Genomic DNA, 576,716 nt, shown 5'->3' on the forward strand with positions numbered 1-576,716 from the left:
GCATGATTCTCACTTAATGTGATGTAGCTGGGGAGACAAACATCAGGGGATTCAGTTTAACGAACTCTGTGAGGATCAGTTCCCCCCTGCAAAGATTAATTCACACACAGAAAAAGAAGTTCAAGAGTATTTTATTCTACCACATTAACTCAACTGTTTTCCTGAGGAACTACATTAAAGAGTCAAACAGAGTTTAAGAGAATGCAGCTGACAGTCTGACCAACTGTACCCACTAGCACAGTTGTGACAATGAGTATACAACCACTGTTGATAGTTTAGTGTATGAAACTTCCATTAACAAGAACAATGGTAACCTAACCCAGTGGACAGTACTGGCAACTGTCCGTCTTCTTTCCAGAAACCAGTATTCCTCACAGTTTTGTGGACTCTTTCCCACGGTCTTTTCAGTAATTTAGGACACGGCCTGCAGTTCTTACACTGAACTTCTGATGAACTTCATCAGAGTTTCACCTGAGCAAGGACATTATGTTGGATCATATTAAAGACGTTCTGTATTAAAATCACAAATGAGTTTGGTTCCCCATAGTTTAAATTCCAGGTTATTACTAATTAAGAGGTCTCTTGGTTTTTGGTACTGTTTCTCTCGCTCTCTGTGTGAAACTTGCAAGCTGCTAATTGTGTTAGTACATTCTAAGACAGAGTCTGTTCTCAAAGCAATTCTTTCTAACAACAACTACTCACACAGAGAGAGAGACTCAAAGCAATACTCTGTAACAACAGAAACAGCACCTAGAGACTCTCCGCCCTTTTGTTGTATTCATCTCGCTTTGTTAACAATTGTGATTAAAATAGAGATAGAGGATGTATGTGGATGGATGCTTGGTGTGGATAATAACTGAACGATCAGGGAGGTGCCAGCCTAAGAATCCAGTGTCCATTGGCTGAAGAAGGCGTCAAGTGGAAACAACCAGAGGACCCCCGGAGGGCAGACTGGAATCCACCCAACAGCCTCAAGGATGGGAGAACCAAAGAACAAGAGAACATCTGGCAGCACGGAGCCGTCAGGAATGTGCCATCTGCTGATTGATTCAGCAACAGCATGATGAAGCAATTCCCATAGGCTGGCATAGGAAGAAATTCCTATAAAAATGGACTCTAGAAAGTGAGAACTTCGGATCTGATTCTGCAAACCAAATTCCAGGAGCATCAGATGAGCATCTGACAAGGCCCTGCTCCCTCCTCATGTCCAGGCCACCTGGCCAGTGGCTTGGCATGAGCAACTCTAAAGCTGGTAACTATAACAACCACCTTGCAGAACCTGTGTGTGTGTGTGTATGAATGAATGTGTGAATAAATATGAAATTGAATGGAATGTTATAGCTACAACTAACTGCTTACTATGATTCTTTCTGTATTCACAATAAATGTGACATTTTGCCTTTTCCCCTTTAATAAGATCCTGCTGGTTTTTATTTTTTTGGTATAACATCCAGGGTCAGGCACTTAGGGGAAGTCTATACTACAGTGCTACATTGGTTCAGCTGCACCAAAGCAGCTGCACTGCCCTAGCACATCTGATGAAGACGTACTATGCTGACGGGAGAGTGCTCTCCCATCGGCATAACTACTCCACTTCAGTGAGAAGCGTAAGTTATGTCGGCGGGAAAGCATCACCTGCCAACATAGCGCTGGTATGGACAGCGCAAAACTTGTGACGCTGAGGTGGGGGAGGCTTTTTCACACTCCGAGCAACATAAATTAGATCGACTTAAGCAGTAGTGTAGACCTGCCCTTAGATTAAACAAATATAGGGGCCCATTCTGCAACCACTTACTCATTTAAATATTCCTTATGTTAATTCATTTTATGTGCTAAAGACTGCTTGAGTAAGGATTTGCAGAATAAGGCTTTCAAACTATGGGCCAGATTCTGATCTCAGTTATATTGGTGCAATAAGGAGGAACTCCATTGACTTCAGTGGAATTATTCCCAATTTACACTGTTGTTACTCAGAGCAGAATGTGGTCCTAGATCATGAACATTTCCATGACACGGTTATTAGGAACATCTCGGAAACTTTGCTTGTCTAGAAAGCAGAAATTCCAGCTGTTCTGGTGTCTGTAATTTACATTCTTTGCTTAGTTTGCCAGACACTAGCAACTAACAGCTCAGAAACTTTTCCTTCCCATGAAAATAAGGTGTTGAAACTATTGTGATTTTCTGGGTGCATTGGTTAGCTGAACACTATGTGTGTTAAAAGGCTTGAGGGAAAGTAAGGGGTTGGTGATCGGCACAACACTATATTGTGAAAGCATTGAAAATGATGACAGAGGGAAAGAGACATAAATAGATTTATCAGGCTACATGTAAAAGGGGTAGAAAGGATCAGAGTTTGAGGTAATGTCTGAGGATGCAAAGCATGTGATGTGAATTATTGGACAAAACTGAATGAAGTGCTTGCTCAACATCTTGATTCCAAACAAAGAAAGAATAATTTTCTGTCATTAAAAAATTTAAAAGTTTAAAACGGGTACAATTCCTTTTCACTATTATTTTTAATGCTTTATTTTAAATGTCAATCATCGAAAGCTAAATCTTTATGAAAGGTGATGCTTCTGAAAGTATACTGAAAATATATGAGTAACAAAAGGGTTTATTCTGACAGAAATATCAAAATGAATGTCAAGTTAATATATAATAATACATTCAGGTGGTTACAGTTTTTTTCATTCTACAAGCATTTCTGTGACATGATGTGGCAATTCTAGGGGGACAGGAAATGCTAATTTAGCCAAAAATTCCCTCTAAATTTTCCCTTTTGGGAATTTTCAAGTGAAACTTTTTTCACATAGAGTGATATTGTCTACACAATTTATCCAATGGTACATATTTTAAATGATATCCTCATCCTCCTGGGTGAAGATAAGCATTATGGAAAAATCCATAAATATACTCTTCTTTTTATTGTATAACTCTAGAGAACTGATTTGAGGTTTGCTAACTTCTTTGTTACTTATATATATTAAAATCTTATTTTTTATCCTGTTCGAGAACTAGAGCTGCCGCTCTATTCATTTTTTTAATATTTAGTAACCCCATCCCCCTAAACAGTACATTTTCCCAATATTTCATAAGGTACAAAATCTGGAGCCGCATGAAGAGCCTGAGTAAACTGACCTTGCATAAGTGATCCCAGTGGGGACAGGGAGCTAGAAGAATCTTTCCCTCAAGGCAGGGAGAATGAGAGCAGCTATTCTGTAGCTGCTGCCATGAAAAACATCTAACTTTGGAAGCCATGACTGACTAGATTTTGATGACCTAGGTCATCATATACTTTTGGCGTTATTAATAATATTAGAAATTATTAATATGGGAGATCACCAGATACTAATTTAATCATAATTTTCTTTATTAAATCCAAAGTTCAAATATGTAGGATTGTGTATAAACTTTTACCAACACAAATCCAGTTGGCTTTTTTAATCTTTCTTCATAGTTCATGTTTTCTAAACCTTTAATTATTTTTGTTGCTCTCCTCAGGACACTCTCCAATTTATGCATATCTTTCCTGAAGTGTGGTGCCCAGAACTGGACACAATACTCCAGCTGAGGCCTCATCATTGATGACTAGAGTGGAACAGTTATCTCCCATCTCTTTAATATGACAACCTATGAATACACCTCAGAATGATATTAGCCTTTTTTGCAAGTGCATCACATTGTTGACATATTCAATTTGTGAGTCACTATAACTTCCCCATCCTTTTCAGCAGTACTACCACCTAGCCAATTATTCCCCATTTTAGTAGTTGTGCAATTGATTTTTCTTTCCTCAATGTAGTATTTTGTACTTGTCTTTACAGAACTTCACCGTGTCGATTTCAGATCAATTCTCTAATTTTTCAAGGTTGTTTTGAATTCTAATCCTGTCCTCCAAAATGCTTGTAACCCCTCCCAGCTCAGTGTCATCCACACATTTTATAAGCATACTCTCCCCTCTATTATCCAAGTCATTAATGAAAATATTGCAGAGTATCAGACCCTGGACTGATCCCTGTGGTACCCTCCTAGATATACGCTCCCATTAGCATAGGCAACTATTGATAACTACTATCTGAGTATGGTCTTTCAACCAGTTGTGCACACTACCTTATAGTAATTTCATTCAGACCACATTTCCCTGAGAATGTCACTTGGGACTGTGTCAAAAGCCTTACTAAAATGAAGATACACTGTATTTTCAGCGTCTCCGGTCCACTAGCTCAATAATTCTGTCAAAGAAGGAAATTAGGTTGGTTTAGCATTATTTGTTCTTGACAGATCCATGCTGGCTATTCCTTTTAATGCTATTATCCTCTTGGTGCTTATAAACTGATCATTCAATAATGTATTTCAGTATCTTTGCAGGTATCACAGTTAGGCTGACAGGTCTATAATTCCCTGGTTCCTCTTTGTTCCCCTTTATAAAGACAGATATTTAGTTTGCCCTTCTCCAGTCCTCTGGCACCTCTGGGACCACCTGAGCTCCATGAATTCTCAAATATAATTGCTAACAGTTCTGAGGTTGCTTCAGCTAATAATTCCTTAAGTACCCTAGGATGAATTTCATCAGACCCTGCTGACTTGAATATAACTAATTTATCTAAATATTCTTTATGCCGTTCTTTCCCTATTTTGGCTTGCATTCCTTCTCCCTTGTCGTTAGTATTGTGTTAAGTATCTTGTCACAATTAATCTTTTTAGTGAAGACTGAAGTGAAAGAGGCATTAAACACCTCAGCCTTTTTGATGTCATCAGTTATTAGCTCTCCTTCCCCATTATATAGAGGACCTGTACTTTCCTTCATCTTTTTCTTGCTCTCAAAGTATTTAAAGTATTTTCTTATTGCGCTTTATGTCCCTTGGTAGGTGTAACTCATTTTGTGCCTTAGCCTTTCTTATTTTGTCCCTACATGTTTGTGCTGTTCCTTAACAATTCATCCACGTTTCCACTTTTTGTAGGACTCCTTTTTGATTTTCAGGTAAGTAAAGAATTCCTGATGGAGCCATACTGGCTTCTTACTATTCTTCCTATCTCTGGGATAGTTTGCAGTTGTGTTTTTAATATGCCAGCTCTCCTGAACTCCTTTATCTCTTAGATTTTCTTCCCATGGGACCTTAGCTACTATTCTCTGAGTTTGTTAAAGTCTGCTTTTTTTGAAGTCCCTTGTCCTTATTCTGCTTCTCTCACTGCTTCCTTTCCTTAGCACAGTGAAATTGATCATGTCATGATCACTTTCACCCAAATTGCCTTCCACCTTAAGATTTGCAACAAATTCCTCCCTGTTGGTCAGAATTAAGTCTAAAGCGGCTGTCCTCTAGTTACTTCCTCCACTTACGGAAACAAAAAGTTGTCCCCAGTATATGCCAAGAACTTACTGTAAATTTTGCATTTTTCCATATTACTTTTCCAACAGATGTCTGGGTAGCTAAAGTCTCCCATTAGTACTAGGTCTTGTGTTTTTGATATTTCTGTTATTCTAGAAATGCCTCATCCACCTCCTCTTCCTGATTCGGTGGTGTATAGTAGACCCCTACCATGACATCACTGCTATTTTTCCCCTTTTATTTTTACCAAGGACTTTTAACTGCTCTGCCTCTCACCTTCCTTTGTACCTCAGAACAAGTGTATATGTTCTTGATGTACAATGCAACACATCCTCCCTTTTTTCTTGCCCACTATACCTCTCTATACTGATATTCCAGACATGAGATTTACCAGATCTCTGTGATGCCAAGTAAGTCATAATTCAGTTTATGTATGACTATGTTCAGGTCTTCTGGTTTATTTCCTATACTCCTTGCATTTGTGTATAGACATCTAAGATGTTGAGCAAGTTCCCCTCACTGATTTCCCTCTTGTTGCTCCTATGCCCCTATTTTAATTTTCCATGCCCCCACCTGGAACATCTAGCCCTCTATTAAGGTTGCCTTTTTTATGCTCGCTTGTGGGTTTTTGTAACCTGTCCTTTTTGAAGCTAGGTTAAAGCCCTTCACTAGGTTAGCGAGTTGGTGTGTAAAGATACTTTTCTCCTTCTTGGTCAGACGGACCCCATCTCTTCCTAGCAGTCCTCCTTCCCAGAACAGCCTCCCATGGTTGAGGAAGCTGAAGCCTTCCCAGCAATACCATCTGCTCAGCCATGCATTCATATCCAGGATGGGTGTCCCCCTGCCTGGACTCTGACCCTCAACCACGAGAATGAATGGAGAACACCACCTGTGCCCCCCACTCCTTTACCCTCACTCCCAGAGCCATATATTCAGTGCTGATCTGCTCCGGGTCATACTTGGCAGTACTATTAGTGGCCACATGGATGAGCAGCATAGGGCAGTTGCCAGAAGTACAGATGAGCTTTGCCATCTTTTCAGTTATGTCTCAGATGCAGGTCCAGACAGGCAGCATACCTTTCTTGGACATCAGGTCAGCAGGTGGATGTCTCAGCCCCCCTTAGAAGGGAGTCCCTGATCACCAACACCCTATGTATCATCCTCTTGGGTACAATGCCTGTGAGCCGCCCAGCCTTGGGGGTAGATGGTACCTCCTCCTCAGCCATTAGGATCTGCTCTTCACTCCCTGTTGCCAGTGCAACATACTGGTTCTCGACCATGAAGGATGGGGGACCTGGGTGTAGAGTGCAGCACTGTCTACCACTAGTTTTGTTGTTGTTGTAAATGATAAGAGTTAGACACAGTCTAGGAAGGCAGTATGCAAGCTCCTCAACACATCTCTACCACTGTACTGTAACCGTGACTTGACGTCACGTGAGGCCATCACTTATGCCAGTATAAATAAGGAGTAGGCTCACTGCAGTTGTGCAGTTACAATGATGTATAACCAGCGTGACATCCTCTTCAAGTTCAGTGAGCCCAGCCGCCAAAGGGAGGACTTCACTGGTTGCTTAAATGTGATCTAGTTACCAGTTGTTGGGCACAACAACTGAGAAATTCTTTATAATGTCTCATTCTTGAATGTAACAGGTTGACATCTCTTTAAGGTCTAATAATATTTTTGGTTCAAAGAAGTTATTTAATCTTTGTGGATGAGGGTGATGCTAATATGCTGATACTTTCCAGCCTTATACCTAGTATATGCAACACTCACCTCCTGCCACTGATCCAGCTGTTAGAAATAAGGTGACATTCCAGGCGATTACAAAGAGTACATTCTATGTGTGCCATCTAAAAGCTATAATAGAGGAGCAGAAACCATAATAAAGGGTAGGTTTCTTTTGTAATGTAAAGCAAGGGTTTCAATAGTAACTAAAATGACAGGGTGTGCTAATGTACTGCAACCTATTTTTTTTTCTTCTGCAATAGGAATAGCTAAAATGTCACAAATGATCCCAGTAGTTAAGGGTAAACGGTTGCTGTGTCAATCCACATGGCTGGGAGGATAGCGCAAAGCATCTGGAGGGAGGGTAAGAAATGAAAAAAAAAACCCAACCATTTATATTCAGTAGAATTTTTAAATGAACTCCCTTTGGCCGTGTTCATGCCTCTTTTGTCTTAAACTTGCTGCAATTAAGGCCCTGCCTTGATGGGCAAAAGGTGTAGTTTTCAGTTGTGTTAACTCAATTACATTAGTTTAATACCATTCAAAAGCCCTGTTAATGCATGTTAAAATGCAGACTACCAAATCTGAAGGCAAATTAGCAACACGTTTCTGCTCCTCTGGCCGTGGTCCCTGGACTATGCAGCATTTTGTTAAAAAAAAGCTTTGAAAGCAGGAGTTTTGTTCCTCTTTGCATTGAAAACATCCATTAATGCAAACCTCTCCAACTCCCTCAGCCCTCAGCGTAATTATCCAGACACAAAGGCCTTGCCTTTGCATTAGAAATGTGTTAGCACATGGTGCTTAAACATGTGGTAGAGTCCTAGGGTGGACCAGGCAATTGTAGTTTTCACGTGTTAGCTGGTCAGGAAGCTCAGGGCCTCTTGGGTTGTGCTGAGTGCTCTCAGCTGCCATGGACTTCAAAGGGAGTTTTTGCCTAAGTAAAGGCGAATGAAAAAAAACTGAGTAAGGAGCTCATGATTTGGTTTAAAAAAGTAAAGAGTTATGTTTTAATAGTCCTGACAACATTTCATTTTACAGATTGGAGGAGTAGTAGTTCTGGAACTAGTGAACATGCTAGATAGCTTCCTACTTACATGCATAGAATTGTGATAGCTTTATTCCTGTAGTCTATTGTGTGCACTAATTCAACCTGCTGGGACTTCAGTGAACGGATGCACATTTGTCAGAACAAACAAATGTTGCTGTATGGCTGATTTTAGTTATTTCCATTACATACGATGCCTGTTGGCTAACTGTCAACATAAACACTACATTCTGTATGAACAATCAGGTTTGAATATATCAAGTAGAAAGGGGGGGTTTGATGGGACACAGTTTGCTTCACTGGATAAGGCAGATAATTAGTAGTCAGAAAATCTGGGTTCTAGCCCTGCCCTCGAAACTTGCTTGCTGTGACTGTAGAAAACTTTTCTGCACCTCATTTTCCCCATCACAGAGTGGGGATAATGATGCTTACCATCCTTAGCGCATTTTGAAATCTCTGCACAAAAAAGCACTTTAGAAGTGATTATTATTATTAATATTCATTATTATATTTTCCCATCTATATCCTATTTTGGGATAGAAGAAGGCTCAAATCCTCATATGGGTCAAATCCTGAGGTCTTTATTCAATTTTTGCTCAGCTTTTAATGCAGCTTTTTAAATTCAATGGTGGTTTGCTTGAATAAAGTTTAAGTGGCAATTGAAAAAGGACCTTAGTGTTGGGCCCATACAGTACATTCAGGCTGCTTCTAATGACAACCTGCCATATGGTTCGTTGCCTTCTTACTATTTTTCTCCAGTGTTGACCTTTAGGTAGTGCTTCAACTTTGCTTGTTGAGTTGACTAGAGGATGATCTCTTTACCCACAACCACTAACCTCAATGCTGTTTGAGTTTGATGCCTGGATATTGCTCCCTTCATGAACTTCTGCAGATGCTTCTGCCTTCACAGTCCATAGGAGATATTGTTTATCTAATTCCCATACCATCAGATATGATGCTTCTCACGAAATAGCCTGGTCTAATGACTGTCTGCTTTCCAACATTGAATCCCCTTTGACTTCATGTTCAATTGCAGATCAATTGCACTGACACCAGATTAATAGTAAAATTTTCTGTACTTATTGTTTATTAGCATCATCAAGTCCATGCCTATCAAATGCTCTGTGGGATGCAACCAGTATAATCAGTTTGCGTATGCTGCTGCATTGGCCCACAGCTCCTTTTTGGATTCTAGAAACTCTTCTGAAGTCAGTGGAAATTTCACACATAGAACAACGGGCACAAAAGAAGGAGCTGCTGCACTTTGTTGGCAGGGGGCAGGAGAAGGCCAGGACATAAAGGTCTCCTACGCCTTGTGCATGGGCTAGGAGATACTTTGAAACACTTGGGACTGCTAAGAGTAATCACTAGGTTTGATTATTTAATACACACCAAAATCTTCTTTCTTTGTGTGCACAGTGTCACACAGAGGGCAGGGTAGGTAAATTGGAGGAGCACTAAGAGGGGTGGAGCAAGGCTTCTCTGGGGCCAGGAGAGAAAGGGAGGGTTGTTTATTGAAAATAAAAGAAAAGCAGAAAAAAACTTACTAATCTGTACTACCAAGATCTATGTGCTTTATGCATTAAGTAGCCTTGAGGTTAAAAACAACACAAAAAGGCTCTTCAGTACAAGAAAGTGTTTACATATGTGTTTGCACAGTATATAACACAATGGGACCCTGATCCTGAATGGGGCTTCTACAGTGATATAAACAATAATAGTAGGAGTTACACATGCACATTAAAGGGCAGAATTTGGCCCTAAATCTTTATTTCATTGTTTTACAGATCAGACATAGAAATTCAAAACAGCTTTCATTTTGGAGAGAAAAATGTTGTATGCATTAGTTTCTAAATGATATAGACTCCCTACTACCTCTGCATATTGAAAAAAAATGAAAAAATACTTTTTCATATACAAAATATGTTTGGTTATATCAAAAACTGTTATTAAAAGGAAACACGATCCCCAGAGCAAGTTATTCCTAATGCTGTTTTCACTTGAGTAGTTTCCAGATTATCTTTCTTTCAGAGTTGTGGGGGGTGTAGGAAGCTGGGTTCACTGCCCATTCAGAGGATGCCAGGGTTCCAAGCATTAAGGCTAATATTGTCAGAAGTGTGGAATAATTTTGGATGCTCTGGCTTCCTAATATTTATTTGTCAGAGGTGTCAAACACCTAAATCTCTCGTTAAGTTGAACTGGAATCCTGGGTGCTCAACACCTCGGAAAATCAGCCTATAGGCATCTCAGTTTGGGTGTCCAAAAAGTGAAGCACCCAAGATTAATGGACACTGTTGAAAATTGAAGACACTGCTAAACCTCTCTAGGCTTCCCTTTCCCCATTTGTAAGATGGGGATAATAATATTTATCCATTTGTACAGTGCTGAGGTCCTTGATCTATAAAAATGCAAGGTTATTATCATTAGTAGTAATGTTATAGAGAGAGAACAAACAGCTTAGAAGCCCTGTATTTACTTTCTTGGAAAAATAATGGATTCTGACTTTATTTGCATAGTTGTTTAATTTCTTTCCTTACACATTTTCTACCAGAGCTCCCTGTATGATATTGTAAAATAATGAAATCTAAAGACACTATGGATTATTGTATTGGTATGTATGCAATGTTTAATGTAAAGTGGCTTCATGCAGAGAACTGAAATGAGACACAGATGATTCATTTACACATTTATTTACTAGCCTGCTTATTCTGTCAGACTGAAATGGAGAACAATGCCATTCATTTTACAGACATTTGACATAAATCAAACAGGTATTTTGATGTTGAACAATTGTACAGACTACCACATGCATATTAATATGTTGATTGGTGCAGAAATATTTAGTTGATTAGCAAAATCTAGTATAGCAACAAAAAAAAAATCACATTTCCTTTTTTATGAGGTTAAAATGCAGCTGATATGGAGACATTGATACGAATACCATTAAATGTGAGAAGTTATTATGCTAATGGTGTAAGGTGGGGAGCTGAAAAAAAGTAAACTATTATTAAATGGTATTATCTGCAGAAAGAAATAAAATAAAAAAATTTCTAGTAAATATAATAATAATGAAACAAAGCATGTTTGATGCAATTACCATTGCAAAATGCCCTATGTTATAATTCCCAACTGCACCCCAAGACAAGCAACATGTGAAGCAAAAGCAGCAAATTCTCCCACAACTCTGGGGCATTTTGTAAAGGCAGATGATTGAGGTTAGACAAGACTTATCACATTATGCCTTTATTGTCGAGCGACAGTTTTTTGTAAAGAAAGAGATATGTTGTTAACAGAGCGTTTTACAATGAAATGCTGCTAATCCTGTAAAATGGAACAAGGTGAGGACACTACTATTGTGCCGAGAGAACTTGAAAAAATACTTTTGTGCTTTTTTTTTCTGCAGCATTCAGAGCATTCACAAAAGAATACAAAGTAAAATTCATTAAACTCAGTAAAACTAATTATTGTACATATTACTGTACCTAATACAATAAATAACTTATAAAGATGAAATAATACATATTTTAGTTGATATTTACAATGATCTTAAAATAATAGGTTATGTAGTCAACTCTCAACTTCTTTGTACACTAATCCCTAAATGTTTCATTTTATGTGCATGACTCCCCTTAATGTTAACAGGAGTTAGATGGCTAAAACTCTGCATAACTCTTTGAAAATACGAAGGTATAAATCCAAAACTCTGCCCCTACCAAATGTGCCCTTGATTGTCCCACAACAATGGTTTTTATTTTTCCAGTTTGCAACAAGTGATAGAAACTGTTTGGTTTGCCTCAAGTCACAATAAGTTGCCCAATTCTTCAGTTCTACACAGGCAAAACTCCCATTGGCTTCCTTCCTAGAGCCTGCAGGAACAGGAATAATGACCCAGATCCTCAAAAGGTATTTAGGCACCTAACTCCCATTGGGCCTAAATACTTTTGAGGATCTGGGGCCAACATATTTTGTTTTCTGAACTTCTAGCTCAAGTACCAGTATAAAATATATGTGCTTCCCCTTGTAATTGTACAAAAGTAAACGTCATTTTTTGCTACATTTCAGATGGGCACAAATATACTGTCCAAGGGCCTGATTCTCCACCACTTTGTGTAGCTGTTTAAACTTGTGAAAAGTAGGTGTAATGCACCTCAGGCCTGAGTCTGCTCTCATTCACACCAGTGTAAACGAAGAGTAAGTCTACTGAAGACAAGGAGGTTACATGCTAAATGTATGGCCACCACAGGATGCAGTCACCTGCCCACTCCATTAGCTCCACCATTGCCTACCATACCAACTCGGGAACATTTCGCACCCAGTTTGCATGGGTAAATGATTACCGAAGGTCCAAAGTACTGGAGAATCAGGCCTGAAGTACCAATATCTACTGTCACATGATCAAACCGTTAGCTAATGTCATACATGGGCTTCCTCACTTCACTTGGAATAACTAGGAATACAGGTGGTGAGAATTTCACTTTCGCAAATGGTCAAATCCAACTTTTCTTACCCGCAAGTAGTCCCACTGATTTCAAATGGTGCAATTTGCATGAGTAAGAGGTGCAGGACCGGTCAAGGACTGCAGGATTGGCTATATCCCTGAAAAGTGATGGTTGGTATTCAGATATCTTTCCAGTTAGAGCGATAAGACTGTCTTCAGTGTCTATACTGCAATTAAACACCTGTGGCTGGCTTGTGTCAGTTGATTTGGGCTGGCAGGGCTTGGGCTGCTGGGCTGTAAAATTGCAGAAGAAGTTTGGGCTTGAGCTGGAGTCCAGAAAGAGAAGTGTGAGGGAGAATTTGATACCAGCCTTCAACTACCTGAAGGGGGGTTCCAAAGAGGATGGAGCTAGGCTGTTCTCATTGGTGGCAGATGACAGAACAAGGAGCAATTGTCTCAAGTTGCAGTGAGGGAGGTAGGTTGGATATTAGGAAAAGCTATTTCACTAGAAGGGTGGTGAAGCACTGGAATGGATTACCTAGGAAGGTGGTGGAATCTCCATCCTTAGAGATTTTTAAGGCCAGGCTTGACAGAGGCATGACTGGGATGATTTAGTTGGGGGTTGGTCCTGCTTTGAGCAGTGGGTTGGACTAGATGACCTCCTGAGGTCTCTTCCAATCCTAATCTTCTATGATTCTGTGACCCTATGAGGGGGCAGGGTCCCAGAGCCCAGGCTCCAGCCTGAGCCCAGATGTCTACACCACAGTTTTACAGCCCCACCGCCTGAGCCCCATGAGCTCAAGTCAGCTGACATGGGCCAGCTTCAGGTGTTTAATTGCAGTGTAGGTATACAAGTGTCCTTTGATGACACTGTAATTTAGGATACTCATTTTGTTTTAGTGTTCATGCTGAGCCTTGTTCTTCCTTCTGATCACTGTTTGTGACTTCTATTGAAGTCAATGGAGGATCTAAGTGTTACCTGAGGGTAAAATTTAGCCCAATGAAATTAATAGCCCAGACCACTCTTTTGTTCATCAGAGACTTTATGAGTGTTTACATTAACCGTAAGAGTACAGACAATGCATAGAGTGATGAAACATCACTATGAAATTTAATTAGCAGGTTTGGGCAGCATAATGTTTTATTTTGAATTAGGTGAATTAATTTATTAATTAATTTATTAATTAATTAATTCTCTGGAAAATTTTAATTAAGAAGATCAGTATTCATTGGTGTGTTAGTCCCCATCTCTACAAAGGGATCAGCATGGTCCTCTATTAGCCCTCATAAAGGAAATTAAATACCAAAATAATCATTAAAGCAATAATACAGGGCCATATGGTACCACTGATGTTTTAGAAGAAATCCTCATTGAAGCTAATGGGTAATTCTGCTTAAATCAGTGGGACATTTCCCAAAGGTATTCTTTACACTCCCAGCAGAGGAAACACACAGACATGTCTGTTACTCCACCCTTGACTCACCCCTTTGTACTAGTATTACATCTCATATGGTATAACCATGTTCTTTGGGCTGAGATCAGTGTTCAAGAAGGCAGCATGCGATGCAACCAGTATTACCAACTTCGCCTAATCTCTGTTCCCTAAGCAAAGTGATGGAGAAGCTGGAAAGAGTCACCTCCAGGAACATTTGACCTGCATTAGAATCCTAGATCTTTTTCAACTAGGGTTTAGACCACACACTGGACTGAGATGGCTTAGGTTGATGATTTCCTCTAGTCCATGGACAAGGGACAAACATCCATACTTATGCTGCATGATTTCTCAATAGCTTTCAACAGTCAACTAAAAATTGCTTCTAGTATGCCAGAAAGACCTGTGAGGGATGAGCAAATCCACTGAGCTTCTTAGAATGATCATAGAGGGTGGTGATGGGAAATTGCACCTTTGCTGCCACAGGCCTCGCTTGGGCAGTGTTGCGAGAGTAGCCTATCTTATTAAAAATATATGTAAAACTGTTTGGGGAGAGCGTGTGACATATAGCCTCAAATACCAACAGCTAGAGATGGCATCTAGCACTGCTTGTCCCTCAGATCAAATGCTAACAATGCCACCTCCTATTTACCCTGCACCTAAAAGAGATTAATGCTGGGATTAAAAGCTGCTATCTGAAGCTAACCTCTGAGGAAATGGAATCATAGAATCATAGAACTGGAAGGGACCTCGAGAGGTCATCTAGTCCAGTCCCAGGCACTCAAGGCAGGACTAAGTATTATCTAGACCATTCCTGACAGCTGTTTGTCCAACCTGCTCTTAAAAATCCCCAATGATGGAGATTCCACAACCTCCCTAGGCAATTTATTCCAGTGCTTAACCACCTGACACTTAGGAAGTTTTTCCTAATGTCCAACCTAAATCGTCCTTGCTGCAATTTAAGCCCGTTGCTTCAGTGGGAAAGTGACAGTGGGAAAGTGAAAGTGGGAAAGTGAGTCTCTCTGAAAATCTATCCAAAACCTGCACATCAGCCTCAGGTGAGTGGATCTACCAGCATCAATCATATAAACAATCAATAGCCTTGGAATCATCCTGGCATTTTTACTGCTCCGATATGCACATATAGCAATTAAAGACTTTCAGAAACACCAGCTTCTATTTATGCCTTTGCCCCAGCCTATTGTATGCTGACTTTGCCAGGGTTATACTGCTCGACTGCTACAATGCATGTGTTAACAGGAAATGAGGGCAACAGCTTTGAAAGAGCTCTGTCCGGTTCAAAGCGTGGCAAGTATCCCAGTGTTCTGGACACTATAGGGGTTCATCCCTGAATAGAGGATGAAATTTAACTCCCTTCTTCTATTATACTGAGCATGAACCTCCCTGTTTGCAAGACAAAATGCAAGACTTCTCCCTTCATGATAAATTTCTTTAATAAATAAATAATAATTAATTTCTCTATATATTTGCACAGCCGTATCTGCCATTTGGGGGTAATGGGAGGAGAACCAAAGTTCAACAAAGAGACTTTACTGTGAGTTTATTTTTCAAGAAAGTGTTCAAATATTATAATAAGCATGGTGTAAATGTCCAGGTAGACAGACTAGGTAGATGGAGACATAATTCACTGTTTTGAGACTCTCAATGAAGAACCATAGGAACTGCTGTACAAGCACTGTAGGAGAGTTAGGGTCAGAATTAGAGCCTTAATGCTATATTTCATATCCATATTTTCTCATTATCTATGTATAAGACCAACAGATTTTTTTTTTAATTGACAACATGCCTTGTTGACTTACAGTTTCTTTGCCTTTCTTCCCCCTTTATTGCATTTTCACTTCAATAAAGTGGTGGACCTGGGCTGGCTACTGTGAGACAGCCTCTTTCTGCCATTGTTTCATTTACAATGAAATTAAATCTTTTCATTGCCATCAAAGCCAAGATTGTGCATTCGTGAAAATAAACATGTAATCAATTAGGGTGGGAGCCTCTATCAGGCCAACCTGCAACTTTCCTCATTGACTTTGCTTGCAGTTTGGCCTGATAATGACAACAGAATTGAGCCCTTGTGGCAAAGCTATTTTAAAAAGGCAGTAGCATAAGCAGTTAATGAACTACTATGCAAGCACAAGAACTTCAAAGTTCAAACTATTTTAAATGCAATATTCCATGAAATTCTTAAAGAGTCTAAACATGGTATTCAGAATTCTCTCATTTCTAACTCATTTTGCTTGTAAACATAACTAATTTCTATTCTATTTTCACTTATCTATTTGGGATTTAGTTTCAGGATAAACATCATTCCCAATAGACATAAAGAACCTTAAACAAGCTTCTGATCCATATTTATAAAAAAACAACCATTAAAACATGCCAATGTTTTTAATCTACAGATGATATCTATTGTTAATAGGAACTAAGAAACCAATTACTGCTTTGATTTAAAGATTTGAAACAAAAATACAAGGTTTTAGAGACATATTTTTGCTTATGTAGTACGGCAGTAGAAATAAACAGCTGTTCAGCTCAGTGGCTTTGGTATTGTGTCTGATGGCAAACCACCGCTTTAACTTGAGCAATGTTTGACTTCTAAGCCCAGTTGTGAAATGAGAATGCAGTGCATTATATTGCCGCATCAGCATAAGGGTTCACACCTTCTATGAAATGAAGTTTAAAAGGCTTTTGGTGTTTATTAAAAAGGTGTAGTTGCTTTACACAAATTGTGTAGTGCAATAACTTTATTCTCCATATTATATTCTTAAGCCCATATGTTTCCCATATAACCATAGTTTGCCGTATGTATTTACTTTGCACTTTGTGCAATATATCACTTTCTGCCTCTCCTCTGGAACAGTGTCATTTAGACAATCAGAAAACGTAAATCTCTTTTAAACATGTAAGTTTGGCTCAAACGTGGAAAATTAATTACAACTTTGATTCAGAATTTTGAAATCAGTGTAAAAATTTAAAAAATACTCTTTGCCTATGTTTCAAAATCATCTTAATGAATGATCTTCATGTTCCAGGGATGCCAAGAGCCAGACTCCAGTTTCAGTTGCCCGGGTGTGCGTGTAAATCTGGAGTAACCAGAGTACCAGAGTCGCTCTGTTTCTACTAGTATAGAATCTGGCCCCAAAACTCTAAAAGGTCTCCTTCTATTGTAATATATGGCAAATGGGAGCAGACTTGGGTCTGAAATGGCTCAGAAGTCTCAGCAAAGCAGAAAAAAATGTAGGTCAAGTAGTTTTGCATAATTTTAAAGGGATTAATTTTACTGAATCAAATCACCCAGGACCATGCTTCTGATGTATTCTCTGTTGGAGGAAGAGACAGGCCCAGTCCTGCAGCCTTTACTCTGGTCAATATTTTAATTTGGAGTTTTGTATGAGTTAGGTGTTCAGGATTGGGCCCCTTGTTTCTAGGCTAGGCTGGAAATGCCCACTGTGCAAGCCTGTGTTCCTGGAAATATAATTCAGCATGATCAACACTGTGCTACATGAACTAGACTATCATAGAAAACATTTCTAAAGCCTGATCCTTCTTCCCTCAGAAGTTCTAAAATTACTATGACTGTTATTAATGAGAACTACATTGGCTTTGCCTGTTCAATTGCAAGCTTCTGTGCTTCTCTGAACATGTTTCAAATATGATGGCCAATAAGGGCCTGGTCTTGTGATCTTTACTCAGTCAAAGCTCTCACTGATTTTACTCGGGGCCAAATCTCAAAGTCCTTACTTTGGTTTTATTCAGCCCTTATTTGGCCAAACTCCCATTGGTTTCAATGGGAATTTGCCTGCACAAGGCATGAGGGCTTGATTCTACACCCCCTGAGTTCTCAATGACTTTACTAGGAGCAGAATTAGGCCTTGACAAAGGACTGATTTAACTCAGGGGAGTTTTAAGGATTAAAACTCCAATGAGCGCCATATGGTCAGACTCCTGCTCCTGTACAGAAAGCCACTGACTTCAAACGGGCTCTGACCATGTTCAGAGGTCCACCTGTGTGGAGAACGTTGTGGCATCAGAACCGTAGACCTGGGGGGGTTTGCCTGAACAGAGTCATTAACTTGAATGGGAGTTTTCCCTAGGTTAAAACTAAAGGACTGGGCTCCATTTGGACAAAACCTGGTTTTCATTTTGTTGGCTAGAACCTAAAGGCAGATCAAATAGGATTGTGTGATTTCATAAAACTGTACGTAGAAAATACGGACCGACCAACATTTTAGGCATATAAAATGGACTGGCATTTAGTCTTAGTCATTGAAAATATCTACCAGTAAACAATACAAATAAATATAGAAGATTTAACGACTAGAAAACATTCAAGAGATAATTTTTAGAACAGTGAAACAAATGGTTGAAAAGTATTCAGCAGAGTGCCATAGAAATAGGTAAAATTATATGTAGCAATAGAGTTACCTGGACTGCAACTAAGGACAGAAAGTGCATTTTTATTTTGAGAAGTAATGACCAGACACTGATTGGGAGAAATGATATCGTATGCCAGGGTTTCAAATCACACAAGAAATCACACAAGAAACACTTGGACTCATTTCGGTAAAAAAAAAAAAAATGTCTTTAAAAGACCAACAATTAAAGATTTTTCTATTTTAAACCAAGGAACTATGCTGTGCTTATTATTTGTTCCAGCCAATTGAACAGGTATTTGGGGTTCTATCTTGCAGCCCTTACATGGGTGAGACCTGAGTAAGCTCTGCATGATCAGCTCTGTAGTCTTTTGGGGAAGGCAGCTTTGTAACAAAAATGTCCTCTCTTCTAAGAGAAGTACACCATGGACTGGATTGTCCCACTCACTTAAGAGAGGGGCAACTCTGTTTAAGTGAATGAAAGCACACGGCTGGATCCTCAGCCTCCGTATATTGGCCAAGCTCCACTGAGATAAAGAGAGCTATGCTGATTTACACCAGCTCTCTACCTCAAGCACTTTTATGGCTCCCATTACCACAGCATGTCAGAGCCTCACAAGCTTTAATATATTTTTTATTACAATACCCCTGTGAGAATTGTTCTTCCCATTTTACAGATGGGGAACTGAGATACAGAGGGGCTAAGTGACTTGCCTAAAGTCACACAGGAAGTTTGTAGTAGAACAAGGTATTGAACCTGGGTCTCTCAAGTACAAGGCTACCTTCCTAACCACTGGAAAATCCTTCATCTCAGGTAAGGAGCTGGCCCACACCATAGCAAGACCACTGTCAGTAAGAAGGGAATCAGGCTCTATATTTCTGAAGTAATCAGAGGAAAATATCAAAATAAAATTATTTGTTTTTCACAAGGAAAAATATTGGCTAGTTTACATTATTGTGAATCTGCTTATTCATCAGACATATGGGGATTTATGAACTGAAAAAATCTACTAGATGAAGCATGTATTTACAAAGATTTATTGGCTCTTTAGTACGTGTAATATTGGTACTTGATAAGAAAAAATGAATAGCTTCATTCATGCAGGAGCTTCATGGGTGCATTATAAGCTAGGTTTGGGTTCAGCATCTTTTTTTTCCAAGGCTGAGACAGAGCTCAAGTACACCCTAAAAATAAAGATGCTTTGGCATTGGGGGGAATGGAGTGGCTGATATTTTTCCTTTAATTAAATGCTTTTTTTCTGTTGATCCATGGAGTGGCAATGGCAACAGCCTTCAAGATAACTGCTCCTCTGACCTCCAGCTGGAACATGGGCACCATAGTTAAAGAGAAAAGAGAATTGTAAGTTAAAGGGGGAAAATGCTAAAAAAGGGCCCTCAGGAGATCATCAAATAAAACAAAAGAAATACAAAAATTCTTCAGCAAAAATAAGAATTGAAAAGAATTGTTTTGAGAGTGAGAAATCCTTGGATATAAACTGTTTCATTCTTGATGGCCATTTAGCCCTATTTATTGCAACGGCAATAATTGTATGGTTTGTATTCTTATTTGATGATGGGGCATTGTTATAAATTAGGAAATTCTGGCAGTGCTTATATAAAATATCAAATGCTTCAATTCTGGTCATTAAATCTTTACTTTTTCTCAAGAATCCTTCATTTAAATTACAAATGCAACAACAAAGTTTGTGCAAATAAAAAATGATTTACAGCACAGATCAACTAAAAATACTGTAGTCCCTTAAATAAACAGATATACTCATGAGCTTTTTAACAGAAAGCAAGATATGTGAGATGCTTTAAGCAGAAGTTGCAATTTTGCAACATAAGTCTGTACAAATCCTCCAGGCAATGTGCTGTGAAGGAAGTACCTGTGTCCCAGGAAACTTGATGTCCACAGATCCTTGAAAACAGTAGCTCTCCCCCCGACCCCAAACTATTTACAAATATATTAATTTGCAAGCTCAAAGCACCTTGTTTCACATCATTATGAATGCATGCATTGACTTTTAATCCTTTCATGTGCAAATTCTAAAACTCCTTGTAACCAAGAGAAAAAAAAAGTTCAGAGTTTAAAATCTGTCTACAATCATAAAGTGAAAGGATCAAAATGTCAGACTTTGCAGAACACTGGCTCCTAATAGAGGTCTCTTTATTTTACTCACTGTTCTTGAGTCATTTTTTTCTCCCCTTTTGTTTGTTTGTTACAAAAAGCAGTCTTGGAACTCTTTACTTAAACAATACGTAAACTAAACAACTCTTCATGCCATGCAAAAATAACAATTTTATGCACTTTTTTTTGTTTTTGTTTTGAGGCTTCCATGTTTTAGTTCACAGGCATTGCTAACTGTGGTTTTAAGAAGAGTTTTTTTTATTGCTTTTGTGACTAGTCACATGCTGGTTTCACGTGTGGGACAATAACCAGGTTCTCCTGGATTTGAATGAATTTCTGGGGCAAATAAATGGTTTTCCATTTTGTAACTTTCTTGGTTACTGCCCTTCTTTACTTCACTCCCAGCATGGTAAATGTCTTGAGTACAGTTGTGGCCCATGCTTTTGGGTGAAGAAGAGCTGACTCTTGGCTCGTCTGTTAAATGGGTGCCATCACTGTGTTTGTCCCCAAAGCAATTTGTTTTGATATCCTGCTGCTTTTCGTGTTTTACACCAGTGATCTCCATGAAGTCTTCTTCTTCTTCAGTGTCTATTTCAGTAAAGCTTCTCTTCTCCTTCGAAGGGAAAGTGAAAAGCTTTTGTTTGGGAAACAGAGGGGATGATCTTTTAGGAGGTCCCTGGCAAAGCATCGAGGCATCAGCACCCAGCATGACGGGTCTTTCACCTTGGGGTGAATTCTCTTCTAAAAGAATGGTGCTAATATGCTGAGATGTAGACTGTGTAAAGTCCGCTCCTGCTGTTACTGGCAATGGCCTCACAGTGCTTGGTGGAGTTTGTGGAGCACTGCCTCTGTTTTCCTTGAAGTTAACTTTAAGGGATCTAGGTTTTAATGGATTGTTACCTTTTAGAGAACTTTTGGGGCTTTCCATGGCACTGTCAAAACGCAAGTGACCATACAGGACAGTTTGGGAGCCACAACCATCGTTGTTTGCAGCAGTGTCAATTGGCTTATAGTCAAAAGTGACATCTCTAGGGGCAAACGTTTTCTCTCTTGTGAGTGATACAAATGGAGAACTCTTTGTTCGTTGGTTGTCCTCTAGATTAACAGAGTCACTCGGGAATCTCATTTGCAGGTGAGAGCCAAGGTAAGGAGGAAGGGGTGACCTTTCTGTTTCTGTGAAGTCAGTTGCACAACTGGTGAAGCTATCAATACTAGATGTGCTTCTCATGTCTGTTATTACATCTGTATGTCCAGCTGGCAGCTGATCTCTCTGCCCAGTGACCTCTTCCATTTCTATTTCTTCCTCATACTCAGGTGGTTTTGCTGGCTGATCTTGGTAGCCAGCATTAAGATTAAGCTGAGACTGAGTTTTAGTAATTTCATTATATAACATCTCTAGTTTTTGAGCACTCAGGTGTTGTGGGCTGGACGCAGCAGCAGCAGCATTATTCAATTGCTCATGGGAGCCCTGCTGACTAACTTCCTGATATTTGTTCTCAAAAGACTTATTTGAACTTGTTTCAGACATTGTCCTTCTGGCCCACTTCCACCTGCTCGGAGATAGGTGGTTATCATCAGGTGTATCCTTTGAACTGGCTGGATTGCCAGGCTTTCCTGTGTCCACTGCTACGTCAATGAGTTCCATACTGCGTGCAAAAGCATCTTTCAGGTTCATGGAGACAATGCTTCCATTTCTTTTAGCTCGCTCAAGGGCCTCTCTTCTTTTAATGGCCTTTTCCTGCCGTTTTTGCTCCTTGTAAAACTCAGAGAAGTTATTCACAATGATTGGTATGGGCAGGGCGATTACCAGCACTCCAGCAATGCAACACAGTCCTCCAACTATTTTTCCGAGTAGAGTCTTAGGATAAATGTCACCATATCCTACAGTGGTCATAGTGATGGTAGCCCACCAAAAGGATGCAGGGATACTGGTAAACTTCGTAGCATCTTCATCCTTTTCAGCAAAAAACACAAGGCTGGAAAAGATCATTATTCCCATTGCTAAAAATAATATCAACAAACCCAATTCATTGTAACTCCGCCTGAGAGTGAAACCTAAAGACTGAAGGCCTGTTGAATGCCTGGCAAGTTTAAGGATCCTTAGTATCCTCATAATACGAAATATCTGAACCACACGCCTGACGTTTTGGAACTGCAGCACACTTTTGTTGGACTCTGTGAGGAAAATGGTGACATAATATGGCAAAATGGCCAGTAAATCAATCACATTTAATGGACCTTTGAAGAACTTCCACTTATTTGGTGAGGACAGGAAACGCAGAAGGTACTCCATAGTAAACCAAGCAATACACACAGCTTCAACATGTGCTAACTGGGGGTTGTCATTTGGTTGTCCAAATTCATCTGTTTCTTGAAGCTCAGGTAGTGTGTTGAGAGACAAAGCAATGGTTGACAGAACGATGAACAGAATGGATACAATGGCCAAAATCTGTAAAACAAAATAAACAAGACTCTGGTTAGCAAACCATCCTGGATGCTAAAAGTAAAGGTATTTGTTAGTGGTTGTTTGTATTCTTTTAAAAATGTGTTAAGTGCTCCAAATAAAGTCAAAATTATCTAAAATTTTTCTTTTCTTTTTTTCCCCTTTCTTTTATTTGATTTTCACAAAGAAAAACTCTAGATTTACCCACACCAAGTCAAATACTGCTTCTCTTACTGACTCCAGAGGGTCTACTTATGAGTAAGGTAAGCATGATTTGGCCTACAATTTTAAAATAAAAGGGTTGGTGATATTCATTAATTCAAATGAACTCTACAGGCAAAGAATACAAAATGCCACAGTTTCTGTAATTACATTAAACATTCATCTTTTAGCATTCAGCATTAAATGTAATTATTTTAAACCTTACTCATTGGTGAGAAACTGAATGGCTGATTGTGATGGGGTGTATGACCCCACACTGGGCTTGAAGGTGTTAAAGGGCTGTACTGGGCCCAGATAGCCCCACCTCTCCAGACCTGCAGCGCATGCTCCAACTGAAGAAAGAGTTGAAAAGGGAGCAACCCAGCTCAGAAGGAGGGAGACTGGGGAGGAGGACAGACTTTCCATGGAGGTTCTTGACAAGGATGCCAGAGAAGCCTTCCAGAGGGAGAAAGACTATGTGTTGAGCCTGGTTGTGGCTGATGGTTTTGGTTGCCTTTTCTTTTTGCCTCATATCAGACTGGAGGAGAAAGGCAGACGGGAGGAAGTGACCCACGGAGGGTAACTCAGAAGACACCTTCAGGGGTCAGACACAGTTGACCCTCCTAGGGTCATGGGTCAGAGCCTGGTTGAATGGGTGGGTCCAAGCTCCGCTGCCAATGACCCCTGTTACAGGAGGGACATAGACCTCCTGCCACCTCAGTGCACCTCTGATTAAGAGAAGGACTGGACTGCAAATCCTACTCACAGAGAGGATGGCACTAAGGATGGCAAACACTAGGCCTCCTCACCCCACAAAGCACTCTATTAAACTGATTAACATGTTCTGAAATTAATCATTCAGTTTAGTTAATTTAATAAGTCATAGTGCACACATCTCTCATTTCATCACATATACAATCAAACATCAAGTTTTAAACTAGAAAAGTCTAAACAAGGAAAGAAAAAGAAATGCCTTAAGAGCCTGATCCTGCACCACTGTGAGGCCTATGACAGTTTGGGTGCACTTAAAGAATGAAGGAAATGGCCCTTTGATTAGGCAAAAGCTTGGTTGAGAAGTAAAACCTTATACAGTAGTCTGAAGGCAAACAAAATCAGGTTCTCACAGATCACTGTATAGAACAAGTTCCACGGATTGTCATCTTTTACAAAAAATGCCTTGACCTCAGTCTAAGGAGAAACATTTTGCCATTAATTTTAACGGGAAACAGGCATTTCAATGTCTTGTAGCATTCATTTTGTCAGGAATATCTGGTCATTTCCCTTCAGATAGCTAGCATTATGATAAAAGAACAGAATATATTACAGAATTTAATGGTTCTAGCATTTAGTTCAATTATTTGTAAGATAAAGGAATATGGGCAGCCTTGAAATTATTTATGAACGTTTAACAGTTATGAGAAACAAATCTATAGAAGTATTTTATTTGGAAAAGCATATTTTTTTTAAAAAAGCCGTAAGTAACTCAAGGTTTCCATTAGAAGTACTAATGTTAATTATTTTCTACTTTACTCTTTAATTGATGCTCAGTCAAAGAGCATTTGTTCTCATTTCTCAGAAATGGTTCATTTAAAACCATCTTTTGATGTTTGGTGTTCTTCCAAAGACTCAATAAGGCAGCCAGAAGTGCTCTAATATACAAAAAAATGTGGAGTGCAATATAGCAATATACAAATCTGTCCTACATATGACAGCTAACTCACTGACCCCAATAGAAATAAGAGGTAGGGGGCCATTGGCTTGGGCTAGCTCATACTTTGAGAGGTACATCACTCTTTTCAAGTTGGGCTCTAACTTATAGCAGACTCAGCTCTCTAAACACAAACAAAAAAGGTCACAGAGGTCTGAGAGTCATTCCCAGACATAATCCCCATTTTTTTTCAACTCAGAATAATGTAGAATAAACATACAAAGTAGAACCCATCACACATGCTTTGGAGTAACCCAGACAGGTATGCTTCTCTCCAAAGTCTTTCCTGTCAACCCTCTTCCTTCTGAGGAGAACCATTTATATTAGGGCAATAAGAGCCATCTACTTGTGCTCAATGAATCCTGAACCATCTCTTTTCATCTTCCTTCGACCCACAGTCCAAGCAGAGGGAGGAAAGAAGCTATGCTCTAATTAATCTGGGCTGTATGTGTCATTACACCTCTATTTAGGGCATTGCTAAGGGCCTTTTCTCAATAGAAAGTCATCCCACTACCGACTCAGGGAAAAAAAGTGAACATTAGCAAACTGCTACAGGATGGCAAGAGAACGTGGAAGGGATAACATTGCATAGCCAGGTACCAATAAGTGATCCTGGAACTGAAATCCTTCATGGCCTGAGGTCAGTTATCAAAGGAATGGATTCCCAAGCAAATCATATTGCAGTGCAAGCACTCCTCACTCAACTGTGAGACATGCTCCAGCTATGTTAGAATATCAGGTTTCACTGTGTAAAGGTTTGAAGCCTACATAAAGCCTGGGGTATTGCACATACCTCAGCATCCTAGAATAACATTGTTGTAGCTTGCACATCCTTGGGTTCTATAAAATATTTAATAACACTATAATTTTATTTAAAAAATGTGAAGGAAAAATAAATACATAATCAGACTTCATATTGCAATACAGAATGTAATGTAATACAGAATATAAAGAGTAATATATGAAATAGCCAGTAGTACAGGGCAGAGTTCTATTGAGGTAATACAATCATGAAAGCAGCATTTGTCTAATTTGTCATCAGACTTGGCTTTAGTTAGGGGATGCTGGCCAGGATACAGGGGTTATTTCATGCACTTTTCAAAACGTGCAGTAGGACTAGAGAGGGGAAGATCTCATCTGAGGAATGGGTGACTCTGAAGTACAGGGGTATAGGGGTAAAAATCAGGACAGGGAGTTGGGGTTAATAGGAGCCTATATAAGAAAAAGCCCCAAATATCGTGACTGTCCCTATAAAATAGGGACATCTGGTCACCCCACTTATAACACTGCACTGCAGTGTTAGCATTACATACAAGAAAAAACCCTTTTCTAGGACCTGGACACATGACCTTCTTGTCCAGAGAAGAGAGTGCAACTTAGTGAATCAAGGTGATGCTCCCTGTTATCTCTGAGTCATTTATTTTTGGTGCCCGTTGCTGGTAACATGCAAATCCTGTGTTCACCAGGTGTCTCAGTAAGAGTTGAAAATGCACATGGAAAGGCAGATTTGCAATATGGTAGAATTATAGTTGTCAGCTATATACCTGTTCATATTTTTGAAGGATGTTTAGTGCAAAGGAAATAATTTTGGTTTTCTATAATCATAAAATCATAGAATTGTAGGACTGGAAGGGACCTTGTGAGGTCATCTACTCCAGCCCCCTGCACTCATGGCAGGACTAAGTACTATCTAGAATGTCCGTGACAGGTGTTTGTCTAACCTACTCTTAATAATCTACAATGACGGAGATTCCACAACTTCCCTAGGCAATTTATTTGAGTGCTTAGCCACCCTGCCAGTTAGGAATTTTTTCCTAACGTCCAACCTAAACCGCCCTAGCTACAATTTAAGCCCATTGCTTCTTGTCTTATCCTCAGGGGTTAACAAGAACAATTTACCTCTCTCCTCCTTGTAACAACCTTTTATGTACTTGAAAACAGTTATCATGTCCCCTCTCAGTCTCCTCTTCTCCAGACTAAACAAACCCAATTTTTTCAATCTTCCCTCATCAATCATGTTTTCTAGACCTTTAATCATTTTTGTTGCTCTTCTCTGGACTTTCTCCAATTTCCCTACATCTTTCCTGAAATGTGGTGCCCAGAACGGGCCACAATACTCCATTTGAGGCCTAATGAGCTTGGAGTAGAGCGAAGAATTACTTCTTGCTTACAAGAATCCTGATAATACATCCCAGAATGATGTTTGCTTTTTTTGCAACAGCGTTATACTGTTGACTCATATTTAGCTTGCAATACACTATGACCCCCAGATCCCTTTCCGCAGTACTCCTTCCTAGGCAGTCATTTCCCATTTTGTATCCCAATTGATTGTTCCTTCCTAAGTGGAGTACTTTGCATGCAAGAATTTAAAGTTTTTATTTCATTGGGACTTTGCAGTGTAATTAAAACTGTGCATCATTCCACATGGTATGTTTTAATTACAGGGTGTCCTCGGACTTATGACACCCGACTTACATTGGACGCCACTTATGACGCTTTTCAATTGACTGCCCATTTTGCCCTTACGATGCTTGTTTTGCTCTTATGATGCTAGATTTGTATAAAGTTCCTGTGAAATCACTTCCTGGTTGTGTTATACTGGTATGGAGCTGGAAGTGGTCACTTCTGATTGGCTTTGAGGCAGCAGGATAGCTTGTTGAGTTTTTATGTTTCTTTGAATGCTGTTTACAAAATACAGTGTCCAGTAAATACATTGATGTTGCAGCATTAGTCATCTATAATTCATTTAGTACAAATATCTGGGTTATTGTGAAAATAGTCTACCAAGTCTTGGTGCAGGAATCAATCCCCCCTTCATACCATTGATTCCTTTGGGAAAAGCGGTTTGGGCTTACAACGTTTCAACTTATGATGCAATTCTAAGGAACGAATTGTGTCGTAAGTCCGAGGACTCCCTGTATTGCAATTAATTAGATTTTACAAGTCATTAGGCAAAGCCTGGCAGGGGAGCAATAGTAACAGCAGCAACTGTCTACACAAGAAAGGGTTTGCCAGTATAGCTATACCCTCCCAGTGGAGATACAGCTTATACCAGCAGCAGTTCTTTTGCCGATATACCTTATACCAACAGCCTGAATAAAATATGCTTTACCGGCAAAATGTATTTTTTGCTGGCATAACTGCACCTATACTAGAGCTTCTGCTATGTTGGGTAGGGGTGTGATTTTTTTATACCCTTATCCAACATACTATGAGGCAAAACTTTTAAGTGTAGACCAGGCCTGATGGAGACGAGTGAAAGTGAGAGGGGGAACAGCCGAGCCCTTTGAGAAACAATGCCCTAGAGGTTCAGAGCCAAGCTGCAGCTAAGCTTACGTGTCTCCTCCTCCAGGCTCCTTGCCTCATACTATTTAGTGTTGGAGTGGCTGCACAGAATTTAGGATTACTGAGGGAAATATCTGAGATACGGCCGGGCCACTTGGCCAGAATTTTGTGATTAATTAGGAGATCAAGTAACCAACCTACATAATAAGGTGTCATGTTTAGCATTAAATGAGTAGGTGCCATAAAAAACAGAGGAACCTATGAATAGAGACATACATTTACCGTACATTTTATCCTTTTAAAAGGCTTATTCATTTAACATACCCACACGCATTACAGGCACATATGCAAGTTTTCACACACAAACCTCATTATTCTTGAAATTTGCTTTGGTTCTTTCTTACGCCACATTTCACTCTTGGAAAACCTACTCTCTCGCTGAGTAGTTTAGAACAGCAGCACAAAAGACATTTGAAACAGCATGGCAGTTGAACTATAATTCAAGACAAGAAATAGTTTACTTAATTTTTTCTTTCTGTGTTAAAAATGAATATCATCCATCGATAAAGTGTTAATGGCAACTGATACTATTTAGCTACGGCTACAAAAATAAAATCTCATTCTGTGTTTTAAATATTTTCTGCTAGCCTAATGTTTCTGAAGTAATGTGTGCACAGAAATTTTTTCTCTGTAGACCAATACTTAAACCCTGATCGTGCTTCTATTGAAGTAAATAGTAAAACTCCCACTGATGTCAAAAGTGCAGTATCAGACCCTTAGTGGGATTCTGTAGATACTGAAGCTTCAATATTCTTATGGCAAGAATTAGCAGCAATCTGTAGGAAATTTGATAGATCTCCAATATTAAACTGCCATTAAAAACTGGCTTTGTTCCTAAGCATCTAATTTACTCGAACTCATTGACCATTATTACAGTGACATAGAAAAACGTTGTTTTTTTATTATACAAAATCTGAAGATCATTACATAGGGGGTACAAAAAGAAAGGAGGAACATAAAGGCATAATGTAATAGGCATTCTTGCATTCCTCTCACTCTGCAACAACCCTTTTTATAAAATTACTTCTGAGGTCACTCTCATTAAAACCAAATTATTGCATGAAGTGGTGGAAAGGACACACTAGATCCAAACTGAAATGCAGCCTCTGTGTCAAGAGAAAATCCAGAGCTGAACTGAATCAGTCAGTATAGGAAATCAGCTTAAATTAGTTTAAATTTGCAATTAGATAAAACGAGATTAGCTGTATTATCCCCTTTGATTTGAGTTCCAGTTACACATTTTTTGTCTGCATCACACATACAACCATCACATTTGGCATCTTTTTGGGCACAGAGAGAAAGGACCGAATGGGCACAGAAACCAAATCTACCCTTTTATCCTCTGGGAGGGAGTTGATGCACCCCTGGGGGAGGGTTTGGCAAATCTGTACTTCACTGCCCTCCCTGTACTCCTCTGTGGACAGAACTTCAGTTGCCAGCGCTGTCAGCCTGGCTTTCACAAGCATTAAAGCTATATACAATTATATTTGTACCAAGTATAATAATTTACAGCCTACAATGTTTGCTTGCAGCTAATGTGAATGCAGGTACAAGTGTGGACCTATGGGCTCCTAAATGTTTTCGTCAGGAAAAGAAGAAAAGCAAACACCAGTATCCCATTATGCTTTGGAAGCATTATTAAAAACTTCTATATTATGAGCAAATGTCTTGTGAAGGTGTATTAGGGTGCAGGGAGTCTCTCTCCCTAAGGCATCTGCCCAACGGTAGGGAAGATATATGCATCCTGGGCTTGATCCAAAGCCCACTGAAATCAATGGAAAACATTGATGTCAACAGGTTTTGGATCAAGCCATTAGGGCCCCACTGAATATTGGGTGGAATGCTCAGATATGCTCCATGGGAGCATGATCAGCTGGTTTATACGCATGGCCCAGCTCTTGGCACAGCATGTACAGATGCTGCTGTTGGCACCTGGTGCTGACAGAAAGGAGCATTCCCAATTGTTTTGTCTCTCAACCCTATGAATCATCCTGTGGGATGGTTCAAGGATGCTCCCCCACACCAGTGTACAACAAAACAGTCAGAGCAGAATTTGACCCCATATGAAATACAGAGATGACCCGAGTTGATTTCATCCGTGCCATGAGCTCTCACAATATGTATGCCATGCTGCTGCGGTGTTACTGTGCCTACAAACCATTATTTGTGATGGGACTTTGACAACACAGTTGTAGCAGCACATCCTTTCCTAAAGTTTCCCTTTTGAAAGTTCACCTCTCTAACATGATCGCTGACTTCAGACTCCTGGGGCAGTCTAAACACAGTGAAGGGGAGGAAAATAATTTAACAGAACAACATAAATTTGATCAAACCCACATTACAATTACAATTAGCACATCTGATGAGACTTTGACAGTGTGTGCAATTACTGAATAGCTTCTCTCTGCTACTCATGATCTCTTTCCTTGATGATATTATTTAAATTCCTGACCTTTCAAGTTCCACTTTTCCCAAAATCATTGTTGTTTTTTTTAAAGGACTCAGCTTGAAATTTCTCCATTGACCTTGAAGAGATATGCATTCAGAATACCATGAACTCCCAATGCAGAAGGCCTGCTCAAGGGCCGAACCACTTAATGCAGCACTTGTTTGGCACAAAAGTGGTACATAGGGTCTTTTTACTGACTTTCTGCGCTAGGTGAATGTCAGGGTAAAGGTTCAGTCTGGAAGTCCTTATTGAGTCCAAACTCAATGAGAGTTTTGATTGAGGATTTGAAGACTGAATCCATAGACACTCGTTCTTTATAACATCCTTAAAGAACATTGTGCATAGTTGCCAGATGTGTGGGAAAAGACCCCTTTCTCTTTTCTACCATTCTGTTTCACAACTTCTGACATATAGCCTCCTCTGCTTGGGACAGTTTCTCATTTCCTGTGTAATAAGAACCATGACCTCTATTCCTTCGGATCCCTGTTTAGCCTCCAGTTTGTTCACAAAGACTTTCTACACTGATCTCCCCACACATATAATGCTGCATCCTTCTTGTTCATCTTCTTGCCCAATACACCGTATTTGGCTGGAGTAGATTTTAAGGGCCAGTTTGCCCCAGGGTAGATTTAAGCATCAGGATTTAACAGGAATATGGGCTGGATAGCCCACTTGTGGCTGAATACAAAGGAGGTTTGGTCTGAGATGCTTGCAAGGCAGGTGTGACAGGGAGCATTATGGATTATGGAGTGGATTATGCCTGGAAGATGGTAAACCAGGAAGTTGCCAGAATCCTTCTGGCCACTGGGGATACTGTGGTCATACACAAGAAAATCAGGTACAGCGTTCCTGAACTTTACAGGGAAGATGTACACATTTATCAGTCACAGGGGCCAATATGTGGTGTAGACAAATTGGAGACTGAATTGGTCAGAGGCAGCTATCAGGCAATGAGGTGAATGGGGAGGGGTGGCCAAACTATTCACTGGCACCTCCAGTGGCTAATACAGGGGCTATGCGCCAGAGGTAAACATGAGTGAGAGACCTGGGAGATAATTGCTGGGAGATATCTTATTAGCCTGGACAAAGAAGGGAATATCTTATGTTTTCACAGAATTAAGCACTTTTCATGCATACCTTTGTTCCCCCCTCACAGGGGGAGGGTGAGAGGATTCAGAGGTGGGCTGAATCCTAGCAGTTAGGCGGAAGGGGGTCCAACCCTGAATATTGGTTATTGGGGAGCGGGTTAACCCCCACATTAAAATAAAGAGTGAATGCAGGTGCAGCCTTCTCCTTTACAATTCATCACTGTCTCTGTTTCATTCTCCTTCATGTCCTGATCAACACATATACTGTGTTAAATAGGAAAAATTCCCATTGAAGTCTTAGTATTGCAGTAAATACTTGAAGAATCTATTATAATTATGCCTCACCCTATTAGGATAAAAATAGCTATCAAATCAGCTATGGTAATTTTGTTGTTGAATAGTGAACGGCCATCTCAGATGGAGACATGAAATCAATAGAAAACTGACAGGCAGTATTTAATACAGAAGACATGTTAGTTCATTCTAATAACTGAGGACATGGTCCAAAATGCACTGAGGTCAATAGGAATCTTTCCATTGATATCAGCGGGGTTTGGATGAAGCGCTGAACTTGAATATCACATTATTGACAGATGTTGTATTGATACTAGTTTATAAATATAACACAAATTGTTTAATGAATACAATGATTCAGTGTAATACGGATTAAAAGAAAAATAAAATATATTTCTAGCTAAAGTTTATGGGTAATATAAGGGACAAATATAGTTAAAATATAATTTGTCATGTTGCTCCAAAATATATGTAAAAGCAAAAGAGATAAGTTTTAGGAGTGGCATGAAAACCAGCAGTTTCCATTTACAAAGTGTTCGCCAGTTCAAGGGTCTTTTTGTTTGTCTTTCATTTGGATTCCATCACTTTCACTTTGGAGTTCAAAAAAAACCGTCAAGGACTCGGAGAAAAATCAGCCAATGTCACAGACTTATGCCTGATGTTGAATGAAAGAATAAAACTCTCCCTGAAACCTATGGGGGAAAAGTGCGGGTTCACTCAAATTTTTGCCCACATTCACTCAAAAGGTCCACAAATCTTGAAGCCTTTTGATGATCATAGGCTGAGTCATACTGGTGTTTGGATTTTGTGATGAAAGCTTTTCTCAGTTCTACTAATTTGCCAGACTGGACAAAGCTTAGCATTATCATTGCCAACAATGTGCTAGACTTTTTGGAACTTCCACATAAATGATGCTGTATGAATGACCATTCCACACTATTGGCACTATTCTGCATTCCTTGCACACCGCAAAAGTCTACTGGCCTTAAGGGTGTTTTAGGTGACCAAGGAGTGCTGACTATCCCATGGTGATAATAATGTATCTAGACAAACACATAGAATCAGACTATAACAGAAACATTAAATAGCAATGCTCTATGGAGCTGTCCATGAAGGTGGTGCTGAATAACTTACCATGGCAAATTACCAGATATAACACTGAAATTGCACAGTTCCATTCCCATGCCTTGTATAAACATAGGTTTTTTGCTATCATCTCTTTATATAAATGAAGATATGAAAATATACTAGCAGTTTATAAGGGTTATATTGGAGTGAGATTTATTTCTGAGACAGAATATCACTGAACTAGGCTGGAAAATGTCTCTAGAGGTGAAATGTTTCTATTTACTGATTGCTGTTAAACAGGTTGTTAGAAATGGCAGGGAAAACAAGGCAGAACCAAACAAGTAGCAGCAAGGAAAAATCAGATAAGAATGATCATTTAGCTGTAATTAATTGTAATATGGTTTGTTGACTAGATAGTATGGGAATCATCTTATTTGATGTACAGATTTATTTTGACATTCCTCATTTTGATACAGGAAACTTGTAGTTTTTTAGCTTTTACTTGAAGCAGAAAATTGGATGTATTTGACTTTATATTTATAAATGCTGCGAACACAGATATTCTGTTACTTGGTTCACCTTCAAGTGAATGTTATTCACATTTGTTGATATTTAAATGGAGTTTATTTAAAGCTGAAATCTCTTAGGCACTTGAATTTACATTTGACTTGAGATTCACATTTAAGTTCGCTGTTAAACCATTCTCATTTAATCAACTTTGCCTATCACTGGCCTTGATTTTCTTGAGGTAACATAATACATGGAATACAGCTGATCTTCCAAACTGATGACTGCCATTATCTATCAGACCAATTTTTTTGTTCAGCTACATCAGTGGTTCCCAAACTTGTGAAATCTGAGTCCCCCTTCAGGAAAGTGAAACCAGCCATCCCCCTGGTAACCTGATTATGTATGGTTAAAGGCCTGCCCATCTTAATTCATACATTTTCTGCACACACCTCATCAGATAGTCCTTTGCACGCTTTGAGAGGGGCATGCACCCCCACTTTGGGAAACACTGGTGTAGATAGTCAAATATGATATTTCCTCTTCTTTAATACATGAACTGTCAGACAGTTAATGATACTGACATTTAAAATATCTTTGGCATCTGAGATAACAACACACCTCAGAGCTGTTGTTACAGGCTCTCTACAAACAGTGGCAGATATTGCCGTATCCGTTACACTCACTTGAGATTTTGATTTTTTCCTCCATCGCCATAGCAGCTAGAGACTTAGTTTTTTAAGAAATTGAGGCTGATAATAGAGAGGTCTCTTTGCACCCTGTCCAGCTAACCCTTTGCCTTCTCAGTGGAGAGGTGGGAGCACGCCCAGACATAGGTACACTGCCTTATATGAAAACTCCAGTCACAATCTGAGGGACTTGCTTTCATCACAGCATCCATGGTCCCACAAGGCTATAAAATTTCTTCTAAATAAACACTTTTGTTTTTGGAACCAAAACAATCACAGCAAATTAAGTTTAAAGTTAACCCCTGATATTTATTATTTTTGTTTTACAGCTGTCTTGCTTGTGCTAAATACACCGAGCAAAATTCACTTCTGTATTATTCATGTGTTTTATGAGGCTTAATAATTCTATTAATGGCATGATAATCCTACCAAAAATGAGAACATACTGAAAACATATGAATGCTGATTGTATACGAACTGCAGCCACATTTTCTAAAAGAGGGAGATCATCTGACAATCCCAATTTCATCACTTCTCTATTGATAAATAAATTGTTTGTCATTACTTAACTCCCACAGACAGTTAAAAAATTAGAAAGAAAAGGAGTACTTGTGGCACCTTAGAGACCAACCAATTTATTTGAGCATGAGCTTTCGTGAGCTACAGCTCACTTCATCGGATGCATACTGTGGAAAGTGTAGAAGATCTTTTTATATACACACAAAGCATGAAAAAATGCCTCCTCCCACCCCACTCTCCTGCTGGTAATAGCTTATCTAAAGTGACCACTCTCCTTACAATGTGTATGATAATCAAGGTGGGCCATTTCCAGCACAAATCCAGGATTTAACAAGAACGTCTGAGGAGGGGGGAGGGTAGGAAAAAACAAGGGGAAATAGGTTACCTTGCATAATGACTTAGCCACTCCCAGTCTCTATTCAAGCCTAAGTTAATTGTATCAAATTTGCAAATGAATTCCAATTCAACAGTTTCTCGCTGTAGTCTGTATTTGAAGTTTTTTTGTTGTAATATAGCAACTTTCATGTCTGTAATCGCGTGACCAGAGAGATTGAAATGTTCTCCGACTGGTTTATGAATGTTATAATTCTTGACATCTGTCATAAATATAAAGGGAAGGGTAAACCCCTTTGAAATCCCTCCTGGCCAGGGGAAAGCTCCTCTCACCTGTAAAGGGTTAAGAAGCTAAAGGTAACCTCGCTGGCACCTGACCAAAATGACCAATGAGGAGACAAGATACTTTCAAAAGCTGGGAGGAGGGAGAGAAACAAAGGGTCTGTGTCTGTCTGTAGTCGTCTTGGCCGGGGATAGAACAGGAATGGAGTCTTAGAACTTTTAGTAAGTAATCTAGCTAGGTATGTGTTAGATTATGATTTCTTTAAATGGCTGAGAAAAGAATTGTGCTGAATAGAATAACTATTTCTGTCTGTGTATCTTTTTTGTAACTTAAGGTTTTGCCTAGAGGGGTTCTCTATGTTTTTGAATCTAATTACCCTGTAAGATATCTACCATCCTGATTTTACAGGGGGGATTTCTTTATTTCTATTTACTTCTATTTTTTATTAAAAGTCTTCTTGTAAAACACTGAATGCTTTTTCATTGTTCTCAGATCCAAGGGTTTGGGTCTGTGGTCACCTATGCAAATTGGTGAGGCTTTTTATCCAACATTTCCCAGGAAAGGGGGGGTGCAAGTGTTGGGAGGATTGTTCATTGTTCTTAAGATCCAAGGGTCTGGGTCTGTAGTCACCTAGGCAAATTGGTGAGGCTTTTTACCAAACCTTGTCCAGGAAGTGGGGTGCAAGGTTTTGGGAAGTATTTTGGGGGGAAGGACGCGTCCAAACAGCTCTTCCCCAGTAACCAGTATTAGTTTGGTGGTGGTAGCGGCCAGTCCAAGGATAACGGATGTAATATTTTGTACCTTGGGGAAGTTTTGACCTAAGCTGGTAAAGATAAGCTTAGGAGGTTTTTCATGCAGGTCCCCACATCTGTACCCTAGAGTTCAGAGTGGGGGAGGAACCTTGACAACATCTGATTTGTGTCCATTTATTCTTTTAAAAAAAGTAGTTTTTCCTATGTTTCATTGCACAACAGCCTTGATTAGGATCTAAATTTCATACTCTTTGTCTTAAATAACACATATTAACTTAAAGCCAGTTTTATACAGTATTAATGCTAAAGGACAAAACAAAGGTGCTGGTGCTTAACTAGACTCCATTTCTAAATTCCAGGAAAAAGATACCAAATTGGTTTTGGCAGCTGTACAGTAAGATTCATCCATGAGACTCCATTAACATACAGACATTTTATTCAAAGGCAAAAATAACAGTCAGTCAGGAATGGGAGGAGCTGCTATTGAATAATTAATAAAACCAAAATACTCTGCAAATGTAAATTAAAAGGCAGCATCCTTAGATATTATTTTTTAGCTTGTTGAGAGTAAATTGCAAGAAGATTTTAAAATGGAATATTTAGATAAACTAAATGTGATCATTATGAGAAGTTAGGTTGAAAAGCAAAGTGAGATTTCTACATAGAATCCTAGAATATCAGGGTGGGAAGGGACCTCAGGAGGTCATCTAGTCCAACCCCCTGCTCAAAGCAGGACCAATCCCCAATTTTTGCCCCAGATTCCTAAATGGCCCCCCCCTCAAGATTTGAACTCACAACCCTGGGTTTAACAGGACCAATGCTCAAACTACTGAGCTATCCCTCCCACAATCAATGATGCCATAAAAGAACACAATGTGCCTGATATAAACTGGAGTAACCCCATAGAAGTTGAGGTCCCTAATTCTCCCCATTTGGCTGCTTTATACCAGTGAAATGGCTAGATTGGTTATATGAGAATTTCCTTGGTGTAAGATGATTTCCTTTGCGTAAGCTGGAGTAGCAGCTCTACATCACTACTGGCCCAGCCTCAGGTATAGGGCACATGGCTGATAAATAGTGTGTTTTGTGAGGCCATCCCTGGTTGGCCAAAATGGCCCTTTGGCGCTACAGACCACTTGGTGTAAATAAAAGCAGCCTTGAGTCTACTCTAAATTGTGCCAGGCACCAGCCCTAAGATCAGGGAGCTTCAAAAAGTGGCATAAAGCCCTTTTATGTCCTGCGGCAAGCACAATCTGGTCAAATCAGTGAATTTGAGCCAATGTAAGCAGGCCGAATATTTATAGCAGTGAATTTCATGTTAATCTTTTCTGTATCTTACAACCTCAATAGTTTTTTTTATTCTAAATATTAAGGAAAGTATGGGGTCAGATCCTTTCTGGGGGTGGGCAGAGACACAAGCAAGCCAACCTGTAGTCAGGAGTAAGCGCCTGGGATAAAAACTGAATGCCTCTGTTGTGGACTTTTTGAAACTGTGTGGATATGCTGCTTTGTAGACCTTCCATGACAGCAGCTGCAGTGTACATTGGGGCATGGTCAAGTGTTCGTGTACACAGTCCATATGTTAATGAATGCATATTCCATAACCCAGGAATGGTGTCTATACATAGCCCTTTTCAACCCAGATTACCTCTAGTCTTAGTAGTAATAATCTGGGAAAGGGAAGGGCTGTGCACAGAAATGTGTTCCTACTATTGGTATGAAGACTGCACTGAATTGAAGCTGTAAATTCACAGCCAGGCTACAGGTGAACGGTTCTCTTGCAGAATGTATGGAAAGTGATATTGGGTGATCACCCCACAGTCCCTGCTCTTGCTAAAAGTGTGCCCAGGGTCATTGTGTAGTTCTTTTTCAGATGGATCATCCAGAGTCACATACTAGCAAGCTAATGTTTTGCAAGCACATAGTGAATGTTTCTCTGCTAAAGAAGTTCATATCTTGTCCCAAATTTCCCCAATGTTTGGGGTAGTTCAGACCCAGGGCTTGGGCTCAAGCCCATCTCTAGTCTATACATAACTCCAGAATGTTATTTAACCCCTCCCATTGCATAATTGTGGATGAAGTTATTTGTTACATACGATAATTAGCTACCTTTACCATGACATGATGCAGTCTGTGAAGCAGTCACTGACTTAGTTTAATTATTAAAACAAATATTTAAATGTCATCATATCATGTTTTGAAAGATCAGATTGTACCAACTAAAGATTTGATATACAAAACGTATTATCCACCCATCATTTATCAGTTTATCTTACTATGAACTCAAACTAATGGCTTGCGTTATTAAACAGGAAAGCAGGTTTTCAGTTAGGTGAACTCTCCTAATTTAGGCCCATATTTCAGACTAAGCATCTGCCCTGAGTAGCCAGGTCAGGTTCTGAACAGATGGGCAAAGAAAGAATTCTTCCTCCCAAATGGTGGAGAGGCCTAGAGCAGTGCTACACACTTCCTGCATTGTGGAGGGGGCTGATTTGTCTGGAATATCTACTTGCCTGTAAATATCTATTACGCTCCATATCATTACATCCTTCTCACGCTGCAGGGCTTGATTCTGCTCTTGTTGAAATCATTGGGAGTTTTGCTATTGATTTCTATTGGAGCAGTATTGGATCCCCAGATGGTGCTTGAATGTATTGGTAATGTTTATTTCAAGAGTGACTAACAGCAACATGAGATCTTTTCTGCCTAAAGAAACTAAGACTTTGGAAGTTAATAGTGGTATGGAGACATCAGTTAAAGGAGATCTCACAAGGCCTAAGCTAGAGCTTCACAGTCATTCAAGAAAATTTCCCTATTTTAACCAGTAGATGTCTCTGTTTTATCATTCAGATGTTGACAAGGACACCAAGATTTCTGCTAAAAGTGGCTAAGAGTCCTGTGGCACCTTATAGACTAATAACCCACGAAATAATCTGTTCTATGGTAATATATGTATGTATATATATATATTAAAATCTAGAAATGCCTTAATTCTATTAATCAATCCCGGCTGGATCTTCAGATTTGCTGACCATCTGGAGCTCCTGGAGGCTTCAGTGGGAGCTGTGGTTGCTCAGCACCTCTGAAAATCACCCATCTGGAAAAGTCCTATAGAAATTAATAGGGATGAAAGATAATTTAATATAGTTCTATTGAAATTAATAAAAAAATCTATAGTTTGTAATAGAGAATGATAAAACTCTTGAATAGGTTTTTTTGAACCACATCTATAGAATTCTGTAACATGGATATTCAATTTTTATTGAATTCCATGGAAGAATTTCAAGATCCTGTAGAAAAATTATTTTCTACTAGATTTTGCTCCACCTCCCTATGCATAAGAAAAGGCATTAATGTATATAGTAGCATTATTTCCATATCAGTACCTAGAGACATACATAATTATGCTTTTATTTTTAAAAAAATAATGATTCAGGACTCAAAATATTGAAACCTAATTCGAAAAAAAATCAAAACCGGACACAGTGATTTTTAATATATATATGTGGATGTTCCCCATCAGTTTCTCCAAAGAAATAAGACAAAATGTCAGTATTCTAAAATCTTTGTAAAATTGACCTTTTCTTGAATTATAGAAATGTTTTAAAATTGTATCAGGTTTTTACCATATTTCTAGGAATCATGCAGGAGAAGACCATTTTGTAGTCTTTGCCCTTGTTTGTTTTACAGGTAAGAGCCACAAGATTAGTATCTGGATCTGGAGTTTTGGTTCTGCTATGTGGGAGGGTCTTCACATTTGGGATGTTGGATTCAGCCCACTATAAAGAGAAGGCCCAAGTGCAAAATCTGGATCAGGATCTGGGTTCAAACTCTGAACTTTGTGGGGGCTTCAATCCAGATTCTGTGCTCACTGGATTGAAATCTCCTCAGACATTGGTAAAGTTTGAAATTGTCTCTCATAGTAGTTAAGGTATATTACAAAATTTTATGGGCCTAATGGAGCCAAGGGCAGTTTTGCCTAGCTTGCAGTGTAGCTCACATGAACAAAATCCTATTCAGTGATTTAGTGCTTGATTGTGCCTGTTAGGCACAGCCTTGTGTTAGGGGCAGGACTTCTTCAGAAGGAGCACTTCCCCAAGAGAGAACAACGCATGTGCACACTACTAAAGTCCCTCATAAGGTGCACACGGTAGCCTGCTCTGCTCCTGGCAAGTGGGGCTAATAGAGCCATGATTCTACTTACTTTTTGCCCTATACTGCCCCTTTTAGAATGCTGTGTGCCCTTGGGTGAATAAGGAGGCAGCACTCTCCAGGCCCAGAGGAGTGCAATTCTTCATGGCTCCTGTGCCAGTCATGCAAGGGTAGGGAAGTCTCCTTAGTCCCTTGTTCACACTGCACAACTATGTAAGGGTCAGGCACAATAAGGGATATAAGCAGGAAATCTAAAGCTCAATCCTGAAAAGACTTATTACCAGGCACTGTTCCCCAAAAGCACCAACAATGAGGAGTTGACTGCAAAGGGGGAAATCAGTGTTATGTGGCTGCAAGAAAGGGACCAAAATATCTGCTGAATCTTCCTGACTGTACAGTTGACTGCCAGGCCATAGAGACCAAAGATGTTTCCATGACTGTGGCTCTGAATCAGTAGGTCTACAATTCAACAGAGCCTTCATAAAAGAAACAAATCTGAAAATAAATTCTTCAGGTGAACACAGTCATAATGTGGCTATTTCCCTTAACACTGTATACATGAAATTTCTCTTCAAAGAATGGTATAAATATGTTATACTCAGATTGTGCCTTCAGGAAATCTGTTCTGTATATGATGACTATAAAATCTATCTATTTCTTTTAACTGCCTGCATCTGGCAACTTATGACAAAGACTCAGAGTTGTTCCTTCAAATGGAGACCTTGAGGGTGTTTATGTTGCTTACCTCTATCCAGAGATTACACAAAGCTTATGTCTACACTAAAAATGCTGTATTTTAAATAAACCACACTCAGATAAAATGAGGACAGTAAGGATGATAGAGTCCTCTGTTGGCCAATATCTTTACAAGGGGGTTGAGCACTGGACAAGACAGCCTTTAAAGTCAGAATCTGTCATTAAGAAATATTAACCAAAGTTACAAAAATCTTTATGAAAATTAACATTTACTGTAGGACGAAAGATGATAAATCCATGTGTCTTTTCATAGATCTCTCTCTCTCTCTCTCTCTCTCTCTCTCTCACACACACACACAGGCATGTACACAACACGTACCTTTAGGGGGAGTCTTGGCATAGTTCAAGTACCATTGAGTTACAGCCAGAATAAATTTGGCCTATAATGTGAGAGTGAATAGATCACTACTATATACTCTTCTATATGATTTCTCTGAGATGCACAAAGTTACATTATTTCGGAAGACAAGTTATTTATAATTGCTTCTGCAGGCTGAAACTTTGCTGCTGTATTAATGGTCCTCCATGCCTGATATAGTCTCTGTACATAAAAGTAATGAGGAACACATATTTATCAGAGAATATTTGTTTTTACTGTACTTGCAAACCAACAGACATTGATTTATTTCATTGCTATTAAAAGAAACGTGGTGATTGTACTGTGGCTGGATTCTGGATGTGAAATGATTTATCTTTATAATAATTGAAGTGCATGCTTCTATAATTGTCCCATGCACATTTGAAGGATAAAAGGTGGGAGGTAAGTGATTTGTTGCCCCTGGTGCCATAAATGTGGCATTAGTAATAGGAGAGTTAACGTTAATCTGAAAGCAACTCAATAGCAATGCTGCCTTTTCTGTCATATCAAGGTGCAAAAATTCATGCAACATGGAGTTTAAGGAGTCAGATTATCAGAGTAACTCTGAAGTACCCTTCTCAGTTTTGGTTCTGTCCAGCTGATATGTGAACTGATATTTACAGGAGGAGAGAAAATGCTTTTCACCTTCAAGGTCTTTCAACAATTGCTGGTCAAGGTCTATCTTTGCTTCTACAAGACCCAGTACAGTAGTATCTGAACTTTTGTCTCAATTGTAAATTTTAAAGGGGACTCTAATGTGACACAGGCCATCAAAAGGTTAGGATTATTTAGAGACACTGCATTACATTCACCCAACTGACTCAGGGAAATGTAATTACACCACCTGTAACTAGTCTGCTCCTCCCACACTTGGTAGATGAGTTGACCCTCACTCAGGGACTGTGCTGGGGATTGAGGAAGTAGTTCTAAATGGTGGTGGGGCTCATTGTATATCCTGACTATGCCCTCCTCTCACTGCAGACTGCACTGGCCCCAGGAGAGTCTCCTAGGAAAGGGGAGGTTGCATCATTTTCCGTCACAGCATCTTTCTCTTTTTGTGTATGAAAGCATAAACTGTGCCCCTTGGGCTTTTGGCTTTCCCTGGAATGCCCCTCTGACATTCCTATCACAGAAGGCCTGAGGAGTGGCTTCTCTGCGTGCTTTGGTAAAGCCAGACAAGAGCAGAAATCTTCTGCCCTTCCAGACACAGATTTCTTCGTGGACACGTTGTGGCTGGAATTTGACAGTGAGTCTGACTCATGAGAGGTAGGCACACACATAGCACCAGTGAGCTATTGCTGTGCATCTATAATGGATCAGTTGGGGAAGCATACCATACATAATTCAACAAGACCAAAAGCAACTTCTATGGGTTTTTATCAGCAGGAGGCTTGTTTCAGAGCAGTGTGATTTGGGTAAAATATTCCCCTACAGGCCAGAGAAACCATAGCAAATTTGAACACAGTTTCCAAATCTTTCTCAGTGGAAAGCAAAGTTCCAAAGAGGAAAATGGTGCCAGTGTACTGTATTTCCATTTTTATACTGCTTCCTTTCACACTTGGTCCTTAAATACAGTGAATGGTGCTGATAAAGCAAGGGATGCAAATAAAAGTTCACCTATAGTGTTAAACATAAGTAAAACTAGTAGTACAGGTGTTGACGAACTGTATAACAAATAAGAAACCTGAAATGTAAGTGGCTAGTTTTCCTTCTTCACAGAAATGGAAAAGAAGGGCCCAGTTGATACAGTTACAAAAATATCTCACAAAACTGGGTGACTGGGCAACAAAATGGCAGATGGAATTCAAATGGAATTCACTGTTGATAAATCAAAGTAATGCACACTGGAAAACATAATCCCAACTATACATATAAAATGATGGGGTCTAAATTAGCTGTTACCACTCAAGAAAGAGATCTTGGAGACACCGTGGATAGTTCTCTGAAAACATCCACTCAATGTGCAGCACCAGCAGTCAAAAAAGCTAACAGCATGTTAGGAACCATTAGGAAAGGAATAGCTAATAAGACAGAAAATATCATAATGCCACTATATAAATCCATGGTATGCTCACATCTTGAATACCGCGTGCAGTTCTGGTCCCCCCACCTCAACGAAGATATATTAGAATTGGAAAGGGTACATAGAAGATCAACAAAAATGATTAAGGGTATAGAACAGTTTCCATACAAGGAGAGATTAAAAAGACTGTGGCTTTTCAACTTGGAAAAGAGATGACTAAGGGGGGATATGATAGAGGTCTATAAAATGATGAATGGTGTGGAAAAAGTGAATATGGAAGTGTTATTTACTCCTTCACATAACACAAGAACCAAGGGTCACCCAATTAAATTAATAGGCAGCAGGTTTAAAACAAACACAAGGAAGTACTACTTTACACAATGCACAGTCAACCTGTGGAATTTGTTGCCAGGGGATGTTGTGAAGGCCAAAACTATAACAGGGTTCATAAAAGAACTAGATAACTTCATGGAGCATAGGTCCATCACTGGCTATTAACCAAGATGGTCAGGGATGTATCCACATGCTGTGGGTGTCCCAAGAGCCTGACTGCCAGAAGCTGAGAGTGAATGACAGGAGATGGATCAGGTTTCAGAGTAACAGCCGTGTTAGTCTGTATTCGCAAAAAGAAAAGGAGTACTTGTGGCACCTTAGAGACTAACCAATTTATTTGAGCATAAGCTTTCGTGAGCTACAGCTCACTTCATCGAATGCATACTGTGGAAAGTTTAGAAGATCTTATTATATATACACAAAGCATGAAAAAATACGTCCTCCCACCCCACTCTCCTGCTGGTAATAACTTATCTAAAGTGATCACTCTCCTTACAATGTGTATGATAATCAAGAACAACGCTTCCTCAGCTCTTGTCCCCTAATGCCCCTACTCTACTTGCGCTATATTGATGACATCTTCATCATCTGGACCCATGGAAAAGAAGCCCGTGAGGAATTCCACCATGATTTCAACAATTTCCATCCCACCATCAACCTCAGCCTGGTCCAGTCCACACAAGAGATCCACTTCCTGGACACTACAGTGCTAATAAACTATGGTCACATAAACACCACCCTATACCGGAAACCTACTGACCGCTGTTCCTACCTACACGCCTCCAGCTTTCACCCTGACCACACCACATGATCCATCGTCTACAGCCAAGCTCTGCGATACAACCGCATTTGCTCCAACCCCTCAGACAGAGACAGACACCTACAAGATCTCTATCAAGCATTCTTACAACTACAATACCAACCTGCGGAAGTGAAGAAACAGATTGATAGAGCCAGAAGAGTTCCCAGAAGTCACCTACTACAGGACAGGCCTAACAAAGAAAATAACAGAACGCCACTAGCCGTCACCTTCAGCCCCCAACTAAAACCCCTCCAATGCATTATCAAGGATCTACAGCCTATCCTGAAGGATGACCCAACACTCTCACAAATCTTGGGAGACAGGCCAGTCCTTGCCTACAGACAGCCCCCCAACCTGAAGCGAATACTCACCAGCAACCACATACCACACAACAGAACCACTAACCCAGGAACCTATCCTTGCAACAAAGCCCGTTGCCAACTGTGCCCACATATCTATTCAGGGGACACCATCATAGGGCCTAATAACATCAGCCACACTATCAGAGGCTTGTTCACCTGCACATCCACCAATGTGATATGTGCCATCATGTGCCAGCAATGCCCCTCTGCCATGTACATTGGTCAAACTGGACAGTCTCTACGTAAAAGAGTAAATGGACACAAATCAGATGTCAAGAATTATAACATTCATAAACCAGTCGGAGAACACTTCAATCTCTCTGGTCACGCGATTACAGACATGAAAGTCGCTATTTTACAACAAAAAAACTTCAAATCCAGACTCCAGTGAGAAACTGCTGAATAGGAATTCATTTGCAAATTGGATACAATTAACTTAGGCTTGAATAGAGACTGGGAGTGGCTTAGTCATTATGCAAGGTAACCTATTTCCCCTTGTTTTTTCCTACCCCCCCAGACGTTCTTGTTAAATCCTGGATTTGTGCTGGAAATGGCCCACCTTGATTATCATACACAATGTAAGGAGAGTGGTCACTTTGGATAAGCTATTACCAGCAGGAGAGTGAGTTTGTGTGTGTGGGGGAGGGGGGGGAGTGAGAAAACCTGGATTTGTGTTTGAAATGGCCCACCTTGATTATCATACACATTGTAAGGAGAGTGGTCACTTTAGATAAGCTATTACCAGCAGGAGAGTGGGGTGGAAGGAGGTATTTTTTCATGCTTTGTGTGTATATAATAAGATCTTCTAAACTTTCCACAGTATGCATCCAATGAAGTGAGCTGTAGCTCACGAAAGCTTATGCTCAAATAAATTGGTTAGTCTCTAAGGTGCCACAAGTACTCCTTTTCTTTTTAGGAGATGGATCACTCAATGATTGCCTGATCTGTTCATTCCCTCTGAAACACCTGGCATTTGCCACTGTTAGAAGACAGAATACTGGGCTAGAAGGACCATTGGTCTGACACAGTATGGTTGTTCTTATATATTTTCTCAAACCAGGCAAAAGCTATTTTTCCCTTCATATAAAAATATATTGCTTCATTTTTAAAAATTCATTTACTTTCTAACTCGCTGGTCAGTGTGTGTAAAAATTGCCTCTTGGTTTAATATTTCTCACGGTTTTAGAAACTGATATATGACTTACATTATTTGCTTATCAGATTTGGTTTAAGAATGAGTTGTATATTTTTTTCCAGCAGGCCTTCCATTTGCTAAATGGATCCATCAATTCTGGGGTAACATGTGAGTCAGTCTTATCAAAAATAACTGAAGGAGTGGCATTATATTAACCTCTTGGTACTGAGAGTTGGATTAGGGTATTAGGACGACGAGCTTTGATCTACCAGAACTAAGGGATTAAACTGTGGAATGTTTGTAACTCTGCCTGTGTGAATGCATTTACAGTACATCTTTACATACACATTCTACGCACACAGCCCCTGATTCAGTACTCACTGAAGTCAATAAGAAGATTCTCATTAACATGAGCATGTTTTGGATTGGGTCCATAAAGCACAAGTTAAGGATAGTAGAGGAAATCCAAATCCTACACCAAATTGGTGTGTTCTAAATGAAATCTAAAAACTGGGCCTGAAGTCGTTCCTTCTGTTTCGTCTCTGTACATTACCTATTGTTATTGATTCCTGCTACACATGGTCAATTTCAAGTTATTTAGAATCACTGGAGCATAGAAATTAGAGGTGGAAAAGACCTATTAAATCACGTATGACAACACAGCAGGAATCAGTGTGCCTTGTACCGGCAAACAATATTGTAACTGGCTATCTGTGAAACAAAGATATATTTCACAGCTGTAATGTCACCTCAGTTAAATATGCATTTTTAACCTAATAAGACTACAGTATACAAATGGATTAATGTATCAAGCTATACATCAAATTCCGATTAGCTGAGTCACCTTTGCTGTCAAATTCCCATCACTTTGCATTCAGCTGTTCCAAAAGACCTTTTGAAATTGAATTGGCAGAGTTGCTGGGTTGGATCCTGAGCTGTTTTAAATCAGTATGACTCTACTGAAGTCAATGGGACTATACCAATTTATAACAGCTAAGCACCTGTCCCCTAATAGCCATAATTTGTTTTTCTTGTAAAAGTGAATCTTTAGCACTAGAAATTTCAGCGGGGAAAGAGGGAACACAGACATCTCATATATGAATATACAGAGATAAGTTTTTCTTGTCCACATTTTTTTTGTCATTTATTAAATATATCAGAAACTTTACAGAAACCTTGTGAATAAAGCTACAAAAACATCTCACAGTTGTGAAGATATCACAAGTCACTCAAGCGTCAATAATCCATGAGTTATCAAAACTTGCAGCTAGGCCAACATTTTCAAAACCAGATGCCTTAAATTAGGCATCCAAGTGCATATTTGGCCACCCAAATAAAAGTGGACTGAGTTTCAGAGGAGCCAAAAACCTGTAGCTCCCACTGAAGCCAGTAAATCCATAGTTACCTGGGGAATATCCCTTTAGTGTCTCAGCTTCCTCACCTGTAAAACTGGGATAATAATAGTTGCCAAATACACAGGTGATGTTGTTGGGCTAAATTAAGTTTGGTAATGTGCTTTAAGAGCCATGAACAAAAGGCATGAACATAAGAATGTCCATACTGGGTCAGACCAAAGGTCCATCTAGCCCAGTATCCTGTCATCTGACAGTAGCCAGTGCCAGGTGCCCCAGAGGGAATGAACAGAGCAGGTAATCATCAAGTGATCCATCCCCTGTGGCCCATTCCCAGGTTCTGGCAAACAGAGGCTAGGGACACCATCCCTGCCCATTGTGGGTAATAACCATCGATGGACCTATCCTCTATGAACTTTAGTTCTTACTGGAACCCTGTTATAATCTTGGCGCCTTCACAACATCCTGTAGCAAAGAGGTCCACAGGCTGACTGTACATTGTGTGGAGAAATTTTTCCTTTTGTTTGTTTTAAACCTGCTGCCTATTAATTTCATTTGGTGACCCCTAGTTCTTGTGTTATGAGAAGGAATAAATAACATGTTCTTATTTACTTTCTCCACACCAGTCATGATTTTATAGACCGCTATATCATATCCCCCTTAGTCATCTCTTTTCCAAGCTGAAAAGTCCGTGTCCTATTAATCTCTCCTCATACAAAAGCCGTTCCCCTAATAATTTTTGTTGCCCTTTTCTGAACCTTTTCCAATTCCAGTATACCTTTTTTGACATGACTGAAGCATTGTTATTATCCTGAGCAGTAGGCACTCAGAACTGTGCTGGGGGCAATCCAAATACCTAGATAGATACTGTTACTAATAATTTATAGAAGGTACTGGAAATGATGTCTCTTGGGCCAGTTAGTATTCACCTTGGCTGTGATATCATTCTTAAAAAGTCCTCCTTTGTATGACGTTACTCTACGGCATTACACAATACATTTGTCTTACCAGTTCAACTATTTGTTATTATTTACACTGCATCATTTATAGACAAATAAAATGACAGACTTCTGCCCTGAGGATTTAAGAATCCAGATTAGACATGACACAGAATGGGATGTAAATAAACATAGTAGTGAAGAGAATGGGAAAAGGAGGATTACCAAGTTTAGTTACCTAGCTAGTGGTCAAACTTAACTGCTCTATACAGTGTTTGTTGAGTACCCTTTGTAGGAATGTTTCTACAGTTCAGAATTTCATGACTTCTAGGCAGCTCAAAGATTAACTGCCTGATTTTCAGTTACACTAAGTCCACTTTACACTGTTGTAATGTTGGGTCGCCCTCAAAGTTACACAAGTATGATAAAATTATAATTATATAGTAGTAGAAACAAAGATAGACAAAAGAGTATATAGGTATTGTAAAAAGGTATGAACATCAGTTCCATGCTGTTGAATTTCACTCTGTAACAAATGCAAGGCCAAAGTGCTAATTATTTCAGGCTGGTACAGGACAAAGAGTCTGTGCTAGAAGATGATAACTTTGAGGAAACAATGCTGTTCTTTAAAACAACACCCTGATGCTCTTCCCCCGCGGGGGCCCCTTGTCATGCCTATGTAAATCTTGGTATCCAAAGAGGGAAAAATAGATAGTGGGATAAAACTTGTTAAATGAATCAAGAGTCATAGATTGTGTTGTTAAGTAAAAGAATGAATGATGAGTGAATGGAATTGAGAGGTTGAAGCAGGGAAATAATTGGTTAGTAAATGGTGCCAGCCTATTCCTAAGAATTTCAACCTTGATATTGATGGGCCGAAGAATATGCGAAGTGGAGATAACCGGATGACCCCCGGAGGGCGAACCGGAATCCACCCAAAACGCATCAAGGAAGAACAAGAAGATAACACCTAGCCATCATGGAGCCGTCATGGATGTACCACCTGCTGATTGAGCTCATTGATGGTCATCTCTATTGTAAATTCAGCATGATGAAGCAACTTCCATAGACTTGTATTGAACCAGAGACCTACAAAAATTGGGTCCAGGGACTGTGTTCTTTGAGTCTGGTTCTACGACCACCCTCCAGGAGCATCAGATGTGCATCTGACAATGACTCGGCTCCACTCTCGTGTCCAGGCCACCTGGCCAGTGACTTGGCACGAGCAACATCTAGACTGGTAACTATAACAACCTTTATGTAGAACCTGTGTGTGAATGTCTGTGTGTGCGAATGGATCTATACAGAAATTGCATATAGGAATATTTTGTGGTATTTACAATAAACGTGGCAATTTGCCTTGTCCCTCTTACAAGATCCTATTGGTATCATTTTTATTAGTGTAACAGTGGCACCTGATTTACCACTTTCAGTGGTAATTTAGGCTTTATAAATTATACTTACACCTACTTTAAGCCCCTTTGCAATTACCAGCATGGTGTAGAGGGACCTTAATTTAAATTAGAATCAGGCTCAAAACCAACTGTGATAGCCATTCCTCCTCCTCTCCCTCCCACAAAATGAAATAAAGATCTTTTCCAAGGACAAAAGAAATACTTGAGGTGGGCTAAACACCAAAGCACAATGTGTTTGGATCTGGTCATCACTGTTATCATTTGTGATGATGTGGTTTAGAGTAATTTGTCAGGTTTTGGCACATCTCTAGATTCTTGTCCTCTGCCCTGACAATATCTCTGTTTGGAGCAGCTATGGCAAAACTGAATTGTTTTTGCAGCTATTTTATGCAAATTCCATGGAAAAAAGAGTCTCTATGTGGTCCACTTGCAGAAAAGAAAATTAACAACAGAAAATTATCTTTTTCCTCTCCCGCTAACACCCACATCAGCCAGCTCAGAAGACTGACATTATTAGTTGTTCTCAGTGGACCATATCTTGACTTCATGTCTGGGCTTTTTAGTTCCCACTGATGTCTTTATAGCTATTGAGAAATCTGTATTAAGACACAGTGTATAACAAGAAACACACACACGCATCCACCCATACCCACACCCATACCCGTCTTTTTAGTGATCAGAATGCAATCAGGACATAAATTTAAGAATTCTTTCAATATAAATGCCTTATTGATGGTACTTACAGCTGATCTGCAGAATGCTGTGTTCAAAACGTGTGAGAGCAGCTGATGATGTGTTGAACCAGTTCGTTAAATCTGTACCGGAAAGCCTACATTACCATTGAAAATGTTACCTATTGCTTTGCATGCACGGTTATTTATAGTGCTGTGTAGTGAACAAGAATACCGGGTATTGATCTATATCACACTTTAAATAAAGCCAATCAAATGCCAAACGGAGAGGACAACAAATGCAAATAAAACTTGCCTGGTTCATATGTCATTAGAATACAGTTTATTAAACGTTAATGGGCACTTAAGAGGGATTTCCTCTGCTAGGTTTCTCTCTGGAATATTTCCAAAACTAAAGAAGCTACATTATACTCCATCAAATACACTGCTCCTTCATGATCTATGGTAGGTCATACTTAGTTTCTTATTGAAATGATAAGAAACCATCTTATTTGTATAATACCACCACAACTATTAAAACTAACTATACCTGGAAGCAGGAATGGGAATACAAGTAGCTGTGCAGTAGGAAAAACTGGTGGGACGAACAGATATTGTATAGGAAGAGCAAAGCCAACTCCATGCTCTCAGAGATACTAATCTGATGGAAAGTTTGACCTCAAAAGTAATACACATAAGGAGGGGCTCCTCTTTCTCATGTTAATTATTTCACTTTAAAAAAAGGGGCTTTTAAAAGAACTTTAGAAGCAAGATCCTGTTTCTAAACCAAATTCTGCTGAGGTCATGAGTGAAAGTGAGTTTAGTGGTCTTCCTTAGTGTTTTGTGCACCTCATAAAACCACTATGCAGTTCAGACCAATTGGCAAGCATGCAGCATTATGTGCCTAGTGTCTGCCCAAGAGAGATTCATGAGTCTAGTGTTACTTTGAGCTTCCACAAGTGGAGGGTAGTATAACCCAGTCAATTTGGTCAGGGAGGGTGTGGAAAGGGGAAGTACCAGCTCCATGCATGCTTCCTGTGCTTTCCCTGGGTCCTCATGGATAGATTGCTGGTCTGTATTTGAAACCAGGACGGCTAAATCCTTTCTGCAGCTTTGTTCCATGATCATACCCAAAGACCAAGTAGATGCAAGTTAATGCTGACCCTGTTTTTTTTAAACTTGTGATAGCTCCCCTTCTATATTGTGAAACACCTTTTGAGAAGGGGTTATGGAAGCAGTGGCTGGTAAGGAAGTCCCTGAAACTTTGGTTCTATCCAAACTGTGCAGCCCTGGAGCCACCAGGACACTAATGGGGCCTGGTAGCAATGTAGAGGCATGGGGCTTCAATACAGATGGCCATTTCTCTCAGCAGATCTGGGGGTAACCACAAAATATCACTCATCACAACAGACGAATGAAGAAACTCTGGAAGTAATTTGCTGCAGGCATCTTAAAGATGCAGCTTAATTTTAGGTGTCATCTGCTTGTAACTGCATGCTTACACTGTGCTGTGGCGATGGTTCAGTACTGAGTCACACCAAGTATCTGCTAAATTAACTGTAGCTGCCTCAGGTCACCTATGCCATTTGTATTGACTTCCCCTATTATATGCTTTTGGCCAAATTCTGCTCTCTGTTACTTAGGTATTACTCCATGTGTATATCATGGTACATGAGAGCAGAATTTGGCCATTTTACTATTTATGGTTGTGCACAGTAAAAATGAGGAGGGCAAATTAACCACTCAGACAATTCACCCCACATGGTCCATAGAAGACACTTCACTTAATCTAGGATGTCTGATATGGAGGTCTAAAATATCAGAACATTGCCCTGAGGTTACAGATTTTGCAGCAGAGTCACCAAATCTCAGATTTAGTTTTCTACAAAACTACAATTTGTAAATCCCCAGATTTCATGAAAGTAGCAGATGGTTAAAATACATGTCTAACTCATTTCAGTTCTACTCAGTGGAGTTCTTTCTGCATTCTTCATTCTTATTCTTCCTATATGAAATTACTTCTAAACTCACAAAACTGGAAATGGCTTTTTTTCTTCTTCTTTTGGAGGAGGTGGGAAGGGAGGGCCAAGGGAGGCTTATCTTCACTTATCCTCCAAATACACCAGCTGCCAATATGTAATTATATATATAGTCCTATTAAAGATCCATAGTACAGGTCTCTAGTACTGAGAGACCAGGGTCTTAATTTAGTAGCATTTAGAGTTTTGGGCTGCATTGCTGGCATGTGCTAAATAAATTTACTAAATCCTTTATGGAATGTTTTATTATACAAAAATTTGCAGATGTGCCAAATGTAACAAAGTGGATTGGTCTGGAAGATTTAATTAATTTATGTCAGCTCTGGGAGTCTGAGACAACATTACATTCCCGGAGCTTAATTTGGATTGCTAGTGCTTTTTAAAGTAATTAAAAATATAGAGTTAATAGTCAAATAGGGTTGGTCTGGGATGAAATTACTCTACTGGAAAATAAAGTTTCTTTATATGTTCCCTGTGCAATCAGTCACCCAGAACAGTCTTTTCTCAAGCCTCCCTTTCATACAATGGTTAAGAGAATATGCTGTTAGGACTTGATCTTGTTATCCTGCCGTGTACTCAGTCCCCACTGACTTCAAAAAAAGAGTCCCAGGTGCCAAAGAACTGCAAGAAAAAGTAAGTAACATCTCAACATAGTAAGAATTAAAAGACATCTATCGCATGTTGAATACCCACTGATGCTGAAGATTTAAAATTAGAGCTTATAGAATAAATACATATAGACTATATCTTAGGGTTGTTAAACTTCAATAAATTTCAATCTAATTTTATTAACATACCAGGTTTCTTATATCCAATGAAATGTGCATTTGGGATCCATCTTTTTCCCGGTTCATTCACTGTATTTCTCATAACCTCAGGATCCCCTCATTTTGTTCACCGCTTTCCAAGCTGGTCTTACTCCATCTTTATGGGTAACGAAGACTAGGTGAAACTGCTTCCAGAACTGTTGGTACAGCTCTTATTTAGGTCATGCAGAATGGCTTTAGAATAAGACTTGTACTGGGAATCAAACTCAGGTCTCTCATTTAGTAAACTGAAGCACCATAACTAGCTGGCTGCATGAGAAGAGAATAAATCTACTGTTGCATGCCACCATCATATTCACAAAAGGAAAAAAAAGATCCACTATGCTACACCAGTTTCATATTGGTGCAACTCTGTCAGTTTCCAACATAAAACTGATGTAGCAGAATGGAGAATCAGACCCATGTGTCTTTCCAAATTCCTCATCATTCACTATGTATCAGAAATATTGAAAATTAGAGCTGATTGGAAAATGGTAAGCATTTTCTAAGACAATTTTTGAATGCTATAATAAAATTGCTCCCTCCATTTTTTTGGTTGGCTGTTTTTTTTAAATGAAAAAAGAGAAAAATTTGGTAAAGGAAATTCAGTTTTCAGACCAAAGATTGACAGCCAGCCTGGGGCTAGGACCACGCTTCTGGTGATGAACACCAGAATGACAGATTCCGATGCTGAAAAATTCTCCAAGAACATAGCTAAGATAGGTCACCTAACTTGTGACTCTCGAACAGAGTATTTTCCTTGATGCACACATATTTTCTTTTCTAATCTGAGAAACAGAGGAGAGAACCAACAACTTTAAATTCTGAGATAAATGAATCCTCCTTGGGTGGGGTTATACTGTTGGACAGGGAGGGTATTAGAAAAAGAATTCACAGGTAAGAAGGAAATATTCCTTTCTCACAGTCTTCCATGCCTGACAGTCTGTGCAGTGGGAAGTGCAAAGCAGTACTCACAAAACACATTCAGAAATACTCTTCTCCCAAAGACTGCATCTGAGGAACAAAGGACATCAACTTTGTAGTGCTTTGTATAGGTGCACGGATGACCACGCAGAGGCCTTGCACATCTCTTCTTATGGTGTGCAAGACCTCTTAACCAAAGAGGTTGCTGAGTCCCTCAGAGAGTGGGATGTAATGATATCTGGTTGATTTTCTCCAGATGCTCTATACCTTTCAGAAATACATTCTTTAATTCACGCAATGGAGGTTTTGGAGGCATTCTTTCCTTTTATGAGAGTGATACAACACAAAAAGTATCATGGACCTCTGATAAGGCTCGGTGCACTTTCGACAGATTGTAAGTACCAGTTTATGCTATTCGGTCTCCTTGGGATGTTTTAGGATTAGGACAGAGAGAAGGCAACACCACTTCTTGTGAACTGGGGAAAACTATTTCTTTATTAAATAAGCAATGGATACATCTGAATAATCATTTTATTTTTATGAAAAAAACACAGATGCTCCAAGTTCTGATACCCTCCTAGCTGAGGTGATTGCTACTAACAAAGCCACTTTGAGAGATAGAAAGTAGACTAAAAAAAGCATGTAGTGGCTTCAGTGGTTATTTTGTTAAGGCTTCTAGTATCAAATTTGAGCTCCAGGAAGGGAATCTATATTCCACAGAAGGATTAATAAGCACTGTTGCTCTATGGATCCTTTTAATGTGGGGATAACTAGAGATCTTTGGTTTGTCCCAGTTCAAAATGGTTGTTATTGCAGTGATCAGTCTCTGCAAAGTTTTGGCCTTAATTATGTCATTACTTCAGGTGGAAAGCACATTTTGGCTTGTTGGTTACTTTTGATTAATTTCTACAGCTGCAAATTGATCTCCATAGTCTAATTCACAGATATGTATTATGGATTACATTGCTACACATTGTAAGTCATTGACAGTCTTAAGGATTAATTCATCTTACTGCTTATTATATTTCCTGACATTTTATGCATTTATTTAGTTTCATATGGTATGTAAAGAAAATAAAGATGCATTAAACAACAAACGTGGTAACTTCAGCTTGCTTTTACAGTTATGTTCCCTTTGGTTTTGGATGATATATACAAGATAATAATGCATCTTCCAAATGAATGAATGCTCATACTAAACTCGGGGAGGATGTGTGGGACATATATTGCACTTTCTTCTCTAGAGATAGGTGTCATTTATTCTATTCTCACATCCTTCTCAGATAAAAACAGAAAACAAAGTTGGCCATTGTATTTTGAAACTAGGATTTTAGAATTTTTTTCTTTTTGCCACAGCATCAATTTTGCAATACAGTGTTTGAGCAAGAAGTGTGCCTACTTTTTATACGTGTTAGCACAGTAGAGCCAGTGTGGAAAAGTGACCTGGATTCTGTGCGGCTTCAAACATCATCAACATTTTTGTCAATGGAGTTCCAATTACAGAATCTTTACTATTGGTGATGGAAGGACCAGAAACAATAGAGCATGCCATCCAAGTCTCAGGTTAAGTCCTCGGGGCTGATAGTTACAAAAGCCATCTTTTTACTTGCAAGCAGAGAAATATTGGATATGGAGTCGCTGAGAAACAAATGTGGAGTCCCAAATGCTATTTTATTTTTTTGTTTTACAGATTTACACTTCTGGGTACAACAGCACTTTAAGGACATAAGTCTGCTACTCGTGCATATGCTGAATAATACCTTTCAAATCTCCTGGAGTAAACGTGGGTAAAGATAGCAGAATTGGATCCTAAACACATATGATAGCACAATGAAAGCACCTACCAAGATTTTTATATTCTTATTACAGAGTCGCATTATACCCATTTTGGAAAGTAGTTTTATGTTCCTTGTAGCAGAACATCTTGTTATCATAACATACCAAATAAAATACACATGCTGACTTGCCAGATGCGGCAGGAATTGATTTTAGTACAGGAAGCGAAAAGGCACAGCTAAAATACCATAATAAGAAATTGCATCTAAAGAACAATATTCTGTCTTTGTCAAAGTGGTAATATAGATTGCACATTCAAACTGCAATATGGTAGGAAAGGGTTTACTAGAACAGATTAAAAAATGCTGAGAAGATATCCTTGAATTGAGAGAGGCCAAAATGAAAATCAGAATGAATTTCTCAGTGATTGTTGAGAGAAACCTATTCAGAAAGTATTCAATGTCCAGAATTTTCATAAACTATTACATTGTTTTTCTTGGTCTACTATTATGCTCATCAGTAACAATATTAATACTTATGGTTGACATTTTAGCCCACTGTAGATATTGTAAAGCTGAGAGATGCAAGTGTATATTACAGCAAGCAACTTAAAAAAAAACCCTGTGGCCATTACATATATCACAGACTTTTCTTCTCAGATCATGTGTATCTGAGCAAGAGAGAGTTCCTCTAATTTCAAAAATTCAACTAGCTGTGTGACTTTGGCATAAAGTCATGCCTGGTTATATTTCAATAGTTCTTCTTGATACATTTGGAAGGAAATACTTTAAATTTATGATAGGCAAACTTCAGAAGATTTGGAGGCCCCATTGAGAGGGCTACCCAGAAGTTTGGGGAGCTATTGGAAAATCATTTCAATTGTCCAAACCTGTCAAGTCTGCAAAACTGCATCAGCAGGGAACTTTGGGAATTGTGCTCATTTGGCTGGTCCAGAGAGTTTACTGTGGAGAAGGAAGGTACGTAACAGGGTGGCAGGCTGTGGAAATGCAATGCTCCTCTGAATTATTCCTCATGCCAAGTACTAGAATCCTATATAACGATGCAGAGTAATTACTGATGAGTCATAGTGGCAGACACAACTTAACTCCAAGCAGAATATTAGAGGAGATGGATTGCCTCTTGCTGGAGGGTAGAGGAAAGTATGGTCTGGGACACAGGAGGTCCTGCAAGAAAAGAACACTAGGAACAGCCATACTAGAGGAGAAAGTAGAGGCTGAAGTTCATGTTTTGCAATTGCTATTTGAGTTATGTGCAAAGCCAACCCCCAGGAAAGGTTTGGATTGTATACAGTATATGTATACTCTGTTTGTTTCACTGTAATCATGTGGCATTTCAGCCCTGCTCAAACAGAACCTTTTTAATCAACTTTAGTTTAGAAAAAAATTAATAAACAACAACTTTGAAGTGGTGGACAATGCCATTTTCTAAACACAACTTTACATGTACTTACAAGTGAGCTTGTTTGCGATTTGACTGAAGCATATAATGTTTTGAGCCATTAAGAAGGTAGTTTTTGCACATATTTACATTTTGCAGCTGTCATTCTTCTGCAGAGCTATTCATTAACCAGAAGAAGAAAATCAATGTGATTAATCACTTGATATGGTAGATGTAGGGTTATTGGAATAGAACATTATTCATGAGATGAATTATGGAACTTTTTTGACCTTGTGTCTTAAATAATTATTATTGATGCAAGTAGATTTGTGTGACTATTCTTTCTGAGAACACACACACACACACACACACACACAAAGCTGCAATACAGGGCAGCTTGCCAATGCTATACCTGTTGTGTGGATAAATAGAGAACTCTAGGGGCCATCAATCCAGCACCTTTCTAAAGCACTAAATTTTCTTTAAAAACTAAAAAGAAAACCCCTTTCTCCATCTTACATTTGTGGATTTACTTTGCCATCACAGTAGGAAAATGTATGGGCCAAATATTGTTTTAAAAATAAAGACGCTTGCTCAATAAAATCTCAGTGAAACAATCTGGGATTAATATACAAATAAATTTACCTTTGTGAAATGTGAATCTATTTGTCAGTTTATATATCCATCTCTTTAAGATTGCAAGCCATACTTTACAAGCAAACAAATCTGAGAAATCCCCTCATACCAACCATATCTATTCTGAATATATGTCTGACTCTGATTCTCAGTCCATCCTGACTCTGACTCATTGGACTTTCTCAACCAAATTGTGCAGTCAACCAGTTACACTAACATCTCCCAGTAGGCCCAAATCCCCTTGCACACCAGTTTGAGGTGTAACTGTATTGACTTCAAGGGAGTTACCTCTCATCTGCATTAATGTGAGATCAGAATCAGGCCCTTGGCAGAACTGATATCATATTGGGGATAAAAGCACAGGAAGCCAGACAGTAAATAGATATTTATGGACTTGTAGGAGAGTAGTGTTGTTCTAGTCACCCAAACACATGAACACACACTTCTTTACACATTAACAGCAGAGCCTGTTTTTGTGGTATTCTGCTGGCTGCCAGAAAAGTTCATCTGAAAGCTTATTTTTCCCTTGAGAGTTCCATCAAATTTCAAGCTCAAACAAGTTAAGAGAATTTTTGAAAAATATACAAACTTTACCTATCTGGCCAAGGTCCTGAGTTGGGTGGGACAGTCCTCATCTGAAACCTCACTGTGTGGAGATGATGTCCCAGCCAGTGTCCCCTGACTGTTGGCAGGTATGCTGTGTGTATATGCATAACAGCATAAAGTCACTGGTGAAGCAGCTGGTTTGGGTAACTGGGAGCTGCAGAAGAGCCTTTTAGCTATCCCGATATGCCAGGTAAAGTGGCAAGGCAAAACAAGCGAGAGAGAGAGGAGAGGAGAGCAAAAAGAGGGTCCCTGCTGGAATGAGGAGGCGCAGCAGTGGAACTGCGGGAGAAGAGACAGTGCGTTCCAGCGGATCATAGAGGAAGAGGCAAGAGAACTTGGGGGAGGGGACGGAAGGGCAGCACGTTTCCAGTGGAATGGGAGAGAAAGCAGCAGGTCCTGGTTGGGGGAAGGCACTGTGTCCCAGATATAATTGGGACTGGAGAAAGAAAGAAGGGGGAGCAAGACAAGTTACCATGAGCAATTGGGCATGGTGATGTGCTCCCTGCACTGGCTCTCAGCTGAACAGAGATCAGTTTCAGGTCTGTTCAAAATTCAAAGCCCTCCACAGGATTGGCTCAGAAATGCTGGAACAATTTTTATTGTGGGGGGTGCTGAAAGCCATTGAAATGTAAACTCTGGATATGATGGAAGCCATGCATTAGGCTGCTGTTATTACTACAAGGCAGGGGGTGCTGCCTTACCCCAGCTCCCCTAGTTCCTGAGCCCTTGGATTGGCCTGAACTACCAAATTCTCTTTCTGCAACTTCAGCTGCATCCCACTGGAACCGTGAGTGTGGAAACTGGGCCTAGATGGCACTCAATCCTGCAAGAAGTAAGAGTGGCCACTGGCCTCACCACTTTCAGAACTACACACAAAACTCATTACTCTGCCATGGAGCTCCCTCAGGAAGTTCTTTATACAAGCAACCACATTAAACCTATAAACTAATCAAGCTGCTTCTCATTCAGGCTGGGAAGGAGGAAAGAACTTGTTACTGCTAAACACTTGGGACATGCTCAGGAACTAAAGTGATGAGGGCTAAAAAGGCTAAGTAGATAGGAGAGTTTCGCAGCACTAGTTGCACCAGAGAAAGCAGTAGTTATGCTTTCCTGGATACTTAGAAGACCCTATCCCAGTCCCTGGTGGCTGCCTTTCTCAACGGCAATAAGCTGCCTGACAACTCCATCCCCTAACGCTGCCTCTCAGTTGTTTCAAGATAACTATGTCATGAGGCTAAAAGTCGTACAGCTCAGTCCTTGAGGGAAGAGGGCAGAGGTGGTAAAGTTGGATAAGGAATAGTGTATTTTTTCAAGGGATGATTTTTAAGGAATCCAGGGCTCTGGGAGCTGCTGGAGGGATATACAGATATAGATGCTCTGGTGAATTTTATATTATTTTCCTCTTTTCTGAGAAAAGTGGAAAACAATCTAAAATTAATCAGAATGTATTCTCAGTACTCTGGAGCACATTTGGATATTTATCTGAGGCACAGAGTTAAAATTAATCCAAGGAAGATGTATTTAGAAATAACCTTCTTTCTGAAACTTAATATCAAACTCTTGAACACAATTCTGTAAGAACATTAAAATAGACACCCAGAACCAGACTCTTCTGGTTACACCAGGGACTTCGGTGCTGTGGCTCTAGGTGTAACTGAATGTAGCATTTAGTTCCTAATAGCTAATTCGTTTGTAAGATGAAATGAGAAGCTTATGGTGGGCTGATGAAAATGTAAAGCCAGAGTAATATGTTGTAATGAACAGTAAACAAATAAGGCTTGCTCTTCAGAAGTGCTGGGCATTGAGAATTCCAGCTGAGCTCAATGGGAGCAGCAGGTGCTCAACACCTCTGAAAAACAGGACCATTAACATATTATCTCAACCCCTCATGAAATGAGAAATACATAAATGTCCATTTCTGTAGTTAATATGGTCCAGATCCACAGTGGGTATCAATCCACACAGCTCCTTAGAAGTCAGTAAAGCTATGGTGATTTACACAAGCTGAGTATTCGGCCTCATTTAAAAAATTAAACTGAACAGCAAAAAGTTTATGTTTAAGATGACAGGGTCCACCATCAGAGCTCTGGTTTTCTGTGTAATGCCTTTCCATTTCCATTAACGAGCTTTGAAAATAATTAGAACTATTAAATAAAATAAATGAAAACTTTTCCTTTTCCTTTTTATACAGCTCATCAAATAGCTCTTCTTTGTTCCAATAAGCACATAGGTCTTTCAGTGTCTTACAAACAATGCGTAACTATTACGGTTATCTTTAAGGTCTGACAGCGATGTCCCTTCCTTTTGCTTACAGAAATGTTATTTGGCATTTGGTTTTATGCTATTCAGTTATTTGCCTAATGATAGCTCTCTGGATATGGGTACAGTTCATGCACTGCACACATTCCTCTCACAGTGGCAGCTTTGGGCAAAGAGAACTGTGTATGTGGCTACATTTAATATAAAACCCACTTTCACATGCAAGTCTGTGTAAACTCAAGTTAACTAGCCACAGAGATGTCAACAGAGGAGATGAAAAACTGTGGTAGCATATTAGCACTCACTCCAGAAGCAGCATTTTGTCTGACACACTTGCTGTATAGCGACCGACAAAACCACATTCATTTATGACACTCAAAGTGTACTGAATGTATCTACCATGTAACATAAGGTTTATGAGTTAAAAGTACAGGTGAAGAATGCTGAAAGATACTATACTGAGTATCAAAAAAAGGTAGACAAGCACAACCTGTACAATCCTTGTGAGTTAAAAGCAGGTATTAGTTAGATGGATTCAGATTTATTTTCCTCCAGACCTGCTATGTGCACAGTTGGGGAATAAATTTATCTGCTAGCCTGCTCAGTTACTTTAACTTTACACAGAAGCAGTGTACAATCCAATTCCCCTTGAAGTCAATGTGTGAAATCCTGACTCCACTGAAAAATTTCCCATTGACTAGTGGGACCAGGATTTTACTCTCTAGGAATCCAAATTAATGGAATCTTTCCACTGACTTCAAGGCGAGTTGGATCACTCCCTTAGATGCCAAGGGAGAGAGGCCTTACTAATACCTGAAACAGAGAGGCTTTGGTTGCTCACTTGCAGTGTGGACTATACTCTGTAAACAATCTATTAACTATACGCTACTGGGGTAATGATACTAATTCAGACAACCAGATACTAATTCAAGGCATTCTCATTGTTTGGGAAACACATTCCTTGATAAAGTGTGCCATGAAACTTCACACTCCTCCTTCAAAACGCTTCTGAAGACTCATCTTTTACCGGTGAGCCCTATCCACAAATCCTAGCATATTAACATTATTTTGTGCTAAACACACATGGTTTTTTGTTTTGTGAAATGAATAGCCAGTCAGAGGTATATACCATGCCTTGCCCCTGTTTTAACTCTTCTCCTCCTACATTTTCCCTCCTCTCTTTCCTTATTGTTATCCTTTGATGTGCTTTGTCTACTTACAACTGCAGTCTCCTCAGGTCAGGGGATTGTTATTTTAGTCAAATACACCTACAATACTGTACAAATGACAAAAATCTCCTGAACCCTAGCCATTGCACAGCAGAAGTATCACAGACCAAGCTGCCTCAGATCATAATCTATCCAAGGCATTCATTATTACTAATAGCCAGTCATCTGGGCATGACCTAGATAAGCTTTGTGGAAGGACACATTTTATATATCTAAAAATAAATACATAAATAAGCCTATTTTCAGTTTCTGTGTAATTGAAAAATAATCTATACAGTGAACGGCTTTGCCTATCCACTTTAAAGGCTCCAATTATCAAACTCTTTTTTATTGACAATCATATCTGTGTTTATTTTAATGGACTAGGATATAATGTACGACATTCGCTTAAGTGACAATGTTATAAAGCTGAAAATGGTTCAGTTCCAAAATGCTCTTAAAGAAACATCAGATGGTTTGTCAACCTCTGCAAGGAAAGAATGAGTAAGTGCTAAGAGTGGCTTCACATCCTTCCTATATTATAGAAATCCTATTACAATTACCCTTAACTGTCCTTTGCCTTCCTACAGTATTTTCCTCTCTGTGTCCTCCATATCTCCACTGGTAAATAATGTTCCAGAAGGTGTCTATGTACAGAGAAAACATAAAAATCCCCACCCAGACCTAACTTCGTAGCTCTTTTCCAAGCAAACATACATTATCCACATTCACTATCTCCTGTTATATATTTATATGTGTGGTAGGGCTTCTTTATACTGCACCTATTCTTATTTTTGTGTCAACTGAACTATTGCATTGAGCCAGAGTGGGCCATTCACACAACTCATATATGGAATAGAAAATCTTCAGACAAGGGTCAGGCACCAATTAAGCTTCCAGAAAGCAAATTTCTGAAGGTATAAAAGTTGTTTTTAGTGATGGACTGATTGCATGTTCCATAGATGGTTAATAATTATAATAACCATCAATGTATTTAATCACATTTTTAACAGTTCTTTAAAATTCTTCATTGATGCCAAAATTCCTTTTTCCTGACTGCAAGTGGAGAGCACGGCTATTTTTTCCAGATTAATGGTCATTTAACTGTTCATACTTTTGTAAGGCTCACTCTAGCAATATTCTCTAATCATCCACGACACTGCCAGTCTTTCCATGTTCAAAGCATATAACTTTGTGGAAACAGGATCAGAGATTAATTGAGTCAATTACCAGCTAGATTTGCAGACACTTCAGAGCACCAAAATTCCTCACTTACTGTACCTATTTGTGTGCAAAATGGCATCTAATTCATCACACTGCTAGCACTGGCAGGCTTCCAGCAAGTTCTTATGCTATCCTAAAGGCCAAATGGAAAGTCATGTGACTTTTGCCAATGAAAATACATTTTTGTTTAATATATTCTTCCGCAATTAACATCTGTTTCTAATATATATATTGTGACAGGGTCAGGCCAGATGGCTGCAGGAGAGTTATCCTATTGGGATCCAGGAAGTGGGCAGGTGAAAGCTCGCCCACTGCTAAAGGCCCCCCTCCCAGCCGAAGGGGAGGATCCACAGGACCTGGAAACCAAATGATTCTGGGGGACAACTAATGAAATAACAGGGACAGAAGTGAGGTCAAAGGGTCAAACGAAGGGAAACTGATGGGGACACCGAGCAGAGAACCCCAGACAGTGCCCACTGCTCCTCGAAGGCATCAAGGGAGCCAGTGGACGCCAACCAGAGGAACTCTGCCTGGATGTGTGAGCGGACGGAGGATCGGAAATAGGCCCCACAGTCACAGGAGGCCCACTCGGCCAACCTCCTCTCCCTGGGTTTATAGATGGCCATTTTAGCCAGGGCCAGAAGGAGGTTGACCAGGAGGTCCCGTGACTTTGTGGGGCCATGGACAGGGAGTGCATAGATAAGGAGGGGAAAAGTGCAGCCAAAAATGTAACAGGATATCGGAGAGGAGCCAGAATAGGGGCTGCAACCTGGTGCACTCCAGGTAAATGTGCACCAGGGTCTCCCTCATGCCACAGAAGGGGCAGGTGTCTGGGACGGGGGTGAACCACGCCAAGTACACACTCGTGCTCACAGCTCCATGAAGGAACCACCAACTGATATCTCTGGCAGGCCTCGGGACTAAGGTGGAATATAGGCTGGCCCACTGGGACTCCTCACCCTCCAGAGGTGGCAGAAGGTCCCGCGACTTTGTGTCGGGGCGGGATGCAAGGGTGAGAATGTGAAGGGTGTGGAGCACAAGCATGTATAGATGTTTCCTTGGCGCGGTCTGCAAACGAACCGGCTGCAAATTGTGCAGCCGGCTCATGGTGAAGTGGTGTGGGGGAGCTGGTCGGGTACATGGGGAAGGGGCCCAATGAAAAGGTCCAGAGGGCCTGGGGTGGAGGGTGGGCGGGATATGCCCTCTTGTAGGACTTGGTCGAGATAGGCTGAGTAGTGGGCGGTAAAGCAGCCCTCACCTCCTGAGGTACGTGCCGGGGTTTATGAAGCCTGGAGAGCCCCATGCGCCGAGCGAGTGTCAGGGGATCCAGCCAGTCTCCCCGGTCGTAGTCCAGGAGGTCTCCGACTCTGGTGACTTCTGCCAGGACCAACCTCTCGCGCACCGAGGGGGACTCCACCACCTGCACACGGAGCTTGGGGTTGTGCAGAAGGGGCTCCATGAGGAGATCTGCCCCCTCCGTGGCCACCATGGACCTGGTCGCTGAGAACAGATTCCAGATCTGGAGGAGGTCCTGGTAGAAGACTGGCAGCCCAGAGAGGTCTCGCGGAAGACCCCTCGGATGGGGATAAAGGAGCTGCTGGTCGTATCGGAGCCCTCGGAAGTGGAGCAGGAAGGTGTGCGCCAGTACTCTCCACGCCGGACTACCTGCACTATAAAGGAGCCTCTGCAGGGCCTGGAGGGGGAAGACATGGACTTGAGTGCATAGGCACTTCAGGCCCCACCCTCCCTCCTCCAGGAGCAGATGGAGGACCCCTGTAGAGACCCAGTGCACTCCTGGCCAAAAGAACTCCAGAACTGCCAGCCGGGGGTTGGCCAGGAAGCCCGGGGCTGGGATCAGGGTGTTGAGCTGGTACCAGAGCATGGACAGGACTAGTTGACTGAGCACCAGTGCCCTCCCTAGAAGGGAGAGACACTGGAGTAGTCCTGTCCATTTCTGGAACTGCTCTGTCACCCTGCCCTCTGAACAGTGCCAGTACTCTGGCGGAGAGGGATGCATGGCAGAAAGATAAATGCCAAGATAGAGCAGCGGACCTGCGCTCCACCAGATGGCCTGAAGCACAGGTGGGAGGGAGCTCGCCTGCCACCTGTCCCCGACCACCAGGCCAGAGCTCTTGAACCAGTTGACCCAGGCAGAGGAGGCTGCTGAGTAGATGGCCTGGCAAGCCTCCACCCACACCAAGTTGCCCAGGTCCTAGACCACGAGGAGCATGTCATTGGAGTACGCCGACAGGACCAGCCACAGCTCCGGCTCTCGCAGCACCAACCCAGTCAACCTCCAGTAGAGGAGCCAGAGGAAGGGCTCGATTGCCAGAGCGTACAGCTGGCCTGAGAGGGGGCACCCCTGCCGTACTCCTCACCTGAAGCTGACCGGTTCGGTCAGGGTCCAGTTGAGCCCGACCAGACACTCTGCGGAGGCGTACAGCACCTGGAAAAAGCCCATAAACTGGGGTCCAAAACCTATCGCTGTCAGAGTGCCCAGGAGATACCCATGGTCCACCCTGTTGAACGCCTTCTTCCGATTCAGGGACAGGAGGGCGAACGATAGACCACCCCTACACCCAAGCTCTAGGAGATCGCAGACCAGATACAGGTTATCAAAGATGGTACAGCCCAGGATGGCATAGGTCTGGTCTGGTCGGACCACATCCGCCAGCACGGATCCCAGCCGCAGCGAGATGGCCTTTGCTATGACTTTGTAGTCTGTGCTGAGGAGCGAGATGGGATGCCAATTCTGTAAGTCGCGGAGGTCCCCCTTCTTCGGCAACAAGGCGAGCACGGCTCACCTGCATGAGAGGGAGGACCTCGCTCTCCAAAGACTCGGCCCAGATGGTGATTAGGTCCGGGCTGAGGACATCCTAGAACAAGCGGTAGAACTCCACGGTCAGCCCATCCATGCCTGGAGATTTACTGGTGGAGGGCTTCCGAGAACTCAGCTAGAGTGAGAGGCAGCTCTAGGCGGTCTCGGTCACCCACGCTGACCATTGGGAGTTCATCCCAGAGCACTCTGCAAATGTTAGGATCGGTCGTATCCGGGGAGAAAAGGCCCAATTAGAAGGCCCCGGCCCTCCCGCACATCTCCACCGGATCTGTGAGGGAGGTGCTGTCCTCTGCCAGAAGGCAGCTGACCTGCTTCTTGGCCCCCCTACTTTTCTCCAGGGTGTAGAAGAAGCGGGAGCCACGATCCATCTCCCGAAGGAGGCAGATGAGAGATCGAACAAAGGCACCCTGGGCCCGATGGTCTTTAAGGGCCCAGAGCTCCTCCCGGCATGCTCTGCAGAGGGATGGATCCTTGGGACTGGCGGCCAGACACCTCTCCAGCTCTAAGACCTCCCATTCCAACTGTCCTATCCCTGCATCCCTTCGTTGGCTGGTGCCCCGGGTGTAGTCCCGGCAGAAGAGCTGGGCACGCACCTTCCCAACATCCCACCACCGCCGCGCCAAGGGAAAGGTGCGCCTCTGCCCTTGCCAGGCCAGCCAGAACTCCTGGAAGGATGCCACAAAGCCCACATCCTCCAATAAGCTGTTATTAAAATGCCAATAGGCCGGCCCTGGCCTCTCTGCGCAGAGAGAGGCCGTCACGGTGGCTAGATGGTGATCCGAAAATGCGGCTGGCTGGATGCTGGAGTGCTCCCATGAAAGGTGGAAGCCTGACAGGTAGATGCGGTCCAACTGGGAGTGGCACAACTGATGAGCCTGCACCCGGACAAAGGTGAACGTTGAGACATTGTCTGGGTGGTGGTCATGACAGACGTCCACCAGGGAGTGATGGTTGACAATCTTCTGGAGGACGTCCACAGCGGCTGGGCACTGCTCAGTCCTCGAGTGGTCCTGCTTCTCGAGGGTGGTATTAAAGTCCTCGCCCAGGACCAGGCACTCGTGAGGATCCAAGGAGCCGAGGAAGGTGGATGCCTGCTGATAGAAATGCAGCCGCTCAGGGCCTGATGTCGGGGCAGAAACATTGACGAGGTTGACCATGAGCCCCTCCATGCAGACCCGGAGGTGCAGCAGGTGGCCCGTCACAGCCTTGGTGACTCCCAGCACTTCGGGCTGCAGGTCGGGGAGAACAGGGTAGCCACTCCAGCTGTATGAACTGTGAGATGGCTAAAGTAGACCCTGTCCCCACACTCTAGCTGTCAGCTATCTTCGGCGGCCGGATCCATATGGGTCTCCTGCAGGAAAACTACAGAATACCCCCCTTCCCGAAGGAAGGAGTGCACCTGGCACCTGCGGAGACCCATCCTACAGCCCTGGGTGTTCAACGTTGCAAAGATGATGGGTTACATGGAGAGAGCTGGGGCGGGATTCTTGCCAGCAGGGACGCTCACGGCTCCCATTGGGCCGCGCAGCAAACCATGACCTACCCCGTAGGTAAGCAAGGAGTCATGGAAGCCACGGACCCGCTGGTAGGCTGCGGCGGTCTGCTTCCCAGTCCTTTTACCCTCCCCCATGAGGGCCTTCACGGCCCAGAGGATTTGATGAAAGTCCCCCCATCGCTGGAAAGAAAGGTGCACCTTGTTGCGGGAGCCACGGACATCTTTGAGAAACTCCCGCAGCTCTTCTCACAGTGTATGGGGGGGTGGGGTCACTGGCCCCCAGCCGTTCTCTGGCGGGGCCCCTGGCACAGCCCCGTGGCCCACTGAGAGGGCAGGCAAGGGGTGGACCCCCGACGTGGTGCCCGATGTGCCAGTGCCACATGGCCCGCCTCAGACCCCGGTTCAATGGGGGGCAGCAGAGGGAAGACAGCAGCCCCTGGTGGGTCAGGACAGGGAAACATGAAGGCTGGGGATCATCCTCTGGAAAAGGAAAGGAGATGGCCCCAAGGACAGCAATAGCATCGTGGGAGGTGGAGAGGATAGGGATGGAGTCAGCATCAGGGGCAGGGCAGGGGGTCAGGAATAGGGGCAGGGAGAGGGGCAGGGACGGGATCCTGGGCCCCAGTAGCTGGGTCGCTGGGAGGTGGCCCCTCTTGGTCTGGCTCAGGGATCTGGGGGGGTGGGAAGGGGACTCTCAGCCGCAGCACTGGGGGCAGCCCCTGCCCATGGAGGGCCTAGTCTTTTTGGTGGGGCCCTTCCCCTTCTTTCTGCCCTGTCCTTTCCCGCCAGCTGGGGAGGCTCCCCCAGAATCGGAGGAGGCGAGGGACGTGGCAGCAGCGGAGGTCACCCCGTTGCCCGCCGCTGCCCGTGCCCCAGCGGGGGTGATAGCAGGTGGTTCAGTAGCGGCGGTGGAGGTTGAGTCTAGAGGGAGTGATGAGGGGAGCAGGTGAGGGAGAGGCATCAGGGTCTGCCCGTGGAGTCCCACCTGCCATGTCCTCTGCCATAATGAGTGGGGAGGGAGGGGGAAACACCAGAGAGAGGAGGGGAAAGGGGAAGCAGGTTGACCACTCCTCCCTGCTAGGCTGCAGGCAGGGGAGGAGGGTGCCAAAAGAGGAGGGCTGGATTCAGGGGCTATTAAGGATTTGCGAGGGGGCGGGGAAGCAACTCAGGATGGGATTCTGGCTCCTCTAGCTGCACTAGGGGAGTGGGGGATATAACAGCATGGGGGGGCAGTGAAACAGGGACAAACTCAAACAGGGGAGGGGTACAAGTGCACGGGAGGGGGCATGGGTGCACGAGGGGAGGGGCTAATCAGGGCAAGGGGAACAACCAGGCTGGGAGTGGGGCAGAGGAACCAAGGGGCTAGCTTCAGGGCTGGGGCGGGCCAAACAAACAAAAACTGAAGAGGGAAAAGGACAGGGCAGGCAAACAAACTGGAGCTAACAAGGGGTCGGGACAAAAAGGGGGGCAGAAAAAGCAAGGGCTGCAAGGGGAGAGGGGGAGACTGCTGTAGCAGTGAGGGGGAACAGTACTAGGAGGGGGGCATGTGCGCCCACGTGCACTTGCAAAAAAGGAGTCAGTTTGGGCTGGCTGCTGCTTCAGGCCTAAATGGTGGTAACAGGGCGTGGCCATCCAGGCAAGCCACTAACTCCTCGAGGCAGGAGCTGAGGCAGATGGTAAGTAGCCAGTGGTCCTTTTCGTCCTCCTCTGTGAGGCTCCAGCAGCTCCCGGGCAGTAAACACCACAGCAGCAGCTCCAGTGACTCCAGGTGGCAGTCTGGCAGCCAGGCAGGCAGGACCCCACAGGTGGTGGTGGTGGTGTCCACGGCAGCAGCTGGGGCTGAAACAGGGGTCCTTCACTCCCCTCCTCTGGGGAGCAGGCCAGCAGTCCCCCCACCAAGGGGCTGCAGCAGGAGCAGCAGCAACGAAGGGTTGGGGAGGGTCCACCAGCCAGCCAGCAAGGTAGCAGAGAAGGCGGGGTGGGGGTGGTGTCTGGCCCAGCCAGGGGAGTAGCGAGAGCAGCAGCCCCATACTTCCTTCCTCCCCCCAGGCCAGAAGGCTATAGGAGAGCAAATAAAGGGAGAGATATTGATTCCAGGTTAAGCAGCTCCCTTTTCCCTGGGTAAGATAACAGGGGCAGTTTCAGAACAATCAGGATGTTGCTGGAATCAATTAAAGCAGGCTAATCAGGACACCTGGAGCCAATTTAGAAGCTACCAGAATCAATTAGGACAGGCAGGCTAATCAGGGCACCTGGTTTTAAAAAGGACCTCACCTCAGTTAGTGAGGTGTGTGAGAGGATGTGCTGCTGGAGGACCACAAATGCTATCTGGCATAAGAGGAAGGTCCTGTGTTGAGGATACAGAAGGTGTTAGGAGGAGGCCATGGGGAAGTAGCCCAGGGAGTTGTAGCGGTTACAGTGTTACATGAAACACTGTAGACAGCTTTCAGAGTAGCAGCTGTGTTAGTCTGTATCTGTGAAAAGAAAAGGAGTACTTGTGGCACCTTAGAGACTAACAAATTTATTTGAGCCCAGCTGTGATCCACAGGAGCCTGGGCTGGAACCTGGACTGGAGGGCGGTCCTGGGTTCTCCCAACTCCCTATTGGATACAAGAGGTGTTGACTTGGACTGTGGGTCCCCACCAGAGCGGAAGGTCCCTGGCCTGTCCCCTCACCCACTAGGTAGACCAGCAGAGACTGCAGGGATTGTTCTCCTTCCCTTTCCCCATGCTAGCCAGTGATGAGGTTTAGCTGAGTGAATGGCAGGTTTGAGCCACTAGCAAAAGTGGACAAACTGAGGGCTGCCGTGAATCTCTGAGGCAAGCAAATCTGCCAATAAGTGCAGGACCCACCAAGGCAGAGGAGGAACTTTGTCACAATATATATATATAGCCATTACTGCTCTCAGTAAAATTAGTGGTTGATCAGCCCATTGTATTAATTTTGGAGTTGACAGTGGACCAGCTTTTGCACTGACTGGAATCTGATGCAGTTCTATTGGTTTCTGTGGAGTTTCAGATGATATAAATGAGGGCAGAATTTGATTCCATGAGTTTTACAGAGGCATAAATGTTTCTATTCCAAAAAGAGAATGAATGGATCAAATTCATTGCCCAGATTAATTTAGTCCAATTTGTTTGTAGTAGGTCTTTGGCTTGGCAAATATTATCATTGATATGGTGTTTTGTTAGGATTGTATTGCCAAAGAGATGTGCTGTTCAGTTGCAGAGTCTGCCCTAAAAGGGAGTCTAGAGGGCAAATGGCCAAAACTCTGGACTTTGGGCACTTGCGCTATTTTTTGAGTGCATGTAGGAAACTGTGATCAGATACCAATGAACCATAAATGGTAATGAGCAAAAGCTGGCTATCCAAGTGTTAGAAGCTCAACGCAGTGTGCACACAAATGAAGGCTGGGTTGAGGCCCCGTTTTGGCCCACTATCTAAAATGGATAAACTTTATTATGGTAACTGCATACAAAGGTTTACTCTGATCCTTCAAGGGTCTTTTTTTTTTTAAATAGCCTCCCAAATAGACAAGCCAGAAATCCCACTAAGCTATATAGTAATTAATACAAAAAGGAACCTATTCAGGATAGGAAATGTTCAAACATCTGTTTACTAAGGAATGAGAGAACCAAACTTAGGGCCTGATGCAAAGCACATTAAAGTCAATGAGAATCTTTTTATTGATTTTAATGGGTTTTGGATTAGACCCTTAGTGTCCAGCAATTCTGTCTAGAAGCTTTTTGCAGTTCAGCTGGCTGGCGCCCAAATACATTTCAGTGTTTTAATCTGTTAGTTTAATAAAGGTCCTTAGTAGTCTGATGATCCACCTCTCAGTCTCCCCTTGGCAGGTATTACTGTGCACCGGAGAGAGAACAGAACTAATGGTTTGAAAGAGAGAAAATACAAATAAAGCAAGATTATGCAAGCTACTTCATTAATGAGTTCCCTCTTCACCACCAAAATGCAATTCAAGGCTCTGAGTTGGCTACAAACAAGTTAATCACTCTTGAATGTTATTCAGTGAAGGTGGTAAGAAATGTGCTATTGTAAGAAAGCACAGCTTACCTTTGCTTAGTGGTCTAACAGATTCTCAGCTACTTTGCATAATCAGATTTGCTTCTTTAGCTAAATCATGGCATCGTGTTAGCTTTAATAGTATATGAAACCCTGTTTCTAGCCTTAGCAGTTTTCTGGTCCCATAATTAGTTATTCCATTCAGTATGAACTATTGTCCACCAGGAAGGCTTCTTATTTGCTAGAAAATGTTACAGATTACTTAGCACTTTTAGTTCAGAACTGAGGTATGAAAACATGGACTGTCCCCCTTTTTTTGAGAGAGGCATTGGCACCATCCCCTCTCTTTCACATCCAGTGTTGTCCCTGTTTCCTTCACCTCATTCTCATTACAACACAGAGAGCATGTCTGCCATCCTCCAAAGGTGATGGCAGTGTTGTTGTATGGGGGACACCATGGAGCAGATGGAAAATACTTTGAGTTGCATGACCAAACCTTGGTTTGGTACAGAAAATTTGGGAAAAAGAAAAGGAGTACTTGTGGCACCTTAGAAACTAACACATTTATTTGAGTGTAAGCTTTCGTGAGATACAGCTCACTTCATGAAAGCTTACGCTCAAATAAATGTGTTTGTGGCACCTTAGAAACTAACACATTTATTTGAGCGTAAGCTTTCGTGAAGTGAGCTGTATCTCACGAAAGCTTACGCTCAAATAAATGTGTTAGTTTCTAAGGTGCCACAAGTACTCCTTTTCTTTTTGCAAATACAGACTAACACGGCTGTTACTCTAAAACCAGCAAATTTGGGGTTATTCAGTTATCCACAGCTGCACCAAATCTGCAGTTTTACACGACAGTGAGTTGAGTAGTCACTCGCCAAACATGGGTGCCAGCCATTAAATAGAATACATTTAAAAATCCTAGATCGCAAAAGGAGATCTTTCAAAATATGTATGAACTAGCTGAAGTATTGATATCATTTGAAGTACATCAGAGCAATTTTCTCCAGTAATAAGTCACATCTTGAAGGAGGCACTCCTCCTACTGTTTGTAAACACAAGGGACCACGACAGATTTATCAATACACAAACAAGATTAAAAGTTAGCTTCTTTAGCAAAGGCTCACTAATAATGTACATAAGATTAAGGGTTCTGAAGAGTGAGGTAATTAACTTCTATTTTGAGGGTAACAGTAGAAATGCAATAGCAAGTCATAAATATGAAGAGTATACACATTCAGTAGAGAAAATCAAACGTGTGGGTGAAAGTTCACCGTGTAACCACAGTCTAGGTGTCTCATAACATTACTAAACCTACCCTCCTAGCAGTCCCTTCAGACTACTAACACTATCTACTGTTGTTTCAAACTTCATGAGTCTCAGTGGTTTATTGCTGCGCTTGAAACTTCCGGGGCCTTTTAGCTCCCTGTTAGATCTTTCACTGTTATGCCTCATCGTTAAAAAGGCCCCAATTCAGTAACATTAGACCTATGCTTAAACCTCATTGAAGTCAGTTGGCTAAAAGCATTTTTCCAAAGTTAAACACATGCTTAAATGCTTTGCTTAGTAGGGGTAGACTGCTGAATTGGGGCCTACAGAATGCCACAGTGAATGCAACAAGCCACCAGTACAGCACATTCATAAAGTCAGATGGATTTATTCTCCCACGTAGATCTGCATGAAACTGTAACGTTTTAATTCTTACTGTTTCAGCCTCTTATTCATATTAGAAAACAGTGATTTAACAAATTTCTAGCTAACAGGCTCATAACAAAGTCTAAATTAAGAACTTTAAGTCAGATGTTCATCTTTATTTTAACGTGTGTAGCTTTCTTTGGTTCACTTTTTATTTAATGTTAACCAAACAAATGAAATGAACAAAATCTAAACATCTCCACTAGATGTTTAGCTTTTTTAAAAAAATATTTCACTTATACCTTTGATCCACAAAAGCTTATTGGTCTTGTTTTAGTAAATTTTATATTACATTTCATTTTAAATCCATATCATTACCAAACTATGCGTGGATTAAGACTGGAAGAATGGGAGGTCACAGAGACTCTCACTTCCAAAGGGCTTGTCCATAGGAACAGCTGATGATGGGAAGCTGGGCTGTAAATCTACCTTGTTCTCACCTGCCGTGCATTAACTGTCTCCGGATTGACCCCGCTGCTGCACACAATAAATTCCCTACTATGTTTTGATCTACTCCCATTTCAAAAGCGGGGGGTAGAAAAACATGTACTAGGGAACTTTCGGTGTGCAGCCAGCAGGGGCCATGCAGACAATTAATGTGTGGCAGGCTACTGTGGGATAGAGTTAGAGCCCAGCATGTAAATCTGGGCAGTAACTGTTCGTATAGGCAAGCCCTAAGTTACTGTTTCAAATCCAGGCCAATTTAGAGTCAAAAAGTCAATGACAACTGCAGTTCTTGGCAGACAACTGTTTACAACACAAAAACTAATCATGATTTTCACTAACTGGCCTCTTCCTTGGCATTCTCAGCCAGGGGTGAATAAGCCTGGAGAATGAGCTACCCTTTCACCACTAGAGACAGTACCACCAGAGCAAGGTGGAAGCACGTATAGGAAGAGAGATTAAATTTTAATCTCATGTATGTAGTTTAGAATCATACCACAAGGTTGTAGGGCTAATATTTAGTATGTAGAATTTAAAATTGGTCATATCTGTGAAACTGAGCAGGGCTGGGCTAGGTCAATATTTGGCTGGCAGACCTCCACGGAGACCACCACACATAAAGTGGTCTCTTACAATACTGAGCCAATGACTCAGCATGGAGATATGGGTCATTGTGTGTTGAAGGTCTTTCACATAAGAGAGAAAACAGAGGTTCTGACCAGTTGTGGTGATTAAAGATCCAGTGACAGTTTTTGCAAAAATGAGTGTTTTAATCTTAGTGTTTTTGTCAAATTTCAGCATGGATATTTATATTGTATACGAAAATCAGCTCTACAATAATCATTTGGATATGATAGTTGTCTTTAGTTCCTGTCCTAACCTGTTGGGTAGCCGTGATGGTGTTTGGTAGAGACTTCTCATTTTCCACTTTTCAGTAGCAGGAAACCCAGTCTCTACACAGTGGTGGATTAATGCCTGTGCCCCTGGGTCCTGGCCAATTTGGGGGCCTCCGGCTCTGGCCGTGGGGCTTCAGGCTTTGGCCCTGAGATCTGGTCATAGGGATTCAGGCTGTGTTCCCCAGCAGTGCAGTGCTGTGCTCTGGCCCTGGGCTCACCCCCATTGCCCTTGGTACCCACTGCCTCCTCCGGCCCTGCGCTTCATCCACATAGTGGCAGGTTCTGTCCCCTGGCTGCAGGGCCCCAGGCTCATCACCCCTCTTCTATCACCTCTGCCCCTGCTGCTTTCTCCAGTGCGAACCTCAAGCTCACGACGCCCCCATCACTCCTGGCTCCCCGCTACCTCCTCCAGTCCCTCTTCCCCCACCCCCTTTGCCCCTGCTGCCTTTTCTAGCCCTGGGTTTTGGTTGCATGGCAGCAGGCTCCATCCCCCAGCTGCAGAGCTTCGGGCTTGGGCCCTGGGATCTGGCCATGGGACTTTGAGCTCTTGGGCTACAGCCCCAGGTTACGCAGCAGGAGGTGCCGGCCCTGGGCTCACTCCCCCATATCCCCTGGCCCTTGCTGCTGCCCCCAACCCCTTATCCGGTCTGCCCATCACCCCTGGCCCCCACTGCCTCCATAACCAACTCCCCATCCAGGGCTTAATTTACCAGGCATGCCAGGGCTCAGTAAGTCTGTTGTGAAAAGTGACATTTACATGCTAGTTAATAGAAAAGGAGTACTTGTGGCACCTTAGAGACTAACCAATTTATTTGAGCATGAGCTTTCGTGAGCTACAGCTCACTTCATCGGCTGTAGCTCACGAACGCTCATGCTCAAATAAATTGGTTCGTCTCTAAGGTGCCACAAGTACTCCTTTTCTTTTTGCAAAGACAGACTAACACGGCTGTTACTCTGAAACATGCTAGTTAATGTCACTTTTCACAGCAGATTGCTTAGCTAGCTGGGAGACTGTGAAAAGTGATATTAACATACAAGTATCACTTTTCACAGCAGCAGACTTACTAGCTAGCAAGTCTCCAAAAACAAACAAAAAAACAACAAAAAAGCAAAAGAAACAACAAAGAAAAAAATGTGCAAAGCACCTTATTTGTGTTTCTATTCTGTATAGGTTCAGTAAAGAATAGAGACAACTGTATATTATGTTTGTTATTGAGTCTGCAAAAAACCCTCTACATAAATAAATTACAATGATTTGGACATGTGTATGTGCATAAGTTTGTTTTTTTCCTAAACTTAATTAAAGTATCAGAATGGCCACCAGTAAGAGTCGCCACTGCAGGTAAGGGGCTCCCCCTCGGTAATGGTCAGGGTTAAGAAAATTGGGGGAGGAGAACAAACCACATGCTGACCTGTGAACGAGTGATTCTTGTAACAGCAGTGTTGTACAGATTAGCAGTGAACACCTTTGTGTAATGGTATAGATAATATCTAGCCATATACAGTTTCTATGTGGAAAAATCGAGCAGTTAATTTAGGTATAACAAACTGGGATATGATTTGCTTCATTATTAATGCAGTGTATAAAAGTTAAAGGAAGTCTTTGTATAAATGCATTTAGATACATTCATGTTTTTAATGGTCTGGGGTGGGGGGCACAAATATTCTTTATGCCCAGGGCCCCAATAAACCTTAATCTGCCTCTGTCCCTACAGTATAATTTGTAAAAGCAAAATACATCCATTTTTCAAGTTTGTATAAAGAATTGTCGGACTCTTCAGAATGAAAAGTGGCTATGTACATTTAATTGATTCTTAATAGTAATAATGAAAATGCCACTCTTCCCTTTTCACAGCATTTCCACCATCCCTTTGCCTGTGCTGACTGTGGATCTCTTTAGTATAAAGGCTCCCTTGACTTTCAGGAAGTAACAGGACAGCCTGAGATACATGATTAAGATTTGGCTTTAATGGGTGGCTTGAAACACTGTGAGCACACAGTAGTGGTAAGAAATACTATCGGTGTTCTCCTCAAAATAGATTAATATGGTTGATATTACCAATAGCATTCAAAAGCTTCCATTGCAACCCCCGCAAAACACTATCACCAACACGAAACCTTCAGAGAATAAAATTTATCATTGGGAGCCTTACTGGTGTTAGCACATCTTACTGTTGTTCTTCCCCTCTAGATGGCTAATTCTATTATACATTCCCTTTTCTCCTGGTTTATCTTTTTTTCTCCACCTAAGATTTTCTTTCTTTCTTTCTTCACGTGTTCCTCCCAGCAAAATAAAAATGTCAAGAAGTTTTTCCAAAGATTTGTTGTGAAACAAAGTACCGAGATGTTCTGCAACGGTAAGAGATTAAATTATGTTCTTCAAGCTAATGCAGGAAAGCACTTTAAGCACATGCTTGAGTACATCCCTATTCAGGAAAGTATTTACAGACCTGCTTATCTTGACGCATATGCTTAAGCCCCCTTCCTGAGTAGTGATGCTTTCCTGAATCAGAATATCCTGTTCTCAATGAGGCTGTCATAGGTTTCAACATCTGTAATTATGCTCCTTCAATATTGTATATCAAGGCAAAGTCTCAAGTAGCAAAATAAATACCCATGTGCAGATTTGACATCTGTGATTTCGTTCAGATGTGTTAGCTTTTCTTTAGTCTAACAGTGGTTACCTCCTCTGTGATATGAGTGATGTACAGAAGAAATGCAAATTGTCTGTGATAGCTCCTTACAGAAAGTCCTTCTGTTTACCTATTGGTAAAATTATTCTGGATGGTTTGTGACATCTTGGGTTATTAATTAGTTGGCTAAATTTAAAATCAGAAGTTCAAATTCACCCATCTTAAAATGTACAATAATAAACACACAGTTATATAAATAGAGCTAATTAGCATATTCTGGCATAGACAGACATTCTCCAAAGAGTGACATGTTTAGATACAAATGATCACACTGGAATAAAACAGCAATAATGGTGGTGGGCTTATTTCTTGAGTACTAATTATGTGGGCTCCAAAAAGGTATGAACTGTGTTCTCTGAAAAGACAATTACTGTAGTGAGAGGGCATCACTTTCTGCATTACAAATGACTTAGTCCCCAGAGCAATAACTGAACTGAAGTAAATGCAACAATGCTCTTCCACAGGGATAAGCATGTGGTCTAGAACTGTTAATCTCCTAAGTACTGGGAAAACTCATTGTACCTTTCTGAAAATAAACGTTAACAAATATTTCAGATTTTAGGGGTTAAAAAAATTACCTATTAGTTATTGCAGTTTTCCCATGTAATTCTTTACAATGTTAGTCATTCAATCCCCTTCAATTTTCTAAAAATCTTGCTGTCCATTTTCTACCTCAAGAGATATTAACTCATAATCTTTAAAGCCCTTTTATAAAAAATGAATGTTTGACTTCATCTTTAGATGAGAACATGTGATAAAACCAGAGTGCTGGACTCAGAGAGTCGTTCTTAATAAAACAGAGTGTAATGCAGCAATAAGAAGTGATCTAATGTAGATTGCTATATTATGGCCTAATGCCTGCAAGTAGAGAATATGATTACAGAAAGCTTCAAGGCTCCCAAAACGCTGAGATGGAATTCTTCATCACATAATGACTCTCTGTACACATGGAAATTTGGCAGATCTTTTCCAAGCTCTCTCTTTGGAGTTAGATTGTGAAGGATTGGCAAATTGATAACACAGCCACCCTTTCTGTTGTTTCTAAAATGAAGCTGAGCCACGCAGACAGACATTCTTATGAGAGGTATTAGTAAACTAAAATCTAGAGAGACTTAAACATCTACCGTTTGGCCCCAGATTGCTTCACTCTTGATTACAGGCATAATAGTACATTTTATTTATAAAGGCCCCCTCGCTCCCCCCAACTCACGCATCTTACCAGGGTACTTGAGGGACTGAAAACACCATTATAGAAATAGCCTGAATATCTTGGTACCAAGGAGTAAAGAATAGCCAAAGAGCCTCTAAAGGGTGAGATCATTTATATCTCACTAATATGTCTGAATTCTTTATAGAGATGGCAGGGCAGGAAGCAGAATTCAATGGCACAGAAAGAGACATTAGCTAATGGTCTGAGCATAGCATGTCTATCATGCTATATCTAGGTTCTTTCAGAGCACCTGTCACCAAAGTGTCTAAGTACTCCCAGATACTAATCCCAGCCCTGTCACTAACTCTCTCTGTGGTCTAAGTAAGTCACTTTCTCTCTTTCAGTTTCCTCCCCTGTAAAAGGGAGGGGAATAAAACATTTTCTTATCTACCTCACAGGGATGCTGAGAGGATTAACTGAACACTATTTGTAAACCTCTTAGAACATGGAGAGCACAATGGGTCCAGTCTGCCAGCCTGACCCACACTGAGGTACTACCCTGCTCTGCAAACAGTCCCATTTTGGTATCCACTGCAGAGTGTGAATAAGGGTGGCAGAACCAGGACTTATGTAAGGGCTATGCATTATCATCATTTGCCGAGATGCTAGATTTCCACATGGGAGGTTAATATTTAACAACAAGGACAGTGAAACAGTGGGAGAAACTGGCACTCTGAATACAGGGTTAATCACAGAATGGTAATGAAGTAAACAATGAGTTAGAAGTAATGCATTTGCGGGGTTAATGGAGTGAGGACCTGAACAGCAGGGTTGAATATCCAGTTCTGTAGTGGCAGAACCCAATGGGGATCATTATACCACAGGATAGTTTCTATCCGTAGAAGGCTAATGTCCTCAGAGAGGTCTCTCTCATGGAGTGTTTTAAAACAAACAAAATGGCTCCTACCTGGGGTTTCTTTCTCCCAGGTGTACTACCTGGGGATCCATTTTCATCCCAGAGACTGGCAGCAATACAACTGAGTGAATGGTGGAAGAGAGGAAAGTTCTCCCTAGCTTTGGGAGAGATTGCCATTGCCTCCAATTCCCTTCAGAGTCTCCCATCCTATGAGGGAAGGAAGTGGTTTATATCCTCCCTTCCTTCCAAACATATCTCAGCGAAGAGGCTAGCAAATCCCAGGATTCTTCCTGACTCTCTGAACGAGAGAGGGGGAAACCATGCCTCAAAGCCATACTTTAAAACTCCAGTCCTAGGCTCTGAACAGACTTATCAGTCCAGGTTTCTTCTCAAGCTGCAAAATGCAACTCCAGGAGTACTTCCTCTCTGTCAGTAGTTGTTTCCTTTGTCCCCTGGCTCTGTGTTTGGAAAAAACAACTCTAAATGGAATAGCACCATCCTTTGTCTTATGGACAGTATATCTCATTACATCATTAGCTGAATATAGTGTCTGGCAAATGCAATTTAACACAAATCAGTCTGGACAATGAAAAGCAGGAGCTATAAAAACATTCTTACATTTAGCAGATATTATGACAAGAAAATATGGTATGAAAGTTCATGTAAAAAAAAATCCCTTAACACTAATGTGCTGTTCCAGTGAAAGTGACAAACAAGATGTTAAAGAACAGATTCCTGTGGCAACAGAGAGCCATTGTAGTACTAGTTACCCATCCAAAAACAAACCATAATCAATTTTAAGGGGGTAAATTGCAGTGCAAGCAGAATGGTAACTTGCATTAAATATCGAAGTTTCAGTTGACAGATTGAGGAAGATGGTTTATATTCACTGAAAGAGATGCTTTTATAGTGATCTAATTTAAATTCCTAACAGTATAGAGAGGATTGATAGAACTAATCCAAACTTTTCAAAAAATCAAGGAACATGAAAATGTTAGGACACATAATTTATAAAACTATGAATAAGACGACAGCTTTATGCCTAGGGTAATACGTATAAGATATTCTTAATGAGTCTTTAAAACAAGACTGAAGAAAGAACCAGATTAATTTCAAACAAAAAGGACTGAGGGGTATGATGGACATATAATAGATTTTTTTTTTAAAAAAGTGGGACTCCACAACTTCTCTTGGAAGCCTATTCCAGAGTGTAACTACCCTGATAGATGTTAGGAAAAGCTTTCTAACCTAAATCTGCATTGGTGCAGATCAAGCCCCTTACACTGTGTCCTATCTGCAGTGCACATGAAGAACAGTTGATCACCATCTTAGTTATAACATGCCTTAACATATTTGAAGGCAAGCAGGTCCTCACGCAGTCTTTTCTCAAGACTAAATGTAACTCTCACCACTTCTGGGTGTGGTGTTCTGTGCCATCTAGTGGCACCAAGACCACTTAAAGAGAGAGATAAAATGAGTCTACTCTACAGCCTTAGGTAACAGCCAGTGTGCTTAGCTCATGCTGTAGTATTTCACGCACTAAACTCCAGCGGTCGCTGGTTCAATCCTGCCCGCCAATGACCAGGGATCTGTTGGCATTACAGAAACATGCCCTGTTTTTTTAACCTTTTGTCATAGGTTTGGTTTTCTAAACCATTTATCACTTTTGGTGCTTTCCTCTAGACTCTCTTGAATTTATCCACATCTTTCTTTAAAGTGTGGCACCCAACTGGACACACTATTCCAGCTGGGGTCTCACTGGGGCCAAGTAAAGTGGGACAGTTACCTTCTGTGTCTTATACAATACTCCTGTTAGTATACCACCAGAATATGATCCTTCTTCATAAGTGCATTACATTGTTGACTCATTTTCAATTTATGATCCATTATTACCCTGAGATCCTTTTAAGCAGTATTACCACTTAGCCAATTATTCCCCATTTTGTAGTACTTTGCACTAGTCTTCAGACAGATTTCATCTTGTTGAAATCAGAACAATTCTCTGATTTGTCAAGGTCATTTTGAATTCTATACCTTGTCCTCCAAAATGCTTCTAACCCCTCCCAGCTCAGTGTCATCTACACATTTTGTAAGCATACTCTCTACTCCAATAATGAAAATATTGGATAGTTCCAGACTCAGAACTGACCCCTACGGGATCCCATTAGATATCCCAGTTTGATAGTAACCCCTTTATAACTACTATTTGAGAATGGCCTTTCAACCAGTTATGCACCCACCTTACAGTAATTTCATCTAGACCACTTTTCTCAAATTTGCTTATAGAAATGTCACATGGGACTGTGTCAAAAAACTTACTTAAATCAAGATATATCACATATATATGCACAAGTATTTGATTTGCATGTGAAAACAGGCCTTTTGGGAGTGTCAACCAACCAAAAGATTTTGAAAATTTGGCCCTTTCATGATTAACTGAAAGAGCTGAAAGAAACTGCAGCAGACAGTAGAATGAAAAGCTAATCCAAACTCAGACATTTCATTCCTTTCTAAAAAAACAAAAACAAAAACACAATGGCAAAAATCTCTTTGGGTTTACAAAACATTTGAGTGTGAAGCCTTTGTTCTTGGTCAGAAGGACATTGTGATGACAATGGCAATGAGGGTGGTCAGATTTTTGCCTCCAATTTCTCACTACAAGCCTTTGATATCTGAATGGTCTAATTATGCCCTCAGATGACTTCAGTAGAAGTCATCTGTGTGTCCAAGGGTAGAACTTGGTCCTAAAAACAAAAGAAAGATGTGCAAAGAGGGCTTATTCCCTTCTGTTTCCATTCCACCTGCCCCCCACTTACAAAGCAGGATCCTCCAATTAAGCTTATATGTGGGGGGGAAGGGAAGTTCCTCCCTTCCTATTGTATTTTAAAAGTTCAGATTTAACTCATAGTTAGGTTAAATATTGAGATGCCCCAAGGTATCCGTATTAAGATAGCGGGGAGCCTACAGGCAGCATGGTTATTTCATGACTTTCCCTAACATTCATGCTGAAGGAAGAAACCTCATTCTCCACCATCTCTCCTCGAAGTATATATTCCCTTTGGTGCCACCAGCTTTGCCTTTGCATTGTTAGAACTTGCATCATTGTTGCTTCTTTTCAAACATAAAAATGTAAATAAATTTGCTTTTGCACTGATTAGGATTTGCCTTCTCATTTGCAGCATCTAACTGAGCTGCCTGCAGATTGGGAGGAACGAGGGGAACTGCATGTGAGACAAGTTCACAACAATGGATGGCAAATCACCCTTGACCCCATGTCAGACTTCTGTTTTCCAGTAAGAGTTACCAAGAATATTTCCAGGCATGTTTCCCAGAGTTTGGTAGTTTCCCTCCCTTCCACCCACCCACCCGTTGGTTAGAAAAAATGGCTTATGGTCATCTCTTAATGCATTATCCACCTTCCATGTGAAAGGGGAGACGCTATGCACACTGAGCTATCCCATATTATTCCTGACATTTTATTATTACATCTCAGGCATACTGTTAGCCAGAGTGGTAAACTCCTGCATACCAGCCCAGCAAAGCTCACAGGGCCAGTGAGGGTCAGTTCACCCAACAGTTGAATGAGCCCAGCAGCTTCATGGTGAAGAATGAAGGAGCACAGATCAACAAAAGAAGAAAGGGAGAAACCACATAGCGCTGGAAAGCAAATCAACTGGTTCTTCAAGCTGCTTTCCTGCAGTAAGGGCCAGTTTGTGACTGACACTGCATGGACATCCAGGGTAGGTGAGGAGATGAGAGGGCACAGTAATGCTACCCCACTCTTTTCTGTGCACCTACAAAGAGGTCAGCCTCGGCCATCATGGAGAGTGCACACACACACACACCTTGCACTAGGCTGGTGCCGCTAGCAGTGCCAGCCTACTCCACAGGTGGCAGGGAAGGGCTTCCTTTCCACACCAGCTAGAGGAGCCAATTCAGCCAGAATTCTTCTCTCTTCTAAAATTACTCCCAGGGCTCTGGGAAGTGCATGCTGGAGAGGGAGCCTTGACATCCCAAGAGTGCAATGTGTGCCCCTCAAAGCTATTGGGGGAATTCTGGGGAAGTCAGGCAGAATTCCTCCAGAGATTCAAGCTTCTGTATGGCCCTTCTTCCCCTCCCATAATATGGCCAGTGGCTGAGTGCCACAAATCTGTCTCTAAGTTAGCATTCAGAAGGAAGTCATGACAGCAAACCAGTCACATTTGGAACATGATTTGTTATGGGGAACCTCAGGTTAGTCTACAGTTAGAGCAGTGACATTTTAGAAAGCACTTTCACTCTTTTGTGCATACAATGCCCAATGTGTAAACTCAAGTGGGGAATTTGTGTTCACGCAAATCAACTTGTTCACATGCATTAAGGCCTAATTCTCCTCTGTGCTATACCAGTTTTACCCCTAGACTGTAATGAAGTTGCACTAGGGTAACATGGCAGAGAATTAAGCCCTGGGTGATTTGCACACAAAACCGGCAAGGTAAAATGCAAGGTTGCATGCACATTTTTTGTAATTGCACTTTTAAAAATTTGGGCCTTTGCCACTTAAAGAACAGACATGATCTTGCCTCCAGTATATAGTCTCACAATATTACTGGTGCACTGGCAAAGAACATGTGCAGACGCTATGGGCCTTCTGGAGTTCGTGAGCACACTCAGCTTCCATTCATGTCACTGGATACTGAGGGTACTCATTACTTTATGGGAAGTGTTCAGTACCTCATGCTTTACTTTGGCACTGTGCACCTGCATTGCTGAGGACCAGACAAACTGACACCGAAGAACTGCCCAAAAGGTACCTGGCAGCTATAGGATCAGTGCCTAATATAGGAAGTGAGGAAAAGGGAGGAAAATAGACTGAGCACCAAAGCTCCATGAACAATGGGTGAACCTCTGAGGTTTGGATCAGTCACAGGCTTGGGAGCTTATGTAACCCTTTTTCAAACCAGGTGGACCTGCAAAATTGTGCAGGATCTTGAGTGAGAACAAGCTTTCTTGCAAGAATCCTGGCCCCTCTTTCTTCTGGTTGGGATGGCAGTAATGCAAGAACAGCCTCGCTCATGGTGTTTTAGGATTCCATCCCCAGCTACTGCTAGAAAGTACAGAAATACATGAGTGAAAACATAATTTTCAAAAAGTTAAGTGAACTTTTGTTGAACCTAAAAAACAAAGATTGGGCTGGCTTAGGGTCCAGTTGTGGACATTCATCTCAGTTCCTGCTTTAACTCTAATTTTCAGCTCCATGCTTTTAAAAAATGTCAGCAGAATTGAGAGGGAGGTAGTGAGTGTAAAGACTAAGCCACAAATGCCACTTTTAAGTGTTCTGGTTTCTTTCTCAAAAGCAACAGAATGGCTGAGAGACAAGAAAACCAGTATTGGAAGAGGAAGGCATGATTTAGGCAATACAGTGGTCATGGCTGAATATAATTACCTATGACTATTAGATACATCTTTTCTCCCAGTGTATATTCAGAATATAAATACTTTCTGGTGTACTTCTTATGACCTGGTTCTTTGGATTCAATGATTCTGAGCCACATTCAGCAAAGCAGGTCCAGGGAACTACCAAGTACTCCCGATGGGACAGCTAAACTCATTTCAGAGGAGGATTTAGCCTACTTTTTCTCCCTCCACTGTGGTTCTGTAGCAGAAAGAGGACAGTGCTCCCTAGAAATTTCACTGGCAGGGCCTTCAGAGAACAGCTGCAGCAGTGAACTGTCTAGCCCCATTGACCATTTACTACTGCTCTCATCATCAGTGTAAAATGCCTGTGAAGTCAGCCTGTTACAGCAAAGCCCTAGCTGGGATGTTTAATTGGGGATCGGTCCTGCTTTGAGCAGGGGGTTGGACTAGATGACCTCCTGAGGTCCCTCCCAACTCTGATATTCTATGAAGTGTACACTAGTTAAGAATTCATTTTAGAATTGAGCGAGTTCAGAATTCATTTTAAAAGGAGCTGAGGGTCAGAGCAAAGTGCTACTATATTACAAAAGCACAGGTTACATGGATTAAAAGATGTTTAACTGATACATTTTGAGACCTAATTGTGAAAAAGATTTGGGGATCATGGTGGATAATCAGGTGAACACAAGCTCCCAGTGTGCCACTGTGGCCAAAAGAGCTAATGCAATTCTTGGGTGAATCTTGAGTAGGAGTAGAAAGGTTATTTTAAACTCTGTATTTGGCACTGGTGCGACTGCTGCTGGAATAGTGTGTCCTGTTCTGGTGGCCACAATTCAAGAAGGATGTTGATAAATTGGAGAGCGTCAAAGAAGAACAACAAGAATGATTACAGGATTAGAAAACATGCCTTACAGTGATAAGCTAAATAGATTGACCTCCTTGAGTCTAACAAAGAGAAGATTAAGGAGCAACTGCGTTACAGTCTATAAGTACCTACATGGGGAACAAATATTTGATCATGGACTCTTCAGTCTAGCAGAGAGCATGATCCAATGGCTGGAAGCTGAAGCTAGACAAATTCAGACTGGAAATAAGGGATATATTTTTAATTAGCCATTGGAACAATTTGCCAAGGGTCATAGTGGATTCTCCATCATTGGCAATTTTTAAATCAAGACTGGATGTTTTTCTAAAAGATCTGCTCTGGGAATTAGTTTGGGGAATTTCTATGGCCTGTTATACAGGAGGTTAGACTTCATGATCACAACAATCCCTTCTGGCCTTAGAATCTATGAATTAGAATAAAAAAATCATCTTCAGAGGGAACACTAGTAAAAGGGATACATTTCCTTCTAGCATTTTTCAGTTACTCAGTATCAAGACACTTCTAGAAATATGTGATCCATTCTAGGCTCAAACTTATATTTGTTGTCACTTGTTATTTACAGAGAATTATCATGGCTTGGCATTAGTTCTATAGTCATCATCATGTTCCTATTATGCCTCTGACGTTTAGGGCAGTGAAGACGCTCCTCCACTCCTGTCTGTTTCTGGCAAATCTTTCAATGGTTCCCCAGCTGTGCCCCAGGCTTTTCAACTTGGCTTCCACAGCTCTTTGCCATGTTGTTTTCAGGCAGTCTCATTTTTGCTTGCCTTCAGCTGTCCATCTGATTGCTACTCTGGTGATAGAATCAGTTTCCATCCGAAGCACATGACCGATCCATCTCCAACACCTCCTGGCAATGATGGTGCTCAGATCCTCTTGGCTGCACTGTGTCAATATATCTTGGTTTGAGATTTTTCTGGGCCAAAAGATACGGAGGATTTTTCTGAGGAAGGCTGTATGGAATGAAAACAGTTTGGACATGTCATATTTTCTCATTCCCCAGCATTCTGCACTATAAAGTAGTATTGAAAGTACACAGCTCTGATAAATCTTGAGTTTGGTTTGGGTGTTGTATTTTGATTTCCAGACTATTGAAGCTCCCGAAGGTGTTTCTGGCTTTATCGATTTTATTCCGGATGTCCTGGCTTGTTCCACCGTCCTGGCTGATGGTGCTGCCCAAGTTTGTGAATATTTCTACATTGGTGAGAACATAATCCTCTATCTGTACTGGTGATGGTGAGGCAATATTAAAGGTCATGATATCTGTCTTATTGGGGCTGATTTTCAGTCCAATTTGCTGACTGAATGCGTTGAGTCGAGTTTGGTCTGGTTTCTATGGCACTCCATGTGCTGGGTGTAATCCACTCCTTTCTTCTCTTCTGCCTGTAGCGTAGACAGGCTTCACTGCTCTGTTTATAAATTCTATAGTAAATACATTTATACGTTCTATAGTATCCTTCCCAATTTTTAATGTAATAAATCTTTAAGTTCCTCTTAGAAAATAGATTCATAAAAAGGGCAGACAGATGGAAGTCCATGTATTGTTTTGTAATATGTCCAGCATTACTTAAACTAGATAAAAACTGAAACCCTGAAGCCTTAAATCTGCCCTTTCTCTCACAAAATCCTGTGAGATTTGGAGAGCTCCATTAATCAAATGACAACATTTAAAAACCAGCACCCAATGCAAAACATGCCGCTAGGACCATGGGATAGATGAATTAATTACCAAGAAGTCTGCAAGAGTAAACTTTAACTCTTTCACACTGACTAAAATGAATTCTGAAATCCCAAATTCCAGGTATTTTTCTGCACATCTGTTACTATTCCACAAGTGCCTATTATATTAGTTATATGCAGTGTTGTTATAGCTGTGTCAGTCCCAGGACATCAGAGAGACAAGGAGATGAGGTAATACTTTTATTTGACCAACTTCTGTTGGTGAGAGAGACAAGCTTTCAAGTTTATACAGAGCTCACCCGCCTTGTCTCCACTGTATTAATGAACATGAAGGAATGAGGTAGAAGATTCCATCCCACTCTCATATAGTCCATTTGATCTTTCTGTGTCCAAGGGTTTTACTTTCCAATGAGAGAACACATCCCAAAAACAAGCATTCGTTTGAGGTTCTTTTAAACATCTTTCTTATATTATGGGCCAGGTTGTGACCAGCTGCATAAAGAGGTAGAGGATGGAACAAGGAATCTCCCACCCCCACCACCATAGTACCTTCGTGCACGAGGCAGACACATCTGCAGCACTGTTGTTGTAGCGTGTACTGCGGGCTGCAGCCCTACAGCACCTCATGCCATGCAAGTCACCTCAAAGGAAGTGTGGAAGAGGCATGGCCCCATTACCTGTCACAGTGGCTATTAGAGCTGATTGGCTACAGCAGCCAGCACATACAATCTTGTGGGTGTGCTTCCCCTGCATGATGGAAGCATTGTGTATTGCTGAGGTAAAGTGCCTCACTTTTCTCCAATGAGGCAGAGCAAGTAGCACTTCCATAGTCTTGCCCTGCATATAGTTCTGCGTAAGAGGGGAAGGTCAGTCTTGTGGGAGTGCTGGATTCTACTACTCACTGTGCCACATACACTCTTTTGTGTATGATCATGTCCAAGTCATTGAGGGTAGAATTTTCAAAGGTGGCTAAGGGCCAGAGTTTCAAAGGTACTTAGGCACCCAAAGACGCAGCTAGATGGCCACTGGGATTTTCACAAGCACTTACATGAGTTAAATGCTTAGCTCCGATTGATTTCAATAGGCATTAAGTGCCTAACCTGCTTAGGCATTTTTGTAAATACTACTAGGCATGTACCTGCACCTTTAGGCAACTAAATACCTTTGCAATTCTGGTCCTAAGCATCTTAAGAACCTAAGTGCCATTGACTTTGGAGCTTGAATCCCACAGACTTTCAATTAGACTTAGGTTCCTAAGTCACTTAGGTGCTTCTGAAAATTTTACCCTTAACGTCTGTCACAGCTTCTCCAGCTGTAAAATGGGGATGTACTGACAGAAGTGTTTTAAGACTTAATTCGTTCATGTTTTAAATTCAGTTGAAATCCTGGGACTGAAGGTACTATTAAAAATGCATAGTGTAGGGGTCACCCTTAAAAACTTGCCAGTTTTGCCCTAAATAGATAGTAAGATTCTTTGTTAATTCCTTTAGGGAATAATGCATATACTGAGCCAATCTTGTCTTTCTATCTGAGGCAAAATTTGAAAGTGTTTAAAATGAGCGCAATATTACTACACTGAGTTTTGTGTGTTTTACAATCATCAGCTACATGGAGAGTAGAACTAGAAGGAATTATATCAGTTACTTGAGAAGGAATACTATAATAATTAATAAGGATTCCTCTCCTATGAGCCTGCACTGCATTGATGTAATTAAAGTTTCCATCCTTGAATCTTGCCAGCCAGATATTGGCTGGCTGACTGGCTGGAATTTGGGAAACTATTTGGAATACTTATACCTATCATAATGGACACATCCCTGCCTACAATGAAGTCAATTACAGTTGTCATAGGCTTCAGTGAGAGCAAGATCCAGGAGGCTGAATAAAAGGGCTTGAGCAAAGACTCTAGTCACATCACACTAATTAACTCAATTTGGATTTCACCATGGCAACATAAAGTCACATTCAAAGCCTTACACAAATCACTACGAAAAAGAAGTGGATCAGAGACAGTCGCCTACAGGACATTCATTTACTTTTTATTTAAGCATGGACTCGATCTGGATATAAATGTCAGAAGAAGTTATCAAAAATGGAAAATCTAGAGGACAAAAGCAAAATGAATATCTGACATTTAAAAACAAGGGTCCTCAGCAACTCTCAACAAGTTTCAAGACTGGTAATCAACTGTATGCAACCACCGTAAGGCAAAAAGTATGTTTTTGTGTGTGTGAGTTATCACTGAGTTAGACTGGAGAAATAATCTCTTACACTGCCATTAATATCATGAAAAATTAAATTTCAGTGCAATGCCAAAGGGTATTGCATGGACAGATGCAATACTGAGAGGAGAATGAGTTTGGAAGCCTATTCTGTCAGGATTGAGTTTTCTTCTATCTTTTGTAAAGACTGGAAAATACAAAATGTAAAACTCCTGCAGCCTGTAAATGTAAATGGTAACCTGTGAGGAAATGCAAAACAAGAGTGCTTGGTACATGGGAGGCTGGATGTATCTGATGTGCAATAACTACTCAGATAAGGAAGCATGGAGGCAGGCTAGCAGGGGATTAGAAATTAGAAGACCTGTGCACTATTCCCAACTCTGCCACTGATTAAATGTATGAACTTGGGCAAATCACTTAACTTCTCCATACTTAAGTCCCCTTCTGAAAAAGGGAATACTGGTAATTATACTTTGCTTTCTTTGTCAAGATCTTTGAAATCCTTGAATATTCTTGATGCTCAGAATTTTCAATTTGGGCACATAAAGTTAGTGCCTTAATCCATATTTAGACACCTAAACAAGGGAGGTGATTCAAGTTGAGAGTCCTCATCACCCCTGAAATTCAGGTGCAGGGGGATTTGTGTTCAGCATGCAAAAATGGAGGCATGCCAAATTAGTGAACGCTTAATCTGGTACACGTTACGAGGTCACAGAGGAAGTCTGTAACAGAGCTGGTTGTGAATCCAGTTTTCCAAAGTCCTGTCTCTTCTCTAATTTTCTGCTATACCAAGGACTTAACGACCAACACATCACTGATACCTAATAAGAACAATATGGGACAAATGTGTGGGTAGGTTGACTTTTGGGCCTAATAAACTTGAAAATATCCCTTCAAGTGGCAATGTTGCCAACTCTTATGATATTTGGTATCTTTCTTAAAGCTCCAGCTCCTGGAGCCATGACAATATATATGAATCCCAGAATTCATTTAAAAAATAAAGGATGTTTCTAGCATTTATGGTTGTGGAGAAAAGCTTGAAACAAACTGAATGGACCCTAAAGTTTCACAACCAGAATGTAAATAAAACGAATTCAAAGTGTATTAAAAAACAATCTCATGATTGAAGCCAAACTCATGATTTTGTAATTCTTGGAGATGGCTATACTGGAGTGGGTAAAGTAAACGAATCAGATTTAGACAATGAGGGGCTGAAGTGTTTAGCAATCTCTTCTCCAGTTTCAGAGGACAGAACAGTGTTTGGATGCAATTCTTCCGCTGCCAGGCTACTTGGGAAACTAGTATTTTTTGAAGATTTTGGAATGACTGCTTCAGAACCTTTACAATATGTTTCATTTGCATAAATTAGTCAAAACATATTTTGTTTTGTTCAGTATGCTCTGAACTTTCACAGTTACATGATTATCTGCTCAGATGGTCTCGCAATCTTATTTTGACTGAAAGGAAAATAGTAAACATTGATAAAATAAACCCAGACTGGTAGCTTGGCAACTGTACCATTTGTTAGTGCAAAAGAGACCCGGCTTCAGGACCTCTTTTTATACAGGAAGACTTTATAAAGCCTTTACTGACAAGGTGAGAGACAGTTACCCAAAACTTTAAAGAGGCAGTCAGACCACACTCTTCAGCACACCTTTGGTAGAATGTGGGGATAGGTTTTACTTAGAGCAGGCCAAAAAACACCTGAATTTCTGTCCTGTGGGATTTTTTGAGATTTTGAAATTTCACTTAGTCCCAAATTGACATGAAAAGTTGAAATCTCTGAATTTTTTGTGAGAAAAATATTCCAAAATATTTTTGACCTTATCAAAAAGTTTTATTCCAATAAAGTCAAAATGTTTTGTTTTGACTTTATCATTTTGACTACTATACTCTATTCAAAATTACAGTCAAAACAAAACAATATAATCAAAGATGGAGTGTTTTGACCTTGTGAAAACAAAATGTTTTGATATTTTTCCATCAAAAAGTTTGATGAAATCAATACATCACCATGAAGTTTTGAATTTGTCCAGTCAGCATTTTCCAAACACAGAATTGTTCTGTTGGAAAATTTTCAACTATTCATAAGCACCTTCTTGCTTCCTACAAGTCAATATTAATACCAACAACATGCTATTTAGAAGATGAAGGTTTTTCTATCCAGCTCTTTTGTATTAAGATTGGGTTACCCTGGACGTATCGAAACATATATGGCCTGTCAACTGCCTTGCATCTTATGTAGTCATTTACCTCTCCGCAAAGTGAATGCAAACTGGGTGTAAAATACCTTCATTCTCATTTAGCAGCATCTTCCATGCATTCAGTAACATCTTACATGCTTTCTGCAAGGCAGTGGAGAACCAGGACTATGAATTCTCCATGTGATCCCCTGGACATCTGGTCTTGGGGCTTACAATGTCCTTGATGGCCTTCTTGCCAGATATATCATTCACACACAAAAAGTGTGCTAAAGCTGCAGCATATGGGCAGGCTGAGGCTGAATGTGGAGGTGGATGCAAACATCACACTTTTCCTTGTAGATATATATCCTGGTACAGTTTCTTCCATATTAACTGCAGCTTACTTAAATTCTATTTACCAGAGACCTGTTAACCTCTAGTACTTCGGAAGCAAATTGTTTTCTTTGATCAGCTTGAAGCCTGTGCACCCTGGAACCATAAACTTTCACAGTGATTACTCTTTTGCATGCACACCAAATGGTGCTTGTAACAAAGTGCTATGTTTTCATTTGGACAGGTTTCTCAGGCTTCTTAAGATTAGAAAGTATCTGAACTGTTATTACTGACTGGTTCCATAATAAAGCACTGAATATTTTTTCCAGTCTGTAGGCTCCTTGAGAACTCTGGATTCTGCACATCGTGTAACAGTAGCCATTAGAGTCAGTGGATAGTGACTTTTGTCATGTGACAGGGATATTAACCTATTATAACTATGGATCTAGTGTGACTTCTATATTTGGGGTGGGGGGCGGCTCCAGTCAGGCCAATGGAACCATACCTGGGGGCGGGGGAAAAGCAAATTCTGTACCTTCCCAAGGCTTGCAGTTTGGGGGAGCAAAGCCCACCCCAAATTACACCCATGATCATAGAATCATAGGGTTGGAAGGGACCTCAGGAGGTCATCTAGTCCAACCCCCTGCTCGAAGCAGGACCGATCCCCAGTTAAATCATCCCAGCCAGGGCTTTGTCAAGCCTGACCTTAAAAACTTCTAAGGAAGGAGATTCCACCACCTCCCTAGGTAACACGTTCCAGTGTTTCACCACCCTCCTAGTGAAAAAGTTTTTCCTAATATCCAACGTAAATCTCCCCCACTGCAACTTGAGACTATTACTCCTTGTCCTGTCATCTGCTACCACTGAGAACAGCTGAGCTCCATCCTCTTTGGAACCCCCTTTCAGGTAGTTGAAAGCAGCTATCAAATCCCCCCCTCATTCTTCTCTTCTGCAGACTAAACATCCCCAGTTCCCTCAGCCTCTCCTCACAAGTCATCTGTTCTAGTCCCCTAATCATTTGTGTTGCCCTCCGCTGGACTCTTTCCAATTTTTCCACAAAAAAATTTCCATGATTTGTAAGACTGACTTATGTCTGAAGACTGAGGCCAGGAAATAAAGTTCAGTCTCCCATCAGCACTCATGTGCCTCATACCTTTATTAAGCGGTCCCAAGAGGAGACAAAATCTTACACAAAAATGGAAGATATTAAATTACCTGAAACCTTCCCTCTGTAAGGGTACCTGGCAGAGAATCGGAAAAGGTGGTTGTTCACTTCCAAAAATTTCCCTGGGTGCTTATTTCACAGGGGAGGCACAAAACAAACCCATGTGACAGCACCGTGACTGGTACATCCCTATCAAGCCGGACACTATTCAATGAAGTTTGAAACAGTGGAATGGGAAGTCTTGTGTGCCTGGGTTGAAAGGAAGTCTGCAAATGCAGATCAACCAGATGAATAACTTGTCTATTGAAAGGATGCACAAGGCATTCTAAAGAATTTGATGAAAAGGTTGATGTCATTCATTAAACACATATATAGATAGAGACCCTAGTGTGCTGCAGAAAGAAAAAGAAAAAGAAAAAATGAAAATCATGATGTGGTAAATTCCCAATACATTATTTGTTTTCAGCAGGCTAACCTGAGTTTTAATTACATACAGAAGGGTTACAATTGAAAGCCTCATAGGGCTCAATTTGCTCCCATTTAAGACAAACCAAGAATCCCGTTAACTTCAGTGGGAGCAATATTAGGTCCTAGTACAGTAATCTACAGTTTTTAATGTGGACTTTTTTTAAGCATCTGAACTTTTTCCCCACCTCACTGACCCTCCATCTTTCTCAAATCCCAGTTTAAGACACATTTTCCTTACTTGTAGTAAAAGCTTTTTGACAAACACAGAATATTTTCCAGGGTGTTTATGTGAAACACCACCAGGATTATTGTAATTACCCTAAATCAAACCTTTCTATTAAAGTATTAAAGATAATTGAATAAGAAGTATTCTGAGTTCAGCAGAGCATTAACAAATCCACAGTGTTCTATAGCTGTATTTGTTCTCTAGTACTGCAAATTGTAACAGCCTGCCCATGTTTATGACTCAAGGTAAAATAATTTTGGTGGACCCAGGAGGCTAAGGAAGTCTTTCACCCTCCTAGCTTAATCTGAAAGCTGACTTTCTTGGGGCATAGTTTTTGGAATGGCGAGTTGTGGACGGTTGGTCCCTATGTCTGCACTGAAAGTCCATCTCCTAATGCACCAGCATTGCTGGAGGAGTGCACCTTTTCCTAGGTGTAGCAAGTCTCACCTCAGGCAGTGCTCTCACAGACGCATTACTTCTTACAAAAAGCATAATGCCTCCAGGAATCTCTGTTTGGCCAGTGCATCTCCTCCTCCCCTCCCCCCCGCAACCCCCACAGCAAGGCTTATACTCTTAGGAGACATAATTAATCCTAAGAATGAAGCCTTGCCTCCTTTGTGACATCACATCGTATTCTTCCTATGCAGTGTGACAGACACTGGGAGTGCTGAAACGCACACAGGACAACATTAAAAAAAGCCACTGCTTTACCCTCAGGAACAGGAGAAAGTTAACTTCAAAATAAAAAAGTCTGAATTTTATACGGCAGAATGCTCTAGACGAAACCTGAATATCCTCAAGATGTTTCAGAGCCCTAGGTAGCCTCCTGGCCCTCAGCTCATAAGTCTTCCTTAAATGAAAAGCCCTTTCTAGGGATGCTCCTGGCAATTCAATACCGAAGTGGACAAATCTCTGGCAGGGTTAGTCCAGACCCTACAGATTTTCAAACGTATGTCTAACAAAGTTTAAATAAAATCACTTAGTTCAGCCCAGAGCCCTAAGTTCCTGTTACAATAAAGCTCACTTCCTTGCAACTTTTCAATAACATTGAGAAAGTTGTTGCCTGAGGGCATGTCTACAGTACAAAATTATGTTAACCTAACTTACATCGGCATACAGCCACTACAGTTATTAAATCACTTGTGTGTGCACACTTGGCTTCTTGTGTTAGCAGTGTGTGACCTCATCAGGAGCACTTGTATCACTTGTATTGTCAGTGTGGAACATTGTGGGATGGCTCCTGAAAGCCAGTAACAATCAACTTAAGCAATGTTGACCTAATTACATTGACTGTGGTGCTACTATATCAGCGTAGAGCGTCGGTGGGAGCCAAATTTAAATGAAGACGCTTCCATGGCTAGGTTGACGGAAGACAGCTTACGTCGACCTAACTATGTAGTGTACACCAGTCCTGAGTTTGGAGAGGGAATGAGAAGCACACACAGAGAAACACACCATGTTCATGAACTGAGGTAGTAAATGGACACATGGAGGCTCTCTAGATGCACAGGCTGGGTATCAATCATAACTTATTATTATTTGTACTGTGATAGTGCCCAAAGACCGCTCATAGGGTTGCCACCCCTCCAGGATTGGCCTGGAGTCTCCCAGAATTGATCTCCTGGTGACTACTGAAAGCAATCCAGGAGATTTTAATAGGATATTTTAAGAAAATGCCATTGTTATATTGGAAAAAAAAATCTCCCAGAATAGCTTCAATCAGAGTTGGCAACCCTAGCCGCTCAAAGACCAGGGCCCCATGGTAGACACTGTGAACAAAATATGAGAGACACTCCCTACCGCAAGTAGTTTGTAATCTAAGGGCCCAAATTCAAGGAGACGCTTAAGCACATGCTTAACTTTAAGTTGAAATGAATGGGACTACTCATCTGCATAAAGTTAGGCATGTGTTTGAATAAATTTGGGGCCTAAGTAATCACTGAGTTGGAGGTGGATAGGAATAACCAATTTCCCTCATACGCTGCAAGGGAGAGATTCTAGTGTTAGAGCTGTTTCCTAAATGCCATGCCTTGGCAGATGATGTTATGTATGGAACTTCACTAGCTTACTCCAGGTTGTAGCCAGTGAGAGATGTCTCTCCTTGATGAATAAACCAAATTCTTCAGCATTATCTTTTAATATTATGCAACAGCCACATTCTATAATTTGAGAACTCAAATTTAACAATTTCCTGATGCTTTGACAGTGGAGAGCATGCTGTCTTTCCCTGAACGGTGTGCTGAATGGATTATGCCTTTCTTCTGAGGGCAGTCTGAATCACTGGTTTAATGTATGCAGCTTATTTCACATAAAATATTTCTATAGTTTACAACCTGGCTGCTTAGTTGCACGAGCAGCATTTTGTTTGCTTCTAATTAGGAGTTACACAATAGGTTTATGATGTGTCATGGTGTCACACGGTCTGGGTCATTAGTTACACTTTCCTCCTTGTAAGATGGCAGTGCTGGCAATGAGAAGGGACATCATCTTTCCAAATCTATACATCATTTCAAACTGCTGACCCACAAAGCTTTCTAGTACAGTGAGGAGCAAGCATCCCATAACACAGCACGTAACAAACAACTTACCCATCCATTTTTTTTTTCAAATTTTAAAACAATTTCTTATTCAAAAGATCTGACCTATCCGAAACCACACGGCTTGTGCTCTACTGAACGGCTTAAAAGCCCTGGCTGTCAAAAATTATTTATAGCTTTCGAGGACACACACGTACTGGAAAGCTACACATGCTGCGCTGTGCAGTGGCGGGATCTAATCAGAGGCAAAGAGGGCTGATGGAGCCTCCAGTCTCCCTGAACGGCAACTCTCTAGCCTAGGCAACAGCAGGCGGTGCGCGTTTCTGTAGTTCTGTTAGCTCCCCGAGGCTGATCCATAACACGGGAGAGGAATACAACTGCTTAATAAAAGAAACAAAATCTCACATAAGGGTTGGCAGGACTGTGACTTTCCCATTTTGATTGCAGCTTGGGACACCCTCAGCCACGTAGTTTGATGGTTGGGTAGGAGGTGAGCAGAAGAGGTTGATGGCCCAGGAGATGCTTTTCCCCAACCTGCTCCCTAACACAGCCCACACTTAACTCGTTCCTGGAGTCTGGTTTCAGAAACACAGAAATTAACAATACAACAAAGTTCAGCTCAAACCTCCTTCCCAGCCTTCATTGCTCTTAGGTTTCTTATCTCGGGACTGCTCAGCTCACACCACTCTTTTCCCTGGAAAGCCATTTGTATTTCCCTTATAGCAATGTGGTGGAGAATGACCAACATGCCTCAGTGAGTCAGCAGCAACCACTCAACCTTGCTGGGAAAGTATTAACACCTGTCAACAGAGGGGCTGTAATTCAAGGGTGATTTGATGGAGGTTACTGCCAACTTGTCACAAAGTTTAGAAAGAGGGATGTCAGCCTTGGAACACATAACCCTTTACAATGTCTTCCAGGGAGAGGAGAACCTATCCAATTCTCCCCCTTACTCTTCTTTCAAAAAATTGACCCATTCACACAAGATATAGCGATAGAAGCAATGATGGCAAACAGGACCACCCCTGTCACTCTGACCACTGCCCTTTCTGGATGGTAAACAAGTAGAAAACATGCAGGACCCCCACTGATGGACTGTCAGTACCTCCTTTGAGAAGGAGAGTCTACCCTATAACCTTAAGGAATGCAATAGTCCAAATAATACTAGAGAAACCATCACTGAAAGATAGTGGCACAGCAAACTACTGCTTGGTGTCTAACTTTTCTTTTTAAGCAAGCTAATGGGGAACCTCACAAAAGAGTCTCCAGGGACACCCGTCTGCTCCCAGTATCCTAGAATCTACTCATTGAGTCTTCAGCTCACCAGGTCACCTGAGCCACCAGCGGGCAGCAGAGTAAGCTCAACTAGTTTTCAATAGTCCGACCAGTGTATGACTCAGGTCAGCCCATCGGACCTTACACTTGCACAGAGTAAATCAAAAAGGTCTCTCAATGACAAATGCAAAGTGTGGTCAGCCAGAACTGGTTTATAGTAGAGATAAGATCTTTCCTCCCTCCCCTTCACCAGGAACTTCCATTTGATAGGAGCAGCCAGCCCCTTTTTTATGTTGCCTGCTAAGCCCTGATGTGCTGCTGTCTGCTCCCAGCCCTTCTAACTGCTGGAGTACCCAGACTCCCCGATTCCATCAGCGACACACCTAGGGAAGGCTCTCTAGGCAACCCTGAAGGTCCAAAATTTGCAGCCACTCTTTTCTTAAAGGGGTGCACCAAGGCAGCAGGATCTTCAGCAGGGGGGAGTGAATGCCTGGGACACCGTTCACAAGGACATAAGGCACGTATGTAACAAGTACAGAGACAGAACTTGTTGCTGTGTTGGATGATCTCCTCCTGCCCACAATTAAAGGAAGGAATCTATAATTATCCTGTTGGATCTCTCTATGACATTTAAGATCATTGATCACCAAATATTTCTGAGGCTACAGGCATGAATGGAAGTGTCCTGAAGTGGCTCAGGTCCTTCTCAAACCAACTGTAGGATGATCATTACAGGCAGTTGTTCCTTTGCCTCTAAGGTGCTCCCCTTGTGGAGTCCGAGACCTGTTAGGATGTTGGGGGATGATATTTATTTTTATTACAGTATACTGAAAACTGCCTCACTGTTAATAACCATGTCTCCTGGTGATGAACAGTGTTGTTTTTCTGTGTTGTGCGCTTTTAGTGTTATTAGAAATCTAACGTTGCCTGACAAAGTCAGTTTAGGAAATTTTATTAGCACCCTTCCCAGCTTCTTAAGGCTGTGACTTCTCCAGCTTCTCTCTATCACCTGCAATCAATTACTGGTGTCAGGGAGGTGCTGTCATCCTGGCTGATGAACAGAGCTTGGAGGATACTGAAAAAAAAAGTCTGCCATGAATATTCACTCTGATTTTTAGATTACTTTGCTTTAGCAGTACCTGTGCCCCTTTTGTGCTGCTTTCTCTGAATTTCCAAGTGTTTGAGATTTTTTTGGCATCAGTGTTTGTGGAAACTGAATGCTAAATTTGTAGGTACTAGTATTTGCACTGCTAATGCTTCCATGCTTGTTTAATGAGGCAACAGAAACTTCTGACCCATTATGACTAACCAAAACAGCTCCAATTTTGAACAGTGAATACTCACAGCTAACGGTTCACAATCAATCAGCAGAACTGACTGTGAACTAGAAATACTAGCTGAATAAATGTTAACAGATAAATTCATGGAAATTATGATCTACTTGCGTGGATATTCCAAAAGCAGAACAAAAGGCTAAATTAGTTGGATTAATTATTCATTGCAAATTTATTTATTTAACCAGCTCTACTGATGAACAACTTCCCTTCTCCTTTTGAGTGCTGCCTGACAAGTAAAAGGAGCATTATCTATTTCTGCCCATATTTAAAATTATGTCATGTACTAATGTAAACGAGATGGCAGCCTCTCATTTGTCTTGCTGAGCAGCATGATGGGGAGGCAATAATTAGTGTCAAGAATACATTTATTATTCTTCTCATGGTACATACTGCTGCATCCTTGTTTCACTGCTAGGGTCATCCCTGTACCTATATATATATATATATATATTACACACACAAGACTCAGTGGTCAATGGCGGATTATGTTTTTTGCTATGTATAGACAGAGCTGTGTGAACCTATTAACAATCCCCTAAATCATCCAGATTCATACTTAATTTTAATATGTATATAAGATAAATTTTTACCTTAAAGTAATACTTAATTGAACTTTTACAACTAGAGCATAAGGGAATAAAAAAAATCACTATTCACTACTTCATCAGCAAAACTTGATTTTTCTACTATCGACTTTTCCATCCTCAAAGATTTAATCTGTTAATTATTCTTATTTTCACAAATTCTGCACCACAGATCATGGAGAAGGGGCATTTTAATTATCAGCAAAACTCAACCCAAATCTGTCTTTAATCTATGTAATACAGCTTTGTATATACACATTTGATACTTAGTACAAGTCCACATTGCAGTGATTCTGGAGAAGTCGAACTACAGTACAAACAATACCAAGTACTTCAGTAGTACAACTAAAATACTCTAAGCAATTACATTCAAAACCACTATTCTTTTACTTCTAGGGACAGATGGGCCCAAAGCAAAGGCCAGGTCCAAACAAAGATCCCATTTTGGAGTGGTCAAAATAGGAACCCAGATCTATCTTTATAATGGAATCGACCAAATGCCTGAATCTGAACATATGCGGACTGTGAACTACCAAAAATCCTGATCTGGCTCTGAACTTTGAGGCTTGAGCCCATTTCTATCAATACACCAGAAGACTTTCCCCTCCCCAGTAAATAAACTGGTAGTTTCCATTTCCTTTGAATTTATTTATTGAGAGATTAGAAGCAATGTCCCCAAATACATTTCTGTATCTTCTGCTGAATCCCCTCAGAGATGTTACAGCAAATAGTTCAAATGGCACTTATATTAGCTCAACATTTTTGTATCATAATCATTATCCCTGCCATAAGAGATAGTGCTTTATATCCTTATAAATCATACAATGTGAAATTTCCAGGACATAATAATGTCACATCTGTCATGATCCCAATAAAAATCTGGTCTAGGAATTTAGCCTGTGGCATTTTGACTGAGTTAGATGGGTAAAACATGAATGTTATGATTTGATAACAAACCATGTTTTTCCTCTTTTCTTTGCCACTGATGCACTGACATGCACAACAGAATAGAAAGCACTCTTCAGGGTACCTTTAAAATGGGCTTTGGCAGATACATACATTTGAATGAAGGACTAAGGATTTTACACAACCATAAGAATTCTGGCTTCCAATGAAAATCACTCTTTTAAGGAAATGAAGTCTAATATCCCTCTGGAGATGGGTCAGGAAGCTCTGTTTGTAGGTGTATATTGTGGGAGAGGATTGCTTAATAGAGCATGTCTTGGAGACATATGAGGAGGGCTGGAGAGAAGGAGGGGACAAAGGACAAATTAATTTAGAAACAGAGCTGAATGTAAAGATTTTCAGCTTGAAGTTGGATTGAAGTAAGGATCTGTCTATGAAATGAGATGTTACCACATTTCCTCAACTAAATCATTGATTTCTCCTATGTCAATTCCCATCAAAATTTTCTGAGTAGATGTGGGAACCTAAAACGCCTTCTCAATGTTCAAAATGGGCACTACTTCTCAGAGTGTCTAACCATAAAGAAACATAGATTCCGTGTCCCATTAAAAATATACTTGCACCTATACTTTGCACTCTGATAAATCTCTGGGAGTTAGCTCCATTCTCCAACTTTTCAGCCTATGCTAGTTATAAAATTCCTATCAATGCCACCTTTACTACTTCTCTTTGTATCAAAATGAATTGGTTGTTTTTCCCTCTTCCCTTGTAAAAATTAACTATTCTAATATTACTATAATGAATAAACTAATGTGTCTGTATACCACTGTCTTCTACTGGAGAAGATCAGAACTGCTCAGCTGTTTCATTAGACCTATAGTGCTAAACAATGGAGAAGATCTGTGCTGCTGAAAGTGGAGGGTCAAGTTCTGTCTCCATTGTTGCTGTGAAGTTTGAGCATCCACAGTATGCACTATAGTGAAATCTGTAATGTCCTGAGTGGCTATGGATACATTATTGTTCTATGAAAGTCTTAAGAGGTAGAAATCTTCAGAGGTAGACCCTGCCTCTCCAAATATCATGACAAGCAGCTTGGGAATGACTAAAACACTGCAATAAGTCTGTAACACACCCAACCAGAAAAAACACCCCTTATTCTTACAGGAGCACCACATTTATGGAAATTAATATGATTTTTGCCTGAGTAAGGAGCATTATCAGGGCTTAAGAGGTTTCTCTCTGTTCCCCCATAGGCCAACATCCTAGCTTCAGCCTGCAGTCCAAGTACCAGGTGGATGCAGGGCAGATATGCTGTCTGCTTGGGAGGGAGGACTCTCCTTGTCTCCTACCTGGCCACAGACTGAATACAGGGACACTATGCAAAAAGATAATTTCACTGGCTGCAATAACCCTCCACATGCTTTATACATCCCCACTGAAGAGGGGACAAAACAAAAGATCTACACAGTGGTATATCATCTGGTCTCTTCCTCAGACTGTTCCTGCCTCTTCCCCCTCCAAATGTGCCCTTCCATGCCCCCCGCCCCAGTGCTGCCCCATGCACCATCTGTACCACAGACCCTCAATGAGTATCCTAAACAAAGATTACAAAATTACTGCATTGCAAAAGAAAATCTGGGAAAGCAGAGTGCAGTTCAGCAGTGCCCCAGTGCGCCACATGAGTCTTCCAGAGTCCATACTTGGTTTGAAAGAGTTTTTTGTGCTTTAATCACAGGCTTACAATTTGCTGCCCATGGAAGATCACTTGGGCTTTTCATAGTTTCATCAACTCCTTGTTTTAAACTCTTTGGTTTTGGGAATAGTAACGTTCTTGCATCTCCTATTCTGTCTAAATTTTAGTTTCAATTAACAAACTCTGGAAGTAAGAAGTAATATCTGAGGAGCAGAGTTGTTCCTGAGAAGAGCGGAATTGCTAGCCATTAACCCCACGTGGTCCTCTGTCTCCAGTAAACGTTCTGTGGCTTGCTCAGTATTGTCTGGGTATACTGCAAGAAGGACAGGACACTTGTTATGGGTTTTAATCAGGCTGCAACTTTATGTAACCAAGGTAATCTCCTTGGGAGTTACATTTATTATATAGATCAGTGGTCTCCAAACTGGGGTGCGCACACCCCAGGGCGTGTGCGAGATGATCCCAGGGGGTGCGCAGCCGAACGGCACTCCGCCATTTTTTTTCTTCGGCGGCAGCTCTGCACGTCCACGGCTGGTGTTCCCCTCCAGCGGCGCATCTGTGGCAGGACTTCCGGTCTTCACCCTGCGGGTGCGCGAGCCAAAAAGTTTGGAGACCACTGATATAGATGTCTGGGACTACCCAGCAGGTAAACTGTACAGTGCAAGCAAATCCATGCTTATTCAAATCAATTCTCTGGGGCTTCCACCGGCCCCCCTTTGTTTCCATCTAGGTCCCCCAGCCAACCCAGGGCTTGGACCTTACCATCCACCACCCTTGTAAAAGGGTTAAGGAGGACTATAAGAACTGGGTGGGGGTTCGGTGGCGGCATAGGACTTTGGCTCCCTGCCATACCAATCATAGCAGTCCCCAACCCTCTCCCCCGTTCTGTTCCATTGTCCAGTACCTCCTTTTAAATTCTTTACCAGGCCATTTATCTGGTCACTGGCTGCTCTCCCAATGGAGTACCTGCACTGGACATCTGCCCAACCTTACAAAATAAGTTGTGACATATGGCCTACCACCTTTTCTTCTCACCAGAAAAGGTCCTCCCTTACACCCACTGTGGGGAAGGTGAAAAAACCTCACTCCACCAAAGCCAATTGTGGAGGTGTGGGAAAAATTCCTTCTCAGCCCCCTTTTAAAAGGGACGTCTAGCATAATGCCCACAGCTGGTCCTAACCCAGCCTGCCATTCGCCTCCACTAGGTGAGGGAGGGTGGGTGCTGGCTTTCTTGCTTCGTGGAACAAAGAGACTTGCCCCATCCAGGTGTAATACCTTTATTCACACTCCTGGGGGTGGGGGAGAGTCATTGCTGCAAAGCTGACCACTGAACACCTTTTGTTACAGCAGTTTCTGACCTCCTTCCTCCCTCCCTCACAAAGCAGAGCTGCCCTTCCTGTGTAAGTCCCAGACAAACTCTGCCCCGCTTTAGTTGTGGTGCAGTCATTGCTATTATAAGTTGCATACAAAGAAAAAATACATCGATTTTGATAAATTTTCTTATTTTTGGGGGGAGGGAATTACTTTGGGACATCAATAATGACTAAACATCACACAATCTTTCAACATCGTTTAAGAGTTGCACATTTTAGAAGTATTTGCATAAAGATGGCACCTGCTACCATATCTTTGTACTTGGACTGTTCTTTACCAGTTGGTGGCCCCACAATCGTTATGTCTACAGTGCCATTGGTGTGCACAGTGTTTTACAGACATTAAAAACAGGCCTTTACCCAAAACAACTTACAATAGAAGGCCTTGATTGGGCAAACACTCATGCAATTTAGAAATGTTGCTCACATAAGTAAGTCCATTTAAACTAGAGGTGCTGGCTTCAATGGCAATGGAGCCCACCTCTCAGGACGTGTTCTGCTTCTCACAGAATAAGATCTTAAGATCCGATAAAGGAATGAAGGAAGGAATACAAGATAAAAAAACAGAGAGAAAGCCTAATCCTACTGCAGTCAACGGGAGCTTTGCCTTTGTCTTTGCTATTAAGACCAGGATTTCACTCAAAGTTACTAAGCAGGTATATTTGTCATTGCTCTAATTAGTTCCAAGGTTTTTTTTTGTTTACTATGTATTATTCGTATTGTTAGTGATAGTGGTATAACACTAACTAAATTAAGACTATGAAGAGAGTAAAAAGAACAGGTATGGGCAGTTATTAATGGAATGTAATCCTTTTGCCCAAGGATCTATTATTTGTTTAGGTCAACTCTCCCAGCTGAACAGTGACATGTATAGTTGACTTAGCAACACTGCAAATAGAAGATGTCCCACTGTGGTCCAAAGTACGGTATTCTGTGTAGACAATTAGTTTCATAGCTAAGTCCAGTCAGTGCAGGCTTTTTGAGATGTTACAGTCAATGTCCTGAGATGTGCACATTAAGTACAGTATGGCTTGCCATTCTGCACTCACTTGTGGTAAATCTGACCAGGGTGCTTACTGGAACTCCATAAGAGAAGAAGCTTGAAGACGTTCAGAAAATGGTTGTAATTACCTCACATAAAAGAGAAAATTTACATCAGAGAGTTTAAAAGTGACATTTATGTAATCATGTGAAATAAAAGGAGACTGTCAGGGTATTTAATATTTTGTTTGTCACTTTGAGCGTAACGTGCCACATTCTAATCTGACTTATATAAGGTTAAATCTGGAGTACAGCTACGTAAATGCAATCAAAATATGACCTATTGGTTAGTTATTGTAGGGCTGCTTATAATTGCTGAAACTGTACTTTGTTAGGGGAAATAAAGAGAACAACTACATGGATTTTGGCAAAAGATAAATAGAAGTGTTCAGCATTTAAGTCATATTTTGAATTTACACAATTTGATATTTCCCTTTAATTAGTAATTGCTTAACTATGTTATGCTGTATTTATTATATGAGATTGGCTTCAGAACATGGGGTTTGATCCCGCTTCCTCTAATGTCAATGGAATTTTACGATTGACTTCAGTTGAAATTAGGATTGGACCTTGCATCCTGTAAAAGAATATATCTGGTGAAAAAATCCCTACATTATGTATATCAGTGGTTCTCAACCAGGATGTACACCTGGGAGTCCGCAGAAGTCTTCCAGCGGGTACATCAAATTATATAAACAGGCAAAGTTAGATTAGCTTTATTCTTTTTATGTTCATTGTTCAACCCTATTACTGATTTTCCATACTCATCTCACAAAATTATTTTGCTGAGTCACAAAAGTATAGTCTAGTAGGCTGCAGTTTATTTACTGTATGCAGCAGATCAAAGTTTAGTACTTTTCTGATTAATACTGTAGGAGTTTAGTGTGGTATTATGGTTTTACAATTTCCAGTAACGTGAAGTAAATCAGATCAAACATATTAATCCTAACTATACTTACCAATAAATTATCTGCAAATTTAAAAATTTCTCTGTGCTGCTGGGTGATGTGAAAACCATTACTTTCCTTTTAACAGCACTGGAATCAAACTGCTTGTTCATTTTATATGGACATTGTAAGTTATATGGGTTAGGAGATAAAACCTTCACATTGATTTTCTACACCTCTAAAAGGCACCCAAATCACTTGCTGTACAATCAGCATTTGCCACGTACCTTCTCTAAGCTAAAGACATATTTGTCTTTATAGCCTTTCCCCATTCAGACAGAGAGCAAAGCCGTTTGGCTCAACTCCTGTATGTTTAAGAAAACAACATAAGAAGCTGTAACCTATCTGTGATTAGAATTCTAATGAATAAATCTAACACAGATGTGACATGTACACAAACCCAAGGTGCCAAGTTGCCAAACAGTGGTTCTGTAAAGAAAGACTCAACAAGCATTTTCTGAAGTCATCTTCTTTTAGAGGGAAATGAAATATCAGGAAGAGTGTGGCTAGAGTGAATGCTTAATGGATATATACATTAACTGTATCTTTAAAATGTTATCCATGGTACTCTATCAGTTCGTGAAAGGAACTGTACTATAAATGAAAACAGATCCTTCTCAGCCCTTACTCTTCTGCCTACATTCACTAGAGTATACAATTCATTTATGTATCTTTGTGTTCTTCCTGAAGCAGAAGTTTATTTTCCTTACCACTCTTTTGAATGACAATAATCATTAGCATTTTTACACATGTATCTTTGCCAAAATACTGCTGACTTTTATAAAGCATAATAACTTATTGGATAGTTCCCAGTGTCTCCTGGTGTGCAATCCAAGGGCATGCTCATGAATATTATTTTTCTCCCTGATAAAGCAGAATACTGTGATCAATACTAGAAATAAAAATGCCATCCAGTTTGATTCATCAAGTGGAATAAAGACCTCTTGCTGAGAAAGCCATTTGAACGTGGGTTAACTGTGACCTGTGCTCCTCTACAGTCCTTGGAACATCTGGCCATATGGGCTGTAAGCAGATTAATCCAGTGCTTTGTACTCTCCTCCTTTAAACAGCTTAAAGGTTGCTGTTTAAATAGCACGACATGCAACTCTTTTTAAAAAAAAACAAAACAGCAAATATCCAAAATAACTGATATCAAATGAACAACACATTCCAAGGGATATTTTTGGAGCATCTGGGGAGACTAAGTTTATGAAAATTACTATGTTTGGAGGATGGGGTGAAGTTTTACTTTATATATCTAAATGTAATCTTTCCCAAAGTTGTCAAATCCTATCTAGTGTACATGATTGAATTAGACATACAACTTCCACTATTCCTGCTTCCTAGAAATGTAACTTACACAACTATAACCTGGGTAACCAGTGGAGCAGTGGTAAAGGTGGTGGGGTGTGATCAGGTACCAACACTTAGTATGGAGAGAGGCATCATGTCTGTATGAGGGGTGCTGGTAGGAATGTGGTGAACAGTGACTTCAGCACTGCCTGACCAGCGGATACCTTCTAATGTGCAGAGCCTTAAACATACCTCCTCTGGGATGGTGGCCTTTGGCACTGACTGCACCTCCTAGCACTCCCCAATGCTTGCAGCCAAGACATGGCTGACTCTTGTACAGGATCACTGTGCAGAAGAATGGGGCTCCAGGAACGCTCTCTACTCTATAACTCATTGTCATAAATATAAAGGGAAGGGTAACCACCTTTCTGTTTACAGTGCTATAAAATCCCTCCTGGCCAGAGGCAAAATCCTTTCATCTGTAAAGGGTTAAGAAGCTAAGGTAACCTCGCTGGCACCTGACCCAAAATGACCAAATGATGGGACAAGATACTTTCAAATCTGGAGGGGGGGGTGGGGGGAAAGGCTTTCATCTGTCTGTCTGTGTGATACCTTTGCTGGGAACAGATCAAGGATGCAAGCCTCAAACTCCTATAAAGTTAGTAAGTAATCTAGCTAGAAAATGTGTTAGGTTTTTTTTGTTTTGGCTTGTAAATTTGCTGTACTGGAGGGAATGTGTATTCCTGTTTTTGTGTCTTTTTGTAACTTAAGGTTTTGCCTAGAGGGATTCTCTCTGTTTTGAGTCTGACTGCCTGTAAGATTATCTTCCATTTTGATCTTACAGAGTTGTTCTCTTATCTTTTTTTTGTTCTTCTAATAAAGTTCTGATTTTTAAGAATCTGATTGGGTTTTTTGGGTCTTAAAAATCCAAGGCTGGTTTGTGCTCATCTTGTTTATTCTCAAGCCTCCCCAGGAAAGGGGGTGTAAGGGCTTGGGGGGATATTTTGGGGAAATAGGAACTCCAAGTGGTCCTTTCCCTGTTCTTTGTCTAAAACACTTGGTGGTGGCAGCGTTTTACCTTATCCAAGGGCAAGGATTTTGTGCCTTGGGGAAGTTTTAACCTAAACTGGTAGAAATAAGCTGGTAGAAAGGGGTCTTTCATGAGGGTCCCCACATCTGTACCCTAGAGTTCAGAGTGGGGAAGGAACCTTGACACTCATCTATTCAGGGCCAACCATAACTGGCTGTCTAGATCCTATTGTAATTTTAGAGGTGGAGTGGATTGACAGATGTTGTGGTGAACTCTTCACCACTGTTTTAGTACGGTTTGATAAATATTAGAGGTGCTCACAAAATGGTATTTTCCATAAACATTGTTTTTGAAAGAAATGAAAAAAATATTTTTTTCAATGAAAAACCAAAACCCCAAAATGGAAGAAATGTTTGTTATTTTAGAAGATAGAAAACGTTTCCATTTTTCACTGAAAAAAAAGTTTCAAAGAAATGTAAGTTTTTCGACAAAAATCTTTAAGAAAAAGGCCAATTTTGACAAGTTCTAATAAATATGAAGTCAGGACCAGGCATTTATTTCTTCGCCTTTATCGCTATGGTTTAATTTGTCACAGGACAAAACAAAAACCCACTTTTGAGTTGCTGATCTTGTGCTCCTCAATTAGTTCATGTTTGCTTCTGTCACATTCCTGTCAATTTTCCCCCATGATCATGTTATCCATTAACTACAAGGAAAATGACTTTATTGTTATGTTGGTCTAGTTATTAAACCAGTGTAATTAACGGAGTCTTTCCCTTCTGGATCTGCATACCAGATCAGGCAATTGGTCCGCCTGGTTCATACTCCTTCCAGCAGTGGCTTATACTCTGTACTTCAGAGAAGGATATAATAAAGATCCACAAAACACCTAGCTGATTATGTTGGGGTGGGGTGGGAGGTTCTTCTTGACCCCTGCTGGTGATCACTTGTGCCCTGGAGGATGAAAAAAATCTTATTGCCATTTGCATAGCTAGAGATGTTAGTGGTGGTCATAAAAGATGAGGTTTTAGTTTTTGACAAGAAAGGAAAATAGAAAGGATAGCTTTAAGTACAGAGGTGCTTGAGCTGCACTGGGAGCTTTACTTGATTAAAGATGGCAGAATTTGGCCTCTCCCCATTCCTCTGAATTACAGGTATTTCTACCGCCTCGTGACTTCCCGACCTGCCTCCTTTCAGTTATCAAATTGTGGGTATTTGAGAGTCTCTCTTTTCTACTTTTAGTAGAACATCCTGGGAGAAATGAAGATGTTGTCAGATAACCATGGTGACATGCTTTGTAAGAGTACTGGAAAACAGCTTCAGGGAGCTAGCTAAAGGTTCATTATCATGCAGAGCAATGCTGCATCTATTTCTCTGCATTCCCAATTAATGGGGAAATTATTAGCAGTCAGCACTAAATTAAGAAAAGGAATGATACTTTGATTTAGTTATTGAACTGGTTCCATTAAAAAAGACTCTGTCACTGAGGTGACAATCCCTTTTCCTCATTCTTCTCTGCATTCCCTAATAAGGGACCTGAATGAGAGAACAGTGTGCCAAAGTACTCATCTAAAGCTGATTCAAAGAGCATTACTACAGGTAAGGTACTGTTTCAGGGACTAGTTCTCATCTCTGGCTGGTACAGTACATATTGTCTGCTTATAAAGAACTGTGTGCGCCAATGTGCCACCTTCAGGCTCAAAACTGGCACAAAACATTTTATTTGGCTGAAATTCAGTAGCTAAAGACTATGTACCTCAAACTGCCACCAAGACAGTGAGCGTGTGAGATCCATTCTGTATCAGGATCCTTTGTTAGACAGTTTAGAGTGAAAAGCATGAAAATGCTACAGAAGTGAGCATGCAATTTTTTTAAAATTAAGCATATACAGTATTTAATTTACACACAAAAATCTCTATTTTCTTATTACTGTTTCTTATTACTTATTTCTCTCATATGGCACCCATGACAAGAGCACCTACAGCTCTGAACAATAGTGCACAAATCTTAAAGACAAAAGAATGCATTCTACCCTTTCAACTACTACTCCTGGTCTTTTCATACTTGACACAGCAAGAGCATCCTCTCACCTCAGTAACATGATGGACTAACTGAGGGCACTATGTAAGATATGGAGGGTTAATAGCAGCTATTTTGTCTAAGAGCAGAAATCTTTTTGAAACGTTGAGGTATTAAAATAAACTACAGTGCTGCCATAGGCAGTCTCTTTTGTGTGGCAAGAGAAATTTATGCCCAGTGATGCAAGCAGAGAAAGGCTATTCTCTCAGACGATTGACACCTGGGGTGCATCACATGTCCATAAAAACAAAGAGTCTTACTAGGGGTTACAGTGGATGAGAACCTGTATATGAGTCAACAGTGTGCCCTTGTTTCCAAGAAGGCTAATGGCATTTTGGGCTGTATAAGTAGGGGCATTGCCAGCAGATCGAGGGATGTGATCATTCCCCTTGTCATAAATATAAAGGGAAGGGTAACCACCTTTCTGTATACAGAACTATACAATCTCTCCTGGCCAGAGGCAAAACCCTTTCACCTGTAAAGGGTTAAGAAGCTAAATTAACCTCACTGGCACCGGATCAAAATGACCAAAGAGGAGGCAACATACTTTCAAAGCTGGAAGGGGGGGAGGGCGGGGACAAAGGGTCTGTCTGTCTGTGTGATGCTTTTACCGGGAACAGAACAGGAACAGAGTATTAGAACTTGTTAGTAAGTAATCTAGCTAGAAATGCATTAGATTTCCTTTTGTTTAAATGGCTGGTAAATAAGCTGTACTGAATGGAATGTATATTCCTGTTTTTGTGTCTTTTTGTAACTTAAGGTTTTGCCTAGAGGGATTCTCTGTGTTTTGAATCTGATTAGCCTGTAAGGTATTAACATCCTGATTTTACAGAGGTGACTCTTTTACTTTTTCTTCTATTAAAATTCTTCTTGTAAGAAACTGAATGTTTTTTCATTGTTCTTAAGATTGAAGGGTTTGGGTCTGTATTCACCTATGCAAATTGGTGAGGATTTTTATCAAGCCTTCCCCAGGAAAGGGGGTGTAGGGTTTGGGGGGAAGACGTCTCCAAGTGGGCTCTTTCCCTGTTCTTTGTTTAACACGCTTGGTGGTGGCAGCATAGGGTTCAAGGACAAGATAAAGTTTGTACCTTGAGGAAGTTTTTAACCTAAGCTGGTAGGAATAAGTTTAGGAGGTCTTTCATGCATCCCATATCTGTGCCCTAAGTTCAGAGTAGGAAAGGAACCTTGACACCCCTCTATTCAACATTGGTGAGGCCTCATCTGGAGTACTGTGTCCAGTTTTGGGCCCCACACTAAAAGAAGGATGTGGAAAAATTGGAAAGAGTCCAGCGGAGGGCAACAAAAATGATTAGGGGGCTGGAGCACATGACTTATGAGGAGAGGCTGATGGAACTGTGATTGTTGAGTCTGCAGAAGAGAAGAATGAGGGGGGATTTGATATCTGTTTTCAACTACCTGAAGGGGGGTTCCAAAGAGGATGGATCTAGACTGTTCTCAGTGGTACCATATGACAGGAACAAGGAGTAATGGTCTCAAGTTGCAGTGGGCTAGGTTTAGGTTGGATGTTAGGAAAAACTTTTTCACTAAGAGGGTGGTGAAGCACTGGAATGGGTTACCTAGTGAGGTGGTGGAATCTCCTTCCTTAGAGGTTTTCAAGGTCAGGCTTGACAAAGCCCTGGCTGGGATGATTTAGTTGGGGATTGGTCCTGCTTTGAGCAGGGGGTTGGACTAGATGACCTCCTGAGATCCCTTCCAACCCTGATATTCTATGATTCTATGAAAGGACAGAGCGTCTGATCCTCAGCTAATGTAAAACTGGCAAAGGTCTACTGAAGTCAATGGAGTCATGATGATTTACAGCTGCTAATTCTCCGGCCCAGTCTTTTGGAAATTAAGATCAAAATCCCAGAAGTTTTCCTGTAGTCTGAGTGGCCAGCACTAAATAGATCTTTGGGATCATCATGTGGTTGAGGGGCAGAAATTCTCCCCTAGGCCCTGGAGTGGCAGTTATTACAGCCATGAGGTTGTTGTGGGACAAATTCTCTGCGCCCATAACTCCACAGAACTGGACAGACTTAAACCAGCATTGATATTAGCCCAATAGCTAAAGCTCTGTGGCTCAATTGTTCCCTCAGAAAGGGGGTTGGTGGAATGACTGGCAGATCAATATAGAAACAGATACAATGTCCCTTTTCCCACAACAAATGTGACTGCAAAGGAGGCCACCACTGCATTCAAAAATTATGGACCATCCGTGCAACCAATTCACCTGGCAGCTGGCACAATGGAACCGCACCAGTTCTACTGCATCTGGGGACCTCTAAACCTGTGTGTGTTTAGCAGAGATGGGGGATGGCACACTCATGATTATCCTTTAAGAGAAGCAGTGATGAACTATAGTTAGTCAGGGCTATTTCTTTTTGGAATTCAGTAGTTTTGTATGAGCTGCAGTTGAATTAAGAATGCTTCTGCTGTTATTTAAGATTCATCTTTACTAATAGTCATATCCTGCAATAATTATAGATCAGTCTTGTGTCTATGCCTATTTATTCCTCACAAAAACCAGGGAAACAAAAGTTAACTCATTCCTTGGGCCTGATTCTTCTCCAAACACTGAATAACATCTCAACTGGGTTACACTGTTTCCCCCCCACCCCCCCGCACACTACTGTAAGTGAGAGGCAAATCAGACCACCCGAGCACAAAGCTTCCTAGCCAATCAGAAATCATGACATTTACATTCCTCTGAACCCCATTTCTTTTTCTGGTTATAACCACCATCCACTTCTTTTCATTGGATTCACTGACTACTCACCAGGACATAGCAATGAAACCCACTTGGGTTAAAAACTCAGTTATTTCCCTATCTTTCTTCTCATTGTTGTCATTAATATAATCAGGATCAAATTTTGCCCTTGAGATATATGGACAGTTCTCACTAATTAGAATGGTGTCCAAAGAGAAAAATAAATAAAGAAAAGAACCTTCAAGCGGGAAAGAGACCTGCCACAGCAAATATTTAACTAGAATGTCTATCCTTCTTGTGGTTCAGTGGGTCCTATGACTTACTGCACCATATAATTGCAGTTATACATAAACAACTAAATCCTATGCTCAAATGTGCAATAGTTAGCTTTACAAGATACTGTACTGCTATTCAGAGAGTCAAGTTTTGACAAAAGTCACCACACAGAATGGGAGCCGAGATGCGGCCTTGTCCCACTATAGGCAAAATAACTGTGGTTTCTCAGATACCACTATGTGGTACTGCTGGCCAATGCTGACTAACAGTAGTCACTGTTAATGCATGCTGATATTTAAAAGAGCAGTATCAAAGCACAAAACGTTCCCAGCTCTTCTTGAGTACACCAACTGCTGGAGATGAAATAGATGTCAATAAGTTAACTACACATATGCTACTCTGAATAGCCTGAGAAGGTGTATCAGAAATTACTCATGTTACCTTGGTTAACAAAACTTCATTTAAAGATACATCGCATGTCATGAGGTTTAGCAACCTCATATTATGAAGGCTAGGGCTAAAATTTTCATTTGCTGTTATGGTAGGAGCGTATGCCACACAAGATACAAGTATTTTTCATCCACTACATGATAAAATTTTGAATACGTGGAGGAAGATAAATCAGCCTCCTATGGGAAATCAGAGCTCTCAAGAAACATTGGACTGGTAATGCATCTTCTTTATTTGTGTTTACAGGAGCTGGTAAGCCCGTTGTTCTTGAGAGAAGGGAATCAAGATTTCCAGGGTGAGCATGAAGGGAAAGGGAAATGTTTGCACCTGAAAGGTAAAACCAACAGAATCTGCAGATAAGACCCATGCAAACTGAAGATGAGAGTTAAAGTGAATTCGGGCTATTCAAAACTGTGTTAAAAAGGCACCAATAGTATTTTCTACTTTAATATGATTTTTTCTTCATGATGTTTTACACAATTTAGATAACAAGTCTTACAATAGCCTAAATTTAGAAGTAGGCCATATTATGCCCATTTCATAGACAGAGAAACTAAACCTGAGGGATTAAGGAACTTGTCCCAACATCCCAAAAGAGCCAGAGCTAATACCCAGAATTAATGAAGTTCCTGACTCTTGATTTTATATTCAGATCACTAGCTCATAGCTGTCAGAGACCAATTCCACTGTGCTCATTAAGACTTTTTCAGCTGATACTTAGTAAATCATCATACACAGAAATTGGTTTTGCTTTACAATTTGTGTCTATAGCAAATTGGATTGGTTTAATGGTTGAGGCTTTGCATTACAGCATTTAAGAAAAAAAATCATACTGGTGTTTAATTAGATTTTGGGTAAAAATAAGTTATTTTCTCTCTGAATGGACAGATCACTCTATTGTATCTAACACTAAAAACAGCTATCAGTGAGTTAAGCAAGAAAGCAAAGAAGATGTTTTTTTTTAAATGAGTCCCCAAAATGTCTCAGTAAGAATACCAGAATATTGCAAAACAGATTGCAAATAAGATTTTTACAAATGGGTTATTTTTTGATTGCAAATTACTTAGATCTTGTCTTTTGCAATTTTATTTTTACAGCCTCAACTTTCCCCCTAGTGAAAATTCAAAGCAGGTCTTTTATTAAGATATAAGGAAGTCAAATAAATCAAGGCTTATATGAGGTGGTATCTTCTGATTCTTCTACAAATGACAGGATACCTTTAATCCTCAACTGTTGGGGCACATTCTATATATAAAAGTACGTGGACGAAAAGAAATTGATCCTGAGCAACAAAAAACAAATCATTTAGCTGGTCAACATCTCTCAGAAGTAGGCCCACAGAGAGCAAAGAGTGAAAGTCTTCCTCACAGAGCCAATGACCTTGATGCTAGCTTTGTAATAGTTCAATTTAACTATGCTTGTAAAGGAGAGAGCAAAAAGCCGGACATAAAAGTGTAGCTCTGTGTGTTAAGCAGTTAGGGACTGTCGTAGCCTTATGCACTGTTCTTAATTAAAATTAGTGTGCAACTTGTGAGACATATCTTGGATACTGAGAGATAGTAGAACAATATATTGTTCATTGGAATGTACTTTTTACTGTTAGGTTTCTACCAAAGAAGTGATGTAACTCTTTGATGTGACGGAAGAATACAGCAGACCACTAAGCGACATGTACTTGTGCCTCTTGTTTAATTGGCAGCAGTCAGTCTCAAAAGTTGATAGTGTAAGCACCAAAGCAGTTCAGTTACTATTAGGGCTGTCGATTAATTGCAGTTAACTCACACGATTAACTAAAAAAAATGAATTGCCATAAAAAAAAAAGAATCACGATTAATTGCATTTTTAATCACACTGGTAAACAATAGAATACCAATGGGAATTTATTAAATATTTTTGGATGATTTTCTAAATTTTCAAATATATTGATTTCAATTACAACACGGAATACAAGTGTACAGTGCTCACGTTGTTATTTTTGTTTACAAATATTTGCACTGTAAAAATGATAAACAAGTATTTTTCAGCTCACCTCGTACAATACAATACCATAATGCAATCTCCTTATTGGGAAAGTGCAACTTACAAATGTAGATTTTTTTGGTTACATAACCGCACTCAAAAACAAAACAATGTACAACTTTAGAGCCTACAAGTCTACTCAGTCCTACTTCTTGTTCAGCCAATCATTAAGACAAACAAGTTTGTTTACATTTACGGGAGATAATGCTGCCTGCTTCTTATTTACAACGTCACCTGAAAGTGAAAACAGGCATTCACATGGCACTTTTGTAGCTGGCATTGCAAAGTATTTATGTGCCAAATATGCTAAACATTCATCTGCCCCTTCGGCCACTATTCCAGAGGACATGCTTCCGTGATGATGACACTCGTTAAAAAAATAATGCATTAATTAAATTTGTGACTGAACTCCTTGGGGGAGAATTGTATGTCTCCTGCTGTGTTTTACCCACATTCTGCCATACATTTCATGTTAGAGCAGTCTCAGATGATGACCCAGCACATGTTCATTTTAAGAACACTTTCACTGCAGGGTTGACAAAATGCAAAGAAGGTAGCAATGTGAGATTTCTAAAGATTGCTACAGCACTTGATGCAAGGTTTAAGAATCTGAAGTGCCTTCCAAAATCTGAGAGGAATGAGGTGTGGAGCATGCTTTCAGAAGTCTTAAAAGAGCAACACTCTGCTGTGGAAACTACCGGCATTTGACTCAGATGATGAAAATGAACATGCATCGGTTTGCACGGCTTTGGATCATTATCGAGCAGAACCCCTCATTAGCATGGATGCACGTCATCCGGAATGGTGGTTGAAGTATGAAGAGACATATGAATTTTTAACGCATCTGGCACGAAAATATCTTGCAACACCGGCTATAACAGTGCCATGTGAACACCTGTTCTCACTTTCAGGTGACATTGTAAACAAGAAGCGGGCAGCATTATCTCCTGCAAACAAACCAACAAACTTGTTTGTTTGAGTGAGTGACTAAATAAGAAGTAAGACTGAGTGGACTTGTAGGCTCTAAAGCTTTACATTGTTTTGTTTTTGAATTTTTGAATGCAGTTATTTTTTGTACACAATTCTACATTTGTAAGTTCAACTATCATGATAAAGAGATAACAGTACTTGTATGAGGTGAATTGGAACATAGAATTTCTTTTGTTTTTTATAGCACAAATATTTTAATAAAAGATATAAAGTGAGCACTATACACTTTGTGTTCTGTGTAATCAATATATTTGAAATCAGTATATTCAAAAATGTAGAAAACATCCACAAATATTTAAAGAAATGGTATTCTATTATTGTTTAACAGTGCTGTCATAAATATAAAGGGAAGGGTAAACCCCTTTGAAATCCCTCCTGGCCAGGGGAAAGCTCCTCTCACCTGTAAAGGGTTAAGAAGCTAAAGGTAATCTCACTGGCACCTGACCAAAATGACCAATGAGGAGACAAGATACTTTCAAAAGCTGGGAGGAGGGAGAGAAACAAAGGGTTTCCGTCTGTCTATATGCTGTCTTTGCCGGGGATAGACCAGGAATGGAGTCTTAGAACTTTTAGTAAGTAATCTAGCTAGGTATGCGTTAGTTTATAATTTCTTTAAATGGCTGAGAAAAGAATTGTGCTGAATAGAATAACTATTTCTGTCTGTGTATCTTTTTTGTAACTTAAGGTTTTGCCTAGAGGGGTTCTCTATGTTTTGAATCTAATTACCCTGTAAGGTATCTACTATCCTGATTTTACAGAGGGGATTTCTTTACTTCTATTTACTTCTATTTCTATTAAAAGTCTTCTTGTAAGAAAACTGAATGCTTTTTTCATTGTTCTTAAGATCCAAGGGTCTGGGTCTGTAGTCACCTAGGCAAATTGGTGAGGCTTTTTACCAAACCTTGTCCAGGAAGTGGGGTGCAAGGTTTTGGGAAGTATTCTGGGGAGGGGGGAAAGACGTTTCCAAACAGCTCTTCCCCAGTAACCAGTATTTGTTTGGTGGTGGTAGTGGCCAATCCAAGGACAAAGGGTGGAATATTTTGTACCTTGGGGAAGTTTTGACCTAAGCTGGTAAAGATAAGCTTAGGAGGTTTTTCATGCAGGTCCCCACATCTGTACCCTAGCGTTCAGAGTGGGGAAGGAACCTTGACAAGTGCGATTAATCGTGATTAATTGTTTTAATCACTTGACAACCCTAGTTACTGTCTGTCATGCTGCAGCATCGAGTGGCTAAAAGCCTCAAATTCTAGAGCAAAAATCCTCGCAATAGATATTGAACTATCTGTGCTCTATGTAGGGCCAGTGGATGAAGCTGGTGCACTGCTATCACTTGAGGCCTGCTGCATGTTAGTCTTCACATTCCTCGCTCTCAAAACACTCTCTTCAGCCTCTTTGACTCCGTGGTGCAGTGCTGCTCTCCAGTGTGGGCTGTTGATAGCAGCATATTCCCAGCTTGCAATGTTGATGCTGAAAGCTTTATAGTCCCTCTTGCAAATGTCCTTGAACCTGAGCCTAGGTCAGCCCAGTGCCTGCAGAAGGTGGTCCAAGGCTCACCACCATACAGCAGTATGCTCAGAATGCATGTCTAGTAGGCGCATATCTTGGGTGTTCAATGTTAGTTTCCTGTTATCCCACACAATCTTGGTGAGTTGCCTGAAGTGGCAGTTGATTTTCCAATGAGAGAATTAGGCCTGTCATCTAGAGATAAGTTCTCTGATACAGTTGATCTTAGATAGAAGAACTTGTGCACAACTTCTAGAGTGGTGTTAGCTACTGAAGCTTTTGGTGCAGTCAACATACCTTGTGCCATAATTGTCTCCTTTAGGCTGATGGTTTGTCCTAATGCATCACAATCTAGCCCAAAGCTATTGCAAAGTTTCTGAATCTCCTCTTCACTATGTGTAATGAGCACTGCGTCGGTGGCGGAAAGTTGTTGTTTGGCTTTGCTTTTTGCTCTTAGATGTGCAACGTTGAAGAATTTCCTATCTGGTCTTTTATGGAGATGTACACCCTCAGTGCCAGATGAGAAAGCATCAGAGAGAAGAATATACCAAAGAGTGCTGTTGCCACAACACGCCCCTGTTTGACATCACTGTGGATTTCAAAGCTATCAGATTTATCACCATCATACTGGACTGTAGCCTTCACCCCATCATGGAGGGCCTAAATCAAACTGATAAGAAGTGGGGGGCAACCAATTCTCTCTAACTACTGGAAAAGACCCTTTCTTCTGACCAGGTCAAAAGACCTTGTAAGATCTATAAAGGCCATGCAGAGAAGTCTTTCTTGTTCTTGACATTTTTCTTGTAGTTGCCTTAGTATGAAGACTGTATTGATAACTGATCTACTGGCACGGAACCTGCACTGATTCTCTGGATATACATGTTTAGCAAGAACTTTCTGACTTTTGAGAATGACCCATGGGAATTCCTTGCCAGCAACACTAAGTAGAGAGATTCCTTTGTAATTGTTGCAATCATTCCAATCTCCTTTGTTTTTATACAGCTTTATGATGTTGGCTATTGCCTGACACATTCCCAACAGTGGATTTGGTTCAGTGGGTTTTCTGCCATAACCTTTGTTCAACCAAGAACTAGCTACAAGGCAGCAGTGCCAGGAGTTACTCCTTTATGGATGTTATTTTCCATTCCAGCAAAAACCCCACCACTCAGTGAGTAGTTGCCTTAATGTGATCTGAGTGGTGGGGTTCCTGGTTTAGATGCCGAGCACCCAATCTGCAGCAGATTGTATTGTGTTATATGGTACCAGTAGCAGGCCTCACACGCTTGACCTGACCCAGGCCTTTTGTTTATAGACCAGATTATAATATAAAAATTAAGCATTATTTTGAAAAAATCTATAACCTATTAAATTGATATTTGCAAAAGTAATTACAAATCCATGATATTAGCATAAAGTGAATGATTATACTGCTTGCTGTCTTACTACATTTTAAAGGGCTAACAGCTGTCCTGTTATAAGTTATTTTGTTCTTACATACAAATTTCTGGACTATTTGGTCCCTTACAGCCAGCAACTGAACCATGAGTGGGTGTGGAACCACTTTGACCTACATCAATCCCCAGCGGTATCCTGGCTGAATCAACCAAAATGCCTCTGGGAGTGTTAGGAAAACAAGTCAGAGAAGGAGCCAAGAAGCCCTTTAAAATACGGCAATCCATGTGTCCCCTTAATCAACCCTGCTCTATAGCCTCATATGGCTGGAGTGGGGAACGTTATCATCTTGGGAATATGGACACCACCAGAGAGCTTCAGTCCTTCCAAGCCAAAAGCACTGGGACTAGGACTGTGAATCCCCTTTACAGAAGAAATGTCCAGTGGGGGAAAGGGTCTGTGTAAATGTAGCTGGAATCTATTGTTCTGGCAGGAAATGGATAAACCTTTGTACTAGTAAATCATGTTTCTATAAAGAGTAATGTCCACATAATTTTATACACACAACAAGAGAATTGGAAAGAGGCTGAGGGTAAAATACAAATGGACAAATGTTCTGTAAATAAAAAGAACTAAGCTAGTATCACACTAGTGCATTAGCCAGCAGTGTAGTGAGAACCTATTCTCACTGTCTCCTCCTCCTCCTCCTTTCGCATACTGTTGGGCACACCTACTTGTTGCATCTTAAAGTGAGTCTGTAAACTCTGTGGGGCAGGGACTGCGTATTGTGTGTTTGCATGGCACATAGCACACTGGGCCACTGATCAGGATGGGGGCCTTTGGGCAATATTGTAACACTAATAATAATAAAGTAAATTTTATAAAAATGCATCCATCTGCTGCTTTGGGTGTCGGTAAAATTTTGTAAACAATTACAACCAATGTTTCAAAAGAAATGAAATGGAGTGGGAGGAGATTCGGGTGCACTCTAACAGACCTCTCTAACCTCTGCACCCACCCCATATTTTGACTGGTATGTCCCTTTCCATACTCCTACAACAAGAAAGAGTCTCCAATAAAGTCCATCAGAAAAAAAATATCCCATATACTACTGTCCACTGTATAAGCAGATTTTAAAAAAGTGAGGTTTTAAGACAGGCAAAGATATCTGCATTACTTAAGCTCTATCAAAAAGAAAAGGAGGACTTGTGGCACCTTAGAAACTAACACATTTATTTGCGCGTAAGCTTTCGTGAGCTACAGCTCACTTCATCGGATGTTCCGATGAAGTGAGCTGTAGCTCACGAAAGCTTACGCGCAAATAAATGTGTTAGTCTCTAAGGTGCCACAAGTCCTCCTTTTCTTTTTGCGGATACAGACTAACACGGCTGCTACTCTGAAACCTGTCATTAAGCTCTATCAGAAAACTTTCCAAATTTCTTGGAAACCTAAGTACAAAACAGCAGATTTTTTATTCATGACATGAATCTCCATAAAACCCTGGTCTCGTAAAATGAAATGTCAGGGAAAACCTGATGAAATGGCACGATCCTCCCTTAGGGAAAACCTATGTCAGTTAGACGGAATTGTGTGACAGTGTGCATTTCCTGCACACTGTCATTGTACATCTCATTTCAATAGCCTTCTTTATGATAGGCTGGAAAGTATGCAAAAAAAATAGTTGGTGGTGGGGAAACCATTTTCCTTTCCAATAGATTTATTTATTGCATTTATTCCTTTAGAATGCATTTTGATCCTTTGCTCTGGTTTCAAGGCAGAGATCTAGACAAACTGATGAAACTTACATGATTTTTTTTTGGTCCAGACAAAGGGTAAAATTCACCTCTGGTGTAAGTGGGTCCAACGCCATTGACTTTGAGAACTGAATTTGGCCCTTTGGGACCTAATTTGTCCCTGGGCTGGTGCAGCGTCTGTGTCTCCCCAATCTTGAGGACTATCTTAGCATCTGGGGAATAGCTAAAACATAGGACTGCCTGCCCCAGCCACACCTCTGAACCCAGAATGCTCCTATTCCAAGGGCCTTAAGACAGGCTTGGGGAGGTACAGAGCCAGCTCTCGGTCACTATCTAGCTTACTGTGATGGGGATTTTCCTTAGGGAAAAAGCAGCTAAAGAATGAGTATTGACTGGGGTTAGAACTGGTTGAAACCCCCACAGTTTTTAGGGGTTTTTTGTTATTTGTGAAAATTGAATTTTCACTGAAGATGTTTGTTAAAAAAGTTCAATTCAGAAAATTCTGACCCTCTCTAATTGGGCTTTTTAACTGAGTCCACTCATTGCTAGAGCACCTGCTCCGAGCTAGGCCAGGTATAGCAGCTCTCTCGCTTTGGAATGCCCCCTTGCAGACAGTTGCTCCAGCATTGCGAGGGCATCTCTTCCAGTGACTTGGCCCTCTGGTCAAGGTCACCATCTTAAGTCTGCCCCTCCCAGAGTCACAACTGTCCAAACTAAAACCCCCAAAATATCTTTAACACAAACAAAATCCTTCCTCCCTCTCTAGGACTATTCCTCAACCTATCCCCAGGGCTTAGTTGCAGCCCCCGAATGGGCTTAAAAAACCCTTCCAATGGGCTTGTATACATCCTTCCTAGGGGCCACTAGGGGAACCCATTCCCACCCTCTATTCTAGATTCTGGCCCAGGGCCATGTACGAGCAGCTAGGTCTACTCTTATCCCGTGCTATGGCTTTCCCTGGGCCAAATCCTACTACACATTTTCTACCTCTGCCGCTCACTCCATTCCCTCCTCGCCCCCCCGTCACTCACTCTCCCCACCCTCATTCCCTTGCTCATTTTCACTGGGCTGGCTCAGGGGTGCAGGAGAGGGTGAGGGCTCCAACTGGGGGTGTGGGCTCCGGGGTGGACCCAGAAATTAGGAGTTCAGGGTGCAGGAGGGAGCCCCACGTTGAGGCAGTGAATTGGGATGCAAGAGGGGGTGAGGGCTCTGGCTGGGGGTGCGGGCTCTTGTGTGGAGCCAGGGATGAGGAGCTTGGGGTACAGAAGGGGGCTCTGGACTGGGGCAGAAGGGGGGGACACTGCATGGGATCCCAGGAAGCAGCCAGCATGTCCCCACTCCAGTTCCTAGGCATAGGGCAGGGGTGGGGAACCTAGGGCCCACGGGCCAGATCCGGCTCCGTGGTTAATTTCTTCTGGCCTCGGGGGCCCTAGGTTCCCCACCCCTGCCCTACGTCTAGGAGTTGGGGAAGGGTCATGCTGGCTGCTTCCCAGGAGCCGTGTAGAGTGGAGGCTAGTGGGAGCCTGCCAGCCCAGCTGTGCCACCAACCAGAAAGTGAATGGTGTGGTCAACAGTGCTGACTGGAGCCACCAGGATCCCTTTTTGACCAGGTGTTCTGGTTGAAAACCGGACACCAGGTCTCCTTACATCCTAACCAGTCTATCAAGTTCTCCTGTGGGTCTCCAAATCTCTTCCCTGCTTAATCAGGGTTTCTCCCAGGCCTTCCTGCTTGAAGAGCTTTCTTTACTGCTCTGAGGTGCCTGCCTGCCTGCCTTTCCCACCAGTTCTTTCCCCAGCTTTACCGCCACTCAGGCCTGCCTTTCCCTCTCTACTGCAGCCACCTTCTGCTCTTTATGGGGAAATTGCCTGATTTCCCCCAGGTGGGGCTCATTCTGTAATCAGGTTGACTTAGCACTGGGCATTCCAGCCCATAGGGCAAGCCACCCTGCTAGAGGCCCTGTCCATGTATCATATGTTTTCTGATACTCTTTCATGTCACATTAATTTCAACACTACATTAGAGTTCTTATGAATCTAAGATGTGTCACCCTACCTGCAGAGCAGGGGTTCTCAACCTTTTCCTTCGCAGGTCCCCCCAGCATGATATAAAAACTCCATGGCCCACCTGTACCACAACAACTGGTTTTCTACACATAAAAGCCAGGGCTGGCATTAGGGGGTAGCAAAAAGGGCAATTGCCTGGGGCCCCATGCCACAGGGCCCCAGCAAATCTAAGTTGCTTTGGCTTCAGCCCCAGGTGGTGGGGCTCGGGCCCTGGGCTTGTATACATCCTTCCTATGGAGCTTTGGCCTTCTGCCCTGGGTACCAGCAAGTCTAATGCTGGCCCTGCTTGGAGGACCCCCTGAAACCTGCTTGTGGCCCCCCCCCAGGGGGCCCCGGACTCCTGGTTGAGAACCATTGCTGTAGAGCACAGAACTATCACACACACACACACACAAAAAAACCACATGAAAATTTCATCAACTTTTTTCCTGTGTTGTTTTGTCAAAATATGAGAATTTGAAAAATGTTGCCCAGATGTAATAGATAGTCATAGCAAGTGTCTGACAATAATGTCCTACATGTGTTAGAACAGCCTTTCACTAAAGGTAAGACAACAGGAGATGGGTGAAGGGTTCATGTAGCGTTCATGCACCTGGAAACAGTCAGGGCACACCCTGACTGTTGTGTAGGAGCAATGCACACATTGCTCTGTTCTGTCCAAGGACATGGACCATGAAAACATGGACCATCTGGGAAGTCAAAATAAGGACATCAGCCGTGGGAAGCTTCCTCGGCCAAAGCTCAAGGCCTGAGAATAAAGATTGTAGTAGATAGAGGCTAGTAAATAGGAATATTAATCAAAGTCATATTATTTCCTTTGTTGATACCTTTTGCGGTCGGTTGGGGTATATGATGCGCAGGGGGGAGAGAAATAAAAGAGGTGGAAAAGCTGACAGGGGCAATCCCATCAGCAGACCAGCCTGCTTGCTTGCCTAAAGCCGTGTCCTGTCTTGTATTGAACCGCCACAGATGGGTGCTGGCAGCCCCAGACAGTTGCTGGGCTGTGAAGAGGTGCCTCCCAAGATTTATAATGGTTTCTTTTAATTTTTATTTTTTAAACTAAACAAATAGAAATTTGTAAAACAAAAGAGCAAAAAGCTTCTCTACTTACAGCCAAGTGAATGAACAAATGTCCTATTCATGTTCAGTTGGAGTTAGGCCATAATGACCTCAGTATTGGGAGAGGAAAGTGTGGCTTAAATCTGCCTTTAGACCCTCACCAGTACTGAGCAGGGTTGTAGGACAGCTGAGGATCTGGCCACTTATTTACAAGAACCTTGGTAACTCCTCAGGCTAATTGGCATCACTACTCTTTTCACTTTGACGTAATGAGACAGTTGCTGTGTTTTGAAGGATTAGATGACTGAGAACATATTTGAGGATGAACAGCACTAATAGATATTTTGGCTTTTGCTGCATGTCTATGGCACAGCTGTGAATCTTCAATAAATATGTTCTTATTCATCTAAGTGAGAATCACTGATACTGTGTTTAGTCAACACACAGTAATGGTTTAATTAGATCCATATCTGGAACCACTAATTTATAACAGCATCGATATTTAGAAACGATATGCAGGATTGTACGAATATTTCATTTAGTTAGTTGGTAAAATGCTGTAGTTCACTGCATGTTTTACACTGCATGTGTTACATTGCCTGGGAGTATGTTGCACTGCAAAGGGTGCATGACATCTGCTGTGATTCACAGCTGTCAATCAGCCTGGATGTCTGTTCTAATTTTATTCATTGGTTTCATTGCACATTCAGGCCCAGACTGCCTTGTCTGGCCATGCTGTGCTTAGAATAAGGGATGCCAAGGTGGCTTTAGGCTACTTATAAGTTTCTCAAATTCTGAAAGCAGTTTGGCGTGTAAGTTAGAGCAGCCCAATGAAGAACTGGCTTCCGATGGCATAAGACAGATGCCAAGCATTATAGCAGTGCTTTTTGACAATTTCTTCCACTGAATTAAATAGTGTTCTCTTGTTCAACTCCCTTCAGATTTCACTGATGTAATTTTTAAGTAACTTTCTCCAAACACATTGAGTCAAACATATCCATGTGTAGAGAGGGACAGCACAAGGCCCAAGCACTAGTTAGGTCCTACTTAAGGTCTGTTTGGGGCTTAAGAGGTGCTCAGTCCTCACACTGGCCAGCTGAACAGCAATGAGTTAGTCTTTATAAATATTCCTTCATTTGTTGAAGTTCTAACCAATTTTCAATTTCTTTTATTACCTTCTTGCAGTTCTGTTTATAAGGGAGCTTAAGTAATAGAATGAAGTGCTGGTTTATCAAACACCTGTCTTTCCAGTCGATTTGTGCAATAAATAGAATAAAATAAATATGGGGCTTATACAGTAGGCTACATTTTTCTATCCACAGATAGATAAGGAACGGAGAGTAAAACAGAGAAGGACAAGAGTTTTATCCTCCCTCACTTTAGAGCTTCAAGTAGATTAATATGCAGTGTCCACCCATACATAAATGCCACTTGTGGCTGTTTAACAGGGAACACTGGATACCACAAGGCAACAGGCAAATATAATCCTTATACTTTCAGTAAAACTGTTTGCTTAAGCTCTGGTGAACTCGAGTTTTAATGAGAGCTCGTCACAGATGTTGCATGCTGTGGATGAAACTTAACATAGACAAGCTTTAAGGTCTAAAAAACCTAAGCCCTCTGTTTTGAGACCGATTTGATCTTGAGCTTAAAGTAACCATTAAGCTTTTGCAAGATCTTATGGAACCTACCATATCCACAGAACTAGATAAGTATCCAAAACCATATCTAATGGCAATCCCATGGGCTGCCTACTTTATTCCATTCAATCATGCTTTTTCCAGTCAGTGGATCTGAAAAATTAGAGGAAAAAACTGACAGTGCTCTGTTCAATTGTGAGGAAGCAGCACAAAACACATGGATTAAAAAATGAACCCATTTTCAAGGGTCAAGCTAAGCGCTAATAGGTACGTCACTGAACTGTAAGTGATCGAACAGCTTCGCATGGGCAGGCTTGCAGCTGAGAACCCTTATGTCCTCTTGGAACTCAGCAGGGTTTCTGAAGAGCAGACAGCTTACCTTCATTTGATCAAAACATTTATGCAGACTTGCAAAGCTAGGAAGAAGTTGCTTCAGCTGCTGATTCAATAGCTCTGCAGTACCTCAACTGAAAACAAATACTGCACAGAAATGCTTCATTTAAAACAAATTCCCCCAAAGACAGATTTAAGCTACTTTTTGAGCATTACTTCCTGTTCTGATACGTAGGCTGCATCTCATCCACATGGGTCAGAGCAAGACTGCCCTTTGACTTAAAGGTGATTATGATTTACAATAGAATCAAAAACCTGGGGAGTGCAGAGAAGAGTGGAGTTACACCATAGTGTTTCTGTGCTAAAGTTCTCCGGCAGGTTAATGGTTGTTTGGCAATTGTATAAGGTTTCAGTTAGCACCTCCCCAAATGACAGGCAGTATAATAAACTGGGAAACCTATCAGGTGGCATGACTTGTTCCAAATCCTAAAATAATCTAGATGAAGGGGAGAGGGAGTGTCATTTTGTACAGAAGGATAGCTACAAAAAAAAAATTATGGCAGCCCCAGGAAAGGTTTACACCATTAGAAAGGCATGATAGAGGAAAAAAGGCAGGAAGCTGACAGACTCTCAGAGCTTAAAAATTAACTCTTTGGCATATCGTCTCCTTGGCTACCTGGGGAACTCCCTCATCTGAGTTCACAAACCAGGCAGTTGTAGAGCTGTTTAGAAACATTTTAAACAAGAATGGAATTTCAACAAAGAAAAACAATTTTTAGAACTTTTCCACAATTATCCTCTTGACACATTTTCTGACCAGCTCTAAAAGGCGCTCAGGTACCAGTTTTGGCACATGCACAGAACTTCTGCATAAACAAAACAAGTTCAAGAGACTTTTGCAGCCACAATCAGCAAATGGAGGCATGCAAAAGTGGACATACATGAAAAAAGGCCAGGACTGAACATTTGTAATATAAATATTTTCTGTCAGAATGGAAACTCAAATAAAGCTCAGGTCTATTCAGGAGAAACTCAAGACTCCAAGGTAAAATTCTCCCGAACTGAGGGATTCTATGTATACCATTATCACAATCACTACGGTATTCTCATGAGCATTTGGACACTTTCCTAACTCTGTCCTGAGTTACTGCAATAATATAAGAATGAAAAAGCATAAACCAGAGGAGAGGAACACACCTCTGTTTATGTTGCTGATCCTAAAGGATTCACCTGTACTAAATAGCTCTTTGCTTGGAGTGCTTCTGAAACCTGGCTTAGAATTAACACCTAACTCCCCAGACTGTTCTCTGTTTTGCCTCTTCTTAAAGGTCTGACTGTGAAGGGCTCTGGCAAGGCTTCAAGGCACCAAAAGACCTGTATATCTCATCAGAGATTTCAAAAGCACTATACAGAGGAGCAGAAGTGTTATTTTTCAGGTGGCGAACTGAAGCACACAGCAGTCTAAGATCACAAAGTAAGTCAGTGACAGAACCAGAAACAGAACTGAAGTTCTTTGACTCCTTCTCTGCTGTCCTAGTCACTGGACTATTCTGCAGAAATCACTATGGCCTGTGATGAGACTGTATGCACAGGTCCTAATTTTAAACTGTACCTTTCAGGAGAAGCAGTTCTGGAGGCAGGGAGATGGCTTGGAGAGGAAGGCTTTAAGCTATTTTGTGCTTCCTGGTTCTGTCTCTCCAGTGCAATTTAGACCAGCCCCTAAGTTAAGGGGGCTTCCCAGAGCCACCTGTGAGCATTTTGTTGGTTCTACAGTGGACCCAGGCCTCTCCCCTTTCTACCTCAAAATGCTTCCTCCTCCTCTTCTGGACCTCAGGCTTACCTAATACTCCAGGGCTGTGAGGAGTGGTATTGGGTGGGGCAGCTTTGCCAGTTCTTTGCCACCAGGAAAGCCCCTTACCAAGGAGTATCTTCAAGAAGATGTTCTGCTCCCTTCTGTGCTACAAAGGAGCCACAGCAGGGGAGAGAACTGAGGCTCCTATAACTACAGACTAAATTCTAAGTCTTTAGCCTTATAAAAGAGCTGCTTCTCTAACTGCTTCTGCTGTATTTGATTTGAGCTGCCAATACTCTTCTCTTTCAATTAGAAAAATTAACAACATTATTATTGTTACGAAGCAAGAGTTAATTTTTACATTGATCAGATACATGCTTTCATCCTGTCGATTATGTCACATTTACTCCTGTTATTTTTACACTTATTAATCTGGCATATTTTCCTTCAGCTATCTGTAACTTCATGTTGTGACTATTGCCAAGTTATTTCAGAGCAGTGGTTTTCAACCTGTGGTCTGTGGACCCCGGTGGGGTCCGCAGACTATGTCTAAAATTTCCAAAGGGGTTCTCCCCTCCATTCAAAATGTGTAGGGGTCCACAAATGAAAAAAGGTTGAAAACACTGTTTAGAGAAATTTACAAAGACAGCCCATAACATCTTCAGATGTTAAACTAGTTATTTCAATAGCAAATAAAAACAAAAAAGTATCTTGAAAATTGTATTCTGGAAGGGCTAAGCGATATGGACATGATGAGAATCTGACAGCAAGCTCAGCAATATATAACACAAACATATATTTTCCATTTAGCTCTTAAAGGTGGTGGTCACATAGGTCATACATGGCAAATTGTCAGGAAAATTGAATTTGATTTTGAATCAGTATGAAATAAGGTTTCCAGAGTCTCAGTTTTGCAAGCCAGGATGGACCTTCAATACTGGGAGTGTAATTCCTCCCTGAAAATGTTTCATTTCTGTAACAGAGGGCCTGATTCCTTATTCACTCTACACCATTTTGACACATCTAATTCAAGTGACTTCAATGGCGTTACCCTTGATTTAAATGACAGGAGAATCAGCCCCTGAATTTTGATCCCTGGCTGGTGTCTCTTAAACAGAATATAATCACTAGGATAGCAAGAGATAGGAAAACTAGAGAATAGAAGCGGCTGCCCTATCATAATCTGGATGACTGCCATCTCTGAATTGGTGAAGTTGTAGGGGAGAAATGATTATTTAGACAAAGCTCTTACTCTGTGAGGCCTTGATGTGTCTGAGTCTATCTTGCTCAGTGTTTCAGATCAGTCTCTAAAGGCAGCTGACTACCCTGTACATGAATATCCTATGCCAGCTGCTCAACTACCCTTCCCCGATGGAAATGTGTGAGGTAATGGCCAGAAACAACTAGTAAGGAAGCTGGTAGAGAATTGGGTTGGATTAATTCCAGAGGCATTCATATGTAGAGAAAAGCTTTAAAAAACGCCTTCACACAGAGATGACCACTCTCTGTATGAATGACAATTGCACAGCCACTAGTCCTGTATACATCCTCCCTTATGAAACAGCGGCTTCAATGTCATTTTAGAGGATGTTAGCCGGATCCCTCCATATCTTCCTTTCCAGGAAACACACATGGAAATTAAAAGGCTTGAGCACTATTTCTGCACAGATGAAACTTATGTGGCGATATAATGATCAAATCAGATGGTTTCTAACTATAGATGCTCTTCACTACCGAGAGTAATTTTGGTGAGTGCTACTAAATAATATATATCTGCTTGCTGGTTGGTGGTAGAGTGATGAGTTTGCTACTTAAAGCAAGAAGATGTGTTTTACATCCATGCCATACCAAAATTAGGTCCCATTCCTTTTCTTTAAGTAAGAAGAAATAAGACCAATGGTCTGGATGCAATATGATGCCTGTTTAAAAGGACAGATTCCTTTTAATGTTTTCCATACTCACAGAGCAACCATACATTTTAGATTCAGAGAACAAACCAACATGAAAAAACAAAAATAAAGTCTTCATGAAAGACGCACATTATATTTGTCTCCATATAACAGTCCACAACAAACTGAACACAACGTGGTTGCAAATTTAGTATCTATATTTAAGAAAAAAAGTGATCCATGAAACTACAGGCCTGTTAGTTTGACCTAAATTGTATGCAAAATTTTAGAACAAAATTTGAAAGAGTAACTAAGGACAGAGGTAAATAGTCATTGGGATAAACTACTATACAGATGTACAAAAGGTAGATCATGCCACACCAATCAGTTGATCAATTTCAATAAAGCATTTGATACAATTCCACATGGGAAATTATAAACTAAACTGGTGAAGATGGGGATTAACATGAGAATTGAAAGGTGAGTAAGGAACTGGTTAAAGGGACGCTACAGTGGTTCATGCTGAAAGGTGAACTGTCAGGCTGGAGGTAGGTTATTAGTGGAGTTCCTCAAGGATCAGTCTTGGTATCAATCTTATTTATTGGCCTTTGCACAAAAAGTTGGAGTGTGCCATTAGAATTTGTGGATGACACAAAGTTGGATGGTATGGACCAGTATGGAGGAGGACTGTAATATCATACAAGGAGATTTGGATGACCTTGAAAATGTGAGTAATAGAAAAGGGATGAAATTTAATCATGCAAAGTGCAAGATCATGCACCTAGGGACTAACAACAATAATTTTTGCTATAAGCAGGGGGACTTTCCAGCTGGAAGTGACAGTGGAGGAGAAAGACCTGAATATATCAGTTGATCACAGGATGACTATGAGCCGTCAGTGTGATGTGACTGTGAAAAAGGCTCATGCAATCTTAGGATGAATCAGGGGAGGTATTTCCAGTAGAGATGGGGAGGTGTTAGTACCACTGTCCAAGGCACTAGTGAGAGCTCATCTGGAATACTGTGTGCAATTTTGGTCTCCCATGTTTAAGAAAGATGAATTCAAACTGGAACAGGTGCAGAGAAGGGCTACTAGGATGACCAGTGCAATGGAGAACCTGCCTTATGAGAGAAGACTTAAGGAGCTTGGCTTGTTTAGCCTAACAAAACAATGGCTGAGTGGAGCTATGATTTCTCTCTATAAATACATCAGAGGGATAAGCATCAGGGAGGGAGAGGAGTTATTTAGGTTAAGGGCCAATGTTGGCACAAGAACCAATGGATATAAACTGGCCATCAATAAGTTTAGGCTTGAAATTAAATGGTTTCTAACCACCAGAGCAGTGAAGTTCTGAAACAAGGGGAGTAGTGAGGTCAAAAAACCTAACTTCTTTGAAGACTGACCTTGGTAAGTTTATGGAGGGGATGGTATGATGAGGTCACCTACAATGTCATAGGACCCAGCCATGTCAGCTATCAGCAGATATCTCCAACAGTTGGAGATGAGAGACTATTTGGGGCGGGCTCTGAGTTACAACAGAGAATTCTGGCTGGTGAGCCTCACCCATTTACTGAGGGTCTAAAGGATCACCATATTTGAAGTTGGGAAGGAATTTTCCTTCCCATGTCAGATTGGCAGAGACCCTGGGGTTTTCGCCTTCCTCTGCAGCATGGGTCATGAGCCATTGACTGATTTGAACTAGAGTAAAATGATTCTCTGTAATGTGAAGTCTTTAAATCAAGATTTGAGGACTTTAGTAATTCAGCCAGAGGTTATGGGCCTATTATAGGAGTGGGTGGATGATGTCCTGTAGCCTGTGATGTGCAGAGGTCAGACCAGATGATCATGGTGGTCCCTGCTGGCCTTAAAGTCTATGAGTCTTATCCCTCTCTACTGCTGCTCCCAAAAGAGGATGACACTGTACTACTGCTATCAGTTACTCCATTAGCTCAAGTGGCAGATAGCTGTGTGGTATAGCTAAAGGCTGATGAACCATGTGGGTGTCAATATGATGCCACATGATGGAATATGTTTTTTTTTCTTTGCTTTTTTAAAAACCTAGCAAATATATAGAGATATAGTCACACAAAAATATATATATAAATATTTTCAAACTAAGGTTGCAAAGTCAAAAGCTAGAAAATGCCAAAATTAAGGTTGCCCATTGCCTGATTTTTCAGAGCAGGTAGCATTATAATAGTACTTAACATATTCAAAGCACAGTCCCGATTGAATTCAGTTGCACCTGTGAGTGCTCAGCACTTCCGAAAATCAGACCCCAGGATCCGAAGTCAGGCACCCAGAAAATGAGGAAAGACAGTTAGAAACCACCTCTGAAAAGTTGTGTGTAAGCAACCTGCATAACATCACACAGGAACTCTGTAGGAATGGCAGGGATAGAATTTCATCCTCTAGGATAGAGTTAAACTGTCATCCATGAGACCTCCTTTTCTCTTCCTGTAACCTCTTGCCTCGTTCACTACACACTTCTAACTTCTGCAACATGTAAAGCAGCAGTCTATAGACAAGAATTTCCTTCATCACACATTTCTGAACCATCTCCTGAGCATCTGCATCCTGTGCACTGAATGAAGCAGGGGTCCTATGAAAAAAGAGTATATGTTTATGTAATGAAAGTATATCATAATGCAAATGCACAAGGAGGCTGAGTTAAGGTTGTGTAACTAAATTGGGAGAGTGTGTTATAGGTTCTACACTGTGCCAGTCTGCAGAGGATGATAAGAGTTGTTACGATCCACAGCTACAAAGACATGATTCCCTTCAACTCACCCTGTAGCAGCTCTGAAGAGGCCTGGTTCAATCCCTGGAATATTAACCAAGGTGCCAGGCCATCACAGTTATAAGGCAACCTTTTCTGGATTTTCTGCTTTTTGAGAGATTGACTTTGCAACCTTAATTATGTTATTTTAACATAGTCTCTCTGTGTGTGATTTTATCTATATTTGCTTGGTATTGCTATGCTGTCGGCATACATCCTCACCTAATAGGCACCTCCTTGTCTCTCATCACTGCATTGCATGGCGTCCTCAACTCTACCACCCCCTGCTGGATTCTCTCTCAGACCTGCAATGCCCGTGCTCTGCCTGCATCATCTCCCAATTCTCTCTAAGGGTATTCTGTGGCTTAACCCTCCAATTGAGCCACATAAAAGTCTAACCCCCTTACGAAGTAGCACAAACAAGACTTCAAATTAATTGACCTTCCACCCCTCTCAGGCTTCACTATAGTTCCCTTGTTGTATCCTGCCTGGTAAACCCTAGACCAGGGCTTCTCTCCATCACAGAGACCTGTCTCCTCTGTAGTCTCTCCCTCCAACTGAACTCCCTCAGTCTACCTATATTTAGCTCTACTTCCTCTGCTCAGGAGGCATTTATGCCCCCCCCCACCCTGTCCCCCACCAAGTGAAGACTATGACTAACTGGGGTCCTTTCTTTGTCTTGAAGGTAATGGAGGTTGAGCCCCATCACATAGTCCCAATTAGTTAGCTGACACTAGTTAACTTAAATGACTAGAGCACAAATGAAGCATTAATTTAGTATTCGTTGACTGACGAAGTGTGTCATTCTACACTGTTTTAGAGTTATGTAAATGATAAATTTGAAGCAGGTGTTTGTAGCATTTACTTGTTAATTATAAGCAAGGGCCCATGAGCATAAAGTTCTATGCTGCAAAAATAAATATTTGCCAAAAAAATGGACAACATCCCCTTGCAATCCAAATGCTTAGTATGAGGTGGAGTTAAATAATTATCATGGGAAATCAAAGGTACTGTGTTCATGAATATGAAGCATAGCCAGAGGGTTTTATTAAAAGAAGACTAGTATGCTCAAATTATTACCTACCTTTGCAGTGGTCCCATTGAGATGTTGTACTTTCAGAACTATATTTTTCACTACTGATTCTTATCGCCACTTAAAATGTTCTTTAAAATATAGCAGTGGTTACTGCTGTGACACTCACAGTTCACGTGTAGTTTTTTTTAAATAAAAGTCTTAAAATATGTTGTGTATGTTTCTTAGAAAACTCTTTTGATGATCAGTTAAAATAAATATGCAACATGATTTCGGCAGATAACATCTATCTCTTGAGACCACTCAAGGTAAGTCAGTCTTTATGTATAAGCCGCAAATGTAAGACTTTATAGGGTTCGCTTATAACTCTGATGTAAGTTACCCCTTCTTAGCTCCTCCATACATAATTTTCCCTTTTAATAATTCTAGATATAAATTAACACTTGTTTATAGCACTCAAAGAAGATGCCTTCCAAAAATCATGTTGATACGAGATTAGAAGTTATTAGTAAACGCTGAAACACTTTAGTGTCAAATAATTTGGTTTTGAGAAAAATATTCTGGACACAATAAAACTTGTAACATACACTATTGGTAAAGGACCTGATCTTCCCACCTACTTCACAGCTCACAGTGGTGGGAATGATCTAATTTATGTGACTCCTTTCCAAAGTAGTAATAATCTGCACTGAACAAGTGCTGCTGCTCTGTGATGTGGTTCACTTACTGTGACACAATACAATCCTAGGGTGATCTCCCATTATATGCAAGTGACACACAGCCTGATGCCTGGGCATGTCTCGCTCCATTAGTTCAGAGAGCTAAGGGTTTGACTACTCTGAAGTCTATGGCTATACGGTGATTTACACCAGCTGCGGATCTGTATCTATAACTTCTGTTTTAGTAAATAAAATCTTTTGAACTGAACAACTTAAAATGAATCCAGACTGTAATATAAAATTAGTTTTACCTTCCAAATGACTTGGATCAGCAGAAATCTATTGCTACACAGGATATTTCCTGGCAGCAACATGTTTCCCATTTCCCACAAAACACTAGTAAAAATATGCCATGAGCCAGATCCTACACTACTTACTAAGGGAAAATTTGCCACTGTAATTAATGGAATAAGGACGAGAGTAGGACTGAGCCCAATGGAGGCACAATCTTATATTGCCGCTTTGTTCGTATGTTATCGGCTTTCTTTCAGAGAATTCCATATTGTTTTATTTAAATGTACTGGCAGCTTGATAGAACTATCAAGATGGTGACTAAAGCTAGCTAGACAAGATATTTTTACTCTATGAAACCAATATGCTCTGGAAGTAAGTCAGTGCTAAGCCTTATACAGTATGCTAAGAAGGATACTAGAATATTAGTGAGGATACACAAATATTATTCCTTTTCTGCAGCAGCTTTTTATTTAAATAAATAAATAAATAAAAATCAATGCAACAGCTTTCATAGCTAATGGATTTTGCTGATAAGCATCCTGCTGCTGCAGTAAAAATCTGTACTTAAATCAAGTCGCTTCAAATTGGGCTGACTAAAGCAGGTAAGATGTATGCTTGTCAAAGCCAACTCCTATTCCAATTGAATTATAGTATTCTGGTGCTGACAGCTGAAGGCTAGAGTTCTGGTTTATCCATTTTTCTTTGATGATAAACACCTTCTCATTTCCCTGAAGGTTCAAGTGAGCACTCAGAAAAACTGAAGAGCCTTGACAATATGCTGCTTATTCTTACATGGTCACTGTCATAAATATAAAGGGAAGAGTAACCACCTTTCTGTATACAGTGCTATAAAATCCCTCCTGGCCAGAGGCAACATCCTGTTACCTGTAAAGGGTTAAGAAGCTCAGCTAACCTGGCTGGCACCTGACCCAAAATGACCAATGAGCGGACAAGATACTTTCAAATCTGTAGGGGGGGAAAAGGCTTTTGTCTGTCTGTGTGATACCATTGCCAGGAACAGATCAAGGATGCAAGCCCTCCAACTCCTGTAAAGTTAGTAAGTAATCTAGCTAGAAAATGCGTTAGGTTTTCTTTGTTTTGGCTTGTAAATTCGCTATGCTGGAGGAAATGTGTATTCCTGTTTTTGTGTCTTTTTGTAACTTAAGGTTTTGCCTAGAGGGATTCTCTCTGTTTTGAATCTGACTGCCTGTAAGATTATCTTCCATTATGATCTTACAGAGTTATTCTCTTATCTTTTTTTTGTTCTTCTAATAAAGTTCTGTTTTTTTAATGACAGGTTTCAGAGTAGCAGCCATGTTAGTCTGTATTCGCAAAAAGAAAAGGAGGACTTGTGGCACCTTAGAGACTAACACATTTATTTGAGCATAAGCTTTCGTGAGCTACAGTTCACTTCATCTGAATGCATCCGATGAAGTGAGCTGTAGCTCACAAAAGCTTATGCTCAAATAAATTTGTTAGTCTCTAAGGTGCCACAAGTCCTCCTTTTCTGGTTTTTTAAGAATGTGATTGGGTTTTTTGGGTCTTAAAAATCGAAGGCTAGTTTGTGCTCATCTTGTTTATTCTCAAGCCTCCCCAGGAAAGGGGGTGTAAGAGCTTGGGGGGAGATTTGGGGGAAATAGGAACTCCAAGTGGTCCTTTCCCTGATTTGTCAAAATCACTTGGTGGTAGCAGCATACTGTTCAAAGACAAGGCGAAATTTGTGCTTTGGGAAAGTTTTTAACCTAAGCTGATAAAAATAAGCTTAGGGTTTTTTTTCATGCAGGTCCCCACATCTGTACCCTAGAGTTCAGAATGGGGAGGGAACCCTGACAATCACTAATTGTGCAAGAGGGCTTAAGTTTGCATTTTCAACCTGAATTTCCAGACCTGCCTGTGCTTTGTTAAGGATGGAGAAAAGTGTGTGGTTCCCTCCATGCAATAACTGTCATATTTACAGTGCTGGGCAACTCCATTCAGTGGGTCTTAAGTCTCTGCAAAGGCATGGAAATAACTTCAGTGGGAGTTTTGCAGGTGTAACAACTTCAGGGCTTGGCTACACTTGCGAGTTACAGCGCATTAAAGGAGCTCTGGGTGCACTAGCTCACTACTCATCCACACTGGCAAGACACGTAGAGCGCTCTGACTCCGTGGCTACAGCGCTGCTGGTACTCCACCTTGGCGAGTGGAATAACATTTTGTGTGCCCCCGCTGGAGCGCTGCCAGGGTCTGTTAGTGCCCTGGTCTGTTAGTGCGCTCTAATCAGCCTCCAGAAGTGTCCCACAATGCCTGTTCTAGCCACTCTGGTCATCAGTTTGAACTCTACTGCCCTGCCCTCAGGTGACTAGCCATCAGACCTGCCCTTTAAATTCTCTGGGAATTTTGAAAATCCCCTTCCTGTTTGTTCAGCCAGGCGTGGAGTGCTCTCAGCGAATCTTTCCAGGTGACCATGCCTCCACGCGCCAGGCGAGCCCCAGTATGGAGCAATGGCGAGGTGCTGGACCTCATCAGTGTGTGGGGGGAAGGAAGCTGTCCAGTCCCAGCTGCACTCCAGCTGTAGAAATTATGATACCTTCGGGCAGATATCAAGGGACATGATGGAAAGGGGCCATGACCAGAATGCACTGCAGTGCAGGGTTAAAGTGAAGGAGCTGCAGAATGCCTACCGCAAAGCCCGCGAGGCAAACAGCTGCTCCGGTGCTGCCCCTGCGACCTGCCGTTTCTAAGAAGAGCTGGATGCAATACTTGGAGGTGATCCCACTCCACTCCGAGTACCACCATGGACACTTCAGAGCCCAGTTCAACAAGACAGGAGGAAGAGGAGGAGGAGCAAAGCAGGAGCGAGGTTGCTGAGGCAGAGGAAGACACCCCGGAATCCCTAGATGCATGCAGCCAGGAGCTGTTCCCAAGCCAGGAGGAAGGGAGCCAGTCATGGCGGCCGGTGCTTGGGGAAGGACAAACACCAGAGGAGGTTCCCGGTAAGTGGCTTTTATTTTGGAAAGGAAGTTATTCAGTGCAGGCTCTTGGGGCAAGGAGGGTTAGGGCTGCATGCATGCCTAGATGCAGAATAGGGTGTTGATGTGCTCTCTCACATCACGGTAATCGGCTTCAGTGATCTCTTCAAAGGTCTCATCCAGAACTTGGGCAATGTGCTTGCACAGGTTTCTTGGGAGAGCCACTATGGTTCTTGTCCCAGTAAGGCTAACTTGTCCACGCCACTGTGCCGTGAGGGGCGGGGGGACCATTGCTGCACACAGGCAAGCTGCATATGGGCCAGGGCAGAAGCCGCATTGCAGTAGAAGACCCTCCCTTGCTTTCCTGGTCACCCTCAGCAGCGAGATATCTTCTAGGATGAACTCCTGTGGAAAATGTGGGTACAGTGTTCAGTATAGGGGCCCCCTGCTGCTGTTGCCTCTCTCCAAGGCACAGAAAGGACAGTACAGCCGTGAAACAATCAGTCACGCTCGACCCTTTGCTTACTCACCATTTTGGGGCTCCCGTGGGTTATGTGTGCTTGCTTTGGGATGGGCAAATTATGCTACTCTGTAGACTGTGCTTGCCCTTAAGTATGGGGGAATCATTGGTCTGTCTGGTGTGAACAATGCAACACTTAACAGAGGCAGCATTTTGCCTTTACAGATGCAATCTTGAGATCTCAGCCGTCCATGTTTTCACCAGCTGAAAGACTCCAAAAATCAGAAAGAGGCCACGTAGACGCAAGGAAGACACGTTGCATGAAATAATGCAGCATTCAAGTAACGAAAATCAAAAAGTGCAGGAGTGTCGGGACAGTGCAAGGAGGATCCGCCAGCAGAATGAGGAGCGCTGGCACAAAAGCCCGGTGCTCCAGCAGCAAAGCACGGATCGGCTGATAAGCATAATGGAGCGCCAAGCGGACTCTATCCAGTAGCCATGCAGGAGGAGCACTACCGGGCCTGCCCCCCCGCAGCCCTTGAACCAAAACTCTTTCCCTTGTGCCCCCATGTCACCTCCAACCCACTTTCCCCAACATCTGGGTTCTTACCGCCACCAGCGGCCTCCAACACCTGTAGCTTCACCACCCAGCCCTGAAAACTACAACCCTTACCCACTGCACTCAACCCATGTCACCACGCAGTATAGCCATCCTGAAGTGCAGCACTCATTGCACAGCATTCCAGACAGGAAGGCTGAGTATGATAACTGGACATATGCAAATCTGTGATTGTACCGTTCCCCACCCCACACCCTTGCCCTTTCTGTTTCCCAAGCAGTTGTGTCTCTTTTCAATAAATGGATTTTTTGGCTTTGAAAACATTCTTTATTATTGCATAAAGTAAAAGATACCTTAGCCCAGGAAGAAACAGGCACTGCAAGTCAGTGTAGAAAACACAGATTCCTACTAACATTGGAACCACTGCACTTCACAATGCACTTAGACATTATTGGTGGCTTTCAGCCTCATATTGCTCCTTCAAGGCATCCCTAATCCTTGCAGCCCTGCGCTGGGCCCCTCTAATAGCCCTGCTCTCTGGCTGTTCAAATTCAGCCTCCAGGTGTTGAACCTCCGAGTTCCATGCCTGAGTGAATCATTCACCCTTCCCTTCACAAACGTTATGGAGGGAACAGCAAGCGGATATAACCGCAGGGATGCTGTCATCGGCCAGGTCCAGATTCCCATACAGAGAGCACCAGCAGTCCTTTAAATGGCCAAAAGCACACTCCACAGTCATTCTGCACCAGCTTAGACTGTTGTTGAACTGCTCCTTGCTGCTGTCAAGGCTCCCTGTGTAGGGTTTCATGAGCCACAGCATTAAAGGGTAAGTGGGGTCTCCAAGGATCACAATGGGCATTTCAACTTCCCCTACAGTGATCTTCCGGTCTGGGAAAAGAGTCCCAGCTTGCAGCTTCCTGAACAGGCCAGTGTTCTAAAAGATGTGTGCGTCATGCACCTTTCTGGTCCAGCCTGCGTTAATGTCCATGAAATGCCCACGGTGATCCACAAGCACCTGGAGAACCATAGAGAAATAGCCCTTCAGATTAACATTCTCGGAGGCTAGGTGGGCTGGTGCCAGAATTGGAATATGTGTGCCATCTATTGCCCCTCCACAGTTAGGGAAACCCATTTGTGCAAAGCCAACCACAATGTCATGCATGTTACCCAGCGTCACGGTACTTCTGAGCAGGATGCGATTAATACCCCTGCAAACTTGCATCAACACGATTCCAACGGTCGACTTTCCCACTCCAAACAGGTTAGCGACCAATCAGTGGCTGTCTGGAGTTGCCAGCTTCCAGATTGCAATAGCCACCCACCTCTCCACCGTCAGGGCAGCTCTCAATCTCGTGGCCTTGCGCCACAGGGTGGGGGCGAGCTCCTCACACAGTCCCATGAAAGTGGCTTTTCTCATCCGAAAGTTCTGCAGTCACTGCTTGTCATCCCAGACTTGCATGACGATGTGATCCCACCACTCAGTGCTTGTTTCCCGAGCCCCAAAGCAGCATTCCACGGTAGTAATCATGTCCGTGAATGCCACAAGCAAACTTGTGTCATATGCGTTACTCGAGTCGATATCGTTGGAGCCCTCACTGTCACTTTGGATCTTAAGGAATAACTCGACTGCCAAACGTGACGTGCTGGCGAGACTTGTCAGTGTACTCCTTAGGAGTTCGGGCTCCATTCCCGCAGACCGAAAGGGAAGACAGAGCACACAGTACAAAAAATGTTGAAAAATGGTGCCAAATGTGGACGGAAGCACAGGGATTGCTGGGATGTGAACCGATGCATCACGGGGTGTTGGGAGAGGACCCAGCATGCTCCGCACCCCCTCCCACTTCCCACAAGCCACAGCGCCAGAGTGGGAAGAGGTTCTCTATGGGATAGCTGACCATAATGCACTGCTCCCAATGCCGCTGCAAGTGCCGCAAATGTGGCCACGCCAGTGCGCTTGCAGCTGTCAGTGTGGACAGACTGCAGCGCTTTCCCTACTGCGCTCACCGAAGGTGGGTTTAACTCAAAGTGCTCTACATTTGCAAGTGTAGCCATGCCCTTAGAAAGGGTGCAAAATAAGAGTAATAGGATGTGTGGGTAAGAGCAGATGAAACTGAGCAACAGAATTTGGCTCTGGATCCAAGTTTCAAAGCACAAGTAGTTTGGTACTATTCAAATCTGGGGTTGTCCCACTACAGAGAAAATGGCCATCCATAAAGTTTGCATGTAGGTTCTGATATAAAGCCCCCACCAACCCCTACAAGATTCAGAAGTGTTCAGGCCCATCTCTAGATGAAAGTAAACAACATGAACATTACGTAGCAATGACATCACATTGGCAAGCAATTTCCCAAGCTGGAAGTGGTAAATGGTGCAGAAATGATAAAGAAAAAGCTCCAGATGTGCTGCTAACTCCTCTCTGAAGCTTAACAATAAATCATGTTACTTAGAAATGCCTGAGTATTGTTTAATTTATTTCCTTGTGGGTGGGTGTTTGTTTTCTTTTGTTTGCTAGTGCAAACATATTGTAAAATGGGTTATTGATACTGAAATCTGTCACTACTGAGACTAATTCAAATGAGACAAAAAATGTTGTTTAAAATGGGAAAAAATCAATAGTGATACATATTGGGTCTGGTGCAGCACAAATTAATCTCAGCTGCAACTCTGCTGAAGTGAAGTGATGTGTAATCTAGTCAATGCAAAACAAAATCATGTAATCAAAATATATATTATAAATCCATTTATTAAATATAATATATTATGAAAACATGATCATACGTGTTTTCAAGCACTTTCCCTTCATTCTGCCGCAAAGTAGCATTTTCAGCTTGATCACTTTTCTACTGAAGTCAATGGGAGACCTTCCTTGACTTCAATGGGAGCTGGATCTGACTCATAGGGCCAAACTGATATCCTTATTTACAATGAGTAATACAGTATTTCATAAGTAGCCTTGTAGACTTCAATAAGGACTTCACACACTGACCCTTAATGAGGTGACCACTCTACACAAAAACAAAGTTTGATACATTTGAGACAAGGTACTTTGCGTGGAGACCATACAATTCTGTCTCTGTACATAATAAAATGTTAAAGTGTAATAATACATATTACCATACCCATTACTTGTTATATTGCATTTTGCAAATACTATGCTGTTCTATATTGACTATACTAAATCTGATGTGTTTTGAGATATGTAACATAATTTGTTCAAATATAACAGAGCAAGTTTTATACAGGTCTTGAGGACATCTGAAACCATGGTAAAACTATGTATTTTTACAAAACCCTATCAATTTCAATATGTATTTTGGAAGCATGACCACATGTAAACTTTGAGTAACAGATCTGAATATTTAGGTGCTGGAAATTTGGGGGTTCCCTGCCATAATGGAAATTCCAATTAAAAATTTTCAGTTGGTTCTCTTTGGCCTACCAGGCATGGAACAGTATATTGAGTCTGTTTGGTCTTCTGATTCTTGCAGTTATGGCCCCTCCAGTAGAAACCAACAAAGACCAGAAAAAAAAAATCAACAGACAGCAGCTGAACTGAAAAGTAACTAGTTGAATGATTCTAATAGAGTCCACTGGAATTTCCACTAGAGTCGATCAGGAAGTAGGTCCTTTTATTACTTAGAAATAACAACCTATCTTCCACCCAAGGAAGCAATTTTGTATGTGTCAAGTTGATTCCTGACAGTAAGTTCAGGAACCAGGGGTTCTTTTATCTTCTTTTTCCCAATGCTAAATTCCTGGGAGGGCTGAACAGAGTGCTAATTTGCTGTCTAGACATTATAGTGAGCAATATAAATGACTAATGAGCCTATATCCAACATGCAGCGGTATTTGATTGGCCAACTTTTATTACTGAGCTGAGCATATCAAACAGACATAAATTCTGTGGGGCAAACACTGAAAAAACCCAACCCCTCATGTCAGAGCAGGGGTCTAGCTGCACAACACGCTGTTCAGTGTATTGAGGCGTCCTTCAGGGATAAATTCCATTTTTCAAAAGTGCTTTCTTTATGAGTGGTATAATGAAGGTAGACACAGAATGATCTAGTTGACTGAGTATGGGATTGAGAGCCAGGAACTGTTGTGTGGTACAGGCTGCCACTGACTCTCTCTCTCTTCCTGTCTAGTCCTCTTTCTTTGTCTCATAACAGTCATGCTGGGTCAGACCAATGGTCCATCTAACCCAGTATCCTATCTTCTGGCAGTAACCAATGCCAAGTGCTTCAGAGGGAATGAACAAAACAGGGTACCCATTGAGTGATCCTTCTCCCATCATCCACTCCCAGCTGCTGGCATTCAGAGGTTAGGGACACCCAGAACATGGGGTTGCATCTCTGACCATGATGGCTAATTGCCATTGATGCACCTATCCTCCATGAACGTAGCTAATTCTTTTTTGAATCCCTTTATAGTTCTGGCGTCCACAACATCCCCTTGCAATGATTTACACACTGATTGACTGTGCATTCTGTGAAGAATTACTTCCTTTTGTTTAAAACCTGCTGCCTATTGGTTTCATTGGATGACCCTTGGTTCTTGTGTTATGAGAAGGAGTAAATAACTCTTCCTTATTCATTTTCTCCATGTCTTTCACAATTGTATAGACATTTATCATATTCCCCCTTAATTTTCCCTTTTCCAAGCTGAAAAGTCTTTTAAATCTCTCCTCATATTGGGTAAGTCACATGTTAATCCCCCAGTCTTATTCCACCCCCCCATTTTTAAACAAAATACTAATACTAGAGATGAGCCCAAGACACAAAGTTTGGATCAGTGCCTTAATCCAAACTTTCCCTATATTCAGGGATATTTGATTCCTATGTTTTAATTCAATCCATTATAGAGACAGGATCAAATCCTGACCCTAACCTCCCCACAGGTTTGGGGATATTTGGATCAGGGTGTTTAGCTTTGGGCTGAGCTCAAAATAATACCCACCTAACTTAAAATGGTGTGGTTCATTAATTTTTATACAGTGCTTGGATAATGTGAATCGATTTCACTGCTAACTGATGTGTTCCAAAATGGTGCCAATCAGTAAGGAAAAATCCTCCCTCCTTCTATACAGGTATGCAACAACTCTGTGGCACAAAAGAACCCAGCTCTTCAGATGGCTTTCTCCAGGGTAAAATACAAGAAGTGATGTGATAGACGAGGAGTACAAGCATGCTTCTGATTGTCCTTCTGTGGGGTGGAGCACTGAGGCCTCCAGCCACAAACTTTGTCACTTTCCATCAATTTGAGGTTCAAACATGCTGACCCAGTATAAAAACTTGCACTTTAAATACAGTTGGATTTAAATATAGTGGTAAGAATTACTCATCTCCGTGTGAATGTTCAGAATAGCAAAAAGAAACGCAGTACTGTGTTTGTCCCATGTACGGTGCATTCAAGGTTACACCACGCAGAGGATGCCATTTTGAGCCCTTGATGGACCTGAGCAGCTGATGCCTGGCAGGCCAGATCTGGCTTGCAGGGCCCCATAGCCCTCGTTACCTTGGGGCCCCTGTTATTGCGTAGGTCTCAGGTGCCTGTTGCCACTGCAGAGAACAATGGCACCAACTGAGCTCCAGAGTAAGAAGGCTCAGTTGATTTAGTGGAATTGCTTCCACTTACATAGAGGCTCAATCTAGCCCAATAAATACAACTTCCTTGTGAGAAATAAAATGCCTACATGATCAACAAGACAACTGATTGATCCTAAGGGCAGAGAGACCAAGAAAAAGGGCTACAGCTTTGCTGGCAACCTGATCCAAGAGCTGGAAGTCTAGGAAGATGGCATTGATCTCTGGCCAATAAGTCTTCCTCATCTCTTTGGCCTGACAGATTCAAGACTGAATGTATTTTATAGCTTCAACATTTTGATGCATGGCATTGGACCTGAGTAGAATAAAACACGAGTAATAAAAAAGGCATCTGGATATCAGCCTGTTTTTTTTTAATTTAGTGTAAGGAAAGTAGATGGGACCCAAACAGTACTACCTGCCATGTTCAAGTCATCAGTATAAATTTAAAGTAAACATGAGAGGGTTGGCAGTGGATATGTGGCTTCATGTTGCTGGACCAATTATGGTAAACAGCTGTTAACTGAGAAAATTGTTGCATCAAATCATGATAAAAAGCACATTTTAATTAAATCTATATGACTTTTCACAGGGATCATGTTTGTATCTGACTTCTTTAAGTGGCATTCCTCTTGAACTTTGTAGTGCTCAGCATTTAGTCCTAGAAACAAACATTTTGAAAGCTTCCTTAAAATTTTCATAAGCAACCGCATTCAGAGATGTTGTGGTTAAGAGGAAAAAAATCAGTGCAGGGTGAACTGCATGAATTGTTAAAATCATCACTAACACATATGACAAAAACATAATTTTGCATCCCTTATTGCTGTATAGACTGAAAATATTATTACTGTTTACTGTTTCCAAACTGAGAGCTCTGTGCATCAAAATAAAATAAATGCATTCTGTTTTATGATTGGGGCATATATATCCTGTAGACTATCCCTCAGCATGGTTATGGACACAGAACTATAACTACACTCCTCACAATGGGCTGATTCTGATCTCTTATTTAGGGATAAATTGGGAATACCTCTATTTAAATCAGCAGAGTCACATCAATGTAAAATTGCTATGCGAAATCAGAATGAGGCCAAAGGCCTATAAGAAAGAATTTCAGGCTCAAAAACTAGAGCTAAATCTGAAGACTTTGGGCCACATTTTGATCTCATTTACACAGAGTGGAGTAACTCTGCTGATAGAAAATGGAATTTAGGAGATTTATATAAGTGTAACTGCGATCAAGATCTGGCTGTCGGAATCTGAGTGCAATTTGTTTGTAAGGGCATATATCTACCCTGCAGTATACATACCACTCAAATGAAAATGCAACATTTGTGCAAAATGATAACTGATTTACTGTAAATTTACAATGTGCTTATTAACTCATGAACTCACAGTGTTTGTTAAAATCAGTTTGCTGGATTAGATGACGGTCAGAGTTCATTAGGTAACATTAAAAAAGTAAATTCAGGCATTATATGTATTTAAAGAATGAAGTTACATTTTCAATTACAATTAGGCAATAAAAATGATCTGTGCTTTCTAAAATGATTTCTCAATTAAGAATTATGACATGTAATTTCCAATCAATTCGAATGTACAACTGTTTAGTGCAGATCAATATCAGGAATTCATAATATTTGTTATCTACAAAGGTAAGCCTACAAGCATCTGTTCTTGTTGAACTGCACCAATCCAACTAGAAATTGTTAAGGTATAAATGATTAGAGGCCTATTTTGTGCCAGGTTGTTAGAGCCCAATTTTAGCTGCATTGACCAGATCAGTCCCCAGTTTGTTTTTATTATTTTCCTTTTATGTTTTTACTAGATTTTTAACATTAAACTATTAAGAACAAATAAAAAACAACTTGTACAGTGCAGGGCTTACACAGGCTGTGCAAAGATCTAGTCATAAGGGTGAATTTCACTCTGAGTCTATTACAATTGTTGAAGATTGATCGAAAGAAAAAACAAAGTGAAAATAGGTAAAAAATTAAAAATGAAATCTGATGCTTTAGTACATACACAGCCAAATAGCTTGAATGACTTCAATTATAGAGAAATGGGTGCATTAAAGATAATGCTGCCCTGGCTACCTCAATTTCTTTCTCATCAAAAATGTATGCAACTGACATTCCCTTCCCCATGAGCTTTTCCACTACTAGGATGTTCCATACTTTACCTTAACAAATAATTTGTGTGTGTATGAGGGTTTCAACTTTCCCTCTCCCCTGAGCAGCTAGCCTAATCCTTGCCACTACCAAGAGAAATCCCACAAATTTGTCAACTCTCCTGTGCCTCCCAGGGAGCAGGCTGCACTGAAATCACATTCAGAACTCTCTCTGGATGGAGTCACTTGTAACTTTTGCAATTATAGTCCCCTATTTAGTTTGATTTTAAGACCCCCAGGGGCCTGATTTTTAGAAGCTGAGTATCTACAGCTCTAATGAACTCAATGGTAACTGTGAATGCTAAGTGCCTGTGAAAAATCAGGTCCCATATAGATGAAATTGACTGTGCAAATAACTGAGCTTTATGTGGAAGAAATGCTCTTTTAGAGTGGTCATCTAATACCATTCTTTGGACTGTGCAGTCCTTCCATAGCAGACTATCAATTACCTGTTTCTCTGCAGCTGAGAGGGCTGTGTCCATACAGAGAGAGGATAGAAGTTGATAGAATATAGGTAGGAATTGAAGAGAAATAATCAAATGGAAAAGTCCCATTCAATTACATCAGTGATGGTGATTGTGAAGTGCTCAGGGAGATTAAAGAAGCTACAAAAATAGAAAATTCAATAATGGAGGATTTCAACTATTCCCATATTGACTGGGTAGATGTCACCTCAGGATGGATGCAGAGACAACATTTCTAGACGCCATTAATGACTGCTTTTTGGAGCAGCTAGTTCTGGACCTCACATGGGGAGAGGCAATTCTTGATTCAGTCCAAAGTGGAGCACAGGATCTAGTCCAAGAGGTGACTATAGATGCTCCATAATATCTACCATAATTTAATTCAATTTAACATCCTTGCGGGGAACGGTGGGGGGATATCAAAGAAGCCCAGCACAGTAGCCTTTAACTTCAGAAAGGGGAACTGTACAAAAATGAGGAAGCTAATTAAACGAAATTAAAAGGAACAGTCTCAAAAGTGAAATGCCTGCAAGTTGCATGGAAACTTTCTAAAAACATCATAGTAGAGACTCAAATTACATGTATACCACAAATCAAAAAGAAAAGTAAGAGAACCAAAAAATGCTACCATGGCTAAATAGAGTAAAAGAAGCAGTTAGAAGCAAAAAGGCATTCTTAAAAAACAAAAACAAACAAACAAACAAAAAAACCCCACAAGTCAAATCCTGATGAGGAAACTTGAAAGGAACATAAACTCTGGCAAGTCAAGTATAAAAATATAATTAGGCAGGCCAAAAAAGAATTTGAACAGCACCTAGCAAGACTCAAACAAACAGCAGACATTTTTTAAATTACATCAGAAGTGGAAGCCTGACAAACAACTAGTGGGGCCACTGAATAATCAAGGTGCTAAAAGAGCACTTAAGGAAGACCAACGCATTGCAGACTGCTAAGAGTTACAAACGGATCTCACAAAACTGGGTGACTGGGCTACACAAATGGCAGATGAAATTCAATGTTGATAAATGCAAAGTAATACACCTTGGAAAACATAATCCCAACTATACACACAAAATGATGGGGTCTAAACTAGCTGTTAACATTCAAGAAAGAGCTTTTGGAGTCACTGTGGATAGTTCTCTGAAAACATCCATCCAATGCGCAGTGGCAGTCAAAAAAGCCAACAGCACGTTAGGAACCATTAGGTAAGAGATAGATAATAAGACAGAAAATATCATAATGCCACTACATAAATCCAAGGTATGTCCACACCTTGAATACTGCGAGCAGTTCTGGTCGCCCCATCTCAAAAAGATATATTGGAATTGGAAAAAGGATACAGAAGGGCAACAAAAACAATGAGGGGTATGGAACAGCTTCCATATGAGGAGAGATTAAAAAGACTGGGACTGTTCAGCTTGGAAAAAAGATGAAGGGGGGATATGATAAAGGGCTATAAAATCATGACTGGTATGGACAAAGTAAATAAGGACATGTTATTGATTCCCGCACAAAATACAAGAACCTATAGATCCCCAATGAAATTAATAGGCAGCAGGTTTAAAACAAACGTAACATAACAAACACACAATGCAGTGTCAACCTGTGGAACATGTTGCCAGGGGAGGTTGTGAAGGCCAAAACTATAACAGGGTTAAAAAAAGAATTAGGTAAGTTCATAGAGGGATAGGTCTATCAGTGGCTATTAGCCAAAATGGTCAGGGATGCAATTCCATGCTCTGGGTGTCCCTAAGCCTCTGACTGCCAGAAGCTGTGAGTTGGTGACAGGGGAAAGATCACTCAGTGATTGACCTGTTCTGTTAATTCCGTCTGAAGCATCTGGTATTGGCCACTGTCGGAAGACAGGATATTGGGTTAGATGGACCATTGGTCTGACCCAGTATGGCCGTTCTTATGAGCCCTCTGATATCATAATTCAAAGGCCCAGGGCAGTGTCCTAGATTTCATCACTTGAGTACTGCCTCTGGCAGTAGTCCCTAGGAGGAGAAGCCTCCTCCTCAGGATACAGATTGCAATCCATGGACTCAAGCTGCCTATGGTGCTGAACTCAGTCCCATGCTGGGTTGGGGTGGGTGGGAAGAGAGGCCAGATTTTATCAAAAATTTGGGAGGCTTCAAGATATTGCTCCAGCTCCTCAAGTGGTGTAAGCCAGGATCGATCCACTGATGTTGGAGGCGGTTTCCTGATGTACATCAGCTGAGGATGTGGCCAGTTGTATTTTTCAATGTTAACTGTGTTTGAAATGAAAGTATTAAAAGGTTTTAGTATCTAATATTCTTGGTCTCTGTCTCAATTTAATTTGCACCAAAGCTCTGAAATAGTCTCTGGTGCTTCCTTTTGATGATTCAGTTACAGGGCTAAGAGCGAGTGTGGTTTCAAAAATGAGGATGAAAATATAAATGATGTACGTGGTTCAGGCAATTTAAATAGACAATCAGAATTAGTCACAGGAAAGAATAATTCCTTGGAACTGATTCATATTTGTGTTTTCATGCTTTGTAAATAGGGGTAAACCCAGGTGTCCTAGCTCAATTCTATTTGGCTAATTGCATTCTGCACATTTAAATTTCCCCCTTTGCTTTCAGTTGGATGAGGTATTCACTTTGCATCCTAAAATGTTGAAGAGTGGTGCTGTGCACGGTTAGGAAGGTACATTCCACTCCAGCTGGATTTTAGTGATATCTAATGAGATTCTTGTATATACTGTTTTTGTTCTATTCCATGATCTGCAGTTGCCTCACTCAGTGACCTTAGGTATTTAACCCAAATTTTGTGTGTATCATTTTCTCCATCTGTAAAATTGGGATAGTGAAATTTACCCTTCTTTGTAAAGAGTTTTGAGATCTACAGAAGAATTCAATGGCCTGGATAGCGGCTATTCCTTGCATGGTTGTGCAAGGAATAAGAAAGCATAGGGAGGAAGGAAAGGGCTCATTGCTGCTCAGAAAAATAACATCCAGTTACAATCATAGCCCCTGCATTGTCCTGAATGCAATGACTATTCCCTCCTAGTACCCTGATATGCTGGCATCCTCAAGAGAGGTGGACACATGGCCCTGCTCCCCAATCTGCACTAGCCATCTGTTAGCTGGATCTGGATAGGGGAGTATGCTGCACCATTCTTCCCATAGCCTACAATTTCCCCCCTCCATCCTTCCTCCTGACCACAATGCCTCCTGGAGCTACCCCTGCCACAATGGAGGCCAGTGTCTTCAAAACGAAGCCTGGTCCCATGTTAAAGCCTAAGCAGTCGCACTTAGGTGCTGAGATTGTACTATAAAATACCTACAATATAAGAAAATTAAAAAAAGTAATACAAGGAGATCTGATTTTTATCATTTAGCACTGTTATTCCTCTTTTACAGCTTTCTTTGATTTGTCATCCCCATCACCCTCTCTTTGGGCAGCTAGAGAATTCTATCTCAGATTTATATTTTCTGAATTTATTTTCATTCTCATGTGTGTTTGCTCCTTACTCCCTTAAGTGTTTTATAGCCACAAGGTGTATGTAGCAAGGGACTTTCATTTTGCCTGTGGAATTACACTATGCTGCACTTTGGCATTCCATTGCCATGCCATTTAAAATACTGGGTTTGTCCTGTATCATCTTAACTCCTGGTGGTCAGTTTGCTTGGAGTTAGTGTTTTCCACTCCATTCTGTTTTTTTCCTCTTAACTTTATCTTAATTCATCTTTGAGTCTGGTTCAGTATCTTCAAGCAATACTGCTCTGGGGCCCTCGGTTATACAGGCACAAGGCCTATACATTTCAGTGGATTTCTACATATCCCATTTGACCCATCATTTTTCAGCCCTAAATTTGACCTATTTTTGCAGTTACAATCTGATGGGGGAAATGTTCTGCTTTATAAATACCTACTGCTAAATCTTGACAGCCTAGATCCTAAAAGTATTTAGGCACCTAACTCCTATTGATTTCAATGGGAGCTAGGTGCCTAAATACCTAGGAAGATTTAGGTAGACAGCCTTACTCAGTTTTTATTCAGCACTTAATGAGGCAAACTCTCATCAATTATAGTAAGGCTTTGAGTAAGAAAGTCAGGTTTGTCCCCCAGAATTACTTTTTAAAGCATCTCCCACTCCACCACTGAGAAATTTTAATAGTACCAAAGGCTGCTGTTGCTGTAGGAGGTGCATCAACACAATGAGCCAAATTCACTTCACTTCTAGTGCCACTGCAGGCACCCATTTTTCAACACCTGCTGCACTGGAACAATTCATTTAACAAACACTACTCCCAGAGATGCATTGACATCAATTAATGACCATGGTGGTGTACAAAGGTCTTTTCTGATGCGGTACCATACAACACTGTACTTATAACAAAAACAATCAGAAACTGTAGAAGATTGTGCTCACCTCCCTGACCTTCCCTGGCTGCTGGGGGCAGAGCTGCTGTTCACTTCAGTTCTCTCTGCCCCCTGTAGGCCATCTGCCTACCTCTGCAGGTCTTCTGTGGCTCAGCCCTCTAGCCCTGGTGATACAGTCCAACCCCTTCCAGGGTACAGCAAACTTAAACAGAAGCAGTTCCTTGATCTTCAGGGCCAATTATAAACAAAATGGTTCCTTAACCTCCTGGGATAAATTCCCTCTCCAGAATTGAATCAGCAGTGTTCCTTCTGAACTCCTGCCACTGATGGTGGTGAGCAACAGGCCCTGGGATAGCCTGGTTTCTTTGGCTGGAGCCTAAGAGCATCTCTCCTCACTCTGTGGGCTCCAGCCAAGAACTGACTTTGCTAGCAGCAGGTAGATCCTTTTATTTTGGCCTGCTAGACCTTGACTGACTGTTCTATTGATGGTCCACAGCCCTTCTAGCTGCTGGAGGAACACCACTCAATGGTTCCCCAAAATGGGGAAATGGTTCCCCAAAATGGCTGCTCTTGGAACAGCTCTCTAAGCAAGACTGGAGGTCCAATACTCTTTTTTTTCCAGATGATGATTTTCTAGGGAGGAGTGTAGCATAGCAGGGGCCCTCCAGCAAGGGCCCCACAAAGACACCACATCATAAACACAATTATTTTATTTTCATTCAATACACAGAGAAAAAAAACATTTTTGCCAAATGGAAAAGAATCAAATTGGTTCCAGGAAACAAAAATATTTTAAAGCTTCTAAGAGGATTTTACAAGGAAATGTGAAATCATTTTAAACAAAATACAAAATACTTCGTTGTGTCCTTTTAAGCACCATTGTTTACTTCTCATAATAGACTTGTTTACTCCTTTCCTGCCTCCTTTGATCTGACTCTTGAAGTGCTATCCCTGCTCTCTAGTTTTCATTGTAATCTCACACTTGGCCAAAGAATAGAGGAACTGAACAAAGCTGTTGATATGTAAATAACAGCTTTGAAGATGGAAGCACCAAATTGTTCCTAAAAAGAAAAATTGCAGTTGCTTTTTTTTGACCAGATAGGGGAAAAAAATCCTTATGTATAATTCACAGGCTGTCTAAAATCAAAGATTCCATTATCTCTGAAGAATAATCATTTCAGTCAGACAGCAGGCATTTCCAGAGACCTGTGGAAACTGTGTTAAGGGTATAAGTAGTGATGTTTTAAATGTTGACAAAATTGCTTATTTCAACTCTATTTCAGTTTACATGTAGTTCATTTCAAATATCCTTGGATGGGAAATGTTTAATAATTGCTTCAATCATTTTTATCAAGGGAAAGCAAGCAAAAGACCAGATTCTGAAACCCTTAGTCATACTAACTAGCATCTTATTATTCCATGAGTGATCCCATTGACCTCCGTGGGACTATTCTCAGGGCATGTCTTCACTGCCCCCCGGTTTGGACAAAGAGGGTGCCAACAGCAGTGCACACTAAAGTGCTCACGTAGGGGTGTTCACACGGGGGCATTACACCACAGCACTTTTGTGTGCACTGCTATTCATGCTCCATTAGTCTGAACTGGGGGGCATGGATCAGCGTTCATGTCGTACTCCCCATCAGTACCCGGTCTAGGCCGAGAAAGCTAGCGATCCAACCAGTGGACCAAATTGGGTGATGAATCCTGGTCACGTGCCACCTGAACCATGTTGCGCATATGCCAAGAAGACGTCTGAACTGCAGGGCAATGTAAACATGTCCTCAGAGGAAGGAAATGCACAATGAGCCTGATCCAAAGCCCTCTCAAACTATTGGAAAGACTCCCAGTGACTGCACTGGGCTGTGGATAAGGCCCAGTATAAACAGGGAGATCAGATTCTGGACCAAAGAAATTAGAGATTGTGCCCATTCCCCTGCAATTGCAGGCCAGGCCAGTCTTATTCAGGCTATATTCTGATTCAGGCTATATTTCTGTATGAAACCTATTAATGAAAATCCCTTTATCCAGCCCACGGGATGGCAGTTTTCCCCTATAAACGAGACACCAGTGTATGAGTCCAAACTTGTAATCTCTGTGCATCTTTATCTGCAAGGACAGCAGGATGGGCCTTATTAAAGTAGTGGGGCCAGATGCTCAGCTGATATAAACTGCAGTAGCTGCATGCCTATTTATGTCAGCTGGAGATCTGGCCACGGTGATTCCCATTTTCTTTTTGTTGGAGCCCCACTTGTGACAGAGTCATAGATTTTAAAGCCACGAGGGACCATTATGATCATCTAGTCTGACCTGAATAACACAGGCCAAAGAACCTCGCCCAGTAATTTCAGCATCAAGCCCTTTGTGAAAGCCAGCCAGACCTGATTTAAAGACCACAAGTCATCGAGAATCCACCACAGCCCTAAGTAAGTTGTTCAAATATTTAACGACTCTCACTGTTTTAAAAATTTGCCGCTTATGTCGAGTCTGAACTTGTCGAGCTTTAGCTTCCAACCTGGCAGCCGAGCACTCCCTTCTTCCGTATCCTATCACAATTGTCCTGTCTTTACTTTTTTCTTTCCGTTCTTCTACTTTAGCATCTCTTCTTTCTAAGAAAGAAAGTCTCTGCTGTATTTCTAATTTACTGGAGCCTTTTGTGATAAGTTAGCATCTCTTTATCTTCTTACACTGACATCTCCTTTGCCTGTTTCTGCAAACGTTTGCTATTTTTTTCTAAATTTTATTATTATTATTTATTATTAATAACAACACTAATAAATAATAATAATACACTTAAAATTTGCTGTTGGGCTATTGGCACAAGCAGGACCACACTTCAGTATAGCTAGGACAGTCACTCTAAGGATAAATAAGAAAGAAAAACTAGGCTTTAATTAGTGTAAAGAATATTTGTCTTTTCTACATCTGCATCTAATTAGCACTGATTAAGAAGGGACATTTTCAAGCTCAGAAAGTGTAACCTCAGCTACATATTAATTCTGAAACTGTGCCAGGATGATCAACTTGCTATTTATTTATTTTGTCCTCCAGGCACTTTGATTGCTGTCAAGGTTCCTTCCCCACTCTGAACGCTAGGGTACAGATGTGGAGACCTACACAAACTTTTATCTTACTTTTATCAGCTTAGGTTAAAACTTCCCCAAGGTACAAACTATTTTACCTTTTGCCCTTGGACTTTTGCTGCCACCACCAAACGTCTAACACCGGTTACTGAGAAAGGGTTCGTTTGGAAACGTCTTTCCCCCCAAAAATCCTCCCAAATCTTACCCCCTTTTTTCTGGGGAAGGTTTGATAAAAATCCTCACCAATTTGCATAGGTGACCACAGACCCAAACCCTTGGATCTTAAGAACAATGAAAAAACATTCAGTTTCTTAAAAGAAGAATTTTAATAGAAGAAAAAGTAAAAAGTATCACCTCTGTGAAATCAGGATGGTAAATACCTTACTGGGCAATTAGACTCAAAACATAGAGAATCCCTCTAGGCAAAAACTTAAGTTACAAAAAGACACAAAAACAGAAATGTCCATTCCATTCAGCACAGCTTATTTTCTGAGCCATTTAAAGAAAACAGAATCTAACGCATATCTAGCTAGATTACTTACTAAGTTCTAAGACTCCATTCCTGTTCTGTCCCCGGCCAAAGCATCACACAGACAGACACAGACCCTTTGTTTCTTCCCCCTCCAGCTTTGAAAGTATCTTGTCTCCTCATTGGTCATTGTGGTTAGGTGCCAGCAAGGTTATCCTAGCTTCTTAACCCTTTACAGGTGAAAGGGTTTTTCCTCTGGCCAGGAGGGATTTTAAAGGTGTTTACCCTTCCCTTTATATTTATGACAATTGCCTAACACTAATAATGTTTAAGCCTCATTTATCATCACGGAGAATAGTAATTCTTTGTAAAGCAAATGTCACCATCACTTAGCCAGTTCCGAAAACATGGGCAGAATCAACAAATGACCAATCATTAGCCAGAAAAGGGCCCAAGCTTCTGTCACTGAGGGTAAAAGTCCTCTGTAGAGGGCCAGCCCCGAGGCCTATGCCCCACTTACATCCCATTTGAGGGGCACATGTTGGCATTCTACAAAGGAGGGAAATTTCACCCTTTCTGAGCACTGAGACAGAAGCCTCTATGCCCTGGTCTACACTATGAGTTTAGGTTGAATTTAGCAGCGTTAGATCGATTTAACCCTGCATCCACACAAAGAAGCCATTTTTGTCGACTTAATGGGCTCTTAAAATCGATTTCTGTACTCCTCCCCGAAGATACCACCAGGAGAGTAGGAGAGCAGAGTGGCAGCAGAAGCGGTGGATGATGACGGTCATATAGAGGATCTGCGAGGTGGATTCATAGCACTCGATGGAGACGGTTTGCAGCCCTACTGCACTGTCTGCTGAAAACAGTATGGCATCCGCACGGAAAAAAGGCGCAAAATGATTGTCTGCCGTTGCTTTCATGGAGGGAGGGGCGACTGATGACATGTACCCAAAACCATCCGCGACAATGTTTTTGCCCCATCAGGCATTGGGAGCTCAACCCAGAATTCCAATGGGCAACGGAGACTGGGGGAACTGTGGGATAGCTACCCACAGTGCAACACTCTGAAAGTTGATGGTAGCCACGGTACTGTGGACGCACTCCGCCAACTTAATGTGCTTAGTGGGGACACACACAATTGACTGTATAAAATCGCTTCCTAAAAATTGACTTCTATAAATTCGACCTAATTTCGTATCGTAGACATAACCTGTAATATGTACTCTCTTAGTCTTATCCAGCTATTAGAAGGCTACCGGGCAGCGCTCCAATACAAAAGCTTTCACTTCTACATGACCTTAGGGTTAGTGAGATACAAAAGAGCAGAATTAACAGGTTTGCTTCTTCCTCTGGTGGGCACTAGGACTTGAAAGAACAGTCTGGCTTGAAGCACCAAGCTTTGAATCTGGATCCAAATTTTCCCAAAGATTTTGGTTGTTCAAACCCAGATTTTTGGTCCAGGCCCACCTTTTCTTACAAGCAGGAAGAATAAACAATGTTCTCCCATAAACCATCAAACGTCTTCAGTTCCAAGAGGCTATCTACCAGGGCATCATTTCAGAAAAATTCTGTGAGAGGCAAAGTTATGTCAGCATATAGAACATTGTATGTGATTATATTATATCCTTCAAAGTCACTGGTGAGGGAAGGGGGAAGTGGAAGTCATAATGAAGCATATAGACCTATGAAAAGTCTGGGTTAGCAAATCATGGTTTGGGGAGCAACTTCTCCCCTTGCCCTATAGCAAATGATGCCCATGCTATGTACAAGGACCCTGTGCCTTTCCCCTGGGATGTCTGGTGAAACAGTAGTTGTAATACTAGTGGCCACCCAAGTTTGCTTCCATTACCATTGTATTGAATACAGCAGTTGGCTTCATGGAAATGATATCACTGTAACCCTAGTCATCCTAGGCAACATGGAGGCAGGCTTTTCTTCATGACACTGGCTTCTTTGGACCTCTCCCTTCCCTGTTGAGGCTGCACAGAGAGTCTTCCCCCACCCCAATGAAGGGGGTAAACAGAGGAATGATGAAAATGACAGCATGTAGCAAAGGGCATAGCAGTGTGCAGGAGACTCATTTAGGCCCTAATTGAGCAAAACACCCAAGAACTTGTTTGAACTTGTTTGAATCCCACTGAAGTCAATGGTAAAACACATGCTTAAGTCTTTGCTGAATCAGTGCCTGAAATGAGTTTAAACAGCCCCCTGATAGGGGTGTTGGGTTTTCCTCTTCTTGTCCTTGTGCTACCAAAAATGTTCTTGGCTACCTTTGAGCAAAATTTGCTTCACAAAATTGCGAGCAACCTAAAGCAATGTACATTTGATTGACAGGAAAATTAAAATGTAGTGCCAATCCCCAAATAAGTCCCTTTAGGGCCCAGATTAATGACTGGTATGAAGGTACTGGAGCCTGGACTCGCCAGGGGTAACTCACAGTGAGACTGTGAGCTTTGTGAGACTTTCACTTACTCATTTTCTTCTAGCCTGAGCTGAGTTAAAATAGGCTTAAATCTTTGGGCTCTAAGTTTGTCTTAAAAAAAGAAAAAAATATATTGTAATGGCATGTAATAGCAATAATCCTCTTTACCTCTGTGGGCATGTCTACACTGCACCTGGGAGAGTGCCCTCCAGCCTGGGTAGCCAGATCATCCGAACTCGGCTTGAGCTAGTGCACTACAAATGGCAACATAGATACTGTGGTACCAGGGAAGTCTTAGATTCATAGATACTATGGTCAGAAGGAACCATTACGATCATCTAGTCTGACCTCCTGCACAACGCAGACCACATAATCTCACCCTCCCACTCCTGTGAAAAACCTCACCCATGACTGAGCTACTGAAGTCCTCAAATCAGACTTCAAGGAGCAGAGAATCCTCCAGCAAGTGACCCGTGCCCCACGCTGCAGAAGAAGGTGAAAAACCTCCAGGGCCTCTTCCAATCTGCACTGGAGGAAAATTCCTTCCCGACCCCAAATATGGCGATCAGCTAAACCCTGAGCATATGGGCAAGATTCACCATGCCGATACTATAGAAAATTCTTTCCTGGGTCTTGAGCTCGCCACCTGAGCTTCAGCCCAGGGGGTCAGGCGGGCCTGAGCTTGTACGACTAGCCTGAGCCTCCACAAGTGCTGCAGTATCCCCGCTGCTATTTTTAGTGTGCTAGCTCAAGCCGAGCTACCATGAGTCTCTGTATCAGGGCTGGGAGACTCACTCTCAGCTGCAATGAAGACATACCTTACGTAAATTAGAAGATTAAGGCTGCTGCCAATCTACTGAGGAAACAGTGAGGCTACTGTGTAGCACATGGCCTCTGTACATTCTAAGGCAAACCAACTTATCTTTTAATCAAAGCACAATTTCTACAAATAACTTACTGCAGCAGATATTAGTCAAGTGCAAGGTTCCCTCCAACCCACACAAATTAGCCTGAAAAAACCCCTAGATTAATGAAGTAGAAACTGTAAACCTCAGGGCAAAGACTGCCTCTTTTCTATGCTTGTGCAGCATCTACAAAGGAACCCCAATCCTGACTGGGGCTTTTGGGCACAACTTGTATATACCTATTTACTGCAGATAATAATAACCTTATTTTACAACCATTTACTTGCTTGAAATTAAAACCAGTTCCTTTAGGTAGAGTGGGGTTTGGCTTGTTCATAATCATGTACAGATCTATTGTGACTTTCATTTAAGGATCTCAAAGCATTTTACAACCAGTTCATTATATGGCTTTTTTTTTTTTAAGTGAGCTTACTCTTCATCTCCAGCTGCACTTTTGTAAGACTGGTTTTAATTAGACATTCAGATATTGTAGCAGAAATACAATTTTTTAAAATTTGGGTGAACAATATGAGTATAAATGATTGGCAGCATACTTGTGTTTTCAGCTTATTACCTCAAAAGGAATAAACAGAATAGTCAAAATGAGGACTAATTTTATTTATTTACTTTTAATCAGTACTAATGGGCACACACATAAAAATGGGAGCAAGCCCACTCGTGCCATTTAACATTTGAAGACCGGTTTCAGAGTACCAGCCGTGTTAGTCTGTATTCTCAAAAAGAAAAGGAGTACTTGTGGCACCTTAGAGACTAACCAATTTATTTGAGCATAAGCTTTCGTGAGCTACAGCTCACTTCATTGGATGCATACTGTGGAAAGTGTAGAAGATCTTTTTATACACACAAAGCATGAAAAAATACCTTCCCCCACCCCACTCTCCTGCTGGTAATAGCTTATCTAAAGTGATCACTCTCCTTACAATGTGTATGATAATCAAGGTGGGCCATTTCCAGCACAAATCCAGGGTTTGTTAAAAAAAATCTTCTACACTTTCCACAGTATGCATCCGATGAAGTGAGCTGTAGCTCACGAAAGCTTATGCTCAAATAAATTGGTTAGTCTCTAAGGTGCCACAAGTCCTCCTTTTCCATTTGAAGACCGTGGTTTGTGAACCTTGCCGTTAAAACGGCCTTGATAATAGGAAATGCCTACAATTTGACTTTGAATCATAGCACTACTAGCAGGAGGATTGTTACAAAAAACAAAGGCCCTGCTGCCCATTATAAACCTTGGCATTGCCTTCAGATAAATGCAGCTTGTCCTTCGATTTAAAGTTACCCATCAAATTCCATCCAGCAGTCTCCATTGTTCACCCTAATGAAAATGCACTTTGTACAGTAGAAGCTGTCTAATTCATTACAGCAGAGACCACTTTCTCAGTCAACCGTATAGTACTGGGGAGGAAACAAACCAAATAAAAACAAAAAACCCAACACAACTAAAATGAAACAGAACATCACTTTCTATACAACATTTCACCTGAATTTGAAAACACTGAAAACTCCTTTTAAAAAATAAAAAATGTGGTTCTTTTGTGTAATCAGAAGAAAGGTAATTCTCAAAGTGCTTTGATATATCTGCTCCTTAAAAAGAATCTCTTCTTTTTGAGCTTTATGTATCTAAGGCATCTTGGAACAAACAAAGCAGGCAATTTCTGTGGCTGTCTTTATTTTGCTTCTCTCTCCTTTCAGTTAATATTTGTCCAATATTTGTTAATTATTACTAAAGATGCCATATCAGGTAATGCATTTAATTTACCTACTGAGCCTGAAACTGCAGAATGGAAAATGTATCTATGGATATCCTGTAGGGTAGCAACAGTAGCTTCTGGCTACAGCTACTAAAAATAACTTTCTCGATGCAACAACTCAGGTATGAAAGATTCAGACCATTCATAAGAAATGTAATTAAAAGAATCAAATGGGATGGAAATTCTCTCTTCCTTCACTCTGGCTATTCCTTTAAAATGACTTGATACATTTTTTTTAAAACATGCAAAGCACACAATTTCTTTTGATTTGTTTGGGTTCTACTCATTTTAATGCTTAAAATACATGTAAAAAGAGGTTAAAAATACAACTCCTACGGAAGTTGGGAAGGAAGGAAGGAAGGAAGGAAGGAAGCCAATTTGTCAAGTCTAAGCATTGTCAGAACCTTTGTAACTAGTTTATAGTTTCAACACGGCAGTTAAAAGCTATTGTGCTAATACTGTACTAACAAACTATAGGTAACTGAAACAGTGGTGCATGCTGACTGGGATACTGTAGTTTGCAGCCCTCATATAATAAAATAAAACCTTGTTAAAAGTTATCTAAGAACTAGCTATAAATATACATTTAATTAGATTCTTTTGCGGTTAGTGAAGGCCAGACTTGTGCACCTCTTATACCCACTGGCGAGAAGTTATTTGAGGAGTGGTCCCATGGAAGTCAATGAGACTACTTATGCAAATAACCCCTCAGAACTGGGAGTAAGAGGTTCACAATCTGGCCTCCAGATTAAATACTACAAAATAATGTTCAGATGGATGAGTGGTATTCTGTCTGATGCACAAGTGGCCCCTTTTAGCAAACTGACATCCATAAAAGCAACAGAAGTCAAAAGTAGAAAGCCACATCACGCATTCACTATGGTCTTGATGCTGACAAAAGCCGCTTTCAAAGGCTGAATGAATGCATTTCAACATCAGGTGGTTTTCCTCCATTCCCCCCCTTTCAAAGTATGTTCATGGCAGGCAATGTATTGATACCACGTTTTGATAACACTGGAGCACCCACTGATTTGCCGCAGTTTTGGCCACCTTCCCTTTAAATAGGACTTAAAAAGGACCTGGGACTTGTACTACCCTCTGAATACAGCTGAATTTGAACGGGCATAAATGCACACATAGAGGAAGATATTGGCTCTACCCCAAAGAGTTTGCAGACAGGCAAATAACCAAAGGGATGGAAGCAGAATATAACATACATGCAAAATGATCAGACAGGTGTTTGGCACATGTTTTGTTAATTCCATCTGTATATCTGTACTTAATTTTACTTATACTTTTTTTTTTGCAAATATTTTGACCCTTGTCTTTTTACACTGTGCATTTGTATTTCACCCTAACCATATTCTGTTTTATTTCTAATCAATCCTAGCCTTGCTGGTTTTGTGTTTCGGGGTGTATTTTTCAGGGTTACTGATGTGGTTCTGAATGTAGGTATCTATTTTTGTAATGTATGAGGTAGCCCACATTGCATCTTTGTGGCAAAACATCATCCTCCCATGTCAATGTGCTGTCACAGTGAAATACACAGGGATGGAAGAGAACTTTGACCCTAGGTTTCCTGACTGATGAAAGAAAACAGTGAACACCTGGGACCCATACTAATAGAGACTGTCAACGCCTCCTCTGAAGAGGGAAATCTGCCACATTAAAGCAAGCAATAGTCCAACTTGCGCTTAATTCAGAATGCTAGGATCAGGCTCTTAATGTTCTGTTATATGGTTCCTCTGGGGCTGATTCTGATTCCCTTATTCAAAATGAATGGTACCTTACTGTGAGCTCATCTGTGGTTTTACCATACACAAGGGGCAATGTGTGGTTATGCTACAATGGAGCAGACTAAGAACCAGATTGCAATACAGAGAATTGGAGTGACTCTGGGTTCTCCTTTGCTGGTGCAAAATACTTTCCCTGGTGCCCTGGCTCAGTTGTGCCAAGACTCCCCTACTCTTTACCTCCTGTTCTCCCCCCGCTTGCTCGCTCCCCATCCACACATGTGAGAGGCAGAGTAGCATCTTAATGGAGGCTGTTCTCTTCCCACTGCATTGTTACTTGCAATATGGGTAGCCTGTGCCTGGCAGTAAAGGTGTCCTTTCATCCCTTTACTACTCTGCACAGGTGCATAGCCATCCATGGTCATAGAATCATAGAATATCAGGGTTGGAAGGGACCCCAGAAGGTCATCTAGTCCAACCCCCTGCTCGAAGCAGGACCAATTCCCAGTTAAATCATCCCAGCCAGGGCTTTGTCAACCTGACCTTAAAAACCTCTAAGGAAGGAGATTCTACCACCTCCCTAGGTAACGCATTCCAGTGTTTCACCACCCTGCTAGTGAAAAAGTTTTTCCTAATATCCAATCTAAACCTCCCCCACTGCAACTTGAGACCATTACTCCTCGTTCTGTCATCTGCTACCATTGAGAACAGTCTAGAGCCATCCTCTTTGGAACTCCCTTTCAGGTAGTTGAAAGCAGCTATCAAATCCCCCCTCATTCTTCTCTTCTGCAGACTAAACAATCCCAGCTCCCTCAGCCTCTCCTCATAAGTCATGTGTTCTAGACCCCTAATCATTTTTGTTGCCCTTCGCTGGACTCTCTCCAATTTATCCACATCCTTCTTGTAGTGTGGGGCCCAAAACTGGACACAGTACTCCAGATGAGGCCTCACCAATGTCGAATAGCAATGTCATGCTTTGGATCGAGTAGTCCCACTGAAACCAGTGGGACACACACACAGATTAAGGTTGTATTCAGAGTGAGTAATTTATCAGAATCTGGTCATTTGCTTGTAAGATCCCTGTAGGGAAGGTCAGTGAGTCCTCTTTTTCTCCATAGTTTGTGCATGTTCAACTAATAATAATAAATCATTTTAAAAAGAAACCCAATTATTCTTTGCTTTTAAAGAACTGCAGACATTTTACATATAAAATAACATCTCTGCCCGACACATTTTCACAATGCTGTTTTCTACCCAAATCTTTCTATATTAGTCAGTGTCGTGTATATTCCCCATATTCACATTAATATAGACAGAAGCGACACAGAATGGTCCAATCACTGAATTATTCATACAAAAACATATGTTGCAGTAACACTGCCAAAGTGTTTATATGCAATATGTCAAAAAGAGAAAAGAAAAAGAGATGATGCATAATTTAAAAAAATACATCTTGTAAATCATAGAAGTTGGGAAGAGTAAAGTCCTATGAGATCATCCAGTTCATTTCCCAAACTAACTTAATTTTTAAAACTATTTTTCTCAGTAACACTTCCTCAACCTATTCCACATAATTCTGTTCTTATGGGCTATAGGATCCAGATTCACAATGACCACATAAATGGGGCATTTTCATGTCCTGGTTCTTCAGAGTTGTTTTATCTATTCACGCCAATGGAATGTGTGTGCTCACAGAATGTATGATCAAACCCAAATATGTTTAATATTATTTATACTGGTTGTGCTTAAAACATGTCAATAGCTTTAGATAAGCTATTACCAGCTGGACAATGGGGTGGGAGGAGGTATTTTTTCATATTCTCTGTGTATATATAAAGTCTGCTGCAGTTTCCACGGCATGCATCTGATGAAGTGAGCTGTAGCTCACGAAAGCTCATGCTCAAATAAATTGGTTAGTCTCTAAGGTGCCACAAGTACTCCTTTTCTTTTAGATAACTAAGTAGCATTAACTTGGAATTTGCAATAGTTGCTAAGTCTTGCTTTTAAAGTATTTATGGCCATGTTTTCATTCTAAATTTACAACACAAATTCCGGTGCATCTCAAAATATCCTCTTTTATATTTTCTTTGGAACAGTACAGATGATTTTCTGTTTATCTGCACTTTTTTTTCTGAGTACCAGTCCAGCGAGCTATCCATTGGACCACACTTCTTTTCATGATGATGATAAAAAGATATGTCTCAATTTCATGGTAATTGTACCTGCATTCCCCCTCTGTGGTTCCCCAAGGACACCCATTTAAAGATTTCCGGCTCCCAGCCTTCACTTCTCTTGAAGTGTCTCACTCTATACTGACTGTGAGTTTTAAGGCTGCACAGCTCCCTGCTCTATATTGTGATATCCCCAGCAAGCCAGTCTGCCTAAAAGGCCAGCACCTCTGCTTTGCTTTCTTTCCGAAGACTATAATCAGTGTACTGCCAATAGTTACAAGTTACCATCCAGCTCCTCCTAAGCAAGCACATTTATTCTTAAAGTGAAAGTATTACACATTAAGCATATTAAAACAATAAAAAAATCTACACACATGCTAAAGAGTTTACCAGACGTCACCCCCAACTGCAACACAGGGTTCTGGTAGAGGTCAGTTCTTCAAATCCCACAGCTGAGTTTTCCCTGTGGTTACAAATTCATACCAATCTTTAAATCAGAAACCAGAACCCAGGTTGGGCAGATCAACTATTTCTTTATACAACTTGGATATTTGATGTCCAGTCCCCGGGAACAGGTAACTAACTATTTCCTCCAGGTGTAGCTTCAAAGGGCTGGTTTTTTGCATAACCAGAGTTGTGGCATTACCCACTCCCCAGGAAATCCTTTTAACACATATTGTCCCCAAAGTCCATGCTTGTCTGACACATTTCAGTATAAACATCTGAACTCTTTACACATCCTAGGTCTCACATCTGTCACAATATTAAAGGATGGAAATGCCTTCCCATGGTTGGCAATTGCAAAGTTACACTATCAGTTTACTACTCAAGAGCTGCCCATATATGGGGACAGTATTTTCAGTAAGTCCAAAAGCAGAAGCGTTGACAGGAGTAGCCTACTCTTGATACTTACTGTGCAGAAAATGGTGATTATAGGGAATATTTTATTTTTGACAATTTTGAACGCTTTTATGATCTTTCTTTTTTGATCTTTTTCTTTTTAAGAACTTCAGCAGAGACCAACAACTGCAGCACACAAATTTAGTGGTAAGATTAGGCAAGTGACCTAAGAAAGAGAACAAAATGTGCGGCTCTTTCAATCAGAATCTTCTTAAGTGTCTGTTAACAATGCTGAGATATTCACTGTGACATGAGAAATCGCCGTGGGAACTTCCACACTAGTTGTTGGTCTCTGACACAGTGGGGTAAATTTCCAGTTAGTTCTCGAGGGTGGAGGGACTTAGTTGCACTACTCCTACTGACTGTAGTAGCAGAGTGTCAAAGAGTAATGGTTAGCTTGGAAATTCTTCTTGAATGGAATTACAAGAGGGATGAATCTGACCTTACAGTAGGTGATTCCTAGATTTCCAACCTCCTCGTCCAACATCTCCGAAAAAGATAAGCAAAGAATGTTGTACATAAAAATAAAGAGAGGAGAAATGGACTGTACTTCCCTCACTGGGAAGTGGACTTGCACTGTTACTGTAGCTTGAACTGTAGCTCTTAATAAATCAGCAGGCTACTGGCTGCAGCTGTGGGTATTCAGCCATGTTCTCAGCAGGTTTTCGGGGAACTGGGGAAACTACTACATATGGATTGCCTTCCATTACAAAAAACAACTGCTTTGAGGCGTCAGTCAATGTGAGCAAAAACCTTTCTTATTATAGCTGACTGCCCGTTGCTCCTGTCACTAGAACTTTTCACCTTTTTAAACATTTGACCTGTACTTACTGGTGTGACTCCTGGAAATGACTCTTGCATATAGGGATTTTTGACAATATTTGGTAACTTAATTCTGAGACTAATTACATCTGATAGTGTTTTATACATTTTCAATCTTTTGGTGTTTTCCTTTTCTTTAATCACTGACAAATTGTGAAGAACAAAGCGTGCTGAATCATACATATAAAAATTATGGAACCTAACATTGACACAAAGGTTTCTTGTTTGCTTTAGTAATGAAACAACCACACACTTCCTTTGCGGAGATGCATGACTCATGCTGATACCAAAATAAAGATCCTGCTTAATAAGTCTGTAAATACGAGAATCTGAGGATTTTCTGGACAAAAGTCAGGATATGCTTCTACGGGCACAAAGCTCTAAAGATTTAGAGCAGGTTGCACAGCAGAGCCAAGAGGCCAGTGAAGAAGCTTGGCAACATGTGACCTCCAGAAGAAGAAGGGGGAATGTCCGGGTTCCAGCAACGCAGACACAGGTAACTAACCGCTTTCATGTTCTCTCCACAGGCACAGGTATGTTGGCAACAAGAAGAAAGCCAAGGAAAGTGTGGGCCCCTTACTGAATGAGGGAGGCAACCTAGTGACAGAGGATGTAGAAAAAGCTAATGTACTCAATGCTTTTTTTGCCTCTGTCTTCACTAACAAGGTCAGCTCCCAGACTGCTGCGCTGGGCATCACAACATGGGGAGTAGATGGCCAGCCCTCTGTGGAGAAAGAGGTGGTTAGGGACTATTTAGAAAAGCTGGACGTGCACAAGTCCATGGGGCCGGACGAGTTGCATCCGAGAGTGCTAAAAGAATTGGCGGCTGTGATTGCAGAGCCATTGGCCATTCTCTTTGAAAACTCGTGGCGAACGGGGGAAGTCCCGGATGACTGGAAAAAGGCTAATGTAGTGCCAATCTTTAAAAAAGGGAAGAAGGAGGATCCTGGGAACTACAGGCCAGTCAGCCTCACCTCAGTCCCTGGAAAAATCATGGAGCAGGTCCTCAAAGAATCAATCCTGAAGCACTTAGAGGAGAGGAAAGTGATCAGGAACAGTCAGCATGGATTCACCAAGGGAAGGTCATGCCTGACTAATCTAATTGCCTTCTGTGATGAGATTACTGGTTCTGTGGATGAAGGGAAAGCAGTGGATGTATTGTTTCTTGACTTTAGCAAAGCTTTTGACACGGTCTCCCACAGTATTCTTGTCAGCAAGTTAAAGAAGTATGGGCTGGATGAATGCACTATAAGGTGGGTAGAAAGTTGGCTAGATTGTCGGGCTCAACGGGTAGTGATCAATGGCTCCATGTCTAGTTGGCAGCCGGTGTCAAGTGGAGTGCCCCAGGGGTCGGTCCTGGGGCCGGTTTTGTTCAATATCTTCATAAATGATCTGGAGGATGGTGTGGATTGCACTCTCAGCAAATTTGCGGATGATACTAAACTGGGAGGAGTGGTAGATACGCTGGAGGGGCAGGGATAGGATACAGAGGGACCTAGACAAATTGGAGGATTGGGCCAAAAGAAATATGATGAGGTTCAATAAGGTTAAGTGCAGGGTCCTGCACTTAGGACGGAAGAACCCAATGCACAGCTACAGACTAGGGACCGAATGGCTAGGCAGCAGTTCTGCGGAAAAGGACCTAGGGGTGACAGTGGACGAGAAGCTGGATATGAGTCAGCAGTGTGCCCTTGTTGCCAAGGAGGCCAATGGCATTTTGGGATGTATAAGTAGGGGCATAGCGAGCAGATCGAGGGACATGATCGTCCCCCTCTATTCGACATCGGTGGGGCCTCATCTGGAGTACTGTGTCCAGTTTTGGGCCCCACACTACAAGAAGGATGTGGATAAATTGGAGAGAGTCCAGCGAAGGGCAACAAAAATGATTAGGGGTCTAGAACACATGACTTATGAGGAGAGACTGAGGGAACTGGGATTGTTTAGTCTGCAGAAGAGAAGAATGAGGGGGGATTTGATAGCTGCTTTCAACTACCTGAGAGGTGGTTCCAGAGAGGATGGTTCTAGACTATTCTCAGTGGTAGATGAGGACAGGACAAGAGGTAATGGTCTCAAGTTGCAGTGGGCTAGGTTTAGGTTGGATATTAGGAAAAACTTTTTCACTAGGAGGGTGGTGAAACACTGGAATGCGTTACCTAGGGAGGTGGTAGAATCTCCTTCCTTAGAAGTTTTTAAAGTCAGGCTTGACAAAACCCCGGCTGCGATGATTTAAGTGGGGATTGGTCCTGCTTTGAGCAGGGGGTTGGACTAGATGACCTCCTGAGGTCCCTTCCAACCCTGATATTCTATGATTCTATATGTATAGCTGGGATTATGTTTTCCAATGTGCATTACTTTGCATTTATCAACACTGAATTTCATCTGCCATTTTGTTGCCCAGTCACCCAGTTTTGAGAGATCCTTTTGTATCTCTTCACAGTCTGCCTGGGACTTAACTATCTTGAGTAGTTTTGTATCATCTGCAAATTTTGCTACCTCACTGTTTACCCCTCTTTCCAGATAATTTATGAGTATGTTAAATAGGACTGGGCCAGTTCAGACCCCTGAGGGACACCACTATTTACCTCTCTCCATTCTGAAAACTGACCATTTATTCCAATCGTTTGTTTCCTATCTTTTAACCAGTTACCAATCCATGAGAGAACCTTCCCTCTTATGCCATGACTGCTTACTTTGCTTAAGAGCCTTTGCTGAGGGACCTTGTCAAAGGCTTTCTGAAAATCTAAATATACTATATCCACTGGATCCCCCTTGTCCACATGCTTGTTGACCCCCTCAAAGAATTCTAGTAGATTGGTGAGGCATGATTTCCCATTACAAAAACCATGTTGACTATTCCCCAACAAATTATGTTCACCTATGTGTCTGACAATTTTATTCTTTACTATAGTTTTAACCAGTTTGCCTGGAACTGAAGTCAAGCTTACCGGCCTGTAATTGCCGGGGTCTCCTCTGGAGCCCTTTTTAAAAATTGGCATCACATCCTCCAGTCATTTGGTACAGAAGCTAATATGATGATAGGTTACAGACGACAGTTAGTAGTCCTGCAATTTCACATTTGAGTTCCTTCAGAACTCTTGGGTGAATACCATATGGTCCTGGTGACATATTACTGTTTAGTTTATGAATTTGTTCCAAACCCTCCTCTAATGACACCTCAATCTGGGGCAGTTACTCAGATTTGTCACCTAAAAAGAATGGCTCACGTTTGGGAATCTCCCTCACATCCTCAGCCATTAAGACCGATGCAAAGAATTCATTTAGTTTCTCTGCAATGGTCTTATTTTCCTTGAGTGCTCCTTTAGCATCTCGATCTTCCAGTGGCTCCACCGGTTGTTTAGCAGTCTTCCTGCTTCTGATGCACTGAACATTTTTTTTGCTATTATACTTTGAGTCTTTGGCTAGCTGTTCTTCAAACTCTTTTTTGGCCTTCCTAGTTATATTTTTACACTGCATTTGCCAGAGTTCATGCTCCTTTCTATTTTCTTCACTGCTTCTTTTACTTTGTTGTTTAGCCACAGTGACTCTTTTCTGGTTCTCTTATTATGTTTTTTAATTTGGGGTATACATTTAAGTTGAGTCTCTATTATGGTGTCTTTAAATAGTTTCCATGCAGCTCGCAGGGATTTTACTTTTGGTGCTGTACCTTTTAATTTCTGTTCAACTAATCTCCTCATTTTTGTGTAGTTCCCCTTTCTGAAATTAACTGCTACAGTGTTGGGCCGCTGTGGTGTTTTCCCCACCACAGGGATGTTAAATTTAATTATATTATGGTCACTATTACCAAGCAGTCCAGCTATATTCATCTCTTGGACCTGATCCTGTGCTCACTTAGGACTAAATTAAGAATTGCCTCTCCTCTTGTGGGTTCCAGGACTAGCTGCTCCAAGAAACAATCATTTAAGGTGTCAAGAAACTTTATCTCTACCTCCCTTCCTGAGGTGATATGTACCCAGTCAATATGGGGATAGTTGAAATCCCCCATTATTATTGAGTTTTTTATTTTAATAGCCTCTCTAATCATAGAATCATAGAATCATAGAATATCAGGGTTGGAAGGGACCCCAGAAGGTCATCTAGTCCAACCCCCTGCTCGAAGCAGGACCAATTCCCAGTTAAATCATCCCAGCCAGGGCTTTGTCAAGCCTGACCTTAAAAACCTCTAAGGAAGGAGATTCTACCACCTCCCTAGGTAACGCATTCCAGTGTTTCACCACCCTGCTAGTGAAAAAGTTTTTCCTAATATCCAATCTAAACCTCCCCCACTGCAACTTGAGACCATTACTCCTCGTTCTGTCATCTGCTACCATTGAGAACAGTCTAGAGCCATCCTCTTTGGAACCCCCTTTCAGGTAGTTGAAAGCAGCTATCAAATCCCCCCCCCCATTCTTCTCTTCTGCAGGCTAAACAATCCCAGCTCCCTCAGCCTCTCCTCATAAGTCATGTGTTCTAGACCCCTAATCATTTTTGTTGCCCTTCGCTGGACTCTCTCCAATTTATCCACATCCTTCTTGTAGTGTGGGGCCCAAAACTGGACACAGTACTCCAGATGAGGCCTCACCAATGTCGAATAGAGGGGAACGATCACATCCCTCGATCTGCTTGCTATGTCCCTACTTATACATCCCAAAATGCCATTGGCCTTCTTGGCAACAAGGGCACACTGCTGACTCATATCCAGCTTTTCGTCCACTGTCACCCCTAGGTCCTTTTCCGCAGAACTGCTGCCTAGCCATTCGGTCCCTAGTCTGTAGCGGTGCATTGGATTCTTCCATCCTAAGTGCAGGACCCTGCACTTATCCTTATTGAACCTCATCAGATTTCTTCCCTGAGATTAATATTCCTGAGCATTTCACAGTCACTATCACCATCCTGGACAGGTGGTTTGTCATACATCCCTATTGCTATATTCTTATTATTCAAGCATGGAATTACTATCCATGGAGATTCTGTGGTACAGTTTGGTTGATTTAAGATTTTTACTTCATTTGATTCTATGCTTTCTTTCACATATAGTGCCACTCCCCCAAGAGCATGACCTGTTCTGTCCTTCCGACATATTTTCTTCCCTGGTATTACTGTGTCCCATTGATTATCCTCATTCCACCAAGTTTCTGTGATGCCTATTATATCAATATCCTCATCTAATACGAGGCACTTTTGTTCACCCATCTTATTATTTAGACTTCTAGCATTGGTATATAAGCACTTTAAAAAATGTCACTTTTGACACATGCCTGCCATTACATGATGTAATTGAATGGGACTTTTTTGTTAGACTGTTTCTCATCAGATCCTACCTGTATTTTATCATCTTCCATCCCCTCCTTATTAGGACATAGGGAATCTCCATTTACAGATCCTCCCCTTAGTGATGTCAGAACCACATGCTCCTCTGCATCTGTCAGCTTTCCCCCAGCCCTTAGTTTAAAAACTGCTCTACAATCTTTTTAATTTTAAGCGCCAGCAATCTGGTTCCATTTTGGTTTAGGTGGAGCCCATCCTTCCTGTATAGGCTCCCCCGTTCCCAAAAGTTTCCCCAGTTCCTAATAAATCTAACCCCCTTCTCTCTATACCATCATCTCATCCACGCATTGGGACACTGCAATTCTGCCTGTCTAACTTGCCTTGCATGTAGAACTGGAATCGTTTCAGAGAATGCTACCATGTAGGTCCTGGACTTCAATCTCCTACCTAGCAGCCTAAATTTGGCCTCCAGGACATCTCTCCTATCCTTCCCTATGTCATTGGTACCTACATGTACCATGACCACTGGCTCCTCCCCAGCACTATACATAAGTCTATCTAGATGTCTTGAGAGATCCACAACCTTTGCACCAGGCAGGCAAGTCACCATGCAGTTTTCCCGGTCATCTCAATCCTAGCTATCTGTGTTTCTAATGATCAAATCACCCATTACTATTACTGTCTATTCCTAATAACTGGAATTCCCTCCCCTGGAGAGGTATCCTCAGTGTGAGAGGATACCACAACATCATCTGGAAGGAGAGTCTCAACTATGGGATCATTTTCCTCTGCTCCAGTTGGATGTTCTGCTTCCCTGAGACTTTCATCCTCCTCAACAGCACAGAGGCTGCCAGACCAGGGGTGAGACTGCTCTACTGTGTCCCAGAAAGTCTGATCTATGTACCTCTCTGTCTCCCTTAGCTCCTTCAGCTCAGACACCCTGGCCTCCAAAGCCCGTACACAGTCTCTGAGGGCCAGGAGCTCCTTGCACCGAATGCACACATACACCATCTGCCCATAGGGAAGACAATCATACATGATGCATTGGGTGCAATAAACTGGGTAGCCCCCAGTCTGTTGCTGGACTTCTGCCTACATTATCTTTTTATTCCTGCAGCTGGTTCCTTTGTTGTTTTGTTTTTATAAGGGGGTGTTTTTTAGCTTAAGTTAAAGAAGTCTAAGGAATGTTAAGTGTATGCACCCCCCCACACACACACTCTTTTCCCCTCACGCTCTCTCGCAACACTCCCTTGTTATCCGCTCCTGTTTGCTAGCTCCTTTGGTCACTTCGGAGTGGGCTTTTTAAAGCCTGGTCTTCTTGAGTAGCCCTGCCCCATGGTTAAGGGCTGATGGGTGCTAAAGGGCTTAGGGATCAAAGCCGTGTTAAGAAGTTCTCAGCCTTGTCTAGCAGGCCACTAGGCTCAACACCCACATGGTCGGCACACAGTCCCCCAAACAAACAGACCACATGGTATATTTCAGTCCAGCAGCAAGCACACCACAACAAACACAAACAGACACACAACAGACAACAAACTTACCCCAAGGGTCACGTAATCGCTCCTCCTTCACCTGGAGAAGTGCCTTGCAAAACTCCCCTGTTAGCTGCTCCTGTTTGCTAGCTCCCCAGAACCACAGTGTAGTCAAATGGAATCACAGTGTAGTCAAATGGAAGACTTAGCATAATTATAATGAAATAAATTTAAGATGCTTAACAAAGAAGTTCAAACTCCATCATTAATAAAGAGTCTAAGCTGTTCCTCCAACCTTGGTCCTCTTTGAGCCCTGGACTAACGGACCTTCTTATCTTGGGGCTTTGGTTCATTCTTACATGCAGTGCAGTGCAAACCCAAGCGGCCACACACAGGCTGCTCCCTAGGCCTCTCTCCCAGCAATGAGCTTTGGCTCTATCCATCCCTACATGAGCAGCAACAAATGCCCACCAAACAGCCTGTGTAATCTCTTCTTGAGTGGCATTCCCATCCTCCAAAGGGAGGTGAGATGGCAGTAGGAACTCGGGTATGATTTCTTGCCAGATTTTTAGCCAACCAGGAAATGGGGGGATGTAGGTGCAGAGGACAGCTCCTACTCTCTGCCTATGCCCTAACCAATCAGAGCTTAAAGCAGAGTGGAGGGGGTGGTAGAGTTGGCCTTCACAGAGCTGACATGTGGACTGGGGAAATTTTCCTAAAACTTCTATTTTACTAAAATTCCTGGGTCATTTTTTCTCCCACTTTTATTAATTTTCCTCAATTAGGCAGAAGTGAATTTTGCGGCTATCTTTCTCACCTTGTCATGAATGTATAAATTTGATTTGGAAATGGTCAAATATACTATTAGTTTACAGAGTCAATTGGCTTCAAGATTTCCCACTTTGGCTTTCAATGTTTTCCTCTTTTTTGTCAATTTCATGGGAATTTCCTTTTAGTTTTTTGGTACAGAGATGTAAAACTTCTTTTTTTTAACTGTTATTCATCACTGCAAACAGGTACCCCATATTAAAGATTGAGTCGTGCAGTCCCAGCTGAGATAGTTCTGCCATCATCTGCAGTAGGAGTTTTTTGTGTGACTGCAGTTGAAATATTCATTTGTTCAAAGATTGATTTTTATCCCTGTTTCTACACTCTCCTATTTAATTTAGCCACTAACAACCTTCAAGTGAGATTATAGAACCTTGTCACAATGCTATGACAGGGATGGAGATCTCCAATAAAAGGATGAAGAACTAATAGGGAGGAGAATACTGAAGAAGTTCAAACCTGAAAGCTTATTATACATAGAAAAAGGATGTGAGGAAAAGGACCATCTTCTGTCAAGAAGCAAGTGCACTGACAAAAGCTATCAGAGACCAAATGAGCTGCTTCTGTAGTATTTTTCTGTCCAGGAAAAGATGAGAGTATTTTAAGTTGGGTGATATACCACCAGTTCTTAGTATGATACTTATGCCTAAAGAGTTTTAAATCCAAGTAATTTTGTTTCTTGTTTATGAAATCACTTTTCTTTTTGCTAGAAGGGAAGTGCTTTTACTCTTCCTTATAATTCCAAGGCAATAAAGGAGTAGGTCAATAAACCTAGAGTTGTCTTTGCTTTGCTTTTCATAGTACAGTATTCTAGGTAAGGTCTCACCAGGGAAGTCATCTCCCTGATCCATCACATGATATATATTTAGCTCTGCAATTTAGGCATTAGAAAATATATGTATAAATAACTGAAGAGACTAAGGAACTGGGAAGAGGCATGCTAAACTTCACTGCTCAGTCAGACTGTTTAAAATCATCTCCTATACCTCATCCTTTATCTGTACATTGTCTAATTAGATTGCAATCTTTTCAGGATAGGACCTGGTTTTTGTACTGTCAGTAATCTGTCTAGTACACATTCAGTGTTATATTCTTAAAGAATAATAACAATTAAAAATAACTAGGTCTGGTCAGAACATTTTTGTCAATAAGTAATGGGGAAAAATTTTCACTGAAAACTAAAATTCCATGGAATTTTTTTTAGGTCTAAGCCAGCTCTAATCGTAACAATGGCCCCAATTCTGAGCTCCACTAAAGTCCCTTTATGGTTGCTCAAGCACCCTAAAGGGGGCCACAAAGGCAGGTAAACCAACACGTGAGGGATAACTGGTCAAGGAGCGTGCCGTGGATGGGAGGATGAATGCTGGGGGAAGGAAAGGATGTGGTTAGACCACTCTATACTTCAGCTATTCTGGGCTGGTGAAGTGGCCAATAGTCAGCTATGGGAAGACGCCATAAACTACAGAGATCTCTGGGGCTACTCTTATTTACACACAAGCTGGGCCCAGAATCCCAAAAGTACAAAGATGACTTATACCCCCCCCAGGCTATGCCTTCTGAGAGATACAACACAAAATCATGGCCAAAGTCTCCTTGTACCACATGTACCACAAAACCACATTAGCCTTTTGCTCTCATGTTGCGTTGCACACTAAAAGTGTATCTAATTTAATATCCATTATCACCCTTAGGTCTCAACTCTCGTGTTATCTCCCACCAGTCTAATTCGTAACTTTATACCTGATAAAATTATATGATAAAAGATCCTAAGCCAGTTACATTTGTATTAATGTCAGTGATTGATTATATTACATATATATAGAAGAGAGAGGGAGAGAAAGAGATTCACATAGAAGTAGAAATATAATTTTGCCAGCTAGCATGGAGATACAGAGACCAAACCGTCACCTTTCTGGCTGCCATTTCCTTTGTATTTTGTAACAATGTTAAACAGACCACAATGAATATAGCACAATGAGTGGAAACACTCTATCCCTTTAAAGGTCTTTCAGTCTTAAAAAAACATCAAAGAGAGTGGAGGTGGAGAGGCTATGAATAGAGAAAGGTTCTCCCTTTCTTAAGATTCCCAGATGTTTCCCTGAAAAATGTGTGGATAGCTGAATCCCTGGGGATGAGAGAGCAGCTACAGATTCCCCAAGGAGGCAGGAAAAGAAAAACAAGAGGTAAAAACTTTGAAAATCCCCCTTCATAATCTTGATCTTACACAGTCAGTTATATAATCATAGAAATGTTGGACTGGAAGGCACCTTGAGAGGTCGTTTAGTCCATCTCCCTTGCTGAGGCAGGACTATCCCTAACAGGTGTTTGCCTAACCAGTTCTTAAAAACCTCCAAAGACAGGGATTCCACAACCTTCGTTGGAAGCCTGTTCTAGTTGTGTGTGTCTGCTTTGTTCAAGGTGACTGGACCCTGAATTCCTGTGAGGGTCTACATCTCTATACGTAGTGTGCTTTTCTGTCAACATTCTTGAAGGCTCAACCAAGATGATTGATTAGACAGAACTTGGTTTAGCTTCAGGCACTGTTTCCTTGAGATGTGGATATCTGGTGTGTGCTTTTGAAGTAAGATTATTTAGGGCACCAAGCCATGAATATTTTTTAAATTGTGACCTATTTCTAATCTACAGTACACAAGGGCTCTTTGGATGAGTACAGAATGAAAATGCTTCAAAATCTGTAGTTTCAGGGCTCTATTTTGTCTCTAAAATACAAAACATGATTAATCTCAGTGCAGGATTTATACAATCCGCTTTTAGCCATAGGGATATACTCAGAAAAGGGGAGGGGGAGAAATGTTACGTGCCAAATTTATCAGTTTCAACAGTTTATCAACTTTATTTATTGATCGAGTCATATGTAATATTTTGGCAGATAAATGTGGGATTTGCTGCTACAATTTGCAGTACTAATACAGACCAAGTACAATGGGCTTTGGAAACAAAGAGGCCAATGTAATTTATTAATCTGTTTAGTTGCATTTTTATTTGTTCTTTCAGACTGAAAGAATATGATAATGACCCAAATCCTGGATTATTTTCATGCAGAAGATTTTACCTCAATGCTTTGTCATATTAAAATCAATGAACCGTCTACATCTGATCATTATTATTTCTACTGTTTAATTGTAAATGGTGTCAATATTATACTGATTCTCTGCTCTTGTATACTTGCACAGGGATCAGCTCATTCTAGCCCTATTATAGGATGATGCTGTGGTGGGAGTAGTGGGAAGTTCTGTGTTTATCTAGAGAGCAGATTTAGCATGGAAAGAAATTGGCCACAGTTCAGCAGACTCCCTGTTTATGTGCCTTAGCCATGACTTCATTTCACCATCTCTGTGCAATAAAATACTATTGAAAGAGCTGTAAAATTAAATGAGATGGGGACTTTTAAAATCTTTTATATAATCTGTTCTTCAGCAAGTGGAAGAGCAAATTCCAATAATCCAAGGGGAGCAAGGTTTCAGTCCCAATTCAGCTTTAAATGAGACTTTGTCCTCTGCTCAGAAATACCTGCTGTGTTCTGAACCTGCTTGACCCTTTCTTAATCATGATTTCTTATCATTTTGACATCCTACAGCCCAGCACTATAACCCCCAAAATGACCTACATATATCTCCCTGAAAAAATACACATTGTCAATTGTGTATTGACATTACTCTCATCTGTCTGGCATGTTTGTAAAGGACCAACTGAGTACTGAAGGATTTAAAATGAATTACATGTGGCCTAGTCTGAGCTTCTCAAGAGGGAGAAAAATGGAACTAGATGGTTGGAAATGTATTGGAAGAATGCAGTGTAAATGCAGTTTTATTTTTGCATAATGTTAAAAATGATGAATGTAAACAACAAAAAAATTTCCTAACGCGTATTACAGGAATGGGAAAGCCTGGAAAGACTCCAAGACTGAACCAATAGCCCATGCAGAGGCAAAACAAGAACCTCAAATCTAAAACTCTTTGAACTTAAAGGAAAATAGTACCAATGCTGTCAAAAAACGAGAGGCAGCGTGGTTTAGCGGATAGAGCAGCAGAGTAGGAGCCAGGAGACCTGGGTTCTATGCCAAGATTTGCTACTCACCTGCTCTTTAATGTTGGACAAGTCTCTATGCCTCTATTTCCCCTCCCATTTTGTCTACTTAGATTGTAATTAGTTTCACTCTGGAGAAAAGAAGACCGAGGGGAGACATGATAACACTCCTCAAATATGTTAAAGGATGTGATAAAGAGGACAGTGATCAATTGTTCTCTGTGTCCATTGAAAGTAGGACAAGAAGTAATGGACTTAATCTGGAGCAAGGGAGATTTAGGTTAGATATTAGGAAAAACTTTCTAACTATATGGTTTGTTAAGTTCTGGAATAGGCTTCCAAGGAAGGTTGTGGAATCCCCATCATTGGAGGTTTTAAGAACAGGCTGGACAAACAACCTTTTAGGTTTCAGAGTAACGGCCGTGTTAGTCTGTATTCGCAAAAAGAAAAGGAGTACTTGTGGCACCTTAGAGACTAACCAATTTATTTGAGCATAAGCTTTCGTGAGCTACAGCTCACTTCATCGGATGCAAGGGATGATCTAGGTTTACTTGGTCTTGCCTCCATGCAGGGGGCTGGACTAGATGATTTTTCAAGGTCCCTTCCAGCCCTACAATTCTATGATTCTATGACTGTAAGCTCAGTGGGGGAAGGGACCATCTCTTACTCTGTGTTTGTACAATGCCCAATGTTGTATCTGGGACCCCAATTACATTTGGGGCCTCTAGGTTCCACTGGAATATAAATAAATACATAATAAAATGTCTCCAAAATGTGACAGAAATCTCACAGAATCACTACTGAATCTAGTGACAAACCCAGCCCCGATTCTCCTCCCAACTTCCCATTCTACCTTAACCCAGACCATTTCTACAAAACAACAGCTGGCTTCATAGTTTTATTTATAGTTTTCATGCCACTGACTGAAAGATAATCTAGTTAGTAGAGAAAGGTGTATTTGCCTACTAAGGGCCTCACGCAAGACCCACTGAAGTTCATGCCCTATTTGGGTGGCTGCTTGTGTTGTCTTGTGCCCTGTGCATGTGGCATTACAGTGGCATTTATTAAATTTCTCTTGCTACACTATCTTGACCTTATCAACCTATAATATGACTTAGCATGCAACGATACATTGAGAAATAAGTAATGTACTACAGTATCACTTGGCACTAAATTGGATACTGGATACTTATGGGTAAAACTCTAGTGAGCAGTTACTGCACAGTATACATGAAGTGATAGCTATGTGGCAGTTTAACAGTTACTCAAAATTATTTCTGATTAGGGATTTGTCAAAATTCCCAGATCAGCTCCAGCTGCTACCTAGTCTAGGGCATCACTAATTCCAGCTGCAGGGTGAAGATTGTCAACATTTGTTCAAAGGCTGTAAAGGATTAAAAATCATGGAGACAAAGTACAGCGGTATGAGAGCAAAATAAAAAGTGCCAGGTGTCATCAGAAACCAAAGTTTTGACATTTTAAAAGTTTATGGACCTGGTTCAAAGTTAATTGGGCTTTGGGTCAGGCTTCAGCTGGCTTTGGATCAGGCCCTATATCCCCAAATTTCCTGAGCTAGTCGCAGGTCATTCCATCCAACCTTGATCTTTAGTTCACCATAAGTGCAACCAGTGGGGTACTTCTTGTTTTAACCCAAGCCCCGACTCCTTCCCTTCTCCCCTGCTAAATTAAGAGAAACTTCTAACAAAGGTATAAAACTAGATCCCAACACCCTGAAACAAACTGAGAAGCATTACACTTTGAGAGCTACTGTTGAAAAGTGCTATATAAGAGCTAGGTGTTATTATTACTACTACTATTATAATATTGGGAGAAGTGCTTTTTATTATTACAATCAGGACAGACAGATATTAGGAAAAACTTTTTCACTAGGAGGGTGGTGAAGCAATGGAATGCCTTACCTAGAGAGGTGGTGGAATCTCCTTCCTTAGAGGTTTTTAAGGTCAGTATTGACAAAGCCCTGGCTGGGATGATTTAGTTGGGGATTGGTCCTGCTTTGAGCAGGGGGTTGGACTAGATGACCTCCTGAGGTCCCTTCCAACCCTGATATTCTATGATGCTATGATTCTATGATATCAGGGTTCTAGTTCTAAAATTCCATACATAAAGTGGGCCAGATTCTGTTTCCCTGAAACTTGTGCAATCATTTACACCCGTACAAAGAGCGGATAAAACCCTCCTAAATCAGGCCCTGATTCCTCAAAGTATTTATGCACCCTTTCTTTGAATAGGGATGTTTTCCCAAATCAGAGCCTCCTAATGGTAGAATTTTGCATCTACTTTAGACTAGGATAAATGCCATGAGCAGAGAAACAGAAAGACAATCTGGTCCATTATGTTTTAAGCCATTTTCACTACTAAACAGTGAAAGTTAGAAAACTGGTGTTGTGGGAAGCTAGAAAATTCAGCCAAATAGCAAGAAACCAGTCCTCAGTTAGAAAAGCAACATTGCTTATAACCAGGCAATAGAGAAACAGCCATATCTGCTTAGGCAGAGGTAACAGGAAAAGAAGAAAGATTCTAAAAAGAAGCAGAACTTGGTACAAATATGCATTTTATTCAATATTTCTCTCTCTCTCTCCCTCTCTCTTTCTCTCTCTGAACAACACCATTATGAAGTGAGCTGTAGCTCACGAAAGCTTATGCTCAAATAGATTTGTTAGTCTCTAAGGTGCCACAAGTACTCCTTTTCTTTTTGTGAATACAGACTAACACGGCTGCTACTCTGAAACCATTATTATTGTTGCATGTGATTATGGATGGATCAGTTGTGGTGTGGGTCAGTGTAAATCTAAATAGAATTGGCAGAGGTCATTTAAAATAATCGGTACAAGTATTATGAAGAATCAATATTTTAGTAGCGCATGGCACTTCTCATTGATTTAAGGGAATCACCTACTGTGCTTCATTATCTTGAGCTTAATGTTTTTCAAATCAAGCCCTGAGCACCTCCTAAAGCTGCCTGTAATGTTTCTTTAGTTACTGAGTGCAATCTGAAATGTATAACTTTAAATAATGTAAATGTGACCATTTAATTTTTTCCATTGTCATATAGTTTTCTTTTACGTTATGTAATAATACTGGACCAGGCCCCAATTATCTCAACTCATTTCAGAACATTGCCTTCAGGGAGAAGTTTGGGTGAGACCCAAAGGGCTAGGAGACAAATACAAGTAGTTACACTTAATTTAAATGGAGACCATGATGACATTCACATATAAATGTCACCTTGCCCTTTCCTGAGTGTGAGAGACACATGCTGTTCTGTTATATCTCCGTTACGATATGGTGCATGGGGGTAGTTTGTGCTGGAAGATATTTACCTGTTGGCATTTGTCTGGAACAGCAGAAGTAAGAGTACAGATTTAGGACTTGATACAGATACCACGAAAGTCAATAGAAAGACTCCCATTCACTTTACATAAATTGCATCTGCTTCTTTTTTACTCATGCTGTGGTCTAGGACAGTGGTTCTCAAAGCCGGTCCGCCGCTTGTTCAGGGAAAGCCCCTTGCGCGCCGGACTGGTTTGTTTACCTGCTGCATCCGCAGGTTCGGCCGATTGCGGCTCCCACTGGCCGCGGTTCGCCGCTCCAGCCAGTGGGGGCTGCGGGAAGTGGCGTGGGCCAAGGGACATGCTGGCTGCCCTTCCCGCAGTCCCCATTGGCCTGGAGAAATGAACCGCGGCCAGTGGGAGCCGCGATCGGCCAAACCTGCGGACGCGGCAGGTAAACAAACCGGTCCGGCGCACCACGGGCTGTCCCTGAACAAGTGGCTTTGAGAACCACTGGTCTCGGATAAACTGCCAAATATGCCTACACATCCATCTCTGCCCCATATCTACAACTCAGTTTTTACTTGATGCAGGGAAAGTTGGGAAGGTTTTCAGACTTTATCTGTTTCACATGATGAACACAACTGATAGCATAAGAAACAATCAGTAACCTAGTAGTACTTTGATTACTTTCATGCCACCATGCACATTAATTATTTGCAATGGCATGACAATACATTGCACAGACATGTGGCCTAAACTACCAAGTCATGCATGTTCCACTTTTGAGGGTATACAATGTACACATCCATAAAAACTCAAGCAATTCAAGAAGGCTTTAAGCCAGTTTTTCCAGAAAAAGAGTATTTTCTCCCCCAAAATCTTCTTTTTGCTTGGAGTTAGGGAAGCAGTTTAGATGAAGTAACTAAAGCTACACCAGAAACTAGTTTGAGACTTTAGAAGGACTGGAAATCTCATGAGAAAGATGGTTCTCATTAGAGATGATTAAGTCCCATCTAGTCAATGCTTGTCAATAATCCGTTGTTCATAATGGGCTGGTATTTTACTGTACAAAGTTAAGTTAAATGCCTGGTTAAGAGTACTTAAAACATGTAACTTAAAGGGTTACTGAAAACTATACAGGCCTGAGGTCCAAGGAGGAGAGGCAGCTGTTTCTTCTGCCTGGAGCAGAAAAAATGTCCTGCTATCTAAAGGCAGATCAGAGAGTCTCATAAAAATGAAATATAAATGGTAACCAGACATCAAAATAACTGAGCAAAATGACTCATCTCAAAGAACTGAGAGAGCCACAACATTTTTGAATAGCAGAATCATAGAATCATAGGGTTGGAAGAGACCTCAGGAAGTCATCTAGTCCAACCCCTTGCTCGAAGCAGGACCAACCCCAACTAAATCATCCCAGCCAAGGTTTTGTCAAGCCGGGCCTTAAAAACCTCTAAGGATGGAGATTCCAGCACCTCCCTAAGTAACCCAGTCCAGTGATTCACCACCCTCCTAGTGAAATAGCGTTTCTTAATATTCAACCTAGATCTCCCCCACTGCAACTTGAGACCATTGCTTCTTGTTTTGTCATCTGCCACCACTGAGAACAGCCTAGCTCCATCCTCTTTGGAACCCCCTTCAGGTAATTGAAGGCTGCTATTAAATCCTCCCTCACTTTTCTCTTCTGCAGACTAAATAATCACAGTTCCCTCAGCCTCTCCTCGTAAATCATGTGCCCCAGACCCCTAATCATTTTTGTTGACCTCTGCTGGACTCTCTCCAATTTGTCCACATCCCTTCTGTAGTGGGGAGGACCAAAATTGGATGTAATACTCCAGGTGTGGCCTCACTAGTGCTGAATAGAGGGGAATAATCACTTCCCTCAATCTGCTGGCAATGCTCCTACTAATACAGCCCAATATGCCATTGACCTTCTTGGCAACAAGGGCACACTGCTGCCTTATAGCCAGCTTCTCATTCACTGTAATCCCCAGGTCCTTTTCTGCAGAACTGCCGCTTAGCCAGTGGGTCCCCAGCCTGTAGCGGTGCATGGGATTCTTCCTTCCTAAATGCAGAACTCTGCACTTGTCCTTGTTGAACCTCATCAGATTTCTTTTGGCCCAATTCCCCAATTTGTCTAGGTCACTCTGGACCCTATTCCTACCCTCTATTATATCTACTTCTCCCTCCCAGCTTAGTGTCATCTGCAAACTTGCTGAGGGTGCAATTAATCCCATCATCTAGATAATTAATAAAGATGTTGAACAAAACCGGCCCCAGGGCCGACTCCTGGGGCACTCTGCTTGATACCCGCTGCCAACTAGACATTGAGCTGCTGATCACTACCCGGTGAGCCCGACAATCTGGCCAGCTTTCTATCCATCTCATAGAAGATCACAATAAAATAATATATTGATGCATATAGGAAACAGTGCCTTAAGTTTAATTACATTAAGTTTATGTACACTTTTTTGAGTATGTGTTTATACACAGACACACACACACAAGCCTCTGTATAGCTCAGTGGGTCTCAAACTTTTGTAGTGGTGACCCCTTTCACATAGTAAGCCTCTGAGTGCGACCCCCTTATAAATTAAAAACATTTTTTTTGTAAAATTTAACACCATTATAAATGCTGGAGGCAAAGCGGGGTTTGGGGTGGAGGCTGACAGCTCATGACCCCCCAGGTAATAGCAGTAGTGTGGAACACCATACTTTGACTAGCAAAGACAATTGCTACCTACCCCAATGAGCTGAAGAGAATTTCAAGAATATAAACAGAATAAGACACCAAGCTTTGAAAAGCACAAATGAATGTAGCCATGCTGGGCTCAGCCACTCCCTTTTGCAATATGGCTATATTTGCCAGCCTTAAAGGAATAATAAACAATTAAAAATTTATAACAGCCAGTTTTCAACATTTTATTGTCAGATTCCTAGAAACAATCTGGTCTTAAATGCCGCTAAAGAGAATCTTATTGTGGTCTAATTTCTCTATATAATTTCTTCTCCTCTCAAGCAGACGAGAAGTTTGGGTGAAAATGCAGGCATTTCAGGTCTTCTTTATTAAACAAGAAAAATGGTCAGTGACACTAAGGGTTCTGTAAAGCCATTGCCAAGAAGATCCCTTTTGACCCTTGTCTTCTTGGAGAAAGAAAGCAAAACAAAACCTGCCTCTTCACAAGGACAAGCTGCACTCATGCCACTGTCAACACTTGAGCTGTGTTTTCACTGTCTCAAGATATGGGTTGCAGAAATATATGTAGACTTAATAACTAAATCAATATAAATGAACACAACCAGCCAAATTCATGCCTAGTATAACTCCACCAATATCAATGGAGTTAGCAGGGCATGAGTTTAGCCCTTGGCATCCATTTATATTATTTATTTGAAATCATTATTCGGAGCTGTGAGCTTGGCTTTCTTCTTCCAACCATTCATTTGCTGGTAGGATCAAGGATGGTGCCTCCAGACTGAGAAGTCATAAATGCATGTTTGTCATTAATGGGATTTGCACTGATGTATCACGAAGAACAAAACCACCACTTAAAGTCTTGACAGAAAGAGAACAGCTGGTACACAGTTATTACATGTTGGAAAGGGGGAAAAAAATCTCAGGTTTGCTGGGAAATTGAAGGCAGCACACAGTGTAGTAAAAGACTTGGGTTCAGCATTAGGGCAACTATTTCTTAGATGAGTGGTATAATGTAAAAGTATTACACATGAATGCTATGGGAGGAATGGATGTTCTTCATATGTATGCTATCTGATTGATTGATGTACTGAGTGCTATTGGCCCTTACATTTTAGAAAGCTGGTCACTGAAAGTTAATATTTTTCCAGACTATGTTGGAATGCTTGTACAATCAGCCACTGTACAAGTTTTAAATGAAGATCTGATAAGGTAAGCTGTAAAAGACATGCACAGTGATGAAAAAATAATCAAACAGAGAAATACAGCGAATAAAGGCAAAACTCTTCTCTCTTAGCTGCCCTATAGATAGCTGATGCATATCCCACATTTACTCCTTGCATGGTCTAATGGGATGTTATCAAAGGAAGTGCAATGCAATCATAGCAGGTGAAATGAAATCCATTAGGGACAGGTTATAACCTAGAAATTTAGATCCAATCTATTTTTTTCCAGAATTGAGAGTGGTGCTTTAATATTAGAGCTCTCTAATAATAGTGGAAGTTCTGAGGGTGGCATTGCAGTAGTGAATAAAAACTGCACTAGTGAGTGTGGGTCAAAAAGAAGAACTTAGCCCTAAATGAAAAAGGAATAGTATGCATTTGACCAAATGCCACATTTTTAATATTAGAGAAGCAAGCTGAATGAGTTAATATCATTTATTGGACTAAATTCTGTTGGAAAAAGAGACTACACAGAGCTCTTCTTCAGGTCTGGGCTCTGTGTAGCTGAAAAGCATGTCTCTTTCATGAACAGAAGTTAGTCCAATGGAATATATTAACTCACCCAACTTGTCTCTCTAATAGCTGGGACCAACCCAGCTACGACAACACTGCAAACATTTCTAATATGGAACCGGTAGTAAATGAAAAAAAATGATCAGTCCCATAGACTCAAATTATAGTTCACTCTATAGAGGATACACAGAGAATTTTTGCCAAAAAATAGTCTCAGTGACTAAACAAAAAACACCCAATAAATCTGTGTACAATGCTACACTGTTTATACAAGTTATGCCTTTTCCTGTCCTTCGAGGATCTTGAAGGTGGTACATCCTTGATGTATATCATGAAGATCTAGATTTAGGGTAATAAGGTTATAAGTGACTCTGGAGCAGGGATTTTGAACAAGGCTGCCCGATAGTTGGTCCAGAATAGACTCCTCCATTAGTGTTTGGCTTGTTAGGAAAAGCACCTTGCTTCCCAAATGGCCAGCACCTTTTCGCTATTACACCAAGACTAATCTGCTACGGTATTCTCCCAGTATCAATCACCTATTTCTTCAACACTTCTTTTTGCTAGGAAGTAGGAAATGGGAAATTACAAGTGGGGCTTTATCACAAACATCTCCTCCCAGCTAAATATATATGTGGGATTCTGTCCAGAGAGAAAATTAAATAAAACATTCCAAGAACCTTCCTCAACTGAGTGATCATATTGCTGTTTCCTTCATCCTCTTTCCCTCCACCACATTCTTTGTAATCATCTAATTATGCTTAAATGTAGTCTGCAAAAACTCTACAGGGCATGCACCAGGTCTTCTATTTTTCATCTAAGTGCCATGCACATTCATAACACTCTGCAAATACAAATCGGCCAACACATTAGTAATGATCCATTATTTTTTCAATATCTTTAATAAGTTATAGCAAGAGCAAGAGATTTTTTCCTTAGTCAGGATCGAGTAAGAACTTCAGGGCTGGGCCCAAAGATTCCAGTATGCTTCTTCAGTGGGAAGGAAAGAGTAATGATTGGATCATGACTATGACCAGAAATATCAGTGTCATAGTGATAAGTCTATATTTTCATGGGAGCTCGGTGCTGTGAAAGCAGTGATTTGATGCACATGAGCAAGGGGCTGGTATGAATATCTCTGGGCTACAGGTTCCCTGTTGCAGAGCCAGCTTGGTATGAAGCGTGGCTACGCATTCCACCGAAGTGAACAGACTCTCTCTCTTTTCCTATTGAGAATATATTCATTTAAATAGTTTTAAAAGTAGGGCTTCTTCATGCTCACGGCAAATCTGCAACAGTCAGAGACTTGTTAATAAAGCAGGAATCTGAGAGGAGGTAATACACATACAGCAGCCTTTATTATTCAACTAGAAATAGAAGTAGGGATGGGTAACTTCACCCTGGCTGCAAGCCAAATAACGAAGACACTCTGGGTCAAAGCCCAAGCTGAGAACTGAAAATGGGATTTGAAGTGATGTTTTCACCATGAAGGCTTTTTCTGCAGAGCTCCAGAAGAGACCTATTAATAGGAAACTAACCTTTTATTTCTAACACAGCCCGGAGCTTGGGTCACAGCCCAGAGGACATTTCTTGCCTTATTTTTCATTCCTGGCATGTACTTGGAGAGTTAGTGTTACTCCAGTATACAGTACAAACTACTGCTGTAAAGCAGCAAGTACAAAGTTATCAGCTAGGGACAATAACAGGAGCTATTTCTGAATAATCACCATATTTAATCATTCGATTAGGAGGCGTGCCTACTGTTCTAGGAGGATACGAGAGCTCAGCCAGCTCTGCTACCGCTCCAGCTGGCAATGGTGTGTGCAGGGACAGCCGAGGTAGAACTTGCTGTGCCTAATGTGTTCAGCTATTTTCAGACTTTACATACTAAATCAGAGGGCTCTGAATTACACAAAAGTGCATCATCTTTAGGCTGAATCCTTAGGCACCTGCACAATCAAGGCTGGGCCAAGGAAAATGGAAATATCTCATTGCCACTCTATGTGGGGAGCTGGGAAGGAGAGTGGCTGTGTCTGAACTCTGCAGCCCCTTGCATGCTGCAGATCCAAGCTCCGTAGTAGCTCTCCCAGTGGCAGCATTGAGGGGTGTGTGTAGGTGACCCGGGAGGGTGGAAGTGGCCAGTGGGTCTATGAATTGGAGAGATCCACTGGATCAGACCCCCTGGTAGAAGTTTTGGGGCTTAGTGGGCCACAGTCAGTACTCAAATTAAGCTGCCCTGATGATCCAAGCCACTCTTCAGGGCTGGTGGGAAGACTTCCTACCCAACAGTCACACAATTCTTCTATGCAAAGCCTTTTAAGCAGGCTTGCTTGGAGGGCTAAACTTTCACCCTCAGTGCTTCTTTAGGTTACAACGTTATTAATTTTAACAATAAATTAACAGATAATTACGTTAGCGATAGTGAGAGGGTGGGGATGGTTCAAAGGATTATGGAGGTAATACAGTATTTCAGCTCTGGGCCTCTGAATCTAGCCCAGGATAACAGGGACTGAGAGATGTTACCATCTGATGGAGCAGTTCAGCGTCCTATGGGAAATGCACTAGGAGTGCAATGAGTCCAGTTTCCAGTGCACAGCTGTCTCCATCACAAATCCACCACCTGTTTGCAGTTTGCAGTCTTGGAGGCCACTGACAAAACGAGCTACAAAGGCAACGGCTCCTCACCCCCACAGGAGGTCCCTCTATGCCAGGTGGAACAGGGCAGGGAAGCTTGCAGCCCATGCCACAGCTGTTCTGAGGAGAGAGGACTTCATTTGGCAAGGCTATCAACCAGCAAGATTCGCAGACACAGAGTCAGAGAAGTGGTTCAAATGTAAGACAAAGTACAGAAAAATATCAAAATCAAGAGATGGTCCTGAGTTGCGGAGTTATGATCTGAATCCAAACTTCACCCAAAGTTGGGATGTGCTCGTACAAAGCCATTGTTGACAGGTGCTGACAATGCGGTACAAGACACAGAATGAATACAACCTTTGCCCCACAGAGCTTGCGCTCTCGTCAAGAAAACTGAGAAGCTGGGATCCACTGGGAAGCTTAGAGGAAGGAATAACTTAGAAGAGTTTAAAATATTTTTAGAGGCCTGGATTAGTTCAAAATCCAAGAAATCACCATGTATAACCCATTTGTGCAAGATTAATAGAGAAAGATGATGCTGGAAGAAAAAGGGGAAGGAGAAGAGTGCCAACGACTTTATGTAGATTCCAAACCTGGTATTTTCTCATCTTGGAGATTATCCAGGTAACATCTTCAATGTTTTAATTTAATGAAGTCTGTAGAGCAGCGGTGCAGTACTGCCCTATCCATTAAGATAACATATTCCCGCCCAAAATTAAAGTTAAAGGCCCCGATTCAACAAAACACTTATGCATGTCAGTAACTTTAAGCATATGAGTAATCCCACTGCTTACAGTTACACACCGTCTTAAAGGCTTTGCAAGAGCAGGGCCCTAGTAAGCATTGATTTTATTCATCCCTAACTAGAGCTGTCGATTAACAGTTAACTCAGGCGATTAACTCAAAGAATTAATCGCAATTAATTGCAGTTTTAATCACACTGTCGAACAATAAAATACCAATAGAAATTAATTAAATATTTTTGGATGTTTTTCTACATTTTCAAATATATTGATTTCAATTATGATACGGAATACAAGTGTACAGTGCTCACTTTTTTTATTACAAATATTTGTACTGTAAAAAACAAAAGAAAGAATATTTTTCAATTCACCTAATACTAGTACTGCACTCTTTATCTCTTTATCAGGAAACTTGAACTTACAAATGTAGAATTATGTACAAAAAAATAACTGCATTTAAAAATAAAACAACATAAAACTTTAGAGCCTGCAAGTCCATTCAGTCCTACTTCTTGTTCAGCCAATCACTCAGCTTCAGCTTCTTGTTCAGCCAATTGCTCAAATTTGTTTGTTTACATTTATGGGAGATAATGCTGCCTGCTTCTTGTTTACAATGTCACCTGAAAGTGAGAACAGGCGTTCGCCTGGCACTATTGTAGTCGGCATTGCAAGGTACTTATGTGCAAGATACGCTAAACATTCATAGGCTCCTTCATGCTTCGACCACCATTCCAGAGGACATGCATCCATGCTGATGACTCTTGTTAAAAAAATAATGTGTTAATTAAATTTGTGACTCAACTCCTTGGGGGAGAATTGTATGTCTCCTGCTCCGTGTTACCCACATTCTGCTATATATTTCATGTTATAGCAGTCTCGGATGATGACCCAGCACATGTTGTTCGTTTTAAGAACACTTTCACTGCAGATTTGACAAAACACAAGGAAGGTACCAATGTGAGATTTCTAAAGAGAGCGACAGCACTCTACCCAAGGTTTAAGAATCTGAAGTGCCTTCCAAAATCTGAGAGGGACGGACGAACAGCACGCTTTCAGAAGTCTTAAAAGAACAACACTCCGACGTGGAAACTACAGAACCCGAACCACTAAAAAAAAAAAATCAACCTTCTGCTCGTGGCATCTGACTCAGATGATGAACGTGAACATACGTCGATCTGCACGGTTTGGATTCTTATCAAGCAGAACCCGTCTTGGGTTTAAATATATGGTATTCTATTATTGTTTAACAGCACCTTTACTTGCGCAATTAATCATGATTAATTTTTTTAATAGCTTGACAGCCCTATGCTTAACTAATTAAAAACACAGGCCTCACTTCAGAAAAGCCCTTAAACATGAACTTCACTTTTAGCATTTTGTTAAATTGATATCATTCTCTAGTGTGGATGCAGTTATATCCACATCAAGGGGTTTTGTTTTTATCCGTGTAGTTTGTTTCTGTTTCTGAAACAAGCTATACCAATTCAAATACTTTCATGGTGGTATAACTGCATCCACACTTGACGGTTACACTGATTTAACTAAATGGATGCCAAAGTTAAGTGTAGACCATCCCTAAAATGTTGGAACTTGATTTAAGAATGGGATGAGAAGCTGATAAATAAAACAAAGTTTGATAGCTGCCAAGTGTCCAAAATGACTGGATAGTCGAACAACGGTAGACACCCAGGGCCTCATCACCGCACTGCTGTCCTTTAACAATTTTATCACTATCAAAGCAAATATCAGACCAGTATGCCCTTTTTTCACAGTGACAAACAATAATTCTCTTTACACAGCTTTTTCATCACCCTTTGGAGCAAATGGCAGGTCAAGTTTGAATCAATGCTAAATACAGCAGGAGAAAAAAAATACACGTGGGGATGGTCCACTTTCTAGCTATTACAATTTCCAACATTATCAGCATAGTAGCACAGCTAACATCCCAAATGGTATCTTAGAAACATAGCTGAAAAGAAACCCTCCTCTGACCCTCCAACCCCCTTGTTCTGTCGTGACAACCTGTCAAAAGAAAAATACGATTCAAATAAGGTATGTTTTCCTTTTAACCAGCCTTCATACCTCAAACATTCCTGCACAGTTCTATGTCATCACCGGAGATGTTCAATGATATTTCTGATCTGAATCTTTGTACTCATCTAGTTTAAAAGTGAGACCAGATATCTATCATGCATTTCCGCTGAGGGATCTAAGCTCTCCCAACTTTGTGATAATGTTTCAACAGGTCTTATACACAATGGTCTTATGCACAAAAGACCAGATCCTCAGCTGGTCTTTCAGGGGTAGTCAATAGGCAGACTGTGGGCCAAATCTGGACTGCCAGATGCTTTTGAATGGACTGTGAAATCTTTTAATTTACTTATTATTGCATGATTGTTATTATTTTTGTATTATTTCCTCTGGAGCCTGGACCTTGACTAAACCTTGACCAAAAAATTTGGACCTTGACAAAAAATAATTGATTACCCTGGTCTTTATTGACACAGATCCTTTGAAGTCAGTGGAGATGCCCCCAGGTGCAGCAGAGAAGGATCTGGCTCAGTAGGTACATTTTGCATATCTTTTACAGCAGAGGTGGGCAAACTACAGTCTGTGGGCCACATCCGGCCCACGGGGCTGTCCTGCCTGGCCCTTGAGCTCCCGGCTAGGGAGGCTAGCCCCCGGCCCCTCCACTGCTGTCCCCACTCCCACGCAGCCTCAGCTCGCCATGCTGCCGGTGCTCTTGGCAGCAGGGCTGTGAGCTCCTGCTGGGCAGCGTGGCGGCGTGGCTGGCTCCGACCAGGCAGCGCAGCTGCCAGTCCTGCTGCTCTGAGCGGCATGGTAAGGGGGCGGGGAGTGGGGAGGTTGGATAAGGGGCAGTGGGTCCCGGGGGGCAGTCAGGGACAGGGAGCAGGGGGCGGTTGGATGGGGCTGAGGTTCGAGGGGGCGGTTGGATAGGCATGGGACTCCCAGGGGGCCTGTCGGGGTGGGGGTGTGGATAGGGGTCAGGGCAGTCAGGGGACAGGGAGCAGGGGGATTGGATAGTGGGTGGGATCCCAGGGGGGCAGTTAGGGCTGGGGGGGGTCCCAGGAGGGGTCGGTCAGGGGACAAGGAGCAGCGGGGGTTGGGGTCATGGGTTCTGAGGGGGGCAGTCAGGGGGCTGGAAGTGGGAGGGGGCAGATAGGGGGCGGGGTCCAGGCTCTTTGGGGAGGCACAGCCTTCCCTACCTGACCCTCCATACAGTTTCGGAACCCCTATGTGGCCCTCGGGCCAAAAAGTTTGTCCACCTCTGTTTTACAGCCTCACAGGTCACTGATGTTGTTAGGTATAAGAATGTTCCTTACGTACATCAGGTAAAATTAAACGGCTTTATCAGAAGATTTCAGTTAATCTCCCACACTATATGCTATAGCTGTGAAATTTGAAATAATCCTACATTTCTTGAAGTCAAATGAAATCCAGATGGGGAGTTGGTTAAGCAGACATCCTGAACCTGAATTTTTGTTGGTAAATGGCTTCTAACAGCTCCTGTAAATAGACTGCTGCAATAACATACCTGGTTTTTCTATGAAAACCAGCAAGACTTTTCAAGTAATGGGCAAAGCTCTTAGAGCTGGATTCATCATAAAATAATGTATTTGTGAATACTGCATTATATAAAATGTGTTATAGAGGTCTGACTATGAGTTATTAACTTAGATCTTTACAAGGTTTGGATTTGTATTAATCTCTTAGAGATACACAAAAATGATGATCGCTTAGGTAATTTTCAAATAATATTATTGCAGCACACTGGCTATGTTGCCAATGCTGTGCTGATTACTTTTCTAGAGTGACTTTTTTTTATACTAGATAGATATACATGAGCTGAATTTATAATTGCTGTAATTTCTTTCTTTAAAATGCAAAAGATTTGTTGTATTGATAGAATGTGTATTCTAAGTTTTCCACAATGGCATTCCAGAAATATTCCACTGGGGTCCTAAAATGTCTTAATATTATTTAATCATTTTTTGCCAGGTTTGAGTCTTCTTTTATAACTTTTAAAATTTGTTTGCACTTAGGAAGTCTCCTGACTTTGTTTGGATTAACATATGATTTATTTAAAAATCATTAGAGATGAAGACGTAATATTTAGTGAAGAAGAAGCTCAGAGTCTGATGCTGATCTCATTTATAGCTGTGTAAATCAGAAATAAATCCACTGACACCCTTGTAACACTGGTGTGAGATCAGAGTCTAGTTTTCAGTGTTTATTTATAAATTGATAACAATGGACCAAATTCTGCACTCATTGAACATAATTTGACCATACTGGGTCAGACCAATGGTCCATCCAGCCCAGTATCCTGTCTTCTGACAGTGGCCAATGCCCAGTGCTTCAAAGGAAATGAACAGAACAGTTAATGATAAAATGATCCATCCCCTGTTACCCATTCCCAGCTTCTGGCAAACAGAGGCTAGGGACACCATCCCTGCCCAACCTGGCTAATAGCCATTGAAGATTGATGCCAAATTTGATCCCAACTAAATTAGTTGAGATTTGCATCTGTGTAACTTAAGGGCATGTCTACACTTACCTCCGGAGCGATCGATCCAGCAGGGGTTGATTTATCACGTCTAGTGAAAACGTGATAAATGAACTGCCGAGCGCTATCCCATTGACTCTGGTACTCCACTGGAGCGAGAGGCGCAGGCGGAGTCGACGGGGGAGTGAAGACACAGCAATAAGTAGATCTAAGTATGTTGACTTCAGCTATGTTATTGACATAGCTGAAGCTGCATTACTTAGATCGATCACCCCCTCTAGTGTAGACCAGGCCAAAGAGGAGAATATGGCTGTATATAGACTAAGATCAAAGTAGTGCTCAGTGAATCACAGTACGTTCATAGTTTAAGTTTGGTAAGGTTTGAAATACTCATTTATATGACTAAGTCCTCAATACTCCAAATCCCTCTTTCCAGGAGCCATCTCTCTTTCTCTCTCAGTCTCGCTGGCCCCCTGATATTAACAAAACCTCAAACATTCCTCTGTGCTTCCTCCCCAGAAAGGTCTCTATTTTGGAGACTCTGAAATGACTCTCATCTGTCCAGGTGCTCTATTTTTATCACACATTCACAAGGTCAGATGTACCCCATAATCAGGGGTGAAAGTGAGCCTGTAGGGGCCGGTACGGCGTACCGGTAAGAACCCGCACCAGCCCATTCCCAGCCCACATTAAAGCGTTGCCGTGGCAGCAGTTTAACGTCCCTGCCCCTTTTGCCTCCCCTGTCGGTGGCCCTACTGGTAGGGTCCGTACCGGCCGGGCCACCGACGGAGGGGTGGGGGGGAAGGGGCAGCAACCTTAAAGTGCTGCCGCAGCTTTAAGGACAGTCCTTTGCTGCGGCAGTGCTTTAACTTCACTGCCCCTTCCCCCTGTCGGCGGCCCTGCCGGTATGGACCCTACCAGCAGGGCCGCCGACAGGGGAGGCAAAAGGGGCAGGGACATTAGCAGAGCTTTAAGGATGGTCCTTTGCCGCCGCCGCGCTTTAATGTCGCTGCGCCCCTCCCGTCGGTGGGGCTGTGGCAAAGGACCCTGCAGCGTTTTAACGTTCCTGCCCTCTTTGGCCTCCCCACTGTCGACAGGCGGGGTGGGGGGGCAAAGGGAGCAGCTGCCCTGGGGCCAGCGATTTAAAAGGGCTCGGGGCTCCGGACACTGCTGCCCCAGGCCCTTTAAATCAACATGGGAACCCTGGGCAGCGTGGGCCAGCCGGATTGGAAGGGCTGGCTAGGGGATGCTGACCCCCCCCAGCCCCGCCCCTTCCACCCGAGGCCCTGCCCCTTCCGGGGGCCAGAGCCACCCCACCCCGCACCGGTAAGTGGCCTCAGTTACTTTCAGCACTGCCCATAATGCATTAGCCTTACCGATCTCAAGCCTGCAACAAGCCTACCAGACAGTGCCATTTCAATGGATTTCAGCAAAAGCAAAAGGTTGATTGGTGGTCAGGAAGTGGGAGGCAGGCACTTAAAAATTCAGGGTGCAGTTCAAGAGCTGGCCTGTATTCAGACTGATTCTTATTTCTTCCCAGCTGTTTCTCCCATTCCTCGTGTGAAGCCATTCTATTCTGGGCTCACAACAGTTACATGAAAGAATGACAAGATCCTTCTCCTGAAATTAAAAATGCAATTCTCAGTCAAAGAACCAAAACCAACCGCACTCTCCTGATTGATCCCCCTTTGTATCTGAGCTGGATAAGTAGGTGTTCATTTCGAGGCTCCTTTTAAAAGAGGGCTGCCAATATCTAACAGCATTTCCTGAAATGTTTGGAGGCTTTCCAGTGTGGGTGGCTGCTCAACTGTGCTAGCTAGCAACTCCTTTACAGAACTTGGCAGTGATGTTACTAACATGCAGTGGTCTGGAAGAAACATTAGCGAAATGTAATTCAGAAGAATTGTAAATACTGTGCTGAACTGTTTGTAAACACACATCAGCAGGTAGAATGTTTGGACTGGGTGTGCTGGTGGATTGACTTCTCCACTGGAAAATACCATAACTCACTAGAGAAGCCACGGTCTCAGGCATCAGGGTCTGAAGCACACCTAGTCTCCAGGCAGCCTCATCAGTACACCTGGCCTGCAGCAGGCTGCCTGACTAGCCATGCCACCTGATTGGCTGAAGAGGCCAGCAGGCCAGCTCTTCTGCCAGCAGCAGTGGCTCACTGGCTTCTCAATACTCATGCTCCCCAATGTGCCTGCTCTGATGTTACTTTGTTCCTGCTGCTCCTCCCTTGCAGCAGCCTTGCCTCTCTCCTGCCCCTCCTTGCCTGCTACCCTACTCGCTCTAGTTCCTGACCTCAGGCTTGGCCAATCAGCCCTGGCTCCTGACTACAGCTCTGACCCCAGCCACTAGGCCAGATGCCTGACCTGACCACTAGGCTAGACCACCCTCATCCCTGTCGGCTGATCCATGGAAAGCGATAACATTAGCCAAATGGGCAGAACTAACTGAAGAATCAAAAATATAATTTTTGATCCAGACGGCAAAATTTTGTCTTCAGAGAAGCCATGTTAGCAGCTCTCTGCCAGGTGCTGATCTGCCACTGAAGGCTTCCCAGGCTTCCAGACTGCACTGTGCTGTGCCAGCCCACCAGGGACTATTCCAGCAATGCAGATCAACAGAGCATAGCAGCAGTTGGCAGCTTCTTTCCCATACCTGCCTCTGTCAACCCTCCCTCCTGCCCATTCCCACTCTCACTCCGCTTCTGAACAGGACTGCATTCAACTCCTCTTTGCTCTGCCCTGCCATTTTCTGTCATCTTGTGCTCACCCAGCCTCTCCTGGTCTCCCATTCTCTGATTTTGACTCCTGTCTCTCCCTTTTCCTTTCCTCGCAGTCTTCCTCTCATCCTCTGTTACTTCTATTTCTGTGCTGATGACTAGGGAATACCTACCGAATACACAGTCCATTTTGGTGAATTTCACAGTCCTATAATTTTAAAAATTGTCAATTTCACAGTTTCAGATGTTTACACCTGAAATTTCTCAGTGTTGTAACCATGGGGGGTGTCCCAACCCAAACTGGAGTCGATGGGGGTGGGGTTGCAGGATTGCCACCTTTGCTTCTGCACTGCAGCTGGCAGGGTGTTGCCATGGGTGGCGGGTGAACCCTTGCTTTGGGTAGGCTAGCCGGCTGGCCCCACTCCTTCCTCCCAAGGCCTCACCCCCCCGCATGCCAGCGTTCCGAACCCCCCTCCCACCTCATAAAAGGAGAAGCCCTGAGTTTGAGGGGCCTCCATGAGGATCCCCAGACAACCTGCCCCAGTCACATGGGGCCGAGATGCCACCCCCCACCCCTGACCCTGAGGGCCCGCCCTACCAGAGTTGGGCCAGCCCCAGGCCAAGCTGCCAGCCTCCTTGAGCCGAGCCACCGGCCTCCCACAGCGCCAGGCTGGGCCGAGCCGCTGGCCTCCTGCAGTGCCAGGTCGGCCCCAGCACTGGTCCAAGCTGCCAGCTTCCCCAAGCTGAGCCACCGGCTTCCCGCAGTGCTGGGCTGGGCCTCCGGCCTCCCCCAGTGCGGGTTGGCCCCAGCGCCAGGCCGAGCTGCTGTCCCCGTAGCCCCAGCTCCTCCCATCCCTGAAGGCCCTGCCCCCCGCTGAGCTGCCGGCCCCAGTGTCCTGCTGAGCCTCCTCAGTCTGCCAGCCGCTGGCTCTCCATGTCCCTCCTCACTCCCCCGTCCCAAGGAGGAGGGACGTGACGAACAGCAGGGATGTGGGAGGAAGGGGGAAGCAGTGGAGGAGGCGGTGGGGGTCTCGGGGTTAGGGCCGGGGCGCAGCCCAGTTGTCCGGTGGCGGGGCAGCGGCGGCACCAGGGAAGGCAAAGCCTTCCTTGCCTATTATATCTGCCACCCATGGGTGCTGCCTTCAGAGCTGGCTGGCCAGAGAGCAACGGCTGCTGGCCAGGCACCCAGCTCTAAAGCCAGCACCACCACCAGCAGCAGCGCAGAAGTGAAGGTCTCAGGGTTTGGAGAGGTTGTCACTTTGGAGAGAGGCAGGCTGGCCTTATGGGTGAGCGACCAACCAGGGCCCCATGGTGAGGGGGGCACCATGGTCTTTCCCCCCCAACAGCTAACCCAAGGCCCCTTTAAGCTCCAAGTGCTGGGCCCAGAACTGGGGAGGGGCAGGGCTGGGGTGCCCCAGCCGAGGGCTCCTACTGTGCGCCAAGCTCCAGCTGCTAATCCCGGTGGGGCTGTGGCGGGATGGGACTTCCGCTTCCCCTGCATGGGCTGCACCTGGGGCCAGGTCAGACCCACCTCTGGGAACCTCCCCCAGCTGCAGGAAGCTCTGCAGATGCTTGCTGGGAGCCTATCTCTGAAGGCAAAGCAGAAGTGAGGGTCCAACCTTCTTCCACCCTCACTTCCATGCTGCCTTCAGAGCTGGGCTCCCAGCCAGCAGCTGCGGAGCTTCCTGCAGCCAGGGAAGGTTCCAGGAGGTGGGTCTGACCCAGCCCTGGGAATGGCCCCTGCAAGGGAAGAGGAAGTCCTGTCCCTGCCAAGACCAGCCGGGACTAGCAGCTAGAGCCTAGTGCACAGTAGGAACCCCCTCCCTTACGATAGCCAGATTTCACGGGGGAGATCAGATCTCACACTCTGTGATGCATTTTTCAAGGCCAGAAATTTGGTGGGGGCCCTTCTGATGACCCATCCGACCTCTTAGCCACACTTCTCCTTGCCCTCATCTCCTCATTCAACTTGCAGCCTTGGATCAACTCTCTCACTCACCAAAAGGCCTGTTCACTTGACTGCAATTACTGTGGCTCAGTTCCCTTTCTCTGACTGCTATGTGGACAACAACTGAAATAATATAAGCATATAATGGAAGAGAAAAGAAAAAAAGCAACAATGAGATTTTATTCACATACACAAAGAAGCATGGAATAACACTGAAGAAATATCTTATGATTTATGAATGTAAATAAATTTATAAATTTCCTTTCCATACACACACATACACACACGATATGTATGTAATATATATATATATATACATATATTATCTACCAAGCAAAAACAAAACCCAAAACCTAGACAAATAGGTGCTCAGGCAGCTGGAACTCTGGGCCTAAAGCTCCCAAGCCAGGACAGTTCATTCTGGGGGCCAACCAGAATTCAGTACAGTTGAGAGGGATGTGATTGTTTCAAAAAACTATTTTGAAAAAGCACTTGCAGATAAAAAAGTTACTTATGCTTTAAGTACCTTTAAAATATACTTAAATACATGCACTAAGTACAGAATCTTTAAAAGGCTTAAGTGCAAAGTACGTAGAGTGCTTTAAAATACTGATGTGCTTACGTACATGGGAACAATGAATCAGTGAGACTTAAGACTATAGATAAGTTATGCACAGGCTTAAGTGCTTTCCTGAAGCAGGGCCTAAATGACTACACAAGAGGCAATGCACTAGTGAATCAGGCTTCATGTTCCAAACTGCCCCTCACAAATACACGAGAAAGTACAACTCGGTGCACAGGAAATGAGCATGTCTGATCAGAGCAAAGGGGTTTTTTTTTTTGGTTCTTTCCAACAGTCCCCTATTTGTCTGGAAAAAAATGGATTATTGTCTAGCAAAATGTCAGAGATCAAATTCTGCTGCTAGGCTAGCAAACACCAACACCACATATCCAATTGGCTTACAGGATCACCTGTCTCTTACTTTAAAAAACAAGCAAAAGAACCAAAAAGCTCACTTGAGCTTTAAAAAAAATCTTAGAATGCTATGAATTGCCCATCCATTAATTCTAACAACGACAACAACGACAACAAAGGATTTAAAGACAGAAATGGCTATTATTTAACCAGGTTATTTCTCTCTTGTCCAAAGATACTGTAATTAATAATATTAAAGATTATTTCTTTCTCCATTTATTTAAAAAATTTTTAGTATTTCTGTGTTAAAAATACCAATCTCAGAGATTAATAGAACATTTTAATTATTCATTCATTTTTCTGCCGATTTTATATTTAAAAATAATGTTGTCTTGCAGCTTTCCTTTAAAAGTGACAGTTCTGTATTATTTATTCATACTAAGCACATTTAGGGTTAGTCTTATACCAAGAGTCGCCTCCCACTGAAAGTAATGAAAGGACTTCCACTGAGTTTGGTGGGTTTTGGATCAGGTCCACAGAAGCCAATGAGATTACTCACAGTAGTAAAGACTATGCCCAGGAGTGTCTGCAGGTTCAAGCCACCAAATAATAAAACTACAACAAAATTGCATTTTAAACTTCTCTGCGCAAGTTCAATGTTTGACCACTCAGGCTTTTCTCATGGTTCAAATTACTGACTAGCGCTAGTTACAAAACGTTTTTTCACCATGGCAATTTGACAAAACATTTTTTTTTTGTTATCCATGACATTTTTCTTCAACAATTTTCAATGATTTTGAATTGACAGACTGACAGAGCCAGAAGAGTACCCAGAAGTCACCTACTACAGGACAGGCCCAACAAAGAAAATAACAGAACGCCATTAGCCGTCACCTTCAGCCCCAACTAAAACTTCTCTAGCGCATCATCAGAGTTCTACAACCTATCCTGAAAGATGATCCCTCACTCTCACGGATCTTGGGAGAAAGACCAGTCCTCACTTACAGACAGCCCACCACCCTGAAGCAAATACTCACCCAGCAACCACACACCACACAACAGAACCACTAACCCAGGATCCTATCCGTACAACAAAGCCCAATGTCAACTCTGACCACGTATTTATTCAAGTGACACCATCATAGGACCTAATCACATTAGCCACGCCATCAGGGGCTCATTCACCTGCACATCTACCAATGTGATATATGCCATCATGTGCCAGCAATGCCCTTCTGCCATGTACATTGGCCAAACCGGACAGTCTCTACGCAAAAGAATAAATGGACACAAATCTGACATCAGGAATCATAACATTCAAAAACCAGTAGGAGAACACTTCAACCTCTTTGGCCACTCAGTAAAAGATTTAAGGGTGGCAATTTTACAACAGAAAAGAACAGAACAGACTCCAACGAGAAACTGCTGAACTAGAATTAATTTGCAAACTAGATACCATTAACTTGGGCTTGAATAGAGACTGGGAGTGGCTGGGTCATTACACAAATTGAAGCTATTTCCCCCATGTTAAGTATCCTCACATCTTCTTGTCAACTATCTGAAATGGGCCATCTTGATTATCACTACAAAAGGTTTTTTTTTCTCTTGCTGATAATAGCTCCTCTTAATTAATTAGCCTCTCAGAGTTGGTATGGCAACTTCCACTTTTTCATGTTCTCTGTATGTATATGTATCTTCTTACTATATGTTCCATTCTATGCATCCGATGAAGTGGGCTGTAGCCCATGAAAGCTTATGCTCAAATAAATTTGTTAGTGTCTAAGGTGCCACAAGTACTCCTGTTCTTTTTGTTTTTCAAAAGTCAGCCAAAAGTGTCCCACAAAAATAGAAAAATCTCCATTGAATTAAAAAACATTTTCCATCAAAAACATATGTAGACAGAAAATTTTTGACCTGCTCCTAATATTGACCCAATAAAACAAGACTATAATTTCCTCAAACAATGACCTTAAAAATGTTTTAACACTACTGAAAACTCCAGGCTTCTGAAACATTTCTTAAGGATGCAAAGGGAGAAATAGCTGGCCTAGAATCAATGAAGCTGCTGCAAGAAGGTATGAATTACACTTCCATGCACCATCCTCCTAGCTTCCTTGTGCCCCAGGGGGATTCACTCCAGAGGAGGGCTGGTAATGCTTCTGCAGATACTCTCCCCCTCAGGGTTTGTGGGGCAGTTCATTTTTTGGCTAGGGCTCAATAGGCTATTAGATATAATACACTGAATCAGAGCATTCCCAAAGTTGTCTCATTCACATCCCTTTGCCAGACAGTGCCATCCACGTCTGGTACTGCAGTGGCCTCTTATGGACCCCTCCTTGCTCCCTGGCAGACTGTGGAAGCTTTCTGGCACTACTCCTCCCTTTGGCAGTTGTTCTGCTGCCAAGGCCTTGTACTAGGGTTTATTCTGGTTTCTGCCAGCATGAGCCTAAGCTGAATCTGGTCCCTTGTCTAATTGGTTGCAGCACACAGCATCTGACCTTCTGACGTAATTCGGAAAGCTGTTTTTCCATGTTTGTATATATTAAAATGTAATCTGGAGTAAGGGCTGCACAATGTGATAATGGACTATGCTTTTGCGGATGAAACATGCTTTCCCCTCCTCTCACTAGCTTATAGATAATTGTGAGAATGAAATTTCCATCAAAAATTTCTTTGTTTTCTTTCCCTGCATGTCTTTCTGACTGTCTCTGACGTGATGCCCTGGATGAGTAAAGACTGTAAGTGTTAAAGTGCCATTTTGGCAGTAAATTCCAGAAAGCAAAGATATAATGGGCCCATCTTTGACGACAAGATAAATGATGCAAGAAGATAAACTGTTATGAAAATAATTCTACTGATAAAGTTAGGCTGCATGAAGCAGAGTTTGCATGCCGGGTGATAGTACTATCCCCTGTGGCCGTGAGTAATGGACTATCCTCCAGAATTCAGTATTTACCATTTGTAAACTTAGTTTCTATATTTGTTTTGATCTTAACTTTTTCCAGATTAGCTTCCTTTGGTAAAAGTTTGGGTTTAAGTATATCACTACACTCTGCTTCTCCGGTATATAAAAGTTATACGATCATTTAAAGGAAGGAGTTGTTAAGTGACTGTAATTTATGGCTCAGTTGTGCAACTCATGCTCAGTTTGATTCATTCTTTTTCAACGAGTACCACAAAGGAGTCCAAGTGGAAGATCTGGATGTCCTAATATGGCACCCCCTCATTTGAAAACTCGACAGCAAGTGACATTCTATTGTTTGCCTTATCCATTGATTGGATAATTAAAAAGTTTAATGTTTTGATCTGGGTCAAGGATACAAATGGAATACATCAGATTTAATGGCCTTGAGTTTGCTAATGATATTATCTGGCATAAGGAAAACATGGGCTGGATTAATGTCAAAGACAAAGTCCAAATAAAAGATGGCAAGATTTGTTTCAGAATAAATGCAGAGAAGACAAAGATAAAATAAACTAGAAATCTGACTATGAATGAGGAGCAGACACCGATATGATTGATGAGTTGTGCTAACCAGGAAGGAAAGATCACGGGAAATGAAAAAGTTGACAAGCAAATTAAACATGTATTAGCACAGCAGATGCAGCATTTTGAAAAGCTTAACCCTATGAAAATGCTGCAGACTAAATCTCAGCACAAAGGGAAGGCTGAACAAAGCTACTGTCGACTCCTAACAACACTTCTGAACAAGAAGGTGTAAGATTTGAATGTGAAAAGAAATAGGAATAGAAACTATTTATCGGTTTCAGAGTAGCAGCCGTGTTAGTCTGTATCAGCAAAAATAACAGGAGTACTTGTGGCACCTTAGAGGCTAACAAATGTATTTGAACATAGGTTTCAGAGTAACAGCCGTGTTAGTCTGTATTCGCAAAAAGAAAAGGAGGACTTGTGGCACCTTAGAGACTAACCAATTTATTTGAGCATAAGCTTTCATGAGCTATAACTCACTTCATCGGATGCATACTGTGGAAAATACAGAAGATGTTGTTATACACACAAACTATGAAAAAATGAGTGTTTATCACTACAAAAGGTTTTCTCTCCCCCCACCCTACTCTCCTGCTGGTAATAGCTTATCTAAAGTGATCGCTCTCCTTACAATGCGTATGATAATCAACGTGGGCCATTTCCACCACAAATCCAGGTTTTCTCCCCACCCCACCCCCCACAAACCCACTCTCCTGTTCGTAATAGCTTATCTAAAGTGATCACTCTCCTTACAATGTGTATGATAATCAAGGTGGGCCATTTCCAGCACAAATCCAGGGTTTAACAAGAACGTCTGAGGAACAGTTGGGGAGGGGAAGGAATAAACAAGGGGAAATAGGTTACTTTTTATAATGACTCAACCATTCCCAGTCTCTATTCAAGCCTAAGTTAATTGTATCCAATTTGCAAATTAATTCCAATTCAACAGTCTCTCTTTGGAGTCTGTTTTCAAAGTTTTTTTGTTGAAGGATAGTCACTTTGAGATCAGAAAGCGAGTGACCAGAGAGATTGAAGTGTTCTCCGACTGGTTTTTGAATGTTATAATTCTTGACATCTGATTTGTGTCCATTTATTCTTTTACGTAGAGACTGTCCAGTTTGCCCAATGTACATGGCAGAGGGGCATTCCTGGCATATGATGGCATATATCACATTGGTGGATGTGCAGGTGAACGAGCCTTTGATAGTGTGGCTGATGTTATTAGGCCCTGTGATGGTGTCCCCTGAATAGATATGTGGGCACAGTTGGCAACGGGCTTTGTTGCAAGGATAGGTTCCTGGGTTAGTGGTTCTGTTGTGTGGTATGTGGTTGCTGGTGAGTATTCGCTTCAGGTTGGGGGGCTGTCTGTCGGCAAGGACTGGCCTGTCTCCCAAGATTTGTGAGAGTGTTGGGTCATCCTTCAGGATAGGTTGTAGATCCTTGATAATGCGTTGGAGGGGTTTTAGTTGGGGGCTGATGGTGACGGCTAGTGACGTTCTGTTATTTTCTTTGTTAGGCCTGTCCTGTAGTAGGTGACTTCTGGGAACTCTTCTGGCTCTATCAATCTGTTTCTTCACTTCCGCAGGTGGGTATTGTAGTTGTAAGAATGCTTGATAGAGATCTTGTAGGTGTTTGTCTCTGTCTGAGGGGTTGGAGCAAATGCGGTTGTATCGCAGAGCTTGGCTGTAGACAATGGATCATGTGGTGTGGTCAGGGTGAAAGCTATTACGAACAGGAGAGTGGGTTTGTGGGGGGTGGGGTGGGGAAAAAACCTGGATTTGTGCTGGAAATGGCCCACCTTGATTATCATACTCATTGTAGGGAGAGTGATCACTTTAGATAAGCTATTACCAGCAGGAGAGTAGGGTGGGGGGAGAGAAAACCTTTTGTAGTGATAAACACCCATTTTTTTCATGGTTTGTATGTATAAAAACATCTTCTGTATTTTCCACAGTATGCATCCGATGAAGTGAGCTGTAGCTCACGAAAGCTTATGCTCAAATAAATTGGTTAGTCTCTAAGGTGCCACAAGTACTCCTTGTATTTGAGCATAAGCTTTCGTGGGGTACAGCCCACTTCATCGGATGCATAGAATGGAACATATAGTACGAAGATACATATACATACAGAGAACATGAAAAAGTGGAAGTACCCAGACCAACTGTAAGAGGCTAATTAATTAAGAGGAGCTATTATCAGCAGGGGAAAAAAAAACTTTTGAAGTGATAATCAAGATGGCCCATTTCAGACAGTTGACACGAAGGTGTGAGAATACTTAACATGGGGAAATAGATTAAATTAGTGTAATTACCGAGCCATTCCCAGTCTCTGTTCAAACCTAAGTTAATGGTATGTTGGTTGCAAATATAGACTATTTACCATCTGCCTCAGAAGACTGCTACTGACTGCATAAAGTCCCTATAACAAATAATACACAGAACACAACACAGTATCGTCAATGAGGATATCAGTACCTAGAAGCATATTTACCAGGATACTGTGTTGCAAATAAAAGATGGCTGCTCAAGGAAGCCACCCTAGAGGTAGGTTGACCAGATAACCAGTGTGAAAAATCGGGAGAGGGGATGGGGGGTAATAGAGACCTATATAAGAAAAAGCCCAGAATATCAGGACTGTCCCTATAAAATCAGGACATCCGGTCTCCCTACCTAGAGGAAAAGGAAGAGAGAGAGAGAGAGAGAGAGAAAAAGTGATTAGGCACAAGCCGCAGAGAAATAAATGGTGACTGTGGAGAGTGTCTGGAAGAGAATCTAATAGGATTCTGTGTTTTTTTGAGATTCTGAATGGTCCAGAGTTTTGCACGACACAGGAAAGACTGAAGATCTAGCAACTGTTGGATACATATCCCCCTCAGACCTCTGTATATCTTTTGAAACAACCATAGTCACAGAACCGGTTAAATGCAAAGAAAATTAGAATTCAGTTTCTGACTGTGCAACATCCAGTTTTTATACAGACTTATGATGCTAGTAAAAAAAACTAAAGGTTAACAGAATCAGACTAAAGTCACATGTCCAGAGACTATGCTACCTGATATCAAAGTGTGAACTAAGCCTTGCTGGAAGGGAAATAGGGCCTAGTTTTCTATAAAATAAAGCAAAGTCAAACAGATCCATGTGCCTACTGAAAAGTAATACTTTAAACCAGTGTGGACTGAATATGCTGGCAAAAGAGACAAATCTGGAATTTTCTGAATAATTCCTACCTCAATCTCCCTTTAAAACCCCTGAATTCCCTCTTAGAATAGATACTTTCCATGAGTTTAAGAAAAAGTTCCAATCTGCAAAGCGGTTTCTGTATCAAAAGTATAGTAGAGCCTTTTATGTTTGTTCTAAATGTAAAGCATTTTTAAAAGTTTAGATTGAGTAAGTATTTTTCCTCTTCATATCACACTTCTTTTCCACTCACATTAGCTATAATCTTTTGGCTTTTAATTTTTTTATCTTGGTTATTTTAGAATTTAACCACATCCCTATAACAGCTCTTTAAAGGATAGGTTTTGTGACAAGGACACCCACCCATACTATGGGGTAGCACATAGTTGTGCTGTCCCAGGAGCATCCCAGAGGAGGAAGTGTAGTTTAGCTTGCCACCCATTCCCTGCCCACCTGCTCCAGGGAAGTAGTAAGTAGGTGCATAACCTTGCTTACTCTTTTGCACCTGAACCCAACCCCCTAGAAGCCCAAAGAGATGCAAGGAGGTAAGGAATTTTCTTATTGCCTTTTGCTTAACTTGCGCAGATGTGTAATTCATGTCAAAATCTAGCCCTAAGAAAAATCCCTCCTTTATTGCTCTCCTTCCCAATCAGGTGACATACTCCTGATGATATCATATATTTTACTTTGTCCAGCATATACTGTCAGGCATAAAATTCCATGTGACGTGTTGGGATTCCAAATGAATATCACATTGGAAACAGATTTGTATGTGGATTAAATACTCCCTGGGTCAGATTTTGCATTCAGTTTTTCTTTTTAGTTAATAGATGACCAAATTGATCTGTGGTTTATGAGGAATAATTCATCTGGGTTGACAATTACCAAAAATATCAATTAGATCAATCAAACTAGGAGCAACTCCAGTTGACCATAGTGACACTTTAAAAATTATGAATACATATTAACTTGATCAAAAACCCACTGAAATCAATTGGAATCTTTCCACTGAGTTCAGTGAGCTTTGGAACAGGCGCTAAGTTAATAGAGAATGATTTGTTTTTTTTCTTTGACAAGTTATGCTTCTTCCCTCCCCCCTCAAAAAAACCCCCCAAAATGGATTAATTTTCTGCATCTCTTAGTCACTAGCATTACTTGGACATTTTCTTTGATTATTGTTAAAATAAGAAAATAAATTTAATTATGACCATAAAGGAAAATGCATTAATCACATCAGGATTAAAGAACAGGGATGGTCTCCTCTGAAAACATGCAGAATTATCATGGGTCTCAACTACACAACTGTTCAAAGAGCTGTGGGGATTGATTTGTTAGGAAAAATTAAAAGCAGCAAATATGGACAGCTTAGCCAAATGAAGACGAACTCCCTGATCTGGAACCACTTTTGCAGGAGAATAACTCTATACATGTGAGAAATCCCACTGAGATTAATTGGACTACTCATCTGAGTAAAATTAAACACGTTTATATGATCGCAGGACTGGGGCTAAGGGTCTGACCCTGCAAATCCTTCGCCAAATATTCTTAGTGAAGTCAACTTGCTGTGATGGGACTTGGGCTCTTAAGTCACTGAAAACATAACCCAATATGATTTTAGATAATGGGATGAAAAGAAATGGAATATCAATGGTGTTAATGGCTTTAAAAAAAAATCTTGGAACATATTTTCATCTGCTTTTGTGTACATTCAAAAAACAACAGCTTGGGGCTAATGCAAAAAAAATTGATTAGAACAGAGGTTCTCAAACTTCCTTGCACTGCACCCCCCTTCTGACAACAAAAAGTACTACACAACCAAGTGGTGACCAAAGCCTGAGCCTGCCTGAGGCCTGCCGCCCTAGGCTGGGGACCTGTAACCTGAGCCCTGCCACCCAGGGTCGAAGCCCTTTGGTTTTGGCTTTGGCCCTGGGTGATGGGGCTCAGGCTTTGACTTTAGCCCCAGGCCCCAGCAAGTCTAACGCTAGCCCTGTCTAACTCCACTTTGGGGTCCCGACCCACAGTTTGAGAACTGCTGGATTAGAATATTGATAATGTATAACATGGAAGTGACCAGTCTGTATCTCTGACCAAACTGATTGAAGTTCAAAAAGTAAACAAACACCCACCATGATGAAAAGTATATTAGAATTATTTAAAACTTAGTTTAGCTTGCCTAATCTGAGGGTTAGTAGTAAATAGATCTTTAAAAGATATTTATATTTGCAAAATGTCAACAAATATGAAAACTGATTTAGGAAATGAGATTTTCCTTATTCAATCAGTGTTTATTCAGAAATCAAAATACCAGAATGTTACTACATGGTGTCCTAGCAGAGGCACACATCTGGTGTGGCAAACATAAAAAACAATGAGTGTTTTAAAGGTAACAGGCCTTTCTTACTGTTCTTCATAGAATATCTATATAATAAACTTCTTGTATATTCCTAGCCTGAAAAACCTAAAAGGACAAAAACTAAATTCTGTACATGCCAGGCCAATTTTATATGAAAGCTTCGAATTGGCATTTTGCTTTAACTATCGTTTTGATTGTAGAAAATTCTGATCACAAGAGATCTGCAATATAGTAATTGTTCAGCCTATATTGAAGATCCACAACAGATTCATATACATACACACTCACAAAAGCTGTGTATGTTTAAATACCATTGATTCAGGGTTTTGTGCTTCTGTTGCATTAGTGACAAATTCACTAACAGTTGCAATGACAAAGCTTCCTGCTCACTGGTTAGGGGAAATATCTTGCCTGTTCTACCGTTTGCCGCGTGGATATACTGTACTTGCACAATCATAACAAAGATTGATGCAGCCCTTGAAGCTTATTCTATTAAAAAGATTTTAAAAACAATCTACCATTTACAAAATGATTATCCAAAGGAACTCAAATACTAATGGAAAACAGTTTAACCCTTAGAACACAGGCATTTTCCACTGCCAACAAAATCAGAGCCTTGGAGTACATATGTTGCAATCTACTTTATGTAAACACCCTCCAAAGGGTTACTGTAAATATTGTTAAGTGCAACTGTCAGATTGAATGACTGAAACTCTAATAAATAGGTTCTACTTGGCAGCTGGGGATCCTAAATTTAATGCCAACATGACATCTGCCATTTATAATTGTTTGAATGAAAAAAAGAGACTCAACTGCTATACTGAACCCTCAAGACTTTTCTTTTATCCTCTATTCTGACACCCAGTTCTTTGTGCTCTAGATTTCTTTTCTTTTTTTTTTTTTTTGCTTTAATAGATTTGTGGAAGGAAGAAGTTTCCAGTCTACAAATGAAAAAGACAGATCATGGCAAAGCAACAGCTTGCTAACTGGTTGCCTTTTGGCCAGCCTATGTATACCCTGCATTTTTAGCAGCACAAAATTTTCAGGGTGGAACAGTGTGAGAAGTAATCACTCCCAGCCACAAAATGGCAGTAAATTAGTGTCCAAATGTATTGATAATATATCCTAGCTCTAAGAAGCTCTGACTTTTAATACTGTTGCAGTAGTGGCTTGTAAGCCATTTAATTTCTCAATGATCAGAGAGAAGGTAGAATTACTTAACAGTAATTCTGTCTAAAGACATTTTAGCAGAGAAATGTGATTTTTTTTAACTTACATTGCGTTATCCAGTAGCACCTCACAAAAATACCTGTACTTCTCCTACTATGTCATTCCAGGAAGTATAACACAATGAAATCTTAAGAAAACATATGTGTCTCCCGCAACTTATGTATTTATGATAGCTCTAGAACCAGAACTCCTTTCATGCACAATTCAGGTACAGCTCCAACAATAGCAGTTTCTCCTTGTGTCACTCAGACCTCCAGGGGTGGGAGAATCATAGAATCATAGAATATCAGGGTTGGAAGGGACCTCAGGAGGTCATCTAGTCCAACCCCCTGCTCAAAAGCAGGACCAATCCCCAATTAAATCATCCCAGCCAGAGCTTTGTCAAGCCTGACCTTAAAAACTTCTAAGGAAGGAGATTCCACCACCTCCCTAGGCAACGCAGTCCAGTGTTTCACCACCCTCCTAGTGAAAAAGTTTTTCCTAATATCCAACCTAAACCTCCCCCACTGCAACTTGAGACCATTACTCCTTGTCCTGTCCTCTTCTACCACTGAGAATAGTCTAGAACCATCCTCTCTGGAACCACCTCTCAGGTAGTTGAAAGCAGCTATCAAATCCCCCCTCATTCTTCTCTTCTGCAGACTAAACAATCCCCGTTCCCTCAGCCTCTCCTCATAAGTCATGTGTTCCAGACCCCTAATCATTTTTGTTGCCCTTCGCTGGACTCTTTCCAATTTATCCACATCCTTCTTGTAGTGTGGGGCCCAAAACTGGACACAGTACTCCAGATGAGGCCTCACCAATGTCGAATAGAGGGGGACGATCACGTCCCTCGATCTGCTCGCTATGCCCCTACTTATACATCCCAAAATGCCATTGGCCTTCTTGGCAACAAGGGCACACTGCTGACTCATATCCAGCTTCTCATCCACTGTCACCCCTAGGTCCTTTTCCGCAGAACTGCTGCCTAGCCATTCGGTCCCTAGTCTGTAGCGGTGCATTGGGTTCTTCCGTCCTAAGTGCAGGACCCTGCACTTATCCTTATTGAACCTCATCAGATTTCTTTTGGCCCAATCCTCCAATTTGTCTAGGTCCCTCTGTATCTATCCCTGCCCTCCAGCGTATCTACCACTCCTCCCAGTTTAGTATCATCCGCAAATTTGCTGAGAGTGCAATCCACACCATCCTCCAGATCATTTATATATGATCATGCTCCATGCTCATTTAAACCTTAATCTCTGGACTGAGGCTACCAACAATTGTGCTTGTAGTAGTTTGCATGGAATAGACATCTTTCCACTCAGAAGTGGACTGAGATCATCAAACTCTCTCCACAGGTTAAATCTGTAATATTATGATACCTATTATACTTTATATGTCTGAAGGCATTTTATGAGCGATGGATGCAAAAACTACATCTGTGAATGTGGAGACATTGCCTGGATTCTCTTTCTTCCTCCTGCGAAATGAATGAGGGAGGGTAGTGAAGTTACTTTTTCACCTCCTGAACTCTGGGAACACTTGGGGACCTGCTTAATCACAAGTGTAGATTAGATCAGCCTCAGGATTGCTCTAGTCTGCACTCATGAGTCTCATGGCTCCCTAGCGATCAGATGGACCTAAGAATAGCAAGAGTCCATTGTACTCTGGTTACTTCCTGCCCACCTCCTCCCTCTGTGGTGGAGCAGAAGAAAGGGTAAGCACAGAGCTATTCTGCCAGCTCTGTGCCATATGTATTCCCCAGGAACAGTTCTGCATGCCAGATACCTTCTTTATTCTGCCTGAATGGCATAAAAGGAGCACTGAATCACTGTCCGTTGTGTGCTTAAAGAGAGATGTAGTAATATCATGTTTTTGTCCAGAGAATGTTTAATGCCAAACTGTAAAGACAGAATATAAAAATATTGCTGTTTTACATTAGAAAACCATAAATGATATTATTGTGTAACTCTGGAGCCCTTGCTAAACACCAAACCATTTAATTACATCCTGCTTGCCTGAATTCCCCTATAGTTTCAACTGGATAAAAGATTCTTTACTTCCTATCCTAAGCTGTCGCACAGTGTTGTATACTTTTCTAAACACTTCCCATGTTTTACCTGAGAACTGCCTGAAATTCAGTGGTGGATGAAGTGATTCCTTTATATAGCAATCTGTTAAATTTCTAAACCACTTTGGAACGAAAGCCTCATATAAATATAAGATCATTATAATTCACAGCATTCCAGAACGGCTGCCTCCAGAAGAGATTCTGGCATTGTTACATCATTCCAGTAATGACCATGTTCTGCAGGAAGTATTCTCCAGCAGGAATATATGGGGAATGCAAGGGAGAGATGACTGTTCCTGTGGGCAAGCAAAGGCATGAATGATTAAACACAGTATTAGCCTGACCCATCTGTTAGTGTGTACCTGCATGTCCAAAACAGAGATTGTTTCAAGAGGCATAGTTAGAATCTGGGGTCAGGTTTTGAACGCTCTCAAAGTCTGGGGATGTTCACAACCGGGATCTAGATGTGAGCCCATTTCTAGCCTGGAAGCAAACCACCATTGCATAGCCAGCTGTGACTGCTTTTATCCAGTTCAGGGCTTGCTTTAACAGAAAGAACATATGCATTAATTTGCAAAAAGCAGTGGTGATCTTGCTTCCAATGTCTGGGAATTTTTTGAACTGACATAAAAAGCAGCCCAGACAATGGCTTCTTTCTCCAAGGCTCTTAATTTAATTATAAATTGGGTGACCATATTTCCCAAAGAGAAAATGGGACAACCCCAGCCGCTCGTCCAAGCCCTCCACCGTGAGGCTGTCGCTCATGGAACCCTTCGCACCCCTGCTCTGCAAGGCTGTCAACAGTCCTGGAACCCTGTCCCTGCATGCTGGAATACTGCCTACCCCCCACCCCTCAGCTCTGCCTCCCAACCTGCGGGGGAATGGCATCTCTGCTTGCCCCCCCAACTCCCACACATTCCTCTGCATCCAACTCTTTTGACAAAAGTGGGCATCTGTCCCGTTTGCTCTTGCCAACTGATCAAGTCAGCAAAAGCAAATGGGACAAATGCTTCCTTTTGAACAAAAAGTCAGGATGGCCCAGACAGGGCTTAAAAACGGGACTGTCCCAGCCAAAATAGGACACGTGGTCACCCTAATTATAAGGGTTGAGACCTGCTGAACTCTCCTGTAGCTTCTACACTGATGAGTATTCATTTTTTTTTTACTTGTTCTCCCCATGGCTCCAAGACTACAGTTGCTGGCAGCCTGAATTCTCATAAAATAACAACAAATGAAAAATGCAATAAAAGACATGACATAGCTTTTACTAGCTCAATCTAATTTATAATCTAAAAGGCCCCTTTAATATAAAATGTCAACACAGCACAGACAGTTATAAAGCTAATAGAAAATGCAATTAAAGGAAGGAGAATCCAGAGAAGTGTGGGGCTTTCCTAACTGTTTATCCCATTCTGCTCACTGTTTTCCCCCACATAGGATAACATCAGAGAAGAAAATTAACGTATTCCCACTAGTTTTGATTGTATTATGTGTAAAAATAAATGGAAACATAGAGGCAAAGCTCACACTGACTTCAATGAGGCCAGGATTTCACACCTGGTATCTAAGCCCACTCCTTGAACATATTTCACAGGGTTGGATCTCTCACTTACGTTTTTAGTTTGGGCCTAAACTATAAAGTCCAGGAGCTGAAAGGAGAAAAGGCTGCTGGGAAAAGGCAGACACTTCCCGGAGAAAGGGAGGAGTGAGTGGAGACTGCAGGAAGGGGAAAGAGGCTTCAGGAACTGGTAAGCACAGGAATAAAAAGGACCTAGTGGTAGGAAGAAGCCCAGAGATACCGCAGTGAGGCTAGAGAGAGAAGGCCCAGACTGCTGAGCTGAGGGTCCCTGGGCAGGAACCTAGAGAAGGGAGAGGGCCCGGGTTCCCCAATCTGCCACGGAGCGGGTGGCACCAAGGTAGTGAGTGAGAGGACTGCCTAGGACTATAGAGGAGCTATATTCCCCTGGAAGGTTTGGTGACACGGCCAAAGGGCCACACTGTGGTTCCAGTGGCCGCAGACAGACAGCAGAGGCAGGGTGACAATGTGCAAACTGTGGAAAGGGAGGCGTCAGCCTCAAGCTAATCCCCAAAGTACCAGAAGGAGGCGCCAGTCCAGCAGTGAGTGGTGCGCCCCATTACACACATCTCTGAGTTTCTATAGCCATATTTCTCTTTTTTCTCCTTCCTCTTTCTCTCTTTAGTTCACTCCCACCTCTCTTCACAAGATGTCTCATTCTCTGAGAAAGGATGGTCCTGTGTTTAAGGCACGGGATTAGGACTCAGGAAATCTAGGTTTCTTTGGGTGATTGTGGAAGCCAGTTAATCATATTCTGCCTCAGTTCTGCATCTGTAAAAGGGGCTAATAATACTTCTTTTCTCCTACCCTTTGTCTATCTTGTCTAATTATGGGCAGACTGTAAGCCCCTTACTCAGACCAGTGAGCAGATACTTACACGAGAATCCCTCTAACTTCATTGTTACTACTCATGTGAGTAAATGTTCAGCAGTGAGTAAGGGGTTCACAGTCTGTCCAAGAGACTGTTAGTTCTCTGAGGGCAGGGGCTGTCTCTCACTCTCAGACTGTGCATTGCCTAGCACAGTGGGGATCCAATCTCCAGTGAGACATCTACCATGATACACATCATAATAAAGCCCTCATTTGCTCTTCATTCCAGACGTGTTGGCTCTGCCCAGTCTATGGTTTGTTACCTTGGGTGGGCTGGCAAGGAAGAAGGACTGGGAGGATGCAAATTCACTTGGTATAAGTCTTAAAGTGACAACTTTAAATAGAAATCAGACCTTGCACCTGGGAACTTTTACCCCACAATGTTCAATAGGTTCAAAACTCTCATAGCACATTTCCTATCATGATTAAATACACTCAATTTTTGTAGATCAGTGTAACATTATTTTAACAACTGAATTTACGGAAATGGGTTATTGAATGAGTTGGTGGAGGTCTATTACCTAATAAATAAAAAAAATCGTTTTAATATAGGTGTTTCAAACTGGAGATGAATACCCAGTAAAATTTATATGGATGAACCAAATCTGGGCCTTTCGATAAGTCACTGTACAGTTGCAGCTCTTATACCAATGGGAAGTATGGCTCAGAGCTGTCGTCATTGACTTCAGCAGACTCAAAGGCACCATGGATTGTAACGTTAGGTAATCTTCAACAGCAAGGTTTTATGAGAAAATTTAGTACTGGATGGTAAATACTTCAGTCCATAACTCCACTTCACACAGCTTTCATTTTCCAATATGACCTTAAATGAAATACAAATTTGGAAAACTTCCCAAAAGCTAAATATTTTCCACTCCTTTCACGAAGTAGCTCCTGAATGGACAATTATTTATGTAACTAATTACTTCATCAACCAAAGCCTGAATGGGAATGAAACCAAAGCAAAAGCTCTTCCAAGTATAATACTCTTTCAGATATGAACTGTAAGGTAATGAAAGGAGATACATTTCTAACCTTGGAAGGAATGTAGAAAGAAAAACATCAGGGTATCATTCCTCCCTTGGATTTTTCACACTGAATACCATGGACCACAAGAGCATGTTCCCCTAGTAAGCATTAGTTCTCCTGCAATGAAAATTCTAAGCTGATGGGAACTGATAATTTTTTAGATTGAATGCATTTCACCACTTTGTCAGTTTCACATACAGTTTTTGTCTGCCATTAAATATTTTGTTCCTGTTTTTACAGAATAAAACAAATTCCATTTTATTGCAATGTTTTCCCCTGTTGCGCATCAGAGATCAGGTATGTCTGAAGTTAAAACTATAGCAGCAAGGAAGGCAAACATTTTGAGTAGCACCTAAAAAGAAGCTATCAAAGTCTGTTCCTGAGATTTACTAAGTCTACGAGGATTTACCATTTTCTTCCTCCTGAAAGGAGGAAGAAAAAATTTTAACCCAAATTTCAAGAGTGGGTGGTGTGAGAATGGACCAGGGGAACAGAAGGCAATGTGGAAGTTCATGTGTCCGTCGACCAAAGGTTTACTATCAATTTATAAATATTTTGAAAAAATCAAAATCAAAATCAGGTACACAAGTTAGTGTAGCCCTGAGCTATGTAAATGTCTGGCACTTGCTCAGCAGACAGGCATGAAACTGGCGGTAAGTGCCAGACATTTACGTAGCTCAGGGCTATGCTAACTTGTGTACCTGATGTTTATTTTTTCAAAATATTTATAAATTGATATTAAATGGGAGGAAGAAAATGGTAAATCCTGGGAGACTTTGCAACAGATTTTGTTCGCTTCTTTTTAGGTGCTCCTCAAAATGTTTGGTAAAAACATGATGCTCGTGGCCAGTGCAAGGAAGGTGTCACACTGAATTTGAGCTGCCCTCTATCCCTAATGAAAGGCCCAGAGTAGAAGAGCAGTGAAGCAGTACATGATCACATTTTGGGCACAGACGGGTTTCTTGTTATATCTGTCTGTGGAGGCAAACTGCAGCTGCCAGTACATAGGGACCTTCTGCACAAGTAGAACAGGCCTGCCATTTTGGGGAATTTAACCGATTTGACTCTACTTGACATTTGACGGTCCGGTCTGTGTTCCCTGACTCATCATGTGAGTGACTATAGTGACACCAGCAACAGACAAAAGAAAGGTAGGACTTTCCAAGACAATTTATGGGACAGCATGAGGATCACCATCAGGTGAAGACCATGTGCAGGCATCTTTTCATCTCAAAGCTAAAACATCCATTTGCTCACATCCACATTGTGCTAACAGAGGCTTCTTTGCATTGAATATAGTATTATTATTATTATTATTATGCATAACTATAAATAAAATGACAGTTGTTGCTGAGCTTTCCAAAAAGCTGCCATGTTTATCTCCCATCATTCATGGTCCTACTGCTGCCAGAGAGGCTTCATTACCTCTAGCTGGAAAACTGAATGACTGACATCCTGGTGACTAGGTCTGGCTGGAAAACAGGAATTCCATTTAGCAAAAAATTTTGCAAAGGTTTTGTCATTTGCTTTTTCCTCCTGCATCAGAATGAAAACTAGACCATTCAAAATATTTCACGATGACACCGGCACTGAGAGAGACCCACCCTAATGGTTGAAGCACTCTCCTGGAATGTAGGAGGCTCAAGTTCAATTTCTTCCTCTTCCTGTTTTGAAACAGAGACTTGACCCTGGGTTTCCCTTGTGTGTTGGGGCTGTTTGACACTGTATAATTCAATGAGTGAGACTGACTCTAAAGCACTTACCTGGGATGCGGGACACACAGGTTCATATCCCTGATCCAAATCAGGCAGAAGGGGGACTTGAACTTTGTCTCCCACCCCAGGCGAGCACGCTAATCACTGGGCTATTGGCTGTTTTGGGGTCTTACTGTCTCATTTTGACCAGAAATTCCATCCTTGACGTGAGAAGCCTTCCAGATGAATCAGCATTTTCCAACAAAAAAAATGTTTAGTCCAAAAAATTCCCAACTTGTTCTAAGTGTGACACCTTTCCTAGTAGTGCCCCCCTTTAGAAGTGCCACTGAACTTCAGGAAATGGGTCTGACATTGCACTCTATATGATTTTATGAAGATATGCTAATGAATGTGAATATAAAGTAACTGGAATATGCTTCATGCAAAAGGTCTCTTGTAAGGTATCATTACAAAGCTTATAATCTACTGAATGTGGTCATCCTATTTGTATAAATGTAGCGCTATTGTATCTGAAACTAGAAATATGAAATATAACTCTGAGGTCCTATTGTAATTATGCAAAGTGTGGGCCATTAATGGTGGTTTGGAATCTTGATGGTTCTCATCAACTAGAACAATTGACTGTAGATGGATCTGTTTACTTGTAAGTCTTCCTGTATATGTGTGTGCTGGCAAGTGGATAATGAAGTCTTACAGTGACATGTGATCATGTCACCTGAACTGGAATCCATCTTTAACCTGGTGCTTTTCCATTTAGAAGGAGGGGAGGGAACCCAGAGAAGGACAAAGAATTCCTGCCTTGTGCAAAAACTATATAAGGGGGTGGAACAGAACAAAGGGGGCTGCAGTCATGGGAAATCCCCTAGCTACCACCTGAGCTGGAACAAGGACTGTATCAGGGGAAAGGACTGTGCCCAGACTAAGAAGGTGTCCAGTCTGTGAAAGAAGCTTACTGAAACCTCTCTGAGGGTGAGATTTTATCAGTATTCAGTTTTCTTACTGTATTAGGCTTAGACTTGCATGTTTTATTTTATTTTGCTTGGTAATTCATTTTGTTCTGTCTGTTATTACTTGGAACCACTTAAATCATACTTTTTGTATTTAATAAAATCACATTTTACTTATTAATTAATCCAAAGTATGTATTAATACTGGGGGTGGGGGGAAGCTGTGCATATCTCTCTATCAGTGTATAGAGGGTGAACAATTTATGAGTTTACCCTGTGTAAGTGTTATACAGGGTAAAACGGATTTATTTGGGGTTTGGACCCCATTAGAAGCTAGGTATCTGAGTGCTGGAGACAGGAGCACTTCTTAAGCTGTTTTCAGTTAAGCCTGCAGCTTGTGGGAGACGTGGTTCAGACCTGGGTCTGTGTTTGCAGCAGGTAAGCATGTCTGGCTCAAACCAGGCAAGGGACTGAAGTCCCAAGCTGGCAGGGAAAACAGGCTCAGAGGTAATCTAGGCACATCAGGTGGCAGTCCCAAAGGGGGTTTCTATGATCCAACCCGTCACAATGGGTGTCTGCCCTACCTGGGAATGTGGGGAGGCTTGGATGAGATACCCACAGGCAAGAGAGAACAGCTGGTATTTCAGTACCAGTGTCCGGGAGTTCTTTGGAAGTTAGCCGTGATAACTTCAGCCAAAGAGATCCTGAATAATACATATAAAGAATCTGATTGTGGTTGAGTTCAGTGCAACTACAGTAACTACTCTGAGATTGGCCAGAATATGAAGTGTAGGATATTTGGGCTCTTTGCCACGACTTTGAACCAAGTTAACAATAAAGTTTAGCTAGTGAAACATGACAGCTATTATTTTGATTATGTTTTGGAATGGAAGTCCATTATTTTGATTCAAAGCTGTTGTTTAAGGAGCACCAGACTGGGAAAGCCAAAACTACCAGATGGTGTGACGAACTGGTTGGTGCGATGGCTGGTTGCTATAGAAAAGGAAGCTGTACTGCACCCGGGGGGAGAGAGGCCGCTATTTTGCCATCAGGGTGGCAGAGTTTATTCAGAGATCAAGTGGAAAGAAAGCCTTCCTGCTACAGAGTGCAAGCAGAAATGCAGGCAGTTTCCCGCAGCTCAGAATAAAACCATTGTGGCCAATCAGGTATCTATTCCACCCCCTCTGGGGAATCAGCTTCCTGCTGCCAATTAGGCTTGTCCACATCTCCCTCAGAGGAACTACTGATGACTTATTAACCATAATTGGTGGGTTGCTGGCAGCAGCTGCAGGGCTTCTGGCTGTCACAACCAAGGTTTTAACCCTTTAATCGCCAGGCATCATATGGGTTTATCTTTCCTATTGCAGAAGGCAAACTACAAAGAAAATTTGCTAATAAGTCAGAGTTATATACTGTACTGTATACATATAACTCTTTATGGGATTGCTGCATAAATTAGAAAATCCAGTCCTATATGACTCACAGTATACCTGAACCTGAAAGGGAATCTGTTGGAAGTTTAAGTAACACATATTGTACAACACTGGACTCTCCCAAACTGGCATGCTCTTGTGGAGACAGAAACATGTCAGGTAAGAGATTGTTTCAATTAGAGGTTCATAGAAATTAGCCATCAGGGCAGGCTCATGACCAGGGAACCATGTTCTTGCCTCTGGGCCATAAGCTGTCCAGCAACCATTATTCCCAGAGTAGTTGGTGCAGGCTTTGAGCTGAGAGGCTCATACCAGCAGAGCGAGCTCGTGCCAAACAGTGTTACCACTCACTCTCCTCTAAAAGATCTGGCAAGCCTTTCAGCCACTTGGTTGAACCGACTCTATCAGCCATCTTCCCTTGGGCCTGGTAGGACAGGAAGAACACAATTTACCAGGTCCATTCCTGCATCTGTAGATACCATAAGGGGGACAGATACTGTAGACAGCTTGCTCACACACATAGTAATGCAACACTACGAGGGGAGTCCTAGCATTCCGCTTTTCCTGTGTAGTCACTTTTATTTCATGAATTGCTTTAAAGACATGCCATGCATAAAGCAATTAAACATTGTAAAATGACTATAAAGCACTGTTGATTCATTCAGTTGCCATAAAGGACCTTGGAAGCTGTTTGAAGTAGTAGAACAAGAGGTTTATGCTACCAAACACTAATGCCAAACTGTAAACTAAGCAGACGGCATGCTATTTAAATGGGTGAGGAGTGCCATGTATCTACGTGCAGAGTCACTGAAACAAATTTCACTGACTCCAATTATTTCAATTAAGCAGCTGTGCCCTTTATCATGGTTACAACTATGTGGATCCTTTTGTGTGTGCCTATGTTTTAACATCTCTTAGGCAAGAGTTGATTAGACCATATTCAGTGCTAAGGGCTACATACTGTCTTTGATCCATGCATGGATCCCACAGACATCGAGAGGAATTGAATGTCTGCACTGGGGATAGTGCACATCCCTAGTTAACTAGTTCCTTTCAGTTCCAAGGGGATCCATTTTGTATTAGGAAGAACCTGATTTGAATTGATGCCTCCATCTAATTTCACTGTATAATTTTCTTCATAAGATGTTGCTCAAAATTTTTCTACATTACAACACAGAGTAAATACTGCTACATTTTCAGTAGAAGTGGCTAGAGATGAGTTGAAGAAGTCTGTTCTAAGCCCAATACTGCCTCTATTTAAATGAACAGTAAAATTCCCATGGTCTTTGCCAGTGCAGAATTAAGCCCAGTGCTTGATATACATTGATAGCCTACACTGAGTTGGAGGTGAGATTTAAAAGTGAACTTGTCTTGGGAAGTGATTTATGTCCAGAAAGCATGAAGTTGATGGGACTAGTTACATAAGTAAAGTTACTCATGTTGTCAACGGGTGTGAAGACCAAAAATAAAACCAAACAATTGTACTTTTAAATGACAAAACAACTGCAGCAACAATTTGGTATTTGGAAGTGGTAAAATATAGGCTACCATATGAGATGAAGGATTCACCAGATCCATGTGTGCCCAGCATTTAACACTAAATAAGATCAGACCCATTCAGACCTGTAAGGCCATCTGTTTTCATGCATAAAGCTGCTAGCACTTCAAATGAAATGTATAGTGATTTCTATAATGTATTTATCCCATGACACACTTATACCTCTGCAGTTCAGTATACTTCACTTAATTGGGATGTGCGTAATCAGGATGGTGCCCTTATTAGGAGGTGTCCCAGAGAACCTGTTTAGTCTAATGATAGTGAATGGCAATGACAACTGCTTAACTGGGATAGTATTAGCCAAAATTTCACTTAATGGGATACAGTCAGCCAGTGTCAGGGGGCTAAATGGTGTTTAACTAGGTGTGAAATTCTAAGCTCATGTTCCTTAATAAAGAAATTGTCATATAATAATTAAAAGAAGAAAGAGAGAATAATTGCAGTGACTATTTCTAGTCTTGTGTTTATAGTCAGTACAAGAGTGGGATGAGCAAAAAGAAATAATGCATTTGAAAACATACACCTGTTTTTCTGCTCACAAATTGTCTGTGAACAGATTGCAATCTCAACAACTGTTTTCATTTTTTGCAATAACTAATCAAATAATTTCTGCAAGTAATTCTTTGGCTGTGGCTTATTTGAGAGGAGTCCATTGCAAGATTTCACTATGCTAAAACAGAGTTGTTTTGGTTGGACAGGTGGTAGGTTGCTGATCCCTGATAGGACGAACATACCACTTAGGATCAGGCTCCCAGTGAAAATACTCTTGAATATGAATTTGAAATTCACTAACTACAAAACATTCTGAAATATTTGTTTAAAATGTATTGTTTAATGAACATTAAACACATTCATTTGTCAAAAATATTCTTGGGAAGCAAACACAGAAGGACCACCAACAAAGACTAGGCCAATTTATTTAAAAATGCTAATAAATGTTCATAGAAAATTCACTTGGGACCCAATTATGACCCATATTGGGTTTAGCTGCGTGATGGGGAGAGCAGCCTATCCAATGCATGTGGATGGAAAAGTACAGGAAGGGATAGGGCATGCGCTGAGCCTTGATTCTGTCCCCATGACCCACCCCAACACATACCTTCCCCAAGTATGTTACATGCCTGCGTATACCTACGGGGCAGGGTGGAACCCAAGAGACAGATTGTGACTCCGAGTCACAGTTTGCTTCTGATGGTGCTCCAGAGGCATTGCAACAAAGTGCTGTCTCATCTACAGGTCTCATGGCAAAGCCACACCTGGGCCCTACATTCTATCCAGAACAATATTTTATATCACTTGGAATCTTTTAGGCTTTTTTTTTATTGCCACTTCTGATCAGGACAGCTTCCTAATCAGGGACAAGGCCCTGCTGACTTATGTCCTCATTAAAAGGATTCTACTGTATCTTTATTACTGTTATATGATTACCTTAAAAATGGTGGGTAAGACTGTTACCTAAGATTAGGTAGCTGTGCAGGGGAGTAAGAGGGAGTAAGTTCTCCACCTTGTAGGCAGTCTGCCCAGATTGCTGTTTGGATTGGGGTGGAAAGCCAGAGGGAAAGGATTGCTTACAAGGTATTTGTTGCAACTATTACTTCAAGAATTCACTATTTGAAGTTTGCTGCTATTTACAGCTTTCTGCTCCCTCACCAGATGCCAAACTCTAATACACAAGATGAAGGCTTCAGTAGGTCACTCATGGTGTGAACACCATGGCATGAATCAAGCCCAACAGGTTAAAAAGTGGGAGAAGATGACAAAATCAAAAGGACCAATTGTGGAAGCACTCCATATGCAGAATTCCTGCCAATATCAATAGGAGTTCTGGAGGTAATCCACTGGCCATTGTACGATGTGTCTGGATACAAGTCGGCTACAGCCCTCAGCTACACAGCATGGCTCTTTAGCTGACTGCTCAGGCTTACAGCTCTGGAGGGCTCCATTCAATTCCCAGTGTCAGACAAGATGGTTGTCAGTGGAAGCTCATCCAGGATTCGAACTGCAGTGGGCGTCAGGTACTCAGGATAAGCTTCCTCTGTCTAAAGGAAATACATAATCCAGGGTATGTCTACACTGCAATTAGACTCTCACAGCTGGCCTGGGCCTGCTGACTTGGGCTTGCGAGGGTTCAGGCTAAGGGCTGTTTAACTGCAGTGTAGACATTTGGGTTTGGGTTGGAGTTGGGACCTAGGACCCTGTGAAGTGGGAGGGTCCCAGAGCTTGGGTTCTAGCCTGAGTCCAAGCGTCTGTACCGCAATTAAACAGCCCCTTAGCCTGAGCCTCGCAAGCCCAAATCAGCTGGCACAGGCCAGCCACAGGTGTCTAATTTAGGATTGCCACCTGTTTGGTTTTTACCCAGACAGTATGGTTTTTGGCTTCTGTGTCCAAGTGGCATTGAGGGTTGCCAGATGTCTGGTTTTTGGGGTGCTGGCAACCCTAAATGCCACCCAAAACAAAAGTCTGGTTACTGCAGGGCAGGGAGAGGTGCTGGGACATTAACCCACGCCAGCCCCTGCTCAGCGGGGGCCACCTCCTACCTGCAGGCAGGCTCCTTGAAACGATTCAGTGAGCAACAGGGGAGGGCAGGAGAGGAGTGGGTGATGGGGGCCAGGACTTGGGTGGGGGAGAAGATGCGGAGAAGGGTCGAGGCCTGGGGGAAGAGGTCAGGCAGGGGGCAGAGTCTTGGGGGTCTTGTTACCTGCAATTAGAAAGGTGGCAACCCTCGTCTAATTGCAGTATAGACATACCCTTAGTGGCCAGCTTCTGTTACATATCCCTCTCTGTGCTGATACAGAGAGGATATCAGCCTCAGCTTGAGACCCTGCCTCTTCAGATCAAGCTGTAGAGACGCATACTGTTGAGGTCCCTGGTTCAATCTCTTGTGTCAGCCAAGATGGTGTCCATTACATGTACATTCTTTGCAGTATCAGGCCATGCACCAATATGAAATGGGCATATACATCATAGATGTCTAATTGCAGCTTATTCTGTGAGCTATTGCACTTATCATATGCAAAAAATAAATGGTGTATGTAAAGCCAATGCAGACAATTAAACATTATTGCACTTGATCAAAAATAATTATTCATTGCACACAAACACATAGATGATTGTATAGTACCTTCTCCTAGATTCATTGCATTTATAAGCCTTATTGACATAAGAGTGGAGAACCATTTTTTCTTGACGTTGTATGCAAAGAACATCTTCAAATGCTGTTGGAAATGTTATAGATATGTGTTTCAGCTGCTTTATATATGTATCAAATTACCTGAAGAGCTCATATCCACCCAAATGAAGACAGCCTCTGGCTAGCAATAGATTATAACAGTTCTACAATGACATGTTACATTTCTAAATGCAAAAGCCTCGCAAGCAGGACTCAGTATGTCTGATTCTTAGCTGTATTTTACAAGAACAGAAATTCATAAGCCTCTGGTGGGATAAGTACAGTAGCTCACATTCAAACTTTTTCACTAAGAGGGTGGTGAATCACTGGAATGCGTTACCTAGGGAGGTAGAATCTCCTTCCTTAGAGGTTTTTAAGGTCAGGCTTGACAAAGCCCTGGCTGGGATGATTTAACTGGGAATTGGTCCTGCTTTGAGCAGGGGGTTGGACTAGATGACCTTCTGGGGTCCCTTCCAACCCTGATATTCTATGATTCTATGATTCTATGCTGAACCCTGAGGATTATCCAAGCATTTGGACTATTTTTCTTTCACATTTTCTACTTTAATGATCTCCCTCAGTGCAGTAAACAAGAAACATGTGTCTTGGTGTACATAGATTGATATGGGGTATCCCAAAGCACTTCTGAATTGCGCATGAAAACGAGAGGACATAGGAATGTATTCAAACACATACTGAAAAGCATATACGGAACCTCAGCTGTGCAAACTCCAAAGCCTCATAATCTACAGTAGTTTGCCTCCATGTTGGTAATCTTTGCTACGTGTTTGCTGAGTTCTTCGATCCTTGAATAAACCAGCCATAAAAATGACAGAGTGCAGTCACTGTGTAGGCACTGCAGCAGATGCAGTGGAGGGATATGATTGGTTCAAGAGACGACTCAAAGTCTGATTAAGTGTGTGATCTACTGCTGCTGAAGTCCTTCAATGACCTGTCGGCTATTTCTGTGCCTAAGTCATTTGCGAAACAGCTTCAGCGTGTGATGCCCTTGCTGACGCATGCACACACCAACTGAACAAGGTGGCCACTAGCTTCCGTCTCTGAGCTAGACAAAAAGCCAGTGAAATACACCTGTTTTCTTTTATTTCTTGGTTTTTGTTGTTGTTGTTTTCTTTTTCTTTTTTGTTGTTGGGGTTTCTAGGCCACAGAAGGCAGGGTGAAAACTTCATGTTAGATTAGAACGGAGACTTAACTAAAAAAAAAAAAAAGGAAAGAAAGAAGGAAAAAATGTTTCAAGTCAGCTTTAGGTTTCTTGGATGAAACATATGAATTGATTTAAGTCTTCCTCCACCAAGACTTTCAATCTATTTAGAAGATCAAATTCACTATTAAAATATTACATTTGTCTGTTCAATTGTATGATTTCTTTCTTTTGTGCATTCAACAGAAATAGATTCCAGATAGACAAAGATGACCTGCAACATCACCTAAGATGTCTTCAATTTCTGTGGGGGAGATCTTTATAAAAGAAGTCCAGGTCAAAGAGTTTAGTGATAACTTTTGTCAGTGTTATGCTGAACAAATTGTCCTGCCATCCTCAGAGCCCTGACCCTCTGCATTCACAATGACCCTTTAATCTGTACTGTTTCATCATCTCTTTAGTGAAGTATTTATCTACTTCAGTATCCTAGCGGAGTTCAATTAGACATAATTAAACAAAGACTTGCACATAACCAAGTAACTCTTCAGTGAAGATTCATCTAGCTAGGATCCTTTCCTTTGGAGAGAAAGAAATTAATGTATTTAATTATATAATGAGGTTAACATGCTTCTTTAAAAAATGACAAAGAAAAAGAAATGCACTTTTGCTTATCTGAATAAGTCATTACCAAAACCAGCAAACGTGCCAGGCAAATACGAGTACTTTTTTTTCCCCACTAGTCATTGTCTCCTTGTGTCCAGTTCTAGGTCAGCGCTGCTTTTGTGGTTTGAACAATTTAACAATAATTATGATTGCCCTTCCTAAATTGGTTTGGAGCATATGCTGTCCCCTGTTAACTTGAAGAGAAAAATGTCAGAACCACATGTAGACTACGCAGTCGAGCTGCCATTCATATTTAAACGTACTGAAACTACTGTGTCAGAAGAACAGGAAGGATTGAATCAATTATTGTGGTAAGCTAGGTTGCTGCCTGACATGTTTTGAATTATACGTACTGGCATGTACAATATTACACAGGAAGATATAATTTGTTTAAGGGATAATGTTCCCAGGAGATGAGTATAGAGAGTTTTGGTGGGTATTAACTGCTGAAGTGAAGCAGAGAAATTTGTAAATCACATGGGCATTTGTTGCAGGCACACTTCAGCACTGTGATCAATGTGAGTCAAATCCTGAAATCCTTACTCAACCAAATCCCTATTGACTTCAGTGGACCTCCTACTACTGCTGAGACCAGAGCTTGGCTTGTTTAGCCTAACTAAAAGACAGTTGAGGGGAGATATGATTGCTCTCTATAAATATATCAGAGGGATAAATACCGGAGAGGGAGAGGAATTATTTGAGCTCAGCACCAATGTGGACACAAGAACAAATGGACATTAATTGGTCATTGGGAAGTTTAGACTTGAAATTAGATGAAGGCTTCTAACCATCAGAGGAGTGAAGTTTTGGAATAACCTTCCAAGGGAAGCAGTGGGGGCAAAAGACCTATCTGGCTTTAAGATTAAACTTGTTAAGTTTATGCAGGAGATGGTATGATGGGATAACATGATTTTGGTAATTAATTGAACTTTAAATATTCATGGCAAATAGGCCCAATGGCCTGTGATGGGATGTTAGATGGGGTGGGATCTGAGTTACTACAGAAAATTCTTTCCTGGGTATCTGGCTGGTGAATCTTGCCCATATGCTCAGGGTTTAGCTGATTGCCATATTTGGGGTCGGGAAGGAATTTTCTTCCAGGGCAGATTGGAAGAGGCCCTGGAGGTTTTTCACCTTCCTCTGTAGCATGGGGCCCGGGTCACTTGCTGGAGGATTCTCTGCTCCTTAAAGTCTTTAAACCACGATTTGAGGACTTCAATAGCTCAGACATAGGTGAGAGGTTTTTCGCAGGAGTGGGAGGGTGAGATTCTATGGCCTGCATTGTGCAGGAGGTCGGATTAGATGATCATAATGGTCCCTTCTGACCTTATTATCTATGAATCTATGAGACCGCAGTAGTTGGCCCAGTATTATCACACAAGGTAATTCTACAAACTATAACATCAAACAATGATTTCTCTTGTCTCACGCCTATTTGAAAGTGGTTCAAATGGTTCTACTCCCTCAGTCAACTTGGCTTAGAGGAATAACTCCTCAAAAGGTGGGTTAGAAAATGCCAAAGTCTATGCTAAGAAGAATGTAACTGTTTCAGAAAACAGCCTGTGTGATTATGGAGTGATGTCATTGGACATTGACAGACAGGCCTTGTCTACAATGGGGATGCTTTTCTATAATGTGCCCCGTTGTTCCCACCAGTGCAGCTTGCTCCAAGCAAATCTAATCAAAAACTGTGTTAAAAATGTTTGTGACACAGGGGTTCTGGTCTACACTAGTGTTCCTAGCTTTGCCACTGGACCAATGTTAACAGTGGTGATAAAATGTTAGTCAACTTGAGTAGCATAGAACAGAATGGCTGAACCCTACTCGTGTTGTGATGTATATATGTACAGAAAGGACATAGCCACACAATGACACACAAATCAAAGTAATAATCATTGTTTGTTTGTTTTTGCTTTTAGAGTTAAACCTCCAGGACCAAATGTTTAGCTGGCCTCCAGCTAACTTCTGATTTTGTGCCTAAAACAGGGCACACATCCACAGCTACAGTTCTGTGGGTATAAACAACAGCATACGCACATTCATAGGGCAAAATCAAGAAGCTACAAATGAAATTTTGGCCCTTAATAGCATCATCTCTCCTTTTTGTCTTCAATATGAATGCGCACAAAGTACAACCAGGACCAAATAGCTCCAAACTTGAGAACATTCAGAGCTTGAGAACATTGTTTGGCCCCTGCCTCTGTAATGGGGTAAAATAAACACCCAGATCTGAGTCTACCAGAAATTAAGTTTACATCTGAAGCTAAACGCTGTGGGTGGCATCCATCTCTAGCCATAAACAGAATGGATGGATTTGTTGGGGGGAGGGAAAATATGAGGGTTCAGCCCTGTCCTTAAGGGTCAGCTCTGCACTGGGACCAGTCTGGAACTGCAGAACCCCAGACAGAGAGAGTGCCCACTGCTGCATTCTTTTAGATGTACAGAATACATCTCACTCCTCATCAGGCCAGCTCTCCTGGACAGGGCAATGTAGCCACCTGCCTTTGGAGTCTCATCCATGAAGAAATTAGTCTCTGGGCTTCAGGGAACTCTAAGACTGTGCCCTGCTGCTATGCAGCAACACAAAGGTATATGGCGGAGGGGAACTTTTGTGCTCTCTCCACCCTTCATGTACCCACAGAGCAGCTGGATAGAGTTTGGCTCTTTATGAGAGAATTGAGAGGGCTTTTCCTGAACATTCGTGTTTTTCTTGAAAGAAAGGAAATTCATTACCATTACCTAGTGTATATCAGAGTGAATGCATCAAAGCTCTATTCAAATCTGAAATTCTCTCCTCTCAGGTCCCCTAATCACTGTAAATAAAACCTGAAAGGCCTAGGAAAAGTTGGAACTCAACTGTAAGAACCAGGGGGAACCCACATGCACTCAGTTTCATCATGAGAGATACCGGAGCTGCCTCTTGAACTCCTGAAGCCCAGCCCTACTAGGCCATAAAATGGATATGGACCCCAGAGTATAAATCCAGCACTAGATTTAGGGCATAACAATGGAAGCTAACATGGAGCACTGTTTCATCATCACTGACAGGGGGCTGGCCACTGGAGACCTTCTCCAGAACTATACAGCAACAAAGGCCGGATTCAGTCCCCACTGACTTAATGGAAAAACCCAATGGGCACTGAACCCAAATGAAGTGAGAAGAATGATCATGCCTAGCAAGACACCTGACTGTTCCAATTACCAGTGATAACCTGCTGATAGAGACCAGGATGTCTTCCTTCTCTGCTACCAGAAATCAAGCTAATAGAGTTTGTCATGAGATTTTTGCCACCATCAATGGGATAGGACAAAGGAGGCCACTCTCAAAGAATCCCGAGCAAAAGTAGGTTCTGATGGAAAATGTGGTGGTGGTGTCAGATGAGAGTGAAAAAAAGAATGTAACATATTCTGTTTGAGTTGGCTGAATCTAGACCAGCAGCTGATTTCAATGATTTCATTTAAAAATGAGAGGGAATACAGCACAAACTGCAATACAAGTGGCTTCCCTTTTCCTTGCTTATACACATCTGATCCCCACTCTGGGTGGCTAATATGGTGGAAGAAAATCCCTCCTGCCAGATTTCCTCAATTCTTAGTGTTCCAATACAGACTGCCTATAGCTATAAAAATGTCTTTTTCCAAATAAACTTCTCTGTAATGATGATTATTGCTGTTATAGTTCCTATAAACTTCTGAGCATCGTCAGATTCTGTTGACCTCAATGGTAGTTTTCAAAATACAACATTAGCAGCAGCATGGCTCTAAAACTTGACCCAGGTGGCAATACACGATACATCAAGATCAATTTTCAACATAATATATCACAGGGAATTAATTAGGTATGCAATTTCCATTAACAATCTGTTAAATTAATTGCATTCCTAATTTTCTGCACAGCAAACTGAAAATATATTCTAGAGTAGTGAATCATTATTATGTCTTTTGGTATTTGCTGTAGTGCCATTAATCATGTTCACTTTGTTTGGTCTTCATGGGGCTATAAAATAAAATTCCATTGGTTCTCCATTGTAGTTTAGTATTAATTAGTATCCACTTTGTGGAGTGTGCTTCTTGACTGCTGAAATGCCTTGGCACTTGTAAGGAAAGGGTCAACTTACAGCTGCATATGGCAGACTGTATAGCCCTGGAATTCATTTTTCCAGCAATAGCACTTGGACCTTTGGATAGTTTTATTGCTTGTCTTCTAGCTCAGACTAAGCATATATTTTGTACTGAAATCTGAGGTGTGACTGCAGCTCAAGTAGACATACCTATGCTAGCTTTACCACAGCCTCCCTAGGTAATTTATTCCAGTGCTTAACCACCCTGACAGGAAGTTTATCCTAATGACCAACTTAAACCTCCCTTGCTGCAATTCAAGCTCATTGCTTCTTGTTCTACCCTCAGAGGTTCAGGAGAACTTTTCACCCTTCTCCTTGTAACAACCTTTTATATACTTGAAAACTGTTATCATGTCCCCCTCAGTATTCTCTTCTGCAGTCTGAAGAGTTTTTTTTCAATTTTTCCTCATAAGTCATGTGTTTTAGACCTTTAATCATTTTTGTTTCTCTCCTCTGGACTTTCTCCATTTTGTCCACATCTTTCCTGAAATGTGGCGCCCAGAACTGGACACAATCTTCCAGTACTTAATTTGTAATGAAAGAGGTGAGAGACTCAAACAATGGTTTAATTTTAAATTTTAAATTTATGACTTTGAATGTGCAGTGATATTATTGTCATTACCAATGACAATAATGGCATGGTGTGGTATTGCCACTCTTACTTATGTGCTGCTGCTGGCAGCTGTGCTGCCTTCAGAGCTGGGTGGCCGGAGAGCGGGGGCTGCTGGCTGGGAGAACCAAGGTGCCCAGGCTATGAACTGCCAAAGCCTAGAGTGCTGGGGCTCAACCCTGACAAGCTCCGGCACAAATTAAGCACTGGCCTTATCAGTGCAGAGTAGAAAGAAAGAATTACTTCTCGTGTCTTGCATATAACACTCCTGTTAATACATCCCAGAATGATGCTCGCTTTTCTTGCAACAGTATTATGCTGTTGACTCATATTTAGCTTGTCATCCATTATACCACCCAGATCCCTTTCCGCAGTACTCCTTAGGAAGTCATTTCCCATTTTGTATGTGTGCAATTTATTCCTGCCTAAGTGGAGTACTTTGCATTTGTCCTTATTGAATTTCATGCAATTTACTTCAGACCATTTCTCCAGTTTGTCCAGATCATTTTGAATTTTAATCCTATCCTCCAAAGTACTTTCTACCCCTCCCAACTTGGTATCATCCAGAAATTTTATTGTGTACTCTCTATGCCATTATCTAAATCATTGATGAAGATACTGAACAGAACCAGATCCAGAACTGATCCCTGTAGGACCCCACTCGTTATGTCCTTCCAGCATGACTGTGAACTGCTGATAACTACTCTCTGGGAATGGTTTTTCCAATCAGTTATGCACCCACCTTATAGCAGCTCCATCTAGGCTATATTTTCCCAGTTTCTTTATGATGTCCTATGACTACTACCTACCACCTGACTGGCTTGTTTGGCAGTTAAATAGCTTGCATTCCCAACCCAGTTAAGAAAAGTGTGCCAAATAGTATGACTGAAAACTTTGTATGGGAAAAAAATGGCCTTTCAAGATTTTGAGCACTAGTTCATATACATGGAAATAACATTTTTTTAAACGTCTTTTCCTGTCAAAAGGTTAGAGAGGAGTATACTGGACAATAAGTCAGGAATGACTCTGGGGCAATTTCAGAATATACTCGGAAAGAACGTAACATAAAGGATAAGAAGAAAAAAGGAATGAAAAGCAGAGAAATTGAGAAGGATCCAGAATCTGAAGACATTCCAACTAATTATGGTGAGCTAGAAAAGCACTAGAAAACTGGAGAAAAAACATAGTGCTCATCTTCACAAAAAGAAAGCAGCACTGTCCTGACAATTACCATCACATGGACTTGAGTGACCTATATTGGTGGATGAGAGTGCATCCTGTCAGCTGGGGATGGTATTCCCAAGGAGGGATTTCCTGATGGGATTTACTGCTTTCTCAAGGCATTCAGCTAAGGAAGCATAGCTTTAAAGTGTGCTTGACACTCCATAGGAGCCGCAATGGCAAAGGAAGCCAAGAATATACTTAGATTCAATGCATTTCTTTACTAGCTAGCACTGTCTGCATTTGGGGCTGAGATGGCCAGCTGTTGGCTCTTCAGCAGAAGGAGGGCTGCAGGTGCATCATGGTGCTGTTATCTGGGTACTCTGCACTCTTATATGGGCAGAAGCTGGCATGATCTGGCGGTAACTCAGGCCCCAAAAGTCTAGCTTCTATCAATTGTAAGGTAATGGAACAAATAAATATTAACAGAAAAAATCCTTCAAATTCTAGAACCCTAAACAATAAGCAGCCTGCACTTATAAAGAATAAATCCTGCCAAACTTTATTACTTTTTAGACAGATCATAAAATTAATGAATGAATGGTACCTAGTAGATGCACTCTGAATTTTAGTGAAGCATTCAAGAGTGCCTAAAAAAAAAAATCTTACCCTCCTAATTAATTCAAATTAGCCTGGATATAAACACTATCAGGTGGATTGAAAATTGGCTCAAAGAGCATAAACAAAAGGGTGATGATGAATGGCAATGTATCAGGTAGCGTCTACTGAGGTACCACAGGGATCAGAGTTAGAGTCAGTCTTACTAAATATCTTCATTAGGGGAAATAAACAGTATGTTAATGAAATGTGTAGATAATAAAAAACTGGGAAGAGTTGTGTACATCGGTGATGATAAAGTAACACAAAGGGACTTGATTAGAAATAGGAGCAGCATAACAGTAAATTGAAAAATGCACAATGATACATGTTACAAGAAGGGAAACTTATCTAAGGGCTTGCTACATGGAGAAATGGATCAGTATAGATATAGCAGAAATACTTATTCCATTATAGATATACCTGTATAACTCCCCCATGTGGACACTTTACTCCACAATAAAAGTGACTTTATTCTGCTGGTCAATTTAAGCTCTAAAACACTGTAGTGGAGAGGAAAGCTTAAAAAGCAGTAATGCCAAAGGAGACCTAGGAGTGATAGGAGACATCCGCTTAGATGAGCATTTGCAATACAAAAAGGTACCAAAGGAGGTCAATGTGATTTTGGGTTGCATCTGCAGAGGCATCACATCAGGCAGGAGGGAAGACATACACCATTCCCTCTGTAAAAAGAAAAGGAGTACTTGTGGCACCTTAGAGACTAACCAATTTATTTGAGCATGAGCTTTCGTGAGCTACAGCTCACTTCATCAGATGTTTACCGTGGAAACTGCAGCAGACTTTATATACACACAGAAATCATGAAACAATACCTCCTCCCACCCCACTGTCCTGCTGGTAATAGCTTATCTAAAGTGATCAACAGGTGGGCCATTTCCAGCACAAATCCAGGTTTTCTCACCCTCCACCCCCCCCCACAAATTCACTCTCCTGCTGGTGCTAGCCCATCCAAAGTGACAACTCTTTACATAATCAAGTCGGGCTATTTCCTGCATAGATCAAGGTTTTCTCACATCCCCCCCACCCCCATACACACACAAACTCACTCTCCTGCTGGTAATAGCTCATCTAAACTGACCATTCTCCAGGTTTAAATCCAAGTTAAACCAGAACATCTGGGGGGGGGGGTAGGAAAAAACAAGAGGACACAGGCTACCTTGCATAATGACTTAGCCACTCCCAGTCTCTATTTAAGCCTAAATTAATAGTATCCAATTTGCAAATGAATTCCAATTCAGCAGTTTCTCGCTGGAGTCTGGATTTGAAGTTTTTTTGTTTTAAGATAGCGACCTTCATGTCTGTGATTGCGTGACCAGAGAGATTGAAGTGTTCTCCGACTGGTTTATGAATGTTATAATTCTTGACATCTGATTTGTGTCCATTTATTCTTTTACGTAGAGACTGTCCAGTTTGACCAATGTACATGGCAGAGGGGCATTGCTGGCACATGATGGCATAGATCACATTGGTGGATGTGCAGGTGAACGAGCCTCTGATAGTGTGGCTGATGTTATTAGGCCCTGTGATGGTGTCCCCTGAATAGATATGTGGGCACAATTGGCAACGGGCTTTGTTGCAAGGATAAGTTCCTGGGTTAGTGGTTCTGTTGTGTGGTATGTGGTTGTTGGTGAGTATTTGCTTCAGGTTGCGGGGCTGTCTGTAGGCAAGGACTGGCCTGTCTCCCAAGACTTGTGAGAGTGTTGGGTCATCCTTTAGGATAGGTTGTAGATCCTTAATAATGCGTTGGAGGGGTTTTAGTTGGGGGCTGAAGGTGACGGCTAGTGGCGTTCTGTTATTTTCTTTGTTAGGCCTGTCCTGTAGTAGGTAACTTCTGGGAACTCTTCTGGCTCTATCAATCTGTTTCTTTACTTCTGCAGGTGGGTATTGTAGTTGTAAGAAAGCTTGACAGAGATCTTGTAGGTGTTTGTCTCTGTCTGAGGGGTTGGAGCAAATGCGGTTGTATCGCAGAGCTTGGCTGTAGACGATGGATCGTGTGGTGTGGTCAGGGTGAAAGCTGGAGGCATGCAGGTAGGAATAGCGGTCAGTAGGTTTACGGTATAGGGTGGTGTTTATGTGGCCATTGTTTATTAGCACTGTAGTGTCCAGGAAGTGGATCTCTTGTGTGGACTGGACCAGGCTGAGGTTGGTGGTGGGATGGAAATTGTTGAAATCATGGTGGAATTCCTCAAGGGCTTCTTTTCCATGGGTCCAGATGATGAAGATGTCATCAATATAGCGCAAGTAGAGTAGGGGCTTTAGGGGACGAGAGCTGAGGAAGCGTTGTTCTAAATCAGCCATAAAAATGTTGGCATACTGTGGGGCCATGCGGGTACCCATAGCAGTGCCGCTGATCTGAAGGTATACATTGTCCCCAAATGTGAAATAGTTATGGGTAAGGACAAAGTCACAAAGTTCAGCCACCAGGTTAGCCGTGACATTATCGGGGATAGTGTTCTTGACGGCTTGTAGTCCATCTTTGTGTGGAATGTTGGTGTAGAGGGCTTCTACATCCATAGTAGCCAGGATGGTGTTATCAGGAAGATCACCGATGGATTGAAGTTTCCTCAGGAAGTCAGTGGTGTCTCGAAGGTAGCTGGGAGTGCTGGTAGCGTAGGGCCTGAGGAGGGAGTCTACATAGCCAGACAATCCTGCTGTCAGGGTGCCAATGCCTGAGATGATGGGGCGCCCAGGATTTCCAGGTTTATGGATCTTGGGTAGTAGATAGAATATCCCAGGTCGGGGTTCCAGGGGTGTGTCTGTGCGGATTTGATCTTGTGCTTTTTCAGGAAGTTTCTTGAGCAAATGCTGTAGTTGCTTTTGGTAACTCTCAGTGGGATCAAGAATTATAACATTCATAAACCAGTCGGAGAACACTTCAATCTCTCTGGTCACGCAATCACAGACATGAAGGTCGCTATCTTAAAACAAAAAAACTTCAAATCCAGACTCCAGCGAGAAACTGCTGAATTGGAATTCATTTGCAAATTGGATACTATTAATTTAGGCTTAAATAGAGACTGGGAGTGGCTAAGTCATTATGCAAGGTAGCCTGTGTCCTCTTGTTTTTTCCTACCCCCCCCCCCCCAGATGTTCTGGTTTAACTTGGATTTAAACCTGGAGAATGGTCAGTTTAGATGAGCTATTACCAGCAGGAGAGTGAGTTTGTGTGTGTATGGGGGTGGGGGGGATGTGAGAAAACCTTGATCTATGCAGGAAATAGCCCGACTTGATTATGTAAAGAGTTGTCACTTTGGATGGGCTAGCACCAGCAGGAGAGTGAATTTGTGGGGGGGGGTGGAGGGTGAGAAAACCTGGATTTGTGCTGGAAATGGCCCACCTGTTGATCACTTTAGATAAGCTATTACCAGCAGGACAGTGGGGTGGGAGGAGGTATTGTTTCATGATTTCTGTGTGTATATAAAGTCTGCTGCAGTTTCCACGGTAAACATCTGATGAAGTGAGCTGTAGCTCACGAAAGCTCATGCTCAAATAAATTGGTTAGTCTCTAAGGTGCCACAAGTACTCCTTTTCTTTTTGCGAATACAGACTAACACGGCTGTTCCTCTGAAACCTGTCATTCCCTCTGTGTTACACACCAGTGTGATTGTACCGAGACTATTGCATTCAGTTCTGTTTACTATCAGAAAGATTTTGCCAAAATGGAGAGAAAAGCAACAATGATTAGATGATTGGAAGGGACTGACTCATAAGGGAAGATTAAAAGAGTCCAACACATACAGCTTGTCTAAGTGAAGGCTGAGGGGAGAACACTGTAATGCTCTATAAATATGGGAAGCTATTACAAGAAGGGAGATGAATTTCTTGGAGTGGCACACGGCGGTACATGTAGGAGTACTGGGATGAAATTGAGAAAGGAAACATTTACTCTGAGTGTAAGGGAAAACTTCTTGCCAATTCAAAATAGGTGAAGAGGAAGAAATAAAGGTGCCACTGTTTGGAACATTAGAATATTAGAGAGGCCCAATACTATAAAAGCACTAATCCTGCATTAATTGGGATCCATTCCAGGTAACCAAAGATTGTATATCTCTTCTAGCTTTTATTCATATGATTCTGTGAAGTGGTCATGAAAATGCAACAAAACGAAAAAACGGAGTGGGGAAAAAAATGAATGGTAGAGACAGTGGAGAAAAGGAAAATATGAAACACTAGGAAATCTTAAAAAACTAAATGTAACATAAGTAAGCAGTAATGTGACCACAGTGAGCACAACTTAAAAATAAGGCTAATGGTCTAATTCTTTGAGGTATTTCAATTCCCCATTAATCTTAATGGGAGCTGAGGGCACGCAGCACTTTGCAGAATCAGATTGTATTCAAATTCCACCTACATCAATGGGAGCTCTGAGGGCTGAAGCAGAACATCATACAAAGGAGATTATCTCCCTTTGCTATACTGCTACTTACAATCTAAGGTACATATCACATCGACAGATCCATGCTATTTAAATGAATTGAATACAATTGAAGTTTAGACACTAACACAGTCTGACCCTTGAGACAAAATAACTGCAGTCAAGAGATTAAATTATGAGTGCAAAATCTTTCTGCTGCTCTACAACCTTAACATATGACAGACAGGTAAAGAGGGGATAGCCCTTCGCTATGAGAGAAGCAAAACTAGAGGATTACTCTGAACTAGATTATAAAGTGATACCTGCCCAATTTGTATTCCACACTACATAATGGAAACTGTTCTCAAAATAGATTTCTAATTTCTGTCCAGATTAAATGCAACCAAGCTACTTTACTTGCTGATAATTTATCTAATACTGCTTAGCTGTGCCGTCACAATCACTACAATGAGTTTGACTTGGAGATATCAGCTGTCCTGTAAGAATTCAGAGAACTAGTAACAAAGCAGCAGCCTGCTTGGATTAGACGTACAATAGTGTCATCATTCCAAACAGACATCTGTGAATTCTAACTCTTTAGCTGCCTCATCTGAAATCCTGCTTTGTTTATCCACCCAGTGCTTGATACTTTCCCAGGGACCTGAGTGGAGCCATCTTCTTTATGCCTCAAACTACCCCAAAGACATCTGTGGCTCAACTCTTCCCCACCCCAGCCTGTTACTCTTCCTCCTTATGCCCTGCACTGGAGCAATTTAGCTACCAGATGAGGAAGACAGGGTGGACCTACCTTTACAGCACACACGTAAGCTACAGAAATGCTCTCTCCTGCAAAGGAATTAATTGTGCTCAATAGGACGAACGGGGGCAGCACTTAAGAGAACACAGGGCTTTGAGCATTACACCTGGAAAGTAGGGCTGAAGGTCTCTGTGCCCTTCCTCTCCCTCCCTTTTGGATCTGGTTTGTGAGCCAGGCGCAATCTAGGCCTCACAATTTCTCCCTCCTCCATATCTCTTCTGGTTGACACACTCCCATTTTCCCCTCTGTGTTCTGCAACTAAAAATACAGGTGGGAAAGATCAATTATACCAGGTCATCTTCTCTGTTCCCCCGGAAACTAAAACATAGGCCTTATCTGGTGCAATTTTTAAGGCCATGAGAAGTGGATGTTTTACATAGCAAATACATCTCCACTGAAAAACTCACAGGGACCAATGAAAAAAGAACAATAGCTCCGTGTTTACATTTAATTGCATAACATCTAACAGGATAAAAATTCACTTCCATTCAGAGGATCGCTGCCAGTCCCACTCTAATATAATTCTAAAACATTTCATTCTTTCAGCAAATGATCTCTCTCATAATCCCATATTATGGATGACTTTAGACAGTGATTACAAATGGTGCATTATGGCTGCCTGTGTAGTCTTTGTGTCTCGATCTCCTTAATTATCTTTAGGAGACTGGCACAAGTTGCCGTTCTGCCAGCTAAAAAAGATATCTTTAAAATATGATACTGTTAATTCAAAAGCACTGCGTGAAATGAGGAAAACAAGATTTACTCAGACTTGCCCATACAATTATGGATTTTAAAATGGTGAAATTCCAAAAAACAACAACGTAATTACATGTGTAGCACATTATATGTCAGATGCTCAGCTGTTGTAAATAAGCATAACTCTGCTGACTTCAGTTGAGCTATGCTGATTTACACCAGATGAGGATCTACACGTATATCTTTAAAGTGCCCTGAGCAATCATTTAACCTTTTTTTCATGTGGGTTGCCTCTGTAGGATGTTATTTCAGGGGCACAGCTTCCCCTGTGCTGCACTGACACTAAATTTCATTGGCCTGGAACAGAAAAGCTGCATCCTCTAGTTGATACTGCACTCAGAAGGCAGCAGGGCCACAGAAGGCTACACTGTGGGGAAGTTTCCCTCGTTGGTGCAGTATTCTACAGTGATTGCCCAAACACTGTAGTCTCTAGGTGCAGTCAGGGGCTAGACTAGGGGCAATACAGCACCCAGTCCTCTGCTGTAATCAGAGAGTGCTGCCTATCTCTTGTCTCCCTGCCTTGAGGAAGCAGAACTCCTACTTGGCTTCTGCAAGGAGAGCTTCCCTCTTGCTTTAATCAACTTTACCCTCTGCATGAAGGGTTTTGGATCATTATGGTGGAATACTATAGTTCTTTCTTTTTTTAATGAAGGGAAATTTCCCCACAGAGCACACTCAGTGTGCCTGAACCCCAATTTGGTAGGGGCATCCTTCAGTGCTGACAAGGGGTTCGGCCTGTGGTTCCTTAGCTGCCTCTTCTGAGACTCCAAACAAGGAAGTGGGATCAATACTGAGAGCTACCATGGATAACCAGATCTGAAATATGAATTAATAAATATAAATAATATGTAGCCATAACAGAGTGCTTTCCACCTTCAAATCACAGTACAAACATTAACAGAAATGGCCCTGAACCACAACCTCACCAACTTTGCTGAAGTTCAGTTTTAGACCTATATTTTGCAGCTCAGACATACTTCTGTAGCGAGTCTAGTTGGAGTCCTGAACAAACCCAGACTTGGGAACATTCAGATTCAGATCGAAACTCATATTTGAACATCATAGTTTTTAATTTTAATTGGAAACCAAAGGCAAAATAACATTTTAATTAATATTATAGTCCTACTGTGGTTCAAGAACAGAGTAAGACCTCTTTAGGTATAATTGTGTGGGTCACCTTGTGTTTGTATGCATGGCCTTGGTGCTTCTCATGTCCCATTGTTTAATGACGGAAAGTGTTCTTCTCTGAAAATGTTTCCACTATTTGGACCAGCCCTGAGTCTCCACTGTTCACCCTGTCATCCTCGCCCTGGAAGATTCAAAAAGCACATTTTTCCATAGCTCTGTGCTTCAGAAATGAAATATAAAATATACTACTGGAGACAGCACACTTGCTGATTTAAAAGACCTCACAGGAAATGCTTTGAAATTACTTATAACAAATATAGCTGAGAGTTGCTTCTTCTCAGAACACCCTGCAAAATGAGGCTTTGAGAAGAAACAGAGAACAAGCTGTGTCTCTGCACAAACCATTTGACTTCCACCCTGCTTCTTGACTAACTTCACATTTGACAGCTTCTTGGCTTAATATGTAAGCTGGAGAGTTAGCCTCCCAAATCTTGGCCTGGTTCAGCTGCCACTTCAGAATTAGACATTGAACTTGAATTTGGTTTGGCAATTGTAAACATTAGAAACAGCATATGGCCAAATGGGAAATGGTAGGTCTATCACACCAGTCACATAGTCACTAAGGGCTAAGTCAAAGGGAGTTTTGCCTGTAGGCATACAGAACTGAACTCCAGATGTGCACATTCCATGTTGCAAATGTCTGTATTTTCCTAGCTGATTCTGTGTCTGGGAAGGAGCAGGTACTTAACTTGTTGGGTACCCTCAAATCAAAGAAAGGCACCTGGATCAGGAATTTCAAAGTGATTTGTAATTTTGGGTTCCTCAGTTATTGAATGCTCAGCTTGAGACAACTTTGATTGGCATGATTTTCAGAAAGTACTGAGCACCCACCCTATGAACAAAATCAGGCCTCCCACAATTGAAGCACCCAAAATCACGCGTCAGTTTTGAAAATCTTGGCCATACTGTCCATGTCACTACCAGCCGCTCACCAACTAGATAGTGCAAACCAGGTAAAACAAACACGCACCCAATTCTGACTAGCTCTGCAAAATGATTATGTTTTCTTTGTTCTTAATGGATCGAGAAGTGAACTGTACAAATCAAGTCTTACACAGTAAGAAAAGCACAGTAACAAATGGGGTTTATTCATTGTTAGAATTTAATTCATACCAATTAATTACATAATTCTTTCACTGTACTAAAGCAGGCCAGATAATGATATTTTGTTCTAAATGGTTTGAAAGGCCATTGGAGTGGTGCTGCAGGGACTTCCCTGGCCCTGAATGGCCCTGGAAACCCTTTCAGGGGGGAATCCTCAATGTAGAGGGTAGGACAGGCAGGAAGGATAATCCAGCTCTGACTGTATTATATTTCTGGAGAAACCTCCACAGGGCACAAGGCAGGACGATGCCTTCCATACAGTCCTAAAAAAAGTCCTGGGGGAAGTAGAACTGCTCAGGAAACTTGTTTTTTTTCCTGTGCATAATTTAAGTGTAAACTACTTTTCTTTGAATTCTTTTTCATAGAAAAAATGCAAACTACAAAATTTCAACAAAAATGGAATTTAGCCAACCAGCTATTTTTATTTTAAAAAATGTTTTGATAGAAACATTTTCACCCCCTCTCAAGTGAGGTACTTTGTGAAGGTTTCAGTCTCCTTGTGTGTGAGGAATAGGAGAGACACACACAGAGGGACTCTTTGCACGCAGATCACAACTGTACAATGTGGCCCATAATTCAGTTGAAACTGTTTTTCTGCATGAATGACTGAATTTATATTCTTCAGTTATTGTGAATTACTTTTGACGATCACTAAATATGCTAGACAACCCAGTCAATGAGCAAATACATGGTCCCACCAACCATTCCTTTCTTTTCTTATTCTTTATCCTTTCAAAATTAATCAAGATCACTGAGTTCAAAGCTGTCTGCAAAGAGTTACAAAGGGGATCTCACAAAACTGGGTGACTAGGCAACAAAATGGCAGATGAAATTCAATATTGATGCATGGTCACACCTTGAATACTGTGCCCAGTTTTGGTTGCCCTATCTCAAAAAAGATATAGTAGAACTGGAAAAGGTTCAAAGAAGGGCCACAAAGATGATCAAAAATATGGAACGGCTTCCAGATGAGAAGAGACTAAAAAAGATTTGGGGTGTTCAGCTTGGAAAAGAGATGATTCAGGTGGGATATTGTAGAGGTCTATAAAATCATGAATGGTATGGAAAAGTGAATAGAAAAGTGTTACTAACACTTTCCCATAATACAAAAACCAGGGGTCGCCCAAATAAATTAATAGGCAGCAGGTTTAACACAAACAATAGGAAATACTTTTTCACACAGTGTACAATTAACCTGTAGAACTCATTGACATCGGATGTTGTGATGGCTAAAAGGATAACTGGATTCCAAAACAACCAGATAAATTCATGGAGGATAAGTCCATCAATGGCTACTGGCCAAGATGGTCAGAGATGTAATGCCATGCTCAAGGGGACCCTAAACTTCTGACTGCCAGAAGATGGGAAGGGAAGACTGGGGTGGATCTCTCCAAAATTACCCTGTTCTGTACACTTCTGAAGCTCTGGTACTGGCCAGTGCTGGAGATAAGATACTGGGCTATCTGGACCATTGGGCTTACCCAGTATGGCTGTTCTTATGTAGAAAAGGGTAGTTATTTCAGCTAAAAATTGCCACAAATTAGTGAATTAAAGACACATGATTATTGCTAGCCAAAATCTTGTGTTTGTAAAGACTTGACAGTGTGAAGATCTGGTAATAAACACACCTCAGTATAGGCCTCTCTGTTTAAGGGATAATAAAAACAATATCAGAAGGGTCAAACATGTGGCTGGAAGCTAACACATGCTATGAATAGATGCCTTGTTAGCAGAGACTGGCAGTTCATTGAGTTTGAATAAAACTGTAAATCAAGGGACTCTGGAGGTGTGGGAGGAGTGGATTAAAAATTTAACAAAAAGCCTTGGTTTGTTAATTCCATGATCTGTCACATCCCTCCATCTGTGCAAAGCATGTGGGTGTTGAAGAAAAAAATAGAAGGGTGGAGTGTTACAGGGTTTACACTGAGATTCTAGCAAAGCATGGCTGCTTCTGTGCTTTCCAAGCTGTACTACTTCAGAACACCTCTGCCTGCCTACGGAATCAAGTTAGACATATTTATCAGCAGTCAGGCAAAAAATTATTTAAATAGCTGCACTGAAAATGACAATAGACATTTCCTTTCAAGAGGTGCTAAAGCAAAGAAAGATAAAGAAAAACACCATACCGTGAACAGTAATTTGAGTCATCAAAATGGTGTTTGAAACAAGAGATTCTGCAGACCAAAGTCAGGGAGTACTAACCAAAACAATGCCTGCAGTGCTTTCAAAAACCACCCTTTGAAATTCTGTAATACAGGGGAGCTGGAACGAGGAGTGCTGGGGGTGTGGCAGCACCCCCTGGCTGGAAATGATTTCCATCATATACAGGGTTTACAGTTTTGTTCAATGGCTTTCAGCTCCCCGACTATAAAAACTGTTCGAACGCCGCTGCTACAACGAGGATCTTCTGAACGAAAAATGAAACTATATAGTAAAGTTCTAATTCTAGTTATACTCAGAGAGTGAAATTTATCTTCGATAAGCTCCAATTACCATCCACTGCTGATTACTGATTAAATAATTAGTAAAAACCTGATCCTATGAGGTCTTCTAAGATGACTGCTTAAAACTTTACAAAATTAATTGAACAATGGATAATTTTTAAAGACAGAAAGAAATGTTTTAAGTGCAATGTCCAGTACTAATAGTGCATCTTTTACATGTAATTTGGTATTACTTGTACTGTTTCATATGTGGTCTGAAATATGCAAAGTCAAACATCCAGACAAATACCAGAAAGTGCTATTTGGTTCATCCCGACTTACAATATTCTTACAAAGAAAAGACCACTGAAAAACTCCCTTTGGCTTTTCACACCAGAGGAAATGGACTACGATGCAAAGCTGCTGACACCAGCACAGCTTGCTAGAAAAAACAGGGATATTAACCAATGGACTTTGTACTAAATTTAATAGGTTCTCACATGCAGGTCTACTTTTGTCATCTACACTTGTTACCAAGTGTTTGGCAGCAGACCAGCTGGAATGAATAAATAAGTGAGTAAAGTCAGCTGAATACTTCAATGGTACCGAGCAAAACCAAGATGATCTGTAAATTCTTCCAATGGAAAATGTATCCAAATCTAAAAGATGGGCCAAGCTCCTCCCTACAAATTAGCTTACTTTCCTATTACTAATCAGCATCTCCTATGGCCCAGGCTCCTAGGTCACACTCAAAGTACCCAGCTGTTTGATCCTTGCAAAGTTTCATTAACGGTCTTTCATATTTCATATGGTGGGGAGGGATAGCTCAGTGGTTTGAGCATTGACCTGCTGAACCCAGGATTGTGAGCTCAATCCTTGAGGGGGCCATTTAGGGATTGGGGGCAAAAATTGGGGATTGGTCCTGCTTTGAGCAGAGGGTTGGACTAGATGACCTCCTGAGGTCCCTTCCAACCCTAATATTCTATGATTTGTGATGCCACCTTACCTCAGTAGGAGTTGCTGACAATACAAGCAGCCATTCCAGCTTGTCTCTAAGTGTCAGACTGCTCACGGCATCAAGCTGCAGGTGGCGGACTAAAAACCTATTCAAAACTTTTGAATTATGCAATGATAATTAGTAAGAGCTTTACATATCTCTCTCAACATATTTTGAAAAAAAGCTTTCACTTGAGATGTGGGTTGTATGTGGGACAGATCTCTCCCAAAGGGCTCCAGCTAGCTGGCTGCTAGGCAGGTAAAAGGAGAGGAAGAGCAGCTCTCTGAAACACATGAAGAATCGAAAGGGAGAAATATTTTTCATTTTTTTAAAAGTTCCACGTAAGCAAATGGTGCACACATCTCATTGCACAGCATTAGAAAATACAATCTCAGCAACAAGAATGCATCTTCTTGCCTTGTATATTTGCTTTATGGGCCGAATCTAAAGCCTACAGAAATCAGTGGGAATCTTTTTATTGTCAGTGGGCTTTTGGATCAGGCCCTGTATTTGAGGGAAGTCTTTTTGGAGCTCACAGAGATAGGCAATTAGCCTGGAACAAAAAGGGGAAATCACAAAAGCAAATGTGACTGGAAAACACTTAGGCCCAACTTTTCAAGAGTGGCCACTAACTTTAGATGCCCAGCTTGAGACAACGAGGATGTGATTTGTACAGGTGCTTCTACTGCCTTCAACTTTAGCCTCAGCTGGAACAAGGAGTGGGGTGTAAGCTGCACCACCTCAGGGAGTTGCTATTGGAGGCATGAATGTGACACTGAGAGCTTGCCAGTGAGTAGGAAAGCTCCAACCACTCCTGCCCCCTGCTCCAGGATAGGAGTATGTGGGTACCCAGATCCAAAGTCCAGGTGGCCATTAGACTTTTACTCCCCTATCCAGGCATGAGATCCAAGTCACAATCTAGCCCCTTGGATATGTCTTCACTGCAAATAGACACTCACAGCTGTCCCATGCCAGCTGATTCAGGCTTGTGGAGCTCAGGCTCATGGGGCTGAAGCCCGAGCTCTGGGACTCTCCCACCTCACAGGGTCTTAGAGTCTGGGCTCCAGCCTGAGCCCAGATGTCTGCACTGCAATTAAACAGCCCCTTAGCTTGAGCCCCATGAGCTCAAGCCAGCTCAGACCTTTGGCTGACGTACGATTATCATGGTGTCAAAAATAGGAAGGTGTCAAAACCAGGAAGCCTGCTAAACAACCAGTGGGGCCCCTGGACAATCGAGATACAAAAGGAGCACTTAAAGACGATAAAGTCATCACAGAGAAACTAAATGAATTCTTTGCCTCAGTCTTCACAGTTGAGCATGTTAGGGAGATTTCCAAACCTGAACTGGCTTTTGCAGGTGACAAATCTGAGGAATTGTCACAGATTGAAGTATCACTAGAGGAGGTTTTGGAATTAATTGAGAAACTGAACAGTAACAAGTCACCGGGACCAGATGGCATTCACCCAAGAGTTCTGAAAGAACTCAAATGTGAAATTGCAGAACTATTAACTATGGTTTGTAACCTGTCCTTTAAATCAGCTACTGTGCCCAATGACTGGAAGATAGCTAATGTAACGCCAATATTTAAGAAGGGCTCTGGAGGTGATCCTGGCAATTACAGACCAGTAAGTCTAACGTCAGAACTGGGCAAATTAGTTGAAACAATAGTAAACAATAAAATTGTCAGATACATAGACGAACATAAATTGTTGTGCAAAAGTCAACATGGTTTCTGTAAAGGGAGATCATGTCTTAGTAATCTATTAAAGTTCTTTGAGGGGGTCAACAAACATGTGGACAAGGGGGATCCAGTGGACACAGTGTACTTAGATTTCCAGAAAGCCTTTGACAAGGTCCCTCACCAAAGGCTCTTATGAAAATTAAGTTGTCATGGGATAAGAGAGAAGATCCTTTCATGGATTGAGAACTGGTTAAAGACAGGGAACAAAGGGTAAAAATAAATGGTAAATTTTCAGAATGGAGAGGGGTAACTAGTGGGGTTCCCCAAGGGTCAGTCCTAGGACCAATCCTATTCAACTTATTCATAAATGATCTGGAGAAAGGGGTAAACAGTATGGTGGCAAAGTTTGCAGATGATACTAAACTGCTCAAGATAGGTAAGACCAAAGCAGACTGTGAAGAACTTCAAAAAGATCTCACAAAACTAAGTGATTGGGCAAGAAAGTGGCAAATGAAATTTAATGTGGATAAATGTAAAGTAATGCACACTGGAAAAAATAACCCCAACTATCCATACAATATGATGGGGGCTAATTTAGCTACAACTAATCAGGAGAAAGATCTTGGAGTCATCGTGGATAGTTCTCTGAAGACATCCACGCAGTGTGCAGCGGCAGTCAAAAAAGCAAACAGGATGTTAGGAATCATTAAAAAAAGGACAGAGAATAAGACGGAGAATATCTTATTGTCCTTATATAAATCCATGGTACGCCCCCATCTTGAATACTGTGTACAGATGTGGGCTCCTCATCTCAAAAAAGATATACTGGCATTAGAAAAAGTTCAGAAAAGAGCAACTAAAATGATTAGGGGGTTGGAACGGGTCCCTTATGAGGAGAGATTAAAGAGGCTAGGACTTTTCAGCTTGAAAAAGAGGAGACTAAGGCGGGATATGATAGAGGTATATAAAATCATGAGTGGTATGGAGAAAGTGAATAAGGAAAAGTTATTTACTTGTTCCCATAATATAAGAACTAGGGGCCACCAAATGAAATTAATGGGCAGCAGGTTTAAAACAAATAAAAGGAAGTTCTTCTTCACTCAGCACACAGTCAAGCTGTGGAACTCCTTGCCTGAGGAAGTTGTGAAGGCTAGGACTATAACAGGGTTTAAAAGAGAACTGGATAAATTCATGGAGGTTAAGTCCATTAATGGCTATTAGCCAGGATGGGTAAGGAATGGTGTCCCTGGCCTCTCTTTGTCAGAGGGTGGAGATGGATGGCAGGAGAGAGATCACTTGATCATTACCTGTTAGGTTCACTCCCTCTGGGGCACCTGGCATTGGCCACTGTTGGTAGACAGGATACCGGGCTGGATGGACCTTTGGTTTGACCCAGTACAGCCATTCTTATGTTCTTATAGTTTTATGTGAAGATGGTTTGGGTATTGTGAGCATAGTGCATGCATTCATAGTGACTGTCTTCATCACTAGAATTTATTAGTTACGTTAACTGTATAATTTGACCACAGCACTAACATTTTGAGACAGGTTATATCAATTTTTTAAAAATGTTTGAATTTCCATTGCCTTCATGGTGAAGATTTCAATTATGTTCACATTCTTAGACTTCTTTCTGACTGTGCTCTTTACAGGAATAATCAGGTTAGAAATAAATTTTAATTAATAAATGCTTCATCAAGCTAAAATTTGTTATAGTAGAAAGAAGAGGAAGGAACAGGGATTGCTGCTACTGAATTTAATGGCACCAATCAACTTTTTTCACAGTGGGTTTTCTAGAAACAATTTATCAGGTAAATGTATTTTTTGTCATGCAAATCATTCTGAACTAATATTATACAAATGTCGTCACGAAAGATGGTGAGTGCTTTTCAGAATGATAATAAGTTTTTATAAAAGATTTGTTGATCTAGTAACTGGTTTTTCCCAGCGTGGGAACCAATGAAAAGTAATGTTCCAAAAAAGTTCACATAATCAAGATCTCAATCTGAACAAATGGGGCCTGATTCTCACTTACACTAATGTCACTTTACACCACTCTGGTAGTTTAAAGGTGCCTTAAAGTGGGTGTAAACCATATTTGCATCCACTCTGAGGTACCTCTACACTGTCAGAACAATGTCAATTGGCCTTTGTGTAAATGCAAATAGAGTCCATTTTCCATTTTATTTCATGTGCATGAGCTCATGGGTTGATCCAGTTAGTGAGGGAGGATGGAGAAAATGGATACCTCAAAACAGCACTGGTAAATACTTTGCAAACGTCTCTAAAAGGTCAACGTCTGATTCGTTGAACTTTTTCAGTCTTGACACAGAAGATACGAACAAGAATATTTCCTACATTTGTAAGAAAAGTGTGAGCTGTGGCAGTTCAGTCAAATCCTGTATTGGCTTTTTTCCACCCAGGCTCCGCCTAGGAGGTCAGCATCTACTGCAGTACACCAAATGTGGCTGTCAATTTGAGAAAACCAGCAGTGATTCTATAATCTCTGGGAGGGAGCTACAGACTCCTGCTTTTCCATCCTTCTTGTACGGTCTAATTTAAAAATCAAGAGCAAGAGTAGTCAGGTACCAAGAATTAAAACAGACCATGCAGCAGGTGTCCATGTAATTTCCATCTAAAAGCCATATACTCCTTTGCTATTCCTGCAAGGGGCTTTCACTGGTGACACTGATGAGTTCTATATGTGGAGTTAAGGCAGTACACAGCCCTTGCTGATCTCCTCCAATGATTATGTATGAAAATCTAAGTATTACTCAGAATCAGGCTGGCTGGAGTGGAGATGGGGAAGGAGTAGTATGGAGAGCAGTGGCTCTAATTCATGGACTAAGTCCATTCTGGAGGAGAAAGAAGACTACTGGGGCCAGCAAAGAGAACAGATAATCTCCACTTAGAATATGGTAGCCAGGTAATCACAAAACACATGTGCCTGATATGCATAATTTATATTTCTGCTGAGATCCAGATTTTGAACAAACAAATATGCTACTCTTGTTCCTTGAGCTGAGTTGCAAACAGGACCTAGAATACTGCCAATCCCAAATATTCAAAAATCATGAGGTAAACCACAAAAATTCATGAGATTAGTTTAAAAATCATGGTGGTTTTTTCAGGGGACGGTTTTGTTAGTTTGTTAAATGGGGGGTTATTTACCTCCTGGTTTTTGAGTGTTTAGGACACAACTGGGTTTTATTCACTAGCTTTTCTCCACAACCATGACTAGAACTCCATGACTGTCATGGAGGTCGCGGATGTCTCAGATTCCGTGACTTTCCACAAGCTCTGTGATGTCTGCAGCGGCCAGTGTGGCTGACCCAAAGGCTGCCCACACAGCTGAGTCTGGGACCAGCTGGTCAGTGGCCCCTGAGACAGCCACACCAGCCACTGCTGGAGCAGCTCCCCAGCCAGCCGCTCATGCGGCCCCCTAACCAGCCGCACCAACCACTGCTCGGGCGGACCTGGGCAGCTGGCCCCAGGGACTGCCTGAGCACCAGCCCCAGGGGCGGCCAGAGCAGCGGCAGTTGGCGGCCCTGGGGGTGGCTGAAGCAGTCGCTGCTCAGCAGCAGTCACTGCTGGCCACGTGCCCCGCCACCAAGCAGCGGCCCCACAGGTAAGATTTACTCATGAGTATTTTTAGTAAAAGTCATGGACAGGTCACGGGCCATAAATTTTTGTTCACTGCCTGTGACCTGTCCATGACTTTTACTAAAAATATCCATGACTAAATCATAGCTTTAAACATTACCTATGTGACTGCAAATTAGACAACAGAGAACCACACATTGCATGCACAGTTATTCAAATTTTGCAATGTGCAACAAAATACACATCCTCAAAAATTTAGGCAAGTCACCATCATTAGTTTGCAAACATACATCAATTAAATGTGAAATTAGATGCTTTATATAAAAAATCCACTAAATATGTTTCAGATTGAAAATTATTAACTAACATATATGTGTAGCCTTAAAGGCCTATATTTTTTTTAAAAACTTACATATGCTTTAACAGAATTACTGCAGTTTTGTTTACAGCAATGGTAGCTGTACTTATAAATGATCAATTATACATCTAATTGGTCATTTGCATTTGAAATAAACATTAATATACCCAGCGAGGCAGGTATGTGCCTGTATATCTTGCTAAAAAGTTAGGTCCAATGCTTTACAATGAAAAACAAACTATGTAAAAATCAGAATTTTTTTTAGTTACCCACAAAGATGTCAGTTTAGGTGCTCCACTTCTCTTACAATAGCTCATGATATCACTTACATGAAAGATAATATATATATATAGAGAGAGAGCCTCTCTCCATATTCCTATATGTCATCAATTATTGCAAGAGAAACACTGAACTCTGGACTTGGATTTTTGGCAGGAAATAAACTTTCTATTTCTCTGATAAGGTCTGCCAGTCACATAGGTTGTGGGAAAGGCAGCGGTCGACAATTTATGGTGAGATGCTCAGGTAGCGTTAATCAGCATATCTTCAATGAAGGTAATAGAGATATGCAGATTTATACCTGCTGAAGATCTAATCTGTGCTGTTTGTTTACAACATACAGAATAGAAACACATTATATGAATGTATACAATCAAAATCCACTGAATGCATCCGATGAAGTGAGCTGTAGCTCACGAAAGCTTATGCTCAAATAAATTAGTTAGTCTCTAAGGTGCCACAAGTCCTCCTTTTCTTTTTGCGCATACAGACTAACACGGCTGCTACTCTGAAACCAATAAAAAGACTGTTTTCAACGTTGATGTTTAGCACTTCATTCCAAGAATTAAATAAGATGAGTTTGTAAAGCAAATATATTAATCTAGCCAGGTTTATATATGGACCTTATCACTGTAGAGCTTGAGCACCATAGTAATATTAATTTATCTTCATGATACCTCTCTGAGATACGGCAGTGGGAAACTAAAGCACAGATATGTTACGTGACTTGCTCATTCTTCCTCCATGTAAATGGGTTTCCATTTTCTCAATAAATAAATACATTTACAAGTGTGTGTATTTGTGTGTGCACACACATTTATTTTTACAACTTTCAAGAACTTTTGCTTACCAAGAGAATGGCAGTTCCGTTATAGATGGGTTTTGGATCAGACTCTATATTCTGTATTTGTGGGGCAATGTAATCAGTGATCTAGCTCTTTTCCACTTCTAATTTTTAATATCTTATAAGGCCCTAACTCTTTAGATTAATAGAATGAGAAGCCACTAAACCGGAGAAAAGTGATAGATTTTTTCTTTTTTAGTTTTGTTTTGTCTTTCTTCTGTTTCGTTCCACATTGTTCCAGTTTTTTTCTTGCCATCGCTCATGTCCACAGCAGGAGTATATTAAGAATTTGATGTTAACAACGGAAAACTAATAAATATTGAGTTTTTCCTACAGGTCTCATAATACAGTACTGTTGAACTAGACACTAAAGGGACATCCACAACCTGACATCAATTTTTATGCAGTGGATGGGAGTTCCGCATTCAAAAAGCTGGATAGATAAAAACCTGGTGGAATAAAGAAATAAACAAGTGACACTTAAATGGCTTGTTATTTATTTATTTTCAGTGGAATTCCAAGTAGCTTTGAAAGCGGATTAGGCTTCTCTTACAGAAGAACTTTCAAACGACAAAATACTTCAGACATATCAGACATGAAACAAATATGTTTATCTTTCATATTTTCATAATTTTCTGACACATATGCTAATTCTCAAAACAAAGAAGGGGAAGGATGGTTTTAGCTAAAGCCCATCCCAGCAATCTAGGCTCTGTTCCTAGCTACATCACAGACTAGCTGTGTGACCTAGCACAAGACACTTAACTGTTCTTCCTCTTCTTCTTCTTCTTTACTATTTGTATTATCATAGCTCCCAGAAACCCTAGTCATGGCCCAGGACCTCACTGTGTTAGGCAATACAAACACACAGAACAAAAAAGATGGTCCCTGCCCCAAAGAGCATATAATCCAAGTCTCAACTTCCTCATGTTTAAAACTGGGGATAATTAGAGCTGGTCAAGATTTTTCAAATAAAGTTTTTAAACTAAAAATAACTTTATGATTATGAATTCTGAAATCTCTTTTGATGAGTTTTTCATACAAGTTATCTTTTTGACACTCATTAACATTTATTTAACTATATTTAAACATTCCAAGCCTAGATTCTAGTTTTATAATGGCTCAACTCCTCCAATGTAAATTAAAAACAAGAAGGAGTCCTTGTGGCACCTTAGAGACTAACAGATTTATTTGGGCATAAGTAGGGGGAAATTACTCACACCTTCTTGTGAACTGTATGAAATGGGCCACCCTCATTACTACTACAAAAGTGATTTTTCCGCCCTTGGTATTCTACTGTTAATTGAATTGTCCTGTTAGACTGACCCCCCCCACCTCGTAAGACAACTCCCATCTTTTCCTGTACTGTGTATAAATATACCTGCTACTGTATTTTCCACTCCATGCATCTGATGAAGTGGGTTCTAGCGCACAAAAGCTTATGCCCAAATAAATTTGTTAGATTCTAAGGTGCCACAAGGACTCCTCATTGTTTTTGCTGATACACACTAACACGGCTACCACTTTGAAACCTGTCACGATGCAAATTAAATTACTGCTGACCTTGTCTTCTCACTGATCCCAGATGATGGAGCTTTGTCCCATTACCTATTACTAGCAAGTGATGGATGAAATTCAGAAAGTTCAGATATATATTCAAAGTTTACTTGCATTATCAGAACCCCATGATTATGCAAAATTGGTCTGGAAATCTCATGAGATTCCTAGTGTTTCTACTTCTTTCTAGAAATATCATGCCAGAAGTTGTCTTGCAGATTTAATCTTTTCCAGTCTGAAAGTAGTGTGAATGTGTATCCTTTATCAGAATATTTTAGAATTTCAGAAACAAGTTTCAATTTGATTTTGATTTTAAAACTGAAATATTTCAGTTTGCTATGCTTTAAATGCTAAAAACATCTACTCAATGTGCAGCAACAGTCAAAAAAGCTAATAGCATGTTAGGAACCATTAGGAAGGGGATAGATAATAAGATAGAAAATATCATAATGCCTCTATATAAATCCCTGGTATGCCCACATCTTGAATACTGGTTGCCCTATCTCAAAAAAAGATATATTAGAATTGGAAAAGATACAAAGAAGGGCAACAAAAATTATTAGGGCTATGGAACAGCTTCTGTATGAGGAGATTTTAAAAAGACTGGGATTTTTTAGCTTGGAAAAGAGATGACTAAGGGAGGATATGATAGAGGTCTATAAAATCATGACTGGTGTGGATAAAGTGAATAAGGAAGTGTTATTTACTTCTTCACATAACACAAGAACTAGGGGTCAGCCAATGAAATTAATAGGCAGCAGGTTTACAAAGAAAAGGAAGTATTTCACACAACACACAGTCAATCTGTATAACTCATTACCGGGGTATGTTATGACGGTCAAAACTCTAACAGGATTCAAAAAAGAACTAGATAAGTTCCTGGAGGATCAATGGCTATTAACCAGGGTAGTCAGGGATGGAACACCATGCTTTGAGTGTCCCTAGCCTCTTTTTGCCAGAAAGTGAGAGTGGACAACAGGGGATGGATCACTCGATGATTGCCTGTTCTTTTCATGCCTTCTGAATCACCTGGCATTGCCACTGTCGAAAGACAGGATACTGTGCCAGATGGACCACTGGTTTGACCCAGTATGGCTATTCTTATGTTCTTAAATAAAAAGAGTGTAATGAAGTTTCTAAAAATAGGAGCAAATTTTACATTGAATTTCTGTCACGTAAGAAAGCATTGGACATTTCCCAAAGGATTTTCTAATCTCTGGTAGAGGCTGTATTCCTGAGAGCCATTCTCTCTCTGCCGTGACATTTGCAGCCTATACAATGCATTACATATTAACACACACAGTATGCATTATGTATAGCACATACAAGAGGTCAGAAGAGCTAGAAAAACACATAAATTCTAACTGAGGCTAATTTCTTTTCTATTTTTGGTTAGATTCCCAGACTTCAAACATGATTTCTCCACAGCAAATGTTTTCTTTCTAAAGCTTCTAATTTGCATTATCTTCAAATCTCATTACTTTGGATTGCCACTTGTCATATCAAGGTTTTTTGTTTTTTTTAACCTATAAAAGAGACAGCAATGTATCTGGTTACCAATCTTGCTTAAAAATAAGGCAGCAACTTGCTTCTCAAGGAGGCAAGGGACATTGCTTCTGGAAGTCACACATGGTCACGGCTCACTGGCTGTCATGTTCAGAGAACATTTTTACATAATCTTTATTATAACTCGGGACTTAAACAGATTAGAACATTTCTAAACAGAGAAAAAAATCCTTCTGCGAACCAGCGGAGACAGCTGGGTTCTCTGTGATTAAATAAACTAGACTGGAAATCTGACAAGCTCACTGATAAAAAAGAACCGAACTGATTTGGGAGTGTCATACACATGGAGGACCAGGGACAGAATGGGTAGTTAGCTGCCTCAGCAACAACTTGGCAAGCATGGGGTAACCTTTGTGATTTTTTGCCCTTGAGGTGGCTAGAGCACTATGAAAAGCACTGTTAGATTGTTTACTCCTCACACTAGTAAGCACATACACAAACAGTCCCTTTTGACTTCAGTGGGACAACTCTTGTGAGCAAGAGCTCACCCATGTGAGGAAGGGTTGCACAATCCTTAGAGGGGAGGGATAGCACAGTGGTTTGAGCATTGGCCTGCTAAACCCAGGGTTATGAATTCAATCCTTGAGGGGGCCATTTAGGGATCTGGGGCAAAAATTGGGGATTGGTCCTGCTTTGAGCAGGGAGTTAAACTAGATGACCTCCTGAGGTCCCTTCCAACCCTATGATTAATCCAGCTCTCAATATAACAATACATTGCACCTATTTAGTTCCTTTTATCTGAGGTTCTCAAGGAGTGATATAAACACCAGTCAACTGTCCTTTCTTACGCCACCACAGTGAGGAATTGCTATATCTACTAGCTGTCATGCACAAATAAAATCACAGGTGCCACCTATGTTGTCCTACCTCTCCCCTCTTCTGCTGCTGTGAACAATTCATTAGTGAATGGTGGGGACTGTGGCATCAGAGGTAAATGGCTGAGGCACTGGGTGACTGGGGAGGGGCCCATAGAGAAAGAGGGCTATTGTAAAGAGAGCTCTTACAGATGGGAAACTGAGTCGGAGAGGTTAAATAATTTCCCCAAGTCAAACAGGGAGTCAGTGACAGAGTCAGGAAATGTACCTCAGAATCTTGACTACCAGTTCCCTGAGCCCAGCACTAAACAACCTGCTTTTTTGACACTGAGAGTCACATTTTCAAAGAAGCTCATGTCAGCCTTTCAATTTGCCTGCTTAAATTTGAAAACCTACTCTTTCATGCACTTCCTGTTTGACTGCTTAGGTCTTGCACCCACAGCATCATTCCTGGAAATATTGCCTCTTGGATTGTTGGGCTGTTCATAGAGTCACAGATTATAATGCCAGAAAGGACCAATGTGATCATCCAGTCTGACCTTCCGGATAATGTAGGCCATAGCACTTTCCTGAATTAATTCATGTTTGAACTAGAGCATATCTTTTAGAAAAACATCCACTCTTGTCCTTTGTTGTTCCTGATAGGTCTGTATTAAGAGGTAGGATGGGAGTGGTGTACTTTCTCACACAGATAGTCTATGTTTGTTGACTGCTCTAACTCCACTGTCAGAATCTTGAAAGAGTCCTCCTGGAAATAATGGCAGATATCCATGGAAACCTTCTACTGCCCTGTGATGTGGTGGGGAGACAGACAGAGTACAGTGTGATGGGTTTTTTTTCATAGTTCTTTTAGAGGAAAGATGTAATTGTCTACAATACTTTTATACTGTCAAGACAGATTGCATAATGTGTTGTGCCACAACTGGGTTGGTATTTTCATTATTCTTTTATATAGCATTCTGCATGCTCCCTTACTGTATATGGCATTTAGTTTTGCAGTTATTCTGCAGAAATGAATAGCTCTGCATCAGATAAATGTGAACCTGGGCGAAAGTCAATATGAATTGACTTACTGTACACTAGAGAAGTGCAAAATGTTCACTCAGATGATAGTGATGAGGGCATGATAGACAAACAGACGGGCAGAGCCATAAACTTGTCTGGTTTAGGATTCTATTTATAAACTCAAAACTCAGACATGATTTGGGGAAAGGTTTGTTAAGGCTTAAAAAGCACTTCAGCAAATCAAAGCCAATTTTCAAGTGAATCAAGGGCGATTCATGTTCTGAGATTGAATACTAAGAAATAAAAGGTTGCAGAAGCACATGCAAATGAATGTGTGCAACTGCACATGTAAATGTGGGTGTGTAACTGCTTATGAACCTCTAATCTCCCTTTCCCAAAATCTGTACTTTTGTATCTTAAGGAAATAATACGAATAAAAATACACTTTTATAAAGTTATTTTCATCCATATCTCTGAAAGCACTTTTCAAAGATGATTTAGCATCTCTAAATCAGGAGAAATTCATGGTATTCCCTGTGATGGTGCAATGTCAAGTGGAAGTTAGAGGTTTCAACTGAGCTGTCAATTTGAGATTTTAGGTTCCTTCAAAACCAAAACCCAAAGGATAACTTGGAGGCGAGTGAAGTCAGATGGATCAAAATGTTTGCATCCAAAGGAAATGTTTGCAGAGATCCCTGTGAAGTGAAACTGCAGAGTTCACCACATTTCTGTTGTGAATAGTTTAAAATCTACATCTCTCTAACTTCTGCTGGAGTTTAGAACCGAAGTGCTGTGAACTGATTAAAACCAAAATGGAACTGTATTAAAATTGTATGATGCTGTCAGCATAATGGCTGCATGTTTCAACAATAACTCTCTTTATTTTAAAATAGAAATGATCATGAGTCATTTGTGTTTGCAGAAAAGCTGTGTCCAAGAGACTTCCCTAAATTTACAAGGCTGTCCCCTAAATAGAATTTTTTTTATTAGAAAAGTGGAGAGAAGTAAAAAGGAAACATCAAGTGTGTGTGTGTGTGAGTGAGAGAGAGAGAGACAACGGATGGGATATTAGGGAAGATGAGAATACAACAAGAAGAGAATGTGGGAGCGGAGGAGATCATAAGGGGAGTGGTATCAGAAGAAGAAAACAAGGGGTGTGAGAAATGTAGGAGGAAGAAGACCAAGGAGAGTGGGATGGGAGAGAAGACAAGTAGTGGGTTGGAGGAGAAAGAGCAGAGAGAGCAGATGTGTTGAAAAACAAGAAAGAGAACGATGACTCATCAAGAAACAAGAAGACGTAGAACAGATAGGAGAAAGGGGGGAGGGAGGGGACGGAAAGAAAGGAAAAACGACAGTGACATAGTCCCACTAATCAGCAACTGTATCCCTGACTCCACTGGGAATGTAATTGCTTTCAGAGTGTTGCTAGACATAATTTCCTGTGAATGACAGATTTCAGAAGAACTGTAGGCTGCAGTACATACCGTGAAATGTTCTATTAATCCATTCCTTTAGAACAGGGGGAATGGCAGAAAATCACTGTGTACAACATTGCATGTTATTTTGAGAGAGACATAACACCTTGTTTGGTATGGCATCACAAAACAGATAAACCTGTGACAAAAGCATGTAAATGCTAATCTGTCATTTACAGCTAGTAAACAAAAGCTAACACACGTAAAATGTGCAGTACTAGTAGCAGAGTGGCCTAAGAGACGAGCTTAATTTTTAAAAGGACAGCATTTTCTTTGCGGGCACTATTTCTAACGGAAAAATGTGAACAGTGGTGATCACAAATGTGGGTACTTGAGTCTCTAACTTGCTGGTGGTGGGCTCAGATCCCAGAGTCAGAGGCACACCCTGTCTGATTTTTCAACTGCAGTTCATTCTGCAAAAATGTGGGCACAAATTTTTCAAGAGGTAATTTGCACCTGAAGGAAGCAGGGCCTCAGCCCTATTGAAAATGTACACCGCGTGTGGCAAGAAGTCACACCAATCCTAAACTTATCAAATAATTTTGCCTTTTCTTACACCCTCCCCTTCACTGAGCTTGCATTAGAAAACAGTTACAAACTCTGGCCAGCACCCTCAGCTATGGCTCAAGAGATCAAAGTGCAGCTTAGGACGAAGTTGAAAAAATGTGCTCCCTTGATCATGGGCCAGCTGTTTTCTGGACCAGTCCACTGGTGTAGTGTAAAGAAGCTTGAGGACTGCCTTGAGTCACATTGCTTGACAGTGTTCCCAACAGGGTGATATGAGAGCAAGAGAATGGGGGAAGTTCTAACCATGTCCCTGTTCTCTGGCCATGCCCCATCAGCTGACAGCAGACGTGGGGGGAAACGAGTTTCTATGCCAATAGGCGATCTCCCTACACTGCAGTGATATTCCTGTGGCCATCTACTCCAATTCCAGTGCCAAAATCCACCAGAGTCATAAAGCGGTTGTACTGCAACTCAGGATCTCAGCCTTTCTCTCTCCACTAAATAGGATAACTGGGGCTTAGATTTCAGTTTGAATCCACCCCATCATAGTCAACAGAGTTGCAAGGGGGACTCTGTGAATTTACAGGATGCAAAGAGACAGACAGATCCGTTTATAATAATGTGTCAAATGCTTTGCCTTTCATAGGACTCAACCTGCAGTCCTTACTCAGGCAACACTCCCATCAACTTCATGGACAGTTCACATGATCACAGCTTTTAAACATGGAGAAGTAGCCGAAGAGGGGGTAATCACAGATCTTGTTGTGCCCAGGTGAAGCTATAGAAGGAATGAATTTTATGGAACTTCATTCAGTATCTAAAATTTAATTGAAAACCTATCGGTTTAGCCAATCCTTCCTTCCTTCCCCTCTTTCATTCAATCTCCTAGTGATCCTCTTTGTTGGATTCCTTCGAAGGTCATTATATTTGCTGTTGGTCTCACAGTAATTTCATGTTTGTTTCCTCTTATTTCCTTTTTCTCTTTTATTCTGTGTGTTTGAAAATTTTTTGGATGTATTTTGGATGGATATTTCTTGAACTACATCTGGGTAAAGAAGAAAAACACCTCATCTGTTGAGTTTTAAATGGATGAAACGTATATAGTTTCTCTGCTTCACTATCTCTTCCATGTTATCACAGCTCCGATAGAGTGAAGAAACAAGTCCTATAGGTTACAATATCTAGGCAGGTCTGAGGTCAGCATTAGTCTTTCAGCTATGGAGATCTGAGTTCCAGTTCAGATTAGATCACAAGTAAGTCTGTCAGTCTCAACTTTATCCTTATATCTGTTCACATCATAAAACCATCATGCTACCTAAAATTATCTCTGCTCAATGCTAAAACAGTAGGAGCAGTGCAGGTTGTTGGGATGTAAGTCTGTTAACAGAAGCATATGTGAAAATTGGCAACACTACGGGATGCAATATCTCTATACAGAGCTCTCAATTCTGCTTTTTCAAACAGCACTGAATTTCCTTTCATGTTTCAGAGAAGCCTTTAAAAATATTTGCATAAGAATTCTTTGAGTTAAAAGATTTCTGCACAAGCCTTTAATCACATGTTCCCCCATAACATGTCTAAAAACAATTCATTATATTTCAAACCCATTTATTTTAAACTGAAATCACAAAGCCTTTTGTTTAAATAAGTGCTGAAAAAAGACCTTCTAATTCTGTATGTTACAGAAAGCTATTTAACAATACATTGGGTCACATCACATTCAAGGAAAGGAATTGTACAATCCAGTCTAACAGATCTCTGAAAACATTCAGTTGTACTTGCATTACACTGTTGGGGGTATTCATAGAATAGCATGCGAGAGAGTAAAGAGACCCCATGCAGGAGAAAGGAGGATGAAACCTCACCCCCACCACATAACCACCTGCAGCCTCTCTGTGCCCACTACAGAGAAAATGATCTCCACATGGCTAGGAGGATATAGTCAGAGGAGGGAGGAACAGGTGAATGGCTGTTTTATGCAATGCGATACTTTCTCAGACGCTTACAATGCAATATACATTACAACTTACTGCTGGCAAGAGATTCTACAGTCGAAGACTGGGGTATTGGTGTACAGCTAATAGAAAGTCGAACACTGTCAGTATGGCAGGCAAGATTGCTGTGTTGCTTGAGGCCTGAGGGAATCATAAGCTGAGTCCCTAGGGAAATGTCCCCATTGTTCCCACAGAAATGCAGGCTTTGGAAAAACGATTGCCAGACCTACCTGCTGGATGAAAGGATGCAGTGGAGTGGCGGCTTGACAAAGGCCATGCGGCTATGTGCATCTGTTCTCCCTTTCTGCGCAGAAGGGGAAGACACGGCCCTGAGTCACTGATGCTGAGCCAGGAAGTGAGTGGTGCTATCATGTTGCTCAACTCAAAAGAAAAGAAATGTTTAAAGAGACACTGTCTTGTCAAGTAGTATGGGCCTGACTTTTATAGTCCAGTCCTTCAAGTGTTCAAATATGATAGTGACTAGCATAGTGGACACAGTTGTCCTAAATCAGGCTAGTAGTCCCATTGACTTCATCAGAACCAGTAAGTGACACTGACTAAGAACAAAAGGAAAAATGAGCAGCCTGTTCCTTCTCCTTGTAACGTGGTTACAGCGCAGGGAAAAAAGGTCACAGATAGTGTGATTTTCCCATTTGTTGGTGACTTTTTCTGTCACCAACAAATGATGGTGGCAGTGATGAGGCGGAACCTGCTGCTGGCAGTGGTCAGCACTCCCTTTTATCTGGGCATTTTTAATCAAAAATCACTAAACCCTGTGACTTTACCATAAACACGGTATATCAACCTGGCATCTACTTACATGGCCTCTATCGCCCTAGTTACCGAGAATCTCACAAACACTAAAATATATATCCTTATAACAGCCCACAAAGGATAGGGATGTGAAGGGAAACAAGAAGGGTTTCTACAGGTATGTTAGCAACAAGAAGAAGGTCAGGGAAAGTATGGGACCCTTACTGAATAGGGTAGGCAACCTAGTGACTGATGATGTGGAAAAAGCTGAAGTACTTAATGCTTTTTTTGCCTCAGCCTTCACAGACAAGGTCAGCTCCCAGACTGTTGCACTGGGCAGCACAGTATGGGGAGGATGTGAGTAGCCCTCAATGGTGAAAGAATAGGTTAAGGACTATTTAGACAAGCTGGATATGCACAAGTCTATGGGGCCGGATCTAATGCATCCGAGGGTGCTGAGGGAGCTGGCTGATGTGATTGCAGAGCCATTGGTCATTATCTTTGGAAACTCATGGCGATTGGGGGAAGTCCTGGATGATTGGAAAAAGGCAAATATAGTGCCCATCTTTAAAAAAGGGAAGAAGGAGAATCCAAGGAACTACAGACCGATCAGCCTCACGTCAGTCCCTGGAAAAATCATGGAGAAGTTCCTCAAAGAATCCATTTTGAAGCACTTGGAGGAGAGGAAGGTGATCAGGAACAGTCAACATGGATTCACCAAGGGCAAGTCATGCTTGACCAACCTGATTGCCTTCTATGATGATATAACTGGCTATATGGATATGGGGAAAGTGGTGATGTGATACATCTTGACTTTAGAAAAGCCTTTGATATGGTCTCCCAGAGAATTGTTGACTGCAAGTTAAAAAGGTATGGATTGGATGAATGGACTAGAAGGTGGATAGAAAGCTGGCTAGCTCATCGGGCTCAACAGGGGTTGGTCCTAGGGCCAGTTTTGATCAACATCTTCATTAATGATCTGGATGATGGGATGGATTGCACCCTCAGCAAGTTCGTGGATGACACTAAACTGGGGGGAGAGGTAGATATGCTGGAGGGTAGGGATAGGATCCAGAATTACACAGAAAAATTGGAGGATTGGGCCAAAAGAAATCTGGTGAGGTTCAACAAGGACAAGTGCAGAGTCCTGACTTAGGACTGAAGAATCCCATGCATTGCTACAGCTGGGGACCGACTGGCTAAGTGGCAGTTCTGCAGAAAAGGACCTGGGGATTACAGTGGACGAGAAGCTGGATATGAGTCAGCAGTGTGCCCTTGTTGCCAAAAAGGCTAATGGCATATTGGGCTGCATTGGTAGGAGCATTGCCAGCAGATCGAGGGAAGTGATTATTCCCCTCTATTCAGTACTGGTGAGGCCACATCTGGAGTATTGCATCCAGTTTTGGGGTCCGCAATACAGAAAGGATGTGGACAAACTGGAGAGAGTCCAGCAGTGGGCAACAAAAATGACCAGGGGGCTGGGGCACATGATTTATGAGGAGAGGCTGAGGGAATTGGACTTATTTAGTCTGCAGAGGCGAAGAGTGAGAGGGGATTTGATAGCAGCCTTCAACTACCTGAAGAGGGATTCCAAATGAGAATGGAGCTAAGCTGTTCTCAGTGGTGGCAGATGACAGAACAAGGAGCAATGGTCTCAAATTGCAGTGGGGGAGGTCTAGGTTGGATATTGTGAACACTATTTCACGAGGAGGGTGGTAAAGCACTGTAATGGGTTACCTACAGAGGTGGTGGAAACTCCATCCTTAGAGATTTTTAAGGCCCAGCTTGACAAAGCCCTGGCTGGGATGATTTAGTTGGTGTTGGTCCTGCTTTGAGCAGGGGGTTGGACTAGATGACCTCCTGAGGTCTCTTCCAATCCTAATCTTCTGTGATTCTATGATAAAGGTGGGAAAAAACAGTTACTAACCTTTCCTCACAGTTGTTCTTCCTGATGTGTTGCACATGTCCTTTCCACTCTTGGAATGTATGAGTCCCATGCACAGTTGTTGGAAATTTTTCCCCAGTGGTACCTGTTGGGGCAGCTCAAGCATCCTTTGCCACCACGTTCCATTGTGTGCCAGTATAATGGGCCCAATCACCCTGAGCTCCCTCAGTTCCTTCTTGCTGGACAACTCCAATGCAGACAGGCAGGAGGGTGGGTCGTGGAATGGACAAATGCAACACATTTTGCCGAACAATAGTTATGAAAGGTAAGTAACTGTTTTTTCATCTTCGAGTGAGTCCACATGTGCATTCTACTCTTGATGAGTCACATGTCATACCAAAGGAGGAGGGATCAGAGTTCATATACACACAGCTCTTTCTGCGCTCCTGGAAGGTAAGAGACTTTGAGATTGATTGAATTGGCAATGCAAAAGTTCCACAGGTGAATTGCTTCCTGACAAAGCAGGGAAGGGTGAGATTTCCCCCCTGCCTTTTGAGGTAAAACATCTGTTGTCTGTGAGAACAAACAGGCTTTTCCCCTTGACATGCTGTAGAAAGGCCTGACAGGCAAGATGGCCAGCCCTTAGCTCTCTAACATTGATATGAAGAGAAAGATCCCTTCAGGACCAAAAACATGGAGTTCAGAGGGGGCCAAGGGCAGACTCATCCGTCATCAATGTCAGTGAATGCTAAGGTGGGCAAAGGGAGTGCTCGCACAAACATTGAGTGGGTCTGTCCACCAGTCTAGCAAACTCAGTACCTGTGAGGACACATAGAGAACAGTGTTCAGATGGTGATGACTTGGTGAATACATGGAGGCCAGTCAACTTTGAAGAATCTTGAGGTGTAACCTGACATTTGGACTACATATGGCATAAAGCCACATACACCAGGAGCCTCATACAGTTTCGGGCTGTTGTGATTGGGTGAACCTTGCGATCTACCACAAGAGATCAAATTGTTTGGAATATTGTATCTTGAAGAAAAGCTCTGGCCTGAGTAGAGTCCAGCACTGCTCCTAAAAACTCTATCCTCTGCACTGGACAAAGAGTAGACTTGTCTAAGTTGATCAGTAGACTTCGAGCTTTGAAGGCTGACTGAATGAGTTGAACACTGGAGATAACCTGAGCTGTGGACCAGCCTTTGACCAGCCAATCATCCAGGTAAGGGTAGACTTGTATTCCTAGACACCTCAGGAACACTGCTACCACAGACATACATTTTGTGAAACCTGAGGAGCTGCTGACGGGCCAAAAGGCAGCATGCTGAACTGGTAATGAAAGTGCTTCACTATGACCATGAGAAACTTCCTGTGACCTTTATAAATTGCCACATGAAAGTAGGTGTCTCTTAAATCAAGGGCAGCATACCAGTCTCCAGGAAGGAAATAGTGGAAGCCAGGATGATCATGCAAAAATTTATCTTTTTGAGATATTTGTTGAGCTGGCACAGGTCTAAAATTGGTCTAAACCCCCCCCCCCCTTTGCTTTCAGGATTAGGAAGTATTGCGAATAGATTCTCTTCCATTTGTGCCACTGCACAACTTTCTCGAGGGCTCTTACCTGAAGGAGAGACTGAACCTCCTGGATTAGTAGCTCCTCAGGAGAGTGGTCCCTGAGAGGGACGGGGAGAGAGGTGGGAGGAAGGGTAGATATAAATTGGAGGTTTACACTGTTTACTTCCACAGTGCTTACTACTCATTGGTCTGAGGTAATCCGGGATTAAGCCCTGAAGAAGGGGGAAAGGTGGTTTGCAAATCTGTGGAAAATGAAATCTGGCATCCTGGAAACTGGCATGGCATCCTCTAACATCCCATCAAAACACCTGTTTAGCACCTGGGCGTCTAGATGGAGCAGGTATTGTTGTAGAGGCAGAAGGAAGAGGAACAGGTCTATGTCTATAACCCCTACTCTTCTTTCTTTGCAGGTCCTGCTGAGGAGCAGAGGCAGAGTAATAGTGGATCTGCTGTGGGCAGAAGTGCTTTCTGGACAGGGTTGGAGTGTACTACCCCAAAGACTTTAGAGTTGCCTGAGAGCCCTTCGAGTCATGGAGCTTAGAGTCAGTTTGCTCTGAAAACAGCAAAGACCCTTCAAAGGGCAGTTCCTGTAAAGTCTGTTAGACCTCTTGTAGAAACCTCAAGGTTTGCAATCAAGAGCTCTTGCACATGGCCACTGCAGAAGCCGTGGACCACCAAGTCCACTGCATCCAGCGCAGCTTGCAGTGAAGATCTTGCTACAGATTTCCCCTCATGAACTAACGAGGACCCTGCAGGGTGGGAGGATCCCAGAGCTGTGGCTCCAGCCCGAGACCGGAAGTCTACACAGCAATGAAACAGCCCTATAGCCTGAGTCCTGCCAGCCTGAGTTGGCTAGCACGGAGCCCACTGCAGGGTTTTCTTTGCTGTGTAGACATACCTTTGGTGCCGAGTTTGACCAACCGGGTTCTGATGGAGATCTTAGAGCCACCTCAATGAGCAAAAACTTTAGCCTGGACTCTCCATCTTTCCTTGTCCGAGGCTTAAAATCTTTGCAGATCTGGCAATGATCCCACATATGAGTTTCCACCCCCAAAAAACGTCAAGCAGCTTGATTGTGGGTCGTTCATGGGCACTGGCCTCGCACAAGGGACACAGGGCTGGAAGCCTGCTGACCGAGGCATCACTTGATACTGCTGAGTAATGGAAAAAACCCCAACTGGGGCAAAAAAGTAAACTTACATTATCTACAGTATTAACTAAGTACTAACACTATGAGAGCAAGCCAAGTGATTCCAATGACTGTCATGTGTGGCAAGAAGGAACTGAGAGAGCTTGGGGATGGCTGGGCCCTTTATGCTGGTGGGCAGTGGCACGCGGCAGCAGAGGGTGCTTGAGCCATCCTGACAGATACCACAAAGGGAAAAATTTCCAATGACTGTGCGTGGGGTGTGAACACCAAGAGTGGAATACTCATGGGCAATCACACCAAGCAGAAGTATTACTATTTCAATTTTGCAGATGGGGGATTAAAGCACATAGGGATTAAGTGACAGATCCAAAGCCCACTGAAGTCAATGGGAGCTTTTGCCCTGACTTCTTTGGCACAGGCCCCAGGTGAATTGACCAAGGTCACACAGAAAGTCTGCGGCAGAGCCAGGAACAGAAACCCCATGTTCTAAATCTTGGTCCAGTGCCTTAACCTCAGATCGTCCTTTTATCTCCTGTGTTCTGTTTTGTTATGATATGAAAATGCTGTGCAGATGTGGCACCGTTTTTTTCTAGGAACAATATATTTTGCACAAAAAACAGACAGTGCATAAAAACAGATATTAGACTGAAAATACTTTTTATGTTGAGCTTACCAGCTTTGAGTGTCTCCTTAAATCAGACTTAACTCCCAAGATGCTGCCTGGCTTAGCCAGGTTCATGCATCAGATTGATTTCCTTGGTAGTCTCGATCTAAATTGCATGAGTAACGATAAGCCATGATGAATTTTGTTATGTAGCTAGGAAATGGCGCAACGCAGTGAAAGTCGGAGTTCACCTTGATTACACACAGCGCTAAAGAACTTGTGGGTTTGAATCTCAAACTGGATAGTTACATAAAATATAATGAGAATGTACAGTTATGCTTTAGATCCCTTACCAGCCCTAAAATGCACATTAAATACAATCCATGAATAAATCTTTATAGCTGATTTACAAATATGGTGCCAAATCAAGCTCCCCATACTGAGGTGAATCGTCCACTGGTAGAATTGGGACTACTCACCTGCAGATGATGATCAGGATTTGACAGCTCTGTGATACTTTGTTAATGTTAATATCCTATATGTGGGATGTGACTTCTAAATCTACCATTTTACCATAAAGATTTCTTTCAGAATGAAAAGTGACAAAGTCAATAGTGAACTTTGTGTTCCAAGGCTCTGTGAAATCACTGCATTGATTCAAAGCAGCTAGTTCTGTCTGTGTGGGCTTTGACATTGCTCCTTCAGCTGACAAACATAATCTCCCAGTGTGCCTAAGCCTTTCCAGACTGATCTTACAAGCTTTGCTCCTCTGTCAATATTCCGCCTCAGGTTTCGTGACCTAGGTACAGTGAATACTTCAGGACATCCAGCACATGGCATCAGACATTTTGATGACACCAAACCTTGTACGCTGCTGTTTAATGACCTCTTGTATTATTTTTGGCTGTTGACTTTCTAAACCCATCAAAGTAGATTACAGCCACTTATAGTGTTCATGTCTTCTGAGTCCTCTGCTCAGCTTAATTCTGCAAGGAAATCACCTTATCTGCCAGAAATTCACCTTTCCCTGCTGCCCCCCACCACTCCCCCGAAATGAAACGTAATTCTTCTGTTGGGCTAAGGGAAAAAACAGCTTTTAACTAAATTACATGATCCTTTTCAAACATCTTTAGATATCCATTTCCTGTTTTCACAAAGGGCCAGATGTTGACACCCTTGTTCACACTGAGTACTCTGTGAGCAGCCCATTGATTTCAATGGAACTATCTGTGCAGTAACATAGCTCTCTGCATGAGTGGCAGAATGTAGCTCATAGTTTTAAAAAATGTTAAGGCTCCCACATTAGGACATCTTGGACCGCAGTGATATTATATATTACACCTCATTAAACGTTTACCTGTTTATTACAGGCTAATAAACAGAAGTACAGCACAGTAATTGCATGTCACTGTACTGCTATAGATGGTGAATTAATTTCAGCCTTGGTGTAAGAGCACACAGCTCGTATTGACTTTAGCTGACAGTTGTGTGTTTATGTCAAGGATCAAATTTAGTCTGGCGACTCCAATTGTGTTTGTTTTATTTTAGATATCAATTATTTTTTCAGTGGGGTGGAGACTATATGTATATGTGTCAGTTTACAGAAAGGATTAGGAGTCAAAAATTATTAAGGGAGTCAATTAAGAATCATGTCAACCCTTTGCCACTACCCCTGTCACCATCTCAGCGTGCGTACCCAATGTTAAACATATGAGGTCTTAAAACCAAGTTTTCTTCCAGACTTTAACTTGACACAACTTAACTTGTCCAGCTGTACCCTGGGCAAATAATCTGTATCCATCAGTTAATGCTGGGAAAGGACACGCTGAGGCTAAAGAAAACGTGAGCTTCTTTCAGCAGTGCTTGTTGTTGTGTGTTCCTAGGTTAGCAGAGAGGTTAACATGAGCAGTATGTTCAGTTGTTTTGTGTTCTTTTCACAGAAAGATAACATGCTGCATTTATGCAGGAGAATTTACGGCTGCCTGACTAAAATTAGATCATCCACATTTATGCTTTGAGTTTATGTCATTATCCCAGGAATGGTGTGGGAGTTTAAACCCATACACTCTGCATACACAGCGAATAGATGCGGACTGCACTGCATAACTGTAACAGCTCCAGAAATTCAGTTCCCAGCATTTAGCTCATTTTGTAATTAACTCAAAATATGACTCCTACAAAGCACAAGGAGGGAAAAAACAGACTAGTAACCAAGTGCACCGTATGTGTATTTACTGGAACTACCAGTCTGCTGCTTAACCACTCCCCAGTCTTGTAATACTATTAACTTAGACAGACGTGTGAACATAGTTATCAGACGTCACTGATGGGCTAAGATATGCAGTAGTGCTAAGCCGCAGCATTTGAGTTTTTATTATACATTGTAGCTCTGAGTGAGTCATGATTTAGCACTAGCTAGACATTTACAGATGGTCAGATACTTAATAGATTAAAAAAAACATTGCTAGATGTAATGACTTTTTATGGATTTTCTTAAACCTTTCAGTGCTTCACTGTGTTGACATATGGGTCTATCAGAGACTTTTTCATAGCTAGATCGTTTGGAATCTGTACCGTCTTTACACTGTACATTTGGCAATAAGGCAATAACGACTAGAAACATACCAAGCTCTCCGCAAATATTTTGAGTAGCTGTCAGACCATGGCCAGTGCTTGGTTTGTGGGTACCACTGATACAGTGCTGTATCACCATGGCAGCTTCACAGATTGCAGCAGAGATTCACTTCTCTGTACATGCTGCAAGACATTTTGAATTAATTTAAGCAGAAAGTGAGCGCCTTCTGCACATTTCCAGTGTGTTCATCTTTAGTTTTTCCTTCTTTTTCAAGACATTCAGTTGCATTGGGCCTTACTAAAGACAGATATACAAGGAGATGGATGACATTATGCAGCTGAGTTCAAAGCAGTCCAAAAATGCAATGGAAAATATGTTAATTGAGTTCAGATACCTATTTTCCAGCATTTTTAACCAACTAAACTGCTTCCTTACATACCTGGCACGTGTGTCAGGATGCAGCTCTTGTGTCACACCATTTCTCAGCTATGTCACAAGTTGATGAGATGACATATCGAAGAACATTGCTGTTTTACACCAAAAAAGCTGCAATAAGGACAAGCTTCAGAGGGGCCAAAGAATAATTTGGTGGATCATGTTTGTCTGTTAAAAGCCACATTTTGTTTTATTTGCTCAAACTGTTGTTTGAAACCTGTTTATTCCTCCCAACTTAAGAAAGTGCTTAGAAGTGTTTGATCACATCCTATAGATGGAAAAGCAATTATTATCCCAGACAGCACATAAACAGGAACAGTTCACTTACAAGCAGGAATAAAACCAGGCCCAATTTTTAGGCTAATTTCAGATTCATAAAACCTTCACCTTTTCTTACTTCATGTTACTTTCAGCACAATACAAAATATAGATCTTAGACATCACAGATATGATTCCTCATTGGATCTTCACTGAAACTATGAACAAGCACAGGCAAGACAGCAATTGTTCATCTCGATGAATATTCACAACAACATGTGTGTGTATAATTATGGGGTTGCACTAAATGTTTCAATAAGGCAAACCATTCAGGAGCTTATTAGTGCTTATTTCACCAGGCCTTCAAACAATGCCACTTCGCTCATTCTTACAGCAGATTTGAATTTGTAACATTTCTGCATAATTTCATGAATAATCATACAACACTTTGCCTAATTGTTTTCAGTCTTAATGGGAAAATTAGCCACTTGCAAAATGTTCTTTGGTTTCTCACCGCTTCAGATAGTAATTTGCTTATCTTTGGCTGTGGTCTTAGGTCAGATTAGAACAATGGACCTGATCTCAAGGGTAGCTGCTTTATCTAGCCAGAACAGCTGTGAATTGGAAGCACTTGCAGAATTTAGTGATTTGTGAGCTTTATCCAAAAGTATATATAAAGTTTGAAACACTTTAGGTTCTTTTGTGCTGCCTGTCCTCTGAAGCATAAGTGCTTTAGTTTCTCAAGACAAATGTTGATCACAAAACAAGAGGCTGCACATAGATTTTCTATATTATCATTACTATTATTATCTGTATTATGGTAGCACCTATGAGCCCTAGTCATGGACCACTACCCTAATTTGCTAAGTGCTCTACACACACATATCTATTTCATATATGACCAAATTCATTACATGTGAAAAATGCCTATAATACATATGAACTACAGTAAAATACAGACAAAATTAAATAGTGATTTGACTGGTTTCATAAATCTGCAGTAAAGCTGCCTATTCCCATGTTGCCTGACATAAATACCAATATAAAAGCTTATACCAAGTAGTAAGTGATTCTCACAGCAGGAAATGTATCTGAATCAAAACAAACACGGAATTAAAAATGGGCACATCTGAATTTCCTACTGGAAATGGACATGTGGCCGAAATGTGACATCTGTGATAATGGCAGTCTTGAGATCTGGCCTCATAGATTCTTAACCAGTTTCTGCCCTGCTGTAATATAGATTAATTCAATGAAAAAGAATATGATGTAATATGCAACATTTGGCATATATACTAGACAGTCAGTTTGGTTCATTGATTATTTAACCAGCATTTCAGCAGGACACAAACTGCCTTATGATTCCTGACAGGGCACATTCATACAGCCAGTGCCAGAATCTTATCATCATTTCCCAGAAAAATGTCTGCCACCAACAAGAAAAACCCCAACAATCAGCTCATATACAGTAGTTAGATTTCAATTACATTTCACAAATTAAACCTATTAAGAGCTGCTCATTAACAGCCTGATCCTGCACCATTGAATATATGGGAGCTTTGTCCTCCAGGGGGTGCAGATCAAGTACTAATGTGTGATCATTCAAGAACCTGCACAGAATCAAATGGGGGCAATGACTTCTTTAAAATGCACTTAATTACATACCTCAGTTTGTATATGTGTTGCATGTGTGATTGAGGCGTGACGTACTTTGACTAATAAAAGATGCATGGAAAATATATTTTTCTTTATAGCTGATTCATGCTACAGATCAGACCAGTGTACGAGCTGATTCTGATTGCGTACAGCAGATGCATTTCCTAGATCGATCACACAATGTGATGCATAACATTTTGAGTATCATATTCCTGATGTTTAGACTCTGAGTAGTAAGTACTTTACTTTTAAATCCCATTAACAAGACACAATATTTCCTGTATACTCCCCGTCTTATTAATGACTAATAAAAGAAACAAGGACTTTCACCAAATGCGGTGCTTGTCTTGGACTACCAAGCAGATAAATTATGTACAGACCTTGAGATTATTAGTGAAAATTTAATGCTGGATCTGATTATTTTTATTGACTTTAATGGAAACTCCACATGTATGTACGAAAAAAGAATTTGTCCCATGGAATCAAAATTAAAAGGGGGAAAATGCAGTTCCTCCCTCTGATACAGGGAATGTAATTTAAATCCTTTTAAGGCAAATCCCAAATGGAGTTTGGCTTGATTAAGGAGTGAGTTAGAACTGCAAGACTTCGCCATTCTACGGGAGATAGTACCCTGGCAGCTGATTGGTACAAATTAAGGCCCCAAGCCCCAAAACAGTGGTGCCAGTGTTTACAAGCTCAAGACCTGCTTGCACAAAGTCCATTAGGGTAAACTCTGTGCACAGCTGTTCAAGGTCTTAAAATGCTTCTCCAAGCAATGGTTACAAATTACACATTCTTTTTTCAGAAAAGCAGTGCGGCGTGGACTCCCTCTTTTGAAGGAATGGAGCAGGATAACGTCCTGGTAACACCCTGGGAATATCCATCAACATCCACACAGCAGATGGGGTTGAGTAGAAAGCTCGGATCTTGGACCTGAATGTACACTTCCTTAAAGTTTTGGAGGATTGCTTGGATCCAGCGTGCAATTGCAAGCACTTATCTAAAATAGATTTGGCTCTCTAACGTGATGATTATTTAGCACTGTCATCATTTTTATGACTCTAGGGTACTGAATCTCTCAAGCAAACAAATCCTTAAAAAACCCAATAAAATGCTTACACAAATTTTAGGTTGCGGAGAACAGTTTTCTTCAATTTTAGCAGTGAACTAATCAATCATCAATCATCAGTCATCAATCTGTAATAGGATGCAACTGGTGAAATTTTTCACAAAAGGGCATAATATTGTCAATTAGCTAATACATTTGAACCCCTCCGTCTAGCAATCCCAAAAGTCTGTTTTAGTTTATTTGACTGCTGGATGTTTTGTGTGAGTTCAGTCTCTTTTTATTTATCATCTGCTACCTTTGTAGAACAAATCAGTATGGTTTGACTCAGCGGTTTCAACCTGAAACTTTCTTACCTTGAAAACTGATGGATTACAAAATACCAAAAATATAAGATATCATTGTGCATTAGGGTGACCAGGTGTCCAGTTTTCAACCGGTTTTCGATCTGGTCAAAAAGGGACTGTGGTGGCTCCGGTCAGCACCACCAACCGGGCTGTTAAAAGTCCAGTCGGCAGTGCTGCGTAGCTAAGGCAGGCTAGTCCCCACCTGTCCTGGCTCCGTGCTGCACCCCAGAAGTGGCCAGCTGGTCCGGCTCCTAAGCAGGGGGGCCACAGGGCTGCAGGTGCTGCCCCTGCCCCGAGCACTGGCTCCGCACTCCCATTGGCCATGGGGGCAGTGCCTGCGGGCGAGAATAGTGCCGTGCACAGAGCCACCTGCCGCACCTCCGTTTAGGAGGAGGACCTGCTGCTGGCCGCTTCCGTGGCACAGAGGAGAGACAAGACAGGCAGGAAGCCTGCCTCAGACCCCCGCTGTGCTGCTGACCAGGAGACGTGGCAGCTCAGCCGCCAGAAGTAAGCCCACGCCCCAACTCCAACCCCAAGCTCCAACCCTCTTCCCCAGCCATGAGCCCCCCCAATCTGGAGCCCCCTCATGCACCCCAAGCCCCTCATCCTCGGCCCCACCCCAGAGCCCGTACCCCCAGCCAGAGCCATCACCCCCTCCCACAGCCCAATCCCCTGCCCCAGCCCAGAGCCCCCTCCTGCACCCTGAACTCCTCTGCCCACCCTCAAGCCTGGCGCCCCCTCCTATACCCCTAGCCCCTCATCCCTGGCCCCACCCCAGAGCCCACATCCCCCCAACAGAGCCCATACTCCCTGCATCCCAACCCCCTCCCACACCCTGAACCCCTCATCCCTAGCCCCACCGCAGAGCTCACACCCCCAGGCAGAACCCTCACATCCTCCTGCACCGCAAACCCCTGCCCCAGCCTAGAGGCTCCTCACAGACCCTGAGCCCCTCATTTCTGGCCCCACCCCAGAGCCCACACCCCCAGTTAGGGCCCTCACCCCCCCTCACACACACCCAAGCCCAGTGAAAGTGAGTGAGCATGGGGAAGAATGAGCCACCGAGGGAGGGGGAATGTAGTGAGAGAGGGGCGGGGCCTCAGGGAAGAGGAGGGGCTATGGTGTTCAGTTTCATGCTATTAGAAAGTTGACAACCCTACTGTGCATGTGAACCTGCTACTATCTAAATTTCCAGGAGTTATGAACAACATTAGATTATTTCTTATTTTAAATGAATTTAGAATTGGTGCCAGATGCTGGATTCAAACACCACAGGTCAAGATCCTCTGCTTTTCCATTACAACTAGGAAAGCATCAGGAGATGGAAAAGCTCTGGATCCCATTTCCAATTATCCAAGCCAGTGTGCTCAAAAGCATCAGTTCAGCAGAGAACTTCTGAATGTGCTTTTCTCTTTATTAATTTATATCTCTTTATCTTCAGATTCATTCTTTAAATAAAAAAGTCATCTTCTCATTTTTAAAAAATTGCCTCATTTTCCTCTTCATGACCAAGGTTTTCCCCAGGTATTCACATTTTGCATATGGCATTTCATAGGGAATCTCCACAAAAACACATATAATAGCTACAGTTGACTGATAGGACATTAACTTCAAAGCAGTTAAGCATAGAAGAGACTAATTCTAATGCCGTGTTCTAGTGAGCACAGACAGCATGGCTAAAAGAACAAGAAATGTCTGATTCCCTCTGTTTACTGTGTCACAATCCACTACCCATATGAGGGTAAAGAATGAGGTTTAATAATAACTTGTCCAGTTTTCAAAGGAATTGCTTACGAAAGTTTCCAAGAAACTAGTATTTTGTGTGTGTGTCACCAGATGTGATCATTTTTGGTGGACTGGAATGGAGCAGGGGTTTTTTAAACTGGAGGGGGCTACATGACATTTTGTATCCTCCACTTGCTTTTCTGCAAACTTTTTCTCGAGCAGTTTGCTATACTTTGAAGTAAAATAGGAGAACGTAATAAAAATTACTTCTGGTTTCCCAAGAATGGGCCAGAAATACACTTTGTTTCTATGGTGTGCCATGTTATGGGCCGGATCCTGCAAGATGATGAACATCCAGTGACTGTCCTGAACTCCCATTCACTTAATGTGAGCTGCGAGTGCTCTGCACCCCCCAAGGATATTCACAGGCCTTTGCAGAATTCAGCTCTTATTTTGTAGTACTATTTAAATTATGCTTTTGAGAACTTTGGGTATGTCTAGATTAGAAATGGGAGGTGTAAATTCCAGCTTGAGGAGACCCTGACCGAACTGGTGTGCTAGAACTAGAAATACAGCTGTGGCGATGCCAGGGGCGAGCCATGCCGAGTACGCCCCTATGGTCTCAGATGGGAGTGTACTCAGGGCGGCTAAGCCCCTCCCACTGTTCACACCACTAGAACTACACTTAAATATTTAGCACATTAGCTAGATTAGAACTAGCACAAGCCTGTCTCCTTGAGCCGGTGCTGACATCTTCAGCTAGCGTGTCAACAGACCCTAAGACTCCTATCCTGCAAAGAGAACTGCTTGGGCGAAGCTCTGCACCTGCATGGAGCCCTCCTCGACTTAAATGGTTCTCTGCAAAGGCACTGGGGTTCTCTCCAGCAATTCTCTTTGCAGGATTGCAGTCTAAGAACCCAATTCAGCTTTCATTATAGTTAACAGAAAGACTCCCATTGACTTAGGGGGGCACAGAAGCAGATCTTGGAATTTTGCACAAAAAAAAAAAAATTAGAGCACTGTGGTATCTTGGCAAACTAATCATTAAAGCCAAAATTTCCAAACTGGAGGCCTGAAGCTCAACACTTAAATAATCAAAGCACCTAAATAAAAGTAAATTTATGTCACACTATTTGGGATTATAACACATTATAAGGGTTCTACTTTGTCTTTTTTCCTCTGAAACTAGACAAAATTTTTTTTTGGCCCTGAGGCTTTGGTATCATAGAGACTAATGAAAAAGCTAGAGCAGCAAGACATTGGTACAGTTTAGGAATAAATTTTGGTTCCCAAGCAGAGTCCCTAGGGCTTACTTCACCAACAGCTCATAAAGAGGGTTTTTTCCCATATGATAAACACTGGAAACTTTGCTGATAAGTTTATGCTTTTATTATTAAAAATAAAAAAAGATAAGAGCTATATTAATGTTCAGCTATAATTATATAAGCAAAATGGGCCTGATCCCGAAGCTCTTACTCAGGCAAAATTCCCACTTATTTCAATGGAAGGTTTTTTGCATAGGGAATGCAGGATCTTTAAAAATAAAAGAGAGAGGATATATTAAAGACAAAAAATAAAAAAATAAGTTTACAAAATGAAATGGCAAAAGTTATGTGAATTGAATGTTCAGCATACAAATGTTAATGCACAAAAGCAAGGAATTACAAAAATTACATTTCTCATACACATACTGGGCCTTTTTCCCATGTGCACTAGCCATTCTTGCAACGTGAAGGACCTTTAAAGTGGATGTAAATGTAACCAATCAGTGTAAAGCACCCTTAGTGTAATTGAGCATTCATTCACTGACACTGCACATGTATAATATTTTGATTACTAATTAGAGTTTACCTGAACATATGCATGCACAATATGAATTACTTAATATTATTAAGATATCCAGAGAAGAAAAATATAAGGTTATTTGTACATTTAAATGCATAACCCTAACTTAGATGAACATTTTCTGTATTTTTTTCTTTTTTAGGAAAACATAGGAGAAAGCCTGGGTTTAATAATGTTGTCATTTAAGTAGCTTCTATGGGCTTTGAAATTCATAATTCAATGAGATGAGCAAGGGGAAAGGATACATTCATAATCCTTTGCTTAATATTAATACTTGGCACATATGTAGTGTTTTTTATCTGTAAACCATAGTACAGACATTACCTAATTATTCCTCGCAATGTGTCTGTCAGACAAAATGAGATCATGTCACTTCCCCTAGGCCACAGAGTAATACATGGCATAAAATTAGGATTCGATTAGGATTAGAACTCAGGAACATTTTACAACTGTACTTAGGCATCTAGACCACACTGTCTCTATTAGATACCACTTCTCTTTTCTGCCACTGTAGTATCACACTTCATCACCACAGGGAAAAGTAGGGCCCATAATTCCCAAAGAATACAGCTTTACCAGTGGAAGCTGTGGTGTAAAGATGACTTGTGTGTATATGATTGTGTCATCTAACCCCGCTGAGAGCATGAGAACTTCCAGTATAATGTACTCAGTTTCCCCCAAACTTCATCTGCCTTTTCTATTTAGAGTGCAAGATCTTTGGTGTAGGGACTGTCTTTTATTATGTCTTTATATAGCACTTAGCACAATGAGGCTTTGATCCCAATGAGGGCCTAGGGTTACCAACTTTATAATATTTAAAAACCGGACACTGCAGCAGGAGTGCCGGAACCTCCTCTGCCCCTCCTCTTCCCACTGAGGCCCCACCTCTGCCCTGCCCCTTCTCCCCAATGCCTCACCCCTGCCCTGCCTCTTCCCGCAAGATCCCACCCCTGCCCCGCTTCTTCCCCCAGGTCCTGCCCACCATTCGCTCCTCTTCCTCTGTCCCCCCATTGCTCACTGCTTTTCCTCTCTCCCCCCACTCCCGGGTCAGGAGGGACTCACCTGTGGAGCTGGGGCTGAGAGCCGCACCTGCCCGATGCAAGTAGGAGGTGGCCCTGGCTAAATAGGGCCTGGCATGGGTGATGACGTGGTGCCTCCCCGCCTTCCCTGCCCTCAGTAACCAGACTTTGGGTGTCCATTCAGTAGACCTAACCGGACACTGTCAGGTCCCCTTTTCCAGTCGAAAATCAGGCACCTGGCAACCCTATTAGTGCCTGTAGATACTACTGGAAAACATAAATAAATAATAATGATGAAGACCTAAGTATTTGGATTGGAGTTCTAATTAACAGAGATAAGCTGAGCCAACACTGCAGAGCCAAACACCTTTGCTGGGGAAGTTTAGATTTGAATCTGAATCCAAATTTCACAGCCCATGATCATCTCTGAAAAATGAAGAAAATCTTTAATCCCTTCCTCCTCTTTTGTGTACTGAAGAATTACACAGAAATCCTCTCTGTGATTTTTTTTCTCCCATAAGGGCTTTGTGCTACCTCTCCAAGCATCAGTGCATTAGGAGATTATGTAAAATGACTGGTGGATGGGATTACTTGCCATCACATGACCTGCTTACACTTGAAATAATCTTTTGATTCCCTCTTTTATCTGCACAAGTTGCTAGCCTAAAGAGTCAGAATGTTGTGTCAGTTTCCTCTCACATGGATAATTTTCTTTCCTTACATTAAAAAAACAACATACCACATATATCCTATCAAGTGATGTTTCAAAATGTCATGAGAGATACAAATAAACCCTGGTCTTTTATGTTTTAGAGTGTTACCTTGATCTGCATTTCATTTCATTGCACTAAAATGCTCAAACTGTCTACTTTATAAATAAAGTTTGTTTGTTTGTTTGATAGATTGTTTGTACTGTATAATAAATAGAAAATATACCATTACTGTCTCCCCTAAAAACCAGTAGGTACAAGCAGGGACTAAAATTTGCTTTAAAAATTGAATTTAAAATATAAACAATTGTGACTTTATTTTTCTTAAGTGGACTTCTAAATCTCAGACTACATTTGCCTCACTGATATTAAAGTCATTTACCCACTGCTATATTTCAATAGCCTATGCACTACTGGAAATGAAATTTTTAATAGATCAGTAAAAAGACAGCAAGATTCAAGGCTCAAAGAGTCAAACTACAAAAATGAAAGTTCAACTTATAGAACCAGCATAGCCACAAGCATGTTCATACAATTTAAGTGTTTGTTTTAAACCAGTAAACAAAGGTGTGATTTCCATTGACCATTCAGTCAAAAAACAGTTTTTCACACAGTATTGCAGACAAAAAAATTGAATTTTAATACCCTCTCTGGTCTTGAACTCATTCTCCACGGTTGTCAACTTTTATCCACTCACACATCTGGTCTGAGGCACCACAGAGTTAGAAACAAGAGGGTAACTGCCTTCCAAATGAATCTTTGTTTTTAGCTAGCCCCTAATAAAATCAACATCCATAGGGTAGCCCGAGCACTACTGCATAGTGTGACAAGCAAGACTTCCCTGTGAACTCTCCCTGAAGCAGCTTTGGCATAATACACTCCCTAACATGTTCCAGCTCAATATTGTCTCTCCACGGACTGTTAGGTCTAATAAGGACTCCTTTCTTTGCAATCAGTCAAACAATTCATGCTTGCATTCAAAGCATTTCACTTGATTTGCTATCCTTTACTTCCATTCTATGACCCTGAAAAAGTAGCTAGTAGGTAGGTAAATGTCTCCCTTTCTCAAACCCACAGACATTAACGCACAACCACTCAGAGCCTCAAAGGTATTTAGGCACCTAACACCCATTGATTTGAGGATCTAGGCCAATGGGACCAAATGATCAAAATCCAAAGGGGCTTTTGCCAAAGGAAAAACAATGATCTCTTGTGTGCAGCCCATGATGCAGCAAAGACACTAACCAGCTGTCACAAAGCAAGGCAGCATTGTCTGCAGCGCTGTTAGAAATAAGCCCCAGCTGTGCTTTGTCTCTGGCCTGGTAACAAGCAGAACTACTGTGATTTGGTGGGGCGGTGCATTCGTCTTGACATTTCCCTCAAGTGCCTTTTTACAACTCCACTTCTATTAATTAACTTCATCTTCTAGCTATACAGGATAACTACCTCCTCTTCAGATATGTGAGAGGCAAAGAATATGTGTGGAGTTGCACTTAGGCTGATTGGCTGTGAGGGATGATGGTACGAGTAGCACAATGTCAAATTTACTGGATAAGGCCATTGCCGTTAAAATTTTATTACAGCTGAGGAAACTCACTTTGGAAGAAGCTTTTTAAAATTTATTTATTTATTTAAAAGCTTCCAAGCTCACTTAAAGGAGCCAAATACAGATAACCACGCAATGAAGAAATAAAAGAGCAAGAGGGGATAAGCTAGATTTATACGACAATGACTGGTGAAGGCTCTATTTTCTACTAAAAAGAAAGAACAAGAGATCACTTTTGATGAGAACAAAATGGACAAGGAAATGCTTTTCCCATAACAGGTGAGTTCTGATATAGCACTTCCAATGGTCTAAATTTGAGAATAGATAGTAGAGCTGGCTAAAACATGGTAAACAATTTTCATGAAAATTTCCCCTACTTTTTCCCCCCAATTTCAAAAAATATTGACCAGCTCCTGCTAAAAATTGAGAATCAGTCGATTTTGATAGGTCTTGGAATAAGTCTGGGGGAAAGCAAAGGAGGGTGAATACCATTGATAAGTGATTTGAAGATTGGGATAGATTCACTTGAGAGAACGCCGTGCATCACAGAAACCCACGAGGACACAGCTGGTGTGCTGCAACCACAGCTTATTACAGCGATGTTATCTTGTGCTGCCCATATCAGTTTGTTGCATCTAGCTGTTGTTGCTTGTCATATACTTAGGTCTTGTCTACACTACAGGGGAAATTCGATCTAAGCTATGCAATTTGAGTTACATGAATAGTGTAACTCAGACCAACATAGCTTAGATCTTAGACCGCTGATGCATCGATCGCCGCTCATTGATCCCCAGGTAGGTGTAGACAAGCCCTTAGACTATAAGCTCTTTGAAACAGGTGTTCTTTTCATTATGTGTGTATGTACAGCACCTAGCACAATGGGTCTGTGATCTGTTACTGAGGTGCTAGGTGCTTCTGCAGTATAAAATAATCATAAGGATAACAGTCAGAGGAGGACATCTTTCCTGCCTTCTTGTGCCAAAGCATAGTTGCAGAGACTGTCTGGGGAACTACTTCTTGCTAGGAATGCCACCTGAGCATTTTGTACCTCTATCTCTTCCCTAACTCATGAGTAATTTACTTGATTTCCTCCCTTTCAAAAATACTCGATCAAACAGTCAAAATACACCTTTTTATTTGTTCATTAACACTGTTCCTCCCCAGCTTTTGGCAGTCATCTGGAAACGTGGCTAGTAGGGCTTGTTAAGGGCCGCAGCAGCAGCATTGATCGGCAAATTTATTTTCATGATTTGACAGCCCCCTCATCTTGACCTGACATTACATAGCACTCATCACTCTCCGTATATACTGACGCTACATCAGCATGCATAGTGAATACTACATTGTTTAGCATTCTCAGAATTCACAGCTTCTCCTTGGGTAGTAAAACTATTCCCAGCGACACACAGAGCAAATGGGTCCTGAGTCTTGACTAAATGCTGGAAGTTTAAATACTTAACAGCAGGTCACACTTTTCATATCCAGAAGCAGTAGGCAGAGGGATCTGCTCATATTGCTCATGTTTTATTGTCATACACATTGCTCTGACAGAGATGCTGTCAGCATTGAGGAGTTTGGGCCTTTCTGACTGGTAGTTGTGACAATACCACTTCCTTAATTTTCACTTGGAACCATAATTTACAAGAAGAGCAGCTGAAAATATTTGATGAAGCAGGAGAAACAAGAAAGGGTGATTCAATTTTGCTAATCACTCTCTCATTTGAATGAGAAGGCTGAAGCTTCAGATTAGCTACTTCTGTGAGAATTCCTTTTTCCTTTGACCAACAGGCACCGACCGGCAGTGACACCTAAATATTACTGCTATATTTTGGGTTGTACAAAGCGACTAGGATGCAACACGGGGACTCTTTCATTCTGGAAATTCTTACATCATTATCAAATCTGGCACATAAAATATCCCACTCACAACAGCCCCTGTGAGGATCAATTGTGACCAGCCCTGACCTGGTCTTCAGGAAAGGAGCATTCAAGGAGCCTCCAGGCAAGGGCCCATTACAGTTGCTGCCTCTGCATCTGAGGGAGCTCAGGGATAGCGCAGGAGGGGAGAAAGTGGAAGCAAGGCCACGGCTCTGTCCCCCTTCATAGCAGACTATGGAGTAGACTGTGTACTGAGGGAGCAGACTCCATCATCACAGGGAGCTGAGACACCTTTCTGGACTATATGCTTTAGTCAAACACAAGTTACTGGAAACAATACAGGGGGAACTGAGTGAAATTCTCTGGCCTGTGATATACAGGTGGTCAGACTAGATAATTTAATAATCCCTTCTGGTCTTAAAAATCCATGAAAATTATTAGAGGGACAGGGTGGGTGAGGCAATATTTTTCAGTAGAGCAACTTCTGCTGGTGACAGAGACAAGCTTTTGAGCTTACACAGAGCTCTTCTTCGGGTCTGAAAAAGGTACTTGGTGTCACAGCTAAACACAAGGTCGAACAGATAGTTTAGCATAAGTAGTTAGCACATATTCTAGGGACCCTTCAAGGTGAAGTCACCTGTTAACACGCCAGTAATCACAGGACAGACAGGGGGATTAATGGGTTACAGATTGATGTAATAAGCCATAAATCCAGTGTCTCTTTTCAGTTCATGATTTTTAGTGACTAGCAAAATTATGAATTTACGTTCCCAGATTGTCTTTTGAAAGTGTTGTGCAGGTTTCCTTTTGAGGATGAGGACTGGATAGGTCAGTTATAGGGGGTTTGCTTTGTGAAAATTGTTCACCCCATAGGTGCCGACTCTGTGGGTTCTCTGGAGATGAGGCACCCATGGAAAAAAAGTAGTCCCACCAGTCAGCTCCTCTTCCCCCAGTGCCTCCAGCCTGCCTGCGGGCCCTGCCGATCAGCTTCTCCCTTCCCCACCCCTCCAAGCCTTCTGCCCACCAGTGATCAGCTGTTCAGCAGTGTGCAGGAGGCTCTGTGCGGGAGGGGGAGGAGCAGGGGCAGGAAGAGAGAGGGTGGGGCCTGGGATGGAGCAGAGGTCAAACATTCCCTGGGAACTCAGGAAGTCGGTGGCTCTGGTTCATGGTGTTTTTGTCTTTCATCATTTTCCTGGGTGAGTTCATCTGAAAGCGTAGTGATTGTCCGGTTTCATCTACATAGCTCTTACTGGGGCATTTAGTGCACTGAATGAGGTACATCACATGTTGTGACAGGCACGTGTAGGACCCATGGATCCTGAAAGATGTGTTGTGGGGGTTGTTGATCATTGTTGCAGTGGAAACATGCCTGCAGGTTTTGCATCTGTTGTTCTGGCAGGGTCTGGTGCTGCTTTGAGTTGGTGCATCCTAGTCTGCGAGGAGCTTGCTTCTGATCATGGGTTTGGAGAGATTGGGGGGTTGTTTGAAGGCCAGAAGAGGGGCTCAGAAAAAATTTCTTTTAGGATGAGGTCCCCACTGAGTAAGGGTTGTAATTGTTCGATGATGCCCTGTATGGGTATGGGGTGATAGGTGAGAACTAGGGGTGTGCAGTCAGAGGGGGGTTATTTCTGTATTGAAGCGGGTTCTTTGCGGGTATTTGGTGGGGAGACAATAGATATTACAACACAGCATCCATGAAAATTAACAACAGTTTCCTGGCTCCAACCAGAAAAGCAGTTAAGCACATTCTTTATCTTAATACTTCCATGGGACTATTTTTGTGTCTATGTGCTTAAGTGCTTTGCTGGATCAGGGCCCCCTTGCATAACCTCCGCTTTTCATGAGGTGATACAGATCCACATCATCTCCAATTTTCCCCTTAAACCTCTATTCTTTATCTTTGCATTACATAAACTTATTATTGTACTAATGCTTGTCATTAGACTGTTTACTAGCCCTAACTTTGCACTTCCACATTCAAAGCACTTTACCAACATTAACTAATTAGCTCTATAATGCTCTTGTGAGGTAAACATTATTATTTGATATAAAATTAGCCCTATTTTACTTATGGGGAAAATGAGGCACAAAGGGGTCAGTTAAATAGCTTGCCAAAGGCCACACATAAAGCCAGTAGCAGAATGAGGACTGGAACTCTTGACTACTTGCTGCCACTCACCCGTGATGCTTCTCAACTGAGTTTTTCATCCTGCCCTAGGAACCTAACCTTTCCCCTGCAGTCTCACCTCGAGCAGAATTCCATCACTCACTAATAATTTGTCTCCTATTACCTTCCTTTCATTTGCTGCCAGAATACCCAGAGACATAACTGTCTCTCATGTTTGACCTCTCACTCCTCATCAACTCCACAGGGATTCATTCCTGCAGAGCTGCTTTTATTGCAATTCTTGCCCACCGTAAAATAAGCCTTCCAGTTTAGGGATCATTCAACTTCATCTGATGACCTGAAAGGTTCTGATAGGTTTTGGCTGCATAAGTCTGTGCTTTCATGAGTCAGCTGATTCAGAAATGTTCAAAGTATTAGGGGACATACTGTGCTTCAGAAACTAAGGGAAGCTGGCTGCACTGAATATAAACTCTTTCAATTTGCCCAAACTACATTCAAAGAGTAGTCAGGCTGCTGGCTCTCAAGGGAATAGTTTAATAACAGCTTACTGAACAAAAGGAGTTTTCCAGTGAAAAGAGCAGGAAGGAATTAAGAGTCCATGACTATGAGTCAAATATCTTTAAAAGAAAATTCAGACCTACCTGTAGACTACTTTAATCTTTAATCTCTACTTCCAGCTTTCTTTCTTTTTTACTCTCAACTCTTTTTTTTTTAATAAAATCTTCACTCACTTTCCTAACAATGTATTACTGAAGAAATTTGATCAGGTCAAAACGGTTCCTATCATGGACAGCAACTAAATTAGACAAGTATAATGTAATCTACAGCACTTTCTTTTAAACAATAATCTCGGGTTGGACAAATGAACTGTGTGGCCAAGACACATGTGTGCATGCAGACACACACACACGCGGTTGTTGGGTTTAGTGTGCGGGTCCTGGGTGGTGTTGGTGGCCTGTGATACACAGGTGGTCTGATTAGATGAGCTTGTGGTCCCTTCTGGCCTTAAACTCCATGATACATACCCAAAAAATACAAAGGCTAAGATTTCCAAAACTGCCTGTGGGATTTGGACACCCAATTCCAATTAAATTTAATAGGAATGGGATGTCCAAATCCCTTAGGTATCTTTAAGAAATCTCTGCCAAAAATTATAAATGGAAACATAATTTGATTGGCTATGGTCAATGAGGATAAACCGTGTCCAGTTTGTGTCTGAAACATGTAGACCCATGTTTGCTCAAATACGAAGGATAGTCTAGTGGTTAAAATGCTAAGTTTGGCCTCACAAGAGCTGGGTTCAATTACCTTCTCTGCTACAGACTCCTTGTATGACTTTGGGCAAGTAACTTAGTCTCTCTGTACCTCAGTTCCCCACCTGTAAAATGGAGATAATACTACATCACAGGAGTGCTATAAGCATAAATTAGTTAAAAATTGTGAAGTGCTCAGATAAATACAGTAATATAAATCAGGGTCAGGTGATCGTGTCTAAATCCCTCATTTCAGACCCAAAATAATGCTAAAAAAATCTGGTGTCTTGTTAAAAATAATTGTAATCAAAAATAAAGAATCATGACACTACAATTATACAGGGAGTTATTTTTGCTAATGGTAGAGATCCTCAAATCATTGCATGGATACTTTATTTGTGTACCTCAATTTGGGCCTTGGCAGATTGAGCGGTATGGTGCAAATCCCCTCTCATGTACATGCAAATCAGGTATCCGCATGTGTACATGGCCTAATAGGTACCTACCTCACCATATGCAAATACCTGATGTGTGCATGCAAATTGGGTATTTATGCAAATAACTTGGATTTGAGCAAACATATGCGTACAATTGTTCCCTGCTTACTCTGAAAATCTGAGCTATAAAGTCTAGGGAAACATTGTTAAGAATTCATAGGAGTAACACAAGTAGATTACTTATGACCCCTTTCTCATTGTTATTAAATAGCTATCACTCTCCTACTGCTCTTTGCCAGAAGTTAAATGATGGCATATTGGAGAACTGTCACACCAGACCCTAATCAACTGCCACCTTCCATTTGTACCCAGCACTCATTGCAACTAGAACCAAAAAGCTCCTGATGATTTGGTAGATAATATATTCATTATTTAAAGTGTTCTGAATTTTAAAGGTCATTCATGTGACACAATGAGTTTTTCCTTTTCACTCAAAAGCATGAGTTTTGTTTCATGGCAGCCTTCATTTACAGCTACTGCTAATAGCAATGTAGGCTTAGGTGAAAGAAGAACCATTTTTACAAGAAGGAATGTAGTAGTACTTACTCAACCCTTGTGAATTGCGTGTTTTGTTTTCAATAAAATTCAACAGATTCGCAAAGCAATAGTGGGTTTTCATCTGTGACACAAAATACTTCCAAAGTACACACTCCTAAATGAAACCTGGAATTCATTCTGCTAAGGTCAAATAACTGCTGGATAATTACCATAGCCTAGTTATACTTTGTAAATCCCAAAACACTTGGTAGAAAGATTTGAGCCATAAAGCGAATTGTGGTTTACCTTGAAAAGTAACCTAACTACTAACTCTGCAGCGTACTTGGATTAATACCCGCTGTGCTAATTTACAAACTAGATCAGAGTGGTTTGTGAACAATTTGTCTATTTTTTTTTGTCCACTGTGCATTCTGAAACTACTGCGGGGGGGGGAGGGAGGGAGGGGGAGAAGAGCGATCGAGAGAGCGAATACAATATTTGAAAGTCCTGTACTTTCATTCTTATAAAGAGCTTTAACCAGGATATTATGAGGGCTTTAATAAAGTAAAGTAGCTTTATATTGGATATAGTGTTATAAATGAGCTCCCTGGAGAGACACAGGTGGAAACAAACCCAGACAAAAATTCCCAATCTTTAATAACAAGCAAAGAAATAGATGTGATCAGGAACCTGTGAGATTCTGAACAGAATGTGTCAGGATTCCGATTTGGAATTACACAGGTTTATGGATCAAAAGTACTGATGACACAGGTACATATGTGATTCTGATGTTGCAAATGACAAACAGTGGAAAACATGGCATATGGCACCCCCTTCTCAACAGCTAAAAGAAGCAACTTGTGTTAGAAATTACATTTCTTTCCACTTCCATGCAGCATAAGAATGTGGCTGCTGCAATATCCCAAATCCATAGTATTCACACATCATACTGAAAAATACATGTATTTCTAGGCAGTTCATGATACTGGGGACATTATACACCTGGCATTATGTTTGACTGCAACAGTAAGTGACAGTGATAGTGGCATGTTTGATCCTGAAATTTTCTGGAAAGCATGCTGGAGCTCTGTCATTCCCTGTCATTAAACCCCTATTAGGAAAAGCAATGGGACTCTTGCTTTCCCTGGTCAATGGAGATGTGGCATGTTTTACTTCCGAAAACACAACTTTAATTATCTGAAGGTCTTGTGGGAGAAAGTTAGCAGAACCAACACCCCCAATTATCCAGGAGATGGGGAGACTGCTCAAGGCTGTCGGCTTCCTCCTCCAAGGCCAGTCTTCTCAGCAGGAACCAACAGTGGGGAAGTAGGGGAGTCTGGGAAGAGAGCTGAACAATATAGCCACTAACAGGCTTTATCTGCCAAATCCCTGATGCACATCAGGATTTCAACATACTAAGATATCCAGTTACTTTCCCACTCTTGTCTCCTCCCTGTTCCTTGGTCTCTTCTTTGGCCCCTCCCCCACTGGCATTAGGGAAGCCATCTACTAACCTTGATTGTCCATTCCATTTTTCTTAAATCCTTATTTTATGAAACAGTGCTGGGTCCTTAGCTAAATTCAGTGATGGCAGGTTTAGGTTTTTTAGTACAGGATGAAACAATAGGTCCTACACCCAGACATAACTGATGCTATTCCAACCAACCTGGAATCTGTCCACAGATTTAGTTTAAATTTTCTTTGGTGTAGGGCAATAGAGATGGGACTTCAGGGCACTGGCCTGTGTCCAGAATGGCCTGTGATTGAGTTGCCCCAGGGAGTACTCCCAGGTGCACAGTGGGAACACATCTGCTGTTACACATCTTGAGAGGGTACAGCATACTGTTCTGTGAAAAGTCAGCAATACGGAGACCTGATCAACCCCCCATCTCCAGATTAAACCAGCTTTGGGTAAAACTCAGGGAGTTCACCACTAAAATTTTTTTAAAAGAATGTTCTGCTGCTGATAAAGCCCACCCCTACCTCAGAAACGTCCCTAAAGAGAGTTATAACCACTGAGGTTGTAAAGTGGAGACACCGAGGCGCTGGGAAATTAGGGAAGATACAGAAAGAGACTCAACAAATGGTAAGGTACGCTCTAACTAGCATTTTTATATTGATCATCTGCATAAACAGAAAGGGTCACAACTAAGTTACAATTTAGGTATGAAAGATAAAATGTAAAAACTTGGGCAGAAAGGAGGACACATAGGTGCCAGTGTGTAATTGGTTAAAATTTCTGTTATTTAGGAGTGTGGGATAATGTGATAGGTTTAGTAAATTTGAAGGAGGTAGCTAGTTTTACCTATATAATGTAAATGAAAACCAATGCTCTTTGGGAACCATTTCCAGACTGCAGTTCAACATCAAGCTACGGGAACTCTGACACCTCTGCATGACCGTGATGTGCAGAGGCATCACCGGGAACCCGCAGATGAGTGCATCCTGTCTGGCCATTGAGTGCAATTTGTCTGTATATTGGGACTGGTACATGTATTCTCTGTGTGTTGCTAATAGATAGATGTTTAAAGCGGAGTTGTTGAAGTCTCTTTCACTGGGAGAAGGTTCTGCAGACAGGTAGAGGCCTGAGGGAAAGGGTGGGTATTTAAATTAACCAGGTTTCTTCCTGAGCCCCGTGGGTAAGGATAGCTGCCTTACACCCTGGGATCTCGGAAGGGAAAGGGTGGGGATGCCTAAATTGATTGGGTCACGCCTTGAGCCCTCGGTAGGGTATAGGAGGGGTGCCCTAAATTGATCAGGGCACGCCTTGAGCCCTCTATAAGGTATAGGTGGGCTGCCCTAGATTTTTGCGGGTAACAATACTGACAATCAGGCCCTTTATTTTACTTTTCTTTTTCATCCGTTAACTCAGTTCCATTTTTTACTATACTGTAAATCTCCTTTTACAGCAACTGTTTTCCAAAATAGCCCTGTTAAGCCCAGGAAATCTACCTTATCTGTGACAACTCACCAAACATGGAATGTCAAAGTATTTGACATCACATAAAAATGTATCAGGCTTTTTCATCCACTGAAAAATGTAAAATTTTTTCTCATGCACTGAATCAAAATTATAGCAGTGCCTGCTATAGTTAATGGTCTGACAACATCCTGTTATAACTCCCTTGGGAGGTTTATCTCAAAATCCTCGGTAGGTTGGACTTTGGCACACAAGGTCTCAGCCTGGAGAAATTTAAGAACAACAATTTAAAAAAAGAAAAAATGTATTTCCCCTTAGTTCTCCAGAAAACAGGGAAACACAGAGCTGTTTTCACACATTCCTCCCCCCGCCACATAGGTACAGCTGTGTATATTCAATAGGGAAAGGAACGTCACATCTCATATAGGCACAACAGGGACAGTAAGGACTGAAGAGGAAGCCTTTGCTAAAAATATCCTTACTTTTGCAGGCATTAGTCAGGCCCTTTATTGTAGCTTTAATGGTTTTTCAGCCGGTAAATGTATTTGCCTTCAAAGAAATGCAGTTCTCCCCCTACTTCCCTTCTTTTTCTGCAGTTCATCTTTAATCAACAGACACCACTGAATGAGAAATCATTCATATGTACATTGCTGTCTGCAAATTGACTGTCACGGGGATTTCCCAAGAAGCTCTAGTTAGCTTATACACCCAAAGGATTTTTCCACCCTTAGAATACTTTGCTTTGATAGTTTTAACCTTGTTTCTGGTGGATAACATCCTTTTTACATAATCATGTAATGTGCAGAGGTCCTGAGCTCTTGGATTTAATTCCTATCTTTTCTAAAAAAGAAGGGGGAAAAAGCAGCAGAGGGAATTATTGCCCTGTCTCCTGACTGCAGTGACGGATGTGGAATCTCCTTTAGCTTGCATATTGCCTTTCAGCTTCATTGAACACCCAGAAGACATCTATGCCTGAACAGTGCAGTTTACAGATGCACAAGCCCTTTCTAGAGAAGTCCTAAGGGAGGATTGCCTCAATGAAAGACTGGCAGCAAAAAATTTTTTAGCAGTGATTGTGTTCTGTTAACCATTCCTTTGTCACAAAAGCTTCAGGCATCCAGGAGGTTTTTAAACACATTAAACAAAGGAATAGATGCCTGTGATGATGCTGGGGTTACGTTTATTATAAATGCAAAGGTTACACTTAATACGACTCTAACATTGCCATAGGCATGTATCATATACATTATCAGGAGCACTGTGCAATTTTATGTTGGAAGTTTCATACCCCATAAAACAAAATTTTGATTTTAAAATAATGATGAGATCAGCCTCAGAGGAAAAAAATAGTGATCTAGACTAGCTCTCTCTTCAAAGGGATGGAGATTTGTTAGCAGGCAAAAAGGAGGGAGAGAGATTTAAGGCATCTTATCTTCCACACAGTTGTCACTATTACCAGTGACATCACATTATCATAAGAATTGTAGTGGCACAGTATCAATGCTACAGTTAATAGAGTGAAGCCTTTTCCATTCTGAACTCCCTCTATGCTGTTTATAGTAAGTTTATCTAACAAAATTCCTCTTGATCGGAAATCTCTCATCTCTGTTATTCTAATCAAAATACTATTTCTCTTGAATGTTTTTCATCAAAATGTACATGTGCAAAATAAGTCACGACAACTAGATTATGTTCATTTGTACTAGATTCAGCCATGTAAGAACTAAATGGAATTATTCAGCATCTCATGACTGCAGCAACTACAAAGTGCTTTGGGTTAATGTCCTGCATGCAGTACAGTGTCGAACACATGCGTACCCACTTCAGCACTATACAGTACAATGTAACTGAGCCTAATAAAATTCAGAGTACGATAAGCGGACACTGGCCTCAGTTGAGACAAACATAAAAATTGAGTGATGTGAAAGATGAATTCCAACCAAGTGAATATTGAGCAATATGTACTTTGAGGAACTAAAAGCACTTAGAAATATTATACATATTAACAAATTAATCCCTCAACATTCCTGTGTTTAGGGCAGTGTTACTATCCCAATTTTACAGGTGGCAGAACTGAAACAGAGTTTAAGTGATTTGACCAAGGTCCCACAGGGCTACAACTAGCTCTGATCAAAATTCTCCACTGACATTATTTTTTGATGGAACGAAACATGTCTCCTTTCCATGGAAAATTTCTTTTGTTGAAAAACTGAGCATCTGAAAACTCATGTCCTCATTCTTTTGTATGTACAGGTCTCCCTAGCAGCATTACATCTTCCATAATGTATTGTGTCCTCTTACCAACACGGTGTTATCATGGAAGATGTAGTTCTACTAGGGAGCCCAACCTATAGAGGAGAATGGGAGCATGAGACACCAAAACGGCAATTCCCATGAGGCACCACAGCAGCGTTTTCTAACTCAATTATTTTGGGTTTTGATTTTGCATCTAAAAGTCAAGATTTTCTTTAGGGGACCCCCCCCACCTCATTTTCTGACCAGTTATAACTATACCCCAGTTAAATTCCTTCTAGGTGCATGCCTTAAACACAAGACCATATTCACCAACACAAGAAGTTAATACATATACTGTTAGAGTCAAAGCATTCAAAGCAGTCTCCACACCACCTCAGTATAGGTCAATACAGGTATTTTCCTTTGAAACCATTTATTTAAAGGAAAAAGAATCTTAAAAGTCCAGAAAAGCCTATATTTTATTGAAAATGGCAAGAGCCTATATTTCCTTCAACTCACGGCAGCCAGTGTGGATGCACTCTTAACGTGCAATCTGATCAGTTAGCTTTGTTAACTTTATTTCAGATGTCATTATGTTAACCTCTGGGGCCATAAACAATAGACATGTACTGACCTTTCACACTATCTCCTGTCGAGAATGAACCAAGATTTTTCTCAATTTTTAAAACAATATTCAAAAATGTATACTGGCAATCTTGCCCATACCATAAAACACTGCATCCTGCTCTTCTTATTTAAACCCTCATTCATCATTTACTAAAGTGAAGAAATCCAAATCTAGATTTTTTGAACCCTTCTGAAGAAGTATTCTTAGAAGTATTCTTAGCCTTTTAAAGAGGCTTGCAGGTTTGCATTTTCAGAGTACCTGATCTAAATTGACTAAGCTCTAAACAGGATCCTTCATCGAGCTGAACTGCTTGGCCTTTTAGTGTTTTTGTGTATCTACTGAGCTATTCCTTAAAACACTCACCATGGCACTCTTATTAGCAGCTGAATACAATGAAGTGTAACACACTATAAAATAACAGAATAACAGACTCCCTGTTGCATAATGCATTGTAAAAAAATCCAGAGAGGCTTAAATCATGAGATAAAAATTGTCAAAAGATACAACTACTGAGCAAGAGAGGTGACTTGAAATGGCAAGAAGAGAATAAGTTCCTATTGGAGCACAATTTTAAAGATTGTTCTTTACAGGTCACTTATTTATTTAGGCTCCAATCCTGCAAATACTAAAGGACATTTCACTGTACACATCAACAGTTCCATTGACTTTGGGGCAGTGACCATACTTTTGTGTGTTTGTGTTTGTATACCACCGAGTACAATGAAGACTTATTTACAATCAAACTTATTGAACAGAATGCTTTGGAGTACCTATGCTGCCAAACCAGAGACAAATCTTTGTATACTTAAATGGAACCCACGGGTATTCCTATAATACAAACATTAAATAATTATCATGGCCAAATTCACTCCTATTATAAATCCCTTAAAATTAATAGTTACAACAGATGGATTGTGCTCCACATCTTTTCAGTAAATCCATCATGGACATTATATCATAAAATACCTGTATTTAAAGACTAGTAAGCTTGTATACATACAACTTTGTAAATTAATAGCTCAATCCTGCAAGGCATGGAACCCCCTGGGCCTGATTCAATAGAGCTTTTAAGCATGGGCATGTGATGTGCCAATGGGAGTCAATGGGAATACTGATGTGTAAATGTGATTTTGTGTTTGCAGGATTAGGGCCTAAGAAATAAGTGACATATGAAGAGAAATGTTTAAAATTGTGCTCCACTAGGAATTCCTTCTCTTCTTGCCATTTTCAATAAACAGAGACATCAAAAGAAGTTTTGTTCTAAACTTATGTTTAAAAGGCTTAGCCTCATTTTCAGATATCTTCATTCCAGAGCACTTGACGCCTTGTGGGATCAAGCCCTAAGAGCTTGCTTGCATTCTTCATGCATCCGACCTCACACTGAGTTTCATAGGAGTTTGGGATGTTTAGTGAATGCAGGACTGGGACATCACCTTTGTTTTCCTTTTAAATATTCCATGCTTTGCTCTTGCATGTTAAATGAAGCTAGGGCCTGATCCAAAACCCATTGAACTCTATGATCATTTTTTCATGGACTTCAGTAGGCTATGGATCAGATACTGAGTGCTTGGTAATTATGCGGAGTTGTGTTCAGTGAGCTCAGACACTTGGAAATGTTTTTAACTTGGAGCTTACACTTCAAGGTTACTCTGGAATTTATACCTGAAAAATTTAAAGGAGAACAAGTGAGTTTTTTTGAAAGTGATGCCATTGCATATAATTACAGCCAGGACTTTACACGCTTTTGAAACTGCTAGAAGTAGAAATAGAAAATGAGATCATTGTTCCCAAAAACAAGTTTATGGCAAGTACTGGATGCTCATCTACTTCTGTTCTCTTCAGTAGCCAGTTATAATCTGCTGATTAACGACAGACTTTGCCTTTTAAATTTAGTCATGGTAAGCAAAGAATCGTTGCACTCCAGCAGAACCATACATTTCACAAAACAGAGCAGATTGATCAGCCTAAAAATTAAACAACTATAAAGTGGGGATTACAGTGCTCTGGAATGAACATATCTGAAAATGAGGCTGTCTTTGAAACATAAGTTTAGAACAAAACTTCTTTTGATGTCTCATTCTATTGCCTTGTAAACATCTTAATTGATTTAGAAAACTTTGATAAGAAGTGAGTCATTCAAATTTGGGATTGTTCCATGAATTCTCTAAAAATATCACCTGGCACGATATGACAATAAGCAAAGTAAAGTTGAATTGAACATTGTACAATGCAAGGAATGTCACCACCCTTCTCATCCAGGGGGCATCCTGTAAGTGACTGACGACATCCGGAACTGTATTACTATTACTTGGCTGCCCTTGGGATAGTTCTGGCATGTGCTATACCTAGGCTATTTTAAGCAGTATCCAACCCTTGTGGTTGCATCAGGAGGGACTCAATGAAAGATGAGTGAAAACACTGAAGCTTAGGTGACAATGTCCTCCAGTGTCCTGCAGTGAAATTTACAACCACCTTAGGGAACAACTGACTTCTAAGAGCCATTCCGTGATTAACTTTGCAGCTGTTGGTCTGTTAAATTACTTATTAGAGGACAGAATAGAAAATCCGTTAGGTAATCGAAGCAAGTTTTTGTATTAGCCGAGTGGGAGGTTTCAGGTAGGAGTTTAGTGGAGTGCAAAATGCCACTTTTAACAAGCACTATACATTAAACATTCCTTAGGGTACAGATGAACCTGAGCCACAAAGTTTGGACTCAGATCAGCCCAAACATAATAACAGTGAAGCAGGGGCCACCTTAATTCCGATCCAAACTTCCTCCAATCTTGAGGTGTCCACATCTAAACTTTGGAATAAAATATACCATTCATGAATGACTGTCAATAATAGGTAGCTGAAATTTGACAAGAAAACAAACAGGATTTGGAGCAGTTTTAAGGGACATATGTCCCCAAAGTAAACCCTTTACATGGCCTTCTGCTCTTTTCCCCATCTGTTCTCAATACTTAGATACAACTTTGCTAGGCCTCTGATAGGTACACACTATTGCATTGTTGTGAATTTAAACAAAAACTCCTTTGTTGAAACTGTTATTCTGACAAATAGGTTTGTCTGGTAGGGTCTACATGTGGACTACTGTATTTATAATCAGAACCTCTACCAGCCCCTAAAATGATTCCTGCTTATTTTATACAAGTCTTGTTGTTGGTCAATAACGTGAAGGGGGTTGTTTGTCAATAACATGAAGATTTTATTGATCCAGCACTAAACTTTCTTCTTAAAGTTCCTTTGCTTCTTAAAACTATTGAAACATATCACACCTAGCATTAGTTCACAGCCTGCATTCTAATGAGATGGAAAGTGAACTATGCACTTTAACTTTAGGGCTAGATTCTGAACTGAGGACCAGAGTCTCAGTTCATGTACATGAGTAATGCTCCCTGGGTTTCAGTAGAATTAAACTGATTTACACCAGCTGAGAATCTGGCCTTGTGATTTTCACACATATGGATCACAATTACTAGAATTGCAAACACGTAGGAGGAGCAGATTGTGGTCTCCACTCACAGAGATAGCTCTACTGGGATGCTGTTGTACTTCCAAAGGTATCTTAAAAAAAATGGTGCAAGTCTCACATGCTGGTCCTCAAATGTTTTGGAGAGTTGAGTGCTTCCAGGGCTCAGCACTAGACATCAGATATTCACATAACTCCCATAAAAAAAAAAGAGCACTCCTGAGTCCAACGAGTGTCAGGACAAATGTCATTTTCTTGATGGAAGAAGCAACACACAGGAACCTCTTTAGCTGCATAGTCATTTGGAAGCCATCTGTCCTCTTGTGCTGTCACCCATCTTACACACAAATCAGAGAGCCAAATGCAAAAACCAGCACTCAGGAACATCATAGGGATTTGTTAGGCTCTGAGCCCCAAATCTGCACGTGGAGTACATTCAGCCATGTACTCTGTGTAGTTCTTGATCTCTGGTAGATGTAGTATTGATAATCTTCAATTAAAATATCACCTGTGTATAATTCATTGCTATTTGTTAATATAAGTCTTAACATTACTTAACTGTTTTCAAGCATCATGCCTGAGAGAACACAACCCAATGGCAAATACTTATAAAAATACGCAAGGGGACTGCAGCCTTTTGGGACATGTGACCTTCCTCTTGGTGAAGTGAAAGGCATAATACTCTGTTTTTTACCACTGAGGCATGACACAATTTAGGTAACATGTCAGAGCTGAAAAGCCAGCTTGTGAGATGCCTTGGACTTGACCAAGAGGCATGCCATATTCTGTAGAATGCTACAATCCTAACTGAAAAATAGTGTGATCCATAGGTACAGAGCACTGCTGGGCTATCCTTAATTTGTCATTACAACTGTCAGAAATAGAATAAGAAGAATGGTGGCAAAGCAAACAATACAGGACTAAATCCTGCCCTTAGCAGAGGTGGCTAGTATGGAGTAAGTTCCTTGTTCTTTCATGAAACCAGCACAAGAGGTATCCTGCTTTATAGAATGAGCTGCATCCAATGGTGAATCTGTGTAATCCACTGCACTACAGAAAGCTCCTGTCTCCCTGTTTGAACGGTGAGAGAAAAAGCTCTCTAGGCACTTCCACCCCACTTACCTTTCCTTGCACAGGAAAATATCACCAGCCAAAGTTTAACACAAAGTATGCAGAACAGATTAACCTGTTCCTTTTTTTCTCTGTATTCCATTTTTTTCCCCTAATAAAATTCACAATCAAGCCCTTTTCATTTTCCTGTCCAGCAGAAGTATGGTTTTCTTGTGAGAGAACTAATAAACAAGGGCTGGAGAGTCAGTGAAGTCAGTTTTCATTGCTCATGATGTGAAAGATCCTTTTTCCCCGCACATTTAATGAATGGAGATATTCCCTGGTGCGGCTGTTTGAAGTCAGTGATAGATTGTCTGGATTTGGCTCACTGTAACTGTAGCCCCAGAATAGCTTTCATACTTGAAACCCCAGAGTTACTAAAAAATAACTGTTGATACCCAACAGGTTACTTTCAAAGGACATTATATTTGTGCTATTCCAATATCAGCAGTTAGCAAGTTCTATTTCTCACAAAGAACTTACAGTACCATAGACAACATCACACGCCCTGAAGGAACCCTTATGTAACGGAAGGTATAAAAACTCCTCCAAAGTAGGACAGATCAAATGGTAGCCCTGTTTTTTCCTGATATTTATACTGATTAAAAATGCTGAATCATTAGTTACATGATACTTCATGTGCAAACTTCAGAAGATAAATAATCTTTTAATCACCAACTCAGTAGTCAGCATATACAAGCTTTTAAAACAAAATCAATTACCTACTACCAATCCATTGTGTTCTTTGATATGATATATATTGGCATAGCAATAAACTCACTTAGCTTTCAAGACTTTAAAATACTTTAGTTATTAAATTTTAATGACAAGGATAAAATATAATGTCTTTGTTTTACAGTCACATTGGCTGCCATTAAAGATTTGCACAGAAAATGAGATTTGCTTATAAGTGAAGATGGAAAATGTCCTGACTGAAATAAAGGATGAACTGGTGGTAAAATGCCTATAATCCATGAGCATCCATCCAATCTCCCAAACAGATCTGCTGCATCATGGATCTGCTTTGCCATAACTTCATTTTTGCAAGTATTATGTCTTAAAGGCAGTGGTACTGGGAATGAGGACAAAAACACAGCATTACCAGTGCATTCAGATAAAGGCATTGGAGTCGATTCTGTAGCCACTTCATGACAGAATTCCTAATGAACTCAGTGGGAAGTAGAGATCAATAGTAAGTCCATCTATGGATCAGCAATAAAATCAGTTATTAAAACACTCATTTTCAACACAAGCTCGCAGGTATTGAGGTAACCAAACTCTTGTGAAAATTCAGGAATAAATGTTCGTACAGAAGCGATGCCTATCCTTTTAGGAAGGAGGAAGAACCTTATTTCCCTGTCTCCTTCATCCTAGGTCTGTAATTAGACAAGAAAGCATACAGGAATAACACTGCTCTTGAGGACTGGGGGCAAAAAGAACCTTAATATAGGGTCTTGTGGATATTGCATTAGTGTTATTAGTGTAACTAGGCTGACCTTGAGCGTTATACACCCTAAGCCTAAAATAAAGACAGAAGAAACAAAGACATTTTGACTGGGCTGCACAACTCAAGAAGCAAATGTAAAGAAATGTATCTTCTTCCATTCTCATGGTAGCTCTGACATTTGTAATAGAAACATCCATTTGATAATACACTATTTTTCTCGCATAACTACTCCCCGTTGCACTGTGTACAACCAGCTAAATGGCATATATTATTCATTCTTCAGCTCTACACTCTGAAAATCAATAGTGCAGCATTAATGTGGCTTTGTCACTGGGCTAACACCCTGCTTAGCAACCAAAGGGTTAATATATGACTTGCAAAGGAATTTGTATAAATGTTTCATATGACATCCATTTTCATTCCAAAGTCATGGAAAATTAATGGGTGTGATTTTCCCATAGTGCCTGATCAAAAGCCCATTGAATTCAATGTAAAGACTCCCTTTAATTTCAATAGGCTTTGGATCAGACCCATAGGGATTTTATGTTTGATAACTGGCAAAAAAAACACCCCAAAAGCCAAACTGAGTTCACAGTGTTTATCCCACACAGTGTAAGAAATGGATTCAACAACAATCTGTTCATGTCAACTGCTAAGGTGCAATGAAATATCTGAATGAGGATGCAGATATTTGTAGATTAAATGAATGTGATATTCTTTTTCATATTTCTTTGAAAGATGGCAAAGTAACAATATGTTTTAGGTTTATGCTGAATGATATTTCCATATGTTTTTCTTGATTTTCCCTTCTAAAAATCCCTTCATTATTTCCCTTACAAAAAGAAACTTCACCTCTGAACAAGAAGGCAGACAAGCTGTCCTTTGCCAAGCTGACACCAATACGGTTCTGATTGGCTTACAAACAATGTCCTAGGAATGGTTGAACTAGCCCCTTTTCCCTAGAAATTCAGCAAGTCATCTCAATGACATGTCCAGTCTGGGGGCTTGGCTCATAAACATATAACTAGATAGCAATGCAACATGCTGTTGGAGTGATACTGAGTCAACAAAGACAACAGTTTTTCAATTTTCCTTCTACAGAGGGAATGAGTTTATCCACTACAGCTTCTTGTCCCTTGTTTCAGGATAAATTAATAATTTGCTGTGTGAATATGTAATTACACTTTAAAACAAAGTGCTGAAATTTGGATTTTTTACCTTAGATGAGGATCATGCCATATATCCTAATATGCTATCCAATCAACAGTATATTGTATTAAAGCACATAATGTATACCAATTTCAGTATATCTTGGTTTTATATGAGGCTAGTTCTTCATTTTCTAATGTTTCATAGATTCCAAGGCCAGAAAGGACCATTCTGATCATCTTGTTTGACCTCCTCTACAACATAGATGAGACAACTCCCCCAAATAATTCCTAGAGCAGATCTTTTAGAAAAACATGCCGTCATAGAAATGTAGGACTGGAAGGGACCTCAATAAATCATCTAATTCAGTCCCCTGCCGTGAGGGCTAAGTATTATCTAGACCAGTGCTTCTCAAGCTATCTGACGTGGGGGACGGGCAACTTTTTTTTCCAATGTGCGCGCAGACCGGCAGCCAATGGCTCGCGGACTGGCACCGGTCCGCGGACCACCACTTTGAGTAGCACTGATCTAGACCAGGTGTTTGTCTAACGTGTTCCTAAAAACCTTTAATGATGGAGATTCCCCAACCTCCATTGGACAATCTTGATTTAAAAATTGTCCGTAATGGAGAATCCACCCTTGGTAAATCATTCCAGTAGTTAATTACTCTCACTGTTAAAAATTTATGCCTTATTTCCAGTCTGAATTTGTATAGCTTCAACTTACAGCCATTGGATCATGTTATACCTTTCTCTGTTAGACTGAAGAGCCCATGATCAAATATGTAGCTACTTATGGAATCTAACCAAGTCACCCATTAACCTTCGCTTTATTAAACTAAATAAACTGAGCTCCTTGAGTCTATTACTATAAACCAGTGGCTCTCAAACTTTTGTACTGGTGACCCCTTTCACATAGTAAGCTTCTGAGTGCGACCCCCTCCCCTTATAAATTAAAAACACTTTTTAATATATTTATAAATATAAATAATATATATATATATAATTTACAAACGGTGAACCAAGTTTGGGAACCCCTGGGCTAGGCCCATTGGGACAATTTCTCTCTCGTTTACATTATTCAACCACAACTTCCATGGGAGTAATTGATCAGATTTTGGCCCACTGAATATTTACATATAATGTATTTACTAGCTGAGGACAGTTGAAAGGAAACTCCAACTGTATAATATGCTTTAGTTCAAGCTACCAACTAAGAATCACATAAAATGGGCAATAAGTCATATAGAAGGCAATTTAAATTAGGCAAATAGGCTTCACACAGCAGCATACAGACAAGCACATTATGCGTTCCATTGCAGCAAAATAGAATAAAACTATATGTTCTGTGAGTCATGTTCAGCCAGATGAGGGGGAAATCAAGAGGTGAAAAATAAACAAATATGAGCCCTAGTAGGTAAAAACAATAAATCACCTTGATTTTCAAAACTTGCCTGGATTGGGTATTAATACTGTGGGTACCACTTTTTACCTAAATCAAATATATTGCCAGGCCCTTCAAAATAGGCCAAACCAGTGGTAAAGTACGGCGTCAATAAACACTTTGTTCAGGGTTTTCAGAAGTGCTCAGCATTTGCCTAATGCTGTTCCCACTCATGTATGCCAATGAGGGTTTTGCTATTGAATTCAATGGGAGCAGAATTAGACTAATGCAGAGTACTGATGAAAAATCCCACATCCTCTGTGTACACACAATTAACCACCAAGCAAAAGAACGATCAAGAACAAAACCAAACAAAACAATTCTAATAGACTAAAGAAAGGACCTGGGGGTTCACTTTTACCATATCTACTCAGCATTATTGTCTTGCTTTCTAGTTTACAGTATATTTTGGCAGTAGCATGACTCATGGGTATTAAGTACTATGGGCCATAGACTCCTTTCTGACATGAGAAAACAGAGGAGAACCTACAAGAAAACATCCATGCCCTTTCCCCTCTCAAAACTGTAGCAGTATAAAATTATTCTGGCAACAGGCATGGCCAGGGAGCTACAGGTAAGCCAATGATCTCTGAGTTCAAACCCGACAGGCCTCCGTCATCACGTGCATAGGTAGTGTGGTTCTACGGAGCTTTGACTCTCTCTCTCTCGTTCCCGACCACTTGCCAGCAATGCTCGCTATGTTGCTGTGCTGCCATTCTTTCTTCTCTCTACAGGAGCACTCATATTTCTGGTGGTTAGGGGGAGGTCATGCTTACTTAACCGTGCTGCAAAGAATATATGCAGCACTGAGGGACTGACTCCAGCCTGTCCAGCAAGCTGCATAGCAGCTGTATCACAGAAGTGCAGCAAGAAGCTTGATGGCCGCTATACCATACCACTGGATCATACTGTGTAACATGGCTTCCTCAAGACTTTTTTGGTACAGCTTATGCCCATCTGCTTCCCCCTGCTCCTCCTAACGGAGAGGAACATATGGCTCAGAATACTCTACTCTCAGAAGTAGGAAACCCATTTGCATGTATTTTCTAAAACATTCTTTAGAATACCCTCGTTTTTCACTGCCAGCTGTTTACTCTAGTTACAAATCTTTATACACCATGCCTTGACTCCTTAAAGAAAATTTTGTCCAGGCTCAACCCAATAATACAGCCCGTGGTGAAAAATTAAAACAAAACATAATATGCTTTTTAAAATGCCTATTACAAAATAATTTTTAACCAATTCATGGAAATGTTGCCATGCTTTAAATTTGTATAAACTCTTCCATATTTTAAAGTTATTAATATAGGACTGACACCCTAGTACCCCACAAGTGAGAGGGCAAAGCATAGCCAGAGTTAAGCAATATGTGTGTACTAAAGCTTTGCGTATAGTTTAAGTGCTATTAATTTAGGGCCAGATTTTGATGGTCTTGTTCATATTGAGTAGTACCTTATGCCATGAATAGTCCCACTGAAGTCAATGGGACTCCTCAAGAGCTTTTTATTGTAAGTAACAGTACCAGAATCTGGCCCTTCCAGTCCAATCCTGCCTTCTTAACACAGGTAAATTTCCCCTTGATATCAGGAGTACATTTGCCTACTTTGCCTGGATAAAGCCAGCAGGATTGGGACATAGTCTAATGAAACAATCTGATTCCTTATCTCTGCATATTCTGTATATTCATATAGAACTCATTCTGGGTTTCAAAGGTTTTTTTATCAGAGATAATATTGCTATGATATTTGCCAGATAAAAAGCAACCTCCTGGGGGCTAGTACCACTCTCCTGACAGTCAAGCTGATGCCACTTATTAGATGTCCCTAACTGATGAATTGAGAGACAGCCATTTTAAACCTATACAATGCCCCTAATGGAAACAGTACGAACACTCTGAAGTTGCAGAAAACATTTCTTTATAATCAAATAAAATGATTTTATAAGCAAGGAATCTACTAATGTTTCATACTTATACTCGTGGAGAAAGATCAGACATACATGCAGTATACTATTACATGTGTGCATTTGTGTTTATATACAACAACTCTGAAGGTTTATAGTTCATATTTATAGTGCTTCAGCCTGATTTAAAGCTTCCTGAAGTCAATGGGAGGTTTTACATTGATTTCAATGGGCTTTGGAGTAGACATTTAATCAGTTGTATTCACATGATCACATGTAACCTTGTTTTTCTCTATATTAAACATTTTTAGTGAAAGTTATTGATGCATTTCAGATAAACAGGTCATGTACTTTTAATTTTCTAGTGCTTTGGTGTTAAGCATGTCATTTACCCTACCTTTGCAGCCACTGATGAGTTGGGTTTCTCTAGCAAGTCCCAGAGTTTCTTCCTTTTATCTGGGCAACAAGTATTATCAAACTCTTCCCCTTCTCTCTCACGCATTGTCTCTGCCTCTCTCCTCAGTTCCTCATTCATTTGTTCTTTCTTCTGATGATACCTTGCCTGGCAGCAAGATTCTAAATATATCTCATCAATCCCCCAGAAATCAAGCTCTTGGCCAAAAGAGAGAGCACACATTTCTTCCATCATGTGTAGCTTCCCTGTCCTGTAGAAATTCAAAATGGAGGTGAAAGCCCCTGGGTGTCGATCAAAGAAATATTCATTCTCATTCAGGTTATAGTCATCACACACTTCCAGCAGAGAATCATGAGTATTGCAGTCTCTGAGCTTTCCTAATCGAGTCCTTGGGAGTCTGTCCAAAGTCCTCCATAGAACTTCATGATTGAGCCCGCCTACATTTATTTTAACTCTCCTTGAGCAAGTTTTGCTCCTAATGATCTCCACTGGTTCTGGTGGGAGGGAAAGGGTAGACTTTGAAGACTTCCTGTTCATCCCTGGTGGAGCGTTCTCTGCCATTCTGAAACGGATGCAGCTGTGAAGCCAAAGTCTTTATGAGAATGAGCTTGGAGAATACAAATTTTCGAGCAGGATCCTCTTTAGACAGGTCTCCCCATTCCTGGAGCTAGAAAAGAAAAATAAATGGAATCTTGCAACACACCGCATATTCACACAGCTTTTTTCTTATGTGACTATATACCTCCCTTTCTACACTCTCATGTACACATCAGAATATAATGACAAGCGCAGTAATGTTGCTCACTGAGAAGGGAAGCTCTTTTTTGTGGTGGTAGTAGGAACAATGCCCCAATTTCAATAGTTGGGAATGCCAAGACTATTATCAGAGCTAGTCAGAAAAATTCCAGTGAAACATTTTTTGTGAGAATTTGCCGATTCATCTAAAATCAAAATAGTTTGCCAAGATGGTTCTGATGGAGGGTTTCTGCCTGGTTTCCTGCTAGCTCACCTCACTCACTGGAGAGTCCCAGCTTCCAGGGTCCACAGCTCCGGGGTATTCTGCCAGGCAGACTCCTCTGGGTTCCGTGGCTCCATTCCCTTTTGCAGAGCATTTTGACATTTTGGGGTTTTGCTCTGAATTGGAACAAAGCCAAAATTTCAAAATATCAAAATCCTCCATGAAATGGAAATACCTTTCTCTGTGCAGCTCTAGGTATTATTTGATTTATTACATTACTTCATAGCCATGATTCTTCTCATTGACCAAGGAAGGTTTGTCATGTAACTAAAAATAGTTCAGCTCTATTGCCATTATAATCGGTCAAGTTTTCTAGTGCTAGAAACTACTGACTGGCTTACAGATGTTTGAACATCATCCCGTGACTCTGTTCTAGCCATTTACATTATATTTTGGCTGCATATTGGAGGAGCAGGCATATATATCACTCTCTATCCTCTCAGAGACCTCTTCTTCTGCACCACTTTGCCTACCTGTTAAGTGGCTGCAGGAACATGATTCCCAATGAATTACAGCATCTTCAGGTTTCTGATAATCCTCAAGCTCATCTTCATTCACTGCCTAATGCTGCAGAATCCTTCATCAAGTGCAGCTGCCCTTCAGCCCCAGTTGGAAATATCAATATCAAACAAGTAGTACCCACATAATCTGGTACAAGTCTCCCACAAAGAATAGTTCTCCCTATGTTCACTTGCTCATTTACCAGACACTGTGTTTAGATAACATGCTGGCTAGTCAAGGGGCAAATAAAACCGACAACCAAGGCTAGACAGACAGGGTCTGCAAAAGAACATAACAGATAGACTGACCGACCTCTTATAGGGAAGATGAGAGCTAGCCTTGTTTTCCATCACTGGATAACAAACTTGTCTTCCTACCGGAGGCCTGACCCTTCTGAACTGGACAGGGATGGTGTCCCTAGCCTCTGTTTGCCAGAAGCAGGGAATGGGCGACGGGATGGATCACTCGATAATTACCTGTTCTGTTCATTCCCTCTGAAGCACCTGGCATTGGCCACTGTCGGAAGACAAGAAGCTGGGCTAAATGGACCTTTGGTCTAACCCAGTATGGCTGTTCTTATGTTCTAAATAACTTCAGTTTAATTACAAATGTGAGTAAGAACAAGTCTTTAATCCTGTTTAAAACACAAAATCTAAAGTTAAAAAAACCCCAGAGATTTTTATCAAATTTATATTTTTTAAAGATTTCCTTTCTTCCTTCAGCAGGCGGAAGAACTCCAAGACGTCTGGGCCCTATCCTGTGATGTACTGGAACTGCCTGCCTTCAATGCCACGCAACATCAGGGAAAGAAAAGGAAAGGGTCTACATCATTTCAGCTAATATTTCACCTCATAAAAACATGTATTTATATTTGTATGCATGTATAAAAAGACACACAAGATTACATTTTTATTCTAAATGTAGAACTTACTGTCAAAAACAAATATCTTAGTAGCTGAAATCATTTAAAAGTCAAAAGGATTCTGCCGTTTCACATTCCACACTGCACAGTGAAACTCCCTCCTGATCTCCTAGAGTAAATGCACTGAGGAGGCAACCCAAAGCTGCTCAGTGCCTATTTACACAAGGGCTTAAGCCTATAACATTTACCTTCATTCATGAAAAAGACACCTGATAACTTCACTTGAGGAGATAAATGTCATATCAAATCAAAGCCCTCAGGCTGGATGTTTCCACTCTGTGCATCTCTCTTTTTTTCCACTGGGCCAGCTCTTGTCTCCTCACCCACCTCGCTGCAGTCCTAAATGTAGCAGACCTGCCATGATAATATTGTGCAGCATGGGGGACCAGCTGCAGATATGCAGCACAGGGCGGGACTTCTACACCCTGCAATCTGCACCCTGTGGTGGCTCTCTGCACAGTACCAAAACGGGATATTGGGACTGACAGGGGTAAGAGTTGTGCACTCAGAACTACACAATCCATTCATGCAAGTCTCCACATAGCAGACAAACAGTAGCTACCGGGTGCTCCTCACCTTGAGAGAGGATTCTGTACTGAACTACCCCCCCGGAGAGATTCTCTGTGCATGGCCTGTTCACTTAGGTTTTGTCCAGGGGGCAAGGATGCATATATTTAACATAGAGATGGAGATAAATAGATATTTACCAACTGCAATAACATACATGAATATTTATCCTCACAGAAAGCTGTCTCAATCCTTATGAAAAAATCCTTTAGAACTTAACAGACAATGTTAACTTCTGTATAGGTCTCTCAGACAGTCCTATAGAATTTAACAGGAAACTTTATCCCTGCTATAGATTTAAAAAAAGACTTAGAGAGGTTATGATATTCTTTATTAAATTCAATCAATTGGTTTTTAGAGTCATGTCTATAGAAGTCCATTGGTTTAAGCTCTATTAAATTCTAGAGAACTTAGGGAAATTGCGTAGCCCTTTCCTTTCCTTTATTTGTGTTAAACTGTACTTCCTAGTTTTAGCAACTTTAAGTAAAACTCACTAGAATTCAGTCAGTCAACTTATATGGTTAGGCTAACCATACCCTTATTAGCTTTTGAGATAAAATTACTTTTTTAAAAAAACAAAAAGCAAAACCACATTTGTTTCACTATTTGTGCATCACAACTGTGCCATGGCATTGTTAAATGATGCAAAATTAGACTGCCACTAGCATTGGGCCAAAGCTGACAAAACAAAACATTTTTTATTATGACACCATGATTACTGTTGAATCTCCAAGTTTCAGGAAATATTTATTTATCAAGAATTTCTAAAATAGCAGCAATGGGTTTGATTCTGCTCACAGTGAAGTCAATGGTAAAAGTCCTGTTAACTTCAGTGTTCAGAAGAATGGGTCCGATACATTATAGAATAAACTCAAGCATTGCTATTGCACATAATAGCATGTCACAATGTGCAGCGTTGTGAAAAGATGAAAAGTAAAACCTCTTCAAAAATCAAAGAATCGTTTCTAATTTGTGTTCTTTATATTGCTGTACATTGCATGCTGCACAACGCATGCAAGTAACAGCTTTTAAAAAATGTTTAAAAAGTATTTGGAGCCTGTGTTATATAAGCCTCTTCATGCTTTTTTGTTGTTTTTTGTTTTCAGAAAACGTTATAAAAATCTCTATTACTGTGAAACTGTTTACAGAGGGTAGAAGAGAGTGTTTGCATCTCTTTCTGTGTATCACACAGATGTAATCAATAGTCTTCACTTCCAGAGAGTAACATTTTCACCTTATAACCCACATAATAAAACACATACAAAATAACCACAAATTTTTAAGCATAAGTTAGGAAACAGAAGTGCACAATCAGGGTTATCTTTACAATTCTTTAAATAACTTTAAATAAACTTGGCTACCTCCAACCAAACTCTTTGGATATTGCAAGCTTAAATTATTTTACAGCCTGAAAAGGATTTTAATATTTGTCTTTAGCATTTAGTTTACTGGTTTGAGTCTTATAGGTTGGTGTAATTACAACACAGTGCTCTTGGGGCGGAGAGTAAAAAGTGTGATTACATCCTTAGCAGCCTATTGCAATAGTAGAGAAAGACACAATAATAATCACAATACAAGCAGCTTTCGATAGAATATATTTTTCTTCCTTATAGTGTGCATGTACGTGTGTGCACATATTACATCAAAAAATCCTAACTTCACTACATTCAAACAATGGTAAGATTGCAAACTCACTCAAAAGTTAGGCAATGCCTGTGCAGGCTTTCATTCAGCCCCCTTGCAGCTTTTAATTCCATAATCAGGATGGGGGATGTGGGGGTGTTCCCAAAGAAGCCCTGCCTCATTCAGTGAATGGGCAGTTATTTAATATTTCTTTTCATCTCATTCAGTGTTTGGTCCCTGGCATTTTTTAATATACACCATTCAAACCATGTCCTAACTATAAAATTATTAATTTCCCCATGGGCATTTCGGTGGTCCTTTCACTATAGTATCTAAGTGCTTTACAAACATCAGTGAATGTATTTTCACAACACCCCTGTGAGGGGCAGGTGTGGTATTACCCCATTTTACGTTTGGGGAACTGAGGCCCAGAGAGATTAAGGTCAAAACTTTGGGCGCTCAACTTGAGACACTGAGGGTACATCTATCCTGCAACAAACAAACAAAATAACCTGCAGCAGTGAGTCTCAGAGCCTGGGTCAATTAACTTGGGTTCACACATTTTGTGCTACAGGGCTAAACATAGCAGTATAGCTATACCCACTCAAGTTGGAGTGGGTCTCAGAGCCCAGGCTCCAGCCCCAGCAGAACATCTGCACTGCTATATTTAGCACCGTTGTGCAAGCCTGAGTCAGCTGACCAGGCCTCTGAGACTTGCTGCCGGGGATTTTTTTTGCAGTGTAGACATATTATTAGAGCTTGGTTTTTCGGAATACTTAGCACTATTTAGCACTTTATATGTTCAAAGCACAGCTCCAATCAACTTGAGTTGCAGTCATGAGTGGCTAGCTTCACATAGGAACACTAGCAAAACCAATCCAATTCCTCTGGAGACCAGATCAATTCCCTTAACCATCAGACCACCATTCTCTTCTCGCAGTCCCCTGACTCATTCCATACACACCTTCCAACTTCTGCAACAAATCAAATGGGACTCCTACAGACAACAGTCTCCAACAGTCCCCCCGAGCTGGTCTGAATGGGGCAGGAGGCCTGTGCATAAAACAGCATATGATTGTGTAATTGAAGGCTGTGTCATCATCTGCCTATGGAGAAGGGGGATGAATTAATGGGGTGCACAGCCAACCTTAATTCTGGCATTTCCTAACTTTTAAGTGCCTGACTTTGTATCCTGAACGTTCCATTTTTAGATATATTTTCCTAATTTAAGAACAAAAAAACCAAATCTCAACTAACACAATTTCTATCATGTGGAACAATACTGATCCAAGGTGGTCAAGAGCTGGGTTCAGTCCTCCATATCCACATCGCACATCTCTAACAGAGTAAGTGGCAGCAATAGTAGGCCATTATCCTCTACGTGGAAAAGCCACTAGAGAGGAAAGAAACACGCACATTGCAGTGGGTTTCAGAGCTGTTCGCTAACAGCGGAGGAAACACAGGGTTCAATTCCAATTTCTGGAGTGGAGTGTTGTCTATTGGTTATATTCCTTCTGCTTCTGTGCCCCAAGCCTGTCTCTGTCTCCCACTGTTATCCAGCTCCTAGCCCAGCTCTCTCCCCTCTACTCCTAGCCCCTATTTGCCTCTGCTCCTATCAATCCCACTACTGTCTGGCTCCTCCCTCCCTCCCTTTTCTGCACCTATGTATCATCCAGCTGCCTCCCACATCTCTTCTCCTACCTTCTCTCTAGCTCCTGAAAACCCTCCCTTCCATTTCTCACTCCTCTGCAATCTAGTCAAGCAGCTTCCTCTTCCACAGGATGCTTGGAAACCAGGAAGAAGAGCACTGAGAACTCAGGAGAGACTATCTCCCTTCTCTCAGCTCTGGTGCCACAGCAGTCCCCAGCTACCAGAAGGAGCAATTCAGGGAAAGTCTTGTGTAACCCACATGCTTTATACTGCAGCATTTGACTTTGTTTGGCCCAGAGAAAGGGAGAGAAACAGTGTGGAGGAGACATGGATTTTAGTTGGAATACTCTAACTCTGCACATGTGCAGGGCAAAGCAACTCAACTACAGGGTCCCAAAACATCCAGAAGGAGGGTGTGGCAGTTACTAGACATGCTCAGTAGCTGTTTCTGAAACAGTGATGGAAGGTTTCGTTGTGGGAAAGGAGACTTCAAGTCCCATGCACAGTCACTAGTTGAAAGCTGAGCCAATCAGAGCTTATGGAGGAAAAGTTATAAATAGATGAGTTAAAGACAGACAGCCCTGTGGGTTCAGCAGGTGGTCCACACAGGACCAAGAGATGTGTCAGCTGTGTGGGCTGGGTCCCCATATCTGTACCACTTTGGATACAGACTATGGTCGTCTGTTTCACCAACAACTGAGGACCAATCAACCATTAACCCAAGGGCAGGAACGTTGCTAGCTGTGGAGACCTCAGACTGTTTGTTTGCTGAAAGGCTTCTGAATGAGATGCTGACTTTCTCCTCAAGCTGTGAAAAGTCCAGGTAATACACACTGCATACGAAGGCCACACTACAAAGACTGATGAATCATCTCTGAAAAAAGATCAGATGGGAATGTGTTTGTGTCTGTGTGCGCTAAAAAGTATAAAATGTTTTGTTGAAACCATATATTTAAATATATGTGAGAGCAACAAAGTGGGGAAGTCTGTATGAGAAACACAGTAGATTTTACTATTTAATGGTTTTTGTTGAAAAGTTATTCATATTCCATATAGTATTTACAATGTTTTACACTTCTTACATTGCTTTCTATGTCCACTCAAAGGTGGTTTCACTAAGAAAGTGCATGGTACTCTCTCTTTGAGGTGGACTGGAAACTATTAACTAGAGTAGGCTGGGATTTTTTTGACAAAACATTTTTTCATTGGAAAAGGCCAATTTGTCAAAACCAAAACTGTTTGTGGAAAAGGGTCGTTTCAACAAATTTCTAGTTCTGAAAATTGTTTGAAAAAAGGTGTTTTGAAACTGTAGAGATGTCCCATTTCAACAATTTTCAAACAAAAAGTTCTGGTTTTGGGTCAAAACAAGATTTTTGTTTTGAAATTTAAGGTGATTTATAGTAAAAAATGTAAAAGGTCAGTATCAAACCAAAATGTTTTGACTGACCTGTTCTGACTTTGTTCAGTTCACAAAAATTTGAGATTTTGACTTTTTGTCTCTGTCACAGAGCTCAGCAAGCACCTCCTCTTGGCCTTTCACTATGATGGCCATGAGGGGAATCCAAGCTTCTGTACTCTGATGCCCTGGGGTGTGCTAAGCTTCTGAAGCTTCAACAGACTGACGTACGGGTTCCTCCTTTGGCCTCTCTGGAACATTGCCTGGGTACTGACTCTCAGTCTGTTACCCTTTCTCCTCAGCCCAACTGGCCTAGGCCTTCAGGACCAGTGTTGATCCCCAAGATACCCTAGTTACTTAAACACACCCCTGTCCCAGAACTCTGTCCAAAAGGTATGAAGCTTCTGGGTTACAATGTAACTCTCAGGGGCATGCAACAGTTATGGAGCAGTTAACGCAGAGAGCCACTTTTCTCAGAGTCTCCACATTTATTTGATAATACAAAGCACAGGAGAGTACAGATCACACAAGACAATAAACATTCAATGCATGTCCCTGCCTCGTGGCATTCTTTGGGCTGGGGTCCAAGACCCTTGGGTTGTCCAGAGTCCTTGGGGCCATTTGGACTCAGGAAAGCATGCAGGTCCCCTTATCCCATGAGACTGCTACATGCTGGATGACCTCTCCCTCCTGGAGTCCCTCACTCACCTTTCTCTCTCTAGTGCCACATTTCCTCTTCCTCCCCCCTCCCACACCCCATTCCTCTTTTGTTCTATCCTGGTAAGTTTCTACTGTACCTACCTTCTCCTCTCCTTTCAGGGGGGGTTCAGCTAACTTTTGGATTTCTAGGGATCCAGCTAACTCTTTTGTTCCCAGATGTTTGAGTTGTGATAGCGTTGTTAAAGTCCTAAACAGCTTCTATTTGTATCTTTCTGGTGCAAAGCTGCTGCAAGACCTGTGAGCAATGGTGGATCCACATTTGCCCAGGTGTTCACGATACAGCAGTTTTTCATATGACAACATCACAATATCAATCAGAACTAATAAGTTGTACAGACAGAGCCCCAGTTTATCACAGTCGCAGTGTGGGAACAGGAAAGATTTTCATACAATAACCCTGAGGTTTAACTCTGAAAAGAGAGTTCTGTACCTGGCCTCTAAGTACAGGAACAGAAAGAAGGGGAATGTAATAAACTTGTAGATAATATTGCCTCAGCATCCCCCTACCCTTTTACACCTGCTCAGCCCATGGATGGATCATGTTTAGTACAAACTAACAAACTTCTACTGAGCGTGTGCAAACTGAGATTCTTCAGAGGAATAGAACTAAGATATTTTGGGGATATTTTGGGAAACAGTTTCATGGGGACAGCAAAAGACAAATCCCTGATATGAAGCTGACCCTCCACCCCCCCCCCCACACACACACATTTCAAGGTCCTTGTCCAAATCATGGAGGTGCAATGAGCTTCTCAATGAAATGCTTGCAAGATTTTTTATTTTTTTAAAGCATGGGCAAATAGTATTTTTCCCCCTAATTTCATCTCTGAAGTTGCTGAACTCTTTTAGCTGAAACTTTAAGAAGGAAAGAAAGAAAGAAAGAAAGAAAGAAAGAAAGAAAGAAAGAAAGAAAGAAAGAAAGAAAGAAAGAAAGAAAGAAATCAACCTGAGGCACACACCCAGCATGGAAACTTCCAGCCCAAACAGCTAAAGTTTGACAAAATTATAAGCAACTGAAAGATCTGATAATGGAAAGTATTGGGCAACCTTAATTAAAGTCAGTGACACCAGCTCCATACATAAACACAGACACTCGCACAAACACAGAGAGAGAGAGAGAGAGAGAGAGAGAGAAATGTGAAAACTTAAGAAAAGTAGTTAAACTTTGATACTCCATACATCTATTAAATTATTAAAACATATTTCTTGGTTTTGAAAAATAAAACAGTTGTCCAAGATCTTGCAGACCAGTTTTATGACTGTATGCAGCTGACACTGTAGGGAACACTTTATAAGGCTTTGGAACTTCTATAATCAAGCCTATCCAAGCACCTAAGTCAGTTTGATAAGTTCCTCGTTCTCTTCAGGTTGAGCATGGATGATGAGCTGAACTTACCCAATGAGTAGCACTTAAATTTTCTTTTTTTTTTAAGCCTCAGACAGACAAACCAGACTGGAAAGAATTAGGTAGTTAAGCAGCCTGAAGACAACAAAAGAGGCAATTGGTAGAATGTTCACAAAACCTGGTAACTACAAGTGCTTGAATGTTTTGGCTTATTTAAGTTTTCTGAACCCCCAATAGCACTTGTAATTACTTATTGGATTTTAACTCCAATAAAGAGTGGTAGATCAGCCCTAGGCTCAAGTGTAGTTGACCTGGAGAACTTTAAATAAGCGTGAGCTTTGTTTGCCTAGTTTATCTTTCCAAGTTCAGCTCTTCCATTGTAATTTTGTGTGAAATAGGAGAAACTTTATCAATTCTTAGCTTCTGTGCCTGGTGTGACACTATGATGACACTTCACTGTAGCTTGGACACTAAACTAAACCACTTGGGTTGTTTTTCGATTCCCCGGAATATTCAATTATTACCATAAAAGTGATTGTAAATGTTATGTCTTCTCGTCAGATACCCGCCACAACTGAAAAATACTGCAAACTACTTCATCCCTACCTTTCCTCTCTCCATTCATTCTCTCTCTCTCTCTCACACACACACACAGACATACAGAAAATATTTTATCACAGCTCTTTATGGATTTTTCAGGCCTCTGGCTCATTTCTTACACTGCAGTAAAAATGCTGGTCGAGGCTGTGGTACAGCAACTCTAGTGCCATCTTTGGGTTTCCAGTTGATCTGATATACCGTAACCTGGCTTCAGACCCTGTCACAACATTGAGTCAAGCCTTGCAAAGATGTACAATGATATTTTATTGCAGGCTAACTCTGGGCCTGTCATTCCTCATTATTAATACTTCATCGTTTGTGCTTTTGACAACTAGCTGGCTACCTGATCCTAGCAAAATCAATTCCAACGTATTCCTGCTCATTTTATAAAATACATTTCCATTTCATCTAATCTAACACAGCATGTTAGCATGTCTCACAAGGTTTTGTTTTGGGCCTAACTCACCACAGCGTCTCCATTTTTCTATTCACTTTTGCGTTCTGTTGTTAAGGGCTGACTTACTATAGACTAGCTGAAAACGTGTCTTTTACTGCATATTCATCCTTCTCTGGAAATCTTGGTGTGAGTCAATTGTCACAGGGAACACAGAGTTGAATTGTGGGCAATTTTTTTAGTTTCATAGATCCAGAACTGAATATTTGATATCCTCAGAGTAGGGACTGCATCTTAGTATATATTTGTACTGCAGCTACACTACAGGGCCTTGATTTTGGGTGAAGCCTCGGAGCCATACTGTAAGAAAACTCTGATTAGTATTAATAATAAATTAGATCCCATTTTTGTATTTACTGTTTGACTGGGGTTTTCATAATGTCACAACACATGGAAACTGGGAGATATTTTTAATTCAGCACATTCCTTCCATGAGATGCTGTCAAGATTGGTAGGCCCAAAACAGCGGCACCCTTTTGAAAACACTGTCTTCATGAATCTCCCTCTTCCGTGCTTGATAACAATTATCGCTGCCACCAACAAAGTGAAAAAATAAGGAACGAAGCATTTTTCTGGGAGATTATTTATTTAAATTAATGGAAGCAGATTATTAAAGCTGATTATTATTATTATTTGATTTGTATTAATCTTTAAATAAAAGCAAATCTAAAAGCATAACCATGAATCCAAGTCACTTATCAGAATCTGAAATCAGAACTTGAATTTATTGATGGAATTAACCATTGAATCAGAGCATCCAAAAAATAACAGTAAATTGAAATTCAGAGGAAAGATGGTCTTGTTTGTAAGGAACCAATCTGGGACTTAAGAGATCAGGGTTCAATTTATGGCTCTGCCAAAGACTTCCCTGGGCAAGTCAATTAATATCTATGTGCCTCAGTTTTAACTAGTGCCTTTGTACATAGTTAGAAATCTACACAAAGCCTTAGCAGCAAAGTCTCATCATGGGAAAGCCTTTATCACTAAAAATTAAATAAACAAATATCAGCAGAGGCTTTCCATGCCCTAGCTTGAATCTGGAACAGCCAACACCTTGAACTTCCAGATGTCCCAAATTCTCTGGTGGATACCCTCAAAAAAGTGGGCCTACAAGATGTCCATAGTATTCTGCTAACTGCCCAAGATCTTCCCTTGCCTTCTTCAGCTGTGCTGCATCCAGGGATACCATTGGCTTTGGTAGCTGGCAGGAGAGCACTTCTTCCTGGGAACTGTAGTCTAACGTGGGGAGTTTTTACATTTGTTTTGTATTTTACTAAGTCCTACCAGAACTGGGCCTTGCATGAGTTTTGGAAAGGCAGGTATCAGGCTTGTGGAAAGCTGATATCTGAATTATTCATATTGAGATCTAAAAGTTGGCCTAGGAATCCAAAACAAATATGGACATATATGCACAGCCCTATGCAATATCAATGGTATAAGGCATTTTGAAATAAATACATGTTAAAAGGAAAGTCCTTTTAAGGTTGGCATGGTAAATGAGTTAATGCACTAAAACACTTTCTATGTATCAAACCAAAACATTTAATAAAACTTTGAAGCCCCCTTAAATGAAGTCCTGTATAGAGAGGTCAACATTTTAAAACCTGGATCACTAAAGTTAAGCATATAAATTCATATCTAGGCCTACTGAATAATAATGGCCCAATTTACAGAAGTGCTGTACATCCACACCTCCCATTTACTTCAGTGGCAGTCAGCATCTCTGCAAACCTGGCATTTAAGCATTCGCTTAAATGTGAATTTGCAGCCCTAACTTTAGGCACCCAGGCTTGACAATTTTGGCCAGAATACAATTTTAGCACAAGACTATGCAATTAGCATCAGCAATGATCAGTGTGGGGAAAGAGCTAGATGGAAATAATCTGGAAGTTGGCACCACTGTCAAGGTAAATAATTTTTTTGGGCTATTAACCTTGGCAACCATTCAATGAACACGTTAGACATTGTCACTCATGCATTTGTAATTTCAAGGCCAATCATTGCAGTTCTCTGTTTTAAGTCTGCTTTGAAACATCAGTGCAATTGTTCTAGCTGTAGCAAAATGACTGCAGGTTGGGTACATTTTCTGCTCACGATGTCCTAGCATCTCTCTATAACATTGGTATCCTTGCATCAGCTATCTTTGCATCCATATTAAGTATATGATAACAGACAAGAAGGTTCATGATGTGGGAATTCATCCAGTTAGATTACGGCCATCAAACTCACTGATGACCCAAGTTTTAAAAATCAAAATGCGTAACTGAATTCTCTGTAGAACCAACCTATTGTCTCATTTTTTGCTGCTGCTGCATCTGTTAGTTTCTTCATCAACACTTTCTTTGCAAATTGAAAATAAGGCTATTTTCTAACAGGTTCATATTTAATAAGCTACTTCTTAATTAAAAAATGCTATGAATTGTTTTGAGATGCTTCTTATTAAAACTCCCAGGCAAGTTTATTTTGTATTTTATTGCCTAGAAATAGAATGATAGTAATTGATCTCTATTTGTTAACTTGTTATGTAATCAATGGGATAAACTCATCCTTGGTGTAGTCAACAGATGTCGCATTTTAGGAGTTTGCACTATTAATTTTCATTACAGCTTTACTTTCTATTTCCTGGCCACATTATCTTACCTAAAAAGCGGACATTTTATTTCTTAATTATTTATTTCTTAAGGAATTAACACACAGTACAGAGGCAGCATGCATAAACTTCTGCAATGTCACAATATACCAAGGTCTTGCTTTCACTATATTATGGGAACTAGAACTATGGCTGCTGGATACGGCTGGCGGTCACTACATTATGCCCTGCCTGAAATATATTCTTCATGCATCTCACCAGTGTATCTGAAAATATATTGGTCCTTATTCTCCTCACTTTTGTCCATGTAATTTCATTGACGGCTCCTCGGGGTCTGCGAAAGGATGAATGGGGCCATATGGAAACCAGACAAACACTCTGTTTTACCTGTCATTATGGTTAAGAGTAGATTTTCTTCATTAAAAAACCCCCAAGCTTTTATGCCACCAAGCCTTTTCCATTAGTGTTTGCAGGCTGTTCTTGGGTGTGGTCATCATAAATGAGTAAGAATTATTTTGAGTTTTCAAAATAATACTCATGTAGTAAATATAGTTCAAAATTACCCTATTTTTATTGCTTGTAGTTTAAGGTAACAACCACAAGTCCTCAGTTTACAATAATTTTGCATGGCTGGCAGTTGCAAGTTCACAAATGTGTGTGTCACTTGCACTTAGACTATAGTTCATACAAGTAGTTCTCAAGTTCAATGTCACTAGAAAATAGAATGGCCTTCCTAGTCTCTCTACCCATAAAGGGAAATATGGCCATTATAATCTTAACAAATTTTAGATATTCTGACTGATGCATATAATACCTAGGGTTTATGTGGTCATGAAATTAGGTTTATATTCTAACATAAAATCAAACTAGAGGAGAAGACAATGACAAATTTCTATTAAATGAAAATCTTCTTGTTCAATTTAGCTATTTTATTTTAATAATTTTTAAATTAAATCTGAGTAAAAATTAATTGTCATGCTAAATTGCAAGATAAAATAAAAGTCTGTTTGCTACAGCAGACAGTAAAAGAGATGCTATCTGAAAAGGTGCAATGAACAAAAAAACACCACAAAACAGATTCTTTCCATGCTGTTGTAGAATCATGGCCTTAGAGACAGACTTCTTTGGTCATCTACCTTTCAGTCAAACCAGGTTTGTTTTCTATTGTAAAATTGCGTGAATTTTGTCCAGCATAGTTTTGAATTTCCCAACCAATGGTACATCCACTATTTTTAGGGTGGGAGGGAGAAACTCCTCTAGACATAAAAAAAGCTTTGGTTACGTGATTAAAGGGTTATATTGATTTATTGATAAAAGTTGCAGTCAGAAAGTGGACATTGGTTTCTACCTACAATAGCATGATATGTAAAAGACATTCCACATATTGAGTGAAAAATCCAATAAATAAAGTTTCCAGTACCATCATCCAAGCCATGAACTAGAAAGAAAAATGACAGTTTCCTATAAGAAACCATACATTTTCTCTCATTATGCCAATATTCTGGTAAAAACGATAATACTGCAGATATAGAGGGTAAAAACAGTTCATTTGTAAAGTTTGTCTGAGTTGGTCATGTTCAGATGTCTACAAAATAGAAAGCCTTGTTGCCAAAAATATGTCCTAGTGAAGTATTATAAGCATACAAAGAATCCACTAGATAGACATCACCCATAATTCTTAAGAACCATATGCATATTGTTGCTAGATAAAAGTTTATAAAGCAAAAACAGAATTCTTTGATAAAAATGACCCATAAAAGTTTAAAAATTCATACTTTCAATTGAGGTATGTGTACTGTCTGGCCAACTTTTACACAAAACTAGTGATTTTTAAGTGCCTCAGAGTTTGGGTCCCTAACTTGAGATAACTCATTCTATTTCCAGATTCTTGAGGATATCTGCACTTCCTAAAAATCAAGCCCCTTTAAAGGTGTCTCAAGTGGGACCCCCCCTAAAATCACTAAGCACTTTTCAAAATGTCATTAATGTAGCTGACTGTTTTCATATGAATCATGCAGAACTGAGACTATATAGCCCTCTCCAGTATATAGTTTCTAAAAGAACAAAATACGAACTAGAATATTGGATGGGATGCCCTCAGATACATAGCTTTAAAAATAATTAGTGCCCCAAGAATAAGATGTTATTTGCACATGTACTAACATGGAGCTCAAGGAACTTGGAAAATTGAGATTTTCTTTTGAAAAGTAACAGGAACACCATCTGCAAACTATTTGGTTGAGTTTCAGTGCTTAATTTGTGCGAGGACTTGGTGAGACTCAGCACCAGCAACTCTAGGTTTGGGAGTTCATAGCCCCGGCACCTCTGGGCTTGTCACATCAATTATGAGAGTAAATCATTCTTGAGCCCCAGCATCTCTTTCATGACAAATTAAGCACTGTTGAGTTCCAAACTCTGGCAAGGAAGTTCCTCTATGCTTTTACTTCTCCTGCTCTTTTTCTCCTTAGCTTGTCCCTGAATGGCAAGCCAGATGTGTGCCAAGTAAATTTGCCAAAAAAAAAAAAAAAGTGTGACCATAAATAAATGCATAGGAAATTGCACCATCAAGCCAACAGGAAATTTCAAAATGCTGAATCCAGTAGAAATGATCAGAACAAAATAAAGTTTCATTTGGAACATCGTTTCCTCCTGATCTTGATCCTGAAGACATTTTCATTTTTAGTGTGTGTATACTTATGACTGAGGCTAACTTGAGGCCAGTGCAGCACATCAGTGAGAGTGTCTGATAGAGAAAGGAGGAGGGCAGTGTAGTTTGAGCATACACTGTTTTGAAAACAGCATGTCGAGGTATCCTTTAAAAACAAGGTGGGGCAGCAGAAAATACAGGAGAAACTGGGAAAGGGGACTGGGTGTGTAAATGTCTGAAAGGCCAGGGAGGACTGGGCAATACAAATTGTGTACGAACTTTTTTCCACTGCACCTTACCTTTCTGACAAACATCACCAGACCGTTAATACCAAATAGAAGATGATCATACAGCCAACAAATCTCACAGCCACCATTAATTGAGTGATCCTACTGCCACTAAAGTCTCTGGCAAAACTCCCTTCAGATGGAAGTAGAATCAGGCCCTACTTCTTGATTTGATGTGTAGTTTTTGTCAGCTCCTGCTCAGCCTCAAGTGCTTGATTCTATTTCTCCACTGAACTGGTTGAAGCATCCTTCAAACACACCACTTGGGTAAACTTGGAGAACTCTGTGGTTTTAAAGCAAAGCTTCCTCACCAAGCAGGTTTCCACTCCCCAAGCCTGTCCAGCTTTGCTGCTATTCTTCCTCATCTAAACCGACCCTGGCAGCTCTTCAGTACTAAAGGATAGGATTATTGACTGAAATCTCTCTCTTAGGTGTCCTCTTAGTCACAAGGTCTTGATGACTATTTATTTGCTAAGAGACATCTCTTACACCTGACAGTATTAACACACCCTTTATATATAGAAAAATGAAATGTGATTTTAGCACTAATGTGGGAACTGGAGTTAGTCTCATCAGTAATGAGTTAAAATGTCCCAGAAACAGTAAATATACCATTTATTTATATCTTAATCATTATGCAACTTGACTTGAATGAAGTCCAAGAGCTACTATAAATATGGACAGTACATACACAGGATATAAACATAGCTTTATGTACTCATGCATTTAAATATTGCTATAAATCAATAAAATATATGGAGTGGATTATGTATAAACATGCAGCATACCCACATTTATAAATACACACATTTCTAAACACAGTATTGTATATAAAATTACAGTATGCTGCATACTATAGCGGTATGGGTATGTTGAATAGTTTCACTACTTTGATAAGGAAGATCTTTAAGTCACTAGGTACATTGGCAAAGTACAATAACTGATATCTTTTGAGAGATGTAAGGTTTTATTTCATCAGGTCCCCACCAGCAGTATAGTGCACCAGAAACAAGTGGTGAGCATTTATCTTTATATTTCATCAAAGGCAGGAGGTAGAATACTACAGAATGTTATTCTTCCTCTAAGAGCTTTGAAGGAATAAAAATAGAAATCACAATTTTTCGTGTGTATGCTACATGAAAATCTTTCAACCCCATCCACAACGGGGGGATCATATTTATGAAAAACTGAACCTACCAGGCATCCTGTCTAAAAACAGTTCTGTGCCTGGAAACAGCATCGCTTTACAGCTCCTCCAGAAGCATTTCTGAATGTTGCACTTTTGCGTGTGCATTCAAGGAGAAAGCTCCCAGCTACCTTACTTATAAATAATATCTTAAGTCAGATCTGGGCACTGTAAGTCCAGTTGGAGCCATATGGCAGTTTCCATCTTCTTTGCAACTAATATCAGCGTAAGAAGCAGTGGGGATTCATTCTTAGGAAAGACTCCACAGTCGACGAGCAATGCCCCTCCGCTTACCTTATTCAAACACACCACGTTCAGCATAAACACGGGCTGGAGAACCACAAAAGGCTCAGGGATTCCCTCTTTCTTCCAGGGGCCGGTCTCCGATTTCCTGTGCAAGTGCTCTGTTGACAACCCCGCGCAGAGGGGAGAGGTTTGTTTTGGTGGCTTCTTTTCTGATGCTGATTATTTGCTCTGTATTCCTGACTCCTCCAAATCACCATCCCCCCCGGGGCGGAGGGGGCTGAGGGAGGACAAAAAAAAGGAAAGCCATCCTCCAAAAAAATCAGTGCAGCGAGCGGCTAGGATTGCAGGCTGAGAAAAAAAGGAAAAGCTCCTCTCGCCCCAGTGTAATCTCCCTCCGACTGCATGTGATGTGGTGGCTGCTGGTGGTGGTGGGTGTTGGTGTGTGTCTGCGGATGTGTGCGCTGTGCAAAGGGAACAGCAGCGGGCCGGGAGCTCGGCACAGCATGGAGTGAGCTGTGGAGACAATCAGAGGCACACGCAGGCACACACTGTGTGCACAGACACGGACTGCACACTTGAGGAGCTCCATTCCCCTTAGCCAGGGTGTACACCCATGCACACCCTCTCTGCTCCTAGCTAGGGTGCACGCATACACACACCCGGAGCAGAAACGCGCGGTCACACAGCCTTCCCCCAGCCATAACACATGGACACAGCCTCACTCACTCCACTTCGCCTGGGTGGGCACACTGCAGCGAGCTCCCTTCTTCAACCAAGGGACACATGCATACACCCTCCCACCAGGCAGCCAGGGTGTACACACACACGCCTTCCTCCTCCCAGTCAGGGTGTGGACACACACCTCTCCAAACACACACACTCGCTTTCCCTCCCTACATACACACATTCCTCTTCCCAGGGAGGTAACACAATCACACACTAACAAATTCAGAGACTAACACGCTCTATTGGCATGACAACCTAAACAAGGTGTCGCTAACGTGAAAGGTGGGGAAACCTTAAATGTCTATGAGATGGTGCAACACAGTGTGCCTCTACACAGAGGAAGTCTCATCCCTTCTCCCCTTTGCCATTATTGGCAAGTTTTGATTGTGTAGCAGGCTGTTAGGGTGCTGTTATTTTTGCTGCCTCTTTCCTCCGCCCTGGGTTTATGCAGTTTTTCGTAATTGCCTTATAACGCAGTCTTGTTCCTGATCATTTGAGGAAATCTCTCTGATGTTCCCTTATATTTTGGATATTGGATTAGAAAGTGATTCTCCGTTTCAGTCTCCCCTCTCTCCCCTTGGTTGCTTAACTGTTCCTCTGGAGGTTTGCCCCGTACTTCCTGTTTCCACTTGCCACCTCTAATTCTGTGAGGGGTAAGAGTCTGCCCTGGTTTTGCACATTTCACTGTTGTGCAGTACTGTAATTTGCTACTATGGAGGTTCTCTGAAGGGATCTGTGGAAGTCTAGCATGTTGCTATTTTTGATCTGTTGTTCCTAGTGCTTATGTGTTTTGAACTAGTATCTTGAACATACTCAGTTTAGCGTGAGATGGTTAGTGATTTCAAAGCCTGCAAGTGTTCTATAGAACTGGATTGTGTTTTCAGCTGCTTTTAATATTTGGTTCTTTGCAGTAGAGGGAGTATACCTCACGCACACACATGCTGTAAGGGTCTACATGTCTACATAGGGAAACTGAGCAGCATAGCTATCACAAATAATTTCACCATTATAGTTATGCCAAAGTAACTCCCCTGTATGGACGCTATTCCAGAATAAGATTGACTTTATTCCACTCAAGGCAGAGTAGTTATTACAATAAAGTTAATTTTTATTCTGGAGAGTGATTATTCTGGAATAGCATCCACTGGAGGGAATTAAGCAGCATAGCTGTAATGGTATAGTTATTCCATGATAGTTATCCTGGTCAATTTCTCCAGGTAGACAAGACCTTTCCTTTACTTGTTTCCTTTGCCTAGTCAGGACTTTTGCATGCATATACACCTTCCTCTGCTCTGCCACAAATGAGGGCTGGAAGTCAAAGAATTCCTCCTTTCCCATTGGGGAACCTTCGTCTGCTGAAGAGAGGAAAAAGAACAAGACATCTCTCACCAACCTGGGGTCCACCATCATCCAAACCCAGGGGTGAGGGAAGGTACAACATGAGGCTCTCATCAACTGGGGAGGAACAGAGGAGACATCCAATCTTTCTGGTGCAGAATACCTCCTCTCCCATTCCACCTATGGCTCTTCAGAGCCACCTCTCATCCAAAGAGGGCTTATTAGGTCTTTCCCCCTCACCTCCATAATCCCTGGATGGTGCCCAACTAGCCCACTTCCCCTGTGGTCTTTGGAGGATTGTTGCAGGACAAGTACACAGTGTCCCGCTCTTGGGCAGGCCAAAGGTATTTGTAGCCCCACAGCTAAGTCCACCTGACCACCCTTATCCTCAGCAGCCAGAGTCAATATAGCAGCCCTCTCCCTCAGGGCTGTGTGGCCTAGAGGCCTGTTGGGAGAGTGGGCCACCAACCCAGCACTGGGTGGTGGCCACTATAGGAGGACCCAGGCCCTCCCTACTCAACCAGATCCCAGTCCAGTGTATTTGCCACTGGATCAGCAGGGATCCAACCAAAACACACTGACTTGTTGCTCAGTTCTACAACTGGATCAGTATATAGTCTCCCAGGCTATTTCCTACCCTGTCTCCCAATGCAGTGGTCTGAGCAACTCCGGGGTCTCCAGGTTCCTCAGCCTGTGTAGCTCCTGGTGGCTCCAACCTCTCTTGGGTGTCTTCAGTTAGCCAGGTATTTGCCTGAATCTCAGGGCTTCTGCAGCTCCCGGGCTGGAGTTGGCAATATGCATCCTCCCTCCTCAGCAGTCAGCACTGACAGAGCTGGGCTGCTCCCTTTTATACTGGTGCTCCAGTTGAATCATGCCCAGGAGGAGTGAGGGGCATGGCTTCCTCGGCCCACGATGTGGCATTAACCCCTCCTTGTCCAGTATGGGGTGGAGGGGGAGATCAGCTCCGTAGGTGGCTTCCCCCTCCTCCTCTACCTCCCACCTCCTCCCGGTTCCTCCACCTAGGAAGACGGGAATGAAAATAGTTAGCTTAGCTAGCTCTTCTCCCCTGCTTGCAATTGGAGTCATCTGTTTTCAGTCTCCTTCCCACATCTGAGATACATTCACTATAGATGCGTAGAACAGTTTTCCTCCTTGCCCTCTAGGGTGACCAGATGTCCCGATTTTATAGGGACAGCCCCGATTTTGGGATCTTTTTCTCATATAGGCTCCTATTACCCCTCCACCCCCGTCCCAATTTTTCACACTTGCTGTCTGGTCACCCTAATGCCCTCATACACAGAAACAGTCTCTGGCAATAGTGCCTCAGCTCAGGGCAAGCAGCCAGTTGCCTCCCATACACCTTTTGCCTACCCCAGGTCTGGATTAGGTACCAGCTGGCACAGAGTTTTTTCTCCCTAGGAGGACTTTCCACTCCCATCAGGGTCTTCTGTTTCTTTTTTATTGGCTTCCCCCACTGAGGTGGCACAGCTCTCACTTCCTCCTCCCAGGAGCTGAATGAGTCACAGCGGCTCGCTTTTCCCGCCAAGTGGGGCAGCTCAAGTAGTCTTTGAGTACGAGTCTCCAGGGAAGGGACTGGGTGATATAGAGATGGGGCCCTGCACGAGTTCTTAAAAACTGTTTGGTACAGGTGCCATAGCTTGGTGCACAATTGCACCCAGGCCCAAGGGCTGTTGCTGCCTCTTCCTCCCAGCTCTGTAAGTGGAGCCTTACAAGGCTAGGCATCATAAAAAACAATAATAGATCAGAGAAAGAGCCCATTTAGAAAGGACAAATCATGGGCAAGATGCCTTTGTTAAATGAACCACAACCTTGGCTTTTTTGGCTGTAAAAATGAAATTGATTCCTTGCTCCTTTCTTCTCCTCCAAGGGACTGAAGAGTTTGCTCTGGATTGAGCTGAATGAATAAATAGAAATTGCTGTCAGGGCAGAGATCCTGTGCATACATTAGAGAGCACCAATATAAATACATTATATAATACATATAAATACAATATAAATACCAATGCATTAGAGAGCACCCCTTTGAACTGAGTGGATGCATATCAATAAAATATCAAAAGAATCTCAGTTGCACAAGCTGATTTATTTCAGATTTGGAAGTTGCCTTGTGTATGAACTTCTAGCAGCTTGTTTTTCTCAGGCAGGCAGAATGCTGCCTGGAGCTCCCAGGTGCACAGGATTCTGTAAGGCTTGAATATAGTGTGCTCCTCTCTGCATCCCCATTGGACTATTTAATTACTTATACAAAGTGGCATAGCTTCAACTGGAGAGTTTAAGGGAGCCCAGCATCAAGATATCCAGAACCCAATGGTTTGAGCACTCACCTGAGAGGTGGGAAAGCCCTTCATCTCATCAGGCGAGGGGGGTATTGAAGTGGAGGCTCTTATGTCCTGGGTGAGTTTCCTAACCACTTGGCTAAAGGTTATAAGGGAAGCCTCTCCCTGCCGTTTTGTGTGGAGTTGGATTTGCACCAATGCTGTTCTTGCAAAGAGAGTGTTCCTGGCTGTGGATCCCATCCCAACCAGAGACAGGCACCTCCCTCCATCCCAATTTAGGGCATGGTCTACACTGCAAACTTTTGCCAGTTCAAGTAACACCAGCATAAACCCACCACAGTTACTGTATTATTTGTGCACCTGCAGACTTGGCTTCTTGAAACAGTGTTGCGTGTACTCACCAGGAGTTCATGTTTCAATGCACTGTGCAGTGCATCATGGGTAGGAATCCCAGGGTGGAACTCGCCACCGTTCAGTACACTGTCTTTTGGGAAGCTTTGATGGGGCAGAAACAAGATGCGCAAGGTTGAGTGGGACTGCAGGGTCAAGTTCCCATCATCCAACTTTCTCCACCCCAGAATGCCAGCTCTATCCCATATTTTTTGCACCTATTTTGAAAATCCCATGAACCTGCATGGGACTTGTCACTGTCCACTATCTCTGACAGAACCATGGAGTCTGCACAGCTCTGCACTCTTGTCATGAGCATTGCAAGCACTGGACACATAATCCCAGGTATTTGCAGAGCTGCAAGAAGAGCCACTGGGAACACGACCCTTTCCTAGAGGGCAGATTGCTGAGGAACATAGCTAGAGTCAATTCAGGATAGTTGGTGGAGTTCACAGTGAGCTGCAAATGGTGGGGCTGTGCTTCTGGGCCTGAGAAACTATCGTAATGCATCGTAATGCAGGTTTGGGATGATAAGCAGTGGCTGCAGAACTTTCAGATGCACAAGGCCACATCCTGGAGCTGTGCCGAGCTCATTCCCGCTGTACTGACAGTGGAGAAGTAAGTGGTAATAGCACTGTGGAAACTTGCAACACTGAATTACTACCAGTCAGTGGGAAATCATTTTGGGGTTGGAAAATCCACTGTGGGGGCCATTGTCATGCAAGTGTGGAGGGCCATCCATCATCTCCTGCTATTCAGGACTGTGACTCCTGGCAATGTGCATGACATAGTGGATGGATCTGCAGCAATGGCGTTCGCAAATTGTGGTGGAGCAATAGATGACACGCACATCCATATTTTGGCACCAGACCACCTTGCCACAGAGTATACCACCAGAAAAAACTACCTTTCTTATATTATTATTCAAGCATTGATGGATCCCCAAGGATGCCACACCAACATCTGTGTTGGCTAATCAAAGAAGGTGCATGAACACAAACTGTTCAGAAAGCTACAAGCAGGGATTTTCTTTCCTACCTGGCAGATTACCATTGGCGATGTTGAAATACTGGAACATTCTGCGAGACCCAATCTAGTTCTTACTCCCTTGGCTCATAAAACTGGTCACCTCAACAGCACCAAGGAAAGATTTATCTACCAGCTCATCAGGCATAGAATGACAGTTGAATGAGCTTTTGATAGATTGAGGGGTGCTGGCATTGTTTACTCACTCGATTGGCTCTCAGTGAGAAAAACATCCCAGTGGTTATAGCTACCTCTGTGTCCTACATAATATCTGTGAAACAAAGGGGAAGAAGTTGTCGCTGGGGTGGAGGGCAGAGGGGGAGTGGCTGTCTGATGAGTTTGAACAGCCAGACACAAGGGCTATCAGAAGAGTTCAATGGGGAGCTACACAGCTTAGAGAGGCTTCGAAGGACCACTTTAACAGCAAGCTACAGTAATGTGTTGTGTTGTACTGTGCTCTACTTGGCCCTGCAGTTTGGGAGCCTGTTGGGGATTGTGTGGTACTTGGTGCACACCTGTGAATATAACACTGACAATGCACCTATTCATTCTGTGGTGCTTGCTGTACATTTATTATTATTACACTGTGTTTGTCTCTGATCCTATGAGTTGTGTCACAGTGTACGATAACAAGTAATTGGGGGCTTTCACTATCCAAACAATAGTTGTATTGTGTAATCATAGAAATGTAGGACTGGAAGGGACCTTAATAAGTCATTTAGTCCTGTCCCTTGCACTGAGACAGGACTAAGTATTATCTAAGCCAGTGGTTCTCAAACTTTTGTACTGGTGACCTCTTTCACATAGCAAGCCTCTGAGTGTGACCCCCATTATAAATTAAAAACACTTTTAAATATATTTAACACCATTATAAATGCAGGAGGCGAAGCGGGATTTGGAGTGGAGGCTGGCAGCTTGCAACTCCCCATGTAAGAACCTCTTGACCCCCTGAGGGATTCCCAACCCCCAGTTTGAGAACCCCTGATCTAAGCCATCTATGACAGGAGTTTGGCTAACCTGTTCTTAAGAACCTCCAGTGATGGAGATTCCACAACCTCCTTAGGTAATTTGTTCCAGTGCTTAACCACCCTGACAGTTAGGAAGCTTTTCCTGATGTCTAGCCCAAATCTCCTTTGCTGCAATTTAAGCCCATTAGTTCTTGTCCTGTCCTCAGTGATTAAGGAGAACAATTTATCACCCTCCTCTTTATAATGACCCTTTATGTCAGGAGTGGGGAACCTTTTTTCTATCAGGGGCCATTGACCCACAGAAAAAAATCAGTAAGGGGCCACACACAGCCCCACAGAGGTGTGTGGGGGGGGAGGCTTGGGGCTTCCCCCCACAGCAGGGCGAGCCAGTGCTCACAGTGCTCGGGGCCTCACCTAGGCTCTGCGATGGGGCCAGAAATGAGGGGTTCAGGGTGCGAGAATGGGGTCTGGACTGGGACAGGAGGTTGGGGTGCATGGCTCTGGCTGGGGGTGTGGGCTCTGGGGTGGGGCTGGGGATGAGAGGTTTGGGGTGCAAGAAGGAAGTCTGGGCTGGGGCCAAAGGGGTTGGACTGCAGGAGAGGGCTTGGGATGCAGGAGGGGGTGCGGCTCTAGCTGGGGGTGTGGGCTCTGGGGTGGGGTCAGGACGGGGGTTGGGGTATGGGAGGAAGTTCGGGGTGCATGCTCAGGGTGGGAGTTTGGGTGTGGGCGGGGACTCAGGGCTGGGTCAGGAGGTTGGGGCGCAGGTGGGTGTGTGGGGCCTGGGAGGGAGTTAGGGTGCAGGAGGGGACTCAGAGGGTTGGGGTATGGGTGGGGGTGCAGGAGAGGGTTCCAACCTGGGGCAGGGGGTTAGGGTGTGGGAGGGGGTTCGGCGCTTACTCCAGGTGGCTTCCGGTCAATAATGCAGCGGGGCTAAAGCAGGCTCCGTGCCCGCTCCGGCTCTGTGCTGCTCTGCTCCTGGAAGCAGTTGGCATGTCTGGCCCCTAGGCAGAGGGTCCAGGGGGCTCTGCGCAGTGCAGTTGCTGGCCAATGGGAGTTGCAGAGCTGGAACTGGGGGCAGGGGCAGCACCCAGAGCTTCTCTGATCGCCCCTCCACTTAGGAGCTGCAGGGGCATGCTGGTGAGCCAGTGCTCGTGGCTCCAGCCCCATCAGGGGGTGAGGCTTGGGCAGTTCGGCCCGTGGCATAGAGACTTGCCAAGAAATGAAGCAGCAGGCCGGATGCAGTCCACGGGCTGAAGGGTCCCCACCTCTGCTTTACGTACTCGAAGACTGTTATCATATCCCCCCTCAGTCTTCTCTTCTCCAGACTAAACACACCATTTTTTTTTCAATCTTTCCTTGCAGGTCATGTGTTCTAGACCTTACAATCATTTTTGTTGCTCTCCTCTGGACTTTCTCCGGAGTACCCAGTGTGGTACCCAGAACTGGACACAATACTCCAGTTGAGGTCTTATCAGGGCTGATAGTGTGGAAGAATTACTTCTTGTCTCTCACTTACAACACCCCTGCTAATATATCCCAGAATGATGTTCACCTTTTCTTGCAACAGTATTACACAGTTGACTCATTGTTAGTTTGTGATCCACTATAACCTGCAGATCCTTTTCTGCAGTATTCCTTCTTAGGCAGTCATTTCCCATTTTGAATTAGTACAATTGATTACTCCTTCCTAAGTGTTGTACTTTGCATTTGTCCTTATTGAATTTCATCCTATTTAATTGAGACCATTTCTCCAGTTTGTCAAGATCATTTTGGATTCTAATTCTGACTTCTAAAGTGTTTGCAACCCCTGTGAGACAGTATCAAAAGCATTACTAAAGTCAAGATATATCACATCTACTGCTTCTCCCCTTTACAGAAGGCTTATTATTCTGTTAAAGAAAGATACTAGGTTGGTTTGACATGATTTGTTCTTGACAAATCCATGCTGGCTGTTACTTATTTCCTTATTTTCTTCTAGGTTCTTACAAATTAATTGTTAAATTATTTGCTCCATTATCTTTCCGGATACTGAAGTTAAGCTGACTTGTCTGTAATTCCCTGGGTTGTCCTTATTCCCCTTTTTATATATATGTATTATAGTTACCCTTTTCTAGTCCTCCGTTATCTCTCCCACTCTCCATGAGTTCTCAGAGATCTCTTCAGCCAGTTCCTTGAATATTTTAGGATGTATTTCATCAGGCTTTGCTGACTTGAAAACATGGCCCTGAATATTGGCCCCATATTTCATTTCTGAGGGTAACAAAGGCACAGAGAGCACAGCTGCTGCTGGTCTCCTGTATTCTGTTAGCCTGTTTATTGCAATGGTGCCTGCCAAAGTTATCGCTGACTGGTGTGGAGGAAGAAATAAGGTTGCCATCCTTGGAAACCTTTGGGAGAGGATTGCAGAGTACCTCCAGGAAAGTTTCATTGAGAACTCTCAGGAGTATTCAAGGGACATCCCTTTGTACGTATCCAAACTGCTTCTCATGGTCCATCCGCCTAACTCTTCTAAATGAAATGAAAAGCAGATAACAACTTCTCCTTCATTTTGTTCTACTGCTATCTCTTCTACAACAAGTTAATTAATGAAAAGTCAATAGCTGTGTTTTGCTTAGTTGGGGGCACCATCAGTATAAGGGGAAATAAATGTACACACTTACTTGAGGTTCCTTCTCCCACAACGGGCTGGCCCATGCTCAACGGCCAGGACTGACTGGACTGTGGTACAGCCTCAAACAGGTCCTAACTTGCAGCATGTTCTCCATCCTCCTCCTCCTCCCCATCCTCCTCTTCATCCTCGCTGTTCATGCCAGGGCCTGTGACTCCTTGGAGGTATCTCTGGTGCTGTGGGCAGGAGGGGGATCTCCATCAAGTATGGCATGCAGCTCTCTGTAAAAGCAGCAGGTCTGCAGCTTGGCACCAGATTTACTGTTACCCTCCTGCGCCTTTTGATATGCCTGATGAAAATCCTTTGTCTTCATGTGGGACTACTGGTGATCCCTGTTGTACCCTTCTCCTGCATCTGCTGCAAAATCTGCTCATAGATGTCCACGTTTCTATGGCTGGTCCATAGCTGTGCTTGCAGAGCCTCTTCTCCTTACAGGCCCAGAAGATCCAATATCTCTGTCTACTCAGGCCAGAGTATTTCTGGAGCATGTAGTCGGCATGGTCATCCTGGCAGTTGCACACAACAATGGAGAGCAGCTAGATGTTCTTGCCAAGATGGACAATCAGGAAAAGGCTTTCAAAAATTCATTGGATTTTAAAATGGGCTTCCAGTCTCTGTGACCCCTGGGCAGTGGAGTTCATAATTGTGACCAGTGCAGTCAGTGTTGGGCTTCGTGGGACAGCTGCTGGAGGACTGTTAGGGTCAACGTAGGTAATGCAGTGTCTACATTTGTGCTGCATCAACCTAAATACATTGACCATGGCTCAATGCTGCTTGGGGAGGGGTGTTACTATGTTGACATAATTGAGAGCTTACATCAGTGGGAGAATAAATTTTAACACATGCACAACTAGGTTGATGCACGGCAGCTTACGTCTATCTAATTTTGTAGTGTAGACCAAGGCCAGCTAACTCTGTGAGAAGGGTGGGCTTAGGACAGAATCTTCCCCTCAGCATCTGCTATGGGCTAGCTTAGGCAGCTCCCCCCCTGAAGTGCTGGCTTTTGTGGACCGCTTTCTTAAGCATCTATCTCTCCCCATGCATTGTACAGGGAGCCTAGGTGCCTAACTCAGGCTTTGTGAATTCCAGTGGGTGGGTAGCACCTAAAAGTTCAGTTTTGCAAAGTGTAAATTCCTTTGGGGATTTATGCCTTAGTTCTTTATCTATTGAAAAGTTGTACAGTGTTACTTTAGCCCCTTAAACTTTTGAGCATGAGGTGATCCTTTAGATGGGCCCCATCTCTTCATGTGTTTGTAAGGCCACAGACCTGGAAGTAACATACCTTATGGCAGAACATAGCTTAGTCCATATTCTTTTGACCGAGAGTCCCAAACAGAGTACACTCCAGACATCCTTCCTTCACTACCTCTTCACAGAAGTTGCAGTTTATCTCTGTCCAGGGTCCTAAATGACATTCTAAAAGCAGTCCAATTAAAGTTATAGTCTGTGATCCTTGTGATTCTGATGGTGTTAGCCTATAGATCAGGTATACCCCACACATGGGTGCAATACAGGGGTAACTGGGTGAAATAATGGCTTGTGATATACAGTAGGTAACACTAGATGATCTAATGGGTTTTATGGCCTTAAACTCTACACATCTATGAAATTATGAAGAAAGATTTTTCATTAAATATCATCTCTGATGAGGTTATCCCCCTCTATTATGAAATGTCCATTCTGCTTTAAAGTCATTCGCTGTTATAATCAGTTGCCCTGAGTAAAAGTTCTTATTTGTTCTCCTGTTACCTTTGTTCAAATGTGCCTTTGAGTGTACAGACACTCAAATTGGGTGTTTCACCTACATTTACAGCGTCCCCTCCCTGTCCCTTGGCCTCCAGAGGATTGCTGTGGAAGACATCAAATTTCCACTGCTAATAAACCTCCTTTCTAACATTTCCTGTTCGTGACTGAAGATGTTAGTTTAACAGACAGCTCATTGTCTGCTTTGCCTCTTAGTTAAAAGAAATGGGATTCATAATTCTTAGACTACTCTCTTAAAGTTAATTCTGCTCTCTGTCAAATATGGATTACTGACAGATTACAACTAATGTGTCACAATAATTTAAGCATAAGCAGAGGACTTTTTCTGTGCAATTTGAGGTTGAAGGAAAAAATGATGTAAACTAAGAAAAAGAACTTGAAAGAGGAATGTTCAGCAGCCAATCAGAATCACCAGCTGAATGTGCATGGAGGGTACGAAGCATCCAGGGTTCAGAACTGAGGTAAGTAGCAGGATTTTGAAATAGAAAAACTCTAGAGACAACTAGAGAAAAGGCCAGGTTGTGATCAGTCATTGGGAGACAAGAAGCTGCTTTACTCCTCAATGCACAAGGGCTGACCACAAATGCAGTCCCTCTAAGCAGGGACTACTCACCTCCTCATCCTGAAGGAAAGTAGGAGGGGTGAGGAGATGACGCGAGGCCCCACACTGACCTGTAGGGAACGGATGACAATCTACATCATCTCATCTCCCACAGGCACCCTGGAAAACTACAGGAGAGATTTCTTCTACAAGTCTCCTCAATTCTCCACCCAAGGGCAGAGCAGCTCCACCCCAGAAACCCCTACACTGGGCTTTGCACAGTCTCGCTCTGAGACTTTAAAGGAAACTAAGGAGACTCTTAAGAGTTGGAACAACTGTGCCTGGTTACGTGTGTATCTCTTCTGAGACTGAGATTGCTTCAGAAGAGTATGTGTAAATCAGAGGGGTCGCACACTTTATAGCTTGTTTCAGCTGAGCTCATTTCATGCACCGGGGTTCCTTGCATTTCTTCCCTCCTCTAGTTCAAGCTCCCTGGGTCACCTCCCTGCCAGTGACTCCCTGCAGTTCCCTCCAGTCACCCCTTTCCAGGGGTTCTGTGTACTCCCATTCCCCCTACCTCCCCATTCTCCCACCCCACACTAGCAGAACTGTGTGCACTCTGATTCCGACTTCCGCCCATACCCTTCATCCCACGCAATGCCAGGGGCTCTATGTGACCTCTCTTCCTTCATAACAGGCTCTGCCAATCTCTCCCTGCCACCAGGAGCTCTGTGTGCCCCATTACATTCCTCTCCCACTCTATTCTTAGGTCCCCCATTATTTCCCCATGGCTGGGGATTTTTGTGCATCCTCATTTCCCACCCCCCCCCCCCATTCCTGCCATTCCTTCCTTCCCTCTATACTAGGATCATGCAATCTCTGCCTGCCAAGGATTCTGTGTGCCCCATTCCCCCCTCCTCCCATTTCTACTTCCCCCTTATGCGACAGACTCTCTGTGGCCCCCTTTCCCCATTCCTGGGTCCTCCATTCTTCTCCCCACCCCATGGTAGGAGCTCTGTGTGTACCCCATTCGCTCCTTTCTCTCCATGCCCATCATTACTCCCACATACCAAGGTTCCCCAGTCTCCCCACCCCCATAGCAGAGCCCCCCATTCTCTCCCCATGGCTGAGGCTCTATGTGAGCTCTCATTACCCCCTTCTCCCTATTTCCTCCTCCCTCTCAAGGTAGGGGCTCTGTCTGCCCCCCTAAAGAGCTGGCAGAGGCTTCATGTGTCCCCCATTTTTCCCCTTTCAGTTTTCTGATTTTCCCCCCAAAATCAGTAAGTTACTGGCCACTGACGCGTGACATTCCCTGAAATTTTGGAATTCATTGGATGCAGTGTTCAAAAGTTATTGCATTACACACAGGCAGACAGAGAAATTCTGTCAAGTTGAATGTAAAACCTCAAATAAGGGGAGTTTATGACATCTGCACAATATCCTGATATGTTCCAAAGTAAAAAAAAAATAGACTGGAAATCTAACTTGATGTAATTATTTTCACTTTCAACTTTTTTCCAGTTCCTAAAATTAAAATAAAAAAAAGTTTAAATGCAAAATGAAAACTATAAATTGAAATTAAAATTAACAAATTAAAACTTCAGGTGTAGAATTCCTGTGGATATCTGCTTTTATTAATAAAATGCACATGCACTACCAGAAAATCCTGAACCCAGGAGAAATAAGTTGCAATAACTTCCATATTACTTCAATTATGAATACCATATTCCGCGTAACAGAATTCTGCTCCTTATGTGTATTATAAAAAATTGCAAGGTAAAATAAATGCAAAAAATGACTGTTAATTATTTTATTTCTAAAGACATGCACAAAAAATTCCTTCTTCCATTGTGCTGTACACTATTCTTATTGAGTAACACAGTAATCTGATTGATCTTAGAATCATAGTATCATAGAATATCAGGGTTGGAAGGGACCTCAGGAGGTCATCTAGTCCAACCCCCTGCTCAAAGCAGTACGAATCCCCAACTAAATCACCCCAGCCAGGGCTTTGTCAAGTCTGACCTTAAAAACCTCAAAGGAAGGAGATTCTACCACCTCCCTAGGTAACACATTCCAGTGCTTCACCACCCTCCTAGGGAAAAAGTTTTTCCTAATATCCAACCTAAACCTCCCCCACTGCAACTTGAGACCATTACTCCTTGTTCTGTCATCTGCTACCATTGAGAACAGTCTAGATCCATCCTGTTTGGAACCCCCTATCAGGTAGTTGAAAGCAGCTATCAAATCCCCCCTCATTCTTCTCTTCTGCAGACTAAACAATCTCAGTTCCCTCCGCTTCTCCTCGTAAGTCATGTATTCCAGTCCCCTAATCATTTTTGTTGCCCTCCGCTGGGCGCTTTCCAATTATACAGCTGTCATAAATATAAAGGGAAGGGTAAACCCCTTTGCAATCCCTCCTGGCCAGGGGAAAGCTCCTCTCACCTGTAAAGGGTTAAGAAGCTAAAGGTAACCTCGCTGGCACCTTACCAAAATGACCAATGAGGAGACAAGATACTTTCAAAAGCTGGGGGGAGGGAGAGAAACAAAGGGTCTGTGTCTGTCTGTATGCTGGTTTCTGCCAGGGACAGAACAGGAATGGAGTCTTAGAACTTTTAGTAAGTAATCTAGCTAGGTATGTGTTAGATTATGATTTCTTTAAATGGCTGAGAAAAGAATTGTGCTGAATAGAATAACTATTTCTGTCTGTGTATCTTTTTTGTAACTTAAGGTTTTGCCTAGAGGGGTTCTCTATGTTTTTGAATCTAATTACCCTGTAAGATATCTACCATCCTGATTTTACAGGGGGGATTTCTTTATTTCTATTTACTTCTATTTTTTATTAAAAGTCTTCTTGTAAAAAACTGAATGCTTTTTCATTGTTCTCAGATCCAAGGGTTTGGGTCTGTGGTCACCTATGCAAATTGGTGAGGCTTTTTATCCAACATTTCCCAGGAAAGGGGGGGTGCAAGTGTTGGGAGGATTGTTCATTGTTCTTAAGATCCAAGGGTCTGGGTCTGTAGTCACCTAGGCAAATTGGTGAGGCTTTTTACCAAACCTTGTCCAGGAAGTGGGGTGCAAGGTTTTGGGAAGTATTTTGGGGGGAAGGATGCGTCCAAACAGCTCTTCTCCAGTAACCAGTATTAGTTTGGTGGTGGTAGCGGCCAGTCTAAGGACAACGGGGGGAATATTTTGTACCTTGGGGAAGTTTTGACCTAAGCTGGTAAAGATAAGCTTAGGAGGTTTTTTCATGCAGGTCCCCACATCTGCACCCTAGAGTTCAGAGTGGGGGAGGAACCTTGACAACAGCCCAAAATGCCATTGGCCTTCTTGGCAACAAGGGCACACTGTTGACGCATATCCAGCTTCTTGTCTGCTGTAACCCCCAGAACCTTTTCTGCAGAACTGCTGCCTAGCCCTTCGGTCCCTAGTCTGTAGCGGTGCATGGGATTCTTCCGTCCTAAGTGCGGGACTCTGTACTTGTCTTTGTTGAACCTCATCAGATTTCTTTTGGCCCAATCCTCTATTTGTCTAGGTCCCTCTGTGCCCTATCCCTACCCTCCAGCATATCTACCTCTCCTCCTAGTCTAGTGTCATCTGCAAACTTGCTGAGGGTGCAGTCCACGCCATCCTCCAGATCATTAATGAAGATACTGAACAAAACCAGCCCCAGAACCGACCCTTGGGGCACTCTGCTTGATACCGGCTGCCAACTAGACATGGAGCCATTGATCACTACCCGCTGAGCCCAGTGATCTAGCCAGCTTTCTATTCACCATATAGTCCATACTTCTTTAACTTGCAGGCAAGAATACTGTGGGGGACAATATCAAAAGCTTTGCTAAAGTCAAGGAATAACATGTCCACTGCTTTCCCCTCATTCACAGAGCCAGTTATCTCATCATATAAGGCAATTAGATTAGTCAGGCATGACTTGCCCTTGGTGAATCCATGCTGACTGTTCCTGATCACTTTCTTCTCCTCGAAGTGCTTCAGAACTGATTCCTTGAGGACCTGCTCCATGATTTTTCCAGGGATTGAGGCTGACTGGCCTGTAGTTCCCCGGATCCTCCTCCTTCCCTTTTTAAAAGATGGGCACTACATTAGTCTTTTTCCAGTCGTCTGGGACCTCCCCCGCTCACCATGAGTTTTCAAAGATAATGGCCAATGGCTCTGCAATCACATCCGCCAACTCCTTTAGCACTCTCGGATGCAGCACTTTGGGTCCCATGGACTTGTGCTCGTCCAGCTTTTCTAAATAGTCCTGAACCACTTCTTTCTCCAAAGAGGGCTGGTCGTCTCCTCCCCATGCTGTGCTGCCCAGTGCAGTAGTCTGGGAGCTGACCTTGTTCCCAGGTGAGCCTTGAGTGGGCCTGACTGTTATAAAAAGACAGTCAGCTGCGAACCAGCTGAGCGGCAAACAGCAGAGAGGCTAACAGAGAGAGTTTGCTTGGGAGTTTGCCTGGGCAGAGCCCACTGAGGCTTATGTCTTGCAGGCTTCTCTGACTAGTTACTACAACTTCTGAGGAAGCTCATAGAAGGAAGGTAATATGGATGGTGAGCATTCAGCTGTTGTGACCTGAACAGGATATGCCATGTTTGTCTTTCTTCCACAGGACAGAAGCGACTTTGTCTGTACAAAGTGCAAGTTGGTCTCCATATTGGAAGAGAAGGTTCAAGGTCTGGAGAAACAAGTATCGACCCTGCATTGCATAAGAGAAACTGAAGATTTCCTGGACAGATGTCAGGATATGCTTCTATGAAAACAACATTCTGAAGGTTCAGAGCAAGCAGCGCAGTGGGGACAGAAGGACGGTGAAGAAATTTGGCAGCATGTGACCTCCAGAAGAAGAAAGGGGAGCATCCATGTACCAGCAATGCAGATACAGGTAAGCAACCGTTTTCATGTTGTCTCCACAGGTACTAATGCGAAGAGTGGACTAGATGATACATCTGAGGGAAGAGAACAGAAGGAGGCTCCACCGACCAGAAGGCATGAGATGCACTGTCCTAGGGATGGGGGTTCCACAACCACTGCTCCCAAGAAAAGGAGGCGGGTGGTGGTTGTCGGGGACTCTCTGCTCAGGGGGACTGAGTCATCTATCTGCCACCCCGACCGGGAAAACCGAGAGGTCTGCTGCTTGCCAGGAGCTAGGATTCATGATGTGACGGAGGGACTGCTGAGACTCATCAAGCCCTCAGATCGCTACCCCTTCCTGCTTCTACACATGGGCACCAATGATACTGCCAAGAATGACCTTGAGCGGATCACTGCAGACTACATGGCTCTGGGAAGAAGGATAAAGGAGTTTGAGGCGCAAGTGGTCTTCTCATCCATCTTCCCCATGGAAGGAAAAGGCCTGGGTAGAGACTGTCGAATTGTGGAAGTCAGCGAATGGCTACGCAGGTGATGTCGGAGACAAGGCTTTGGATTCTTTGACCATGGGATGGTGTTCCAAGAAGGAGAAATGCTAGGCAGAGACAGTCTTCACCTAACGAAGAGAGGGAAGAGCATCTTCGCAAGCAGGCTGGCTAATCTCGTGAGGAGGGCTTTAAACTGGGTTCATCGGGGGAAGGAGACCAAAGCCCTGAGGTAAGTGGGGAAGTGGGATACTGGGGGGAAGCACGAGCAGGAGAGCGTGAGAGGGGAGGGCTCCTGCCTCATACTGAGAAAGAGGGATGATCAGCGAGTTATCTCAAGTGCCTATACACAAATGCAAGAAGCCTGGGAAACAAGCAGGGAGAACTGGAAGTCCTGGCACAGTCAAGGAATTTTGATGTGATTGGAATAACAGAGACTTGGTGGAATAACTCACATGACTGGAGTACTGTCATGGATGGATATAAACAGTTCAGGAAGGACAGGCAGGGCAGAAAAGGTGGGGGAGTTGCATTATATGTAAGAGAGCAGTATGACTGCTCAGAGCTCCAGTATGAAACTGCAGAAAAACCTGAGAGTCTCTGGATTAAGTTTCGAAGTGTGAGCAACAAGGGTGATGTCGTGGCGGGAGTCTGCTATAGACCACCAGACCATGGGGATGAAATGGACGAGGCTTTCTTCTGGCAACTAACGGAAGTTACTAGATTGCAGGCCCTGATTCTCATGGGGGACTTCAATCACCCTGATATCTGGTGGGAGAGCAATACAGCGGGGCAGAGAAAATCCAGGAAGTTTTTGGAAAGTGTAGGGGACAATTTCCTGGTGCAAGTGCTGGAGGAACCAAGTAGGGGCAGAGTTCTTCTTGACCTGCTGCTCACAAACTGGGAAGAATTAGTTGGGGAAGCAAAAGTGGATGGGAACCTGGGAGGCAGTGACCACGAGATGGTCGAGTTCAGGATCCTGACACACGGAAGAAAGGAGAGCAGCAGAATACAGACCCTGGACTTCAGAAAAGCAGACTTTGACTCCCTCAGGGAACTGATGGGCAGGATTCCCTGGGAGAATAAGATGAGGGGGAAAGCAGTCCAGGAGAGCTGGCTGTATTTTAAAGAATCCTTATTGAGGTTACAGGGACAAACCATCCCGATGTGTAGAAAGAATAGTAAATATGGCAGGTGACCAGCTTGGCTTAACAGTGAAATTCTTGCTAATCTTAAACACAAAAAAGAAGTTTACAAGAAGTGGAAGATTGGACAAATGACTAGGGAGGAGTATAAAAATATTGTTCAGGCATGCAGGAGTGAAATCAGGAAGGCCAAATCACACTTGGAGTTTCAGCTAGCAAGACATGTTAAGAGTAACAAGAAGGGTTTCTTCAGGTATGTTAGCAACAAGAAGAAAGTCAAGGAAAGTGTGGGCCCCTTACTGAATGAGGGAGGCAAACTAGTGACAGAGGATTGTATTGCTCTCCCAGCAGATATCAGGGTGATTGAAGTCTCCTATGAGAACCAGGACCTGTGATCTAGTAAATTCCGTTAGTTGCCGGAAGAAAGCCTGGTCCACCTCATCCCCCTGGTCTGGTGGTCTATAGCAGACTCCCACCACAACATCACCCTTGTTGCTCACACTTCTAAACTTAATCCAGAGACTCTCAGGTTTTTCTGCAGTTTCATACTGGAGCTCTTGTCCCTATCCTTCATCCCCCTACATTATCCTATGGTCTTTTTAGCCTTTTTTGTGTCTTAGACCCTGTCCTGCAATGAGATACATTCAAGCAGCCCCCTTGACCCATGTGGAACTCTAGTGAAGCCAACAGGGTCTAGGGTCTATCTGCACAATCTTATTACAGGATCACAATCTTAATTTGTAAACTCTTTGAAGATAGGATCACATTTTCTATAATGGGAGGTACCTAGCACACTTATGAACACCTTTTGAAATAATAATTATTAAAAATAATCAATATGATATTGCATTTTGCAGTAATTTCATAAGATAGATGAACAATTCCAAATACCTGCGTAAGTGTCACTGATTTGTTGTTGCTTCTGCAGACCTGAAGTTAGTGGCTCTGTAGAGCTTGATTAATACCAGTGGGTGCTGTTAAAGTCAAAGAGCTCTTACTTTGTTTAAATTATGTATTCATTCCACAGGCTATCCTGCAGTATATCAAATCTCAGTTGGCATGTTACATGCCACAATCACTTTTAAAGTATTTCTTGTGATATTTTTATACTTACTGTAGCTGCACTGGACATTAAAATACAGTAAGATAAGTGACATTATGTTTAAGAACCCTTTTATTAGAGTGGCAAATCTACAGATTAACGTTCTAATCCATCACCTAGGGTCTCTGTGTCCCATTATCTTATCTTAAAAATATTAATACAATTTTAAAAGCTAATATCTGCCATCAAATTCAATGCAGTTATTGTATTACCATACAAGACCATATTGTTCCATCAGCTTGGAAGCAGAAATTATCATGATCTTAAATGGATAATCCTGCTTGGAAACTGGCAGAAGTGACCCAGAGTTCTGGTATTTATTTCCTGTTCTTACTGTAGGGTAAAACAGTTGCTTTTAGAGCTGTTTAAACACGTGTTTTCACTGGACCCAATTCCTTATTGAGCCTTGTGTATTAACTTGAGCCACTGAAAAGTGAGTTCAAAGTGGGTGTAAAATGCTTCTGTATCAGAACAGTAGTGTTTTGTACTCACTTTATACTAATGTAGATGACTGTATAAGGTGCAGGGCAACAGAAGATCAGGCCCTGATTAAATTTAGTCCTTTCTTTTGTTTATCTTTATTCTTTCTTTCTTTTTTTGCTTACTATGCATTTGTTTATTATGCATTTCCTATGAACAGACTTGGATTATTATTATTATTGTGTTCATTATTTGAAACTGATAAATGGCTTAGTCAACGATATCTCAGTTTATGGATTATTTGCCAGGCCAACAATGTTTACTAGTGTTCATTATTCAAAATTTGGTATTTGTATTGTGAGATTGGTCACCTAACTCACACATGATATTGTTGCTGCTCAGTGATTGGGTGATTCTCAAATTCTCAAGAAGGCAACATAGAGATTTCCATTGCAAATACTTGGGCAGATACATATTTGCTTAAGCATTCATGAGACGGTGGGTGAAAACCTGGCCCTATTGAAGTTAATGGCAAAAATCCCATTTTTCCATAGCACCATTTTTGTAATGTAAATTGCTTGTGCAGCATACCAAATAGGGGATTGGTCTGTGCATATAATTTTAGTAAGTTGCTGTGTAGTGACAGGCACAAGCCATGATAACATATGGCCCTGTTTCTCTGCCTTCCATGCCATTCCCCTTCCTCGGGCTATGAATATTTGTAATAAACACCGATAAATTTCTTACCAGAGTGAGGGAGAGACCATTAGAAAGATGGGAGGGATTAAATCAAGGGAGGTGCTATTAAAAAGTATTTTCTCTTACACAGGTTTTTGTCCAGTGGGACATTTTTCAGGGAACATTTTTCCCAGAGATAGAATTAGTAGGAGATTTATCTAAAGAAGGATTCTTCCAAAACCTTTTATTTTTCAGGAGTTTATCTTGAGAGATACTCCCTAGTACAGGGGCTTTGTTGAGTTTATAAGATGTATTCTATTTTTGTATGATTTGTGACACTTTTTTTTCCACAAAATAAACAGTTCTGTGACACCTAATGGTTACCTACTTTATCATGCACTACACCCACAAAGTAACCACTTATTGTGTCACTTTTCTTGTTAAAAGTCCAAATGTTACCAACAACTGATGTCTCATACTCCATGCTATGCCATACAAGTGTATTTATGATAAATGGTGTGTAATTTACAAAAACATTCTCTTCTGAACTATCTTTTAAAATAAAATCACCCCAGCAAAAATATATTAACCACTGCTGAAGATTGTGTGTATCCCTGGGTTTGCAATGGTCATAGTTCCCACGGTTTGCCCCTTGGATCAAATTCTGTTCTCTTTTACACCAATGTAAATCCTGACTAGCTCCACTGATTTCAAATGAGTTATTTGGAATTTGCATAGCATAACTGAGAGCAGAATTTGCCCCCTGGCTTTTGGCTTGCAACCTTTCACTTTCTGTCTTGTAAAACTAAATCAGGTTTGGTTAAAAAAAAGAAATACTCAGATTTCTGCAGCCTGAAAGCCTAAAACCTAGTCCGTGGATTTCTGTAGTCTATGTATTCTGCCACTCCACCCTACCTTTATTCAATTTATCCCTAAGTACAGATGTGCTTAATACCACTGAAAAATTTTTTTAAATGAAAGGCAGAATATACTGGTTCAGCTCTTTGGCCACAGGCTGCTCTTGGTTCACATGTATAACTCCATTGCCGTTACTGAGAGAAATGAGCATAAGCAAAAAGAGGAAGAGACAGATTGTACTGGGCCCAATGTGAAGGTGGGGAGGAGCATAAGGAGACCTTCCTCATACTTTGTTTTCCTAGGCAGGTTCTAAATTCTATCACAGTCCCTCTGTTGTCTTGCTAGTGTAATGCTTCCAGGAGTAGGGAAGAGTTGACCCATGATAGTCTCTCTAAATCTATCGCTCAGCAGGGCTGAGAGCCACTGAGGGGGAAACATGCTGCACCCTTCCAAAGAAAGCTGTACTAGAGGATCTCCTCATGCACACTAGGTGGTGGTTGCAGAATTCTGCACCACACCTCCACCATATGCCTGATCCTGAAAGGCTCATCCTGGCTTTAAGTCTGGCTTCCCTTGATATTGTAGCAGAATGCTGTTACCTTTTAAGTTAAACTGAGCTCTAGCAAGCTAGTGTCCTCATTATTACTCAGTTCCCAAAGGTATTTGTTACTGTAAGTTGAGACTGCAGTCAGTATTATAATAAACTGAACAATACAAGGTGTTATCATACCATTCACCCGAATGACCAGAATGGGCCAGAAAATCTTAAATAGAGAATGCTTATAAAACTGCCTTCACCATAACACGGGTCTGTGAGCCACATATTTAAACCACACTAAACAGATGAACTTTTCATAAAAAGGATTATAATAGGTTTCATAATACAAATTGCATTGGCCTAACATCAGAAAGAAATACTCTTATAAAAGAGATCTGTATCGCAAGGATAGAGCGTATTAACTGAAACAAATGAATATATTAATTAAATGAATTTAAGTTCATCATCACGAGTAATAGTACAAAAAAAAGCCAAGAATATTCCAATTACTGTATATTAATGCAAGAAGATTTCTGAATACGTTGTCTTGGCAGATGTCCATTAGCATAAAACTATCTCTAATTTAATAATAATGTCTTAAATGTACATATTTTCCCAGATTCTATAAACATTATTACTGTATATGTTAAGGCTTTTGGTTAGAAAGCAATCCCCTATGTTATTACTATAATCATAATAATATACTTACTTCCAGTATTCTTTATTCTGTAAGCATAGGTCGAATCTTGACCATCGGCACCAATCCACAGAAAGCTGTTTTCTCTCTAAATATAGAGTATTAGATAAAGTACTGTGCATAAGCAGGCCCTTCGCCTAGATCATAAGTATTTTATGCACTAGTTCCTTTGGCTATTTTATTACATTGACAGTCTAATAGATTCCAACAGTGCACGTGTACAAAATGCAGTTAAACCAATGCAAATATTTTTAGGGTGGGGCCATAATCCTGTGCTGTGACTGCTTTGCTCTACACTGCCTGCACTAAGCAGCCCTAAAGCTGGTGTAGCCAGTCACAGCCCAGTCTGATCCTGCAGCTGTGTAGAGCCATCAAGAAGGCTCCTATACCACTGCCCCTGTGATGTGTGTAGGAGGCCTAGTTGGAGGAAAGAGGGTGTGCATGTTCTGGTGAGTCACAGCTGCCTTAGCAGATCCTTGGGATCTTTAGCAGCCAGCATATGTTTGAGGAGAGGTCAGCTTCCTGAAATTTATTTTGGGGGACTAGCTAGGTGTACAGTTGCAGTATTGCATCTCTCACAATTTTATCGCAACTCTAGAGACATCGGGGTTTGGTTGTTTTTTTTTACCAGCCTCATGAAAGGTGTGAACTCATGAATTTTCCCCTACTCAAAATGGCTACTATCTCCTATTACTGTCCATAGGGCTGACGCCTGCAAAATGGCCACCATTTCACCATAGTCCATCTGCATGTGAAAGTGAGGCTGACCTTCATAAAGTTCCGAAACCTCCTACTCTTTGCAATTAGACTGAAGACATACCGACAGGCAAAACGGTGCCACTCTGTGGTTCAGGGGGTTCAACAGGACACAGGTACTGTGAGGAGCAGCAGAGACACTGGGGAAGATGGGTGGGGAGAATAATTGGGAGCAGGAAGCAGATTTAGGGATTGCAGGGTAATGTGTTGCAGGGGGATGTGGAAGACAGGAGGAAAGGGTAAGAAGGGGAATGCAGGGGGAGGCAGGGCAGGGGAGGAGAGGAAAGTGGAGAGGGGCAGTCTGGAGTAGGAATAGGCAGGGCTGGTGAGGGGAGGGAATAGGAGTGGGGGCAGTGCAGGGGAAGGCAGGCCAGGATGGAGAGGGGAGTGTGCCTGCGGTTACAGAGCAGGAGGAGGCAGAAGAGGACAGTATGTATATGGGGGTGCTGCCATGTCTCAGGCAGAGAATCATAGAATCATGGAAATGTAGGGCTGGAAGGGACTTCAAGAGGGTATTTGGGCCAGCCCCCTGCATAGATGCAAGACCAAGCAAACCTAGGCCATATATGACAGATGTTTGTCCAACCAGTTCTTAAAAACCTCCTATGTTGGAGATCCCACCACCACTCTTGGAAGCCTATTCCACAATTTAACTGTCCCTAGAGTTGGAATTTTTTTCCTAATATCTAACCTAAATCTCCTTTGCTGCAGATTAGGCCCATGACTTCTTGCCCTACCTTCAGGGGACATGGAGAATGACTGATCACAGTCCTCTTTATAATAGCCCTTAACATAATTGAATACTGTTATCAGCTCACCGCTCAATCTTCTTAGAACTAAACATGCCCAGTTTTTTAAACCTTTCCTCATAGATCAGGTTTTGTAAACATTGTATCAGTTCTGTTACTTACATTCCATTAGCCAAGTCGTTAATGAAAATATTAACTACTACTGGACCCAGGACTGATCCCTTTGGGACCCCACTAGATAAGTCCTCCCAGTTTGACAGTGAATCATTGGTACTTTTTGAGTATGATCTTTCAACCAGCTGTGCACCCACCTTATAATAATTTCATCTAGATGCCATTTCCTTAGTTTGTTTATGAGAATGCCATGTAGGACTGTGTCAGAAGTCTTACTAAAATGAAGATCCATCACGTCTACTACTTTCTTCCAATCTACTAGGCCAATAACCCTGAAAAAGAAGTAAATTAGGTTGGTTTGGAAAGATTTGTTTTTGACAAGTCTGTGTTGGCTATTCCTTAAAACACTGTTATTCTCTAGATGCTCACAAATTAATTATTTTTTAATTTGTTCCAGTATTTTTCCATGTATAAAAGTTAGGCTGACTGGTCTATAATTCCCTGGGTCCCCTTTGTCCCCTCCTCTTTTTTTTAAAGATAGGTACTACGGTTGGCCTCCTCCAGTCCCCTGGGACCTCATGTGTTGTCCAGTTCTTGAAGATAATTGCTAATGATTCCAAGATTGCTTCAGTCAATTTCTTAAGTACCCTACAATCAACTTCAACAGATCCTGCCAACTTGAATACATCTAACTTCTCCAAATATTCTTTAACCTGTTATATCCCTACTTTGGCTTGTGTTCCTTCCTCCTTATTGTTATTATTAAATGTTTTGTGTATCTGGTCACCATTAATTGACTGAAGCAAAACAGTCATTAAACACATCAGCCTTCTTGATATCATCAGTTATGAGCTCTCCTTCCCCACTAAGTAGAGGACCTACACTGTCCTTCATCTTTCTCTTGCTACTAATGTAGTTAAAGAACTTCTTCCTATTGCTTTTTACATCCCTTGCTAGGCATAACTTATTTTGTGCCTTAGCCTTTCTGAGTTTGTCCCCACAAGCCTGTGGTATTGTTTTATACTTCTCCTTAACAGTTAGTCCATGTTTTCCTTTTGTAGGATTCCCTTTTGATTTTCAGGTCATTAAAGAGCTCCTGATGGTGCCATCATGGTCTCTTATGGTTCTTCCTATCTTTCCTTCATATAAGGATAGTTTGCAGTTGTGCCTTTAATATTTTCTCCTTGATCAAGTGTTGTTGCTCCTGAACTCCTTTATCCCTTAGAATTTCTTCCCATGGGGCCTTACCTACCAGTTTTCTGAGTTTGTTAAAATCTGCCTTTTCGTCGAGGTCCATTGTCCTTGTTCTGCTGCCCGCATTCTCTTCCTTTTCCTATAATAATTAAATCTACCATTTCATGATCACTTTCACCCAATTACCTTCCACATTCAATTTACAACCAATTCTTCCTTCTTGGTCAGAATTAAGGCTCTGTACTGAGACCAGTGCTGCTCAACATATTCATAAATGTTCTGGAAAAAGGGGCAAACAATGAGGTGGCAGAGTTTGCTGATGATACAAAGTTACTCAAGATAGTTAAGTCCAAAGCAGACTGTGAAGAGTTACAAAGGGATCTCACTAAACTGGATGCCTGGGCAACAAAATAGCAGATGAAATTCAATGATGATAAATGCAAAGTAATGAACATTGGAAGACATAATCCCAACTATATATACAAAATGATGGAGTCTAAACTAGCTGTTACCACTCAAGAAAGAGACATTCAAGTCATTGTGGATAGTTCTCTGAAAACATTTGCTCAATGTGCAGCAGCAGTCAAAAAAGCCAACAGAATATCGGAAAGGATAGATAATAAGACAGAAAAGATCATAATGCCACTATATAAATTAATGGTACACCCACACCTTGAATACTATTAAATTTATTAAAATTGGAAAAAGTACAGAGAAGGGCTACAAAGATGATTAGGGGTATGGAACAGTTTCCATGTGAGGAGAGATTAAAAAGACTGGGACTGTTCAGTTTAGAAAATAGACAATTAAGGAGGGATATGATAGAGGTCTATAAAATCATGAATGATGTGGAGAAAGTAAATAAGGAAGTGTTATTTACTCTTTTACATAACACAAGTACTCAGGATCACCCCATGCAATTAATAGATAGCAGGTTTAAAACAAATATAAGGAAGTACTTCATTTATATGTAGTTTGGTAGTTTAAATCTATTTAATTTTATGATTAGAGGAAAGTCTTGTTTTAAGAATGTACATATATGGGACAACATTTTTTCTTATCATTTTCATTATCAATGATCATGTCACATCTCACAAGAAAAGCTGAGCTGGGTTTGTATTTGAATGAGATACTTCCAAAGATCATGTAAGTGCAAGAAGAACCCTTGGGCCCTCCTTAAGGTTGCTCTTCGGCTTTTTTGCACTGCTGGAGTACATAAAGGGGCCACAGAGTTTCCCAGCCTCTGGTCCTTAAGCTTGATTTAATTAGCTGAGGAATTTATGACCGTTATCCAATAACGAAAGGAAAAAATGAAACATTGTGGGGAGGAAAATTTGTTGAATGAATCTTTTTAGCACAAAAGCAGAATAGTTTGATTGACTACCAATGTTTTCCAAAACCGCATGTGAATGTTCTGATATAGATGTTAATTTTGTTAGGGAAATACGTATTCAAGTCTAGTAATGAATCATTTTCACCATCATTCTGCACAACAACATATGGGAATTTAACAGGAAATTAACCTTTCCTTAAAACTAAAATTAGTCACAACAAATAATCCTCCATCTATATATTGTAAGAGCCTGTTCTCCCACAGATGCACAGATTTGCTATGGAGGGATATAAAAGAATAGCACAAGCATGGAGGGACAAAATAAGAATGGCTGAGGCACAAAATGAGTTATACCTAGCAAGGGACATGAAAAGGAATAAGAAGAAGTTCTTTATATACATTAGGAATTGGAAAGGGTTCTGAAAAGGGCAACAAAAATTATTAGGGGTATGGAACAGCTTCCGTATGAGGAGAGATTAATAACACTGAGACTTTTCAGCTTGGAAAAGAGACAACTAAGGGGGGATATGATTGAGGTCTATAAAATCATGACTGGTGCGGAGAAAGTAAATAAGTGTTATTTACTCCTTCTCATAAGACAAGAACTAGGGGTCATCAAATAAAATTAATAGGCAGCAGGTTTAAAACAAACAAAAGGAAGTATTTTTTCACACAATGCACAGTCAGTCTGTGCAACTCTTTGCCAGAGGATGTTGTGAAGGCCAAGACTATACAGGGTAAAAGAACTAAATAAGTTCATGGAGGATAGGTCCATCAATGGCTATTAGCCAGGATGGGCAGGAATGGTGTCCCTAGCCTCTGTTTTCGAGAAGCTGGAAATGGGTGACAGGGGATGGATAACTTGATGATTACTTGTTCTGTTCATTCCCTCTGGGGCACCTGGCATTGGCCACAGTCGGAAGACAGGATACTGGGCTAGATTGACCTTTGGTCTGACCCAGGATGGCCATTCTTATGTAGGAGCAAGAGAAATATGAAGAAAAGTGTATGTACTCTACTTAGCAGGAAATGAGAGCTAATAACTGATGATATCAAGAAGACTGAGATGTTTACTGCCTATTTTGCTTCCGTCTTTTCCAAAAAGGTTAATGGTGACCAGCTATTCAACACGATGAATATTAACAACAAGGGGAAAGGAACACAAGCGAAAATAGGGAAAGAATAGGTTAAAGAATATTTAAAGAAGTTAGTCGTATTCAAGTCGGCAGGACCTCATGAACTTTTTTGTGTAAACAAGTGCATGGGAAATTCACTGTTTGGTCTATTCCATACAAAGCATGTAAGAAGATCAAAATGCAGAATTTTCACATTGTGTTCTTCAGTAAAGGAATAATGAGCAGGTAAACCATTTATTCAAATTCTAGAGAGAAAAAAATATTGAACTGTTATCTCCAGGATAAATTCAGTTCAAACATGTGAATGATTTATTGTTTAGTGAAGCATGGCATGGCATTGGCTAAAATAGATCATTATGTCAAAGCATCAACATTCTCTTGCAATAACATCATAGGAACAAAAAAACCCAGAAGCAATAATAGGGTCGTGACACTTGGTAATAGCAATTAAATCAGAGATAAAGACCATCCTTAATTTACACCTTTATGCCATTTATGGTTCATGATATCACACAGTGATCAACGCTTCCTGTGATGTCATAGACCCAAAGGGGCAATTTAATTGCTTGTATAATGCCACTGAAATCAATGGGGTTACACCAAGGCTGAATTTGGCCTGATGTTTACTTTAAAATATCTACAGTATCTATCTAATCAATCATTCTGTCTTTTTCGAGCCCTTACAGAATACTAATCAGTGATGGATCTAAAAACATTGGTGCAATCAGACCATTTTTATGGTCCAAGTGTATATCAGTATGTGGGGTAGTAACCATTCTATTTCTGTACCATTAAAATAGCAAGAGGTTTTTTTTCTTAATTTGTAAAAAAGAATAACTGAGATCAGGGTCCTAATCCTGCAGTCCTTGCTCAAGCAACACTCAGTTTGAAGTTTCATCCTCAGTAAATCTTCTTGACTGAGTTAAGAATCTGAACATATGGGGCCAGATTCATTCATGCTAGTGCAGGGAAGTGGAATCCGTCCTGCTGTGCCCCCGGGGGATTCATCTGGTGGCTGGCAGATTGTACTATTGCCACCTGCTTCTCTGAGTAGTTTCTACCAGGCAGAGGCAGTTTTCAGTTTTGCCGAGGATTCCATAATACAGACAGGGTGTCCTGTCCCCGTTCTGTCCAGTGTCACCCACTTGATCTCCTGCACACCCTTTGGAGGAGAAGAAATGTCAGGTTTCTACCCCACAGTAGACTTCCCACTACTAGGGGCCCTGCACCAGGGTCTTTGCTAGGTTATAAATTTTCCTGAAGGGAATCTTCCCCAAAGTTCATAGTAAAGTCTATCTTAAACCTGACTCAGCAAAATGCTCCATATGTGGAACTTCTCTAGAAGTCTGATGGGAGGTTTTCTGTATTATTTGGTGAATTTCTAATATAGATTTCTGGCTGACAACAATGACTGTATAATCACAGATTCAACTGAATCACCTTTGGTCAGTCCGACTGACCTTTGATTGAGTCATGATTTTTTAGACATTTGATTTCAACATCATCATAATAAAACTGTAAAAATCCCATCTGCCCAAGATGGCCAGGAGATCTCTTGGCATCTTTCATCTGTGTATTGGCTTCTGAACATTGTTACAAAGAACGAATTAAAACAAACGGATGCATTTTGCTTCTTTCAGTGACGAGAGCTCCCATTAGACACGACTCTGTTCCTTCATTATAAAAAGCAGATTCCTTTGAGGGAAAATGGAGAAAAAGCTAAGGGGAATAGTGAGCTTCTGTGTATGCAAAACACACCAAATTACCTCCTCATAATCTCTGCATTCAGAGTCCATGCAAGACCTGCTTTTTTGCCAGTTAATCTTTCATGAAGAAGGCCTAGTGCTAAATCACTGAAGAGTGCTATAGTTTAAATGAATATTGACAGAAATAAGCTCTATATAAAATCTTTGTCTGCTTTGTTTAGTTAGATTGTAAACTGTTTGGGGTAGGGATTGTGTCTTACAATGTGTTTAGGCAGTGCCTAGCATAATGGGGCCACAATCTTGGTAGGAGCTTCTCGGAACTACCATAATACAAATAATAACTGTTTGTGAATAACCTCTCATTTCCAGCGGGATTGGTTGAGACACTCTATATCCACAGTGCTGGACACCCTCTGAAAAGTAAAGTTATTCTCCCATTGAGGTCATCTCCTCCCCCCCCACCCCCGTCACTCCTTTTCATCTCATTCACATACGTCACAAGCAATAGGCAAATATGTTCTCTGTTTGTACTGCTTGGAAAACAGGTTGCTAAGGAAATGGAAATCTTCAAAATGTTTTCAAGAAATTCACACAAGCAAATCTTTACCAATGTGTTATTAAATCATGCAAACCAGAAATGCAAGTGACTGAATGAAAGTTTGTTTGGGGAAAAATGTTGTATTATTTATAGCACCTACATTCAATAGTGTATCTCCAGTGCTATGGAGTAGTGAGGCACAAGGGGTACCATGGGAGGTTTAGTGATTTGAACAAACAGATAACAATAGAAATCCATTGAGAAGCAGCAGGCTAATTAAGACTCTGCGATTTCTTGGCATTCTCTTGGGTGACTGCTCGACTGAAATAAATCGCTCAGTTTTCCGCATGCAGCTAAGTAAAAGGCCATGAATGAAACTGCAGAACTAAAAATGTCATTGCAACAGCCATTCAGAATCCTATGAAGGTATGTGACCCTGCAGATTATGAAACACACTGAAAGGGCCTGGCTAGCTTTGGAGCAATTTTTATTGAGACAAATGCCTTCCGCATTTTATCAGTTTTCTTTGTTTTTGGCTACTGTTCTGAAGAACAAATGGCTCTATTCTGTTGTTACTCAAGCCGGCCAAGCTCTTAAATAATGCAATTATTTACACCTGCTCCCCCTTTTCATGGTTGTCATCACCACAAATAGTTTTCTTATTATAACACCCATATGCTTTGATGTACTGAAGCATTTTGAAATCAGTCAGTGACTGAAATCTAAAATGAATTCTTACCGAATAATTTCATCAGAACTAAAAGTTGCAATGGTGGATGAACACCACAAATCAGCATGAGGTACAGCACATGTCATTATGGGCTAGATCCCACTCCTATTGAAGTAAATGGAATACATCTATTCGCTCTAGTGGGAGATGGATCATATCCCATATTACCACCTGGGAAGTCCAAATACTATTCTGATGTAAGAAAAAAGCAACTCACATATAACTTAAGCAAAAACACCTCTGACTGGAGTTTGAAGGAGAAACACTGGAAGTCGGAGGCATGAATAAAAGGAAATGGAAGGTGGATAGTTCTTTTTGGTGAAGAATAAAATCCCAAAAGAGGAAAAGTGAAAAAGCAATTGAGAACTGATATATGTGAATAGCTATATAAACATAGTATACAGGACATGAATCGAAAACTTACTAGAATCTGAAGAAGAATTACGCTTCCAAATGTATTTTATTTCATGTCAGATCTCAAATATAAGGCTTGTGAAATTTACCTCATGAATTAGAAAAAAAAAAGACTTGGATGGACATTTTAGTGAATGGCAATACTACCATTGATTACAAGCAGGGTCTGGCTCTAAATCAGTGAGCATGTTTCTTTGACATGATGAAGCATTCTTGTCATGTCAGAGAAGTGACCTCTTTTGTGGCTCTCATAATGTTCTGACATCCAGAAGAGCAACTGGCTACTGCCACTGTGAATACGAACAAGATTTTATGTGAAAATGTGAAAAATGTGAAAAATAAATAAATAACATAAAAATAGCGCAAGGACTATTGCCATTCTATGTTTATATTTTTATCAGGGTTGTTCAATCAAAAAGAAACCAAAATTTATAAGGAAGTGCATAATAAATGCACTATACTGTGCTGGAATTTTTTTCCCCATAGAAAAATAAGTGAAAACAGAAAATTATTTTCATCAAAATTTTCTACACAGAATTTCAACTTGCTGGCAAACTGAAAAGCAAATATTTTTGGCTGAAAACAAAGTTTCATTTTAGAAATTCCACTACAGTGACTCATGGGACAGGTAGTTCAGGTGCCTCCTACCCCCATTCTCCTCTATGGGCCAGGGTGCTTGACTGGCAACATCTCCTTGAAGCACAATGGTCCCCTCTCTTGCTGAGCCACCACAGTGCATCATGAGAGTCCAGTGCTTGGGGAGCTGGAGCACAGAGCAGAACAGGGCATGAGGCTCTCATACAACACCTCCCATGAGGCACCATGGCAGGATTTCCAAATCAAAAAGTTCAGTTTTTGGCTTTCGGATGTTTTACTTTTTGACCAAAAGTCAACAATGTACATGAAAAGTTTAATCAACCCCTCAATTTTCCATTAAAAGCAGTTTCAGTGGAAAATTTTTGACCAGTGCTAACATGCACCTTATCAGCATATCATTGTAAAGGTGTCAGCAGTGCTTAGCTTCATGGATTACACATTTACTGTACACAGTGATTCTTTTTATCCCTGGCACAAGTGGGTTCCATTCCACTGATTCAGCAGAAATTCACTTAATTACACCAGAACTGAATTCAAAACCTTCTTTTTTATTTGACTTTTGCCTTCAGCTGTGGATAGGAGTGTTGCTTTAGACCAAATCACTTCTGGGTAATATCACAGAAGTCAGTTGTATCACCAGGGATCTGTGCCATCCAGTATAAATAGACAGTATAAATGTATTTTATATTGTTGAGATCCATCAATAACAGAGTCCCATTTTAGACCACAATTTTTTTTAATAAACATACTTAAAAATGTGGAAGCTTTGATACTTAATGTAAATGCCAACCCGTGCATGGTACATGGTAACCAAATGGTTGGTATGTTGGAGAGCAAAGTGACACCAGCAAATGAACATATAGTTTCTAACAGTTGAAGAGCTGCTTACCACGGACTTTGTTACATTTAGGTCAAGATTGTCCCTGGTCTTTGCAGAAGTGCATGGGGGTTAGGGTTGAGCACTGGAGCCGCTCCCTTGTACAACTTTTGAAAGGGATGATATGGTCCCCACAATCAGAAATTAAAGGAATTGCCTTTTTTGTGTATCCAGAGCACATAAAACATACCAAAGAGTGAGGGAAGGAGGAAAGGTCAGGCTTTGCTCCCTTTTCCAGTGGCCCACGGATCTGTAGTAGGATGTAGATGGAGATGTCTGTAGCAACCCAGTAATGATGGAGCAAGTCACAAGAGTAAGACTCATGGGAGATGAAAAGGTTTCTCAGTGGCTGGGACGATGAGTATAGTATTGCCCTCTTGAGAAGATCAGAAAGACCTTGGATTTCATCACCTTCAAATCTTAAGTGCAAGACCCACCTGTTTGCTTTAGCTTTTCCTCAGTGATAATAGTCAAAAACCACCAGATTATAAACCAGCAAAATTCAACAAATCAATAACTAGAACAAAATATCTCTCTCTACTTTGGGATGGACAATCAGCACAGCACCTGGCAATGAACCACTGTATTAAGTTCTTGTAAGATGCAACGAACATGGTATCAATACCTAGATAGATTACACATAATTGAATCAAAGGTAAAATATTGTTACCCTATAATAAGAATAGTCAAGAACTGTACTTTGCTTAATAACAGGTCCTTTGTTTAATACACACTTTAAAAAAAAGGAGTTTCGGTACAGAGTTTGGATATAAAACCTAAAAAGGACAGAAAATAAAAAGATATAGGTGGGAAATAAAATATTGGAGTATTGTAAAAAGAAATGTCTATTTAGGGAAACATCTGTGTGTGTTTTATTTTTTTGAGATACACAGGACGACCAGTTTATGCTGCCTTTGAAGTGTTTGGGTTTGTAAAGCAGCTTTAAAATAAGTTCCCCAAATGGTAGATAGTTGGTAGATAGTCTAGGCTCGTCTAGGCTCGTTCCTTATGTTGTACCATTTTAGACTAATGCAGTGAACCGAAGTGTCATAAAGTCTTAGGTGAAGGAAGGAAAACAATGAGTGCGATATTGCTATTAAAATGACATATAGTTCTGCACTTGTGTAATTATATTCTAATGCCCTACCCTCACCCAAAAAAGGCCCCTATATTAAGTGGCCTGTTTTACACGTTCAGATGGGTTGGAGAATACAGGCAATTGTTGGACGCTTTCTAATTAGTCTCATAGCATATTTAAATGATCTTGCTTGCTGAACATAGTTAGGCTTCTGATTTTAGGTTTTAACTGATAAACACTGATAAAACACCCTCTGATGCAAAAATAAAATGTGTTTATCTAATAAACACTGTAAAACACAGGAAATGGTTACCTATATGTATGGGCTTGTCAACACAGAGCAGTAATGTGGACTATTGGGATGTGATTTCTAAAGCACACTAACATGTTTCACATTAATTGGTCCATATAGACCCTGCTGGTGTGCACTAAAGGATTCCTAGTGCACTTTAAGATAGCCCTGTTTGAAACAGTACTATGTCAAAGAACACTAGGGAACATTATGAACAGATCACTCATTACAATATATACAAAGAGATCAACCCAAAACCCAGGTTGAGACTTCTACATAAAACTCAAAAATTGCTAAGAATAAACTACAAAAATGAAAATAAACCCTGAAAACCTGAAATATATTGTAGAAACTCAATATTTACATTTCATCTAACAATCTCTTTCACAGGCTGACGGTTGTAGAATACTTAGTCTTTAATTAGGTCAAACTCTGATGATTCTGTAAGGAACTAAAATGATTCACTATCACAATTAGCACTAATTGCCCCCAAGACTTCAGAAGTGGCCAAAAGAGACTGATTGTAAATGGACATTAAACTACTCTCACCCTCCAGAATTGGGTCCTGCATAATGAATCCAGTTGTCATTGAATGGATCCAGACGTCACTGAAGCCAATGGGAACAGGTTTTGTGTCCAACCACATGGTTGTCTGAAGCAGCTTGTTTTGTTATTGTCCTTCTTTACCTGTTCTGTAGATAAATAAATGACCTTAGCATCCAGAGTTGCTAGTCTAGTGCCTGTGTCACATCTAAACAAAACACCCCAAAAAAAACTAATCAAAAAGCTCTCAAACCATGAGTAGGTTCGGGGATAAGGAATAAATAATGCTTTGGGTTTTTCAAAATTAGCCATAGCCATGATTCATGAAAGTACTTATGCACGCGCTTAAGTCCATTGTTATTCAGGAAAGCATTAATGAATGCCTAATTGGACTTAAGCATTTTCGAAAAATGAAGCACCTGCCAAAGTGCTTTCCTGATCAGGAATGTTTTCCTGAATGGGACCTATTTCTCTAATGGTCAGATCAATAAATAGGACAATAGTTATTCCCCCCACCCCTTATTTTGTTTTTGTTAAGTTTTATCAAGGAATAAAGAAATCTGAATCAGTGTTCTGTTCATGGCACTGTATACAAGGTAAGCATAATACAAGTGTAAATGGTGGCTTTGCTTCTCCTATTTGGCAGGATAATCACCCACTTTAAGATTGTGAAATATGTCCATTTATTACAGTGGTGGGTGCCTTAAATATACCATAATAATAGTAATAAACAGAAAATATTTGTGAAAAAAATTGCATCTTTTGGCATATGTCTGGTCCTGTTTACTGTACAGGAATTATTTACATGCACACTGCCCAGGAGTTTCTCACCCAGTTTCCAATTTATGTAAATAAACAATACAGTTGCCCAACAGTGGTTTCTTTGATCTCTCTACAGATTCATTCTAATATTATTTTCTCCATGGCAACATAGCCCTGGACACTACAGCTTCATATAAAGGGAAAAAGATCTCTTAATGCTTTTGTTCATGAGCATACCAAGCACTAAACCTCCACTGAAACGTTTGGAAGGGCTGGAGGATTTGCTTCTAGCAATGCGTCACCTCCACTTCAATTCTCAGTTGCATTAGTGGCATTGCTCAAGTGACAAGAATAGCAATATTATTGCTTGCACATATATGCATTATAGTTATTTGCATGAGATTGACAGGGAATGCCTGCCTGTCCTCAAAAGCAAACCAAAAAAGGAAAATGACACATGATGTTGCAAAATGGCACATGAATTACCTCACTTTCTGATCTCAACTTGTCTCCCACTACAGCCCGTGTTGTAGACACAGTTGACATACTGAAATTTGAAATGGAACGATCACTCAGAGCGAGAGGAAACTATTCAGCTTGCTAATCCATTGGGAAAATAGCTCATTTCTTTTCAACTGTACATTATTAATTCAAATTAGGCCCAACATTTAGATTTTATAAAAACAAACATTTACAAAATGTAAGTGAATGTAAGGGAAACATTTCCCTAAAAGAAGAATTCCAGCAAAAACAGTTGTTTTAAACACACACCCCCTTTTAGGCAATATTTGCAATGCAAACATTGCAGTTCTGGCAACTGAAAGTGAAACTGACTATATAGAGTTAAAGAGACAAGGTGGGTGAGGTAATATCTTTTATTGGACCAACTTCTGTTGGTGAAAGAGAAACAATTTGAGCTAAACAGAGCTCTGTGTAGCTCAAAAACTTTGTCTCTTTCATGCTAGAAATTGGTCCAGTAAAAGGCGTTCTAATCCTCACTCCCTTGTCTCTCTAATATCCTGGGACCAACATGGCTACACTACAAACAACGTACATAGTGTCAAAGTGACTTCCATGATTTTAATTGCCTAAAATGAGAGAAAGACAAAAGAGTAAAAGAAAAAGGAGAAATAGTGACAAGTAAATTAGATACGTAAAATAATTTCTAGTTTAATAATCAAAGGTGCTATCATATACAGTTTGGGCCTGTGAAATGTCCAATGTCTCCAAAGGTGTTCACAATATATGATTTTTAAATTGATAATGTCTAACTATAGAAGGAAAAGAAATTGCAGACCTGAACACAGGTGTATGAGGGAAGAAAGATAAGACACGCAGAGAATCCAAACAATCTGGTCTAAAGAAAGAGAAATATCTGCTTCATTGTTTGTTGTCAGTCCACCACTGTTAAAATCTACCTGTGGCCTTCTGAGGTCAAAATAGTCCTCTGTTAGGAATAATTTCACTATGAATCATAATGAGAGTTGAAGGCTTACTGATCTTTCAGCCAGCAGTGGATCAGTTGAGGCCATCAGAAATCCTGGCCAGCAACAAATGCAAACAGATGGACATCATACCAAAAGGACTGAGGGTAAAAAATCCATTACAATCTACATACCACACAGACTATGCTGACAGATTGTGCCACACACTCTCAAAGAAACTGCGGAACCACCTGATCAACATCCTATCCAGCAAACAGGGAAAGATTAAGAGTGAGCTCTCAAAACTGGATACTCTCATAAAAAAACAACCCTCCACACAAACTTCCTCATGGCTGGACTTCACAAAAACTAGACAAGCCATTTACAACACACACTTTGCTTCTCTACAAAAGAAAAAGGACACTAAACTATCTAAACTACTACATGCCACAAGGGGCCACAACAGTGGTTCCCTTAACCCACCCAGCAAGATTGTTAATCTATCCAGCTATACTCTTAGCCCAGCGAAGAATCTGTCCTATCTCGGGGTCTCTCCTTCTGCCCCTCCACCCCCATGAACATGATACAGTTCTGTGGTGACCTAGAATCCTATTTTCAATGTGTCCGACTCAAGGAATATTTCCATCACATCTCTGAGCAACATACTAACCCACAGAGACCTTCCTACCAACACTACAAAAAGAAGGATTCTGGGTGGACTCCACCTGAAGGTCGAAACGACAGACTGGACTTCTACATAGAGTGCTTCTGCTGATGTGCATGGGCTGAAATTGTGGAAAAGCAGCATCACTTGCCCCATAACCTCAGCCGTGCAGAACACAATGCCATCCACTGCCTCAGAAGCAACTCTGACATCATAATCAAAAAGGCTGACAAAGGAGGTGCTGTTGTCATCATGAATAGGTTGGAATATGAACAAGAGGCTGCTAGGCAGCTCTCCAACACCACATTCTACAAGCCATTACCCTCTGATCCCACTGAGGGTTACCAAAAGAAACTATACCATCTGCTCAAGAAACTCCCTGAAAAAGCACAAGAACAAATCTGCTCAGACACACCCCTAGAACCCCGAGCAGAGGTATTCTATCTGCTACCCAAGATCCATAAACCTGGGAATCCTGGACGCCCCATCATCTCAGGCATTGGCACCCTGACAGCAGGACTGTCTGGCTATGTAGACTCCCTCCTCAGGCCCTACACTACCAGCACTCCTAATTATCTTTGAGACACCACTGACTTCCTGAGGAAATTACAGTCCATCGGTGATCTTCCTGAAAACACCCTCCTAGCCACTATGGATGTAGAAGCCCTTTACACCAACATTCCACACAAAGTTGGTCTACAAGCCGTCAGGAACAGTATCCCTGATAATATCACGGCAAACTTGGTGGCTGAATTTTGTGACTTTGTCCTCACCCATAACTATTTCATATTTGGGGACAATGTATACCTTCAAATCAGTGGCACTGCTATGGGTACTGACATGGCTCCATGGTATGCCAACATTTATATGGCTGACTTAGAACAATGCTTCCTCAGCTCTCGTCCCCTAATGCCCCACTCTACTTGCGCTACATTGATGACATCTTCATCATCTGGACCCATGGAAAAGAATTCCTTAAGGAATTCCACCATGATTTCAACAATTTCCATCCTACCATCAACCTCAGCCTGGACCAATCCACACAAGAGATCCACTTCCTGGACACTATAGTGCTAATAAGTGATGGTCACATAAACACCACCCTATACCAGAAACCTACTGACCGCTATACTTACCTACATGCCTCCAGCTTTCATCCAGACTACACCACATGATCCATTGTCTACAGCCAAGCTCTATGATACAACCGCATTTGCTCCAACGCCTCAGCAAGAGACAAACACCTATAAGATCTCTATCAAGTGTTCTTACAACTACAATACCCACCTGCTGAAGTGAAGTAACAGATTGACAGAGCCAGAAGAGTACCCAGAAGTTACCTACTACATTACAGGTCCAACAAAGAAAATAACAGAATGCCACTAGCCATCACCTTCAGCCCCCAACTAAAACCTCTCCAGCACATCATCAAGGATCTACAACCTACCCTGAAGGACCACCCATCACTCTCACAGATCTTGGGAGACAGGCCAGTCCTTGCTTACAGACAGCTCCCCAACCTGAAGCAAATACTCCCAAGCAACCACACACCACACAACAAAAATACTAACTCAGGAACCTATCCTTGCAACAAAGCCCGTTGCCAACTGTGTCCACATATCTATTCAGGGGACATCATCATAGGGCCTAATCACATCAGCCACACTATCAGAGGCTCATTCACCTGCACATCTACCAATGTGATATATACCATCACGTGCCAGCAATGCTCCTCTGCCATGTACATTGGCCAAACTGCAAAAGAATAAATGGACACAAATCAGACATCAAGAATTATAATATTCAAAAACCAGTTGGAGAACACTTTAATCTCTCTGGTCACTCGATTACAGACCTAAAAGTCACAATTCTTCAACAAAAGAACTTCAAAAACAGACTCCAATGAGAGACTGCTGAATTGGAATTAATTTGCCAACTGGACACCATTACATTAGGCTTGAATAAAGACTGGGATGGATGTGTCATTACACAAAGTAAAACTATTTTCCCATGTTTATTCCCCCCCCCCACCAACTGTTCCTCACACATTCTTGTCAACTGCTGGAAATGGCCCACCTTGATTATCACTACAAAAGGTTTTTTTTTCTCTCCTGCTGGTAACAGCTCACCTTACCTGATCACTCTTGTTACAGTGTGTATAGTAACACCCATTGTTTCATGTTCTCTCTGTATATAAAATCTCCCCACTGTAATTTCCACTGCAAGCATCTGATGAAGTGAGCTGTAGCTCACAAAAGCTTATGCTCAAATAAATTTGTTAATCTCTAAGGTGCCACAAGTACTCCTTTTCTTTTTGCAGATACAGACTAACATCGCTGCTACTCTGAAAAGTATTGAGATGTTTGCTGCATATTTATGGTATAAAGTGGACAGTGGACGAGAAGCTAGATATGAGTCAGCAGTGTGCCCTTGTTGCCAAGAAGGCCAATAGCATTTTGGGATGTATAAGTAGGGGCATAGCGAGCAGATCGAGGGACGTGATCGTTCCCCTCTATTCGACATTGGTGAGGCCTCATCTGGAGTACTGTGTCCAGTTTTGGGCCCCACACTTCAAGAAGGATGTGGATAAATTGGAGAGAGTCCAGCGAAGGGCAACAAAAATGATTAGGGGACTGGAACACATGAGTTATGAGGAGAGGCTGAGGGAGCTGGGATTGTTTAGCCTGCAGAAGAGAAGAATGAGGGGGGATTTGATAGCTGCTTTCAACTACCTGAAAGGGGGTTCCAAAGAGGATGGCTCTAGGCTGCTCTCAATGGTAGCAGATGACAGAACGAGGAGTAATGGTCTCAAGTTGCAGTGGGGGAGGTTTAGATTGGATATTAGGAAAAACTTTTTCACTAAGAGGGTGGTGAAACACTGGAATGCGTTACCTAGGGAGGTGGTAGAATCTCCTTCCTTAGAGGTTTTTAAGGTCAGGCTTGACAAAGCCCTGGCTGGGATGATTTAACTGGGAATTGGTCCTGCTTTGAGCAGGGGGTTGGACTAGATGACCTTCTGGGGTCCCTTCCAACCCTGATATTCTATGATTCTATGATTCTATGAAAGCTTACAGTAAATGAAGAGAAGACAGGAGGTGTTAAAAAAGGAGTTATCAGTGGCTTTTCAGCCACTCTAAGTTATAGCTCATTTCTGCTGAGTCATCTGATTCTTGTCATTTCATCTATGATTTCATTGTACAGAATGAAACAAAGTACATGGATGTCTGCCTGTCAAGATAATTCTTCCTTATATGTCCCTAGTCTTCTGCAAAAATGCAACACAGAGAACAATTAATTACACTGGATCATTGTTTTTCTCCAGTGTTAGTGACATAGTTTCTAGAAGGTTGTTAGAAAAATTGTAAACCAAATACAAGATTCCCATTTGGTTACATTTGTTTATTTTATCTTTAACTGTATTAAGCGCCAAAAAATTTAGGTGATGACAGTTTAGAAGGAAGATAAGGGATATATAACAACACACAAAGGCATAATCTTTGCAAGTGTTTGGAAACATTTTAATTAAGTAATTCCTTCCTGACTCTCCAGAATACAAGTTCCAGGCATACACATCAATTCATTTTGTCCTTTCAAAGCCAACAAAATTCTCAACAATCCCTGAAGCAGCACTGGAACCAAGAACTTGGCAGAAATCAAAAAGGGATTAGATATTCATATGGATAAGAAAATAGTCGTTACAATTATAATTCTGGCTAAGAAAAATAAAAAAAGATAAATAGAGAAGAGTTTTACAGTATAAGATGCATAAACCCCCATATTTCAGGGTTTAAGACAACCTCTAGCTACTAAAGATTAAAAGGAAACTTTCCCTGTGGGCAGGTCCTTCCAATAAAGAGATCCTGGAGAATGTTGAGCACTTCCTTTACCTCAGCAGCCATCTGTTGTAGAAAGCTGACATTGATGAGGAAATTCAACACCACTTCCAATGCAGTTTTCGGAAACTTGAGAAATCGTGTCTTTGAAGATCGTGGCATCAAGAATCAACCCAAGCTCCTTGTGTACCAGGCCATTGTTATCCCTTCTCTCCTGTACGGTGCTAAAACCTGGGTGATGTACAGTAGACACCTCAAGGTTCTTGAATGATACCATCAATGGTGCCTCTGCAAGATTTTCTGAATCAAGTGGGATGACTAACACACCAACTTCAGTGGGTTTCTCTCTGAAGCCAAAACCTCCAGCATTGAAGCTATAATTATTTGCCACTAACTCCATTGGGCTGGTCATGTTCTTTGAATGACAGACAATCAATTCCCAAAGCAGGTCATGTTCTCACAATTGAGCCATGGTAAAGGGACAAGGGAAGGGGGCAAAAAAGTGCTTCAAAGACATGCTCAAAGCCAACATGAAGAAGTACAATATTGACAAATTTATGGAAAACCCAAACCCTTGATGGACCAAAATAGAAAAGGATCTTGTGGCAAGGATCCCAGTATTTCAAGATCCAACAAAGACAACAGGAAATGGATAAAGGGGAAAGGAGGAAAGTCGCAGCCTGACTCAACAATACATATCTGCCCCTTCCGCTGGGGAAATGTCTGCCTCAACTCTGACAAGATCTGGAGATCAGGGATAGGTCTCATTAGCCACTGTGGATCCACCAGCAATAACTGGCTATTATTTTATAGAAGACAATCATCCTCAAACTCTGAAGGATCACCGACAATTGGGGCAGGGACCATCTTTTGTTTGTGTGTTTGTACAGCACCGAGCACAATGAGGTCCTGGCCCATGACCAGGGCTCCTTGGCACTACAGTAATACAAATAAATAATAATAATATTACAAGGTTTCTTATATCTTGGATACAGGACTAGGGGGGTCTGTTGGTCTGATCATGCAAGGAAATTCCTGGATTTCAAGAGTGAAATCCTGGTTCATTGAAGTCAATTGCCAAACTTCCATTGACTTCAGTGGGGCCAGGATTTTACCCCAAAACTTCATCATCATACAAGAGTAGGGTGACCAGACATCCTGTTTTTAAAGGAACAGTCCCATATTTAAGCCCTCCTGCAGGGGTCCTGACTTTTTCTTAAAAATGGGCAAATGGTCCCATATTTTCCATCTCCCCGCATCAGTATTGGTGGGTCTTGCTGCTGGTTGGATCCCTGCTTGGCAGCCGCCCGCCCACCAGTGGTGACTGGGAGGGTCCAGTGGCCAATGATGGGGGTGGGTATGCAAGGCTGGTGGCGGGGCAAAGCTGCAGCATGCGGGGCCAGCTGCTTCTCCTCTTGGTCCTTCAGTGCAGCCCCGGCTGCGTGCTGGCTCTTGGTCAGCAGGGCCTAGCCCCCTGTGCCATTTCTGGCTGGCGCTGGCTGCACTCTGTAGCCTCTGGTGAGTGAGGGCAAGCGCTAGGCAGTGGCCAGTTACGTGTCACCTCTACTACCCGCCCCGCGGCCCTTTACGTGCTCCCCTTCTCTCTGTTCTCTCCCTGCTTTGTCCCTTCACCCCCGCCAGCTCCGCTGCTCCTCCACATCCCGCTCCCGGTGGGGCAGAGAACCAGCTCCTGGTTGGAGCACTCAGCTGACCAACAGCCTGGCCAGCAGGCTCCTTCTTTCTCCCACTGCCTCAGGCTGGGCCGGTGCCCTGGGAAAGGCCAAGACCTTCTGGACTGGGGCACTGGCCAGGAGGAGCCAATCCCCGTGTGTGCCAAAGCCCCACACAGAGCTGGCACATGGAAGCCTCTCCGCCTCTCAGCTAAGTTCTGGAGTGGTGGGGGGGTGGGTGAAGGGAAGGGGAACAATTTCCAGCCTGTTCATGCCTCAACCCTGCAGGCTCCACAGAAGCCTCCCAGGCAGGGGTTTAGCACCCTCTTCATCTCCCGCCCTCAGGAAGCATGGGGCTGCTCCGTCCCCTAGACACCCTCAGCTGCTGAGACACCTCTCTGGCCAGGTTCTCTGAAGCCCCTGCAGTCAGATTCCCTGGGCCCTGCTGCACAATGCATCCTTAGGGCTTAACCTCTTCCTGCCCATGCTGTAGCCAGGAGACAGGAGGCGGCTGGGTTTTGTCAGTGGCCAGCAGCAATCTGAAGGTGTTAGCTGCCTTTGAACACCATGTGGGTAGGAAGGAACAAGCTGCTTCCAGCCACAGGGGAGCAGGGGGAGAAGAGATGAGCTCTGCAAAGACACGGGACAGGTCATCCATTCCTCTCCCCTCCTGTCCCTTGCCTCCCACACAGTGCTGAAAGGCTGCTGCTGGCCACATTCTGGTGTGAACCCCAGCAGGAATCTGGGGTGGGGGGCATATGACCATGTGTGCCCCCTCCCAAGTGTGGCATCAGGAAGATGCGGCACCAGGTACCAGGAGAGGCAGATCTGCCCCAGGGGCCCAGCCAGGCATGGAGGGTGAAGAGCGCCAGGCAGGGAGGGTCAGGTCGGTCGGTCACCCCCCCCGTGTGAGAGAGGTGTACAGGTGTGTGGGTGTGTGTGAGCCCTCTCCCTGTGTGAACCCTAAAGCCTATTTTAATCAATTTAAAATATGTTGACTTTCAGTTTCACTGGATGTCCTCTTGCTCTGTTTCTAGCAGACGTTTGTGATTAGTTTGGTCTTGGATTATGAGAACAATGTAGCAGCATGAATTTCTTCACAGGCCAAAAGGTGCTAGGCATCTTGAATATAGATTTGTTAGAGATGTACATTACAGTGGGGTTAATGTTTTGCTGGATTAGATGTATTCATCTACCTTACTGTGCAGACACATTTAGAAACTGTGGCCTAGGGAAAAATATGTCCTGTCTATCATTGATTACATTAATGAATACTTCCTCTGGTCAACACAATGCACTAAATAAACTCTTACATCCTCAGGTCAAGGTCAGCTCCTCAGCATCACCTAACACAAGCAACCAGTTGGACCTTTACCTTGTTAGAGATACTGCTGGAGTAAAAGAAACTATTTTTTCTACCATGCAATTAACTGTATTGTGATGAGAATCTAAAGTAATTCAAAAATACACTATTTTGGGGTAGTGATAAGGAGCGCTAAGTTCTGTTGCAGGTTTATCTTTGAATACTGCTGGCATCTGTCCAGATTAAGCTGACATGCCAGTGCTACCAAAATACAAAGCAGTGCTACCAAAATACAAAGCTATAACACTTAAGCATTGCCATATATACTGAATATCATTACAGAATGAATATTTTGCTTCTGGATGCTATGGACTGTTCTCAGATGAATGCCTCAGATCAAGTTGAAATCAATGTGGTGTTTTGGAGTGGTCACGCTTTGTGAAAGTTCATTCCCTCCAGGCCCCCATACTCATGAATTTAATAGTGATAATGGAGAGTGGACACTTGGAATCGTCCTCCAGTGGCTGAAGTTCATTAAGTCTTATTAATTATTACCTATATGTGAGTGGCCCCCATACCTCAATGAGCAGCTGGGCACCATTGCTGTGCAACGTGCAAACATGAAATTAAAGATTTACATTTCTACTATCTACTTAAATTAAATGGGGCAATATGTGTGTGACTGTGTAAACCTTGCAGAACACAAATTAAACTAAAAATCATTTGGCTAACTCATCGCTATTGACAACAGTTGGCTGCTGCATTGTGCAAGGCAATACAATGATAATTGGCATTAAATCTCAGACTTTAAGAGCCAGTATTTTCACATTCGTTTTAATGGTCAAACAGTAGTTGCCTTATGTTAGAATCTATATGTCAAAATTCAGTCCAAAACCATGAAGCTATATGAATGCTATTATAGCTTAAAATATCACTCTCAGTGTGGTACAACTGCTGCGGTACAGTCTTCAAAAATTAGAAATAATCTTTGGAATCTATGTCTGTTTTGTTGTTTTAGCTACTCTGTCGTATAGATACTTTGGGAAATACACAATATCTGTATGGGGGTTCTTCAGAGGTGCTGTTCAGTGATAGGAAACCTTTCCACTATAGTGAGAAAAATATTTTTTAATAGTTTCCATCATTCAAAAAAGTAAAGCAAGTAAATAGTATGAGCCAGATCCTCAGCTGCACCAGCGCAGGTCTCAGTGCAGCAGTGGGGGTCTTTACAGCACATTTTCAACCCCATGATCCTGGACACAGCAAGAAGGTAGTTTGGCTCTTGATGCAACTTAGAACGGTCTTTGGGTTGCTCTTTGTGCTTAGTTGCCTGTGGTCCCAAAGGGACTATTCCAGCAGCACTCTTTGGGGAATAGTGATATTCTGGCCACATACCCTTTCCCTAAGTAACTAACTACTTGTATCAGAAGCTAGGTAAATGGGGGAATTCAAGGTAGCCAGTTAATCCATTTTTCCCTCTGCTTTACAGCCCAATTGTAGAAGATCTGGCTCTATACAACGATTATGGCCACACTGCAGAAAGTATTCATTATAAAGGGTATTTCTGAAATGCAGCTCAAAAGTAGTAAAAATTCAGGAAGCTAGTGTTAGGACTCATTAAAGCACACTGAAGTCAATGGGAGTCTTCCACTGACTTCAGTGGGTTTTGGATCAGGTCAAAAAGCCCTATGGCTGCCTTCTTGAATTTCTGTTGGGCTGGTAAAAAATGTGGTAAGTCACTTTGAAATCCAGAAAGCTTGATATTTCATTCTAACATCTTCTTTAAGTGTATGATACTGAAAGAGACCGACCTAGACAATATACAGTAAAAACAGATCCATGCAGCATAATTGTCACTTGTGCTATAAAATGAAAACGGGAGCTGTCTCCTAAGGCTAACACCAACTCTTAAATAGAGGAGATGAAAAAAGTTTCCATTAAAATGTCATCTTGTACTGTACAGTGTCATGGATACCAAAATTAAATTTGTGCAAATAAGCAAAGGGTCTGAATTAATAAATAACCCATTTTTAAAAGGTCATTTAATAGAGCAGTGTAGAAGGTTGATGAGGCAAAGGATTTTGTTTTCAAGCAAGGTTAGAATAAAAGCCTGATACTTATAGTATGAGAACTTTGAGAAAGCTATAATGCTAGAGGGTAAGACTTAGTGGTTTACCTTTGGACACAGGGTGTGTCTACACAGCAAAGAAAAGCCTGTGGCTGGCCCATGCTAGCCAACTCGGGCTCATGGGGCTTGGTCTGTGGAGCTGTTTCATTACTGTGTAGACTTCTGGTCTTGGGCTGGAGCCCAGGTTCTGGGACCCTCCTCCCCCACAGCGTCCTAACGCCCAGGCACCAGTCAGGGCCCAGAAGTTTACACAGCAATGAAACAGTCCTGTAGCCCAAGCCCGCTGGCTGACAAGGGCCAGCCACAGGCTTTTCTTTGCTGTGTAGATGTACCCTCAAGAGCTACAGGTTAAAAACCTGCTAGTGTCCACACAGACCTTTTATTTTTCCAAAGTAAATAAATGGAGTTTCATGCAGTTTACTGTGTGGGGATTTTTCAGATGAGACCTCAAAAATTTTGATTCTGGCTGTTCAATATAGATAAATGTGTAGGTATACTTTGTACCCTAAAATTTATATTCACCTTTTTCATGTGCAATTGAATTGTGGGCACAAATCTAGGTACTTGCACTTCTTAGTACCTAGGTACCTGCCCGTGCAAATTGCCCTTTTGAAAATTTACCCTTAACCCCCCCCCCGACACTATTTGTAGAAGTAAGAATATAAGTTGGTGTCCTTTGCAAACAAGAAAAGAGAATTCTCAGTCTATGTATAAGACATGACAAGAACAGTTGGATATAGACAGACTGGGGAGTGTAAGGAAACAATGAAACAATTTTGGTCAGCTTGATAGGTTGTGGCTTCAGCACACCAGCAGCCTAACCATTGTCGAGTTTTTTGTAGCAATCATCACAAAGGAGAAATTTAAGGCGGATTTTTGACGATAAAGGGTTCATTTTTCAGATGTTTGTGGGAAGCTCCCCCCAAGGATAAAAGAGGCAGCATGGGAGAAAACGCAAAGGTGTTTGATATGTAAAAAGATGCATAGATTCCAAGGCCAGAAGGGACCATTGTGATAATCTAGTCTGACATCCTGTCTAACGGGGCCACAGAATTTCCCCAAAATAATTCCTACAGCATGTCTTGATTTTAAAAATTGTCTGTGATGGAGAATCCGCCATAACCCTGGGTAATTTATTCCAGTTTTTAATTACCTTCACTGTTAAAAATTTACACCTGATTTCCAGTCTGAATTTTCTTAGCTTCAACTCCCAGGCATCAGAGCATCATGTTATACCTTTTTCTGCCAGTTTGAAGAGCCCATTATTAAATATTTGTTCCTCTTGTACATACTTATTAATTGTAACAGTCACCCCTTAGCCTTTGCTTAAAGCTAAATAGATTAAGCTTGTTGACTCTCTCTCTCTCTCTCTAAGGCACAGTTTCTAATCCTTTAATCATTCTCGTGGCTCTTCTCAGAATGCTCTTCAATTTATCAATATTCTTCTTGAACTGTTGGCACCAGAACATAGTATTGCAGCAGCGGTTGCATCAGTGCCAAATAGTGAGGTAAACTAATCTACTTCTTCCCTGCTTATGCATCCCAGGATCACATTCTCTCTTTTGGCTACATTGTTGCACGGGGAGCTCAACCCCCAAATCTTTTCAGAGTCACTGCTTCCCAAAATAGTTCCCCCATCCTATACGTATGAACTACATTTTGTTTCCAGATTTATACATTTACAATTAGCTATATGAAAATGAATATTGTTTGCTGGCACACAGTTTACCAAGCAATCCAGATCACATTGAATCAGTGACCTGTCCACTTAATTAATTACCACTCCCTCAACTTGTTATCAAAAACATAAAATCATCATTGATCAAAGTTTTCTTCCAGATCATTAATAAAATGTTAAATAGTACAGGGCTGAGAACAGATACTTGTGGGACCCAACTGGAAACATCCCCATTTGATGACTATTCCATGTTTATAGTTACATTCTGAGACCTATCAATTAGCCAGTATTTAATCCATTTTATGTGTGCCGTGTTAATTTTATATTCTATTTTTTAATCAAAATGTCATGTGGTATCAAGTCAAACACCTTAGGGAAGTCTAAGTATATTACCTTTATCAAACTTGCAATCTCAAAAAAAAAAGTGTTTCCATAACGCGTGTTGATTTGTATTAATTACATTATCTTCCTTTAATTCTTTCTGTCCCTTATTAGTTGCTCCCTTATTTTGTCAGGCTGATGGGCCTATGATTATCTGGGTCATCCCATTTACCATTTTTAAAAATTGGCACAACATTAGCTTTCTTCCAATCTTCTGCAATTTCCTCCAGTGCTTTAAGACTTACTGAAAAACAACATTAATATTCCAGAGAGTTCCTCAGCCAAATCTTTTAAAAGTCTCTTGGATGCAAGTTATCTGGACCTGCTGATTTAAAAATGTCTAACCTTAGTAGCTTCTGTTTAACATCCTTCAGAGATAACACTTTCTATTCCACTAACACGATATGGTGAGACTCCTCTATTTTTCCCCCACATACAGAACAGAAATATTTACTGAACACATTTGTCTTTTCTGCATTATAAGTTGGCAGTCATAGGCAAGAGTCAAAATCTCAGTAGTGAATGAGAGATGATAGAGTGGGGGAGAGACCTTGGAGGGCCTGAAAAGTGAACACCAGTAACTTATGTTTGATGTAATAGAAAAGACAGAGTCAGTGGGGGGATGCAAAGAGGGGTAACAAGGTCAAAGCAACAGGCTAGGAAAATGATCTTTGCAGCAGCATTCTGAATGGATGTGAACAGGACAAGGTTTCAATATGTCAAGTTCAGAGAGAAGGATGTTGAAGTAATTGAGATATGAGATGGAGGCTGGACACGAGTTTTATCTGTGTGTATGGATAGGAAAGGCCATATCTTAGATATTCTATGCAGAAAGAATCTGCAAAATTTACACATAGCCTAGACATAAGGATCTAGAGAAAGTCAGAGTCAAAAATGACATCCACGTCACGGGCCTGAGTGAGAGGCAGGATAGGGGTGTTGTGTACAATGTAGTAAACTGCATGGAACTTGGAGAAAGGATCATAAGTCTTGGGAGGGAAGAGTTTGGAGGAGGTGCTAAGAAGTCAGTCTGTGTGCACATGACTGGAATGCTCGCTGCAGCTGCAGAATATCTTCAATTAGTTCTCTTAATAAAGAGCCAGTTTAGTTTTAGAAACATGAAATCCTCTTATGTTGTTACCTAGCACATGGTGCATGAAACATGGTGGCAGTGTTCATTGCAAGGAAGAGTCTGATTAACAGGAAAATAAAGCAGCACCTGGAAACAGAACAGGAGGGACTCAGACCACTGGGAATGCTGCACCTCCAGACCAAAAACCTTCCATAAGGATGAAAGCATGAATTGAGTCTGTATACAGAGCTGACCATGGGGGATAAATGTGAGAAAATGACAGTAAAGCTTTTTTTTTTTTACTATCTAGTTGGGAAAAAAGTATGAGAAATGAGTGAGACACCATTGCCAGAAATAGGCCCCAAACTCTGGAACAGCTGATAAAATACTGATGAGTACTGTGACCCCAGACAGAATGCAACTGTAGAGATACCCCCACACTCACACTCACCCCAAAACCAAGAAACAGAATAGGGAATAAATACTTCAGTTATAGAACTGAGACCTCTGGCATCCATCCAGAGCTTTGGTGAAAGATTCCTAATTAGATAGAGAACCATTTGTGGGACATGTGACTCCAGTTTACAAGAGAGATTGTTTTTATCCTTTCCCTGGACAGTTCAGCTGTCCTTGTTACTTGGAAACATTTCTCTAGGCTTAGATCTGCTTCTCTTAACAATGTTAGCCACCAGTACAGAACAAGTACACAGGCTCAAGCTACAGGAACCCAGGAAGCAGGACAGAGACAGAGTGACTGAGAATACAAGCTTCATGGTTCAGTGCGTAATGTGGAAAACAAGACCGTGCAGGGCAGAAAGAAAATGCCCAGACCATGGGCAACAGTGCAAGGGGTGTGGGAAACAGAACCTTTGTGTGTTCTGAGGTCAGTGGAAAAATGCAGGCCTTCAATAAGAAACCCATCAACAAGAGACATTATTGCTTGGATATTAGAGTAGTGACACACAAGAGCACCACCCACTGTTGGGCAGAAGGGCATTCCAAGTCATGGATTTGATCACAATACAGCACCAGAATATCCTCAACATGGGAGAGGCGGGAGAGCAATCCATCGTGGGCTGTGTTCAGCATTTTAATAGAACATAAGGATATATTTCAAGGAGATGGACATCTAGAGGGCAAGCTGAACTTAGAAATAGACATTGATGTGAAGTCTGAGAGACTAACAGAGTTTCATTAGCTCTGGTAGAGCCATGGAAGAAGGTACTGGCAAGCTGCAAAGAAGGGGTATCATCACAGTTGAAACTAGTACAGACTGGATCAGTAGCCTTGTAGTCGTGAGAAAACCTTCAGGTAAAATGAGATCTTCATTGATCCAAAACCACTTAACAGAGCATTGAAATGACATCACTCCCCTTTACCAATGACTGAGGATATACTACGTGATCTATGCAAGGCAATATTGTTAACAGTCTGTGATATCAAGAATGGGTTCTGGCATAGTCAGCTAGTTAAGCCATCCAGCCACCTGACAACCTTTGCCACACATTTTGGCAGGTACCACTAGGTATCAATGCCTATGGGTATCAGCATGGTCCCAAACACATTCCAGACACTAGAGACTCCCAGGCATCAGGATTGTAGCTAATGACATTCTGATTGTAGGAGCAGGAGATATCGAGGAAAAGGCAATCCAGGACCATGATACCTAGCTGCAACAATTCCTCAACAGGCACTGGGAGTGGAATATTAGGCTGCATGCAGACAAACTGAAGCTGAGGAGAACTGAGGTCCCCTACATTAGACCTCTATTGACATCTGAGGGACTCTGACTGGACCCTGAGAAACTGAGGGCCATTGGGGAAATGTCTAGACCTAAGGATGTGAAAACAGTTCAGCAATGTATAGGAATGGCCAACTATCCAGATTCTGCATTTACCTACCAGAAGCCTGTGAACCCCTGAGATGGTTAACACACACATATCAGCATGGGAATGGTCAGAGACCCAAGAATAGGCATTTGAAAGAGTAAAGAATCATAAGTGAAGCACCAGTCCTAAAGTACTACAGCCTTGCAGGGCATCATTACGGTGTGATGCCTCTGAGGGGGCCTAAAAGCTGCTCGGCTACAAAACCAGCAGACCATAGCATTTGCTAATAGAACCCTGACAAGCTCAGAAAGGGGATATGCTCAGATAGAAAAGCAGCTACTGTGCTCTTTGGAATGGAATGATTCCATCAGTTCACCTTTGGGCACAAGGTGGATGTGCAGTCTGATCCCAGGCCTTTAGACAGCACCATGAAGAAGCCACTACTGAGTGCACCAAGCGGCTACACTGCATATTGAGACTCCAGTGCAAGAAAGTCACTACTGGTGGTAGTTAGCCTGAGCAAAGCATACCTTCCAGAGTGCAACACAGATAAACTATGTCCTGCTCCAGAGTTATCAACATGCTACAGTACCTTCGCATCTCCGATGGGAGTCTCCAGGAAATCCAAAAAAGCACCGAATAGGATGGGGTGCTACAAGCAGTAAAACAGTTCACATGGCAGGGTTGGCCAGATGAACAGAAGCAAGTACCTCAGGTGAGGGATGAGCTGTGTGTACAAAATGGGATTTTATTTAAAGTGGACCAAGCAGTAATCCCAGCAGTTGTAAGAGCTAACATCATGATACAGATACATGCTTCCCACCTGGGTATAGAGGCATGCCTGAGATGTGTCGGGTAGCATATGTACTGCCCAGCTGAGAGCATACATGGAACAAAGCAAGGTGTGCAAAGGGTATAGTGACTGATAGTAGGGTCTCCCTACAGCCTCATGAAATCCCAACCAAATCCTGGGAGAAGGTCAAAACAACCTGCCCACTTTTAATATTAGGAAGTGCACGGTCACAGTAGATTACTACTTCCTTTTCTGGGAGGTAGACACTCTAGCAAGAACTGTGATTGTGACAGGGATGTGGCTACCAAACCATCACGTCTTCCACAATCACAGACCACTCTGAGACATTTTGCTAGTAAACACACTTTAGAGTGTCTCAATACCTCTGCCAATACTCTTCAGTTCATCCACACCTTTGCTTTGTTTTCCAGCTTTCTACCCCCTTCTCCTGCAGGGGTGGAGGAGGTTGAGATGCCCCTACTGAGAGATCTCCCATTGTGAGGCTTTCTTAGCCTTCTCTCACTTCCTTTTTCTCTCTCTGTCCTCTTCCTTCACAAGCACTTCCTTCCTGTGCTCTTTGTAAACCACTTGCCTGTTGATGGACTAATTAGCTCATTAACTTCCTTTCCCCAATCTGGCCTAGTAATCAGGCACACCCCTGACCAGTTAGGTCTTCTCCAGGGGGAACATAATTGGTGCTAATAGTGACCAGAGTGCTGGCTCAAGCTTCATCTCTCAGCATCCTGTAACATACCTCCCCTGGCCTAACAGAAGGAAGTTTCTTTTCCCTTGCTCTACTGTACTGGAGGCTTTATTAGGGCAATCTCTCTCCTTTCCCTAAGGGTCGTAGTCTTGGATCCTCCTATAGGGTCTTGCCGTTCTATATGCACACAAAAAACCACATTTTGTTGGTGGAGGTTGCCCGCATAGCTCTGTCTGCACCCACAGATCCTTATCCCAAGGCCAGCCTGTTGAGTTATTCTCTCTGCTTCCACCCTCTTTGTTTGTCAGGGTTTGCTTTGGCTCTCTTTCCTCCTGGACACTATGGGGGTCTGTTTTGCCCAACTCTCCAAAGAGTTCCAGAGGTGCCTCCTCCCAATATTCTAAAAGTAAGAACTCAACTAACTGTTCAGCCTCCATGGATGAGCTCATGTTACCTCCACTCCTGGATCCTGGATCTTTTTTCATCCTCCCGCTCAGTACCCTTCTTTCCTTTCATCCTGTCTTGTCTTTTTGTACAGCGGCTTCTATCCCTGGTTCATCTCTTCCTTTCCCTTTGGGTATTGTTTCCTTGCTCCTCGGTTTTATTTTTTCCTGCCTGGGTCTCCCAACGCCAGTTTGTGGAATGGGAAGGGCCTCTAGTTGGTGATGAACACAATAGGGTGGAATGATCTATCCAGTAACCCAAGGCAGCCTTTTCTGGACCTTCAGGGGTATCTCTGCCACAGGGCAACACATTTTATCCCCATGGGCAGTCTAATTTCAATCTTGCTCCAATTCCCACTATCCCAGAGAGCAAGATGAAACTGCACTCCATGTATGGGCAGTCTCTCTTCACATGTCCTTACTGCCTGCACTGGTAACAGGTCCACTGAATGCATCTGATGAAGTGAGCTGTAGCTCACGAAAGCTTATGCTCAAATAAATTTGTTAGTCTCTAAGGTGCCACAAGTACTCCTTTTCTTTTTGCAAATACAGACTAACACGGCTGCTACTCTGAAACCAGGTAAGGATATGAGTCCCTGTCGGAGATCCTATGGACTCTTCCCTTTTCTCTACACTCTTCCCAGCAGTGGGTTTCCAGGACTTCTTCCCCTGATACAGTCCCCTAAATGGTTGGCCTTCTTTCCCGGAGAGATCTGCCTCTGAACTCCAGTCAATTTAACTGCTGCATCTAAGGTACCTGGCTGTTGCTGGCTGATCCACAGCTGTATGTTTCAGGGAGGCTCTTCAGGAATTGCTCCAAAATCAGAGTCCAAAATCTAACCCCTACAGTTCAGGTATCCAGTGTCAGCCATGGGGTAGCCCAATCTGTCATCTTTTCGGTGAATGCTCATGGACACAACCCCCTTCCACACAGTCCATTTCACAACTCAGAACTTCTGTCTATAATTTTTGGTGGACAGACACATCTGATCCAGGATAGCTACCTGATAGACTCAGGCCTGCATATTATTTAGAACCATGTAGGCCACTTGGGCTTCCCCAGTCAAATAGGGGTCCAGCCACAGGTCCAGATTCCCTGTCCCAGCCTTCACCCATACCCAACCTCTTGAAGATGCCCCGGAACGTGTTGGAATTGTCCATGGAGCCCATCTTACATAGTCCGGTCCCTGTGTCTGGCTGCCATTTTCCACCTCCGGACTCACCACCCTTTGTAGTAACTGCTGTCTGCACATTTGCATGCTTCCACATGAAATCCTGCATACTCTTTTATTGCTCCATCTGCCAGGCAAGCAATGCCTGCCTCTCCAGGTGGTGTGATTGCTGGAAGCTTTGCATGGTCTTCTACATTTCCCTTTGTTGTTCCATCAATCACTGCAAGGTCTCCTCCATTGTCCAGGCAGCTGAATCTTCACACTGGCCCCTCTCTAGGAGGTTATCCATTTGAACAAATCAAGGCAACATCCTGGACAAGTCCCTACATGTAATGGGGATGTGGCTACCCTACCCACACCTCTTCTACGAACACAGACTGCGCAGACATTCTTGCTTGTAAACATTGGTGTGTACTTCAAAGTGTCTCAGTCCCTCCATCAATACATATCAGTGAATCCACATCTTTGCAGTGTTTTCCAGCTTTCTGCTCCCTTCTCCTATGGAAGTGAGGGGGAGTTGAGGTGCCTTTACTCAGAACTACCCTTATTAAGATCTCTTAGCTTTCTCTGTCTCTTTCTCCCTCTTCCTTTTCAAGCTTTTCCTTTCTGTTCTATTTTTAAATTACTTGCCTGTTAATGCTCATAACTTCCTAACCCCAGTCTGGCCTAGTGATCAGGCACACCCCTGACCAATTAGGCCTTCTTTGGGGAACCTAATTGGTGCTGATAGTGACCAGAGTGCTGGTTCAAGCTCCATCTCTTAGCACTCTGTCACAGTGATTCAGAAATTGAAGGCACATTTTGCAAGGTATGGCCTAGCTAACACACTTTGCTTGGAAAAGGCTACAGTACACTGCAGTAGTAGTTAAACAATTCAGCATCAAATAGGAAATGGAGCACAAGCCTTCTTCTGCTTGGTATCCACAAAGACCAAAAGGCAGAGTCACCAATAAAGACAGCTAAGAAACTGATGGCAAAGGCAAAACAGACAGGAAGGGATCCCTACCTAGCAATGCTGGACCATTTCAGTACACCCTCCCAAAGACTAGAGTAGCCCTGCGTAGAGACTGATGATCCATAGAATCCTCTGCTTCCTATGAGGGGTAGTCTGCTATAGCTCTGTGGAGGAATGATGGACAGGACAGAGAAGCAGTTAAGAGAACATCAATCTAAGCAGACATCTTCCTACAACAAAGGAGCCAAGGAACTGAAGCCACTATGCACAAATGAACAGATGTGGGTCCAATATCAAATAGTCATACAAAGCAATGGCAAAAGGCAACAATCTAAGCTGCAGTGGGACAGATGAGGTAGCTACAGGTCAGGACAGTGACAGAGACAAAACTGAAGATAACTGTGAAGCAGCAGCAGACAACCAGCAGCCCTGGACAGATGGGGCAAGACAGGGCAGGAGGACTTATAAAGTGCCTCAGCCTACAGATGGCCTAATGTAGGAGAGTCAGAAGAAACAAGGCATATAAGCAACAGAAAAACAGGACCCCATCCAGTAGAATAAAGGCAGCAACAGGGTGGAAGCAACTCCACCAACAGCACTAACACAAACTAGAAGTGGGAGACTAGCCTGAAGAATTCTAGGACACTTGAAGGACTGTGAGGCCTAACAGGCTACAATGGGCTGATGATAAAGACTTTTTCCCCTATGGTGGTCTATGTACTAGTAACTTCTGATCCCAGCAAGTCAGAAAACTCTTGCATAAAAAATACAAGAACAACATCATTAAAGGAAAGATGTAGCAACCTGAATGTAACTTGGAAGAAGGAACGCAGATTGCAGGAGGGAAGAGTTTGGAGGAGACACCAGGAAGTCAGTCTGTTTGCACTTGCTATGAATGCGGTGACCAGAACTGCATGCAGTATTCAAGATTTGGGTGTACCATGGGTTTATATAGAGGCAATATGATATTTTCTGTCTTATTATCTATCCCTTTCCTAATGATTCCTAACATTCTGTTAGCTTTTTTGACTGCTGTTGCACATTGAGCGGATGTTTTCAGAGAACTATCCATAGTGATTCCAAGATCTCTTTCTTGAGTGGTAACAGCCAATTTAGACTCCCATCATTTTATATGTACAGTTGGGATTATGTTTTCCAAGGTACATTACTTTGCATTTATTAGCATTGAATTTCATCTGCCATTTTATTGCCCAGTTTTGTGAGATCCCCTTTTAACTCTTTGTAATCTGCTTTGGACTTAACTATTTTGAGTAGTTTTGTATCATCTGCAAATTTTGCCACTTCACTGTTTAGAGTAGTTTTGTATCATCTGCAAATTTTGCCACCTCACTGTTTACCCGTTTTTCCAGATCATTTATGAATATGTTGAACAGAACTTGGCCCAGAGCAGACCCTTTGTGACACCATTCTGAGAACTAGCCACTTATTCCTACCCTTTGTTTCCTGTCTTTTAATCAGTTACTGATCCATGAGAGGATCTTCCCATTTATCCCATGACTGCTTACTTTGCTTAAGAGCCTTTGGTGAGGGACCTTGTCAAAGGCTTTCTGAAAATCTAAATACAATATAACCACTGGATCCCCCCATCCACATGCTTTTTGACCCCCTCAATGAATTCTAGTAGATTGGTGAGACATGATTTCCCTTTACAAAATCCATGTTGACTCTTCCCCAACAAATCGTGTTCATCTATGGGTCTGATAATTCTGTAATTATATAATTATTATAGTTTTAACCAATTTGCCTGGTACTAAAGTTATGCTTACCAGCTTGTAATTGCCTCTGGAGCCTTTAAAAAAAAATTCTTGTCACATTAGCTATCCTCCAGTCATCTGGTACAGATGCTGATTTATATACCACAGTTAGTTATTCTGCTATTTCACATTTGAGTTCCTTCAGAACTCTTGGGTATGTACCATCTGGTCCTGGTAACTTACTACTGTATAATTTATCAGATTGTTCCAAAACTCCTCTAACGACACCTCAATATGGGACAATTCCTCTGATTTGTCACCTAAAAGGATTGGCTCAGGTTTGGGAATCTCCCTCACATCCTCAGTCATGAAGACTGATGCAAAGAATTCATTTAGTTTCTCCTTATCTTCCTTGAGTGCTCCTTTAGCATCTCAATCATCCAGTGGCCCCACTGGTTGTTTAGCAGGCTTCCTGCTTTTGTTTCCTTCCTCTCATGGAGTAAGAAACACAGCCTCTAAGACTTATAATTGCACAAGATAAAGATTAGGGTTAAATTTAATGAGGTGTGGCCCTTTCTAGTCTACTCTTTTCTGTTTTAAATTCTTATGTTGAGTCCATCACTGTGGCATTTGAGCTCCTTTTCTGGCTAAGATTAAATTTGATGATAGAAATCTCATCAGATTAGTCATTCCTTTTCCACTGAAATGTCTGAATGTTACAGTACATTTAGAAAATACCTATGTAAGCAATTGTCAAAATAGTTTGATTTCTGCAAAAGACCCTGCCAAAGTAGGATATAGATAGGATTAGAAAATACAGCATTTGACTTATAACACTGACTTTGGACTCTTTTTCTCCAAGCTTTGAAAGGATTTAATCACTGATTGCTTTTGCAGTAGAATCCCACCTGACTGAATGGTATCAGGCCCTTCTCTTTGGCATGTACATTGCCCTAATCAGTGTTAAGCCATGTGTGCTATACTTTATTTACAAGTCTTAAAATGTTCTGTTTCTATGAAATAACTGTCATATCCTGATATATGGTGGCTTTTTCTGCACATAGAGGGCCACCTTCTGCTTTCAGCATGCACCTGCATTAATCAGAGTAACTGTTGCACGCCTCAGAGTTATTCCAATTGGTAATAGTGTAAATGAAAGCAGAATTGGCTCCAATGGGCCATATTTATCCCTAGTATACCAACTCCCCTGAGCTCAATGGAGTTAAATCAAGGATGAAATTAACCATACACACATAGTAACGTTTAAGTTTTATGAAACTGAATTTTGAAATTTAAGCCTTGATAATGTATTTTCTTTAGCATTGAAGCAGAGAGAATAGCTGAGGTTTGCCTGAGAATACCAGTCACAATGACCATATTTACTTATTCCTCCTCCAATGTATTTTAACTTGAAGATAGTTTTACAGTTTCTGTAAGGCTTTTTCATAATCTGATTTATGGTGATCCCAAACACTTGGCTAAAAGAAACAAAACATAAAGGGCAAAATTGACTAGGATTTAGTTCTATTTTTGAATATGAAAACCATCGTATGATGCGTTATCTGGCACTAGTCTCAATGCTGGAATAACACTGACTCGCTATAAGGTCGGAAATGAATTATAAAATGTTCAAAGGAAATTAGCTTTTACATTTCCATTCAACTAGATCAGGTACTACAGCACTTTATTTTGAGTGTGTTGTTGATGCAACATATAGTTTTCATAGAAATAGATAGAGGAAGTCATTAACTACCAATTTTAACAGTGATGTGCCAAGCTAAATGTGATGCTGGCAGAGCTGGTGCCAGCTCATGCCGAGACCCTTAGGCCCCACTGAATACTGACAAATGCATAACTGGAAACCAGTCTGTGTGAGTATTGTTAAAATAGGTATTAGATTTATAGAGGTGTGTTTAGTGTTTGGACTTAATTAAATGTTTGTGGGTTGCTGCATGCATTAATCTCACACATAATATCTGTATCCTATGTTATAAGATAATATTTAAGTGTTTGCTTTGTAACTATCAAAGTGATTGCTATGAAACCAGAAACCCCCACAGTCAGAAGAAAATCATCATCAAGTGTGAAATACTAGTTTACCACAAGAGGTAATCTCCTGCCCAACAAGAGAAAGAGTACAGATACCAGACAAACCATTGTGGAACATCAGTGGACAAAAGATTGTTGATTGCTCCCCCCGTACCTATGAAAAGGGGATGTGCACAAACCCTCGTCCCATCACAGTTTGAACTCTGGGCGGGGAAAGAATAAAAACCCCTGACCAAAAATCTGTATAACTAAACTGCTTGGAATTTGGAGAGGGCAATATTTCTAAGCATAAGCAAGGGATCCCCAAGCTGGGTTAGCCCTAAAGGACATATAGAGTTTGCATATTACAGAAGCTTTGATTACTTTTTGAAACCTAAGAGTAACTCATTTGTGTGTGTTTGCCTGCTTTAACCTTGTAAATAACTCATTTATTTTTCCTAGTTAATAAACCTTTAGTTTAATATAGGATTGGCTACAAGTGATTTTTGAGAGATCTAAGAGAATTCTTAATACCTCTGTGAAGTAGGTAAGTCTGCATTATTCTCATAATGACTTAATTATCCAGCAAAAAGCGTTTTGCAATTCTGTGTATTTTTAAGGTGTAACATTTTCAGCACCTAGTGGATCCTCAACACATTTTCCCCACTAGGGCTACCCATAGTTACCCACCTGGCTCATAAACAAGGTACAAACTTAGAAGAATGTTTAAAACTACAGAAATAAAAACCCTCAAGAAGTCTGAGATTTTGGCTATCATGAAACCTATACTGCTTCCTTTGAAAACCTATCTGAAAAATGAGCTTTTTTCCCCAAAAATAAAATTACTGGGGCTGCAATATGAATTGTCTAAGCAGATAAATTAATTTACACCGTCTGTAATTGTCATTGTGTTTTTTTAATAAACACATCTGAACTACATTTATAGTAGGCAAGATTTTTTTCAGCAGTGAATGACTTATTTCCATAACCTAGTGCAGGGATCGGCAACCTTTGGCACGCGGCGCTTCCCGCAGCCCCCATTGGCCTAGAGCGGCGAACTGCAGCCAGGGGGAGCTGCGATTGGGCGAACCTGCGGATGTGGCAGGTAAACAAACCAGCCCGGCCCTCCGGGGGCTTACCCTGTCAGGCCACGTGCCAAAGGTTGCCAATCCCTGACCTAGTGTCTTATCATGCCACTCTTATGAGTACTGATTAAATGCTTCTTAGCCTGATACCTGCTCAATAGTGACTGTTTAATTACAATCCTTTAAGCTGCCATGAGGATGAAGAGAATAAATTATAAGGACTGGCATTTTAATAAGGAAGTTGGGTTTTGTATCTTCACTGCCCTGTTCCCTACCTTTTCCCCCCCGCCCAAAGAAACCACGCACTGTTACATATATGGTAGGCTGTGAACCTTTTAAAAAACTTTTCCCAATAGATACATACACAAAAAGTAATGATTCTTGTTTTAGGTTTTCCCCTTTTTTGGTCTTTGTCCCTTCATGAAGGGAGGTTCACACCTTAAGAGCCGGACATAAAAATTTGCTTGTGGAAGGAGATGCAGAGGCCTATAACTGTCTCCAACATAGTTTCATTTTATTAGCTACAATAAGTGACCAACACATGGTGATTTGGTCCCATGTAGGTAGGTGCTCTAGAGTCTCACGTGTCTTTGTGGTAGATAGAAAGGGGAAGAAATTGCAGCCAGAATTTTCAAGTATGCATTGATCTTGTCCTAGAGTATTTCAAAATGGTCACCCCAAAATTGAGGCACCTACAATCAGGGACCATTTTTGAAATTATTAGCTTCTGTTCCTAGTGGGAGATCTGCTCTTCTTGCTACATGCACAGAAAGGAAGCAGAAAACTTATATACGGTCAACAGTCATAAAGGTCAAGACCATGCAGCCAATCAGGAGGCAGGCAGGTCACAGAACGCTCAAAGATGGTCCACCCACATCTGCAAATTCCCTTCTAATGTGATGAATTGGTATGGTGTAATGGTTACGGCTGTTTCCCAGGAACCCCTAGGCTAGGGTTTGAGCCCACAGTCCTGATATGGAGAATCAAAAATGATCCTCACTAAATTGTTCCAATAGTTAATTACCTTCACTGTTAAAAATGTACACCTTATTTCCTGTCTGCTTGGGGTTAGGGCTTTTGTGATTTTTCAGAGAGGGTCCTCTGGAGGGGATTGGGAATAAAAACATTGTCCAAATTGCATTCTTATGGCAGAAAGGCTTTCTCCAAGAGGAAGTCTGTGATGTTCATAAAGATGGTCAGACTCTGGATTTGGCTGATGTTTTCTGAGAAAGTGTTTTATAATTGGATCTCCTCCATAGAGAATGCTTCGTCCTGGACTTGGTGATCTGCATTGTCCCAGAGCAACAGTGTTGTTGGGATGGTTTAAAAACTGAAATTCGATCTCTGATGCAGCAGGGGGTTGATCCACCAATTGCTTTGAAAATTAGGACCAAGCCTTAAACTGGTGTCAGAAGCTGACTGGGGGTCAGTGGAGGGAGCTGAGCACAGGCCTGACTTACTCACAGTGGTCTGAACCATGGATGAGGTGAGCAGCCACCTTCTGTAACAGTTGAAATCTGTGGATAGTCTTCACATACAACTTCAGATACTATGAGTTACAGTTATCCAGCCTGGATGCCTGGATTATTGTGATCAAATCCTTGTCCAAGAAGAAGGAACAAAGGAAACCCATAGTAAGCTGGAAGTGAAAGGAGGCATTCTTAGAATCAGATACATGGTTATTTATATTTGTGCAAAGTGAATACAAAGCAAGAGTTAAATGCTACCTTATCAGGATGGTAGCATTTCAGACCCACTTTTCAGAAATATAAATGACTCCACAAAGATCAAGGCAGTGGAGAATCAGACATCTAGGGGTTTGGTTCTTGCCACTACAGAATACAAAACACAGATCCAGGGTTTGGGTCCAGGCCTATTTCTATTAGACATACAGTAAGTTGAGAGGTCATGTCCAAAAAGTGAGCTCCTGGCATCTGGCTCAGGGAGCTAATTTTGTATTTTTTCACTTCCAGTTTTATTTGAGTTTTACCTTAAGAATTTGCTGAAGCCAGAAAAATATAATTCGTGGAGGAAAATATATGTGCAAAAAATAAAGGAGACAGGCAAGATTATTTTATAAATTCTTTCAGCCTAGTGGCCTCTCCTATAACATCTCATGAGAGTGATGTTCTATAATGTGAAAGCTGTTTGAAGTTTCAAGTGATAAAAATGATAAATTGCATACAGCTTTAAGCTCCCCAGAACAAAAAACCTGAAGGAATGTCTGCAAAATTGGACTCCATGAAAAACAGTCTGAGAAAAACAGGGAGCTATAGGATGGTCTTATATGCTGGTTTTCCAAACAGTGGCACAATCAGCATTAGTGAGTAAGTTGCTGAATGGAATATATTTTAGATTTTGGAATATAAAACTACTAAAAGGCCACTTAGAAGATCATAGCCGTTCCAGGATTTTAATTTAAATGATAGGAATTCTGGCTGATTGGGTCAGATTTATGGAAAATGATATACCATCACTTTTGCATATTGATATAGATCTTATAGAGGAGCATTTAGTAGTCAGGAGAGAAAAATTCTAAATATAGAAAGGATGGAATGATGCTTATTTCATAGTCTTCTAGATGCATGTCCTGAAAATGGCACTTATGCCCAAGAACGCTGTTCTGGAGTGGCAAAGATATATTTTTTCTGGATATTATTCTGATGACATAGAATGTGCATTGGGGAGGAATTGGCTCCATTTACCCCTCAGAATACTGACATTTTCAAGGCTGTCTGGCATACAAATACTTAGGAGGAAGTATACATACTGTGTGTACATTTTCAGTCTTTAAAGGATTAAGAGACTTTCCTAAGTATAGGCAGACTTTGAGACCTATAACCATGGAAGAAATACATCCAATAAAATTTGGCATCTGATTTCATGGCCAGCTTTTAGGACCCACAAAATCTACAGCTGGCGGGGTGGGGGGGGGGTGGGGGGCGGGGATTTGTATAAGGTCCCAGTATGCAAACCGTCCCAAATTTCAGGTCTAAATTCTGCTCTATCTTCTAATAGCCACACAAACAGGCAACAGGGGATATTTCTAGTGACTAAAACCATCCTGCTGGAAATGCCGGGGGTGCAGATTCCAAAGAAGTACCGTGGGGTTGTCTCATGCTCACAGGAGTTGCAGCAAACCTCTCTAGATAAAAAGGTGGTGAGGGGGAAAGAAGTGGGGAGTTACTTGTTAGTGGCAATGACTGGACAGCTCCTCAGAGCTGCAAAATACCCACCCCCACACACACACTGCTTTCCTTCCTCCAGCTATGTAGGCGGAGGTTACCCTCCAGCTCCCTGTGGGCCCTACATACTCCCACTTTATTGTAATGGCTTTGTGTCAAATACTGAAAAGTGTTAAGAAAAGGCGAGGGGACTATCTGAATCTCGTGGCGGGAGGGGGAAGAAGCATAGTCAGCAGTTTTAGGGAAAATAAAGTGACTGTACTCAGGCAGGCGAAAGCTACTGCACTGAAAGCAAGTAGTAAAGAAGAAGGGAGCCATTTGTAGGTAATCAATAAATACAAGGCAAGGAGCTGAAGAGGGTATGGAGTGAGAGGAACATTAGGATCCTCCCTGTTAGAAGCGATTGCTATAGATACATTGGAGCCAGGGACTATCCGTCAGTGAGCTCCTAATATGGATGAGAAAGGAAGCTGTTTAGTGGCAGCCTGTTCCAAACAAAAGACGGTCTAGGTTTCTTGTTATAGAGTGTGATTTATGTGGTGGCAGGAATAATTTGCACACAGAAATGGAAGTGTCTGAGAGTTAGGACTTTATCTCATAGTCCTAAAAAAAGACGGGACTTGCTGGTAGCAGATACTCCTTGGGCTCAGTCAGTTGTTGACCTGGGAATGGGGTGCATCCTCAGTGATAATTTTTCCATTGGTTTTAAATTAACTCAGGAGAAACCAGGATAGCAAACTTTCTGTCAAACAGGAAAGCCTATGATTACTAGGTGAACACCTAAAGGGCTAATTAAAATTCTGAAGCAAAACAATTTGTGAACATATATTGAATGAACATGTTAAAATTCAGTATGGTAAAAAGAATGTAGAATTACATGGAGAAAAAGGGCCACGTAATGTCCCACTAACTACCTATAGACCGGGAACCTATGTAAACTACGGCACACTGGACTTATGGCAAGGTTGCCTGATTTACACGCTACAGCACTGCAGACTTCAGAGGCAAACTGGATATTTTACTGCAGTGTGAGAAGCATTGAAATAGCTTCAGATCTGGTTTGAGAACCTGATCCTGCAGGGTGCGGAGAGCCTTTTGAGAGTGAGCACCTTCAGCCCAAAGGGAGCTGAGAGGCCTCAACACCTCATGGAATCCAGCCTTTATAGAACTGTTTATTTCATGGTATTGATTGTGTCGTTCATTTAGGATGCGTTTTTCAAAGGAGCCCAGTGAAGTCAGTGCCCAACTCCCTAAGATGCCTTTGAAAATCCCAACCTTAACAGTTAATGTATTTTTTGGTAACAAACCTTTTTTTAAACATATTTTCCTCAGTCGTTTCTGGTTGCTAGTTCCTGGATTGATTGTATTACAATAGCTCTACTTTTTAAACCTGTTTTCATTTGGTGGGGGAATGAGGAGAAGCACAATTACGGCACAAATGGAAATGGCAGGTAGAGTTATTCTATTGCTAATTTTTAATTGGTTTCTGTCTGGCCCGATTGGGTATAATAAATATCTTACGAGCCATAGTGCTTTGTTATCTAACTCCTGGGGTCTGGCTCAGCTGCATCCGGTAAACCATCTCACTTAAACAAGCATACAAAGTTTCTGAGCCTTAACAGCTGGACAAGCGAAAATCAACTTAATAATGTAATTCAATGCCAGGAAACCCAAGGAACCACCCCAGAAATTACAGTCAGAGAAGATATGAAAGCAAGAAAAATCCTGTTTCTTAATTTGATGTTGTCTCTCTTAACTGGATCTCAGTTCCAGCAGAACTTAAGTAAATCAACTAATGGGGCATGTTCTGCACATAGAACAGGAGACCTACACATACAGCTAGGCAGATCTGTCCCAAAAGTGTTTGGTGCACAGTATTTACTTTCTGGCTAATGTAGCTACAGACATAATTTTTACTGATCACCCCAGGAGCATTTGCTCATAAAAAGTCATATATGAACACTAATTCTCTTTCACAACCAGCCATTTTTCTTATTTTCCCAACAACTATCAGTACTCATTATATTTTGTACCCTTTTCTAAAATTCAGGTAGCAGATTGGTGGTGGTGGGAGGGAGCATATACATACCTAGAGACATAGTTTGATGGGCAGTAGATGGACATACTCTGATGATTAAAGCACTGGCCTTGGGAGACCCCTGTTCAAGTCCCTACTCTGGTTGATTCAGAAAGATCTGAAATGAAAAACCTCATCTCTGGAATAAGCAGCACAGGGACTCAAATGTGGGTTTCCCAGCCTGGTGCACAAACCATCAGGGCATATGCATTTTTGACAGCTGCTATGAAAGGGAATTGTCACCCTATGGTTATCTCTAGCTAGACAAGAGGCCTGTGATGGGTTTCCTCCCCATCACCTCTTAGAGGAGTAAAAAACAAGCACACAAAAAAACCCAAAGCAAAACACCCAGTGAGAGACGAGCTTCACACCTGTGGGATAACTGACTGATTGCCTTCAGGCCAGAGGGGGCAGATAGCTGAGGATCCATTGTGCATCTGCACCTTATAAGTAGACTGAAAGAAGTCAGTTGGGAGACAGACTACCTACAAGAAAGGTAGGACTCTCTTGCAGAGAGGGAGGTGCAGAAAGTGAAATAGACTTTTGTCAGGGTAGGGTCTGGAGTAAACAGAGAAGCTGCCAAAGTCCCTATAAAGGAAATGCAGAGAAGAAGCTGAGGGGAGTGGCTTGATTATCTCAAGGAGGGCCAAAGTAGAATTTGTTTTGAGATATTGGGTTATACTGTTTAACTAGTCTTTTGTAACACCAGAAGGGGGCTTGAACTTTTGATTGACCTGGCTGAAGAACCATGCCACAGAAGGCCGAAAGGAGACAGGACATTGTGGGGCCAAGGAAGAGGCTGCTGGGGGAATCACTACAGATGAGCAACTCTGCAATTCTGTGGCCTGATGCAAAGGGACACTCTAAAGGTGTGTACAGCCTCCTCTAAAGACCATAACTCTCTCCCACTGACTCCTCTGGAGAATCATGCAGTGCTGGACTCCAGTTGTTGCACAGTGAAGATCAAACCCAACCCCAGCTAAGCAGCTCCATTGTTCAAGGAGCTTGTGCTCTCCGACTGCATTAGAGACTGAGTGCTCTGCCCCTGCCAGGATCAGCCTGTAAAAAATAAGTCAACATCTTTCACAAACAATATACTTTAAGGTTGTTTTTTTATAGGAAAATGCTGTTTTGGTCAAACTGAATTTTGTTTTATGATATTATCAGTTCACAAGAGGATTCCATTTTCCCATCTGTAACAGGGGTGTAGCACAGCCCCCTTTGCTCCTGCCTCTGCTCTGCCCCAAAATCCACCCAGAGACCACCTGGCTCAGCAATCACTGGTGCAGTTGATTTATAGTGTGCAATCCCACCATATACAGCATGGGGGTTTCAGTCTGAAAGACTTTCCAGCCTCTGCAGCCAGGAGAGACACACTTCCACTCTCTGACTTATTTCCCCCCTCCCTCCTTCTGTCTGCCTCCATTTGGCTTCCTTCCTCTGAAGCTTTTATGCAGCCCCAGGGTAATCAAGCTGGCAGCTGTTTCCCCTTTGCCAGTCAGGCACAGGTTTCTCTAGCCAGTTCCAATTTACCTCCCTTAATTGGAGCTTGTGTGTCAGAGGGCTGGCTCAGCAGTTCTTCCCCAGCACCCTCTCACACCATCAAAGCTTTTACTCTTCACACTTTAAAGGTCATCTTACAAAATATTTTGATGCTCCATTATAAATGGTCTAACCTGCCTTCTCTGGGTCACTTTAACAAATCTTAATGAAAATCTCACTTGACCTACACCTGACCAATAAAAATATCTTATCTTGATTGATTGATTGAACTTTTTTCAGTGCAGACAATTCATTCTGAAAGGGAAAGGTTGTTAGTTATTTTCAGCAAAACTAAAAAAAGTGACTTTGGGGCCTCACAATGCATTGATATTTTCACACATAATGGGACAAATAAATGGAAGACTACTAAAGGAAAATGGCAGCAGGTTTCTACCAGATGTCATGAAGACAGATAAATATCTGTCACATATGTGGCACTTGGCTTTATGGGCGAAAGGATATAAAAACTAGTCCCAGTACAAAACATTTAAAAAGCTCAAACACTTTCTAAAACTTTTGTTTTGTTTTGTTCCTGTATAGTTGATGGTATAGCATGGCAATCATTTGGGATGGCCTGTGGTTTTACTACTTGTAAATAATGCATCCTCCAAAACTCATACTGACAAAGATTTATGGAATACTGTAACACCACATATTCTCTGTCTCTCTACATAGATATTCTTTAAACCATATTATATGTTAGTTCCCACATTTCTAGTGCTGTCTATAGCTCTAATTTAACTTATCAGAGGCAGACATTTCCAGAAATTGTGGGCAGTTAGCATAAAGAATTTCTGCTACAAGCTAGGGGCTTATCAGTTAGAAATAACAGAGGTCGGTGAGAGACCTGGATTTGTGAGTTGATCACAGGAAGACTGTGAGCAACCAATGTGATGTAGCTGTGAAAAAGGCAATTACAATCCTAGGATGTATCAGGGGAGGCATTTCCAGGAGAGAGAGAGAGGTATTCATGGCATTCTAGAAGGCACTGGTAAAACCTCATTAGGAAAACTGTACAATTCTGGTAACCTATGTTTAAGGTAGCTGGACAAATTTGAGTGTGAATGTATGTTGGGGCTGTTTGTTATGGTAGTAGACAGGGCTCACTTCTGGTTTATGACTTATGTTCTTACATGCTCATGCTTCAGGGTTTTAGCAGGCCACTTGCAGGGTCAGGAAGGAATTCCCCCACTCACACCCCCCCTCCGCCCCGGCCAGTGAATTCTAGGGGGAGTTAGTCTCCTTCGTTTGAAGCAGCAGAGATGGCCATTGCTGAGGATGGGACATAAGGCAAGGGCTCTGAGTTGGCATGAAGCATTCTTTCTCTCAGGTGCTTGGCAGGATGGTTCTTGCCCACATGCTTGGGGTCTGATTGCCATATGTGAGGTTGGGAAGGCATTTTCCCACAGGTCAGATTGGTAATGACCACAGGGTTTTTTGCCTTCCTCTGCTGAGTGTGGGTGTGGGTCATTTGCCAGGATTTTCTGGGTATAGCTCCCTTCATCATTTCCCTGCCAATGTAGGGGCCTTAGGCACTGATGTACCTCAGTCCATCCTCTTCTCTGCCTGTGGCACATAATTGTCTAATCTGGGCCGTAATAGTGTGATCTAATTTCAGTTGTTTGGTGCTGGTGGTCTGTGAAGTGCAGGAGGTCAGAGTAGATCTGGTGGTTCTTTCTGTCCTTGAACTCTGACTCTATGGAGAGAAACTCAATCTTGCATAGAAATGAGTGGAAAACCAGACCCCTATGAATGCTGGTTTTAGGTGGGTTTCAACATGTGCTATTTCACTGAGACTGTGCATAATGGGGAGGGGGCAATGGGCTCTAAGTCTCTGAGGTTTCCCCTCATCCTCAGACACTTACCATCATCACTGATCATATTAAAAAACAATATATTAGCTTTCCTAAATTGCAAAAGCATACAAAGTTAATCTCTCTGGTCACTCGATTTCCGATCTCAAAGTGACTATCCTTCAACAAAAAAACTTCGAAAACAGACTCCAACGAGAGACTGCTGAATTGGAATTAATTTGCAAATTGGATACAATTAACTTAGGCTTGAATAGAGACTTGGAATGGTTGATTCATTATAAAAAGTAACCTATTTCCCCTTGTTTATTCCTCCCCCCCACTGTTCCTCAGATGTTCTTGTTAAACCCTGGATTTGTGCTGGAAATGGCCCACCTTGATTATCATACACATTGTAAGGAGAGTGATCACTTTAGATAAGCTATTACCAACAGGAGAGTGGGGTGGGGGAGAGAGAAAACCTTTTGTAGTGATAAACACCCATTTTTTCATGGTCTGTGTGTATAAAAACATCTTCTGTGGAAAACACAGTATGCATCCGATGAAGTGAGCTGTAGCTCACGAAAGCTTATGCTCAAATAAATTGGTTAGTCTCTAAGGTGCCACAAGTACTCCTTTTCTTTTTGCGAATACAGACTAACATGGCTGTTACTCTGAAAAAAGTTAAACTTTTTTGTCAGATTCCAAAACCGGGGAAAAATGTAATAGCTGTTATTTAAAAATGTAATTAGTTCTACATGTTAATTAAACATGAGACAAATCATTAAGAGGACCACCAAGTTGTTAATTTGAACCAGGGAAGATTTAAAAAAGAGTGAGTCTTGAAATGTCTGCTTGAAAAATACAGAATAAGACCTCTGTCACAGAGACTGGGGCTTGGATGAGAGATAGGTAAGGTAATTGGAGATGAGAAATTAAGCAGATAGGGAAATGGAAGAATAAGCTGAGGAATGCAGGGAAGAGGGAAAAGAAGGAGCATTAGCTCTCAGAGAGAGGCATCAGAGGCACAGATTATCTGCTCTCATCTACAACTTCTGGACCTCATCTGACTGAAAATGGGGCTTTCTATTAGACAGCAAGAACCTTATGCTGAGAGTGCTGGTAACCCATAATTCACATTGATTTCAGTGGTGGTTGCAATTGCTCAGCTCCTCTCATAATCAACCCCTTAGAATTTACAACTCAGAATGTAGGCAACAGAATAACACTAAAGAGAATGACACTGATCAAAGGATAGCATTTGCAATTTTCCCTAATGAGTCCTTTTATGATGAATGGCTGGTCTGTTATGGGATGGAGTGCTGGAAGTGGGACAGGGTCCTGGGTGGGATTTCGGTTGGAAACTCTGTGAAACGCAGCAGTTTCTCATAGTTGCTAGCCAGACCAAACATTAATTCACAGACCAAAGCCAGACCAACCCCCAGCCAGACCAAACATTAATTTCTGCTGAATTTTGCTTCGAGTTTATGGATCCATTCCAATCCAGCTCAAAGCAAACTTCATGGGCCATGAACCTATAAGAACTATAGTGTGAAAATAACTATTGGCCCCTCTGTCAGCGTCATCCACATGCTTATGCACAGCCAGCTAATACCTTTTCTCCCAGAGGCTGTCCTGCACTATGTGAAGTTGAGTCTGGGGCCTGCGGCTGGGAATGAGAACCCTTTGGAGAGGCAGGGGCCTGAAACTCTGTCAAGATTTGCCAAAAGATTCAAGGGCCAAATTTCTGGATGGCAATAAATGTTGCCAGATTTCAGGTCTAATTTGCAAAGTTTCACTCAGCTTTACAGAAGAAAACCAAGAACTTCTGACAACTTCACATTCTCAGCAGGGAAATGAAGGGAAGGGTTATCAGGAATACTTTAGAAGGGTACATACTGATGGAATTCTCCCTAAATAGTCAACACTTCCTGTCTTCAAATGCTTGTTCTCAGTGGTTTTGAAAAGTCTTCTAGTGTTCAGGGCTCTCGCATCTCTGCTGCTCAAAGAAATGATAGCACTGAGAGCATATTGAAGGAGAATAGCAGCAGTTTCTTGGATTACCACAGCCTAGTTCCATTAATCTGAGCATCCTGGAAAGCCTCCTTTTCCATTATAAAATCTAAATAAAGACTAAAACACATCTGAGTTAATATATAGGGATATGTCAGAAGGGAAAGGGAGTATTCCTTGTTAAATGTCAGCTGAGAATCTTGAAGCCAAATGTTCTATTAGAGATCAGGCTGGTAGCTCTGTCTCTTACTAAGGTTGCCTGACACTTATACTTTTGCCCAACTTTAACCATCTGGGTTGAAATTTTACATGTCAGGCCAAGTTGTTCTGCAAAACTTTAGTCAAAGTAGTTCAGCCATGTCCCAGAATATGGTTAAAATAAAATACATTATTTTGCCCATGCTAAATTATGGTGACCTTTTATTTGAGAAACTCTAGCTCTCTCATGCTTTGGTGCAGGAGCATGACATTTGGCAGGAGGTGGCCTTTGTGAATTGATGTGTTTTTTTGCCATCTTCATGAAAATCGCCACCAAACTTGGAAAGTTCTAAGTCGTTTGTTTGTTTGTTTTTTGGAGGGGTGGCAGATCAGTTTGCATGTGCTGAATAAAGACTTGCTGGTGCTTCACAGCTAAATTTCTTGAAGATTCTGTACACACACACACACACACACACACACACACACAAACACAACTCAGTCTGCAGTGGCAGGGGCTTAAACAGGACTTTCCTGCAATTAAAGCTCTGGGCTACTGTGATCCTGGTTGGACACCAGGCACTGGAAGGAAGTCAAAGCAAGGGAGCCTGTATCTCCTGTGCTGTCAATGGCTCACCTACTGGGGCCATTAATATACAAAGTTAATATACAAGAAGAATCATTAAGGATTTATATCTACTAACACAGCTAAATTAAGCCAGTGAAGATTGCTTGGTACATTACTTAACATTCCCAATTCCTTACACTGCTTAGTCATTCCCAGTAGCTATGTAAATACATTTATAATAATTTAAAATAAATGCTAGACAGTTAGACAGACAGCGTGGAGGAGAAGCCAGAGAGATTGGACAGGAAACTGGGAGAGGGAAATTGGAATTGGCTTGGCAAGGAGACTGGAAGCCAAGGAGGGAAATGGTGAGAGAAATGAGAGCCAGTAGGCTGGGGGGAGACAGATTGGACATGGAGAAGGGGAGACCAGGGCTGGCTGGGTAAGGAGACTGGGAACTAGTGGAGTGGAGGTAAAGATATGTTGAGGAGCCAGGATGTGGGGGGAAAGCTGGGACTGGTTGGGCAAAGAGTCTGACTCAAGAAGCTTGGGAGGTGGGGTAGGGGAGAGGCACTGAGATTGTATGAGGACCACAGATGAGGTGGGTGGAGGAGAGAGATGAAATGGAAACAGTATTGCTAACCCCAAAGGATACAAAAATGAATCAGTCCCTCCCAAATCATGGGATTGGCCCCAAAATCATGATTATTTTAAAAGGTTATATTGTGTTTGTCTCTTTTTTTTTTTAACTCTCCCAGTACGCGCTCGTGTGTGATAATTTGCCTGGCCAAGGCTCCCAAATGGAGTAAGGTGATTTTTGGCCCCTGTGGCAGGTGCTCTCACCCCCACATCTGCCCAGCTCTGGCCCAACAATTAATTCTGTCCCCACTTCAGTTTTTTCTTGCTCAAACCCCATCACTTCTGTTCCCATATCAGTTCTCTCCCTTCCCACCTTACCTCTGCTCCTCTTGCAGCTCTTCCACAGGAGGCAGGGCAGTGGAGAATGGAGACAATCTGTGGGGATTTTCCTTAGGTAGAGCTGAAATTTGCTAGAGAGCTGGAGCATCTTGTGTCATTGACAGGCTCTAGGCCTACCAAACTCCTGTGAAGAAATGGCAAGAGTTGTGTGTCTCATCCCACCTAGTACTTGTCCCTGTACAGGGTGACAACCTACTATTGCTATAAATTACTCTGTTAGCTCAAGTGGCAGAGGTCTGTGCAGTGGATCTAAAGGTTCCAACCCTGCTGATGACCCATGTGGTTGTCAATATGAAGCCACATAAAACTCTACCCAGTAAGCCCAGAAACTGCCAAAGCAGCGACTGCTGCATGGTGGGGGAGGGAGTAAAATGGGGCTAGTCAGGGTCACCCCTCCCCCCTACACTCCCTGGATCCAGAACTGTTCAGGGGAGACCTCCTACTCTGGTGGGGGCTCGAGGTGATGCCTCCCCTCCGCACCCCCACAATGTGGCCTAGGGAAAATTACAGAGAGAAGCGAGCCAGAGACTATAGCGGGTAGTAGCAGAAGCAGCCAAAGCAGGGACCTTTGGACATTCCAGTCAAAACTGTGGCATGCTCTGACTTTCTCTGCCCCGTGGTGACTATCTGTCTGGTTGCTCCAATGTTCCCTCTCCCTCTTCAGTCTCTTTACCTCAGCTTCCCTCCATGTCTGCCCCTTTTACCTTTTTGCCCTCCTTGTCCCCCTCCACCTCTTCCCTTCCCTTCCCATTTACCTGATCCCCTCCTAAATAAATCAAGCTTCCCTCTGTACCCGCTCTCTGCCAAAAAAAAAAAAAATCATGGAAATAATATGACCTTTGCTTCCATCACAGTTGACTCTATTAGGCCTCTTCTCCCACCCTATGTCTGTCTTGTCTATTTAGACAATATTGCCTCATTGTTTCCTGGTACTCCCCGTCTATCTCTATCCATCTGTTGTCTCTTGTCCCATACTTAGATTCCCAGGTTTTGGGGATAGAGACTCTTTTTGTTTTGTATTTGTACTGCACCTAGCACAATGGGGCCCATGACTTTGGCTCCCAGGTGCTACGATAATACCAACAATCAAAAACAAACCTGATGGAATTTGTTGGTTTTTTTCAGTTTGCTTTTTTAAAAAAACTTAGTTTTCTGTGTTAAATATGTTTCCTATTTTAAAAGAACACTAAGGTTGCAAAATCAAGCACTCAAAGTTAGGAACTGCAGAGTTAAGGTTCCCTGTGCAACAGTAATTCAGCTCCATAGGACTAATCCCCTCCTGTGATTTTTTTGAAACCTTATGGTTCTCTTAATATTTTTTTTGTTTTTGTTTTGGTGTGTCTTGACTAGACATAATATTAGCTTCTTGATTAAAAACAATGTTTTCTTCTAACTGAAAAAAATTAAAAAATGCTTATTAAAGATTCTGGTTGGACAATCTTGGAAAAATTTATTTCCAAAAGTGTTATACACAATCATTATCAGCATGAGCTTCCCAAGACCACATCTATAAATTATCTATAGGCGAGAATGTAATTCCATATCAATAATATTCATTTAAACCTGATCCTCTGAGACTTACATGAAGAGTAATTATGTTGGTAGACTTTGATATAGATACTTGTCCACAGGAAACTGCACTACAACCTCAAAATTAATTTATTTTATTGGTTTTAGTAGTCCAAAACATGCAGCTAGTTTCTTAGAGTATCTTCTGGAGTGGGTAAAATGTAGGGTGGAAGCCATATTGTGAGATATCTATTGTGAGTACTTAATAAGAGGTACAGTCTCTTTTCAGTGACATCATAATTTTCACTTGTGTTAATAGAAATCATCTGTGTGCATGGAGAACAACAACATTTTGCAGTTACACATTAGGATCTCAAAGCACCTGATGAACATTAACTAACATAATAGACTGGTTTGATTAAGCAGCTTTGTTCTTCCAAGTGTTGTGATTTTTGGCCTACCTCCCTGAAAAGTAATCAAAAGAATACATTATTCCTGGTTCTTAATCCTTCCAGTTTATAACATTTGGGGTCATTGTGAGGTCAGGCTACTCTCCAATGACAGTTGCCATGTGGGAACTTCATGTGATATTATTATCTGGCTTATTTTCTGTGAGTGTTCTGAAATTCTGGACAGGGCAGCAGGATTTGATCATGACAATACTTTAAATGTGATTGAATGGAGCCCTCAATATTTTGCTCCATACTCACTAAGATGTGCCAGGAAAATTGTCCTGTTCCTCATTTCACATACCAATTTGCCACTATTCTGAATAGCATGTTACTAAGGAGAACAATTATTCCATGTTATTATTTAAAGGCCCTATTTCCCTGTCCTTATTACCCTGCACCTCTTGACCTTTTGATGCAACTTTAACAGTAGAGCCCAACTCTCTTTCAAATCATGCAAAATGAGTATTCTACCTTCTGACTAGGGAATGAAGCTGAGGACAAATGTGTGCAAGTTTGATGGTGTAGTGTCGGATATTCTCCCTAGGTTAAATCCTGGCCCCATTGACTTCAATGAGGCCAGGATTTTATCCCATGGAGTCTCTGGGATGCAAACCCAGAGACCAGCATGCTGACATATACCTATCTTAAAGGTTGGTTGGTGCTGGTGGCGAAGGCATAAAGAAGATCAGTGGTCACGTCTGGTACTACATGACTATTAACACACACATTATGATTACTTTGTTTTGATAATATTTTATTTTGGCATATTTGAAATCAAATCTCAGAGACCTAGTTATTCATATAACTCTTGACTTGGTGGAATTTACTATTAATTATTTTCTTTTGATTAAAAACATTAAAGGTTGGAATTATTTGTCTTTGCTCTGAAAGTAGCAAATGTTAAGATTATGTTCATCTAAGGCAGAAATTCCCACTCACATTATGATATACTGTCACTCCAAACACTTTCTGAAGATTCTAATTCTTATAAAGTTGGGGGGCACGCTTTTCCAATATGAAGTGATATGTTGAAACTTCACTTTTAAAGCCTATTAATGGATACAATTTTATAATCTGCTCATTCATGGATCTTCAGTGGCTACAGTGGTCCTTTTAATAGCTGACTCAAAGTGGTAAAACTGAAGATTATACTGAGAAACTTTTCACTTTGTACATGCAAACTATGTGTGATAGCATGCATAATTTAGGTGTAAGTCCTTATTTTTCTTTTAATGCTCCTGTTTGGGGAAGAAAATGTAACTGCTTTGGCAATTATTTTGAACTCTGGCAAAGGGTTCAGATTCTTAAGAGAAAACTTAATTTATTTTGTACTTCCTCAGTAGTCAGACAGATTTCAGCTTCTGAAATCTTTTTACGGTATTTAAAAACATATTAGGGTTTTTGTTTGTACTTTTTAAAAAGAAAAAGAATTATAAATGCCATAAGCCAATTACAGTCCCTTTCTATCTGAAACAGAGCAAAACGTGATCCATCCTTCTCTCTCAAGCTAATCTCTAAAATATATTTGACCCTTACACAGTGCTTGAGTAAAAGAGATTGTATTTCTTGAAGCAAAATGGAAAGATGATTCACAAAATTCTAGTCAAGATGACAACTGGACTGATGTCCTTGCTAACTGAATATCCATTTCCAAATGTACTAAATTTAAAGGGATGCAATCATACTGTTTAGTTCAGAGATGGTGTTATATGCTGGCTAGATAGTTGAAATGCATTCTTGCCATAGATGTGTCTGGCTCACAAGGCTGGTTTGTTCACATGGTTTGGACTTCCTGCTCATTGGCTTTTTTGTATGAAAGATGTTCAGTCTATTCTCGGGGCCAAAAATTGCCCTTTCTCCTTTTGAGGTCAATGAGAGACTTGCTCAAAGATCAAGGGTATATAGCTGTTTGTATTTTGGCAGACCTTTCCATTCTGATACCTGAAAGCATAGTTTTGATCTGCAGTATTGATTTGGTAAATCATAAGATTGTATTTGACCTTTATAAATTATGATGTATCGCTATGTTTCTGTGGGTACATTATCAAAGTGGCAGTCCATTTGTCCTTCTCAGGTAACCGACTGAAGGAAAGAATGAACCTCCCGTATTAGAAATAAATAACGTGGAGGGACAAATAAAGGGGGAAGGAAATCAGTTTGGAAGCATTTTAAGATTGACTTGAAATGAATAATTGATATCCATGCAGTTTTATGCTTTAGAAATTGGATTGACCTTTTAAGTGCCTTTCTTGGGGGGGGGGGGTTATGTGCTTCCCGTTTTTGGAACTGTACTTGACTAACACTGAGCTCCCTATGCACAATGACAGGGAGCTAGAGTCACCATGGCAAACGACACTTCCCTGTGCCAGGAAGGCTTGCAGGACTCCCAATGTGTGTTAGGGGAAGCAGCAGATATGTTGTGGGGAGAGAGCAGAGGGGAAAACACCACTAGAGAAAGGTAGACGATGTTCACCATCAACATCCCTCAGTAGAGGCAGCTAAGTGAACATGCTGGTACTAGTCAACCTGTCCAGTCAGCAACACCAACTATAGTTCTCCAGTTGCCAAAGAGATAGAAGGGACATTGGCAGAAATGGGTATAAACCAGGGGTGAATTTACCTCAGTGACGAATTAAACTGAATGATGACCAGTTCACCTGATTCTGCTACACTTACTCCTTTATTCCATGAGTCACCGCCATTGGATTTAATAGGAGTATTTACAGTATCAAGTGTGTAAGTAGTGGTGGCAGAATCAGCTATGGTTAATAGACACCGATATAATGTAGGTTTATTTTTTTGTATGCTGCAAATTCAGAATAAAAACAACCTACTTACGAACAACCAATCAACACTGAGATTATTTGTATGTTAATTCACCAAGGCAAAATGGGGTAGAGCTGTTGTCTTCCCACATTCACATATACCTTAAGCAATGATTGAGCTATGATCCAAGTATTCACAGAAAGTGAAAGTTCTTGTGGAAAAACATATTCCTAGGTTGAAATGTTCAAACCCCATTGTCTAAAGCTCCCACCAAATATTCATGCTCACATGAAAAGTTACATTTGATCATGCAAAACAGTTAATTGCACATGCAAAGGGACAAACTAAAAAGTGAACTGCTGTCCTGTCTGCAGACAATCTCACTAAAACAGGCTCAGTAGCATCTGCCAAAGCAGACCAAAGGGACGTCAGTTATGTATCTAATATTGCTATTTTTTTATTGACATGGGTACTGTTCACCAGAACAATAACAGTTACTGAATGACAGCATGATTTTCTCCCATCAGGCAGCAATATGAAAACGGTGCTAAGCTATTGACCACTTAGACTAGAAAATAGAACCAATGTGAATTAAAAGAACTCATAGCTGCTGTTTCATGGGGGTGCAAAGAGCATTATAATACCTATGCCATTTAATGGCAGAGAAACAATTAATTGCCCAAGCCATCTGCTGTAAGAAACTCTGCAACTGATTCATACATGGCAGGAGGCGAGTGACTTGTTCAGGCTCTAGCTCTGAACCTGTCATAAATTGGACTAGTCTCTGTTTTCCTCTCTCTATATTTCTGTTTCAGTCAATTGTATGGGATTCCCTCCCCCACAATTATTTCTGCTGCTACAGCTGCTGGCTAGGTAGAAAATACTAATGGAGACACCTGTGTGTGAGAGCTAGATGCAGCTGTAAATGTATCACTGCTGAGCCATCTGTACATGACTCATAATTGCTTAACGTAGCATGAGTTGGGATAGGAGCTGTTTGAGGGAAAATTCATTGCATAGCTAATAAATGAGATGCTTTTCTTTTGTATTGCTTCCCATTTATTGCCTCTGTGCTTCACGATTCTGCTTTTTCTTCCTCCTTGATACAGAAGTTACGCTAAGAAGCGGCTGTATTTGATCCATTTCCAGGTAGTCATTTTTGTACATAGTTAATGGAATGAAAATTGTCCAGTCTATTTCAGTATTCCATTGGTAATTCACTGGCACTCTAAATAGCATTTATATCCATTCTGGACATTTCAAAAGTGAAATTTAGAATTATGGAGACTAAGGCCATGTCTATACTAGCAAGCTTACAGTGGCACAGATGTACCGATGCAGCTGCGCCGCTGTAAGATCGCTCATGTAGCTGCTCTATGTCGATGGGAGAGAGCCACCTCCACGAGCAGTGGTAGCTATTGACATAGTGCTGTGCATATTACACTTATGCCGATAAACGTTATGTTGCTCCGGGGCAATGTTCCCTCTCATTTTTTATATCCATATCCGGAATGAATTTTGTTATGTGCACCAATGTGGAGGTGATGTGTGGTGGGGGTAGAACCGAGGGGTTCAGAGTGTGGGAAGGGGCTCAGGGCTGGGGCAAAGTGTTGGCATGTAGGGGGTGAGGGCCCCAGCTGGGGGTGCGGGCTCTGGGGTGGGGCCAGGGATGCGGAGTTTGGAGTGCAGGCTGCCCCAAGGTGGAGCCAGAGGACTCTTCCCCAGTCCTCTCCCCGCCGGCAGCAGCTCCAGGGCCGGGGGAAAGGTGCCTCTCCCCACCGGCAGCAGCTCCGGGATGGCGGAGAGGCCTGCAGCAATCCTGCACACCCCAACTTGCTCTTCTCCCTGCCAGGCCCCTGTGGCTGCACGCCTGCATGGCCCTTTATAGCCTGCTGCAAGGCTGAGTAGTTTAGAGGGAACTTAGCAGCAGTGTGTTTTTTCACACCTTTGATCGACATAAGTTTTGCCAATATAAGTGGTAGTGCAGACATGGCCTAACTCAGCTTGGTGTTGGGTTTTTGCTCTGTTCTTAAAATTAATACTCAGGAAACTGAATCAATATTACCACTGACTGCACCCAAATGTAATGTGGACAGGTGCTGTGCAAGCTTCCCAACAGTTCTGCCAATGTATCTAAATCCTGACCTTCAGAAACTCCTGCTATTCCAGTCATTGGTCTCTTTTTTAGCACAGACAGAGTGAGATGTAGGTTAAATTGGGTGGTGACTATGTGATATGGACAAACAGTTATACGGACTAAGAGAAGTCTAAAAACATTTTATTTTACTTGTACTGACTTGGCAATATTTCAGGGTTTGACTCCTTTAATGAACCCAGAAACCTGGATTTTGACACTATGTTGATTAAGCTTTCAGGCTGAATGTGAGGATTTTGAGGGTAGGAGTAGTTAGGGAGGAAAAAGAATTAGAACAGTGTGCAGGCTGCAGCTGGATTAAGATTAATCCCCTATAATTTTTAAATGTATTTTTTCTTTCCATTGCTGGACCACTAGGTTTTTAGAAGCCTGTTGAATCACAAAATCTGAGATGCTATTGTGAACAGGATTGTTAGTGAGCAGCAGCCCATAGCAATTGTTAAAATCTCTGGTAAAATTTCAGTGGCCACTGCCTGACAATTGCAGGTGCTGATTCCTGAACAGCACAAAGACATCAAAATTAAATATGTATATATTTAAAATAATTTCATAAACAGAGGAATTAAGCTTTTAAAATGTCCTTCCTCCATTTAAAAGGGGAGACCCTGATTCTCCTTTCACACAGTTCTGACACTGACTTTAGTGGAAATACTTCTGATTTACATTAGGCTAAGTGAAAGGACAATCAGGCTCAAAATGTAGGAAATAAAAGCAGTAACAGATTTAGTTGCATTTCTTTGTCACATAACTGCCCTTCTCAAATATTGCAGCAACATATATCAGAAAGCACTCGAGACATGCAGGCTTTTCTGTAAAACTTCACGCTTATATTCTAGTGTGCTGTTTCTTTGAGGGACCAAAATCAACTTAATTAGGTGACCTAAAATACGGATTCAAGTGATTAAAATTTATTCAACTAAAATGAACTTTTTCTCTTGCAGGTTACATAGTTTGCTGTATGCCTCTCATCTTACAAATAGTGAGACTAATAAGCCTAAACACTAGAATGGGACTCTTCTGTAGGAAGAAAAATGGTGGTATAGGCTTCTTTATAATACCTTTCCCCATTCCTGGTGGGGAAAGTGAAAACAAATCTCACCTTTGTGGCTGCACATGTTCTGGGGGAGGTTCTGAAATCCGTGCAGCTCTGAATTCACTTGACAATTGCACAGCCCCTCAAACACAGGCCTGCCATCTCAGGGTGGACATCTGTTTACACAATTTTGGCTCTGTTTCACATAACAAATTTACCACTATTGTCTCTTGGGCATATAAACCTCTGCCTATTTGCTGAGATGGAATGGTGCCCATTTTCTACATGTTGTGCTAGTTTTAGTAGGAGACAACCAAAGCTTTAGGTAGGCGGCTGGCAAAACACTGCCATCTCTTCATGAGAAACCCCTTCTTCTGTGACAGCAATGCCACATTAGTCTCACATGCCTCCTTTACACTCGTTCACATCTGTTGATTCAAGTTCATTAATCAATCTGCTAATGACTTCCTCTTGCCTCCCTTTTCCCACTTACCATTACTTCTGAAAATCCAACACAAGAAGAGGTTATGTGCACTGGGCTAACTAGAGCCACCTCAGTAAAGTAAAATCCATCTCACAAACTGTGTACTGAATAAGAATGTGGGATTTGATTTGACTTGTGTCTAGGCTTTTATTATTCACTGCTTGCAAATACCTTTATAACTGAAATTTTGTACCTAGGAATATTCACAGAAAGCAAAGAAGGCCTGTAATTGATTCCTGTAATCACAGAACAAAATTTGTTTTGGGATGTAACATGATGGATTTAGAGCTGAAAAGGTAGCTTACTAAGGTTCTCTTAACAGTCGCCACTGAAATCTGCGAATACTGACCTCTTCCATGTGACAGTGGTATTAGCCTTCTGTAAGCCTGATGCATGTCACATGACTGGGGCCAGGAAATAAAGATCAGTCTCTTGTCAGCACTTCTAGTTGTCACACCTTTTATTAGGGTTAAGTACTCCAGTGAGGGACCAATACAATGTCCCATAGGTGATCAGCCACAGTGCTTCAATACCATTCCAGCAGTGAAGAAGTCATTGAATATTCATTATAATGACTTTGTGAATAATCCAGAGCTCAAACAGGTTCATAAAAACTATCCATTGAACAACTCTGAATTATGAATAAGTGTGTATAAAGCAGGAGAGAGGAAAGAATTGTTTAAAAATGAAAACTTCTTGTCTATATTTGAGAGACTTCAAAAAAGAAACCTGGAGGAAAGAATACTTAACATAAGTGTCAGAGCTTACTGAGGTGGTAAGTAGAAATAGTGGCTGTTGAGAATTGTACAGTAAGTCAGAGTGTAGCTCTGTTCCAACAGAGAACGGAGGCCCACAGCAAACTCTGGCAAAATGGTGTATCTTTATTTTCTTTGTCAGTTGTAAGCAACCTAAGCAAACCTTCCTATATGATGCCCTAAATCACTCAAAACTGGGTTTGGATAGCCTTACAATATCCAAACCTTTCAGTATCCGGCCAGGCCCTACACCTAGTGGATTTAACTTCCAACTCTTTGGAATTTTGTGTGAATTGACCAGAACCTTAGTTGCTCACCAGGCTCCAAGCTCTCCCTTTAATCGTCACTGGTTTTTAGAGGTGTTGAATAGCAAAACTGGAAGAGGAGTTAATGGATCAAGCCCCCACTATATTGAAGGCTGAATTTCAGTCTACAAACAGCTGAGTCAGTAACACTTCTGGAAAATGCAGATCACCAATCCCAGAATGACACATGTTGGAGTTGGTACAAAGCGTTCAGTGTGTTGGGGGGAGGGGAGGAGAAGAGATGGAATTAATTTCTACATAAGATTACGTCCATCCAGCCTCTGAACAGCTCTAGAAAATGCTGCCAAATCATCCTCTCTGAAAAAGACTTTCTGCCATGTCAGGAATGACAATGGTTACACCCTCTTCAACTACAATAGCTTGCCAAACAAATTCTACGAAATAATGTAGAAACAATTGAACCAGACAAATCCACAAATACAAATAAATAAACAAAAAACCACTTTCCCAAGCTGAGTTTTACCCCAAAAAGGGAATAGAGCCATAGACTCCATGAAGTCTATTAGGGCATAGTTTTCAGCATATGCAAACATGCAAGTAGCAGAGACAATTCATGAAGTCTGAAATGACCAACATGTAGCCGAGTGATATTGGAGACTACTGAATGTATAATACTTCCGGATGAAAGCCTGTCACTCCAAAAGAAATATGTCCCAAGATAGATCTCTGGCAGTACTTAAACTATTTGGGTAGCACTGGAAATGTTGTAAGTATTCAGTCACTGAAACAAAAGCTTGTGGTCAGATGTCTAAAATGCCTTAGTGAGGTGCAAAAATATGAAGTGGGAAAGCAAAAACAAAACTCTGGTCAGAAGGTATAAACAGAGCACTACAGCTGCAGCCCAGTGCAGTCTCACAGCTGTACTGCGAAAGTGAGGAATTTTTTAATATTACAGCTTCACAATTATCAATCCTAGTTTTGTAAGAATCAAATATACTTTGGAAAAAATACACAAAAACTCGGTGAATCTAGTGAAGGCAGAAGCTCATTCCTACTTATTCTGCTACAACATGCAGTCTGGTTTACTTAACTTTCAAACAGTTAATCATTCTCTCCCAGAGCCTATTGTAAAAGGAAAGGACAAACAGCTCCTTATTCTTCTATTCCTTTCCTCAGCTGTCTCCATCTGACTTTTGCTGTGACATATCTGCAACCTTCTCCTCAGATTTTTCTGATATCACTATATTCCTCTTACTGAATGCTAACTTTCTCCCGAAAAGGGGATTATGCCAGATATTTACAAACAGGCCCATTTTGCTTAGTGGCAGTTCTTTGCTCTCAATTAAAATGTGTGAAATTGTTTCTTCATGAGGTGTTGCAGAAGTTGCGATACTTTTCAGTTAATTGTTGGCAGAAATAGAACTGTAAACTAGGATGATAATTTACATATTTCCACCAAGTTTTTTTTTTTTAAATTGGTATCATGCTGACTGTCTGATATGTTGGAAGCCTACTGAGTACAGGAGAGACTAAAAATGTACATAATTGCTTGTGTGTTGTAGCCGTGTTGGTACCAGAGCGACAAAGTAGGTGAGGTAATAGCTTTTATTGGACCAACTTCTCTTGGTGAAAGGGAAAAGCTCTGAGCTTCATAGAGCTCTTCCTCAGCTATGGAGAAGGTAACCAGAGTGTCTAAGCTAAATACATGGTGGGACAGATTGTTAAGCATAAGAGGTTCAAACCTGAGGAAGAGCTCTATGAATCCCAAAAGCTTTTCCCTTCCACCAACAGCATTTGGTTCAGTAAAAGATATTATCACACTTACCCTGTCTCTCTCATATCATGGGACAAACATGGCTACAGCAACACTACAAACAACAATGGAAAATAGTGAATTTTGTCATTTAAAATGGAAACTTCACAGCACAGAGAAGGAAACCAGACTGAATAGTGACATCTACTTTCTGGGCAGATGTGAGAAACAAATCATCATCCCCAGAGGACTCACCATCTATGAACCTCTGACCACTACATACAACTCCAAATATGCTGAACAGCACTGCAAAAGGACCTCAGAAAAACTATTAGAACATGCGGTGTACTTCATCCCATGAATCAAATGTCCCAACAATGACTTAGTGCGTGAAACCGAACAATCACTGTGCTCTTGAATGAACTCTCACAGAAAAATTATGAAAGACAAAAATACCCTATCACCTGTGGGAGAACACTTTTTCCACAAAGTGATCACTCCATATCTGACCTCTTAACCTTTGTCCTCAAAGGAAACCTGTACACCCACCTTCAAAAGACAAGCCTGGGAACTTAAATGAGTAAAGCTATTGGACACTAAAAATACTTGTGTTTGTAACACATCCACTTGCCTGCTAACCCTTAATTGCCCACTTCATTTCAAGTGGTCTCCTACAGGCTTAATAATCTGTCCCGTCTTGTATTTAGCTTAGATTTTGGTTACAGTTCTCCAGGCCTGAGGAAGAGCTCTGTGATTTGTGAAAGCTTGTCCCTTCCATAATCAGAAGGCAATCCAATAAAAGGTATTACGTACTTTGTCTATCTTAATGTACATGATAGCATTCAGAACTTTTTCAAACTAAGTGAACAACCAAGTAGAGTAGGCTAAAGCTGTGATAAAGAGGCAGCTGAATGCAATATCCAGTGAGCTGCTGCAAATTTCTCAGCCATTTTCTGAGGAAAGTCCTAAGAAGAAATCTAGAAATTGGACAAAAATGAGGAAAAATCCACGCACTCTCACCTCAAGACTCACTGCATACAGAAGGTGTTACACTCACAGACAAATAATAACAAAAATATTACGGGGATTCTGAAAGCTTGCTCTGTCTGTCTTCTTCATGCTCATTGCCATGGTAACCAAAGCCTTGTCTACAAACAAAGCTGTCCTATACAGGAGGGGAAATAATTAATTCACATGATTAATTTAAAAAAATTAACTGCGATTAAAAAAATTAATCTCAATTAATCGCACTGTTAAACAATAGAATACCAATTAAAATTTATTAAATATTTTTGGATGTTTTTCTACATTTTCAAATATATTGATTTTAATTACAACACAGAACACAAAGTGTACATTGCTCACTTTATATTATTTTTTATTACAAATATTTGCACTATAAAAATGATAAAAGAAATAATATTTTTTTCAATTCACCTCATACAAGTACTGTAGTGCATCTCTTTATCGTGAAAGTGTAACTTACAATGCAGATTTTTGTTGTTGTTACATGACTGCATTCAAAAATAAAACAACATAAAACTTTAGAGCCTACAAATCTACTCAGTCCTACTTCTTGTTCAGCCAATTGCTAAGACAAACAAGTTTGTTTACATTTACAGGAGATACTGCTTTAAAATATTTAAAGAAATGGTATTCTATTATTGTTTAATTTTTTTTAATCGCTTGACAGCCCTAGAAATAAGATATCCTGACCTAAGGCACCATTATACTGATAGAACCTGTAATATGGATGCAGTTTTTACGGCATAGCTATAGATCAGTATAAAAATCACATCTTTTACCAACCTAGTTATAATGGTACAAAATCAGGCGTAAGCGCATTTTTAGAACAGGCAATCAGAAGTAAAATGGAAGTGTAGAAGAGTTGACTCATTACCAGCACGTCCCCTTGTGCTTGGGCATGGCATAGCAGTTCTTTCCTCTCTTGCGCTCCCTATTGATGGTCACTCCAATCCTATGGTGGTCTGTCTCTTACTGTAACTCTTCCTTCTGGCCAGGTCATATTTTAGTCCTACCCATTCCAGGATAACAAGTCCAACCAAATAATAATCCATTGTCCTTACATCAGTTTTTGGCCATCTACCATGGGCCCCATGTTCCTGATACCCTCTCGTGCCAGGGCTTTCAAATGTCCTTATCTGTCCCTTTTTATTGTGTGTGGGAGAGTGTGACTTATTATACCTCAAAGTAGCACCCTGTAACCCCCATATTCATTACTGGTATCTGGTTGTGATATTTCATATAAGGCATGCCTTACAAGGTATCATATGAAATGCCATGATCTTCTGAAATTCATTGTTCTGTCAAAATATGTATATTATTATTGTATATGATATTATGAGATTTTTGCTATATGGTTGTTGTTGAAATATGTTGTGAGTTTGGGAGATGCTCACTGCTAGCTTTCCAGTGACAACAAACAATGGTGACCCACACCCAGGCAGGCATTAAACAACCATTGATCAGCAGGGGAATTGTAAACAAGAGATTTACAAATGTAAGAGACAGTTGCTCAAGCACCACACATTGTGGATTACACATTGTGGATTACTCAGCAGGGCCCACCAGGACATGCCTGGGCCAGCATCCCTACCCAGGGACATGGACTGAGAGTATAAAATAAGGGACAGTGGCATCATGAGGCCACCTCTCTCCTCTCCCACCTACGCTGCAGGCAACAAGAACGCTGGGAAGCCAATGACTTTGGATGGAGGAGACTAGTCCCAGGCTGAGAAGGAAATTCAATTAAGAACTGTAACCTGCCTGCAACATCCAGTGCGGTGAGAAAAGCTATTTGATTCAACTCTTGCTTAATCTAAAAGTTTAGGATTTAAAATGCATGTTTACTTTTTATTTTTTTAAGATAACTATCTCTGACCTTTATGCCTACCACTTATAATAACTTAAAATATATCTTTCTGTAGTGAATAAACTTATTTTAATGTTTGGTCCTTACCAGTGAGTTTGTCTAAAGTGCCTGGGGAATCTGCTCGGATTACAAAGGGTGGTGCATGTCCACTGTCCTTTGACAAAGTGGCAAACTAATTTAATGAGCTTGCACTGTTCACGGGAAGGTCTTGAGCAATGTCAGATGGTAAATGTCTGGGGTAAAAGGCTGGGGGGTTGGAAATTCCAGATCCTGCCCTCAGCTGTGTTCCGAATCTACTGCAAGCCTCGCATCGGGGCTCCTGCAAGCAGGCTCCTTGCAATGTTCCACTATCTAGGCCCTTCTGCCTATCTCTTCCAGGATAATCCTCCTGTTCTTGGGTTTGGCCTTTTTCTGGTTCTTCCTCTTTACCTCAAGGCCCCACATAAAGCCTTCTACCTGGGAGGGTATCCCAGCTCTGGTCAGTCCTTCCTGCCTTGATAGCTCCACCCAGCTACTTGTTAGCTGGACTTCATCTTTAATTAGACCTAGCCCATCCTCCAAGTGCAACCAGGTGGGTTAACTGGCCAATCTGGCCCACATTAATCCTTTCACAGCCAGCACTGTGTATACACTCAATCACAGGAAGTTATTGGTTTTGAACAAGGAAGTAGAAGGGCCTATTTGACTTCTATGATAGGTGTGTGACCCCTACCTTTCCCCGTCCCAACGTGCCATGGGTGCTGCTGTCGGCAGTCAGGGAAAGACCCATGTGCACTAAAGGTTGACTTTTCAACCTGAAATGATCTCCCCGCCCCACACACACACACTCTGCCAGAAGGATAGAGGAGAGTTAAAAAGTGAAAGCTGGCTAAAAACATGGGTTGATTTTTAAATCTGATGATTTGTGGGGCCAATCTCATAATTTTATAGACTCTGACTCATGATTTTTGGTCTCTTGGTGTTGGCAGTTCTGCAACTCTCCTTTCCTCTTGTGATTCCAAAGACTTTGTTGTTGCTTCTTTAATTGGCCGGCTGAGACCCAGAAACTCTTGTCAAATTAAGATTTCTACCTCACCTGCCTTCTAACCTCAGAGTTGCAGTTCCTTCACTGGGCTCCTCTTTAGGTAGATGACAGATGGTCCAGTGGTTAGGGTACTAGCTTGGATTTTGGTCGAGAGCTGGATTCTATTCCTTCCTCCACCACAGGCTTTCTGTGTGGCCTTGGAAAAGTCTCTTAGCCTGTCCATTCATCAGTTCCCCATCTGTAAAATGGGGATAATAGCATTTCCTTACCTCACATGGGTGCTGTGAGGATAAATATATTAAAGTTGTGACTGTTCGGAAGGGTGGGGGGGCAGAAGTACATTAGAGAGGTGGTGCAGCAATGAGTTACCTGGTACACAGTACTGTGCCTAAAGGTACCATCTAGCCCAAAGATTTTAAATGATGTTGCTAGTGCCCAAGAGGTTGTTTTTTAGAGATGCAAATACATGCTTCAAACAGCCCTACCAAGGAAAATATACACTCGATACTAAAAATGTAGGGGTTGGGGACATCCTTCTAATTTCCTCCAATCTTTTTTGTTTATTCTTTATCTGTGTTGCTTTTCTATTGTGAACCAGAGTGATAATGTGGCTTCATACGCTCTTCTTAGCCTACTGAGCTGAATTTATTTAGCTTCTGGGCCTCTGCTCTGCTTTTAGCTCCCACACTTTACAGTCAGAGTGACAAATGGACTATATTGTGGGAGCAACATGAAGGACCAGCAGGAGGACATTCTTAGTGGTTCATTACTCTGTGTGGTATGGGACAGAATAATTTTAATAGGGATTCACGGAAAACAGCCCTTAAAAATTGGACTGTCAGAATGATATGTTGTATGTGGTCAAGGCACACATGCACACACATGGTTCACTGCCCTCTAAGACCAGAGTGTAAAACATTTACATATGACTCTGCTGGTAGCCAAATCTGATCTAGTGTCAGGAAGGTAAAGAACATTCTCCTTTTGCTGATGATCTTGGACATTTCACCTGTAGTCTGATGATGCTGACATCTTAACTATATAAATATTAAACTGTGTAAACATTCTGGAATCATATCAATCTCTAGTTACTTCTAGCTGTATAATCCTGTCGTATTCGTATTAGCTTCAGTTCTAGGGGACGTTAATATGCAGCTCTGGAGGATGAGTTTGACAATTTCTGAGAGAGAGAGAGTGATAGGGAATTAAGGATTTAAAAATGTAGTAAAGCAGTGTCAATGTATGGCAAAGCTGGACATAAAGTGATGAGCTAAGAAGCATCCTCATTCCTGAAAGCCAGTAAAGCAGAAGGGCAAGATTGTTACCCTAGGCCAGGCATTAACTTTTGGAAGTAAATAGGAAAATGGTCCCCTAATATTTTTGCCTTAGAGCCTGCTTGACAATAGAATGCAATTACATGTACAGCTTTTCAATGAAGTACCATATCCTTCACTAACATGAACACATCTAAAGCACAATAATAATGAATACAACATTTGTTTCCTATAGATGCCAGAATACTATACTTGCCACAGGGCTGTAACTTTCAAAATATGTAACAGAGACTAAATTACTGACATCATTGAAACTGGGTAAGAGATATCAGCAACCAAAATTAAAAAAAACATAATGCTGGTGTCCAGCATGACCATCATGTTATGAACCTTAGATTTCCTCTCTGTATTAACCATGGGGATAGTTCTGAACAAATCTGTCAGTATTGCACAGCCTTGTCTCACTATGGTCATCCTCAACAAATCCATCAGCTTCTTGTGTTCTCTCACCACACTCATCGACTTGCTCAGATGTTTTCTATCAGCTTGATCAATTTCTCGGGGATGCCATGCATTCACAAGGCTTGCCATAATCCTTCCTGTCAAATATTATCAAAAGCTGGTCTGAAGTTTATAAAGCTGTTGTAATGGGTTTGGGCTATTCTGTGTACTACTCTGATATCTGTTTTATCCCAAATAGCCGATCTGTCGTACTTCATCCGGGTCTGAATATGGCCTATTCCTCTTCAAGCACTGCTTCCACATTCCCCTTCGTTCTCCTCTGCAATATCTTGGTAAATGTTTTTCCCAGCATACCCAGTAAGATCTCTATAGACCTTGCACTCACTCTTATTTTTTTTTTAAAGTAGATTGGCACTATTATTGCTTCCCCCATTCACTGGTTGCTTGCTCTTATTTGTAAATCTTGTTCTCTAGCTTGTGCATTACTTTTACTGTGTGTTCCTCACCCGCTTTCAGCAGCTCTGCAGTTATGTTGTCACTTCCTAGCACTCTTTTTTTCTTTTTCAAATTTTCTGTTACAATCTTTACTTCTAAGAATTCTGCTCTCCCTTGTTTGTACTGGGAAGCTTCTTTAGGACCATTTCATCTACTGTGTTCTGTATGTTGTACAGCTCTTCAAAATATTCTGTCACTTATTCTTTGTCCTCAATTATTTGTCTGCACTTATCTTTTGCTGCCAACATCTTTGACTCATATGTCCCACTCAGTCCTCTTACCTTGAAATACAACTTCTGTAGTGCATTTCCCTTCATGTATTCTTCTGCTTTTTATACATTGTTCACGTACTTAGTTGCTTCTTTCTCTCTTCATTATCTCTCTGCTCAACCTGTTGTACTCAGTTCTTAGACTTGCATCTTCCTTTTTATTCTCCTTTAGCTTCCTATGTGTTAGAACCAGCAGGGCTGGAACCTCGGAGCTTTCAGGCTGCTGACCACCGTTGCGTCGCCATGGGCGGCTTAGGCTAGGTGCCCAAGAGAGGACCCTGTGAAGTTGGGTTTGGCAGGAAGTACCACCCAGCAGGACCTGAGTGGCAGCCTCTCACAACACCCTGTTTGGCTAATACCAGTATTTAAACCAGGAAGCCAAAGGGGAGCTGTCTGAGCAACAACACAAACTCCTGCCTGTCTCTGCTCCATGCCCTGCTTGCTATAGATCCTGGACTCTGGCTTCTGACCCTGGTCTGTCTTGACTTCACTATTCAGTTGCTGTCTGTAACTTGGTGCACCACCCAGATCTCTTGGTAACCTGACCCTGCCTGCCTCCTGACACCTGATTTTTGGTTTGCCCTCTGTCCTGTCTCGAACTTTGACCGCTCGGTATTTGACTCAGCCTGACTCCTGCTTTGACCACTATGTCTGAGAGATCTCACCCTGGTCATGACATTCTGTTCATTACGCAACTGAAACACGCATCTGTTACCCACCTTGATTTCTTTGTTTTGGCCTTATAGATGACACTTGACCAGCCGCTCTTAATCCTATTTTTTTACACTATTGCATGTACACTATTGCATTAGAGTTCAATTCTTCTTTCACCGCATGAAATAGCATGTTTGTTATCACCAGGTTGTTACCAAGGCAGAAATTTTCCCCTCTTTCATTTTCTTCATCAAGTCTGAATCTTCCTATTGCTTCAGCCTTGGAAATCCAGTTGGATCCTACTTTCCATTTAAAATCTCTCATCACCAATAACATATTTTGTGTTGAAACTTTTTTGTATTGTTTTCTAAGGATCATTGTCAAATTTGTCAATTTATTCCTTGGGTGCAGCTGAGTTTGGCTCATATACTTATATTATTGTGACTGCACTGGATTTGATTCTGAATTTCACCTTCAACATATGAGGAGATATCAGATTAAATGTTATAAGAGCCTGGCTTGTCTTTGGCTTTAGTACCAATGCGATTCCATCCTGATGTCCAGCATCTTCTCTTCCTGATGTCAGTATACTATGTTCATTGTGGTAGAATTCTCCTTTGCCTTCCTATCTCAGTTTGTACAGAATGATGATTTCCCACTCATACCTTTTCAACTCATGCAGCATTACAAGCGCCTCAGCCTGGCATAATGTTCCTACATTTTATGCTCCAATAAATGTCTTAACCTGTGAGTTTATCATATAATTCTCTGTTCAGTGTATTGTTGTATTTGTGTTTGTTCTGATCACATACCTTTTGCCTCTACCTTGGTTTGTGAGTGGTGAATGTGGCCCTGGTTGGTTTGGGCAATGACCAAGCTGGCCTGCTTTAGTTTTTCTTTCCATTCTTCATTCTGTTTCTATGGTCCACTATTAGCAAAGTGTTTGACCAGGACTCCTTGGCTTTGTGGTTGACCAGTGTATCATAAACTATCTGCAACACTGCTCTGGACTATTTACTAGCCTGTTCCAGCACTGTTTCTGTGAAGGTTATACTCTGTGACTTGTTCTGCCAGCTTTGCCATAGGAGAATTCATGCACTTCAGGGTCCAGATATGCACGTTTGCTAGTGGTTGTCACTGCTAGTTACCCTCACTGGGTTTAGGATGCCAGCCACTCCAAGGTCCTGGGATGTGGCCCTGCAGTGCACCTGCAGTTATTTGGAGCCATTAGTGAGAGCTGAGTGAGTTGCCAGGACCAACTGCAACCAAACCACTGCTCATGGGTGCTGCTGCGTACTATGCAAAAGTACTGCTTTTGAACTTACCCCATGCCATCTAGCCCTGAGAATATCCCTCTCATCTCCAATATGCCTCCTAAGTCTATTGGTTGAGAAGTTCTACACCAATTGAGGATTCCACCATGTTGACAACTTAGGACATGTTTAAATTCCCTTTGTATCACTGGGGTGGCAGGGCCCAGGATTGAGGCCACAATATATAAATGATCTACACAGGAACTCCTCACTTAACGTTCTTGAAATATGTGACTTTAAGCAAAACAATGTCAATCAAATCCAATTTCCCCATAAAAATTAATGTAAAGGGGGGGCATTAAGTTCCAGGGAAATTTCTGTTGCCATACAAGACATTATATACATATACAGTATAAGTTTTAAACAATTTTAAACAAACAATTTAATACTGTACTCAGCACTGATGATTGTGAAGCTTGGTTGAGGTGATGTAGTCAAAGGGTGGATCGTCCGGCTGCTCCTCTTGCTGTTCTTACTGAACTTTCCCAACTCGAAAAAACACATCTAGAGATTGTTGTTTTGCTTTCCTTTTTTTTTCTTGGTAAATTCCTATTTAGCAATTCATTACATGACCAACTCCCTTAACCACTTTGGAACTGCGTTCCCTGTTAGGATTGGCATCACTAAGGATTTGCAAGCCAACTTCAATCATTTGGAAAGCTTCAGAAAGACATTTGGCAGTCAAATTTCGATGGGTTGGTTCTTCTTTTACTTCTTGGCCCTCTTCTTCCATTGCTCTCATCCCCTCTAGCTGCAACAGATCTTCACTGGTTAGCTCTGCTCCATGTGATTGCAAAAGTTGTGTAATGTCAGCTTCTTCCACCTCATCAAAACCCACTTTCTTGGACAAGCCGAGGATAACTTTCTTCATAGCAGAGACAACATCTTTAAATCCTTTTAAGTCATTGACACATTGAGGCCACAACTTCCCCCACACACCATTCATGCATGCCTGAGTGACTTCAGCCCAGGACTCACCAATTTTTATCGATACACTTGCGGATATTGTAGTCATGTCAAAATTGCCAAATCACAGGCTTGCCTTCCCCATTGGTGCCTCTGATGACCTGGTCAAAAGTATGGTGTAAGTTATATGACTTAAATGCAGTTGTCATAAATATAAAGGGAAGGGTAACCACTTTTCTGTATACAGTGCTATAAAATCCCTCCTGGCCAAAGGCAACATCCTGTTACCTGTAAAAGGTTAAGAAGCTCAGCGAGCCTGGCTGGCACCTGACCCAAAGGACCAATAAGGAGACAAGATACATTCAAATCTTGGGGGAGGGAAGGGTTTTATTTGTGCTCTTTGTTTACGGGGTTGATCTCTCTTGGGACTGAGAGAGGCCAGACAGAAATCCATCTTCTCCAACATCCTAATCCAAGTCTCCAATATTGCAACCAGTATCGGTAAGCCAGGCAAGGCGGATTAGTTTATCTTTTGTTTTATGTGAATTTTCCCTGGGTTAAGAGGGAGGTTTATTCCTGTTTTCTGTAACTTTGAGGTTTTGCCCAGAGGGGCATCCTCTGTGTTTTGAATCTGAATACCCTGTATTTTCCATCCTGATTTTACAGAGGTGATTCTTTTACCTTTCTTTTTTTTTTAATAAAATCCTTCTTTTAAGAACCTGACTGATTTTTCCATTGTTCCAAGATCTAGGGGTTTGGGTCTTTGATTTTGTAACAAATTGGTTAGGATATTACTTCTCAAGCCTCCCCAGGAAAGGGGGTGTGTAGGGCTTGGTGGGGGGGGGGCAGGAGATATTTTGGCGGAAGAAGTCTCCAAGTGGTCTCTTTCCCTGTTCTTTGTTTAAAACACTTGGTGGTGGCAGCATACTGTTCAAGGACAAGGCAAAGTTTGTACCTTGGGGAAGTTTTTAACCTAAACTGGTAAGAATAAGCTTAGGGGGTCTTTCATGTTGGTCCCCACATCTGTACCCTAGAGTTCAGAATGGGGAAGGAACCCTGACAGCAGTGATGGCTCCTTGGCTCATCGGTTGGATGATTGATATGGTGTTAGGAGTCAGAAAGACAACTTTGACATTTTTGCACAGGTTGTCCAGGTTGATTGGATGAGCCAGTGCATTATCAATAATTAATTAAAAACTTGAAATCAAGATTTTTCCTTGGCACAGTATTCCTTCCATGCAGGGATGGCATAGAGAGTCAGCCATAGATCCAGTTATCCATGCCTTCTTATTAGATCTCCAAGTGACCGGAAGATGTTCCTTTGAAAATCCCTTGAGAGCTTGTGGTGTTTTGGATTGTTACACTCAGCAGATTCATCTTCATGTCTCCAGCAGCATTACTACCTTCAAGCAAGGTTAGGTGGTCTTCCGCTGCTTTAAATCTGTGCACTTTCTCCTCCTCTCAGGAAACGTAAGTCCGTTCAGGCATCCTCTTCCAGTAGAGGCCCATTTCATCAACACTGGAAACTTGCTAAGGTGAATAGCCACCTTCCTCAGTTATTTTCTTGAGATAATTGGAATTTTTTAGCTGCTTCAGTATTGGCACTAGCCACCTCACCGGACATCTTGATGTTATGCAGGTGGAAGCACCTCTTGAACTGATCAAACCATCTCCGACTTGCAGTGAATGTATGTCTGTGATCCTTCCCCTTGGTCTCTCTTCAAATTGTCATGCGACATTTTTGCCTTAGCTTGTATCGCTAGCAAACGTAGAGGTATGTTCCGCTGGTTTTGGTCCTCTATCCACACTGAGAGAAGATGCTCCACGTTTTCCATCAATCTACTTCTTGATCGACTTATTTTAGTAGCACTAAGCGGTGTTACACACCAAGCACTAGCCCTGATCTTGTTGGCATTACTCCGAATTGTTCTCACAGTGGTCGGAGTAAGACCTAGAGCGGTGCCAACGTCTACCATGTGCTCACCTGCATCAAAATGCCTTAAAACATCTAATTTAATATCCAAACTAATGGTTTTCCTGCTTTTCTTACTGCTAGTGGTACTGCTACTGCAAGGCACTCTTCTATCACTTGCTGGGTTTTTTTGACTCATGATGCTGGATCTTGTACAATCACAACAAGCTAGAAATGTTCAGGGAATACTGTACTTGTACCGACACAATGTAAACAACAATGGCTGTTTACTATAGTCTAGTATAATGTCTGTTGCAGTAGTAGTTTCCTCCCGATCCGCATGAAGAGCGATACATAGCCCTTCACCATTATATTTAAAACGGACTTGCACAGCGTCACTAGAACAATGTTCTGTCAGCTCCTTGAGCCCCTTCTCTTTCTTGCTCACACATGTTAGCAGCAGCTCCCCTTCCCCGAAATCTCCCTGCGGTCTCTAATCAGAGGATTGTCTGAGGCCCTGCTCATGAGCTCCCTGAGCTTCTTCTAAAGCAACCAAGTTAATATCAGGTGGGATATTTCCCAGGGAATGCCTTGCTGCTAAATGATGAACTAGCACTCGACTGAGCCCTCAAGCGTTAACATGTTGTGGTTAATGTAGCCTTACACTCTACAAGGCAGCACCGAGGGAGGCAGGAGGGAGGAGACACAATAGACACATGGCAGAAACTGCAAACACTTCCCTGGGGAAACTGAACGTGGTGATTGATGAACCCATGCTATCTCTCTGGAGCGCACCACTCCCTCCTTCAGACGACGCATGCACGGGTGAACAGGCACCGACTTTACAAAGTGATGGAGGGTGCTCAACCTCCAGCTCTGCCCCAGGCCCACCCCCACTCCACCTCCTCCCCTGAGTGTGTCCTTGCTCCTCTTCCCACCCTGCCACCTCCCCCCATAGCCTCTGGAATGCCACAATTCTGAAACAGCTGATTGCTGCGGGCAGGAGGCATAGGGAAGGGGGGGGGGGAGGCTGTGCGCCTCCTGCCTGCAGCAATCATCTGTTTTGTGGGCATTCAGGAGGCTCTGGGAGAGAGGGGGGAGCAGCAAGGATGTGGCGCGCGGCCTCTCCTTCCCTCCCTGGGCCTCCTGCCCACAGTAATCAACTGTTTCAGGGCATTCAGGAGGCGCTGGGGTGGTGGTGGAGGAGATCCGATCGGGTAGCTGCTGGCCCACCCTGGTTTCAAGCCCCCAAAGCCAAACAACAGTCTAAGGAAACATTGCACAACTTCAAATCTGTATGGTCTCTAACAAATCAGGGACATAACAATGAAACAACATTAACCGGGACGACGTTAAATGAGGATTTACTGTTCAGTACATAAAAAAATTGAACAGAAGTGGAGAGGACTGTCGACTGCTTTGGTGTGGTTTGAATAGGGATTTGCAGCAGAAGAGAAGTAGAAATCTCTTTTCAGGGACTATCTTCTCTTCTCTTCTTTTCTGTTTGGATTTTCATGCCCATCTGAGTAACTTCCAGAAAGGCATTAAGTTACATAACTAGCATTTCTCATATATGGTTCCCTATCTTCTCCCTTGACCGTAAGCACTTCTGCCTCTCAGATCTTTCAGTTATATATTTACTACTCTCACCTCTAAGATAGTGCCCACGCTGGGTGCTATTTCAACCACTATTCTTCTAATATTCTTACTTAGGCTTTTGTGAGGGTGATTTCTTATCTAGATTGCTGTAATTTGCTACTTTATGGTCTCCTTAAATACCAAATATCCAATTGTCAGTTGAATCAAGATGCAGAGCTCATCTCCTCTTTGGGGAGGTGCACCCACTTTCCCACCTCTCCCCCACGTATTGATGCCAATCCAAACCATATTCTAACTATTCCGGTGTCTGCCTTCCCTCTTCCCAACTTTCCCTTCCCCCATTTCCCACAACTAAAGCTTTCTTCTAAGTGCAATCAATTGTATGGCTGGCATTGCCCTGCCCTAGACTCAGGTGTTTCTAATTATGTAGGTAAACTATTTCCCTCTGGGTCACTTTCCTCCTCAGCCTTATGCAGCCCCTGCTTTTTTCTTGACCTGGCCTCTCTTCCATGAACACTCTATCTTTTGCCAACATCCTGCCAACTTCATTTTGTAGGCCTCAGTATCATTGGACCAGTGTCTGTATTAAAATCTAATGAGCTCTGGGGTATCTCTTGTACTATGAATAATCAAGCAGTTCCTTATTTTATTTTCCAGCCAGTTCCTTACACCCCTCAAATCCCTTGACACTATTACCTATTATTATTGCAGCATCCAAAGGCCCTCAACAGTATTGAGGCCCCATTTTGCTGAGCTCTCTACAAACTAAGGTAAAGAGACAAGCTCCTGTCCTGGAAGGTTTACAATCTACAGTCTCTCCTGTCTCTCCATAACTGGCAATACATTTTCTCCCGTGATATCACCTCCTGATTACCTGTAACATCCCCATTGTCTTTGTGCTGGGTCTACACAAAGAATGCCTTGGAGATACCCTGGGTCTGTGTATTTCTCAGGCACCCCTACCGAACTCCGTCCCTTGACAGTGCTGTTTATTCTGGGGCTGTGCTGCCTGGCACCAGGCCCTCAGGAAGAGAAGGGATTGGTAAGGACATTGTGCTGCTGTAACTCCCCTCCAGGTGAACTTTCTGCCACTGAGCAACTGCAACCTTCATTTTGCCTAACCACTGGAAAATGGAGTGAATAGAACCTCTCCTATGTGCTGTGTTGTCCTTTCGTTTATCCATTTGGATCAAAAGACTTTGGCAGGTGTATCACTTTGTATTTCTAACACAGAGCCCTGTAGTCAACAGTCTTTAAGGGGGAGTAGCTTTTGATAATTACCCCTTTTGTCTGTCTTTATTCCTGACTTGGAGGGTTTAGCTAAAGGAACCTGTTGGAGTAATTGCTAGATGAACTTTGGTCCCCTGTGGTTTATACTCTTCAAAGTACTTGTCTGTTAATTTAGATGTCTAAAATTATCTTGATCATGGAGACCTTTATATATATCTATAAAACAGCACTGTAAACTTAGTTAGTATTTGAACTGTTTTGTTGCCATCAAGTGGTTTACGGTAGCATTTCATCAAAGGACATACAAGTAATTGTTTTGATAACCTAAGCCAATTGGAAAGTTACCCTAACAACCAAAATTAAGAAAAAAAGGGAATTAAAATGCATGTGAAACATTTATATTATCTCTTCTTCATTTGCAGGTTTTACTTAATGGAGTGAATAAAATGTAACATTCTAACCACAGTAATTACAAAGCAGATGGCAGACAGCTGTCTGGTGAGGAAGTGCCGTTAATTTGCTCTATCCTAGGTTTACTCCACCAAGCATATATCTATTTGTAAGAAAAGTCACAGATAAATGTTTTTGTCCAACATACTCTTTAAATAGGATGACTTCTCTGAAAGATCACCATGCTTTGTTAGAAATTCCTTCAGATTTAGACCCATCTCCCTGCCTCAAACAAAACAAACAAAAAAAGATTTTAAAGCCTTGTTGTTTCACATGTTAGTGGTTTTTTAAAAAAATGTTTTCTTTTATAGCCACACCACTTCCGAAGAACTAGTCTTAGGGTATGTCTACACTATGGAATAAGGTCAAAATTATAGAAGTCGGTTTTTTAGAAATCGGTTTTATATATTCGAGTGTGTGTGTTCCCACAGAAAATGCTCTAAGTGCATTAAGTGCATTAACTCGGCGGAGTGCTTCCACAGTATCGAGGCTAGAGTCGACTTCCGGAGCGTTGCACTGTGGGTAGCTATCCCACAGTTCCCGCAGTCTCCGCTGCCCATTGGAATTCTGGGTTGAGATCCCAATGCCTGATGGGGCTAAAACATTGTCACGGGTGGTTCTGGGTACATATCGTCAGGCCCCCGTTCCCTCCCTCCCTCCGTGAAAGCAAGGGCAGACAATCATTTCGCTCCTTTTTTCCTGAGTTACCTGTGCAGACGCCATACCACTGCAAGCATGGAGCCCGCTCAGGTAACCGTCACCCTATGTCTCCTGGGTGCTGGCAGACGCGGTATGGCATTGCTACACAGTAGCAGCAACCCCTTGCCTTGTGGCAGCAGACGGTACAGTACGACTGGTAGCCGTCATCGTCATGTCCGAGGTGCTCCTGGCCACGTCGGCTGGGAGCGCCTGGGCAGACATGGGCGCAGGGACTAAATTTGGAGTGACTTGACCAGGTCATTCTCTTTAGTCCTGCAGTCAGTCCTATTGAACCGTCTTATGGTGAGCGGGCAGGCGATACGGACTGCTAGCAGTCGTACTGTACCATCTTCTGCCGAGCAGCCACGAGATGTGGATGGCATGCAGTCCTTCTGCACCGTCTGCTGCCAGCCAAAGATGTAAAAGATAGATGGAGTGGGTCAAAACAAGAAATAGACCAGATTTGTTTTGTACTCATTTGCCTCCTCCCCTGTCTAGGGGACTCATTCCTCTAGGTCACACTGCAGTCACTCACAGAGAAGGTGCAGCGAGGTAAATCTAGCCATGTATCAATCAGAGGCCAGGCTAACCTCCTTGTTCCAATAAGAACGGTAACTTAGGTGCACCATTTCTTATTGGAACCCTCCGTGAAGTCCTGCCTGAAATACTCCTTGATGTACAGGCACCCCCTTTGTTGATTTTAGCTCCCTGAAGCCAACCCTGTAAGCCGTGTCGTCAGTCACCCCTCCCTCCGTCAGAGCAACGGCAGACAATCGTTCCATGCCTTTTTTCTGTGCGGACGCCATACCAAGGCAAGCATGGAGGCCGCTCAGCTCACTTTGGCAATTAGGAGCACATTAAACACCACACGCATTATCCAGCAGTATATGCAGCACCAGAACCTGGCAAAGCGATACCGGGCGAGGAGGCGACGTCAGCGCGGTCACGTGAGTGATCAGGACATGGACACAGATTTCTCTGAAAGCATGGGCCCTGCCAATGCATGCATCATGGTGCTAATGGGGCAGGTTCATGCTGTGGAATGCCGATTCTGGGCTCGGGAAACAAGCACAGACTGGTGGGACCGCATAGTGTTGCAGGTCTGGGACGATTCCCAGTGGCTGCGAAACTTTCGCATGCGTAAGGGCACTTTCATGGAACTTTGTGACTTGCTTTCCCCTGCCCGGAGGCGCATGAATACTAAGATGAGTGCAGCCCTCACAGTTGAGAAGCGAGTGGCGATAGCCCTGTGGAAGCTTGCAATGCCAGACAGCTACCGGTCAGTTGGGAATCAATTTGGAGTGGGCAAATCTACTGTGGGGGCTGCTGTGATGCAAGTAGCCCACGCAATCAAAGATCTGCTGATATCAAGGGTAGTGACCCTGGGAAATGTGCAGGTCATAGTGGATGGCTTTGCTGCAATGGGATTCCCTAACTGTGGTGGGGCTATAGACAGAACCCATATCCCTATCTTGGCACCGGAGCACCAAGCCGCCGAGTACATAAACCGCAAGGGGTACTTTTCAATAGTGCTGCAAGCTCTGGTGGATCACAAGGGACGTTTCACCAACATCAACGTGGGACGGCCGGGAAAGGTGCATGATGCTCGCATCTTCAGGAACTCTGGTCTGTTTCAAAAGCTGCAGGAAGGGACTTTATTCCCAGACCAGAAATGTTGAAATGCCTATATGTATCCTTGGGGACCCAGCCTACCCTTTAATGCCATGGCTCATGAAGCCGTACACAGGCAGCCTGGACAGTAGTCAGGAGCTGTTCAACTACAGGCTGAGCAAGTGCAGAATGGTGGTAGAATGTGCATTTGGACGTTTAAAGGCGCGCTGGCGCAGTTTACTGACTCGCTTAGACCTCAGCGAAACCAATATTCCCACTGTTATTACTGCTTGCTGTGTGCTCCACAATATCTGTGAGAGTAAGGGGGAGACGTTTATGGCGGGGTGGGAGGTTGAGGCAAATCGCCTGGCTGCTGGTTACGCGCAGCCAGACACCAGGGCGGTTAGAAGAGCACAGGAGGGCGCGGTACACATCAGAGAAGCTTTGAAAACCAGTTTCATGACTGGCCAGGCTACGGTGTGAAAGTTCTGTTTGTTTCTCCTTGATGAAACCCCCGCCCCTTGGTTCACTCTACTTCCCTGTAAGCTAACCACCTGCCCCTCCTCCCTTCAATCACCGCTTGCAGAGGCAATAAAGTCATTGTTGCTTCACATTCATGCATTCTTTATTCATTCATCACACAAATAGGGGGATGACTACCAAGGTAGCCCAGGAGGGGTGGTGGAGAAGGGAAGGAAAATGCCACACAGCACTTTAAGCACAGCACTTCAAAAGTTTACAACTTTAAAATTTATTGAATGACAGCCTTCTTTTTTTTGGGCAATCCTTTGTGGTGGAGTGGCTGGTTGGCCGGAGGCCCCCCCACCGCGTTCTTGGACGTCTGGGTGTGGAGGCTATGGAACTTGGGGAGGAGGGCGGTTGGTTACAGAGGGGCTGCAGTGGCAGTCTGTGCTCCAGCTGCCTTTGCTGCAGCTCAACCATACACTGGAGCATACTGGTTTGGTCCTGCAGCAGCCTCAGCATTGAATCCTGCCTCCTCTCATCACGCTGCCGCCACATTTGAGCTTCAGCCCTGTCTTCAGCCCGCCACTTACTCTCTTCAGCCCGCCACCTCTCCTCCCGGTCATTTTGTGCTTTCCTGCACTCTGACATTATTTGCCTCCACGCATTCGTCTGTGCTCTGACAGTGTGGGAGGACAGCATGAGCTCGGAGAACATTTCATCGCGAGTGCGTTTTTTTTTCTTTCTAAGCTTCACTAGCCTCTGGGAAGGAGAAGATCCTGTGATCATTGAAACACATGCAGCTGGTGGAGAAAAAAAAAGGGACAGCGGTATTTAAAAAGACACATTTTATAAAACAGTGGCTACACTCTTTCAGGGTAAACCTTGCTGTTAACATTACATACATAGCACATGTGCTTTCGTTACAAGGTCGCATTTTGCCTCCTCCCACCGTGTGACTACCCCCTCAACCTTCCCCCCTTCCTGTGGCTAACAGCAGGGAACATTTCTGTTTAGCCACAGGCAAACAGCCCAGCAGGAATGGGCTCCTCTGAGTGTCCCCTGAAGAAAAGCACTCTATTTCAACCAGGCGACCATGAATTATATCTCACTCTCCTGAGGATAACACAGAGAGATAAAGAACGGATGTTGTTTGAATGCCAGCAAACATACACTGCAATACTTTGTTCTACAATGATTCCCGAGTACGTGTTACTGGCCTGGAGTGGTAAAGTGTCCTACCATGAAGGACGCAATAAGGCTGCCCTCCCCAGAAACCTTTTGCAAAGGCTTTAGGACTACATCTAGGAGAACCGCAAATGCAAGGGCAAAGTAATCCTTTCACATGCTTGCTTTTAAACCATGTATAGTATTTTAAAAGGTACACTCACCAGAGGTCCCTTCTCCGCCTGCTGGGTCCAGGAGGCAGCCTTGGGTGGGTTCGGGGGGTACTGGCTCCAGGTCTAGGGTGAGAAACAGTTCCTGGCTGTCGGGAAAACCGGTTTCTCCGTTTGCTTGCTGTGAGCTTTCTACAACCTCCTCCTCCTCCTCATCTTCTTCGTCCCCAAAACCTGCTTCCGTATTGCCTCCATCTCCATTGAAGGAGTCAAACAACACGGCTGGGGTAGTGGTGGCTGAACCCCCTAAAATGGCATGCAGCTCATCATAGAAGCGGCATGTTTGGGGCTCTGACCCAGAGCGGCTGTTCACCTCTCTGGTTTTCTGGTAGGCTTGCCTCAGCTCCTTCAGTTTCACGCGGCACTGCTTCGGATCCCTGTTATGGCCTCTGTCCTTCATGCCCTGGGAGATTTTGACAAAGGTTTTGGCATTTCGAAAACTGGAACGGAGTTCTGATAGCACGGATTCCTCTCCCCAAACAGCGATCAGATCCCGTACCTCCCGTTCGGTCCATGCTGGAGCTCTTTTGCGATTCTAGGACTCCATCATGGTCACCTGTGCTGATGAGCTCTGCATGGTCACCTGCAGCTTGCCACGCTGGCCAAACAGGAAATGAGATTCAAAAGTTCGCGGTTCTTTTCCTGTCTACCTGGCCAGTGCATCTGAGTTGAGAGTGCTGTCCAGAGCGGTCATACTGGAGCACTCTGGGATAGCTCCCGGAGGCCAATACCATCGAATTGTGTCCACAGTACCCCAAATTCGAGCCGGCAACGTCGATTTAAGCGCTAATCCACTTGTCAGGGGTGGAGTAAGGAAATTGATTTTAAGAGCCCTTTAAGTCGAAATAAAGGGCTTCATTGTGTGGACGGGTGCAGGTTTACATCGATTTAAGGCTGCTAAATTCGACCTAAAGTCCTAGTGTAGACCAGGGCTTAGTCTTGTTGCGGATCCTCTGATTCTCATTATGTAGAAAAGTCATGCTTCTGAGAGCACCACTTCATTATTTATTTATGTTGCATTGCTTCATTGTAGACACAGCAGAAGTTTGCGCAGTATAGAGTGAAATGGTTCATATTTTTGGATTGGTCAAATCGGTTTGAAAAAGAACAAGGCCAGTCTACTTCTCATCTTTGTTGTGTGTTTTCAATTTTGTGCTTAGTTCACGACTGAATTTTCTGCAGCAGTACTTCAACATCTAACAGGGTCTTTTTTCATTATTTCCACATTTTCCCCAAATGCCTCATTTCTGATGACTGCAGGGACTTCTCTACAGACGGAGCTAGTAACAGGGAAGATTACAAAACACAAGACTTTTATAAAGAAATGCAAAAATGACACTTTGAGCAGTCCAGTTGCTTTACAACTCAAATAGGTAGCAAACAGACCTAGCTGAATGTTTCCCACCGAGCTGAGAGTTGTGTATGTAGCCTGACACAACATATAGAACGGTATGATGAGATTGCCTTCAATGGCATACGGCCAATCCACGACTGCAATTAGCAAATATAAGACAAGGTGAACAAGGTGGGTGAGGTAAATAATTTATTGGACCATCTTCTGTTGGTGAGAGAGACAAGCATTTCAGCTTACACAGAGCTCTTTGTTTTGTCAGCTTGTCTCTCTCAGCAACAGAAATTGGCCCAATAAACGGTGTTACTTCACCCACCCACCCACTAATATTCTGGGACAGACAGGACTACAACAACACTTCATTAGCAAATATCTCCAGGGGCTGGAGATAGGACACTAGATGGGGAGGCTCTGAGTTACTACAGAGAATTCTTTCCCAGGCTTCTGTCTGGCGGGTGTTGCTCATATGCTCAGGGTCTAACTGAGCACCATTTTTGGGGTTGGGATTGGAACAGACAGTGGGTTTTTTTACCTTCCTCTGCAGTGTGGGGCACAGGTGACTTGCTGGTTTGAACAAGAGTAAATAGTGAATTTTCTGTAACTTGAAGACTTAAAATCAAGATTTGAGGACTTAGTAGCTAGGCCAGAGTTTATGGGCCTATCTCAGAAGTGGGTGGATGAGGTTCTGTGGCTTGCAATGTGCAGAAGGTCAGAGTAGATGACCATGATGGTCCCTTCTGGCTTTAAAGTCTGTGAGTCTATGAGAATACCAGGAGAACAAAAGTAGAATGATGGTCTTATAATTCTATTAAGGGTATTTTTCTGGTGACATCGTAAACTATGACAGAGTGAAGCTAAAAAGAAAGTGAATAAGTGCATTCATTTTAAGGCTGAGTGAATAAGTCATATAGTGATAAATAATGTATTCAAAGCATTCTGATCACAACTTGTCCACTAGCAGATTGCATCTTTGAGTAAATGTTTATTTGCTTCCTATTATCTGTGACTAATTCTTGTTCCATAGATTGTTCACAACCTGCTACAAGTATTTGATAGTTGAGCTGCATTGGTTAGTTTTCATATTACTGCTTCTGATGCCTGGTGGATTGAATGGGCTTACTCTTCGACTTAGACTCAGATTTCCAGTAAATAATCCTTTTTACAAGTTCAACATTCATTTTCAAAGAATATGCTCTAAAATTTGATTAAAATGTGCTGTTTCCATGAATATTCCTAACAACCAACCTGTTCACTAGAAAATTCACAGAAGGGGTACAGACAGAGGCGGGAAGGTCATTCCATTTTGTATTCAAGCAAGTATTCACTGAAGTCATTTTGTGGCAACTTACTCAGCTTCACTTCTTTTACACTTCTGCCATAAGAATGAGAATTACTCCAAGTAATCTGGATTGTATTGGAAGGATTGTGGCCAATGACCCAGCATTGTCATACTCCGAGACTGTAAAGAAATGTACCTTCGGTAGAAAAAACAAAATGTACTTTCAGTTTAAGAAGCACGCTTTACATTCTCAATGATACACCAGGTGAATTAAATATGCAAATGAGAGATACATATTTAAAATCCTGATAGGTTCTGAAAAATGTGTTTCAAAACTCTGGCTCTTGAAAAACTTTTGAAACCATCGAGTTAAGCACATAGCTAACTTATATAACTGAGTTATTAGGGTTACTCTCCCCTCCTCTAGGTTACACTCACAGGGTGCATCTCAGTTCAAATTAATCATATTTCTAACTATTATCTGTAAATCTAGTAAAAAAATAAATTGTTACATTTAATGCACCCAAACCAGGTCTGATTTAAGGCAATGTGGTGCCCTCAGCTATTGTACATTGTTCAATCATGGCCCCAGTCTCAAGCTGTGACTCTGCCTCCATGCCATGCTTCCACTCCTCCCTGCGGAAGCAGCAGGATTTAAAGTTAAGATGAATGGGACAGCCTACACTTCCTTGAGCTATTATTCGAGGGTGTCTGCAGACTCAGACAGGCAGTAACAACACTGAGGTCACAATGTGAAGCTCTTATTTATATACAGGAAGGACAGAAAGATTTTTTTTTAAATGTGAGCTAAGATTCTGTTCTCCTCAGGTGACTCCCAAAGCTAGGGCTGTAGGTTCTGGCCTATCTCTTAATCTGGCTCTGAACTAAACCAGTTTCTAAGATCACACACATTCTTAATGTTATTTAAAGGTATACAGAATTTCCTTTATCTTTACTCACTGTAAGGAATATAACAAAAACATGACTTCAATAATCACTAAAAGTAACCTTTTTATAATTAACATCAGCAACAGGGGATGTAGAAACTGAAACACATTGAAAAGATTGGAATTTTTTAAAGAGTAGATAAAGGCATGATAAAGGTATATAAAATATCAAATGGCATTGACAGGCTAACCAGACACTCCTGATTAACCTCACTCATTAGGCAAGAAAAAGGGGACATCCTATGAAATTGAAACGTAATACATGATAAAAAGAAAATACTCATTTAATCAATGCATAATCAACCTGCAGAACTCATTGCTACAAGAAATGATTGAGGTACAGAGCTTAGTAGAACTCAAAAAAGGATTAGACATGTATATGGATAATAGTAACACACACAGTTATGTCAGATAGGATAAAACACTGTCCAAAGAATATAAACCCTCCTACCTGAAATTATAAGCCTAGCACTGCCAGACTGGGATAAGTGGGTAGAGAAAACTTCCCCTTTTGGCTGGTTATTTCAGAATTGTCCTTAGCAGGTTTTCTTGCACCTTTCACTGTTCTAATTTGGCATAGGAATTCCTATATTCCGATAGTCACAAAATAAAAAAGTGATGCTGTAACATTTTAAACTGAACAGATAATTTATATTAATGGAAAATACATACATCCCTAAATAACCAATTTAAAGAGTTAATGGTATTTTTTGGCTTTCTTTTGTTTCTATTTTAAACATTGAGACTCTGAAATTTAACTCTGCTGAAGTGTGATTTTTTTTTTTGCAGTGATAGAAATGTTGGTTTATTAAATGCCTTCATGATTTTGTGCATCACTTTCTTAGACCACTGGGCACTGCATGGTGTAAGATGCTATACTGGTATCTGTTTTTCATATTTATTTTCCAGTTTGAGCGCTCAAATAATGACGCTGGATATTAGGAGCTGGGAGTAAGGAGATGACATAGTTGAGAAAAAATAGATAAAACTTATATTTTAAATGACAATTATCAGATGCAAAGAGTGAGTAACGTAATTCCTGTCATTTTAAAAATAAGCACAATATCTAAATAATAGTCTCATTCTGCATATTATTATTGACTTGTTTATGATTCTAATCATGCCCTTCATCAGGTGGCTTGCAGCATAGGAATTCAGGTTCTCTGAATCTAAAAAGCATGAGTCTCAAAATAGTTGAGCTAAAGGACCAGGTCTATGTGCTCACAAGCAATAGCAGAGTCATAAATCTCTTTACGTGGTCCAGCCACTAAGGGGGAACAAAGGCTAATGTGATTAGGTGGTAGTACCCTGTATTTGATAGGTACTTTCCAGACAGACAAAAAGAAGTGATATTAGCTCATTAAGCAGGGCAAAGGGACAGAGTTACAAAGCTGAATTTGATACCATAACAAGCAAAGAGCCAGTGAAGGGATTAAGGCCTTGGTTCAAAAGGTACTTAGGCATGTGTCTAATTTTAAGCATGTAAGTAATATCATTGTCTTCAGTGAGGCCACTTATGTGCCTAACGTTAGAGTTGTGCTTAAGCACCTTGTTGGAGCTGGGCCTCAGTAAAGGGGCTGAAATGATCAAATCCCCAGGCAAAGAAATGACTTTCACTGCAGCATTTTGTGTGGATTCGAGAGGGATAATGTGGACTTTAGAAAAGCCAGAGAGGAGAGTGTTGCAGTAGCCAAAGTGGGATATAATGGGGCCTGAATGAGAGATTTATCAGCGGGGATGGAAAGAAAAGGTTAGATCCTGGAAATGGTTAGGAGAAAAAAGTGACAGGAGTTGGATATAGCATGCATGTGTGGGGCAAAGGGTAAAAACTAACTGCCAGAATAAAAGCCTGAGTGACAGGGCAGATGGTCACATTATTGACATTGATAGAGAGTGAGTTATATTAAGATGATGATAAACTATCCAAGACATGTTGGAGACACAGGCTGAGATGCAGGACTGGGGAGAAGGAGGCAGATCAGGGATAGAGAGGGTATAAATAAATAATACTGTGTGCTTTTAGGACCCGAGTTTACATTATCAAAACTCCATTTGAAGTTAAATGCAAAATTAGGACCAAATACTACAGCACCTTTCATCCAAGATTTTCATTCTGGTGCATTACAAACTCTTGCATATGGCATATAATAGATTTGTGAGGCCGGTGAAGTACAATTGTACCAATACTGGATACACAGAAATCGATCCAGCATAAAATTAGTTCTAATAGATCAAGTGTGTACATAACTTTCAACTCTATGACTCAAATGTGGAACTTAGGTCTTGAAAATGTGTGAAAGATAATATCAAAAGACATAAAACCAGACTTTTTATTTATTTGGTCATTTTAAAGCACAATAACCATAATATCTAAGCACTTGTACATAATAATGAGAAACATACATTATAAGGCTACCCATTATAATTAGAAAAGCATTTCCAGCAATAGTTGAGCAGGAAGCTTAAAATTTTGTGGGATTCATTTCTGTAACACATTTAAAGTTTTCTGTAACTTCATTTTAATGAATCCACATTTCTAATGCCAATCAATAAGAGGTAATGGGAGACAGAGTTGATCTTGGCCTAAGATGAATAACTTACCCTGTAATCAAGCACAATACAAGAATATCTATATTGTGCGGTGTTATATTACTCCTAATGTTTTCGAAAGGTAGCAAAGCAGGTTTCTCAAAGCAATGTGGTTAAAATATACAGGGTTTAATACTCTATTGGCCAGCATCTCTTATACTCATTTATACCAGTGCAAAGTGATTGTAAAGCACTATCTATCTGGCATGCAAATGACCATGCATGGTGCAGGGAAATGGAGAATCAGGCCTGTGAACTTTCTCTATGATTTGATCCATAATCTGGAATGACTTTCTGCTTCCTTCTGAAGACCTGAACAAGGGCTCTGTGTAGCTCAAAAGCTTGTATCTTCCATCAACAGAAATTGGTCCAATAAAAGATATTACCCCTCCTACCTTGTGTCATCTTCTTGCTAGTTAGCCTGACAGTTCTCTAGTTTCCAAGTGCATAGTGAAAAAGCCAAATAGAAGCCGTGGGGCAACAGGAAGTGAAAATGAAAATGTCAGCTAAGCATTATAAGGGAGCTGCCACAAAAAAAGCTGTAACATGCTGAAGAATTCAAACCTGCATTAAAACTGACAGAGACTTGCTGTGATTTACCTATATTTAGCAACAGGAAATCCACTAGCAATTATTTATCATGCGATCAAGTAATGAGGACTTAACATGAATTTTGCTATTATGTGCAATAACAATTGGCCCGGTCCCGTGGTCCCGAGGCTTGGAAAACTCCCATTTAAGCAAACAGGGGATTAGCTTGAATGAAGAGTGAAGGATCAGGCACCCCTTATCATTTCTAGAGAAACTTTAAAGCATTAATTTTCATTTCATCAATTTCTTAATATTGGAAAGTGTCTCTAGGCCTTCAACAGCTAGTTGGAGGGGTAAACTTGCAGATTGCAATGGCTGACATACTATTCCTCCCTCCTCAGGAAAACAAATGTCTTCTCTCTATGTTAGGGTCGTTTTTCATTTCACAAACATTCTTACAGGCAGTTAGAGACTTTCTTGAGAGATAATCTGATGATCCCTGCTCTGGCTTTCCTCTTTTAAATACAGTTGATCAGCTGATGAGTCAGCTGTTCCACAGTCTATTTTGCCATCTGCTTTGGTTTAGGAGATGGCTCCAATTATGAGTAAGAATTTGGTCTGTTTCTCTTCTTTTTCTTGTGTTACTTGTAAGTAGCCTCCTCCAGGAGGATGAGGAGGGAGAGGGGAGGGCACTGGGTTACCAATCATTTGAGAAAAAAAAGGTTGTCACTAAAATAAATAGTAATTTAGTAATGTCAGCATAACTTGGTATTTGTTTTCTTACTTCACACAGTTCCAGAGGGCTATCTGAATACAGTACTTTTGATTTGTCATTGCTAGGATTATTTTGATGGTGGAATTAATGGATTATGTAACAAATGAAAGAAAAGTTGTACAAATCAGCAATTGCTGAGGAGAGGAGACAAGTTTTCAGATGAGCCCACTAAAAATCACATGCACTTGCTGTACAGACAGTCCCCAGCTTCTGTATTTATAAACAGACATTTGCATTTGGAAATCCAGTAACTACATGTGCTAATGTACAGCTAGATTTGAAAATACCTGACCTGGGTATTCGTGTTTGTATGTGCAAACAGAAGGTGCTGTGGATACATCTGCTGTGTCCACACCAGGAAATGAGACTTGTGAAGACTCTTCAATATGTATATTGTTTTGCATTTGAAGTCAGTAAGAATTTAAGGTGCTGATCCTCAAATCTGGCCAAGCTGTATTCAGCACTGGAGTTGAGAAAATTAGAGGAGGGAGAAGGATTTTTTGGGCAGCAAAACTATTCTCAAATCTGGGGAATAGTTTTGAGCTGAAAAAAAAAACAGAATATTGGGCGGGGGGGGGATGTCAATGTTTCATTTCAATATTTTTGAAATGAACTCCTTTGAGATTTCCTTTCAGAACAACATTTTCTAGATTAAATGTTTCAAATCAACATTTTGTTTAAAAAATGTCAATTTCAATCAACATTTGAAACGTTTTGTTTGACCCAAACAAGGTTCTGGGGTGAGTTTTTTTTGTTTGGCTAGAAACTGAAAAAAATCTGTTCCAGTTCAAAATGAACCTGTATTTTTTTTTCTTCAGATTTTTGGGTTCATCCACTGAATTGACAAATCATTTATTTGCTCAGCTCTACTCAGCACTGGACTCAAACAGGACTTGATATCTTTATTTCTACCTTCTCTCTGGGTTTGTTGGGAGCCAGTTAAACAGAAGCTCCTCTTTACTTATCAAGGGAGAGCAACGTCTGCCCTAAACTACTGGCTAAGAGTATCATGTGGCCTGGCTAAAGTAAGGAGGAGCTTCTATTTAAACAGGTCGGATGATTAAAGATGTCTGCACTTAGAAGGCTCTGACCAACACCAGCAGTCAAGCCTCTCATTAAGAGAGCTTATACGGTTGCTGCTATGGGACCTGAAGAAACAAACACACCGTTGTGGCAAACAGTGTTTGAGACGGGTCATGGGAGCGGGGAATTAGGGATTGCTAACTATGCCTGTACCTGCAAGAACGACGTGGTGGAGAAACACGCGGCCAGACTGCTGGGCCAAGATTTGTTTGAGACTCCGGACCCCAGCCAGGAGAACCCAAATGATTCAAACAAAGGGCTGTACGGAGATGAGGCACAGGTATGTTGTATGTAAGAACGTTCAAGGGATGGTTTGCCAGGGATCCGTTCACCGGTGCTTGGTTGGCTAGAGCCTTTTGGATCATGTCTGCACAGAGACATATTGCATTTGTTGTTGTTTGTTGTTTTTAAAAGCTGCATGCGGGAGCGGTCTCTTGACACACAGTGTAAAAGGTTTTAAAATCCTGTTATGAAAAAGTACAAAGATGCCTTACACACATTTCTCATTGTAAATTTTTCAGCAGCTGAGTGATGGTTCTTCGGAGCACTTGGAGGTTCTGGACACCCAACAGCTCCGAAGGGCTGAGCAGATCGGGCCCGATCTGTTTTTGCCCAGACCCAAAACCAGATGCTCAACAGAATGCTGAAACAGAGGGGGACACTTATTCTATAGGCCTGTACTGTCTGAGGTTGAGGGGAGAAATTCAGTATTAAGCCTGTGTGAGTTCATAACCGTAAAATTGTGATGTGTGCAATTTCGCATGCGGCTGTGCACGGCATCATCAAGCACTGCCGGAGAGAGAAACAAAATGAGGATTGCCCTGGGTGCACCATAGATGCCCCCAGTCAGAAGCATCATGATTGTGTGTACTGGTCTTTAGATGATGTGAACTGTAAAATTTAAAGAAATTAGCAGTAATTTGTGTATGGAGAGTGTGTTAAATATCATCATCACATTGGGATGCGCTGCAGTGCCTCTGTTTAACCCAGGAACATTTAGGTCTAGGGGCAGAATTGGTGGACAAAGAGACAGAGGCCGAGGACTCAAATAATGTTTTAGATGAAATCATCAAACCGACAGATAAATGTTTAATGCGAAATGTTGAACGTCTATTTCGTTCAGCAAATTACAAAATCTTACTAAGAAAAAACACTAAAAGTTAGAGCATGTTTTGGGAACAAAACAGGGCATGTTGTAAAATAAAATGTCAGGTGAAAATAACAGTGTGAAGCGCGTTTTTATGGAGTTCAAGGGGTGTGGGATATGTCAAAACGGAAGTAGGTTCCCCTGTAGTATACATGCAGTTAGGTTACAGTTTGTCAAGAACAACAAGAGGTATATAAGCAGCTTGTTCTTCTAACAAAGACCCACCCAGCCCTGGTGTTTGTGCATGAGGGATATAGGCTGTTGGGGCACCTGGACCATTGCCAAGCAGCCCCAGAACCCCTCTTAAATCATACCGTCTCCCGCTTCAGCTGTACCTTTTCATTTCCCCGCCCCAGGCCCTCTGGATTAGGACTTAATCATGACCTCTCTGATTTCAACAACCTCTCAGGTCTCTCGTCCACTGGTTCGTATTATTAAATACAGCATCTAGGGCTACAGTTTGCATAAAAGTGTTTTATAAAAGCAAACCAAAAAAAAATATTCTCCAGGGGCTGAGGCAAGATAATGATAAACAAAATTGTAATTGTTGCTTTGCAGGCACTGCTACAAAGTATCTTTAAGTTTGTTTTTGTTAATATTTCTGATAGGCTGTAGGATGGGGGAGATAATACCTCATAAAGTGGGAAAATGTTTCCGACTGAAAAACGCTTGCCCATGCTAAAGCATAACCACTAACACAGACTGGCTGCCTACGAAACTGATTCACTAAAAGAGTTATCAACATTCCCCCTAAAACTCAGGACAGCTTTCTTACCCCCTTCTGTGGCCGTGTGGGGTTTTTTTTGTTTGTTTGTTTGTTTTTGTTTTAAAATTTGTTTGTACTCACTTTAGATTTTAAAAAATATTAGAAAAGAAGAAAGTGGGGCGTGGGGTAGGGGATGAGGAGGAAGGTGTGTGGTGGTAGGGAGGGTGGGGGGGGTGCAGACTCCTTAACTCTGGTAAAAAACAGCTAACCTTTTTTTACATAAGCTAATTTTGTTCTTGTGTTTTTTGTATAAATCCAAATTTTAAAAAGCAATCTTGGGTATTTTTTTATTAATTTTGTTTTTTGTTAAAACACATATGTAAACTCCCTTCAGTTGCCAGTTTTCATATTCTTACCCGTTGCTGTTTTGGTACTTTAAAAACACTATTTTTAAAAGGCTAGGCTAGTATCTTAAGCCTTTTTAGTTCACTAAACTTCTACAAAATATCCCTAAGGGTGACCTTGTTTTGTTACAGCTCAATCAATATTGCCTTTTCCTGTTAAACTTTAAAACAAACAAACAAACATAATGCTTCAAATAGGCCTCACTGCATACAGAATATCCTTTAAAAAGGTCATGTTATGTTACATCTCAGACAATGCTGTATTTTCATGTTAAATGTTAAAAAAAACTTTATATAATGAAACACTGCGTGTTTAGCAAGTGTTAAAAGTGTGGAAGGAAAGTTGAGGGGTGGGGTTCTTCCGATAGCCTATCTCTGAGCTTCATGCAGTCAAAAAGTGAAGTTTTTTGTCTTTTACAATCAGTAAATGGAATAAAATACTTGTTATAACTTTCACAAAGTGTCTTTGAATGCAATCTCACCTTTTGTTAAAATTTTAACAGCATTTAAGAAGTTAGGAAAGAAGTCTGTGTAAAAAAAAAAAAAACAACCCGAAGGAGTTACCCCTAGAACATTTTTAAGGCAGACTATAGTCTTGCCACTGGCTAGTCTAATTAGTCTTATCTGTTTTTAAAACATAGAGAAAGCCACAGCTCCAGCCTGTGATGTATTATTTTAATAAAAATCTATGGACCCAACACAAACACAGGAGCTTGTACCTGTGTCTCAGCACAGGGGTTGCCAACATTTAAAAACAAAGACATTCTGATAATGCAACAGAAACATTCATACTTAAATCTAAAAGTTCTAAGAAAATGAAAGCTTAATATAACTTTCACATGGATTTGTTAAAAAATGGGGAGGAAAACAAATTTCTCTGATCCACTGGATTACAGAATAAGGGGAATATACACTAGCTGTTACTGAGCAGACTCGGGGACAAGAGTAGCCCCGGGATTGAGCATTGTTTTGTGTCTTGTGTTAATAAATTTGACCCTGGGATAAAGGGCATTATTGGACCCCCCCCCAAAAAAAGCCTGTCTGGAGTTTATTTAAGAAGCTTCTGAAAGGGGAAAATTCAGGCTGCCTGCCTGCAGAGAGACCTCAGACCATGAGGGGGTGTTTGGGAGGTAGCATCTATGACATTTAGAAATAACATTTTTTTCATAATACTTTAAGACATCTAGCATGATGCAATGTTATGGTAAGGCCAGATTGTGACATTGCCAGAACCCTGCATTGGAGACCTTGTAGAGGGTGACCTGTTCCAGCTACTTGCATCTGAAGATGTGGGTATTCACCCATGAAAGCTTATGCTCCCATACGTCTGTTAGTCTATAAGGTGCCACAGGACTCTTTGCTGCTTTCACAGATCCAGACTAACACGGCTACCCTTCTGATACCTGCCCAGCAGTAGCTCTATGAACCATCATACCAGACTCAGGCACAATTCCTGTTAGAGGCCAGGGAGCCCAACAACTGGGTCTCTCCTGGAAAAGGTGATGTATCTGCCCTCCTCTGTGCTCAGTCAGTTCTGCAGTCTGATACAGGGGTGAAAAGGGGCTGCACTAACAGTGTCATTAGCTCTGTGGAGTCCTTGCAATCCCTGAGAACATGGACAGCTGCTGTGTCTGGCCCCTGTATGCAGAGTTCAAGGGAAGGACGGTCCTTGCACTGTCAAGTGCACCAGAGCATGTGGAAACACCATTATTCCCTTAACATTTTGAAATCTAGGATCTTGTGTTATGTATTTGTGAAAAATATCTCAGCAGTAGTGGCAAAGATATGGGGAAAACTCTGGATGGGACATAATATGGTTAATTCCTACTTCTATTCTGCCTTCTTGCCTTGAACACAAGCAGAGTGGGATGGCCAAGGTAAGAGACAGAAGTTTAAAAATATGCCATACATATTTGGAAGAATACCAGGCCAGGTAAAAGAGAATGCATTGTTTACATGTTCTCACTTATTTTATTTACATTGGTAAAAATGTAGTGTGTGTGTGAAAGGCTGATAGCACTGGAAACTGACATACAGTGTCTCTGACAGCTGCCAGTCAAATACCATGGTGAGGTGTGCAGTGTAAGCACCTAAATAGCTAGACAGGTGGTGCCAGAGCACACTTCTCCCCAAAACCCTCCAGGGTGCTGCTTCAGAAGTGGAATGGCCACCTATAAAGAGAGGAGTGTGGTTTAGTCTCCATTCACATCACTGCTGAGGTTTCCAACCAGTCTCAGAGTAATGATTATTTCTCGGAGCAATTTTCTGAACAAAGGGGTACCTTTTTCTATTCTAACTGGATAAGTGCATAGATCACACAGCTCCACTGTGGAGTCTGGAATAGCATAGAAACTGTACATTCAGGGACAAGACAAGAATTGCACACTAATTGTTCATGACAATTTATCTTGTAAAAGTATTGCATGCTTGTTTGTGGTATTCTTTATTTTGGAAGTAGTTGAAAGAACAAACATCATAGTATTAACCAAAGATCACCCAAGAGCTAGAGAACATAACCACAAAGAGTAAATGAGAAACTATGGATTGGTAGTTAACAAATTCCTACATCAATCACATCAGTATTTACTGATGATAAACTGTTTTACAATTTGCTAAGTATTTAGTTGGCAGAGGATGAAAAAGAAGTCTGCTGTTGATTTTGGCACAGATATTTAATGTTACACAGCAAAATCACTATGAGTATTGTAGAAGCCGCATATGAAAAAATCTACAAACAGCTCTTTGGGTGTGTAAGTGATTAAAATCCCATGTACTTCATTGTTTAAGGTCAGTTGTAAACAGAGTTAATACATTCATTATACTTGAGTCTGTGTTCATATATCTCAGTGGATTAGCTCTTGCTTCTTCTCTTAATGTTTCATCTGCAATAGATTATGCCTCAAAACAAAGAACTTTAAAACATTACTGTGGTTACTCTTTGGTTATGGTTGAATACAAATTCCAACATCTTCATGCTCTGCTGTTTTATAGAGGTGATAACAGTACAACGTTAAACATGAAACAGAATGAATTCTTAGCTGTCAAAAAGTTATGCCAAGAATGGCAAATCAATATCTCCATCAGGTAGGTATCCTTGTGTGGTATGTATCTCCCTGAACATATTTTTATAATCTGCCACACAGTGATTAGTCTCTATATGTGAAAGAGTTAAATTCCAGTTGCTTTCCCTGTTTGAAGAGTAATTAGGTAAATTATGACAGATAAGATATGTATCTTGGGTGAAATCCTGGCCCCATTGAAGTCAAAGGGAAAACTCACATTGACATTGGTGGGGGTAGGATTTCACCCTTTATTTATTTCTAAGGTGTCCATCAGCTTTGAGCCAAATTCTTTGCTAGTGTAAATGGGTGCAGCTTCACTGAGTTCAGTTAGTTATATGGTTATGTTAACTGAGAGTTTTATCCCCTGGTTTCTAAGCACTGGTATCTGTTTGCAGTCTACAGTATTGTTTTCATCAAGGCATTCCTGAGTGGACTGGATTATTACTGTACATATACACACACTGATGAAGAATTGCAGATAAGTGAGAGAAATTTATGTTTATTCTCCCCATGTACACTAGTTAGGAAAGCTGTGTCCAACACTGAAACCCCCCCTCCCAACAAAAACCCAGACATCAGTAAGTAAAACACAATACCATGTCTGTCTTTTGGTTCAGAATGAATACGTCTTTACAAACAAAGATTTGCACTGAGAGGTGTGAAAGCCTACCCCTGCTCCCCAGTGGAGATCCAATGACTTCACTTGGGCTCCATACAGGCACAGGAGTCCGCCCTCACACATCTCATGGCAGATTAGTCCCTAAAAGCTCAGCCTGACTCCTACTGACTTCAGTAGAGTTACAGATCCTCAATATCTCTTGAAAACCAGGAACAATGTGTGGCAAGTTAGGCACCTAAAGATTGAGGCCCACTAAATTAGTGGCCCCTTCTGAAAATGTTGCTGGGGCATGTATGAAGGATATATGTGTGTGTTAAGCTGTGATTATATTTTTTAGTGATAGTATGATTTGAGCAAATATTTTATTTATAGTATTCATATTTTGAATGGGCACTTGGGTTGAAAAGGGAAAAGTGGAAAGAAGATGTGATAGTGGGAGTTAATTATTATTATTTTATTTGTATTCCAGTAGCATGTAAGGGCCCATGGGCTGCTGCGCTAGGCACTGTGCACACATAGAATGGAAGAAAGTCCCTGCCCCAAAGAGCTTACAATCTAAGTAGATAAGAGACAAACAAAGATAGATAACCAATAAAAAGCCACTTGCTAAACACATAGAACAATAAGAATGGTGAGAGTGAAGTAGGTAAGTGGGGGGGGAGAGAGGAGGGTGGGAAGCAAAGTAACTGGTTAAAAGATAGGAAACAAAGGGTAGGAATAAATGGTCAGTTTTCAGGATGGAGAGAGGTAAATAGTGGTGTCCCCCAGGGGTTTGTACTGGGACTAGTCCTATTTAGCATATTCATAAATGATTTGGAAAAAGGGGTAAACAGTGAGGTGGCAAAATTTGCAGATGATACAAAACTACTCAAGATAGTAAAATCCCAGGCAATCTGTGAAGAGCTACAAAAGGATCTCTCACAACTGGGTGACTGGGCAACAAAATGCATATTGGAAAACATAATCCCAATGATATGTATTGTGGATAGTTCTCTGAAAAGATCCACTCAATGTGCAGCAGCAGTCAAAAAAGCAAACAGAATGCTGGGAATCATTAAGAAAGGGATAGATAATAGGACAGAAAATATCCTGTTGCCTCTATATAAATCCATGGTACGCCCACATCTTGAATACTGTATGCATATCTGGTCAACCCATCTCAAAATAGATATATTGGGCTTGGAAAAGGTTCAGAAAAGGGCAACAAAATGATTAGGGGTATGGAACAACTGCCGTATGAGAAGAGATTAATAAGACTGGGACTTTTCAGCTTGGAAAAGAGACGACTAAGGGGGGATATGATAGACATGTATAAAATCATGACTGATGTGGAGAAAGTAAATAAGGAAGTGTTATTTACTCCTTCTCATAACACAAGAACTATGGGTCACTAAATGAAGTTAATACGCAGCAGGTTTAAAACAAACAAAAGTATTTCTTCACACAACGCACAGTCAACCTGTGGACCTCTTTGCCAGAGGATGTTGTGAAGGCCAGGGCTATAACAGGGTTCAAAAAAGAACTAGATAAGTTCATGGAGGATAGGTCCATCATTGGCTATTTGCCAGGATGGGCAGGGATGGTGTCCCTAGCTTCTGTTTGCCAGAAGCTGGGAATGGGCACCATGGGATGGATCACTTGATGATTATCTGTTCTGTTCATTCCCTCTGGGGCACCGTGCATTGGCCACTGTCGGAAGACAGGATACTGGGCTAGATGAACCTTTGGTCTGACCCAGTATGGCCATTATTATATTCTTAAAACAGAGAGGGGGGTGGAATTGGACAAGTAAGGGATTTCATTGGTAGGAAAAGGAAGTGATGAAGCTGGATCAACAACCAATATTATTAGAACAATTTTTTTAAAATGCCTGTACTCTGGGTACACTGCCAGAAAAGGGTACACTGCCATAAAAGACATGCAGCATGGCCCTGGTTGGCTGACCTGGGCTTGTGGGGCTTGGTCTGCGAAGCTATAAAATAAAAGTATAGACTTTCAGATTCAGGCTGGAACCCAGGATCTAAGACCTTGTGAGGGGGGTGGGTCTCAGAGCCTGGGCTCCAGGCCAAAGCCCAAATGTCTACACTGCTATTTTTAGCCCTGCAGCCTGAGCCCAAGTCAGCTGTCCTGGGTTTGTGAGGCTTGTGCTGTGGGTTTTTCTTTCCTTAGACGCACCCAAAGGCTTCAGAGCTGAGTATCACATCATGTAGCAATATAATAAACTAACCACTACAGACCCAGTTCTGCAGTTGTACCACACTCAAAACTCCTGTTAAAGTCAGTGAAAGTTTTGAATGTGCAGCAAGTATATATATCATTAAGAAAGGGATAGATAATAGGCCTTATAGAGTACCCTCTAGAGGTGCTCCTCCTTCCTTCCACAGGTGTCCTGGCTGTAGCTGAATGAAGGAAGCAGAGCTAGAAACTCAGCTCTCCACAGACTACTGAGAAGTACTCAGAGAACCATGGTTTTGGCAGTCTTTGGTGCAACATATCTCCACTAACAAGGACAGGAGCAGGACCCAGGCAAGAGCTGTCACTCAAGGAAAGTATTTATACTGAAGCTTCACCCCCCTTTAATCTTTTTTGTCTTCTTGTTCTGGAAGTATAGAACCTATGTCTCAGTGCTCCTTTTCTTTTTCCTTGCCCTTTTCTATTTGTATAACTTAGATGCCTCTGCAGCAATTTGATTTTAACTGCCTTGAGCCATGTGAACAATCACGACTTCTATCCTATCATTGCTTACTTGATACACTTACTATAAATGCTATATTAAATCTGGGGATTCATTTATTTTTTATTATAAACCTAATAGAAGTGTGTTTATAGGCGAAAGAACAGAGATTTCATTTGATTGAATGTATGAGTCAGTTCCCTGTCCTTTTTAAAATAAAACAAGTTTTATTCCCCAATGTGAGGAATGGGCTGGTGGTTAGGGTGCAGTCTTTGCCTAGGAGATGAGGATTCAATTCCATGGGGTCCCACAGATGTTCTGTAAGGCCTAGTATTGTCATTTAGTGTGTTTGTGCCTCAATTCCCTGTGTCTGAAATGAGGATAATAGCACTGCCCTACCTCAGAGGGGTATTGTAAGGATGAATAAATGGAAGATTGTGAGGCACTCAGATGCTATGGTAACAGGGGTATACAGGTACCCAAAATAGATACATAGATACTTGAGGGAAGCAGAGAGCAGCAGTAACTTTGATACATAGACCAGCCAACCTTCCACTACCATAGGATGAATGTTCATTTTAGCCGAGTTTCTGTTTAATTTAAATAAATAACACAATTAGAATTCTTGTTTAAATTGTAGTTGCTGTTGTTTAAATGTCTGTAGTTGCAATTGACTTTTTATGTGGGTGAAAATGATTCCATATCATTTGGAAGCTACAATTTTTGTTTTCTGGAGATGGAGAGGGTGAACAAATTTAGTTATACGTATGCAGCATGTGTGGAAGATGATTGGACACTGGTATGCTTTTTAAAAGTTAGTCAATTCACTGATGAGGGAATTAAGTTTGTTTTGAGCAGTCAGTTGGGAACTACAATACTCAGGAAAGTATGAATTGCCATATTTAATCAGACCAATTATTTATCCAGTACAACATCCTGTCCCTGACAATGGCCTGTACTAATTGCTTCAGAGGAAAAACCCTGCAGTAGGCAGTTATGGAATAACCTGTCTCCAGGGAAAGTTTCCTCAGAAATAATTAGATGTTGGCTTATATGCTGAAGCTGGAGGGATTCATAGCCTGCTTTTTTAATTTTTAGTATTCTAACAGTGTTATACTATTTTTTTCTAGTACTGTTTTACACTCTGCTATTCTCGTACTGTTTTAATTAACATTTATGAGTTGATAGTGCTTCCACTGTACAATACATGACATCATATGCAGCCGTATTTAATTTAATTTCCCATTGAGTTCAGTGGATGTTAGGAGTCTACATACATTAGAGGATCTGGGAGTAGACTTCCCTTCCTCACATCACCCTATCCTATATATTCTTCCATTGTCCCTATCCAATGCATGCCCCACCAAGCCAATACTGACCACTCAGAACCCACCATGTCCAATCCTTCTGTGGGGATAGGTGTCTAACCCCTGCTACACGTGTCCTCCCCACAGACAAAGAATCTCTCTTCTAACCTGGACTCCTCACCCCCACCAGCTGAGCAGAGGAGCGGTACAACTGTGCCCATGCCACCACCCGGCAGGTGATAGAGAGATCCTTCAGCATCTCCCATAACTCCTGTGGGACACTATAGTACAGTCCCAGATGGATCTTTCTGGCGTGCTGCATTTTGCATAACATTGCTAAGTAGTGGGGGATTCCTGTTCGTGAGGGTACACACACACACACACACAGAAGAAGGAGCTGTTAGGAGGAGAAAGAGTAACAGCTTACAGCTGCCAACAGCTTACATCTGCCAAAGTCGGGCAACACCAGCATCCATGATGGGTCATGTGCATGAAGCCCACTGTCCCTGGTTGACAGAGGAAGGAGAAACTGGGAGCAAGAGCTGTTCTAGACCATCAACAGGTCTTAGCAATCTTAGCAAAAAAGAGGGGGTGGTCCAGAAAGAGGGAAAGAGAAAGTCAAGGTTAGGGGCGGAATAGCTTCTTCTGTGGGGGAACAGGGTGGGGAGAAACAGAAGGAAGGCCCCCAGACAGGGAGAGACAGGGAAGGGTGTGGGTCACGAAGCAGGTGAGGAGCTGGGGAGGAGGGGCAGGAGAGAAAGATCAGAAGGAGAGGACCACACTGGGAGCTGGAGGGGGAATAGCTGAACATAAATGTAAAAATACTACGGGTGGGTAGCACTGCACTCCGAGGAACAAGCCATTTGTCAAGAGCTGACCAAGTGGCTAACAGAGAAAAGGGATGAGGCGCTTGACAAATGAAACTGAGAGACAAGCAGAGATTGATGAAGGGCCTGGACAGGATGAGAGTGCTCGATGGAGGAACATGGAGGGGCTTCAGGGTTCAGAGGAGAATATGAAGAGGGGAAGGGCATGAGAAGGAATAGGAAGAGGAGGCCAGAGGGGAGAGAGAAAATGTCAGAGGTGGACAGGGATTAGGGGAGCAAGAAGGAACAGAAGGTGAGTGAGGAGGGAGTAGATAGGAGACAACAAGAGGAGAATGGACAGAAGAGATAGGACAGAGAGCAGGAAGAGAGAGAAGAGGAGGGCCCAAAGAGAAACGGATGGGGGGAAGGACAGTAGAGCAAGGAGAAGGAGAGTAGAGAGACGGTTGGGGAAGAGGGAAATCTGCAGCATAGCCAGGCCCCATGTGATGACAGTGAACGTATGAGGGTGCTGGGGTGGGTGCTGGTCTCCAGCAGAGCCAAGTGGTAAATGCTGAGACCCTGCTAGTGTGGGTTGAACGTGCACCTCCTGGTTATGGGTGACCATTAGCATCAATACATCAGCTATGCCATTAACCACTGCAATCTGGGTGTCCAGCACCTCATTCTGCGATGAAATGGCCTTGTAAACCCAGCCTTGGTGGACACTGTTCATGCGTGCCTCTTTGAGCTGTTCATCCCAGCATTTGATTGAGGCCTTTAGCATGCCCTGCCTCATTCTGGTTGATAGGGAGGCTGGAACAATCTTGCATCACTGGGGCAGGGCCTCCTTCATCACCAGAACTAGGACCATGTGCGGGACTTAGTGGATTCCCAGATTCTGGTGGTGTCTTTTCTGAGTGTGTCCTTGCAATCTATTTAAGATGTGTACTTCACAGATAGTTTGTGTGTCCCTGTGCTGCCCAATGTGGGAAACTTATTAGAGCAGAGTTTCACTGGAGCCATTGTCCTGCATGACCATCTGAGTGTGGGGTCAGGCTTGTGCCTGTCTGAGTCACAGCTGTTGTCTGGAGGTCTGGCTGGACTATGTGGCTCCCCACTTAGCATGCTAACTTGGTGGAGTGCAGTGTTGTTCCTGTTTTCTTGGTGGATTTGAGCAGGGCGGGGCCACCTCCCAGATGGCTATCCTAACCACCGGGCTATGGAGAGTCTCCCCCCCTCTCTCTTTTTGGCCCAATGACTTTTTCATTATTAATCTACAGAGGACCAGTCATTGGGTGAGAGAGAGAGAGTGGGGATAACTGTGTAGTGCCATGGTTAGGGCACTCACCCAGGAGGTGGGAGACCCTGTATCCGGTCCCTCTATTCCAGTTACTCATTCGTTATTTATCTACAGGGAAACAGTTTCAACAGGAGAGACTGAGGAAGGCTGACATCAGACTACCCCATGGCTCAGTGATCAGACCATTCTTCTGAGAGATGGGAGACTCCTTTTTTAACTCCTTTCTCCCCACCAGATAGAGGAGGGAATTGAACCCAGGTGAGTGCTCTAACCACTGAGCTAAAAGTTTTCTAAGGCTGGGATGCAGTTTTGTGTGATGCAAGGCAGGCACCTAATTCATTCCTGTAGGAAATACGTTATGTTCTTAAGCTGCCTGACTCCAGTTGGTGGGTTCCCATTCGTGCATCTCAAGCACAGATAGGTGCCTCCCTGCAGCCCAGACTTAGGAACCTATCTCTGAGAGAGGGGTGGGGTTTAGTACACACCCTTCTCTTTGGAGCTTCCCATTGGCTGGCGTAGGTGGCTTCCTGCTAACTTACTGGCTTGGTGGATTGCATTCTCAGGCACTTATCTCTTCCCATTAACTCTCTGGAGGTCTTGGGGGCCTACCTTAGCTTGGTGGATTGTTCCTGTGATTTTTCTAAGTGTCTAAAAATTAGACATTGTGATGCTGAGTGTTGCAAGGCCTAAATTTCTTTGTGGATCTCAGGGTTAGTCTTCCAATAAGAACATCCCTGGTTGGAACCGCTCCTTTGACACTGCTCTTTCTTTGCTTCTCTTCAAAAGGCTCCTTGTGCCCTTTCCTGTTCCTATGCATCTGTGCTAGTCAAAGCAGCACTTGCTCCTTAATGTTTATTTCCAAAGTGACACTTTTGTAATTACATAAGCTGAAATGGAGGACAATAAGCATTACAGGATAAGTCGCAGGAGCTATTAATAACCTAAGAACTGCTGTCTTCATTAAGTAAGGTTTTGCAGGGAATACAAAGGATCACATGTGAATAAATGCAGATCATGGGAAAATTGGCACAAAAACAGCAATTTTTTTTATCGATAATACCATCTCATAATATAATGGACAACAAACGAACAAGCACTTCTCAATAACATACCCTTATTGCTCGACTACATTGGGGAAATGCTGCCATCAGCTGGTTGACTGAAAAATGTTAGCTCTAGACTTTTTTAGTTACTATTGTTATATTTGAGAAAGTAACAGACTGCAATCCCACACTAATGGGTATTTTCCTGAATTACTGTTGTGAATACACAGTGCCTCTTGAAACTAGTTGTTTAGCATTCTTAGTTGATGCATCCGATGAAGTGAGCTGTAGCTCACGAAAGCTTATGCTCAAATAAAGTGGTTAGTCTCTAAGGTGCCACTAGTCCTCCTTTTCTTTTTACATATTTCAAGGGAAATTTCAATGTGAAGTGGCTCGTTAACACCCCTGCAGTCACAGGGGGCAAAGGAAGGAGAGGATGTTAGTGGGTTATAGATTGCTAAATCTATTCAGTGTCTCTATTCAGTCCATGATTTTTAGTGTCTAGCAAAGTTATGAATTTAAGCTCCCAGGCTTGTTTTTTGAAGGTGTTGCCCAGGTTTCCTTTCAGGATAAGGACTAAGAGGTCAGATTTAGATGTGAAAAGTGTTCACCCACAGGTGATGTGGTGTTTTTGTCTTTCATCATTCTCCTGTGTGAGTTCATCTGAGAGCGTGGTGATTGTCTGGTTTCACCCACATAGTTGTTGTTGTGCCATTTAGTGCATTGGATGAGGTACGCCATGTGTTGTGACAGGCATGTGCAGGATCCATAGATCTTGTGCTGTGGGGATTGTTGATCACTGTAGCAGTGTATAGGGTTCAGCAGATATACAGCACCCTTTGATGTATCCTGTAATTTGTTCCATGTGTATTTCTAATAGGAAACTGACATTTGAAATAGTTTAGTTTATAAAACTCTTACATTTGATCTGAAAGGCAATTTATTTAAATACATCACAGTAAGGACGTCCCAACTGAAATTCTTGAGCACCAAAATATGCTTGTCACTGCAGGATTTTCCTTGCTCGTGAAGTCAGATAACTATTTCTGGAAGCTGCCTAAACTAATACTCAGTATTAACAGGACAATTGCTTTTGTACAGCTAAGAAAATTCCTGCTGCCTAGGTAAAATGGAAAGTTATACTTATAGGGTATGTTCCCAGTAGAAGCAGGTCACTGCACTGGCAAAAAATAATAAAGGTGTAAAAAAGCCCTATTATTTTAATTGTTGGCTATGCATAATATTAAACTATTTTTTAGATTTAGTTTTTATGAGGCATCGTAAGTACATTTCCGTTTTCTCTTTCTCTGTGGTTGTGCTAAGTGTAGTTGGAAAGTGATGAATACTGGTGGATATTCTACTGCAACATGAGCTATATGTCTGTGGAGATCCAGGCTGTTCAAATGATCAGATGCTGCTTTTCATCTTCCCTGTTTTGTTATTGCTTCTGGTGCTTTGGTAAGCCTTGCCATGTATAAACCAAGTCAGAGTGATGCTTTTTTGTCCCAACGGAAGATTATTCATCGAGGATTATCTTCATCTTCTTGCAACAGGATAGCTCATACAAATTGTGGTTGAAATTCTTGAGTGATTAGGAGCTCCAGGAATCTAAATGCACAGCTGAGGAGAAGAATGTTTAGATTAGCCTTATTTGAATTTGTTGCAGTGAGTTGCATTAATAGTGGAATTTGTAAAACTTGTTCTTTTACTCTAGTTATAGATAGCATTTTTTTTTTTCATTTTCAGTAGTGCTTCATTTCTGTTAGAGGCAAAGTTTAAAGTAGTCTCAAGAAATACTAGATCTGCCATTGCCCTGGGATGGAATTGCTTTTGCTCATAAGGAAATCACAGAACTCAAAAAGCTTGTTTAAATATGTTTATAAGGCAGTCCTTGCCAGAAACTGAATAATCCCTATTGCTTCACAGGGTTGATTTTTGGGGCCCGTGAAGTCTGAAAACACAGTGGGGCTTTATGTGGGAGTAGGGGAGCCAAAACACAATCTTGATGACTGTCCCCAAAATTCAAAGGGAAGTGGGGAGGAGGGGGAGTGGATACAAAAGGGAGTGGGACAGGGGTTACCAGGGGAAGATAGGTACCATTTACAGGGAAAGAAGAAAAGGCTGGTGTTGTAATGGAAACCACCAGGGGATGAGGGAAAAGGGCACCTAGACCCCAAGCCATCAAAGCACTTAAGCATGTGTTTAACTTTAAGAATGTACTTAAATCCCACTGACCAATAATTAGTTCTTTGAAGTCAGAGTTAGAGAGATTCCACAAAGAATGTGATACTCCCAGATTTTCCTATAACAAGGCAAGAGCTGTTCATTCAGGTTTTAGAGGAACCTGAATACAGAAGAAAACTGGCACTCATGATTCCTGGCTTGTAGAAGAATCCTTTTGAGGTTCTCACATGGAGCAGACACTCCAAATGCTTGCTCAAAATAGAAGGAAAACTGTTGTACCTGCTTTATATCTCAAATGGAGCAAAGAGCCTCTAATCTCCTAATTTCTCTCTCTAACTGCCACTTACTCAGTAAAGCCCTGATTCAACAAAGCACGTAAGCATGTGCTTAATTTTCAGCGTGTGCTTAAGTCCCTTTGTCTTCCAGGATCTTTCAACAATAAACATTTCGGTGGGAACTGGGCACCTGACTCCTTTAGCCTCCTTTGAAAATTCCAGCAATAATTTTGCACCTAAGGTTGGGATGTCTTTGCTGGGATCATCTGTTTTTCTATTTTTTCCATCAAAACCATTCCAAACTCTGGCATCCTTCCTAATTGTTTTAGTCAATGCTGACATTTGAGAAGAATTGGCTGGTTCATAATAAGCAAACAGATCCACATGATATTGATACTTAACTTTTGCATCTGCACCTATTGCAGAAATGTAAACATTTGGAATGATGAGCCAATCAGCATATTGTTTTCAAGGTTGATTTTATTCTAAGACTTGAAAATTAACATGTAAAAATCTACCTGAATATAGTGAGAACATATATATTTTTAGTGAGGGACTTTATCAAGGGCTTGTAGCAAAGCTGAATGTATTATACTATCACTTCTTTAGCCACTAGTTTATTGACTTCCTCAAAGAATTCTAGCAAGCTGGCGAAATATGATCTTATTTTACAGAGCTGTGCTGGTTTGCCAAGCCCATCAATCTCTTTTATCATTTTAATTCTTTCAGCTAATTTATTTGGTAGTGGAGTGAAGCAAGTGTTATTGTTTTTTAGCTCCCAGAATTGTCCCATGCTCTTTTTTTTAACGATAGGTGCAAATTGACTATGGCCTGGGCAGAGACAAACACAATCACCTGACCTTGACTAAGATTTGGTTGTTTCAAACTAAACATAACACTTCAAAGAAAAGGCACCTGAAAGCTGAATAAATTAAAAGTTTTGGTATATGGACTTGGGCTATAATCTCAAAATAATCCATGATCATACACACAGTATGTGATTATTTACAGGTTCTGGCTTTTATTTTATACATGAAAGAATTAACAAATCTATAACAGTTACCAAATACCATAGAAATATTAAAATGAAAAGAAAATTAAAGAAATACTATGTTTACCTTTTGCTATTCTCTCAGTTTTGAGAGTGAACACACAGATCTCCAACTGTCCAAGGAATCCTTTTTGGAGAGTCACAACTAAGAAGAATCAAAAGAACATTCTACAAGCAATAGGCAGACACCATAAGGGTGTATTTTCTTCCCAGAGCCAAGAACCAAGCCATCACTCTGAGATTGGGTAGACTTCTGAAGTCAACTGGCAAGGATCCATTGGTCATATCACCACTGTGTCATGGGATATTTCACAGATGATAGATGACTTCAGGGAACTCGGAAGCATGCTGAAGAAGAAGAATGTCCAAGATTCTTCCTGTCCCATGAGAGAAGAAAGACAGAAGGCAGAATTTCTGTAAGTGAACCCCTGGCTAGATATGTGGTGAAGAGGGCAAGGGGGATTGGTTTGGTGGAAGATTGGTCCATCCTCTATGGGGAGAGAGGGCTGTATAGTTTCGATGGCCTCCATCCCAGCAGAAGGGAAACCAATCTCTTCTAGGACTGGCTGCTACAGTAGTAAGGAGAGTTTTAAACAAACCACAGAAGGTGAGGGTAAAAAGGGGGAAAGATATGAGACAAAAGGCCAAAGGCTGGAAGTTGAAACTAGACAAATTCAGACTGGAAATAAGGTGTACATTTTTGCAGTGAGGCTAATTGGAACAATTTACCTAGGTCGTGGTGGATTCTCCATCACTGGCCATTTTTAAATCAAGATTGGATTTTTTTTTAAAGGATCTGCCCCCAAAAGGAATTATTTTGGGGGCAGTTCTATGGCCTGTACTATACAGGAGGTCAGACTAGATGATCATAGTGGTTCCTTCTGACCTTGCACTCTATGAATCTATGAACTTAATGGTGTCAGTTTCACTTTCAAATTCTTAGTTCTGCAATGCTTGAATTACACGTATTGAAGGTATGTGTTTTGTTTAAAAAGAGCTAAGCAGTAAAAAATCATATACATCTGACAGGTTTCCATGCCTCCTTTCTGCTTTATGGCCCACCCCAGGTCTCATTTTTTGACATGTGCATTTTTTCAGAATGGCCGATAGAGCTAAAAAGCTTTAAAAAAAATTCATTTAGTTTGTTCTTATTGGATACATTAGAACTAAATGGATAAATAGAACTTTCATACCTTTCCCTCATTTTAAGAGGAATATGATTTTTCCCCATTTAGTGCAACTCTGCACAAAGTCTAGTACGCAGGTGCACAAAGTCTGAATGACATAAGAATAACATATCAACATGCATTTTCAGAGAAAAACCTTGTAATAGATTTAATACTTTTCTAAATAAAGACATTCAATAATTTATAAAATCTTGGTATCAGCAGAATAAAGAAATGTTAAGACAAAAATATGTTAACATGCATTTTTTTCATTTTTAGAGAAAAATAACTTTAATACAGTTAGTACATTTTAAAATAAACTCACTAAATCAGGAGTGGGCAAACTTTTTGGCCCGAGGGCCATATCAGGGTTGAAAACTTTATGAAGGGCCAGGTAGGGAAGGCTCTGCCTCCCCAAACAGCCTGGACCCCGCCACCTATCTGCCTCCTCCCACTTCCCGCTCCCAGACTGCCCCCCTCAGAACCCCCGACCCATCCAACCCCCCTGCTCCTTGTCCCCTGACTGCCCCCTCCTAAGACCCCCGCCCCTAACTGCCCCCAGGGACCTCACCCCATCCAACCCCTGTCCACTCCCAGTCCCCTGACTGCCCCGAACCCTATCTACACCCCTGCCCCCTGATTGCCCCCCTGGGACCCCACCCCCAATCCAACTCCCCTGCTCCCCTGTCCCCTGACTGCCCTGACCCCTATCCACACCCCTGCCCCTAACCGCCCCCCAGGACCCAACCCCCTATCCAACCCCCCTTCTCCCTGTCTCCTGACTGCCCCGCCCCCCAACCTCCACCCCATCCAACCACTCCCTGCTCCCTGTCCCCTGACTGCCCCCCGGGACCCCCTACCCCTTATCCAACCCCTCCCCGCCCCCTTACCATGCTGCTCAGAGCGGCAGGAGCTTGCAGCCATGCCGCCGCACTGCCCAGCAGAAGCGGCAGGCCAGAGCACTGAGGCTGCAAGGGAGAGGGGACAGCGGGGGAGGGGCTGGGGGAGAGCCTCCCAGGCCAGGAGCTCAAGGGCCAGATGTAGCCCGCGGGCCATAGTTTGCCCACCTCTGCGCTAAATAATTTACAAAAACCTTAACCATGGAATAAAGAAGTGGTAATACACATACATGTTAACACTCATTTTTAGAGGAAAATATTTTATATTCAATTAGTATATTTCTAAATAAAGTCGTTAAAACAATTGTACAAACTCTTAATGATAGAGGAATAAAGGAGAAGTATTAATATATAGAGAAGCATGCATTTTCAGAAAAAAATAATTGTATTCAGGTAGTACATTTCTCAATAAAGCTGATGAAACAATTCCACAAAGGTCACAAAATATTAGTGATAGAGAGCAAAGCTGTAACCACAGGGCTAGTTGCATACTCCAAGGGACAGGCAACTGTCAGAGATGACCAAGAAAGTTTGAAAACATCCAGAAAGGGTAAAAGGCAGAGAGAAGAGAAAAGCATCTCAACCCACAGACTATTACTGGTCAAATGGCAGAAACCCCTGTCCCGAGAGCTTGTGACAAACCATGCCCTTCGAACCCTCTGATTCTGTGTCTGCTTGGCTAGTCAATCAAAAGGTCGTGTTAACCAAGGGGCCTCTTTTAAAATGCATCCCATTTTCCTGTGTCATTCTGAACACAGCACTTGATGGTTTATCCATTGATATTTAATTATTGCATATTTTTTCAGTCACTGTGAACACAGCACTTTATTTATTGCAGCGTATTAAAATGTACATTGGAGCTAAAATATCAAACAAAAGGAATGTGCATGTTGATTTCCTTATCAGCCTTTTAACAAAATCTATGCAAATTTATCAGACAGCCTTATTTGTTTTCAATCCTGTACCAAATTTCTTCTTTCTACACAGTAGCTTTAGCATTTGTCTATAAAAAATGGTAGACAGACCCTAATGAAAGACATGCCTAATCTTTATACCAATTTCCCTTATTCCATTTACTTAAAGTAATATATTTCTTCATCACCTTTTATATTTATTGGAAATAAGTGCCTTTTGACTTCAGCTGTGTGCAGGCCTCTGAATTTAAATCCTGTGAAGATTTTTGAGATCCACATAACATCCCCATGATTTACAGAGGAGTTTTATAATTAAAAAAAAAGTTAAAAAAGACAAGCTATATTTTTGTAATTGTGTGAAGGAGACAGATAAAGACTGCCCCCTCTGACACTGTTTTCCTAGGCCTGGTCTAGACTACAGCGTTGGATCAATTTAAGGCAGTTTACATCCACCTAGCTCTGTAAGCATCTACACTAAAATGTAGCTCCCACCAGTGTAACTCACCCACTACACTGACTTAACTAATAACTCTACCTCTGCAAGAGGCGAAGAACGTAAGTCAATGTAGTTAGGGTCGATGCAGTGTCAGTGCAGATGCTGTGTTACTTACATCGACCATTGCTGCCTTCCATCCCACAAGTGCCCCACATTGGCAGTTAAATAGGGCAAGTGCTCCTGGTGAGGACGTGCACTGCCAACCCAAGGATGGTAGTATGGACCTGTAAAACTGATTCAATTAATGCAATGGCTGTATGTCAATGTAACTTAGTTTGACTTAATTTTGTAGTGTAGACTTGCCCTGAAACATGTCCCCCATAACCTCTCATCCTTTTTCCTAGGAAAACCACCTTTTGCAATGTATTCAGCAACATATTTTTTTAATCATGGGATTAAAATTATATAAAATGAGACTTGAAATAAAACATTTAAAAGCTATACTATTCCAGCCTTTTAAACATAACATGCATCTGTTTTTACATTGGATCTATATATTACACCCTAGAAAGGCCAAGAACAGGAAATTGCTAAGTTTACATCAGTTGCATAATTAAATAATTATCATTCTGCACCAGAGAGTCAGGTCCCTTTTGCATCTCAAGTTTAGCAAAGCTTTGCCTCAACAAAGTGTGTAATATGCAAAATCTCCTGTAAAAATAGTTTATACAGATATAGTTTGTAATTTGGGAAGAAACAGGTGTCTTGGCAATAGCAGTGTCCCCATTTACAAATGTGTGTTTATAAGTTTAAAAACCTCGACTCATAGCTTTCTAATTGTCTAAAGTACAGACATAAATACAAGGGAATGTCAATATATATTATACCCGATTTTACATCTGTGTTTGCATAAAAAAATAAAATTCAAGTCATGGATTTCTAATGGCTTGAGATAAAAACAAGGGATTTTATGTGGGGTTTATGGGGTTATGTAGGCCATTCTTTCAATATCCTTTTGCTAAAGAAATTGTTTTTAATAAAGGACTAAATAAAATGAGAAGGAAAATTAAGTTTTAAAATGTAAACTATACCACCCTTTTAAAATAAAAAATGAAAAACCTGTGTTAGTGTGTTTTACAATGCTATTATGTATTAGTTAATAAAAAAAAGACGTCAATACCAGGATATTTCTAAATTTAAAAATTTGTTCTTTGGGGGGTTCTTTGTATGGATTAATTTTAAACACCCTTTCTTTGAGCCATTACAAGGAATGTTCCCTTTTGAGATATATTTTTATATACAGAGAACTTGGCATTCAGTCATAAAGGAATTATGAAAGGTTGCTGATTTATTTCCACATACAACTTTTGCCCAATGGGAGACAATGACACGGGAAGAGAAAATACTTTGTGTGTGTGTGTGTGTGTGTGTAATACATGTGGTATTTAGTAATAAATGTTTGAATTTTATTTTAAATAGACTGATGAGGTTTTCTTTGAATTTTCACAAGATCTGGTAGAAGGGTTGACAAGTTATGTAATATGTTACAAAATTATGTTTTATCTGTGAAATAACTGTTTTAACTTTTTGTTTACCTTTTAATTTAAACCAAGATAGAAGTCAAACTCAAGAAATTATAGTTGTTCCTGATAACCAACAAGGTAGTGTGTGCTATTATTTTTAATGATACTCCAACTCTGAAGTGTATTTTAAAGTTTTGTTTTTTCTCTTTTATATATGAATAGCTCCTATTTTGGTAAAATTCAAATTTTTGTCATTGTTCCTGATAACTCCACAAAACAGTATACACTAACATTATTAATAATATTGCAAATATAAAATAACTGTATTTTAAAGTTTGTTTTTCTCTTTATTATTGGAATCAGATCAAGGCAGCCTTCAAATTTAAAACTATGTACTTATTTCTGATAATACCCAAGAATGTATTGTTAGTATTCATAATTATTTGCAATAAACGGTATTGTTTACAATAAGGTTGTGGGAAATGTTGATGTTGCTTAGTTTTTGAAATAACTCGATATTAAAGTTTTGCTTTTAATTTAAATATATGCAAGGCTTTATAATGCATTAAAAATCATTTGCCCGTACTAATTACAAATATTTTAATATTATAGGGGTTCAAATATGATTTTTGTACAATATAAAGTAACACTGTTTTCTACTTAAAGAAGCAGGATGTATAATTACCAAACTGTTTTTGCAGACTTAAGGAATTAAGTTAGACTCGGATGTCCCTCATTCCACACCCCTCCCCCCTTTTTGTTAATGCTAAAGTTTGGTTTTGTTTCACTCAAAATTAATTTGAAATAAACATGATAATGCATGTATAAAGTTTTTTTTTAAATTATCCTCTTTTTTTTAGTGTAAAAATGTGTGTTGTTTTTACAACCCTGCTAGACATTTACATACTAAGGAAACATTACTACAGGAATTTGCAAAGTTGTATCTTAACTTGGATAGCAGACTGTTAAGGAGCAGGATTCTGTCTCAGAGTGGCCAACTGCTTAAGGTGCTGGGCTTATAACCCAGTGGTCTGTATGTCTGAGCAGGTTTCTGACATTTTAATATAATTAATAAAGGCCTAGGATTTTGTTTTAAACTTCTAGAATATTTTGCTGAATCCTAAAAGGGTTTATATATGTTCTTTGTCAGACTTAAACATTACCCACCCAGGCACACTACAGCAACAAGAAGAATGCTCACAGGAACTAGCTTTAAAAAGGGCAAAGATAACCCCTGTTTTAAGAAATTCAAGAGGTTCAGAGTCAGCTACAGTTTCCAAGGATGGCCAGACTAGTGGTAAGCAGCGCCCACACAACAGACTGTCCATACGTGCTGTTCATAATTCTGATTTTTTAACAACTCAGTACTTCCAGGGCACGCCTTACACATAACCCTGAGGACCCCAGTCTGCGGTGCATTTCACAGCGTCTGGAAGGTTAAACATTTCTGACTCCTCAACAGTTACAAACCTGAGTGGGGGTATTGTAGCAAATGAGCAAAGATCTGCAGCTGTTAGATGTGCAATAGAGAAAAAGATTAAAAATCTATTTTTCGAAGTATTTCAAAAACTGGATTCTCTGAATGAGAGGGAGACCTTAAAACAAGAAATAACAGAGACTTATGAGTTGCTTATAGGGTTGGTTAAAGCTGAGGATGGTAAAGTGAACATAAGAACGGCCATACTGGGTCAGACCAAATGTCCATCTAGCCCAGTATCCTGTCTTCCAACAGTGGCCAATGCCAGGTGCCCCAGGGAGAATGAACAGAACAGGTAATCATCAAGTGATCCATCCCCTGTTGCCCATTCCCAGCTTCTGGAAAACAGAGGCTAGTGACATCATCCCTGCCCATCCTGGCTAATAGTCATTGATGGATCTATCCTCCATGAACTTATCTAGTTCTTGTTTGAATGTTGTTATAGTCTTGGCCTTCACAACATCAGTCTTGACTACACATGAATCCTGAACATATAAAGGGGAACAGGAGAAAAGGTGAGAGACGTCTAAAATATTGAGGGGAAGAAACTTAAAAAAGCAAAAACACTTGGAAGAAAGATTAAAATCACATTGGGAAGAAGGGTACGCTCATAAAATTCCCCCAGACAAAATTCCCCCAGGGAAATAGATCTGCCTAATCCAGCACTTCAGGAAAGAGTACAGATAACTTTAATCCCGAATCAGAAGGAACGGTTGTAGTCCCCTCTTCCCCAAATTCTGAAGGAGCAGAAGGTCCTGTTCCTGATGAACCTGGAGTGTGTGAGATGGTGGGTAAGACATCAAAGAGCATTTAACACTTATAGTATTTTCAATAATGTTATTTTGCTAATTGGTAGAGAGTGACAACCTTCACTCAGGTGATCAGTATTCAAATTCTGCTGGAAGAGTTTGAAACCCAAATAGGCCCTGCTGATTTTGTACAGCTATGTTTAGATGATCCAGGGTTAAACCACCCTCTCTTTTCTCAAAGGTGACTTTGGAAAGACATAAATGCTGCAGATTTCTTAAATAACATCATCAACATTTTGCAGAGTAATGCAGAGATAGTGGGAACTGGTACTCTATAGCTGATTACGACAGTCCTTCGAAAGAGGGAAGGCAGGTTGCTAGGCCCTTAAAGATTATTGTGCATTGTTAAAATTATCCCCAAAAAGGAAATATTTAATTGATTTAAATAACCAGAGTAATAACTTTTGTTTTCTTGGTAGCATCCTGGCCTGCTTATCAAACGAAAACCCCACAGATGCACAACTATTAGAAAGGGATCAACCATCTCCACCAGAATTTAGGGTTTTACTGATGTGAGCTCTTCAGAAGAACATTTAGTATTATTAAAGTATTAAAGTAATGTACCATGAAGGAGAGGATTGACACATTGTCACATCAGGTTGGGAATGGTGCCCCTAAACCATGTTTATTCTGTTACTTATCAAACATTATAATGGTATCCTAAATATCAAAGCATTCATAGGGCACCATATTTCTGCATGCATTGCCATACTTTGTATAGCCACAATCATCATGCCTGTAAAAAAATCTGCCATATATGTATTAGCACAGAATGCATTGAAGTATATGGGGAAAGGATGAGATGTCCCAGCTGTAAGCTATTTTGCAGGTCCAAAGCCTGCGTAGAAAGACAGGGGGAAGATGTTAAAAAGAACAGAGGTTAAAAAGACCTTCATCCCTTTCAGAAATGTACCTCCTAAAAACAGAGGTTTATTCCCAAAGACTTGCAATTCTCTTAATCCGTTTCATGCTCTGAAGATTCATCAGATATCTGTCAAAAACAGAGGGAAAAAAAAGCACATTTTAGATTCTTCATTGTAGTAATTTGAGAGAGAGAAAGAGAGAGAGAGAGAGACCAACAATCTGAAAAACTTTCACTTCTACCTTGAGCATTCTCTTGTCCATTTTTAAATCATCATCCCACAGGGTCACTCCATTAGTCTTACTCTTGCTGTCCTCTGCCAATCTTGTCTTCACATCCTCGTCCATATCTTTTGTCTTTGCTCCCAGCTACTAAAACACACCCATGTAATTTTACAGCAGTTTCTTTCAAAATGCTCTATGCAATGTTACCTCAGTATCCACCTCTTGCTCAGGCTGCTCAATATTCATTGGCAGTTTATTCCTCATCCTGCTAGTAATGCAGCATGGGCATGGCTTGTGTGACCCAAGAACCCCTTAATGCCAGCTGGCAAGGGGATTACAGGAATGTCCTGAATCTGGTATGTACATTCTGGTTCACCAAAGAATGTCATGTGAGGGCTAAACTGAAAGCTGGGGTCACACTGGTCATGAATACAGTTGTGAAATGTATGTACAGATACTATGTAAGAAATTATGTATATATACTGAAAATACACTCTTAGACTCTATATCAAGGTATGAATCACCAGCAGAGGTGAAAAGAAAAAAGGTTTTCTGTCAGACAAGAGATATTTATTCACCTGTCTCTCTGTTAGGATGTAAATTAAGCACTGTTAGCTAACACAATGGATATCCATTTACATATGAAGTCAACAAAGAGATGTGAAATCAATAGGGAAGCAGTACATAGTCTCAAAGTACAGACAATGAACTTTGCGGAGAATAAGTAGAAGGCAAAGAAGACAAGCCCTCCTCCTGCACCCAGGAAGTAAATGGGCAGAGCATTCACATTCATGAAATGCCAACCTTGGCTGAAAAGCTGCAAAAGACATTGGGTGAAAAACTTTAGGCATAATGTTAACCTGTTAGTTAATTTTAGTCTCTAGAAAGTGTGTTATGATTTTGTTTTATACATAAATGTTTTGTTTCCAATATCCTTACTCACTATCACTTGAATCTGGAATCTTTTTTTAGTAAACTTATTCTTGTTTTCACTATAAATATATATAAGAGCTGTGAAATTGAGCAACCTTCTGGACCAGAGCTGAATCTTACAAGCTGGTGTATATACTGGTCCTTTGGGGATAGCAGACCTGGTATTTCTGTGAGTAGCCATGACAAGGCCTAGATATCATAGGGAAATGCCTCAAAGGGACTTGGGGACTGGGGTGCACCTATTATTAACCACCAAGTCAAAGTAAGGGCTGGCATAGCCCACAGGAGAGTGCTTGAATGGCTAGAAGGCTGTTGGTATTAGGAAGCTGACACCCAGCTAAGTACAGGCAAGACTCCCTCATGCTAGAGTCCTGGGTACATATCAAAAACAAAACAACAAAGAAAAGAAAGCTGTTTTCGACTCTTAATTGTGATAATTTTTCAGAGACAGAGGGGTAGTAAAAAAGTCAGTGGCTTTACTGTAATAACATTCGCAAAAAGAAAAGGAGTACTTGTGGCACCTTAGAGACTAACCAATTTATTTGAGCATGAGCTTTCGTGAGCTACAGCTCACTTCATCGGATGCATCCGATGAAGTGAGCTGTAGCTCACGAAAGCTCATGCTCAAATAAATTGGTTAGTCTCTAAGGTGCCACAAGTACTCCTTTTCTTTTTGCGAATACAGACTAACACGGCTGTTACTCTGAAACCTGTCATTATGCAAGGCACTGCATTTAGCCATATGGAGTGGAAATCTATCAACTGCATGAAAAAACTTGGCAGTTTCCACGGTATGCATCCGATGAAGTGAGCTGTAGCTCACGAAAGCTCATGCTCAAATAAATTGGTTAGTCTCTAAGGTGCCACAAGTACTCCTTTTCTTTTTGTGAATACAGACTAACACGGCTGTTACTCTGAAACCTGTAATAACATTGTCATCTGTCTCTGGATCGTCAAATACTGACTGGCTCCTGCTGTCCTCCAGTGGCCTCCCAGCTACCATGCTCATGTATTTGGGCTATTCATCCTATTTCTATCAAGAAATACATAAATACATTTAGCTTTTTATAATTTACTGCAACTTCTTATAAAATTCTGTAGATGCCTTACCTCATACCTTGACTCTGTCTGCTCTGAAGCAGTCAAGAGGCTCCTGGCACCCTCTCCTCAAGCATGTATGGTACAGTTATGTCTTTTTCCCCATTTACAGGCATGGTTATCTCCTTAGGATCTCCCTGCTTCTTTGGCTCAATTTCTAGATGGAAAACAGCATTCAGTATCAGTGCTGCCAGTTCAGTGAAATAAGTGTAGGTAGGTCATCTTTTCTGATCATGAGCAGGTGCACCCAAAGGCAGTTCAAGCTTCTTGGAGCCTGTAGGTGTCTTCCAAAAGACCATAATCCAACCTTTAGGCTCCCTTTCTAAGATCTCTTGCGAAAAAGCCTGGCTTTATACACAAAGGTCAAACAGTTTTCAGTTAGTGTTTTTCTAGTGCCCCAGTCAGCAGGAGACCATTTCTGACAAACTCAGCCAAAAAGATTCATTTTTCAAACATCCAACAGTCAGTAGCCACACCGCAACCATGCTGCAGATATATTCTAGTTGGCTCAGGCAAAGGGGGAGGTATGTTTGCGCTAATGGTCATGTGGTTAAAATTTATCCTCTAGTTGGCTCAGCAGGTGAGGTGTGGTTGCTTGCAAACCCCCAGAACTGAAGTTCTGCCATTTGGCTGCTAGTAGTCAATGGGGTATCCCACTTTTCTTTTCTCTTTTTTCCATTATAGATTTTTAAAAACTTTCTTGGACAGCTCTGAAAGAAGACTGTAAAACAACAAGGTAAATGCCGCGAAAGCTAATTTTTCACACTCTATCACTAATATTTTGTGGCCTTTTTGGAATTGTTTAATCAGCTTTATTTAAAAAATGTACTATGTAAATGCATAAAAACATTTTGCTTTGAAAATGTGTGATTCTGTATATGTTTTAATACTTCTATAGTCCTCTGACCATAAGACTTTATTTAGTAATAAACTAACTACGTAAAAAAAAAATTCCTCTTAAAATGGGGAAGAGGCATAAAATCTCTATTTACTCTGTTATTTATAATGCTCCAAATAATGATAAATTAAATAATGTGTAAAAATTGTTTTTTTTCATAATGGCCTCTGGGTCCAAAAAGAAACCTAAAGGCTCTGGGAAAGGGATGAAAGGGTAGGAGGAACTTCCAAAATTATACAGCCTGCTCAGTGGACAAAAAAAGAAAAAAAAAGGGTGGGGAAAAAAGGGGCCACGCAGTGTAAAGATGTGCATTCATTGGCACACTATCATGGCAGAGTGTCAACATTTATATAATGAATAAAGGTACAGCTTTTTTTAAAAAAAATACTAAGCTGTTTCCATTAGATTTTTGTTTTTAAATGCCATGGGCAGATCTCTCCTGGTTCTACAATTTGCAAATCCTCCCTTTTGTAAAGTCAGAATTGTGGGTTAAATGTGAGCTGACAGTATCCTTTTAGGACCTGATTTACAACAGACTATGACCCAGTAATTTTCGTCCTCAAATAACTGTGCCTGCATTTTTGCATCTAAAATACACTGCAGAAACAAACATTACTAGTTAGAACCTAATGACCACTGTTCCTGCTCAGCTGTGCGTGTGTGTACAGAAGACATTTGTACAGAAGACATTTTTTGCACACATGGCCTGTCAAAAATTAGAGGGAACATTGTTAATGACCTGACTTCTAGGTACAAAGAACTAGTTAAGAGCCAACTTCTCTTTTCTGATGCAGTTCCAATGAAGTCAATAGAACTGTGACAGTTTACACCAGCAGACAACTTGATTCTACATGTCTAACTGCTATTATTTGTGCCGACTATTCACTAGGAGAAACATTTTTAAAATAAAGTAATAATTGAATATGCAAACGTACAGGCCATCTCTGACAATCCAGTTTTTAGTGTTATTTTGATATTTGTTTTTAATTAACATTATTTTAAAGAAGATGAATAAAGGCATAAAGTACATTTTACATCTAGAGTGAATTGGATTCAAATCCAGACCAGATAAGTAGTGAACAAAAGTAATCATTTTATGGTTGTTCAGTATCAGGTGAAACGAGTTGTTGGTCTCCTTTCCATTTCTGCTGGACAGGTATCCTTATTGTAAAAACCACCAACAAAACAGGCACTAGCTGGCAGCTTAGTTAAGTTTCTTTGAAATACTCACTGGACATGGAGATACATTGTCCTTCCAGATGGGTGTGAAGGCATATTAGCAGGCCAGAGGACGGAACCTACATTGCTGCTGACTTCATTTTAATGGTTGGCAGATAAATATGGGCATTCACTCTCCAAGACAAGTTTCATCAACATTAACAATATTTTGAAAGCTTATTGGTTAATTTGTAAATATTATCTTAAAAAATACGCTATCCAGATAATACTTGGCCACCAATGTTGTCATAAATATAAAGGAAAGGGTATCCACCTTTCTCTATACAGTGCTATAAAATCCCTCCTGGCCAGAGGCAACATCTTGTTACCTGTAAAGGGTTAAGAAGCTTAGCTAACCTGGCTGGCACCTGACCCAAAGGACCAATAAGGGAACAAGATACTTTCAAATCTTAGTGGGGGGGGGAAGGCTTTTGTTGTGCTCTTTGTTTACGAGTTTGTTCTCTCTTGGGACTGAGAGAGGCCAGACAGAAATCCAGCTTCTTCAACCCAACCTAATCCAAGTCTCCAATATTGCAACCAGTATCGGTAAGCCAGGCAAGGCGGATTAGTTTATCTTTTGTTTTATGGGAATTTTCCTTGTGTTAAGAGGGAGGTTTATTCCTGTTTTCTGTAATTTTAAGGTTTTGCCCAGAGGGGCATCCTCTGTGTTTTGAATCTGAATACCCTGTAAAGTATTTTCCATCCTGATTTTACAGAGGTGATTCTTTTACCTTTTCTTTAATTAAAATTCTTTTTTAAGAACCTGATTGATTTTTCATTGTTCTTAAGATCCAAGGGTTTGGGTCTGTGTTCCCCTGTACACATTGGTGAGGATTATTATCGAGCCTTCCCCAGGAAAGGGGGTGTAGGGCTTGGGGGGATATTTTGGGGAAAGACATCTCCAAGTGGTCTCTTTCCCTGTTCTTTGTTTAAAATGCTTAGAGGTGGCAGCATACTGTTCAAGGACAAGGCAAAGTTTGTACCTTGGGAAAGTTTTTAACCTAAGATGGTAAGAATAAGCTTAGGGGTCTTTCATGCGGGTCCTCAATCTGTACCCTAGAGTTCAGAGTGGGGAAGGAACCCTGACAAATGTCCACAAAGACAGAATTCAAGAAAAGCTATATTCCAGCTCATTAGAGAGAGCCTTATTACAAGGAAGAAAAGGGATTTAAATGTGTACTTAATGAATTTGCTCATTCTGCAAGAGTTTATTAGCAATACATATTTCCTGCTGATTACATGAGTTATGAGGAATTCCCTATTCTGGGAAATAACAAAACATAAAGTGAAAAAATAAACCTAAGGAGGAAGCAAATGTATTGTGAAAAAATAAAAAAAAAGTTAATTAAACCGATCCAGACACAGGATATGATGCAAAAAATAGAGCCAAAAAATACAGCACCAACATTAAGAGCAAATCATGAATCTATTACTCAGAGTTGAGATGGGTTGAAATGGTTTAAAGACATTAGACTGCTTCCAAACATCCGAATGATACAGTCATTATGAAGGTACTTTGCTTGCAGTGCACCAATACATGAAAATGCAGAATCACACAGTGAAAACTACAATTCAAACTTAAAATTCCTAATAAATTGAGTGACAATAGCACTTCATAATTACTCTATACTACCCCTCTCCTTATTGTTCTCTTATATGCCCCATTTGATACATGTTTTTTAAAAAATTGAATAGTATATTATTACCCCCTGTTAATCCAAGCAGTTAGCTAAAATTCAGGGTTCTGAGGATTGTTTCCATTATGGGGAATAATTGATGACGGAGTCAGATTTTTTTTTATACAATCCTATATTTTTACAAAGAATGTATGAAGTCCTTTTCTCCTGAACACATAGGTTTCAAACAGCAGGGGACAGTTTCTTTGCTCATAGTTCACAGCCCCTTTCCAGCCAGCACTTTGCACTAAAGCTCTCTCTCTCTAGGCTTTTCTCAGGACCTCATTCCTAGTAATTGTTCTGGCCATGTCCTTGGATTTCTGTTGCTTCTTTCTCTGATTCTTCAGTATTTCTTCTGCTTTTCTCTCTCTTACACACAGACACACACAAAATATCCAGCAAATCTGCTCCATGCCCCAGTTCAGATTCCTGAGCAGCCTCCATTTCTGCCTGTGTTTTGTGTGGAGCTGCCTGTTCAGTGACGTTTAAACCAACCCATAACAAAATACTGCAGCATACATGAAGTATTTTGTTATGGGTTGGTTTAAACTTCACTGAACAGGCAGCTCCACACAAAGAGAAAAAACATACAGCCTATATGGAATATGAACCTCAGGTTAAATGTAATCTGTATCTATCTTTATTGAGAAAGATTTTCAAAGACACAAAGAACAGTTAAGCGCCAAAGTCCCAAGGAATGTCAGTTGGAGTTGGGAACTCAAGTCCGATTCATAACTTTGAAAATGACCACCATTTGTCTAATACTTAAATATATATGGAGTAAACGTGTTTCAACAGTGAACTAAAGCATGGATAAGATTTATTTAGTTCATATTTTTACTGTTCTGGCATATTTACTTGCAAGTTTAGAAACCACTTCTCTCTATATAGAAAAAAACATTTTGCTGCTCTTATTTGCCCTCAAATTTAAAGTAATTTTTTGCCATGTGAATGTGGTCTGATGCTTGTGGTAAGAATTACATTTTGAAGTGGTCAGTAATGCTTTTTCTTTGCTAAACTTCGAGTCTACTATTCTCAATCACTTTCAAGATGTTTCATTTAAAAAAAATTTTTTGTAAGTGAAGCAAACTTCTATAGCTAGTAGTCTGCATTATAAGCAGTCTGCTGGCAATAAAAGCTTTAAAGTGACATTTTGATCTCACAAACTAAAGGCAAACTTATCTCAATACTATTGTCCTCTGAGGACTGAGGTTTTGTTTAATGGCATTGTTCAAGGCTTTCAGCCACAATTAGAAGTGGCTTCTTGACTTCCTTGACAATTAAAAACTACTTTAGGAAATAATTTGCTTTATTGAATGGGATGGGGAAAGGGGTTAGAAACACATTCTACCCTCTGGGTCAATACTCAGTACCAGCACAATGTTGTCTATTAGCAAAGCGAAAAGAGCCAATACACAGGAAAGGAGGTGAAAAAAGGTGTTATATAAACCAAAAGTTTAATCTTAGTTATTAGTGAGACCTCATCTAATTTTTTCAGATTACAAAATTGTGATGATATTTTTGGTCAAAATTTTAAATTTCAATGAAAAAACAAGAAACATTTTGCCCAAATGTTCTCAATTTTCCCTCTTCCAACCCCCTCTATAATTTGTTAAATGTTTTTAGGAATCTAAATAAGTTGCCTATTCGGGTCTAATGGGAATGTAATGGGAACTGCTGGTGTTCAGCTCCACTTGAAATTAGGCTCTCTTTGAGGGGGAGGGTCCACACCCGAATGTCTACACTGTCATTTTACAGTCCCGGTGCCCAAGCCTGAGTCACCTGTGGGTATTAAATTGCAGTGTAGACATACTCTGAGAATATTACTGCTGCTAGCTAATGGAGACACTCCTTTACTTCAAGTGGTTAGAGGCTCATGCTTTTAATGCCAAATATCAAATCCTGTAGACAGTCCAACTGGGGTCAGTTATGCCTGGTTTTAGCCATTGTGGGGTTTGCCTGGCAGTGGACCATTCAAAATAACATGTCAGAAAGGCAATCATATGTCAGGAATAGAGAGGAAGATTTGCAGATACAATAACTGAATCTGTAAGAATGGCCAGGGTTACCCCAGGATAAGGCGTAGAGACATAGGAGTAGGGTGTATGTGCCCTAAAGTCAGTGGAAAGACTCCCAATGATTTCAGAGAATTTTGGCTTAAGCATTATGTTCCAACTGAAGAATTTTATTATTGATGATAAAGTGCAAGACAAAAGCAGCCCAGCTTGATTTTCTGAAGACATCTTGAGTTTTAATGGGTAGCAATTAAAAAAAAAGCCATTTTTAACTTGTAAATAGAACAAATTTGAGTGGAATTCACTGATACAATAAACATGGAACTCCAGGCTGCTAGTTCTGCAAACTCCCTTCTCTGAGTAGAACACTTTAACACAGGGTTGTGGTATAATCCTGCAAGCCCTCTGAGTAAAACAGACTCCATAGCATAGGTTCTATGTAGCAGGTAAGTCCACTTAAGCTTTATTATTATTGTTATTTATTATTTGTGGAGAAATTGGAGAGAGTCCAGCGAAGGGCAACAAAAATGATTAGGGGTCTGGAACACATGACCTACGAGGAGAGGCTGAGGGAACTGGGATTGTTTAGTCTACGGAAGAGAAGAATGAGGGGGGATTTGATAGCTGCTTTCAACTACCTGAAAGGGGGTTCCAAAGAGGATGGCTCTAGACTATTCTCAGTGATAGCAGATGACAGAACGAGGAGTAATGGTCTCAAGTTGCAGTGGGGGAGATTTAGGTTGGATATTAGGAAAAACTTTTTCACTAGGAGGGTGGTAAAACACTGGAATGTGTTACCTAGAGAGGTGGTGGAATCCCCTTCCTTAGACGTTTTTAAGGTCAGGCTTGACAAAGCCCTGGCTGGGATGATTTAGTTGGGATTGGTCCTGCCCTGGGCAGGGGGTTGGACTAGATGGCCTCCAGAGGTCCCTTCCAACTCTGTTATTCTATGATTCTATGATTCTATTTTGAGAACTTAAGTGAGACAAAAGTGGTGCCTAGAGCTAGTGTTGGTGAACCACCCATAGGTCAGTTTCACTAACTGACTGCAGAGCTCACATTAACTTCAGTGGGAGTTCTGCATGGAGAGGGTTTATAGGACCAGGCACTATGGGCCTGATTCTCTTCTCACTTTCTTCGCTGTAAATCGAGAATAACACTAGTGAGGTGAACAGAGCTATCAGGATGTAAAACTAGTGTCAGTGAATGGAGAATTAGGCCCCATGTTGTTAAAAAACATAAATGACTTATGGACAGTCTTTCAAAAGAGCTCAGCCTGTTCAAGCCATAAGTGTTGCAATGGGAGCTGCTAAAGGCTGGGCACTTTGAAAAATCTTGCCTTTGGAGACTAAGACAACTCCAGTGGAGTTTGAGGCACTCTCTCAAACTGAAGCCAATCATTTAAAATGAGGGCACTGTTTTGGGCCTAAACAAAAATAAAGTACAAGGCAGAAGGAAAGAATAATCTTTCCAGTTCCCTTTGGAAGCACACAAGCTACTCTACAAGATAACAAATCTGCACTTAAGATTCTGTAATCACAGTCCAATGAAGATAATCCATCAGTACCAAACTATAGATAATCTGTCTAACTCAACATGTTAAAAATCTGGAGTGTTTGAAGTGGCACATTTCATGAGTACATAGTAGTACTGTATTATCCACTTCTCCCTCCACCCCCACCCCATCAAAAAAAAAAAGTATAAAAACGAGAGAAGCTGAAAACGTGGGGAATGCTGACCACTGGGAATGAAAACACTGGGAATGCTGAATCACTTAGGACTGAGGTCATCTAAAATTTTATCTAGAGGCACCTGTACACTGAAATCTTTGTGTTTAACACATATTTGATGCTGACACAATGCATTAATCATCAACAGGGTGGAATATTACTTTGAAAAGACCTTTCTCCTGACCTTTAATCTCAAGTCCTGGGAGGAAGCAGGTCTATCCAAAGTAATTGGGTGGCACAAAAGAAGAGTGTAAATTGACACGTGGGGGATTTGTAAGAATGAAATATAAAACAAGACTAAAAGTGTAGAATCAGCCATTTTGTGGTATAGGCAGATTTTCCATTTGCCTGTAACATCATTCACCCAGCTAATACTTTCAACTCAAATATCTAAAATAGGCCTGAAATGAGATGAACAATATCAAAATTCTGTGTGGTAAAATGAGGTCAAGAACATTTAGTCCCTTTCTTTTCTACCACAATCCATTAGTGCACTACACCTGGCGCTTGGGTAAATATCTTAGTCTTGTGGTAAATTGAGATTTTAAATATTCTATTATATGATTGAAAAGAGAGAATGTGTACACCAGATGAGTATATGAGAGTAGGATCCATGAGTTATTTTCACATGCTGGGGATGGCTCCCAAGTGGTGTAATGAAGCGAGTCCGATCATTTTAGTTTTCATAGTTACTTTTTCTAAAAAACTGAAATTAACCTCACAGAAGGAATGGTCTCAGTTGAGAGCCATATGCTCCAGAGTGTAAGGATCTGTGGACTAGAATGCTGGTCTACAGAGCCTGGGATGGCTGACAGTCCCCCAGTGCCACCGGGAGGCATGCAGAGCCACAGCCAGGGACGCTTTGGAGAATAAGCATCCCAGGAAGTACCACCTAAGGGACCCAGAGTAACAGTACCCTGCATCCTCTGATTCGCCCTGTGCCCTATCTAAACCTGGAGGGTGGCCCAGGAGGTTGTCTGGGCAGCGAGGCAAACTCTGGGCCTGCTGCAACTTCAGACTCCACCTTGTTGCCTGATCTCTGGTTGCCAATCCCAGCCTGATTACGACCCTGACTCTTGCATCCTGGCTCTGATGTGGTACTACCTCTGGTCTCTGACCCTGGCCTGACACTGACCCCAGCTTTAGCAATTCCTCCAACTCCTGCTCACTGACTACTGTCCCTGACTTGTGGACTCCAGCCCATCTGTGACTGCTAGGCTAAACTTCCCACACCCTTACACTGAGGTGTAATATTTGCTGTGAAACAGATTCCCTCTGTGGCCTTGGGAAAGTCACTTCACATCAGTGTCTCAGATAAGCAGTCTGTAAAATAGGCCTGTGGACAGGGATGGTAATTTCTTGAAATAACCTGGACAAACCATATGGAATTATGTTAAACCTTACTGAATTAAGTCTCTTAGGAACTCATTGTATTAAAAATGCAAATGTGTATTGTAGGATTGCATGTAACTTGTCTAGGAAATGTGAGTAATGTAAACCTTAGGAAGTGTTATGCAATTCAAAGGACTCTCTTTTAAACAATCAGGTAAGATCAGAATGAACTGTTAGTTGAGTAGTGTGGTGTTGCTAGATCCAGTATGGCATGCTGGGAATTGTAGTCTTTGAGTTAGTAAAAACTAGCAAGAAAAGTGTGTGTGTGTGTGAGAGAGAGAGAGAGGGCTGGCATCAGGGACTACTGATGCAACTGCTTCTGGATCTGCATGGTGGTTCTAAATAAATCCTAGTTGGATTTCACCCTTTCAGTCTTGACTCCCACTACTCAACATACTGGTGATGAGGAGAGCTTTCCTGACCCTGAATGATATAGAATTCTGCCAGTAGGGAGTACGTATTAAAGGCAGTTACAAATAAGCAACCAAACACAGGAATGGGGCTCATCAAGTAGCACACTAAGTATAAGCTTAGTTCACTAAGTGGCACACGGCCAAACTATTGCAAGTAAATAGATTCAGGCTGTATAGGAACTGCTGAACTGATGTCCAACATTAATTGCACTGCCCTAGGGCTTCCCTCCTGCTTCCATTCACACTCAAAACAGTAACATCAGGCACATGCAGTTAGTCAAAGGGCACATTGCCTCTACCCCATCTGGCACCACTACAACACATACTCCAGGCTCCACCTTTAACAAGAGGGGGCCCTTGGCCATGGATTTGTATTTATTCACAAAATTAAACTTTCACCTAATGTGACACTTGTATGAAAGAAGTTGCACCATCTACCACTCTCAGTTAGGGATGCTGTATTGCAAGAACTTAAAAAGTTAGTACAGAATAGTGGTACTGAAGAGATTGCATTATCTGAATGGGTCCCACTGATAGTGGTGACAAACAAGAAGTGAAAGGAATACTAGTGGCACCTTAGAGACTAACCAATTTATTTGAGCATAAGCTTTCGTGAGCTACAGCTCACTTCATCCGATGCATTCAGTGGAAAATACAGTGAGGAGATTTATATTCACACAGAACATGAAAAAATTGGTGTTATCAAACACACTGAAAGGAGAGTGATCACTTAAGATGAACTATTACCAGCAGGAGAGCGGGGGGCGGGGGGGGGGGAGAGAAAACCTTTTGTAGTGATAATCAAAGTGGGCCATTTCCAGCAGTTAACAGGAACGTCCGAAGAGTAGTGGGGGGTGGGGGAAATAAACACGGGGAAATAGTTTTACTTTGTGTAATGACACATCCACTTCCAGTCTCTATTCAAGCCTGAGTTAATTGTATCCAGTTTGAAAATTAATTCCAATTCAGCAGTCTCTCATTGGAGTCTGTTTTCAAAGTCTTTTTGTCCACCTTGATTATCACTACAAAAGGTTTTTCCCCCCCGCTCTCCTGCTAGTAATAGCTCATCTTAAGTGATCTCTCTCCTTACAGTGTGTATGATAACACCAATTTTTTCATGTTCTGTGTGTATATAAATCTCCTCACTGTATTTTCCACTGAATGCATCCAATGAAGTGAGCTGTAGCTCATGAAAGCTTATGCTCAAATAAATTGGTTAGTCTCTAAGGTGCCACTAGTACTCCTTTTCTTTCTGCGAATACAGACTAACACGGCTGCTACTTTGAAAGAAGAAGTGGTGACCCTAACAGCATCCTAATGCAAGAGGGCAAGGGGTTAACTGACATCTGGTAGTGCTTTAAGTGAGCTCAAGGACCAGAGAGCCAACAAGGGGAGGAGATAACCACTCAGCATCACAGCAGGGGGAGGAGACTGCAGGAAACAGAACAATTTGCATTTTAGCAAACACCAGCAGGGGAAGGAACCAGCATAGCACTTCCTTCACCACCAAACTCCATGTCGCCTTCCTCACAGCTTGAATGAATTTTACTTTGAGGGGTAATCTTCAGAAAAATCTATCGCAAAGGTGCACTGGATGATAAAACAAGGGCTAAAAAACCCAAGTTATCTTTTACCTAAGAAGGCAAAGGAACCAAGCACTTTGGACTTTGTGGGCAATCCTGACCAGGGGGGTGGTTGGCCATCTTGCCCGAAACTACCTTGAACAAAATCTATAACTTGTTTTGTTAATTCTTAGCTTCTATAAAGCACTTTTCACTTTTATTTGCTTGTAACCATTTCTAACTCTATTCTTTGTACTTTAACTCACTTACAATCCTTTCCTTTTGTCAATACATTTGTTTTACTTTTAATCAGAACTAACCCATCTCTGTGTTTGACTTAAAGTGAATGTTAACTCCAGTTAATGTGGCAAGCTGGTGGATATTGCATCTTTAAAGAAACAAACAAACCTTAATATCTCTTTGAATGGCCCAGGAGAGGGCTGGATATTGCTGACCATATGGTTTTGGGAAAATCTGGGACTGGACAATATTGGGGTTATCTTGCCAAGTGTAATCAAAGCTGGTGGAATCCAGAATGTGGCAGTGGTGTAACAAGCAGGCTGCTGGAATCAGAATTGCTAAGCCAGAGCTGGTTAACACAGAGACATTTTTGTATGCTGTTCATGCTTGTATGATCGCTGGGAGCATCCAGACAAAAGAGCTACAGTAGCAGATCATTTTGAGGCAATTGTGAATACAGGGCAGGCAGCGAAACCCTTCACTGGTCTGGATTGCACCCCAAAATGTGACAGGGACTTACTTCTACACTACATACAGATCACAGCCCTTTTATGACATTGTTAGCTTCTAAAGAACTCGAATGAGTGGAAAGCCAAATTGCTAGATGGCCAGCAGGACTAGTGTCTTTCACGAATGCAAGAGTATGGGTAGGAAATTAAAAATGTGACAGCTGACTGCTTGTCCTGCCTGAACTTGCCTTCACCTCACATACAGATAGATGACAATAAATAAGTAGTAGACTTATAAAAGGCACTTTTACAGGCATTACATAAGAACAATTCAAAACTGTTTGTGTTAGCATACCTGATTCAACAAAGATTGCGGGAACTGCTGATGGTAAAATGGCCACAGAACCCCAAATGCTTTAATTTGGTACCTTACTTTATAGGTACACCATGATTTTTTTCTACAAGATGGATGCGTGATATGAAGTACTTATCAGTTAATTGTGCCAGATGAACAGCAGCCAGAATTCACACATCTGGTATGTGACACACATCAAGGAACTGTCAGAATGAAACAGTGTCTACAGGATGTGAATAGGTGGCCCAGAATGGATGTTTAAGTTATAAAAAACATGAGTTACTTGCCAATTACATGATAAGATGGTAGTAATGCATGTGCCACCCTTACAACCTATTCCTCTTGAAGACGCGGCATGGGAAAAGATTGACATTGATACTATTGGTCCCTTCGACAATGCACCCAGTGACAGTCGCTACACTATCACCCTACTTCAGTAAATGGAAGGAAGTGGTGTTTGTCACAGGTTGCCTCTGCTACAATGATCAAGTTTTTGTCAGCCTTTAGCAGGAAAGGGAGCCTAAAAGGATTAGCATCGATAGTGGAATGCAATATACCTCACTGGAATTTGAAACTTTCTGGCACAGAGGAATATTAGATATAGAAAATCATCCATGTATTACCCTCACGCTAATGGAGAAATTAAACAATTCAAAAGAATTTTGAAAGATAGTCTGTAGACGGCTATGTTGGAAATAAAAGCGTGGACAACTTTTACTACTGATTTCTTACAGATCGACAGGGCTATGTGCCGGGCCACAACGCAAGTCACCTGCTGAATTATTGCATGGTAGAGACTAAATTAAATATTGCTGGATTACACAGGCCTACATCTGATATATCCATGCAGCCAGATATGACCAATGGTTAAACAGAAACACCAAAAATATAAGATGTCTACAGATAAACACCAAGGCACTGAAATTCAAATGTGGTTTGTTTATACAAGTACAAAAATTTGGCATCTTACAAAAAGGAGTGCCCATGTTCACATCTCCATTGAAAATTGTTGTGAAAAAGGACCATACACGTACAAGCTGTCAGATGGTTGGGTATGGAATGCTATTCCTCTTGCACTTGTTTACCATGAACAAAGCAGATATGTTTCAGACAATCTAACTTGTTTAGATGATTTTATTTTGCCACTGACAGTATAGGATAACTGACAGGACATTGGTCCTGACAGACATGTTATCAGAGCCAGACAGCCACCTGTATGGACTAGAGAGTGTTATGTAATTATTAACAAAAAAATGAGTCTTTTGTTATAATTTGTAGTTTAATTATAGTTACATAACCATTTCTTCTTAGTTATTTGCTAATTACTTTATGGGTGTTTGTTAATACGGTAGCAAGTTATTGTATTATTATTGTTGTAAGACTGGGATTGTTCCTAAGATAAAGGGGAATGTGGTGTTGCTAGATCCAGTGTTGCATGCTGGAATTTATGGTCTTTGTGTTACAAAAACTAACAGGAAGCAGGGTGTGTGTGTGTGTGTGTATGTGTGTGTCACAGCTGTGGTCAGGCACAACTGCTGCAACTACTTCTGAAGAAGCATGGTGGTTGTCTAAATAAAACCGTGTTGGATTTCATCCTTTTGGTCTCTACTTCCACTAAGCAACAAGTAAGTTTCCTAGGAAATACTTGCAAGGAGGAGAATGCAAATGCCCATTTCCAGATCTGATCTCTTGAAGCTTCACCCTGGGAGGAGACCTTTGTCTACAGATTATGTATTCCCTGGATGAAAAGGCCCAAATGGCATAAAAGAGGAACTCACAGATTCATGGGTGTTCTTGTTCTGAGCAAGGCAAAAGGAGTTATGAACTTGTAATCACAGGAAAACCCCTCTGTAGGGTTTGAAGGACAGCTTACCTGCTGAAGTTGGGGGTGATCTCAGTTTATTATAATTCATTTAGGTTCTTTATTGTTTTAATATGTTTTCTCTGTAATGTGCGAATAATTTGAACAACTGTATTGTCAAACTTGAACTGAACAAAAGTATTGTCAGTGTTAGGCCTCAAATTTCTGGAAGCTCTGAAAAGCAAGCTTTGCAAAAGGAAGCTAAGACTTGTGGTCAAAATACACTGCAACCAGACAACAATCTATGCGGACTCCTATGTGGTAAAATAATCTAAAACTCAATTGGCTACAGGGAAATAAGTAAGCATAAATTATACAGTCAAAGCAACAACGCTAACCACACTGAGAATTTGGCCTACCCTAATTGGTTGGTCTGTTTTAAAATATGGCCAACAGATCAGATAAAAGTACAAAGGCACGGGACTGTGTGTGTGTTTCGGTCATAAGGGAAACCTTACCCACAGCCCCTGAACCAAAGGGACGTGCACTTCTCGACTGTCTGTACCTGGCCAGTGTGAAAAACGGCCAATTGAAGGGTAACGTATTTTCAGACGAATTCAGGGTAAATTTGTGGAGTAAAGAACTCTGGTTGCATGCAGTATAAGTTTATGGAGTAAAGAAGTCTGGTTGCTCGAGCTGAATTGATCTCAAATCTGTATTGATACTATAGCGTTAAGAATAGTAGTAAGTAGCTGATGAGTAATACTTTACATGTACTTGTGCTTGTCTTCAGTATAACTTGCCATTTATATTAATCCTTATTCAGCGTTGGTCTTAATTCTTGCTTTTCTTATTTTGTCTGTGTTGCCTTTATAGTCGAAAGTCATTAAAAACCTTTTTTGATGAATAATCAGTAGTTTTAATTTTTCTTATATGTGTACTACTCAACCTCATTACATCTGTGTTCGGTGGTGGGAAGTAACAATCACCCAGGGCCCAATTAAGGTGTCATGGTATCAGAGTGGGATTGTAAAATCTGGGATAAAGGGACGCAGTCAGACACTTAACCCGTCTGCCCTGAGACCCATAAGTCTCTAAAGACTCTGCGGCATAGTTTACCTTTTGTGCCATTGTGCCATCCCTTTGATCTACGGTGATAATGTCAGCGTCAGCATAAGTTATAAAAATTGTCTTGTGCTGGGGTTGATGCTTGTCACTGAGAATTTACAGTTCTCCCCAGGTATTAAGTTCTGTGGCAGGTCCACGATTGTACGGTTTTATTTCCCCCCGTGGTATCTGATGATTAGCTAAATGAGTTTATGGTCCGATCCAGAATTTATTTCTTCCTGGATTTTTTCTGGCCTTTGTTTTTTGTTTGCTGTTGGAGTGATTTGTTATCTTTCTTAAAATGTAAGGTATTGCAAACTATAACTATGGCTGCTAAATGGTTAAGACAACATGCCACAAAATTGGTGGGGCGAGTAACAGTAACAAGGAAGGAGTTAAAAAAAATCAAAAGAAGCTACACAGCCCTGGAATGCTCCCATTCCCCTTGCAGGGTGGCAAGCAGCCCCAAAACAGCCAGCACAGGAACGGAATAAAACACTGGAAACAGCTGAAAGGAACCTTCAATAAATACATGTGCCGTCCCCTGTTATAAATATTTTTGGTAAACAGCAGGCTTCAGGTAGCTACCCTGTGCCTGAAGAATGGGGAGAGAAATGGAAAAAGGTGGCCCTAGCAAAATTAAAAGATGAAACTGGGTCCACTGCATTGCAACTACCACCTTATAATAAAAGCCAGATTCCAGTTAAACTTAAACTGAGACCTAGACTGGTGCCTATCAGAACGGGACAAGTTAGTGCACAAATGGAAAAAGTAGCACACAATCCTTTCACTGAATTGGTAAATCAAATGAAGGAAAAAATGGAACAGTTCACAGAGCACATTAGGAGACAGGAGCTGTGACTCAATTGCAGGGGAGTGAATAAAAAAGAATTTCAAAGTAAAAACCCAAAATTAATTGGGTTAACACCTAAAATTGATGCATTAAAACATGGAGTTGCCCCAAAACAGTTAACTACAGCAAAAAGGAGCACTCCTGTCATCCATTTTGCATGCACACAAAAGCAACAGACCCTGGGGGAACAAATTCAGGTTTTACAAGAGCAGGTAACTACCCCTACTTTCCTCTCAAAGACAGGATAAGAACCATGGGCGTAGTTCCCAACTGTGCAGGTCCCAGGTTCCCAACTGCTTTGACCCACGGAACCACACTGCGCTCATATCTAAAAATATAACCTTCTTTCTCAAATATTTGTACATACCAGTTAAGTTTTATCCTTTATATGCTTTCTCAGTTTGCTAAACTGGCTGCTGCCGCCTGTATTTTAATCTCGCTACCTTCCTAAGTTGCTCTTCACCCCCCATTTCACCCGCCTCTCCTCACTTTGACTCTATCTCTTTGTTTTAAAAGTTAAAAGTTTTAGTTTTTACTGAAACCTCCAAAGGATAAAGCAATTGAAAACAGAAAACAACAAACAAAGAGAAAACAAGGTGAAAACTTTACATAAATCCAGTAAATTAATTATTTTAACCCTTCAAGAATGCAACAGCTGGAATTATTCCTAATTTTCTTAAAGATATGATTGCCAAGCAGCAAAAATGCACACTCTTTTCCTATTTCCATATAGCAAAGTTTTAAAATAACGTTAAATGTGAAGTAATGAAAAATGCCTTAAGTTACTAAATTAATACAACAAATTTTGCAAGTAATTATATGAATTTATAATTTTAAATTTTATCAATTTTTATTAAATGTTTTAAATAACAAGGTAATAACTTGCTTATTTAGATGTTTAACCCTTTTATTTATTTTGTATTTTGGTTTGCCTTATTTTGTATAGTTATAAATAGAATTCTAGCACCATTTGTTTTTAATTGTAAGTTTGTCCTGTATGTCATGTGTGTTGTATGTTGTGTGTGTCACGTGACTATTTTTTATTATTTTTATTTTGTTGCAACGAAAGTAAATTTTATACCCTTTTAAAAATATATGTATATGTGGTACCACACTATTTTAAGATCATGGTTGGGATACAATTGTAGTATTATTAGCACCAATTTTTTGTGCAAAGTTTTGTGCAAAAGATTTCAGTTACAAATATATGTACATATATTTCTGCCTCAATAAATAATGCAATTGCAAACAAAAGAATTCTCTTTTATCAATCACAGTTGTTTTGTTTTTTAATTTTTTTATTTGTTATTCAAAGAAAAAATGTAAGGGAAAACCTCAACATTAAGGTAAAGATAATACAAACAAAATGTCAATTTCTTGTGTGGGCTTTTTATAAACTTATTTACACTTTTGAATATAGTTATAAGAATATGATAGCACAAATGTTTAAAAATAACAATTTATGCATAAAGCTAACCAAATAATTTCAACAGGTTTCCACCTTTGGCTCCCAAACATAACAAAGCATCATGAAAGTTTAATATCCTCAAAGTATTTGCATGGACCTATATTTAAAATTTATTTTGGTTTAATTTTATACGCTTTTCTTTTGTTATGTTATGTTAATGGGAAGCAATGGTTGTTAAAGTTTGTGCTTCTAAACAGTTAACAAGAGTAAAGTTGGTATCACAAGAAAATTAACTCTAAAAGGCTTGTTAAAATTATGTTACTGACTCTTTTTGTGAAACAAAGTGTTCAGCAAGGGAAAGCAATACAACTTCTCATACAAGATTGTGAGCATTTATTTTAGCCATTAAGCATTACATTTAGTATAAAATATTAGTAATGCACCTCAAATGAAAATAAATGTCTGTACAACAATTGCAAAAAGTATAGTTTGTGTTATACAAGACTTGGTCCCTATTACATTGTAAACACACTAAATTAATCTGTGTATTAAATTTGGGTTACTAAAAACAAAAGAAATGTAAAAAACAAAAACAAAAACAACCAACCTTTATTATGTTGACTAACTAGCTGTTTAAGTTGCATCCCACCAGAAGATATCACACCAGAAGATACCACACCACAAAAATACCAGATGATATAAGTATACAGTAAAGAAACCCCCAAGCACCAAGAAAAAAAATGAAGTGCTTTATAAATAAAAGACGATCAAATACACCTCTATCTACCATATATGGACAATTAAGTTAACAATCAGCTAAAAACCACATAAAGGCAAGAAAAAAACAAATTAGTAAAAAAATATAAGTTACACAGCAACTACAAATTGGGTAAACAAATTCCCTGTTAGTACCAGTCAAAATCATTTAAAATCTATCTTTCTATAGTTAATAAACTTATTTTAACGTTTTATCCTTACCAGTGAATTTGTCAAAAGTGCTTGGGGAACCTGCTCAGATTAAAAAGGCTGGTGCATAGCCACTATCCTTTGACAAAGTGGCGAACTAATTAATGAGTTTGCATTGTTTAAGAGACAGTCTTGAGCAGTGTAAGATGGTACATTTCTGGGGGTACAAGGCTGGGGGCTGGAAGGATTTGCTGGTCTCTCCCTCTCTATAGTTCACGAATGGCTTGGAGGGCATTCATGCAACTTAGCTGGGTGAGTCTCTTCATACTGGCTGAGTGATAACAGTGCCTGCAGGGGTTTGCTGCTTTTCAGTGGCAAAAGATTGTGAAAGACAGCCCAGGCTGGAGAGTTAAGGAGGCACAGTGGTCCCATAGTTCCAGGTTGTATCCCGGCAATCCTGTCACAGCAGTTCATAGCTTCTGAGGAGAAGGCAAATCAGGCCTACTGAGGCAGTTTGTGTTGGTGGGGAATTCAATGTTCAAAGTGTAAACAGAGAACTGTGCAGCCTGGGAATATCGGACTCAGTAGGGAGAGAGACATGGGTCTCTGCCCAAGAAATGTTGACAGCTTGTTGGATATGTGCAGTGGAAAGGCTAACAATTGTTACCTATCTCATAACTCTATAGGGATTACTCAGTGTTTGTAAGGTGCTTCGAAGTTCAAATAAGTTAAGTATTGTAACTCTCTGCACAACATACAGTGTAAATATGTTGGTAGAAGTTAAATTATCTGCACCCATGTAATTCTTTCTTTTCACGATTTATCACCCACTTTAATACAACCCACTTTGCATCACTCCTGTGAATTTTTTATCCAGTTTGCACTCATACCTCTCAACTGATTTTCCCCATCTCATCCTTTGGAGTGGCTGTTTTCCAGTCTCTTCCGTTTGTGGAAGTTCTCATGTAAAATGGCATGATGGATAGAGCTGGGCAAGTAATGGTTTTGCCATTTCACAAGATCTTGAAGGGTTTTTTTTATCACAAATTGGGATGAAAGATTGAAATCTGAAATTTCGATGAACTGATAAGCTGAATTTCAAATCAGGTCAATCAAAACATTTTGCTTTGATAATTTTGAAATGCTTCGTTTCAACTTTGACTTTTTAAGAACTTTTCTTTCTTATAAGTTCAGTAAAATTTTGAAATGAAAAGTCATTCTGAACTAGAAAATGAAACTTTTTTGTTTCAAAAATGTCAAAACAAGACAATTTAAAAAAAATTAGGATTGGAAGATTTATCAAAACTGACCCAACAATTCCTGTTTTGACAAATTAACATTTTCCAACAAAAATGTTTTCTCAGCAAATTCCCGACCAGCTCTAATGAGGGATTACATGCTTGCCTTATAGAGTTTAGGAGCCTAAAGAATGGATTATCTTGCAAACTTGCCTTATGGTGATATTTCACTCTTTCTAGCTTTTCTACCAGTTTTTTTTTTCACAGAAATATAGCAGATTTTGAACACTGGTTAGATTTATCAGTTTTGCAAAATTGCAAAATTTAAATTTCTGCACGGTATGTATGTGGTGGAGGGCGGGGGAGAATGACAATGTTTTATTATTATAATTTGCTTCCAAACTTCACAGGAAATTCCAAGAGGCTGAACCCAATTAAATTTACTAGACCCAGAGAAAATAGGAGGGCAACCTTCCTGTGTGTCTCACATTACCAGATAGTTCTTGCCTTGTCCCCCTGGAAGTCCTCCTTAGAACTGTAGGGTTACATGGTATACTTTTGGATATGGTCTGCCTAAGAGTAAATAGAATTAGAACTCTTCTTAGCCATTTCAACCTCAGACAAGAATGTTAGGGCAAATTATATGAAGAAACAGCTGAGAAAGACAGAGATAACTCAAGACTATATAGTTGGGGAAGAACCCTTTCAGAGGGCCAAGAGAGAATTAAGAACCAAACTTAAGGATACTATTTATTGACAGAACTGAGGAGTTTTATTTTTCTTGTCAATCTAGAAGTTGTGGTTATAATGTGAAATGACTGGTAAAAATAGAGGTCTAGACAATCAACTTGTGTAAATTGGCTCCACTGGCTTCAATGGTGCTATGCTGAGGAGCTGGCCACCTGTGTAGTTGCCACCTGTGACTTGCTAAACTAAAATTTATATAATAGAACAGAACTTATGTAAAATGTCATCACTGACCAGGAGTTACCACAGAGGATCAGCTGGCCATACCACAGTTATTGCCTAATACTTTGGTTAGAGAACTATCTCAAACCACTGTGTGGTTGCATTGGTGAATGCTCACTTTTTAATAGGAGTGTCTTAACCAATGACATAACTCATTCCCCAGACAATCTGCTATCCTGTTTTATGCTCAGCATGGGGGTGCAGATATTATGGAGCCAGTTACAGCTCCCTACTTCTCTGGACCACTCTGCCCCAGCCCAAGCAACTATACACCACCTGTGGATTGTCAGAGTGCACTATACTCCAATCATACCTACGCCTTCCCTTGCCTTCCACTAAATCTGCATTTTGAGGTGGTGCTAGTCCAAGTGTTCTGGCTCTGCACCATCTGAGAGCTTCCTTGTGCTAACGGAATTCTCAGCTGGCCTGGTTAACTGCTTTCCAGCCTTTCTGCACTATCAGAGTGCTGCAAAGGAGTCAGAATGTAGGGGAAAGTCTGGCCCCTTATTCTGAGTCCTAAAGAGATCATGAGGGAATTGACATTTATAACGATATTTATAATGCAGTTTCATTTCTCATATAATAGTGAGGAAAGACTGTTTCCATTTTTAGAAAAGACACACTTGCCAAAAGAGACCAAGTATTATTATAATTGGACAAAGCCAACCAATGTGCATGAAATTCTAAAAGACCTTGAGAAGCATAACAAGGAAAAGGAGATGGACTGTAGTTCCTTTTGAATACAACTATTATAAAACACACAGTCATGCTACCAATAGAATAAATAGGTATTTTGCCATTAATTTGAATGGACTTCAGGGCCCAGTGCATTGAGATATTTAAGCATATCCTTTGTTTTGAAATCAGTGGCATTACTCATGTGCTTAAAATTAAGCACATGCTTAAGTGCTTTCCTGAACTGGGCCAGAAATCAAGCCATTAGTGGATAGATTTCTCTATTTTTGCTGGAAACCTTAAATTACTCCCTTGAGATAGGTTTAAACACTTAGAAGTTGGGAAAAGAGCAATCCCTGTGTACAAATTCCCACTTCATTTATTTTATAAATTGGTTAAAATATTATTTACCTGATTGCAAGATTATTTATTCAGCCTAATAAACCCAGATTTAGGTGAGATTTGAAAATGGTCTTTTCCTGCATAACATTGTAGTACTTTGCTAAATAGGGATGGACTTAAACACATGTTTAAAATTTAGCAGATATTTGAATACTTTTGCTAAATTAGGACTTTAGTGAGCGTCAGATGAAGGTGTGACTCCTCCTGGCTGATTTGTGTAATTATAGACTTTGGAGTCTTTTCTAACAGTCTAGATTGCAGCTTCCACTCTATTTTTTCTCTTGGTTTATTCAACACAGGAGGATTGTCTGCAAATATTTACTTGGCTCCTAAGGGAGCATTTGATTAGTAATGAGCTGATGTGCGGTGTCTCAGTGAAGGATGGTTGTCACTTAATGCTGTTTTTATGTACTGTGTAATGAAATTTACACCGGAGGGTTATAACAGTTTTTGCTGCTAGAAGTATTACCATCTGATGGAGTCTGGTTTTTACTGTTTAATAAAAATAACTAAGGTATATCTAGTTTGGTATTTTTATATCTCATTTTAGGCTCAGATTGTGAGCAGCCCCTGCCCCACACAAGAGCAAGCATGAGGCTTCCTTCCACCCCCCACCCATTCTATGTCTGTGCAGGTGCTGCCCACAATAGCAGTCCCTGTGCTTCAGACTTTCTGGTGTTGATAACATGTGTGAGTCTGTTATGATGCTCTATGAATTTCCAGGGGAGGGCTGGGTAAAGGGCAGGGCAATCACCCTGATATCTGCTGGGAGAGCAATACAGTGGTGCACAGACAATCCAGGAAGTTTTTTGGAAAATGTAGGGGACAATTTCCTGGTGCAAGTGCTGGAGGAACCAACTAGGGGCAGAGCTCTTCTTGACCAGCTGCTCATAAACCAGGAAGAATTAGTAGGGGAAGCAAAAGTGGATGGGAACCTGGGAGGCAGTGACCATGAGATGGTCAAGTTCAGGATCCTGACACAAGGAAGAAAGGAATACAGCAGAATACGGACCCTGGACTTCATAGAATCATAGAATATCAGGGTTGGAATGGACCTCAGGAGGTCATCTAGTCCAACCCCCTGCTCAAAGCAGGACCAATCCCCAATTAAATCATCCCAGCCAGGGCTTTGTCAAGCCTGACCTTAAAAACTTCTAAGGAAGGAGATTCTACCACCTCCCTAGGTAACTCATTCCAGTGTTTCACCACCCTCCTAGTGAAAAAGTTTTTCCTAATATCCAACCTAAACCTCCCCCACTGCAACTTGAGACCATTACTCCTTGTCCTGTCCTCTTCTACCACTGAGAATAGTCTAGAACCATCCTCTCTGGAACCACCTCTCAGGTAGTTGAAAGCAGCTATCAAATCCCCCCTCATTCTTCTCTTCTGCAGACTAAACAATCCCCGTTCCCTCACCCTCTCCTCATAAGTCATGTGTTCCAGACCCCTACTCATTTTTGTTGCCCTTCTCTGGACTCTTTCCAATTTATCCACATCCTTCTTGAAGTGTGGGGCCCAAAACTGGACACAGTACTCCAGATGAGGCCTCACCAATGTCGAATAGAGGGGGATGATCACATCCCTCGATCTGCTCACTATGCCCCTACTTATACATCCCAAAATGCCATTGGCCTTCTTGGCAACAAGGGCACACTGTTGACTCATATCCAGCTTCTCGTCCACTGTCAGCCCTAGGTCCTTTTCCACAGAACTGCTGCCTAGCCATTCGGTCCCTAGTCTGTAGCTGTGCATTGGGTTCTTCCGTCCTAAGTGCAGGACCTTGCACTTATCCTTATTGAACCTCATCAGATTTCTTTTGGCCCAATCCTCCAATTTGTCTAGGTCCCTATGTATCCTATCTCTGCCCTCCACTGTATCTACCACTCCTCCCAGTTTAGTACCATCCGCAAATTTGCTGAGAGTGCAATCCACACCATCCTCCAGATCATTTATGAAGGTCAGACTTTGACTCCCTCAGGGAACTGATGGGCAAGATCCCCTGGGAGAATAACATGAGGGGGAAAGGAGTCCAGGAGAGCTGGCTGTATTTTAAAGAATCCTTATTGAGGTTATAGGGACAAACCATCCCGATGTGCAGAAAGAATAGTTAATATGGCAGGCGACCAGCTTGGCTTAACAGTGAAATCCTTGCTGATCTTAAATACAAAAAATAAGCTTACAAGAAGTGGAAGATTGGACAAATGACCAGGGATGAGTATAAAAATATTACTTGGGCATGCAGGAGTGAAATCAGGAAGGCCAAATCACACCTGGAGTTGCAGCTAGCAAGAGATGTTAAGAGTAACAAGAAGGGTTTCTTCAGGTATGTTAGCAACAAGAAGAAAGTCAAGGAAAGTGTGGGCCCCTTACTGAATGAGGGAGGCAACCTAGTGACAGAGGATGTGGAGAAAGCTAATGTACTCAATGCTTTTTTTGCCTCTGTCTTCACGAACAAGGTCAGCTCCCAGACTGCTGCACTGGGCAGCACAGCATGGAGAGGAGGTGACCAGCCCTTTGTGGAGAAAGAAGTGGTTCGGGACTAATTAGGAAAGCTAGACGTGCACAAGTCCATGGGGCCGGATGCATTGCATCCGAGAGTGCTAAAGGAGTTGGCGGATGTGATTGCAGAGCCATTGGCCATTATCTTTGAAAACTCATGGCAATCGGGGGAAGTCCTGGACAACTGGAAAAAGGCTAATGTAGTGCCCATCTTTAAAAAAAGGGAAGAAGGAGAATCCTGGGAACTACAGGCCAGTCAGCCTCACCTCAGTCCCTGAAAAAATCATGGAGCAAGTCCTCAAGGAATCAATTCTGAAGCACTTAGAGGAGAGGAAAGTGATCAGGAACAGTCAGCATGGATTCACCAAGGGCAAGTCATGCTTGACTAATCTAATTGCCTTCTATGACGAGATAACTGGCTCTGTGGATGAAGGGAAAGCAGTGGATGTGTTGTTCCTTGACTTTTGCAAAGCTTTTGACATGGTCTCCCACAGTATTCTTGCCAGCAAGTTAAAGAAGTATGGGCTGGATGAGTGGACTATAAGGTGGATAGGAAGCTGGCTAGATTGTCAGGCTCAACGGGTAGTGATCAATGGTTCCATGTCTAGTTGGCAGCGGGTATCAAGTGGAGTGCCCCAAGGGTCGGTCCTGGGGCCGGTTTTGTTCAATATCTTCATAAATGATCTGGAGGATAGTGTGGATTGTACCCTCAGCAAGTTTGCAGATGACACTAAACTGGGAGGAGAGGTAGATACGCTGGAGGGTAGGGATAAGATACAGAGGGACCTAGACAAATTGAAGGATTGGGCCAAAAGAAATCTGATGAGGTTCAACAAGGACAAGTGCAGAGTCCTGCACTTAGGACGGAAGAATCCAATGCACCACTACAGACTAGGGACCGAATGGCTCTGCAGCAATTCTGCAGAAAAGGACCTAGGGGTTACAGTGGACGAGAAGCTGGATATGAGTCATCAGTGTGCCCTTGTTTCCAAGAAGGCCAATGGCATTTTGGGATGTATAAGTAGGGCATTGCCAGCAGATCAAGGGACGTGATCGTTCCCCTCTATTCAACACTGGTGAGGCCTCATCTGGAGCACTGTGTCCAGTTTTGGGCCCCGCACTACAAGAAGGATGTGAAAAAATTGGAAAGAGTCCAGCAGAGGGCAATAAAAATGATTAGGGGACTGGAACATATGAGTTATGAGGACAGGCTGAGGGAACTGGGGATGTTTAGTCTGCAGAAGAGAAGAATGAGGGGGGATTTGATAGCTGCTTTCAACTACCTGAAAGAGGGCTCCAAAGAGGATGGTTCTAGACTGTTCTCAGTGGTAGCAGATGACAGAACGAGGAGTAATGGTCTCAAGTTGCAGTGGGGGAGGTTTAGGTTGGATATTAGGAAAAACTTTTTCCCTAGGAGGGTGGTGAAGCACTGGACTGCGTTACCTAGGGAGGTGGTGGAATCTCCTTCCTTAGAAGTTTTTAAGGTCAGGCTTGACAAAGCCGTGGCTAGGATGATTTAATTGGGGATCAGTCCTGCTTTGAGCAGGGGGTTGGATTAGATGACCTCCTGAGGTCCCTTCCAACCCTGATATTCTATGATTCTATGAAAGGCATGGAAAACGTGACAGTTATGGGAGTCTTCTGGGGGGACGTATTGTTAGTTGGGGATCATGTTGAAGAGTTTGCTGAGTTCACAGCAACTGTGCTTTGCTGAACCACCACATCAGTTCCACTAACTAATCAGTCATACCACTATTATGCAAACACACCACCAGCTTGCACAAGCGACTTCCCTAATCAATCATCTCCCCCACTGCAGGTGTGTGCGCATACACACGCACACGTGTGCTTTTTTGTGTCTCATCTGTTTGTATTTTGTACATGAAAGGTGTCAGATTTGATAGTTGTAGAAAGTGACATTATCTTATACAGGTATGAGAGGTGATAACTATGGTGTCCTGGTTAATACTTCCCCTTTCAATAAAATAAAATAGGTTTTAATGGTAAAGCTTTCCTTTGCTCCTGCTGAAAGCATAGTGGATGCCCCATTTCTCTACATAAATTCTACAGTATCAGCTTCTAAATTATTGAAGTTGCTTTAGAATATATTGAGTGGAAGCCGTTATACCGTAAACCTGTTTTCTCTTCTTGCCTTTGAAAAAGGCAACTGCTTTGAAATGCAGAGATTATTCATCCAAAAGTAAGGGTGATAAGAATGTGTTTTGAACCCACTCATTTTGAGGGTTTGATTTCTCTGACGATATAAAAACATCAATAAAAAGTTAATAACTAAATTTCTGTGGCTTCCACTTCTGTTGTTCCCTTAATGGTGTATATGGTTGAAGAGACTGCAACCACCAGGCTCTCACTCTCTTCTTATAGTCAGGTGATTAAAACCTAGGAGATATTTTGGAAGTCTGAAATGTAAAGAGAGTTTTCATTCATGTCTCTTCTACCATGCATATCATGTATGCTCGTGCTTCAAATGCCTTCTGGTAGTTTTAAATTACAGTACAGAAAAATCCTGTTTCCTTTTGCTGTCCAGAAAACTGACAGGAAATACATGTGTCTGTCTTTGGAGTGTGAAAATCAGTCTTTTTGAATGAGTAGCAAAACTAGAGATATTTTCCCTTTTTAAAAAAAGTGTATTCGGATAAACAAACATACAGTATAATAAACGAAAAGTTACATATTACAAAAATAACAGAAAACAGATACAATTAAAATTGAATGATTTGTTACTATGTTCAGACCCCCAAGATTCAAGAAGGTTCTTAGTAGTTTGCTGTAGCGGGGTAGTCACCCCGCTCCAGCCCTGAAGGGGTTAAAGCAGCCCTGGAGAGGGCTGTGGCTGGGGGAAGAGGGGTGAGGACAGCTGTGGGAAGCTGTGTGAGTAGCTGACCACAGCTGTGGACAGCTCAGTCAGAGCCCCGCTGGCCCTTATAAGAGGGCTGTGGGCCAGCAGCAGAAGAATCTTACTCTAGCCCTGGAGTGGGAAGGGCTAGCTGCCTGAGAGCAAGGTACCTTAAGTGGAGCAGTGTTGGGGAAGGGCAAAGGGAGCTGGTGGTGCTCCAGCCTGGTAAACACCCAGGCTGCAGGCCTTGATAAAGGCCCAGAAAGGTACTGAGGCTGCAGAGAGGCAGCCTGGGAATAGGCAGAGGTAGCTGGTCCTACCCCTTGCCAATGATGAGTCGAAAGAATAGTAAATATGGCAGGCGACCAGCTTGGCTTAACGTTGAAATCCTAGCAGATCTTAAACATAAAAAAGAAGCTTACAAGAAGTGGAAGGTTGGACATATGACCAGGGAAGAGTATAAAAATATTGCTCGGGCATGTAGGAATGAAATCAGGAGGGCCAAATCGCACCTGGAGCTGCAGCTAGCAAGAGATGTCAAGAGTAACAAGAAGGGTTTCTTCAGGTATGTTGGCAACAAGAAGAAAGCCAAGGAAAGTGTGGGCCCCTTACTGAATGAGGGAGGCAACCTAGTGACAGAGGATGTGGAAAAAGCTAATGTACTCAATGCTTTTTTTGCCTCTGTCTTCACTAACAAGGTCAGCTCCCAGACTGCTGCGCTGGGCATCACAGCATGGGGAGTAGATGGCCAGCCCTCTGTGGAGAAAGAGGTGGTTAGGGACTATTTAGAAAAGCTGGACGTGCACAAGTCCATGGGGCCGGACGAGTTGCATCCGAGAGTGCTAAAGGAATTGGCGGCTGTGATTGCAGAGCCATTGGCCATTCTCTTTGAAAACTCGTGGCGAATGGGGGAAGTCCCAGATGACTGGAAAAAGGCTAATGTAGTGCCAATCTTTAAAAAAGGGAAGAAGGAGGATCCTGGGAACTACAGGCCAGTCAGCCTAACCTCAGTCCCCGGAAAAATCATGGAGCAGGTCCTCAAAGAATCAATCCTGAAGCACTTACATGAGAGGAAAGTGATCAGGAACAGTCAGCATGGATTCACCAAGGGAAGGTTATGCCTGACTAATCTAATCGCCTTCTATGATGAGATTACTGGTTCTGTGGATGAAGGGAAAGCAGTGGATGCATTGTTTCTTGACTTTAGCAAAGCTTTTGACACGGTCTCCCACAGTATTCTTGTCAGCAAGTTAAAGAAGTATGGGCTGGATGAATGCACTATAAGGTGGGTAGAAAGTTGGCTAGATTGTCGGGCTCAACGGGTAGTGATCAATGGCTCCATGTCTAGTTGGCAGCCGGTGTCAAGTGGAGTGCCCCTGGGGCCGGTTTTGTTCAATATCTTCATAAATGATCTGGAGGATGGTGTGGATTGCACTCTCAGCAAATTTGTGGATGATACTAAACTAGGAGGATTGGTAGATATGCTGGAGGGCAGGGATAGGATACAGAAGGACCTACACAAATTGGAGGATTGGGCCAAAAGAAATCTGATGAGGTTCAATAAGGATAAGTGCAGAGTCCTAGGGGTGACAGTGGATGAGAAGCTGGATATGAGTCAACAGTGTGCCCTTGTTGCCAAGAAGGCCAATGGCATTTTGGGATGTATAAGTATGGGCATAGCGAGCAGATCGAGGGACGTGATCATCCCCCTCTATTCGACATTGGTGAGGCCTCATCTGGAGTACTGTGTCCAGTTTTGGGCCCCACACTACAAGAAGGATGTGGATAAATTGGAGAGAGTCCAACGAAGGACAACAAAAATGATTAGGGGTCTGGAACACATGACTTATGAGGAGAGGCTGAGGGAACGGGGATTGTTTAGTCTACAGAAGAGAAGAATGAGGGGGGATTTGATAGCTGCTTTCAACTACCTGAGAGGTGGTTCCAGAGAGGATGGTTCTAGACTATTCTCAGTGGTAGAAGAGGACAGGACAAAGAGTAATGGTCTCAAGTTGCAGTGGCGGAGGTTTAGGTTGGATATTAGGAAAAACTTTTTCACTAGGAGGGTGGTGAAACACTGGACTGCGTTACCTAGGGAGGTGGTAGAATCTCCTTCCTTAGAGGTTTTTAAGGTCAGGCTTGACAAAGCCCTGGCTGGGATGATTTAATTAGGGATTGGTCCTGCTTTGGGCAGGGGGTTGGACTAGTTGACCTCCTGAGGTCCCTTCCAACCCTGATATTCTATGATTCTATGATGAGTGGCCATTATAGACTGCAGTCTGCCCCAGTGAGCAGGGGCTGGATGATGACTGGCAGTAGCCACTGAGGCAAGGTGGAGATAGAGGGTTGGGGGTTTCTCTGGGAGGGGAGACCCAGAGTGGGGGTACTGCAGAGAGCAGAACCCCAAGCTAAAGGGCACTGGGGCCCAGGAGGGATATGGGGGCCTGTGGCAGGGAAGACACCGGCCTGCAGAGGGTGCTCTGTATGCTGGAGAGCTAATTCCCTGGACAACCAGCAGGAGGTGCTGTACTGGTGAGTCATTGCCTAGCTGCATTTGCTAATAACTGTAAAGAAATACAAAGAAAAAGGTTTGCAGCTTGAAGATATCCTGAGCTTTGGCTCTTGAGTCCAACTTGTGGTTGCAGGGATGGGGTGGATACTTTGTATATAGTATAACATGCAAGAAATGAAAACTTTTAAAAAATACCTTGTTTATTCCACTTCCCTTCTGTGTATATACACAAAAGGAAATATCACATTTCACTTCTCCAGTTTACAGCAGATCTAAACTGTTTATAGATGTACTTGGAGTGGTGTACTCATGGACCGAGGTAAAAAAGGGGAAGAAGAAAGATACCAAATATTCCTGATCTTATTTCACCACATAGTATTTTTATACTCCTCTCAGAAGTCAGGAAGAAACTTGGGCCTGGAGCAATGAGTGGGTACAGGCTGGGGCTGGAGCAAGAGGCAGAGACAGGACCAAGCACAGCTGTGAGCTAGGAATGTGTTCAGCAGCAGCTAGTCTGCTGCTGAGCTTAAGTATCAGCCTGCTGATTCCTGCAACCAGTTTGGTGGTGCAGTCAATCAGACACCTTCTGTCAGGACCAGCTGCATTCATTAGAGCACCAGGAGACTGGCTCTGCTGAAGGTTGGTCCCTGGCAGAACCTAGCATCTCTCATTGTGTGGAATTATCTGTATTACTTTTTTCTTTTCATTAGAAAAGCTCATTCACATCCAAGACCACCTCAAGAGACAAGACATAAAACCTCAGGTTGGGGCCATAAACTTTCCCTTTCCAAGAATTCAGCCCATTCTGAAAAGAATAATCATAAAACCACTGACAGCACTTGGGATCGCCACTAGAGACTCTTGACTTTGCCCTTCCTGGTTGAGGAAAGATAGCTGAGCACAGCCCGGATGACATCAGCACCTACTCTGAAGAAGGAATTCTACCTCCCATACTTAAACATGCCATAGCTTGTACAATGCTAAATCCACTCTTTCAATTCCTGTAACCTTGCAAACTATCACCCGCTTGCTAACCTCCCTTTTTTAAGCAAGCCGATCAATAAGCTAGCTAAAATTAGTCTTCAGGATAACCTCCCTTCTACCAATGCAGCACCAGTTACACTAACGGGTAACCTCTTCTTGTTCATTGCTGGGGGAAGTACATCTATATTTCTCCTGCCAGGCCTCTGCAGTAGAGCAGAAATCCGAATTCCCAGCCCATGGGACATTCTGAAATGTTGATATTTGTTTTCATCACAGTTGCAACAGAAAGCTGATATATATCAATTTTTCATGGAATGGAAAGTTCTAAAAAAATTCAATTAAAAATGGCTAACAGTTTTGTTGTGCATTTTCAGTCCAAACTAAACATTTTGATATTTCCAAATGACATTTCTCATGTGGCTCAGCAGCAGAGAGACCACAGTGCATTGCAGGAGATGTGGCCTGGCTGGAGAGACCACCACATGGGAGAGACGGGCACATGAGCTGCACCTACCATGAAGCAATGCAGAAGAATAGGGAGATGCGGTCTAATGTTTAACTGACTCAAAATGAAGTGTGTTGTGTCAATTCAATAAACTGAAATATTTCATGGTTCATTTTTTTCTCCTGCTATTTCTAGACTACATTGTGCTCTATCCTCCCTTCCAAGATCCCATGGATACTCCATACAAGGTAGGGAACCTGGTGTAGAAAGTAATATCTCTGAAATGTCTGAGAGGTTAGGAGACAAGAAAGAAAACAGAAATAATTGGCAGTGAAAGAAGCAAAAGTAGCAACACCTTGAGTCAGATTCTCAGTTGGTATAAATCAATCTACCTCCATTCACTTCAACTGAGCAATGCCAGTTGACACTAGCTGAGGATCTGTTCTTTATATTTATTACATCATCTTTCAGCCCACAGAAAGGGATGATCAAAGGTCGGATCCTTGGCCCCCCAGGCCGAGAGTACCAAAATATAAAAGTGGTGAAATGCTATGGCCTGTGCTCTGCAGGAGGTCAATTTAGATCATTATGGTCTCTGCTGGCCTTAAATTTTATGAATCTAAGAGGCAAAGACAGAGTAGCAGTCAAGGCTGTAGGCCACAGCTAATAGCTGAAGTGCGGCCAGCTGCCAGGTGGGACAGAACTGGAGGATGAGGTTTTTCTGGGGAAGGGGTGAGACTTAAGGTAGGAGGAAAAATTTGTAGGGTGATCCCAAAGTTTTGGTGGATTCAGGTCTTGTTTGTTCTTATTCCAACCCTGCTAGGAACATTCCAAATTTATTTGCATACGATATACAGTTTTTAGGGATTACTCATCAACTATTGAAATCCTCTATGTCAAGGGTGAACACAGCATCTATTCTGTGCCAGCAGTATTACCCAATTGTTTTTATTACCCAATTGTTTTTTTAGCAGTATTACCCAATTGTTGGAGGAACTTAAACTAAGCATGTAAGAATCCTGCTGGGATACAAGATTGCTGATCTTTATTAGTGTTTAAAATGTCCCCAGCCTTTTAACAGATTCAGCAGCATCAATTGGTACTCGCAGGTATCCTCTGGAGATATACATTCTTATTACCCTTAGCCTTATCCTCCCTGTCACTGGTTGCATCTTGTCTTGAATGAGATTGTAAACTCAAAGGCAGATATCATGTCTGTCTTAACTGTCTGTATTATGCTTAACACAACAGCACACCAACCAGGGCCATGACTGGAACTTTATCTTTGTACAAATAAAAAAATGACTAGGTCTGGTTACATTACAAACAATGGATCTGCATGTTGTGCGTGCCTCAACACTAGTTTTTCCTAGTGCCGGTACATGAACATCATAATAATAGGGTGAGGCTGGCTCCCGCAAAGTCTTTGTATTCTCACTTGGACTCTGAATTTATTCTATATTTATAGGCAGGCATTTCTACAGCATTCAGCATCTGAGCACCTACAGTAACCTAATTCTGGAACATATATTTTAAAATATGCCTAAAAGAAAGTCCTCTAATTTAAGTGGGTTAATCTCTTTGGGCAATCTAAAGAGGGGGGCATGATTGCACCTAGACCTCTTTTCTAGGATATGGGCTTGTTTTAGCCTCTTAGTTCAGATTTCTCCTCTGCCTCCCCAAGACCCCATCCCAGCCAATTCCTTTTTTTATACAATTACCCCCATCTTTTTCTTTCACCATTTCTAAGCCAATCCCTCACTGTTCTCTTCCTACCAAGTTCATGAGTTTCTACCACTTCTCTTTTGGTAAGAGCTTTGTTTTGTTTTATCTATTCCTTTCACTTGCTGGGATGTTTCTTCTGCATTTTTGGAGACCTTTACACTTAGCAGTTTGGGTTGGGTGTTTTGGTATGATTGTGTCACTCAGTCATCTAGAACTGCTTCATACTGTGTCAGCTGTATAGCAAACTGGATACCTTTTCCCTGTCTTTGTTTTAAAGGCAAAATGTTTCTTACTAGTGTGTAAACATAACTGTTTACTTGTGAGACTAGAAGGACCCTGAGCTACTGCAGTTTCTTGGGTAAACACATAAGACAGCAGATTTTAAACACAGTACTTAATAACATACTATATCTTAATATACTGAAATGGCTCCTTTGGATTAGACTCTATCAAACAAAGTTTGTTCTCATCTGTGTTAGATAATGAGTAACACCCACAGAAAAATTGTATTCACAGGTTGTATAAACAAAGACAGAATTTATAACGGAAGTGCAGACACCACTTTACCCATGCTAGGGAAAATGGTGCTGTTATAATAAGTTTACTTCACAGTTCAGGCTCTTTTTGGGGGGGGAGGGGGGGAGCACATTTTTTCAAGTTAGTAAGTGTATTGAGGTGGCTTTCATTCCAGGCTGGCTCTTTTTTTAATAGCTCTTGAGCATAATAGATGTTCCATTAATAACACCAAATTGTAATTCTGAGATTTTGTAGGAGAAGTCTCCAGCTCCCTATTTCTTTTCTATAAAGAAGTGTCCCTGTCCAACTTCCTTCCCTTCTTCAGATTGTTAGTCAAGCCTATAGATGTCCAGGCAACATCTACTATGTAAAAAGAAAAGGAGGACTTGTGGCACCTTAGAGACTAACCAATTTTACACTATGTAAGTGTTTGCTTTTTGTATCTAATGTGGAATTCAGTTGAATTTTTCATCTTCTCTTTGGAAAGCTATTTTATTCCGCTGAAGATGACTGTTTGCATGGACCATTTCAATTGATGATTTTGCCACGTGCAATAAGATGTCATTTTATTTTTTGTTAATTACCAAAAGAACACTGAAACAAAGTGCAACTGTATCTCTGTTTAATTGACTGCGGTCTGGTTCACATTGCCTTTTTTCCTGCTATATTTTTAATCTGAACTAAAAAGGAAAATTCCATCTCATGATGTTTGCAAGAACATCCTTAATAGTTAGAATTATAACATAATCCATATAATAAAGTTGTTTGCATGGTCTATACTACAAAAGACACTTAGTGCAAATTTACCACACTGATATCTCCTCTATCTACCCTATGTTCTATTTAGGGTACGTCTGAAATGTAAGCCCACAGTTAGTAGGACTTGAGTCAGCTGACCTGTGTTAGGGAACCTTGGACTTGAGCATCTACATTGTATTTTAACCCTAGGTTCAAGCATGTGCTTACACTGCAGTGTAGACATACCCTAAGAGTACTAATTCTACCCAGAACTCTTTTCCAGCTTTCTGAGTGGTATATCCAGGAGTCTGATAGACCTACAAGAAACATTTTTACAAATGGATTCTCACTCTCGCATACATGTCACCACTCTCATCTGTCACCCTTCAAATCCCTTGCAACCATTCATATGCATAGTATCACAGCAAGATAATTACAGTTTTTGATAGTAACTAATGATCTTAGTGACATTTTTAACCATGCTCACAGGAATATAATTTTTCCAATAGCTAATCACTCAGCAAATGCTAAGAGTGAAGTTTTACTGCAATCATGTGAGTTGCTGTTCAAAACTCCAGTACTAATCAATTATCTCCTCAATTTGCTACTGACTCAATTAGACAGTGAGATTAATTTAGCACAGTGGCCTCCCAAAACAGACATTTTCAAATTTAGTACTGCATGTAAAGCTGGCATACTGTAGAAAGACATGTAATTTCTTAGGGGCTATGGGAGTTAGGCACCTAATTTTAATTGTTTCATCTGCCTTAGACTCCTTTGAAAATCCCAGTTTAGAGGAAATAATACACAATTGCCTACTCCTGTTTTATAGAAAAAATAACTTATACAATTACATGTACATATGAAAAATCAGATTATTTCCCACTGGCTAAACCAGAAAGAGTCGAGAGGTAGCACTGGCACCTAAAATCAGTTACTTGCCAAATTTTTTCCCTTCTAATGTTTTTTTTTTAAATTCTGCTTATTCAGAACTAGAGCTGGGAGAAAGGGGTGGTAGCAGTTCATGAACATTCATTTGAAATGTTTTGCCAGTTTTGTGTCACATAATTGCCTCCCTAAATTTTTTTATTAATTTGTTACAAAATTTAGAAGGCTGAATGTTTTGCAACAAGACCCACAAAAACTCAGACTTTTTGTGTGAAATTTCTCACTTGTGAGCTTTGAAAATCTGCAGGCTTGGTGACCAACTGACCTACTCAAGTAGGTCTTTGTTACACATACAAACACGGGTGCCTCATTTAATCATGAATGACAGAACTTTATCCACTAACTTTCTGTGAAATAGTATATGACTGAGGATCTGGTTTCCTGAGTTCCTGAGATGAAACCTTCAGTGAGACCAAAGGGAATTAGCACAATTGTTTCATTAAATGTTTACATCTGAGAATCTGCTGCGTTGTCCCACAGGCCCATTGCTAACTGAATCAAAGAGATTGATTTACACAAGGGGCTGGTCTACATTACCGAGTGAGATTGACACCTCAACCTAACTCTGTAAGTGTCTACACTAAAATGTAGCTCCCACTGACATAACTCACCCACTGTACCGACTTAAGCACTACACCTCTTGTGGAGGTGGAATTAAGTCGATGTAGTTAGGTCAACGCAGCATCAGTGCAGACACTGCATCCACTGTTGCTGTCTTTCAGAAACCGTCCCAGAATGCCCCACACTGGCAGTTAAATCAGTGCAAGCACTCCTGGTGAGGACGCACACTGCCAGCACAAAGAGTGTAGTGTGGACATGTAAAACCAATTCAATTACTGCAGTGGCTATACGTCAACATAACTTAGGTCAACTTAATTTTGTAGTGTAGGCTTGCCCTAGGACTGCACTTTACAAGTATAGCTAAGTGCTCCCAGTGTGGATGCAGCATATACTGGCAAAACTATGCATTTGACAATATAACTTATTCCAGTCCTTCACCCCCACTCCTTTCCTGTGAAATAAACTATATTAGCAAAAGTGTTGTCTACACTAGGGCTTTTGCCTGTAGAGTATGTTGGTCACAAATTGCACCTCATCATACCTCTGACATAGCTGTTCTGGCAATTTTCTAGTCTAGAAATGGCCTGAGTCTCCAAACCAATTCTGCAGTTGGGTCAAACACATGGCAGCATTTCTTAATATTCTTAGCCACTAATTGTGGCTATTGAAAGGGCACAACATCAGAAAATGGGGTTTTAATGAATATTCACAAAACACTTCTTGAGGTATTTGTCTAGCTTTACCATATGATAGTCTACCATATCAATATCTGTTAAGATACAATTCCCAATAAAAGCTACACCTTTTGCTGCTTGTTAGTGTTAGGAAATAGTGGGGTTTCTCTCTAATTTAAAATCAAGAAACCAGCTACAACTTCTTTAGAGTTCTATTTTCATTTCTGATTTCAGCCATTTTCTTGCATCATATGCTTTGATGTATGACATCTGCATGAACCTGTGTGCCTTATTTATGTCAGACTTGCATGCATGTTGAAATGAGGCATATTTCAAGTATTTATCAACATTTTTCATTCCTGAATGCAAATATAAAATAAGTCTGGGATACAATACCTATTATACATAAAGAAAGTTCAGCACATGAATTAATTAGACTCAAAGGAAAAGAAGCTCACAATTTATTATACTTGTTTTATAGTTAATGTAGGATATCTAGAAACATTTAGCAACTCAGTAAGTACTGAAAAAAATACAGGTATGTCAAGGAATCAGTCCTGTATATTTTATCTTTTCAGTTGTGAAAACCAGGCCAAATTTTACATTGCAATCTGCTCCCTTTACACCTCACTGGTGGCATAAGCAGGCCAGAAACATGATGGAAACAGCCATAATAGTCCTAGTATATTAAAGTTCCCAATGCACCATACAGTTGCTGGAATGGCTCTTTGCTATGTTGCTACCTCCCTTGCAGCTTCCAAGGGTGTGCTGGAGACAGTTGTAGGTGTTCTTACTAGTCTCAGCTGTGAAACAGCCACTAGTAGACTGTTGCAACCAACGTACATTAGAGTTTTGAGATTGCGTTGATTTATGCCAGGGGCCAGGATATGGAAAAAACAAAGGGTGGGTTTTTTAAGGCACTTCTAATTTTCCTAGTTTGGCCAGGATAGAGAACCTGGGCCATAATGATTTGGTTTGAAATAGTTTTGTCAACAAACCTTAATAATTTAAGGCCAGATACTGATGTCCTTGCACATATTGAGTAGTATTTTGCTCTTTGAGTCTAACGGGACTGCATGAGGAGTAAGATACTACTCACCATGTATACAAGTATCAGCATTTGCCCCTTAGTATTTCCAAGCTACTAAGTAAAAATTAATGTAGGATCTGTCTACGAAACAAATGTGTAATAAATTGGTTGCAGTGTGCCTTCAGCAATCTGTCTTAATTAACTAAGTCTACAACAAAATATAAGAACTTCCTTCTTTTATGTGAACCACTCAGCCAGCCAGAAGCCATTGCAATGCAAGTATTAAGTTCCCTTTACACAGGGGTTATCTTTATATTTATACCCCTTAGCCTGTCAGCAGAAACAAAAATTCCCCTATTTCAACCAGGTAACCATGAATGATTTCACTCTACTGCGGCTAACACAGAAAGATATAGACTGAATGTTGCTTGAATGCGACCAAAACTAAGGACCATTAGCTCCCATGCTTTGTGCTTCAATGATACCAGAATACTTGCTACTGGCTTGGCATGGTAAAGTGTCCTACCATGGAGGACGAATAAGGCAGCCCTCCCCAGAAACCTTCTGCAAAGGCTTTCAGAGTACCTCCAGGAGAGCATCCCAATTCTTCAGGGCAAATCAAACATTAAACACAATTGCTTTTAAACCCTGTACTGTATTTACAAATGTGCACTCACCAGAGGTGCCTTCTCCGGCTTCAGGGTCAGGGATCCCACCTTGGGAGGGTATTCACTCCAGGGTGATGAAAAAGTCCTGGTTGCTGGGGAGAATGGATTCACCGCTTGCCTGCTACGCATTCTCCTCCTCCTGCTCCTCCTCCTCTTCCTCATCCCCAGAATCATCCTCCCTGTTGCATGAGACTCCCCACCCTTGCAGGTGTCCATGGACAGTGGTGGGATAGTGGTCGGGTCCCCCCTAGACTGCCATGCAGCTGATCATGGAAGCAGCATGTATGGGGCTCTGACCTGGAGTGACCGTTTGCCTCCTTTGTCTTTTGGTAGGCTTGCCTGAGCTCCTTAACTTTCACACAGTGTGTCCCTGTTGTAGCCTGTGTCCAACATGCCCTGTGAGATTTTGGCAAATATATTTGTATTTCTTCTTTTTGATCGGAGTTCGGCCTGCGCAGATGCTTCTCCCCATACAGCAATCAGATCCAGTGTCTCCCTTTGGGTCCATGCTGGAGCTCGTTTGTGATTCTGGGGGGACTGCATGGTGACCTGTGCTGCTGAGCTCGCCACGCTGACAGGAAACAGGAAATGAAATTCAAAAGTTCCCAGGGCTTTTCCTGTGTACCTGACCAGGGCCGGCTCCAGGCACCAGTGTTCCAAGCAGGTGCCTGGGGCAGCAATCTGCAAGGGGTGGCAGTCCGTGTGCCGTTAGGGCGTTTCTGCAGTGGCGGCAATTCTGCGGCAGCCTCTATCTTCAGCCCCCCGCAGCAGCAAATCATCAGCAGCTCCCATCTCTTCAGCTGCTTGCGGTGGCAGCAATTCGGCATGCTGCTTGGGGCGGCAAAAAGAGCCAGTCCTGTACCTGGCTAGTGTATCGGAGTTCAAAAGTGCTGTCCAGAGCGGTCACAATGGAGCACTCTGGGATAGCTCCCAGAGACCAATACTGTCAATTTGCATCCACACTACCCCAAATTCCACCCAGCAATGTCGATTTTAGCGCTTCTCCCCTCGTCAGGGAAGAGTACAGAAGTCGATTTTAGAGCTCTTTAGTGTCGACGGAACTGGGTTGGTTGTGTGGATGCAGGTCGATTTAAAAATGACTAACGTGGCTAAATTTGACCTAACCCCATAGTGTAGACCAGGCCTTAAGTTGACTCAATGTTTATGGATACCAATAAGCTGCCCTACTGAACTTCTTTAACGGTGATGTGCCTTTAATCAAGTTTTCCAGCATTCCATCATGTTAGCATTTGCCTCTTTGTTCTGACATGTCCATTTACTGGTGCACCTGAACTGGTCTTAGGAAAAAGCATTTGCAATACTCCTGCAGTGCTAATGCCCTTTGATTTTAACAAATTGTCAGGGAAGCATCTCTTCCTTTCTGGGTCTCTGTTGGTTCAACAACCTGCTTTGCTTTCACCCCACCCTCATGCCTGCCCTGTCCCTTTTCATCCTCACCCCTGTCCCTTTTCATCCTCACTAAGCAATTTCTATTGCCCCATCTCAAATTGGCCTGCCAGTAGCGCATTATCTAGCTTCCCCCTTTCCCTATTAGCCAGCACACTGCTACTCCTTCTCCTAGTTAATCAACACTCCTGAAGCTCATCTACCTGACTTACAGCCAGTTTGTCCCTCACAGCTCACCAGTCTCCCCCTCCTCAAAACTGCTTTTGTCCCTTTGCTCTGGCTCCTCTCTTCACCTGGCAATCTCTATCCTTCTGGTCCCACATCCCTCCTGCCAGCTCCTTACTACTCCTCCTCCCATCCTCTGAATCCTTGCTCTTCTGGCTTCCAAACCCCAGTGTTCTTCTTCCTTCAGTATTGAGGCATATTGTAAGTACTACACACTGATAAAGGAATAAAAAGAAATATAAACTGTTCACAAAGAAAGAATCAGCCTTTAATATACCTGGAAATAGGAATCATGTCACTCAGCAATACTAATCTACCTAGCTCAATGCTATCATGTATATGTAAAACCTGCAACTCTATTGCCCTGAGAGCTCTGTAGCATCAGTGGTGCACGTTTTTAATATAAGCCCACCTTCTCTGCAGCTTCTCTACTGGCACAACAGTGTTACAAAATATCCCTCCTTTGATTATCTTGTTCATCTGGCAAAAGCAGCTTCTCAGTATTCCCTCCACCCCACCCAACTTCCACACACATCTCATATTTCAGGCTGCTGCAAAGACCTGTGCCCTGACATAACATTCTCCATTGTTTTCTCAAAGTTTGGGGAGAACACACTAGTCATTTTGCAGATGTATTTAAGATCATTAATGATAGAAATGTAGGGCTAGAAGGGACCTCGAGAGATAATTTAGTCCCTCCTCCTGCATTGAGACAGGACCAAGTATACCTAACGCTGCACATTAGTAGACATCTCCATTTCCCTGTTAGTCTGCCAGAAGCATATTTCACCAGCATCCTTCTCCTGATGAGAGGAAGGATGATCCAGTGTTCAGGGCTTGGGCGACCAGGGTACAGTTCCCTGCTGCACAACAGATTTTCTGTGTGACCTTGGGCAAATCACTAAGGTCTACTGCTAAAACTTAGGTTAACCTAGCTAGGTCACTCAGGGGTGTGAACAATTCACACTCCTGAGAGATGTAGTTAAACTGACATAAGCCCTGTCGTAGACACTGCTAGGTCAACAGAAGAATTCTTCCGTCAACCTAATTACCACCTCTCGAGGGGTAGATTTACTACTGTGTTGCTATTGTAAGGGCTGGTCTACACTGGAGACTTACATTGGCATAACTATATCTCTTAGGGGTGTGACAAATTCACACCACTGAGAGAAACAGCTACTCTGACCTCACTCCCAGTTTAGACAGCTTCCATTAACCTAGCTACCATCTCTTGGGGAGGTGGATTACCTACCTGATGGGAGAACCCCTCCTGTTTGCAGAGGTATTGTCTACACTGAAGTGTTATAGCACTGCAGCTGTGCTGCTGTAGCAGTTTAAGTGTAGAGGTACCTAAGGTCTTGTCTACCCTACAAAGTTTTATCAACACAAGTTATGCTGACATACAGCCACTACTGTAATTAAACTGCTGTTGCATGTCCACAGTATGCTCCTTCTTTTGGCAGAGTGCATCCACAACAGCAGCTCTTGCATCGACACAGAGCACTGCACTGTGGGCAGCTATCCCACATATAGGAGGGACATGTGGGGTCAAGTCCCCCTCGCCCCCTCCCCGACTGGCCTGCAAGGGGCGGGAGGGAGAGGGGCTCTGTCCTTCTCTCCCTGTGCCTTTTTCTCCCAACACATTCGGTAGCTCTCCCTGGCAGTGGGGCAGGGAGTGGGACAGAGATGCTTCTGCTTCAGAGAGCCGGGCTGGGAGACAGTGGTGGTCTTCTCCCTGCCTGGGCTCGGCTATTGGGGACAGGGGCTGAGCATGCCAGGAATGAGGGAGGGGACTCCTGGAGGCCAGTTATTGCAATGTAATGAATGCATTGTCTACAGTTGTCAATCTAACCTTGCTGCAAAAAGCTCTGTGCCTCTCGTCAAGGTGGTTTTATTTTGCTGGCAAAGGAGGAGAGTTTTATTGGTGGGAGGGGCCTTGTAGTGAGTACACCTCCACTGTTTTGTCTACAAAAGCTGCCTTTTGCTGACAAAACTGTGTAGTGTAGACAAGGCCTAAGTATTTACAGTACAACAGCATAGATATTGCACTGCAGCTGTGCCACTGTAGTGCTTGTAGTGTAGACATACCCTTTTTAGTCTCTCAGTGCCTCCATTCCCCATCTGTAAATTGCGGATAATACTTCCCTACCACACAGGGGTGTTTTGAGGATAAATACACTGAAGATAGTGAGGTGCAGGTAATGGGGAACATGTGCCTTAGATAAATGAGGTGACAGATGAGGATCACTTATCCATATTGGAGTAGTTGTGGTTTGACTTTAATACCAGAGCAACATCAGGTAGGCTGGATTCCCCATTTTTTTCTGTCCTATGAGAAATTCTGAAATTTTGTCTTTTCATTCAAGTTTGAAACAAAATCAAATTTTGAAATATCAGAATTCTCATGGAATGGAAATTCCATTTTCCAAGCAGCTCTAATTGATATTGACATCAGCTGCCTACACAAATACCAACATTTTCAAGAATTTCAGTGTGTTATGATGGAGGTGAATGGGATTCTTGTCCCACATTATATCAGAACATTTAATTATTTCTGACATTTCAAAATTAGATTTTGTTCCAAATTGGAATCAAAAGACAATTTCAGAATTTCTTCCAGAACAGAAATTCTGAACATTTTTGATTTGGAAACACTGAAAGGAGATTCCATTAATAACCTTACTACAACTGTGAGCCCCACTCCCTCTCAAATCCCTTAATTTGTAATATTACAGAAATATCTTACACCAAAAGTGGTTATCACTTAGGCAGTGGTTCTCAAACCGTGGGTGTGTATGCCAAAGTGGGTCACAACCCTGTATTAATGGGGTTGCCAGGGCTGGCATTAGACTTGTGAGGCCCAGGGCTGAAGTCAAAGTCTGAGCCCCTTTGCCCTCTCCACAGTGATGGATACTTGCCTATGGATAGAATAGTGCTATAATGTTAGGGCAAGATCCAGCCACAGAAATTTCATAGTTGTTTTGATCATTTCAAAGTGGGCCAACTATTCATTCTCAGTTCTCTTTAATCACAACCTTATCCCACTAATAAGTAGAGCTGGACTTGAGCAACAGTTCAGATACCATTTGGCACAAATCAGTAGGCTCAAGAGATGAACTTTTGCATCAGGAGTTGCTTTGTTTTTAGATATTTTAGATTACTATGTTTTTTAGATTAGATTACTGTGTTTTATACATTTCTGTTTTGTCCTCTTTCTATACAATCAAGTGTGAAAACAGCAAAGATAGAGAATGCACTACTCTGAACTACAAAACACCCTGGTTTGAAAATGCCTTCTGGAACTGATGGACTGTGAAACCAGAAGATGAGTTGGGAGACGGAATATTTTGAAAAACTCCCATAATCATTTGATCGTGGCACCCAGTAAATGAGGCAGTATAACATACTGTTGTGAGCCAAATTTCTCCAGCCTACACAAATACAGTTGTGCAGTTTGGTATGTGATTAGACAACTTGGTTGAAATATGATTGTGCTAGGAAATACTGTTCAGTATAGATGCGCTAAACCACACAGACTGTTCCCATATCAAAAAAGCATATCAACAGTGGTTATGTGTAGTATGATTCTTTCTGTAGAGCAGATGAGGCCTAAGATGCATTAGCCCTGGTCTATATTATGAGTTTAGGTCGAATTTAGCAGCGTTAGATAGATTTAACCCTGCACCCGTCCACACGATGAAGCCATTTTTGTTGACTTAAAGGGCTCTTAAAATTGATTTCTGTACTCCTCCCCGACACAGGGATTAGCACTGAAATTGACATCACCTGGTCGAATTTGGGGTAGTGTGCATGCAGTTGGATGGTATTGGCCTCAGGGAGCTATCCCAGAGTGCTCTACTGTGACGGCTCTGGATAGCACTTTCAACTCAGATGCACTAGCCAGATACACAGGAAAAGCACTGGGAACTTTTGAATTTCATTTCCTGTTTGGCCAGCATGGCGAGGTCATCAGCAGAGGTGACCATGCAGTACCAGAATAGCAAAAGAGCTCCAGCATGGACTGAACGGGAGGTATTGGATCTGATCGCTGTGTGGGGAGATGAATCCGTGCTATCAGAACTCCATTCCAAAAGACGAAATGCCAAAATATTTTTAAAAAATCTCCACGGGCATGAAGGATAGAGGCTATAACAGAGACCCACAGCAGTGCCATGTGAAACTTAAGGAGCTCAGGCAAGCCTACCAAAAATCCAAAGAGGTAAATGGCTGCTGCATGTCAGACCTCCAGACATGCCTCTTCTATGATGAGCTGCATGCAATTCTAGGTGGTGCCCCTACCACTACCCCACCCCTGTACATGCACCCCTGCAAGGGGGGAGTCTCACACAACAGGGAGGAGGATTTTGGGGACGAGGAAGATGAGGAGGATGAAACAGTTCTCCCCAACAGCCAGGAACTGTTTATCACCCTGGAGCCAATACCCTCCCAAGGCGGGCTCCCGGACCTTGAAGGCAGAGAAGGCACCTCTAGTGAGTGTACCTTTGTAAATATAATACATGCTTTAAAAGCAAGCGTGTTTAATGATTGATTTTCCCTGAAGACTTGGGATGCATTCGCAGCCAGTACAGCTACTGGAAAAGTCTGTTAAGGTGTGTGGGGATGGAGCGGAAATCTCCAGGGTTATCTCAATGAAGCTCTCCTGAAAGTACTCCCAAAGCCCTTGCAAAAGGTCTCTGGGGAGGGCAGCCTTTCTCCATCCTCCATGATAGGACACTTTACCACAGCAGGCCAGTAGCACATAGTCTGGAATCATTGTATAAGAAAGCATGGCAGCATATGGTCCCGGTGTTTGCTGGTATTCAAGCAACATCCGTTCTTTCTCTCTGTGTTATCCTCAAAGTGGGTAACCTGGTTGAAATAGAGGAATTTTATTAAGGGGACATTCAGAGGTGGTGGTGACATTCAGAGGTTCCTGCTGGGCTGTTTGCCTGTGGCTGAAAAGAAACCATTCCCACTGTTAGTCATGCGGTGGGGGGTGGGGTGAAGTGATCATCCCAGAGAATTGTGTGTGTGTGTCGGGGGGGGGGGCAACCTTGTACCGAAAGCACATGTGCTATGTAATGTTAACAGCTTGGTTCACCATGAAAGAGTCTACCCATTTTTCTCTAAAATGTGTCTTTTAAATACTACTCTCCCTTTTTTTCCTCCCGCAGCTGCAAATGTTTCAATGCTCCCCCTATCATCTCCGTCCCAGAGGCTAGCACAGATAAGAAGGCAAAAAAAAATGCACTCACGATGAAATGTTCTCTGAGCTCATGGAGTCCTCCCGCACTGAAAGAGCTCAGCAGAATGTGTGGAGGCAAGCAATGTCAGAGTCCAGGAAAGCACAAAATGAACGCAAGGACAGGTGGCGGGAGCAGGAGGAGAGATGGCAGCAGCGTGATGAGAGGAGGCAGGACGCAATGCTGTGGCTACTGGAGGATCAAACTGACATGCTCCGGCATATGGTTGAGCTGCAGAAAAGGCAGCAGGAGCACAGACTGCTGCTGCAGCCATTGTGTAACCAACCGCTCTTCTCCCAAGTTCCATAGCCTCCTCACCCAGATGCCAAGAACGCAGGTGGGGGAGGGGCGCCGAGCACCCAACCACTCCACCCCAGAGGACTGCCCAAGCAACAGAAGACTGGCATTCAATAAGTTTTTTGAAGTTCAGTGTGGCCTTGTCCTCCCCTCCTCGACACCTCTCCTAGGCTACCTTGGCAGTTATCCCTGTATTTATGTGACAAATTAATAAAGAATGCATGAATTTGAAACAACAATGACTTTATTGCCTCTGCAAGCGGTGATCAAAGGGGGGAGGTTGGTTGGCTTACAGGGAAGTAGAGTGAACCAAGGGGGCAGGTTTTCATCAAGGAGAAACCAACAGAACTGTCACACCATAGCCTGGCCAGTCATGAAACTGGTTTTCAAAGCTTCTCTGATGCGCAGCGTGCCCTGCTGTGCTCTTCTAACCGCCCTGGTGTCTGGCTGTGCGTAATCAGCAGCCAAGCGATTTGCCTCAACCTCCCACCCCACCATAAACATCTCCCCCTTACTCTCACAGATATTGTGGAGCACACAGCAAGCAGTAATAACAGTGGGAATATTGGTTTTGCTGAGGTCTAACCGAGTCAGTAAACATTGCCAGCGCACTTTTAAATGTCCATATGCACATTCTACCACCATTCTGCACTTGCTCAGCCTATAGTTGGACAGCTCCTGACTACTATCCAGGGTGCCTGTGTATGGCTTCATGAGCCATGGCATTAAGGGGTAGGCTGGGTCCCCAAGGATAACTATAGGCATTTCAACATCCCCAACGGTTATTTTCAGTTCTTGAAAGTAAGTCCCTTCCTGCAGCTGTTCAAACAGACCAGAGTTCCTGAAGATGCGAGTGTCATGTACCTTTCGCGGCCATCCCATGTTGATGTTGGAGAAACGTCCCTTGTGATCCACCAGTGTTTCCAGCACCATTGAAAAGTACCCCTTGCGGTTTATGCACTGGCTGCCAAGGTGGTCTGGTCCCAAGACAGGGATATGCTTTTCGTCTATTGCCCCACCACAGTTAGGGAATCCCATTGCAGAACAGCCATCCACTATGATCTGCACATTTCCCAGAGTCACTACCCTTGATAGCAGCAGCTCAGTGATTGTGTTGGCTACTTGGATCACAGCAGCCCCCACAGTAGATTTGCCCACTCCAAATTGATTCCCGACTGATTGGTAGCTGTCTGGTGTTGCAAGCTTCCAGAGGGCGATCGCCACTCACTTCTGAACTGTGACGGCTGCTCTCATCTTGGTATTCCTGCACGAAGTTTCATGAAAGTGCCCTTACACATGCAAAAGTTTCACAGGCACTGGGAATCATCCCAGATCCGCAACACTATGCGGTCCCACCAGTCTGTGCTTGTTTCCTGGGTCCAGAATTGGCGTTCCACGGCATGAGCCTGCCCCATTGCCACCAGGATGTCCAAACTGCTGGGGCCTGTACTTTGAGAGAAGTCTGTGGCTATGTCCTCACTCTCGTCACCGCGCTGCCATTGCCTCCTCGCCTGCTTTTGCAGGTTCTGGTTCTGCACATACTGCCGGATAATGCACGAGGTGTTTACAATGCTCATAACTGCCGTGGTGATCTGAGCAGGCTCCATGCTTGCCGTGGTATGGCGTCTGCAGGAGAGCAGAGTTGCAGCGGAAGTGCTGGCTGACGACAGATGCCACGAGAATAGATATTTATAGAGAACGACAAGAGGACCTGAGAGGTGGATTCAGGAGAGCAGAGTTGCAGCGGGAGCCCATGACAGCCAACATGGAGAAATTTGCTATCGAGACAAGAGCAGCAGAGCAGAGTTGCAGCGGAAGCGGTGGTTCAATGATGACGGTTAGCAGTCCTACTGCACTGTCTGCTGAAAGCAGTATGGTGTCCGCACGGAACAAAGGCATGAAACGATTGTCTGCTGTTGCTTTCATGAGGGAAGGGCGACTGACGACATGTACCCAAAACCACCCGCGACAATGTTTTTGCCCCATCAGGCATTGGGAGCTTACCCCAGAATTCCAATGGGTGGCAGAGACTACAGGAACTGTGAGATAGCTACCCACAGTGCAATGCTCCGAAAGTCAACGCTAGCCATGGTACTGTGGATGCACTCCGACTTAATGTGCCTAGTGGGGACACACACAATCGACTGTATAAAATCGCTTCCTAAAATGACTTCTATAAATTCGACCTTATTTCATATTGAATACCCATTAGTTCAAACAAACCAAACAATTTTGTGCAGTTTCAAAGTAAAATAGAGAAAATAAAGTGCAATTTATATTTCAGAAAGAAAGTACATGCAATTCTTTCTACTATTCCATATTGCATTAGGTATTGATCACATTGTGCTTTTATACACTAATTCTGTTTTTTTGAAACATTTATTCGTACAATGGATCTCAATAAGTAGACTACATTCTTGTCCACTGATGTTTGGATTATCCATTAAAACCAATTAGTTCACTGCAAATAGGTAAACAAATACCCTCTAGTGACCACCTACCAAATCTAAAACTGCTCTGTGATATCGCATTAGAAAAAATTTCTGAAATGCTAGGTATATTTATAGGTACATTTGCAGCTCATAATGAAAATGGATGGGTTTAGTCAGATGTTAAAAAAAATTTCTTTAAGAGTCACTTTATGGATATTGATACTCCTCCCACTTTGTCCATTACAGGGACACTTTTAGTAAATAAAAATTCTCGCAAACAGTGCAAACCACCCTGTGACATAACTGCAGGATGCATGCTCGATTGGAACCACTGTATAAAAGTATCAGCAAATCAAGATTCAGAGAGTCTTATTTTTGATATCTTTATGTAGGTGTTACTATCAAAAGATCATCAGCCTCTGCAAATCTCTCTGAAAGGTAAGTATAATATTGTTTTTCTGTAGATCAAATAAAATTGCAGCCTAGGCATGTTACTCTTTTTGTTTGTTTGTTTGTTTTAAAATATGCTTCTTTATACTGGTTTCAGAGTAACAGCTGTGTTAGTCTGTATTCGCAAAAAGAAAAGGAGTACTTGTGACACCTTAGAGACTAACCAATTTATTTGAGCATAAGCTTTCGTGAGCTACAGCATCCTAGAAGTGAGCTGTAGCTCACGAAAGCTTATGCTCAAATAAATTGGTTAGTCTCTAAGGTGCCACAAGTACTCCTTTTCTTCTTTATACTGTAAAATACAAGATGAATTATCTTGCAATTTATTTTAGATATAAATTTAGCATAATTTTGAACTAATGAAGAATCTGTATTCTAAGTGCCATAATGAACGTTAATAAAATCCACTTTCTCCTAATAGAAAAATGAGATTAATATGAAAATGTCAGTTCTTTAATACACCACAGAATGACTTTTCATCATGTAAACTTGTTCACTGAGTAGCTTTTTATTTTTACCATAAGAAATATATTGTTTCTTTCCTTAAATAGATCCTAGTAAGCATTGCTGCCTTAGGAAAAAAAGTATATCTAAACAAGGCATGTCAGTTACTAGTACATTAATTATAGTTATACTAAGTATTGTTTGAAACATAATTAATTATATTTGCTTCTGGAGAGGTTATGCAGTTATTAGATAAGAATAATGTAGCTGTGGTAATGATCAGTTCATTTCTACTAAACACACTATGCAGCATAAATATTTCAAATAGGTCCCCAATTCAGTGTTGTACTCTACTCAGCATGCAGGACTTGCCCCTGTAAGGTTTTAAGCACTTAGGCCCTGAACTGGTGAAGCACTTATTGAACTTCAAGCAAATGAGTTGTCCCATTGACTTCAATGAGACTCCTCATCTGCTTAGATTGGGAGAAAAGTGGTCAGTGCCTTGCTGCATTGAGCCCACAGGACATATCGTACAAACTGTCCCACTGCCAGAGTGCTGGATGAAATCCATTTCATGCAGATGAAGGATTTGTTTGTTTTTTAAAATGTGTTTAATTATTGATTACCTTCTTGGGTCAACTGACATGTCAGAATGAAAGCTGACCCATCACTTGGAGTTTCCTGAATTCTGCTGGTTTAATCAGCATAACTAATTTTAAAAGGAAATATATATAATTTCCATTTCATATTTCCAGATTAAATCCATAGTAGATTTTCAACCATATATAATTAGTCAAGTCTAAAGCAAAACTATAACCCAATTTTAAATTTATTTTTCTTTGTTTTTTTAATGAAAGCAGAGATTTCATTTGATACGTTTGCAATATTTTGCAAGAATCCTTTTGACTACATATTCTACATTTTTAGCACGTTTCTCCCATCTCACCCAGAAGAATCACTTAATGGACTAAGTTCAGCTCAGTGGGGTATTGGTGGAGTTGCATCAACATAACTGAAAGCAGAATTATTATGATTATTTGTTATTTATATTACAATATAAATAGTCATGGATGAGGACCCCATTGTGCTAAGATCAATATATACATTTTTACTGACATCTTGAATGTCAAATGATTGATCAGATATTCTTGGGAAGTAGGTGACAGCAGTGTAACCTGCCATAACCAGTATGTCTCATAATTGTACTCTGAAAAATGGATGTCCTATTTGAACTATTCCCAGCCTGTAGTTTACAGACTTCTGGTGACTTCTGGTGACCTGCAGAGAGCAAGCTTCTGCTAGGATGCTGGTTCTGTTCTTTGCTTTCAGCTGCTTCTCCAGGTGCCCAGGTTAATTACTGAAAAGGACATAGAGACCTATAAAAGCTGTTAGAAACAAGGAGGAGCAGCCTGATGGCCATTGATACACTGGAAAGTTGAAGAAATTGGTATCTGTTGTTAGTATGGAAAAGGAAAGGAATATCAGCAGACTCAGAGGAGAAGAGAGCCAGATGGCTACACAGTATGTCCAGAGAGAAGGGAAACAAGTGGAAGTTAAATATATGCAGGGAAGGAAAGGAGAAGAAGAGTATCAAGCAGTCTAGAACTATAAGCAGGGAAGCCAGGGAGAAAGGAACAGAAAGGTGAGAGAGGGCATGAAATAAAGAGCAAAAAGAGTGATTAATTTTTCAAAAATAAAAAACCTCACTTATTGCATCAAAAACAGTTCAGAAAATATTAGCGTATGCTACTGCTAATATTACTTTTCCATGTAACCAGTTACCAGTGGGACGTTGCATACCTGCACATGGGTTTGGGAGGGATGGAAATGGTCCATGAAACATTCTATGGATCACCTGTGAGAATGAATAAGTTTGAGAACCTCTGGTTCATTGAAACCTGCTTCCAGGATATAAGCACAGTACTCCATACTAGGATAGTGGCACTAATGAATTCTCCTCTGAAAATTATGGACAAGGAAGGTATGTAACTGTACTGCCATTTTTATTTAAATCTGCAATTTTACAAGTTGGTATAGCACTCAGAAAAAGCTCTTTTCTCTCAATTTTAAAATAACAGTGTAAGTTCCAAGTTTTCTGAGTACTATTTTTTTCTGATATTTTTCTGATATTTTACATATTGAAATGTATTTACATTTCTATCATTTCAATTGCTAAATGTAGTTACAATACATTTCTGGAAGGCAGTTACGCACTTTATAAAGAAAGGACAACAGGCAGCTCACACAATAGAGACTCCAGGACAACCGGCTTAGAATTCATTATGCATTTTCAATAAGGAATACAGAATGCATTGGAACATTCAATTGTCCAATAAGAACTGAAACAAACATAGAAGCACTGAGGACTCAGTCCTATTTATTATGCCTTTCCAGTACTCAATACAGTAAAACCAGTTATAATCTTAAGCAGTGTGCTGAATTATTGGGTCAGATCCTCCGCAATAATTAGGAACAATAATTAGGAAGAGGCAATAATTAGGAACAGGCACTAACTGTAAGGACCACAATGATAGTCTAGCACAGTGGTGTACGCAGCCTGTCAGGGTAAGCTGCTGGTGGGCCACCAGACTGTCTGTTTACATTTGCATGGCCACCTGCAGCTCCCAGTGGCTGCAGTTCACCATTCCCGGCCAATAGGAGCTGCGGGAACCAGTGTGGGCATGGCTGCCACTTCCTGCAGCTCCCGTTGGCGGTAAATGGTGAACCGTGGCCACTGGGAGCTGTGGGGTTCCGTGCAAATGTAAACAAATGGTCTGGCGGCCCGCCTGCAGCTTACCCTGACAGACTGCATGCAGTCTGTGGGCCACAGGTTGCCCACCACTGGTCTAGCATGTGTAGCTGATGTGGAAGGGTCAAGCTAAGAGCAGGCAGTAGCACTTTTCGATTGTATCACAGCTCAAAAAATCTGAACAGAACTGTCAGAGGAGTAAACATACAGACCCCGCAGGAGACAGAAACAGAGCCAGAACTAAGCATCAATATGTCACAAGAACACATATCCATTAAGCAGAATCTGTCTCCTTTAAGCAGCAACCACTGTAATTGACTTAATTATTTGTCAGGCTTCAATTGACGCCCTGTGAGATATCCTGATTAGGGATATATTTATTAGGTGGAGGGGCCTATATTCAGTGTGAATACCTATTAACTTCAGGTTCTCATGTTTCATATTTCTACCTCATCAGCTTTGGAAAGTGCAAAAAAATCTCACTGTCTATTCAAACTTTTTTCATTTCTCCACATTTATGTTACAATATTCTAGGGCAGTACTACAGTTCAAGATCTTGTTTTATATTCCTACTGTATATTTTAAAAATATTTTTCAGCATTTAAGGATTTGGTGATAATATCCATTCTTGTTTTCCAGTCCCCATTTTGATTTTATGAGGCACATTAGACATTTGTTACAGCAAGTTAAGCCACTTTCTTGAAAGCAATCAGTGTAGTCCTTAGTAAAATTCCATTAAGAGATAATGCAGTAAAATGGTTCATGAGATTTGTGCAAAGTTTTAAATTAAATTCATAGTTAAAAGAAACAGGATTATGCAAAGGAAAAGACAAGTATATAAAGACAATATTGTTGTTCTTTAAGGTCAAGGAGTACCAGTGTGCTTATTACAAACTACTATGGGACCATAATTTTGTAAATCTAGACAGTGGATCAAATTAATCTCTGGGTAACTCCATTGACTTCAGTAGAGTTATACCAGGAATTAATATGGCTTATTCAATTAAGTTAATAATGTAAAACTCTAAATAATATTATTTTACATATAAATATTTTACAATATTCCTATCTGTCAATACTGCCAAATGGGATCACCTTCATACTAAAAATGATAGTGTAATCTTTCCATTTATTTATGCAGGGCTGATTTTGCAGTGCCTATGCCTATGAAACTTGACTTCATTTGAAGTTTTGCCTGCCTTGGGCCCCAGTATATTTACCACATGCAATTCAGTTATTACAGTCATATTTTCAATTAAATTTTTCTCTGTGGAATTTTGATGTACTAATGGAGCGATTATTTTACCATTAGTGAGCTCATATCTGAAAGAAAATGGTATAAATGTGTTTTCAGTCCACTCTAAGGAAAATGATTCTAAGAAGAGTTACTTTTTGACTGCTTGTTTGAATTACTTTCTTATGTCAAGTCATTATGTAGAAATCTGAATCTGTGGTCAGTAGGCTTATGATTCCATTTGATTCCTCTTGGGAACTAAAAATGTTCATATTATTTTTTCACACTCCCAACATTTCCTCTACACATCACCGTAAGACTTCTGACAGTGATGGAAAAAGAAAACAGAAACATAATCAGTCTCAAGAATATCACTAAAACCAGTGTAACAGTCTAATGTTGGCACTTTATTTGGGGGCATAGCCTGCCATTGTTCCACACAAGGAATTCTGGCTGAAGTCCATGGGAATTTTATGTAAAAGGGGATGGCTGATATGATCCTAACAAATATTAGTTAAATAGAAACCACAGATTAGTTCTTTGGTATACTATGCTCTTCATAACAAAGCAAACACCCCTGCAGAAAATAGCATTTATTTTTTTCTTAGTGTAGTTAGAAAGTCAGATGTTTTGTTGTATTTCTAATAAATATAGGAGTGTACACTAAAACAAGGGCCCCCATTGCCAAAGCCACTCTAGGAATTGCTCTTAGCGGTGGCTGCGAGCGTTATTGCCTGCTCTTGATGGAATTACTGGGGAAGTGCTCAGAGATGGGGATGCAAGTATGCTGTGGGGATCATTCATCAATGGCTGTTTCTACACTTTTATGGAATAGGTCTCATGTATGGAGCAAGGCCACCCCTTTAAGCTATCTGAACATGCTTATTTTGAGTTAGAGTGCTGCCAGCAGTGCTAATATCCACCCATGCCCTCTGCCCCCTGTGCTCAGGAATACTAGACAGCCTTTTATGTGGCTCCTGAACAGGCAGTAAGCTCTGGTGGAAAGAGGCACCTGTTCTCCCTTAATATGCTCACCCGGGGAAGCCATTATTGGACTTAAAGTGTGTATTTACATGGTATAGATCTTCTGACACTTTATTGTGAGCGCTATAACAATTCTTCTATGCTCTGCTTGTCAGTTTGGTGACCCAGCTAATGAACTATTTTGTTTTTAGCAGTATACAGTTGTGCTACTGGGTACATGATTAGATGATCATGGGAAACTGGGGGCTATGTACTACCCTTGATCCATACATAGAACTTCCAGTGATGTCATTTGCAGATCCACACATGAATTGAAAGCAAAATGTAACACTGTATTTCCCTTTAGTATTACGTTTGCACTTATTTATAGTTGCTGAAGTCTCAATGACCTCTGTGTATGCTAAAGACTGCATAAATTCCTCCATAATTCGTTTCACTATTCCACTCTTGGTATACTTAAGCCCAAACGCTTTAACGTAAATCCACTGGGCTAAATCCTGCTCTCAGTTATAATACTGGAATACCAGGGTAACTCATCTGACTCCCAATAGATTCACATTGGTGTAAATGGGAACAAAATTTGGCCCATCTATTGCAAGAACTACTGTACAGTAAAAGCCAAAGGTTTTCCAATCTGGATGACTTCAGTGAGAGAGCTGCTGGGCTGTCAGTATATTTGAATATCACTCTACTTATTCAGGTGCCTACATATAGATTAGGAACCTAACTTTACGCACCTATTTTTGAAAATCCTGGCCATGTTTTCCACACTAACCCCTTTTACTAGTTGACCATAATTTTCTTTAAAACAATACAAATTTTAGTATGAAACTTTCCATGATTGATTTCAGCCTGAATGTGATTTTTGTATAATTTTTAACCAAATTTGATTTAGCCTTCTTTTAGTCATGTCAGAATGAAAATAAAATCACTTTTTTCTAGGGCTGTCAAGCAATTGAAAAAATTAATCACAGTTAATCACGCAATTAATCGTGCTGTTAAACAATAATAGAATACCATTTATTTAAATATTTGTGCATATTTTCTACATTTTCAAATATATGTATTTCAATTACAACACAGAATACAAAGTGTATAGTGCACACTTTATATTTATTTTTATTACAAATATTTGCACAGTAAAAACAAAAGAAATAGTATTTTTCAATTCACCTAATAGAAGTACTGTAGTGCAATCTCTTCATAATGAAAGTTGAACTTACAAATGTTAAACTTACTTCTCGCCTTACTGCTCCCAGCTGGGAGCGGGGGTGGAGGGGGCAGCTGCCTGGGGCTTTTCCCTTCTGGTGGGAATATCTGTGCCTGGAGTCCAGTCAGCTGCTGTGCTCCTGGTGAGGAGTGGGAAGCAGGGACCCCGGGGGCAGTAGTGCTCCCAGTGGGGGACAGTTCTTCCGTGATATTAACAAGAATGATCGTAAGGAATGCAGTGTCTACCCATAAGTCCTACGGCTCTCATCAAGGTGGTTTTATTATGTCAGCATAGCAGGGGAATTACATCGGTAGGAGGAGCATTTCAGTGCGTACACCGCCATTGTTTTGTCAGAAGAAAGCTGTTTTTTGTCAACAAAACTGTGCCGTGTAGACAAGGCCTAAAAGTAAAGTCTTGAAAGGAGAACAAACAGTATTGCAGTCTATACTGAGCTCTGAGAAACAGTGTAACCTACAAATTACTTACAACTCACCATTTCGGAGACGGCCTTCTTCATAATTAATTAACTATTCAGTAATTCATACTGCTAGGCATTAGTGACTTCCCCTCTGAGCTACTGTAGTGTATGAGTGACCACCCTATTTGCTTCAGTCACAATTAATTGTAACAATAAGCAGGTTGTTAAATAATTTATAGAGACCTTTATGACATTTTTGAAGATTCATATAGTACATATTAGAGCATGTGCAGTAGAACTTCCCCCCTCCCCATTTTTTAGGTTCCCTGAAAGTTAACATGAATAAAGCTCTAAACCATTTTAACATTAAGACTCTCATACTTCTTAAGAACATCTTAGATAAGGCTACTTGAGTTAATAACCCCTCTGTTAAGGTCTCCTAAATTCAGGATAACTCAGTAAGGACCCCAAGGTTAAAAGTGTCTCAGTTAAAATTGCTTTGGTGCTTAGGTACTTAGTATTTTAAAATGCTTTGTAGTGCTTTTTTAATTCCCTCCCTCTCCTGAACTCTCTCCAACTCCCTGGTTAAATAAATTGCAAAAAAATAATATTAATGCAATGTAAATGTTGAGAAATCAAGCATACAAAACTCAGAAAATTAATAAATTAAAGTTAAAGCAACATTAAGTCAGCCACATTCAACAAATTAATAATTTCTATTTTTTATTTTTCAGAAATGTATACCATAATATATAGGATTATAGTTCATGATATTAAGTGTATATAGAATTATAACTATTTATACAGTGCTGCAGATATGCATGTATAGCATAAAAATGCAAGACTAAATTCTGACCCCAGCTAACAATTTTGAAGTCAGTTTAATCAGCTGCCTATCATGGGGCTAGTTGACCCTATCATACCCTCCTTCACAGCCTTCAGTATAGGCAGCATGTTGAGGTGTGGACAGGGATGAGCCACAACCTCTGGCCAATCCCCAGCTTCTGGAATGACCCAGGGGGATCAGAGGAAGCAAAACGTAAAACAGACCAGCCCAAAGGCTACCTTCTATTTCTGGGAGCCTAGTAGAGCCAGGATTGCCCCCCTTCCCACAGAGTGCCCAGGGCTCAGCATTGCCAGCAGTGCACTATGGCAAAGACAACATTGTTGTAGAATTTTTCTGATTTGAGGATTTGATTCTTCAGCAGTTAGGTTGCAACAATGCATTAAGTTTTTGCATTTTTTTTCATTTCAGTTAACTGCACTGGAGTTTTTTCATTTAATATTATACTTAGTGCATGACCCAAAGCTCTATAAATACCTCATACTTGTTGACATGCTGGAAATCCTAAAGCACTCAAGAAATGAATTTATTAGTTAACACCCTAATTAATTTACAACTGTGTAACCATACTGACATCACTATGGTTATATTTTTGTAACGGGCGCCCCACAAAACACTTAAAGATTTGATTTGATTTGATTTAAAGATTATGAACATTTTCATAATTTCATTCTGAGTGATCATAATAATACACAATTTTACTGGGGCTAAAATTGGGATTTCAAGATGGGGCTGTTCAGGTCCCTCAGTGTCAGTAGGGAAATCTTGCTTGACCTGAAGGAAATATCAGAATTTGACATTTCAAACGTTTTCAAAGCTTTTGCTGGCGATCTGAGTAAATATGGGTTTTCCTTGTTCTTTTGACTCAGAGCTTGTCCAGTTATTTGATCAACAAGAACACCAGGGCAATTTTCAAGGTTTCATGCTAAAATAAGCTGTTCCACCTTGCATGAGGCTGGGAGAGCCTTTATCCAGACCTGAAGGAGAGCCCTGTGTGGCTCAAAAGCTTGCCTCTCTCACCAACAGAAGTTGGTCCCATGTACCTCACCCACCTGGCCCCTCTAGGACTGGCAGCTGTGAATCTCCCTCTCACAGGCCCCTGGGAGGGCGCAAAATTCACCCCCTTCCTTCCCTCCCTCCCTCCCCGAACGCTCTCCTCGCCCCCTCAGCACAGTGCTTCGCTCCTGGCCGGCAGGGGAAAGACCCCGGGCTCAGCCTCCCTGGCGCAGCTCGGGAAAGGGTTCCCTGAGTCGTGCCGGCCGGGGCTGCCGGCTGGTGGAAAGGCGGCGGGCAAGGGTTGGTCTCCTTGGCCAGGCGGGGAGACGTTTCCTGAGTGCCCCCAGCGCTTCGCGTCCCTAGAGCCTCTTCCCGCTGCGGGTCCCCCAGCCTCGTCGGGCTCCCGGCGGGGGCCGCCCGTGGGGGAGCTGAGGTGCGCGGCATGAGGCGTGTCCCTAGCCGGCCGCGCTCCGCGCCCTGCCGCCGGCGCCTCCCCCGCCGGCGCGGGACTCACTCGCTGCTCTCGCTCCCTTCCAGGTGGCCGGGGCGGGCGGCGGACAGAGCCATGAAGCGCGCCCTGCTGAGGATGTTCCCGCCGCGGGACAAGGCGGCGTGCGGCTCCTACGAGGGGGTCGTGTGCGAGGCCGATGCCGCCTCCCTCGCCTCGCAGGACGTCTTTAAGGTCGGTGCGGCGAGAAGCGGGGCAGACGGGCTGGCGAATGGGGCAAGGACGGGGCTGGGCAGGCGCTGAGGGCGCGGGGAAGGTTCTGCCGGGGGGGGGGAGAGGTGTCTAAGGGGGGAAGATGGGGGGCTGAGTTGTCTAAGGTGTGGGGGAGGGGATGGGAGAGGCTGGAGGCAGCAGAGGGCGTGGGGCGGGAGGAGGCTTGGAAGGGTCAATGTCAGCAACCCTCTGTTTCCCCCTACACCCACTAACGCCCCACGCCCCCACACACTGTATTTCCACGGATAACAGTCCAAATGCACAGCCCGGGGGGGGGGGAAGGAAAGGAAAATGCCGCTTGAGAACTTGCCTGCAGTGATGGTGAGCCCTGTTGGTCCTCAGATGTTCGCTACTGTGATATTGGGTATCCCTAGATTATTATTAGCTAGTATGACATGAAGAAGAGCTGTGTGTGGCTTGAAGGCTTGTCTCTCTCACCCACAGAGTTTGGCCCGATACAAGACGTTGCCTCACCCACCTTGTGTCCCTTGAGAACTTACCAGAGTTTGATCTAAGGTTACTTGGTATATTTGGGGGTGGGATATTGACAATTTAGATGTTAATGGTGCGAAAGCTTTAACGTTTTGAATCTCAGTGTTTATTCTCATTAAGTAATGATTGTCTGACCCCTTCTATTGTCTGACATGCATCTGCATAATTTCCTGCAGCTGTGAACATTTTAATGGATTTTTTTTCTCCAAAGCAGTCCAGAATCCTGAGGGCACAAGCCCCCTCTCCTTGAACTGTGACTTGGAGGTGCAGCCCCGAATCATTCTCAATCTCAGTGTAAAGTTCTGTTCAGGGAAAGGGTCAAGATTGTTTATTTTCCTTCATCGTTAACCTCTTCCCCTCCTGGACACAGGGGAACAGAATAGAGGCTGGTGGGTGGGAAGATCTTTGACTTTATGCAGAAGGGAAAACAGTTGAGTCTAGATTACTTACATTTTTGTTAATTTCTTTTTGCTGCTTGTCTTGAGTTTGATTTTGCACTCATTGAAGTCAATGGGAGTTTTGCCATTGACTTCAGTGGAGCAGGATTTGATTCCTTCAGCATGGAGTTGTGCAGTTGATGAGCTATGGAGGTTTCTGGTTATACCAACTGCAAAGAGCACATACTCATTTCAGTATTTGAATACAGCTATTTACATGCATTATCAGGCTGTAAGACAGGAGCAATAATATGAAAAATATACGCAATTCATGTGGTACTTTCTGATTCTTATTCTTTGCCATTCTTTTTAGCAAAAGGGAAAATTAGAAGAAGTTGGAGTAAGGATGTTGAATTACACTTATACTTTTAAATATTGTATTTCATGTTTGGATTGGTGTGAAAGTGTCTGTTTTTTAATTTTCTGTTGCCAGCTGGTTTATATATTTGGTTGATCCATTTAGTTTGTCTTTGATATATTGAAAGCTCAAATCAATTATAAGATTTTATATGATAAATCAATGAAAAAGTTGAACATTTTCAGAAATAACTGCTTTTACTTTTAGAAACTAATTGAATGGTAAGGCCAGGAACAAATCACACATTTATATGTCACATAATGAAAAACGTGTGCAAGGTCCTAAGTAAAAGTAATGTAGTCCAACTGCTTTTGAAACTGATAGGCAAACAAGACAGAGAGAAATTTTATTCTGATCTACTTTTTAGCATATGGTGTTACTAAAGTCTTGTTTAGTGGAAAAAAATAAAGCAATTTACAATATTTGCACCCAAAATTAGGTGATTTCAGATGGAAGTGCTTGCAGATTGCGGAGTTTAATTAAGAAAAATCGTTCTGGGCTTAGCAAATTGGATGAACTGAAGGCCACTCCATTGCATCATGCTGCAGGAGGAGGTCACATAGAATTAATGGAGATGATTTTAGATGATTCTTCCAATGAAGGTAATACTTGATTAAATTATCTTCTGTATCATTAAATAAAAATAGTTTAAATAAAAGCATCCATTACTTCAATGGTGTAGATTGGTGTTCGGATTTATTACTGCCATCTTCACAGAGGAATCACGATTTTCTTAACATTGTTTTGGTATCTTTGTTACATGTTCATCCTTGCTCTCCTCTGTTGTTGTATGATGACATTTTAAATGTAATATTACCTCTCAATCATAACATTGTGGATTCAGCATAGGACATAATTAATTAATTGTAATTCATTTATAATGTAACTGGCACCTTAGTAATAGCAGCAAGAGTCTTTCACAGTTGATGATTTATTTAAACAAACCTACAAACAAACCCAGTGACAGAGAACCTCTACTGAAAATATATTTCACAGGAAAATCAGTTGTCTATTAACTGCATCAGAACATTTGCCAGCTACATGTTTATTGTAGTATACTTTGTTTTTTTACCTTTTGACCTAGCGCTAAATGTGATGGACTCCTCTGGAAACACCCCATTGCACTGGGCCACAAAAAAAAACCAGGTTGAAAGTGTTAAATTACTTCTCAGCAGAGGCGCTAACCCAAACATTCTAAACTCCAGTATGATGGCACCTCTTCATCTAGCTGTGCAGTGCCTTCACAATGAAATAGTTAAGGTAAGATTATAGTCCAAGTAAATATACATGCATAAAGGGCTCAAGAGCCCCCTGGGCACACAATTTCACTAGTTGTATGCAAAATTCCAAGTGTACAAATTCACACACAAGAAGCTTATACCCACTGAAAATATAGCCCTTTAAGTTCTTCAGATGGCAGGTACTCACAAAAGAGATAAACTGTACTCAAAAGTTGCTAAGCAAAAGTGACTTACCAACAAAGTTATCCATTAAGATTTGTTCTGACCATGGTTTTTAGTAAGAAAACTTGGTTTTTAGTAAAACATTTTATAACCACGTTGAAAACAATTTCAATACAAATATTGATAAAGCTGAAATTAAGCAAATTAAGCAAATGGGACTGTTCCAAATCCTGAGAAACAGAAACAACTTTCAGAGTAGTAGCCGTGTTAGTCTGTATCCGCAAAAAGAAAAGGGGTGCCACAAGTACTCCTTAGAGACTAACAAATTTATTTGCACGTAAGCTTTCGTAGCTTATGCTCAGATAAATTTGTTAGTCTCTAAGGTGCCACAAGTACTCCTTTTCTTTTTGCGGATACAGGCTAACACGGCTGCTATTCTGAAACCTGTCATTATGCAAGGCACTGAATTTAGCAGTATGGAGTGGAAATCTATCAACTTCATGAAAAAACTCGTACAGATACAGATAGACATCATCTTCCTTTCTAAATGCAAACAGATGGACATCATACCAAAAGGGCTGAAGGTAAAAAATCCATTACAATCTACATACCACACAGACTATGCTGACAGATTGTGCCACACACTCCCAAAGAAACTGCAGAACCACCTGATCAGCATCCAATATAGCAAACAGGGAAAGATTAAGAATGAGCTCTCAAAACTGGATACTCTCATAAAAAACCAACCCTCCACACAAACTTCCTTGTGGCTGGACTTTACAAAAACTAGACAAGACATTTACAACACACACTTTGCTTCTTTACAAAAGAAAAAGGACACTAAACTATCTAAACTACTACATGCCACAAGGGGCCACAACAGTGGTTCCTTTAACCCACCCAGCAATATTGTTAATCTATCCAGCTATACTCTTAGGAAAGATTCTTCTGCTGGGCTATCTTGGGGTCTCTCGTTCTGCCCCTCCACTCCCACGAACATGATACAGTTCTGTGGTGACCTAGAATCCTATTTTCGATGTCTCTGACTCAAGGAATATTTCCAACACACCTCTGAACAGCATACTAACCCACAGAGATCTTCCTACCAACACTACAAAAAGAAGGATTCTGGGTGGACTCCTCTTGAAGGTCGAAACAACAGACTGGACTTGTACATAGAGTGCTTCTGCCGACGTGCATGGGCTGAAATTGTGGAAAACAACATCGCTTGCCTCATAACCTCAGCCGTGCAGAACACAATGCCATCCATAGCCTCAGAAACAATTCTGACATCATAATCAAAAAGGCTGACAAAGGAGGTGCTGTTGTCATCATGAATAGGTCGGAATATGAACAAGAGGCTGCTAGGTAGCTCTCCAACACCACATTCTACAAGCCATTTCCCTCTGATCCCACTGAGGGTTACCAAAAGAAACTACACCATCTGCTCAAGAAACTCCCTGAAAAAGCACAAGAACAAATCTGCACAGACACACCCCTAGAACCCTGAGCAGGGGTATTCTATCTGCTACCCAAAATCCATAAACCTGGAAATCCTGGACGCCCCATCATCTCAGGCATTTGCACCCTGACAGCAGGATTGTCTGGCTATGTAGACTCCCTTCTCAGGCCCTACTCTACCAGCACTCCTAGCTATCTTTGAGACACCACTGACTTCCTGAGGAAACTACACCATCCTGATCTTCCTGAAAACACCTTCCTGGCCACTATGGATGTAGAAGCCCTCTACACCAACATTCCACACAAAGATGGACTACAAGCCGTCAGGAACAGTATCCCCAATAATGTCACGGCAAACCTGGTGGCTGAACTTTGTGACTTTGTCCTCACCCATAACTATTGCACATTTGGGGACAATGTATACCTTCAAATCAGTGGCACTGCTATGGGTACCTGCATGGCCCCACGGTATGCCAACATTTTTATGGCTGACTTAGAACAACGCTTCCTCAGCTCTCGTCCCCTAATGCCCCTACTCTCCTTGTGCTACATTGATGATATCATCATCATCTGGACCCATGGAAAAGAATTCCTTAAGGAATTCCACCATGATTTCAACAATTTCCATCCCACCATCAACCTCAGCTTGGACCAGTCCACACAAGAGATCCACTTCCTGGACACTACAGTGCTAATAAGCGATGGTCACATAAACACCACCCTATACTGGAAACCTACTGACCGCTATACTTACCTACATGCCTCCAGCTTTCATCCGGACCACATCAAACGATCCATTGTCTACAGCCAAGCTCTACGATACAACCGCATTTGCTCCAACCCCTCAGACAGAGACAAACGCCTACAAGATCTCTATCAAGCGTTCTTACAACTTACAACAACAGTACCCACCTGCTGAAGTGAAGAAACATATTGACAGAGCCAGAAGAGTTCCCAGAAGTCACCTACTACAGGACAGGCCCAACAAAGAAAATAACAGAACGCCACTAGCCATCACTTTCAGCCCCCAACTAAAACCACTCCAGCGCATCATCAAGGCTCTACAACCTATCCTTAAGGATGACCCATCATTCTCACAGATCTTGGGAGAAGGCCAGTCCTTGCTTACAGAAAGCCCCCCAACCTGAAGCAATTACCAGCAATCACACACCACACAACAAAACCACTAACCCAGGAACCTGTCCTTGCAACAAAGCCCATTGCCAACTGTTTCCACATATCTATTCAGGGGACACCATCATAGGGCCTAATCACATCAGCCACACTATCAGAGGTTTCAGAGTAACAGCCGTGTTAGTCTGTATTTGCAAAAAGAAAAGGAGTACTTGTGGCACCTTAGAGACTAACCAATTTATTAGAGGCTCATTCACCTGCACATCTACCAATGTGATATGTGCCAGCAATGCCCCTCTGCCATGTACATTGGTCAAACTGGACAGTCTCTACGTAAAAGAATAAATGGACACAAATCAGATGTCAAGAATTAGAACATTCAAAAACCAGTTGGAGAACACTTCAGTCTCTCTGGTCACTCGATTACAGACCTAAAAGTCGCAATTCTTCAACAAAAAAACTTCAAAAACAGACTCCAATGAGAGACTGCTGATTTGGAATTAATTTGCAAACTGGACACCATTACATTAGGCTTGAATAAAGACTGGGAGTGGATGTGTCATTACACAAAGTAAAGCTATTCCCCCCCCTACTGTTCCTCACAAGTTCTTGTCAACTGCTGGAAATGGCCCACCTTGATTATCACTACTAAAGGGTTTTTTTATTCTCTCCTGCTGGTAATAGCTAACCATTCCTGATCACTCTTGTTACAGTGTGTATGGAAACACCCATTGTTTCATGTTCTCGGTGTATATAAAATCTCTCCACTGTATTTTCCACTGCATGCATCCAATGAAGTGAGCTGTAGCTCATGAAAGCTTACACTCAAATAAATTTGTTAGTCTCTAAGAAGCCACAAGTACTCCTTTTCTTTTTGCAGAAACAACTTTGAAATTTTTAGCAAAACTATTTCCCCATTTGTTGACGAGGCATATGTTGTGTAAGTAGAATTCTGGAAGTTACTAGCTCATGCATTTGTTATAACATCACCAGAAAAGAACTTTTCTAAATTGCATCCAAACTCTTCTGATAGTTTTCTCAAACACAAAAAGGAAGAAAACACCACTGTGGTCCATAATGTAACTAAAGTTCTGTAAGATGTCAGAGATTCCCCTAAACAGCTGCCAAAACCTCCAGCTTCCTCCTCACAATTTTGCACATATGCATTGTCTGTTAAAAATAAATGTGGAACACGGAATTTGAAAATTAAATTCTGGATATGGGCCTAAATTCACCTTCAAGACTCTGCACAAGTCTGCTCATGCTTACATATATGCTCTCATGTCTTCCCCCGCACTTTCCTCTATTTAACCTAACTCTCCCTTTGTTTCCCTTTCCAAAAGCTAGTTAATATGCCAAATTCTCCAGTGCCGACAAGGCATATGGGAGCTATTTGAAAGGGAAATAAAGTAAAGTTTATTTAGCAAGAGAAAACACAGAGAAATATAGATAATATCTAGAGACATTTAATTTTTCTCAGATCTCCCAGAATCCATTGCTTCTTAGACCTGTTCTGGTAACTTTGTTAGATATCCAGACAGCAGTAGAAATTCAGTGGTATATAGTTCAGTGCCAGTGTAAACACAGGGCAAAACTGAATCAGAACTTGGCCCAAAATAGTATCGCTAGTGTGTAGTCACTTTACTGTTGGTGCTTACAGCAGTATTGTCCCACTAGTTCAATTACTAGTGACTCTCTACTGTAAACATAAGCTTTCTTTCCCTGGCCTACTCTCACCTGTATCTTCTTGCACTGTGGTACATATATCTGGAACTCCTTTCCTCTCCTTCTATTACTCTGCATGCTGTTGGTGCGCCTCAAACAGAACACTAATAATAAGAAATGATGCATGATAAGCAATTAAATTAGTTCAAAATTTTAAAGGTTCTCTTTTGTGATTATTAGCCACGATGGGCAAGAATGGTGTCCCTATCCTCTGTTTGCCAGAAGCTGGGAATGGGTGATGGGGTGGATCATTTGATGATTACCTATTCTGTTCATTCCCTCTGAAGCACCTGGTTTTGGCCACTGTTGGAAGACAGGATAATGGGCTAGATGGACCATTGGTCTGACCCAGTATGGCCGTTCTTATGTTTACTTTCTAGGTGTTGGTCCAACACAGCAGTACAGATGTTAATCTGGAAGGAGAAACTGGCAACACACCTATAATAGTAGCATGTTACAAAGAAAATCCTGAGGCACTGACGCTTCTGGTACGTAGAATGATTTGATTTCCCCTAATGTTCTTCTGCTTATCTTAATACAATGTGTTGTCTGTTTTTCTACTTTGTATAGCTCTGCTTAACCAAAGAAGTGTAAGCATAAATTAAAGCCCCAGTACGGCAAGTTGCATGAGCCTGAGTGGAGCCCTGTTCACTTCAATGGCCTCTTATAATACTGCAAATAAGTGTGTCACATCCTAGTGCTCTCATATAGTTCCATTACATGTAAGGGTGCATCTATTTGCAAAATTGGTGTCTTAAGCTAGAAAAAAGACATTTTAACATCTTGCATGAGGTATATTTTTTTTTATTTTTTCTGAAATGCAGTGTGTTTTATCTGCCAGCATATGCCTGTCTTTCCTTGGGAATCTTTTAAATCTCTTTGTACCTACAGCAGCACTATGAAAAAATGTGTTAACAAGATTCTTGAGTGCATTATGTTAAAACAATGCCCATTCCTGAGAAAAATAGCTTGTCCTGGCCAAGCTGGAAGAAAGAGAAGAGGCAATGGATGTAGTTTAATTAGGCTGCAACTTTATTCACTTAAAATATCTGGGAATACCCACCAATAAATCATACAGTGTGGGTCATCATTATTTCCTTAATTGTTTTCTCCTATTTGGGAGAACTTCTGTGTGCCCTCCCCCTTCCCAACTTGGTCCCAGTCTGTTGCTGGGACCCCAGCAACATTGAATGATGGTTATGGGGGACTGGAAAAAGGGGATTAGGGGTTGTCTCCCCACTGTACCAGACGTTAGGAGTCCCAGCCCCATTTTCCCAGCTTCCTTGGGGGTGTCTTCCCCTAAATCCCTTTCCAAATCGAGTTTATCAGGGAACTGTATTCCCTCTGTACCTTGTGCCTACACTGGACAGCTGCTACACCTACTATCTACTAAGCTTCCCCACTGGGTCTCCAGTCTGCTGTGAGAAAGGTGAAAAAACTCACTCCACTTTGGTCCAGTATATTTAAAAAACCCCAGGAAACCCCAAATGAAATGTGATTTTGGAAATGTGAATTTTAGAAAACCATTGGGTAAACTTCAAGCATGCTCCTTGAGGAATTATACTTCACTGTTTATTGGATTTATATATATATAAGTCTAGCCTGCTATTCTATTTTTTTTTTTCAAATGAATCATGTATTTTAAAGATCATCAAAACATAGAATAGACACAGACATTACAAGTGAGAAAGTACATCTATGATAACGTGTTATTTGGTCATAATTTGCAGCATGCCATTTAACTATATGTGAACGCTATTTTTCAGCTTGAAAATGGAGGAAAGTTATGTAAATCAAACAAAACTGGATGTATGCCTGTCCATGCAGCTGCCTTTTCAGGTGCAAAAGCATGCATGGAAATTATTTTAAAAAAAGGTAAATAAATGTTCCAAATCTCTTTTGTTTCATCCTTATTAGTTATAGGTACTGTAAATGAGTAGCCTCCTCCCAGCTGCGCTCTCGTGGCCTCAAGGCAGCCCTTCAGTTGGCCCCTCGCCTCATTTTCCCTTCTGAGTCCCCAGTATCTCCATGGAGGCTTATCTTCTAATCCACACACAGTTCATTAGTAAAACGTAGTGCAAATAGTCCACAGTAAAAGTTCCAAAACATAGTCCATATCATGCCAGTACAAGTAGTCCTTAAAAAGCACATTATCCTTTTGGCCACTGACATAACACCAACCACATTCTGGCATCTTCCGCTGTACCTGGACTCTTTGTCAGTCCTCTGTTCCTCAGCTATGACAGCTACTCCAGGCCTTCCTTTTGGGGGGCAACCCCGCTCTCCTCATGGGAACTCCCAAAGCCTCTCTTCTGGGAGTATCCTCCTTTTGTTCTTTCTCTGGATCCAGCTCTCCAGCAAGGAGACATCAGCTGGTAAGCCCCTCTGCTGCTCCCCCTTCCTTCAGCCTTTTCTGGCTGTTGGCTCTGGCTTAGAGCCAGGAGGAATCCCTCTCTCTGCTGCTGCTGCTCCTCCTCCTCCTATTATTACTACCTTTAGCCCTCTCCATCCTTGGCTTTCTGACTTGAGGATGCCAGCCAGCCAGCAAACCCTTCTTGCTGCTCTCCTGCCTTCAGACTTCTCCCAGGGACTGTCTTCTCTCTATGGCAGCTTTCTCTCTCCCTTCTCCTGTCTGACTCACCCTGCTCTGACATTTAACTGACCTTTTATAGGCCCCCAGGTGCTGCCCCATCCTCTTAATTGGCCCAACTGGGAGCACCTAGACTGGGACAGGAGAACTGAACCCAGTTTCATTAAATGGGCCACCTATCCTGTTACAGGTATGTCTATAGTTGAGCTGGGAGGCTTGTGTAGATGTACATCCATGAGTTCTGCTTGTGCTAGTGCCTAAAAAAGAATGTGTCCATGGTGGCACAGGCGGTGGCTCAGGCTAGCCACCTGAGTACGTACCCAGGGGTCAGGTGGGATTATACTTGCGGCAGCTAGCCCAAGTGGCCGCCTGTCCTGCTGAGACACACTGCCATTTTTAGACACTAGCTTGAGCAGAGCTAATGCGGGTAAGTCTTAAGCGGGCTGGGAATCACATCTCCCAATTCAAATATAGACATACCTGTAGTGACACTTAGTGCGTATTTAGTACTTTGCTTCTCAAAGGGCTATGCAAAAGTTTTGATCCTGCAAACATTTACACACTATAACTCTCTACAAGTTCAATGAGCATGCTCCAATGAGTAAAGTTACAGATATGGCTAAGTGCGTGTACAACGAGGGCCATAACTCATATGCTCAGTGCATTCACAGAACTCCATGAGTGTTAACAGGAGTTACATGTTGGTATTTAGGGGGAAAATATATCCCTATATTTGTTTGTTTTTTAAATCTTGATTTCTTGTGTTATCTTTATTTAATATGTTTGCATTTTATTTTCTTTCTCAGGTGAAGAATTAGGTCATTCTACTGAAAGTCACATCAATTTTACCAATAATGGAAAGTGCAGTCCTCTCCATCTGGCAGTTCAGAGTGGAGACTTGGAAATGATTAAAATGTGCATCGAATTTGGAGCACAGATTGATCTGAAGCAGGTAATATAATATAATACAATGCATAATCCCCTTCGTTTTCAGTTTTAACTAATTTTGTCGAAAAAATCACAGGTTTTACAGAAAGTAATGTTCATTTTTTTCCGATTTTACCCTATTTTTGTATTATTCAAATATATAAAGATAACTTGTTTTATTAGGAAAATACAATGTCTTGCATGAGATATATGTATTACAATAAAACATCAGTCTGTGTGTATATGAAAAGCTGCCTGTTGAAGTCAGGCTATGTTTTAGTCTAGAAGATACGCACAATAAACAAACAGGCAAGCATGCAAGCTCTGACGTGCGTGCGCATCTGAACCTACTGATGAATCTCACACCCATTGCGTGCAGGTTTCAAGCTGTTAGCAGATAACAGTTTAAAGATTTGACATCCTAAAATGGGAAGATAATGAAAATCTGTATCAGAATAAGTTTCAGAACATAAGGAAGTATTTGAAAGTTTTAAAAAAACAAAAACAGGAGAAAAGGATTAAATTGAGTGTATGCACTGCAAATGATGTGGCCCAATTATTTAATGTAAACATTTATAGGCTAATAGTTCTAAGTCTACAAGAGTAAACTGTTTATTCAAATGAAAAGTTTTATTTGGGGCTTAGAGATATATTGTTTTCTTAAACTCAGAGGTGGCATTGTGTTTTGAGTTCTGTTTTTAGTTCTGCAGCAAACCACATTGAATTCCATTAATCAAAGCATTAATCTACTGAATACTTTTTTCCCATCCTTTAGTCCACTGAAATAAACCTCAATATTTACCCATGTAATCTACGTTTCTTCCACCGATATGGCATCATGAAAAAGACTATTTCAATTCAATGAGACTTTCTGATCATTAAAAGTTATACATGTGTAGCCAAAAGGAAAAACACAGGACCACTCAGACATCTATCAAGGGTGGATATGATTCACCCAGTCAAACAGATCACATATAAATAAGGGCTAACAAGCAAACAATTACTGTTTATAAAATGAAGAAATTGGAAAATGTACCTCAGGAAATAAATCAAATATAATAATTAACATGACAAAAATGACTACCTATAGATGATTTCCTCTGCTTTAGCATCCAACCTTCAAAGCTACTCACTGTGGCCATTATTATTCTAGCTACAAAGGACAGCTTGGACTTTTTCACAGTCCATCTATGTCATTCAGTTCAAGGGGCTGCTGTTCAATGACTAAGAGTAACTGGTAGACCTTAAAAATTATCTAATTAACACTGCATTATTCCTAGACTTCTGTGGCCTAATATGTAAGAGTCCAAGTGTACGAACTGAAGTGTGGTCTCCTGCATGGCAATTCATATCACTGAAGTCAGGCTACGACTCATCTTTTAAGCAGATAGAATTGATTGAAAAATCATTTGATTTTAAATTGTGCCGTATAATCCTGTTTGCAGAATGAAAAATGCACAGCTCTTCATTTTGCTGCCACCCAAGGAGCAACTGAGATTGTTAAATTAATGATGTCATCCTATTCTGGTGATGAATCTATTATTGATGCAGTAGATGGGAATAAGGAAACACTGCTTCACAGGTAAGAGAATCCTCTAACATTATATTCATAATCCCTGTTTCAGTTCCAACAATATCCAACAGTATAACTTCAACTGATGAGAGAAAACAGGGGATGAGCATCCACATCTGGAGGGGTTTCTCACTGATATGGGGATTCAGTAGGTAGGTGATCTCACAAGGATACACTGTAATTGGTTGATTGGTCAAGCTACTGGATGCCTGGTGTCCTGTGCCTAGGGTCAAGACCAGAGAGAGATCGAGATTCTGGCATCTCAAATGGTACATTCAGCAATGTACACTGCCTCTTTGAACTGGAAAACTACTCTAGTGTAGGGTCAGTGGGCAGACAAGCTGAAAGAAATTGCAGTACTGGAAAAGGGATACTCATGGGAAGATAGAAGATGACATTTTGGAACTATCAAAAGCCTTTTGAGGCACCAGGCCAAATAAATGCTAAACTTGGTTTACCAGGATTCAGTGGACCTTCCCAAACAAATGAATGAACAAGGAATGTTAAAAACGCACTGGAGTCTATTTCACTGTTCTGTAACAAAGCCATTTAGTGCCTGATTTTCAGAAAAATCACGGTGCAACTGCACATCCATGCACAGTTTCTATGCCTGCTTATGCAAATCACGCATTTGTAAATGGCCATTTTTACATGTAATGGCATCTCAGCCTGGAGTAAATTAAAGCAGCAGCAGTAGCAAGATCAGGATTTTGCTGTTGAAGAAAGGCAGGAAAATAGAAAAGCAGGCATTCTGCACAACAGCAGATGATTTTTGTCACCACCCAATGAATTTTGGCTGAGGAATGTGCCACCAGGCATCACAAGAAGAGTTCATTGTTAACAGGATTCCTCAGAAGACTCCATAAGGTAGGTAGGAGCTCTAATCTGTTAAGGGCAGCAAGCGTGTGTGGGATGAGACCCAGTTAGAGTCCTGGGTTAAGGCTTCAGTTTGAATATTTTACAAAGCCTATGTCCTGTCATCTTGGAGTTTCTTTTGTCCATATGCTAAATATTTGATCTTCCTGGCAGGAGATATCTCCTGTATATAGAGTAGCAGCCGTGTTAGTCTGTATCCGCAAAAAGAACAGGAGTACTTTTGGCACCTTAAAGACTAACAAATTTTTTAGAGCATAAGCTTTCGTGGGCTACAGCCCACTTTATCGGATGCATAGAATGGAACATATAGTAAGAAGATATATACACACACATACATAGAAGGTGGAAGTTGCCATACAAACTGTAAGAGGCTAATTAATTAAGATGAACTATTATCAGCAGGAGAAAAAAACTTTTGTAGTAATAATCAAGATGGCCCATTTAGACATCAGGAATCATAACATTCAAAAACTGGTAGGAGAACACTTCAACCTCTCTGGCCACTCAGTAAAAGACTTAAGGGTGGCAATTTTGCAACAGAAAAGCTTCAAAAACAGACTCCAATGAGAAACTGCTGAGCTTGAATTAATATGCAATACCATTAACTTGGGTTTGAATAGAGACTGGGAGTGGCTGGGTCATTACACATATTGAATTTATTTCCCCATGTTAAGTATCCTCACACCTTGTCAACTGTCTAAATGGACCATCTTGATTATCACTACAAAAGTTCGCCCTGAGGTATGTTTTAATTCATTCTCTAGTTTTGGTATGGAATTGATTACCATGGTCAGAATATTCCCTGAGCAGGGTCAATGCAATTGCAGGGCCTGATCTGGCATTCTGTACACATCCAAAGCTTCCAGTAGGGTCAGTGGGAGTTCTGGGTGCCATATCCCATTGAAATCATTTGGAGTTTCAGGTGTACACAGAATAAGTTGAGCTCCTGGTGCATAATACTTTGTATCAACATTTTGTGGTATTATAAAAAGTACTAATTTCTGGCTGTATTGCAGTCAATAGGAGTTTTACCGTTGACTTTACGGGGGAGGCCAGGATTTCACTCAATGAGTTTTTAGCATATCTGTATAATTGAACATGGTTAAAAATCCAAGGCCCACAATACAGGGAGTCCACAAGGTCCACAATAATTTATTCTATGAGCTTATTACAGAGGAAGCATTTTTGGTCTCTCTCTTTCTCTCTTGTTTATATAAAGAAAATCATTTGAAAGCACTGAAAGAAGGCAGCAGATGTAGAAAAGCATTGGGCTTTACTTTTAAAGTTCATTGATCTTTCTAAAATAACTATATGTTTTTCCCCCCACAGGACTGCATTATTTGATCACTATGAACTGGCAGAGTATTTAATTTCAATGGTAAATATTTAATCAAGGAATATATTAACAAAGATTGTTGCTAGCTACTAATGCAGGTTGTGTAGAAACATCTATTAAAGACTTTTACTTAAAAAATAATTTCCTGTTTAGCAAGTACAGGAAATTACAAAGAGGGATGTTTCTTCAGGAACAGGTTTTTTTGTTTAAATATATTTCATAATACACAGCTGCAAATTACAGTACTGCTGTAGTTATGATTCCACTGTAGCGTTCTGTAGGGGTTCATAATGATGCTGCAAAACTGATTCTGTATTTGTATTTGAGTTATTCAGACAGAGTTTTAACATGCAGAAGTGTTTGTAGAATATGCCAGAATGATTCAGTTGGCCTCACTTTTAAAGTAATTAACAAGGAAAGGAAATAAAACTTAAATATACATTTAATTTAATTCATTTGCTTTTTTCAGAAGTGAAATCTCACACCCACCGTGTGTGTGTGTGTGTGTGTGTGTATGTGACAGGCATCACACAGATGTTTCTAGGTGGGGAAAAGGGTTCATGTGTGGTCCAGCAATATCTTGTACACACACACACACGAGATTTATTGGGTTTGTTCATGGAATAATTGGGAAAGAAAAAGGGGAAACATAGTTGAGGCTGCTGCTGGCTAGAATGTGGGTGCACATTGACACCGATGTAGATTATAAGATTTTTATATTCACTGTATGCTCTACTATATTACTATATCCTCTGTGTTAGTACAGTGCTGAGCAAATTGTCAGGAGTCAGTAGAGCTATGCCAATTTATACTAGCTGAAGATTTTGCCCTTAATGTTGTGTCAATAGACAGTAAATGTTAGAAATGTTTTAGTCCATACAAGTAGTTGTCCTTGTCTTAGGAACTTTAGTAAAAGTGAGCTATGGAACCAGTTCTTTTTTTTTTTTTTTTAAATATCAGCAAATGCTGACACTTGGCATTAGAATATTTAAACTTATCCTTGAGTAGTAACAGGCACATATATGTTTTCACCTGTGAAGGGTAGGTACTAGTTTGTGAATGTGGAAGTCCATGTGCACAAACAATTAGAGCCTAAAGGATGAAAATCCAGTATTTAACACTGTATTTGTTAAGAATGAACTTGCATTCCTTTCTGATGTTCTCTAGAATGTTTTTGTTGCATTCCTGAGGTCTGGCTGAGCTATGCTCAACGTAGGATCCATGCTGGAAAGTGAAGGTGACTATCATGTTCCTGTACCCAATATGGACTGGTCTCAAAACTGGCTTATACACACCAGATGTGTTCATCATTAGATCTGTTAATGCTCTGCCAGTCTGGCTGAGGTTCATTGAAATAAGATATTTTGCATAAAGTGCCACCTATGTCTGAACAGTATAATACAGTTTAGCTTTTGCATTCCATTACATCTCCCCCTTTAAGTTCTACATTCTTACCATTTACAGTATTTATACCAGGGGTTCTCAAACTGGGGCTTGGGACCCCTCAGGGGGTCACGAGGTTATTACATAGGGGATCGCGAGCTGTCAGCCTCCAGACCAAAATCATATTTCATTTGGAATGACTTAAATTCTGCTGCAATGAATTGCAATCCATTGTACATCACTAATTGTTCTGGAATACCAAAGTAAGCAAAAGTGCTCTTCAGTTTCTCGATAATACTGCAACGTGTTAGGTCTTTCAAGTACATTATTTCTATATGCCTGAAAAAATAGTCCACAATGACCAGGTAATGATATCCTCTGAATTTGCATAAATCTGCCATAGCCTCTTCCAAGGTCTTTCTGGTACAGGGTGTTTGTATACTGTGGTTCAGCATTATCTCTTTTGTGCTCAATCTCTGCCCCAAAGTCTGATATCATCAGCTTCCTCCATATTTTTCACTAGGCCCATCATGGGTGCTGAGAAGGTTGTTGGTCTTAGATCCCCTAATCACATACACTCTGAATGCAAAGCTTTTGCGTTTGTAAGTTGTTTCTTGATGAATTGGCCTGTGCATTTCAGAGTATCTCCAGGGCTAGTCAGAGCTGTGTCAGGTGTCTTCAGCTCTGGGAGGGGTTGAAGGTGATTGTAAGGGCTGTCTGAGGTGACTGAGACATCAGCTTCTGAGTCAATTTTAAAGTCAATAGTCATGCCATGAATATTCAGTTTCACTGTCCAGGTATGTTCTATGTCATTGTAAGTGATAGGTCCCCAAAACAAAGGCTCTTGATTGTTTGTAATCTGAGTTAACTCCCAGCTGTAAAATGTCCATATTTCATGCTTATTACAACCTGTGCCTCTAACTGGACATTCATCATCTCTTGGGATATGACTTTTTCCACACCTCGTGCATGTAGGCTGGAATGTGTCCCTCTCTTCTTGCATTGGGGTTTTATGATCGTGATTTTTAAGACTCAAGTGTCTGCAGTTGCTAAGCTAGTTTCAGGTTTTTAAGTTTGTCAAGTTTCTCTAGGTTTTCCTGTTTCACCACTATTTTGCTATTTGAATAGCTATGGCTAGAATGAAATCTATCTTCAGTTATAGCTGCTGTGAAAGGTTTTTAACTGTTAGCCCAATAACCAATGTGTCTCTGATATATTTATGTTTTGCATTCCCCAAATCAGTTTTCAGCCAAATATGTAGAGCTCTATATGTAGAGCTCTTATAAAACATTCAACCTTTTTCCTTGGTTCGGAGTTCTCTGGTAAAAACATGCTCTTTCATAAACAACGTTTCTCTGAGGTATGAAGTATTCATCAAACATAGCCAAAACCCTTTCATAGTCATATTTGTGACTGTCTTCAGTAATTTTAAAGGATTGAAAGATATGATCTGCTTGCTTCCCCATAGCATAAATTAAAGATGATACCTGTATATCTTCAGTTTCTTTGTGCAGCTTGGTAGCAATGCAAAATTTTTCACAATATTTTTCCAGTCTGTCCATTCTGAAGGTTTATCCAAACTGAAGTTCTCTGGAGCATTGACAACTGGCATGTTGATGAGATCCTGCAACCTTTGTTGCTGTGTTCCATCTGTCTGCAACCTTTATAGCTGTTTTCTTTCTGTTTCTGTTCTTATCTTACTCCTGACACCATGTAATGTTTCTGTATCTGGTATCGACAGGGCTCAGAGTTTGCTTATACACACCAGATATGTTCATCATAAGATCCTTCAGTGGTCTTCCAGGTATGGCTGAGGGTCATTTACATAAGGTATTTATACACTCATCGCTGGTTAGTGGATGAACAGTATAATACAGTTTAGCATTCTATTACAGTGACTATGTGCTGTCTTTGCGCTTCTTGCTCCCTGATGCAGTTTGGAGCTTAATTAAGACCATCTCAGGATGCCTGTAATTTGCAGTGTCTTCTAATAACCCCCAAAGTACCACCTAAGATCAACAAAACACTGCACATTTCAGCTGTTACCTCTGTTTCCTCTCTCTTTGCATACTTCTGTGGCATCTTCTACACTGGATATGAGCAGGGTTAAATGGGAAAGGGTGGTATAGAGCTGATTGTGTCAGTCAGAGATTTCACTGCTCTATGGGACTCATGAGCTCCCAGTTTAGTGCAGCTTTCCTGCCACAACATGGCTAAGGATCCTGCCCATTGTCTCCATAGTAAAAAGAGAGAAATATTGACTTTGGGTTTGATTATCACTTGTATCCTTTAATAATCCGCATCTCATTTAAGGCATGTTAGCTTGTATAAACGTTTATCTTATTGTAAGTGCTTTTTCTACTTGGAAATAAAAATGGCAGCTGTCAAAACATTCTTAACAGGTATAAAGTTATACGTCGTGTTTTAGACAATGAGAGCCTGTTCATCCCCACAAAAGCAGAATTCGCCTGTAGCATTATACACCCACTTTGTACTCGTGCCCAATGTGAATGACTGCACAAGATGCAAAGCAGTGGAGAATCAAGCCCTGCAGCTAAAAATTGAACTAATGGTTTGTTTTGTCGTCCTCATGTAGGCCCTGATTCAGCATAACACTTATGCATATGCTTAAGTCCCACTCAAGTTAAAGCATCTGCTTAAGTTATTTCTTGAACAGAAATTGATATGCCTTAGGGTTTTGCTAAATCAGGGCCTTAAGAAGCAAAACAAATTAAGCTTGAAAAAGAAAATCTAGGTCATTATTTTAAATGTTTTGAACTTTATGTATCTAACTTTAAAAAGGGTATTTGCAAATTGTGGTCAATTGTGTATCCAATACTTGTGCAATTATATTCACAACTATGGTGTTTGCATATGCACATAGACAGTTCTTTGTCTCTACTGTATTGGAAAGCATCTGATTTGTGCACACAAATGATGTAATTGCATACACATATTAGGCATTCAGTTGTGTGTGAGTAATTTAAAAAAATCAGAACAGCAAAGTCAAAATGTTCACAAATGTGCTTTAGAATTGGTTGTATCATTTTCCATTAGGACTTCAGGCTATCATGATTTAGAATTCTGTTTGTATACTGGACAAGTTAGCTTTGAGATCTCTTTACATGCTCAAGACCTCCTGAGTTAAGGATGTCTCTCTTAAGGACTGCCTCAGTTAAGGCATCTTGAGTTAAGAACATTTTAATTAAAGTTTCTCTCCCTGAAGTGATTTTATATCACTAAGGGGCTTCTTTATTAGCCCTTTATTCTTTTTTTCATCTTCTTTTCTTTCATATTTTCGTTGTCACCCTTTTCAATTAAAAAAAACTATATTAAATGCAGGAATAACATTAAAGTAATGTTAAGGAGAACTAAATTACACAAAAGTCAGAAAATTCAAGGTTTGTAGAGCACTGATAACTTGAGCATGTTATAAATATACATTATCTTCTATTCCTGATGTCCTTGTTAAATATATATTTTAATATACTGCTCTTAATCTTGTTAAATACATTAAAACATATATGATGTACAATATTGTTGAATTCATGTTCCTGAGAGGTCAACAATAGTAATGTCTGGAGTAAAGGTAACCACTCAGAATGTTTATGTAAATGGCTACTCATGACTCGCTGCAGCTGTGTCATGTGAAACTATATTTAATCTCTGATTGACAATCGGATAGGAAAATCTCTGTTTGATTGGCTTATCAGAAATGAACACTTTTTTTCAGTTGCCCTCTTAAGTTATTGAATGAATAGTAACTGAAAGGCAGGGGGCAGGGAATTATTTGTTATCCTTAAGAAATTCATGGCCTTGCTGGATAACTTCCTGGTGTTTCTGGTCGTTATGTATATAACAATCAACTTACCACTTTTCTATGAACAACAAGATTTATTATTCCTCAAGTTAAATATTGATTCAGGCTTTGGTTAATAATTCTCTTGTGATTTAGGGCCTGATCCAAAGATAGTTGAAATTAATGGAAAGACTCCCATTCACTTCAATTGACTTTAGATCAGACTTGCATTAGATGTTAGATTAGTTCATCTCTCAACTCTAGAAACGTCCACATCACAAAATCCACCATCGAAGCTGCCATGTATTGGCCCTTTACTTGCACTCCCTGGCAGTCTGAGCAGAGAAGACAATGATTTAATGGGCATAGAGATCAAACTACATTAATTTCTGGATGTGATTCCTCCAGGACAGGTGTAAAATGCAGTGGTATGGTGGTTCGGAAGAGGCTTGCACAGTTGCTGCCTATTATGTGGATAGGTAGGGAACCTTATTAATCAGGGCTGTAATTTTGGTACTTTTCCAGACCACTAAGTCTATTATTTTCAAACTTGGGTCCATTAAAATAGGCACCTAACTCCAGGGCTGACCCTAGACCAAATGGCGCCCCAGGTGAAGAGTCTCTTTGGTGCCCCCCCATTTGTTAAACTTTTGAATACCTTATTTTTATGGCATTTCTAGCCCATTTCATAACTTTGATGCACAATTTGCATGTATGATTTATCCATGTCATATAAGTTGATAAATTTGCACACTAGGATCTGTAAATCTGTATGCCACATGTACACAAATCAAAAAGATTTTCTCTAAGCTTATAGAAACTTTTTAATTTTAAGAATAACTGAAATGTACTAACATCAAGATATTGAACTGTGTACCAACATTGGGTGGACCAGTATTCAATAGTATTACAGTAGGTGACAGTCTTAGAACGTTAATCCTACTCCTTGAGTTCAAAAGGTTACTTTTCTCACCTTTGCCCTCATGGACTGAAGCACAGCATCAGAGAGATCCAAATACTAGCCAATGCCACTTTCAAATGATAAAATAGCAAGTGATGTCAGTTTCACATCAGCTGTCATCAATCGAAGATATGTTTTAATGAGCCCAAACATCAAAAAACTGCGCTCACTGCTCGCAGCTATGACCAGCAGCATGAGCAGAATCCACACATTAGAAAAAGTGTCCTTCAGCTCTGCTTCAGAAATGAATTGGAGAACTTGGAGTGGAGAGTGTGTCTCATGTCGCAAAATGTGACAAATATTGTCCAATTCACCATAGAGGGTTTTATCATTGACTTCCGAATATTCCCCACATGTCAGTGTCTGGTGAAGGTCTGTACAGTTGTTCAAGAGTGGTTTCCTGTCCACTGATAGCTTACTAAGGTCATACAAAAAAACCCAGGTCTTTTCATGGTGTTTCATTTATCCACACTTTTCTTTGATGGACAATGTCAATGACTGAGCAAAAAAATGTCAATGACTGAGCAAAAAAACACTCTTGAATTTTTATTCCGAGCTTCCCATCACCTCATCTCTGCCCTCAGAACCAAACTGTCTCTTCTTCGGATGAATACAAGTTTCCGTGAAGACAGGCTCAAATCCTAAGTTTTCTGCCATTTCTTTGACAGCAGTGATGGCATCCTCAAATTCATTGTCTCTGTAGGCCACAATGAAATCAAGGCAGCTTCTCATCAAAGTAGTCGCGGTCACGATGTCCATCAAGTGAGTTTGTAACGCCTTGCTTACAACGTTTACTTGGAACAGGATATCTTGCCAAACCACAACTGAGACCAGAACTTTGAAGTTAGTGATCTGGTTTGCCAGGGCTTTGAGCCTCGTATTGCATTCCAGCCTTGGCTTTACTTGACTGTGCCACTGCCATCAGCGCATCAGTCATTTGGTACTTCACTGGCCTCACGCTGTCAATGTGGCTCTCCCAGCAAGTGTCCCTTAGTGGCTTTGGGGTCTGATTTGTAACACTGTCCATGAGGATCTTCCACCTGATAGTTCATGCTGAAAATAGGACGTGTATTATTTGCAGTACTCCGAAGAGAGATACTGAATCTGAAGAAGATGATGCTACATCTGACACCACCAGGTTGAGGAAATGGTAGCCACAAGTCATGAAGAAAGCTCTTGGATTCAGTGCAAAGATCCTTGCCTCAGCACCACTGTTTCTTCCCTTCATGTTCATGCTGTTGTCCTAGCCTTGGCCATGGCAGTCCTAAAGCTTTATTTTATTCTCCTTCAAAACTTTCATAAATAGTTCTGTTAGGCCTTTTCCAGTAGAGTCGTCCACAGACTGGAAAATAGATAGTGTTCCTTTACTTGGATACAGCCATCCTTGTCATCAACAAATTTTACTGTAAATGACATCTTTTCACTGTGACTAATATCAGGAGTGCAGTCTATTATTACGGCATAGTACTTTGCTTTGCTGAGTCGCATAAATATGTTGTCAAACACCTTCCTTGCCATAAGGTCAATCGATTCATTTTGAATTGTTTTACTACAGGAATGGGTCATAGCTTCTTTACGAACTACTCAATGTAGGTATTCATGCGTGACAGTGTCATATTTCCCAAGGAGCTCTACCAAACCGAGGAAATTACAGTTATGTTTAGTGAACAATTTATCCAACGAGCCCGGGAGAGACAAATTATTCTTTGCAAGGAAGAGGGCAGTTGAGATCAGACACTTGAACACATTCCTCCAATAATGAGTTTCTACATTATTAACATACTGGTTTTCTGCATCTACTCATTTATTCAGCTTGAGCCTGGACTTAACCTCCATCCATTTGGAGTAGGCTGTAAAATGGCTGGGTGACTTTTCATGTTGCTTCAGAGCATCAGCTGAGTTATGTCAGTAATTTTAGCTGGAAAGTGCAAGCAATGATTTGACATTCTTGTCAAATATTTTGCAACAAAACTGGAGCACTTTCTCAGTTGATTTTGAATAAGCTAGCCATTGTCAATTCAGTTTCTCACCATTCTCGAGCACTCTTTCGCAAGGTGACTTTGAGAAATGTCACTTCCGCTCATTTACTAGAAGCGTCATATCTTCAGTTTTGCCTGGCCCGTTCAAAATTTTACGATCAATATCAGCAGAGTTTAGGATCGCTGGCCATAAAGCAGGATCTGATGTATCGATTTGCAGTGTGCAATTTTTCTCACTACTGTTTCTGTAGTCATGTGAGGTTGATTCTTCTTTATATTTTCTCTTCTTTTCATGTAAACCAGATTTTTCTTTGTTATTACTCTCCTTTTCATGTGAGCCACATTCTTCTTTATCATCACTCTCCTTTAGCTTGTCAGGAAAACTGGACGATTCTCCATAACTTTCCTCACATTTCCATTACTTATCTTCATGTAAATCTGCTAATTCCTTATTAATATGACTTCCATCATTTATACTTCACTCTTCAATTTCTTCTGCACTGGGACGATTGCTTCTACCTAAAAACCAGTCTATATTGTTCTGTTTCAGATATTTTCCTATCAAATTTGCCCCTTGCTGCAAACTAGATTGCAATTGAGCTTTTTGCTTCCTATACTGAGCTCCTGAAGGCTTCTTCAGGGGCATCTTTTATTTTCTACGGGGGGAAAAGAGACAGTATTAGGGAGAGCAAAATTCTATGTTCCACAGTCTTAGAAAGTCATCAAACATTACGTGTTAAGCATGTCAGAAGAGGTAACAGTATTTCTTTTATGTTATTGCGTAGGGGTTTGGTAGATATCTATCATCATTAAATATGTCCTTTATTAATTGCTACTTACACTCTTCAAATCTTAAAACACAAGTACACTTTCACAGTTACACAATAAAGCAAGGTTCACATTATTGCGGCTGGACATTCACTTCACTTCACGCTTATATCTCACTAACTGACTGATTGGCGACGCCCTGCCCCTTATGTACCACGAGGGCATGGCTGACAACATTCTAGGAGGTTCAAGGAAAATATAGTTCTCAGAAAGTCTGGAAGGTTCCACAAGATTCTACAACGGTCCAGAACTTTCTAGGATGTTAATGAAAAATGAATCCAGATACAGAATACCTGAAACATTTTACTTCAAACATTCTATTTTCCCTTTTGTCACTAACAACAAAAACAGCACTCCAAGCTTGGCATCCCCCAAGCCCAGCAACCTAGCTGGTCACCTGCCCCTAAATCCGGCCTTGCCTAACTCCACACAAAGGACCTGATATTCCCCAGCTCAGCACCTCTTAAAATCAAGATGCTGTTATTTAGATGACTAAATATGGATTTAGATTCCTAACCTTAGCCACTCGAGTTTGAAAACTTTGACCTAAATTCATTTAAATTAAGAAGGAATTTGTTTATTGAACTTACATAATTTAAAGCATGTGAAAGTGTCTAACCATGCCTGTAATTCTGCTCAGTTTACAATTTATTGCTAAACAGAATTTGTTCATGAATCCATGATAAACCTGGGTTTTTTCATTGCAGGGAGCAAATATTGATAGTGTTGACATTGAGGGTCGGTCACCACTTCTGCTGGCTACTTCCTGTGCATCATGGAAAATTGTGAATTTACTACTCTCAAAAGGTACAAAGGAACAAACAAGTATTACATGGGGGTTGGGGGGGCGGGTTCTGAGAAGGGTCCATACAAGTTAAGATTCTTTCCCAAGGGACTCCTCTTCAAGCCCCCTACCTAGATAGCAGGCACAAGTGAACACATGAACTGCTCCATGCTAGCACCCTCTACAGTGCTAAATCCTCAGAAAGGGAAAGGAGGAGGCAGGGCCATGTCCCTGCCCCTCCACATCAACCTACAGAGTGTGTGGGCTGTGGAAGGAAAGCACATGCTGCACCCTCCTAAGGGTTGGTGTGCACTCCCCCTGCACTCTCCACAAGCTCAAGGCAGCTCTGCACTACTGACTACACAGAGAGGGAACAGAATTATTGAACATGAAGATACCACTTTGACATGGTCAAGTTTCTGACCATTAATGGATTTTAAGTATTAAACCTAAACTGCAGTAAGTGGTCACAGTGTAGTGTCACCTGAAACTTTACTAACTACTGCACCGTTAATGAAGGTTCATCTTTAATTGTCAGTTGCCACATTTTTAAGAGTAAGCTACTGTAAATATTCTTATGAGTATTTCTCTCATTAGTATTTATAACATTAATTTTTATTAACAACAATTCTTTTTTTTTAAATAGAAAGCTTATAGTAAAACTATTATGGACTTTAGAAAGACACTCTCTTGCTTCCAATAAGCAAGACACTCCATTTCCGTGTTGCCCAGCTATTATTATGTTATAATAGATTATTCATATAACAGCACGGAAGTAAACTGATATTAAAACATAGATTTCCAGTTGAAACAATATGACTATGGCAGCAATACACTATGAACCTGATATATTTAGAGGTGTTGATCATGCAGCCTCCATTCACACCAGCAGTTGTGGAGGCTCAACGTTTCCAAATATTAGACTCCTATAAATCTGAGTGCTGCAGTGGAACAAATGAAATTCATACGTTACTGGAAATTGAAAGCTTAGAGTCAGTCGAAGTCTTGGTGTGATATTTGTTGTTGTATTGGCTGAAATAATTGTATTTTTAATTTCATTTTAGCGTGTGTATTTTAATCAAACATGGCTAGTTATCAGAGGCCAGTAGTTTTGAATTGCTAGTATTTATCTCCATATTTATTTAGGAGCAAATATCTCTCTAAAAGATCAGCTTGGTCGGAATTTCTTGCACTTGACAGTACTGCAGCCTGGAGGATTACAACATCTGGATGAGAAATTTCTGCAGGTACAGTGAGGATCTATTTGTATCTTTGGTGAATTCAATATCTTTGTCCAACAGTTTAAGGATTCTCTTTTCTTCCAGAACATTTATGGAAATTCATTTTATTTGTAAACTCACCTCACTGTCCCCACAGGTTAATTTAAATAGATACAAATATAAAAATAAACATGACCAAGCCAATAATACGGATCTCTCTGGCAGGCAAAGGAATAAAGTTATTTGCTGCCAGGGGATTGAATGGCTCAGGAGATTAGCAATATATTATAGAACCTTTTCTCCTACTTTGCCCATTAAGAGGCACTCAAACCTTGGGATATGCTGCAGCAAATTCTTAAGGAAGTCTCCATTGCCTGGATTTCAGTAAATCCCCAGCCATATTTTAAAACAGGAGTATCAAACATAATTCTGCATTTGGCCTGTTTGATGTATTTATATGGGCCACATGAAATATTCAGATTCTCTGGAATCTAAGCTTTCATTTAAAGAAAATATAGTAAGTTTCTAGCCCTCATAGCTGCAGAGATAACTTTTCAGATGTGAGCCGAGTATAACTGCTGCAGTTATATCTGCCTGAATGTGCAGACAGCTTGAAACCATGAGTCAGAGGTGTGAACTCCCCATATTAATCTGATTGGAGAATCAACTTTAAAGAACAATGATGATACTTGCATGTCACATTGTCAACTTTTAAAATTATTTAATCACTGATTATTTCAGTGGATGGAATGGGGTTAGGAGCTGGGAGTGAAGTACACTGGACTGGGAATTGGAAGTTGCCGCAGGAAGGGAAATGCAGAGAAAAGAGGAAACTCACAAAATTAGAGGAGGGAAAGAGAAAGGACGGGAAGGAAGAGAAACACAAAGCAGAAATCAAAGGAGGACTTGTGGCACCTTAGAGACTAACCAATTTATTTGAGCATGAGCTTTCGTGAGCTACAGCTCTGATGAAGTGAGCTGTAGCTCACAAAAGCTCATGCTCAAATAAATTGGTTAGTCTCTAAGGTGCCACAAGTACTCCTTTTCTTTTTGCGAATACAGACTAACATGGCTGTTACTCTGAAACAAAGCAGAAATTGTGATGCCTCAAGGGAAGCATATTCCCTCACTGAGTAGTGAATGTGACAATGAGGCATTGAATAAATAACTAAATGTTTCATTACTACCTAAAGGCTCTATTCTCCTATTGCTCTCTGTGCAAACCTACTGACATCAGTGGGCATTCCACTGTATACTGTGGGGAATACATACTCCTAAATTTATACCCCAGCCCATGGAACACAATTAAACAGAATTTATTCCTCTGAATAAGTTTGACACGTCTTCTGTAAAGGTCTTCACTTCCATTTGAATTCCCCGGAGGACGGTGTTGGCAAATGCTGTCTCCCACCTCCTGAGATTGAATCTCCGCTGTAGTGCAGCTGCTCCCACTTGCACAGGAGTTCAGTTTCTGCCTCTCTGTATTACTGTGGGCAAATTTAGCCTCAGGTAATTTATGACCAAATTTTTTCACCTGCTGATGGCTTTGCAGGTGTCCACACTGCAAAATTACCAACATCCTCACTGGCCTCCTTCTTAATGGCCCCACAGAGAGACCAAATATTCAGGAGGCATGTAGGCTGACATGCCTTCATTTTCCTCCCTAATGTGGTTGAGGTGCATGGTGTGGCAGTGTAAGAGAATCTTGTACTTCCTGTATGTACCTGTTCTGTGGATAAATACAGAGCTTGAGGGCCCAATACTGCAAGTTGCTGAGTTCTTCTTGTGAAGTGTGAATTCACTGAAAACCATCAATCAGCATACATATTTTTAAAACGCTCTCTTGTTTTTGTTGTTTTAATTTTACCTTTCTTAAAGTTCCATAAAGATTTTTTTTAAATGTAGCTTCAGAAAATTACTGCTAACTAACTAGTAACATTGGTAATATGTATACAACCATTTCCATTTGTCAACAGATGAAACATATTAAAGATTTTGTAGTGGAAGAAGATGACGAGGGGTGCACTCCACTACATTATGCATGCAGACAAGGAGTGCCCTTCTCTGTAAATAGCTTGCTCGACTTGAATGTTTCTGTCTATTCTAAAAGTAGAGACAAGAAGTCTCCATTGCATTTTGCAGCCAGGTAAGTGATGCAGTCTACACAATGTATCAATGCCATTTTATCCATCCAGATTTTCTCAGCATTAACTTGTACGTTAATCTTTTAAAGCTATGGGCGCATCAACACCTGTCAGCGACTTCTCAGAGACATGAATGACACAAGGCTTTTGAATGAAGGTGATAAGAAGGGAATGACTCCCCTTCACTTGGCAGCCCAAAATGGTCATGAAAAGGTTGTCCAATTTCTACTGAAGAAGGGTGCCCTCTTCCTGTGGTAAGTGTATGGGTTTTCTTTCTTTAAAATAATTAGAGTTACTGAGCTACTTTATTACTTACATTTTGTATTCATCTCTAAAGTTGTGCTGGATTGTCCACACAAGTTTGCATTAAAGCTAAGGTATGAATTATCACATGTACATTAACATGTATATTACACTTTTGTTTAAGTCATTAAGAATATTCTACAATGAACCTGATTCAGGGGGCTTTTCATATAATGCGTTATTAGTCCGGGACAATTCACTAACACATAGGATGTCACAATATTAACATGAAATAATTTTAATAGAAATAAAATTGTGTGCATTTAATGTTTGTCAGTTGCCTTAAATGTACAATTCAACAGTACTACAGTGTTGTAGGCAGCATCAGCTGTTAAGTGTTAGTACCACATGACCTTGAGCGGATCACTGCGGACTACATGGCTCTGGGAAGAAGGATAAAGGAGTTTGAGGCACAAGTGGTGTTCTCGTCCATCCTCCCCGTGGAAGGAAAAGGCCTGGGTAGGGACTGTCAAATTGTGGAAGTCAATGAATGGCTACGCAGGTGGTGTCGGAGAGAAGGCTTTAGATTCTTTGACCATGGGATGGTGTTCCATGAAGGAGGAGTGCTGGGCAGAGACGGGCTCCACCTTACGAAGAGAGGGAAGAGCATCTTTGCGAGCAGGCTGGCTAACCTAGTGAGGAGGGCTTTAAACTAGGTTCACCGGGGGAAGGAGACCAAAGCCCTGAGGTAAGTGGGAAAGTGGGATACCGGAAGGAAGCACAGGCAGGAATGTCTGTGAGGGGAGGGCTCCTGCCTCATACTGAGAATGAGGGGCGATCAGCAGGTTATCTCAAGTGCTTATATACGAATGCACAAAGCCTTGGAAACAAGCAGGGAGAACTGGAGGTCCTGGTGATGTCAAGGAATTATGACATGATTGGAATAACAGAGACTTGGTGGGATAACTCACATGACTGGAGTACTGTCATGGATGGTTATAAACTGTTCAGGAAGGACAGGCAGGGCAGAAAAGGTGGGGGAGTAGCACTGTATGTAAGGGAGCAGTATGACTGCTCAGAGCTCCGGTATGAAACTGCAGAAAAACCTGAGTGTCTCTGGATTAAGTTTAGAAGTGTGAGTAACAAGAGTGATGTAGTGGTGGGAGTCTGCTATAGACCACCGGACCAGGGGAATGAGGTGGATGAGGCTTTCTTCCAGCAGCTTGCGGAAGCTACTAGATCACATGCCCTGGTTCTCATGGGTGACTTTAATTTTCCTGATATCTGCTGGGAGAGCAATACAGGGGTGTATAGACAATCCAGGAAGTTTTTGGAAAGCGTAGGGGACAATTTCCTGGTGCAAGTGCTAGAGGAGCCAACTAGGGGGGGAGCTTTTCTTGACCTGCTGTTCACAAACCGGGAAGAATTAGTAGGGGAAGCAAAGGTGGATGGGAATCTGGGAGGCAGTGACCATGAGTTGGTTGAGTTCAGGATCCTGACACAGAGAAGAAAGGTAAGCAGCAGGATACGGACCCTGGACTTCAGAAAAGCAGACTTCGACTCCGTCAGGGAACGGATGGGTAGGATCCCCTGGGGGGCTAACATGAAGGGGAAAGGAGTCCAGGAGAGCTGGCTGTATTTCAAGGAATCCCTGTTGAGGTTACAGGGACAAACTATCCTGATGTGTCGAAAGAATAGTAAATATGGCAGGCGACCAGCTTGGCTTAACAGTGAAATCCTAGCGGATCTTAAACATAAAAAAGAAGCTTACAAGAAGTGGAAGGTTGGACATATGACCAGGGAAGAGTATAAAAATATTGCTCGGGCATGTAGGAATGAAATCAGGAGGGCCAAATCGCACCTGGAGCTGCAGCTAGCGAGAGATGTCAAGAGTAACAAGAAGGGTTTCTTCAGGTATGTTGGCAACAAGAAGAAAGCCAAGGAAAGTGTGGGCCCCTTAATGAATGAGGGAGGCAACCTAGTGACAGAGGATGTGGGAAAAGCTAATGTACTCAATGGTTTTTTTGCCTCTGTCTTCACTAACAAGGTCAGCTCCCAGACTGCTGCGCTGGGCATCACAACATGGGGAATAGATGGCCAGCCCTCTGTGGAGAAAGAGGTGGTTAGGGACTATTTAGAAAAGCTGGACGTGCACAAGTCCATGGGGCTGGACGAGTTGCATCCGTGAGTGCTAAAGGAACTGGCGGCTGTGATTGCAGAGCCATTGGCCATTATCTTTGAAAACTCGTGGCGAATGGGGGAAGTCCCGGATGACTGGAAAAAGGCTAATGTAGTGCCAATCTTTAAAAAAGGGAAGAAGGAGGATCCTGGGAACTACAGGCCAGTCAGCCTCACTTCAGTCCCCGGAAAAGTCATGGAGCAGGTCCTCAAAGAATCAATCCTGAAGCACTTAGAGGAGAGGAAAGTGATCAGGAACAGTCAGCATGGATTCACCAAGGGAAGGTCATGCCTGACTAATCTAATCGCCTTCTATGATGAGACTACTGGTTCTGTGGATGAAGGGAAAGCAGTGGATGTATTGTTTCTTGACTTTAGCAAAGCTTATAACACGGTCTCCCACAGTATTCTTGTCAGCAAGTTAAGGAAGTACAGTCTGGATGAATGCACTATAAGGTGGGTAGAAAGTTGGCTAGATTGTCGGGCTCAACGGGTAGTGATCAATGGCTCCATGTCTAGCTGGCAGCCGGTGTCCAGCGGAGTGCCCCAGGGGTCGGTCCTGGGGCCGGTTTTGTTCAATATCTTCATAAATGATCTGGAGGATGGTGTGGATTGCACTCTCAGCAAATTTGAGGATGATACTAAACTGGGAGGAGTGGTAGATACGCTGGAGGGCAGGGATAGGATACAGAGGGACCTAGACAAATTAGAGGATTGGGCCAAAAGAAATCTGATGAGGTTCAATAAGGATAAGTGCAGGGTCCTGCACTTAGGACGGAAGAACCCAATGCACCGCTACAGACTAGGGACCGAAAGGCTAGGCAGCAGTTCTGTGGAAAAGGACCTAGGGGTTATAGTGGACGAGAAACTGGATATGAGTCAGCAGTGTGCCCTTGTTGCCAAGAAGGCCAATGGCATTTTGGGATGTATAAGTAGGGGCATAGCGAGCAGATCGAGGGACGTGATTGTCCCCCTCTATTCGACATTGGTGAGGCCTCATCTGGAGTACTGTGTCCAGTTTTGGGCCCCACACTACAAGAAGGATGTGGATAAATTGGAAAGAATCCAGCGAAGGGCAACAAAAATGATTAGGGGTCTGGAACACATGACTTATGAGGAGAGGCTGAGGGAACTGGGATTGTTTAGTCTGCAGAAGAGAAGAATGAGGGGGGATTTGATAGCTGCTTTCAACTACCTGAGAGGTGGTTCCAGAGAGGATGGTTCTAGACTATTCCCAGTGGTAGAAGAGGACAGGACAAGGAGTAATGGTCTCAAGTTGCAGTGGGAGAGGTTTAGGTTGGATATTAGGAAAAACTTTTTCACTAGGAGGCTGATGAAACACTGGAATGCATTGCCTAGGGAGGTGGTGGAATCTCCTTCCTTAGAAGTTTTTAAGGTCAGGCTTGACAAAGCCCTGGCTGGGATGATTTAAATGGGGATTGGTCCTGCTTCGAGCAGGGGGTTGGACTAGATGACCTCCTGAGGTCCCTTCCAACCCTGATATTCTATGTTTCTATGATTCTATACCAGGGTCTTGTAAGTTTTTCACTCATTTCAGAGGCGAATCCCGTGAAACAGGCAGGATCCCACAAGATCACATATCTGCCTTTGAGACCCAATTACTTCTACACAGTTGAGATTATCCTTACATGGTTGAGTGTAATGCTAGTAGGAGACTATTGTACTTTACTCAGCAAAAAGACATTGACATTGATGGAGAACAACAGTGGAGAAACTATTGTGAGGGAGGGGAGAATCAGGCCCATGAGCTCAAGGTTGTAGGTTATACTTGTAAAAATATGTGAATAACATCATATCTGCTGTTTCAAAAGTGATTATAAAGGCTGGACAGCCCTGCACCATGCTGCCTTCGGAGGATACACTCGCACAATGCAGATAATTTTGGATACTAATGTAAAATCTACAGACAGAGTGGATGAAGAAGGGGTATGTATATGTATAATTTTTGTTTGTTTCCACTCTATTGTCTCATTGCAATCAAACAGGTAATCCCTATTAGCAAACTTGTTTCACTGTTGAAGGTTATGAGAGACTGTGTTTATGATAATATATTTCTTTTGCCAGTTATAAAACCCTAACTGTTTTGTTCTTGTTAACATATACTGTTTAGGTTTATTTATAATTAGTGAAATGCCCATCCAAGTTCTAGGAGCTGTACACAACAGAAAACCAACATCATTAACACAAAACATAAAGTACAAAGCACTTTAGACTCTACTAACTATGCCACATGACCCACATAACAATATAGCAGAATATAATAACATAATAAGCTCACGATATGAACAGCTCATAACAATGAAAGGAAACCCACCATAAATAATGACTCACCAACAAACCTCTTCAAACCTCTCAGTCTACTCCCCCTAGCAAAGCCTAGTAGCTACGCTTACAGCTTGCTCTGAAGTTTGTCAAAACTAAGATCTTTTGGCCAGGAGAGGAATCTAGTTCCAGAGCTGAAGACCTCTTATAGAAAATGATGCATTAACAGCCCCTTTTCAGAAACCAGGGGATGTTCAGCTCCAGCAACTGTTGTTTTACCAAAATGGGAGAGAGACAATCTTTTAGGTAGTCAGGGCTCAAAGCATTTAGGACCTGCCAGATTAAAAACAGCACTTCAGATTCCACTAGAAGCTAATCAGAAGCCATTGTGTAGTCCCTTATTTGTACATTGCTCAGAGAAGACTGGATGGTTTGATATTTGGGGAGATTCACAAAAGTGCCAAAGATATCTAGAAGCACGTCTCTTCCTGCCCACTAACTTGCAATGGGACTTGTGCTTCTAAGGCCTTTTAGTGCTTTGAAAGTCACAACTGTTTACCTTGGTTTTGTGCAAGTCACTGAGGGCAAAATCCTCCTTCCAGAGAGTTGCTTGCAAATAATTCCCTGCAGACATATGTGTAGTACCATACTGGTGGAAACTAATTTCGGATTCTTCTCTTTCTGACCCTAAATATAGATTCTGTGGATCTGTTGACACAGGACAGTTTTATTTTTAACATCTTGCTTTTATTAATTGCAAAACTATGAGATATTAATAATTAGTATCCCTTGTATACGCTTTGCCCTTTCCTATGTGCAGTTTGTTTTCTCTGTAATGGTTCAGGCATATACAAGTAAGCACTTGGAACAAAAGTCTCTTTTTTTTTTTATACCACCACTGAAGTGATTTGGATGGTCAATACTTAGTCCTGCCATTAGTGCAAGGGACTGGACTAGATGACCTCTCAAGGTCTCTTCCAGTCCTGTGGCTCTATGAATTGAGAGCAGAATCTTGCCCTTGAGGAGTGGAAGGGGAGGGGGAAAGGGTTGTACATTTCTTTTAAGCATAGTGATTCCTAATAATGTTTTGGTATGTTGTCTTTCTGAAAAGAACACAGCTCTTCATCTTGCTGCAAAAGAAGGACACGCGAAAGCAGTGAGACTGCTTCTTGATGATGGTGCCAAAATAATCTTGAACAAAGCATCAGCCTCTTTTTTCCATGAAGCGATACACAAGAGGCATAAAGATGTAGTGTCTGCTGTCATTCTGAATAAAAGGTGAGCAGCCTATACAACACTTTTTAATAGTTTCAGGTGTTTAGTGTCCATTGTCTTCTCCTTCTTCGCTGGCAGTTAAAGTACTGAGCATGTAATATACTATGGTTGATCAGATACGTATTTTCCGTATTCAAAAGATTAATATTGATATAATATGTATAATGAGAATCGGGAAGAAATGGTAAATAAATAATAACCAGCTATAGGAAGGAAATCCTCTCCATGTCAGGGCAATTCTTCAAGAACCACAAGAAACATGGCAAGAAACCAAGAGAATGAGTAGTTCTTGCCCTACAATATGATACTGTAATGGTACAAGGATGCAGGTTTTTTATCAAAGCCTGAGCACAAGTCACATAATTCCAGGGATTTAATTTAAAATTGCTGTGTAAAACTGTTGCAAATGTTTAAGTACATGAGGAAGACTCAAGGAAGAAAAGGCTGTTGCAGAGAAGCTAAATGAATTCTTTGCATTGATCTTCACTGCAGAGGATGTGAGGGAGAATCCCACACCTAAGCCATTCTTTTTTGGTGACAAATCTGAGGAACTATCCCAGACTGAGGTGTCATTAGAAAAGGATTTGGAACAAATTGATAAATTAAACAGTGACAAGTCACCAGCACCCAAGAGTTCTGAAGGAACTCAGAAATGAACTTGCAGAACTACTAATTGTGGTATGTAATTTATCACTTAAATCAGCCTCTGTATCAGATGACTGGTGGATAACTAATGTAATGTTGATTTTTAGGAAAAATACTCCAGAGACAAGCCTGGCAATTACAGGCCAATAAACCTAATCTCAGTACCAGGCAAATTGGTTGAAATTATAGTGAAGAACAGAATTATCAGACTCATAGATGAAAAAGGTTTGTTGGGAAAGAGTCAACATGGCTTTTCTAAAGGGAAATCATCTCTCACCAATCTATTAGAATTCTTTGAGAGAGTCAACAAACGTGGACAAGAGTGATTCGGTGGATATAGTGTACTTGGACTTTCAGAAAGCCTTTGGCAAGGTCCCTCACCAAAGGCTCTTACACAAAAAAGACAACTAAGGGGGGATATGATAGATGTCTAGAAAATCATGAATGGTGTGGAGAAAGAGAATAAGGAAGTGTAATTTTCCCCCTTCACATAACATGCAAACTATTGGTCACCCAATGAAATTAATAGGCAATAGGTTTAAAACAAACATAAGGACGTACTTCTTCACAAAATGCACAGTCAACCTGTGGAACAATTTGCCAGGGGATGTTGTGAAGGCCAAAGGTATAACTGGGTTCAAAACAGAATTAGATAAGTTCATGGAGGACAGAACCATCAGTGGCTATTGTCCAAGATGGGCAGGGACACAACCCCATGCTCTGGGTATCCGTAAACCTCTGACTGCCAGAAGCTGGGACTGGACGACAAGGGATGGATCAATAGATAAGTTCCTTGTTCTTTTCATTCTGTCCATATTTGGCATTGGCCACTGTCAGACAACAGGATACTGGGCTAGATGGACTATTGGTTTGACCCAGTATGGCCATTCAAGAATTGCCTCATGTGGGTTCCAGGACTAGCTGCTCCAAGAAGCAGTCATTTAAGGTGTCAGAAAACTTTATTTCTGCATCCCGTCCTGAGGTGACAGGTACCCAGTCAATATGGGGATAGTTGAAATCCCCCATTATTATTGAGTTTTTTATTTTTAGAGCCTCTCTAACCTCCCTGAACATTTCACAGTCACTATCACCATCCTGGTTAGATGGTCTGTAATATATCCCTACTGCTATAGTCTTATTATTAGAGCATGGAATTACTATCTATAGAGATTCTATGGTACAGTTTGGTTCATTTTAAGATTTTTACTTCATTTGATTCTATGCTTTTTTCACATATAGTGCCACTCCTCCACCAGCACAACCTGTTCTGTCCTTGATATATTTTGTGTCCTGGTATTACTGAGTGCCATTGATTATCCTCATGCCACCAAGTCTCTGTGATGCCTGTTATATCAATGTCATCATTTAATACGAGGCACTCTAGTTCATCCGTCTTATTATTTAGACTTCTAGCATTTGTGTATAAGCACTTTTCACTTTTTAGCTGTCTGACATTACATGATATAGTTGAATAGCACTTGTGGCACCTTAGAGACTAACCAATTTATTTGAGCATAAGCTTTCGTGAGCTACAGCTCACTTCATTGGTTGCATCACGAAAGCTTATGCTCAAATAAATTGGTTAGTCTCTAAGGTGCCACAAGTGCTCCTTTTCTTTTTGCGAATACAGACTAACATGGCTGCTACTCTGAAACTTGAATAGCACTTTTTCATTTGACTGTTTCTCATCAGATTCTACCTGTATTTTATCATCTTCCATCCTCTCCTCCTTACTAGAACATAGAGAATCTCCATTAATAGATTGCACCAGGAAAGCAAATCACCATGCGGTTCTCCCAGTCATTGCAAACCTAGCTATCTATGTTTCTAATGATCGAATGCCCCATAACTATTACCTGTCTCTTCCTAATAACTGGAGTTCCTACCCCTGGAGAGGTATCGTCATTATGAGAGGATACCACGACATCATCTGGAAGGAGGGTCCCAGCTATGGGATCATTTCCCTCTGCTCCATTTGGATGTTCTCCTTCCCTGAGACTTTCATTCTCCTCAACAGCTCAGAGGCTGTCAGACCAGGGGTGGGACTGTTCTGCTGTGTCCTGGAAAGTCTCATCTATGTACCTCTTTGTCTCCCTTAGCTCCTACAGTTCAGCCATTCTGGTCTACACAGTCTCTGAGGGCCAGGAGCTCCTTGCACCGAATGCACACATATGCCACCTGCCCATAGAGCAGGTAATCATACATGCTGCACTGGATACAATACACTGCATAGCCCCCACTCTGTTGCTGGACTTGTGCCTGCATTCTTTTTTTACTCCTGCAGCTCGTTCCTTTATTGATGTTTTGTTTTTATCAGGCGGTTGTTTTGGCTTTAAGTTTAAAGAATGTTAAGTGTATCTAGTCCCCCCTCCCACTCCCTCTCTAAACTCCCTTGCAAAACTCCCATTAGCCACTAGCTCCTCTGGTTGTTTAGGAGCAGGCTTTTTAAAGCCCTAGTCTTCCTGAGTAGCTCCGCCCCTTCGTTAAGGGTTGATGGGCTAGGCTCAGCAAACGGTCCCCAAAATAAACAGACCACATAGTAAATTTCAGTAAAGCAGCAAGCATACCACAAACACAAACACACACAATACAGACAATAGTCTTACCCCAAGGGTCATGTAAACGCTCCTCCTTTATCCAGAGAACTCCCTCACAAAAGTCCCCTGTTAACTTGCTCCAATACTGCATGCAGATGTGGTTGTCCCATCTCAGAAAAGATATATTGGAATTGGAAAAGGTTCAGAAAAGGTTCAAAAATGATTAGGGGTTTGGAATGGCTTCCATATGAGGAGAGATTAATAAGTCTGGGACTTTTCAGCTTGGAAAAGAGACAACTAAGGGGGGGGGGGATCTGATTGAGGTCTATAAAATCATGACTGGTGTGGAGAAAGTAAATAAGGAAGTGTTATTTACTCCTTCTCATAACACAAGAACTAGGGGGCACCAAATAAAATTAATAGGCAGCAGGTTTAAAACAAACAAAAGGAAGTATTTTTCAGACAAAGCACAGTCAACCTGTGCAACTCCTTGTCAGAGAATGTTGAGAAGGACAAGATTATAACAGGGTTCAAAAGACAACTAGGTAAGTTCATGGAGGATAGGTCCATCAGTGGCTATTAGCCAGGATGGGCAGGAATGGTGTCCCTAGCCTCTGTTTGCCAGAAGCTGGGAATGGGCAACAGGGGATAGATCACTTGATGATTACCTGCTCTGTTCATTCCCTCTGGGGCACCTGGCATTGGCCACTGTCGGAAGACAGAATCCTGGGCTAGAAGGACCTTTGGTCTCACGCAGTGTGTCTGTTGTTATCTTCTTCTGTTCATTCTTATGCTCTTATGAGAGTTTTGTTGAAGTTTAGATGGGCTGTGTTCTATATGCCATCAGTTTGCTGAGTCTGATGGGCCCATTTCAGGACCGATGGGAATGTAACCATGAGTGACCACCAATCATGCTAAGAGGAGCAGGATGACACCCAGTATTTTTTTATTACCTTCAGAATTTTGTGAGCCCAAGATACAGACTTCAGTATCAGTGTAGGGCTCATAATGAGTCCAAGCTTTTAAGAAGAGCTCAGTATATCCTGTGATTTGCAAAACATCACTGCTTATCTGAAAACCAGATTAAACATTGGCCTCAACTGCTGATTTTCACTTCGTGGCATATAAATTTGTTATACATTGCAATCTGTAGAATAATTTCTGAAATAATAGCTCATCCGGTCTAAAAATGATTAGATTTCAAAATAACATAATCCATTTTTTCTTTCATTATAAAGTTGATGTTTAACTTCATATCCTTTGCTGAGAAGCATAGAATTCATTCTCCACTATTTCAACTTATTGTTGCAGATGGGAAGAAGCTGTGACAACATTTTCTCACTCTTCTACTGCCAATAAGTGTCCTTTGTTGGAAATGGTTGAATATGTACCTGAATCGTTAAAGGTAAGATTGTTTAGACTACACATTAAGAATTTACTTCATTCTAAAAATTCTGTGAAATTTTCAAGTAAATCTGCAAGTGTGAGTATTTATAAAGACTTGGCACATGCAAGTGCAAATTGTCATACATCCATGTAAACAAGGTAAAATTTCTCGTTTGTTAACATATATGCACAAGTATAAGTTGTGCACATCTCTGTGTATGCTGTAAATGTGGATTGAATCATTATTTTTGTTAGAAGGGCTGCTGTATTGTTGAAGACCATGGAAACTTTTTTTTCTAAAGTATGGAAGTCTTCCTTTTTTCTGAAGAGTCCTAATTTTCAGCAATCATCATAATTAATTTATGCAAATTAATTGTTTTTCTTTCTACCCTGAAAGTTGGTTTTGGACAACTGTATGATTGAGTCTTCAGAGGAAAAGACAAGTCAAGGCTTCTGTGTAAGTGGAAGAAAAAAAGTAATTAAAACTAGTACCTTTTAATTATTAAAACTCTTATTACAGTAAGATATGTCATAATGTACCTGCAATATATTAGTAGTGATAAATCATTTGTTAGAAATTTGGATCGTAGTAAATTGAGTGAACTTGGCACTTTTTGAACTTTGGCAAATCATCAATGTAGTTTATATCTGCTTAAACTTGCTTACTCTGTAAAGTTTAATCCCTTTTTAACATGTTTTAGATAGTTTATATCTGGATCATTGTCCAACTGAAATTCACCAAAGGTAAGCTGAGTAAACTCGTGGGTCTGTGCTCCCAGTGTGTGATTAGCAATAATCCCTTTAGTTTAGAATAAATCATTTAAATCACCTCATCAGTTGGTAGCATGAATTTACCTGGTCATGCAGTTCAGCGGTACCAACTGCCTCTAATTGTCCAGCTATACCAGATGAAGGACAGGAGACACTGGATATGGTTTAATTAGACTGCAACTGTCTGGGAGTACCTGGCAGATAACAGTGTACAGTGCAGGTAAATCCATGATCATTTCACTATCTACCCAGGGGGCTTCCATTAGCCCTACCCCTTTTCCATCCTGGTTCCCAGCCAGTCCACTGCTGGGTCCTTACCATCCCCCCACCCTCGAATTAGGGTTAAGGTCCTGGCCTTGGTCCAGGTGAGAGAGGGTTTTCCTCACCTGACTTACTCTATATACTTTCCCCTTCCTTCTGGGTCTGGTCACCTGGAGGGATGATTCAGTGTCCCCACATTGAGCTGCTCTTCGGCTGCACCAGCATTAGTGCTTCTCTGCCTCTTAAAGAGGTATACTCCTTCCCCCAGCAAGCCAGACAACAGCCCCCCCATCTTAAGATGCAGTGCAGTCATTATCAGTCCCTTTTTCATTGCAGTCTGTAATGGTGTTCCTTTTACTACCTGCTTTTGCATAGGTCAGCTGAGACAGACTTTACAGAAACACTACCACACCATAAATTGTTCCTTCATCTATTGTAAATACAAGATGGGAGGACCCACTTTGGCTTCAAAGGAGTAGGTGTTAAAAAATCCTTTCCCAGGAGAACTCAACTGAAAATGAGTGTCCTACAAAGCTCAAGTTAAGGCTACACTGTGGTGATCTTTTGCTACCACAGATACCTTGGGTGCTTTTGATGTCTGTTTCAAACTCCTTGAGAACTCTGATCTTTCAAGTCCTCAGTGTCTTTCTTAGTACTCCAGTATCTAAGCTACAGCCAGACATGTTGACTAGCCTGGTGAATACTTGTTATCACTTGACTTCACCTCTGTCAATCTGTGTACATGTATCAACTGGTGAAAACAGTTTCCCAGTACTTCGCCCTACCAAACTGATTCAGTGTCCTCCAATTAAACTTAATGGAAAAATTTCCATTGACTTCAAGAATTGCAGGGTTAGACCTTAGATTGTTTTGGTGCTAAAATCATGAAGTGTGTATTTAACATCCCTGTTCTCTAACCTTTGAACCTGTCATCACACAATTTCATAATATTCAGTACAGTCAGCATCCTTGACTCCAGCAACTTCAGCGCAAGTTGTGTTGATGTCATACTTAAAGTGTTGATGCATGTTCCTCCCCAGATGGTTCAGTAACATGAGCCAAACTGGGATAAGAAGAAAAAGAAAGAGGATTAATGAAATCAGAATTGCCATTTAAAGGCAATAGAAGAATATCCTTAAAATCTACACATCTGTCTGGAGACAAGGGGAGGAGACAGCTCCACACTTCGCTTGTGGAGGAGAGCACTGCTAAAGCCATTCTACTTAATCAGGAACCCACAAAAGGCTACAGTATTGATATTATGTAGTTCCTTGAACTGAAGGCCCTTTCAAATCTGATACTATAGTCATCTATTGAGTATATGGGCCAGTTGGTGAAATATGTATACAAAAGATGCTGTCAACTTTGTATATTGACAAGGGAAGAAATATCTTGTACCAAGAGATGTCCCTGATATGCCCTTTTCACCTTCTGCATGAGATTAGAACATAAGAATATAATAGCTGCCATACCGAGACAGACTGTGATCCATTTGCTTAGTAGTTGTCAAAGCTTCACTGGGAGTGGACAGAATAGAGTGATTATGGAGTGATTCACCCAGTCTTCTTTCAGAGGTTTAGAGTTGCCCCAAGCATGGGGTTGCATTCCTAACCATCTTGACTAATAGCCATTGATGGACCTATCCTCCATGAACTCATCCAGTTCTTTTTTGAATATAGTATACTTTTGGCCATCACAGCATCCCATGGAAACGAGTTCCACAGGTTAGTTGTGCACTGTGTGAAAAAAATACTTCCTCTTGTTTGTATTAAGCCTGAGGTTTATTAAATTCATTTGGTGACTCCTCATTTTTATATTGGATAATGGGTGAATAACACTTCTCTATTCACTTTTTCCACACCATTCATGATTTTATAGACCTCTATCAGATCCCCCTTAGTCATCTCTCTCCTTTTTTTAAGCTGAATAGCCCTAATTTTTTTAGTCTCTCCTTGTATGGAATGTGTTCCATACCCTTGATCATTTTTTTTATAGTAGTTGAGATTGAAATGGACACATTCACAATTGGCTTAGCAGTTCAGTGGATGTATATAATTGTGTCTGTGTATATATAATTGTGTATATAATTTTGTGTGTGTGTGTGTGTGTGTACACCCACCCACACACACACACACACAAAATGATATATACACGTACAGATACATCACATACACATAACGTAAATATATGCTTCCAGGTATGTTGTCTTATTTTCCTCTTTGTCCTGCAAACTGTTTTGAAGGTCAGTTGCTGTGATTTTCATGTTTAGAAATTGTTATAACTATAATTTAAACTTTAGCAATTTATAGGTCTTCAACTTTGCTAAGATACCTCTTAAAATTAATCTGGAATCAAAGGTTATAAATTTTCCAGAATATATGCTAATTTCTTAACCAGGAGAACAGGCGAAATGTTCATTTTTTGAGTCAAACACAGACCTGGTTTAAGTGGTGCAGCTGTCTTCAGTGTTCATAGAGTTGCATATAGATTCCAAGGCCTGAAGGGATCATTTTGATCTTTGGGGGGGAGGGATAGCTCAGTGGTTTGAGCATTGGCCTGCTAAACCCAGGGTTGTGAGTTCAATCCTTGAGGGGGCCATTTAGGGATTTGGGGCAAAAATTGGGGATTGGCCCTGCTTTGAGCAGGGGGTTGGACTAGATGACCTCCTGAGGTCCCTTCCAACCCTGATATTCTATGATTCTATGATCTAGTATGATGTCCTGTATAACACAGGCCACAGAACTTCCCCAAAAGAATTCCTAGAGCAGATCTTTTAAAAGAATATTCTGTCTTGATTTTAAAATTGTCAGTGATGGAAAATCCATCATGACCCTTGGTAAATTGTTCCCATGGTTAATTACTCTCACTGTTAAAAATTACACCATATTTCCAATCTGAATTTGTCTAGCTGCTACTTCCAGTCATTGGATCATGTTAAACCTTTCTCTGCTAGATTGATGAGTCCATTATCAAATATTTGTTCCCCATGACTTATAGACTAAGCAAGTCACCCCCTTAAACTTCTCTTTTGAGGTCAATAGATTGAGCTTTTTGAGTCTTGCTATAAGGCATGTTTTCTAATCGTCTAATTATTCTGTGACTCTTCCTGAAACCTCTCCAATTTTTTAACATCTTTCTTGAATTGTGGGCACCACAACTGGACACAGTATTCCAGCAGCAGTCACACCAGTGCCAAATACAAAGATAAAATAACCTCTCGACTATTACTTGAGATCCCCCTGTTTATGCATCCTAGGATTACATTAGTTCTTTTGGCCACAGAAAGCTTATGTTCAGCTGATTATCCACCATGACCCCCAAATCTTTTTCAGAATCACTGTTTCCTAAGATAGACCCCTCCATCCTATAAGCATGGCTTCCATTCTTTGTTCTGATACATATACATTTCCATTTAGCCATATTAAAACGTATAGTGTTTGCTTGCACTCCTTTTACCAAGGTACCCAGATCACTCTGAATCAGTGACCTCTCCTCTTCATTATGTACCACTCCCTCAATTTTTGTTTCATCGACATACTGTCTCAGTGATGATTTTATGTTTTCTTCCACATCATTGATAAAAAAAATGGTTAATAGCATAGGGCCAAGAACTGATCCCTCCAGAACACCACTAGAAAAACACCCGCTCTGTGATGATTCCCCATTTACAATTACATTTTGAGATATAGCAGTTAGTCAGTTTTTAATCCATTCAATGTGTGCCATATTAATTTTATATCATTCTAGTTTTTAATCAGCATGCCATATGATACCAAGTGCAACGCCTTAGAGAAGGCTAAGGTAAATAGATTACGTCAACAATATTACCTTTATCAACCAAACCTGTAATCTCATCAAAAAATATATCAAGTTAGTTTGATAGGATCTATTTTCCATAAACTCATGTTGATATACATTAATTACTATACCGTCCTTTAATTCTTTATTACTTGAGTCCCTTATCAACCACTCAGTTATCTTGCTTGGGATTGATGTAAGGCCTATAATTAACAGAGTAATCCTGTTTATCCTTTCTAAATATTGGCACAACAACATTAGCTTTCTTCCAGTCTTCAGGAACTTTTCCAGAGCTCCAAGACTGTTTGAAAATCAGTATTGATGGTCCAGCGAGCTCCTCAGCAAACTCTTTTAAAAGTCTTGGATGCAAGTTATCTGGACCCGCTGATTTTAAAATGTATAACCTTAATAGCTGCTGTTTAACATCCTTCAGAGATACTAATGGAATGGAAGGAGTGTTATCACCATATTATGAGACTATATCATCTGTTTTTTTCCCCAAAGACAGAACAGAAATGTTTATTGAACACTTCTGCCTTTTCTCTGTTGTTGTTGATAATTCTACCATTTCCATCTTGTAATGGACCAATGCAATTGTCAGAATTCTTTTTGTTCCTACTATATTTTAAAAAACTCTGCAGGCCATAGCTTTCTTCTTACGTCCTTGGCTTCCCATATCAATTTTCTACATTAATAACTTCTGATTTATATTAATAACTATCAACTTCCCCTTTCTTCCATTTGTTAGACATTAATTTTTATAAATGCCTTCACATCCCCTGTAAACGAGGTTGTTTTTTTAACCAGGATGTGCTTATTCCAAACCTGAAAATGGCTTCTGAATATAAATTGGCACATCTTATTATCACTTCCAAAATCTAAAAGAACAGACAGTCACCTTACAGATATCCAAGGAAGCAGGACATATTTTTAAGTCTTTGTTGCTTTTACAATTGTGCTAATTTTGGATTTATATTAAAACATCTCATGTAGATTTTCATTGGATTGTGTCCACAACATTAAGAGATCATTTGGAAAATTAATATAATACTATCAGGTTTCTTTCTTATATTACCTATATAACGTTTACCTTGTAGTCAATGCTAAAATAAAATAAAAATCTAGAACAATTATTTAAAATTATAATATTTTAGGGGAAATACTCTTTAAGAGTATTTTAAGATCCCATTTATTTTACTGATAGTGATGAAAATCCATAATAATCATAGCTGGTCGTATAGATTGCATAGTTTTACTGAGTGATTGATAAGTACAAAGTGTCCATGTTGATAGATATTCTGCCACAACCGTCATATTTTTTCTGAAGAATATTTAATTTATTTTTTGTTTTGTTTGCTTTGATGTACCAAGACTGAACTGCTACATCAATATTGTCATAAACACACACTAATATGTGTATTTACTGTACAGATTGAATATAACTTCAGGTATCTCCAGTGTCCACTAATACTTAACAAAAAAGTAAAGGCAGATGAAGAAATTGACTATGAACCGCTTACCACTCTAAATGTAAGTTCTGTTTTTTAACTATCAAAATATTGTACATTGGTATTGTTGGAGCTAAAGGTACGGTTTTTTTCATTGTAAACCCTCTTTTCCAGGGGTTGTAACTCAGCAGTTTTAAAGCACATTGGGCTGAAACTTGAGCATTAATTTGCCAGTGGAAGTTCTTATAGTTTATATAATAAATATTTTAATCAGTTATTAGGTATAGATAGACGTTATGAACTTAAAAAGAAAAGGAGGACTTGTGGCACCTTAGAGACTAACAAATTTATCTGAGCATAAGCTTTTGTGAGCTACAGTTCACTTCATCTGATGCATTCAGTGGAAAATACAGTGGGGAGATTTATATACACAGAGAACTTGAAACAATGGGTGTTACCATACACACTGTAACAAGAGTGATCAGGTAAGGTGAGCTATTACCAGCAAGAGAGCGGGGGGGAAAATACCTTTTGTAGTGATAATCAAGGTGGGCCTGCACTTCAGATACTTTGAAAGGGTACAGTGTGTGTGGATGTACATGTATCTAAGCAAACTCATCCTTCATCACTTGTGACCACATCCTGAAATGTAAACAGAATTGCAGAAAAAGCATTTTTAAGGGAGGGATTTGGCCAGGGTACAAGTGGCCATGATGTATTCACCATTTCCTTTCTTCACATGCAGATTGCAAAATGTTTTATTGATCTAAAACAAATACCAATGTTCTCACACAACATTAGCCTCAAAGAATATTCTGTTCTTTCCAATTCAGTCATAATAAAATTAGATAAATAAGATCACTTCAAATGTACTGTACCTTTCAGTAGGCTAGAATTCATGTAAAGTACAGTGGGATCCTGATCTAACTGGGACCTGGGCCAAATGGGATAATAAAACATCTGGATAAACCGGAGAATGGACAGTGGGACTGCCCACTGTCAGCCCCGGGCAGTCGGTGGTTTGGCTGATATGGAGAGCCAGATAATTGAGGCTCAGATAAAGGGGGTTCTAGTGTACTGAAATAGGTAATCTAAACAATTGGTTTGTAACTGGGTCACTCAACTGAATTGGATATACTGTATGTTTGATACATTTGCTTACACATTTTGTAGGCTATGGTACGTCATAATCGCATGGAGCTTCTCAATCATCCTGTATGTAAAGAATATTTGCTCATGAAGTGGTATGTATCTGTTAATTGGACCGCCAAAACAGATATTAGAGTAAACTGTATTTTTTAATCTCTTAATCAGATTTTCAATAAAATGGAATATACAAAGAAACCCATTGCTATAAAAACGTTTATATGTCCTATGGAAAAGATTTGTTACAAAGAAAGATAATTTTAACTGTAGAATTTAAGTCAGTTTCACTCCCATCCAGTCACCCTGATAAGAATATTTAAATATCTCAACCATTAGCAGATAAAATAAAAAGGTTGCTTGAATGTTAGCAAAGATTCTTGCAGATTCTTTTGAACTTACAAGAGGCAGAAACTCACCCCCATCTATATTGGCACAAGTTTTATTTTCTGTTCCATTACAGAAAATCTGGTGTAACTTCATTAACTTCAAAGGAAACAAGAGCAGAGTTGGGCCCAGAGACCCTAAAGTCAGCCATTAAGCCTTTGTTCACCTTGAACTCCTGGGGCAAGGCCAGTCACTAAGAGTATTTATACACTTGTAATTGCATGGTTGCAACCTTAAAGTGCATTTCCCCATGATCACAAAAGGACAATTGGAAATACAATCTCACAAATATAACTTTTTTTCATCTTCCAGGATGGCCTATGGGTTCCGAGCACATATTATGAACCTCAGTGTGTATTCTCTTGGTCTCATTCCTCTGACTCTTCTGATCACCCGCATACGACCAGGAATATCTTCCAATGCAACAGAATCCCATCAAACAGGACCATTAGAGTATGAGGTACTATTTTTAATTAGTTACAATTTATAATTTTAAAACAGGGATGAACAAAAGGGATTAAGCTGCTTTTTAGTATGAAGTGTCTGAAAAAAATACACTTTCTGTCTTTTTCTTAAAAATAAAAAGCAGCAAAATGGGTAATGTCCAAAGTTGCAAGTTTGAAATCTGGCATGGATAGTGCTTTTGAATATTCCAGTGAACATTGGGTTTTACTTGGCCATGTTTTGTGTCTTTGACGTTCAGAGGCCACACAAGCACAGTACATTTTGCACTAAGCTCAAAAAAGTATGCAGCTAAGAAGGGTTGTACTGTGCATGACTAACTCTGCTGTAGCTATAGTGAAAAATGTAGCGTAGGAATACTGCTAAGCCATTGCCTCAGCCTGTGTTCATCTTGTAAGGGGTTAAAGAAAGGCTCCTGCACATATTTCAAGGATTTTCAAGATTCTTTTTCAGGATTCTTCCCACAACCCCCAGGCACTTTTAAATTGTAAAAGTGTTGAAGAAGGGCTGCTGTGCGACAATATTTATGATATCCTACTTGGGAAATAGAATACTATTACATATAAAAGACTTAATCAAAATACATACACACAAGTAAAGGTTGTGTACGCAGCCGTAACTTTGTCATCTGCTTAACCCGGTATCCTCAATATTCTGTTGATATAGATAGGAATTCATTATTTATACAGCACCATGAGTCAGCATTGTACTTTACACACAAATAAAAAGAAATAAGCTAATGGGCAGAGGAAATTAGAGAGAAAGATAGATGTTGATATCCTGTGGTGAGATAAGAACCTGAAAACTAAAAAATAGTGTTGAAGTTTACAATAGCAATATCACACATATGCAACTTTAATGTTTGGTGTGGTGGTGGTGGTATTGATTCTTTTTCCTTTCAGGTTTCCAAGAACACTCAAACAATGATTTTAAAATACTGCATGTTTGTTGTCTTTTGTGATATCATGATGTTCAAAATGAATATTAAGGTGAATATAAATCAACGAATGGAACAGAGAAAAGGGGAAAGGAAATCTAAATGATATTGCAATATCTCCTCCCCACAAAAACCCCAAAATATTGAAAATAATGTTAATTTCAGTGTGTCAGTTATATACACATGGTTAATATAATTATAAATGATTAAATGTGCCTCGGGCCTAGGAGGAAAATCCACAACACACGGTGTACTGGCGAGATCAGTGACAAAAACATCCAGAAACAAGACATACAGTAACTCTGCGTGTGACTTTGCAGTCAAGGCTTATGCATCTTGTGGAAATTGCTGGAATATGTGGCCAAGTTTTGCCCTCGCCTTGCCTTGCTTAAAACCATGCAGTAACTCTGAAGTCAAGATATGACCAGGTGTGAGCCAAGTACTTGAGGGAGCACAGTGTATGTGAGGCAGAGCTTGACCTATGGTGTAGATTTAAAACTAATTTGTTCATTTCAGATAATGGTTGACACCATTGATGGTTGACAGATAATGGTTGACAGATAATGGTTAATGGCAAGGAGGTGAGAGCAGCTCTGCTGCTGGCATGTGAATGTGTCTGAGAAAAGATATGACTAAGACATAGTCTGAATTTATTTAGTGAGTATGAAATTCACCAGTGGTGTGGGGGTCAGTATGAGGAATTCCATGTCACTAATGTCTTCCATAGTGGCTGCATTGGGAGACATCAAGGGAGAGTAGCCAGTTAAGGGTGCCTGCACACCCTTTAAGTACCATGGAAAGGATCCCTTTGCTAGGCATGAATACTGTAGGCCAGCATGGAAGATCATAATGGTGCAGAGATGATGGGCCACAGGTTCAGTGATTACACACATCCAGTGCAACACCCTGTGCAAGTGGTATAGATGGGAAGTGGTTACCATTTCAGCTCATAGGCTTGAATAGCCACTCTAGGGAGGCTGCACAGCAGTCCTGGTCGAAGACTCTGAGTTGTAAGGCTGAATTTCACCTCTGCAACCCCTCCAGTATAGAGCCTCATTATCAGTATAGAGCCTCATTGTCTGAACTCAATGCAGGTGGAGTGGATTTCACCATAAATGTTAATAGAACATTTTTATTACTATTTTTAATGATATTCTCCTGGAAAATTTTGTCCTGTGAATTGTCAGACTTGTCAATGCAACATGAGTGTCCTAATTAGAATTTCAGCCAAAGTTTCTATTATATTTACCATTTTGTTGTCCTTTCTGGTTTCTGTTACAGGATTCATACTTCATAAGAGTATGTATGTGTTTAGTTTTTACCATGAGTTTATTTGGAATCTGCAAAGAGATATTTCAGCTCTTTCAACAGGTATATGTATATAATTTATCATACTCTATTTGTCTTAATAATTTTGTTTGATATTAAAAACACTGCTAGATTTTTCTTTTATTATAAGTGAAATGCTAACTTAGGGTTGTACTCAAGATACACTAAAACTTAAGAGGACAGAAAAATATTATATAATTTATTATTTTTAATGGTTTCATACTTGTCAGTATGCTAATTTTTTCTCTCTTTCAAATCCTAGAAATTGAAGTACCTGTTGGATTACTCTAATCTATTAGACTGGATAATTTATACCTCAAGCATCATTTTTGTGTCTTCCTTATTTATTAATATCCCAGCTCACCTGCAGTGGGAATGTGGAGCAATTTCTGTATATTTATCTTGGATGAACTTCTTGCTTTATCTTCAAAGGTAAAATTTAGGTCCTGATTCTCCAAACACTTAGAATACAAACATTTAATTCATTAGGAATAATTTCATGGGTAAAATTATAACACATGCATGGATTAGGCCTTTGCTCTGTTTCTGTTTTCCCTAAGGAATTTTGAATTGTGATTCATTGTTTTTCATAATGAAAACTTCAAAGCACATAACACCAATTGAAGAAATAATAGATAATGTGACTAGCACTCTCCATGTCACTTTGTAAGAAAACAAAGGATCTTTAGTTTTTTTAGTGGCCTAAATACAAAATAGTTAAAATGTTATCTTGTATATCCTTTCAGCTTCAGAAAACAGGATTTTTTTTTTGCTATCATTTGAAAAATCTTAAAAAGAAAAAAGGTCTGAAGAGAAAGATTAGTTACGCCTAATAAAAGGAAATGTTTCTTGTTTTGCGTTATATCCAGAAGAAAGCAGCCTCCACTAGCCTAAGAAAGCCTGCCCTTTAGTTTTTACCTATGGAGACTGCCCCGCAACTGAGGAAAAGGTGGTTTTTTTTCTTTGTTTTTTACTCCAGAGCAGCTTTGTAGTATCATTTCATCGATTAAATAAAAAAACAAAAAAATTTCCACCCTCGTATTTGAACAAGGAGCTGGGATGGGAAAGATTTTTCCATGGCTGACTGATAGTCCTATCAGGTACTAATATGGTCCTCATTACCATAGTCAGGGCCAGCTCTACAGTTTTTGCCGCCCCAAGCAGTGAAAAAAACTGCCGCCGCGGATGGCAAAAGGAAGAAGCTGCTACCGATTTGCCGCCGCGGCCGGCAAAGGGGAGAGGCTGCTGCGGGTGGAACAGAGAGGCTGCCGCCGAATTGCTGCCGTGGATGAAGGAACTGCCGCCCCTTTCTAACTGCCGCCCCAAGCACCTGCTTGGAACGCTGGTGCCTGGAGCCGGCCCTGACCATAGCGTCAGGACACCTCATAATTGGTAGTGTACTTACCCTCACAACATCCCTGTGAGCTATGGAAGTAGTTACATCTATTTAACTAATTGGGAACCCAAGACACGGAGCTATTAAGGGTATGTCTACTCTGCTTTATAAACCCGGGTCTGTGGGACATTGGCTTGTGGACTTGGTGTTTCCAAGCCTGTGTTTGAACAGTCACACTGCATTGTAAACCTGGGTTTACAATTGCTCAACCTGGGTCTCTCAGCTGTGCTAACATGGCCATACTGATCCGCGCAAATCTTCTGACTCAGGTCTACAGCTTGAGCTCTGTCCACACTGCAAAATGACAGGGCTTGGGGACCTGCGTCACAGGGGCACTTGTGCTCTGACCCATGTCCCCCCAGCAAGATCTCAGCGCCAGGCTCCTAGGTGCTTGCTGACCCAAGTCAGATTGATTTGTTGATGGATGGAAGGGGAGCTTGGGCTCAAATCTCAGTCAGAGCCTGGGTTTGGTGTGCAGTGTATCCCCTTAGGGTACCTCTAGACTTTGAGCTGATGGTATAAATTTGAGCTTGAGAAGATGTACCTGCGTTAGCACTGATCAAGTTAGCATGTTAAAAATACAATATGACTGCAGTGGTGGAAAGGAGTAGCAGCCCTAAGCACATAACCCATGTACTCAGGGTAGCTAGCCCTCCCATTGCTGCAGCTACACTCTATTTTTAGCATGGTAGCCCAATAAGAGCTAATGTAGGTACATTGCCTCCAACTGGAACTGATACCTTTAGTTTGCAGTGTAGACATACTCTAAGGGTCTTTTACACTACAGCTGCTGCAGCAACACAACTATGGCACTGCAGCACCATAGTGTAGATGCTTCCTACATTAATAGAAGATTTTTTTCCCCATTCATGTAGTTTAGTCCATCTCTTTGAGAGGCAGTAGCTAGGTAGACAGAAGAATTCTTCTGTCAACTTACCCGCAGCTACACAGGGATTAACTCTATCTAACTATCTTGCACAGCTTACAAATTTTTTCACAGCACTGAGCAACATGGTAAAGCAGGGACTTGAACCAGGGTCTCCTAAGTCTAAGGCTGATACCCTAACTACTCGACCATCCTTCTTTGTCCTGGTGAAATGTTTCCTCTTCCCAAAGCACTTTTAGTTCTGTATGCCAGCAGAAACTTTTAGGTACCATATACATTGGTTTTCTAACCTAGTAGGCCTGACTCTTTTCTCAATTACATCATTTTACGCTGGTATGACTCCTTTGCCTTCAGTGGAGTTACTCCTGATATACACAATGTAAAACTCCTGATATACACAATGTAAAACAGAAAAAGATTAGCTCCTCTATTCCTAAAACTGCTCCTCTGAACTAACGCATAATATATCATTGGAGAAACGCTAAAGTTGGGATTTTTCCATCTGCTATGGCCCTTTTATGCTGCTGCGGCATGTCAAAGAGCTGTGAAAGCCCTAAATGTGGCTGGGGGAGGGAATGTGGGAATTCACCCAGTACAAGCTTTCTATAAGGCATCTCTAGTGCCCTGTGAGAACCCCACTGTAATCCCTGGTGTTGGGGCAGCTTTGGGGGTGAGTAGAGAGTGGGAGGGGAATATCACAGGCAGGAGGCGGTGGTGACTTGAGACATAGTGCTGCAGGGATTGTGGGTAGCACTTCTGTGCATAGGCCAGCTTGAAACAACTGTTACATAGGCAGCCCTCTGTAGCACAAAATCAGGAGGCTACAAAGGTGTCTTAAAGCTGTGGTAGCTTGCCTCTTGACCTCAACTGTGAGCTTTTTGCTGCAGCTTTTAGAGGTATAGCACATTTTATCCCTCGTTGCGGAAGAAGGAAGATCTTATAAATTGGAGAGTTGGCTTATCTCATGGTACCAGCTCTCTTTGTTTCTAGTGGCTAAGTCACATTAAAAGACTGCTATAATAGATGGACTGGTTTTCTAATATTACTTTTACATGTAATCAGTTGCTGTACATGGTACAGGGGGGTTAGGCATTTTTAGATGGAAGAGGAGGTGGGATCATGAATGGGAGAGAAGCCAGCCATGAGACAATCATCTTTCAATTAAAATGTGATGCACCATATTAAAAAATCTGAGAACCCCTATTCTAAACTTGTAACAAACTGGACTTTTTCCACTTTTGTGTGCATGAAATTAGAAAAATGTACTGACCATTTAAAAATCTTTCCTAGAAGCAAAATGACAACCAGGCAGCTTGCATTAGGGTTGTGCTCTGCTTTACAGATATGGCAGGAAAAGTAACCTGTTATAGTATTTGATGGTGGTTAATTTTTACCTACAAACATTTTCTTAGATTTGAAAACTATGGAATCTACATTGTAATGTTCTGGGAAATTCTGAGGACTTTGATTCGGATTGCTGTTGTGTTCTTTTTCCTGATATTGGCCTTTGGACTCAGCTTCTTTGTCCTTCTGTGTTCACAGGTTAGATTAATGGCATAGTTATTTGTTGTCATTGTTAATAATCCTGTTTGTATGTTTCCTATATTCAGATATTTGATAGATACAATTGATGAGGTACTTTAATAGTCTAAAATTAGGACAATTTATAATGTAGTGAAAAATAATTTCTATCTTTGAAAAAATAACATATCTATAATAATTCAGAAACCAATCCAAAAGGTGCTACTGTTGTTTTTCCCTATAAAAGAAAATATAGAAAGATAGATTGCCCCATAAGAACCCCAGAGTTGTTGGAGCTCTTCTTGCATAGATCTTCCCCAAGATTTAAAAAAAAAATTGGACAAGAAGTTCTCTGGACCATTGGTGTTAATTTTTAATAAATGTTGGAATGCTGGGGAAGTTCCAGAGGACTGGAAGGGTACTAACAGGGTGTCAGTATTTAAAAAAGGAAAAAACCTAGATAACCTAGGTTACTGTATCTAGATAATTGTACCTTGACATTGATCTTAGGTAAAATAATGGAAAGGCTGACACTTGACTCTGTCAATTAAGAATTGAAGAATGGCAACATGATCAATACCAGTCAACAAGGTTGTATGGAAAATACTATAGGTCTTGTTAAATGAACTTGGAATCATTTTTGAATGAGATTATGTTTGGTTGATAAAGGGGTATGTGTTGATATAATATACTTAGACTTCTGTAAAGTATTTGACTTAGTGCCCTGTGCATCAGAGAAATTGTCAAATTCAACTGTCAGAAGCCCTTTTACAGTAGCGCAGATGGGAACCCAATTTGTCCCTACATGAACATTGTAAATAAAAATAGAATAGGAGAGAATATCCTGATTCTGTGTCCCCTCATTTCTCTCCAGTCAGAAGTTAATCCACTTCAGAAATGCATCACTCCAGTTTGAATCACTCGGTATGGTATTTAGGACAATAGTTTTTGCAAGGCTGAACAGTCAATGGGGTTGCACCAGTTTACACCAGCAGAAGATCTGGTCCACTCTATCTTGTATTTGTAAATTGTATGGATCTATGTGCAAGTTTTAAATACACCACAACCAATATTCATGAATTGAGAATCTGGAAGAAAAAAAAAAGAGGGGACATTACAGATTTTAAAAATGTACCTGTTTACATTGCCTGCCTTATTTCTTTTTTCAGCAACATTACAAGACTCCGCTCCTTTCTGTAATGCAGACATTTGCTATGATGCTGGGAGATATTAATTATCATGAAGCTTTCCTTGATCCGCTGCTAAGTGATAATTTGCCCTATCCATTCCTGAGTTATACAGTTCTCATTGTCTTCACCTTGCTTATTCCAATTCTTCTTATGAACTTGCTGGTAAGTATTTCACATAGTAAAATATGGAGATTTGGGAACATAACTGTTTATACACATCATTATTGGATAGGATAATTTGTGTATATGCACGCTGATTTGCAGAAACCTTTGTTCATTAGTTAGCAACGTGACTTTTTTTTTTAAATAAGACATTGAGGTGTTCCCTTTTGCCTTTTTCTGGTTCTCTTTTCTCCATTCTTCCTTCATTTTACTACCTAAAACAAGTGTTTTTCTGTCATTGTTGCAGAACAAGTTTAAGTATTTATGTATTTAGAGCCAGATTGTGATGGCCCTTGTGCAACTGCAAAGTATAAGGTGGGCATGCAAGAATCCAGACCCTTATGTTGCCCTCCCTCAATATTAACCCCTATGCTCCATGGAGTCCAGAGATTACTGGTTCCTCCCCCTCCCTTAGGAAGCAATGAACCCAAAAAGGGACAGGGAAGGAAGCAAGATCAAGGCCCCACACCAGCTGACAGAGCAAGGGTGGCACATCATGGAGAGCAACCTTGTACCAGCCTAATGGCTGGAGCAGTTTGTGTCCCCTACCCATGTCCATGGAGAAGCCATAGCAGAGACTGTGACTGTCTGAGGCATAATTTCTCCAGTGCTTCTCCTGAACTGATGTGGCTTAACAGTGCCGCCATCCAGGACATAAAAGCCAATATCTAGACCTAACTGTCGTAATTTACAGGTTGATGTTCTTGGAGCCATATTTAAACAAATTGCTTAAGTAAATCTCAGTGGGTTGTATTAAATAAATGAACCACTTATCCCCTTGGAAGTATTGTTGAACACTAAATGGTAGGACTGATGTAAATAAAAAGGATCAGCAAACTGGAACTGTAGCAAAGAGAGCGAGAGAGAGAAAATATTTTATGCATCATCTTTGCCTATGCCCCGTTAAACAACATGTTTGAGAAGAAATGATACAAAGATTTTTATTTTACAGGATGTTGGCCTGATCCTGCTTCAGTTGAAGTCAATGAAAGCAATAAAGGGCCTTAAAGAAGCTGTATTAGTTTTTGAACAGTTCTTAGAAGTAGTTAAAAAGAGCATCAGGTCTGCCAAATATAATTTGCTAAGAAAATGAAAATATAATTAAACAAACAATTAACTTTCTTGATTATGGATTTTAGGCATGCACAAATCTTCTGTGTTTAGTGGGTAATGTTCTGCTGATACAATATGATTTAGCAAAAGGCTTTTCAGATCATAATACCAGTGAGGAATATAATTTAAACCACGCAATGTAAAAAATCAGGTAATTAAAAATACTTGTTTGATTCTATGTTGTTGTATTTTTAGATTGGTTTGGCTGTTGGAGACATTGCTGAGGTGCAAAAATATGCTGCACTGAAAAGGATTGCAATGCAGGTTCGTAGTGTATGTTAGGTTTTAGGGTGTAAGTAGAAGATATAATTGCTTAAACATCACTTTGAAAGAACTGGTTTATTTAGCATTAATATTATTGGTCTCTAGTGTCGTTTTAAATATAATTTTTATCACTATGGTAAACTTGTATTCAAATATCTTTGTAAGCTAGGTAGGTTGACAAGTGCATTCCATCCTAAATCCCAGCTTTTGGTCATTTGTATAACTATACAAAAATTCCTTATAGTATGAAATTTTTCATGCTTTTAGCTAAAAATAAATTGTTAAAGTAAGTTTGAACAGTCAATTCAGCCAATTTTAGTTATGTGAGCATAAAAGCCAAAAATAGTATGTGTAATTTTGGGGATTTATTGCTTTCCCTTTGAAGGGAGAATCTATTTAGCCTAAAAATGATGAAGATACATGAAAATGTGAAGGATACCAGATCCACTGCAACATATTAGAGGCTCACTCAGTTGGGCAGAGGCTATGTATTGAAACGTGTTATATGGTAGCCAATGACAGTAATTAAGGAACTTAATTCAAAGGTATTTAGGTGCCTAAAGATGCAGATGGTGGGGTTTTCAAAAGTATATGAGCACCCAACTCATTTATGCACTTCTGGAAACCTGATTAGGAACCTATCTGCATTTATGGTGCCCCAAATCCTTTAAAAATCTAGGCCTTGGGGCTTGCTTACTGGAGTAAGGCAGCTTAGGTGACATGACTTTGTAATGTTTTCACTTAAGAAATCTGCAGGTGTGCTGCTTGGAGTTCTATACACACATTTATTTAGAACTCAGCCCACCTACCTGTAGGTTGTATGACCACTAGACTTCCATGAGTGGAAACGTGAAGAATATGCAATTGTCAAATAAGAAATAAAGGTTACTTATCATTAATTATAGTTCTTAGAATGTATTGCTTCTGCATCCTCACACTACCTTGGAGTTCTACTTCTCTAGGGCTCCAAAGTTTGGTGGAAGGAACCGAGGTGATTGGGAGAATACAGCTGTTTTGTAGTTCCAGCTTTGAACGTTCAGGAACTCAATGTCAAGAGGGGGTGCGTATGTGGCCCTGGTTTGCACTGCTTTCTAGAACGTTCCCAGAGCTTCACAATGCTGCAGCATATATCCCAGAAGTGTGCAGAGGCAATACACTCAAAGAACTACACTTACTGGTGAGTAACCTTTCTCTTTTGATGCTCACAAAACTCACAATTAGCTGAACTGACTATGTTCAAACTTCTTTTAAAAATTTGCTTTTAGCTTACAGAATGAGAAATTTCATCTCAAAAGGAATTTCTTTTGCTAGAGATACAAATGACTGAAAGCAGGGGTTTGAGATGGACTACAGAGGCAATTCTTGAAGAAGAAATGCATGTTTTGCACTTATTTAGTTATTGGTTGGTGTGATGGAGTGTGCACCCCACACCAGCTCTGATAGGGATAATGAAGGTCTAAAAGGCCAATTAGTTCACTTTGCATCACCTGAAAAAAGGAGGGCTGAGGTTAATTGAGAGTGAAGCCCAGATGGGGAACGGCAGGGCCAGCACTATAAAACCACGAGGCTGAAAGCAGAAGAGGGCTGCAGGGGAAGGAGTCTGCAGTTGCTTCCTGGGAGGAAGTCGGCCTCCAGGAACAAAGAGGAAGTCCAGTGGGAGAGCAAGCCCTGGGATCCTGTACTGGATTAAGGAGTCTGGTAAAAGGCCAGGAGGGGTGAAGTAGCCACAGGAGTTGAGTAGGCTCCAGTGGTAAACCCAGAACCAGGAAAGAGAAGATAAAGAGTAACCTGACTCCAGAGAGAGCGAGACCACAGATGAGAAACTGAAGGATGGGGCATCAGACTGGTTGAATGCTATTCCCCAGGCATGGTCACTAGGAGTCATCCAGTGATGTAGAGCACAGGTGGCTATCAGAAAACTCAAATATCTGTGTTTTGAAACTTCAAATGACCTATGTGATCTTTTCCATGTTTGACAAATACATGAAATACTAATGCTATGAATAATGGAAATGAGCTGATCTAGTATTTCATGTTTAAAGAAATAAGTATACATGTTCAGTATTTCCTTAACAGTTTCAATGGATGGAGGGTGTAGTAGAGTCCTCAAAGGGCCAGAACCCAGTTTGCAATCTCTCACCTCCCAGCAGCAAGGACTTTCCATCCAGTTCTTAACTCTTGTATGTGGCTTATCCTTGCCTCAGCATTTTCAACATCCTTAGTCTCTCATTACTTGGGGGAGTGGGGGAATGAGATTTATGCCCCTCCTGCAACAAGAGCAGTTGGCAGCGGATCCTTGGCCCTACCACTCCACCAGGCTCAGACCTCTGGCCCTATAAAATGTGGGACAATTTGGAGTGCCTAGAGCTTGCCTCCCTAAGTCACTTCCTACCATCCGTCTCCCCCAAAGTCTCCAAGTTAAATATAAGATAGCAAAAGAAAAGACAACTTCAGCCCCAGCTCAGCAGGTAGTCCTCTTCCTCACAGTGAGGCTTCTTTAGTGCCCTTGTTCAGGAGCCCTCAGGGTAGGTCTGTCTTCTCGCCAGCCTCTTCCCTTCTGAGCCGAGTGGCTCCCATTTAAGCTTCCTCTCAAGCTGGAGCATGTGCTGCAGGCAGGCTACCTGGGTCCAGTATTGTCCGTTAACCCCTGTGGGCACAAGATGGAGTTTGTACACCCCATCACAGAAGGATTCATCACTCAGCAGCAGCAGTGTAAAAAGGCCAGTGGAGCCCTAAATCAAGCCAGGGGAGAATTCCTACTGGAACCGGTTTTACACAAGGCAGCTTAGGCTACCCTACAGCGGCCCTACCGTAGACCCATGCCCCCTGCATGTCAGGGCATCATAATACCCACTCCGACTGCTGAATTGTCTCAGATCCTACCACGCTGACAAGAATCCAACCATCACCCTATTGCAGAATCTCTCCTAATTTCTCCTATTATTACTAATCCTATTAATAGTCCTGCAAACCCAACCTCTTCAAGTGATGGAAATCCTCTCTGATCTAACCTTCTGACAACTGCACAATCCTCCCCAAATCCCACTGAAACCCTCAATACCAGTCTCTCTATCTCAGCTGCTTACATAGCCCTCATCAGCAGAGTATCTGAGAGCCTCATAATTATTGATGTATTTACTCTTACAATACTGCTGAAAAGCAAGGAATTACTAGTATTCCTATTCTGCTGATGGAGAGCGGAGGCACAGAGACAGTAAGTGACTGGCCAAGGTGACACATTATATCTATGGTAGAGCAGGACATTCAAGTCTCTGAAGTCTGCATCCAGAGCCTTAAGCACAAAGCCACCCATCCTGAGCTCTGAGGCTGAGCTTTACAAACCATGCTGGACTCCAGATGTTTCCCAGCCCACCCAGCATCCACTAAACAAGTGTCTCCAGTGACTTTTTGTGTTCTTTCTCTATAAATATTTTACATTTGCATTATCTTGCTATGACTAACACATGACTTTTCCTCTTTTTGGCCATAACAACCAGACTTACATATTATACATTGGATGAAGGTCTACATTTCAAAACAATGAAGCAAATGGTTTTTTTTAACCTATTACCAGAATGTAGGACATTGGTGAGATGAAGGGCATTTACATCATCTGAATCATGTATTTTGATCTAAAGAGAATTGTGTTATGCTATGTTAACTACTACTCTAAATGCAAAAATATGTTTAGGTCAATCTTCACACAAATTTAGAGAAGAAGCTGCCATATTGGTTCCTAAGTCGGGTGGACCAGGAATCAATCACTGTGTATCCTAATAGGCCAAGATACTGTGGATTTATGGTAAGTTGATGTATCCTAGAGTAAAATGCTGACACACACTTGGGGCTCTCTTTTTCACGGACTGAAGTCAATAGGAATGTTGTCATTAATTTTTCAGTGTGCAGGAGTGGGACCAGAAGATACAATGTTGCCCTCATTAAAGTTAATGGCAAAATCTTCCATTGACATCACTGGGCACAGGATTAGGCCTCAAACTATCCACAACAAAAATAACATAACTTTGAAGAAACAAGTTGTGATTAAGCATCTATAGTTGGTCATGAGTTTTCAAGGAAGTATAACCATGTGAGAAGCTTGGCAGAGAAAGTCAAAGAAATATGAGATAAACTAATATAGTACAAACAAGGGTAATAGTTTAATGACCTGCAGCACAGAATATTTTTTTCCAGACTTTGAGGGAACATGTTATTGTGCTGACAAAGTGAATCTAGCTGTTTTCAAGCCAAATACATTTTCTAAACCAAAGTTATAAGGGTGCTAAAATATAGCTTTATGATAGAAGCTGCAACCTTCACTCTAGGGAGGAGAAATTGCTGCATTTATCTCCCTAGGGTTTTGTGCGTCACTGTTATGTCTGAATTGTAATGTCTAAACAATTTCTTGTTTAGAGCGTGTTCAATTATTGCTTTGGTTTTGAAGACTCTGTCACAGATGCTCAGAGTGCTGACACAACTTTAGAACTGGAAATTTTGAAGCAGAAATACAGGTATTTAATTTTTTTGTTTTATTTCTGCACTAATAAGCAGAATCAGCATTGCGAATATATTTTCAGTTAATGCCAGTGTCATAGCACTTAGTGTTGTACTCATAAAGTGAAATTAAATCTATCTAAGGTACTCAGATGGCCCTCATCACATAATATCTGAATATTTCACAATATTTAATGTATTAGATGCACAACAGCCTTGTGAGGTAGTGAAGTCTTATTGTCCTCATTTAACAGATGAAGAACTATGGCACAGAGACACTAAGGTCCAGATTTTTAAATATATTTAGGTGTTGCTGCATTCAGCGTTGTAACCCATAACTGATTTAGGAGCCTAAATCTTATTAAAAAAATTTGGGCCTAAATGACTTGCCAAAGGTCACACCGGACATCTGTGACAGGGCAGGGACTTGAACACAGGTCTTCCATGTTCTAGGCCAGTGATAGATCTCAGTGGTTCAGGAGCCAAATTAGCGATCAACATTGCCCAAAAGAGCCACAGAAGTGTGAATTTATTGTTTCATTTACCATATACTTGGTCAGTCATTTTGCTGTATGTATGTGTGAGTTTGTATGTGTATGTATGTGTGTGTGTGTGTATATATATATAATTCTCACAGCAGAATGACTAACCAAGTATTCTACAATTGATTAATAACGTAGTAAAAGGATCCTGATTGGTTAATAATTAAATCTGAGTGTTTTAATATCATGTGCTGCAAAGAGCCAGAGGCAACGCCTTAAGGAGCCCCTTGCAATTCCCGAGCCTCAGTCTGAGTATCATTGTTCTACCACTGGACCACCACTGGAGTTTTCAAAACACTCATTCAATAACTCATGGTAGACAGTTTCTGGGGATGGTTTCCATTTTTGTAATTAATTTCTTTTGTAAAAGATAACAAAAAGATGTACATGTCAAATTGCATTCTATAGGACTAATACTAAATCCTCAGAAATGTCAGTAGTCCCTTTGGGCCAGATTTAGTTAGGCAGGTGCCAAAGCACTTTTGAAAATCCTCTGGACACCAATCTGCCTCTTTAGGCACCTAAATACTTTTAAAAATCTGGCCCTTTTTACATCATTGGGACTATACAAATGAGTAACTATTGTGGATAGAAAGGGTTTTGCAGGATCATGCCCTGCAAGTGATAATTCTACTTCAGGATGGGACAGACCCCTGCTCTTATATTTAAAATGTATAGTTATATATCACTTTTCTTAAGGACCATGCAGCTCATTTTCCAACCCAGTATTCCTGAAATGGGGGAAGCACCATGGCATGAGATATTAAATATACTCTAGGGAACTTTTTTTTTTCTTGGCAGAGGTGTGAACTTGATGATCTAATAGGTTTTTTGCATCTTTAATGTTCATGATTCTATGAAATCTGCTGTAAAACTAGATTTTAAAATTTTCTCTATGTATATACTTATTTTGTTTTAGGCTTAAGGATATGTCAACGCTCTTGGAAAAACAGCATGAGCTCATTAAATTGATCATACAAAAAATGGAGATAGTATCAGAGGCTGAGGATGAAGACAGTAATGATTTATTTCAGCATAAGTTTAGGAAACAGCAGTTAGAACGCATGAACAGTAAATGGGATACTGTGTTAAAAGCTGTAAAATCAAAATGTCCCTAGCTCTAGCACAGCTGAAAATGACAACTCTTTCTGAACATGACTGTCACATCATATATTATCTGTAAAATTGCTTTACTTTAGGGTCTCCTCTCCTCTAGTGCCCATGTGTAATGTTAATGGTACTCACATCATGTACACAAGTATAGAACAGGTTCCTAATTAGGGTTTACAAGAAATACAGTAAACCTCTTAGCTCTGTATTTACTGACCTGTTCTGCTGTTATGAACATCTTTTTTTCATGGATTCAAAGTATATTAATTCCTATAATAACCTGACTTTGGGGGGAAAATGAGGAAGGGAATCACTTTATGTCAAAAATCATTTAATATAAAACAAGAAGCTGAGCCAGACTGATTTCATTGGGAGTTTTGACTGAGTAAGGACTGCAGGATCAGGCCCTGAAAGGTACAAAATAAATGTAAGATTGTGAAGCTGTTGTGCAACTGAAAGGCCAGATTCTGCCATCAGATAAGTACATCCTAAAATACAAATAGCACAATGCAGAATTTAGTTCTGTCAGTCACTTTGAACTATTGTCCTTTATACGTAGTATGTTTAAGTTTCAGTGTAGACAAACCTGGCATGGTGCTTTCCAGCACAGGTGAACAGACACACACTACTGCTGCTCCAGCTAGTGTGCTAGAAATAGCAGTGTGGCCGTGGCACCATGAGTGGTGGTTCAGGATAGCCAACCGAGTCCAAACCTGCCCAACCCACTGGGTACATATCCAAAGCCTCTCAGAGCTACCATGTATGTGTTTACCTGTGCTGGGAAGCATGGTCCCAGCTGCATTGTAGACATACCTTTACTCTGGGTTCTACCATAAGAACTCATCTTTTAGCTTAATCTGCACTTTGGGTCTTGTTATTTACTTACAGAATATAAAATGCATATGTGCAATAAAATAATATACATGTATGTATGCCATAAACATTAATTAAACTGCACTGTTGAAATGCTGCAATGTATTTTCGGTTTCAGAAATGGTAACAATAAACTGCTTATGTCTGTATTTGGTTGTCACCATTAGTGCTCTGCCTTTGTGTTCAGACATATTTTACTTTTAGCTTTTGCACATCATTTTACTCATTCTCTAAAGAATACCTTATTATTCAGGTAATGGTAAATTAAGTACTGAGAATGATGTCATACTATGTAGAACCTCACTAATCTACACAAAAGGCGGGGACCCTCAGTGCAAGTTAATGGCATTTGTGCTTTAAAACTGCCTAGAGTGAGGTAGCATATATAACACCGCACTATGATTTCAGTGAGGATATCACCTCACTCAACACTCTAACCCAAAACTGGCTATAGTCCAGAGCTGGAGCTAGTTAGTATCTGCTCATCTTCATACTCCCTGACACTGCTGCTGAATGAGAGCAGGGAAAGAAACAGGCTCTCTCTGTTCTCACAGCTATTCTGCTGGGACTACCAAAGGTGAAGTGCAGTCAGCTGCTGGATTGCTGAAGATTCCTGGATTCCTATGGGAGAACAGGAAGGCTCAGGAAGGCCACTGTGCCTCTGCCCTTCAATGCAACTCTTACTGAGCCATTGCTGCCTCTTGGGTTCTGTGGCCTGAATGCAGCCACAGGTGCAAGTAGATACAGCTTCTATTGATCGCTTCTTTTGAAGATGAAGGACATTTCCCAGCTTTGCCCCTCCCCTTTTCCTCCCGCTTTCAAGTTCAAGTGGTGACCATTCTCCTAAGAGCTGCTTCTGTAAAGATGTCCAGGAATCTCTTCTGAGATTGCTCATCAGGTGGCTCTTCACTCCCAGAGTGACACCTCACAGACAAACTGTGGCAGCAGTGGGTCAGATTTTGAAACTAGGGTAAAGTCAGGCACCTTAGTTCATATTTAGGCATCAAAATAAGGGCTTTCAAAGGTTCCAAGTGCATGCAGCTTCCACTGACTAAACAGAGCTATTACTTTAAAATAGAGCTAGTCCGAGCCAGGAGCCTGTAAGTCCTG

General features: G+C 41.3%; 2 protein-coding genes across 2 annotated transcripts; one reads left to right on the forward strand and one right to left on the reverse strand.

Moving 5' to 3' along the window:
* Positions 1-20,120: 20,120 nt before the first annotated feature.
* KCNB2 (potassium voltage-gated channel subfamily B member 2) lies at positions 20,121-319,240 on the reverse strand. The gene is made up of 3 exons (XM_073330851.1): positions 318,642-319,240; positions 300,824-301,508; positions 20,121-22,937 (listed from the first exon to the last, which is right to left on the reverse strand). The coding sequence occupies exons 2-3, from the start codon at positions 301,400-301,402 to the stop codon at positions 20,766-20,768; spliced, it is 2,751 nt and encodes a 916-aa protein (XP_073186952.1). The 5' UTR covers positions 301,403-301,508; positions 318,642-319,240; the 3' UTR covers positions 20,121-20,765.
* A 194,169-nt stretch (positions 319,241-513,409) lies between these two features.
* On the forward strand, positions 513,410-574,839 carry TRPA1 (transient receptor potential cation channel subfamily A member 1). The gene is made up of 27 exons (XM_073329391.1): positions 513,410-513,526; positions 515,292-515,454; positions 515,937-516,112; positions 520,956-521,063; positions 522,342-522,450; positions 523,972-524,117; positions 525,538-525,674; positions 527,871-527,919; positions 537,535-537,634; positions 538,758-538,858; positions 540,808-540,977; positions 541,065-541,229; positions 545,229-545,343; positions 546,791-546,957; positions 551,448-551,541; positions 551,920-551,979; positions 557,784-557,882; positions 558,974-559,044; positions 559,643-559,790; positions 562,011-562,100; positions 562,321-562,490; positions 565,753-565,882; positions 567,031-567,213; positions 568,522-568,590; positions 572,282-572,392; positions 573,001-573,098; positions 574,543-574,839. The coding sequence occupies exons 1-27, from the start codon at positions 513,410-513,412 to the stop codon at positions 574,739-574,741; spliced, it is 3,345 nt and encodes a 1,114-aa protein (XP_073185492.1). The 3' UTR covers positions 574,742-574,839.
* Positions 574,840-576,716: the final 1,877 nt, after the last annotated feature.

This window comes from Lepidochelys kempii, chromosome 2, assembly GCF_965140285.1.
Source record: "Lepidochelys kempii isolate rLepKem1 chromosome 2, rLepKem1.hap1, whole genome shotgun sequence".
NCBI lineage: Eukaryota > Metazoa > Chordata > Testudines > Cheloniidae > Lepidochelys > Lepidochelys kempii.

Excerpts from the sequence above, each read along its gene's own strand:
- KCNB2 (XM_073330851.1), bottom strand. The coding sequence starts at position 301,402 with ATGGCAGAGAACGCTCCACCAGGGATGAACAGGAAGTCTTCAAAGTCT. Across the intron at positions 22,938-300,823 it reads ACTCATCAGTGGCTGCAAAG|ATTTTGGCCATTGTATCCAT; the intron begins GTAGGGTAAATG and ends TTTGTTTTACAG.
- TRPA1 (XM_073329391.1), top strand. The coding sequence starts at position 513,410 with ATGAAGCGCGCCCTGCTGAGGATGTTCCCGCCGCGGGACAAGGCGGCG. Across the intron at positions 525,675-527,870 it reads AAGGAAACACTGCTTCACAG|GACTGCATTATTTGATCACT; the intron begins GTAAGAGAATCC and ends TTCCCCCCACAG. Across the intron at positions 546,958-551,447 it reads GCTGTCATTCTGAATAAAAG|ATGGGAAGAAGCTGTGACAA; the intron begins GTGAGCAGCCTA and ends TTATTGTTGCAG.